Source organism: Acomys minous, assembly GCF_964271855.1.
Source record: "Acomys minous genome assembly, chromosome: 17".
In the NCBI taxonomy this organism is placed as follows: domain Eukaryota; kingdom Metazoa; phylum Chordata; class Mammalia; order Rodentia; family Muridae; genus Acomys; species Acomys minous.
Window position 1 is genome coordinate 28,674,777 of NC_140500.1, and position 464,812 is coordinate 29,139,588.

The following is a 464,812-nucleotide window of genomic DNA, read 5'->3' on the forward strand; positions in this document are numbered from 1 at the left end:
TGCAGCAGATGGGAGCAGATACAGAGAGAACCCCAGCCAGACATTATGCAGAAAATGAGGAACCTTGGAGCACACAGCTCTAAACAGGACACCTGCATCCAATTCCTCCCCTCACAGCTCAGGGAACCCTAGAGAAGAGGAGGCAGAAAGAGTGTAAGAGCCAGAGAGGATGGAGAGCAGCAGGGGACAAAGGGCCTCTAAATCAACATGATCGAAGTTCATATGAACTCACAGAAGCTGAGGACGCATGCAGAGAGCCTGCACAGATCTGCACCAGGATCCCTGCATATACATTATGGCTTCCAGTTACTGTTTTTTACTGTTTTTATGGGATTCCTCAGTATGCAAATGAATGGGTCTTGTGACTTCTCTTGGTCCTCTTTTCTTTTGTTTGTTTGTTTTATGTAATTCCAGTGTGATAGTTTTGTTTTATCAAATTATTACATACCATATAATATTTCCATAGACGTCTATTTGTTCTTAATGAAAGACAGAGAAGGAGTGGTTCCGCATGGGATGGGAGGTGGAAGAGGGTCTATGAGAAGCAGGAGGAGGGGAAAACATAATGATCCTGTGTGAAGAAAAAAAATCTATTTTTAATAAAATTTAAAAAGATATATATGGGAAAGCCATTTGGAAACCTAGTATCAAAGCTTCCTAAAACATATACATATATAGAAACTAAGTTTAATAAAACTACCCTAAAATGAACTCACAGGTCCTAAGCATTACAGGCTATTGCTAATACACTTGGTTGGCCTCCTGATCTTGTCAGTAAGATCGCATTGCCAAAGACACCCCACTCTAGACTCCGAGGACGTAGAGAAACCAAGCTGGTGTGCATTTGGAAGCTTTATCTCTGCTTCCATAGTGCTAGAAGAGGATATTCATGCTACCAAGTATCAAAAGTAAACATCAGCCTCACCCAGCTGCGCATCATGTAAGCTACAGTAATGCCTGGCCTAGTATGATAGGCCTACCAGTGCAATAACGGCATGGATGGTATGGGAGTAAGGCCTGTGTCATGAGATGGGACACATTTCTGTCACTGTCATTAGGGCCAAAAACATGTGACTAAATAAGTTAAGTGGTCCTATGGATGAACCTACCACTAATAGTCTGCAAAGTGGTCATTGTGTTAAAATGACTCCAAATGACTTATTGCTATTTCCCCATAGAGGGATGCACCCCTAAATCGTCATCCAAGAAACTTCTTGCAGTAGATGGCCGTCAACACAGACACTTTGAACAGGAAACCATTCAGAGAACTGTGGAGTGAAAGAACTAGCATCTGCACAAGAGACCCCACGACCAAGTTCTCAGCACAAAGGAGATTTGTTTGTTTGCCCAGAGAGACAAAGGGAAAGCAAGAAGAAACCAAAAGAGGAGATCGAGGATGAGGGAGAGTGGGGAGGAAACAAGGAGGAGAGATATCTGTCCCTGGGGGACAAGGGACTGCCTACAGATAGAGAGAAGACAGATGTGGCCCATAGGCAAGTAGCAATTTATAAAGGTAAAAGGGGAAACCCCGTGTTAGGATGAGGTGTCTAATCTTGATTGGGTAGGTTCATTAGGGCAGCCATAAGGAGCTTTTTGACTGCTGCACTCAAATTCTTTGATACCCGGACCTTGGTGGGCAGGAGGAGGAAGTGGCCAAACAATGAACTAGACCTTGGGAGGCTAGCTTTAGGAATGTAATCTAGTGATTTTTGCCAAGACAGAAGGAATGAGGGAGAAAGGCAAAGCTTGCCAGAGCCATGTTTGCCATGCTCGGGCTGTCTAGAGTCCCTTTATAGACTACTCAGGCCTAATTAGGGCAAGTACACCAAAATGCTCCCCAAAAGCTCATGGAATGCCACAGAAGAGGAGGTATAAAGATGGTAAGAGCTGCACGTGGAGGGCTACCTCAAGAAATCAGTATTTTCCAGACACAATAGGGCAGTCTGCATATATGAACACACCCACACCAATTGTGACAGCATTCACATGAATTGTACACGCTGTAGCCAGGCCCTCCAAGCACGGAGTGATGGAGGTGGGCTGGAAACCTCACCAGTCGCTGAGGAGCTGTTATTTGGGTGCATGTGAGAGAAGGAGTCAGCTTTCTATAATAATGTGACTCTCTGTAGGTCGATCACACACCAGGTAGGTCTGGCTCCCAAGAGTAGTTGGGCTATACAGCTAGACTCAATAGAAGAAAAGAAAAATGAAAGAAAACTCAAAGTTGTGTGGGTGGGGAGGTAAATTCAGAGTCGGTAGACATGGGAGGAGTTTGGTGATGAACATGATTAAGATACATCATATGAAATTTTCAAAGAATTAATAAAGCATTGTTTTTAAAAAAAAGATTAAATGAATAAATAAATAAATAAATAGAGATAAATGTACTTGTTTAAAAGTAGAATATAAATTTGATAAGGTATCATTTCCACCCACCCCCAGACCCCATTTCTACCAGAGACAGCTCAAGACCCAGTCAACAGACAGAAACAACAGAATCCATGCAGTGAATACATCTAAAAGCTGTCTTCGACGGCTGTTCACCTCGGACGCATTGGCCTTCCCCTTGTTCACCATCCTGGCTCAAATGCCTCTTTTTTATCCTCCCACTCCTCTTGTTAAGATGTTGTGTGAAGACTTGGCCCAAAGTCCAAGCCCTTCTCCGTGTGCCTTCAGTAGCTTATGGCTGTGGCCATTCATCTACCCACTGACAGAAATGAGTGGGAAACACCTCCCCAGGCATCAGGGGACTAACGAATGTGACAGCATAGATTAATAACACCCGAAGGGCAGGCAGGTCATATGGGTCAGTGTGTAGATCATTGTTGGATATTCAGGAGTGAGCAGGAGAAGCTGAGGTCCTGATGATTATTAATCATCTTATATAAAAAAGATTAACATAAAAGAGAGATGCCAATGATTTGAAACATCAGAGTTGGAAAAGATCTAAACTAGGTCACTGCAACACTAACAATAAGGCCAATTACCGCATTCAAAGTAGGGCAGCACATACTGCACAGACTATAATACCACAGGCACGCCCTCCCCAGCCTCTCACCACTTGACCTTGGCCAGAGAGCACTGAACGCAGGCTTGTTTCCTCCTATTCCAGGGTCTCTTTCTCTTCACAAGGAATCCCAGCTTTCCTTTCTTTGCAGAGGTGATTTTCACTCTACAATTTTCATCCCAGACGGCAGCAAATACCCAAGGAGATATGGTTCTCACACTCCAAGTGGAGATCAGCTTGATTTATGCAAGCTCAGAGCTCAGAGCTCAGCTTCTCTGTCTGCCAACAAGGGGTGACACAGAGAGTGTGGAGAGATATTTCTTACAACGTCTCCAGAATTGGATGCCCAACCTCCAACAATTCCTGGCAGATGCTGTGCTTCTGAGTGGGTTCAGCACCCCAGAGTCCTCACTACATCTTTCCAGGACAAAACAGAGGAAGGAGTGCAGTGTCCCTGATGAAGCCTGCTGGATGTCATGCCATTCACAGACATCAGGCCCAGCAATTTTGCATGATAGAGGGGAAGCTGACATGTCTCTAGAAAACACAGGCCAAACTTCCACATGGCCGCAGTGGGTATGTTTATTCCTCCTACATAATGAGACCAAAATAGAGACCCTGTGCTTATCTGTCATGTTTCAGAATGCACAAACAAAGCTCATTAAAAGTCTCCAATCATCTCTCCAGGAACATTTAGTCTCGCTCATTTCTGGTATTTACATATTTGTTAGTCTTTGTTCAGGACTTCCCCCATGTCGTATCTTTCTGCTAACAGCTGGCAACATACATCTTCTGTTTCTGCCTTGTTGGCTCTGCTGACGCATCTTGGGATTTAGACTTTGTGTGTGTCCTCAGACAATTTATAGAAGGTTTTGGCAAGCCCAGAGACTCCCAGCTCATCTCCCAAAGCTGTTACATTCCCACAAGCACGGCTCTCATAGTCTCTGAAGCCCTCCTGCTGGCTGGTCTGCCTGTGTAAGACAACGAGGTTATGGTCCCACAGGAGCGGAATCGATGGCGGACCCTATAGCTCAGAGTCAGTTCATGTCGTTTTCCCTGACACAAACACCAGCTCTCTGACACCAAATGAGTATCTTTAGTTGCATGCTGACACTAATGTCCCCAAGACCAAACAGAGCCCATGAGATAAAAGTTCAATCACAAGACTGCTCCCACTTCAGACACAAATGCTATCCCCAGGCACGTACACACTTCTGCTCAGTTGACTACAGATTTAGGTGTTTCCACTGCTCTCAAGCTTGACGATTTGCTAGAATTGACTGACAAAATTAGTCAACACAGTAACTACAATCAATTATAATAGTTTTACTTTTGAGGCTGCAAATGATCAAGCAATTGGGAGAGGTGCACATTGCCAGGACCACTGGAAGCTCCAATAGGCAGTCCAGATATCCAGAAAGGAGCTCAACCTGGATTACACGAGGACTTCTGGTGGTTAGATAAAGGTCACATTCTTGGAGAACTTGTAAAACTCGCTCCCCTTTCCTGAAAGGAGTTATTTCCATTGCCTAGGCGGAAGGAGCGCCTGTAGCGCCTATTGGCATATCAAAGCCAGTGCTGGCCTCCAGTCTTCCTGGAACCACAGTACCTGCTGCACAATCAGAGCCCAGCCTAACATCCTAGCCCTTCTTCCCCACCCCCCATCCCCTCCCCCTCCCCTTCCCCCGCCTCCAGTTCTTGGACTCATTCTTTTTATAACTCTGCTATTTTTGCTCTCTCTCTCTTTCTACTCTGATCTGCTCTTGCTTCTCTCTCTCTCTCTCTCTCTCTCTCTCTCTCTCTCAGTTTTCTATTTCTCTATTCCCCCCCATCTCCCACCCCCTGCTACTCTCCACTCTCTCACCGATAAGATAGCCCTGGCCATGTCCAGTCTGCTGGCCCTGTTTACTCTGCTTCTTTCTTTCCCTACTCTGGAGTCTTCCAGATGTCTCTGGCTGTTCTATCTCTCTCGTGTATGCAGTAAAGACCTTCCCCTCAACCAGATCGCGGAACATTCCTGTCATCAGTTCATATGTGCGTGCGTAGTGAGTTATGAGAGGGAGGTGTTTTCACAGAGATTTGACGCCCTCCCCAGGCACCACAGCCTCTCCAGGAAGGTCCTTCTTCTGTACGTGGGTGTGTTCCCCAACCCAGACAAGCTTCATAGCATAGGCACAGTTGATGAGCCCACTGTGATTGGCGCAATCACTATGATTGATTAAATCACTAGGAATGGAGGTGCTTTTGCTAAAATGCGTTGACTCCTCGCTTGGCCCCGAGGCAATTGCCTTCGTTTTGTTTCTTTCTGCCTCCTTTATTTCAGCTAAAGTCACGGGTATAAGTTGTTGGCCTTCACCTTCCCTCTTGAGTCACCTGGGATTCCTAGAACAGTCAAACTTCAAGGGATATAGCCTATCTCCCAGATAAAGACAATTACCCACAAGGCTGAGGCTGTACCCTAGAAGAGCAACAAGAGATCCCACATCTCTTAAAGTGACATGAGCTTTCTCAGGCCACCTTCAAGACCTTGCGAGACCCAGATGTGGTCCAGTGATCAACAGACAGCGAGTAGGTCAAGACTGCAAGCATGGATACATCTTGCCTAAGCTCATGTTAGTAACACAGTGATGGACCTGGGGCACCAGACTTCTTTATTTGTTCCTCTTTCCAAACTGGCCACATTAAATAAATCTCTCTGCTTCTCACCATGATTTGTTCTTGTAACTAGTGTACTAGGACGTGTGGCTGAGCCTAACTTTTGGGAGCCTGTGGAGACCAGGCTATTGTCTTAATAAATCTAATTAGAGGGAGGCCTGGGGGGGGGGGGGTTGGTTCCCATATGCAGGGTATCACCATGACTATTGACTGCCCACTAGAACGCGATGGTAAAATGCTACTGTCTAAGACACCACATCCTTCTCTTACAGAACACAAAGAAAGGAAGCTGTAACTGAGCTGAAGGCTGTTTCCTCTTGGCTAATGTTCTCAGTGCCTGAAGGTGCTGTGTAAGCTGTTGGAAGAGAAAGTTCCATCAGTAGTTCTCCCCGGCTATGAACCCTGCCTGCAACAACCTGGAACTGCCAGGCAGGATGTGCTTACTGGTGCAAACACGGCATGACCATTGGGAGATAACCACCCAGTTTCTGATTGGATTTGTGGCCCGCTTCATAAGAAGATTCCTGGATATATTATAAATCTGATCAAAAGCCTACATCTAGAGAGGTCCAAACAACCATGGAAGGAATTTGCTACTGACGCTTTGCTAAATGGACATGTAGTCAGCCTGCCTTCTAAATACTTATGTTTATATGCATGGACTCGTGTTACACTCAGCCTTGATCAGATAAGCTTCTTTTTAGAGTGGGCATTAGTTAATGCAAAGGCCCATAACTAGTCAAAGTACTAAAAAAAAAAAAACTAGTGACTATTGGATGTTCAATCCTGAATAGGACAGATATAGCATTCCTTCTAAGGCCCAGGGGATATAGGGCAGGAAGAATTCAGAAAAAAAAATATATACTAAGAGCCTGAGGAAGGGAGGGATGCTGTAAAATAATGACATGGCTGTTGTACTCATAACATGTACCAGCTATGGATACCTTCACAAGACGGGACCCTTCACCATTCCCTCCTGCATGGGAAAAGGGACTGTGAGACGCCGCCAGACTTTTTGGCAGTTAACCATTGCCTGCAAAGAGCAGTCATTTTGTGACCACTGGTAAGTTTCCCATGCTGCATTAAATAACCCTTCAGCCATGCTCATACAAGTGATCCTAATGAAGCTCACTGGGACATAGAAACACAGACAGACACACACACGCATGCATACACACACACACACACACACACACACACACACACACACACACACGCACGGCATAAAAGTAGAAGGGAGAGAATTTGGGAAGAAGTAGGGGATCAGCAGGAATGAGGAGACAATAAGAGATAATGGGGGACAAATATGCTCAAATACATGTGTGCACATACGAAATTGTACAATTTTCACTTTTTTTATTCAATTGTTTTTGTTAATCTCTTTGAGCAGATGCCACCTGAAAGGTCTGTGGGTAGGACTAACTCTGGCCAGCTCCCAACCTGATGGTCTCAGGGCCCACTAAGACTCCGCTCATTAGCATAACCTGGGAATACCCACAGGAGTTCGTGGTGAATGGTAAGGACAGCCCAGCACCTCGGGAAACTCCACAGGTGTTAACACAAAGACAAAGACCAAGTGCGCTCTTTCTTTATACCACAAGCCTGAGCTGGGTGCACACTGGGTGCCGGTGCTGAACACCTGACCGTGAACCACAGCTCCCCATCTGTAAAATAAAACCCTAAGACATCAGCAAGTCCTAGACTATGTGAAAGGCACTCTGCGAGGTACTAAACAAGTCTGCGTTTAAACTGGTGGTTGAGCAAACTGCTCTCAGAACCCATTCACACTCGAGTTAGAACTCAGCTCCCAGCTATGCAATGGTCTTCCCACTTCAGAGCATCGTGGTCTAAGTTCTGTGAAGTTAAGCATGCAATTGCCCCATGACCCAGCAATTCCACTTGTAGGTTGTTAGTGCTGTGGTAAGTGTGATATTCCAGAAACACACATACTCCCACACACACTCACATACACACACATGTATGTATATATGAATGTGTTTGTAAGTATGTACATACATGAGGGCTACACAAAAGTTAAAGACAGGGCTCCCCACCGGAGTTCAAGGACTACAAGAGGCCTGACTGGAGACACAGACTGATGCTGAGGCAGATCTGAGGAGAGGGTAGGTAAGATATTAAAGAACGACTTCGAGAGCTTTGGGGAGACTTGGAGGAGCTGCAGGGCCATAGGGCTGGGTCCTGGACTACAGGACTAATTCAAAGCCATGACACAAGAACAGGACCATGAGGGTAATACACAAGATGGGCCAGATGAACCAACAGGTAAGTAGCCTATGCCAGCAGTACAGTCCAAGCTGAGCTGAAAGCCTGGAAGTCAGAAATCCTAAGCGGCCTTCTCTTGATGTATAACAAGGTAGTCAAATGGCAGGTCACTGGGCCTTTGCCACCACAGTTGAATCAGTTGCCTGTGACTTGTTCAGGGAGCTCAAATGCCTGTGTGAGCACAGCTGTAACTCAGACTGTGAAGTCTGCCAAAGACCATCTATGGACTGCCCCTCTACCCTTCCCTGCCTCTCCTTAGCTCAGACTCAGAAATGAAAACGTCCCAGACACAGTGAATCCCACACCTGGAAGGGCAGGCACACCACACGGTAAACACTCTACAAAGAAGGCACTCTACTGAGTACTTAGCACCAAGGCCAGCTGAAAACGACCCAGGAAGTCCAGCACACAGCTGGTTAGTCAGCGTGACTTGACAGTGTGAGCCACATTATTATGCAATGGTGGTAGGAGAGACCAAAAGGAAGACATTCAAAGCCTTCTCAGGGGGTATGGAAAGTATAGAAATGAGGAAGACGACAGAATAAGCACTCTCTCTCTCTCTCTCTCTCTCTCTCTCTCTCTCTCTCTCTCTCTCTCTGTTTCTCTCTCTCTCTCTCTCTCTGTCTCTTTGTCTCTGTCTCTCTCTCTCTCTGTCTCTCTCTCTCTCTCTGTTTCTCTCTCTCTCTCTCTCTCTCTCTCTCTCTCTCTCGTCTCTCTTTCTCTCCCTCCTTCCTTCCCTCCCTCTCTGGCTCTCTCTCTTTGTGTGTCCAATATCTCTCTACCTACCCCTCTGTCTCATGTTTGGCTCACGTGCTCCAGTCAGTTGGTTATTGAAGGAAATCAGGGAAGCAGCTCAAGCAGGAGCTAGGGCAGGAGCCGTGGGGAACACGGCTTACTGGCTTGCTCCATGGTTTCTGTTGATATCTTTCTTATATCCAGCAATGGATGGCACCAGGCACAGTGAGTGGGCTGGGAATGCTTCTCCAGTCAACATTGGAGAAAACGCCACACAAACTTGCCTAACAGGCTGAAGCTGATAAATATTTCCTCCATTAAGGTTGCCTCCTCCCGGGTAACTCTAGTTTGTGACAAAGTGACAAAAAAAACACAAACAAAAACTAACCAGTACCATGAGATAAGGTAACCACAGGGCTATGGACAAGGTCCTCTGGCAACATAGAAGATGCACAACCCGGTCTCTGGAGTAGCTTGAGAAGGGCTCAGAGGTGTGGGCATGTCCAAGCTATGGGCAAAGATAACAAGAGGGAAAGGAAATGTCTCCTAAGAGTCAGAACCCTTCTGGAGCACTGAGGGTATGTGCCAAGGACTCAATCCTGGCCCCAAAGTCAAACCAAATCACTGTCTTACACTGCCATCCTCACTCTAAAAAACAAAAACATCCAAAACAAAAACCTACATTGTTTTTTCCCCTCTAGCAAGAAGACACTCTGCTCCCACTTCAGCTCTATGTCTTTGGAATGAATGGCAGAGACGCTCAATTGATTACAAAGAAAAAATTCTTTGGCAATGATCTTCATATTGTCTGCCATAAATCTTAGCAATTCCTTGGATTTCTCATAATGGAATAACCAAAGAACGATCGGGATCATCGAGTGACATTTTATGGGTCTCCAGGAGCTCTCCAAAGCCATCTGCTCTCTGCTTTCCATAAATGAAAAAAGACGCCTGCAGTCAAGCCTGGCCCCTGAGCTCGAGGTGCTCTGAATCTCAGCTCCATGCATAGCCACAGTCACTCTGATGTTGGGAGACGATCTCTTGTGGAATCCTGGACTCCGCATGTCCCCCTGGCACTCTCTGTGTCCTGAATCCAAATCAGAGAGTGGCTTTTCCACGTGTGGGCAAGCATAAGATAGAACAAGGAGCCAGGATGTTTAGAGGATTTAATGCACTTGAACTTAAATGTGTAGAAGTCACTGGGACCCATCTATCCTGACTCCACTTTCTTCCAAGAAGAGCTGACATCTCTCTCTCTCTCTCTCTCTCTCTCTCTCTCTCTCTCTCTCTCTCTCTCTCTCTCTCTGCCTTTTCCAACTTCCTGCCTTCCTGAAGGACAGCCTGTCTTGATGTGCAGATTCAGTGCTTCTTTCATCTGAGTGAGTTTAGCTATGGTCTTTTTCCTGTTTCTTCTTGAGAGATCAGTTAAGCGAGGTCAGACATCATGCATGCCACGCTGCAAGTTGCCATGAGACATTGAGCTCAGGCCTTAGCTTTCCTGATCAGTCAGTCCACACTGCCGGAGGCCAGAGAGAGCTCCTGTCTTGCAGCTCTGCAGGAGCAGGGAGCAGGAGAGATGCCAGGTCAGGCAGCACAGAGCTCTGCTGGGTGCACATACATTGAGCTCCTTGCAGAAGCTTACTCAGGGCAGCACCTGTGCTGAAGACGTGAGCAAGGAAAGAAGGTAAAATAAGTCAGGGCACAACATCTTTTGAAGAAATCATACCTGCCCAGGTTCACCTGCTGTCTCTGGGGCAAGGCTTAATACAGGGTAAGTTGCAAGTAAGATGCTGGGAGGCGTTCCATCCAAGAACACAGTGTGATCTCAAGAGGGGGGACCCACTGTTCCAACCGTAGCTGTGCAGGGGCCATTGGCCCTGGGTTGGAGCAGGAAGGGCCCTCACGTTTGTGGGATTCCCCACTCACCCTGAGGCACTGATGAAGACAAGGAATAGGAGAAAGATGCAGGGCCATGTCTGCGCCTTGCCAGCTCAAAGGCTACTTGGGCGAGGAAAGGCATTCGTTCTTACTCAGTGCAAATATTTTTGTGTCCCATGCCTTGGGAATACTGATGTGACTGGCCCCATAAGTCTTTGCCTGGAGAACACTGCATATGCCAGTGGAAGACAAATGATAGCAGACGAATAAAGGAGAATAGTCATGTAAATGTCACAAAGAAATTAAACAGGGAATGATAGATCAAAAGGCAGAGTCCCTATGCCTTTGCTTTCTCAGCTCTAAAATTTAGCTAAGGATATCACCAAGTATTATCTACCCAAAGGTGTCGTGAGGAGGCACAGATGGAACATGCTAGAAATCTCTGCAAGGCCTGGTGAATGATCCCATGTTCTTTGACTTCTCTTGTAAACGCTATGACAAAATAGCATAAGGTATGTCATCTCCACTGCACAGTCAAGTCAGCATCTTAGCGTGCCCACTGCCACGGCACTGCATCTGTTCACACTGTGCACAGCCATCATGCCACCCGCCTCCAGAACCCTTCTCACAAGGATCTCTGTGCCCGCTCAAGACAAACTCACCTTACAAATTTCCAACATAGCTGGTTTGCCTTCCTGTCTCGGCGGGTGTGCCTGTTTTAAGTCCCTAAGTGAGTGGGATCACTGCCCCTTTGTGTCTACAGCATTTCTCCTTTAGCTTCTCCTGAGTGTGGAGTTGCTGGGGGACATGGTAACTCTATAGATAGATTTTTGGGGAACCACCATGCTCCCCTAGTGACTGAGCTATGTTTCATTCCTACCGACAATGTACAAGAACCCTGATTTCTCCACATTCTCACCCACACTTGTTATTTTCTATTTTTCTGATAATAACTATACAATGAGTATAAAGTTGCCTTTTATTATTTTGAATGCAATTTAAAACAGTGTGGGGTTGCATCTTACATATGTTTCTATTTAATACCAACATCACTGTGCTGGTTAGTTTTTTGTTAACTTGACACAAGCTAGAGTCCTCTAGAAGAGGGGATCTCAATTGAAAAAAACAAACAAACAAAAACCATGCCTCTACCAGACTGACCTCTAGGCAATTTTGTGAGTCATTTTCTTAAATATTGATTGACATGAGAAGGCCCAGATCACTATGGGTGATGGCACCACTGGGAAAGTGTGTGTGTGTGTGTGTGTGTGTGTGTGTGTGTGTGTGTGTGTGTGTGTGTGTGTGTGTGTCTGTGTCTGTGTGTTTGTATGTGTGTGTGTGTCTGTGTGTATGAGTGTGTCTGTGTGTGTGTGTGTGTGTCTGTGTCTGTGTGTGTCTGTGTCTGTGTGTTTGTATGTGTGTGTAAATGTGTCTGTGTGTATGAGTGTGTCTGTGTGTGTGTGTGTGTGAGTGTGTGTGTGTGTGTGTGTGTGTGTGTGTGTGTGTGTGTGTGTGTTCCTCTAAATCTCTGCTTTAGTTCCTACCCTGACTTCCTCTGGCGATTGACTGTGACATAGAAGTACAAGCCAAACAAACCCCCTCCCACCAAGTCACTCTCGGTCACAGTGTTTTATCACAGCAACAGAAAACAACTAGGACAGCTGTTCTGAGTCTTTGTCATACCTGAGACTTGCCATGAAGTATAAAGGGCTTTTTGTCTCAAGATTCAGTTGGCTAAAAGGTCCAACAAGACAATACTGTCATATTGTTGCTGGTCGCTGCCTGTATCAGAGAAGCTCCAATGGAAATAGCCACATGCGGCAGAGACAAGGCCTTGAATTCCTATAAGTAACTGTCATGAGGCCACATCAATCTCTTTAAGGTGCAGAGCCCCCATGAGCTAGTTGCTTCCCACTATTCCTCATATCCTAAGCTCCCCACCACCTCCATACCACACTGGAGACGAAGCTTCTAGCACATGAAGCTCCAGGGGCAAATCATATCCAAACCATAGCACGCTCTTCACTGCCCATGTATAATACACATCTGTGTGCTGTGAACATTTTTGTATCGTGCACCAGACTATGTCCTCTATACTTTATGGAAAATTGTAGTCATTGCCAAATATAGTCTCAACAACTCTGCAGCTGTCTATGTCTCCTTCTATAGAAACAGAGGGCATAGGAGGCTGCCAGCCTATCTACAAACCTAGCTCATTCATTGCTGTACAAGCCCAATGGTGAATCCCGGAACTACGGCACCAGTAGCCCGCCTATCCCAGCCTGCTACACCCCAAGAACCCCAGACCCGAACAGAGCCAAGGAGGTAGAATATCAAGGATAAGAATACAGGGCTCTGTAAAATGTTCCCGGCCAGGATCATATAATCCTCCACATCTCATCTTCCTCATAGCATAACCTCAAACAATAAATTCCCTGACTCCTGAAGCAAGACACACTCAAAAGTATAATTTATAATGTGAAATCGAAGCAAGGGCCAAACAGCGGTCAACACCGTGGCCATAAATCCCAGCTTGTTCTAATGCTGACATATTCTACCATCTGAGAAGAATAAGCAAGAAGGTGTTTTCCACGACTAATGAGTTACACACCCACAGACCGCAAAATATCACGAAAGACGAGGGGCCATGGGGACTTCAGAAAGGACTCAGGGGAGGTTTCTCCAGCCTCACTAATGGATTATTTGTCCTACCCAGTAAGTGTTCACCTTAATTTTATAATTGAAAGGGGTCGGGGCTCGAGGACACTTGTAAGCTTCCCTGCACAGTGAGCCAAGGTCCGTGGGTTTCATCTTTCCACGCTAAGGTCTGCACCTGCCCTTCCTCAAATGTGGGACTTTGAGATTTCAATTGACAACAAGTCTGTTCACAGCCTAGTATCGGAATCCCAGCTTACGTACTTGGCAGAAACAAAATGTAAGTCTGCCAATGCAGGGGGCTCGTATGTGATGCCTTGCAGCAGAAATATGAAATGCACCTTTGTGTTCCAGTGGACTTAAAGAGAGCAAATACAATGATCCCAATGGAAAGTCAGGCAGGATTAGCAAGGCGTGAGAAACTTTCCCCGAAGAAGTCCTCACAGCCAGAGCACACATCCCCTGCTCAGCCATGCATATGCACACATGCACGCACACATGCACACACACATACACATATACACACATATTCACACGTGTACACACACACACATCAAGCTCGTTGCACATGGACATGCAATAGCCACTGAGTAAGGGTCACAGCAGCATCTCAGCTGCACGAGTCCACCCTGTCCCACTCAGGAAAGTCCTAGGAAGGCTGATGCTGAGCTCCACAGCCTTGGGGGACCATGCCTGTCACTCTATGAAGCTGTGTCTCATAAGAGGAAGCTCGTGGGTAAACTCACCCATCGCCCACGACAAGCCCACTGAGACCCCATGTTCTCCCTTTGCCAAGCTGCGGGCTCCCAGAAGCTGTTCTACTTTCCATGGCTTCAGTTACCCATAGTCAAGCACAGGCCGAAATAGTAAATGGAAAGTTCTAGAAACAGGCAGTAAATCGTCTGCCATTCTAAGTAACATCCTGAAGTCTTAGCCATCCTTCTCAACCCAGACAGGCACTCTGCCCTGCTTCCTCTGCAGCAGTTGCATTTTATTTTCACACAGTAGGGACTGCAGGAAGTAAGCAGTATAATGTCCCTTACCCTGAGAGGGTAGCCACTCTTTGTACTCTGACCAGGGAACAGCAAAGAAGGCCCATAAAATCCCGAAGAAAGACAGCACCTCTTGGCGCTAGTTTGCTAACAGCAGCCTAGGCTGAGAATAAACAGGGGCCCTGTGAAGACTTAGGGGGTACGCCAGTTTCTACTACGGGTAGACGGGATTTCTCTCTACAAGAATTAGCAGTTACAGAATCACTCCACGCAGAGTTTAGAGCCCCTATGTCTGCCTGGCCCAAATAACAAACACTTTAAATCTGTATGACCCAAAACACAGCTGTAACTAGTGCTCTGTGCCCTCGGCTTCCACGCTCGTATATTACACAGAAGTGTGCATGCCTTCAAAAGGCTGGAGTCTATACTGAAGACACAGACTTTCTCGCTGTCACTCTCTAAATGATACAATATATTAATTTATATCATTTGGGTATGGCAAATAGCCTACAAATGATGTAAAGTCACAAGAGGCTGTGGGGAGGTCAGAGGCAAGCGCAGCAGCACCCTGCTGTATAGCTGCTTTAGCCTCCAGAGACTTGGTGATCGCCAGGCGGTCTGTGTTTAGAGCCAGTCACCCCCCTCCACCCTCCGGATGCCAAGGGACAGTTTCTTTCTTTATTCTGCGGTTGATGATCTCAGCTAGCCTCAGCTCTGCTGTGGTCCCTGTGATATCTGCTGCTGAGTCAGCCTCAGCGCAGGCCTGGAGATGATGTCAGAGATGGGACAGCTCATTGCTTCCTCTTATGCTTCCATTTGTATATTAAATAATGCACCCCAACCCCTCAGGTTTGAAGGCTTGGCCCGGTGCTCTATAACTATTGGTAAGTGGTGACATGCTTCAGAGGCAGGGCGGGACTGCTGGGAGACAGTTAGACCATTTGGGCTGCATCTTTAACAGGGATCTTGAAACCATAGCCTCCTCCACTCTCATTTTGTTTCCTGGATGCTGTGAAGTAAAGCGACCTCCTCAACCATGCATCCCCAGCTTGATGGTCCCAGGGCAATGGGGCCAAGTGGTCATGGACTGAAAGGTCTACAATTGGGAGCCAAAATAAACCCTTCCTCTTTTTAAGTTGGTTGTCTCGGGTAATTTGTTACAGTGATAGAAAGGTGTTTCCTCAAGCAGCCTAGCCTGGATTTACTGCGGCAGCTGCTGGGTGAGGTCTGAGAGGAAGAAAGCCCCACAGATCTTCTTCCATCGGCTGACAAGAGAACAAGGGGTCCCCTCTGCTAGGCCAGCCTCATCCCTTACTACAGTCTATGCTTCATCCTCCTGCCCACAGATAAATGCAGCTCTCGCCCCTCATCAAAGACGCCTCTCTACGGGAAATAGAGGCCATCACAGAAAAACCACAAGGCCGAGATCAACAGATCGTGAGGACCCAAGCCCCAGTGGACACATCTACGTCCTGTATCTAAGGCTCAGAGAGCATGACGGAAGAAGGAGCAAGAAGATTCTTGGAGCCAGTGGACCAGGATGTCTGCTGCATAATAGCTACGTAACCAAGATGGAAACCTGAACAATGGCACTTTAAATAGATAAGCGAAGGCAGGCGGGTCTCCTCCCTAAACAGAGAACTGTAGGCAGCTAATGACTTCAGAGAGCGGAGAACTAGCCTCTCCCAGGACTGAATGCCTAATCGGATGTCCGTGGTGTGCTTGTCACAGACACCAAAGCAATGATTCCAGCCACAGAATAAAGCCTCCAGAACTGTGAGCCAAGAATCAAGGCTTTGTGGGTTAATGACATCAACTTCTTATCATTACAGTGATAGAAGGCTAACAAGCCTAGTCAGTATGAAAGCCGTCTTTGAGACCAGCCACAGCCGATCTGTAAAGACACTCTACTAGTTAAGGGTAACTAATCAGAAGCCTGGAAATGGGGACTTGATGCTTGCATCTTCTAAATGGAATGACTACTTCGCTTCAAACAATCATGTCATTTCTTCACCTCCTTTCCAGGTCCAGTAATGGACGCCTTCTCTTGCTGCTGCTCCCTTATCAGGTCCCTGGCCACTTTCAGCTTGGTGCTTACACAATTCCTAAGTCACTGTTTACTCAGACCCTTTAACAGGTCAAACAATGTGCCTCAGCCGCTCTTTAAGCACCTGAGCTGCATTTCCTCTGTGTGGGGCATACAGAGTCACCTTACTGGAAGGAGAAAAGGGTGCTTGGACACTCACTTTGCAATCTATTAAAATACAGCTGTTGACTTTCGTCTTCAGACGCTCTCCCGGAAGGCAGAGCAAACACAAGAGCTCAGTGGTAGAGCAGAATGCTCGCCTAGAATACACCAGGCCCTGGGGCTTGGTCTCCAGCACCGTAATAAAAAACAAAATAGAAAAACAAAACCGCCATGTGGAATGCAGTGGCACAGATCTGTAACGCCCGCACGTGGGATTCTGACACGGGGAAACCTCAAGTGTGATACCAGCCTAGACAGTGCGGTAAGTTCCTGATGAGTCTGAGCTATATGGTGAGGTCCTGTCTGAAATTAAATTAAATATCCAGGGGGAAGCACAGCTACCCAGGCCACCTACGGAGTGACTCTTGGCGCTTATACACGGAACCATTCCTTCTTTCTGCTTTTAATTGTTGGACACAATTGAGATCCCCTTTGTAGAGGACAAGGCAAGTATTGCCGGGCACTGGGATTTAAAGCTGAATGCCCGTCTATGGTCATACCACCATGAGCACGCCTGATCTTGTCTGAGTGCCCTCACCTGCATAGTGGGAGAGTTACCTGGGGGACAGCTTCTATCTGATTTAGCCTGGAGGGTTTCAAGACTGGCCTGGCCTCCATAGAATTACCTGGGGGCAGAATTGTAAGCTGCAAGCCTGCCACCTCCCAACTCAGGGAAGACCTTCATTTTACTTTCTTTTTTAAAGTTTCCCAGTTGATTTTGTTTGTTTGTTTGTTTGTTTGTTTGAGACAAGGTTTCTCTGTGTAACCCTGGCTGTCCTGGACTCACTTTGTAGATCAGGCTGACCTCAAACGCACAGAGATCCGCCTGTCTCTGCCTCCAGCATGCTGGGATTGCAGGTGTGAGCCCCCATGACTGGCTTCCCAGTTGATTTTAACATGCAGTCAGGATTAGGGGCCATTGTTAGACAGTGTTGACTTGGCATTATATGTGGAAAAACAGGCCTGAGTCTGAGCTCCCATCCTGACACTGGTTGAATTAGATGCTGGTGGAGTGATTCCTAGGTGTAGGCAGGAATAAGATCCAATGTGACATTTCAGGAAAGAGTGAGTCTCTGGAAGGTCAGAGGTCCTCAGTGTCTGCTGGGCCTGCTTAGTTCCTTGTACACTGTTCCCCAGAGTCCAGCCCTGTGGGATGGATCCCGTGAAGAGAGGTCCTGTATCCTGCCCTGAAGACATCTACTACTTAATGTCCACTGCAACTGCCTTTGGTGTCTCCCCTTCTTCCATGCCTTACAGGGGGGTGTGAGGCTAGTCACTAGAAGCTTCTCAGATCCTCCTGCTTGACTTGGGTCCTGTTACCTTTACAAGCATTAGCAGCCTGCTTTCTGAGGGGATGGAGTAGCTGGTTTTTATCTCCAGGGATAATCGTAAACCAGGTAGGCCTAGGAGCAAAGTCAAAATTCAGAGTCACTTATGCCACACGCATCTGACTTTCACACCACTGCAAATATGGAAAACCATAAAGTCAGCATCTTAAGTAAGAGCCATTGCCCAGACTCTCTGCTGTCTCCCAGGACCTCTGCTCCTGGTTTCTTGTGGTCCCTGGTGATGAGCCCCCTTGGGCAGCATGCAGAGTACAGTCATCGCAGCTCACGGCTGTGGGAAGAACCCTCCTGGGTTTGGCCCAGTCTGGCGTCATTCTTCCATCCTCATTGTACATGCCACGGTTACCCCAGCATCTTTTGCGTGCCTGGAATGCACCTTCCTTCAACTCTTCACACCTTTCTTCTGGGAGGAGCCAACCTACTGACCACCAACCAGCCACATTTATCAAGAAGCCCTTCTGGAGGCGCATGCCTTTAATCCCAGCACGCGGGAGGCAGAGGCAGGCGGATCGCTGTGAGTTCAAGGCCAGCCTGGTCTACAAAAGAGAGTCCAGGACAGGCAAGGCTAACATAGAGAGACCCTGTCTCAAAAAAAAATTTTTTTAATTTAAAAAAAAGAAGCCCTTGTGATTTCAAACTAAGCCTGATTTTGACTTTTTAATTATGCGGGGAAGTATATTTTTATATGTGGATTATCAGTGGACAGTGGAGGCTGAATGAACTTAAAGAAACATGATGTTAGCCCTTAAGCTGGCTTTTTTCCAGAATTTACTAATGGAATTCTCATTTTTTTGTAAATAAAGACTTAGGATTGTTTTTAGGTTAATTTAAACCAAAACCTGAGAGTAATTAGAAACACAAAGGAAATGCTGGCATAGAGTGTCTGCTGCACATCCTAGCTTTACTCCAGTCCTGGATTCCAGAGCCATGCGCCTTCCCAGAGAGCCCATCTGGGACCTGCACGCAGCCCCTGGGTTCTCTCCTGAGTCAGACTTCTGAGCCTCTCAAGGCTCTGGTTAGTGAAGAGGTCTCTTCCTCAGAGCAACGGCAGAGGACGGCCTGTCCACAATGACTTGCCATCTTTCGCTGAAGTTTTGCCTCCTCCTCATCTTGGAATCCACTCCTGAGCACTGGGGATTTAACACCCCATGTGCTACAGCCCCCTGTAGTGATCTAGTCTCACTGTGTCCTCCTGAAGGCCTAGGTTCAGACAGTAATAGTCAAACGCCTATCTTCATCCAGAGGCTCAGGCCTAGAGAATGTTGAACATCTCCCATGAACACCCAGTGCAAATCCGTGCCTTAATGTGCCTTGCTGGAGACTAAGCCCCAGGGCAGGGATGTCTGGTGAGCCTTTCTCAGCGAAGAGGTGGTCTCCTGCTGACCCCTGCCTTGCCTGGCAATCTCTCACTCTCTGACAGTCTTCTCCGTCAAGGTCATTTCATTGGAATATAGTATGTGGTGATAGAGACCTCGGTTTCTGTGATTCACATGGATCTGGAGGGTCCAACTGTCCCCTGCAAGCTCAGAAAACTGGTACCCAAACGACTTTGCAGCCCATTCTTACACTATCAACTAGCACCAACTAGAACCTGGCTAGATGACCGTACCATTGGTCTGTTGGGACCAGGGTGGCAAATGACTGCTCCATGACTCCCCCGGCCCCATTGAAAAACAGTATTTCATCACACCCCACTCCACACAGACCAGCACCAGGAGACATGTGGAAATCCCAAAGGCCTGAGAGGCAAAGGAAACTAGTGCTACATCTCTTGAGATAATCACGTACAGCAACACAGCCGTTTTCTTTTGGGGAGGAACACAAGTCTTTGGAGAAATGTGAATTGCATCTCCCTGAAGCAAGGAGGAAAAGATGAGGGACAAAGGTGGCAGCCCGGAAGGTGCCGTTTCTACCTGTCCCGGCACCGAACATGTCTACTGTCTGTGTAAATCAACTGATTTCACCCTAGAGATCTAGAGTACACAGGTCCCCAAGTTTCCTTCATTTATTCCAGCATCCACCATCCCCGAGCCTAGGAATCCTGGCAGCCGAGGAGATGCCAACACCAATGTAGGGAATTCAGACACCATGAGATGAGTGCACACACAGAGGACGCACAGACGTAAACACGCGACCAGAGAGAAGAGCCTGCGCTGGGTCGTGAATTATGAGTGTAACAGGAATGAGAGGAGAATACTGAAAGAGAAAAAGTGCAACCAAGAGAACGTGAACACAAGCAGTGGCCATGTCTAAGGCTGAGAGCTCTGATGGTCACGGTCGGAGAGGGCAGAGGAGGAAGAGGCGAGCTGGCCAGCTACAAAGGCCTAGGATTCTAGACTAAGACGTTCGGGCTTTCTTCTGCAGGAGATGGAGAGCCTGAAAGAGTTCAGTCAGGAGGTAACTTATGAAGATCTGCCACTCCCCAGCATAACTTGAGGCACCTGTGATGAAAGAAGAGCATCATCAGAAGCTTAAGACCACTTAGGATATGGGAGCAGCCAACTGTGCAAGAGACAGGATGATGAGCGCTGCAGACGAGAGAAGGTGGCCAAGAAGAAATTGATATGGAATTGCCAGAACCGGGAAAGGCAAGAAGCTGTGACCCTGATTCTAGTGTCTCCAGTTTTCTGACTAGAGGAGTAATGAGGCTGGGATGTAAGACATAACAAAGAAAATAGGAAGTAACTGAGAGGGACAGCTGAGCTTGTTTGGGACACACTTGGCTTTGACATAGAAGTGATCAAAAGACAGACGAAAATTTTGTACCATACCATAGTTTGAAAAAAATGGAGCTGAAGCCTGAGGCTTTGGCTGGGAATTAAAATGTTCAAGCTGTGGAGAAGGAAAACCACCAGAGCAGGGAGCCAAAGTGAAGGAAGATTGTCCGTGGTGTATTAGTCAGCGGTTGCTGTGTAACAAACCACCACAAAACCTAGAAATTGGAACAATAGGCGTTTCCTATTCACAGTTTCTGGGGATGATGTGTCTGAGAGTCACCTGCCTGGCTGACTCATGCCCAGAGTCTGCAGAAAGGCAGATGTTGGCAGGGCTTGGAGTCATCTGAAGCTTGACACAGCCACTTGAAGTCATTCAGCAGACTGCTGTGGACAGGAGGCTTCGGATTTTCACTCTGGTACACTGCATCTGAGGCTACTGGGTACTGGCAGGCTACTGGTACACTTCCTTCTGAGAGGCTAGCTCCACCTCTGCCTCTAGGGCCATGGTTCTCAACCTGTGGCTTGTGACTCCTTTTCAGAGGGGGTCATATGTCAGATATTTACATTGCAATTCATAACAGCAGCAAAACTACAGTTATGAAGTAGCAGTGAAAATAATCTTATGGTTGGAGGTCAACCACAACATGAGGAACTACATTAAAGGGTCACAGCCTTAGGAAGGTTGAGAACCACTGCTCTAGGGCTCATGAAAACAGCAGGGATGCTCAACATGCCTATATTCCAGGGAGTCAGTGCACTCATATGCAACCCTATCTTTACTCTCAGAGACGGGGGAGAGGGGCGTAGGGAAGGAGAGAAAGAGAGCATTTCTAACCTATCACAAACTGTAGGCTCAATTTCTTAACCAATATATTTTTATTACAACTTATTAACCGAGCGTACGTCACTTATAACCTGACTAACCAAACCAATAGGAAAAGAGAATTAAAGAACACAATAGCAAAACCATAAGGATATCAGTTCCGATGAGCAATTCTCCTGGTGTAATCAGCAGGATTTCTTCTGCTGGAACCCAGAGTAACCAGAACTCAGAACCTCAGCAGGAGCTGGAGCCCCAAAGCCTTCCCTCGAGCAGTTCTCTCTAGGAGCGTCTCAAAGTGCAGCAATGAACAGCCAAAACTAGCCCAAGTCTCCAAAGAACCCCGCCTTCAGTTCTGGGCTCTTTTATATATCTCCTCCCAGAGTCTGTTCACGGGATCTTTTCAGCTGGCAACAATCAAGCTCCCGCAGGAGGTGGTTGGTCTTCTAGTGGATTAACCTCACCTGCTCTCTCACAAGACCGTTCTGATCCCTCACTTGGGATCCTAAAATACAGGTTTATTTCTCCTTCCTCTCCCCTTTTTTAATTAATAAAATAAGCTATATACAAACAAAATAAGAATTATCCATTAAGTCAACATTTGCAAGAATCAGTCCATTTGCAGTTAACTATTTTTAAGAAATTATTCCACCATCCTATGCTACAGATTCTTTTAACTAAACTTATTTTAATACTGTGGCTATCCAGTCTTCAACCTCATCAGAGACTCCAGAAGGAAAAACTGTCTAATATGAAGAAAGTGCAGGCAAGCAACTTCCAAAAGTATTGACAGGACAGAGAGCTGACTGTCTGGACAGTCACAAGTTCCTCTCCATTGTCGGGGCATCCAGTCTCAGGCAGCCAGCCCAAGGCATCTGACAGACTGTTTCTGCATTGTCACAAGTTTTTCTCCATTGCAGGTGCGTCCCACCTTCAGCCAGCCAGCTCAAAGCATCTCACAGACTGCTCTGAAGCATGAATCCTGAAGGACTAGCCCACCTGGTCTCTGCAACAAACAATCTTCCTTCTGTCGTATGTGTCACACAGCACAACCTTGGCACAGTATAAAGGATGGGACCACAGAAGGAAGTTTCCAGATAGCCAACCACAGAGCAGGGGACAGGGACACAACAGACAAAGAGGACTCCGCCACAATGAGCGCCAGATGTTCAGGTAAGACCCAATGCAAATACAAAAGGACACTGTGGAGGGGTCTACTTCATATACTAGTTAAGTCTAAAAGGAGGAGCCAAACAAACACAGAGTTAGGCTACTGGACTTGTAACACACCGCTGTGCTCTTCCACTGACACCCAGCCCAAGGGTCGCAGAAATAAAACCCAAGGAAAGACATGAATTATCAAGGGGTCGTCTGAATCGGCCCAGACAACCACCCCAGGGACAGCCCTGGATTTGAGTTACACTGGTGATCTTCCTCCTGCTTCCTACCCTTCCTCCTTCCTCAAGCCCAGTGGCTAGCGATGAGTGCACACATTCCACCTCCCCTTCAACTCCTCACGATCCCCAGAGCCACTCGTAGCATCTGGAAACTCTGTGCCCCTGTCAGTGATGTGCAATTTATGTCCATCCCACGTGGCTGGGTTTGTCTGAAAAAACAGCCCTGAATAGTAACAAACAGAAGGCCCGAAACAAAGCCCAGGGGGAGCCCCAGCCAGCAGGAGCCGCTGGACCACCTCCACAGAAGGTGAGAGCCTTCACTGAATCAATCTCCAGCTCCTCAGACGGAGGAGTAGAGAGGCTCCTGCTGCTGACTTCAGACAAAATCTTTTCCTGGAAGAGCCCCCTCTCACAGGGCAGCTCCATCCATGATGACACATCCATAAATCAAGCAGCAGAGGGTCTGAGCCAGAGGCCGGGCCAGACTCAGTGTCCCCCTGTGTCTCTCCTTTGTGATGCTGTGTAAGTTCACCTAGTTGGACATAGATATGAGAGTAAGGATGATGTTACACATGCACACAGCACTGACTCTCTGAAATGCAGGCACGCCGAACAAGCATCAGCTGTCATGATGAAAACCAACATCATTGCCACTTTCTCCAGCCCTGGAGGAAGGGTGGCCTTTTGCCAAGTGCTTGGATTACAACGAGGGTGATTTTTAAAATCTATGACCACCACGGCTCAACCTCACTGCTCTACTTTTCTTCCTGGCCTGGCATCCAGGGACCATTGAGAGATGAGGAAAAAAGTTAGATATAAGACAGAGAGCCTTAGATCTCTTCCTTGGAATATTCCAAGAGCCCTGGGGTGGGAGGGGGTGGGGGGGGAATGGTTCCTGGAAGTCCTCCTCACAGCAATCACCTGGGTCCAGGAAATGATCATTTAGAATCACAGATTTCTCACTCTGAGTGATCCATTGACTGTGAACCGTGCACATGTCTCTACTCTAGCACGCAGTGGGCCTCAGGCCACTTGTCATCTCCCCAGTGCCTATCTGTCCTCCTCCCGAGTGATCAGTTGCTAGAACACATTTCTCTGCTTGGAGCTTGGAGCTCTCTGTTTCAACTTCCACCCACTGTACTCCACAGGACAAAATCAAAAGTGACATTGTTTGTTTGTTTTAATCCATATGCTACTACTGTCCTGAGCAACGGGGTCCCTGCCTGGCACACTCTACAGGGCTCCCTGCTGCAATAAAGACTTTCTGTCACCTGGAGGAATTTTCCAGGCTCCCCATGGGTTCCTAAATCCCTCTCCACTTGAGGCGCTCTGCCTTCCTCCTGGCCTTCCCTCCTCTGCCTCTCACTAGCCGATTGAAAGCACAAACCCCTGGGCCTTGCGCTAAAAGCCGGGGAAGGAACTCTGCTCTGCTTTCCACTGGGCGCAGGAGTGATGCCGGGTCAGAGTTGCATGTCTAGGGCCTCACTTCCTTCTCATCCAAGTTCTATTTTCGGGTCTAGCCACCACTTCCCAGCAGTCTTTTCTCTAAACTGCAAGAGATCTGGGGAGCTTGCCAACACAGACTTCTCTCTGCCCCATGGGGCTCTACAAATGGGATTAATGGTCCTATACCCTCTTTGTGGTTTCTTCTAAAGGGGCTCACGCTGGGATTCCTCGTCCATTTTGCTTCTGAAATGGACTCTGCTTTCCTCACACCATGAGCTCAGTGCCATTTTCCAGATCACTGAGAAGGGCAGCTCGGTAAAACAGGGCACCTCTGGGTTTTGAGGAATGCCCTGACTTTATAATTTTTAGTTCCTTACCTGTCCCACTGTGAGCTTAGAGCACAGAGAAAATCCTGATTAGGAAAAATGCTGTGAGTTGAGCCCATTCAGACACAAGCCATTCTGTGTCTGGAGACACGGTGGCCAGAGTCCTGCTGTGACTCCCGGAAGCAGATCTTGAAAGCTTAGCAGCTCCCAAAGCCATCCCACTGCTGTTTGTCATCTGGTGGGACAGACCCCACCCTTCCAGCCCTTATCCAGAGAGGCACAGCTCAGCCTGCCCTTGAGCTCCTTGTTAGAGGTAAGGAGGACTTCCCCCAAATCCCAGGAGCATCTGTTGGTCCTTCTGGGGTGTTGGTCCAAAATGGGGTTACCTGCTCATTCCGAAAGCATTGACTGGGAAGGGGGAGCCGTGGCCATATCCAGTGGATTAAACTGTCCTCACAACCCTTGGCTGGGAATGAGGCCATGTCTTCTGAACACAGAGCCACTATGGCTCAGGGAAGGCAGGGGACAGGTGTGGTGTGATGAGGGCTTCCCAGTGTCCTCAGAGGAAGCTCCCGAGGGAGGATGTAAGCCACAGAGCTACTGTGGCCCAAGCCCAGCTCCTTCCTCAGATCAACCCAGTGTATGTCACAGAGATGCCCGAACCTGCACTTAGGATAGAGGATGCTGGCTGCCCAGACAGGTCACTTTTCATACTCTGTGAGTGCCCCCACCCTGCACTCTCTCTCTCTGTCTCTGTGTGTGTGTGTGTGTGTGTGTGTGTGTGTGTGTGTGTGCAGGTGCATGCACGTGTGTGTGCATGTATTACTAAAGATGGCACCCCAGGTGTCACACACGATAAGCACTGTATGATACAATTCCTATACCTCATCCTAAGCATCAAATGAGCACAGAGGTTCTTACAAGAGAGGGTAGGATATGGAATACAAGTTAATGATCAAACTATAATAACCTTAGCAGTAAAATGTTTCCATTCATTAAACAGCAAAGAAAGATGCAGGGTTGCACAGAGGTTTCTGCCACTCTTAGGGTTCATGAGCTTGCCCGTTTGTTTGATTTTTGTCTTTCATCCCTCATGAGCAGACAAGGAATAGATTTCAGAAAAGAGCTGACAGGAAGACTGAGACACAGTACTGTTCAGTCCACGGGATCAAGACTCAGTACTGTTCAGTCCACAGGATCAAGACACAGTACTGTTCAGTCCACGGGATCAAGACTCAGTACTGTTCAATCCACGGGATCAGTTGTGAAACGAGAGGCAGCGAAATCCTCAAGGGCCAGTCTTCGCGGCTGAGCAGGTCAGGGGGGCTCTCGGGTCCCTTCTGTTATGAGAACCGCAGTACAGGGAGATTTTTTTTTTCTTTACTCTGTGCCATAGTTGCTGAGGCTCACAGACAGCTTTGGGTTTCCCCAAGGTCACCCAGTTAATCATTCATAGAGCACGCTCCACGATTTCCCACAGCTCATATCCCGGATGCCTGTGAGGAACAGAAGAGGGTCTCTGCGTGCTGTGGTCTGAGCTAAAGAAGGTCAGAGTTCAAATCATTTCAGGCCACCTCTACACAGAAGGAAAAAGCGTGGAACTTGTTTAAAAAGTCGTTCCCACTGGTGATTTTTAAATCATATTAATTCTATCTCTATCGCTACTATTTTGGCCCAGATCTGCATGTGCCCAGTCTCCTCTAGGACCCCAGCAGGTGTGAGATGTGGGTGTGGCTTCTTGGCACAGCCTGCTAAGGGTTTAGACTCTAAGCTCTCCTGTTCCCTCCTCCCAGACAGAAGCAGTTAATTGCCAGCTCTAGGCTGTCTCCTGCCCAACCCTAATCGGCATGATCTCAGGCGGCTGCACCAAGGCTGAAGCAGCTCCAGGCTAGGCCAGGGCTGTGTGGAGCAAGGAGAGCATTCTTCCAAGATAATGATTAAGCTGAGCAGCACTTGGCAAAGGCACAGGCTGCTAAGCTAGAGAGGTGAGCCCTGTTCACACCTCAGCCAGGCTGTGGAGGCCAGCACCAGATCGGGAAGGCAGAGCCCAGAAGCTCAGGGCCCCCCCCCCCCCCCAGCCAGCCCCTACAGCCTCCTGCTTATGAAAGGCATCCAGAGCATCTCAGATCCAGGGGAATCTTTGCAGCCTGCTCTTCTGGGACTCTGCTCACCCCTCTGGCACCATGAAGCTCCAGATGTTCTGGACTGGCCTGGAATATACCTGCCGGCTCTTGGGCATCACCACGGCTGCAGGTAAGATCCCACCTCTTTTTATCTACCACCTTCTTGCTCAGAGACACAACAGGGAAGGCTACTAGAGAAATGGTTCCTAGCCAGGAGATGGTGGGCACATCTGGCTGCATCTGCCCTTCAGTTTCTCCTTTGAGACGTGCGTGGGACCCTGGACCTCGGGAAAGCGGCAGGTGCAGAGTGAGCCGTGGGCAGGTGGAGAATAGTGAACCTTGGCATCTGGTGCTGAGACTCAGTGGCAGCCCACTCTCATGAGACCGTGGGAGCCTTCAGCATCCCCATCAGTGAGCTAACGGGTCTGGCCCTGCCCTCAGAGGGCTGTGAGGATAGCAAGTTGAAGTAGAGACTGGAGGTGAAAGGTATAAAAGGCCGGGGAAAATGTGAAAATCGTACTGTTGCGTAGTTATAAAACTGGTCAGGTAAGGTTACCATGCTTTGTTCAGCAGTAGTCCTGTTTCATGCAGAGAGAATCTCACTGACAGAGCAACTCTGTCCTCAGGAGATTCTTGAGGTATAAAGATGGCAAACTTCCACAGGCTATCCCTACACCATGCTGATAAAATGCACTCTTGAAACCCAGTCCCTTTGCTACAGGCCATCTAGAGAAGCACAGTGTGGGGCTTAGAGGGACAGAAATCACCTGAGCTGCTCAGCTGACTGGGCTTTCAGATGGTTAGCAAAGAAATGACTTCTGGTCCTAACCTTGACCTTAGCCACTCCAATCCAGAGAGGCAGAACCTATGCCGAGGAACTGAAAAGCAACGCTCTGAGCCATTAGCTCCGGCCACCAAGTCCCTGGGAGAAAAAAGAAAATACACACGTTAAATCTTTTTTCCTGCATCCACACAAAAGCTTTCTCAACAGTCTCACCCCCATTGAAAGGCTCCTCCAGTTCAAACCAGAGCAATGTGAGCCAAGCCTCGGGCCTCTCACGCACACACAACCTTAGTTCGTCCTGTGGCACCTTGAAGGCGTGCTTCCTGACCTCTGTGATGGGTGGCTGTGCAGGAACAGCTCTTAGCAAACAACATGTGGACAGTGGCTCTTGGGAGATGCCCTTATGATTTACTCCAGTGTTAGTGGGGATCCACATCATTCCTGGGGTACTAGGTTGGGTTCATGGCCAACCAGCTGTTGGGCTCTTCTGGCACCAGGGGCTATGAGTCAGAGCAGCCAAGGTCAAATTCCATCCCTCCCGCTTATGAGATGGAGCAAAGGAATTCAGATTGGAGCTATGACCTTGGCAAGGTCACACAAGAGGTCGGAGGAGCAATACCCTGAAACCTTGGTTCCTAGAGTTTTTTCCCCCCAACAATGCTAGACAACACCTCCCTGCATCCCTAGGCAAAAAGAACTGGGCTGCTCAGACCTGTGCAGATAGGCTGGCAGAAGAGCCAGTTCTAGCTTCCTTCAGAACCACGATGCTTCCTACACATAGGCAATGCTCACAAAGGCCCCCCAGGTACCCCTAAAATATCTCCAGGATGACAGTGTGAGCTAGCTACCCTCTGCCACTGCTGCTCCAAGTCTCCTGTGTCCCCGCTACAGCGTGAGTTTTAAATGCATCCATTGTACCCTTCAGGCGGCCAGAATCTCACAGCTAGAAGGCAGCCATACTCCACACAGTTACTACCTCCCTCCACACGACAAGCTGCTTAAGGCTCACATATCCATCCTCCTAATGGATTAGTGAGTCTCCTTTATCTCAACCTAGAGACGGCCTTTCACTCCACACACCCCCAGCACATGTGCACACCAAGGCATATTGCACATCTTAACCACAACCCTCATCTCCGTTAATGCTAAAGACGGTCCTCCTGCTTGCCTTTGATTCAAGATCCAGGCTAAAAATAGCCATGGTTGCCTTCTAAAAGGCCGAGCTTTCAATGACTATCCCTTGGGCTCTCCAGAGTGCTGGGCAAGTGGGAAGCTAAAGAGGGGCTCTGGTGTTCTCTGGCAGGTCTGGGGTTTCTCTTGACATCATTGGCCTTCAGGGCCTCTGCCCAGTGCATGAGATTTGCAAATTCTTTATTCCCTTAAGCCTCTTTTGTTGAAATCCTCTGTTGTTGAAAAGTCCAGGCAACATTATAGGAATGTTGTTGCTAAAGGGGAAATGAGGCTTGAAACAGAGCCTGCAGAGACCCAGGCGGGTGGGGGGCATGTATGAGGTGCCCTTGTATATAAGCAGCATAGATCGTCCAGATGCTAGGCAGGGACTTCCAGAGTGTCACCTCCAGGGAGTGCACGGCTCCTGGGAAGTGTCCTCTGTGGACCCTGAAGACAGGCTCAGGGATGTCAGCCGTGCTATGGCTGTTGCAAGCCCCGAAGAGAGGGCTACTCGCTGCCACACTGCTTCCTCTCGCCTGACTCTCCATTCATGAAGCATTATGGACTTTACTGCCCCACACAGAGCTCAAGCCCTAGATGCTAAGTCAATGGTTCTCAACCTGGGGGACGCGACCCCTCTGAGGGTCAACTGACCCTTTCATGGAAGTCACATGAGAATATCAGAAATGGTTACGTTACGATTCATAGCAGTAACAAATTTTACAGTTATGAAGTTAACAACAAAAATAATTTTATGGTTGGGGGTTACCACAACATGAGGGTCGCATCGTTAAGTAGTTTTCGGGACAGATGCTATGGCCAACCCAGAATAAACAAGCCACAGAGGACAGACAGCACCTAGCCAGAGTATTTTCAAAATGAGAAAATCCTGCCCCTTGGAACAGTCATGTGGTTCCTTGGACATTACACACACGGCCTACTCTAATTTGGTCTTACAAAGTATTTCCGTGGTGTTTGAGGTCTTGAGGCCATGAGGGCTGTGTGTGCAGTGCGTGAGTGTGTGAGTGTGACCTCTAAATGGTTCTGTTGCCAAAACGTAGTGTAAGGGCCCTGACCACAAAGCAGACACACTGTGCACAGACCGTGAGGCCCTGCCCTCCCTGTGCAAGTGTGAGAACATCTGCGTATCCATTGCTGAAAACAGACTCTCGCTGCATTCACCGAGACACAGCAAACACATCCTGTGTGAGAACTTATGGCTCAGTGGAGGTGACTGACACCTTGTATGCGGTTCTGTTTTGTTTGGCTAGGTTTTGTTTGGCAGGCTCTATATATTTAGCCCAAGCTAGCCTCAAAGTTGCCATCTTCCTGTCTTAGTTTCGGGGATTATAGAGATGTGGGCCACAACCACCCAGCTTGTGGTTGTTTTTAATATAGACTGGACATCAGAAAGAACCTGGTAAGTGAATGCTAATGGGGCAGGATTCCGCAGCACAGGGCACTCTGCTGCCTCGTGAGACATGGCCTGTCTGATAAGGTTAGTTCCCAGCACTTGGACGAAAAGGCAGACTTATTCTCCTTTGAACTTCGCAGCACTTCTCTCAGGGAACTCTCTAGTAACCCCTTACCCTGCCACAGGCCAGAAAAGGAGTGAGAAGAGCTCCCAAGTCAGTGCACAGATGCCCTGTCCAGTCCCCAAGGCCCAGAATTCAGGAAAAGGAGAAGGATCCGGTCTTTGGGCCTCTATCTGGAAAGGAAGTCTTCCTCTTGCTGTCCCTACACACAAATGGGCATAGGCTTTCCCAAGAGTGATCTGTCTCCCAGGGAAAAAATTAGTATTGCTTAGGGCCTCCCAACCTACCTCAGAACAAAAGGATTTTTATGCTTGAAGTGTCTTGTGCAATCCTAGCCCCCACACCCTATTCAACCTCCTCACTCCCCACCCCTGCATACACACACACACACACACACACACACACACACACACACACACCCCTGTGTGCACTTGCTCTTATCTCTATTTGATTCCTCCAGCCTCTGTTTAATAGTAGCTGGCAATTCCGTCATTGTTGGCGTCTTCACCAGGGGCCAAGCCCTGTGCTACTCGCCTTCAATGCAGAACCTTATTCCATCCTTTGTGTTGCCCACTAAGGCCTCACTGTGCCCATCACTGAATCCACTGCCCTGCAAAGGACACTAAGGTGAAAGACGACCACGCGGTGAACTGAAGTACTGGGCTCAAGGCTGCCTGCCAAGGCTGCAGGGAGGCAGAGTCCAGCTGATGGGCAGCTGTTCTTGAGACCCCGCTCTTAATCATGTCCTCCGCCTGAATCAGGGTTAAAGTGTTATGAGGGAAACAGAATGGTAAAAGCCAGGTGCTGCCACTCAGAACAGGCACCAGAGCCTGCGTGGAGAGCCAGAGAACTTATTCATACTTGCACACTCAGGGGAGTAACCTCCCGAGGCCCAGGGGGTGCCTGCAGTTACCTGAGATAAAGCTAATCAGTGTAACATCAGCCTTGACTTTTCTCTTCCTCGGTAGATTTAAGTTCCACACGTAGCTGCAATTCAAAGGAAAGTGCAGTGGTTTTATTTCCCAACCAGCTTTATCTTCTATCTCGTAAGGGCATGCTTCTCTGTACTTTAAGGACTCTAAGATGTTGGATTTAAGAAGAAACAGAAAGAATAGTAGAGAGACCCAGTCAGAGCCACTCCACGGTCCACTCCTATGACTCTACCCTGGGTCAGTCCTGACTGTACACAGGCCCAGTCAGGGCGTAGGGCTGTGTTGAGCGTAGGCATGACAGCCTCGCAGCAAACACTGCAGTTAAGTACACCAAGTGCTTCCCGAAGCTGAAGAAGACACTGCTTTTTAAGCTGTCTGTTGGTTCCCTACTCTCAATAGTCTGTATGGATATGCATGATACATCTGATCACCCCCAAGATCTCCAGCTGAGTCCGTTCTTGGACCCTGTCTGCATATATATCCAGAAAGAAGGATGGCAGTAGAACCTCCCACTTGTGTGTCCTGAGGTCCAGAGCTAATGCATACTTCAGTGTTACTATTGTTCCTACACCCCCATTAAGGTCTGAAGACTGTAGAGCTGAGTTTAATGGGGAAACTGAGGCTTCCTGTCCAGGTGGCTTGTCTGCCTAGGCACACGGTAGCAATCCAGGCCATCCTAAGGGCTGGGCGTAGGCAGAAGAGAGCCAAAGGAATGCAGTGATGCCCAAGCAAAGCTGGTGTGGCGACTTGCTTGTCAAACTAATGTCCTGTTTCTCCCAAAGCAAGTGCTCGGAGTCAATCTGCCATCACTTGAGGCTGGTTTTGTTTGTTTGTTTGTCTTGTTATGACCCATTAACCTGAATCTCTATTTAATAGACACAGCCACCTGCTAAATAGCAGCATTCCTTACCACACCCTTCAAATATACAAATGACTTACGAATATATAGATCAGAACAAAAGCAGCATTTAAGATCCAAGTGGTCTCATCTCTTAACGAGTACTGCAAATGCGTGGTTTCACCTAAGTCTTGGTCAAAGCCTTCAAAACAAAGGCTTTCTAAGTAACCATCTAGGGCCCTGCCTGCTAATTTCTTCATCCCCGCCGCCCCCCCCCAATTTTTTGTATTTATTTAGTTTTACTGTATGAACGTGCTGCCTCACATGTGTGTCTGTTCACAATGTGTGTACCTGGTCCCCGTGGAGTTCAGGAAAGGGTATCAGATCCCTGGCACAGGAATCACAGGAGGCTGTGAGCCACTGTGTGGATACTGGGAATCCAATGTCAGGTCCTCTGCAAGAGCCGCCAGTGCTCTTAACCACTGGGCCACCTTTCCAACCTCCGGTCTCCACTGCATGCTAATTTCAACCATTCTTAAATGCAGATCTGCACGACTACCTCCTGCCATTGAAGAGATCGTGTACTCCAACATGTCTGCAGGGGATTTTTGTCCCAGTGAGGTTACAAAGTGTTTCCAGTTTTCCCAAATGAACCTTTTTTTTTTTTTCTGGTCTGATTGTCTTGAAGAGTATTCTTCCTGCCTACCTCCTGCCTCGCAGCAACAGGATTGGGGTCAAACGTTTCTTCCTTTATTCTTTATATCTCTGTCTTCCTTTTTAGATTTAGAGTTGGGATGTGAAAAGTTACAATTCGTTTCCTCTGCAAAAGTTTGGTGTTTCCATCTTACGCAATATGTACGCATATATTTAGGAGCCAAGACCACCACCCCAGAGCACTGCATGTGATCTGACCAGGGAGGCAAACTGGTAAACACATTCCACCACCTCGTGCCTCTGTGACCTGCACCACCCCTGTACTACACTTTCCCACATAAACTCTTTAAGCCTCGGTTTCCCATCTACAGAACAGGGACAACAGCCGGCTCTACCCCGGGGCTTTAGAGAAGCAATGACTCAAAATGAAAACTGCTGGCCGTCGATTCCAGCTCAGAGCAGGCATATTCCAGAAGCCTGTTCAGGAAACAAAGTCTGTAGGTCATGAGCAACTCGCCCCTCTTGGAGGACGAAGAGGACACAGAGGAAAGGAACAAGGCAACAAGTGACCCGGGAAACTAGAACAGGCTTAGGGGGTGAGCTTATAAGGCCTCATCCAGCTGCACACTTGCATCACATCTTGAGCTGGGGTGACGGTGATGGCAGCAGAGGTGGGCAGTAGTGGCTTTGAGACAGGATCTCACTCTGTAGTTCAGGCTGTTCTGGAACTCACTGTGACGTTTGAGCTGGACTTGAACTTCTGGCAATAACCTCACTCAGCCCCTTGTGTGCTGGGATCACACGTGTGACCTCCACGGAGCATAGCTATTTCTATATCATGTACAGTGTGCACACTAGAAAGAAGGGGCAGCTCTGTTCTTATTTTCATGGGCTTACAGTTCTTTTTCATCCCCTTTGCATATATTTACTGAAAAAAATAATGGCTTCATCATAACATTTTATACATTTAATTTCTATGCTTTGTCCATATCCATCTGTCTATTAATCTTTCTTGTCTTTCCATGGTTCTGTCCCCCGGACACCTACCTTTCCCTGTAGAGTCCTTCTCTTCTATTTTCTCTCTCTCTTTCTCTCTCTCTCTGTGTGTGTGTGTGTGTGTGTGTGTGTGTGTGTGTGTTATTTCACATATGAATAAATAAGCCTTACATTGTAATCTCTAATTCTATTTCTTGTTCAACAAATGGCACAATTAATTCTTCTTTCAGGCTGAACAAAAGCCCACTGTGTACATGTACCAACCATCCAAGTGAAACATTTTTTTCTTTTCTGGTCTGATTGTATGGAAGGATACCTAGGCTGGTTTCATATCTTGGCTTCTGTGAGTAGGTCAGTAACAGGCATGCATGGACAGGTACCTCTGTGATATGGCAACTTAGAGGGTAGACCCAGAGTGTATCTGAATGGATCTCATGGTGCTCTATTTGAGATTTCTGGAGGAACCACCACACTAGTCTCCATAGTGGACCTGCTAGTGTACAGCTCCACTGGCAGTATGTAAGCATGTCTCTTCCTTTCATAGCATCCTCATCAGCATTTCTTTGTTTCCTTGATGATGGTCATTCTCTCTGGGCTGAGATAGGATCTCTATGAGGTTTGGATTTGCATTTCCTGAGCTGGCAGTTCTCTCCACTGTCCGAACAAAACAGGTACGCAGCTGCACCCCAGCACCCTAGTGCCCAAGGTTAAGGAGAGAGCAGGAAGCCTTGTGGTAGTCCAGGTGAAGACCTATGGTCTCTGCCGTGGAATCAACCTCCTTATTTTCTAGCACCAAGAAAACTCATTCGGAAGAGCAAAGAAACACATTGATTTTGAACACTGAGAATGAATAAGAAGCATATATTCTTGGGTATTCCTAGCCAAGACCAAGAAGAAACTGTTTTCTGAGTCCTCACGAGGAAGATGCTGTTCCAATGGGAGACAATCTCCTCAGTAGTACTAAGTAGTGCAGGATCCAGCAGCTTCATCTATAAAAACTGATATATTGGCTCAGATTGCTTCCCGGGAGAACTCTACCCTCTACTGGTATTTGATGAAGACATGATATAATTCTATGTATACTCCTACAGAAATGTGAAAGCAGGGAATGATCTCCAACTTATGTTATAGACTCTTGGCCTTCACACAGGCAACTAGTGTATAAAAGGTGCATCTTTAATGTGTGGTATATAAACAATTAAATATTCATTTCTACAAAATTACCCATCTATATTTATATCTTAATTTTTAAAGGCTCAAAATGAATCATAGACCTAAAACGTACATCTTAAAGCAATAAAACTCCTAGACAATACGATGAGAGCTCTGTGTTGATGTAGGCTGAGATTTCTAAGTTCGGTACCAAAGATTCAGTCTGTAGTAAAAAGAATTAAAACAATTCTTCTGATTGGATCCCACCGAGATTTTAAGACATTTTCCCTTTAAAGTATAGTATCGGAAGCCAATACGAAATGCAACTGATGGCAAATGTGACAAGGCATTCCACACCATTAGTCCTTGGAGAAATGCAAATGAGGAGCACAGTGAGAAACCATGCATGTGTCTTAGGATGACTAGACTTAAAAAGACCAAATCGTTGGCAGGACTGCGGAATTCCCCTCGTGCACTCCTAGTAGGAATGCAAACAGCGCACTCACTTTGAAGCAGTTTGACAGTTTCCTCAAAAGTTACACACGCTGTTTCCACGGTTATCCCACTGACAAGCATCTTCCCAAGAGATAATAAAGCACTTAGCAGTGCAAAGGCCACATATAAACACCCACAGCAGCTCAATTCATAATATCCAAAACCTGAAGCAACCTAGTTGTCCATCAGTGTGTGAGTTACAAACAAAGTGAGGTGCATGCATCCTCATTAGTCAGCAATACCAGTCGGCCATAGATTTGCATGAACTACTGATGTACGTACTACAGCTAAAATAAATCTGGAAATATCTGTGTGAATGTAGCAAATAGCTACAAGTACCCATTATTCAGTACTATTTGTCTTAACTCACAGGAAGCATAAACTAGTCCCTAGTGATCACCAGCTGTTAAGATAGACCACAGATAGAGAAGGCAAGATTTCACTGATGGGGACTTCCAGAGAGATAACGATGCCCATTCTCTTCAGAAGTGATGCTTTCAGGGGTCAAGACGTATGCCAGTGCTTATCACACTGCACCTGAATGAAACATGTGCAATTCATCACACACAGGTCAGGTAGGCTTCACTAAAGCTGTCACTGAAGGTGCGTGTTATCTTGCTAAAGTGATGTCCTCAAGCAGCTGAAAACTTCAGTGGCATACAACCATAAACGTTAGGTCATCTCCCATCCGGGTGAGTAGGCTAGGCAGCTCTGTTAATGTCGGCTGTCTGCCTTTCTCTACCTGGAGGCCAGAGAGCTGATGGCTTCTCTAGACTGGCCTCGGCTGTGATGATAAGGCAGTTCTGTCCCCTGTGTCTCTCAGAGTCCAATGGGAAGACAGGTGGTGGCAGAGACACAAGAGAGTCAGTTCTCAAGCCCCCACTTTATGTCTCTACTTGCATTTTGTCTGCAAAAACGCCATTGCTCAAGAAAGTCACAGTGTGACCGGGCAAAGCTAAGGAATGGCTAAGTCACATGATGAGAGGTGTGGCTACCAAGTGTAAGACCAGGGGCATAACTGCCCCTGTCACAGGAACTGCTACTGAGCTAAAGCCAAACCGGACACCTCAAACGGTGGCTTTCACCTGTGGGTCATCCTTAAAGACTCTACTAGGGGGGTCTGGTGATGTAGGTAGGTGGCCAAGAGTTTTGCCTAAAGTATACAAGGCCCCAGATTTTCCCACCCCCAAGCCCAGAAAGGGCAGGAGATGCAGAGAAGGGAAAGAAAAAAGAATCTAGAACAAAATGGGTGAATTCAACCTCCTTGAGGAAAGTCTCCCCAAACAGACTGATTAGAAGAACTAAACGATAAATGCCAAAGATTCCTTGAAAACTCTACTGACCGCGTGTCTAGAAGTTTCTACCATAAATGCAGACCTTTCGCCATGCTGCTTTTCCACCCTTGCTCACCTGTGTCCGCTGCCTGAACCTCAGTACACAGGGAGCCTCCAGGCCATGCTCGGAATCTTCTGCGGCTTCCTCTGTGTTAACAAACCTTTTTGTCTCACTGAACGCATACCAACCGGCTCAGCAGCTCTGCCCCTGCCCTTGAGAAAGCACCAGCATGTGTCAAGGTGGCAACAGGACTTCTGCCTTAGCACCCGTTGGAGTGTTGTGAGGTCAGAGACAATGGCTAAGGGGGCTATGGTAAGAGCTAGCCTGTTCTTACCTGCCCTCTCACGAGGAACTAATGTGCCTTCATATTTTTGCTTCATTAACAAATGTACTCGCTGCAGACAAAGGGCCCTTCCCCACTCATTGACGTTGCTCATCGACTTTCTATCTCGGATCCTTCTTGAAGCCTCATCAAGACACAAAGAGCCCACAAGCCCGATCTTTCTCTTGTGTACCATGCTCTGTCACTCTGAGTGGAGGTCAGAGGGGGCTTAGGCCAACATGGTAGTCAGTATCTCCTTAAATTTACAGTGGGCAACCTTTTAAATTCTGAGTGAGTACTTTCTTGATTATGAGAATGAACATCTCCTTAACTCTAGACTTGAGCCCCTTCTGAATTTTTAGGTTGACTGTCATATGTATGTGGATACCACATGCCAGCTACACACTCGGTGATCCAGGCAAGAGAGTGCAATTCCAGTAACTTTCACCCATGCTAAGGCACAAAACACATACACTGGCCTGGTCCAGGAATGGCAAGAGACTTGGAAGCCATCACAGAGACTAGACGCTGGCCTTCGTTGGGGGCAATCTCTAGGGCATGTGGACTGAGGTTGGCTTCTGTGCTCTGGGGTTGGGGGGTTCTCCAGGCTCTTCTTGGGGTTTTCAGGGACCGCCTGGAAGTCTTCCTATTCCAACCACAGTTGTCAGTACTCATGGAAGGGGACCACCCTGGCTCTCAGGATGAAAACTAATACCTCAGCCAACAGCCCTCACAGAACAGGGCTATGGAGTCTTGTACCCAGACCCACTATCGCATCTCCTCTTCCCCTGCAGTGCTGATTGGAGTGGGCACCGAGACCTTCCTCCGGGGGCAGTTCAAAAGCCTGGCCTTCTATCTGCTGTGAGTATGTATACCCACACTCTCCCTGCCTGCACACTCTGTCCCAGCTCCCCCTGTGTCTGCCTACACAGAGTAGCACATACACTCACTCCTGCATCTGCCTACTCTCCCACACGTCCACTGGTCCATTACCCGCCCATGAATCCACCTCATTCATACTTCCTGCATACTAATGCACCTACTCATGACATCACTCATCCATCCACCCACACACCAACCAGCCTTTCGACCTACTCATTCAACCATCTACAGACTTGCCTACTCACCTACTTACCTAGCCACTTATTCCCCCATCCACCCACCCATCCATCCATCCATCCATCCATCCATCCATCCACCCATCCACCCATCCATCCACCCATCCATCCATCCATCCATCCATCCATCCATCCATCCATCCCATCTACAGACTTACCTACTCACCCACTCACCTACTTATTCCCTTATCCATCCATCCATCCATCCATCCATCCATCCATCCATCCATCCACCCATCCACCCATCCATCCACCCATCCATCCATCCATCCATCCATCCATCCATCCATCCATCCCATCTACAGACTTACCTACTCACCCACTCACCTACTTATTCCCTTATCCATCCATCCCACCCACCTACCCATCCATTCACACATCCACGCATCTCTATAATCACTTCCTTATTGAGAGTGTATGGAAGGATACTGGCTGCTTCATAGGATCTTCCTAAACTAGAACTTACCTTAGAAGCTTCTGTGGCTACACCTCTGGGATGGGGTGGAGTTAGCCTGGGAAGTGGGTTACTCTGTGTTACTCTGTGTAGACAGACAGAGGGGGAGCTGGAACAGAGTGTGCAGAAGGAGACCTTTGCCCTGGGCATCATTTTACCCCCTACCTCAATGTAGGTTCTCTGCTGCTCCTAGAACCTCATATCTGCCACCTCCCAGATGCAATCCACTTTCAGAGCTCTATACCTCCCTGTCTATACATGTCTATACTGACAACTTACCTCTTGACACTTGGTTGCTCCTGGGAAATTCTGGACCTCTCTACTACCTGGCCCCTCCTGCCATGTGAACCCATAGAGCACCCAAGTGCACACACTACATCTCATTGCGCTTGAGGCATTGTCTTCCCGGGTCCCTGCAGTAAGGTTGAGCCTGCCTTCTCTATAAACGCTGATAACTCACCAGCGTGCTTCAAGCCAGGTAATGTGAATACCTTCTGCTGTCAATGCCACTTTTTCCTTGGAGCTCTTCCCTATCTTGAGGGCACACAATGCTCAGGTTGTCATTCTTGGGTCCGTTCCAGCCTCAGGTCTTCCTGCCCCCCACACTCACTCAGTTTCTCCTCTGCTCATGCCTTGTTCTCTGACACCCATAGATCAGCACCAGTGTCTTGTGTCTACACACACACACACACACACACACACACACACACACACACACACACACTAACACCTTAGAGAAACTCTGAGTAAGTCACTTACCCATCAAGTCTTAAATTCCCTCTGCTCCAGGCTGTAGGAAATGCCTCTACTGAGAGTTTCAGCAAAGTGCATACTTTTGGGTACATCTTAGTCACAGGATCTCCAGAGTTTGGAGGTGGCTCCCATCTTGTACCTGACACTGATGAGCTGTGTATCCCTGGCCAAGGGTTTTACCCTCAGCTTCCTCATCCATAACTGACATTAGTATAACTGCTGGTCATAAAAGTGTTGCAATGGCCAAGGTAGTTGGCTTCTCTAAGGCTTCTAGAATTGTCATTGGCATATTTTAATCATTATGTTCCTATCATTTTAAAACTAAGAAGTAAGAATTGAACAAATGCTGAGAGCATAGGAGAGCAGGCCAAAGTAGAGATTAAATCCTATAACCACAGAGAGAGGAAAAATAGCATCTATGTAAGGGCAGTTGTATGCTCAGCACAGCTCTGAGGGACTTGTAGACATCTACTATCTAATTTGTAATAATTTCATTGGTGAAGCCTTAATAGTTAACCCTGGTTTACAGATGAGAAACTGAGTCACAAGAAAGCCAAATTTCTACCTACACTCACATAGCTGATCAGTAATAGAAGCAGAGCCAGTGACCCTAAGGAGACTGTGGTCCTGAATTCCTGTCCCCTCTGTCTGTTCTCACTAGCTTTTACTCTGACAGGTATTCACAGGGTGTTCTCCCATAAGTCCTGCCCAAGGTGGGCCCAGGTCTCACATGGTAATTATACAAGAAATCCTTTTGAATCTTGTAGATTAGTGACTCTACCACTGTGAGAAGACTTCATCAAACAGATGACAGAGGGAAAAGAGGTCTTTCAAGAAGGTCTAGCTTGTGCAAAGGTCCTGTGGTACCTGCCAACTCCATGTACACTCAGGACAATGTGGGTATTTCATAAAGGAATTTACATGGCATGCCATTTCAATTATGTGGGCCAGAAATGTTCTTCAAACAGAAACTGAAATTCTATTGATGAGAATAGAATATATAAATATTTATATAGTCTGCTATATAAAAATGAGAGAAGTTAGACTGAAACCCATGATTTCACATCTGCCCCAGGAGATCCTGGTTTTAGAATGCTTGGAGCACGAACGTTCTGAATCGGGACAAGCATTTTCACATGATGTGCCATAGAATCTTTGGCAGCCTGGTGGTGATAAGGGAGGCACAGGAGAGGCAAGCCAGTGAGTCAAAAAGGCCAAAGGGCCGAGCCTGAAGCCGTGTGAAGCCAGAGAATGGAAGTGAATCTGAAGGCATTTTTGGCAAGCACTTAGCAGCTCTTGGTGGGTGGACTATTGGAATAAAGATAGAAGAGAGGAGTCATCAGGACAGCCCTACTTTACTTTCTACTGCTGTGATAAAGACCGAAAACAATTTGTCTGGGAAAGGATCTATTTAGCTTATACGTCCACACCACAGTCCATCGTGAATGGACGTCACAGCAGGAACTCAAGGCAGGAACCTGGATGCAGGAACTGAAACAGGCACTATGGGGGAGAGCTGTTTGCTGGCTTGCCCTCCATGGCTTGCTCAGATTGCTTTTTTTTTTTCACACAATGCAGGACCACCTGCCCAGGGGTGGCACCCACCCACAAGGGCCTGGGCTCTCCCATATCAATCACTGGTCTAGGAAAAGTCCCACAGACTTGCCTACAGGCCAGTCTGATGGAGGCATCCTCTCAATTGAGGTTCCCTCTTCCCAGAAAACTGTAGCTTGTGTCAAGATGACATAAACCTAACCACATGGCAGCCCACTTTAAGACTAGGCCAGCAGGCAGAGAACACACCTTTCGGTGACTTCTTGACATTCGCCTGCTGGCCTTTGCTTCTTCCTCACCTCCGCTCCTAGCACCAGCCACTCCAGTACAGACCTGTACGCCACCCAGGCAGCACTAGAGGGATGTTTGAGGGAGACACAAAAGATGGGGGCAGGGAGCCTGGCCAGTGTGTCAGCGGAGATGTCTGAGAACCAAAGGAGCTGCAAGCAGACAACTGTGATAAATCCGTGAGGTGGGGGTGGACCAACAGGGCTAGCCTCCCAGCCTTTTTATTCATCCACAGGTTTACAGGAGTCACCATCTCCATGTGTGAAGGGACCTACTTTGTGGCCCAGCTGTTGGCCATCTGCTTCAAGTGAGTAGCCCCGGGAGTGAACTTTATAACCTTTCCCATCCCAGCCCCAACCTGTGGGGCGGTGGCTGAGGTTGTCCTGTTTCTGAGGCCACTGAGGACTGGTTTTTCCTTCCAGAAGCAGCAAGCCCCAGCATGGAGACAGTATAGGTCAATACGGCTCAGCCACCTGCTTTCTGTGTTCTTGGCTAGACAGTCAGGGCCTGCCTCTACCCAGACTCCATTCCAAAGTCAGCTTTCCCTACCAGAGGACATTCAGTCTCTGGGCCTGCGTCCAGACTGTCCACTACAGGTGGAGGACCCTGCAGGAGGCTCAGCTTGCAAGGAACTGAGCTGTGCATAGATACTGGTTCTGCCTCTTCCAGCATTCAGACCACAAAGGCCCTGCACTGTCCAGCCAATGTTCAATGTATAAAAATGCTCATGAGTGTTGTAAGGCTCAGACCCTGGACTGTGGCTAACAGAGCCCAGATAGGTTCCCAAATAGTCAGTGGGGGGAGGGGGGGTCGCCGCTAATACTTGCTTCTGTGGCTCAGCCTCTGGGTGGCTGGATTCTACCTCAAAGGATCCTTGACATTGCAGAAATGTGAAGGAATGTTTTAGTGTCAGAATCCTCTCCTACCTCACCAGGACACATCTGCTTAATGTGCGTGTTCATGTGCACACATACCCCAGACTGACACCAGAGGGCACCAGTGAGCTGTACCTAGTACCAGCGAACATGCTGCTCAGAGCTTGAAGAGTCCAAGGACAGGCGTTGTCTTACTTTGAAACCTGGAGGCTGTGTCCCTGAAGAAATCTGTTCAGTACCATGGGGACACATGGTGGTCCTCATGTGTCAGTAAAAAGGAAAAGAAAGAAAGAAAAAGTGAAGCTTTTCCAGGCCATTTCTGTCCTGTGCCTGGCAAGGTACAGCAAGCATGGTACCATTGAACCCCAGCCTGCTTGTTCCTTGTGCAGTGTTCAGTCCCACAGCGGTCCCAGGAGGGAATGCAGTCCTCTGTACTGCACACCATCATTGGTCCATTGAAGACTCCCCCCGCCCCACAAAGCCCCGAGACTTCCATCAACTCTATTTTCCTGTTTGCCAAAATCAAGACAAGACCAAAATTAATTAATAATTAATTAATTTAATTAAAAGTCAGGGAAGCCTTTTGTAAAAACCTGTGGGCCCTCCTGAGTGGCTCAAGCAAGCCTCCTGACCATAGATGTCACAGTGAGGACCCTGGGCTTCTGTGACTCCAACCCCTGCAGATACTCAGCCAGGGGCCATTGAAGAGATCACAGATACTGCAGGACTCCTGCCCCCAGGCTCCCACAGCCTTCTAAGGAGCTGGGACTTCCTTGGAATGGTTTCCACTAATCTGCTAACCCTGAACCTCCCCTCCCCCAGGTGTCAGCCGGGATCTCTGGTACACAGAGCAAGGGAGAAGGCTCGCTGGCTGGGCTGCTTCCAGAAGTTCCTCGCCTACATGCTGCTGTCAGTGGCCTGTTTCCTCCACCCTGTCCTGGTCTGGCATGTAACCATCCCAGGTAGGAGCACCAGGGGTAACGGAAGCATGTGGGCCCTGCATAGATGTGATCTGAGTAGGAGGACCAGGTCCTGTCTCCCAGAGCCCCCACCAGCCTGAATGCCCTCTCTGACCCCGCGTGTGAGCATGGCTGTCAGATGTCCACTGTGCTGACCAAGCAGCAGGAACATACTGAGGTGAAGCCCTCCCCTCCACCCCCTCCACTTCCACCCCCCACACAGCCATCCAGAGGTCCCTTGGTGGGACCCTGGGTTGTCTTCTCGCTGACCAATTTCAAGCAATGAGATGGCTAATCCTCAACCCTTCTGCATCTCCCCAGTACCTACCCGTTCAGCTCTAACTTGCAGGCTTGGGTTAGGAGGATACTTTTATGGGACCCCAGAACTGAGCTCTTCACCTCCACACATCCATCTCTCCCCTTCTTTTCCACTGTCCCCCTGTTCATTCCTCCTTACTTAGATATACATTGTGTCTCTCCAAGAGCCCGTTTGAAATACCAAAAGACTCCCCAGCCTAAACCAAAGGAGACTAAGCTGTCTTCTTTAACCACACATATGTGGTGAAAGTCATAGGATTCACCCTGACATCGAGTAAGCCACAAGCCCTGTGCCATGCAGAGGCAGACTGAAGAAATCCCGGAACCAGTGGGCATTGGCAGTCAGGTACCTGGCCCCCAATATTTGGGCTATGCTCTTTGCAGGAGATCATAGCAGAGAGTCCACAGGCTAGCCCAGATGCAGTCAGGTACCTGGCTCCCAATAGATGGGCTATGCTCTTTGCAGGAGAGATCATAGCAGAGAGTCCACAGGCTAGCCCAGATGCAGTCAGGTACCTGGCTCCCAATAGATGGGCTATGCTCTTTGCAGGAGATCATAGCAGAGAGTCCACAGGCTAGCCCAGATGCAGTCAGGTACCTGGCCCCCAATAGATGGGCTATGCTCTTTGCAGGAGATCATAGCAGAGAGTCCACAGGCTAGCCCAGATGCAGTCAGGTACCTGGCCCCCAATAGATGGGCTATGCTCTTTGCAAGAGACCATAGCAGAGACCCCAGAGCCATGGACAGTGTTCGTCCCCAAGTTTACTTGATTGGGACTGGAGGAATTTCCACATTTCTAGGAGTAAGAAGACATCCAAAAAATTCAATATCCACAACAGAATCCATATCATCCAAGCCATGCCTGGCCCAGATAATCTACCCTGAGAGGGAAGCTGAGAGTGGTGATACAAGTCAGGTAGTCAGTACCAAGACCAACTCTGTATATGAAGGAGAATTGGTGCATAGAAATCAGAAGGGTCCCCCAACAGGCAGACAGAGCCTTCTTTGCTACCCTGGCCCCATCACGGAGCACCGGACCTATTTTAACCTTTTTAGCCTTGTCATGTCATCAAGTCAGCCTCTGAGTCTGATGTGGACGTGTGAAGGCTGGACCTATCGGGGATGCTGATCACGGCTGTGCAGCCTGGTACAGCAGTGGTACTGTGGAGAGAAAGGCGTGGGCAACCTCGGGTTTCCCCGTTGCATGCGGGTACAATATCTTGACCTCCCAGATCTCTTCCAGGCTCCATGCTGATCATCACTGGCCTAGCCTACTTCCTGCTGAGCAAGCGGAAGAAAACAAAGGCTGTTCCAGAGGTGCTGGCCCCCACGGAGCAGTACACAGACCCTTCCAGCAGCGTTGTGAGCACCACAGGCTCTGGGGACACTGAGCAAACCTACACTTTCCACGAAGCCCTCAAAGAGGGGCCTGGCTCCTTCTTCATCCACATGAAGAGCGTTCTGAAGGGGACCAAGAAGCCACGTGTCCTGCAGACCCAAGATACCCCAATGGAACTAGCTCTGGAGCCAGCTGACTCCTTGGCCAAGAAGAAGCAGGTACACTTTGAAGACAACATAGTCAGGATCATCCCAGCCCTCACTGAAGGTCAGGGTGACAGTGACAGTGGACCAGAGGAAACCAGCTCTGACACGACCCCCATCATCCCTCCCTCCCGGACCCCAGTCTTCCTCCCTTCTCTCATGGCCACTGACCTGTTCTGAGCTTCTCAGCTAGAGCGCTACAGATGGATGGGCCTGCCAGAAGACTCCTAATAGCCATGACTCCTGCAGGAAACTCGGGATCTCCACTGGTCAGCTACTCATTTCCTAGTGGTACCTGAGGTAGTATACCAGGCCAGGTCTGTGGAGACCGCCAGGAAGGCACAAATGATCCTTGCCCTATGGGATCAACAAAGGCTCCTCCTTCTTGGCCAGGGTTGGGGAAAGAGACCAACGGCTCCATTCTCCACAAGGCTGCTAACTCAACTTGCTAAGCCCTAAAGGAACAGAAGACAACAAAGCAAGGACCCTGTGGTGCATTTTGTCTGTGTTGCAGCCTACCAATGCTGAAGGCCCAGGGGTGCATCGGTAGCATAAGCAAGATTGTTCAGGGTAGATATGGGCAAGAAAGCTTTAGAGCTCCAGTGAGAAGCGCCTGGCTGCGAGTTGCATTCTCAGCATACTCTGGGACCAGGCTGGGCAGCAGACATTTCAGAATCACCCAGGGAAACAATGCCACTCTGTGCTCACTGCCGGGAAAGCTGACCAGAAGAGCATCTCTCTTTCCAGAAGGATCGCTAAGGACTCCCTGCTCTCCTGCCCCACCCCCACCCCCACCCCCAGTGTATGGGCAGTGTTCAGAGTCCATGTAGATGGTGCTAGCTAAAAGAGTCTGAGAGCCCATGACCATCTGTGGCAGGGATGGCCAGGGAGTAGCCTGGGGTAGTCACTGTAGGCGCAGACCTAGGCAGGAAGGGGCTGGCCCCTCAGGGAGCCACACAGCACAGGGAAGAAGCTTGGCCATGCTTAGGTTCCTGGAAGTAGGATGGGTGATAAATGAATGTTTGCTCAAAATAGGGAGGAAGGAAGAAAGGGGAGGAAAGGGCCCAAGGGAGAGGAGAGCAAGCAGGCAGGCATGGGTTCCATCCTGCCGCTGCAGAGGGGACAGTGATTTGGAGTTGTGTGTTTGGTCCACAGGAGTATTGCCAGGAAGAACAGGCTTATAGCTGACCCCAGTGTGTGAGCAACAGGAAGGAAGAGTCCTGTAGTTTGTGTCTGGGGGAGTTGGGAATCACTTCAGGGTTCTCTAATGGGTGAAAGCACACACTCCATAGTCTAGATAAAGAGCATGTTCATTGAACAATTTTCAGCACCTATGAGGGGTGTGTGTGTGTGTGTGTGTGTGTGTGTAAATGGGGAAGCCTAGATGTTGCCATCAGCCTGGTGCTTAGCACAGCCCACGTCTCAGATGGGCAGGAGAACACTTCTTGCAATAGAGGATGTGTTTGCTAAGACTGTGAGGAGCGAAGGCAGAAAGCAAGGCAGGAGGGCTGCAGTAGGCAGGCAAGATCTATTCAACTCATCTCTCAAGCCAAAAGACAGACGCCTAACAGAAGACTGTAAGCCACTGACCACAGGGGCATTAAACCAGTGAAGGATGTTAGATAGTGCTGTCAGGGGAAAATAAAATATATATGGAATAAAATATGTGGAATGAGGGTGAGTGTGTACCTCTTACCAAAAGCAACTTAAGGAAGAAACGGAAACAGGTCATTTACAGTTGCACAGGCCTACAGTCCACCATAAAAGAAGGCCTGGCACAAGTAGTCAACATCAAACCCCTACTCTGATCTACCCAATGAACAGGACATTCTCCACAGTTACGTGGAGAGCAGGGGTTGACTCTGACATGAACTCTGATGCCCCATATTTGACCACCTCCTGTTGGTGGGGAGGCCTGACAGCACTCAAAGAAAAAAATAAGCAGGCTACCAAGATGAGACTTGATAGTCTATGACCATATAGTGAGGGAGGAGGTCCTCATTGGTCTTAGGCCTAGCGGAGGGAAATAAGGTGAAAGTGGGAGGGAGGGAAGAATGGGAGGATACAAGTGATGGGATAACAATTGAGTTGTAATCTGAATAAATTAATTAAAGGAAAAAAAAGAGAGAGAGAGAGAAGGCCTGGCAAGCAGCAGGAACTGCACAAAGGAAACAGCAGGGGGCAGGGTCACAAGGAGTAAAATGAGGTCATGAAGCCTCAAAGGCCACTCCCAGTGATGTCCTTCCTCCACAAGGCCACATCTCCTAAAGGTTCCATAACCTCCCCCAAAGAGCGCCATCAACTGGAGACCAAGTGTTCAAACACACAAGCCTATGGGTGGTATCACTCAAATCACTGCAGTCTCTCATCGGTCATATATTTTTAGAAATCCTTGGTTCTTGGCTGGTTGGTTAGTTTGATTTACTTTTCTTAAACATCTCTATTTAGATGTAATTCATTGTCAAAAAAAAATGACCAATTTAAAGCCTACAGTTAAATGGGTTTTAGTGTATTATAATCTGAGTTCATTATACTTACCTCTATCTTAAGTTCATAATTACACTCATCACCCTCCCCCACACCAAAAGAAATCTATCCCTGGAATCATTAAGACTCATGCCTCAGCCAGGCATGGTGGCGCACGCCTTTAATCCCAGCACTTGGGAGGCAGAGGCAGGTGGATCTCTGTAAGTTCGAGCCTAGCCTGGTCTACAAAGTGAGTCCAGGACAGCAAAGGCTACACAGAGAAACTCTGTCTGGAAAAACAAAACAAAACAAAACGAAAAAATGACTCATGCCTCACCTCCACGTTTGTCCTATTAAACTACTAATCTGCCTCTATCTTTGTAACTTCTACTGTTCCGAGTACTTTTTAAAGTGAATCACAGAATGTTCTAGAGCACCATCCTTTTCTCTCACAACTTCTTCACCGACTTTATCTCTCTGCATCATACTTTTTTTTTTTTTTTAGTTTTTAAATATGGTTTATTTAGTTTCTTGGACGAATTCATAATGGAAGGTTTGGAGTCTTGGTTAGCTACAGTCAACATCTAGGGCTTCTTGCCCTCCTCTTCTGATCACGTATCACAGTCTCTTGTTTCCTTGTGTATCTATAAATTCTTTTTTAGCACCTGGATGTCCTGGAGGCTGCATGTTGCAACTCTGAGTGCTGGTTCCGCCTTCCTCCCCCCACCTAATACCTGGCTTCTTTATTCATTGTTTACTGACATGGCTGGACTAGCTCTGTGAATTCAATCTATTTTTTTCCCACAGTGCTCAGCCTTTGATGTCCCTATTTGGATTTTTTTTCCTTTGATCTCTTAGCATGGTTACCCACACTTTCTTCTGGGTCTGCAAAAGCCATTTATTGGTCAATAGTACAGTTACTCCCTTGGAGTAACCAATTAGATACCATTTGCCACTGAAATGGAAAGGGAAGGGAGGCTTGGAGTCATCTGTTATAAATCAAGTTTACAGGCCGGGCGTGGTGGCGCACGCCTTTAATCCCAGCACTCGGGAGGCAGAGGCAGGCGGATCGCTGTGAGTTCGAGGCCAGCCTGGTCTACAAAAGTGAGTCCAGGACAGCCTAGGATACATAGAGAAACCCTGTCTCGAAAAACCAAAAAAAAAAAAAAAAAAAAAAAAAAAAAAAAATCAAGTTTACGTTTGCCCCCGACTTCAGTTACAAATAGCTCCATAGCCTCTCTCCGGCCCCTAAGAGACATGACCTTGTGTTCTGAATCGTCAGGAAGTGCTTGCTCAGGTTTAAGTTGTGTATTTTTAGGAGTTGTTCCTAAACTGTATTTGTCCAGAGTCTATGCTTAGCTGTTCTCAAGCCCATGGGCTGTGGACCCTCTGTTATTCCATCTATACGCAGATGGAATAATTTTGAGCCTACATGCACCCCACCCCTGACTGCTCAGGAATGGGTACAGACAACATTCGGCAGCCCTTTCCCCAACTCCCAAGACACGCTGATCCCAAGAGGACTCTCCCTGCCTCTCTGTGTCTTCAGTTCTCTATTAACTAAGGGTTCAGTGTTTTTATGTATTGCTGCCAACACTGTGGCCTTCTGAACACCCCCTTATTTATTTTCCCCCAAGATGTGTTTACAATGTTTCTCAGAACTCAGTGTGAATGAAATTCTCTACATCCTGTTCTGAATGAGGTCATTCCCCCAAGGCAGACCTCTGAGCTTTTCATTCTTCCTTCCTGGGCAACCCCGCAGCAGCAACGCATCATAGGAGCGATGCGTAGTTGCCTGTTTCCCTGGGAGATACCGTTCCTGGGTGGGTAAGCACAGGAGGCAGCAGGCCCCATGGCCTCCTTGGTTTGTTCTCCCCAGTGCGGGGCCTCTAGGTAGGAGTCACATGAGGCGGAGCAATCAAGGCTATCCTAAGTCAGCTGAGCTTGCAATAGAATTTCCTGGCTATGACTGGGGGATCGGGAGGTGTGAGACTAAGCAGCATTAGAGGCAGATTCCTATAGTAAAACATGTTCTGTATCAAAAGCACCTTTTTTTCTTATTGTCAACTTATGTCAACTTTATGATACAAGTTGAATGTGCGCAGATGTCTTTCTGTCCCTATCATTTAAACAGGTGCTACCCTGAGGGTGGCGAAGCTGCAGCTGGGTGCCTTAGCTCCCTCCCTCAATGGCTTCCATTCAGGTAAAGCCAGAGCCTTGACCCCACGTTATACAATTTCAAGACAAATTAGAGGGAAAGACAGATATCGAGTTCATTAAATAAAGACAAGAATAGTACAGAGAGAGGGGGTGGGGAGAGAGAGGAAAAGGACATTACTTAAAGGATACCTGATGGTTGTGGGCTTTACTCCCACCTGAGTGTCTTCACAACGGCTGTGTGGAGGACTCTGTGCGCTCTAAGACACATTATTCAAAGGGTGTCATTTATATCAACTTTTAATGATTAAGCAAAGTTTAAAAACTAAGCAGTTCAGGGATGGAGAGATGGCTCAGCGGTTAAGAGCACTAAGAGCGCTCTTCCAGAGGACTCGGGTTCAATTCCCAGCACCCACATGACAGCTCACAACCGTCTGTAGCTCCGATACCTGACACCCTCACACAGACATGCATACAGGCAAAACAGCAATGCACATAAGATAAAATTTTAAAAATCGAGCAGTTCAGAATTTAAGCGAAAGTATATGAACTAATTTACTTATTTATCTTAGGTTAAATTTTTTTTCCTTTGTAGATAAAATTACAAAGTGAACATATGGGTTGTATCATTTGGGTTTAGGGATGAGAAAGGTGTGCTGATAAGGCTTACCTCAAGGTTACAAATGACCTGGCCCTCGGTAAGCATATTTTATTTTTTCCTTTATAACATTCTCGCCTGAGGTAGCTTCAAGAAAACTAGCATTTCTGTAAGCTATTTCAGTTTTATCAGTTATATTGGGGTTTCTTTGGACACCAACCAAGCCTCTAGGTAAGGGCCACTTTTCCATTTATGACCTTAAAATGAGCATGCTCAGGAATGACTCCACCACTGTGCAAAGGAATACAGGCTTCCTGGATGAGGCCCTGCGCTCTTTATTTGAGAAGAGCATTGATTTTGAATGACTTGGATGCTCTCCTTGCCTGCTGCAGGTAGTAAATCTTTCCCCGCTCCTTGTGACTTGGCTGTGTTTGTTCTGGCTTTGTACTCACCAAGATGTGAACTCTTTGCATCATGTTGGAGTGGGGTGAGGGTTTCCATCATCCTGTTGAGCCTCCTGGCATGGAACTTCAGGAGCACAGAGACAAGAGACATGGTGACACAGCATCTTGTTCCTCTCGGAGTGAGATCACAGCTGAGAGGGGGAACTGGGGAACTGAGGGTGTAAGTCAGTTGACAGACACTTGCCTAGCAGGCGTGAAGCCCTGGGTTCAATCCCGGGCCTCATAAAATCAGGACCATTGCTTCATGCGTAAAATACAGCATCGGGAGGTAGGAGCGGGAGACGAGGAGTTCAAAGTCATTCTGGTCTTCCTATTTCCAGTCTAGCTTGAAATGGGGAAAAGAAGATGAGGAGGGGGCAATAGAAGCCACTCAGGTCGCCAGCAAGTCAGGGTTCAAGGGTCAGGCATTGACCTTTGGTGACTATTTCTCCATTGGCTGTGCACGCTTGCCTTTTCCCAGAGATTTAAGTGAGCTGGTGTTTCAGGTTTTCTCCAAGGTAGAAGCACATTGTACGAAACAGTTACTCCTTTTTTCAGGTGAGAGGGTACTCTGAGGCACTCAGAGCCCAATAGAGCTGCGTTATTCCTTCACTCGTCCACTCATTCACTCCTTTCTATGACTGTGAGAACGTGGAGTGTAGACGAGGATTTCCCCACCATACGCACAAGCCCCGCGCTTGAGCTCTGTGTCTGTTCTGTACCAGCGATGTAGCTGGCTAAACCCTCACTTCCCTGTTTGTAAACAGGGGTTGACTGTAGCCTCAGTCCATCTCAGGGAGAGGCTTAGACACAAGGACACGTGGGACATGGGATGTCGTCACAGGATCTCTCTGCCCTCAATTGTCCTGTTCCTGGGATGTGGGTGCCCGAGGCTACTCTGAGACACCACGCCCCCTTCTGCATCAGTTCCCAGGCTCACAGCTGTCTCTCTAGGCTGTAAGATGTTTCTATCAAGTTCCACTGATGGCTTTAATCCTAGCCAAGGGCATGTTTGTCTGAGAGGGTAACCATGCCTCTTTTCCTGGGGTCTATCCCCACTCTATTCACTGCTGGATTCTCAAAGGAAGAGAACTTTTCATCCCATACCCTGCGTGCATTTGAATCGCAAGCTGCCTGTGTAGACAGATTCAGCTATCACGTGACCCTCAAAGCTCCAGAGGCAGCTGCTGGCCTGCTGTTGGACAAGTGAGGTACTTTGCAGGTTAGAGATGGAGGAAAAGATGACATCTCATGAGTAAAGGCCATGGCCATGACAGCTGGACTGAGGATTCTCTTGGGACTTACCTAACTGGCCAAATATCCTTTCATTGTAGGAAAAGAGGGGGGAACTAAGCCATGACGTTTGTCCAGGGAACCAAAAAGTGGAGTTTCGGTTAGATGAATTTCAGTTAAGTGGATGTTGTAGTCTGGAACTCTGGGTTCCAGAATTTGACAGGAGAGAAACAGCTGCAGAAAGATTGGATGGTTTGTTTGGTTGGTTGGTTTTGATTTTTCGAGACAAGGTTTCTCTGTGAAGCCTTGGCTCTCCTGGACTTGCTCTGTAGACCAGGCTGGCCTCGAACTCACAGTGATCCACCTGCCTCTGCCTGGGATTAAAGGCGTGAGCCACCATCCCCTGGCTGTTTGTTTCTTTTAATAGCAAGAGCTTCTGGGGCTTTGTGTAATCTCTTAAAATAATCCAAGCAAGTGGATACTATCCCAGGGTAGATTCGGGAGTCTTTTAAAAAGAATGTTTACCAGCTCACAGATAGGGAAGGTCACTGGGGAGTCTCAAATCAAAATGCCCTTTAAGTAGCAGATAAGTGAAAGATGACTCACTTGTCCCTACACAGCTGCTCTGTTTGAGGCTTCAGAGCACTATCGCTCACGTGTCCAGCTTCCAGGAAACTGAGCGAGATATTTTCAGGCTCCAACTGCTGGTTCCTCTTCAGAGTAGAGCAATCATTTCCTTTCTTTTAGACCATCAGTGCCAGGGTAAGGCCCAAGAACAGTGTTAAGAAGAGAGGAGTCAGTTTTGCTCAGCAAGTGTTTATGAAGTACTTACTTTGTGGACTGGGTAACCCATGAGGTACTGGGGCTAAAGAGCTGAGTCTCACTTTGCCAGATCCCATAGCTGTATGCCAAGTGCGGCTAACAGAAGGCAGGCAGGGCCCCACAATGAATCACAAATGCTAGGCCGTGTGATGAGCCTGGGCAGTTTGGAAATGGATGAAGGAGAGTTGGGTTGTATCTACTGTGTGCCTTTTCCTGGGAAAATGTGAGCAGATGTCTCTCCACTCCACTTGGGTGGGGCACCAACAACAAACACACATAAGGATCCCATGCAGGTCTAGCCTCGTGAGTTGGTGACTTTATTGGGTTTACTTACAGGTAGGGAGTTGGTTGCAGCAGCATAGATGACTCAGAAGTGGGCTGTGTCACTGCAAAGCCACCCCAGTGTGGGTGAGGACTCTCAGGAGCTGGGGTCCCAGGTGCCTTAGCTGATCAGTGTGTCTTCACTATCTGTCCATCATTTATCCGTCCTCATCTGTGTACACACACACACACACACACACACACACACACACACACACACCACCACCACCACACCTACCCACCCCACCCCACCCTGAAGAGCCTGCAAGCAGTTTGGCTTTTCAGGGCTGATTTCTCCCCAGCGGTTGTTTACTGCTTCTATAACCTTGTAGTGGAACCCTGGGAATCTCCTAAGCTCCTGCTTCGTCGGATATGGTTTCCTTGGTGCATTTCCTGGGCCTCCCTCCAGAATCAGAGTGAGATGCTGATCAGATACCATCATCTTGGGACACGAGGAGCGTGGCCCAAGGCAACAGTCTGAAACAGTCAGATTAGTCTTCCGCTGAGATCAAAGCCAGTCTCCCCTTCAGTGGAGCCAACAGAAGGCAAATCACAAGCAGTGTGAAGCAGCCCCAGGCATGTGCCCTGCTGTGGACATTTCATCTCCTCCCAACCTTGTGCCCTAGGAGTCCTGGTCTGTTTCAGTCCCACCTTGTGGATGGGGAAACCAGAGCATGAAGAATTTAGTCATGCGCTCATTAGCCCGCACATGAAAATAGTGCAGTGTCTTCCTCCGCTGGGCTCCAAAGGCTGGGGCTGGCAATGGGTTTCACCTGCTGGTGCCTTTCACCTGCTTTTGCCTCCAGAGCCCACTCAGAAAGCCCTGCTTCTGTGAAGGTGTCTCTTGAGAGTTAGAACACTCCCTTGCGGCCAGAGGCTGGAGGCAATTAAGGCCCAGAGGCTAAGAAAACTTAGAGGATCCAGAAAGCAGGAGTTAGAGGACCCAAGCTCCCTCCCCAGCGCTGTGAAAGCAGTGGTGCTCAAAGCAGACACTGCCTGAAAGTTGTGCGGGGACCCCAGGGATGCAGCTTCTGTGATGTAGCTGCCTTGGAGCCCACACGCCAGTTAAGTAGCCCTGTTAACACGCTGGTTCACTGGGCCAGACTTGGCGGGATCGCTTCTGTGGTCTGCCATTGGTGTCCGATGTCGGGTGGACAGACATTTACTCTCATCTCCCTGCATCCCTGGGTGAGGAGAGTTTTGGCCTAGTGTCCTGTCTTGGCTTGGGCAGAAGAAACAAACAGTGTAAGGCAGGCTTAAACAACACACACTGACGTCTCCTTATTCTGGCAGCTCAAGATGAGCATGGTAAGGGGCTGGAGAGGGCCCCACTTCCTGGTTCATGCAGCTTCCATGGCAGAAGCCATCTCTCTGTGTCTCTTCTTACTGTGACACTGCTCTCACACTTGCAGGTTCCGTGCAAATAACCCAGTCACTTTCCACTAGCCCCAATGCCCAACGCCATCACGTTGAGGACCAAGACTTGGGTAGATGAATTTGGGGGAGTGGGCACAAAAACACTCAGTCCTGAATAGACACTTTGCCTTCCTTCTACTTAAGTCAGCTGAGACCCAATTTATCAAGGATGGAGAAGAGGACAGGAAATGGTTAATAGGGAAGATGGGGGAAGTGGGGGGTTGGGATAGCCAGCTTGGGTAGAACTAGGCATGCCAAAAGCTTTCAGTGCAGGTCTTGACAGATTTACTTTATTTCCACCTTTATGAGTGACAGACACAAACAGCAACAAGTGATGGTAAGCCAGATAAAGAGGTGGGAAGTGAATTGGGAACAAGCAGCCCTCAGACAGCCCAAGGTGACGTTGGCTCTGGTTCTGCAACATCCAACCTCTAAAATCATGGCATTCTATTTAGTCCGTCTGTAGAATCTTCAACATGGGTGTGGCGTTTTAGAGAACTTAGTTCACAGAATTCTGTGTTTATGCCACACTGAGCACCTGCTAGCCCACACCCTAACAAGCAGAGGCAGACCTCTGCCTGCTGCCATTTGAGCCTCCTTGTGATCACGTGCTTAGAGTGCCCCTCCCCCATGTGTGATGGGCAGAAAGTGTTGTAACAACTACCCCAGGCCTGTCCCCTGATGTCTCCAAGCCTGGTATAAGAATCCTAGCCTCAGCAAGGCTTCCCTGGCCCCATGCCCTTAAGAAGCAACCTCCAATCCCTTGGGATCTCTAGCAAAATTGACAGAGACACCAGCTCAAACAGCATCTCCAAGACACCACTCCCCTGCCCCAGAGCTGGCAGCCCCCTCCCCAACACTCTCCCCTTAACTGCAGCAGCTGTTCCTCATTCCTCCATAGGCATTTTCAGTTCCTGATGCTGTGGTTGTGGGTGGCTCACTGTGCCCCCTGGTCAGACTGCCTTCCTCTAGCAGGGAGTCTCTCAGTTCCCTAGAGCTGTGGTTCTTGGGCATGGTGATCCGCAAAGGGAGCAGACTTCTGCCTGTCCAGCCAGTTCCCTTCTCTCCTCACCTGCTTGCTCAGCACCACATGGCTCCCAGCCACTGTCTCCAGCTGGGCTTCTTCCCATGAACAGCCTTTGCTATCCGTAGAGTGGGAAGTTTCACCTCACACCTACCCTCCCCTTGGACAGCCTAGCCTCAGAGAGGCCCCATCTCTAGCTTTGGCCAGTGGAAGTGAGAGAAAGCCTCTGGAAGGATTCCTCCGCACTAACAGGAACATTACTGTAGCATCCCCTCCTTTTTCTCCCTTGAAATGTGAATGTGCCTTCTTCTGGAAGTTCAGAAGCCTTTGGCAAGCAACAGAAGCCGCGGAACCAAAATGCTGAAGATGACAGACGACAGACTGTGGTCCCTAAAGACAACTTTCAGATGCTGAATAAACCAGGCTCAAGACTATCCATATTTGGGCTTTTCATTATGTGAAATGATGAAGTCATCTTTGTTTTCTTTGTTTCCTTATACCTAAAAGAACCTTAAGGCACAGTGCAGCTTATGTGTCCTTCCGCAGGTTTGGCAGAGAGAAAAATTAATGAAGTCAGGCTTTCTGCTTGCTTTATAAATAAAGTTTTATTGTCAAACAGTGACATCTATTCATTTCCTTATGGTCTATGGTCACTTTTGCTTGAGTAATTGCAAGAGAGTTGCAGGGCCCTGAAAATATGAAAGCAGCTTCCATTGCCCCTTCACAAAAAAAGGTTGGGCGATTTATAATATAGACTCACAAGGCCAAGGAAAAACAAAAGTCCCCCAAATTGCCACAGACAGCATTAAAGCATGAAATCCCAGGTGCGTGTCATTAACCAGTTGTGTGTTCAAGGCCAGCCTGAGCTACATAGTGAGACTAAGTGACATACAAGGAGAAGAGGATGGCTTGACCCTGAGGAATCCTCGAAGGTCTCTATGGACTCACACTTTGTATGGCATCTGTGCTCATGGGGACGAGGCAATGTAGACTACTCGCCAGAATAGGCCGCCACTACCTACGATGACTAATTTCATGTAGCAGCTTAGCTGGCTTCTAGGCTGGCCCAGACACCTTGCTGTTGGATCAAATGTCAGGCTGGTTGCTATAGTGCAAATATTTTAAGTGAGATTAACATATAACTCAATAAGTCCTTAAATAAGGAGAATAATGGCTTCTGTGGTGTGGATGGGGCCTCACTTGACCAGTTTGTGGCCTTCAGAGGAAAGACTGAGGTTTTTATGATGAAAGCACATCCCTGCCAGCCATTTTGCTCAGCGGTGTGCTGAGTTCCCAGCTCGCTGGCATGCAGACTTCAGATTGCAACATCAACTCTTGTCTTAAGAGCCTGTGGGTCCCGCCTAACAGACTTTCCATTCACCAACCGGTAACCTCCTGAGTCACTTCCTTGGGCAACTGGTTCCAGTACACTATGGATACCCAATTAGGCAGATACTCAAGACCCTTAATGAAATGGCACAGTGTTTTGCTTCTATATACTCTGATCTCATTCCATAAAGCAATGTGAACATAACATAAGTGATTCTCACCCTGTAACATGTAGGGACCAACAACAGGGAAAGTGCTATAGTGTTAGTACAGTTGCAATGCTTTTTCTGTTTATGTTTGAACTCCAGTTGGTCAGATGCGGAAGACACAGACACCGATTGCCGGCTGCATACATGCCTTATCTGTGCTGTTCCTCTGGTGAATCCTAATGAACACACTGGTCATTCTGCTCTCCAGCTATGATGACAGGGTTTATCCTTTTCATCAAGAGAGAGCTTCTCGGATAAAAAGCCAGGGCCCGTTGCAAAATGGAGACAAAGCGTTAGAAGTCTAGCAAGTCTATGGCTCTCGCCTGCCCCCAGCATACAAGTCTTGGGACCCAGTCACAAAGACTAAAAGCAACCTGGGGTGGGGTGGGGGTGGGGCTTTAGCTCCAGAGAGGGGAGGTCAACCCAACTGAAGCATCTTTTATTTCTTCCTGTCAACGCCACAAGCTGGAGGCCAGCCTGCCCCTGGCCCCAGGGATGTTTTGCATTCCTCAGAAGCCTCTTAAATTTCGGTGAATTCCCTGGGATGCTTTGTGTTAAGAGACACCCAGAGCTGGACAGATGGCCCTTGTGTGTGAGAGTGCTCTGTGCTCCCCGAGGCTCCTTGTCTCTTCTTCTGGGAGGTCTCTGTTTCCTTTGGCGGCTTCACATCCTGGCTTGAGGGAAGACCCTGGTTCCTGTGTCTCCCTATTCTCAGGAACTAGGGTTCCTAGGCAATGCCCCGGTTTTTTGTGGGGGTCTGAAGGAATAACAACATAGAGCCACTTTCTCCCATTGGAAAGCAGCCGGCTGGGGAGCAATCCACCATGCACCATTTGTATCTTCTTTTAATGACGCAACAGTTCAGAGCAATGACACCGTTGGTATAATTCTGCTCAACAGTTTTCCTTTTCCTCAGCTCTTTGGAGCCCAAGCCCTAGCGGGGTGGAAGGAGACAGCAGTGTGGATGCCTGGTGAAGAACCCCAAGTGTTTGGAGGTGGCTTGGGGGGTGGGGATGGGAGGGGTCTCAGATAGTATTGAACAAGAGCCCTGAAGGCAGGGGAAGCCTAAGGAAGCTTGAGCAAGCCCTTCCTCAGACTTCTCATTTGTACTCTTGGATGGAGGAGCCACCTTCTCCCTCCATGAGCTTTATTTCCTCAATCAGGAAGATAAAGTGAGAAGAAAAAATGGCTAGTCAAGGTGCTCTCTGATGATGATTCCAGACCAGCCTGTCCTCCCACGTGCTTTGGGAACAACTATTGGTTCCACATCTGGCCCCATTACCCCCGGACTAAATGGAGAAAGGGATTGAGCCAAGAGTTCTCTCAGCTCTTAGCAGCACTTCCGGTCACGTGACCGGTAAAGACTCCTGGGAAACTAGCTAGCACTTAGGATTTAGCAGCTTGGAGTACAAAGGCATTTCTAAAGCATTGCCATAAGGGGGAGAGGGGATGCTAGTCAAGTCCGCAAGCATGTGCACTTTTAATGAGAAAGCAGTTGTGCTTGTGCCATTGAAATTTATGTCTATTTGAGGAATAAATGATCATTTCCAGGCTGGGTCTGATATAGGTTGAGGAGTCCAGAGTTGTTATTTGCCCTTTAACAAGTGGAATCGGTGAAAACCATTTGACACAGAAAAGGTGCATAGGCTCTGGAAATCCCAAGGCAAGCCTTCACAAAGCCTTCTGCATTTTCAGCGCTCTCTGCCCTCACCCAGGGGCCACGCCCAAGCAAACAGCACAGGCAGCGATGTGTGCTGGGCTCTGCAGCAGATCAGGTGCAGTCGCCAGCCACAGAAGCCCCTTTGGGACCACACTAAGTCATGGGACAATTGCTTACAAAAGACATTTGTTCTGAGCCTCATGTTGGAGATGGTGAGGAGAGGAGATCACACAAAGCCATCTGCCAGAGGCCTTAGGAAACCAATCGCTAATTTTAATTCAAAATTCTAACTTACTCTTTTTTGTTGTGGTTATTTATTTGTTTGTTTGTTTTAATTTTTCTTTTCTGTTTTTTGAGGGGGTTTCTAGACAGGGTTTCTCTATGTAGCCTTGGCTGTCCTAGAACTCCATCTATAGACTTAAGGGTCTGTGCCACCACCAACGCCCAACTTACTCTTTAAGGGAATGGCCTTGAAAGAGGTTCTCAGAGCCAAGCACAGTGATGCACACCCATCGTCCCAGCGCTTGGAAGGTGGAGGCAAGATGACCAGCCTCAGCTACATAGCCATGGTGAGTTCTGGACCAGTCTGAGCTGTCTCAAAAAAGGAGGGTGGGTGGGGGTGGCTCAGCAGGGAAAATGCCTGCCCCTCAGCCTAATCACCTAAATTCTGGGACCCACATGATGGAGAAAACCAGCTCTCATTCATTGTCCTCTACCCTCCATGAGTGTGTGGTAGAAATACACACACACACACACACACACACACACACACACACACACACACGATAGATAGATAGATAGATAGATAGATAGATAGATAGATAGATAGATGTAAAATAAGGTCCTTAAAAGAAAAGAAAACAGCTTAAGGGGTGGCGCACACCTTTGATCCCAGCACTCAGGAGGCAGAGGCAGGTGGATCTTTGTGAGTTCAAGGCCAGCCTGGTCTACAAAGTGAGTCCAGGACAGCCAGGGCTGCCACACAGAGAAACCTTGTCTCAAAACAAACAAACGAAAACAAGAAAGAAGAAAGCAAAGTGATTTTCATCTTATGAAAATCTATTAGCCTGGGTTTCAGAATTCATGTGTCTGTCTAAATTATAATCTCAGCCCGTGAGCCCCTGAACAGAGGGACAAAGATGACTTCTCAGTTGCCTTAGAATAAAATCTTATGCCAAGATGTCTCAAGCCAACCTAGAGCAGAGCAGACCCTGAGGGGCAGCCTCATCCAGGACTGTTCTATGGGCTTTAACAGCACCCAGGGCACCTTAAACTCCCCACTGGCAAATGAAGCTGAAGTTTTTTCTTCCTGGCTCGTGAGTGAAAGAGTGGGCCAGGAAGTTAGGTTTCCATTCGACCTCCAGAGGAAAGGAGGGTTCGGGACATCTCAAGCATAGGTCCCCATCCAGGCCAGGCCACAGCGTGACCTGGAGCAGAGGGCATGATTCATGCTAGAGAGCCCAAGGGAGACTGGCCCTCATTTGGGCAAGGATGGATTGGAGAACTTGGGTGTTATGGTGGAATTTTGTGCACTTGGTTTGTAAAAGCTTTTAGAAGCATCTCAGTTCTGACGATGCCAGCCTTGGGCTGTGGAAAGAGACATGTACTCACTCCTATGGACCTCCAACCACAGGACCCCGAGTTGGCAGAAAATGGCTGAGTTGGAGAGGGACCCTAGACTGGTCACCTTTAGCCCCCTGCAGGTCGGGGGAAACAGACACAGACGCAGAGCCTGCAACACAGGAAGAAAAGATCAGGGCACAATCTCTTTGCTCCCAATTTCACCAGCTATAATAACTACCATAATCTGCAGAATTGGAGTCGGGGATTTAAACGCCGCATTGCTTTTCAAACACGCGAATGTTTACATCTTTAGAAGCCCCACGGCATACTCTAAAATGGCCACGTGACCCTAAAAGGATTACAACAAGCCAGGGGCTGAGCTGGGCTGAGCTGATTTACATGGCAGGGGCCACCAAGAGGTCCTGAGGTCAGGATTGGGAATGGTGAAATACAACAGAGCCCACAAAGCTCTCCTGCCCCCACAGCTCCCCACTCAGCTCCCCCTATGCTCCCACGGTGGCCTATGGTTTGGGGCTCTGCCTCAGCGCTGATAAACCTGTGCTCAGAAGTAAGGTACTGAGAGAAGAAGCTACCTATTTAAAGTCACCAGCTCCGACTTCCTTTTTCTTTCTTTCTTCCCTTTTTTCTTCCTTTCTTTCTTCACCCCCCCACCCCCCACCCCCGCCCCACTCCCCCGAGATAAGGTTTCTCTGTGTAGCAGCTCTGGCTGTCCTAGAACTAGCTCTGTAGACTAGGCTGGCCTCAAACTCAGAGATTCACTTGCCTCTGCCTCCCGAGTGCTGGAATTAAAGGCGTGCGCCACCACTGCCTAGCAGCTCCGAATTCATAACGGAGTTTTTTGAGAGGCCATGCCTTTGCTTGCAGGTGCCACCTGGACAATAAATAAATAAATAAATAAATAAATAAATAAATAAATAAATAAATGCCCCAGGCGGATGCGCACAGTGGTAGCTGTAGCGCCTACGCAGAGGTCTTTGTTGAAACCCAAGGGTCTGCGTTACCCAGGCTCCCTGGCCCCTGCCTGTAAATGAGCCAGCCCCTAGGGGCCAGTCTGGCTGCTTTCTCTGTGCGTCTTGGGGTGCCCCCCAGGAGTGGGGACTTAAGTGGCACGCGGAGCGCTTAGTGGTGTTCATAGAGATCAAGCAAGAGGGCAGATGTCCGGGGTCTTCTTGGAGGGTATCGGTAGCGACCGCCCTGGAGGGAGGAGATCAGCTGATAGGCAATGTTGTTGACTAGAGAGAAGGGGCGTGCCTAGCACGCGGAGGGCGTGTCCAGGGGCGGGAAGGGGTGTGTCTTGGGCGGGCTTGGGCGGACCTGACCCCCTGCAGCAGAGGCCGGGCTCTGAGCCCGGTGCCGGCACAATTCTGGTGCAGACGGAGGGACTGCCTTGCTGGTGGCCTCTGGACCGCGCGATGACTGGACGGTGAGTGATGCTCAGGCTGAAAAGGTGATGGGCGTCTTTGGAGCACCCCACCCTCAAACCTGGGGCGGGACGCGATCAGGCGGGGCGCTGGAGCCCGAGCACTTGTGCCCCTGTGCACGAGTCTCCTCCCCCTGCCAGCCTGGCGCACTGCGGGCCTCCAGCCAGGGCTGAGAGTGGCCCTGCGCCTAACAACTCCACTCCTAGGATAAGGCACTTTAGGGGCTAAATCTTAGCAGGACACATGAATGCAACTGCCGGCTACAGCTGTGCTCGCCTCATACTCCTCTCAACCAGTCTCCTAGAGGTAGAAATGCGCTCTTAGAGGCAAGTCGAGGGCTTTCAGCACAACTGTCTGATTTCACAGGTGCACAGCTGTTAGGATGTAACAACGCTGGGATGCAGGCTCATCTAGGCTCTCGTTTCTCAGTCGCTATTTGTGACGGTGGATCAAGAGCAAAGGGCTTTAACGCAGTATGCCATTCACTCCTCACTGTAGGGCCACCGTAGTGCTTTCTTTATCACATTTTCAAATATGAAACCGAGGCTGGAGGGGTTAGAGAAAGCCGGGGCTGTAGCTCAGTTCGTAGAGTGCTTATGTAGCACGCATGAGTCTGGATTCCATCCCAAGCGTTGCATAAATCAAGCGAGGGAGCAGGAGCTGGGGGGGGGGGGCGTGGAGCTATGGGGGCCGGGGGGCGGGGAGGGCTGCGTGTTTAAGTCTTCTTAACATTACCGTCCCCCCCCCCCACCCCCCTGCCTGTGGTTTGCCTGTGTTCCCAACTCTTAGACTGCAGGAGATCGTAGACTGCAGGAGATCGCCTCCTCTCATGTCAGGCCAGCGCCAAGATAGCCAGAGGCATTTTGGAGGACGTTAGAAATGTCACCTCCTACGGGAATTAAAGGGAGCCACATGGGCAGGTAAGGGCTGGGGTCCAGGAATTGAACCCAGGCAGGTTATTCACCTAAGCGACGGTGCTGCTGCCAGGGGACATGGGAAACAAACAAGACTGCAAGGCACGTAGTAGACTGCTGCTTCCCGGTCCCCAGGAGGCTGGAGGTGGGGAGAGGGAATAGAAAGGAAAGGAAGGGACAGCCACAGAGAGGAAGGTAGGAAAGAGAGAAAAGAAATTCATCTTAGGTCACGGTGTTGCTTGCTGGAAGTTGCGCTGGGGTGTGTTTCAGCGCTCTGTTCCGTCTTCGTCTTTCATCAGCCCGTCCTTGGTAATGTTCACACCTGCAGACTTGGCTCTGAAATTAAGGCTGCTGAGCAGATTGAAGTGTCCCTCTGGACCCGGGAGAGCCTGGTGGGTGACATGAGATTGAGAACAGGATTCTAGTCCACGGTTCCCTGAGTCAGAGCCAACGGGGCTATGAGCCATAGAGAAGGAGATCTGAATGTGGAAGTTCAGCCCTGAAGCATGCCAAGTCTCAGCAGAGACACCCTGACTCTGGGGTCTACCAGGAAGCCCTCTGCACTATGCCCCTGTGGACCCGAGTGCTGCTTTCAGGCCTACACTCCACTGTCTCCAGAGTCAGAGGAGCCCTTTGTCCTCTGTGAGTCCTTGGTCCCTTCTCAGCATCTCGCTGTCTCTCTGGAGCCTGAAGGCCAATGTCAAATGTTTGTTGTGGATGAACCCCTGGGATCATAATTGTTTAACTGGTGAGAGATTCCAGGTTGAAAGTAGAAGGGATTTGACAGGGTCACACAGCCAGGCCAGGGTAAGCTTTGAGCCCAGACTCTCAGAAAAGGTGGAATTATTTGACCTCTTAAAAGTACTTTGAGGAAAACATTTTGAAATTGTCTGTGTATGTGTGTGTGTGTAAGTGTGAATTACATGTGCATGCCATGGGTCACACGCGTGCCACTGTGCATGTGTGGAGGTCAGAGAACAACTTTGTGGAGTCATTTTTTTCTCCATCCACTTTTCAATGAGTTCTAAAGATTGAACAACGTAGGCCTTGTCTCGAAAAACCAAAAAAAAAAAAAAAAAAAAAAAAAAGAACGCAGGTACATAGGTCCTCAGGCTTGGGTGGCAAGTGCCTTTACACAGTGTGCCACCGCCACCTTGCTGGCCCTTGAAACTGGTTAAAAGTAAGCTATTAACGACCAGCTGCTCACCCAAAGCTTTTGCAGTTTCTCCAAACTTGTAATTCCCCGAATCTCCTTCCTGCCTCAGGGACTTCCCCTGGGACATACCCTGAGATAGAATTGGTGCTCGCCCGTCCCCTTGCCTGACCTTCAGTAGCAGAGATGGGCTGTGATCTAGTCCTGTAGCTACAGCCCCGAGAGGAACTCCAGGGACACTCTAGACCAGCTGCCCACTATAACTGGCTCAAGAGTTGGCCGAGCAGTTGGGGTCACAGCCCGAGTCAGAATCCAAGAGAGGCTCAACCAGAGTGTTGTCTCGGAGATGCAGAGGACATTCTCAGCCAGGGGATTCATGGTTGTGTGACCTTCAAGTGTGTACTTCCATGCACATGTGAGCACAATCACACTCACACATTTTTCTTGGTCAGGGATAAAGGTGTTATGTTTTCAGAGGAATCCATGTCCCTAGGGATTCCAAGACCTAGCATCTTGTCTCCAGAGAAACCTCGCCTAGCAGCTGCACATGACTCCCAGGCTAGGACAGAGGTAGCCTGGGTATAGCAGATATTAGCGTGCCGAGGAGACCTGGCAGCAGCTAGCACCAAGTAGCCAGGGGGCCTGCTCGGTTGTGGCGCACTTCTGGACCCAGCCAATCTGAGGACGCGTTTCCACAGATCTTCTCTTCCATGAGGCAGGGAGTGAGCCTGGATTGGAGTGGTGGGGACACAAGGCCAGGAAATGTGAGAATGTTGTAAGGGGGCGGGGTGTGGTGATGGGAGGATTGGAAATGACTTTATTGCCTCAGTTTACAGGAAAGAATGCTGGAGACCCAGGGCAGAAACCAGCAATCTATCCTGGAGAAGTGTGGGTGGGGCACTGCCTCTGGGCTGCAATTTACACCAGGAAGTCACAAGGGAGGGGGATGGCTGGCTTGCCGCCTACAAAGGGGCCCCAGAGGACAAGGACCTGTGTCTTCAGAGGAAGGGCAACATTGCCAAGGAGGCCTACAGGGCAGAACAGGTTCAGAGCCAGTCACCAGGACCATAGGGGACATAGAGCAGAAGGGGCCTGGCTAGGCTAGTCAACATGGTCAGGCCAGGAATAGACATGGTGATGTCTCTGTCTTTGTTCGCTCTCCATCACCTCCAGCTGGCAGTGTACACATCCTGCAAGCTGGCTTTCCCAGATGCTGGGACTGGGCAGCTTCCCCCTGGAGCAGGAGGGGTGTGGCTGAGCTAGAAGTCAGTAATGGCAGGGGAGGGGAGAAGAGGGGACATTGGGACTGAATGACTGAGAAGGTAGCAGCTGCCAAGTGGCTGCCCGCTGGCTGTTCTTGCCTCAAGTAGCTGGCTACCTAGGTGGCTGTACTGCTGAGGCCCGACAGACAGCCTGTGTCCAGACAGATCCCCTCAGCAGACAGCTGGCTCCTCTCTCTGGGGAGGCTCCCGCCCTGGGAGAGAGCTGACAGGTGCTGGGATGGCCTTTTAGAGGGTCCTTGTTTTCAGCGCAGGCTTCCCAGTTGTGCAGGGCGGTGTAGCCTGCACCTGCCTCCCTTCTGGCCTGGCAGCCCTCCCCGCTGGAGGCTCGTGGCTGTGCCTGCCTCTGTCTTCCGTGGTCTTGCAGGCCAGGCCACTTTATTTCTTCTTTGGGCTGAATCATACCTAATTACAACTGATACCAGGGAAGGTTAGAATGCAGACAATCAAGTTCTTTGGTTTCACTGACCAACTTACGTTTAACTTGAGAGGTTGACGATACTGCCTACATCCACCATAGTTTGGGAAGGGCCCCATAAAACGGAAAAGCAGGCCACCCGTAGGCTCACAGTAAAAGGCTGTTAGGTGCACTCAGGTCAATTTCCTGAATATTCCACTCCAGGGATATCCCCTTGCTCCTTCTGCAAGCGATCCAGAGCGGCTAGATCCCACGGCGATGTAAAGAGTCAGAATTGGCCTTCTTGCATGAAAAGAGAAAGAAAAGGGCCTAGACCTAGTGCCCGTAAGAGCTCCTGTGGCCTTCGTCCCTCCACGGCAGGCCGAGTGCCAGCTGTCGCTGCCTCCCCGTGCTGGCAGCACAGAGCAGTCGCTGAAGCGGAAAGTGGGGACAACTCACTTATTGTCTGTCCATTGAGGGAAGGTAGCCAGGTATGTCTACTGCCTGAGGCTCCTGTGCGGGCCAGAGAGCACGTCCATCAGCCAGTGAGGCTAGCTGTGCATGGCAGGATGGGGGGGGGGGGAAGGGGAGGTTGGGGAGCAGGATCAGGACAAAGGCTGCTGGGGGAGGGGAGCAGCCCTGCTGAATCCGTCTGTCCAGTTACATCTGCTGTGGCTTTTCAGACTAGGCCGAGTGGCAGGCCAGGCCAGCTGCATCCTCCCCAACTAACTTCTACCAAAAAACATCTATCTGCTTGCTCTATCTGCGCATTGAGTTCCATATAAGGTTATGACTATGTTTTTTTTTTCTTTTTAATTGCAAATGATTGAAAGTAAGCCCTGCCCAAGGCATAGGGAGGTTCAGCACTAAAGAAGCCACCGGTCCAAGAAAATGACCCAAATAGAGAGACACTCCACTCTGCTGCCTGGCAAGAGTAGGTGTGTTCTGTCTTCCAGCTCTCCCTGGCAGCAGTAGTGTCTAACTCACCGCTTAGGTCACGGTGTAACTCACTAAGACACGGGGCATGAGTGAAAGCAGGCTCGCATCAACCCAGTGAAGGGTCTGAAAGGCAAAACCGTGTTCATCTGTTGTCAAATGTGTAGTCACAACCTGCGCCCCGACTCAGGTCTGGCCGCCCATCTTCAGTACGAGAATTCAAAGGGACAAGCTGCAAGTGGAAAAGAGAAGTCAGGTGTGGGTGGCGCACGCCTTTAATCTCAGCACTCCGAAGGCACAGGCAGGTGGATCTCTGTGAGTTCGAGGCCATCCTGATCTACATAGTGAAACCTTGCCTCAAAGAAAGAAAGAAAGTGGGGGGAGGGGAAGGGAGGGGGAGATTTATTCAATGTGGCTACATTGGGAAGAGGGACAAGGAAAGCCAGTGAACCCCACAAGTCCATTTCACCTCCAGGGCCCTGAAGTGCCGTGGGAGTTTGAACAGAGTCGGGATTCATTCATTAACCAGGCCTGGTTAAGGTGTGGCCCTGCCCACCTTTGATCCAACGTTATCTGGGCTTCAGTATGGTCCTGTATGGTTGTGTAACAGGTTGTTAGGACTCTGTGAAATCTCTTTCCAAGAGAAAAATTTCCCCTCTGGCTGGAGCGGTTTCCTTCTCCCAGCATGAGACTTCTGGGGGGAAATCCCCATTTATTTGAGGTTCATTGTTTCCATAGTCCTATAGCCAAATTGAAAGACGCAAAGTATCTCTAGAATATCTTCATTTCTGCCAGGCTGGTTAAACAAATAAGGAGGTGGGAGGGGCCTGTGAGACAGGCCAAGGCTCAGACTCTGGAGCTCTGTGGAGATGGAGTGAGCCTCTGCTCAGGGAGCTAGGACTCGGACAACCAGGGAAACCAAGTGGCTCACTGAAAGCCACAGAGCTGATGAGGACAACAAAGTCAAGCACTGTTCTAGAGCCAAAGCTGTCTCTCTAAGGACCTGAGGCTCCTCCTCCGTGAGACCTACAACCTGCCTGTTTTGCTGAAATGGCCCCTCCTCACTTCCCCCACACCCCCACCCTCACTGCATAAAGACTAGCGCCCCCTCGGCCTCTTATGGACGGCACGCCACACACCTTCCCTGTCAAGTTTCTCTTTTTACCCTGTGCGAAACCGGGTCCTCCCCTGCTTCCATCCTAATCTCCTCAGAGCACCTGATGCTGCCTCAATATAAGAGATGCTCCCACAGCATACGGGGACCTGCTGAGGGAAAACAAGGGAAGGCAGCGTTTCACCAAACCACCACTTGGCGCTCTAGAGGGCAGGCTCTCTCTGCCAATGCCCTACTGTCTACCAAAGCAGTGCCTTTAAATTTTTACCTGTATACATTTCCCATTTTGAATAAAGAGTTCTGCAGCTGAGGAAATGTCCCAGCCATTGGAGGGCAATATTTTTATTGCACGGATGGAAAAAAAAAAAAAATCAAGGCTCAAAAGACAAGGCATGCATCTGTAGCGGCCCAGATCTTAGCAGCTCCCTGCTGGGAGCCTCTTAGGAAGGAAGGCCTTTCAGTTAATAAGCAACCATTGCTTTACTTAAAGGAAATTCTACTTGTAGGTGTTCCTGCTGGGTAGTAAAAGAAAGGGAGTGTTCTTATTCTGCGGGAGACTAAGGATGCTGTAAGCTAAGCCAGGCCATGAGTCTGAAGCCACAGACTAGTCCCATGCCTAACTGCGTGTATGTATGCACTTTGTTTCTCTCTCCTCCCCTCTTCTCTCTTCTCCCCTCCCCTCCCCTCCTCTTATTTCCTCTCATTCCCCCTCCTCCTCTTCCCCCTCCTCCTCTTCCTCCTCCTCCTCCTCCCCAACCCGCTTCTCTCCTATTCACTAAGTAGCCTTCACTGCCTGGACTTCAGTGTGACCAGGCTGGCGTTCAAATTAATAGCGATCCATCGACCTCTGCCTCCTGAGTGCTGGGAGCTATTTTCTAATTTGAATATATTTAAATGTCTGCTATTTTAATGGGATGCTTTGTGATGTTAGTCAGACTGGAATAGGTTATGCTATACTAAGAAATGCCTGGAACACCAGTGTCTGAGCCCAGCAGAGACTGCGTCTCTTTTCAAATGCAAATCCATTGTGGATGGGCCAAGGATTCTGATCCACAGAACGCCTCAGGGACCCAGGCTGACCACAGAGTGGCTGCATCATTAGAACATGTGGCTTTCCAGCTAACTATGGCAATAAGACAGCCACTGGTTCCTTCTCTTTAAAAAGGGTTTTTATGGGGCCTGGAAAGATGGCTCGGTGGTTAAGAGTGTGTATTGCTCTTCCAGAGCGCTGGAGTTCACAATTTTAAATCTAGGTTCCATGTGTGAGGGGATCTGAGAAAACTGTCTTCCTGAGGCTGGCTTGGCTTGCTTTACATCATGATCTCCAGCTCCGTCCATTTCCTTGCACATATCCTCATCTATCTTTTTTCTACAGCTGAATAGAATTCCATTGCATGTGCCACTGTGTCCCTGGCATTAGACAGGACTGGGCTCTTTTTCTTAAAAAAACATTGATGGGTTTGTTGACTTAGAACCCTTTGGACATATACACAGGCAATGGCATGGCTGGGTCATATGCCAGTTCTTTTGTAATTTAATTTTTTTTTTTTGAATCTCCAAATTGATTTTCATTGTGAATGCACAAATGTACATTCCCACCAGCGGGGAATAAGAGGCCCCTTACCCGCCACATTCTTGCCAGTATTTATTTTCTTGATGACAGACAGTCTAAGTGGGATGAGATGGACTCTAAAAGCAGCCTTCATTTGCATCTTTCCAGTGGCCAAGGATGTTGACTGTCTTTTCAAGAAATATTTATTGGCTATTTGTATTTCTTATTTTAAGTGTCTGTCTGGTTCAGTTAGCCTGTTTGTTGATCAAATGGTTCAGATTTTGGTGTTTTTGTGTTTGTTTGGTTGGTTTTTTGTTTTGTTTTGGTTGGTTGGTTTTTTTTTGTTTTTTTGTTTTTTTTTGGCTCTTTATGTATTCTAGATATCAGTCTGTTGTGTAGTTGGCAAAGATTTTCCCACAACTTCTAGGTTCCTTCACTCTGTTTGTTTGTGTGTGTGTGTGTTTGTTTCCCAGGTAACATTATCTGTCAGTTCTTGCAATCATTTCGTGTGCTGTGGGAATCCTTCTCAGGGAGTCCTTGCTCATGTCTGGGGCTTGAGGTGTTTTACCTGTTCTCAAAATTTCGAGCTCGTGTTTAGTTTCATTCTTCTGCACATGAGAGTTTAGCTTTCCAGGCGCATCTGTTAGGTAGGCTGTCTTTCTGCAATGTGTGGTTTGGATAGACACCTTCGTCAAAATTTTGGTGACTACAGCTGTGTGTTTTATTTCTGGGTCACTTTTTCCCCCACACTGATCTAACATCTGCTCTGCTGCTCTTGTTCAGATGCCGTGTGATGTAATGAGGTTGGGTGTGGTTATACCTCCAGCATTGCTTACTCTCCTAAGGATTGCTTTGACTGCTTGGGTCTATATCGATGTTAGAATTGTTTTTCCTAGTTATGTGAAGAATGTCACTGAGATTTGAGTGAGGGCTGTGCTGAGTGTATGTGTTGTTTTTGGTAATATAGCCATTCTCATAACATGAACTTTTGTGAAATAATGGTGAATAATTCTAAATAATATGTTGGGTAATTTTTGATGGCCAACCTATAACCAACTTTGTACTAAATGTGTGTGTGTGGGGGGGGGAGTTGAATTGAGAGCATTTCCAGTAAAATCTGCAACAAGAAAAGGCCGCCAGTTTTCTCCTCTCTTACTCAAAATATAGTGCTTGAAGTCTTAGTGGGAACAACAAAGCAAGAGAAAGAAAGAAAAGGGATGCGAATTGGAAAGGAAGAAGTCAATTCATTCCCATTTGTACGTGACATGGACACGATCCTGTCCTTAAAAAAACCCTAAATACCTTTCAGAAAACTCTCAGGCCCTATAAACACTCTCAGCAAAGTAATGGGATAGAAAGTTGGCATGAAAAGCCAATGGTTTTCTATCTAACCATAGCAGACTTGCCAAGGAAGAAATCAGAGAGGAAGATGCCACTCATGACAGCCTCTGAAAACCAAAACACATGGGCATTCGCTAGAGAATGAGTAGACCCTGGAAATACTGCGTTAAGTGAGCTAATCCAGGTGTGGCGAGACAAATACTGCACATGTGCTCTCAAATGCAGAGCCTCACTTCTGATTTTACATGTGTGTACTTATGTTGGAGTGACTGTGGGTAGGCATCGGGAAATTAACTGTAAATGTGCCATCAGGAAGGTAATCCACACTTGCCCTTTGTAGCAGAAAGGTCAGAACTGGTAACATGGCCCCAAGTTCAGGGAGCTGGGAAAGACTGATGATAGTTTTACATAATCTGGGGCAGCAGTGTTTCTGCCCAAAGCACCCAACTTCAAGTGCTGGCACACAAACTCAGGAAAACTCAGATGTCTGGTTTCCTATAAGTAAGCCAGAAGATCTACCCTTTGGAGTGAGGAATGTGTCCCTGTTCCCTGTGGGTTCTGTAACAGCTGTCCTCTAATTAAACCATCCCTTTAATCACTAGACATGGTTACATTTTTGTTTTTCTTTCTGAGACATAATCTCACTCTGGAGCCCACACTGAATTTGCAGTGATCCTCCTGTCTCAGCTTGGGATTACAGGAATAAGGCTGACTTACATTTTGTATTACTGCTGTGTGTGTGTGTGTGTGTGTGTGTGTGTGTGACAGAACTGACTTGTGGGGGACTTTATAAATCTTGTACTCACGTCAGCATCCCACAACGGGCTGAGCTGTCCTTGGTACCAGAGACAAGTGGTGAGACAGAAAGGCATCTGTGACCACCCCACTGTACACCGGTGCCCCTGGGAGCACCTCTTAAGCAAGCAGGATCATAAATATTGAAGCGGCCCCAGGTCAAAAGCTCTGCCCATCCCTGGCCAGGGTTTGCTTTGCTCCTGTGTGCTGGGGGAGCAGCTACGGATAGGCGGAGAAGAAGATGGTACTGCCAGCACCACAAAAGCCAGGAGAGGGAAGAGCTTCAAGAGCTCCGGGTTGTGTGCAGCAGGCAAAGCTGGGGCTTCATGCAGGACCTGGGCAGACACTGGATAAAGATGCAGAGGGAATCAAGGGAAAGCGCTACTTCACATCCTTTCAAGTACACTGTTCTTCCTGTAATGAGCTTTCTGAAAACTTGACAGTGTTGCACCATGTGTCCGAGGAATCAGTGTTGACCCAGAAACCCCAACACAGGGCATTCCCCAGGCTGAACACTGCTGCCCGGCATCAGTATTTGAGGAACTACCCAGGCAAAGAGTTACATCCACACTTTCCACAAGCCAAGCAGGGGGAACTTAGCCCTATTGTGAAACCCCTGTTGCTGGGCCAACGAGAACATGCGGGGAGTCCCCAGCTCTGATCCCAGTTGGGGCAGTGCTGTGTCACTATGTAGGTCAGAACACACCCTACACGGTCAAAGCCTGGCTTCTCCACAGGCCATGGCTGGTCTCACCGAAGAGTGGGCAGAGCTCTGTTGATTGGATAGTTCTAAGATGCCGTTAAGCCCACCTGCCCCACATCCTTCCATTCTCCTGGCACACAGTAATCCTCCTGCCTCTGTCATCAAATGTCTGTTCAGGGATAGAGTCCATCTTGTGGGTATCAGTCAAGGAGAGAGGAGGGAACACACCCCTGGTCAGGGGGATGAAGGAACAGAGCTCACATCAGTACTGAGGCTGTGTTGGCCTTCATCTTACAGCCCAGCAAATAGAAAGGACCTCAGGGAGGGTCCTCAGCCAGGAAGCCAGAACTCTGACCCATCTCTACTTTCTATAACTAGGGCAACCTTGGTCTCAAAGTATTAAGTGGAAAATTCTAGAAATAACTAGCTGGTAAGTTTTAAACTGGATGCCATTCTGAGGGGCATGAAGAAATATCACCACCCAACTTCTCTCTGCCTAGGCAGGAAGCATCCTTGTGCCCCTTAGATGCACACTCTGTGCATTACGTGCCTGCCAGAGTCACTTAGTAGCCACCTCTGTCACCAGACTGACTACGGCAGTATCAGTGCTTGAGTTTAAGGAGCCCTAGTTTTACTTGTTTAACTTGGTCTGTCTAGTCAGGAGTGAAAGCAGCAAATTCTTCACCCACTAAGAAATAGAGATGTAGGGGCTGGGCCTGGTGGCACACACCTTTAATCACAGCACTTGGCAGAGGCAGGCAGCTCTCTGGGAGCTTGAGGCCAGCCTGGTCTACAGATGGAGTGCAGGACAGCAAGGGCCACACAGAGAAATTCAGTCTCAAAAAAAAAAAAAAAAGAAAAGAAAAGAAAAAAGAAAGAAAGAAAGAAAGAAAAGAAAAAGGAAGGAAGGAAGGAAAGGAAAAGGAAAAAAAGAAAGGAAAAGAGTGTGATGTGTAGTACGGCTAGGATTTAGGAAAAATGAGCCAGTCTTCTGTCCATGAATATTCTGACAGAAAAACAATCCATGTGAGGTTGTTTGTTTGTTACCTAAAACTCTACAGGTTGCGAGCACAAGCCAGTCAGGCTCCTAACTAAGCTGAGAAGGCATTCAATCACAGGGTTTGGGGCCTTTCACAGTCTCAGGAGTTCAAAGCATACCCACATGTGATAGGGGACAGCTCTAATTCAAACACGCCAGGAAGATAGAGAAAATCCTTGTGCTTTATCTTCTGTGAGAGCGTATGGGCAGGCCCGGAGGTCCTCGTGCTTCCGAGGTTGCAAATGGAGAAGAGACAGCGAGAGCTCCACCTGTGAGTCAGCCACAGAATCTGGAGGCTGGACACGGCTCCAGGTGGCCTTTACGGTTCAGAACTTGCTGAGAGTGGAAACATTACGAGACCAGAATTAGGCGCCCACACTGACTCTTGCGCCTGCAGAGTCCCCTATACCGGTGTTCGTTGGTGGATTTTTTTGGCTTCACTTCTGTCCTGTTTTCTCACCCATTACTTGGGAACATTGATCAGTGCTTCTTGGTGCTATCTATTGTAAGGACCGGATGATTCACAGGACTGTCCTGCAGTCCAGAAGGAATGAGAGCGGACCAGATGAACCCCCACTGGGAGAGCCGGCCCATGGGAGGAACCTCCAGAGTAGTGATCGGATCACTGTGAAAGGGAGGAAGGAAAGGAAGGTGAGGAAGAAGCTTAGGAAGAATCTAGAAAAGCTGAGAAGAAGCCATCGTCTAGAATGTTCATTGGAGAGGAAAGAGTACATGGCTTAAAATGTTTAGAAACTGATCCAGAGTCTTGGAGCTCCCGTAGAACTTTCTGGTGGGACAGGTGGGGTAGCTCCTCAGCCTGATGCTCCCAACTTAACAACCCTGCACTTGGACAAGGATGACTAGGTTGAATGAATGTTCTCATACCAGGGCTATGGGCGCTGGACAACACTGGATGCGACTTCTCCTGACTCCCCAAGCAGCACACCTGTCCTGGCGAGTTTTGTGTCAGTGGGACACAAGTGAGAGTTGTCTAAAAGGAGGGAAACTTAATTGAGAAAAATGCCTCCATAAAATCTAGTTGTAAGCCATTTTCTTAATTAGTAACCCGTGGGGGAGGGCCCAGCCCATTATGGGAGGGGCTGTCCCTGGGCTGGTGGCCCTAGGGATGCTATAAGGAAAAAACAAAACAGAACAAAAAAAGCTGAGCAAGCCATGACGGATGAACAAGCCAGTAAACAGCATCCCTCTATGGCCTCGGCATCAGCTCCTGCCTCCAGGCTCCTGGCCTGCTTGAGTTCCTGTCCTGACTTCCTTTGATGAGGAACAGTGATATGGAAATGTAAGCCGAATAAACCCTTTCCTCCCCAAGTTGCTTTGGTTATTGTGTTTTTTCAAAGCTATAAGCCAACATCCTTTGTCATCTTTCTGACAGGTGACTTCTGGGTCTGAAGACAAGCACTGAAGATGAAGGAAGATTGCCCACCTAGTTCTCACGTGCCTATCAGTGACAGCAAGTCCATTCTGAAGTAAGTTTGAGTGTGCAATGTTGGGGTGAGGGGTGCTCGGCAGTCACCTGTGGCTTCTTCAGACATGGTACTGTGCCCTGGGGACAGTGCTGAGTGCTTTTGTTGGGGGGCTGCCCCTCTTTGAAGATCAAAGTTTCTTTAGGATTTGGGTTTGAGCATGGAGTGGGGTGCCCATGGGGCTCTGCAGTGACAATATTTAATTTGTTTAAAGACTAGAATTCTATAAGCACTCTTGCTGCCTAAAACAGCCTAAAAATCTGATTGTCGGTTTTAATGGAAAAAAAAAGTGTACCTTATTGATATATTTTAACTTCGCTTATTTTTATTTACTCTATCTCATAAAACTACTTGGAATATTTTCTCTGAACTGAAGAACAGCATCTATTTATTACACTCATTTAGTGTGTGTGTGTGTGTATGTGTGTGTCTGGGGTGGGAGGTGCCTGCCACAGCAACTATGTGGAGGTCAAAAGACAACTTTTGGGACCCACCATGTGGGTCTCAGGCATCAAACTCAGGGCACCAAGTTTGGCAGTAAGAACCTTTGCCCAATGAGCCATCTTGCCAGCCTAAGAAGCATGTTTCCCTGACTTTATCTTGCCTTTTGAGTCCTGAGTGTGATAACTTTCTAAAAGTGGGCGTGGTTAGCTTCACATGCCTGTGTATTTTCCAATACATGTGAGTCCAGCCTTTACCTATTAATGGACACGGGACAAATGCAACATGGACTCCTTGCTTGCCGCTGTCACTAAGTTGCTCACTGTTGTTCCCGTTAGCGCCCCACATTTCCACATCATACACAGAACACACACCTGCCTGAGCCTCAGGATGTCCCTGTCCTTTTTTGTGCTGTGTGCAGTGGTGGTGGTGGTGGGGCTGCTTAGGAAGGTGATAGAACACTGAGGTCCAGCGGGTGCCTGTGGCCAGGAAGGCAGAGCACACTGTAATTAACAAACATGTCACACACGGCCATGTACCAGCCCTCTGTGGCTCCGTGTTGATTGGCAAACATTCTGGATGCAGCTCAGTTCAGTAAGTATGCCTTGCTAGTTCTACCTGCCTGCCGCCCCCCCCCCCCCATTTCAACCTGCTGGGAGGTTGAAAACTCACCAGCGTGTTTCACACTGCATAACCCCTGGCCTGGACCCATGCTGTGCGGATTTTCCTTGTTCTGACCACCCATGCCGGGGGGGGGCCCCCCCCCAGCACTGTGGTTTCCCAATGTGCTGGGAGAAAGTGAGCGGAGTGGCCTGCTTGGGCCCTGTCACCCTCATCCCTGGATTTTATCTCTGGACAGTCAAGACAGGAAAGAAGCGGCTCCCACCTCCCTTGTGGCCCCACAGCAGCTGGTAATCCAAGCCACTTAGGTCTTCAGAGGCCATGGGTCAGAGGCGAGCACAGGAAGGGTGTTAGGACCTGTTCCTGTGCAGTAGCGAACATGCACACATAGCCCAAGTTGCTGCCTGTGGGGTGGGAACCTGCCTAGGAATTTGCTTACTTCTCAGCACCTTCATCTTGACTGCCTTCCTCCTCCAATGCATCCAAGGGCACAGATGCAGAAGCCACAGGAAGGGCAAGTGCCATGATCAGACAAGCAGGTCTCTTGGCTTATTGGATGTGGTTGGCAAAAATGTAAGCCACTATATTTATCTGATGGATGAAAGTGATGTCAGTGGTACCAATGTCTTGGTCTAGGCCCCTCCACTCCCCAAGTGGACATGCGTGTCTGTGTCTTTTTAGGTCAGAACTCTTAAGCCTGCTCAAAACCTACAACTGCTACCATGAGGGCCGGAGCTTCCAGCTAAGACACCATGAGGTGAGGCCTGTCACCCTCTTTGCTTGCAGGGTCATCAGTTGGCTTAGCTCCTGTGGACTGTGGAGTTCTGCATCCGTTGTCCCCAGGTAGTTAACGCATCCTAACCCCTACACTCTCCACGTGTGCCAGTTTTGGCTCTTGTCAACTTTCCTGGCCAGGAACCAGGGTACCAGTAGACAGGGTTGGGCTGAGGTGTCCCTGTGAGGTTCTCCTAGCAAGGACATTACCTGTACTTACATGTAGTGCTGCATTTGTGGGCGGGAAGTCCCAGAGCCTGGCCAGCCCCTGCTTCCCTCTGCCCATCCTGGTACTCGGTGGGAGGGTGAAGGGTAATTTGGTCCCTCTGTGCTCTTCTGACACTTCACACACAACAGGGTACCAGCTCCCACAGAATCCATGCTGAGAAGGAAGCACTCTTGACCCTCAGTTCAGTGAGTGTGCCACACCAGTTTTACCTGTGTGTCTTCACCTCACCAGCTCAGCCGCATGTCCTGGACCTTCTCTCACCGGGGCCCTTTCACTGTGGTACCCTCACCTGAGAAGTGGTGTCTTGACTGCCTTAGGGTATGAGCTCATATGACAAGGGGCGTATGGGGAATTGGGTCCTAATTGTAAGTGACAGCCACCCATCAGAAGCAACCCAAGGCTACAGTGTGGAAATGTGGTCCTCATACAGACTGATTTTTTTTTTTCTGAAAGAGGCTACATATCTGGAAACTCCTGAGGGATTTCTTAAACCTTGAAGCACTCTGTGGGGTGTCTAGCAGGGTCCTGGCTGAGATGCACTTGAGGGCACATCAAGCCAGCCCTGGGCTTGCACCATCCATAGCCTCACATGGGTGTTTTAGTTGTGACCTTGCACTCCCAGTTGTGTCTAATCCTGTACCCTTTACTGTCTGATGAGAAGGCTCCTAGTGTAAGAGTTTTGGGGGGACTATTTCCACGGTTGGGATCTGGTTAGCTGATGGGTATGCTCTGCCTCTCGGTGTCTGAAGAGGGCCAGTAGAAACTCAGTGAAGCCTCTGCTGTTTCGTAGCCACTGGGTCCCCAAACCTCCCTCGTGTTGCTTGGTCATCATCCCAGTTCCATGGTATTAGACTAGAGCCAGCCAAACAACGTCATGCAGGCACCATGGCAGCCCATGGGTCAGGACACTGGTGTTTGGTAAGTCCATTCACACAGAGTGGGGGGGGGGGGGCAGCTGCAGGTTCCTGGTCCAGGCAGGGCTGGGCTGCCTGGACCATCCCTAACAAAAGCCCTGTGCATCGCCTTTTCTTGCTGTGCCCTCAGTGTTGGGCTCTGGCACCGGTGCCCATCGATCCCTTGTTCTCCTCCCTGTCTCCTCCTTTTGATATCTTGAGGTTATTTCTTATGTTCTTCTCCTTGAGCAGCTACGTCTTCAGTTCTGCCTCAGCCCTCCCAGCTCCGCACAGCCTCTCAGGGCTCCGGCCCGGCTCTGGTCCTTTTTAGCCCTGCCGTCTTAGGTTCCACGGGCTCTTTTCTCCCCTGAGTGAGAACTTCCGGGTGCTAGGACTGCGCCCCACTTGGTTCTGTCTATGCCAGGCCGGCAGGTGTAGAACAAGGCCATTCAGGTTGTGAAAAGAACCCTGAGTTATGAGCTCCAGTGTGGTGGGCAGCAAGGGAGGGAGGCAGGTAAATGCGCTTGGAGGGGTTTTGCTCTTTGGCCCATGCTACTAAGTGAGGGATTTGTGCCCACCTCAGGTTCCGGGCACAGACACAGGGAGTGACAGGAGGGCCTTAGCTGCGGTTCCCTTCCTCAGCTTTGGGTGTTTCCGGGACTGATGTTTCTAAGGCTGGGCGGTTGTCTGCTATGGCTCTGTGTCAACATCTTTAGTGTCACTAGGGAACTGACTGGAAATGGAAACTTTTTATGTGTGCATGCTCCCTCTTACACACACACACACACACACACACACACACACACACACACTACATGAACATACGAAACAAAAACTTTCCTTTCTCTCATCAGTGTTTTACCAAACTTTTCAGGACATTATTATACAAGGTCAAGTTTGAGAAAAATTAACCCCCTCCTCTGATCCTGGCACTCAGGAGCTGAGTTCAAAGCCAGCCTGTGTTCACTTAGTAAGTTTCAAGTCAGCCAGAGCCACATAGCAAGACCATGATCTTGGCTCTTGGGATCCCTGAGGTAATTTTTTCTGTGGGAGTAGCTAGATAGCCTGAGTGTGCCATGAAGTGGTTTTGTTGTTGTTGTTGTTTTGTTTTCTGTTTTTGTTTTGAGGGACATGGGAAATCAGTGAAGTGCAGCTGCCAAAACTCACTCCTGACTCTGGCCTCTCCTGGCTGAGAGTTTACCTCAGCAGGAGTCTTGTGTTTCTAACTCTAAACGCATGGGGCAAAATGACCTGATGTCTGTGAAACCAGAAAATGCCTTTCAGGAACCTTCTGCAGTATTAACCGTCTCAGAGAGCAGGCAGTCTGAGGAAGTGTGTGCCTTTTTCAAGGTAACAGCCACCACAGAGGCAAGCCTGTATGGAGGTCCAGGATCTCGGCGTTCCGGCACACAGGCATGGGGCCCTGGGATTCGCCTACTGACCAGTACAAGTCTCAGACCTGCTGTTGGTCTGATCCCATGTCCCAGGCACTTACTATGGGACAATCCCGGAATGACCTGTCCTTGGGCGTCACAAGGACAGGCAGATGGAGGAAGTTAAAACTCCCGGGAGGGAAATCTGGTCCACCAACCAACTTTGCCTCTCTAGTTATCACCATGGGCTTTTCCTGCTAAGAAACCAAGGCTCTCTGAAGTTAAATCTCTAGCTGTATTGCCTGAACAGCTGACTTTTCCTGGGGAGATAGAGCACGCACACGCACCTACTCATACTGGAAGAGGAACCCATTACAGCCCAAAGTAATGGCACCAAAGTCCAGCAGAGTGAGCCTGGGAGATTTTAACAGGAGTCTGAGTGACGGGTGACTTATGGGAGCAGAAATGACTCAAAGGCAGCCACATCGTCACAAAGCCTACCCCAGCTGCACTCTTAGAAACCCTCTATACAATGTATAGGTAGGAATGCTCACCTCGCTGCCACCCCAGCTGGCTCATCAGCAGCTGTTCTCCACACCTATAACCCTGGGGAGGGGAGGGCCCTAGGGGAATCTTGAGCTTCAGTGAATCTTGAGTTTCCGAGACGTGCACAGTTTGTTTACTTCCGGAATCACTTGAGCCTCCCCCTTCCCCTTCCTGGAGGGGACAGTTCAATTTGCAGGACTTTGGAGTAAAGGAAGCAGCCTGGCTTAGCTCCAAAGGCAGAGTGTTTAGGAGAGCAAAGCCCTTTCCGGCATTAAGGTTTAGAATTCTTTAGAGGCTTGAATTGGGCATCGCTGAATAGGTCTCACACGTGGGGCAGTTTGTTATTCTTGAGCCTCAGGCTAGCAGGTATCTTCAAGTTTCTGAAGCATCACCACTTGGGTGTGTCCTTGGAAGAGGCCCTCCTGGTTGTCATAAGCCTTGCTGGTAGCAACTACAATCTGGGGGTACATTTCGGGGGGGGGGCAAACCTCCCTCACTGTCACATGGGATACCTGTAGAGAGATGAGGTACATCTGTGGGTGGGGCCACCCTGTGGGACAACTGTTTCTCAATGATCTTTCTCCCAATTACTAAGAGCAAGGGGGACTAAGAGCTAGGGGGAACAATTTCACTCTCTGGGGGATGGTGCGCCAGCCCCCTTTACTGTAAAGCTTGCCTTTGGGATAATTTTGCTTCAGTCACAATGAGAATTGTAGAACAATCTCTATGTACATTCCAACGTTGGCAGTTTTCTAGAAATGCTGATATATAAACTTATCAGTGCAGGGACTCACTAATCCCACCCAGGCTGTGTGATCAGGTTTTCCCAGCCAGCCTTGATACTAAACTTTTAGTGGTTCACAGTCTCCCCCTGGTGGCCATGTGCCACACTGCACCTACTTCTATTCTGTTCTACATCTAGTGTGTGAGTATCCTTCCCTGGAAGGGTTGGGACCACCCTCTCTTGGGCCTGAAAGATCACTGAACCCTGGAGTGAATAGTTGCGCCTCGACACATCTGTTCCCTGGGAGCTTCAACGTCTATACTAGGCTGTCCTGTCTTCAGCAGCTTAGGAGCACTGCTCTCCCCAGCTCCTTAGTGGACTCAACTTGTGTGGGGTGAAGTAAAGTGGGGTGGGGCGGGGTGGAGGCAGAGCACTTTTTCAAGTTGCCAATCAGCATCTTTCATAGCAGGGATGTCTGAGCAAGTTGAACTTGTGAGCACATGGGACACCCACTAATGCCGTGCCAATTGCCAGGCATCTCCCTCTGGCCCAGTTTTCCTATTGCTTCGCAGAAGGGGACATAAGGAGGATGTGTGATGCAGGCCTTGCCCACCTAGTCTCCTTCCAGGTATCCAGTCTCCCTATCACACATGGGGACATTCTACATAAAGTCTGCCTGCTGCTGAGGAGGCACAGCAAGCTGGGGAAGATGCAAACTGCATCTCTACCCATGTCCATTTATCTGGCTTTCCCAAGCCTGTGAAAGGTGCAGGATTATGCTGTGTCCTGCATTTTACAGAGAAAAAAAAAACTGAACAAATGGCTTGTCTGAAACGTTTTCTTTGGGTATGTGGTTTACATTCCGCTTTGGAGAAAAATATGTGCCAAAGAGGATAGCGAAGTGATTAAAGTCACACACCGACACATACGCACACACATGCACAGACACACAAACCCACAGAAGAGAGAGACAGAGAGAGAAAGACAGAGAGAGAGAGAACATGAGAGCGTAACCAAACAGTTTGGCAGTGCACAGAGCCACCCAGATGCCGCTGCTGCTGCTCCGCCCTTTTCTCCTTTCTCCCGGCCGCTTCCATCCTGAGCATGCTCAGCTGGCTGCAGCCCACACAAGGGAGCAGGTGCTGGACCTTATCCCTAATTCTTTTCTGCTCTCTGAGACCACACCTGCCCCTCTGAGAAAGGAAACCCTCCCATCACCGACTCCCGGTCTTCACCCTGTTGCTTGGTAGGTGCCTCTGGACGGTGGGGACACAGTGGTGACCTGGACTTCCAAAGCCTTAGGACATACAGCCTTAGCTAGGACAAGGTGGCTGGACAGCGTCCTGCTGCAGCCCCTCCCCATAACAAGGGCCCAGGTGAAGATGGTGGCTACGCACAAAGACAAGTAGAGGCCGGGCCAGACGCAGGTGTGTGGCAGCCTGCAGGCTGTGTGCCGCATTCTGTTTGGGCCCTGACCGTAAGAACTTTCGGGTACCACAATGAGATTTGGGCACTGGAGCCAAGACAGTAGATTCCCCGGGTGCCTAGGTAACAGTCCCTATGAAACACCGTGGTGCATCTGCTGAGACCTCGTTTTTTTTCTGTTAGGAGTCAGGAAATATGTGTCTCAAGGTGGAGGATAAAGGGCAGGCCCTTACTTGGAAGGCTTTAGGACAGTGGTTCTCAATTTGTGGATGACAACGCCTTTTGGGGGTTAAATGACCTTTTCGCCGGGGTTGCCTAAGACCATTGGAAAACACAGATATTTACATTATCATTTATAATGGTAGCAAAACTACAGTTATGAGGTACAATGCAAAAATTATGGTTGGGGATCACACAACGCAAAGAACTGTATTAAATAGTCGCAGCCTTAGGAAGGTTGAGAACCACTGCTTTAGGGAACTGAGCGTTTCCCGCTCTTCCCCTCCCCCCCCCCTTGGCCCTTTGTCCTTGGTTTCACGTGAGACTGTGGCAGCCACCCAGAGTACAGCCCACATCTCCTCATTAGAGCAATCTGGGAGGTGGTCACTCTGTTTACACTCATTTTACCCATGATTAAAAAAAAAAAAAAGCAACAACAACAAAAAAAAACAACCAAGGAATAGAGACACTAAGTCACTCCTTCAAAGCCACCAGCCAGCCAGCCAGTCAGGGTGCATTGTGGGAGCTAGGTTGTGTCGATGGGTTGCATGAGGAATTGCCTGGTCCCTGAAGACCTGCCAGGAAGTGTCTGCCACAGGAGAGAAGCTGTGGAGGCCACGGGGTCCCACCGTATTCTTTATGAGCTTTTTTTTTTTTTTCCTGGGGACGGGTTAGAGTTCATGGATGACCGGGAGGTGCAAACAGAGAGTGCTGAGGACGCTGCTGGAGCGGGAGCTGGAGACAGAGACTGCGGCTAAGGCCTGGCAGGGCTTTCTACGAGTCCAGCTTTTCAGGTTGGAGGTCTGGTGCCTGTGTCCTGATTTTCTTCCCAGAGAGCAGTGAGGTACCCTGGCCTCACAGAGCCTCCCCATGTCCTTACACTTGTCCATCTGTCTGTGCGCACCCCTGGGATCAGAAGGGCGCGTCCCATTGGGTAGGTCTTTTCTATCTGCCTGCTGTTCCTGGGACTTCCCGAAGAGCCAGTCTAGAGGGTTGTCAGTACCAGGAGAGGGCAGTGTGGGCTGCGGGCTGCCAAAGCAAGCAGAGCTGTCTTCTAGAGACTCGGCCTGCGGTCTCTTCTCTCTAGTCCAGGCTGGCCGGGAGGGTCTGTTGGGTCGACTCCAGACTGTGACTTTGTCCAGCACTGAGGTGGGCTGTGCCAGCTGACAAATCGACCTAACATAGTCATCCAGGCCGGGAGAGGTTGGGGGGTCCTGCCCAGGGGCCCCGTGAGATAACTCTTCTGTAGTTTCCCGGATCGTGGGCAAGTGGGGCACAGGCAGCAGAAGCCGGGACCTCATTGCCTGCTAATAAAGCAAAAATAACCTGTTGGCCAAGAGAGAGTAAGTGGTGAGGGCCTGCCATGCTATCCTGACACCCTTCCTCCGTCCTCCGACTCATTGTAGAAGCTATGGGGGACTCAGGTACCCAGAAAGCAAGAAGAAACCTGCAAAGCTGGGACCAGGGCTCATCCCTCGGCTCTTACTTCCTACCAACATCAAAACCCACATCTAAGACTTCAACGTTAGAGTAGTTTAAGATGCCCTAGCTCCCTGGGGCTGGAGAGATGGCTCAGCAGTTAAGATGACTTATTCTTGCAGAGAACCTGAGTTCAATTCTTTTTTTTTTTTTCTTTCCTGAAACAAGGTTTCTCTGTGTAGCCTTGACTGTCCTGGACTCGCTTTGTAGACCAGGCTGGCCTCGAACTCACAGCGATCCACCTGCCTCTGCCTCCCTGAGTGCTGGGATTAAAGGCGTGCGCCACCACACCTGGCCTGAGTTCAGTTCTTGGTACACACATGGTGGCTTAAGCCATTTTTGTAAATCCAGTTCCAGGGGGATCTGACTAGCACAGATGTAGTACACATACATTCGTGTAGGCAAAATATCCGTACATATAAAGTAAAATAGTAAATTAATTAAAAAATTTTAAAACAAAGAATGAACATATAAAAGAACAGCGGATGCTAATGCGAGGTCAAAGGACACCCAGGTTTTAAACCAATCTCTGCTACTTAATGACCTGGGGACCCTTCACTATGTCACCTCTCCAAACCTCTAACGCATCTGAATAACCAGAGTTATAAGCAGCCCACTGCCTGGGGCATTATGGGAAATGCCTGGAGTTACAGCTTATAGCTGTAAACACAAAAGCCTTGAATAAAACACCTTATTATCCGAGTCACCAGTGGCCCCCACCACCCTGGGCTTTTATCCAGTAGCCAGGCTGTAAAAACTCGGAGAGAAACTAGCCCCTGTGTTTTAGACCTCCCTGTGTGTTCAAACTGGGAGGACATTTGCTCCTCTTACCTGTAGGTCAGCAGCCGGCGTGGCTGGGAGTCTAGGTCAGTAAAGATGGTCTAATTCTAAAGAAACGCCAGAGGCAGGCAGCCACGGCTGGGTCTCTAGCTCTCGGTCGGTCGCTGTGAAGAGGACAACTCCTCTGCGCTGTCTGACCAACCCAACACCGGCTGCTGCTTTTAAAAGGTTCCTCCCGTCACCTATCAGTGACAGGAAAGCTCAAAATAGCAGCACTTAGGAAGGTTCTCAGTGGGTAAACAGCACGGAGGGCGGAGGGCGGAGGGCGGGGCTTGGCCCAGCTGCCAGCCAGGGCTTTGTGGCTGTGCCTGTAGTGGGTTGGGAAATGTTTACACTGCAGGGTGAGGTGTGGGGCAGCCACTGTGCCTTGACAGTCATGACAGGTAGAGACCAAAATCAGGTTAGGGGGTGCTGGGAGAACCTGGGAGCACCACGGGACTCTCACAGGCAGCCCAAAGGTCTGCCACCCTTGTCTGGTGTAGCACAGTATTTTCTACTATGTATTAGACCAGCTCTTGTGATCCTGTGACACGCTGGCCTTGCACTAATTTTTGCTGAGTCCCAGGCCTGCCCTTGTGACCCTAATAACACATGAGCCTTGCTAGGGCTCTCTGGCCTGGAGTCTCCCCGGGCCTGCTGCAAAGTGAGGGACAATACCCCCTTTCACAAGCACCAGGGCAGGCTGGGGGGTGGGGGTCTGGCCTCCTCTCTCATGTCATCTCAAATGGGATTCTTTCACCAAGAATTTCGCTTACTCATTGTTTGCCAGATGTGTGCCAGTGACTGCTCATGGCATAGCCAGTCGTGTGGAGAAATCGCCACCCCTGGAGCTTGTTTCCCAGTGAGGATGAGGATCAAGTCCGTGGTGGGCAGGTGCAGTGACTCAGCACTCCAGATGGCTGCAAGGAAAAGTGTAGAAGGGCAATGGAGCGGAGTCACAGGCTGCCGCCATGGAGGGGGGGCTGTCAGACAGGTCTTCTCTAAGGGTGACATTGACAAAGGCAGTCCCACGCAAAGACTCTGTGACAACACTGTGCTGGACACACTCAGGGACCAGCGGGTGCCTGTGTATGTGGCCCAGGTGAAGTGGGCCAGGAGAAACCAAAGCAATGGCAGGACACTGCAGGCTCGAGTTAGGCGCTGCAGTGTGGCTTCTGCCAGCTGCCATCCTCAGGCTAATGGCAATGGCTGTGAGGAACCAGGGGACTCCAAGGGTGATACCAACACAGCGGCAGTTGAAGGCAAGGTGGGCCACCCTGGCAAGGAACCAACAGTGCATTTCTCAGGCCTCAGAGCCTCTGCTCACCTGCCCTCAGGAACAGAAAGGACGGGGTTACATACAGAAGGCACAGTAGTGCTCAGGTCTGATATGTGAGGGCTGAAGAGGCCCTAGGGTCCTGCTCAAGGAGGTGAGCTGCTGCTGGTGTCATGCCCATGCATTCAGAGTGTAGCATTAATGCCATGGGTCAAGGCATGGGGCACCGGAGATCCTGAATGATGCTAAAGTCGGATGGGAATATCCCAACTTTCCACCTGAATGACTCCATAGCACCCACGTCTGTTTCTCTCGGTCTTAGGACTTATTTGCAATTGGCTGATTAGTTGAGAGGCTCAAACTAAAGAGGAAAGAGTTAACTGCCTAGACCGCCTGCCTGATGTGTGAGTTCAGGCCTCTTTTGGTTGGTTGTACCACAGGGTGAACAAACCCAGGTCTCCACTTGTGTGCTATATCCTGGCAACTCTGCCATGGCTCCAGCTTTCTTTTGATTTGGCCAAAGACCACTGCAGGCTGACAAGGCTCCACTTCTTGTGAAACGCATACATGCACACACACCAGCACACGGGCACACACACCAGCACACGGGCACACATTTGGATGAGACTATGCCAAACAGAATTACGGAACCACAGTGACTAATGAGTGTGTTGGGGCACAGGACGCCCATGTATAAGGCCACGCGGCCTGAGACCTATTGGGCTCGCCTGTCCCAACACAGCTAGCCCTTTAGTCCAGAGGTGACAGCTCTGCTCAGTCTCTGCCCCACCCACGGCACCGCCACTCTCCTAGCGCCACTGGATTTTCTTGCCTCTCTCTCTATTGCCCAGGATCTCTTTAGGCCAAGCCTTGCCCTGTCCCTCTCGCTGTCCTGTCCCAACCCTGACCGCCTCACCCTGGGGCCACTCCTCACATAGGTCCTGGATAACTTCAGTCTCCCATCTGGAGTCCCCAGGGTGTCTTCTTGTCTTGGACAGCACCTAGTTTTTGCTGCACTCGTGAGCAGTCCTCAGGCTGCCATCCTGTTGCTTCCCTGCCTCTTCCTTTGCCTAGGCTAGACAAGCTGGTAGGGACAGCTCATCCCCGCTAACCACCATCCAGGGCACAATGCATTTTCCCGTGACCCTCCCGCCTCAAACCCCTGACTGTTCCTTCTGCATTCATTGTGAGCCTCTCTTTGAAGCCCTGGCTTCTTCATCTCCCCCCTGCTGTTACCCTCTGGTAAGTGGAGGAGGCTATGCATGAGGGTGGCGGGTCTCTATGCATGAGCAGTGTGCTGAGATTTTCACTGCTAAGGGCTTCTCTTACTCTTCCCAGAGACATTTTAAACTGTAGGTCGATGCCAGCCTTCTCTTCATGGGAGTTGGCTTTCACATCTGACCCTGGTTTGTTTGTTTGTTTGTTTGTTTGTTTGTTTAGATTTTATTTATTATGTATACAGTATGATCAGATCACATTATAGATGGTTGTGAGCCACCATGTGGTTGCTGGGAATTGAACTCAGGTCCTCTGGAAGAACAGTCAGTGCTCTTAACCACTGAGCCATCTCTCCAGCCCCCTGAACCTGGTTTTGATCTTTGCTTTCTTCTTTGCCTGACTTTAAAGCATTTTTATAATCATTCATTTTCTTCTGTGTATGAGTGTCTCCCAAGCATGTGTACCACACTCACCCAGTGCCTACAGAGGCAAACCCGGGTTCTCTGCAGGCGTAGCAAGCCTTCCTGACTGCTGAGCCATCCCTCCAGCCCTTTGCCTGACTGTTAAGGCAAACATTACAAGGCCCTATCAGAAAGGCGCGTGTGGTTTTGGTAGCCTGCGATTGTTCTCTCTGTGGGCAGTGGGGTGTTTGGAACCAGAGATGACTGTCAGCCAACCCTGAGAGCCGCACCGTACATATGGCTGAAGCATGAAGAAGTTGTCATGGCATTGCCGCTCTCATGGGGACCTTCCATGACAGCGAAGACGGAAGTAGACTTTGTGTGTGCATGATTTCATTAAGTGTGGCGTGGAATCCAGAATAAATCAAACTCACAGGAGCAGAAAGAAGAAAGATGGCTATGGAGAATGGTAGGGAAGAAAGAGAAGTGAGGAATGTGGCCAAATGGGTGGAAGCTCACAGTTCCTCGGGCTGAACAAGTCTTAGTGATCCGCCGCGCTGCACCGCGCCCGTCTCCATCCACTGCACTGTTCAGTTAAGCATTAAGGATCTGAGTCTTCAGACCTTGTTTAGTGGGCCAGTCATGCCCTTCACCGCCGCACCTTAGAATGACTCTCTGATTAACTAATTTATTTATTTATTCGTTTTACATCCCAGTTGTAGTCCCCTCCTTCCTCTTCTCTCGGTCCCACCCTCCCTCCCTCTTCCCCCTCCCCCTCCCCTATTCCTGGGAAAAAGGGAGCCCCCCCTTACCCACCCCAGCTCATCAAGTCGCAACAGGGCTCTTGCTCTGTGTCCTGACAAGGCGGTCCTGCCAGGGGTAAGTGATCATACCATGCCTGACTGAACTCTTAATCGGGACCCACATCATCGCCCTCATCCTTGGTGTTGACGAGCATCTTCAGAGCGCATGTTTGTCATCACGAATCGTAGTTACCAGGCCCATCTATGTTGGTTAGTTATGGCTTAAGTGGTAACTAGGTACCGGAACATCACTGAATAAGTACCCCAAGGGAAGAGAGAATAAGAGAAAAGAGGTAGGGGAGAATATGGGGCGGGCGTGTCACGGTGGGGAGGGCGTGTCACGGTGGGGAGGGCGTGTCACGGTGGGGAGGGCGTGACTCATAGTAAATGTTCTTAGCCTAGTATGTATTAGTAAATTTTAAAAAAGATACTGGGTGAGATACCCGTGAGGTAAAAGTCTCTGCGTGGGTGTCAGGGATTTCGGGTGGGTGTCTGGCGGTAGTTTCTCATGAAGTGGTCATAAAGGTACAGAGAGCCTGGAAAGGGCCCATGGAGACAGGCTGAAGATATGTCAGAGACAAAGGACCAAGGCCATAAGGGGCTTGAGGCAGAGTCAGATGGGGCGCCTGTGGGGTGGACGGCCATGGATCGGGGTTGGGTCGCAGTGGTTTTGTTTGCAGACCTAAGGAAGTCAAAGCAGGTTGTGGGGTTCAGCATGAAAACTGTTGCACAAATACTGGTGGGGTGCCTGGAGATGTTCCGGAGGCGTTAAGCAAACCAGCCCCCACCATCAGAAGGGAAAAAAAAAAAGAAAAGAAAAGGCAGTGTAATGGGGGTGGAGGAGTGGGGGGATACAGGGGGAAAGGGGGGAGGGGGGCAGAGGTGAACTAACCTGTTGACGCTGCCACTACCTGGCTATGTGGAGGGAAGGACAAAGCAGAGCACACAGAGGACACGGTGTCCAGTAAAGCCTGGTGACTGGGATTCTCTGTCCCAGTACAGTTTGAGCCAAGGAGCCCAGCCCAGCACAAGAGGCCAGAACGTGCTTCCCCAGGCCACGTGCTTCCTCCGGCAGTGTGGACGTGCCCGCCAGACACATGCAGTGTCCTGGGGGACAGCTGACTCGGCAGCTCCGTGCTGGCCTGGCTTAGCAGTGAAAAGAACACCTCCTCCTTCCTCCTGCAGGTCCCCGCCGTGACGCTCTGAAGCATGTACATGCTGCTTGCTCTTCCCTGGGAGGATGGGTGTGTTGAGGGGGCTGAGCATCCTGTTTCTGAGGGGTCACGGGGAGGAAGGACAGCAACCGTTAGGACAGATGCTGCCTTTGAAGAAGCTGACCTGTGTTGGTCCCACAGGAAGAAGGGGCTCTGATCATCGAAGGACTCCTCAACATTGCCTGGGGACTCAGACGACCCATCCGGCTCCAGATGCAGGATGATCGGGAGCGAGTGCACCTGTCATCTGCCTCGTGGATGCCTGAGCGGCCTGGCTACCTTCAGTGAGTGCCTGGCAGGTGGGGCAGCGCCAGGGCCTCCATGACATTTATTATCCTGAGCATCATAGGATATACCACTTTATACGCTGGGTAGCCTCATCTTGGGGTAGATGTCCCACTGCTGTGTGGGGCTTAGGCATGAGAGGACACATCAATCTTCTCTCATGTTTAGTGGTTACCTCAGTCCTTTCTAACCTTGTCCACCCTAATATGCAGTCTTACTTAGGGTACCCTCCTTGGTGAATACTCATGCTCCCAACATGTGTTTTATGGTGTTGGGGACTGAACCCAGAGCTATGTGATATATGTATGTGTGTATACATATGTGTATACATACATATGTATATATACATATGTACATATATACATATACATGCATATATGTGTGTATATATAAATGAGCTATGTCCTCAGACCTCTGGGAAGTCCTTGGACGGGAATGTTAGGGATTCACACAGGTTTATCTTTCTGCTACTACTGTTTTACGTAAGTAACAAATTCTGTTTGTATAATCTTACCAGAATTTAATATCAGAATTATTTTACCATCAGGAGAAAAGCAGTTAGTCTGAGTTTTGCTACTTCCTGTAATGACTTTCAGAGGCAAACATTCATAGCTTTGTCCCTGTCAAATATGCAGGCAAGATGGGCGCTGTGATGCAGGTGTCCCTGAGATCACAGCACTCAGTAAACTGAGGCAGGAGGATTGTGAGTTTGAGCCCAGGCTAGGCTACATACTGAGACACTATTTTAAAAGATGCTGTATGAAGGAGCTGGAGAGTGGATCAGTAGTTATGAGCACTTACTGCTTTTGCAGAGAACCTGGGTTCAGCATTGCATATGGTGGTTCAGAGCAGCCTATAACACCACTTCCAGGGGCTCCAGTGCCCTCCCTCCTCTGGCCTCTGTGGGTTCCTGCCACATATGGTGCACATAAACTCACATACTAAATATATATTAGATATATGAAAGATAATAGATAGATAGATAGATAGGTAGAGAGATAGATAGATAGATAGATAGATAGATAGATAGATAGATAGCTGTTAAGAGATAATACATGAGATGAAATAGGTACTTGGGCAATCTGGGAAGACGCAGCTTGTTGACACACTAGCTCCTATCCCCAGGTGTCCATGGTCACCAGTACAAAATTTTGAGCCACATAGGCTTAGACCATAAAGACCCCTCCGATAGGCTACAAGTGTGACTCATGCCCTGACCCCAACCCCTGTCAAGGTAAAGCAGCCCCGTCAGCCATTCCGCCCATCGCCGTGTTCTCCAGGGTATCCAGGGTACTCCTTTTTCATCCTTTCTGCTTTCTCTGTACTGAACGCTACCTACCTCTCATTATGCACGCATCTCTATCCTGATTCTGTCTTATCTGGCTTGGGGTGAGGATCAGTCCTGCGGAGAAGCCTTGGAGATTTGATCCCCAAGCTGAATCTTGCCTGATTCCTTAGACCCTGCAACACTCTCAGCAAACTCTTTCGGCACACAGCTGTGCAGGCACTAACCTGGTTGAGCCTGCGTCCCAGGAAGGCATCCCAGAATAGTTACTCATTCTGAGGGACAGACTCCCACCCCTTTCAAGAGATGCTGTGGGGAGCCTTCTATTGATCAGATTCACCACACTTGGCCTCTGGGCTCCTTACTTGTGTACTGCCTGTGATGTGAAAGCAGTGGGGCTTTTCTCTCTCACAGCAGCTTGAGTGTTGTGCTTTTCTGTTTTCAGAAAGGAAGCTTTACCCCAGGACAACAAGGCCCCTACAGAGGAGAAGCCCCATGCTCAGCTTGCAAACAAGGCCGAGGTTTCCAGAGATAGCTCAGGTAAAGGAAGCCCAGAAGACCGCCGCCTGTCTTGGGTGATGTGCACAGACCATGTAGAATCGCCACGGCAGCTGCATCTGTCTCACGAGAGAAGGGTCGCTAAGCAGCTGTACAGCAGGAGATAGGTTCCACACACTCTTCTTCTTTCCTCTTATGGAGAAGGAAGTCGAGGCTTGTAGAGCCATCGGCTTGGGCTCTTGGCCTGAGTCGCCCCCCCAAAGAGCTGTGATATAAAAAGGAAGGGACTCAGTGGAGGCCACTGTTCCTTCTTGTCCCAAACCGCTAGGACCTCATCCTCACAGCCTACTCTACCTATACACTTTCTACCCTTTCCTTAGCACCTAGTGACGGACTTGTCCCTGAGTGAGTGCTCAGATGACAGGGCTAGATTGACCTCATCCTCCAGGGGGTACCGTGGGTACCGTGAGATGCACTGTAGCACTGGCACTGGCACAACCCCTGCCCCCGCATCCGAGCCAGGGTCAGCATTCCCAGAAACATTCATTACAGTGCGCTGTGACTACAGGGCTCCAGGGAGCCACAAAATCCAACAGACTGTGCCACTGCTGGAGCCATGCCACTTGCTGTCCCCACCCACCCTCCCTCCTCCACCTGTTCCTTTCTGCAGGACCCCTGGAGGAGGAGGTTCCCCAGCTTATGCGGACCAAGAGTGATGCCAGCTGTACAATCCAGAGGAGACCCAAGTCCCGGGCACCCGGTGAAGCCCAGAAGATTCGACGGCACCGCTTCTCCATCAATGGGCACTTTTATAACCACAAGGTGATGTCCTCACCCACCCTTTCCCAGACCCTGAAGCTGAGAGGACAGGAATTGTTGCCCAGCACAAAAGCATGTTGCACTCTGTAACATCCAGCATTAGTCCTGGTCCTCCGTTAGCCTTCTAGATAACTGCTCTGGCCCCGTCCTGAAAGCTCAGAAGAGCAACTGGTTTTCCCACATAGCCATAGCAACATAGCATCTCCATCCACAGCCAGGGCTTCCCACGCGCGACCACTACCCATCCGTTCTCTAAGTTACATGGATTCGGGGCAAGAAAGCCGTAAGCAGACAGTAATGCTAGGTTTATCTTTAATTAGCCCGTTCTTGTGCGGCTCCCGCTCAGAGTCACTTCACCCGTCCACGGGAATGTCACGTACCCAGATGCCCCTCTCACCGGGTAATTAAGCTGGCTTGCTGAGGTGTGCCCAGAGGCGTGAATATATTTTCCCAGAGAACCCGGGGATCTCAAAGTTCCCAGTACTTCTTTTGTGCAAGCATGCATTGTATTGAGCTTAGGGAAAGATCACCTTCCCCTAATTACATCATTCCATTAACAAATGAACTATAAAAGGAGAAGTTGATTGTTGCTATAATTGGAACGAGTGGCAGTCTGGGTGAGGCCCCGCCTGGAGTGGGCTGTGAGAGGCCATATCCTGCCCTGCTGGGAACGGGATGAAGAGGGAAACTTCCAGGTGGAGCACTTACTTGTACTTCTTAGAGGATGACTCATGGGAAGGAGGCATGGGCCGCAGAGAGAGTCTTTAACCAAAACAAAAAGCCAGGGTTTTTTTTTCACCTCGTTTTACCTCAACACACAATGTTCTTAGAAATTGGGGTACAGATTTCTTAAGCCACAAGCAACTATGAAAAATACTAATTCCCAGCATTGGTTTTTCTGGAGTACTTGTTCTAGGTTTTATTTCTGAGGATTGTGCACTACTACTTTGCACTATCGTTTCCCCAGACTGTTTTGACTAACAGTATGGATTTTATTCCCAGACCCATCAAATCGTAGGTATTCCCACTGCTGGGAATCCTGGATCCAGATGTGACTGTTTAATAGAGGGTCACCTAAGACCATCAGAAACAACAGATATTTACATTATGGTTCATAAAAGTATCAAAATTACCTAATGAAGTAGCAACAAAAATAATTTTATGGTTCTGGGTCACAGCAACATGAGGGTGTTAAGGGATTGCAGCATTAGGAAGGGGCAGAACACTGTTGCTGCCCAGCATTGAGAGTAACGTTGTTTTCATGTTTTCATGATACTCCTAGATATGGGCAGGAAGATCCAAACTTAAAGTTTAAGATACAGTTTTATGAACCTGTGTATTTTTTGCACTGTCTAAAAAATCAAACTTTATGAGTTGTACCATCATAAACTAGAGGCTATCTGTATAGTGTGTTATAAGAGAAGGCAAGATACTTGCAAAAACTTAACTTGCTTTCCATGACAGAGAGAGAGAGAGAGAGAGAGACAGACAGACAGACAGACAGACAGAGACAGACAAACCAGGCATGGTGACAAAGTACTGTAATCCTGTTTTGAGGTCTTATCTAAGAAGCAATTAAAAAATAAAGAAGAGCGCTGGGCGCGTGCTTCAGGGGATGGGGCACTTGTAAGTGCACAGCATGGACAAAGCCCTGGGTTCAATTTCCAGGACCACGAAAGAGTAAAACTTATCTTCTTAGCATGGTGGTACTCACCTGTAATCTTGGCCCTCAGGAGGCTAAGGCAAGAAGGTCCTGAGTTCCAAAGCAGTCTGGCCCTTATGCTTGGAACTTGTCTCAAAAAATATGCATGGATGCTTAAATAAGTAATGGTAAAGAGACCCATGTGGCTGTAGCACAGGATGCTTGTGGGGGGCTCTTGGCATCATGTGCGCCTAAGAGCGACAGGAGGTGCCTGAGGCGTACAGGCCATGGGAAGCCTTCACGAATTTTATTAAAGAGGATTCTGACATTGTCCCAGCACAGGTTATAGGCCTGGCTTTCTTCTCCAAGGCTTGTTTCTGAACCACCAGGTCTGTTTAGGAGTAAGATGTAGAAAGACCAAAGTGGGACTGTATGAAGCTGGACCAGACCATACTTTGTCATCCAGGGTATTTAAGAAGGTGGTACCATGGGCAGCAGTGTGGACAAAGTGCCAGAAGGTGAGAAGGAGGGGCCTGTTGGCAAACGCCGCAGTGTGACTGGAGGCCTCTGCTTTGATAGCACTTGAGGAGGCTGAGTAGATTCAGAAGCTTTCAGCCTAAGTTTGCAGATGCTGATGCTGTTGATGCTGATGCTGTTGATGCTGATGCTATTGATGCTGATGCAGTCAGTAGAAGAGTGAAGGAAAGCCCCATGTCCTGGCCCCAGTGAATTACTGCCAGGGTCCTGAATTCCAAGACCCAGAGAACTGCCACTGATGGGCCTGTGCAGTGTTAAGCATCTTCTTCAGAGTGCTCTGATGACACATACTGTAATTGCTCCCTGAGTGCTCCGAGGTCTAGAACAAACCTCACAGTCAGGGGTTTTCACAAATGGGCAGGGACGGGTGTTCTAAGAAGTAGTCCCCTGCTGTTTGGGTCTGCTTAGAATTTGAACATTAGTCCTCTGGGCCCATGCTAAGCTCTCTGTGTGCTCCACACAGACCTCCGTGTTCACTCCTGCCTATGGGTCTGTGACCAACGTCCGGGTTAACAGCACCATGACCACCCAACAGGTGCTTACCCTGCTGCTGAACAAGTTCCGGGTATGTGTGACCGACCACAAAGGAGTAGCCTTGCCAAGGTGCTGGTGCTAAGACTGGAGGTTGCTGGGATTGGCTGACTTGGTTCGGGGATGAGGGGCTTGCGGGGGGGGGGGGGTGTGGAGTCAATGAGCAGGTGTCCCCGGGATTCTAGGCAAGGAATGGTGTGGGGTTGCTCTGCTCCCTTTCGTTAAAAATGCTGTGGTCTGATTTCTTGTGCCTGCCCGTGCAGGTAGAAGATGGCCCCAGTGAGTTCGCACTCTACGTTGTTCATGAGTCTGGGGGTAAGTGCTAGCCCTGGTGTTCACTTGACAAGCTCGCCACTTGTTCTTCTTCTTCCCCACACCTTCCTCTCCACCTTCAAACTTGGTTCCATTCTGAGAGTCCCCCTAAAACAGTGTAGGAAGAACCCTCACTAGGCTCTTCCCATTGGGGAACCATTATGTGGCTCAGTTAGGAAGCTAGGGCTTGTGTGCCAGGGGTTACAACCTGGACCTGCCCTTGTCAAACCTCTGGGTCCCTCTGTAGCCCATGGGCAGTTTCTTGTCACTGAGCAGCTCCCGTGTCCCCAAGTCTGTAGTCCACTCTGTCTATTCTGCTCCTATCTTCTCCAAGCCAAGCCTTTATTAAGTGATTCTATAGGACAGGGCAATTATTTTCCTTCTGCTTACATTCATTGGATGGGCCTGTGAGGTACATGAACCAAATACTGGTTTACAAGAGGAAAACAAACTGGTTCATTCATGGGTCATCCCCCATAACCATGGAAGTCTCCGGAGATGAATCGCTCAGAGGAGTGCCCAGAACTCTTTTGCCATAGCAAGGAAATCAGCTTTTGGAGGAGTGAGGCAGGATAGTGAAGAAAGCTCCAAGTGTGTGGAGCCAGTGGGAGATGAAGGCAGGGTTTAGCCGCATTCACTTGGTGGATTCCTCTTTTGCCGCCTCCAGGCTAGAGGAGCCTAGAGCTGTGTCTGAGCTAACTTCTGTCCATGGTAGAAAGCAGATGAGAGGCCTCAGCAGATTTATGTCTTGCCGCAGGCAAGCGAAGAGGGGCATGTGCTTCTTCTTCTTGCTAGCCTCAGCCTGACAGAATCCCGAGTCCAGCTAGGGCGGCCAGTTCTGCTGCCCTTCCATGGAATCATGCCTCTCCAGAGGTCTGAGAAAGACTCCCCGAACACCTGCTTTTTACCATGCCCCTGTCCTGGTGACATAAAGAAATAAAACAAGGAGGGTGGGTGATCCTAACATCCCATGAATTTTGCAAAATTCCCTCTATTTCAGAGCAGACAAAATTAAAAGATTGTGAGTACCCTCTGATATCCAGAATCCTGCACGGGCCTTGTGAGAAAATTGTCAAGATCTTCTTGATGGAAGCGGACTTGAGCGAGGAAGTGCCCCATGATGTGAGTGGGGGCGGAAGCTGAAAGGCTGCTCCACAGGGAGGAGCTGGGAGGCAAGGAGGGAGCTCCTCAAGATGCTGAAGGGGACCTTGGTCGTGGGTGTCCTCCCAGGCAGCATGTCCTAGATCCCCTCTGTCAGCTTAGAGGACAGAAGAACCTGACCCTAGGAGAGCCCAGCACTGCCCTTTTCCTCCTAAGTAAAACCTTTTCCCTCACTGGACCATGGTTTTGCTGTTATCATGTTAAAGACCCACAGAAGGCTTCTTATCCAGGGGTCAGCACAAGGCTGGGGGGTGTTAAGTCTCAAGGTCAAACTGTAAGCATGCAGTGAAAAGGACCTGTAGAGTTATGGGCCCAGGAAGGCCATGAGAGGCTGTCTCCCTCAGCTTCCCAGGGCTGGTACGGGTTATCCCATTGTTAAGCAGGATGGTATTCCCACTCCCCACCCACGGTGACAATGACAAAGACCTGAATGCTTTTCCTAACATTCAGCTCAGCCAGCTGAATTTCCTCTAGTGGCTAACCATGGCCTTTGAGATAGGAACAGTCCCCACTCTCCCACCACACAGAGCGGAGCAGTGTCGGCTCAGCACAGGGAAGACAAGTCCTGTGGATGCTGTGGAGAACACCGGGACCAGAGGGCACATCTCAGGCTTCTCCTCTAAAGCGCCTGTTAACGCTCTTGCTTCTTCTAGGTCGCCCAGTACATTAAGTTTGAAATGCCCGTGCTGGACAGCTTTGTTGAAAAATTAAAAGAAGAGGAGGAAAGAGAAATAGTCAAACTGACTACGAAGTAAGCAACATGTCATCAGCCAGACACGATCCTGGCCATTAGCGGACGTGTGCAGGGCAGACCTCTGTCTAAGCAAGCAGGTCTCTCCCTTCCGTGGACACCAAGTGCTGACTACGGTAGCCCAGGAGTGCCCTCCTACCCCACTGCTCAGTTCTGATGAGCAAGTGGAGGTGATAACAAAGGGCACACCCATTCAGCCTGGCCTCTTCTCCAGCAAGGGACTTGGGGTATAAGAAACTGGCCCAGGAAGGCAGAGGGAGGAGTGTGGTGGGCCCTGGCTTGGCTTTCCAGTTCTGCCAATGACCAGTTCTGTAAAAGCAACCACAGAGTCTGCCGGGTAGAGCCTTAGCCTAGCCCAAGGCTTTTGCCCTGAAAGGGAGTCTAAGCCCAGTGGGATGCCGTCATTATTGACATCCAAGCTCTGGCCGCTGTTTGTGGGGGAGCAAGGGTCACCAGCAAAGCTTGCATCAGGACAGGTCATGTGACATTAATGATGGTTTTTTGGTCCCAATAATCCTGCTTGTGTTTCAGAGATGTGTGATGTGGGGCGGGACGTGTGAAGAGCATTCATTCACAAGGGCGGGGCTGGGCGGGGCAAGAGAAGCTCTTCTACTCAGAGAGCCTGGGAGTAGGGCCCGGCTTGACGTCTGGTTTCACACCAATGATCCCTGGAAGCCATATCCACCCACTGGCTTCCTTCTGTGCAGAAGGGCCTCACTCGGATTCAGCAGAGACTCTAGAGGGAGCTGCCAGCTGGTGACATCACTACAGGGTTTTTAAGACAGGACTTAGGAATCTCCAGGTTGTCAGGAGGGCAATGGGGGTAGAGGTCAGATCCCAGGCCAAGGATGTAGCTCAGGTTATTTGCATGGCCTTGGCTGGAACATTGTCTTCTTGAAACCTGGCCTATAGCCCTGATCTGCATCCTAGCACATCCTTGTCCCTACTAGAGAGTCTGGAATACAATTGCCTGCGTTTTCTTTGAAGCTCTGCACATTCCACTGCCCTGTTGAGCCTCCTTGGTGAAGGACAGAGGTAGTAACTGCTGATCAGCCAGCTAGAAGCAGTTCCCTCTCCCCCCCCCCCACCCCTCTCTCTCTCCTCCCTGGCCCTCCAGCCTTAGTGAGACTCCCTCCCCCCCCCCCCCCCCCCCCCCCCCCCCGGCTTTGTCTCTCTCCAGGTTCCAAGCCTTGCGCCTGACAATGCTACAGCGTCTGGAACAGCTGGTGGAGGCCAAGTGACTAGCTAGCGCTTGCCTTTTGTGAGACCTGTAATAGCAAGTGTGCATGGCGCCCCAGGGACCCAGACCTAACTGATCACTGACCGATGGCTGCTGCCCCAGGAGTCCACAGCCTGTGCTTCTTCTAACCTGTCCACAGATTAAGTAGCATCCTGCATCTCTAGTGTGGGCATCATGGTGAGCATGCTCAGGCACACCAAGGAACTTGCTGGCCAGGGTCTGTGTGCAAAGCTGGTCCAACATGCTAACGCAGAGCCTTGGGATTGTGGTACCAGCCTTGTTCGTGCATACTTCCAGCTTGAAAGGGCAGTACTGCACCCAGCCCTGGAGAATGGTCTTCATGAGTTTGCCCAGTGCCTGGTCCAGAGCCTCTGCATGGCCACAAGCCCTTGAGAACCATGGACTCCCTGTCTTTCCGTGCTTCTTATTTGTCCCTCAGGAACTCCGCTGGAGCGGGAGCCGGAGCGCCAACAGCTGTGAGACCCGCTCTACTTCTAACCGCCACTCCACCATGGTGTCCTGACCTCCAAGCCTCCTTTCCTAGCTACCATTCCTGGCCCAGAGGTTAGATCAGGATTGGGACTACCAAGATCCTGTCAGCTCTTGGCACAAATCAGCCTTAACTTCTGAGTGAGGTCCAAAGAAATCCTTGCAAGGAGCTGTCTTCAAGAAAACCAACCATCGCATTATGGTGGGGGAGTTGGCACCGTAGCATTGAAACAGTCCTGACTAGCAGTGGCTCCAGAAGGCAGTGCTCACTCCCCTACACTGCCATCTTGTGGGTGGGTGCCCTTGTGCCTTCTTTGGGACCCGGCTTCTCTCTAGCGGGTAGGGGCAGCTCCTAATACTTCCTACCAAAGCCTGACAATAAGGGGAAATGTCTGTTTGGGAACCAAAGGCTTCTAATCCCTCAAAGCCAGATATAGAACAATTTGTTTGCTAACTGATGGAAATTTCTAGAAGGAATGAGAAAACTTCATTTGTAAAACTATGCAACAGTTTAACAGCATCAGTCCTGGGAGTGTTTGTCTGAGAGCTGAGATCTGCAGACAGTGGGTTTAAAGAAAAGTATGATGGAGGCCTCTCAAAGATACAGTTGCATCTTCAATGCTGTGCGAGTGGAAGCTGCTTGTGGAATCCTGATGAGCTGAGCTTGAGAACAGCAGTGCGGTGTGGAGCCCCTAGGCAGGGTAGTGTCGCACCTGGGATTCTGCAGACCCAGCTCTGTCTTCACGGAGACACTTAGCTGCCAAGGGAGTTCCTCTTGCCTCCTCGCCCCTGTGGCACTGTGCTTTCCTAGATGCTTAATAAAGGTCTGTTCTGCTGAGCAGAAGCAGCGAGGGTCAAGCTTCCATGGCTGTTTCCTCTTGTGTTTATTGCCTTTACCCACCCTTCTAACCTCCAAAGCTCTTAGACTACGAAGAGCAGAGGAACCTGTTGCTGTAATTTAATAAATATTTACTATTAAGCTATAGTTATTACAGCGGTGCTACCCCACTATTAATCAATAAGGACACAGACACCTGTTGTATTTTTTAGGATAGCCTGTACGTGGGGAGGGCAGATATTAAGCCTCTAAACTCCCTTCCATGCCTGCCTGTCCCCATCCCTTGCCATTGCTCTCTAATGATCTCTCCTGAGCTACTTCCCATCCATAATCCTCAAATACTCGCTAATGCTGTCCATCTCCCCCATCCATGCTGACTGGGCCACGTGCTCTCTCTACCTAACCCATCGCAGTGGTCCTCTTCCTTCTCGTCCTCCTGTGCTTGTCAGCTTCCCCCTTCAAGACAGATCCTCTTTGTCCTCCAAGCCCTGTAACCTTCACTCAGCCCTTCCTTCTGCCTTGCCCAGGTGTAGGCCTTTTATTCAGCCAATCAAGGAGGCAAGGTTCAGGGCAGCAACTAGATCTTGGGAGACAGTAATTAGCATCAAAATACGTAGCGCTAGACCAGCCTCCAACAATTTCCCTTTTATGTCTAAATAAAAAAGACCATATTTTTTTTACAATAAAATACAGTAAGAACAACTATGAAACAATTATAAAAAAAAAACCAATAGCTAAGAATTATATAAAATGTCTAGTCTAAAATGCATTTGGCAATCTTGAGGAAAATATTATCTGTCCTATCTTGGTGAGTCTAAAGTTTTGTACCTAAATTAATTTCTATCATGTCTTGTACCTAACAGCCTAAAAGCATCTATCTAGACCTTAAAACACCTTCTTAATTCCCGAGCAACTAAAGTTAATTGTAAAACCATAACTATCTGGTCCGGTATCTAAATGTTGAGGAATTTTACTCATCCTTGACAATGACATCACTTCATACATGGGTTGAGAATTGGTGTGAGGCCTGAGGCAAGGTTTCCCTACCTTAGGACACAGGAAAGGACTTGCTGGTGGTGGTCTGTGGGTCACCCTGAATTGCAGAACTGTGGCATCAGAAGTGCTTAGAATCTTCCAGCCAAGGACTCGGGAGTTGAGAACAATGCAGCAATTGCTCCGAGGCGATCTTGCTGCCTGCATTTGTAGCCTCAGGTCTAGGACACCTGCCTGTCCTTTATTCAAAAGTAATTAATTGACTTGATTGGTTTATGCCAGGCCTGTACTGGATCCTGAAGGAACAAAGATAGAGCCCTGGTAATTCTTCGGGACACAGTTGAGTACCTCAGAAGGAGGCGAGATACTGAGCAGATAGCTAAGACCAGGTATGGCTGTAGGCCAAGAGACACCTTCCAATCCTGAGGCGGGGACTCAGTGCTGGGGAAACCACTGAAATAGAAAACCCTGGAAGCCACAGCCAGCTTGGTGGCGGTTCACAGCTGTCAAAATATTATTTAAGGCTTTTAAAATATGTGTATCTCTTGAGATAGCAAAACTAATTTCTGAATAGCATAGGGAAACTCTAGCGACTTGCCCAGAAAAGGAGCAGTGTCTTCTTCTGCCTGCACCCCTGTGAAGGATTTACAAATGTTAGACCGAAGGTACCACACTTGCTCTTCAGAAGCAACTGGAAACCCAGCCTTTGCAGGGCATGGCAACAGCAGATCTCAAAACGGAGAAGGCTGTTGTTTGACCCAGGATATCAGCTGCTATGGGGTTCAAAGCCTTTCTGGTGTATTCCTCTGCATCTCAGACAATAAAGGTATCTACAGATAAAGTGAAGATTCTAGTCAGAAAGTACTGTCTTCCAAAAATAGGTCTCTCCTCAGAGCTTAGGATAATAAACAGCACAGGATGAAATCAGCACTATTGCATGATTGCAAAAGTCCCGAGCTCGGGATAAACAGGATTGTTTGTCCAGAACAAATGACCAGAACAGATTAAAAACAAGTGGTGGTGGTGGTGATGGGGGGGGGGGACTGACTTGTTTTTCTAAAGTGACAACCTTTAGACTTTCTCAGTGAAAAAACAAAGCCTCTCTCCCAGGATACATCTGGCTCCTTGCTCCCAGGGAGAGGAGAAAGGGCTTGTGTAGCCTACCCAGGTGACAGGTGCCCGGGTAGGAATAGGTATTATGCCAACTGTGCTGTGTGGGCACAGCTGCAGATAGACAGGCCATGGGCTTCTCTTATCTGGGTAGTCTGACTATCAGGTGCTCACCAGTGGCAAGCAGGAAGCCTGGTAGGTCACAGCCAAGCAGTAGCAAGTGTAAAAACAGCAGCGACATGCACTATATTTAGGCCCCAAGAACTGAGCTTGCTTGGTTCTTAGCCAGCTGTTGACTTGCTGGGAGCCTCACAGAGCCTGGAGGCGGGGTGCTCAGTGCCCTCCAGCAGGTCTGTAACAAAGGGTTTCTGCTGGCCCAGGAGTGGGAATTCCCAGGGTTTCCTTTTTCCATCCAGCCCAAAGGAAACAAAACAACACCTGATCTGACGACTGATTGTCCTGGGTCTGGGTCTGAAAGACCCACTTCGGGAGAAAGAGACGACTTTTATTCCTATACTCAGGCCATTCCAGTGACCTGCCCTGCTGCACCTGGACTGTGGGTCCATGTTACCAATGACAATAGCTCTCCTCAATGATATAGTGTTTGTTTGTATGAACGTGCGCATGCGCATTACCACATACGTGAAGAAACAGGGTCTAAGGAACAAAACCATAGGAAAGGGAAGTTGCCTTGCTAGGCTGTTTCTTGGCTTGTATTGCTGTTATCCTAGATGTTTTGTTCTAGAATGAACTCTTCAAGTATCCAGCTCACTCTGGATACGAGGCACCTGTGGTACAATTCTCCAGAGAAGCTATAGCCCCTGAGCAAGTGCAGCTACTCTTGTCCAAGGCTCCTCAGAAAGAAGATCTGCCAGGTGCTCAGGCCGTGGCCTCTCATTTTACCCCTGCCTCCTCCCCTTTCTCTAATGACTGCATGTGACTGTTCTTCATGATTTAATTTACTTAAAAATGACATGGCTCCGAAGCTTGACTGTGTAGGTGTTTCATAACATCTGCTCCGCTTGTAGGAAAACCAGCTGCCAAAGGCAGAGGGTGCCATGGAACTAAAAAACGGCACAGGTAAGCCTAGGAGTTCAGAGTACAACTTACTGTGGACTCACAGGTGGAAGGATCCTCACATCCCAAGTAGGAGTAAGAAGCTTATACACTACTCCAGACAAGCATGGGGCTGCAGCCAGTCAGTATGTACTAGGTGTTTCCCCAAAGCTGTTGACATGCCCAGTGTCTCTTAAGAAAAATATTGTGCTTCGATCCCCTGATGGGTGGAGTCTTTCAGAGGACCTCTATGGTAGACTCACATCCTGTTCCATCTCTTCAACGGCTTCCGGTGGTGGGTGTCTATTCTATCTGCCCTTCTGAAGGAGAATTAAGCGCAGGGAATCTTATGGGAGAGTTAGGGGACAAAAGGACCCAGAGGGGACAGGAGCTCCACAAGGAGACTAACAGTCAACAAATCTGGGAGAAAGAGAGAGATCTGCAGAGACTGATGCACCAACCAAGGACCATGCATGGAGAGGCACTAGACCCCCTGCTCAGATGGAGTCAATAGACAGCACAGTCTCCATGTAGAGCCCATAGTATGCGGGGCAGGGCTGCCTCTGAAATGGACTCTCGCCCACTCACTGATCACTTCCCGCTGACAGGGGCAGCCTTGCCAGGCCACAGAAGAAGAGGATGCAGGCAGTCCAGATGAGGCGTGATAGGCTGGGGTCAGAGGGTAGGGGAGGAGGGGGAAGGGGGAAGAGGGAGGGAGGGGAGGACCAGTAGAAGATGAGGGAGGGGGCTACAATTGGGATGCAAGGTGAATAAATTAAAAATAAAATTAAAAAAAAAAGGTGGAAACTACTGTGTGTCAGTGAACAGCACAGAATGCTTGGGTATCTTAACAGTTTTGCCTTACAGGACTGGTGATGTGTGCCAAGGTCAGCTGGTAGGCAGCATGGTGGTTATGGTGGACATGCCTATGGTCATGTCAGACTGAAGCCTGTACTGGGAAAGTGACTTTCCTCCCTTTCCTCATCAGTATAATAGAGGCGATAATGGTTCCTACCTCTCAAGGTTGATGAGGGTCACAGCTTTACTACAGTGACAGACCATGCCAGAAATCTCAGCATCTTAAGAGACTTTCTGTCTCTCAAAAGTTGTGGAGCTCTATAGTGGCCTTGGGGTGTCCATTCCACATGTATTCTCATCCTGAATCCCAAGCTCCTTGGGGACATGTTATTATTGAAGCAGAGGGAACGAGCAGAGTGACTGAGGAAGCATGTGTCCCAAGGCTGCTTCTGGGCCACAGTGTACCTGGTATTCACTCTTGTTCCTTCCCAGTGTAAGTCCCCGAGGAAAGTCCTTATCTGTCAATGCACACATCACTCACCAGGGCAGTGGTGCTCAACCTTCCTAACGCTGTGACCCTTTAATACAGCTCCTCATGTTGTGGTGACTCCCACCCACAAAATTACTTTCATTGCTACATTATAACTGTAATTTTGCTACTGTTGTGAATCATAATATAAATGTCTGATATTTCTAATGGTCTTAGGTGACCCTGTGAATGAGTCACTTGACCACAAAGGGGGTTATGACTCAGAGGTTGAGAACCACTGCATTAGGGGCTCTCAGATTCACCCCCCCAAAATAGGCAGAAGTATTAAAATCAGAGAAGGTGTTCTATGAAGGCATTATAGTCATATTATGAAAGCAGCGAAGACCTTAAATTTTTTTCAAACAGTGCCTGGCACACAATAAAATATTGTAATACTCACCAGGCTTATACTAATCAAGGGTATGGAGCCTTGATTGCCCATGCCTTCTTTTTCTTTTCTATTTAGTGCCCATGTCTCCCTCTGGCCGAGGCCTCTGCACATGCTTTCCGCCCATTCTTTCCACTCATGTTGACTTTGTTCATTTCTTTCCTGACATTTGTCTCCTTCCAAAAAATCCATCTTTTTTTTTTTTTTTTTTTTTTGGCTGATTCTCCAAGCTGAACACCTTTTGGCTTTCTGTAGTTGGTGCAGTTGTTTTCCTATTCAGGAAAAAGGGATGATCTACCTTTAAGTGAGGCATCAAAAGACTTGTAATTCATGACTGGTTAGTCCCAGGGTATTTTTGCTCTTGAAATTTTTGCTATTCCACCAGCACAGGTTGCCCCTTTTACCACCAGCACCAACAACATGTATCAACAATTTGGTAATAAAATTAACAACAAAACATGTTTCTCACGTGTTTTGTAAAGTTTCATCTCTATTGCTGTGATAAAACACTAACCCCAAGCAACGAAGGGGAGGAAGGGATTTATTTCAGCCAGCAGGCCGTCCTTGAGGGAAGTCAGGGTAGGGGCGTGAAGCAGAGCGCCTGGAGGAATGCTGTTTGCTGGCTTCTCACAGACCATTCTTAGCTAGCTCTCTCACATCGTTCGAGACCATTGCTCACGGAGTGGCGCTCCTCACGGTAGGCTGGGTTCTTGCACATCAACTAATAATCAAGACAATTCGCACACAGACAGGCTCACCGGCCAATTTGATGTGGTAAATTCCTCGGTCGGATCTTCCCTCCCACATGAGTCCAAGCGGTGTCAACTTGACAATTAAAGCTAACGAGAACAAAACCTCACGTTATTTCATTCCGTCTTTAAGAAAGTTCAGATAGTGTCTGACTTACTGAGTTGACATCCATGATGCAGACTTAAAGCTCCTTGCTCCACATCTGCAGAAGTAGCTCCCCCTGCTGGCCAGACTCTTTTTTAAAATGTATTTATTTATTCACTTGACATCCCAATTACAGCCCCCTCCCTCCTCTCCTTCGGTCCCACCTTCCCTCCTTCTTCTCCCCTTCCCCTCCCCTCCCCTATTCCTCAGAAGAGGGGAGTCGTCATCCATCCACCCATCCCAGCTCATCAAGTCACTTCAGGACTGAGCACGTCCTCTTCCCCTGTGGCCTGCCAAGGCAGTCCCACCAGGAAAAAAGTGATCAAAAAGCAGGCCATGTTAGAGACAGCCCTTGCTCCCCTTTCTAGAGGACCCACGTGAAATCTGAGCTGCCCATTGGCTACATCTGTGTAGGGGGCCTAGGTCCATGCCTGGTTCTTGCTTGGTGTTTCAGTCTCCTCAGGCCCCTCTGGGCCTTTGCTAGTTGGCTCTGTGGGTCTTCCTGTGGAGCTCCTGTCACCTCCAGGGCCTTCTATCCATCTCTGCACTTTTCCACAAGACTCCCTACACTTTGCCCAGTGTTTGGTATGAGTCTGCACATCTGTTTGGATCTGCTGGTGGGTGAGGTCTCACAGAGGACAACTAGGCTGGGCTCCTGTCTGAAAGTATCATAAATAGTGTCAGGTGTCCTCGGTCTTAGACCTAGGGGAGGGGAATAGGGTGAAAGCAGGAGGGAGGGAGGAACGGGAGGATACAAGTGATAGGATAATAATTGAGTTGTAATCTGAATAAATTAATTAAACAGTAAAAAAAAAAAATACTGTCAGGTGTTGGCTCTCTTCCATGGGGGTGGGTCTTGGGTTTGGCCAGGCATTGGTTGGACATCTCCTCAATCCCAGCTCTATCTTTATCCCTGCACATCTTGTAGGCAGGGTAAATTTGGGGTTGAAGTTTTTGTGGGTGGGTTGGTATTTTGTGGGTGGGTTGTCTAGTTAGGGAGTGCACTATTTATAAAGTAGAGCTATTCCCAATTCATAAAGCTATATCACTCCTGGCATATACCCAACAGATGATTCACCAAACAACAAGGACTTTTGCTTCAGTATGTTCATAGCAGCCTTATTCATAATCGCCAGGATCTGGAAACAACCTAGATGTCCCTCAGGCAAAGAATGGATAAAGAAACTGTGGTATACTGCTCAGCTATTAAAAATAAGGAAATAATGAAATTTGCAAGCAAATAGATGGAACTATAAAAGATCATCCTGAGTGAGGTAACTCACACCCAGAAGGACACACATGGTATACACTCACTTACAAGCAGATTTCAGCCATATAGTACAGGATAAACATACTACAATGCATAGACCCAAAGAAGATAAGTAACAAAGAGGACTCAAGGAATCAAGATGCTTGAATCCCACTCAGAAGGGGAAATAGACTAGACAAGAGATAGTGGTTGAAGAGAAGGAACAAGGTAGGAGAGGGTGTGGAGAGAGAAATAAGGATGGAGATCAGATCTGGGGAGGGGGGAGTGGAGGAGGGGCACGGGAGGACAAAAGGCCTGCAGAGAAAAAGAGAAACTGTGGTGGGGGGGGGGGAGGGGCATCTCAGTGACAAGCTGGAGACCTAAGCCAGGATAGGCTTCTGGGAGGATATGGGGGGACCCTGAGCAGAGAGTCCTAGTAGCAGGGGCTGTGGAGACCGAAGTGGCCAGATCTCTTTAGCCAGAGAGATGAACTCCTGAAACAACTGTCTGGCCTCCATTTACATATCCGTCTGACAGATACGGTGAGCCCTGCTTTGTGGGAGTGTAGACGGAACACGGATGACAAAACCATTAAAGTGAAAGCATTCTGCAAGTGAAGAAGCATCTTACCAGTTCGTTCACGCAACGAATGTGCGCTAAGGACCTGCTGCCTGCTTAAGCACGGTTCAAGAACACCGAACACCAGGTCAGACTTTGTGTGCCACAAGCAGGTCATCGGCTTTTGTTTTGGAGTGGGAAGACTTTAGGAGTGTTTGCACACACGACTGGCACGAGCTAACTTAGTCTTTAGAGGGTCACCCTGAGCTGTGAAAGAACACTTGTCAGGAAGCAACGCTGTCATCCAGATAGAGGCAGAAGGGGGCACCTAAGAGGCTCGTGGAGGTTGTGGGAGTAGAGGCACAGGAAGGGGCTTCGGTCTGAACACACTGTAAAGATAGGCTCAGCAGAATTTGTTTGTGAAACTGAGGGCTGGGGAGCTAAAGAGCTCCCTGCCAGGCAGGTAGATAGGGAAAGGGGGTCACAGATAAATAATAAAGTTGACAACCTCTTTCTTATTACCTAAAGCTGTGGGTCAATCAGCTCCTCTTTCTCTGTCTAAACTGACTATTTTAGTTTGTTTCTATAGCTGTGATAAAGACCATGACCAAAAGCAACTTGGGGAGGGAAGGGCTTATTTCAATGTACACTTCCAGGTAACAGTTCATCACGGAGGAAAGTCATAGTAGGAACTCAGGCAGGGCAGGAACCTAGAGGCAGGAACTGATGAAGAAACCATGGAGAGATGCTGCCTGCTCACTTCCTCCTTAGGCTCTTTCAGTCTGAGCTCTTATATACCCCAGGACCACCTGCCCAGGGCAGCACTAAATACAGTGAGCTGGGCCCACTCATGTCAAGCATTAATTAGGAAAGTGCCCTACAGACCAGTCTGCAGATGGGATGTTTCTTAATTGAGAATCCCTCTTCCCAAATAACTCTTGCTTGTGTCAAGTTAGTATAACACTAAACAGGCGGGGTGGGGAGGGTCCAACCTAGGCAACGAAAAACACTTAAAAATAAAGATCTCTCTAGAGGTCTCAGTCTTCCAAGACCCCCAGCCCTCCATGGGGAAAATGGATTTTCATTTCTGAATTCCATTTTCACCTTGTGGAGAGTCTTTTTCTCTGTACACTTTAACACACACACACACACACACACACACATACTCCTGTGTGTATGCTTTTTCACTTACAATAAAGGTTTGTTTTGTTGTTGTTGTTGTTTTGTTTTACCTTCTTTGTTCCTTCCTGTTGTGTTTTTCTCTTTTAATTCTTTAGTTGGTGAGAAAATAAAATTCAACCAAGACCCCCTGGATGGTAACAGTAGGGTTGTTTGTAAGTTTAGGGTGGGAAAAAAAAGAGACAAGAAAGGCAGTGAGGGTTTTGGCTTGGGTGGCTGAAGTCACAGCACGGCTGTTGATTGCTGGGTGAAGACTGTGAGGATGGTACGTTAGATCTCATACACCCACTGAACACTCAAGTGGGGCACCCGAGCAGTTAGAGGTATGAGCCCGGGGTTCTAGAATGTTGCATCTGTCCATGCGAAAACGCATCTCTCACTTCAAAGGGGACAAGAGAGTTTATTCTGGAGCTAAATATAAATGACCATGGCCTGAAAACACAGATGTAGGTTACCGCAAATCCCAGGTTCCAACACAGAAGCGGTGTCACGAAGTTTTTGTAGTAACGGAACAAAGTCATAAATCAAGACACTTTGAAACACACTGGTGGAAACATGGAATGGCAGTTACCTCAGCTACGGGTCAGTCTGATGACTCTTGGACTTTCAGATGTAGAAAGTACGGTTTTGCTAAATCAACACATCCCCAAACATTTTTATCCATTAGTCACAGGATGTCAGGTCTGATGGAGGGTGGGCAAAAGGAGTGGTTATCTGTAGGGCCAAAGATACCCCAAAATATATTATAGCTGGGCTCTGTACCTGCAGCATTCCAAGCTCTGCACAACTGTAAAAGTTTACTTATTTGACCAGCCTTGCAGAAGGCGCATTGGAAGGTGCAGCTTCTTTGTGGGAAACTGGATTTACAGACGCCAGGATCAGTGTGAGGTCGCCAGTGAGGGGAGTCTGCAGCATAGGCGACGAGTCAGTAGACTGGAAGTACTTCCCAGGAGTCTTCTCCAAGCTGAGGCTCCTGCCCAGTAAACTGAGTGTATTCCTTTCCCACTGGTTGGAGTGGCTGGGGCAACGCCACAGCTCTCACCTCAAAGGCGTAACAGTTTATTCTGGAGGCAAACACGAGGGACCGTGGCCCAAGGAACACAGATTTAGATTACCCAAATTCCACGGTCCAACCTCCAAGTAGTTTCACGGAGGTTTTACAATAACAAAACAAAGTCATGAATCAAGATACTTTTAAATACATTTGTGGAAACATCAGAAAGACCCGTAGGAGCCCTGTGGAGAAATCCCGCCCGCAGATGTTATCTCATACAGCGTTCTTAGCCTTCTGATTGGAGAATGGGATTTTGTGTAACACATTCCAAAGGTGTTGTACCTGGCAGGATGGTACATGGCCTTGCACAGGGGTGGGTAAGGGATACATCCAGCCCGATATAAATAGTGACGATGCTCTGGACCTGCAACATCCCAACCTCTGCTCATCACTGCAGTCTTAGTTAGCCTCTGCAGACAGTGACTTCCAGAAATTCTCATTCACAGGGCCTTTTGGTGATATATGGCGACCCGTGAAAAATACCTTAGGCAGATGTTACTTCTCTATACTAAATACTCACTCAGTACTAAGACTGTAATTTACAAGTTGGACAGGATGGTTTGGGGTGGGGGGGAATTTAACAAAAGCCAGTTTCTGTGTAGGTTCACCGGATTACAAAAAGAGGAGGTAACAGCTCTTTCTGTCTTGGGGTCGTTCTTCCGAGTGGGGAGAGAGGAACACAAAAGGACCACCGGAAGAACCCACACAACTCCGTGGTGTGAGCCGGGGACCATAGAGGGTCTCTCCGCCTCTTCCTAGAGCGGCCCTCAGCTCCGCTAGCTGCCCTCACTTCCGGCGGGCGAGGCGCGAGGCGAGCACCGTGGCGGGCTGTGCGGTGAGCGCGTCCGGCCTGCGGGTCGGCCTGAGCGGGTGTCTGGTGGGGCTGCGGCGGGGCCGGGAGCCGGGAGGATTGGATGGGCGGCCAGGGCGAGGGGGCCTTGGTCTGGGGTCGGCCTCTGCCTGGGCGCCTGCGCTCGCGGCGGAGAAAGACTCCATTGTAGCAGTGCTTAGGCTGCACCGGGCTATTGTGAGCGACGTACAGGGAGCCAGTGGACGCTTTGTTGCTCTCGTAAATGGGTGAGGAAGCAGGTGCAGGCCGGTTAGACGGGTTCCCGGTACCGGAGCTCTATCAGCCAGCTTTACTGAGCCTCTCCCCTACTGGGGAAACTCAGAACACCGGTACTTGGTGTTGGAGGAGGGGGCGATGGACCCCTAGTTCGTCCAGTGAGAAATCAGGCCTAGGAGATGGTTCCTGGGCTGGGCTGGGTGTGCTAAGGAGCTTTGTGCCTGTGTTTACAAACCCGCACATGAGGATGACAGCATAAAGCTGTTTAAAATCCTTAAAAATAAGATAGCGCACGTAGGCTTAACCTGTAAGCATGACTGCACTTTATCCATGGGTAGATTTCTTAATCTATCAGTTTGAAATCAGTTGGGACTTCTCGGTATTTAAAAAGATGTGCTTAAAAGTGTATGGCTGCCATTATAGCTGTTTACCGAGTGCCGTGGCTCTGACCTGAGACAGTTAATGGCCGGTGACTGCACTTGCTTTGTGTTATATGCACTTTGCTCTTTCCTGTCGCTGCAGTCACAGCAGAAGTAGTCCTGGATACGCTTACTCTGGTAAAGTTATTATACAACAAAATGAAGGGGGAAATAGATAGGGGGAAAATGTCGTTTGTGTTTTTATTTACTTATTTGAAATGCTTTTAGGCTAGGAAACTCAGGACAATGACTGCCTTGCAAGCAGGCTTTCTAACCCAAGACACTGTACATCCGGTAACTGTTTTGCTTTGCAACCGGGAACACCTCCCACATTGCCACCTATGTGGAATTTGTATGGGGGGGGGAGTTGTTTTGACATTTTAAACAATCTCCTGACAAACCTTAAATGTAAACAAATAAAATTAATTTAAAACTTTGAGTTGTGCTTTTCTTGGCTCAGTGGGGTCTCGGACAGGAAGAGTAAAGCGTTTCTTCAGATTCTTTTCACTTAGTATTTACTGAATAAGACTCACAGGAAAATTTTAATTCCTTCTACAGATTAGCTTCCATCTTCAACACAGTTTGCGAGGTTATCATTTACAGAAATAGCCAAACAATTAAGAATAAATTTACCAGGAATCTTCGATAAAGTAGTATAATCTCTCATTTCTTTTGAGTTTGAACATCTTAGATAGCAACTAAGGGAGGAATTTTCAGTCAGCATTGAAATAAGACAGGTGTAGCAGAGAAGTCTGGTTGTTTTCTGCCGCTTTATCTTGCTTTTACTTCTCAGTCCCCCAAAATACTCTCTGCCCCTGCTCCTTAACACGTGTTTTTCTTTCTTTTTTTTTATATTTTATTAATTCATGTTACATCTGAATTGTTATTCCATTCCTCGTATCCTCCCATTCCTCCCTCCCTCCCGCTTTCCCCCTACCAAGTTTTTCTTCTTCTTCTTTTTTTTTTTTTTTTTTTTTTTGGCTGTCCAAACACAGTAACATCTAAACATTGACGGTGGTATTTATTACATTTAACTTCTGGAGTTAGAATTACCTAACAAACATTTGTCTCTTAAAGTTGCATTTGTTTTATTTGTCTTAGGTGCACTTTGATTTAAACATGGATGCGGTTTTGATTGAAGAGGTATTAATGTCGGATGACCGCTGACCTGTATTTTTCTTTTTCCCCTCCCCGCAGGAAATTCTGAGTTGCGTTACTGTGGGATGTGAGACGTTGGCCCGGAAGACAGTAGAATCTCTTGACAGTACACCTGGCTAGTCACCATGAGGTTAGGAAAGCCTAAAGGGGGTATTTCTCGAGCCTCAAACCAAGGAAAGGCCTATGAGAACAAGCGAAAGACAGCTCGCCAGCGGCAGAAATGGGGGATGGCCATTCGCTTCGACTCAGGCCTCGGTAGACGGAGAAGAAACGTGGATGAGAAGCCCTACAAGTGCAGCCGCTGTTCCAAGAGTTTCAGTCAGAGCTCCACCCTTTTTCAGCACCAGAAGATCCACACTGGGAAGAAATCCCACAAGTGTGCCGACTGTGGGAAAAGCTTCTTCCAGAGTTCGAACCTCATCCAGCACCGGCGCATCCACACCGGGGAGAAGCCCTACAAGTGTGACGAGTGTGGAGAGAGGTTCAAGCAGAGCTCGAACCTCATCCAGCACCAGAGGATCCACACCGGGGAAAAGCCCTATTGCTGCGACGAGTGCGGCCGCTGCTTCAGCCAGAGCTCCCACCTCATCCAGCACCAGAGAACCCACACCGGGGAGAAGCCCTACCAGTGTGAGGAGTGCGCCAAGTGCTTCAGCCAGAGCTCTCACCTCAGGCAGCACATGAAGGTGCACAAAGAAAAGAAGCCACACAAGAGGGGTAAAAATGCCAGGGCGAAAACTCACCCAGTGTCCTGGAAAACTGGTAAAGGAAGGAAGGCGGTGGCCGGGCTCCGCCAGGTAAAGGGTGCCGCCTCAGGCCTTTTTAAAAAGAAAAAGTAGATAGAGGCAAAAAACAAAACAAAACAAGACAAACAAACAAACAAACAAACAAAAAACCGCTCTCGTAAGAATAAGGACGCTTTATAGCAGAGCACTTAGAACCGGGTCCTCCCCTAGCATGGAGGCTTCAGGGGTTTCGTGACATTGTGCCGAAACTCTGAGCCTAGCTGCCCTCATTTCCTTAGAAATAAATGAATGAATGAATGAATGAAAATACACTTCTGTGTCAGGGAGCACAAAGAGCTGAAAAATACTTTGGTGAGAATTTAGTATCCCCGGCCTCAGCTGAGATTTCCTCCCTATGTGTTGATAAAGAGCATCATGCCTCTGAGATTCACAGGTGTGCCAATGATTACTCTGGTCTTAGGAATTTTCTCTAGGCAGAATCATTAAAGAAGGAAGGAATGAGTCGTCAAGCGCTATATTTTGTTTTTAATGTCTTATAGTTGATTAACTGTTAGTAGTAAGTGTTGACTCTGTATTTGACATAATAAATTGCGTTCAGGTTCGTAGATTTTTCTTCTTTATTAGTGTATACTGTATGAAGTGAGGCGTTTCGTTCTCTTCAGTGTGTATGATGTATCTGTTGAGGGGCTTTGGCAGTGTCTTCCCTCGTGACCCTGCCCTCCACCTCCTCCGGGTTGTCCTCTCCAAGACAGTTCCCGTTCCACTCAAAATGGTTACCCTACGTTCTGTGAATGACAGAAAATGTAGTCGGTTATTTTCCTGAGTCTGTTTTACTGTAATGATCTCCAGTTGTATCCATTTTTCTCCAAATGACATGATTTTGTTCTTTTTGGACAAATAATAGTTTATTGTAGCTTTGAAGGTTTTAATAATAACTCATTTTTGTTTATTTGTTTCTTCCCTTCTACTGTGTAAGTAAAGGGGTAAAAAGGTCCCCATATTGCTTTGCTTTTGTTTTGTGCTTTATTTTGTTTACCGTAGTCTAAGAGAGACTAAAGAATCCAAAACGAGAGACCACAGACCTCCTCGTCGTGACACCAGTCCTGTGGTAGTGGTGGTGCTGTGTCACTTGCTTTCTTGAAGTTGGAATGGGGTTATGTTGAACCAAGCCTAGCATCCCTTTCTTCTCTTAAAAGCAGCACCTGCATGAATAAACTGTATTTTACTAAGAAAGCCTCAGCTTGCTTCTCGCTGAAGATCTACAGTGTGATAGACTGCACTTCGAATACCACTGACTGTCTGAAACAGATGTTGGTCTACACATTACTGTCCAGCGTGCTGTAGTGTTGTTAGAACTTTCCTTTTTAATTTTATAGCACTTGTTTAAGAAGACTAGCGTATATCCTTCTTCCAATGCCAAGCATACATTCCTGATCAGCCTTCAGCTCGACTTACTGTTTATTGAATGCTAATGTTTTCTGATTTTTATAATATCAGTTCTTCCTGTATTGATGACAATTATCCTTAAAAATAAAGAATGAGATATTTTCACATACTACTGTCTATTTTTCTTTTGAGAAACCGTTTTCAGTCCATTAGAAAACAAATCACAGCTTTTAGAAGACTCTCGCTCTGCTCTTTGGTTTCCTCAGATCTGAACCCTACCTCCTTCCTGCCCACTGCGTTTGAATGGAGAGCCATAGCATATGGCCTGTTGACAATGGTTACATCAACAGGGTAGCCAAAATGTCTTGTAAGTATAAGGCTAATGCCGTCATCCGTTATGAAAGAATTGATCCTTGACATCTTCTTGTAGCCAGATCTCTGTAGCAGGGGCATGCGGCCCTGTTGAGCATCAGTCAGAGTTAGGTTTGTGTGTGAGATGGTTTCTGCAGGAAGGGAGGGTGTCTCATGTTCTGTGACAACCACAATAAGGCCTTTCTCCAGTAGCTTCGTTAGCGTGCACTCTCAAAGATCTGATCTACCTATCTTTCAAATTAAAATAAAACAAACTCTTAAGAGTTTAACGTAGTTTGTTTTGTATGTACTTTGAAAACGCTGAAGCTGGTGGGCATCGAAAGACTCATGGGAGTCTATGGTGACCAGTGTTCTTTGTGTTTCTTTTTAGAAACTTTAATAAAATTGAAGGCTCACAAGTGTGTAATATATATATGTACTAATAGAAATTGAATACCAGTGTGAGTCTAGTATGTATCACCTCTGAGAAAACAGATTCATTGTGTGAGAAACCTGGGCCCCTCAGTCCCTGTATTCTGCTGTGTTTCCGGTCTCCGGTTTTACCAACACAACTCTTGTTATATTGCAGACATCTTTCTCCCGCTTGAATTCACTGCAGCCTATTAGGGAAGTGCTTTATCACTGAACCACATCCCAACCCCACCAGACTCCTAAGTTCATGTCTCATTGGGAAAAGAAGAAAAGCTCCACAGGTTTTTGTTTCTGTTTCCTGTGTTACTTACGTATGCCCAAAAATGTTTTCTGCCCAGTGTAGAGTTCTGAGTGACTTGGCCTGAGACAAATGGCAGAAGCAGAATAGAAATTGGTATGAAGTTTTGAAGCCTGAGGTAACCATGCATCAGGACTGTCTCCATGACAACGGAAAAGACTGCCACCACTGACTCCATTTCTCTTGGCACTCTGATAGGGTCTTGGTGTGAAACCCAGGCTGGCCTTAAATTCATTCCCTTGATTGAGCTCTGCAATAGCCAGACTCACACATAACTGCTCTCAGCCCCAGCGTGACCCCCATTTTGGTTTTAAGACCACCCCCCCCCCAAACACTTCACTCTGAAGACGGAAGACACCAGTGATAATCATAACGTAGTATGAGCTTGGTTTTCCCGCGTCACAGGGATGAGATCTGCCTTGGTTAGTCTGTCTGCTGGCAGGCAGGAGGGTGGCATGATACGGCACTGACGCCAAGTTCAAGCAGGTAGAGGCTTGCAAACGTTAGAGATGTGCAGATACAACTGCTAGGCCAAGTCGACCTGGAGCTCTCGGTCCTGTTTGTGATATCCACAAAGATATGTATGTGTGTGCACACTTGAGTTCTTTTTGCTAGAAGTTGTACTTCTACAGGATATTAGCAAGAAACACTTAAGAAATTAAAAAAAAAAACTAGTTTGAAAAATTAATGCATGGACCTGGGTAATGTTACCACTCACAGCTCAGTTCAGAGGACACCAGCTTGGTAAAGAGTCCTAGGCTGTGTATCACAGAAGCCTTACAGAGTCCAAGAGGAGCATATAAAGAAGCCAGCACTGGTCAGCGTCATTGCACAGAACCACACGGGGGTCCTTTATATAGTTACTGTTACTTTTGAATCAAAACACACGTCTTTGCCTTAGTAGGATAACAAATCTATAGCGCTGATGAAAATCAAAACCTTAGGACTCTTACATGTTAGGGAACCTGCTAAAGTGCTGCTGACCACAAACATCCGTTTCTTCTGTGGCCTCATGTACAAAAACAAGATAATTAAGGCAAATAGCTGTGGACCAGGTTTTCAAATAGCAGGACTGTCCAAATAGCAGGCTCTTATTTGTTTGTTTGTCTATCCAAATGATACTAATTAAAAAGAGAAGTATCTTAAACAAGTACTGGGTTGTATATCTGTAATGTCAAAGAAGCTAGGGAACAGAAGTTCAAGGTCACCCTTAGTTACATGACAAATTTGAGGCCAGCTTAATATATGTGAGATTCTATTTTAAAAAATCATTGTCTACTTTCTATGTTATTGAAAGTCCAGATAGACCTGATGAAAAAACTGTAGTATTTAATGGGGGTCACTTTGCATTTACTACATGTTTTTAGCTCTGCAAACTCCCACATAAAATCAAGCTCAGATACACATCTCTACACATTTCCAGTCACAGCTTTATACAGTTATCAACAGTGTTGCGTGTACTAAAATCACCTAAAATGGTTGTTTGTAATGTGGCCATCTAGAAGACTTTAGTGCATAACTTAGGTCAACTTAGGCTTTTAAGATAAGTAGGCAAAGCCTAGCAAAATCAACAATTACTTTAATAAATAAAACCTTTTCTAAAATAATTCATTTCTATAACTTTCTAAGAGCAGAATAATATTTTAAAGGCTGGTTGCTTTAGACACAGGAAATTAGTAGCTACTTACACTGTGCATTAAATTTTGACCTTAGGAACTCCTTAGAGAGCTGAGATGGAGACCGATTGGTGCAGTGGCCATTCCTCGACACCACTAAAATGGTAAAAAAAAAAAAGGGCTCAAAGTCAGTTTTGGCTACATAGGCAGTTTGAGAGCAGCCTGGGCTTCACAGAACTGTGTAGTGTGATTTATCTTGTGCACCTGGCCCTTTAAAGGATCCCCAGCTGCTAGTCAACTGGCCCTTTAAGAACTCTTTAAGTGCTTCTCTTCTATTTGAGACTCTGTAGAGAATTCTCTGTTTAGCTCTGTGCCCCATTTTTAAATTGGATTATTTGGTTTGTTGGTGTTTAATCTTTTTAGATCTTTATATATTTTTTATATTAGCCCTTTATCAGATGTAGGATTGGTGATCTTTTCCAGTTCTTCTCTTCATTGTCTTCTTTTTCTCTTTTTCTTCTTTGCTTCTTTCATGCTAAGGCAGTAAATCTCTTTAAAGAGATTCATTAGAGGGACAAATCCAGGAGAGAAGGGACGAATCTAGCCTCTGGTCCCAGGAGAAGCACTTAAATGCTCAATGTCCATAGTAATCAGGGAAATGCAAATCAAATGACTGAGATTCCATCTCACACTCATCAGAATGGCTAAGATCAAAAACTCAAGTGATACCACGTGCTGGCGAGAATAGGGAGCAAAGGAAACACTCCTTCATTGCTGGTGCGAGTGCAAACTTTGGAAGTCAATTTGGTGCTTTCTTAGAACATTGGGAATAGCTCTACCTCAAGACCCAGCTATACAATTCCAGCATACATACCCAAAAAATGCTCCACCGTACAACAAGGACACTTGCACAGCTATGTTCATAGCAGCTTTATTCATAATAGCCAGAATCTGGAAACAACCTAGATGTCTCTCAACCTGAAAAATATATAAAAGAAACTGTGGTACATTTACACAATGGAATACTAATCAGCTATTAAAAACAGGGGAGTCATGAAATTTGCAGGCAAATTGATAGAACTAGAAAAGTGACTCAGAAAGACACATATGGTATGTACTCACTTATAAGCAGGTTTTAGCTATATAGTACAGGATAAACATACTACAATGTGCAAAGAAGGTGAGTAACAAGGAGGACCCAGAGGAGGATGCTTGAATCTCCCTCAGAAGGGGAAATAGAATACACAGCTGAAGTGGTTGGAGAGAGGGAACGAGGTAGGAGAGGGAGCGCAGAGAGAAATAAGGATGGAGAGCAGACTAGGGAGAGTGGAGGCTGGAGGAGCCTGCAGAGGAGAGGAGAGGAGAGGAGAGGAGAGGAGGGGAGAGAAGAGGAGAAGAGGAGAAGAGGAGAGGAGGAGAGGAGAGGAGGGGAGGGGAGGGGAGGGGAGGGGAGGAGAGGAGAGGAGAGGGGAGGGTAGGGAAGGGAAAAGGGGAGGGGAGGGGAGAGGGGAGGGGAAGGGAGAAGAGAAGAGGGGAAGGGAGGAGAGGGGAGGGAAGGGGAGGGGAGGGGAGAGGAAAGGAGAGGAGAAGAGAAGAGAAACCATGGGAGGAGGCATCTCTGTGACAAACTGGAGACATAGGACAGGGTAGACTTCTGGGAGGGTATGAAGGTGACTTGATCTGAGATTCCTAGTAGTAAGGGTCATGGAGACTGAAGAGGACACCTTCTTCACTAGAGCAGACCCCTAGTGGAGGGAGGGGAACACTAACCCACCCACAAAACGTCGACACCAAATTTACCGTGCCTACAAGGTATGCAGGGATAAAGATAGGCCAGAGATTGAGGGAATGTCCAACCACTGCCTGGCCCAACCTGATACCCATCCCATGGGAGAGAGCCAACCACTGACACTATCAATGATACTCTGCTATGCTCAAAAAAAGGGAGCCTACCTTAGCTGTCGTCTGAGAGGCTACACCCACCAGCCGATCCAGGCAGATTCGGAGACTCATAGGCAACACTGGGCAGAGTGTAGGGAGTCTTCTGGAAAAGTCGGGGGATGGATAGAAGGGCCTGCAGGTGACCGGAGCTTCAAAAGAAGACCAATAGAGCCAGTTAACCAGGCCCAGAGAGGCTTGCGGAGACTGAAGCACCAACTAAGGACCATGCATAGGCTGGTCCTAGGCCCCCTACACAGATGTAGCTGATGGGCAACTCAGGCTTCATGTGGTTCCCCTAGTAAGGGGAGCAGGGGTCGTCTCTGACATGGACAGGGGAAGAGGATGTGCTCAGTCCTGAAGATACCTGATGAGCTGGAGGGGGACAAGGCTCCCTTTTTCTGAGAAACAGGTGGGACCAAGAGGAGAGGAGGAAAGGGGCTAGGATCAGAATGTAAAGTTAATTAATTAAAATACCTGGAGTGGGGCTGCAGCTCCTGAGCTCCTCAGCTCAGCTGGGGATAGCCTCCCCTGGGAACTGCAATGTCCCTCCTGAGATGGCTTCTTCTTAGAGCTGTGTGGGGCCCTGGGATTCTGAATCTCAGGATACCCTTCCATCTGAGTAGCAGGAAGCCCTATAAGAACAGTGTGACTTCTGTTTTTAATTTGTTTTAAACAGTTGAGGGACTGGCAAGATGTCTCGGTAAGTAAATTTGCTGTCCGCCACACCTGAGCACCTCAGGTTTTGTCTTTAGAAACTTCGTAACAGAAGGAGAGACCTGCCTCCCACAAATTGTCTTCTTCACACATGTCCTCCATAGACAAATAAGTGTAAGACATTTTTTTAAAGTAACATCATTATGTCCCTCAGTCGAAGAGTGGATAATGAAAATGTGGTACATTTACACAGTGGAGCACTGCTCAGCAGTCAAAAATAACGACATCATGAAATTTACAGGCAAAATGATGGAACTAGAAAACATCATCCCGAGTGAGGTAACCCAGACCCAGAAAGATAAACATGGTATGTACTCAGTGATAAGTGGATATTTACTGTTAAGTAAATGGTAATTTTCAGACCCAGAGAGCCTAAGGTAACAATGAGGGCTCTAGGGGGATCAATGGCTCTCCCTGGGAGGGGAAATAGAATACATTTTGCAAGTTGACTGGGAGAGGGTTGCATGGGAACGGGAGAGATTAAGCTGGGGGAAGGGAGGGAGCCAGAGTATAGGGACAGACGACTGGAACTGGAGGGCATTTATGGGGTGGGGGAGATGTGGGAACCTAGTGCAGTGGAATCTAAGGGTGACCCTAGTAAGGACTCCTAGTAATGGAGAAGATGAGCCTGAACTGCTCATCTTCTGTAACCGCACAAGGCTTCCAGTTATGGGACTGGGACACCAACCCAGTCACAAAATCTTCGACCTACAATCTGTACAGCATGCAAGATGTGCTGGGGCAATGGTGTCGCAGAACTTGTGGGAATGATCATCCAACGATTGGTCTAATTTAAGGTCCACGCCATGATCAACATTGCAGGGATGACCGGGAACAAGAGACTGGATAGCCCAGAGACCTAGGATAGAACCAATGAAGACTGGATAAATAAATAAATAAATGATTCCTAATGATGTTCTGCTGTACTCATAGAAAGGTGTCTAATTCAGTCATCATTATAGCCAAACATTTGACAGAGTGAGAGCCCAGGTTGGAGTTCTCCATTGAGTCCCTCCCCTTGAAGCTCTAGGAAGCTCACTGAAGATGGAGAGGAGAAATTGTGGGAGCCAGAGAGATTGGGTACCCAGGGAAACAAGGCTTGTGGAGTCAACTAAGCAGGTCTCATAAGGGTTCAGAGTCTGGAGCCTTGTGTGGGTCTGCACTGGGCCTCTGCATATATGTTCTGCTTGCTGGCTAGGTGTTTGGGAGGGGAGCTCCTGACAATGGAGCAGGGGCACCTCTGATTCTTTGCCTATTTTGGGGGGCCTTTTCCTCCTACTGGGGTGCCCTGTCCAGCCTTGATGTGAGGGTACGTGCTTGGTCTTATTGTATCTTGCTGTCCTGTGTTTGGTTGATGTCTCTGGGAGGGGCTGCTCTTTTCTGGAGGGAGACATGGAGGGGGAATCTGGAAGGAGTGGATCTAGGGAGAGAGGAGGTAAGGCGAAACTGAGAGGAGGGGAGGGAGAAGCCTGGGTCAGGATGTGTTGTATGAGAGAAGAATAATTTGTTTTTAAATGTAAAGTAACACCAGTTACTGTAAATAGACACCAGTAGAACATAAGTTCCTGTGACATATGTAATACAGCAGTGTAGAGAAAAGATAGAAATTGTATCGACACAGGAGTTCAAGACAAAGTCACAGAGACAGGCATGTTGGCTCAGTGAGCTGCCTGCCCTTTTGAATAAACTCGACAGGCCAGGACTTTTCTGATGTTATGGAAAGACAAAAGGACAAGCCGCCCCCAAGTAAAAGGGCTACATGATATTTTTAAATGATAGTTTTATTTTAAATATAAAAAAGGAAAAGAAAGGATCAACTAAGGGTCAGGAAGACAAGTATAGGGTATCAGGTGAAGGGACTGATCTTTGAACTATTAACTACATGCCAACTTAACACAAACTCAAATAGAGTTATTTTGTTTAATATTTTTTGTTACTGTAAAGCTTTATGATATCAATCATAAGGAAAAAAGTTTTAAGTTAAAAAAAACTGATTTTATTCTAAAGTTAATTTTTAGTTCTCAGGAAATTTGCTGTTTTCTTACTTTGTTCCCCTTGTTCCTATACAGTTATGTAACAAAAAAAGATTTCAAGCTGTGTAACCAATGATTAAAGTCTTTAAGGAAATGATTTTGTGTATAAATAAAGTTTACAAGAGACACAAGTTGTCAGAGGAGGTAAAGCCAGTAGGACTTCCTCTCTGTCCCATCTCTCATGAAAACAAAACAAAACAAAACAAAACACAGCAGTGTAGAAGTCTTGGAGAGACCCAACAGAACTAAAGTCTTCTTCTTGTTCTTCTTGTTCTTGTTTTGTTCTTGTTTTGTTCTTGTTCTTGTTCTTGTTCTTCTTGTTCTTCTTGTTCTTCTTCTTCTTCCTCTTCTTCTTCTTCTTCCTCCTCTCCTCCTCCTCCTTCTTTTTCTTCTAACTGCTTTCTGGTACTTTAAAATATTTACTTACTTGTTTATTTATCTATTTGTTTATGTGTGTGTGTGCATGTGTCCAAGTGCCCAGAGGCCAAAAGACATTAGTAGTGAAATTATTATTCCACTAATATTAGTGGAAAGTTATGGACCAGTTATATATATTAGATATGTTAAAATGCCATATATCTTGTGATACTAAAATATCACACTTTCTATTAAACAATAGAATATTATTTTCATGTGTTCTGGAGGAGAGAAGCTCAAGTCCAAAGTTCCAGTTAGGAGTGTCTTCTGGTGAATCCTGTCTTCTTGCTTTGCACAAGGACCCTCTCACTGCTTCCTTACATGGCTTAACATTGCACGTGCACGCACACACACACCAGTATTCAACATTCGCAGTAGTGTTCTTGCACATAAACACTCACAGTGGTTGTGAAAGCATGCACAAGACCCGAGCAAGAACAAGTCAGATAATAATCCCAGTGTGGAGGAGGGAGGGGTCACGAATTCCGACACTTAGCTGAGGGGCTTTGCCAGTCGATGCTTGCTGAGAGACCCAGCCAGCTTTCTTAAAGGATTTGGCCCCTGCAAGGATACCCACGCTGCAGTAGATGATCCTGCACCTATCCACGCACTGGCAGATCTAAGTGGACTGTGTTTAAAAACAAAGACAAGAACACATGAAATTAGGAGGGATCAGTGGTGGAGGTATAGAGAGAAACTGGAGGGGAGAGATGAGCTGTGAGGTGTGCATTTGGTCCAAGCACATTGTATGCACATAAGAAGTTCTGATGCACTAACTAAAACAGTGTATTAAATAGAGGGCAGGGATACTTGCATCTAAAGTCCTGGTCAAAGTGTGGTCCTGCCTTCCACTGACCCATCATCTTCTAGGCTTCTGTCACACCCTGCTACATGGTCTGAAAAGTTACCAGAACTATGTGAGATCTTTTTTTCTGAGGGTCATATTCTAATGGGTACCTTTCCCTTCCCCCAGTACAAGAGTCCTTGAACAAGTCCTCTTTCTTGGGCTCCACAACAGTCAGGCTGGGGACACATGTGCCTTTTCAGAGTATCTTCATTTCTTCCAGGCCAGTCCCAAGTCTTTTCTATGTCTTAACACCTTATTCTTGAGAAGAAACATGTCTGTCTGAACTATATATAACAGGATGCATGGAGGGACCAAGGTTTGGATATTTAGTTGGTGTCAGGTAGCCATGTATAAGAGCAGTTTTCCATAACTTCTTGTGTTTTTGCTTGCTTTTGAGAGAGCTAGAACAAGCAACCCCGTTTTTCTGGTTTGAGACAGGGTCTCATCATGAAGCCTTGTCCCCTCCCCAATCCTTAAACTTCTAACCTTTAACCTCTAACCTCTAACCTCTAACCTCTAACCTCTAACCTCATGCTTCAGCTTCCCAAGTACAGGAGAGATCTCTCATGCCCAGACTGACCTCATTTCAATTCTGATGACTTCTCCCCTTGTCTCTGGAAAATATTCTTTGAAGACACTGACATGGTTTGTTGTTCATTGTCCCACAGGGCCAGGATAGGATCCATCCTAATTGGTCTAATTTGATCCTATGTTCAAGGAAGGGTAGGGAGGAATAAATGACAAATCTCTAGAAATCAGTCCCAATAAACTCTTTAGGCCCCACTTTAAACAACAGAGATGCGGAAGTGGCTCTGAAGTTAGGCAACCTGGAAGTACGCTCGTGGGACCCTGAGACCCAGCTGACCTAGAAGAGAGCGCACATTGCTGCTTGTGTCTCAGTCGCGTTCCCATTGGCCTTGGCCTCTATGGTCAACCATGTGTGGTTGTGCCAGTTACAGTTTTTAATGGGGACTCTTGTCTGAGGCTTTGCCTCAGCACACGGACTTCTGGGTGTCCCCCTTTCCTGTCCTGTAGCGGCAGAAGTGGGTCTCCGTTCCTCTTCCTTCCTGCTCCTGCTTGTGCCCGCCTCTAGTGCTTGGGCGGGATGTAGCTGGAGTCAACTTACCACTGAGTTGTCAGAGTTTCGCATTCTGGTGTTCTCTCCAGACCCCGGCATCTCACTACTACTGTTGGTGTTCAAAAGCATTTGTAGCCACTCCGTATATTCCATTTCATAGCTGTATCCAGAAGTAGGGTTGAATGAGCGTTTAACATGTTTCCTGATGCTAAATCCTGCAATTACTCATTTATTCTTTATTTACACCCTTTTCCAGTACCCAGTATTGTTACTTACTTTTTTTTTTTTTTACACTTCCTGGAGTTCCTGTTCTCTTCTTCCTCAGTGGAGGCCCGACACTCAATGGACATCATATCATGCAGTGTTCGTCACAGAACTACAATAGCACGTGTGTATTATACTACGTGTTCCTAACAGTGCGCTGTCAAACTTAAATGTTATGCTTGTCTTAGACAGCCCTCCCTGAGGCCAAAGGGCAGAACACTAAGAACGTTTAGGGAATATCTAATAACTACCAGTCCGCTCTAATTACTTAGGGTATAGGAAGATGATGAAAGCATAATTTACAGTTTCCCAAAGGTGTGGGAGCTTCACAGAAAACATTTTCAAGTCAAACTGAGTAATAGAAAATTTGCTCCCATCAGATTAATTATCTCATGAGTTAACACACTGCAGTGACTAGGAGGCGAAACATCATGAGTGGGATTTGGGGAAGCCCCAGAGAAGGATGTTGTCTCCCTAAAATGTTCTATCTTAATTACTGCTAACCATTCATGCTTTTCAGAAACAGTTGGCATGAAACAGACAAAAAATAAATTGGCTCCTTCCTCCACTCTGTTTCCATTCTTTCAAACCCACACTTCCTTAAGCACCCCAACCTGAATAAGTACCCGTTTACGTGTCTTACATGTGCTGTTGATTTGTTTATGCCCAACCTTGTCCCCCAATGTAAGACTTTTATTAATTCTTTAGCCTCCTTTCCCTCATGGTTAATTTTCTTGAAAGGCTGACTTATACTTAAGAGGATTGAAATGAGTGCCAATGGAATACAAAATTGGGCGCTCGATGGCCGGTAGCTACTCCTCACTTAGGAAATGGGTTTAAATGGGCCTTCTTGGGGCCCATGTATAGACAAATAAACTTTTGGGTTTTAGCCAAGAATTCCATGATTTCACAAAACCTCTAGGTAATATTGATGCCCCAAATTTAGGAGTAGGAAGTTAGTAATTGGCTGGGAGTGGTATAATGAGCCAAGCAAGAAGTATATGTTCTCACTTAGGACAATCATTTCTAGTTCCATCCATTTGCCTGCAAATTCCAGGATTTTCTTGTTTTAAATAGATGAGTAGCATTCCATTGTGTGGATATACCACAGTTTCTTTATCAATGCTTCATCTGAGGGGCATCTAGGTTGTTTCCAGGTTCTGGATATTATGAATAAAGCTGCTGTGAACACAGTTCAGCAAATGTCCTTCTTGTATGGTGGAGCATCTTTCAGATATATGACCAAGAATGCTACAGCTTGATCTCGGGGTAGAAAGCGCCATATTGATTTCCAGAGGCAAACAAGCCACTGGGAAAAATGTCCTCATTTCTGCTACAGACAGAATGCTGCCTAAAAATGGGCAAGCTTAGATGCAGGCAGAGTCGACAGCCGAACTCTGCCAAGACAGGGTAAGCAAGTCCTCAATAGTTCCTGCCTCGCAAATATGTCTAGCAGAGATATTGGGCTAGAAGGCCAAAGGTGATGCTCCAACGTTATAGAGAGTGTTGGGGGACTGTTCAGACAGTAAACTGTCTCAGTCACTTTTTTTCATTTTGGAAGCTGATGACCTGTACTACCGGTTCAGTCAGGCATTTACATTTTATTCCTTCTCAAGTCTCTGATGGGGCTAAAGACCAGATAGTTTCATCTTACAATCAAGTTTAGTTGGTTAGGGGATAAGATCTTTTTAGATCAAAATAGATGATTTAAGTTAATAGAGATGAGCTATGATAGATACTGATTTTCATTCAGAAATTTAGACCCAACAAGATAGGAAAGATGTTTACTTCAAGTTTGACAAGTACAAATAACCAAGGGGTCAGTATGAATTAACATTTATATAACGCATGATTGTCTCATGGTTCTTTCTGCTGTATGTAGTTTATTTTATTCATGTGTAATAATATAAATGTATATGTTAAAAAAGAAACAATTAAAAAAAGAAGTATGTGTTGTTAGTACCTAGTAATTGTTTTCCTTTCAGTTTGGAAAACAACTTATCACTACACCAAGTTACAGAGTAGATAAGCTAAGCAAAGCGTGCATGCTGGGTATGATAGACAGACAGTGATAAAAGCCTACTGGTTCCAGCAGCGTGAATGCATGATCTGATGACGGCCTTTCGACTGTTACCCAAATAACATCTTCCTAGTAAAATTCCACTTTTCTTTTTAAGCAGTGCTAAAAGCACTTCACAAATGCATCATTTTGCAAAAACATGTATTATTTGATCCTGGTGTATAAGGCTCCTTTCTCATTAGTCCTTAGAGAATTTTGTATAATTTTTTTTTTATCATTTTCCTCTCTGATCCTTCTCCCTTCCCTATTCTCTAATTTTGTCTTTTAAAAAAATCAAGTACAATCTGTGCTATCCACATACCATGGATCTGCGGCAACCCACTGGAGCTGGGTGAATATGCCACTTATTAACTGTAGGTTTTAATGCTTATACTGCCCAAGTGTGGTGATTTAAAGGTGAGGGCCCCCATAGACTCATATATTTTAGCACTTGGTCCCCGGTTGGTGTAACCCTTTGGGAAGGATTTGGAGGTGTGGCCTTGTTTGGAAGAGATGTGTCACTGGGAACTAGCTTGAGATTTCAGCCGACTCCTGCCACTCCCAGTATGCTCTCTGCTTCCTGTTTGTGGTCCTGGATACGAGCTCTCAGCTGCCAGTCTAGTACCACGCCGGCCTGTCGCCATGCTGCCTGCCCTGGTGGTAATGGGCTCCTATTCCTATGCAACTATAAGCCCCAAATAAACCTTCCTTTTGTAAGTTGCCTTGATCGGGGTGCTTTCTCACAGCAATAGAAGAGTAACTAACGTAGCAGGTCTTGTTCAGAAAGTTCTTTCCTGTGCCAATGAGTTCAAGCATATTTCCTGCTTTCTCTACTATCAGATTCAAGGTTTCATGCCTCAACCCATTTGGAATTGACTTTTGTAAAGGGTGTTAGATATGGGTCTGTTTTCATTCAGCTACATACGGCTACCTGATTTAGCCAGTACCATTTCTTAAGGATGCTGTCTTTTCTCCAGGGTGTGTTTGTATCTTTGTTGGTCAAGAATCAGGTTTCCACATATGTGTAGTTACATACCAGTCTTCCACTCTTTCCATTGATCAATACGGTTTCATTCCAGTACCATGCTGTTTTTATTGCTACATCTCTGTAGTGTTGGACCCTTGAGTCCACTCGGGTGGGGGGGTCGTCGCGAGAGACCACTCGAGTACCACAGCGTTGATGCAAAAGCACAAGGTTTATTGCTGACCCGTCAGGGAACCTCAGCACTTGAGAGTCGGAGGAACCCCGAGTTACTGTCACAGGCTATTTTTAAAGGCTAAAACCGCACAAGGTTAGGAGGGGCTTAGTGCCCCGTGTGAAGATTGGCTCTTAGCAGTTGCTAGGGGTACTTGTTTAAATGTGCAGGGGTTATAGGTCTGGGCTGGCTATTCTTGGCAAGGAAGGGTGTTGGGGAATTTAAGGAATTTCCAGATGGATTTTTCTGAGAATTGTTTACCAAAGTTGGTTGATCTGACTCTGGAACAGATTCTTTTCTGGGTCACGTTCCCAGGCTTGTCTGGGTCGCGTTCCCAGCCTTAGGCCAAGAAAGCCTTTCAGTAGCACATCTTGGCATGTCAGATGGTGATTTCTCCCGTAGTTTTACTACGCAGGGTTGTTTAAGTTAACCTGGGTTTTTGTGGTTCCATATGAAGTTTAAACTTTTGTTCTGTCATGTGTGTGAGCTGTGCTGGAATTTTCATGGTGATTGCACTGAATCTGTGGACAATGTATAGTGAGACAGCCATGTTCACAATAGTAATCTTACTGATTCATGAGCGTGGGAGGTCTTTCCATCTTTTGATGTCCTCTTTAATTTCTCTCTTTGATGACTTGAAGCTTTGAGTGTATAAGTTTTTCATTACACAAATCTTTCACTTGCTTGGTTAGAGTTATTGAAACATAATTTTAAGGGTGTTTGGAAAAGTATTGTTTCCCTTCTTTATTTATCATTATGTTTGCATTTGCATGTAGGAAGACTACTGATTTTTGTGTGTTGATTTTTGTATCCATTGTAGGCATTTCCTGGTGGAGTCTTCAGGGTCTCCTATGTGTAAAACCACCATTTCTTTAATAAGGCTTCTTCCTTTCCTACCTGTCCTTCATTTTCTTAGTTGTTTATTCTCTAGCCAAGATTTAAATGACTAGACAGGACAGGTATCAAGAGAGTAGACATCCTTGTTTTGTTCTTGATTTTAGTGGAAGTGCTTTGAGTTTCTCTACACTTTGAATAATGTTGGCTATAAGCTTATTGTAAGTTTTTTTTTTATCATATTGAGATGTGTTTATCACATCTATAGTATCTCTAGGACTTTTATCATGAAGGGATGTTGGATTTTATCCTTTTCTGCATCTAATGCAATAATTATATGACCTTGTTTTTTCAGTCTGTTTATGCTGTATATTATGTTTATTAATTTGCCTATGTTGAGCCGCCCATGTATCTCTAGGGTGAGGCTTATTTGATGATAGTGGATAATATTATGATGTGTTTGGCTAAAATTTTGCAAATTTTATTGATTTAAAAAACCAACTATTTCAGTGATTCTTTGTATTGTTTTTGTTTATGTTTTTTCTAGTTTATTAATTACAGCCTGAGTTTGATTATTCCTTTTCACTGAATTTTTGGGTGTTTTTTCTTTTGCTTCTTGTTTCTCTAAAGCCTTCGGGTGTGTCATTAAGCTATTAATATGAGATCTCTCGAGGTTTTTAACGTAGACACATAGTGCTATGAACTTTCTCCTCGAACTGCTTTCATTGTGTCCATTTGAGTCCACTGGAAACATCTCACATTACAGTTGCAATAGATGGTATTAATTTGTAGATCAGTATGGAGGAACATTGCTAAACCAATAATGTCATTCCATAAATATGAAATACTTTTCATTTATTTGGGCCTTACATTCAAGTTTTTGCTTCAGGTTCTGTTTTTCAAATTATGATAATCAGTTCCCTTCTTCTTAATTTTTATTCCCTTTACTTATCCTTTCAGAAATACATGTGTGTGTGTGTGTGTGTGTTCTGTTTACTTTATCACTTATGTCGATGCCGCTCCAGTCCAGCAGGAAAGACACCAACACCGGGAACTCTTCTTGCAGCAGTTTTTATTCAGGATCCTGGAGTGACCCCGGGAAAAGCTCCCACAGAACCTTTATAGTGTGCCTGTCCTATCAGAAACTGCCACATTGTCACTCCTGGTTGGTGCATTTGGATCACGCCACCTCATGCTATGTCTTGTTCGAATCACGACACCTTACGTCATGCCTTCAGGCATGCACATAAGGGGTTTGCTCACTGCGCATGTGCAAAGGTTTACTCACTGCGCATGTGCAAAGGTTTACTCACTGCGCATGCGCAAAAGGGGGCGCATTGCGCCAGGGAAGCAGCAGGGGCGCTGCTATCTGTGGCTCTCCACAACTTACACTGCAATTTATCAAAAGTAAATTAAACATTCAAGTGTAAATTTAACTTCATAATCACTATGATATATGTGGTTATATAATGAAGGTTATTTTGTGACTCATTCATTATTTCAACTAAAAGTAGATTTCACTGGAGAAATGCCTTTATCAAAACAAACAAACAAAAAACCTTTCACTTAAAAATGATTTTAGGTGGCTAGAGATCATTGAAACCATTCCTCATGGAGTCTAAGTGGAGAGCTGAGCTAAGCTCCGTTTTCTTTCTTATTTGTTGGCATTACTTAGGCTATTTCATGAACCATGTTGACAATCGCTGTCTTGTCTTTTCTGAATCATGTGTTGTGTGAATAATTGATTATTTAACTGGGACTTTTGAGAGAAGGAAGATGCCAACTAACTATGCCAGCTAACAGCCACAAAGCAGACAGAACCTTGTAGTCTTCCTCTTTTCCGTATTTCATTCCCAGTGGTGTGTAATAGTGTGCCCTGACCGTGCACATCTGTGTCGGTGTGTAGGGTCCCTGTTTTGTAGGGCTTGCACCCACATTCTACTTTCTATCAACAGTAGCTCTACATGCTCGAAGCTGAACACTATCCCAATTTTTAGCTATAGAATGCTTTTGGCAGTTGTGAAATGCGTATAGTTTCTAAGATATGGATGGTTTTATATGTGTGACTTATTTCACTCAACTTTATTTCTGGGATTTTTTGTTTGTTTGTTTGAGACTTTCTTATATGCATGTAATGTGTCTTAATCAAATCTGCATTCCCAACCCATCACCTCCAATTGATCCCCTGTTCCTCCACCACTTTGCCCTCTCACCTTGTTTTAAACCCACTGAGTCCACTGATTTCTGCCAATATGTGGGTTGAGATATGAACCATTTACTGGAACACAGGTAGCTTCTCTCAGTCCACATCACTGAAGAAAGCAGACACCCTCCCCTCCCCCAGAAGCCACCAACTGCCAACACTTTCTCAGATTTGGGCAGAACTTGATGAGCCCCTCCACATCCACACTGAGAGTCTGCCTAGCTTGACCTTTTATAAGCCTTGAGCATGAAGGCACGTCTGCTGTTTGTTTATGTGTGTGTGACAACTTGGTTTCATCCAGCAAATATTGTTTCACTGCAGACGTCCACTGTGTCCGGGTCTTAGAATATTTCTTCCCCCTTTTCTGGATCACCCTTGAGACTAGAGGTAATGAGTATCTCACTCCACACTGCCTTATTCTCTGTATGTTGACCAACGGAGATCACCATCTACTCCTAAAAGATTTTCCCAATAAGGGTTGAGAGATGCAGTAATATATAGCTACACTGGTAAGAATTCAGGGGCCATTTATTGCTAACTCCATTTGGCAGAAAGCTAATGCTAAGTTCTCTCCTAGGGCCTATGACCTGGTCAACCATGAGTCTTTAGCCAGGTTGCTGGTCTTTTGGAATGGGCTTTACAGCCAGTCAGAAAGAGGTTGGTTACTCCCATAGCATTTGTGTCTCATGTACCCCACTGTGCATATGTCATCCGGGAGGTTGTTACTGTAGCTCACAGGATTCATAATTGGGTAACACCACCAGTGACTTTTCTCTGACAGTGGCGTGCATAAAACCTTCTGGCAGTATGAAAGCTATCCAGGAGGAATGAAGTTTCCAAATAGTTACCAGCTTAATTTTTCCATGACCTATACGTCTGTGGTGATTTGAATAACAATGTCCCCCATAGGCTAACATATTAGAACGTTTAGTCCCCAGGGAGCAGAACTGTTTGAAAGGATTACAAGGATTACGAGATGTTGCCTTGTTGGATAGATGTGGACATGGTGGAGGAAGTGGGTCACTGGGAGTGGGCTTTGAGGTTTTCAAAACCCCACGCCAGACTCGGGGTGATAGTACAACAGATCCAAGGACATCTCCCCATAAGTTCTGCAAATAACTTCAATTTCCTTGGAGCCTCCAGAGTCCTATGTTGAAATACATCAATGTGAGAAGCTAGGGTATCAATGTATATTCCAAGAGCTGTATGGAGCCAACCTGGATGTCCATCAATACAGGAATGGATAAGTAAAATGAGGTACATACACAATAGATGTTGATTTGTTTTGTTCTGCTTTTGTTTTGTTTGAGACAGGGTTTCTCTGTATAACAGCCCTGGATATCCTGGAACTCTCTTTGTAAACCAGGCTGGCCTCAAACTCATAGAGACCTGCCTCTGCAGCCTGAGCGCTGGAATTAAAGGCCTGTGCCATCCCACCCAGCCATAGTGGAATTTCATATATCCTTCACACAGAAGAATAAATTGTGTTATTTACAGGAAAATGGCTACAACTGAAAATCTTGGTGTGAAATGAATAAAGCCATACTCAGAAAGGCAAAATATTGCTTTCTCATTTTCAGATTCTAGATCTTGTAGATAAAATTTTATGTATTTAAAATTTAGATTTTATGCATGAAAACATGTGTATGTATGACATGAAAGTAGAAGGGAAACTAACATAGGGAAAGGAGGATACGAATGAGGGGTAAAGGAGGAATACGGCCAAGCATATTAGATACGTACCCTCATGAAACCTATACCAACTATATCAACCAATGTTTTAAAGAAGAAACCACTTAGTTAGCTAGCTCACAGCAAAAGGAAGTTCCTCCTTGGTCATAAGGCCCCCTAAGTCAAGGGTTTTTTTTCAGGCTGTGTTTCCTGGCAAAAATTTCCTCCTGTACAGTTGGACTTTAATCCAATCAGTAGCTGTTGGCTATCCAAAAACAGTCATGGCAGCAGTGGGCACCTGCCGCATGTCGGGGGACCCTATAGCTCACTGGGTTCACAGTGCAGTAAGACTGCCAATGCCTTTTCCTCCCAAGCACAGGTATAGCATCTTCTGGAACTACAGAAGCTAGCTAGCAGGAAGGTTGCTTCCAGCTCAGTTTCCCCTTAAATTCTCTCCATCTTGTAGTGAAAACGTGCAGTCCCTGGTATTTACCTAAAGCCACAAGCTGCAGGAGTAGAGACCAGTTTCCAGCAGCCATTCTGAGGTAGCCAAGAGAAGCAGCCCCAAGATCAAATGTTGCCAAGCAACAGCTTCTCCCTTCTCTGGCTCACGTGTCTTCTAGCAATGTCTGCCTACAGCTATGAGTTATAAGGGATTCACTTATTACAAACGCATTCAGTGATCAGCCACTTAGATGAAATGATGACACGTTCAGTGGCCTTAATGAACCTAGGAATCACGTTATGTGAAATAAGACAGGCACGGAGAGATGAGAAACCACATTTCTCTAGTTATGTGGATGTACTTTGTTACATCGCTTTCATAGAGTTAAGCAACCCAGTAACAGACAACAGCACTTGGAAGACTGAAGCAGGTCAAAGGTCATTAATGAATACAGAAGAGCAGCTGGACAGAAGGAATCATTTCTCATGTTTGATTAGACATTAGGGTAACTATAGTTGAGAACAATTCACCGAGGAGTACAAAAAAGCCAACAAGACTTAGAGTGTTCTGGGCACAAGAAAACAGGGTAAGGCATGTGCCAGTTACTCTGACTTCACCATTGCAATGCTATGTGGATGTCCTAAAATATCGCATTGTACTCTGTAAGTACATATAATTATTATGTCAAATCAATATATATTAAATATAGCATATGCATATGTGTGTGCATACACACACACACACACACACACACACACACACATACACACACACACACACACAACTGTGGTGGTTTGAACAGGAATAGCTCCCATAGCCAGGTGCTTGAATGCTTGGACACAGGGAATGGCAGTGTTAGGAGGTGTGGCCTTGTTGGAAGAACTGTGTCACTGGGGAGGTGGGCTTTAAGGTCAACATGCTCAAGCCACAACCATTTTGGCACATAGTCTCCTTCTGCTGCCTACCTATCAAGATGTAAAATTCTCAGCTCCAGCGCCATGTCTGCCTGCACTGCCATGTTTCCTGCCAGAGAGATAATGGACTAAATCTCTGAAACTGTAAGGCAGCCCCAATTAAATGCTTTCCTTTATAAGAGTTGTCCTAACAACAACAACACAAAAACAAACAAACAAACAAAAAGAAAAACAAAACAGCAAAAAAGAGTTGTCCTGATCCTGGTGTCTCTTCACAGCAATAAAACTCTAACAAAGACAATAATATATACCAAATTGTATCTACATATATATTGAAACATAATATATTGTAAATATATGTTGATTTGACAAATAATAATTATATGCATCTACAGAGTACAATGTGATATTTTAATATATATATGATATATACATATAAACAACAAAGAATCAGTAGGTTTGAGATGCCAGGAGAACCCTGGCATTCCCTTTATCTCTAAGGATAAGTAGGAATTGCATTTCCCTCATTAGGGAAGCTAAGGCAGAAAAGAAAATACTCCATTGATAAAAACACCAGCGGCTGGTGCACATATATGCATGTGTTGAAATAGTAACCTTAAATTTGTTAATTTCCACTATAATTGTTTGCTGATCAGGATAAAATATAATGAAAATAATTATCACATGCATAGGTGGACAGACAGAGGTGAACTACACTCTCCTCTTCTGCACCTCTCTCTTCTGTACCTCCTCCATAGGTCTGACAAAAATAAGAGGCCAGGGCCAATTCTTCATGATCACGTGTTTGCCTTTGGCTACCTTGCTTTGGTCTCAGTATACAAACCATGTTTAGAAAAATCTGACCTCAAGTAAATAGGAACTTTCCTAGTTGAGATCTGAGAAAATCTTAGGGAATTACAGTAAAAATCCCCAGCAGAAGGTAGTTCACACTCCCTGTCACCCCAGACAGGAAACACGCTGCTCTCCCAGTAATTCTTGAGTCAAAAGTGACCAATTAGATGTCTCTAGGGAGCCCAGCTGTGCATAACATTTCTTTTTCTATTCCTTCACCTCATAACAAGCTCTGAGAGTACCCTGTTCCCTGCCTGGGGACATCATGCTAGTGACCAAATTCTTGTGGGGAAATCATCAAAGACATATTAGACCTGTGTTGGGTTTTTCTTTTTCGGAGATTTTCGTTCTTGCCGTCACCCAACACAAACGATTTTGCACTAAGTCAAGTGGGATTACAAAAGACAAAGCTAGGGAGAAGAAAGGTTAGATGCACCCAGAGAGGTGAGCAGCGTGCCAGAATATTCCTTCGGCCACTCTGCAGGTCCTGAAGCGTGAAGGAGAGTGAGGTACGCAGTGCTCTCAGATCTTGGCCGTGAGAGTGTGTGACCGACACGTATTACACCCTGCCGCCAGCAACTTGGCACTCGCATGAGATGGAAGAAGAGTGAGAAAGTTGGGGACCACTGCTACACGTGAAGGGGATAGTGCCGTGTGTCTGGAATATTCCTCCTAGTTGGCTTATGCTTTTGAAGGCGGTCACCAGCATCTTCTTATGTGCCAGGGTGGAGCCAAGAAGAGCAGCACACTTACGTCTTTGATTTACCCTGCAACAGTGAGCTAGCTCCCTAGAGCACGGTCATCTCAGTGTCCTGTTAGGTGCTCGTGCCGTGACAGAGATAATCTAAGGGCCATAGCATCCTTGGGTCCACCTATGTCATCACCATCACCTGAAGAATGAGACAGCAGGGTCACCAGAGGGTTGAGAGACCGTGAGTTGGACATTTTCTCCTAGAAAGAGTACCGCCTCGGTGAATTCAGGGCTTTGCATGACGTGAACTTGTTCTCCGGGACACACACAGTACAGGGGAAACTGAGTCCTGTAAATTCTTCCCTTACCACCACCTAACTTGCCCCCAGTGCAGCTACACTAACAATAAATAAATACAAACACGTAATACACTAAAAATGCACTGTCATAATATCGAGAAACAGCAGGAAGTTTGGGTTCCCGTAAGGCCTGCTTGGAATCCAAGCTTCATTGTCTCTGTTGTGTCATTCAACCTCTGAGACTGAAAGGTGTAATCTCTCCTCTTGGTGAAACAAGGGGTGGCAAAAGCCTAACACCCGTGACGTCATGAAGACAGAGAGGAATCCTGACTTCAGGAGGCCAGGGTAGCAGTGTGCGTGGTGACGGTGAGAGCAATGACGGCTGGACCAAAGAGCAATAGGCCAGCAATTACGATGCCATAGTTAAACTTGGGAGCACGCAGATTATGTCAAAAGTAGGGAGAGTTACATGTTTTGTCACATTTTATCTTCGCCACACCTGGGACAGGCTGCTGAATGACCTGGCTGTGTGCGCCGTGAGAACATCTCCGCTCTCGGTGACCTCTTTACCATAAGTGAAGCCAGTGGGCATGGGGAATGGGACAGCTGTGCGGGAATTTACCCTGGAGGGATTTCCTGCTGCCCAGCACCTGGGGAAGCTGCTCTTCTCTGTGCACCTGCTGGCGTACCTGGCCTCCATGTCCGGCAATGTGCTCATCATCTGCACTGTTTGTATCAGCGCCCGCCTGAAAACCCCCATGTACTTTTTCCTCAGTATCTTCTCCGTCTTCGAGTGTTGTTTCACCACTACGGTTATTCCGAAGTTGTTGGCTATATTTCTTTTAGGGAAGCAGACGATTTCTTTTGTTGCCTGCTTCGTACAAGCCTTCGTCTTTGTATTTATCGGGGCCTTTGGCTTTCTTCTCATCGCTGTGATGTCAGTGGACAGGTGTGTGGCCATTTGCAAGCCTCTGCATTACCCCACCATCATGAACCTGAGGACCTGCATCCTCCTCATCTTGGCCTGCCTTGCTGTGACCTTCACCCTTATCACTTGGGTAGTAGTAACGGTGTCGCGGTTATCCTTCTGTGGTCCCCATGTCATTCCACACTTCTTCTGTGACCTCGGCCCTCTGATCCACCTCTCCTGTTCTGACACCAGATCTACTGAAGCTCTGACCTTTAGCCTTGCTTTGATCATCCTTCTCTCTTCCCTCGTCATAACCATCACTGCATACAGCAACATAGTAGTCACAATTGTGCGCCTCCCGTCGGCCAAGGAGAGACAGAAAGCCTTCTCCACCTGCTCATCCCACCTCATCGTCCTCTCCCTGATATACAGCAGCTGCGTGTTTATATATGTGAAACCGAAGCAAACGAGCAGGCTTGAATCCAACAGAGAGGCTGCTCTCGTGAACACAGTGGTGACGCCTCTGCTGAACCCCATCATCTACACCCTGCGCAACAAGCAGGTCCATCAGGCTCTGAGGGAGAATCTGTGCAGGATGAAAATATCCAGGTAGGAAAGCACCACACGTTCTTGTTTTCTTCATGTTAATCAGTGCATGAGCCTCAGCATTTCAGAATCGCAGAATTCACCAGCCTTCCATGTAAATATCTCCACTCCACAAAATAAATTCTTTTTAATGTGGTGTGTGTCCCTGTCCCATGCTCTCTATTCCACGTAATTCTGGTAATAGATCTTATTTTTATTTGTTTATTTGTTTTGGCTTTTTGAGACAGGATTTCTCCGTGTAGCCCTTGGTGTTCTGGGACTCACTCTGTAGAGCAGGCTGGCTTTTTCATTCAAATGATAAGAACTGTGTGCTTGAAATTTCTGAAATATATTGAACTATACTAATTTAATTGTGCTGTCTTCCATGCATAAATAAGCTTAGCGGAAATAATAATTATTTATCAATGGCGGGAAAGTAAATAAAACAGTTAATGATTTTATTTGAATTGAAGCTTTGAAAATTTTAGTGGCAACCACCAATGCTTAACCCATATTCCCTCTATGAGGAGTTTTTTTCTGGGGGGGGGGCAAATCATGTCTTTTTATTTTTTAATTTTATTGATTTATTCATATTACATCTCAATGGTTATCCCATCGCTTGTATCCTCCCATTCCTCCTCCCTCCCGTTTTCCCCTTACTCCCCTCCCCTATGACTGTGACTGAGGGGAACTTCCTCCCCCTGTTTTTGCTCATAGGGTTTCAAGTCTCTTCTTGGTAACCTGCTGTCCTTCCTCTGAGTGCCACCAGGTCTCCCCATCCAGGGGACATGGTCAAATATGAGGCACCAGAGTACGTGTGAAAGTCATATCCCACTCTCCACTCAACTGTGGAGAATGTCCTGTCCATTGGCTAGATCTGGGTAGGGGTTTGAAGTTTACTGCATGTTTTGCCCTTGGCTGCTGCCATAGTTTGAGCAGGATCCCTGGGCCCAAATCTGCCTGTCATAATGTTCTTCTTGTAAGTTTCTAGGACACTTTGGATCCTTCTACTTTGCCATTCTCCCATGCTTCTCTCATCTAGATTCACAATAGGATGTCCTCCCCTCTGTCCCAGTTTCCTGGTAAGTGAAGGCTTTCGTGTGACATGCCCCTTGGGCTAGTGTCCAGATATAAGTGAGTATATACCATTTGAGTCTTTCTGCTTCTGGGTTAACTCACTCATTATGATCATTCCTAGCTCAATCCATTTATCCACAAATTTCGGGAATTCCTTGTTTTTAATAGCTGAGTAGTATTCCATAGTGTAAATGTACCACAGTTTCTTTATCCATTCCTCTACTGAGGGACACTTAGGCTATTTCCATGTTCTGGCTATTATGAATAACGCTGCTATGAACATGGTTGAGCAAATGTTCTTGTTGTGTCCTGGAGCATCTTCTGGGTATATTCCAAGGAGTGGAATAGCTGGGTCTTGAGGAAGCCCTATTTCCAGTTTTCTGAGATAGCACCAGATAGATTTCCAAAGTGGCTGTATTAGTTTGCATTCCCACCAGCAATGAAGGAGTGTTCCTCTCTCTCCACATCCTCACCAGCATGTGGTCTCACTTGAGTTTTTGATCTTAGCCATTCTGATGGGTGTAAGATGGAATCTCAGAGTTGTTTTGATTTGCATTTCCCTGATGACTAAGGAGGTTGAGCATTTCTTTAAGTGTTTCTCAGGCATTTGATATTCCTCTGTTGAGAATTCTCTGTTTAGTTCAAGCCCCATTTCTCAATTGGGTTATTTAGTTTGGTGGTGTTTAATTTCATGATTTCTTTGTATATTTTGGATATTAGACCTTTGCCAGATGTAGGGTTGGTGAAGATCTTTTCCCAGTCCGTAAACTGTCGCTTTGTTCTGTTGACAGTGTCTCCTGCCTTACAGAAGCTTCTCAGCTTCATGAGGTCCCATTTATTAGTTGTTGGCATTGAGGCCTGGGCTGTTGGTGTTCTGTCCAAGAAGTTGTCTCCTGTGCCAACGTGTTCCAGGCGCAATTAATGATTTTATTTGAATTGGAGCTTTGAAAATTTTAGCGGCAATCATCAATGCTTAGCCCGTATTCCCTCCGTGACTAGTTGAAGGAAACATGATCCCAGAACCCGTTACTCTCCATTGCTCTTCCTGTAACTCGGCTCAGCTGTACACCAATGCCTACTTCAACGCTAAGTTGAAATTTACTACTTGGGGTCTCAACTCATTCTCTAAAACACCAAAATGGCTACTGTCCTAAAGATGAGCAAAGCCTTGCTGTTCTAAATTACGTAATTGCATGCCAGTTTCTCCAAGCAAAGCTTATATATGACAGATTTCTATTCTGAGCCTGTTACTGAGAAAGATGTACATAAGTAGGCTGAGAGGGTTCATGCTTAATATTCATTCGTAGGAGTTCCCTCAGATTCAAGGGTATGGAATATAAGTCGTTCATCTGCTTTGAATTATTAATGAAAATAATTTAAGCAAGTGAGAGGTTTTTTCCTGGTAGAATATTGTTTTCCGTTACAGAACTATCTCCCAGTTAATGGCTTACTTTAAGGGCAGTGCTTCTGTTGATCCTGTTTCTTGCATGCTTTCAGTCCCAGTTTCTAGGATATGCCAGGCCTGTCTTATCTTCAGAAGAAATGCCTCCGGAAAGTGTGTGATTTATTACTGAGTGTTTGTTTTGAACTAAGATCTCACCAGGTGGTAAATTTGGACTTCCTTTACTCTTTCACTTTAGACAGCTGAGTTCAGTGACAACAGAAATGGGGCACCCCTGCCCAGTTCTTTCCTTTTAGCTAAACTAAATCACTGCACAGCCAAAAATAAACTTCTATGAAATTCCCTTAGGCTCATGAGTGGCCCTGAGCGTCACAATTCTAAGCTCATCTTTCACTCCAAACTCACAAACTCCAGATGCACAGCTCCTGCATTGGCTTAGCCTTGTGGGTCCCTTCAAAATGAAGCCCGCCCACACTGTGTTCACACTCCCAGACCCAGCTCTGAGCACACAAGCTCTGTACTGCTTTGTCTGGTGAGCCGGCTCAGAACCAAGCCTGCCCCTGCCACCTGCACAATCTCAGGCCTGCATCAGTTCACACAGCAGTACTACCAGATGCCCTCCCCTGGTTCTAGACCACCATAGCCTGTATCCACGCTGGCAGCCCTAGGCCCAATCTAGCAGCTCCTACAGTAGTTGTGCATTGCCTAACTCCAGTCATGTGGCTCCTGCCCAACCTGAAGCAGGATAGATCCTCACCTCACACACATGTCTAATGAAAGAAGTTCACATCGCAAACACACACACACACACACACACACACACACACACGCATACACACACACATACACAAAAGAAAAAAGAAAAAGAAAGGAAAGGACAGGACCACATGTCCCACCTCAAACCCACTAGCTCTCCAAGAGTGTTCTCCAGTGAGAATTATTGAGATGAACCCCAGGAAACAGAACAATCATAAACTCCAAAGAACAACCCAAGAACTTTAAAGAGGCACACACACACACACACACACACACACACACACACACATCTGAATGAGATGATGAAGACAGTGCAGGGCTTGAAAGTTGAACTCAATAAAGAGATAGAAATAGTGAAGGGGATTCAAACTGAAATTAAGATTGAATTGAAAGATTCAACAACCCAATTTTTAAAAAAACCCTGAGGAAAGCCTTAGAGGTAGAATGGCTAAGTAGATGACAGGTTATTATGACTGAGAAATAAAAGGGAGGATTTGGACTACTCAAGCAAAGAATATGACATTAAAAAACCACATAACAGGAACACACAAGAACCATGGGACACCACAAAAAGATCGAATCTTTGAATTATGGGCATCGATGAGAAAGAGTCCCAGGTCAATGACACAGACCAGACAGTCAACAAGATCATAGAGTATAACTTTCCCAAATGAAGAGAAGACACACCCATACAAATACAAGAAGAGCACATAGACACAGCTGAAAAGAAAAGCCACATTGTATATTATAATTAAAACACTAACTATACAAAACCAAGAGAAGATATTGAAAGATGCTAGAGAAAAACCCCACGCCAATAAAGAGGAACCCATGAGAATAACAGCTGATTCTCGGTGCACATGCTGAAAGCTAGAGAGCCTGGAGCAATGCACTCCAAGTTTTAAAAGGCTACAGGCTGCCAACCTTTTCCATAATACAAACAGGCCAAAAGAAGGCATGCCCATTGCTGGGCGTGGTGGCACACGCCTTTAATCCCAGCACTCGGGAGGCAGGGGCCGGCAGATCACTGTGAGTTCAAGGCCAGCCTGGTCTACAAAGCGAGTCTAGGACAGCCAAGGCTACACAGAGAAACCCTGTCTTGAAAAACTAAACAAAAAAGCAAAAACAAAAAAGAAGAAGGCATGCCTGTCAAACCAGCCCTGCAGAGAGTATTGGAAGCGATGCTTCAGACTGAAGAGAGGGATGAGCATAGCCAAAACATACACAGTGCAAAGACATGCAGCCGTAATTCCTAAGAGCATGAACAAGAATCAAATAATGGTGCAATCATCACACACACTTCAATAACTTTAAATATTAATAGCTTGAACTCACCCATTAAAAACACAGGTTAACCCAAAAGACAGAAACAAAATCCAACTTTCTGTTTGTCTACAAGAAAATGGTCTTAACTTTAATTATAGGCTCCACCTGAAACTGATGGCAAGAAAATGGGACCTGGGGGCAAGTTTTGTTGATATCCTAATAGCTGATAAAAATAGACTATAAACTTTTCAGAAGAGATAAAAAGGCACTTACTTTATTCTAACCAAAGAAACAATTAACCAAACGGCATTGCAATTCTAAATACATATGCACCAGATTCTGATATATGCAATGTCACAAAAAGCATACTGTGAGACTTAAAGATACAGATAGAATCCAATCGGTTACAGGAGGGGATTTCTTCAATAGATAGATAGGTTATATGGGGGGGGGGACATCAGAAATAAATGATATCATGCATCAAGTAGAGTTACAGATTACGCTATTCAAAAACCAAAGAAAATATAGTCTACTCAGCCGACCATGGGAGAATCTCTAAAGCAGATCATATCCTGGGAAACAACAAAAACTTAACAAATTCAGAAAAATCAAATTAATTCCATATATCCTTTCTCTGGCCATCATGCAATACAACAAATGAAACTCTAAAAACTACACAAACTCATTGAGATTAAATAACACATTTCTGAATAAGGACTGGATCAAATAAGAAATCAACAAAGAAGTATAAAATTTCTTGGAATTAAATAAAAAAGAAAACAAAGCATGCGGGGCACATTGAAAGTAGCCTACCCAGGCATTGATATCCCTAAGAGCCTATACTTAAATATCAGGAACAGCACAAATAAATGACTTAATGATGCAACTCAAGAATCTGGAAAAATAAGAACAAAGCAAACCCTAACCCAGCAGACAGGAAGAAATAGCCAAAAATCAGAACAGAAACAAATGAAACAGGATGAAAGAAAACAATGCTAAGAATGAACCTAGGAGCTGGCTCTTTGAAAGGATGAACAAGGGACCGGAGAGCTGACTCAGCACTTAAGAGCATGCGTGGTTCCTGTAGAAGACCCAGGTTTTATTACCCACATAGTGGCTCATAACCATCCAAAACTCCAGTCCAGGAGATCCAATGCCCTCTTCTGATCTCTGCATGCACCAGCCACACACATGGTGCATATACATACATGTGAGCAAAAACACTTATACACATAAAATAAATATTTTTAAAAGATAAGCAAGACTGGCACATTTATGGCCCAATTACCCAAAAGAAAGAAAGATGACCCAAATCAACAGAATCAGGTACGAACAAGGAAGCATTACAACAGAAACCAAAGAAATCTTTAAAGGAATACTTTAAAAACCTATATCCCCAGCTTGGCATGGTAGTGCACGTCTGTAATCCCAGTACTCTGGGAAGCAGAGGCAGGCAGATCTCTTTGAGTCTGAGGCCAGCTGGGTCTACAAAGCCAGCCCAGGACAGGCAAGGCTACAAAGAGAAATACTGTCTCAAAACAAAATAAAACAAAACCTATATTCCCCCAAATCTGAAAGCCTAAAAGAAACAAGTATGTTTTTAAAGTCATCCAAATCACTAAAGTAAAACCATAAAGAGATCATACAGGCCATTAAAAATAGCAATGTCAAAACAATATTTTAAAAAACTGTCTAAAAGAAAACATGTCCAGGTCCCAATGGAGTCACATCAGAGTTTTACCAGACCATTGGAGAAGGTCTACAAGCAATATATCATAAACTATTCAAAGAAAAAGAAGAAGAAGAAGAAGAAGAAGAAGAAGAAGAAGAACAACAACAACAACAACAACAACAACAACAACAACAACAACAAGGAGAAGAAGAAGAACAAGAACAAGAACAAGAACAAGAACAAGAAGAACAAGAAGAACAAGAACAAGAACAAGAAGAAGAACAAGAAGAACAAGAACAAGAACAAGAAGAAGAAGAAGGAGGAGGAGGAGGAGGAGGAGAAGGAGAAGAAGATACAGAAGGCACACTCCCAAACCTCTTCTAGGAGATTAATATTACTCTAATACCAGATAGAGACACAACAAAGAAAGGAAACTACACGCCAATATTTCCAGTGGGCATACATTAAAAAATACTCAATACAATACTTTCAAACTAAATATAGACATCTATTCACTACAATCGAGTTGGTTTTATACTGGAAATATAGGGTTGGTTCAATGTAAATAAGTGAATAAATATAATACACCATAGAAATGCACTTGAAGACAAAGGGCACACGATTATCTCCATGGATGTAGAAAAGCCTTGTCTGTATCTATCACTTTGCACAGAAAATCAATTCCAAATGGATCAAAGATCTCAATGTAAACACTGAAACTGCTGGAAGAAAACCTAGGAAGCACCCTACATTATACAGATGGAGAAAAGGACTTTCTGCTTAAGACTCCATTTACCCAGGAATTAAGGTCAACAACTGACAAATGGGGCCTCATAAAACTAAAAATCTTCTGCACATGTAAAGAAACAACAATTGAATGCAGAGGGAGCCCTCAGAGAGCAAGGGAATCTTGCCAGATATACCTGTGGCAGAGGATTACTATCCAGAGTACATAAAGAACTCAGAAAACAAAGATCCAAGGAAACAAATGCCCCAATTAAAAATTGAGCTATGGATCTGAACAGAGAATTATAAAAGTTAAAAATAAAAATGGTCAAGAAATATCCCAAAAGGTGGTCAGCATCCTTAGCAACTAGAGAAATGCAAACCAAGCAATGTTGAGATTGTATCTAACTGTGATCAGGGATGCTAAGAGCAAGAGAAAACCTGACAACAAGTGCAGATATGTAGAAATTAGCACACTAAAATCCAGTGCTGAAAATACCCTGTTGAGTCAAGTACCCACTGCTAACCCAGTGTCAGTGACACAACTATGCATAATTTGATGATCATCTCACAAAGGAGAAAACATGTGTTATCATCTGCAAATCCCTTTCTTGACTCGGTTGCAAAAGTAGTAAGCAAATATTTATGAATAAAAACAACGGAGTTGCTGAAAGACCACTAAAGTAGAAAACTGAAGCAATGATGATGAAGAGCTTGAAGAGAGCTGAGGACGCCACTCAGTGGGGAAGCACAGATTCCCCAAGCATGAGGACCTGAGGTGAATCCCCAGCACTCAGGTGAGAAGCTAGGTGTGGCTGTGAGGGCCTGTAATCTCTGCGCAGTGCAGGGATGAGGATGGGGGAGTTGGAGGTACCAGATCCTGCAGGTTGACTGGCCAGCCAGCCTAACTGAAACTGTAGGCTTGTAGGGATGTAGCAGAGCACATCCCAAAGCAGTAGCACAGAAGACAACAGCATAAGGACAACGGATGTCTTTCTCAAGCTCTGCATGTGTGCGAATGTGTACAAGCACCACACACACATGCATGCACCCAGGCATACAGTGCATACGCTATACAATCCATGGAGAGAAAAAGGAAAGGAAAAGAAATCCAAGAGGATACAAATAAATAAAAATATATCAGATATTTATGGATTAAAAGAATTGATGTGGCTGAGTGGCTGAGATAGTTACATCACCCAAATCAGTTTACAGATTTAATGTGATCCTTATATATATATTTAAAAAATGGCACTGGCATTGTCTATAGAAATAAATAAATCCTAGAATTCTGGGTAGCCAAAGCAATTCTAAACAATTCTTAGTAAGAAAAATGATGAAGATACCATATTACCTGATTTCAAATACGGTACAAAGCGTGGTGGTGGCACAGGAGCCTACCTATAGATATGTGGAATAGGACAGAGAGCCTAGCAATAAAACTAACCCAGTAGCAGACAATTCTTTTTTTTCTTTTACAAAGTTAAAAAAATACACACCAGAGAAACAATGGTCTGTTTAATAAATAATGACTAGACAAACAGTGTCTAATGCAAAAAAACGAAGCCGCACCCCTATTTCTTACCACACACCAATACCCACTCTAGTGGACTTTAATACAAGACCAAAGACACTTCAATATAATCCAATTTAAAAGCGGCCCTAAAAAAATGTATCCAGAGAAGACATGGCCAACAAACAGATAAAAAAAAAACTGCTCACCATTACCAATTAATTATCAAAGAAATGTCGATAAAAACCACAGTGTGTTATTTTCTTAGTATAGTTAGAATGGCTGTGATCAAAAACAACTGCCAGCAAGGATGTGGAGAAAAGGGCGCTCCAAGCCAGCGAGGGTGGGCATAGGGACTTTTGTAAACATTCTGGAAAGCAGCCTGGGCTTGTTCCCCACAAACTCAAAACTACCAAGTGGCCAGGAATTACATCGTCTGGTCTATTTCTAAAGAAAATGAAGTCGGTGTGCTGAGATACCTGCATGCTCATGTTTCATCCATCACTGTGAACAATCACCAAAATAAATCCACAACCGACATAGCTCCACCAGAAAAATGGACAAAGAAAATGTGCTATGTGCACATGGCAGGATTATATTCAGACGTTTAAAATGCAGTGTGACCACCTGGATATGTTTGAACCCGGGGAACACATTAAGTGAAACAGTTCAGAATTACAGAGATAAATGTCACGCAATCTAACTCATAATATGGACTAGAAGGTACCATGGCATAATTTGCAGGGAGGCTGTATCTGACCCAAGGCTCAGGGAACACTGTAAGAGGAGGCTGGAAGAATGTAAGGGCAGCGTGGGGGAAGGGATGCTGTGAGATGCTATTTTCTAGACATGACATGGATATTGCAAACATGAACTCGCAGTAGCTGCGGCTATCTGCACACGCCAGCCACAATTCTGGCAAAAATGGGAGGGGTACTCTCCAGGCCCCACCCATTCCAGGGATCTATAGTGTTCCCAGTGGCGGGTTTCCCATGATCCAGTAGATGGCCCAACACTCATGTGCATGTAGACAACACTAATTGGACTCAGTAGATTAGGAGAAAGAGGAGGAGGAGGAGGAAGAGGAGGAGGAGGAAGGTGAGGAGGAAGAAGAGGAGGAGGAGGAAGGTGAGGAGGAGGAGGACATAAAGCCAAAGGGGACATGTAGGGAGTGTGGGAAAGTTGGAGTAATGGGTATGATAATATTTCATTGCACACATGTATGAAATTCTAACAAGTGAAGGAATAATATAACAGGAAAAAAACCGATAATTTGCAGAAGCTGGAAGTAAGAGGTGAAGAGGTTGATCAACAGGTGCAGTGCACCCAGAGTTCAAGGCTATACCAGCACATCTTTACTCCGTAAAAATATATTGCTTTTTTAAAAATTAAATACCTGAAAGTACTTTGTATCAAGCTATGGCAGTAGGTCCCAATGTTACATCTTCTTTAAAGAACACGGGGAAGAATATGTCTGAATCCAGGGCGACTAGACCAAACCACAACTTTGAACCTCATGGGATGGCAGTGCGCTTGAAGACGCTGGGTTCTGGCCAGCAATCGTTCACAAAGGGGAGGGAAGAACCTCTGTGTGTGAGCTGTGGAACCTGCCCTACGCTTCAAAGCTGTGTCCCTGTGCCATTACACAGCCTTTTTTTTCTTATATTGTATTATCAATTTACATCTAAATATAGATAAAAATATAGATAAAATTGTGAATTTTAACTATTTTACCAGAAAGAAATAAGAAATACCCGAAGAGACAGATATGATAATTACCCTCAATTGGTCAACACAATATATATATTGTGGTCAGATACAGCCTCCCTGCAAATATATATATATATATATATATATATATATATATATATATATATATATATGCATCAAAGCGTGATATTATGCTTATACAAATACATGACTACATTTTAAAAAGCAAAGGACCTCTGGGTAAGATACTTAACGCTGTCACTGTATGAGCCAGTGAGGCAGAAGTTGGAATAAGAAAAAAACAAATGAGAGAAATAGAGGAAGAGGACTGGCAACACAGAAGGAAGTGAAAGGGCACCAGGATGTGGTGGAAAGCAGATGGCAGAGCAGATAAATAGCGGAGGTGACCTCAGCGGAGCATCCTGACGTGGGGAGAAGAAAACATAAAGTCCCCCCAAATGTAAGCTCACACAGCCCAAGCCTGGAAGAGCCGGACGCGCTTGTGGGTTTTGGTAAGACAGGATTCCTCTGACAGGCAGGCTAGTGGTAGAGGAAAAGCCCATTTTATTTTACTCTATGATTCAGGGAGCAGTGGCCAGGGGCCATCTTGAGAGACAATCAAGTTAAAGAGGAGGTACCCCAGGGCCTGAGATCAGGGAACTGTCAGAGGTCATGCAGCCACTGCCTCTGGGTGAGGAAAAAGGTTCATAGATCAAGTCTTGAGCGCCGGAGAGTCAGATGTTGAGACAAAGGGGTGCACCCGCAGGCTGGGAAGTCCATAAGGTGAGATAGCCCCAGCCTCAGTGACCCTGAACAGATGTCATCAACAGATCCAAAGCCTGGAGTTTGAGAGCTCTGAGCTGAGGCCCGGGGATCAAACTGTGGAACCCAAGAACTCTGACGTTACACGCACGTGCTTGATAGTTAGAGCTCTGCCCCTCCAGCACCGTGACCGCCCTGCAAGTACAAAGACAAGACAACCACCTCAGGGCTTCGTTTGATTCGCGCACTTCCCCAGACGCCTCCAGTTAAACACTAATCCCTCCAGATCTAAGAGAAAACTCGCTCCAGACCTCAGGCTGCAAAACTAAATGTGGCCAGTAGAGGTCTCTGGTACACAAAAAAGTAAATCCGCCAGCTTGGACTCGCTTCTGGTGCATGCCACAGGCGCAAGTGCACACACAAGCAAACCTCGAACGCGCTCTCTCCTCACACCTGTCTTCAAGCTTTGAGGTCACAACAATTCTCCAACATCCCATCTTTTCATTTTTCTTTTTCTCCTCATCTAATTTTTTAATGGATTATTTCTATTATTGCGCAATATTTCCTTCTTTTCACACATTTCCCTTTCTTTTTTGCTTCCCGAGTTTCTTCGCCCGCCCCCGCCCCATATTTACTAATGTTTTTATTTTTGCTTTATTTTAACACTGTTTTTACATTTTATCCCTCCTCCCTGCTTTTTCACCTTTTCAGTATTGGGATTATTTTTTTCTAATCTCTTGCTATGTTCTCTTTCCTCTCGTAGTATTGTCCAGGCCACTTCTTTTAACTGGACTATAAACCTGCTCCCCTCTTATTTTCTCCTTTCTTTAGTTCACTCACTCACTGTTTCCACACTTAACCAAAGTAATGTTTAACTTTGTTGTATAGTAGCATTTGTAGTCCTGTTTTATTGTCACTGATAACATATTAGTGGGTTGTAATAGTTTTGTGTGTATTTCCGTATCATGTATGGATTGGTGCTGTTGACAATACAACCACTTGTTATCTCCTGCTGAGGGGTCCTGGGGATGGAGACTCCCAGGGCAGGCTGATCAGCCAGAAGAGTGGCCCCTAAAGAGCCAGATGAGACATCTAAAACAAAAGATGTACATGTCACAGTGAAGATATTTGCATAACGTGAGGGAGCAGGCAGCATGTCTCATCCTTGAGCTCCACACCTGCTGAGCTCAAGGGTGCTAAGACGGGCAAGGCGCCCCACAGTGGCTTCACGGCTTCCTGCTAAGAATGACCGAGGGCCTGAAAGCAGATACAAATTCCCAGAAGACTCCATCTTAGGGAGGAAAGGCAGGAAAATACATACAGGAACATCTGGATAAACAGCAATGTGGAGTAAAAATTCATCATGAGTATTGAGATGCTAGGGGTGGGGAGCCAAACTGATGTGTTGAAAGTAAAATCTTGGCAAAACAAATAAACACACTGGAAAGCATCACTGATAAGCAAGGAAAAGAAAGGTTCATGAAAATTTACACTCATGAGTCTAAGGATAAAAAAAATAAGAGCATGGCCAGAACATCCAAGAACACTGGTGCATGGTAAAGATCCTAAACATGAGAGTCCACAGAGAGGAGAAGGCGCTGATATGAACACTGAAAGTGTGGGGCACATAGCCTCTACATATGGCCAAGAATACAGACTTACCTAGAATTGTGTGATTTTTTTTTAACTCAACCGTGTGGCTCTTCAGTATGAACTTGCATATGTCAATGTGGTGTCATAACACGGAAAGGCTGGGCATGCCTGGTATCTGCTGACTGAAAGGATATCAGAACATCTCAAACTTAGAGAAAGAAATGGACATTCAAGCTTAAGATGCACATAGAGCTCTAAATAGACATAACCAGAGAAGAAACATACTGTGCCATTTTGTCAAGATGCCAAAAATACAAGGCAAAAGAAACAATATTCACAGCTGTGAGGGCAAAATGCCAGCTTCCTTATGAAGGCAAAGCATCAGATCTTCCTTCAGAAATGCAAAAATAAAATTACAAGAACAAAAATAGAATGTGTATCTCCAACCTGAAAGTAAATGTCTACCGACAACCATTGCTATAGTGAAGAAAATGATATTTAAATTTGGAGAGATAGGATAACTCATGTCAAGCCCAAACTCAAAGCAAAGCAGTTTGTGACCTCAAAGCCACACTACAAAGGATATTTAAAGTAATACTGCACAGAAAAGAGGAAGAAAGCTCTCAGGCACAAAACACAGGAAAGGGTATTTCATGAGAGAAAAGATGAACAAAGGAAGTCTAGAAATGAAGCCATTTGGTCAAATGCTGTCAAATTTCTATTGCTAACAGGAGAAAGTACATTAACCAAGCCAATCAACCAGCAAAATGACCTGTAAAACTATCGAAAGCAGTGAGTCCATCAGAATTAACAGCCCTTAATGCAAAGTGCCTCAACTCGCCAACAAAGAAAGGCCAGTCAAAGCAGATTAAAAACCAGCTCCAACTATTATTCGTCTCCCAAAAGCATAACTCTTGGTAAAGACAGACACACAGACCAAGAGTGGAGGGATGGAAAACAGCCCTTCTGTCAATGGCAATGGAGAAGAAGCTGTCATGGGTATCTGGTATCTGATAAAGTCAACTTCAAGCCAGAGCCAAAAAGATAAAGAAGAGTGTTACATAACTGAGAAACAATTCATCAAAATAATACACATACACGAGATGTTAGAGATCGCTATAAAAATAAGACATGCTAATGGGTATAGAGCGAAGATAAGCCCTGAGGTAATAATAGTGCACAACATCAGTGCTCTCAAGTCATCCCATCTCTGTGGATCATCCAATGTAAAAAACAGACAAGAAACACGAGTGTTAAACTACACCATACTCCAACTAGACTTAACAGACTAGTAAGATAAGGCCATGAAAAATGCAAGACGCAACCGAGCATACCGCAATAAAACAAATAGGTAGTAAATATTGTATATAACAAAAACCTTGATTCTCCTGGAGATGTTCTCTGTGCTTGCTGTATGGTATGTATTCTCCTTCTTCTGTCCCCATTATGTGGATAGTGGGTCTTTATGGTGTCCCATTTTTTTTTTCTTAATCCTCAACTTTTACTGTGTCATCCAATTTCTCTATCTTGTCTTTAATCTTTGACTCTGTTTTTGGCATGATTTATTCGGTGGGTGAGGTCTTCTACTAAGATTTCAACCTCATCCCAGCCCTGTCTCTCTTGCTCTCACACTCACCACACCCCATCCCTTCCCCTCCAGAGACCTCCTGACCCACCAGCATGGTGTGGAGACACGGGTAAGCTACTTTTATTCTCCTGTACAGTTCTTTTCAATTCTGGGTCACCCTGTGGCTGGTTGCCAAGGACAGTGAACTCTCCCTAGACTCTTTTCTTCCCTTTGGGACTTGTTAAATTCCAGACTTCTCCCCAGTGGAGACCCTGAAGCAAGCCCATGTGACACAAACACAAGAAGGTCATCTGTACCACAAAGTCCTCATCCATCCCAGAAGCCCTGTGGCTGTTTGTTAGGGACTGTGACCTCCTCTCCAGCCTTATGAGACTCAACAGTTCTCAGCCTATACCTCACAAAGGACTCTCCATCCAACACACAAGGCTGAAAGATTCAAACCACCCTTCCCCTTAAGAATTGTCAAAGGCCCACTAGCTCCCTGGCTGGGACTCTCCTGTAGCCATATCTTAGATTGAAACCTGGTGCCAGTCCACACTGTAAGGGAAAATGTGTTCTAATCTGCTTGGCCAAGCTGCTGAACGCACCTGATTGTAGCTGACAAGAAGAAGACATGAGAAAAGTGTTGTACCTCCTCCCAGCCTACCTCCATCCACTAATGGTGGCCTCTTGGTGTGGACCCAGGAATACTCCAGTTCTTCAGCATGGCCATTTCAGCCTTTCCTTATAACCCATCTCCGTTCCTAGGGACTTCCAGCCAATGCACAGAACAGCTTTCTACCAGGGACCCCACAGCCAGCAAAACTGGCTGAATCCAGATAAGCAGCTACCTTGTAACTTCCTTCCTCTCCCCAACTATACTCTTTCTAGGCAATTCTTTTTTTTTTTTTTTTCAAGACAGAGTTTCTCTGTGTAACAGTCCTGGCTGTTCTGGACTCACTTTTGTAAACCAGGCTGGCCTCAGACTCACAGCAATCCGTCTGTCTCTGCCTTCCAAGTACTGGGATTAAAGGTGTGTGCCACCACGCTCTGCTGTCTAGGCAACTCTTAAACATGCAGTCTCTCAGTCTCATGTGTCCCTCCTCAGAACCCACCCCCATCTCTAGGACTTGGCCTCTTGGCACAGACCCAGGGTTCACAGTCCTTTTTCACCACCATCCCTTTCAGCCTTCTCTTTCTCCGTCTCCTTGTGTCTCTTCACCACCCACAGAACTGTTCTCTACTAGGGACCTGACAGCCACCACACTTGGTGAGAATCCAGAGTAGGCAACAGCAACCGAAGAATGAAATCCTGTCCAACAGAGCCGAGACCAGACATCTGCACCAAGAAATGCTTGAAGCATCAGAACTCCAGATGCCCAGATCTCAGCACAAGACCACAAACAGCCAACGCATATGCTTCCTCTAGAACAGGGCAAGCCCGTTTTAATAGGGCCACGAGAAAAAGCAGTTTAGCTGAAACAGAGACAACGACTTCAACATAGCAACCACAAGTAAGCTCAAGGCCTTTAGAAAGAATCAAATGCCATGATGAGGACCATGAAAACACAAGTTGTTGAGTGACACAACAAAAGCATCTGAAGGCATCAAAGTATAATTTAACAAAGGCATAGAGTCACTAAAGCAATTCCAGACTAAAAGAAACCTAAAAATGGAAAACTCAGGAAGGTAATACAAATGTTAGAGATAAGCATTACCAACAGTTTTCAAGACAGAAGAGAGACTTCTCAGGTCTTGAAGACAATGTAGAGAAAATGGACAACTCAGTCAACTAGATCAGAAAAATTAAATCTAAAAAAATTCAGACACAAAACTTCTAGGAAAGCTGAGATACTATAAAAAAGACCAAATTTATGAATACTAGGCACAGAAAAAGGAGAAGAATCTCATAGCAAAGGCACAGAAATTTTTTTAGCAAAATCATAAAAGAAAAATTTCTAAATCTAAACAAAGAGATGCCTGTCAAGGTACATAATGCATACGGAACATCAAATAGACAGGACCGGGACCAGAAAATAACTTCTATGAGTTAAGAGCATATTCTGGCCCACAACTCTAGTGGATGCCTCCTGCTCCACCAAAGGCCACCCTATCTGGAAGACCAGAGAGGAAACAGAAACCGAGGGATAAAAGGTCATCCAACAACAGCAGAATGCCTAAGATCAATAAAACAAGTGATGGCTCATGGTGGTGAGGATGTCGAGTAAGGGGAATGCTCATCCATAGCTGGTGGAACTGTTAATTTGTACAGCCACCATAAAAATTAGTGTGGCAGTTCCTCAGGAAGATGAGAATTGATCTTCCTCAAGACCCAGCTAAGCTGGGTGTGATGGCTCACACCTTTAATCCCAGCACTCGGGAAGCAGAAGTAGGTGGATCTCTGTGAGTTCGAGGCCAGCCTGGTCCACAAAACAAGTCCAGGACAGCCAAGGCTACACAGAAAGACCTTGTCTCAAAAAACAAAAACAAAAACAAAAACAATAATCCAGCTAAACCACCCTTGGGCATATACCCAAAGGATGCCTCATCCTACCACAGAGACACTTGCTCAACCATGTTCATTGTTGCCTTATTCATAACTGCCAGAAATTGGAAAGAATCTCAGTGACCCACAGCAGAAGAATAGATTTTTAAAATGTGGTATATTTACACAATGAAATATTTACTCAGCCATTTAAAAAATTAAATCATGAAAATTTCAGGTAAATGGGTGGAACTAGAAAAAAATCATCCTGATGTGGTAACCCAGACCCAGAAAGAGAAATATGGTATGTATTCATTTATATATGGATATTAGCTGTTAAGTCAATAATAACCAAGCTATAATACACAGAGCCACAGAGCTTAGGTATGGAGTAAGGCTGGGGGGCAGACAGATCTCCTTAAGGAAGGGAAATAGAATAGATAGTTATGGATTGATTTGGGAGTGGGGACCAGAACAAAAGGATCAAGTGAGGGAGGGGAGAAAAGAGGATGATGGGTAGAATACAGGGAAAGACAGCTAAGATTAAAGGCCTCTTTCGGGGTAGTATAAAAACCTAACAGAGTAGAGGCTTCATATATATATATAGATTCATGTCTGGCACAGCCGTATCCACTGGAAATGGCAAGAGTCATGAAGCCAGCACAGCTGCTTGACACAGTCCCAGAGAAGCTGAACAGACTGCTACAACCACTGTCCTTCTATCTGAAATTTTTGGGTTTTGGCTCTGCATGGTGCATTCTCAGGGACTTTCTGCATTATGATTCATTTTATGTCTTTTCCTGAGAAAATTATGCCTGTGTCTTTTTAGGACAATCCTAAAGCTAGCTTTACCTGGCCACTATTTGGAAATCTTCCTTACGGCCTGGAGATCATTAAGCACAGATAAGCACATAGCTGGATGAGGCCATTACTCCAGGAATCTTCCTGGGGTTTCCGGCCCTGAGCTAACTCACACAGCATAAATAGTGCAGGGTGAACAGAGACAACTGACAAATTCTGACTGGGCCAAAAGAATAGGTCACAGATTCAAGGTCTCTTTTTATTATAGACTTAGAGCTCTCTGAAATTGCAATTTAAACATAGGGGGGCTGGACAGGGCACACTCCTGAAAGAATAAAACCAAGTAAATAAAGCAGCTTGACTAAACAAACTTTTCATACTTGATAGTGTAGATGATGAAACACATAGTAAAAGAAGTTAGGTATTAGCATTTGCTACTCATAAAAAGACAGGTTTAGGTATTTTGTTCGTTTGAAATGCTCTCAAGCTACAAACACTGCCAGCCTAATAGCAGGCTGTCATATAATAAATGTGTTTTCTTTGGAGGAGACATTTTTTAGATTCTTTAAATTGGAGCTACAGGGATAATAATAATAATAATAATAATAATAATAATAATAATAATAATAATAATATCTGATCTGTTTATATTTCTAATTGTAACTGAACTTGTAATCCTGGACATATAATGAAAAATAAACACATAATCCGTAGCTTTTGGGTAATCATTAGTCTGTCTTTTTTCCATGAAAACTGTATAAAGAAGCACCTGTTTGCTTCTCAGTCAGAACTGTGAGATCCCCCTGGCCGTCATGCCTGGCTCCCTCCCTCCTCTCCTTGACAGAGGAGACAAGGAGACAGCAAGGACCTGACCTCTGCCAGGGAGGGTTCCCAAGGAAGGGCCCCTTGACACGTATCTATATCTACACCTATATAATTACTTATATACTTATTTTCTTATGTATTTACTTATATAGGGATGTAGCTATAGAATAGATGGTGCCCTAAATTAAATTACCAATAATGTGGGTGATAAATAGATATTTACATAGATAGATAGATAGATCTGTATGGATATCTATATATCTATATCAAATGTATATCTATATCTAAAAGGAGAAATATAGTTATAGGTATAGGTGACACAAATGAAATCGCCAATAATGGGGGAGACAGAGCCCCAACTGGATATCTCTTATCATGAAACTAAGTTTCCAGTACTGGGAAACTTTTGGCCAAAGGGGTCCCATGGAAACCCCCAAACAATCTAAGCTTTTCCAAGGATATGTATAGGTCACTTTCCACAAGCTGACAGCAGAGCCCTGTTGCTAAGGCAACATCTATACAACTCAGTGGACACAGAGAAGTGGAGCTGGTGCCTAGAGCCTTCACCACTACTGTCTAGTGTTCCTGGCACTGGGAGGTACTCGAATGCTACCAAAGAAGAAACGTAAACAGCAACCCAGCTACAAACCCTTCCATCTACAGTGGTGTCCTGCCTGCAAGACACGCTAGTGCAATGGTGGCACAAAGCTGTGGGAGAAACCAACCAATATCTGATTTGACTCCACAAGATAGAACCCATACCCAACACTGCTTGGGTGACCAAGAACCTGAGACTAGATGGTCTAGGGACCCAGGGCAAAACCAAACACTACTGGCCTTTTTCTTCTCTTTTTTAAAATTTTTATCTTGTAAATTTTAATTTTGTTTTACTCTCTTCTCTTTTCTTACTGTATATGTCTTTTGCATATATATATATATATATATATATATATATATATATATTATGTCTTTGAGTTTTGTGTTTTTATGGAATTCCTGAGTGTTGGAAAGAGTGGGTCTCTGTGTCTATATCTGTTTTTTGTGCCTTTTCTTGGGCTCTTTTTCATTTGTTTGTTTTTTTCCTATTTTATTGTGTTTGTTTTTGTTTTGAATTATTTTATTCTGTTATTATCCTTTAGAAGACTTTGTTTTCTTTTTGGTTTTATTTTTCTTTTCTTTCTTTCTTTCTTTTTTTGTTTTATTTTATTTTTTTATTTTTCCAAGACAGGGTTTCTCTGTGTAACAGTTCTGGTCCTAGAGTTCATTTTGTAGACTAAACTAGCCTCAAACTCATAGATATCTGTCTTGTGCCTCCCAAGTATTTGGATTAAAGGTGTGTGCCACCATAGTCTGGCACCTGTTTGTTTTCTAGTGAGAGACAGAAAGGGAGTGAGTGGATCCAGATGGAAGGAGAGGGAGGGAGAAACTAAGAGGTGTAGAGAGAGGGGAAATCATGTTTAGGATATATTATATGGGTAAAAAGATCTATTTTTAACAAAAGAAAAAAGACTACTGTGTATGAGGTTAAAAAGGAAACTCCCATTTAAACAAAAAGGGGGGAAAGAAGAAGAAGAAGAAGAAGAAGAAGAAGAAGAAGAAGAAGAAGAAGAAGAAGAAGAAGAAGAAGAAGAAGAAAAGAAGAAGAAGAAGAAGAAGAAGAAGAAGAAGAAGAAGAAGAAGAAGAAGAAGAAGAAGAAGAAGAAGAAGAAGGAATCTTCCCTGCTTCCAGTCAGGGTCATAGGGTTTTATCACAACAATAGAAAACCTAAGACACCAGGTGAATGTGGCTGGTGAACATACTTTGGTCTTGGGCTGCAGATATGGGGCTAAGCCTGTGGCTGTGAAGATTGAGGGTGTGGAGGAAGGGAAAAAAACACCCTGTCTTGCCCAGACATGGGAGGGAGGCATCAGTGTGCGCTGTAGTCAGAGGGTCCAGGGATCTCTCACCATGAGTCCTGGGAGCTAGGGATGATGGCAGAGATGAATGCAGGCAGCGGAAAGCTCAGGGACCCTTTCAGCTAGGAGGGCAGCAAACCCTTATTACAATTCTCAATAGAAATAGAATCTTAACATCTGGTAGCAGTGTAAGAAAATTAGTAATGCCAAAAGGTAGCAAGCACACAGAAGAAGAAACAGTTACTCATTCATTGCTGTTGAGAATGCAAACCAGCGTGCCACTTTCTTGTCAGTTTGTCATAAATATTCAATATACATATAAAACACAACTAACAATTCCACATTTAGGCATTTATTGCAGAGAAATAAAAGCTAATATTGTACATAAACATGTGCTCAAATCTTCAGAGAACTTTAATTTGTGAAAGTTGAAAACTGAAGACAGGGAATATGTTCTTCAACAGGTAGACTGTTATATAAATTGTGATATATGTGTGTAATATATATCTCACATACATATACATATATCATGGAACAATACTAACAATTTAAAAAAATGAATCATTAATACACATAATATCTTAAATGAAGTTCCAGGTAATTATGGAAAATTTAAAAAGCCAATTCCAAAGGCTGCATCCTATATAATTGCATACATAAATATGTACTTTTTATTATACACATAAACATATACACACATATACAGTTATTAAAATGGAAAGCTACCAAAATGGAGACCTGAATATTAATTATGGAAGAAGTGAGCATTGCTCCTGTGAGACCAAAGGAGGCATCTTAGTGATGATAGAAGTGGCCTTAATTTGACCTCTTCAGTGTCAGTGTCCTGACCTCAATATGCAATATACATCTATGTACACGTACACACACACACACACACACACACACACATACACACATATATATATATTATCTGATTTATATTAAATATGACTTTTGGAAAAAATTAAGCAAAGAGAGCATGAATCCACTTTATATTAGCTCTTAAAACCTCACATAAACCTATAATTATCCTAAAACTAAAAGTTTATTTATTCATTTAGTGTGTGTCTCTGTGGGAGGGGAGAGGGAGAGGCAAGGGGGTGCACATGCACACATTCCACACGGAGTGTTGCCAAGGCCGAAGGACAGTCTGCAGGAATCGCTTCTTTCCTTTGACCATGTGGGCTCCAGGGAACAAACTGACGTCATAGTCTTCATAACAAGTGCTGTTACCCATTGAGCCATCTCACGAGCTCTCAAAAGTTTTGCGCACTGAAATAATAGCCAGAATTCTATTAAGCATTTCCCAACACACCACAAAGAAGTGTGTGACTCATTATGAGTCCCATGTTCCAGAGAGATTCCAGGTGAGGCGGCTGGTAGCCTGTGAAGACAGAGTCCTTTAAATGTCAGGTACACACAGGAAGCTAACGGGGCTGCCTGAATGGCGGACTCGTCTGTAGTGACGATGCTCACTACTTGGGCTGGATGTAAGACTGTTGGAAAGGACCTCAGACACCTTACACTCACAGATGGCACTGCACACTGTCAGCACCGCGAGAGGTCCTTGCTGTTACTTTTTATTCAGAAATTCCTAATTTTTTTTTTTTTTGGAGAAAGAAAAGACACAGATGAATTTGTCCCTTTGCAGCCACAATCCTCAGGATATTTTATAATCAAGTCTTTTCCATACATAAAAAGGTTTTGTAACTCAACAGTCAACTCAAAAGTGTAACGCACTTTATTGTTAACTCGTGTGTGTGTGTGTGTGTGTGTGTGTGTGTGTGTGTGTTACATATATACACACATATGTCTACTAAAATTTTATGATTGTGAGTTCTATTAATTTGTGGCATAAAATGGAAGCCAGAATTCTGCTTAACCTAAAATATCACTGTCAGACACTTAAAATTACATTAACAGAAAACATATAACATGAGAAGATTGAAACTGGTATGGGATCATCCCTTAGCAACATACTTGTACAGGGCTTTGCGATCTAAATTCTAAGAAAAAGGATTTATATACTAGGAGGTTTTGTATTTTTGTTTCAAGAACCTACTGAAGCAAACTATTAATAATATGTAATACATCAAGATGGTGATAAATTTAAAGTGTGCATATCAATCACCCAGAGTTACACTAAACCATGTTTCTAAAACAAATGGATCCACAGAGAGAAATAAATATGGTTATTATTGATTTATCTCAAATCCAATTTGTTCCTGAGATTTTAAATGTTGACTTCAGTAAATAAAGTGGTAAAGAAAAAATTTTACCTATTTTTCATTATCAAAAAATTCAAACAAAGGAATGTATCATACACATCAAATATTGAATCTGACTGACAACTTATTTTTAGCTTAATGGTTTTGTACGACTGTTATCTGTCAACATCCTTTCAGGACCATTTCCAGAACCCTATGAATAACAAAACCCATGGATGCTCAAGACCCATATGTTAAGTGACACAAAATTTGCATAAAATCTTTACAACATTACTAAACCCTTAAATCATATACAAATTACTTATACTCCCTAAATGATATAAATGCCATGTAAGCATATGTGTTTCATACAAACATCCAAATAATTTTTATCCCTGTTGGCTGAACCTGCAGACATATGATTCACAGAAACAATGGGGGTGGGGCAAATGTTGTATTACTATTTGTTATATTAATCCATTATGGAATCTCCATAAATGCTGTCTGGGTTGACATAATATAAGGCCAATGAATAGAAATGAAGGAAACCATTTGTGAGCCCAAGGTGCTGAGCAGTTTTTTTGTTTTTGTTTTTGTTTTCAATTTGTAAATGGCATTGCAAGTCAGGGAGCATGGGTTTGGTGTAAATGGTGTAACCGAGGTCACCACACCGATATTGTAGAGAGGGTTTCCACTGTTGGGGCATTTCAGTTACAGGACCAAGAAGACTCACCTCCCCAAGCAGCTGATACTACTTCTGTAAGTTCCCCCTGAACAGTGCACCCCTCAGAGCCTGGTGGACCTGCTTGTTGCATAGGGTGTAGATGACAGGATTGAGAAGAGGCGTCACTACCGTGTTTACAAGAGCAGCCTCTCTGTTGGATTCAAGTCCTTTCGCTTGCTTTGGTCTCAGATATATAAACACGCAGCTGCTGTACATCAGAGAGAGGACGATGAGGTGGGATGAGCAGGTGGAGAAGGCTTTCTGCCGATCCTTGGCAGATGGAAGCCGCATGATTGAGTTTAGTATGTTGCTATACGAAAATACAGCTGTAAGGACTGACGTGAAAAGGATAAGCGAAGCGACACCAAACGCCATTTTTTCAAGAGATTTGGTGTCTGAGCAGGAGAGATGAATTAAGGAGCCAAGGTCACAGAAGAAATGGGGGATGAGATTAGAGCCACAGAAAGACAGCCAGGAAAGTTCCAGAACCACACCAGTTACTAGGATGAAGGAAAGCACGTAGCTGAAGAAGACCAGAAGGAAACAGATCCTGGGGTTCATGATGGCAGGGTAGTGCAGAGGCTTGCAAATGGCCAGGTAGCGATCCAAGGACATCGCAGCCATGTGGAAGAAAATTGTGGACCCGAGAAACAGAAAAGAAAAGGCTTGTACGATGCAAGGAGTGAAATGGATTGTCCTGTCCCCAAAAAGAAAGATTGCCAGGAGCTTCGGGATCACGGTGGAGATGAAACAGCACTCACAGAAGGAGAAACTCCTGAGGAAGAAGTACATAGGGGTCTGCAGGCGAGGGTCGGTCCAGGTGATGGCGATTATCAGCGTGTTTCCTGTGACCGAGGCCAGATACACCAGCAGGTGCACCAGGAAGAGGACCTTGCCCAGGTGCTGAGCCACGAGGAACCCCTCCAGCACAAACTCCAGGACTGTTGTCTCATTCCTCTTCATCTCCATCTTTACCTCTGCTTATTTCTCCATCAACCCTCCTTGATCTGATAGGCAAATCTGCTAGCACCAAACAAGGAAATAAGTTAATTGGTGCTCACTTCTTTTAAAGGTTGCTTATCCCAAGCAAGGGGCCTGCACGGTCTGGACCAAGTCCTCAGTATGTATGGTATGGCCCTTAGCTTGATGGTTTTGTGTGACTCCTAACTAGGGGATCAAGTGTGTCCCTCTTTTACGTGCTCTTGGGATTCTTTTCCTCCTCTTGGGTTGCCTTGTCCGGCCTCGATATGAGGGCTTTCGCCTTGTCTCATTGTACCTTGTTTTGTTGTCTTTGGTTGTTGTGTCTTGGAGGCCTGCTCTTTTGTGAAGGGAAACGAAAAAGGAGAGGGTCTAGGAGAGAGAGGGGATGCGGGGAGCTGGGAGGCATTGAGGGTGTGGAAACTGTGGTTGGGGTGTATTGTATGAGAAAAGAACCTATTTTCTTTCTTTTTTTTTTTTTCCATTTGTCATTTATAAAATACAAGTGTGAAATATGTAGTTTGGTTTTGTGTTGATTTTCAGAATTATATATTCTTAAAAATATTACCTCTGGAAAATATCATATAAGATAAAGAATAAAAACCAAGAATCCTGCTTTTGACCGCGAAACATCTAAGCATCACACATCGCAAGTGTCGCCCTACAGAATGCTAGTCTCTAGATGGTAGGCTTGCACAATACAGACTTGCACAATATGGAGCCCTCCTGTGTGCTGATTGTAGCCTCTGAAAATAGTATTAAAAGGCTACGTTCTTACTATTACATTCCATCACATGTGTCACATATGTTATATCATGAATAAACAGAGGCTGAGTGGGTTATTTCCCACTTCCCAGAACAAGCTCAAATTCTTGCTCCCATAAGATGCTCATAGCTACCCAGTGACTAAAGGAACTAGGTGTGAAGATGGCAGAATAGTTCAATGATTTTGTTCAGGCACAAAGAAGAAAAATATAATGTGTACCTCAGTGTCCTGTGCCTTCTACCCGCCTTGCAGAACAGTGGTGCCTGCTGCAGCTGTCCTTAACAAATTGCCCATGATCCTTCCCTCCCCGGAAACATTATTAATAAAATACTCTGCTGTGGTTGAATTAGATCACTGAATGTAGATTAATTTTTTAAGAGCCGTTGCCCAACTACCTGCTCAATAGGCAAGAGTCGGCATTTGAGGGGATTGGTGCTCTGGTGAAAAACTCGTCACAAGTCAGTTTGTTTTAAAGTCTTGCTTGCCCAGATATATGGCTTTAATTGTGCAGGACCACAGTGCTAGCTTGAACAGGATTAATTTCTGTTTCAAATTGTACATCCTCCCTATGGCCACACACTTGCCAGAAAGTGAGTGGCTCCCAGCAAAGAGATGCTTTAGGTAGACTTTCCCTCTTGCAACAAAGTGAAATCTTTCTCCTAGGCAAAAGAAATAATAATAATAAAATAAGTCTTATCAAGAGCTGTATGTCTTTAACCTACAAAACAAATAATGCTTGCTTTATATTTCAAGTCACAGAAAATTATTATGTCTATTTATTTTTAAGAAATAAGAAGAGTTCTAAATCTGAGCAAAGTAACAGCTGTTCTTCCTCCTTGCATAAATCTGACTGGTAAATTCTAGACCCTTTGAGGCAATGCATAGAACCCAGCCCACACTACCATTTGAGGGGCTAATCATTTAGAAATCCAGGACATATTCATATCGGCCCTATGGAATAGTTACCCACTCCACAGGCTGTGATAGCACACTCTTTTCATAAGGTGTATTAACTTTATATTGGTCCAGAAGACACAGATTAACAATAATGACATACCTGCCTGGCTGTACATCCACTCAAAGAAACATAAGGAAAGAGGACAATAAAAGGTAAATCTTGTTGATCTTGGAGGCCAGTATAACTAATTTCTTGTCAACTACTTATGGTAGACCACTCTAGTTAGGTGAAAATAATTGCAGTTGTAAATGAGAATACATTGATAGATCTTGTTTTTATTATATACTATTATATACTACAGCAGAATTGTTTACTCCCATGGGTGAAGCCACGCAGGGTCCAAAAGGGCAAACCTCCAGGACATTCATTAGAGGAATATGAGAAAAGGATTCAAAATAAAATGACAACATAATCCCAGGAGACATTTCATTGCTTAGTGTTAGAAGTGGAAAGTTTCAGGAGACTATTATAATTAACATTCTGGTGCACATGGCAACCTTGTGACCTCATTCTCAGAAATCTGTATGGCTCTCTGTGAAAAATTTTAGAGGTATATTTGGCAAGTCCCCCAAATTCACACGTGTGGGGAAACATCGAATTACAATGTACTTGTTTCACCCCATTTGTTTTTATTTTACGTGTAGTGTTTGCCGACACGTGTGTATCGGTACCATGTGCAAGCCTGGTGCCTGTGGATGTCAGAGGAGAGCCTCCTGGAACTGTAGCTACAGACAGCTGTGATCTGCCACGTGGATCCTGGGACCTGAACCAGGGTTGTCTGGAAGAGGACAAGTACTCTTAAAGGCTAAGCCATCTCTCCAGCCCCACCGTTCACCTACTTTAAAATGCCGACATGTAAGTGTCCAGGTAGATTGCCACACAAAGGACAGTTATGTAACCACCTGTCAAACCCTAACATTTCCCACTTTGCTAGACATTTCTTTGTCCTCTTACAGTAAAGAGCTCTCACCAGAAGAGAACAACTGCTACAATTTCTGCCATCAAAATCACTTTTGAGGGCCTGGAAAGGTGGCTCAGAGGTTAAGGGCACTGGGTGCTCCTCCAGAGGTCCTGAGTTCAATTCCCAGCAACCACATGGTGGCTCACAACCATCTATAATGGGATCTGGTGCCCTCTTCTGGTGTGCAGGCAAACATGTAGGCAGGACACTGTATACACAGTAAATAAATAAATCTTTTTTTTTTAAATCACTTTTGCCTGTTCATGACCACGGCACAGTGGGTGTCCTTATTTAGCCTCTGTTGCTCCTCAGTGGGTGTCTGAGGTCCATTTATGCTATGCCAGTGTCTGAGGTTTATACTCTTACATTCACCACAATTTTCTATTCTCCTGTGAAGGACATTCCTGTCCAGTCCAGCTCCAGGCTGCAGTGAGTCAAGATGCTCTGATTGTTCTTCTCCCATATGATACATCCCTACAGCACTTCCCCTCCCTTTACTCCTTCTAGTCCTCACCCCTCTTCTCCTCTCCCCCAGATTCACCCCTCCCCCATTACCCGCAGAAAAGAGCAGGCCTCTCAGGGACATCAACCAAACACAACACAGAAAGATACAATAAGACCAGGCACAAAACCCTCACATCAAGGCTGGGTGAGGCAATTCAGGAGGAGGAAAAGGCTCCCAAAAGCAGACAAAAGAGTCATAGACACCCCCATTGCCTCTGTTAGAAGTCCCCCAAAACACCAAGCCGACAGCCACAATGTATACGCAGACCTGTGAAGCCCCCATAAGGCCTGCGTAGCTGATTCTGAAAGCAGTGTTCCCTACTGTCCTGACCCCTTGGCTCCCATAATTCCTCTTCCTCCTCCTCCTCCTCCTCTTCCTCCTCCTCCTCTTCATCCTCATCCTTCTCTTTCTTCTGCAGGGTTCCCTGATGGGGAAGGACCTGATGGAGACCTCCAACCAGGGCTCTCTCTCTCTCTCTGCCTGTGTTTGGCTACAGTTCTCTGCATCTGCTCCCATCAGCTGCCAGAGGCAGCCTCTCTGGTGACCACTGAGTTAGGTAACGACCTATGAGTATAGCAGAATATCATTAGGAATCAATTCCCTGGGTCTTGGTTTTGTTGCTGCTGTTTGCTTTGTTTTATGTTTCTTTTGTTTTTATTTTTTAGCCAGCTGTGCTTGGCTCTGCCCAAGCCCTCTGAGCTATCCAGCCTCTGGTTTTTCATCATCCCCAGGTAGCGTCAGGCATGGGCTCCCCCTCTGTGACATGGACCTCAAATTAGACTAGTCTTTGGTGGACCACGCTCATAACTTCTGTGCCTCCAGCTATGACTATTCTTATACAACTTTTTTGATAACAGAAGGATGTGATGCTCTTGAGTAATTAACATTCACTTAACATGTACAAGTTCTACATAACGGGCTGGAGTACAGGGCTCATAACAGCACTTTTGAATATCATGTACTTTACCCATCATGACAGTCCACAGCGCTCACTTACACACCCACTGGCCATCTTCCTTTTATGTGTCACTTTCTTACACGTGCAACTTTGTTTTCAAATCTAGATTCTGAATATGTGCGAACACGTGTAATGGTTGCGTTGCCGAATATGGTGATCTCCAGTTCCACTCCTGAAAATGGCATGCATATCTTGCTTTCTGTTGGTGAATAAAGCACGGTTGTATCTACATGGTACACTTTGTCTTAGCCACACATCTTCTGATGGACAGCTGGGATGATTCCATCCCCTTTTTATTGCTGATAGTGCTACGGCAATCATGCATGTGCAGACATCTTTGTAGTATGCTAATCTAGATCTCTTTAGGATTGTAGCTCAGGGTGGTATAGCTGGATCATCTGGTCGTCCTGTTTTTGTGGAGGTTTGTTTTGGTTTGGTTTGTTTGTTTTGTTTTGTTTTTAGGAGAAGGGCTCTGACTCTATAGCCCGGGGTGGCCTTGAATACACAGCAATCCCCCCTTCTTCATTCAGCTGAGTGCTGGAAGGGCAGGTGTGAGCCACCACACCCTGCTTGCTTCTAGATCTTTCTCAGGAACACTCAGACTTATTTATTGAGTAAATGCAATACTTAAGTTCCTACCAAGTGTTACAAAAGTGCCATTCTCCCTGCATCCTCACCAGAATTGGTTGTTTATCTGGTCACTGCCAATATAATGTGAATGACATAGGATCTCCATGTGGTTTTGGTTAATGATTTCCTGATGCTGAGGGTAGGATATTGGAAGTTGTTTTCATATATTTATTGGCCATTTGGGTTTCTTCTTTTTGAGAAGTACTTGCTCAATTCATTCATCATCTGTTCACTTAGAGTCTCTGTGACAGTGACTTTTTCCCCTCTTCTGTTGGGAGGAGAATTTAAGCTCTGGAATCAGACCCAGACATATTTGAATCCTTAGACCCAGTAGCAGTCAGTGTGTTAGAATTTTCTGGCAAAACAGAAACTGTGGGCAATATAGTGTGGAGGAATGCCTTGAGTGGGTGTAGTAGTTGTCAAAAAAGTGCTGTTCAGCCAATCAGCTGAGCAGAAGGACAGGCTGTGGAAGGCGGAGCTTTGAAGGGAGGTTGGAAGGGCCTGTTGCTGGACAGTTGACAGCTGGAGAGAGAAGCTGCACTGAGGAGGTTCAGATTGGCCAGTGATTGGGGTATATGTAGGCTTTGAGGCCATAGAATTAGAGTAGTTTAGTTTAGTTTACTAGTAGAATAGTAGTAGTTTAGATTCTGCCCAGCATAGTGCTTGCAGCTTTAAAATACACCACAGTCTCATTGTATCCTAGACCATACAGTTAACTGCAACCGTATAGCACAAACATAAACAGAACATACAGAGAACATCTATCACCTGTCTGTGTCTATTATCTCAGTCTGTTATCTCTAGCATCTGTTTCCCATCTGTCAGCAGTTTGACTTTCTGAGCCCTTTATACTCATCCCCCATAAGATATACAGATGACAATTACTCCTATTCTGCGGGCTGTCTTTTCACTCCATTAATTCATTCCTTCATCATATAGAAGCTTATAAATTTGATGAGATCTCACTTGCCAATGCTTGCTAGTATCTCCAGGACTATGGGAGTGCTTCTCAGGAGTTTTTGCCTCTCCCTATATGTCGGTGTTTTCTCCTAGCAGTTTCAAAGTTTCAGGACGTCTATTGGAGGTCTTGGGAGAGACACAGATGTACCTTCATTCTTCCACATGTGGAAATGCAGAGACTGTTTTCTCCAGTGTATGTTTTTGCCACCTTTGTCAGAGTTGGGTTGTGGTCATATGAGTCATCTATTTCATTGGACTATGTGTATATTGTATGCTCATGCCCTGCTGTCTTATTGTGGTTGTTCTGAAGTCTAATTTAAAATTCACTACTCTGAGCTCTTTTGGCTCAGACTGCTTCTGCCACTCCAGGGAATTGGTCCTCAGTATTAATTTGAGGGTAGTCTTTAACTTTCTGCAAGGATGTCAGTGAAAATTTCAAAAGGATTGCATCAGGTTTGTATATTTTTTTTGTAATGCAGAAAAATGTCACAATGTTGGTTTGACTGGCTCAGGAGCATGAGTAGTCTTTCTATTCTTTAGGTTCTTCATTTTGTTTCTTTTGACATTTTGATGTTTTTGCTGTAGATGCTTTCATTCCCTTAGATTTATTTGTAGGTAGCTGCAAAGCTATTGTGACGACACTATTTTCATGCTTGCTGTCTCAGTGCGCTTATTACTGAGGTATAGAAAAGCTACTGGTTCTGTATGCTTATTTTTGTGTCTGGATTCTTTGCTAAAAGGGTTTATCTATTCTAAAAGTTTCGTTGTTTAGTCTAAGGATCCGTTACATACAAGACCTTGTCATCTGTGACTAAAGATCTTTATTTAATAGCAATACTTTTACTTCTATCTTTCCACTTGTTCCAATTTTATTTATTTTTCCATTTAAATAATATTTTAAGGCCAGGTGTGGTGGTGCATGCCTTTAATCCCAGCACTCGGGAGGCCAAAAGTAGACAGATGACTGTGAGTTCGAGGCCAGCCTGGTCTACAAAAAAAAAAAGCCCAGGAGAGTCAAGACAACCCTGTCTTGAAAAACAAAACAAAACATTAATATTTTTCTTGAAAAACAAAAGAAAACATTAATATTTTTCTTGAAAAACAAAGCATTAGTATTTAACTATTATACTAAACAAAAACCCAAAGAATATGTTGTCTCCTTTCTGACTTTAAGCAACATGTTTTAAGCTGTAAGACGGCTCAGCAGATGGGGTCCCTGCCTCTATGCTTGACAACCTAAGTTCAATCCCCAGGACTCACATGATAGGAGCAACCTGATGCCACAAGTTATCCTCTGACCTACATGAATGTTTGTGTCATGTGCCTACACACACACAAACATACACACATATAAATAAACATAATAAAATGTTACTCCCCCCACAGTGAGTGTACTGCTGACTGTACATTCGCCATAGATGCTGTCTACATGTTTAGGCATGGCTCTTCTCTTCCTAGTTTCTACAGAGCTTTTATCATACAGGCTAATGAGCTGTTATTCAAAGGCTTTTTCTGTGTCCTGCAGAGACTGCGTAGCTTCTGTCACTCTACCAGTTTCTATATTGCACTGACTACTGTGCATAAACATCCAGGCTATGTCCAAGAAAATACAAATGTAAAGTTGAACAAAATGACTAGGATAATTTAGTATTTGAAAACTAAATTAAGTAAAGAGATGGAAACACTGAGTATTACTCAAGCTGAAACTACGGTGGAACTGAAAATTTCAGTAACCAAATTAGAAAACTCTAAGGAATGCCTTATAAGTTGAATGGATCAAGTAGAAGATACAATCTCAGTACCCAAGTAGAGTAGGAGAAAGAGATCATATATGCAAAAATATGAAAAAAATAAATCCTGGGAAAGGAGCATGTAGGAACTGTGTGGCACCATGGAAAATCCAAATCTTTGAAATGTATGGATGGTTGAGAGAGAAGAATCCCAAGTCGTTGCCATACACTACATTTTCAATAAGAAATAGAAGAAAGTGTCCCTAACCTAAGGACAGACACACCCGTGCAGATACACCTATGGGCATCTAATAGATAGGACCAGAAAATAAAATCCCCACAACATGCTACAGGAAAACACTAAATATATATAACAAAGAAAGAGTTTAAGAGAAAAAAAACACACATCACATATAAAGGAAAACCAATAAGAATGACAGCTGATTATCACAGAAACTTAAAAAGACAGGAGAGCCTGGATCCATGCACTCTAAGTTTTAAAAGACTGCAACTGCCAACATAGACTATCAGCCATAGTTGGTGGGAAAAAAATCCTTTTCTATGACACAAACAACTTTTAAAATTTCATGCTCAACAAACCAACCTTAAAGACAATACTGGAAGCAATATTTTGGCCTGAAGAGAGGAGTAAATAAAGCCAAGAGAATTCAGAAAGAACAATGAAGTTATAATTAATAAACCAGAAAGTATGACTCAGAACAAAATGAAAGAAAGAAAAATAGATGCCATAACACACACATTTCAACATGAATCTTAAATATTAGAAGCTCCAATACTCCAATCAAAAGACACAGACTGGCTGATGGATTAAACAAAATCCATCTTTCTGCTGTCTACAAAAATGTCATCTTAGCTTTAAGATGCCTTAAGATGAAAGGGAAGGACAAAAGTGTTCCAATCAAATTGTACAACAAGGCAGCCACTGCTAGCATAACATCTGACAAAATTGACTTGAAACTAAAACTAATCAAAAGAGAGAAAGGGCGACACTTCATTCTACCTAAAGGAACAGTTAACCAAGAAGACATGACTATTCTAAGGATAGATAAGCCAAAATCTGGTGCACTTGATCTACTGATGGAAATAAAGACACAGAAAATCAGTTAAACTCAACTATCACATCATCCACAATACAAAAACCAATAAAAAAACAATATAAAATAAACCATAAATTTAAAAATTAAAATGATGGTAAGTTAATGAAATAAAAGAAAGTGTCAGAGAATGAAAAAGATAAGAAAAAATTACTTAAAATGAAAAAGGATCCCACACAGCACTTAGAACATGCAGCTTCTGACATGAAGAGCTTGTAAGTATCTGGACCCACGCCCCCTTCCACCTGCCTGCCAGTCACCCCACTACAAGCCAGCCAGGCACACCCATTGCAGCTTCCCCCAGAAGCCAAAAAGGATAGTCCCAAGATTGAATACCAAGCCCCATTCAGCTGGCCCACAGTCTGACAGCTGGGGAGAGGGGCGATGCCAAACACATATACAAACAACTATTCGGCAAAAAAGATGGAGGCCTGACCTTGTCCATAGAGTCATCCTAAGAAGCATTACCACTGTAGTTAGACTTCTTTCCCATCCGAGGTAATTTGTCCTGAATTATTTGCTTTTCCCCCAGCATGGTAACCAACACAACAACTCAGTCTGCTTTACACTTCACAATTCCTCTGGCCTTTTCTTGGCCCTTCAGTTTTAGGGGTTCAGACTAAATGCAGCCTAGAGAATGAATAAAAGCAATGGGGACTTTTCAATTCGATGCTTTTTCATCTTAGTGAAAACTAGAGGTGTACTGGTGTGTGCTTACATGCAAATAGTCTTTGTGAGAAACAACTGTAGTGAGTGGTGTTAAGTAATATATTAATATCATGACAGCTATTGTTTAAGAATCACTCAAATCCCGATATGATGTTCACATAAATCTGTCGAATAAATTTTAGGTTCTTGGTACTCATTGATTTAATTCTCCATTCCCAACTCCATCCTCACAGCCTCTCTTTGTTTCTCCATCATTTCAAGAGGACATGTGAAACCATGGCTTCCCAGACCCAACCCAACCCATCAAATAAAATGCATGGATGATTTGAGACACTTTGTTGAAAAGTGTAACACATAGGTAATATGTATGAGGCTTTGGTTTCAACTGCCACCAAAGCAAATATAAAACGATTTTTCATCACAAGGTAATTAATGCCTTCAGATGGAATTGCTGTACGCGTCAGCCATCGCTCTAATAACAAACAGGCAGGATTTGATGAGACAGCACACCTGATGGTTTACAAAGAATATTTAAATGAAAATGGAGTTAGACTAACTCAAAGGGGAGGTGCACTCCTCCTCTGATATCTGTGTAATTTAACCCTGGACAGCACATCCCTCAGAGCCTGGTGGACCTGCTTGTTGCGCAGGGTGTAGATGATGGGGTTCAGCAGAGGCGTCACCACTGTGTTCACAAGAGCAGCCTCTCTGTTGGTGTCCAGCCTGCTTGTCTGCTTCGGCTTCATATATATAAACACACAGCTGCCATACATTAGAGAGAGGACAATGAGATGAGAGGAACAGGTAGAAAACGCTCTCTGTCGCTCCCTGGCTGAGGGGAGACGCACTACTGTGGCTACTATATTGCTGTATGCAAAGATGGCTATGGAAAGGGATGTAAAAAGCACAATTAAAGCAAGATGAAAAAACAGCATTTCAATAGACCTGGTGTCTGAACAGGAGAGACTTGCCAGCGGTCCAAAATCACAGAAAAAGTGAGGAATAACGTTGGGGCCACAGTAAAACGACTGGGAAAGCATCACCACAGGAACAACCATGAAGAGGAATCCCAAAACCAAACAGACAGCAACGAGGAAGAAGCACGTCCTTGGGCTCATGATGGCGAGATAACGCAGAGGTTTGCAGATGGCTAGATACCGGTCCAGGGACAACACAGCCATAAGGAAAAAAACAGTGGCCCCCAGGAAAAGAAAGACAAAGGCTTGTGTGAAGCAAGCCACAAAGGAAATCCTTTGCCTCCCTGACAGAAAGATGGCAAGCAGCCTGGGAATAACGGTAGTTATAAAACAACACTCCACAAAGGAGAAACTGCTCAGGAAGATGTACATGGGCGTCTGTAAGCGGCGGTCCTCACAGGTGATAGCAATAATTAGCATGTTGCCTGTGAGGGAAGCCAAGTAGGCCAGCAAGTGCACGAGGAAGAAGAGGCTCCCCAAGTGCTCAGCCACAGGGAAGCCCTCAAGGATAAACTCCTGAACAGCTGTCTGGTTCCTTGTTTCCTCTTTCATCAGGATCTCCATTTTTCAGTCTGTCACTGAGAGGCTTTGCAGAACCATGGCTGAAGGTGGAGAACTGTATGCTCCTTAAACTGTAAACGACATGGGAAGGCAATCGGACTTTTAACACAGTGCACTCAATATGTTGCTTTGAGCATTGTTAAGGGAAAACAACCGACTATTACTTTGACTGCCTTCATATTAGACGCACCCTAAAATACTAGCGGTAGAAGAACTGCATGTGCTGCACACCTTCATTGGGGATAAAGTCATTCAACAGTGTTGGTCACTTTCTCGTGTGGTTCACAGCCTACTCAGAACAAGTTATACCCTTTGATCTATTTGGTCATGGTACATATGTCTGGTAAAAGTACATTCATGTCATACAGGCACAGATAAATATGCCAAACACAAAAAAATTACAATGTAAAAATCAACCTGAGTCTGGGGCATAGCTCAGAGGCCGTGCTCCTACCTAACACGTGTGTGAAGTTGTGGTTCTAATTCCCACCAGTGCAAAATGAAAGAAAATGAAGCAAGCCAGAGAAACCGAAGCAAGAGGCGGCCTGGCAGTGAAGGGCGTTTGTTGTTCATGCGATATAATCGTCTGTAACTCCAGGTCCAGGCCATCCAGCTCTCTCTTCTGACCTCTGAGGGCACCCGGCATGCACGTTGTATGCATAGACACACGCAAGCAAAATACTCAATACACATAAAATAAAAACAAGTCTTTAAAAGATTTTAAGTCATAGAAGCCATTCATCCCACAAAATATATTCATCATACTTTAGCATTTGTTTCCATGTTTGGTCATATTATTATTATTATTATTATTATTATTATTATTATTATTATTATTATTATTATTATTAGCAAAAAATCCCATCATCTTGTAGTACCATCTCTGGTCCTAGGAAGGGAATTAGATTAGAAGGGCCTCACAACAAACTGTAATTGTATTGTTAAAGGCTCATGTCAGGCAGACAGACAGTGGAAGAGATTTCCCCCTCCATCCTGTGCGTGATGGTCTGTCCAGGGAGAAGACCTGCCATCTCATCTTCTTAGTCCAGACATTTCTAAATGTCCAGGCGGCTGGAGAGATGGGTCAGCAGATAAAGTGCTTGCTGTCCACGTATGAGTTCAGACTCCAGCACATGTGTAAAAAGCCAGGGGTGGTGAAGATAGTTACAGATGGCAAAGTGCATCTGTAACTCCAGCGCTGGGAAGGGGCAAAGACAAGCAAAGCCCAGGAGGAGGCGATGAGTGAGGGTATCCAAGATCAACCTGTGGCTGCTACATGCATATACGTAGTAAAGTGCAAGTGTCTTACATGCACATACAACACACATGCATGTACCACATGTATATACCCTAAACACACACATGAGCGTACCCCCCACATGCACATACCACACACATACACAAATATAACATACACACACCTGCATACACAGAAGCAAAGAAAAGAAATAAAACAAAAAAAGAATTAAAAACAAAAGAATACCCAAATTTGAAAGAAAGCTCAGTATACAATGTGAGTTCGATTCCCCATAATCCAAATTGAAGAAGGAGAAATAAGAAGGGGGGAGGGGCAGGAAGTGGAGAACATGCTGGCATGCTCTTGTAATTGCTGAGCAGATGAGGACGAGCAGATTCCTGGGGTTTGCTTACCAGCCAGCCTGGCCCATTTGGCAAGTTCTCGACCAGTGAAAGACTTGCTTTTAAAAATAAAAATGAATTGCGCCTGAGAAATGACACCTGTGGCTGGACTCTGGACACCATATACATGCATACACACACATATGCACACACACATATGCACACAATGCACACACACAATGCACACACACACACATGCATAGACTCATACACTCAGGAGGAAAAGGAATGTTTAACCTAGTAGAGAAAGATTTCATGACTTAATTCAAGTGATGGTTCTGATTTATCCTTTCTCCTAATTCCTGTTAGTGAATAAATATTATTTCCCCCTAAGTTGATAAAGTCCTCGTATATGAGCTTTCTTCATTCAGGTCAACTAGAATCCACCTCAGGTCTCAGGCCTAGCTGTCTGACTTAGAACAACCAAATACTCACTCTTTTGTTATCATAGCTTTAGTGAGAACAGATTGAAGAAAAACACTGCTGTGGTTCACAGCAAACAAATGGCAAGATGCCCCATTCACCCTGAGGCCACATCCTCGTCACAAGCAGCTCACAGCAACCATAACTCTGCCCTCTACTATTTTATCTTTTTTCTTTTTTAAATGTATACATTTATTTATATCATTACACATGAATGAAATAAACTACATATAGCTGGAAGAACCATGAGACAATCAGGAATTATATAAATGTTACTTTCATAGTGATTTGGCTATTTGTATTTGGCAAACTTGAAGTAAACATCTTTCCTATCTTGTTGGGTCTAAATTTCTGAATGAAGATCAATATCTATCACATCTCATCTCTATATTAACTTAAAACATCTATCTTGATCTAAAAATATCTTAACCCTAACCTACTAAGCTTAATTGAAAGACTAAACTATTTGGTCTTCAACCCCATCAGAGACTTGAGAAGGAATAAAACTTAAATATCCAAAAGAACCAAATGTGTAAGTTAGCTGCTTCCAAAATGAAAAAAAAATGATTGATACAGTTTACTTCCTGAATAATCGCTCAACATTCTATAACGTTGGAGCATCATCTTCTGTCTTCTGGCCCAATATTTCAGACAGACATATTTGCAATGCAGTAGCTATTGAGGACTTGCTTACCCTGTCTTGGCAGAGTTCAGCTGTTGACTCTGCCTGAATCTAAGCTTCCCTATTTTTAGGCAGAATTCTGTCTGTGGCAGAAACAAGGACGTTTTGCCCAGTGGCTGGTTTGCCACATTTGAAGCCAACTCCATAAAGAGGTTCTTTGATCTCATTATCTTCTTTGAGACAGGGTAAGTGTTGCTAGGAGTTAACTTGTCTTGTTGTCCAAGAATCGAGAATAATAAAAAAACATCTTTAAATGCCATATTTTGTAGGTCTCTGAGGTTTTTGAAGACCTTATTTAACTATTTTACCTTATATATCTATAGAATCATATCTATCTATTAGACCTAGAATATATATTTTTGTGTTAGAGTAGATTTTGACATGACCATGATTTGCATCAAGATACAAAATTTAATATCACTGAATTAAAAATAACCTTTTGTGAATAACAATTAAGGCCTTGAGTTGAGGAGTAGATTCAATAATCTACCTTTTGTTCTATCCTCCCTCTATATTTCTATATCCCACTTTCTTTCTTTTTAGCTCCTATCTCCTTACCTACAAAAGAAAGATAAAGGTAAAGAGAGATGTCCCTGAGTCAAACCTAGTTTCCTCTCTATAAAAGACCAATAATACTTATAACCAACTCCCAATGAAAATAAGTATCTGTAGACCAAGAGAGTAAACAGAAGCCCATCCCTTCTATTTTCACTCTCAGAAATAAATCAACACATTGGTCTGGGCAGCTAAAAATTTAGGCACATAGACACCTCCATTCTAAAAGTTCATAAATCTTCCAAAGAGAAATCCAACATGTGTAGTACATCTGCTAGTTATTCTTCTCCAATCAATTAGCAGCCCAAGAACTGCACTAAACCAAACTTATATCTCAGCGGAAATCTTGCATGGTGACACCATGGGCAAATAAGAACACACGTTTCCTCATTGTTCTCTGAGAATTGGCAAGTGAATGGATCTGGAATTCCAAAAAGAAAGCTTTTGAGAGTCTCCAGGTCCCCACGCCCTACCCTGCTACCTTGCATGTGCCAGCTTCAGCAAGCATCCCTGCTGTTAGGAGCATGCAGCAGTCAGGGTAGAAAGCAGGAGAGTCTCCACTCAATACAGCATACATAGATATTTTCTTCATAGATAGTATTTCTCTGAAAAAAAATTTCCAAGGCACTGAACTGCTACTCCCACCACTGTCACCTACCACTTTCATGTTCCCAGACTGTGAAGGACACTTACACCACCAGGAGCAGAAATGAAAAGGACGGGAATTTGTCCCAACATATGTTTAGTTTCGGACTGTCTCTCGACACCAATCAGGGTCTACGAGATCCAGGGAGCAGCACCAAGAGACACTAAGTATCATTAGTAGATGGAATGAAGCCATCCACAGACCTGTGCCACACTAGGATCCCTCGTGATTGGTAATTTAACATGGTTGTAAGTGGACTATCACTTGATTAATAATAATAATAGTAAGTCTGTATAAAACATTATTATATCTTATATAAGAACAGTAAGTATAATGGTTGCCTTTTCATTGTCTACAAAAGATATAATAATAATAATAATAATAATAATAATAATAATAATAATAATAATAATAATAAATTTGTATAAAGTATTATTATATCTTATAATATATATAATGATTATTAAGTACAATGGTTGCCCTTTCATTGTCTACAAAAAATATAATATGAGCTCTCAAATGTCTTCATGAAAATATTTAAAAGTGAAGTACATATAATCCCCCAAAGTTCATAAACTTTCAAATTATATATTACTGTTAATGCAGGATTGAAAGGTCAAATGGAGCTAGCCAACACGGCCCACACCTATAATCCGTTCATTCGTATGACTGAAGCAGGAATATTAGTGAGCCTGCGGCCAGCCTGGGATTCACAATAAATACCGAGGCACATGTTGATGTGACTGAGCCTTGGCTCCTCCCTCTTAGAATAATATAACTTACATTTTATTTTACAGGTAGGAGATCTGAGTTAAGAGACTTTGACATTTTAGTGACACTTCGGATATTTTAAAGAAACTTTCAACTTTGAGAGCAACTTTGGGTGTCTTAACGTTGAACTTTTAAAGTGTTTGAATTTTAATGATTGTGGGACTTTTAAAAATAGGAATTCTTTATATTGTGATTTTTTATCTTAATATTTTTTGCCATTTTATTGAGAATAGATTCTTTCATATAGTAGATCCTGATTACAGTTCCCCTCCTTCTGCTCATCTGTCTCTCCTCACCTCTCCTTCCATCTGGATCCACTCACTTTTTGTCTCTGATTAGGAAAAAAAAAAAAGCTGCTTCTAAAAGATAATAATAAAACACAATAAAATAAGATAAAAAAAACATCATATCAAAGTTAGACAAGGAGATAAACTGTGACACTAATATTAACGTGTCATATTGGGGACAAATGAGAAAGAAAAGGTTCTAGCAGCATAGTGATGGCCCAAGTGTCAGGATGACAAGGGGTCAATTATGCTGGCTCAGTTATGTCAAGTCGACACAAGCTTAAGTTATCTCAGAAGAGGGAACCACAACTGAGAAAATGCTTCCAAAAAGATTGGCCTGGAGGCAAGCTGTGGGGGCATTTCCTTAGTCAGTGACGATGTGGGCAGAGCCATTCCTTGGCAGCTGCTCCTGGGCTGTGTGAGAAGGGAGGCTAAGTGAGGCATGAAAAGAGTGACCTTGGGCAGCGTCCCTCCCTGCCCTCTGCTTCAGTTCCTGCCTCCAGATTCCTGTCTTGGTTCCTCCCCTGGTGTCCCTCAGTTATGAAGTATAACCTGAGAGCTGTGAGCTGAAACAAACCCTTTCCTCTTCATGTTGCTTTTGATCACGGTCATGATATTTCATCACAGCAATAGAAACATACCTAATACATTAATCTGGGCATATACGGGACTCTGTCCCCTACTACAAAAGTACTTTCTCATCAGTGTTCATTGCGGCTCTTTCACAATAGCCAGTAGAAATCAAGATAGGTGCCCATTGACTGATGAATGGATAATGAAAATGGGGTACATTTACACAATGAGATACTATTCTGCTGATAAAAATAAAGTTGTGAAACTCACAGGAAAAATGGATGGAGCCTGAAGCAACCATCCTGAGTGAGGTAACCCAAGACCTAGAAAGACAAACATTGCATGTTTCCTCTCTTCGTGTGTGTTGGCTTTGAAAGACACAAGGACAGAAGATAGAGCATCCCACTAGACAGCAATAGAAAAAGGCTTAAGCAGCAAGATAAAGCAGAGGACAACGTTGGGTTCAGCCGGACGAGGAGGACAAAGCAACTTGAACACAAATGGACCTATTTGAGTTTGCAGAACAGAAAACAACAACAACAACAACCATATCCAGACTAAAGGAAGCTAATAGTGGGGTCTGTGAAGGACTCAGACCAAGAGAAGACTGATAATCTGTCTCTCCAGGGAGCTCTCCCCTTTGGCCTCTTGAAAAGAGATGGTGGCATCCAGCACCCTGCACATTACTGATGTGCCTGGGGCTTCAGTAACCACTGGGATAAGGTTTATCACCTACTCAACCCAGTTGCCCCCTCTACACTGGGTCATTTCAGAGAGTTAACTCCACCAGCCCAGCAGGCCATCGGTAGTCAAGTTGAACCAGGGAGTGTGGTATGCAGTTTTCCACGAGTACACTCACCCTCAGTGGACACTCACTAAAACGCTGCTTTATTACACAAAACACTTGATTTTTTTTTGTCATTTGTTTCACTCAGCCCCTATGTGGGCCTTTGTCTTTATTACACATAGAAGGAAACTAGAGTTGAAGTCGATTTCAGCTTCTTCCAAGCTAGATCAAGGCTCTTGCCACATTCTTACTTCCTCCTGACCTTGAATGACAACATTGCTTGGCTCTTGAGAAGCAGCACTTCCTTTATGCCTGCATTTGTCATGTTAATTGGGGTACTTGCTTCCTGTGTGTGTGTGTGTGTGTGTGTGTGTGTGTGTGTGTGTGTGTTTCTGTGTCTGTGTCTCTCTGTGTGTGTTTGTGTGTACATAGATATAGTCTCAAATTTCTGCTTTGTCAAATTTCTATTTGTTAATGCTCATTTAAGCTTTCAATATTTGTCTAAACATTCTTTAGAATCCACTGTAAAATATAGAGATTAGAAAAATGATTAGAAACTAAGGTGGAAAAATAACAAATACTCTTCGTGGCATGCTGAAACTCTACTAGTGTCATATTGAGTAATCAGTGATTGTTGACAAAGTCAAGTTTATTGAAAAGTATTGGAGATCATGAAAAGCATCAAACTATTATTAGGGGTTATAATTCTGTCATGGAGAGTAGATCTAATCCATAAGAATCTACATATAAAGGCCGTGGTTGTCTACAAGTCATCTAATTCTCAAATTTCAGGTCCAAAATCAATTTACTTCAGATGAAGGATAATAAGAATATGGGAAGACCGGAAGTCAGCTCAGCCTCCTAAACCAAACATCAGCTTCTATTCTTAGCTTCCACCTAATCTGACAAAGAATATGTTTTTATTTATTCCCCAAAATATAGCTAAATATTCACATTGTTCCTGTCACCATGACCAAAGAAATGGACTTTGCTACAAGAGCTTTTAACATAAGGGACCGACTCATGATCTCTCTACAATAGATACAGATTGTACCCCTAGCTTTATTCAGAAACAACAGAAGGATAATATTGTGTTTTTACAGTGATTTTATCACAGCTGACTCATGTCACTTGTCCCCACTCCAGGGCAATGAAGTGACAGATCCTCAGAATTCTAAGACCAACTCAAGAGGTGAAAAACCTTGGGTGTTTTTCTAGGTATACAGGCCGCATATCATGTGATAAAGATGGAGCTTTTACAAGTAAGACCAAGAGGTGAACCTACAAATTTGTTTCCCCTTGAGGCAAATATCAGTGAGAGGGAAAGGAAAAAGCAGAAACAATAGCTCGTATTAGCATCCAAAATTGCCTTTGATGCTTAAAGGACTCCAAAGGGAAGAGTTGAAGGAAAATAGAAGAAGTGGGTTTCTTGGAGATCAGAGGCTGCATGAATCAGTTCTCCAGTCAAGAAATCCTCCAAATGCAATGGGTCCACACATACTACTCAAGTCTTTCAATGTCCACACACTCAAATTCAAAGTGTGGTTTCCACATGAATGCTGTACACGCAAAGAAAAGAAAGATATTTCCACACATCCATAAGGCGTATGGGCACTCAGTCCTCTTAGGGAGTTTTTGTTTCTTTGACTGTATCCCCCTGGGATTGGTCCCGAGACTCTATTTCTTATGCTCAGTATTGTGTGAGCTCACAGCCAACCACACTCTTCCATTAGTCGGTGTCAGGTCATCAGAACTCTGAGGTCATCTACAAAGACAGTGTGTGGGAAAAGGCTAGCCTTTCACGCACCCCTGGGATAGCCAATCCACAAGGAAACTACAAGCCCAAGAGAAGAGCTCTGGGAGTCACATTTTAATTTTGGAGGAAAGGAAAAAGTTTCCTAAGAGCTGCTTTGACCTCTTTGTTTCTCAAAGTATAGATCAGAGGGTTGAGTGTAGGGCTCAGCATGGTGTAGAGCACACCAGCCAGTTTGCTCTTCTCTGCATTGTAGCTGGAGACGGGGCTGATGTAGGCGTAGAAGACAGCAGTGTAGTACATGCACACCACAATGAGGTGGGACGAGCAGGTAGAGAAGGCTTTTCGCTTCCCTTCTGACGTCCGCATCTTTAGGATGCTGGAGATGATAAAGCCGTACGACACGATGGTCATCAGAAAGTTCAATATGCCGTAAAAAGCATCAGCCAAGACGATCATGACACTGTTCACATAGGTTGAGCTACAGGAGAGAAGCAGCAGTGGGGGTACCTCACAGAAGAAATGTGTGATGACGTTGGGGCCACAGAAATTCAAGCGCGTCATCAGTCCTGTGTGAATGGCTGTGTTGAAAGCACAGAGTGCCCACACTCCAGCAGCCAAGACGCTGCAAAACGCTTTGCTCATCATGGTGCCGTAATGCAGAGGGTGGCAGATGGCTGCGTAACGGTCGTAGGCCATGACAGTTAGGAGGAGCAACTCTGAGGATGCGGCCCATGTAAGGAAATAGAGCTGGGCCATGCAGCCGCCGTAGGAGATGGAGTTCCTCTCCGACACCAGACCTTTCAGGGCCTTGGGCATAATGGAGGAGGTACAGATGATGTCCATAGTAGCCAAATTGAATAAGAAAAAGTACATGGGGGTGTGGAGCCCAGGGTTGCAGGTGATGGCCAAGATGATAAGGACATTACCTACGAGGGCCACAGAGTAGAGAGAGAGGAAACAGATAAATAAGAGCAGCTGGTACTGCGGGTGCTCAGAGAAGCCCTGAAGGATGAACTCTGTCACCAGTGTCTGGTTTCTCATTATCAAGGATGTCAGAGACCATTAGATGATTATGGCCCCACACGTTTGCATAAGATTTCAGGGCTAAAAAAAAAAAAAAAGAGGTGAAAGGTTTCTTAAGAAAGGTCATCGCCATGTTTCCTGTATCCCTGACAACACGGCATGGATGAATGCTGAGATACAGCTTTATTGGGTTATACTAAGAGGAACACTCCACTGCTACATTAACAAAGGACATACCTAAACATACGCTACATACACAGAAACCTGAGCATCCAGTTCATAAAAACAAGTGCAAGCCACCAGTTAAGCTCATTAATTCTCAGTTAAAGAAATGCAAATTAAATCAAAGATCCACTCTGTCATTCACGACTGAATCAACTTAGGAAGTTGATTGACTTAGTATTCACAGCAAACAAGGATCCTTCAAAAGGACACCACAAAAAAACTTAGCATATCTCAAACAACAAGGAGGGTGGGACTTGAGGAAAAATATCCAAAGTTGTCCTCTGGCCTGCACATGCATTGGAAACAGGCACATGGGTATTTGCATATACAAGTACACCAGAACACATGAACACACACATGCAACACACACACTCACACACACACACATTCATAAGTTCTCCATTTGAACTTTCAAAAATTTGGAATTTTTCTATTTGAAAATTTCCTTTCTGGAAACTTTTCTTAGGTAATTAATATTTTTAAAAATCTGAGCAAAATAATTTAGGACTGGAAATTACAAAGCTCCCTACACTCTTTAAGTTGGGTGCATCATTATAGGTCAGTGTGGTAGTGGATACTTTGAAACTGGTGCACTCACAGTCTCTTATTGATACTTTTTAAATACAATGGAAATTGTAAAAAGAATTTGCACAGTCATTAGGAGTTAAAGCACAAAAATTAATAAAGAGGCATTGGTGTATGGACATGGAGGCAAAGCAACTTATGCATGATAGACCATGATTGGTTTTCGTGTCATTGCTTTTGCTAATGTGTTTTCTGAATTTTCTCTAGTGTAGCTTTCCTGAAAGGCAGGTGGATTGCATAAGCACATTTTAATAACTCAGGGTCCCCTACTGCTGACAGAGCGAATATTCCACACAGCACTTCTGGAAACTTCCTCCTCTATAGACTCTTCTTACCCGTCTTAACTCTCAAAACCAAGGCCACAGCCAAGGCCAAAGCCACAGCCACAGCCACAGCCACAGCCACAGTCATAGCCAGTTGCCTGTAAATGCGCTGGGTCATATCAGGCTTTTTGGGACAGTCTCTCCGACCTCCTCAGCCAGGACGTCATCCTTCTCAAAAGTCAAATGTGTTTGCTACTCTCTCCAAACATCTCCTCCTCAGGGAGAAAGGGGCATTTCTCTCTTTGATGACCCCTCAGGACTCTATATTCACCTGTCCTAAGGCCCAATGCAGGTGCTGTAGGCCTGGTTACAAAGCTGGTTCTCTAACACTGGTCCAAGTCCCCATGTGCAATTTTGGCCCAAGTGCTATGCCTGAGACCCAACCGTGTTTGTTATTTCAATGCTAAAGATCATCTAGCAAAAATAACAGTGACAGCAACCACAGTGCACACTATGGCTGGCTGGAGGGAAAAACCAGCACGTGTGACACCACATTGGCTCTCTCCTGCTTTTCAATTCCTTCGCCACTAAAAGGTTAGGAGTACGTTCATTTTTTAACTAAGAATTCCATTTTTTTTTTTTTGGCCAAACTTCCAGAATGCATTTGCCACTAAAATATTAAAGGCTTACACAAAATGTCTAAGTGTCAGCTACAGTTTAGGTCATGTCGCTCTCCTGTAAGATGACAAGTGTCCTTTGAGCAGAGGGGTGTGGCACTGCAATGACGTACAGCAACAAACTGACCTAGGACGAAGCCTGTGCTGGGGGACCCGCTGGGCCTTCACCTCAGTGTCTTCCTGGGGCTGAGGCTCAAGGAACTTCAATAATGTGGGTGAATGGAACAAGCACAATATGTTCGTTTCACTGATTTCATTTTTGTTTGAGAGCAAAAGAATGAATAGTATTTTTCCCCTTAATTTATGATTTGTATCAAGAGAAATAAACATGACATTCTGTGTTCCTTACCGTGGCCCAGAGGGCGAGCTGTTCATCAGCATGGGAGACAGAAAAGCTGAGGCTAAGGAGCTGAGTCAGGATGAAAAAGGAGCGAATTTTTATTTTAGCTCCAGTCCATGGTTCAAATATTGCTGTCTTACGGCAATTAAGGATGGAGAATTTACCAGTGCTCATTTTTAAATCTCTAGGGGCTCCGGGTTTTCAGAGACACTATGTAGCATTTCCAATGTATTTATATATGAAGATGCATCATCTACTCTAAACGTATTTCAAGAACAGAAAACTGAAAATCAGAACATGCACCAGGTATTCAGCTTTAAATCAAAATGGCTTTGTCCAGTCTGTCTCCTAAAGTCTCTCTGTATGACCTGCCCTAATCACCACTGACCTTCAGTACTCAGTCCCAGGCTTCGGGACTCCAGTCCAGAATTCTTTGTTGTGGGACACCAACCTACATGGAGCCCAGCAAATGTTAAAGCAGGGCCAAGAAAAGGAATCCCCCCCCCCCATCAACAACTGGAGCGGGTCTTTTCGTGGCTGTGACATAGCATACAAACCTAAAACTCTTAGCCACATCTAGGATCTTATTGGCATCACTGTCACATTCATGGATCAAACTGTAATAATACCTAGGGAGAAATATTTCTATGTTACTGGTTTTGTGTAACTAAACATGTCTAGATAAGTAAACAAAGGCTGTTTTATGCCATTTGTTAATATTAAACAGGCAGGGTTACAAGTCAAACTTTCCCCCACTGTTTCATGTCACCCCCCATGGGACAAATGTTCCTTGAAATACTCATAATTACCTTTATAACTCCACTCTTGTGTGCCCAGTGCAGTGCATGTACGGCCTCTCTGTCAGCCACAAATGAAGGAGGGACCATGGTGAGAACGAGCCTGTACAGACAGGTGAGGCTCTTTGTCGCTCTATTTAAGTTCATGATGCAAGAAACTTAGGCTCAGCTTTAGGAGAATTTGTCCCTGTCCATGGCAAACACCTGGGAGGGATGTTCACCACCTTTCCTTTAAATGGACCCAGAAGGAGCAATTAAATTAAATCCCTCTTTGCTGGGGATTTGGCTGTCGTTGGTGGACACAGACATGTCGTTCTGGGCTTCGAGCCAAATGTGTGAAAGAGAGTGTAAGGCCCAGTGGGAGACGGCCAGACATCGCCACTGTCCCTGTTCAGAGGACTGGGATCAGGGAGGACCCAAGCTCAGTTACTCAAAGTAACACATTCACACCTGGAGATGTGATGTTTTGTTTTCTCAACCTGAACATACTTGCTCAGTATAATGATGGGCAGTTGTATCCATTTTCCTGAAAAGTGAATAATTTCATTCTTATCACTGAAAAAACATTCATTATCTATGTATGTCACATTTTTTATCCATTTATCTGTTGATAGAAACCTAGACTTACTCAATAACTTAGGTATTGTGATTGTGTAAATATTTGTGTGGCACACTGACTTATAGTCCTTCAACAATATACACAGACACGTTATGAATGGTTCACATGATAGAGTTTTTAAGGAATTTCCACACTAATTTTTATAGTCTTTGAACCAATATGTATTCCCACCAACAATGCATGAGGGGGGTCTCCTTTCCCTGGGTCTTCTCCTGCACTTGTTGCTATTGATGCTCTTAGTGGTGGCCATTCTGACAATGAGACTGAAGATCAATGTAGTTTTAATTTGCATTTCTATCATGGCTAAGAAAATCTAGTAGTTTTCATGTTTATTGGTCTCTTGTATGTATGTATGTATGTATGTATGTATCTTTTTAGAACTTATTGTTCATCAGACCTATTTATTTACTGAGTTGTTTGGTTTAGTAGTATTTAGTATTTTGAGTCTTCTATATTTCCTAGATACTACTTTTCTGTCCAAGATACAGTTAAGAAAATATTTTCCTTTATTGCATAGGCCATCTCTTCTTCTTGTTTCCTTTGCCATGTAGTTGCTGTTGTTTGTTTGTTTCTAATTTCATGGAAGCCCTATTTGTCAATTCTTGGCTGTATTTCCTGAGCTATATTGGTGTCCTTTTCCAAAATTCCTTGCCTATGCCTGTGTATTCAATTCCACTAATAGCTTCAGAACTTCAGGTGCATCAAGGTGTTTTCCTGACATATGCAAATCTTATCGCCTCACAAAATACGCAGTTGTTTATACCGAGAGCTTTGATAAAGGGATGGAGGAAAGTGTGTATGAAAGAAAACCGCAAAGGCAGTGGTCACAGTCACCAAGCAGGAGCAAAGCTGGGGGAATGTGGCACACATAGGTCACGTGGGTTCTACTGCACAGAGGTATGCCCTCCTCCTACCCCACCCCCTTTTCTAGCTTTCTCACCTCTATAAGCATTCCAGATTAAATACACAGACACAAAAATCCAAGGCATTAAGATAACTGATACATCTTCAACTATTTTTGACCAGGGTGAGAGATAAGGATCTAGTTTCATAATTCTACATGTAGATATCCAGTTTCCCAAGCATCATTTATTGAAAAGTCTTGATACCTTAGTCAAGACTCTGTTGCTTTCCTAGGCAAGGTGCTATGTACCTGTAATCAAGGCACTTAGGAGTTGGAGACGGGAGGGTGAGGTGTTCAAGGTCATCCCCAGCTACATTGTGAACCCTGTGCTACATGAAACCCTGTGTCAATAAACAAAATACATCAGATGGGTGTAGCTGTGTGGTTTCATTTCTTGTTCGTCTCAAGTATTCCATTGGTGTATATTTTTGGTTTTGTTTAAGCATTGTGTTGTGTTGCCACGGCTGTGTAACGTAACTTGAGGTCAATGTGGTTCTTTTTTTTTTTTTTCAGCATTATTTTGGCTATTCAGGCTTTCATGCTTCCATATGAACTATAGGTTTATTTTCTCCATTCCTCTGAACAATGACATTGGGATTTTGATGGGGATTTCACTGGATATATTTATCACTAGTGGTAATTCAACCATTCCATGGTATTAATTTATAGATGCATGCCATGAAAGGGCTTCTGGTGTCTTCTTTTTTTCCCCTTCAGTTTTTTAAACTTTCATTGAAGAAGCTATTCTTGATAAATAACTAACACTAATTAAAAAAGAAAATGTGATACATACATAGTTATGAAATTTGTAAGAAATGGATGGAGCTGGAAAAATATATTTAGTGAGACAGCAAAGATAGAGAAAGCAAAATCCACATGTTCTATCTCGCATGTAGATCATAGTTTCATATTTTTAGACCTATTTGTTGAAAGTGAATGTCTGAAGAGACATTGAAGTATCAGAGAGGCCACAGCTTTAGGTGGGGATGGTGTAACATGTGTGCTCTGAAAGCAAATGCAGCAAACGATAGCAGTTTAAACAGGAAACCGAGTAAGGGATGAAGAGACGATGGGGTGCAGAAAGGTTAACTAAAATTAAGGATGCTTGAATAAGTCACATGGAACTCCATTACATTATAAGCTAATTAAAAAAACATAATTTAAAGCATACATTGAATATAGGTACCATGCATTGTGGATAGCGCCAACCCCACAAGCCATGGAATATCAGACAAAATCCCAGGGCCAGGTATGGAACATCTCTCCAGGAGTTGTTGGCCAGGAAAGACCCAAAAGTCCTAAAGCCTATACAAATTATGGCCTTGGCCATTTTTTGACCACTAATTTTGTAGTGGCCCTATTGCTGAAGACAGCACATACCGTGGTTGACAAATAAGGTGAAACTGCAGTAAGTGAGTGGAAAATGAATAATCTTTGATGTACACTTGTTCAGTTTGGAAGCACTTCATTGATGATTTTTGCATCTGTGTTTATCAGACATAGTAGCCTATAGTTTTCTTTTTTGTTCTATATTTACCCAGTTTGGTTATTGAAGTTATATTGGTTTTGTAGGAGTTTGGGGGTGCTCCTTCTATGTCTGAATAATTTAGGAAGATCAGCTATAGGTCTTTGAAAGTCTAGTAAAATTCTTCTCTGGATCAATCTGGGCCCAGCTGCTCCTAGTCAACTTTTCATTACTGTTTCAATATCTTCATTTGTTGTGGGTCTTTTTAGTTTTTTTTTCTCTCTTCTTAGTTTGTTTTTCGTGGTCTGGTTGAATACAAAAAGTCACTCATTTTTAAAAAAAACAATTTCTAACTTAATAGAGTACTGATATTAAAAGCTTCCCTTCCACATTCTTGGTTTCTTTGGTGTCTGTTTGTCATGTGTATGTAGGAAGATCACTGATGCTTTTGTGAGTTAATTTTCTTCTGGCTACTTTGCTGACAGTGTTTATCTGCTCTTGGAGTGTTTCCTGGTGGGATTTTTAGGGTCACTTATGTATACTATCACATCATCTGCAAATAAAGATACCTTGACTTCTTCATTTCCAATTTGCATCTCTTTCATCTCCTTCAGGTGTCTTAAGACTCTAAAACTTCACATATTATATTGACTAGATATGGAGAGGATAGAAACTTTTCTTCTTCTGAGTTTAGTGGAATTCCTTTGAGCTTCTCTCCATTTAAGTTAATTATGGCTACGGGCTTGCTGTAAACTGTCTTTGTTATGTTGAGATATGTCTCCCTTGTGTCCCTAATCTCTGCAGGTCTTTTACCGTGAAAGGCAGTTGGGTTTTGTAAAAAGACCTTTCTGTATCTAATGAGATGATCATGTGGTTTTTGTCTTTCTGTTTGTTTACATGGTATATTACATTTATTAATTTTCATATATCGAGCTATCCCTGCATCTCTGGAATGAAGCATACTTGATCATGGTGGTTGATATTTTTTATGTATTCTTGGGTTTGCTAGTAGTATTTTGCTGAATATTTTTGCACCTATGTTCGTTGGGGGAACTGCCTGTAGTTCTCTTTCTTTGTTGGGTTTTTATATGGTTTGGTGCCAGAGTATTCATTATCCATTCATTTGTAGTAGTCATCTAAGTTGATTTCACTTCTCAGATATTGTTAAAAAAAAAAAAGCAACAATGAACTTTTCTTTGTTGTTTGTTTGTTTGTCTGATTGATTGATTGTTTCATTCTCTTGGTCCAAAGTTTAGCACACTGTGCAGCCACCTCCTCCTTTTTCTTAGTGTGTTCCTTCAGTGCAATAACATCAGCATTTGTGTTTCAGGACACATGGATTAACAAGGCAATGAATCTTAGGTGCTTTGGTCCTGGGTTTCTTATCTCCTTTTTTTACAACCTTCTGATGACATATTAGCAGACATCGTCTTATTTAGAGAATTAAAAAGCCTTCTGAGTCTGTTAACTCTTTGGGGCCCTGAACACTGAGGCACATCAGTATCTGCCAGCCCTGAAATATACTTCTTTTTTAAAAAAATTACAACCAAGTTGAGAACAGAGTGCCATCCACAGTGCCTCTGCAATCTAACTTGTGGTTCCTCCCTCCAGTCCTCTTTCATGTATAACAAGCATTCCTCTTACTCAACAGCAAGCACACTCTGCCAAGAGACTTTTTTCTCCAATATATATATATATGTATCATCCTTGAAAAAAAAAAAAACAAGTAACTGTAATTGTGCTGTGAGAAGTGCTAATAGTGCAATAGTGACATAACTGTTATAGGGGCAACCAATTGCTTCCTCATAGGACCTGATGTTTGATCTGTCAAAGCGAGTTCATACCTGGTACTGTGAACCTGGTCATAGGACCATGACTGGGTGTCACAAGTTATTTTTATAAAACCTGTGTTTGTTTCTCTTAGTTTATTCTCTTAACCCAGCTATCACACAAATAATTGAGACTCCTTTATATTTGTTTATAAGGCTTTCCAACCCAATCTTGAGCAGTTTAAATCTGTTCTTAATCCTCTATGTTATCCTAACTCCATCTACTTGCCTTTTGGTTCTTTCTTTGCTTCAGATGAATCTTCATCTCTCCTGCACCTCTGCTTGTGGCTGAATCCACTCACTGAATCCCCCTACTTCTTCCTCTAACTCCTCCGCCTCTACCTGGCAGGAAGTCCAGCCCTATTCTCTCCCCTGACCAGTGATTGGCTGGAAGCTGCTTTATTGGTATACAAAGGGACAATTGAGGAACAGAGTTTATACAACATTGAGACAGGAGATTCTCAGAATAAGGCTTGCAACCAGGTATAGGAGAATATAAAAATCAGCATTTGAAATACACAATAGCCTTATGCCTATATCTCCCCTTTTTAGTCTAATAAAAAGACTCTCTTACAATTTATCATAACTGTGAGACTACAGCCATCTAGTCTTCAACCTCATCAGAGACTTAAGAAGGAATAAACATTACCTAAACATGTAGGAAGGGCAGGCAAGTAGCTTTCAAAAGTATAGAAATGACAGAGATATTTGGCTGCCTGGACAGTTACCCATCTTCAGCTTTCTGGCTCAGAATAGTTGAAAGATTTTTCTGTGAAGCAGGAATTATAAACACTTGTCTACCTAGTCTTTGCAAGACTTAGCAGTCAACTCTCCTGCAGCCAGTTTGTCCTCTTTTAGACAATTTTCTGTCTGTAATTGATGCAAGAGCATTTTTCACCCAGTGGCTCGCCTGCCACATAGGAAGTCTTTGATGCTCTTTGAAATAGAACAGGGGTGCTGCCAGGAACAAACCTGTCTTGTTAAAAAAAAAAGCCTTAAGTTATTAGAATCCTTAAATGCTGTATTCTGTAGAAATCTGAGGTTTTTGAGAACCATCTATCTATTTTGTCTGAATTATTTTGAGCTGTCTTTTGTCCATCAATCTAGAAAACATATCTTTGTAATTAGCTAAACTAGTATCTTGACCATGAGTTTGATTGTCTGATTGCTAATATGCATTTCTTAATAATCTTTTTTAAAATATTTACTTATTACATATACAGTCTTCTTGCCTGCATGTACTACTGCACCCTTGGAGGCCAGGAAACAATAAAGGGCCACAGGAGATGGAGAAACACTTCTTAGGAGAGAGAGGATAGTAGAACACAAATAAAAGAAGAAAGTAGTGGGTAAGTTTAAGGAAATTGAGCTTAACTAGGGAGGAGGGGGAGAGAGGAGAAGAGGCCACAGGACAGGTTGAGGATAGATAATTAACACTAAGGATTATTGAAAAAGCCATACAGAACTTAATATTTTGTAAGCTCTCTAAGTAAATATACTTTACAGAAGAGCTAATACTCTTCCCAAAAGCCACAGGTTACCAAACAAAAAGCATAGTGTGTGGTATAGCCTGCCTTCCCTCAAGTTGTTGGCTAGGGGAGTCCCAGAGACACCTCACTTGTTGCTTGATTGCCCACCAGACTTATGGAAAGACCTTACTATGGAAGACACCACACACTTAGGTCACAGAAAATGGAGAAACCAAGCCGGTGGTGACAGGGAAATGTTCTCCCTGCTGGTTAGCCTTACTAGTACCAGAAGCTACTGTGTAGGTTGCTGGAGAGAGAAAAGTCATCAGTAGTCTCCCCTAGCTGTGAACCCTGAGACTTGTCTGACAGTATATTCCCACAGATGAAGTATTGTCACAAATGTTAGGGGTGTAACCAATAACTTTCTGATCAGATCAGAAGACCCACATTCATTGGAGGAAACACATACCTAGAACTGCAAATCTGACCAAGAACCGGTGGCTGGGAGCATAGACCCCCAGGAATAAAAACAATACTACTATTTTGTTCACTGGAAATAGTATCAAACTGTCATATACTTAGATAGGTAGGTAGGTAGAAAGACAGACGGACAGATGGATGGACGGACAGATGGATGGATAAGCAGACAGACTAGTGGAGCTTTTAGTCTTTACTAGAGAAACTTCCTTAAACAGTAGACATCAGTTTACTTAGAAACTCACAACCAATCAAAGTTCAGAGAGTAAGTGTCTATGGAATGCTCAGCCATATATAGGACAACTATATCATGACCCCTTTGCCCCAAGTCTCAGGAAATGTCATGAAGTAGAATGCAGGAAGGCTGTGACAACCAAAGGTCACTGAAGAGACCAGGAGAAAACAGTGTCTTTTGGACACAACAGGACCAATGCACAAGACCCACACAAGATCAGGCCAGTCAGCATTCCAGCATGGAGCGGGCAGCCCAAGGAGCTATTGTCAGTTTGGGGCAGGTAAGGGAGGCTAGAGTTAGTTTTCCTTAGGGATGTGGTCACTGGTGGGTCAACCATACTCCAGTGGGATGACTTCACACCCATGTGTATGTACGCAGCACCAATTTGGGCTCAGTAAGTTAAAAGATAAATGAAATAAAGAACACATGAAGTTGCAAGGGAGAGGAGGTAGGGGTATATACGGAAGGACTTGAAGGGAGGAATGAAGGGTGTGTGTAGGAACCAGGCCCGACTGGGCTGCCTGCCTGTCTTGCTATTTCATGTCCTGTTTCTAGCAGCTTCCATGTCTGTGTTCATGTCAGTTAGCTAGTCATGTTTACTGCTCTGAGAACTCACCCTTCCCCTCCTTGAGACTTTCCCTCTCATGTGCAATCACCTCTTGAGGGATTTCACCTGCGAGTGGCATTCCTGTTTTGCTGCCTATAAGAAGGCTCTTTGAACACTGAATAAAAGCTGCTGCCGCCGCTGCTGCTGCTGCTGCTGCTCTCTTAGCATGAAGGACCCACTGTGTTATTGTGTGTGTATGTGTGTGTGAGTCAAATCTGCACTCCCTCGCCCTTGACTCAGTACCACGGTGGCGCAGGTGCCACAGGTGTGTGTGATCAAAAACACTCTATGGTTGTATGGAATAATTTAAAACTATTTTTAAAGGTCAATCCCATAGATAACACTAAGCTCCTATGAGCTAAGGTACAAGGTTGATAGAGTAACATGATATTTACTTCTTGTGGGGGTTTGAAGAGGTATATGATTCCCCATAGACCCGTGTGTGTGACTACTTGGCCCATAGGGGGTGGCACTATTAGGAGGTGCAGCCTTGTTGGAGTAGGTGTGGCCTTGCTGGAGGAAGTGTGGCACTGGAAGTGGGTTTTGAGGTTTCATATTTGCTCAAGATAATGCCCAGCGTTTTCCTGGAAGACTATTTCTCATGTTCTCAGCCTTCCTTCGTTGCCTGGGGCTCTTTGTCTAAGGTTGAAGTCTTCTGAGATCCTCCAGCCCACACCTCCCCCTCCCATGTTAGCACGGCTGTTGCTGCCATCCTTGGTCAGCTTGAGTTTTGGGAGCTATGTCGGTGAGATTCTTCGGGTGTAGAGTCTGACATTCCTGGAAGACATGATCTCACAGCAACCTCCCTGTTCCTCCGGTTCTTACAATGCTTTTTGCCCCCTCTTCTGCAATGGTCCCTGAGCCTTGGCTACAGGAGTGGTGCTGTAGATGACTCGGTTGGGTCTGACCTCTACAGCTCTGCATTTTGATTGGTTGTGGCCTTCTGTCTATTGTCTCTGCCTATGGCAGAGAGAAGGTCCCTTGGCGAGGAGTGAGGACTACACTTTCCTGGGGGGGGCGGTGTATGTTTAGAATGTGGTTAAGAATTAAGCTGACTTAGCAAAGTGACAGTTGTAGGTTCTTCTGCAAGAGCCGTGACTTCATTGGTATCAGGTTAACTGGCTAGGTTTCCAGGTGTTGAGTGGGTCTTATACAGAAGAGTGAAGGTAGATGGGGGAAGAAGGTAAAATAACCGTGAAGCTGTCTTAAGAAGTCACAAGGAACCATACTATTAACTATCTACCTAAAACTGCCTATCATCCCTAGCATCCATGGAAATCAGACTTCCTAATAGAACCCATTCAGGTCACGGTGTGCCAATGCCTTTGAAGGGGGCTGTGAGACCCCAGGTCCTGCTATTCACTTTTTCTTCCTATGCATGAGGTTTTTGCTCTGCCACACACTAACTATGATGCACAGCTCACCACAGGCTGAAGCAGTGGAGTGAAATGATGATGGGCTGGGACTTTATCAAACCTTCCCTCTTTGGGACCTGATTAACTCTTGCATTTCGTTACAGTAACTGGAAATCTAACACACCTGTTTCCCCATTGCATTTGCATTTGCATTTGAAAAGGACCTAACTGAATCTGGTGCACAGTGCTCAGCAGTGGGAAGACCACGAGAGCTCAGATAGCATCACATCCATCTGCAGGTACTCGGTTGTCTCATATGGGTGTATTTTCTTTTCAGTTTAAGTAACAGTTCATAGGAAGTCAAGAGCAATTGCCATGAGCTTGTAACCACACGTATGGCGCCACCTCGGAGACATCTGAACTTTATTTTCCTTCTCTGTCATTTGAGATTTATTTCCTGGGTTTTTGCTGTGAACAAATAGAGAGAGATGCAACTAAAATTTCTTGTCACAGACTTCTTTTTATTTTTAATTGTGATTTTCTTTTCTTCTTATCCATGTCCTACCACAAGAATTTGGATAAAGCAGCATTCTGCCTGAATCACAAACACAAAACAAAACAACAACAACAAAACAAAAAACACAAATGCACCATGAAGAGAAAGCCCAGTGCTTTTCCGATGAGAGGGCAGGTCTTAGAGGAAGGACCACTCTCAGCCTTGGACTGAGTGACACCTCTTGTCTTTGCTCATCCAGGCTCCCTAGAGACACCCTATGGACATAATCTAACCTCAGGGCAGACATCACCAGGGGAATCCAGCGTGAGGATGAGACCTGTGGCTCCCTTCTGAAAGAGAGGAGCCAAGAGCAGCTCACACACACACAAGTACAGTTGAGTGTGTGCTTTAACGTCTTTGTGTTTGGTCTATAAGTTCCAAAAGGAAGAAAGTTCATTAAGTTTGTATTCCTAAATAAGACCAAATGATTGGACTCAGCCATCATGTCAACCTACCTGGGTCTTTGGAGACTGGAGGCCGAGGTACAGTGGTGTGGGGTGCCCCACACATCTCTCACAGCACAGACTTGAAGGAGGAAGCAGTCTGCAAAAGGCTGGTACAATTTTGATAGGCAGGAGGCAGAGGGAGAATGGAGAATGCTAGTCCATAAGATGACTGTGCTCTGACCTCAGGCAGAAGGAACCATGATAGCCATTTCCACATTATCCATTTCCTAGGATGCTAACAGATTCACAGGGACATTTACATCCTTTGGATTTACCTGGTTTGGCAAAACTGGTGACTAAACAAGCAAGGAACTAGGATGAGCTGATCACATCCTTCTTCAGGGATGTCTGCTGAGACGGTGAGTCTCCTCTGTCTAGGGCAGGGGGCGGGAAGAGCTGGTCTGGAAAAATGAAATGCAGTACACATGCCTGCGTTCTAGTGCTCTAATGGAATCCTAAGTGGTACTGTTGGAAGGGAGCGAAGTGGGTGCACATGTTTCCTCTAAAGTCTCAATACGAAAGAGAGATTGTATTTACTTTGCTTTTTTGTCTACTGTTTAGAATTTTGTTCCCCGTGGTTCCCGGATGTTAGCAGGCCAAAAGAAACTGAGGCTGTAACTTTTATTTTAAATTTTCGTACAATATACTTTGCTCGTATGTACCCTCACCCAACTCTCTCTAGATCCTTCCCACCCCCCCATCCATGCAGCATCATACCCCCCCTCAAAACCCAGAAAATAACAAAAATGCCCACAAAAACGAAACAAAACCAAACTACATGGAGTTTGTCTTGTATTGGCCAACTACTCCTGGTGCGTGAGGCCTACCTCAGTGTGTGGGTGATACTCCATTGGAGAAAACTGGTTTCCCTTTTGGTCAGGTGCCATTTGCAAATACCTCCTTGTTTAGAGGTGGGACCCCCATGTCCACTCCCCATTTCAGAGCCAGAATCCTTGTCTGTCTTGAACATATGAAGGTCTTGTGTGTGCTGTCGCACTCTTTGTGGGCTCCTATGTGTATCAGCCCTGCTGTGTCTAGAAGATACTGTTTTCTTGTAGTTATCTCTCCACATCCTATTCCATTAGATCACTGAGTCTTGAGGGGAGGGGGTGATAAAGTGTTACAGTATTTTGTATCTGTTTGGCCTACAAAGCAAATAACTGACACAGAGAGACTAAAACATAATTTAAAGCTGCCAGCACTTCGCCAGGCAGAGTCTGAACTGACTCTAATCTACTTGTAAACTAAACAAACTGTTCTAAACCTTATAAAATACATATATTCCAAACACTTGCCACTATGACTCCTGGGTCGGTCTGAGTCCAGTTCCCACCGTCCTCCTCCACCCATAAAAATAAAAAAAATAAAAAAATAAAAAAATAAAAACTCTTTCTCCCCAACCGTCAAACTTTTCTCCTCCTTTCCAGGAAGTCCCGCCTTCCACTTCCTGTCCTTCTGCCCAGCTGATTGGCTAAACAGCACTTTATTGATGGTTGATATATCCACTTAGCATTCCTCCACAATAAAGACATCCCATTTAGGACTGAGGTCTCCAAAGTCTCTCACTCTTGGGACATTGTGCAGTTATGAGTCTCTATGCTAATTCCCATCTACTGCAAGAAGAAACTTCTTTTATGAGGATTGAAAGATGCACTGATCTTTGGGTATAGTAATATGTTATTAGGAGTCATTTTATTACTATGTTCCATTAGCAGAATAGTAGTAATAGGTTTTATCCTAGGCCTATGGCCTCTCTGGCCTTAGGTTTTGGCCACTTTAGTGTCAGGTATGGTTCCATCTCACTGAGTGGGGCTTAAATCCAATTTTAAAAATCGGTTGGCTATTCCCATTAACACTTACACCACTATCGCACCAGTATGTCTCACAATCAGGTCATTGTTGTAGGTTGCAGGGCTTGTAGCTGGGTGATATCCATGACTACCTTTCTCCTCCAGAGGTGGGCAAAGTGCCTTCCAGCGTCATGGATGCTCTCAAGAGTGGTGAAGTCTCTAGCTGGGTACCAGCTTGACTTCTCCATGTTTAATGACACAAGTGTTATCTTCAGCAAACGGTTTGTCATAGGCTGTGGGGAGTAACCAATAGCCTTGGCAATAATAGCCTGTAATGTTTTGGGGGTCCATGGACCCCTTTGGCCAATAATTCAGCAAGATGTAACACATGCTTGGTACTATTCCTTTCAATATAGATATAGTTTAGGAATTTTCTACAGTAGTAGGCTTCCATATAGTTTCTCAAGGGCCTTTAGTGTTAATTGACCCCCCCCATAGTACCTACTTTCCTTTTTCTCCTCCCCTCATTTAATTCTCCTATCTTAGTTTCCCCTGAAGGAGGCTATACATTTTCCCTTTTACTGAAAACAGATTCTTTTCTCACATAGTACACCCCAATCACAGTCTTCTCTGGCTGTACCCCTCCCAGCTCATCCACACCTCGTCTCCCATCCAGATCGATTACCCTTCTGACTCTCATTAGAAAAGAGCAGGCTTCTAGGAGATATTTAAATACCTCAAAATAAAATATAAGAGAAAACAAAAATGATCACATTGAAGTTGGACAGGACAAACCAACTGAAGGAAAATAGCCCAGGAGAAGGCCAAAGAATCAGAAACCCACTTGTCCTCACACTCGGGAATCCCATAAAAGCTCTGAACCGGAAGCCATAATACATGCAGGCTTCCGTCTCTGTGACTTCATATGAGCTTTGCACATGCTGATTTTAGAGGGCCTTGTTTTCTTGGTGTTCTCCATCCCTTCTGGTTCTTTTTTTTTTTTTTCTGCCTCCTCTTATGTGGGGGTTCTCTGAGCTTGGGGTGGGGGATTGATGGAGACATTCCATTTAGGGGTGAATGTGCCAAGGTCTCTCACTCTCTGCATAATGTCTGGCTGTGGGTCTGATTTTTTTGTTTGTTTGGTTTGGTTTGGGTTTTGTTTGTTTGTTTGTTTGTTTTGGTGGGGTTTGGTTTGGTTTGTTTGTTTGTTGGTTGGTTTTTTAAAGCTGGCTAAAATAAGGTGTGGTCCACATCTCGAAAGGAAAGTGGCTGCGTAGGCAGGATGGCTTCTAGTCACTTCGCTGACCAGCGGAGGCCGGGTCTGCTCAGCCTGGCTGAAGGGGCAGATCCACCCAGTTGCAGTTATGAACGCAATGGCTCCAGAGCGACTGACGGACACGCCACTGCGTGTGTCAGGTGATCATGCCAGCAGTGAGGGGAAGTACAGGCTGGTCTTCTTTCTTTTGCCTTACCTTCTGCTTTTCCAACCACAAAAACCTGCTTTCTTTGCAAGTGGCCGGTTCCCCAATAACAAGGGAATCACAACAACCAGGATCCGTGTAGAGCTTCTTCGTACCTCACATCGTGCTAAACTAGGCTATCAGCGGAGGACAGCCCCCAAGTTCTTCATAAGGCAAAGGGAGAAGTGAAGACAAGGCAGATCCTGGGGGCACAGATAGATGGCAGTGTGCCAACAAGTGAGTGGGGTCTCAGTCGAAGACAGTGTCGTGGAAGAAGCAACATCTAGGAAGGATTTTGCTTAGAAAAATCTAGAGGTACAGAAGGAAGACAGGAGAAATCCAGAAGGGAAGGAAATATGCCAATGGTGTGTGTGTGTGTGTGGGTGTGTGTGTGTGTGTGTGTGTGTGTGTGTGTGTGTGTGTGAAGCTGGGAAGGCATAAGCTTTCAGAAAACAGCTCATTTAGGCTGTGGTATGACAATGCCTTGGCTCCTAGGATTCCATCAAACGCTGATTAGGGTATCATCGTTGAAGGGTGTTTGCGGATGTGGTTAATTATGCACTGTCTCATTATCTGGGCAGGACCTTATCCAATCAGTTGGAAGGGAGGAAGAGCAGAACTGAAAGAAATAGCCAAGAAGTAGTAATGCAATTTATTAAAACCAAACTAATACTGCCCATTATTCCAGTGTAAATTCCGGAGGGCGTGTTGACCACCCACCTTCCAGGAGTGACCATCTGGCCTCTATGGTAACGGTTGCCCTGTTCTTCATGGTAACGCTGTTCCTCTTTTCTAAATACAGTAGGATAACCTTCCTTGCCTTTCCAGCAATTACTTTCCTGAATGTTTCTTGTCTACCTTTACCCAAAAAGGACAGTTTGGCCATCGCTAAAGAGGCATCCTCTTTTCCTAAGACTCCCAGCCTTGACCAGCTCCTTAATTCCTTTCCCACTGCAAGCCCAACCCTTTTGAAGCTCCCCATCCGAGAGCTCCAGCTGGGCCACCGGTGCAGATTAGCAGTCTCCTACTCTGACTGCTACTTTCTAGGGCTGTTACCCAGTCTCCCAACCATTTCCCCCAGTTTGGCCCCCAGCAGTACAAAGAGAAGATCTGCTCCTCGTGTGAAGAAACCAACAATCAAGTTTCTCTGGTCCAGATCCACCGCGGGCATCAGCTACAGGTGGTCTCTCCTCATGGGCTTCTGATCTTCTGCTATAAGTTAACCATTGCATGGGATATGTGCAGCCCTGGTAGGCTGTAGGTAGCGCTAGGACTCCGCCTCAGCCCTTGAGCTGACAATGAGGGACACTGAGGCAGACAGGAAGCCATAAAGACGAAAGTAGCAAAGGATCGACTGAATACTGAATACATAAATGAGTGAGGCATAAACGCTAAGTGGAGATGAGACACAGGAATACCGCCCCACCAGCGCCACAAGGGAGAAGGTGAGGCGTCAGGGACTGGCCAGGGCCGGGGGCGGAGCCTGAGCTAGAAGGCAGGGCCGGGTCCTGGGCGGGGCTGGACCCAGATGCTAGACTAGGCGGCTGCTGGCTACAGTAGCAGAGCTGCCGCGGGTGAAAGGGTCAGGGTTGCCACGCGGAACTTCGCGGGCCCCTGCACCAGCTCCAGCAACACTCACCGCCCGGCGCCATGCCCTCCTACACAGTCACCGTGGCCACCGGCAGCCAGTGGTTCGCGGGCACCGACGACTACATCTACCTCAGCCTTGTTGGCTCTGCCGGCTGCAGCGAGAAGCACTTGCTAGACAAGGCTTTCTATAACGACTTCGAGCGTGGCGCGGTGAGGATGCGCGCTTGGGACTGGAGGGCTGGCGGCAAAGAGCGGGCGGCGGGGCAGGGTATACAGGCGCCTGAGGACCGTCTGTCCCAGCGCCTGAGACCCAACTGTGAGAGTATCTGGGATCCTGACGCAGCAGCGCCAAAGTTGGTGCCTGTCAGGGCAAGTAGGATTCGGGTAGTGGAACACCCTGGGCTTCCTGGTGGTCAGGACCTCTTAAGGGACAAATGACTGCCAGTGCGGGGTCTGCATAGGACTGGCTTCTTCATTGGGGGAAGGCACAAAGTTTCACAAATAAGACCCTGAATTTGTGAGAGCACTCTTTGCTCGGGAGTTGCAAGGACCCAGGACCCCTGTTTTACTGCAAAGTACAGGAAGCCCTGTTAGACAGGTATCCCTTGTAAGTTGACGGGAGGGCCAAGGTAAGTCTGGCTTCCAGAGCCCTGAGTTCCCCTTGGGCATGATCACTTTTCTATCCCTACTGGTGCCTCTCAGTTTACCAAGCTGAACACAGGTTAGGTCCAACCTTATCCATGAGTCATTGGTGAGTCCCATTTGGTGTCCCCACACTTAGGCACCTAGGCACCTGTAGGTGTGTAGTTCCCTGCAGCTAGCCCCCGTGTCATTTCAAGGAAGCTTTGGCAGAGCAACCTTTGGGAAGCCTGTCAGTCGGGTGTTAACCTCTGGAGGAAAAAAAGGAAGAAATTTTTCCTTTCTTTCCTCCTAATACAGACACTGGAATCTGGTAGCTGCCGAGGCAAGACAGCCAGAGTTTATCGCATCTGCAGCCCTGCCCAGGCACTGTGGGAGGCCATTCAGCTTGGATGTTACTGATGTGCCAATTCTAGCCCCATGGCTTTCTCTGAATTCACACAGGCCATGGTTTTCAGCACCCCACTAGGTGCCAAGTACATAAAACTTGATCAGTACGTGACTCTGCCATAGACAGACACATGTGAGGGACTAGGATGTGTCTTCTTCCTTCTACCACCTCCAGATTATAAAATGGACCCCAAAAGTTCAGATTTTACCAGACTGCCTTATCATGTGTTTTACTGTTGAGTCGTCCACATGAAGTTGCTTAGAATTAACTATCTGTGAGAAACACAATTGACAGCTTCATATGCCTCCACTGAATACTTCCTGGATGAAAGTTCACTTCACATCTGTTCAGGCTAAACTAAGGAAATAATAGTTAATCCCTTTTCTGGATTCCAAACTCTAAGTAGACTTGATTCCTATCCTGGGACCTGGTACTTAGCCACATTTAACAAGCTGCTAACCGGGTTTGAACTCTCTTCAAGTGAAGGTGGATGCTGAGCCTCAGAATGGCATCTCCTGCTTGGTTTCTCCAGTCTGGGAGCTGGCCCCGAGAACTGCACCGCAGAGGGCTAAGTGTGGCATTGATTGGGGTGCTGACACCCTATGCAACCTCCAAAGCACTTTTGTTTATTTTCACTGTTTAGGGGTTCTCCCAGGATCTAGGGGGAAAGAGAGGGGACAGACTGCTTCATCTTTATACATGGACTCAGGGTGAGTGGCTCCTTCTCCCAAAACCTAGAGACACACAGGCTATATCAGTGTGCTCAGGCCATGTAGCAAAAGGCACCTCATGTGTCATTACCCTGAAGAGGAGAATGGCAGTGTGGCCATCACAGATGACTGGATAGGAAGTGAGGGACCTATTCTGTCCATCATTTACCTCTTTCTGTTCTGTCTTCCAACCTGAAAAGTCATTCAAGTGGCCTTGAAATTAAGCACCTCGGCAAGAACCCCAGAGGCAAATTTCAAGAGAGATTTGCAAGAGTATTTCCATTTGGTAGGAGGGAACCACAGGTCTAGTGAAATTGCTGTCCTATAGCTGAATGCAAAAAGAGCCTTAAAAAAAAAACAAAGAAAGAAAAGAAAACAGCTTTTGAGAAAGTTCCTGTTGATGCAAAGTTACTACATACTTTGTCTTGCACAGCCCAGAGCGACTTCCTCATTCTGCGGCCAGTATATCTATAAAGTCCAGATGTCCCTTTTGGGTAAAGGTAGAAAAGAAACCTTGAGGGAAAGGTTTGCTGAGAAGATAAGGCTATCCCACTGTGCTTAGGAAAATGCCACCGTGTTACGTACCGTGAATAGCAGGGAACACAGCCAGCAAGAAGGCCAACTGGTCACTCCCAGCACCCCTTCCTAACTACAACTGAATAGTGGACAGTACTAATTTGTTTTAGTAAATTACACTGTCGCCCATCCCCCGACTAGTGCCATAAGAGTTCTGCGAGGAACTCAGGTCAGGAGCCCTTCGCATGAGGGATTCTCCTGGGTGTCAGGCACCTGGTTCCCTGAAGTCGGCTGAGGAGGGTCCAGATGGGCCGTGGAGTGACCTTGCTCCATAAGCTAGTCCTGCGTGGGACAGCTTTCCTTGCTCCGTAAACTAGTCCTGCATGTGACAGCCCTAACAAATCTTGCAATTTTGAGGACGCCTTAGTTGGCTACTTTGCCTGATCAACAGTACTCTGGAAAAGCTAAGGGTATTGCACTGTTGACTATACGGCTCTTGAATATATTCACTGCACATAAACTCATCTTATAGACAATATGCTTCTAAATATACCTAATACAACAAATATTCTTATATTTATGGAGAGTAAGTTCTACAGCACCTCTTTATGAGGAAGGACATAGTAGAGGGGAACAAATATTTCCTTCTTTATTAACCTTCGTGTACCGCTCCTCCTCCCTGTCCATCTCCCTTACTTCCCGCCCTTCACCCCCTCTTCTTCCTCCCTTTACTCCCCCAATGGCCACATTTTGACCTCCTACTTGCCCTCCAACTCTCCTTCCTTTTCTACTCTAATGTGTTTTCCCCTCTCTATCTTTTGGCCTCCACTACCTGCCCACTTCTGTCCCCTCTCAGTCCCCACAGTTCAGCTCTATTCCCCCCACGTCTGCCATCACATCCTCTTTACCTGAACTCTCTCATTCTCTGCAGCTTTTGGTCTTCTCATCTCTTCCCTTCCGGCTCTAGTTCCCTCTACCCTAGTCTCTCTTTTCTCCCCCAGCTCCCCTGCCCAGCCCCCAGCCCCCCGCCCCGCCCCCCAGCCCCCCACCCTGCCCCCAGCCCCCCACCCCGCCCCCCAGCCCCCCCGCCCCGCCCCCCAGCCCCCCACCCTGCCCCCAGCCCCCCACCCCGCCCCCCAGCCCCCCCGCCCCGCCCCCCAGCCCCCCACCCCGCCCCCCAGCCCCCCCGCCCCGCCCCCCAGCTCCCCCGCCCCGCCCCCCAGCTCCCCCGCCCCGCCCCCAGCCCCCCGCCCCGCCCCCCCAGCTCCCCCGCCCCTCAGCCCCTCCCACCCCTTTCTCTGCCCCTCCTCTCACCAGTTCCACATTAGACTCCATCCAAGATGGACAGCCCAGTTGGTCATGCCCTTGCTGCAGGAGAGACCCATCTTCTCTCCCACCCATCCACGGAACAGTTACACATAAAGGGAGGTGAACAGTCCCAGGGAATAACATGCAAAGCTGTCCTCTGGCAGAGATGGAAGAATGAACGAAAGAGCAACTGTTTGCAAATGCTTGTAGAAAGCTCAAACAGAGGCTGACCAACGAACGCTTTGCTGGGATGTTCATGTACCACATAATAATGTTTATATGAACAACAGGCCACATATATGATGGTGTCATTATAAGATTATAATGGAGCTGAAGTATCCTGTTGCCTGGTACATGCACTATGTTTAAACACAGAAATACTTATAATTATATTATAATTGCTTATGTATTCAGTACGGTAATGTTTTATACATACACACACACACACACACACACACACACACACACACACATATATATATATATTTAAGGGAATTGGCTTAGCATGTAGCCTGGGCTTATAGCATGATATATAGGTACGTTCATGTAAATATATACTATGACAAAATTGCCTCACAGCGCATTTACCAGAACATATCCATGTCGCTGATGTATGACTGCGTTTGGAAACTTTAAAAGCAAATATACAACAGAATTTAAAAACAGCGAGTGAACGCGGGCTTCTGGCCCCTCCAGGCTTGGGCTAGCGAAGCGCGGGCAGCTCTGTCTGCAGCTGGGCTCTAGCCTTTCTCCTTGTGTGAATTGCCTAGATTGAGACCATTGTCCTCCCAGCTCCCCATGTCTGCAACCTCCTGCCCACTCCTCCCCACTCTCTGCGCATCACTGCTTGCCGTCTCTGAGCCTCGGATACAGCTGTAAAATGGAGTGACTGTACACACACACACACACACACACACACACACACACACATACACACACACACACACACACACACATACACACACACATACACACACACACATACACACACACATACACACACACACACATACACACACACATACACACATACACACACACATACACACATATACACACACACATACACACACATACACACACAAATACACACACACATACACACACATACACACACACATACACACACACATACACACACACACATACACACACACAAATACACACACACACATACACACACACACACACACACACACACACACACACACACACACTCACCTGCACAGCACTCACTGAGCCCCCAGGCCAAGCACTCTTGTTCTGGCTACACTCTACAATTCTAGACCTGCAAAGAGCATATTTCTCTCTTAAGAGTTTCTGGGTTCCAACTGAACCACGTACAGCTCTTGTTTATCTCCTGTCACATCTAGGCCTGAAGCCAAGTCAGTGAAGTCACTAGGCTGAGCAGAGATAAACAGGACAACAGGGCTGACCACCATCTCCTATGGGAGATCCTGCTGGAAAGCAGATTAAGTCCCTATAAGACTGCCCAGTGCCGTCATCCCAGTGCATCCCTGAGGTCCTTAGTCAGGCGGAGTTGAGGGCCTGTAAGGTCCTATTTCCTGTGACTGTACTATAGGTATGCTGAAGGGTCGGCCTCTCTTCCCTCAGGAATGTTACTCAATATCTTATTGTTGTTGATGTTTTTCTTTTTTTATGAATTTGTTTTTATTTTAATTTATTCACTTTACATCCCAACTGTAGCTCCCTCCCTGATCTCCTTCCAGTCCCATCCTCCTTCCCTTTCCCCCTCCCTCCACCCTCCCCTAGTTCTCAGAAAGGGGGGGAGCCCTCCTTCCTTACCATCTGACCCCAGCCTATCAAGTCTCATCTGGACTGCCTGCATCCTCTTCCTCTGTGGCCTGACAAGGCCACCACACAAGGGGGAAGTCAACAAGTGGGCAAGAGAGTCCAAGTCAGAGGCAGCCCTCGCTCCCCATCTTATGGGACCCACATGGAGACTGTGCTGCCTACTGACAACACCTGAGCAGGGGGTCTAGGTCCTCTCCGTGCATGGTCCTTGGTTGGTGCATCAGTCTCTGGAGGCCCCCGTGGGCCCAGATTTGTTGACTCTGTTGGTCTCCTTGTGGAGCTCCTGCCCCTCCCGGGTCTTTCTAGCCTCAAACTCTTCCATAAGACTCCCTGCCCTCTACCCTAGAGTCTGGCTGTGAGTCTCAGCATCTGCTTTGATCCCCTGCTGGGTGGAGTCTTTCAGAGGACCTCTGTGGTAGGCTCCCGTCCTGTTCCTTCTCCTCTACTGCTTCCGCTGTCTGTTCTAGTTGCCCTTCTGAATGAGAATTAAGCATCCTCCCTAGGGTCCTCCTTGTTACTTAGCTCTTCCTCCTCCTCCTCCTCCTTCTTTGTTTTTGTTGTTTTGTTTTGTTTTTGTTTTTTGAGACAGGGTCTCTCTGTGTAGACTTGGCTGTCCCGGACTCGATTTGTAGACCAGGCTTGGCCTTGAACTCACAGCGATCCACCTGCCTCTGCCTCCTGAGTGCTGGGATTAAAGGCGTGCGCCACCACGCCTGGCTGTTATTTAGCTTCTTTAGGTCTGTGGAATGTAGTATGGTTTTCCTGAGTTATATGGCTAATATCTGCTTATAAGTGAGCATGTACCTTATGTGTCGGTCTGGGTCTGGGTTACCTCACTCAGGATGATCTTTTCTAGTTCCATCCATTTACACGCAAATTTCATGATTTCTTGTGTCGTGGCTGTCCTAGAACTCGCTCTGTACACCAGGCTGGCCTCCAACTCATAGAGCCTTGCCTGCCTCTGCCTCCCAAATGCTGGGATTGTAGGCGTGTGCCATCACCGCTTAGTATCTTCTTTTGGGTCACCACTTACTTGTAGCTGCTTAGATGGTCTCAAAACGCATAGCTTTCTCCTCAGTTCTTTCTTATTACTTTAGAATGGACGCCCTCTCTTCATTCACCCCAATCTTCCTGACATCATCCCTTCCCACCCTCAAGAACATCCTCTCCAGCCTCTCAATGCCACAGGAAAGCCACTTCCTCAAGAGCAGCTGGCCTGGGGCTGGGTCCAGGCGTTCTTGGTGGCTGCCCTTTAGTCCTGACCACAGGCCGACTTCCCTCTCCTCTGCATGCACTGCCAGCCCCTCCCTCTGCCCCTCATCCTTACAAGAGTTCCCCATGCCCTCCAGTTTGGAGCCCAGGTCTTGAGCATATAGGTTCGGCTTCTTCTTCCTCTCACTCCACAGGCACCGGAGCTATGAATGCACTGCAGCGTTCATACTGGTTTGGCTCAGGCTGCTCATTGAGGCTGCAGGGTTCTTTGCCCTGTGAGCTCTTCGGGAGCCTGAGAGTGTAGACCGGGTAGTTCTGGCATACACAGCTGTGCCTTTGGAGAAAGCAGGGCTACTCAGGTATTCTGCCATTCTGATTTCTCAACAATCCTGCAAGCTAGTTGCTTTCTCTGCTGGAAAGATGGAGAAACACGCGCTGGCGAGATACTCGGGTACTCAAGAGCTCACCTGGCAAGCACAAGGACTTGAGTTAGATCCTTGGGCTCCATATTTTTAAAAATCCAGTCCTGGGGTCACACTGTAATCCTAGCTCTAAGGAAAGAGGGACAAAGGGATCTCTGAGGGTTTTTGGCCAAGCCTGCTTAGTCAGCTCTAGGCCAGTAAGAGACACTGATTTGGGGTCAGCGTGGCAGTGCCTCAGGAATGACATCCAAGGTTGTCCACTGTCCTATGCAAAAAAAATAAAATAAAATAAAAAAATTTAAAAAAAGGAGGAGGTATAAGAGGAGGGAGAGAACAGGGAGGAGGGGAAGAGGAAGAGGAGGATGAGCAGGAGGAGGAAGAGAAGAGGGGGAAAGGAGGAAAAGAATGAGTAGGAAGAGGAGAAGGAGGAAAAGGGGGAAGACATGGAGGAAGAAGAAAGGAGGGCAGAAGATGAAGACAAGGAGGGTAGAAAAGAAAAAAAATAGGAAGAAGAGGAATATGATGAGGAAGAAAAAGGAAAGATGATTAAGGAGGGGAGAGAGAGGAGAAGAACATGAACAAGGAGGAGGAGGAAAAAGAAGAAGAAGAAGAAGAAGAAGAAGAAGAAGAAGAAGAAGAAGAAGAAGAAGAAGAAGAAGGAAATAAAGCAATCTGATGAGGCCATATGTCCAGCACGTTTGCACCTACAGTGTGAACTCCTCAGTTAGACTTGGAGTCTCCATCTTGGTCCACAGGAGTGCCGTGGCCTCGGCACATACATACAAGTTAGGAATTAGCAGGAGAGTGCCCTTTGCCGGTGCCCAGTCCCAAACCATCCTATCCCCATTATGTTCCTCTACCCCAGGACACTTGAGTCAACCCCATCAGAACTTCTTCTGACCCACTGAAGGTCTCAGTGTAGAGACTTCCTTTCTTCCCCCATCTCTGTAAGTCATGTGTCTTCCCTAGTTTCTTAGATGCATCATGAGGAGGCTTGCCGGCTTCATCCCACCTTTTGTGTAGATAGTGTCCCCTCCTGAGGTTCTTCAGGCCCTGAGGTCATTATTCTCTGTGTGAGCATGATAGGTGACATAGGATGTGACCCTGCTCTCCTGCCAAACAAGCTTTAGAGCATCTTGGGGTTATCCCAACAGGATTTGCCTCTGTCCCACGGGAAAGACACTCTGGTGCTTGCCAGGCTCTTCTGAAAGGACCTGAGGTGTGTCAGGCCAGCATAGGAGCCTGATTCTTCCATCCTCACAAACTGTTCCTGGGGGACCAGCGCCTCTGGTCTTGACCAAGGCTACCGCATAAAAACTTCCCAGTTTATTCAGAGCTAAGAGGTTTGTGAAACCATCCAACTTCTCACTCCTTGCAGGCAGTATTCCAGTAGTCCTAGCAGCGGAGAGAACAAGGGGACAGAAATAGGGATCAATGGGATCTCATTATTGTAGGCTTAATTTTCTTAGCCAATATATTTTATTAACAACCTAGTAACCGAGCATACGTTACTTATAACCCGAATAACTAAAACAATAGGAAAAGAGGATTAAGGAACACAGTAACAAAACCGTAAGGATATCAGTTCCGAGGAACGATTCTCCTGGCACAATCAGCAGGATTTCTTTTGTTGGAACCTAGAGTAACCAGAACCCGGAACCTCAGTAGGAGCCGGAGTCCCGAAGCCTTTTCTCAAGCAGTTCTCTCTCGGAGCATCTCGAAGTGGAGCGATGAACAGCCAAAACTATCTGAACTCTGCAAAAATCCCTGCCTCCAGTTCTGGGCTCATTTATATATCTCCTCCCAGAGTCTGTTCACTCGATCTTTTCAGCTGGCAACAATCAAGCTCACACACGAGGTGGTTGGTCTTCTAGTGGATTAACCTCACCTGTTCTCTCACAAGACCATTCCGATCCCACCCTTGGGATCCTAAAAAACAGATTTATCTTTCCTTCACATTATCACTTGTAGGACTCTGGGGTCCTCTGTCAATGGAAAATCAGGAATTTTGCCTCGAAGGTGTCTTGCAAGGCATGAAGTCCAGGCTCCCAAACCTGGTAGCCACTAAAGCATTTCCTCTTGCCTGCTGTTAATCTATAAAGATACCAGCTACCCAGAGGCCATGGATATGGCAGGCACATCCATCTACAGGCTGGAGGCAGGAGCCAGGCAAGCCCTGGGCATCCAAGAGCACAGTCTCTAGGGCCAGGTGGAAGCACTGTCCACTCTCCTGGTGGCACCTTCTAGCAGCAGGGTGGCCTCAGCTTACAAGTGTCACAGATGCATGGAGATGCTAATTGTTCTCAGCACTGGAGGCTGTGAGCTACATCTGTCCCGAGAGGACTTGAATCCATGAGACCTACTTTACTTACTTTTTTGGCGCCCTGAGACCTAGAGAGAGATGAGGTGGCTGTACCTAGGAGGCACTGTACGAGATTCCAGATCTGTGAATTAACGTCTGAAGTGGGACCTACTGAGCCTCAGAGTCTTCTCTGTGAAGTATGTCACAGCTCCCCTACCTCTCAAGACTGCATAGGAGGCAAAATTGTTGTCTGCAGGCCCTTGGTACATTATAAAGGATTGTTCCATGGAAGGGCCAGCCTACACCCTCCAGAACAGGGCCAAGTAAAGAGGACCCTCACCAAGTCTGGCTTTGCAGGCATTTGCAGGAGCCTGGGTACCTTTTTCTCCTACAGCCTGCATCACATATAGGCTGAAGACATTCCCTGGGTCACTAGAGCCCATCTATATAGAGTCAGGGTCCAGGTTCCTCCAGGGGCGAGGCTACTTAAATTAACTAAGAGATTCCTTAAGAATCTTGGCTAAAGATGTATTAATTGACACTTCATATGAATAAGTGGTGTATGTGAAGGTAATGGAACATTGTTCAGTCTCACACACGTATATATAAGCACGTGCGTGTGCACACATACACACAGCCCCACCCCCACCCCAATTTGGTCATTTTTGGCAACATAAGTGAGCCATCCCGTTAACTGGGATAGGTCAGACACGGAAAGTCAAACACTTTATTTCTATGTGGGAACTGAAACGCTGATCACATAGAAGTAGAGGCAAGAACGGCATCAGTAATGTCCAGGAAGGAGTTGAGGAGGCTGGGGGACAGGCACCAAAATGAAGTCAGGTAGGAGACATGTGTTCTAGCTTTTCACAGCCCAGGAAAGTGATGATAGCTCATAATAATTTATTGTATATTTCAAAATAGTCCAAAGGAAAAAAATGTAATGTTTCTAGGATGAGCGAGTGTTTGAGGTGTCAGAAATGTTAATTACTCTGGTTTGCCGATGCTTCTATTCGTGTACTGAGATGTCGTACTGAACTCCATAAACTTACAGTTATTGTCAGCTCAAAAGATTAACTACATAAAAAACAAAAACAAAACTACCTCATCCCATTTCAGGTAAGGCAAACCTAGAGTTAAATTGGCATAAGCCAAAAATAATAGGAGAAAAGAATACAAATCTGCCTAGCCCATCAACGCACGTTACTCAAGATGAAATGAAGACCCACAAGGGCAGTGAGAGCCCAGGGTTTATACACTGAATTGTATGGAAAAACGTGACAAAAAAGGAGTGGGGTTAGGGCAGTCAGGTGGAGCGACCATGGACATTGGAGATGGCTAAGCATGCACATTTCCGCTTTCCTTCCAAGGAAGGCCTTTCTTCGTGAGAAGGCAATGGGTAGAATGATCTTGAACTGCCATTGTTATCTCACCCAACTCAAATATTTCCGACGCTAGAGCAGCACATTTAGGGAGGAATGTTCTCAGCGGCTTCAGAACCCAGGCCCGGGAGGCAGCTGTTGACTCTTTTCCCCCGCCCAGGTGGACTCGTACGATGTGACCGTGGATGAAGAACTGGGCGAGATCCAGCTAGTCAAAATCGAGAAGCGCAAATACTGGCTCCACGATGACTGGTACCTGAAGTACATCACCCTAAAGACACCCCACGGGGACTACATCGAGTTCCCATGCTACCGCTGGATCACAGGCGAGGGCGAGATTGTCCTGAGGGACGGATGCGGTAAGCTGCCACTCCTAGGCTTCCGGGGAACCAGAAAGTTTCTCCTCGGATAGCCACATTTCTGGGTTGCCGTCTTGGGTGGAGCACACCTCTTTATCCTGTGCCCTAATGGGAGATGTGATCTTCCTGGGTAGTAACAAGCTCAAGAGCGGAGCTAATGGCCCAAGGACTCCCACCAACCAGGGCTCTCCCTCTGCACACTGTCCTGAACTGGTCAGGAGATGATGTAATCTCCTCTTAACGAAAGAGTCCTGCAAATGGGGAACTCCACAGATTAGCACAGGGCCCAGTAATCCAAATTCTCTGGCTGTCCTTAGTAAGATGGGGGGGGCGGGGGAGGCAGGAGTTCAGGGCCACAGGGCACTTCCCGAAGGCCTGGAGACTAGAAGGTTAGACTGAGCCTGCCACTGGAATGCCAGATATAAGGGCCAGAGGCAAGCTGGAGTTCACACGTCACTTGTTTTATTGCTTTGCTGTGAAACAAAGACTCGGGTTCACTACACAGCTAGGCCTGGTCTTGAACTTACAATTCTGCTGTTTTAGCCTCCAAAGCCCCTGGATATGCAGGGCCCACTTTGGTACTTCTGTAAGAAACCATTCTTTTCCAGGGCCCCTCCAGCTGGCCAATGACAAAGAACCAGAGAAGGAAGCAGATATCAAAGGTCAGCTAAGGCTGCCTGTGCTCTCCCCCATTGAATGATTATTAATAATTAATATTAATTCTTAGAATTGGTAAGGCAGCAGTTATTTCTTAGTCTGCTATCATATAAATAAGAGACACGGAAACCTGTTAGATTTTTAATAAGCCTTAATGCATTCGGGCTGGAACGATATTAACCCTTTATGCTATCTTCTCTGCTTTCCAGCCAAAATCCCCCATCCCCACCCCATAAATTCTTGCTCATGTTTTCCACTGAAGCTGCTTCTGCTTCCTCAGGCCAGTGCTCAGAGCAAGCTGCTCTCTGCCAAGTGCTTCTAGCTCATGCTACTCCGTGGTGACCTGCTGTCCCTTCTCCCCCCTCACCCCCCTCCTCTCTCCTCATGGTCCTTCTGCCCAACCAGGCTGTCAGCAACTTTGTTGGTGTACTTTTAAAATGTATTTTTATTTGAGGTTCCTTAAATCTCTTTCTCCCTACCCCACCCCAATCCCTTCCATCGTCACAACACCAGGCAGGGGAGAGAGGTGGTTAGTGGGGAGAGGGGGCATACTTTTCCTTAGCTGCTTCCTGTTGTTTAGGGTCATTGAGTTCCTTGGGGCGAGTCCAACCTTCATTTCAGGATATCCTTCCTCCTTGTTGTCACACTGCAGCAACAGCAACCAAGAGCAGCAGAGGGGACGCACCAGGAGCCTCCTTCCTTCTCCAAGCCCCACAGACAAAAGACCATGGCCCAGGACAAGGTAGTTCACAGCTGACAAAGATCATGTACCTTTTCAGAAGGCCGTTATCAGCTGTGGACAAACCGGAGCAGCCCCCATTACCCACACCTGGGATTAAAACGAAAACATGCTTACATACAACCCAAAGCTTCCACAACACAACTTTATTAGCCAATCAAGAATAACTGGGGGTGAAGTTACATAGCATCCCTTGGTGTAGTAAAAACAAGCAAAAGCTCCTCTGATGTGTCACCAGATCTTAGCAGCCAGCAATTAGCATTAGAATACATAGCACCAGACCAACCCCCAACACCCCTCTCTGAGCGACACCTCTTGCATACCAGCTGCTCCTATGCATGGGTCAAGCCTTGGCAAGCTTCTCTCTTCTACTCATGGCCCTTGAGTTTGCTTTCTGTCTCAATCTGGAATCATAAGTCTATACATGCGGACAGCCTTGAGGATGGCTGCAGCTACTCAAGGCAGCAATGAGCGCGGCCCAGACACAGATCCCCTGCTGTGCCTAGGGCTTCACAGTTGGGAGATGCAGACAAGATGAGGCTGATCATTAAACTGCCTCCCTTTCTGGTAGAAAACTGAGACCAAAAAAAAAGAAGTTCTTCGACCATCAGATCACATCCCACTGTCCTTGATGTGGAACTTGACTTAAGCCAAATTCTGAGGATATTTCTGAATTAGGTACTTGGGTTTAGAAGGGTTTTTACTTTAATCACTGCTCCCCCAAACTCAGCAGGAAAGACACAAGTGCATACACACACACACACACACACACACACACACGCACACCATTCAAGTCATCTTGTGGCTCGAACCAAAAAAGCTGCTTTTCTTAATCTAGCGTTTGGAAGGCGTTAGACTCTTCTATCTGTCTCACCCAAGCTCTCAGTGGTGAAGCCTTTCTGCCTACAGATTCTATAGCTTGACGTAGCAGCAGTCAAGATGGCGCAGGCAGATTGAGATGATTTAAGGAGGCGTTGGGAGAGGGGCTTTAGGAAGGTTTGGAAGTACGCAGCAGAGGAGCAGGCACAGCAGCATGGGCAATGAGCTGGGAGAGGAGAAGAGGTCAAAAATAACACAGAAGGGAAGTGCTCTAACGATAGCCTCTATCTTATGAGTCTGTGAGGAGCTGTGACCTCAGCAGAGAAGTGGACATCCTGGGAGTCAAGGAAGAGCAGAGTGGACAGGGACTAGCCACCCCACCCTCAACATACATGCACTCTCCCAGGACCTCCACTCTGGTCCGTCCCCAGAGCTAAGTCTAATGGGAAACCCACAGATGCAACCCATTCTTATCACCTTTAGTGACAAGATAAATGGTGGGGGTAGGGGTGTCTTCAGGGACACTAATAATCTGGCTGGCATGTTCCACTAACCCTTGCTGGTAAACAAACATCTTAGCTTTAAACGGTCTTTGATTTGGCTAGTGATCGTGTAGGTCTGCGATCTTGGAAAGGCTCTTCCAAGCGTTCTTCTGGGTCGTCTGTCATTAGCTCATAGGATGGAGGCTTCACCCCGAAGATGGCTCTTCTCCCACATGACTTGGGGCTCCACAGCCTCTATCTCTACGTAACACCCCGTTCTTTAGGGAGTCTCACCACATGGTGGTCTCTGGGTGCCTCTGTTTCTTACATGGTAGCTCACTTCTGAGCAAGTATTCCAAGAGATGGAGAATGGAAGCTGCCAGACATCAGGCCTTGAGGGGGGAGGGACACCAAAACCTCTCAATTAAAAAAAAAATGCCAAGGAGTTTGTGACCATGACTAAGCCACGTGGCACAGCAACCAGTGCTTTGAACAATGTGGCAAGAGGAGGGCACAGCCCACGAGTGACCCCATTTTCGACTACATGATGGCCTATTATTTTACCCCTTCACTTTGGTAGTCATAAAAGTGATAGAAAGGCCACTATATAGCATCCATGTGTGAAAATGGTCGTTCCAGGCTTCGTGCCAGCCCCTGAGAGCTGCCCATGGGCTCTGCCATATTCAGTTCGGAAGCATGTGAATTTGTCATCCCACAGACTGGGATGTCCCTTCAGTTGTCAGCTGGATTCTCATAGCTGGGGAGATAGACCCAGTCTCTTGGGTCACCTTGATGTGTTGAGTTCCATGGAAATCTATTCATACCAGGTAAAGAAATGAAGCTTCTTCCAGTCAAGGTGCCTAAGGAATATTCTGGGCATCTAAGGCATTTAGCAAAGAGTGCCAAATGTTCACAGCAGTGCCTAGCACAGCTGGTGACGATAGGCATTGTCACCTCAAGCTCAGACCCACTATAGGGGTAACCCATAATAACCATGATTCTCGTTGCTTGGACACATAAGGGGGACCAACACTGTAGAATGCTTTGGGGTGCTGCCATACTAACATCCCCCTAAGATCCTGAGAAATGGGCGTTACAATCTACATTTTATTACTCTGAGTCACATGACTTTAAATCACAGAGCCCAAATCCAGGCCTGCTTGTATACCTTCTGCACCCACAGCCTAGGTGCCCACATTTGTCTTCTGTGTAGACAGCACAAGGGACTAGACAGTGTCCTGAGTGTTGGGACTTAAGTTTTGCACCTCTCTGCTAAGCATCCAAATGGATTTAGATGCATAAGAGCCATGAGTCCTGCTGTTTACTCTGGCAGCATCAAAGTCAGCTACTATGTCATCTCAGTATAATGGCTAAAGGACCACTCTGAAGTCATTTAAAAATATCTACCAAAGCCTGGCGTGAGGTACATGCCTATAACCCCAGCACTTGGGTGTCAGAAGTTAGAAGATGAGGAGTTTAAGGCCAGCTCTGTATAAATAGAAAGTTCTAGGCCACCCTGAGTTACATGAGACCTTGTCTCAAAAATAAATAAAACAAACAAACACATGTAGCAAACACAACAAAATACCTACCAGCCTGTATAGGTAGACATGTCTGTTCTAGGGACCCAAGGCTCCTGCCTAAGCAGCATGCTGAGGACTTAGTGAAGATGTCTGGGGAAAGCCTGACCACTGGACATTGTTTGGACATTACTGTTCTTCCTCAGGCTACTCTCATACTTGTCCTTCCTTTACAGCAAAACTGGCCCGAGATGACCAAATTCACATTCTTAAGCAGCACCGGCGGAAAGAACTGGAAACAAGGCAGAAGCAGTATCGGTGAGTTGTGGCCTGTACCACATGGTCATGCACAGTACCTCCTGTATCACATGGCCATGCACAGTACCTCCTGTATCACATGGCCATGCACAGTACCTCCTGTATCACATGGCCATGCACAGTACCTCCTGTACCACATGGCCGTGCACAGTACCTCCTGTACCACATGGTCGTGCACAGTACCTCCTGTACCACATGGCCATGCACAGTACCTCCTGTACCACATGGCCATGCACAGTACCTCCTGTACCACATGGCCATGCACAGTACGTCCTGTATCACATGGCCATGCACAGTACCTCCTGTACCACATGGCCATGCACAGTACCTCCTGTACCACATGGTTGTGCACAGTACCTCCTGTACCACATGGCCATGCACAGTACCTCCTGTACCACATGGCTATGCACAGTACCTCCTGTACCACATGGCCATGCACAGTACCCCCTGTACCACATGGCCATGCACAGTACCTCCTGTGTCACATGCCATGCACAGTACCTCCTGTACCACATGGCCATGCACAGTACCTCCTGTGTCACATGCCATGCACAGTACCTCCTGTACCACATGGCCATGCACAGAGCTTCCTGTACCACATGGCCATGCACAGTACCTCCTGTATCACATGGCCATGCACAGTACCTCCTGTACCACATGGCCATCCATGCACAGTACCCCCTGTACCACATGGCCATGCACAGTACCCCCTGTACCACATGGCCATGCACAGTACCTCCCGTATCACATGGCCATGCACAGTACCTCCTGTATCACATGGCCATGCACAGTACCTCCCATACCACATGGTCATGCACAGTACCTCCTATACCACATGGCCATGCACAGTACCTCCTGTATCACATGGCCATGCACAGTACCTCCTGTACCACATGGCCATGCACAGTACCTCCTGTACCACATGGTCATGCACAGTACCTCCTGTGTCACATGCCATGCACAGTACCTCCTGTACCACATGGCCATGCACAGTACCTCCTGTACCACATGGCTATGCACAGTACCTCCTGTACCACATGGCCATGCACAGTACCTCCCGTACCACATGGCCATGCACAGTACCTCCTGTACCACATGGCCATGCACAGTACCTCCTGTATCACATGGCCATGCACAGTACCTCCTGTATCATGTCCATGGTACGAGATTATCATGACAATCATCTCACATCCATCTTCAGGCAGCAAAAGTAAAGGGGGTCAGGAGAAAGCTTGAAAACAGCTGTATCGCACTTGGGGAAAATGGGTCCACAAGAGTGTGAGTCACTGGGACACTTTCCCATTATTGCATGGACTGCCTTAACTATTAATGTTTTCATATGATATTATAGTTATAAAAGTGATACATAAATTCCTGATTGTGTCACGGTTCTTCTTGCCATAGGTAATCTATTGTATATATGTGTAATAATATAAATGTATATGTACAAAAATAAAATAAATTCTTAAAAAGTGATACATAATCTACAACAGCATTGAAAAGTCACTACATAAGTGATCAAGAAAAAAGGTCCAATTTATTCAAATTAAACATGAGGGGGGGAAAACCACTACTTCCTTAAATTTAAAAGAGTCCTACACACAGCTGTATAAGATCAAGCAGACAAATCCTAGAAAGACACAACCTATCACCGCATTAAAAATTAGATGATCCAGGGCCAGGGAGGTGAAGGCAAAAGCCATGCAAGCCTGGCCACCCAAGTATGACCCATGGAACACACATAAAATCAGGACGTAGTGGTGTCATCTGTAATCCAAGCACTACGACAGCAAGTGGGCACAGAGGCAAGAGAATCAACCAGGTCTCAGACCAGCCAGCCTGCGATACATAGCACAGCAGTAGAAACAACTTCAAGAGGTTGCAAGGTGAGACCCAACTCCCAAAAGTTGACCTCTGACCTCCACATTCACAGTATTGCAATTGTTGCATGTGCATGCCTACATACAGATACACACACTTACAAACACACACACACACACACACACACGCTAATTTTTAGGAAATAGAGGATTTGAATACACCAATCCCATGTAATATAATTGAATTAACAATTTTCAGATTTCCTATAAAAGAAGCTCAGGCCCAGGTAGCTTCTAGAGTAAGTTCTAGCAAACATGAAGAAATTCATATCAATTCCAAATAGACTTTCCCATAAATAGATGAGTAGGCAATATTTCACAACACATTGTATGACACCGATATTATGCAAAAACTAGGCAACAACATCATTAAAAAAAAAGCCATATAGCTGTCGGGGGGGAGGGGCGCGTGCCTTTAATCCCAGCACTCAGGAGGCAGAGGTGGGAGGATCTCTGAGTTCGAGGCCAGCATGGTCTACAGAGTGAGTTCTAGAGCAACAAGGACCACACAGAGAAATGCTGTGTGGAAAATTAAATAAGTGAATAGAGAGAGAAGGAAAGAAAGAAAGAAAGGAAAAAAAGAAAGAGAAGTACACAAATCTCTTGAGAATATAACTGCAGAGATTTTCAATAAAATATTAGCAAGCCAAGTTCATATGATATTAACACATGAGGTTTTCCCTAGGAATACAGTGTTTTTGAATATTCAGAAACTGTGTTAAGGGACTGGAGAGACGGCTCAGAGGTTAAGAGCACCATCTGCTCTTCCAAAAGTCTCAAGTTCAATTCCCAGCAACCACAGGGCAGCTCACAGCCGTCCGTAATGAAATCTGGTTCCTTCTTGTGCAGACAGGCACACATCCGGGCAGAATATTATATAAACAATAAATAAATCTTTTTAAAACTGTGTTAATCTAATATATGGCAATAAACAGAAAAGGCTCCTGCAATCATTTTGATACACACACACACACACACACACACACAGAGAGAGAGAGAGAGAGAGAGAGAGAGAGAGAGAGAGAGAGAGAGAGAAGAATTTGAGAAAAGTCAGCATCCTTTCACAATGAAACATACAAAATATTGGAATTGAAGAGAACTTCTTCAACTCAATAAAGAGCATCTATAGAAAACTCCCAGGACAAACTGTTTTCCCCTAACACCTAGGAACATGATAGGATGTCCACTTTTGCTACTTCTATTCAGTATTTCAGTGAAAGGTTTATTTGGTCAGTTAGGGGAAAAAAGGTTTGCACAATCACCAAAATGTGATTATTTTATGAAAGAATTAATAAGCTGGCAAGATTATAATTACAGACTAAATTAAAAATTCTAGCCAGGCATTGTGGTGCACGCCTTTAATCTCAGTACTCAGGAGGCAGAGGCAGGTGGATCACTGTGAGTTTGAGGCCAGCCTGGTCTACAAAGTGAGTCCAGGATAGCCAAGGCTACACAGAAAAACCCTGTCTCAAAAAAAAATTATATACATTATAACAAAGAAGTAAAAAATCTTACAATAACTTCAAAATCAATGCAATATTGATTAAGAAATTTAACAAAAATAGTCTAAGACTAACAAAACAAAACTCTAAAACATTGTTGAAAATAATTAAAGAAAACCTAAGTAAGTCAAGTGGCAATCTCCCCAAAATGATGTAGATATTCAATGTGTCACTGTTAAAATCCCAGCTAGTATTTTTTAAAACAAAATTAACAACATGTTTCTAAAATCCATATGAAAATACAAGGTATCCAAAATTACCAGATCAATCACGAGAAAAAGAAAACTAAGTTAGAGAATCTACATTTTCCAACATCCAGATTTCTTCACAATCGTAATATTCAGGGAATACAGATGTGTCATGAGGACAGGTGTACACAGCAATGAAATTGAATTTCAAGAACAGAAACAATCCCTTATACTATGATCAATTAATTTTTGTAGAGTCAGCAAGACAAATTTGTGGGTAAAGAATAGCCTTTTAAAAAAAGATTTATTATGTATGTAGTGCTCTGTGTGCATGTACACCAGCACGTCAGAAAAGGGCATTAGGTCACGTTATAGATGGCTATGAGCCACCATGTGGTTGCTGGGAATTAAACTCAGGACCTCCAAGCCCTTTCTCCAGCCCCAAGAATAGCTTTTTAAATAAATGCTGCTAAGAAAACCAGATTGCCAAAGTGCAAATAAAGGATGGTTGATCCATCCCTACCTAACAACAAATTGATGACCTACATGGTGGCATTAAAACCATACAATCCTATGAAAGCATGGGAGTAAACGTAGGCAAAGGGTTCTTAAACAGGACACCACATGTGTACATAGCTAGAGAAAATTAGATGATTTGGCTCCGCCAAAGTTTAAAGCTTTTATGTTTCGAAGGACATCTTGAAGAAGATGAAATGCAAGACTGTTGACAAAGTATTTGCCTTATGAACATGGGGAACTGACTCCAACCCTCAGAATCCACACTTTTTAAAAACTGTAGGAACTAGAGAGACCATTCAGTGATGCTTGCCACACAAGGATGCCACACAAGCATCCCACACAAACATGCCACACAAACATGCCACACAAGCATCCTATACAAGCATCTCACACACAATAAGCATCCCACACAAGCATCTCACACAAGCATCTCACACAAGTATGCCACACAAGCATCTCTCACACACAAGCATCCCACACAAGCATCTCATACAAACATCCTACACAAGCATCTCAAACACACAAGCATCCCACATAAGCATCTCACACACACACACACACACACACACACACACACACACACACACAAGCATCTCACACACATAAGCATCCCACACAAACATGCCATACAAGCATCCTACACAAGCATCTCACACACACAATCATCCCACACAAGCATGCCACACAAGCATGAAGACTTCAGTTTGGATCTTTAGTATCCATGTAAAAGCCCAGAGCTGCAATGCGTGTCTATAACCCCAGCACTGTTGGGGCAGAGACAAGTGGAACACTAGAGGCAGTCTAGATAAATCAGTGAGGCCAAGTTCAGTGAAGAGAGCCAGTCTCAAGAAAAAAAGATGAAGAGTGACCCAAGACACCCAACATCAACCTTGTCTTCTACATTCACACAGAAATGCACACACACAAGCGTGCACACACACAATGCATGCACTCACTCACACACACCACCATACATATGCACCCACCACCTACCCGCGCCCCTCCCCCCCCCCCCCCACCACACAAGCACATCCACACATGTGGACACATATGCACAGGTCAGGCATAGTAACATATGTGTAATCCTAGTGCTGGGGATGAAGAGACAAGTAGACCCCTGGGGCTCCCTAGCCAGCCAGCCTAGCCTACTTAGTTAGCTCGTACCTACTGAAAGACCATATCTGAAAAACAAGGTGGATGGCTGCTGAAGAGTGACAGCTGATCTGTCCTCTGGCCTCCATGTGAATGGGCACACATGTACACATGCACACAAACATATCTACACACAAAGAACCCACAGAATGAGAAAGAATATTTGCAAATCATTTATTTGACTATTTATTTGACTGTTACTAAAGTCGGAAGTACAGGCAAGCAGCTTCCAAAACTAAGGGATGACAGAGACAGTTGCTGCCTGGTCAGTCACCCGTTCTCTCTCTGTAGCGTTGGAGCATCATACCTTCTGGCCCGGTATATCTGGCAGACATAATTGTGAAGCAGGAAGTATGAAGGACTTGTTTTCCTATCGAGGCAGAGCTTGGCAGTCAACTCAGCCTGCATCCAAGTCTTGTCCATTTTGGACAGCATATTGTCTTGCTCGTAGAGAGAGCTGGGGCATTTTTGCCCCATGGCTAACTTACCATTAATAAAGCTATCCCCAAAAGGAGGTTTTATGATGTTCATCTCTAATGGGGTTGAAGACTAGATAGTTATAGTTTCAGTTAGGCTTAAGTTGTTCAGGATTTGAGAAAAATATATAGATGGGTAAACATAGGACAGGTGCCATACTAGCTGTCTGGGAAACACACAGTGAGATGCTAAGTCACACCCACTAGAGAGGCAGCAATCAAAAAGCCAGATTATTACAAATTATGGAGAAACTGCAACCCTCACATGCTGCTGTTGAGAATGTTAAATGGTGCAACTGCTTTGGAAAATGGCTTTGTAATTCCCCAAACTAACAAACAGAGTAATTGCGTCATCCAGCAACCCCACTCCTGGTTATGCGCCTACTCAAAAGGAAGACGTATGTTTGGATGGCCAATGTTCACTGCCAACTTGACTAGATGTGGAATTACACAAGAGGATGAGGCACACATGTAGGTCAGTGTACAGGAGAGCTCCAGACAGAGCCAGCTAAGTGGGGAAACCTAACTTGAACATGAGCAACCCCATCCTACAGCCATAGGTTCCTAGACAGAATAAAGAGAGAACTGGGAAAAAGCAAGGAGAGCCCTGGCATGGCCCTTTCTCCATTTCATAGCCCACCATGATGTGGACAGCCCTAGTACACCTCACCCTCCCCACCATGATGGACAAGATCTCCTGAACTAAACAAAACACAGCTTTCCTCCCTGAAGTTGTGTTGAAGTCACAGAGATGAGAAAGACACCACATATGTCCACACTAAAGACCCTATACATATGTCCACACTAAAGACCCTATACATTATTGTACTAATAACCCCAATAGTGCAAAGATGTGTACAACTTAAATGTCTATTAATGGGTGGATGGATGGATAATGTTATGTACCTGTGTAGTGTGAGGTGGGTTTCAGGGATCAGACTCAGGTCATCAGGCTTGGTGATATGCACCTTTACCCACTGAGCCATGTTGTCTGTCCCACTATGTAGTTATTTTAAAGCCTTTGAAGTTGGTTAGTGTGGGGGGGGGATTGTGTAAGAGTTTGAACCTTTGGGCTAGAGAAGCCCTATAGTGCTTCAAGCAGAGCTCGCTGGACCACAGTGGTAGAACTTCAGAAGGCTGAAATGCCAAGAGAAGTAGAGTGTAGACCTGCTTCATGAGGCTTTGATGACGAACAAGGGCTCTACTAGTGACTGGGCTGGAGGCCATTTGTGTGATATTCTGGCATAGGCTCTGGCTTATTCTGCCCATGGCCTAAGAGCTTGCATGAGGCTTAACTAACAAATAATGGACTAATATGTTTGGCAGAAGAAGGTTTAAGACAGGACAGCATCTAGCCTGTGCTACAGGACAGCATCTAGCCTGTGCTACAGGACAGCATCTAGCCTGTGCTACAGGACAGCATCGGCTATCGTGATGGTTGCCCATATCTGTGAATATGGTTTTTAAAAAGACTTAAATTATTGACTTTCATTGGGTAAATTTTGTATCTATAAATTATATCCCTATAAATCTATAAAAAAATTAATTAAGCATAAGACGTCAATGTTAGAACAGAATGTTTACATCATGTAAATGTTGACGAGCAAGTCTTCATAATCATGCTCAGCAAAGCCTCTTAGATATGACACCAAGGGAGCACACAGCACAGGGACAACTGCCAGGCTGGATTTTGTCAAAAATGTAAATTTTCTATACTACATATAACTCCATCAAAACAAGAAAAAGATAGAGCGGACCAATGTCTGAAAACTGCATCAAGTATATATATATTGAATCAGGAATATATATATATATATAAAGAACTCTAACAGACATAAAAAGTAAAGCCCCACAGATTATACCTAGTGCTGCCAAGGAGGGAAGGCTCCAACCCCAGCACACTAGTAGGGTCAAGCAGCTGTAGGCATTCTCGGAGACATGTCGGTTCTTCCTCAGAATTGTAGATAGAATCACCTTGTGACCTAGCAACACTTCTTATCATAGCTGTCTCCAGGAACGATACAACCAGAATTAGGGGTGGGGCTAATGGTAGAGCAGTTACCTAGGATATACAGAGCTGTGGGTTCAGTCCCCAGCACTGCAATGATATTAACAATACTAAGTTTTATATCTACACCAAATACTTGTCTGCAAGTATCCATGGCAACTGTCTCAGTTGGGGTTTCTAATGGTGTAATAAAACATCATGACCAAAAGCAACTTGGGAAGGAAAGGGTTTCTTTCACCTCACACTACCAGATAATTAATTATCCATCAGTGAACTGCTAAGAGGCCAACATGGATGACCACATGATGAAAGCAAGATGCCAGAGACACATCTAGCTGGCCCCGAGGTCTAGACTGTGTTGCTTAAGGAAGCACATGGCAGAGGAACTAGGACCAGTTACAAAGAAGTGACATTACATTGGCAAGAGTGACTGGGCATGTGCTGTGCCTATTGTCCTAGATTGCTTGGGAGACTAAACAGGAGGATCATTGGGTCCCAGATGTTCAAGGCCAGCCTGTTTCTAAAAGAAGAGAAAAATTAAGGATTAAGGATACTGTTGCCAAGAGTAGGGTTGGAGGTACTCTCACTGAACTGGGAGGTGGCTAGAGAGATGTTTAGGGTCTGGGAGAGAGAAAGGGGGAGCAGACAGATACATTAAGAGAGACAGAGACAGAGATGCATATGTTTATACACCCTGTTTCACAATTTAAAAGTTAAAAACTCTTGTACCTTTACTGCCTGGTATAAGAAAGTAACCTGATTACACGGTAGTCATGCTAAAAATTCAATGTGTGTGTAAACCTTTCCACGCAGCTCTGGATGATGCCTTTTGGAGCTTCTGTACTTGATACAGGACACAGAACCTTGTCTGAGAGTCGGCCTTCCCTCCCCTGGGGTTGTTGTTTCAGTGCTTTTTCTGCTTGCTTCTCTACTTCAATCTCCTGTGACAAAGCCCTTTTTAGAAGTTCTACAAGACTCTAGTCTGTGGGATAGGTTAAGACAGAGCACAAGCCAGGCAGGTGATGTAGCACACGCCTTTAATCCTAGCACTTGGGAGACAGAGGCAGGCAGATTGCTGTGAGTTCGAGGCCAACCTGGTCTGCAGAGCAAGTCCGGGACAGCCAAGGCTAACACAGAGAGACTCTGCCTCAAAAAAAAAAAAAAAAAAAAAAAAAAAAAAAAAAAAAAAGACTAAACAAGACAGAGCATGAGATTACCTTGATTTGTTGTCAGTCATTACCGTCTTAGTATGGTTAAGGGCACTCTAGCCGGCCTTCTGGAAGCCAGTTTGTGTCATCCCAGCTGGATCTTGTGAAGATCAGAAGGCGGGCTATGAGATATTTTGTCCTTTTCTTAGATCTCATTTATGTTTTATTCCTCCTTCCACTCAACTGCTCTTTTCAGCACCCTCCCCACCCCTGCCCATGCCCCCGTTTCCGGCCAGGAAATGCTGAACTTCGTACTGTCTGCACAATCCTGAACTTCCCCTTTCGAGTGGATTTTCGGGCTTCCTGATTGTGGAAGCTGAGCAAGAGCAGAAAACAGTTCCAGGGAAGCTTCTGGTATTCCTCAGAAGCCCATCTGGGAACGGGCACAGAAAGGTCAGAGCTCTGTGGCTCCTGGCTCTCACGGACTGCACTGTGAGAGTGAGACAGTGTCCCATGGTCTGACAGCTCTCACAGTCCTGGTCTAACACTTCCATGCCTTGCAGTTTTCACTCATCCTGCTCTGAAGAGCAGCCATTGACACACATTGATATCCTTTCATTTTAACTTCTGGGTAGATAAGTTTATCACAGTTTTTGTGGTTCTAAAAACTGAACCCAGGACCTCCTAAACGGTAAGGGAGCGGACACTCCACCACCAGCCCTGGCCGCGTCATTCGTGGAAACCGCTCTACCATGTTCACTCGGCTACCTGTTGGTGGACATGTGGGCACCTGCTAGTGCTTTCAGACTGAGCCACGGTGAGCTTCGGACACCTGTCGACGCTCTCGTGGGAGAATGACTCTGGGGAATACGTCTAGAAGCAGATGTGCAGGATTGCCAAGTGGGTGCATCATTTGTGTTCTCCCGAGCTTGGTGATTGTTTGCCCAGGTGCTCTGTCACTTCCCGCCCTTAGCTGCTGTTGCTGTAAGATGCCATCCCCCTGCATCATCATCACATTCCACAGGAGACATTTTCATCCATGTCTGTCCAATGGGGTGGGACTGTATCTCACTGTTTCCTCCATCAACCACTACATGGGATTGTGGGTTATACATGCACCCTGCAGACTTAGCCAATAGCTCCCCTGTTGGTGAACACTCAGCTCGTCTTCACTTGGTTTGTTTTAGATATTACAAACAGCACTGCAGGGAAGCAATCTGTATACGATTGCTTTAATCACTGGAAGATCCTTGTCCAAAATATTAATCCGTTGTCTCAAAACAGCTCTCGCCCCCCACATAAATGAGATTGTGAACTGTGAGGCAAATATGAACGGCCCTGACCTGGGAGATTGGCTTGGGTGCTCTGAATGCCAAGGTCCCACCCAGATGCGATTACACAAGCATCCATATCCACAGAGCAAAAGAGAGCCCTAAACCAAAGCATTCGCCAAGTCCATCTTGGGGGCATCGGTTGTGTGACCCACATGAAGTTGCTCCTTCTTCTGTGGTGCTTCCTGAGCCTTCAGTGCTTAGGAGCTGTGTGGTAGACATAGCCACTGGGGCTGGACACCACACACTCATTGGTTCTCCTCATTTTGGCCAGGTGTGACTTCCTGTGGTGCTCTCCTTCCACGGCAAAAAGAAGTTTCTTTGATGAGGGTTGAAAGCTACACTTGTGTGTGGGTGTCAGGATGAATTTTCAGAATTCCATTAAGAATTACGCTGGTTTGGAAAAATTGGCAGTAGTAACCTATGACCTCCCTAGCCACGTGCAGCTGGCTAGGTTTCCAGTGCCACGAATGCTTTCATTCCTGTTAAGAAGGCTTTGAGTCCAAGGAGACAGCTGTAGGTCACTGCCAAGGCTTAAGCACCATCACTGCCCCTCTAGTAATGTCTGGCCGGGATGGAGATTGTGGCTTATAGGCAGCCACATTTGGTTACGACTTGACACTTTCTTTCCCTAACATCGCTTATCACCTTGTGGTACTACGAAAGCTACTCCTCGGGGGGAGAAGGGGGAGAAGGGGGCACGCGTTTGGGTCCTTTCCAGCTCAAATCCTCTGAGTCCTGTGTGTAAAGTGCACGGTGTCCTCAGCCATATGGACTTACTTTTAACTTATGGGAGGAAATTAAGAACAATACCAATAGGCTATGTTGGTTTAGGACATCTGTTGGGTTTCCCTGATCAACAATTCAAAGGGAGGTTTTTAGGACCACTACTGGGCTTTTTGTTAGATACTCTGTGGCTCTTGGGGAGAGAATCATCACTCCATATGCTGTGTTTTCATACAGTGCATGTTTTCTCTTATCTGTGGATATTAGATTGTAAGCTTTCTATATGTGCTTCATCTAAAACAGCCACAGAAGTTAGATAGCTCGTATGAGACCAGGAGAGGAAGGGGTCTCCCAAGGAAAGGGAAATAGGATATAGTGCTATGGGTAAATTAAATAGGCTTAAATGGGGAAGAGGATGGGAATGCATGGGAAAGGAGGAAATATGGAGGAGGACCACTAATACGATGGGGCCTTTTGAAGCTTCCTCAAATGTATAAAAGAGACTTAAATGGAGTTACCATATAATGGAGGAGACAGTGCCCCCAACTGGACACCACATGGTAGCAAGCAAAACCCTCAGTATCAGGAATTGGTTACATCTTGTTTAGTCATTGGTCAAAGGGGCCCCACAGACAGCCCCCATAAACACTATAGACTATTGACAATGCTGTTAGTTACTGTCCACAACCTGATAGCAAGTCCCTATTACTGAAGGCACCACTTACTTCTGTCATCAAACATGGAGAATTTGAGCTGGTGCCCACTTAGAAGCCTTAGCCATACTGACCAGCGATCACAGTGATGAAATGTACTACACAAGCTACCAGAGGAGAAAAGTAGTCATCAGTCCTGCCCAGGTACAAACCCAACCCTGAGACCCGTAACTGCGCCCTGCCTTGCAAGATATACAGATACAATAATGGCACAAATGTCATGGAGTAACCAACCACTTTAAAAAAAATCGCCTTTAAGGCCTACTCCATGAGATGATACCTACGTGTGTACACTTTTTTTTTCTGAGACAGGGTCTCTCTGTATTAGCTTTGGCTGTCCTGGACTCACTTTGTAGACCAGGCTGGCCTTGAACTCACAGTGATCCACCTGCCTCTGCCTCCCGAGTGCTGAGATTAAAGGCGTGCGCCACCACACCCAGTCATTTGTACACTTTTAATGAGGTCACAAACTTGAAACTAGATAAGTCATGGGCCCTAGGAGAAAACCTACTACTGTTATTCTGTTAAAAGAGCATGCCACTCATGAAGACATATTGCTGTGCCCATAGGTTAATGTATAGGACTCAAACCCCATCAGAGAAGTTTCTTCTTGGAGTAAATTGAGAATTAACAAAGAAACACACATATTCCCAACTGGAGAATGTACAGACAATGTGAGACCTTGTAGTACCCGATGCTAAATGGGATGTCTTTACCAAATCCTTTCTCTCAAACCTCGGGGATCCATGCAGAAGAGGCAGAAAGAGCCAATGGTGGTTGATGATCCAAAGAAACAGTGTCTTTCAGACACAAAAGGGCTGATGCACACTTGAACACACAGAAACTGTAACAAAATCAAGCTAGGTAAATCTCAGTACAGAGAAGGGGAAGTGGGCACAAAGTCCCACCCCCTAACCAGGGTGCCATTTGAAACTGATGCCTGCTCAGAGAGGGACAATCTGTTTCTCCAATGAAGTGACCCTGAGTCATCAGCTGCCCTACAGGACAGGCGTCATGCTCAGGAGTAGTCTGCTACTCAACACAAAATGGGCTCCATGCTTCCTTTGTTTTCCGTGTGTGTGTGTGTGTGTGTGTGTGTGTGTGTGTGTGTGGTGTGGTCCCTTTTTGGTTTTTGTCTTATTGTTTATACATATATTTTCTGAGCGAGAGAAAGAATAAAAACATGAATTTTGGAGGGAGGTAGGGAAATTTTAGGAGGAGTTGAGGAAGGGCAAAGATATGATGGAAATATGTTGTACAAAAAAAAGTAAATAACTCTTAAAATGTAATAAAATCAAATGGCCTAATTCCAAAACAAATCCATAAACACCATACAATATCCACCACTTTAAGTGTGAGAAATGAAAAGTTTGTTACGCTTTCTGTATTTGGCTTTCAAGTCTCTGGTGATTTTGTCCACGGCTCTTTGCATTCCTTTGGAGTTCTGTTCTCCATTTGTGTTATGTTGCCTCCTGGTTGGCAGAAAGTAAAGAGCAACTCGTGGCACAAAGATGGGGCTCAAATTATTTATTATAGGATGAATGAACTTTGTCCTGTAAGAGACTGGTCGGATTTCACACTGACTATAATCTTCTCCTGGTTCCTTGTGGAATTCTTACTTTATTGATCATGTTTTATAATAGCAGATGTCTCTTTACATTGAATTAATTGTACCATTTCCATCTCTTTAAGCACCCTCCCTCCAAATCACATGTCTTTTCTGCCTCTTCCTTATTTCTGCCTAGTTGTTCCTTGTGGTCTTTGCCCATGGAGTGTGGGGATTTTGTTTCCTGCTAGCCTGTTTATGTCTGTGGTGTGAAGGCCTTTGGCTCCTGTGGGTTGCTTTGTCTGCACATCTCATTCAGTAGAAAGGACATGGGTGTCTGGCTTCAGAGACCAGTAGCAAGCTATGTGGCTTTTGTGCAAAGTGGGTAAGTGTTTGCCCCCTGGTGTCGTATCCTGAGAAAGTTCTTTCTGAGCTGGCCAAACAATGTCCAAACTCTGAAGAAGAAACCTCAGGGCATGCAAAATGGCTTAGCCAGTGGAAGCACTCGCTATGCAAGCCTTGTAGTCTGTGTCTAGCCTGAGCTCACTCCTCATTGCAGCAGAAAGAGCTGGCCCCCAAAAGCAGTCCCTGGAGGTCCTGTTTGATCAAGAAGCTACTGTTTTAAGAGCCTGGGTTTATAAATGAGTACTTACCACGAGGGTCTTTCTGGGTCTGGGTTACCTCACTCAGAATGATCATTTCTAGTTTCATCCATCTGCCTGAAATTTTCATGATGTCCTTGTTTTTAGTGGCTGTGTAGTATTCCACCGTGTAGATGCACCACAGTTTCTTTTATCCATTCTTCGGTTAAGGGACATCTAAGTTGTTTCCAGATTTTGGCTATTACAAATAAAGCTCATATGAACATAGTTGAACAAATATCCTTGTTGTATGGTGGAGCATCTTTTGGGTGTATGCCCAGGAGTGGTATAGCTGGGTCTTGAGGACTATTCCAAATTTTCTGAGAAAGTGCCAGATTGACTTCCAAAGTAGTTGTACAAGTTTGCACTCCCACCAGCAATGAAGGAGTTCTGTCACTTGAGCTTTTGACATTGAGCCATTCTGACATGTATAAGATGGAATCTCAGAGTTGTTTTGATTTGCATTTCCCTGATGACTAAGGACACTGAGCATTTCTTTAAATGCTTCTTGGCCATTCGAGATTCCTCTGTTGAGAATTCCCTGTTTAGCTCTGTGGCCCATTTTTAATTGGGTTATTTTGTTTGTTGATATTTAATTTTTTTAGTTTCTTATATATTTTGGATATTAGCCCTTTATCAGATTAGGATTGGTGAAAATCTTTTCCCAATCTGTAGTACAAGATAAGCATACTACAGTGCAGACCCGAAAAAGGTAAGTAACAAGGAGGACCCAAGGGAGGATGCTCAAACCTCCCTCAGAAGGGGAAATAGAATAGACAGAGGTTGTGGTTGAAGAGAGGGAGCAAAGAGAGAAATAAGGGTGGAGATCAGACCTGGGGAGAGCAGGGGGACAAGAGAAAAAAAGAAACTGTGGGTGGAGGCATCACCGTGACAAGCTCGAGACCTAAGTCAGAATAGGCGTCTGGGAAAGGGAACTGTAGCTGAGACTCCACGTAGCAGGGGCCATGGAGGGCATCCTCTAACTGGGCAAGACTCCTAGTGGAGAAAGGACCACACCAACCCACCCATAAAATCTTTGATCCCAAACTTACTCTGCCTACAAGATGTGCAGGGATAAAGATAGAGCAGAGATTGAGGCAATGTCCAACCAATGCCTGGTCCAAATCAAGACCCACGCCGTGGAAGACAGCCAACTCCTGACACTATTAAACACACTCTGCTGAGCTTGCAGGCAGGAGCTGAGTCTCACAGCCAAACATTAGGCTAAGCAGAGGGAGTCTAGTGGTTAAGTGCGTGGAGGGGGGAGGGGTATAAAAGGACCTAGAGGCAACAGGAGCTCCACAAGAAGAGCAACAAAGCCTACTAACCAGGGCCCAGAGGAGCCAGTGGAGTCTGAAGCACCAACCAACGGCCATGCATTGACTGGGCCTAGATCCTCTATATAGGTGTAGCTGATGGGCAGCTCAGGATTCACGTGGGTCCACTAGTAAGGATACCAAGGGCTGTCTCCAGCATGGACTCTATTGCCTGCTTTTCAATAACTTCCCCCAAATGGGACTGCCAGGCCAGGCCACAGGGAAAGAGAACGATGAATCCTGATGTGACTTGATGAGCTGGGGTGGGTAGGTAGGGGAGCTCCCCTTTTCTGAGGAATAGGGGAGGGGTGAGGAAAGGGAGGGTGGGACTGCGAGGATGAGGAGGGGACTATTACCAGGATGTAAAGTGAATTAATTAATTAATTAATAATAGTTTTTAATAAAAGAACCTGGGGCTTTAAGAGACAGAGAACCCTCACCCTACTCCTTTTTGCTGGGTTCACTGACTCTAAGGGGGTTGGGTAGGACTCTGGTTGTTCTGTTGGGATAGGGCTGTTTATTTCCATTAGGAGTTGGCTATAAGATATTATTGGTCTTATTCAGAAAGAAAACGAGATTGGACTTAGGGATGTCTCTCTTTTCCTTTATCTTTCTTTCTTAGGTATGGAGGTAGGCTGAAAAGAAAGAAGGGGGAATATAGGAATATATAGGGATGGCAGGACAAAAAGTAGATTATTGAATCTACTCCTCAACTTATGGCCTTAACTGTTACTCACAAACAAGGTTATTTTTAATTCATTTGTATAGAATTTTGTATATTAATGCAAAATAAGTTCAATTTTGATACATTGGTATAGAATTCAAATTCAAGATTATTCTTCACACACATTAAATATGTTTCTACTTTAATATAAGGTAGTGTATCCATACAATTCAATTATAACACAAGGTTTACTTCCAATACTTTGAAGGTGCTACTGTATGCTGCTTAGGATAATTAAGTAACACAAGTTAATTGTTAGCTGATCAACTCATGGTCATGTCAACTACTAGTCTATTTTCATCACAAGAATATACGCCCTAGGTTCAACAGATAGATATGATTCTACAGATAGATAGGGTTAAATCATTAGATAAGGTCTTCAAAAGCCTCAGAGATCTACAGAATATGGCATGTAAAGATGTTTTTAGATCTTAAGGATCTTTTGACAGTAAGACACGTTAAGTCCTGGCAACACCCAGCCTACCTCAAGGAAGATGATGAGCATCAAAGAACCTCCTTATGGAGACATATTCAAATATGGCAAACCAGCCACTGGGAAAAAGGCCCTTGTTTTTGCCACAGACAGAATTCTGCCTAAAAGTGGGCAAGGTTGGAAGCAGGTAGAGTCAACAGCCAAACTCTGCCAAGACAAGGCAAGCAAGTCCTCAATAGTTCCTGCCTCACAAATATGTCTGTCAGATATAATGGGCCAGAAGGCTGAAGATGATGCTCCAACATTATAGAGCGTTTTGGGTGACTGTCTAGACAGCTAATTGTCTGTCGTGTTCTCATTTGGGAACCTGCTATCTTGTACTTCCTGTTTACTCAGGAATTTAACTTTATTCCTTCTCAAGTCTCTGATGGAGTTTAAGACCAAATAGTTTAGTTTTACCATTAAGCTTAGTTGTTTAGGGGTTAAATTGTTTTTAGATCTGGATAGAGGTTTTTAGGTTGATAGAGATGAGATGTGATAGGTGTTGATTTACCTTCAGAATTGTAAACTCACCAAGATAGGAAGGATATTTTCTTCAAGGTCACCAAATAGAAATAGGCAAAACATTATGAGTATTGCATTTATATAATCCCTAATTGTTTCGTGGTCCTTCTTGCGATTTGCAGTTTATTGTATATGTGTGATAATATAAATGTATATGTAAAGATGTCCTGTTGTTATTTTTGTTTGTTTGTTTTTGTTTTTGAGACAGAGTCTCACTGTATAGCCCTAGCTGGTCTGGAACTAGCTATGTAGAGCAGGCTGGCCTCGAACTCACAGAGATCCACCTGCCTCTGCCTCCCAAGTGCTGGGATTGGCACGAATGGCTCTGCTCACCTATTTTTGAACCAGCACTCAATGGTATGCACACACCTACACTCGCATGCACTCACACACATCATCTACAAGTTAATAATAAACATAAGTTTAAAAATAAAGTAAGATGGTACACACGTCTTCACTGCATCACTGCAAAATTCATCTCCACTCAACCCTTTGAAGTCACTGTATCCCCTGAACTGCCAAGCATGAAGAACAAAGCGTTCTTGTGACTAATGGTGGTTTATTGGTGGGTGATCATACCTCGGGGTCCCCCAGTGACTGGCTGCCCCTCTAAGGGAGCCTTAAAGGCGGGGACACATGAGAATGCACACAAAAACTCTGAGTCGGAAGAAGTAGTTCAGCCTTCAAGCAAAAACAATTCATTTTCTCATTCCCAAGTGAATGAACTGGGATTTCGTTCTCTCTAGGTTTTTTTTTTTTTTTTTTTTTTTTGGTGTGTGTGTGTGTGTGTGTGTGTGTGTGTGTGTGTGTGTGTGTGTGTTTTCCAGAGATGGTTTCTTGAGCTGTCCCATGAATGATGACAGGCTGTAAGACTTAAAGACGTTCCCTGGGGTGGTGTCTGCTTTCTCTTTAGAGGGCGCTACTTTGACTGTGACCACGTCTAACCCTGCTGCAGGCCAGATGTTATGGGGGACACATTCCCTCCTGCTCTGGACCTCCTGTTCTTTCTCACTTCCTCTAATGCCCTATGAGTCTCCCACAAGGGCCTGAAAACCATCCCCTTCCCTCGCCGTCACACATAGAGTAAGTGTGTGCACTGAGCAAGGAGCAGGACGTTTGACACTCTGGTTGAGTGTGACATGGGGACCTTCCACCTGTGGCTGTCTAGACAGACCCCTCCTCAGGGCTGTGGCTATTCAAAGTTGTTTGTGTTAAGTGAGGTTTGTGGCATCTCCTACCTCACCACTTCCTGTGCACTAGTGCGTAGCTGTTACGCTTGCACTAATCCTTTGGTATAAGCCGTCCTCAGTTCTCTACTGTAATGATCATATCCCAGCATATACATGGTTGCCACACAACCTCTGAAGGGTTCCTAGTACCTCAGCTTCTATAGTGTGTTGAGCTTATAGTGAGGAAAATCAACCCCCCACCGTACATAACCTGGTCTGACAACATGGCCACCTTCAGTTCAGGGGACCACCCAAAGGGGCCACCATTAACATAGTGACTTTTCTCTGTGCCAGCTGGATGGAGTGGAACCCTGGCTTCCCTCTGAGCATCGATGCCAAATGCCACAAGGATTTACCCCGAGACATCCAGTTCGACAGTGAAAAAGGAGTGGACTTTGTTCTGAACTACTCAAAAGCGTAAGTTTGAGGAACTTCCGGGGTGTGGGTGGCCCATCCAGTAGCGGGGAGTGAGATGGTGTTAGAAATGAGTTCAGGATGGTAAAAAAAAGAACTCCATTCCACCTAAAGTGTCTGGACAAGGCAAACTGCACTCTCAGTCGAGAAGGTGTGCTCGGAGGGGCAAACGCACAACAAGGCACGAGTTACACTTGGTTTTTAATTCTGACTCAAGTGGTAAGTGTGTTTCCCCCATTGACCGGGATCCAACTCATAGTTTTTGGTTTTGTTTTTAATTTTAGACCTCTCTAGACTTTGTTTTTTTTAAATATTTTTTATTTATTAAATTTTTAATTTATGTGTGTTGGTGTGAGGAGATGGGCTTTTAAAGCTTCCTCTTCCAGGTCACTCTCTTGCCTTGTGTTTGCATTTGAAGATGTGAGCTTCCTGCTCCTGCGGCCTGCTGCTTGCTGACATGTTCTTACCACCATTATGGACTCTAACCCTATGGAACAAGAGCCAGAATAAACTCTCCCTCTGTAACTTGCCTTAGTTATGATGCTTTATCACACAGCAGGACCTTAACTTAGACAGAAGATGGTAGCAGAGAGCAGGCTGCTGTGAAGAACCTGCCTGTGTTTCTTCTTCTTCTTTTTCTTCTTCTTCTTCTTCTTCTTCTTTCTTTCTTCTTCTTCTTCTTCTTCTTCTTCTTCTTTTTTTCTTCTTCTTCTTCTTCTTCTTCTTCTTCTTCTTCTTCTTCTTTTTCTTCTTCTTCTTCTTCTTCTTTTTCTTCTTCTTCTTCTTCTTTTTCTTCTTCTTCTTCTTCTTCTTCTTCTTCTTCTTCTTCTTCTTTTTTTCTTCTTCTTCTTCTTCTTCTTCTTCTTCTTCTTCTTTTTCTTCTTCTTCTTCTTCTTCTTCTTCTTCTTCTTCTTCTTCTTCTTCTTCTTCTTCTTCTTCTTCGGTTCTTTGGTTTGGTTCAGTTTTGGAATGTGGAAGCCCTCTGAACTGGGGACTAAAAAAATCAGTTAAACGCTGTAAACAGAGCTCAGCAAGCAGTCTTCACAGGAGCGTGAAAGACAGCAGTGGGAGAGCACTGGCTCAAAAGGCTTCAGAGGGAAGCATGTACTTTAATAGCAGCTGGGCTAGAGGCCATTCCTGGGATAGTTTTTGCAAAGAGTCTGGCTGTTTTCTTCCCACATCCTGAGAGTTTACCTCAGGCTAAGTTAAAAAGAAATGGAATAATTTCTTTGGAAATTTCAAGACTGCATAATGTCAAGGTTGGGGTCTGTTTGTTATTAATGATGCTTATGTTGGTCTACAAAGAAAAAAGAGAAAGTGAGGCAGTTAGAAATGCAAATGTAGCCAGGCGTGGTGGCGCATGCCTTTAATCCCAGCACTTGGGTGGCAGAGGCAAGTGGATCACTGTGAATTTGAGGCCAGCCTGGCCAACAAAGTGAATTCAGGACAGCCAAGGCTACACAGAGAAACTCTGTCTCGGGGGAAAAAGAAAGAAAGAAAGAAAGAAAGAAAGAAAGAAAGAAAGAAAATGCAAATGTACAATTCAGGGAGAGGAGAGCCATAGGAGGTTTAACAGCCACGCATGAGTTAGAGGAGGCCTGCTGGGTATGCACTGGAACACAGGAAGGGTGTCTACAGGGAAAGACCCCACCCAGGTAAGTCTCCAACTTGTGAAGGGAGCCTATGGAGATTTCCGCTCCTAGAAAGCAACTGAACGAAAGTGCCGCTGTGATCCAAGAGGGCCAGGGCCTGTCCCAAGCTAGCAGCTGAACTTAGCTGTGCCATGCATGTGGTGCTGGTTTTAGAGGCATGAAGGATGCAAGAAGGAAGGGGCTGTGGAGTCTGCCTCCATGGTTTTACAAAGCCACTAAGGCAAGGCACCGCATCGCAGGAGTGTCCCTGTGTGAAGACCAAGAGGCTCTGAGAGGCTATTGCATCACATCGAGCTGTAGATGTGCGGCTTGGGTTGCCATGGGAAGCCCAAGATGTCGGCAACGTCATAGAGTCATCCTCTGAAAAGAGCTGCATACATAGGTTGGAACCAGCCTAAGAGGGAGATGTATGTTGTAGTCAGAAAAGCTGGAAGGGCAAGAGCCTTTGACAATAGGCACAGAGCTACAGGATTTGGCGTGTGCTCTGCTGGTTTTGGTTTTGCTTTGATCCAGTATTTCCTCACTGTGCCCACCTTGCTCCCTTATGGAGTGGTAATGGGTGTTCTGTGCCACTGTGTGTTGGTAGTAGATAGATTTCTTTTGTCTTTCACATGGGGTTACAATTAAGAGACTGCCTTGAGTCTCAGAAGAGACTTGGGGTTTTGAAGTGTTGAAGTTGCAAGACTTTGGGGACTTTTGGAGTTGAACTAAATGCATTTTGCATCATAACATGGCAGCAAGCCTATGGGGGCCAGGGAGTTGAGTGTGGTTTGAGTGAGAAATGACCTCGAAAGGTGTGGGGGAGGGAAATACTTGGTGGCACTATTTGGGGAGATGTGGGAGGTACAGCCTTACTGTGGTTTTGAGAGTTGAAAGTCTTACTCCCTTTCTGGTTTGTGATCTGCAAAGGAATGAATGGACACAGAGGGCACCGGCCTGGCCTCTGACACAGCTGAGCATCAGGCACAGGCTAATCTCTGTCCTGGTCCCACAAGGGCAGCGCCTGTCCCTGGGAACTGCCTGGGACATCAGGAGGCTCCTGAGTGCGGAGTGAGGACACTCTGCAGAGACACAGTGGGCAGGGCAGGCGAGGTGACCTGTCTGTCCCTTGGTTTGCAGTGGGCAGGCAGGCGAGGTGACCTGTCTGTCCCTTGGTTTGCGGTGGGCGGGGCAGGCGAGGTGACCTGTCTGTCCCTTGGTTTGCGGTGGGCGGGGCAGGCGAGGTGACCTGTCTGTCCCTTGGCTTGCGGTGGGCGGGGCAGGCAAGGTGACCTGTCTGTCCCTTGGTTTGCGGCGGGCAGGGCAGGCAAGGTGACCTGTCTGTCCCTTGGTTTGCGGCGGGCGGGGCAGGCAAGGTGACCTGTCTGTCCCTTGGTTTGCGGCGGGCAGGGCACGTGAGGTGACCTGTCTGTCCCTTGGTTTGCGGCAGGCAGGGCAGGCGAGGTGGCCTGTCTGTCCCTTGGTTTGCGGCGGGCAGGGCAGGCGAGGTGACCTGTCTGTCCCTTGGTTTGCGGTGGGCAGGCAGGCGAGGTGACATGTCTGTCACTTGGTTTGCAGTGGGCAGGCAGGCGAGGTGACCTGTCTGTCCCTTGGTTTGCAGGATGGAGAACCTCTTCATCAATCGCTTCATGCACATGTTCCAGTCTTCCTGGAACGACTTTGCTGACTTCGAGAAAATCTTCGTCAAGATCAGCAACACCATTTCTGGTGAGAGGAACCTTGGGGTTGTGGGGAAAGGGGACTTCATTTTCCTGTCTGGGACTTGCAGGCATCCGACCCAAGCTCCCACGACATTATCTCCCCAAAAGTCACAAGGCTCTCCAGACTTCTTCTTTATGTAACTAAGTCATCAGTGGCTCTTCTACACAGAGCCACGCCAGGATCGGGCTATTTCTTTTTAAGCATTTACATCAAAATAGCATTGGAGGCTGAAGCCTTGGCAGTGACAGCTAATTCTGCTCTTGCAAATGCCTCAAGTGCAGTTCCCAGCATCAACACCAGGTGGCTCACAACCACCAATAACTGCAGCTACAGGGGACTCCAAAGTCTCTGGTCTCTGGGGACACCTGCACTGAACTGTTCACACACACACACACACACACACACACACACACACACACACACACACACACACACACACACACACACACGTGCGCGCTAATAGTAAAAATAAAATGTAAAGCAAATAGGTCGTTTGGACCAGAGCCCCTGACACTGTCCTGGACAGTAATGGATGGAGAGTCAGGAGAGCCACTGCTTTGTAAGGAGGCAGGAATGGCTGGATAAAGATGCTGACTTCAGCACAGGGGACCAGGACTCTCCCTTCTCTTTCCATGCTGGGATGAAGGACCAGGGATCTTGAGAAGAGTGGGTGCCTGAGAGTCTTGCTGGTCAGTGAGGCACAGTACAAGGAAGACTGTGCAAAGTCTGACCCAGCAATGAGGACCAGGGACCATAGCAAGTGGGAATGGCTGGATGCCTCTAAAAGGGCTCCCTACAAAGACTTGTCCTCACGCAGGGCCATGGGGGCCTGCCCAGCCGTCCTATCTAGGGGTGTGCCCTCCTGTTCTCCCCACAGAGCGAGTCAAGAACCACTGGCAAGAGGACCTCATGTTTGGTTACCAGTTCCTGAATGGCTGCAACCCAGTACTCATCAAGCGCTGCACCAAGTTGCCAGAGAAGCTCCCAGTGACCACAGAGATGGTGGAGTGCAGCCTAGAGCGGCAGCTCAGTTTAGAACAGGAAGTACAGGTAGGCCGGCTGGTTGGAGATGTAGTCTTTCCACAGAAGCTGCTGCCTGCTGACTGGTGTTTGCTGATCCCCGAGATGGCTGGCTTGTCTGTTTTGATTGACAGTGTGCGATCAGCAGTTTCCTCCTTTTGCTGGCAGCATCACCCACGAGAGCCTTGGGCACTGTGCGAGCCCCTTGCAGTCCCAGGAAGGGCCTTATCTATACAACCCTCACATCTGCAAACACAGTGTCAGTATTTTCACCATCCATCCCAATAATTACAAGAGGGCCTGTGACGCGTCAGGGGCTGTGACAGGTGTGTTCTACACTTGCCCGTGCAACCGTCACCCACTTTGCAAAGGTGACGAAACCGGAGAAAGAAGTAAGGTCTTCGAGAAGGTAGAATGTGTTGCTTTCTAATTAAAAATATTAGCACCACCTGTGCCTCCCTCCCCTCCCCCAAGCCAGCCTCCTGGCTCTCACTTGCAGGCTCAACCCCTTGCCTGCAGTTGTCTTAAAACAGAAAGAATTCAAACTAAATGAGGTCGTATCTGATGGGATCTGTTAGGCGTTCCCATGCTAGGTTTTTATTTTGTTTGCTGGCAGTCCCAATCAACACCTCCTCCCCCAAGCATCTTGTCCTCTCCCTCTCCCCACTGCAGCCAGCACCACTGGGCCCCCCATCTCCAGATGTCCGTATAACCTCTGGTCACTCTGTCTAGGCACCCAGCCCACACCAAGACTCCAAACACATAGCGTTCAGCCCTAATCTCCTGCCCACTTGTCTTTCTTTGGGAGGTTACTTACCCAGTTGAAGTTGGGGTCCTGATCCACACAGGCAGGCAGTCCTTCAGCGTTCTTCTGAGCCTGCGTGGGTCCCAGGACACTCACTGCCAGCCCCGCAGACAGACAGACAGCAGTAGCTATAACAACTCCTTGAACCCACCCCCATGCACAGAAACCAGCACATCATAAGACTGATAGGACCTGAAGAGTCACCCTTGTCCTCAGCCACCCAAAAGTAGGCCCCTGCACTTCTCCAAGACAAGGCAACGTCCCCTTGCTGGAGAGCCCCTACCACCTCCAAGGAAGATGGCTTACGGGTTATCTTCACTTTGATATTCTGCTGTGGTTTAGATCATGAGACAATGATTCAATGCTCTAACAGGCGCCACCGACTAGACTTTTGCACACATGCTACCTTGTCTCTTACACAGACCCCAACTAGTACCCCAGCACGATTCTTGGGGCCCTGACACACTTTTCTTTGGCAGCCTCAGGGACATGTCATAGCTCCTAAGTTGTTTTGTTTTCAGTATTGGGAATTGGACACACACTTCCCATGGGTTAGCAAGCTGTCTACCACTGAGCCACATTACCAACCTCTGATTATTTTATATTCTTTTCCAATGAAATTTGTTTTTTGAAACATGACTAGAAAGAGCCTGTTTCCTCTTCCTCCATCTGTGGAGAGGAGCCCCGCCCCTTCCCATCTCCTCCTCTCTGGAAGGGCCTTGTCCTGGATGACAATGACTCGTTTGCCCAGCAATGAGCTTGATCTGGAGGAAGCCCGGCAGCTGCATCTGGGGGTCCGGCTTCTCCCGTGTACCCGCTCCAACCTCATGAAGCGCCTCTCGGAGCTCTCCTTTGACTTCTTTCATGAGCATCAAGTGGGTTTCAGTTACAGTGACCCTGAGTTAGCCGTGGCCAGCCTTTCATCTTAGCTTTAAAAAGAAATGATTAGAAAGTAGTAAATAAAGATGTGAACCAGCTTTGGAGCTAGAGAGCCAACCCCGTAAATTCTGAATTCTGCTTATACACAGAGTTTTAGGGTAAAATGCTGGACAGGTCAACACACCTACATAAGAAGGAAGCACCTGGGGGGGGGGGGGGAGGAAGCAGAGAGAGATTTAATCAGTATGGGCATGGGAGGGAAAAGACAATGGGGTCCAGTGACCCCCAAATCCATCTTGAGGCACTGATGTGAGCTTTAGGTTTAAATATAGGAAATCCTGGGTCAGGAGATAAGACATGGCTTAGTAAGAAGTCCCAGCCTTTTTTATCTTTTTTTTTTTTTCCTGCAACTAGTCCAATGACGTTTTCATTGCTGGTTAAAGGGACGGATCTGGTTTCTACAAGATAATTACTCCTGCTTCAGGCTGTAGTATTGCTATCTTGGTGCAAGTGTGTGTGGGCATACATGACCTGGTAAGTGTTAGCTGTGTCTAGGGCCCAAGACTGTGACATATTTTAAATTTCTGAAGCAAATATTTTGGTTCAAATAAACCGCTGAAGCATGAAGAAGGCAGCTTCAAGCTTTTGTTCTGTTCGATATGATACACGAGTGAGTGGGTGGCTGCAGAGACGTCACTGGGCTGAACATGAGTGTAAAATGCACAGTCGTAATAAACAGATGCTGCAGGAGAAGATGGACTTATCTCTGTGCCCTTGGCCTGGAAGACAGGTTAGACAGACTCCTCCAGCCATTACCATGCTGACTTGCAGAGTCCGCAGGAGTTTGGCCCAAAGTGAAAAATACAAACACAAAACAAATGCAGAGGTTGCAGGATTATCATCCTGCATTTAGTTACTGTGCCCACTCAAGGGAGGAATAAATGATTCTTGGTAAGACAGTTTCCAGGTGTTTATTGTACACCAAGTTACAATAGGGAAGGTGTGTGTGTATGTGAGCGCATGCGCGTGTGCATGTCTTCAAGGCCATCACTTACACCCCGCCCTTGCCTGACTTCCAGGTCCATTTCTGTTTTTTAGGAGATTTTTTGTTTTTTGTTTTTTGTTTGTTTGTTTGAGACAGGGTTTCTCTGTGTAGCCTTGGCTGTCCTGGACTCGCTTTGTAGACCAGGCTGGCCTTGAACTCACAGCGATCTGCCTGCTCTGCCTCCCAAGTGCTGGGATTAAAGGCATGTACCACCATTCCCGGCCCAGGGCCATTTCTGCAGCTTGAATATATGTGTCTGCCACCTGCAGGAAGGGAACATTTTCATCGTTGATTATGAGCTACTGGATGGCATCGATGCCAACAAAACTGACCCCTGCACACACCAGTTCCTGGCCGCACCCATCTGCCTGCTATATAAGAACGTAGCCAACAAGATGGTTCCCATTGCTATCCAGGTAGGTGCACTGCTCAGGTCAGCCCTTCTGTACGACTCAGACCTCTGGGATGCAGATGAGGGGAGGAGCTTTCTGGACCAGTCCCATCCACTTGGCTGAGGGGCCCTGGCAGCTCTCGCTCCAGCTTTCACTGGGGCAGGAGAGAGAAATGAGCTATTGGAACTCACTGCTGCTGTGGAGCAGCTGTTTATATCACAAGAGGCAGACGGTGGCTTCCCTAAGGTACCTTTGAGAAAGTCCCTTCTGGGGCTAAGCACCCCCGGGGGAAGGCTTGTCCTGCAACACCGTGGGCTAAGCACCCCGGGGGAAGGCTTGTCCTGCAACACCGTGTGCTCCTCCCACCCACCTCCTGAGCAGTGTTTCCAGATCGACATGCCCACACAAGCCAGACAGGTGAAGCTGGGAGTTAAGTGGCAAACGGAAGCCACTGAGCTATGTCAGAGTCCTCACAGTCCTGGGACATTGTCTTCCAGGCAAGCAGATTCTTGCGGCTTCAGACAGTGGAAGGGACCTGGGGGTGGGGCGGGGGGGGGTCCCAGCACGTCTCATGGGGAGGCAGGTGAGCACGGGGTTTCATCTGCCTGCAGTGTGAGAGCTGATGTGCAGACAGCAATGGTGAGTCTAGGAAAGGCACAGCAGGTCTAAGGGAAGGCCTTGGGGGATCCGGCTGTACAGAGACCCCATGGCGGGGTGGAAAGACGAGCATCCAGCACACAGTGCCCGTGACCTGGACACTGGGTGCAATGGGAGTAATGTCAGCTAATGTGCAGGTCCCTGCACAGTCCAAAAGCCCTTGCCTGGGCAAGCTAAGAAATCCTGAAAACTGCCGCATGGTGAAGCCTAAGTAAGCACAGACACTATGCTTGATCTTAGGCAAAAGGCCAAGAAGCGGTAAAACTGTGACACAATTTTTAAATTTCCAGTAAATTTGTTAGTTGCAAATAAACCTCTGAGCCACGAGGGAAGCAGCCTAGAACTTTTGTTCTGTCCAGTATGGTACATGAGCGGAAACATCACTGTGTTGAATGTAACTATAAAGTACATTCTGTTGCCCGGCCCCGCAAGAGGGACTTACCACCTAATGAAGCCTATGCATCGCTGACATCCTAAGTATTCTGGGTCCTAACGCATAGGATCATTGGGGTCATACACCATACCTGTCTCCATCTGTGTAACTTCCGCCTTACTGCTGTCAATCATCTCACCCGGGCAAGGAGGCTAAGGTGCAGGTGCCCCCAGTGGGCCACAGAGCTGGAATTCATGCCCATGGTCTCAAGCCTACAGTGTAGCTCAGGTTTAGAATCCCAGGCTGTGAGTTCACAGCCAACCTGGGCTACAGAGTTGATACCGAGTGTCAATTTTTAAATTAATTGATTAATCAAAGCAGTGGGCAATGGATCTGTACCCCCAGTTTCCCAGGCCCCCACCCTTCCGCAGTATAGGAACTCCTAGCCTCTTATCAGATAGAGCTGTGTGAGAGAGCTCAAGCATTAGATGAAGGCGTGGGGGCCATGGGAAACCACCACTGGAAGGTTCCAGAAGAGGGATGGATTATCACTGACAGGTGTTCTGAACTAGCTTGTCCCAGACTCATGTTTACTAGAGCCAGGGGCCTGGCTTAAATCTCAGCGCTTTCTACTGTTCGCAGGAAGTAGGGCACTGGGCAAGCCACAGGAGCTGGTTAGCCCTTTCTCTATGCCTGCCCAGGAGAACTGATGCAGCCCTGGGCAGTGGTAGCAGCACAGTCCCTGGGCCTACCCTTGAGCAGGGCCTACAGTGCTGCAACAGTCTGGATTTCCGGCTGGGCTGTAAGAGGACCATGGGTCTCAGTGCTGAGGCTGGCAGGACGAGGACAACTGAAGCTGTGCAGAGGTTCCCTGCCGAGGCTGCACTAGCTGAATTAGCCCTCCCCATGGAGGACGGAGATCATGGCTGCGGGTTTGGTGTGAGGCTGCAAACAGGCTGAACATGGGAGAGGTGGGAGGGGAGGAAACCATGTCCAGGCCGAAGCGCTGCAGCACTGCGCACCTTCGGAGAGGACGGCATCCGCTCTCAGCCGACTTGGATCTCCGCAGGGCCATTGCCAAAGCGGAAAAGCCAGACAGGGATGAGACGATATCATCTCATTTATGCAAAATGAATGCAGGAACGCAGCACACCGCAAACCATGTGCTTTACATGGGTAGACACTGGTGTGGGCTGGGTGAAAGACAGGGTCACTCGGCTGCGTACAGGACAGGCGGGGAACAAATGAACAAGGTAAGAAGAGGCTAAGTTCCTCATAAGGTTCGGTTTATGAAAATGATATGCAAAGACCTACAGAAGCAGTGAGACTTGGTGGCTGGGCATAAAGTGACATTACCACTGTTTCTTGTCCTCCTCTGTAGAGGCTGGGCTAGCGTAAAATAATAAGCGTATATTACCTTCTAGTCAGAGACCAAAGATGACCTCCTTGCTTCAGAGGCATTTAAAATAATGCAAACATGTTGTCCTGGGCATATTCTAGAAGACCTGGGACAAGGACAAGACTGGAGAGGTGGAGGAGGATGTGGCAGGCCGTGTATAAAAGCCCACCAAGGAAGCGCTTGTGTGGTATGGTCAGAGAGGAGACTGACGACAGTGTGGTGGGGCTACAGCAGGCAGAGCAACGGGCATCCCTGGTCAGCTCGGGACCTCTGTGTAACCTGGAGAGAGGCTTGGTCACTCGGAGCCTCACTCCCTCCCTTTGCCAATAGGAAGAATGAGGAACAACTGTCCCCATGTCCTGTTGAGGATTAAGTGATAACATATAAGTAAGACCCCAAGACGCAGCAGAAGGGCTCCGGAGTCAGTGTCAGGATGTCTGAGTAGGACAGGTGTCCGTCTGTGTGCTCTAGGAAGCAGGCTACGGCAGCAGCTAAGGAAACGGAGTGAGCACTGGGAGGGGCAGGGCTCCCAGGACCCAGCTCACGAGGACTGTCTGGAAGTAGTACGCATGCTGTGCCGTAAGGGCGCATGTGCAGGGCTCTCTGCCTTACGCCTCATCACTTAAGTAATCTGAAATGATCTCCCAGAGGTAGACGACAACTCCATTAAGGAACAAGTAACAAGAATACTGTGACGCTCGACAGTGTCTCCCTGCTCTCTCCTTGTACATCCCGAGCAGTAGGAGCCTCTGGCTGCCCTGCCTGCTCCCCTAGGCATAGTGGCTTAGGGCCCAGCACTGCCCCCAGCTCTGGTGATCTTGAGATAAAGCTAAGACCAAGACCCAGCGTAAATTCCTAGTGTCCAGACTCCAAAGACTTAGAAGGGTCAAAGAATTCAATCTGTCAGGTGCTAGATTCAGAATGGTTTCATGTTGAAGTCATAAATCGGGTGAAGTAAATATTTACCTGTAGAATCTAGTCTCGGAGTTTTCTCCAGGCTTCCGCGCTCCTTCAAGCTCCAGGGAGGCTGGCTGGGCAAAGGCTTCTTCGGAGATGGGAGATCCGGTCCTGTAGAGGGCTGAGGATTGATGGGGGGTCGGGGTGGGGGGTGAGTGTGTGTTCTTAGCTGGAAGGAGCCCAGAGTCCCATCCTCTTCTACAGGGAGAGAGCTCTAAGCTTCTGCGTCTCTCCGTGGGGTTCTGCGTCTCTGAGGGGTGGGAGCCCCACACTTAAAAGAGGGCCAGATGACAGCATGCTTGGTCAAAAATAAGATAACAGAGAGACAAAATTAGGTTTTAATTCACACACAGAGTCCTGCACATTTAGTCTAGAGATGAGCGTCCAACCTAAGCTGACAAAAGGAAAAATAAAAAGCGTATGAAAACAGAGGAAAGATTCAGGAAGACAGAGAAAGGGGATGAGAGAGTGAGGTCTCATTTGGGACCCTGGGCTTGTAAAGCCCCTAGGTTGTAAAACTGACAGACCTAGGAGATCTCTCTGGCGCCTGTCTCCAGGGCCCCTTGTTAATTCGGGGCTGCTTTGAAATGTCCGAGTGGTGCTTTGAAGTGTCTGGATGGAGCCAGAATAATTACATCTTTCGACAAATGGAATTTTATGGTTTCCTTCCGGAAACAGGAGGGAGTCGCTTTCCCTTATCTGCGGGGAGATGAGCTGACTCAGACCTCTGCCCAAAAAAAAAATCCCACATTTACCCAGGTGTTACATGTTTCTTTTTCTTTAAAAAAAAAAAATGGCTGATGAAAAAATATAATTTAAAAATATGTGGCTTCCTGGAAATATGAATTTGTGTTGCTTGAATTGTATTTCTATTGGTCAGGGCTACTTTGGATGGAAAGACCAATCAGGAAGCCACTTGTAACCTCTCTTGTGAGGTGCCTAGTGAAAACACTTTAAGGAAGGGAGAGTTACTTTGGTGCTCAGTTTAAAGCGCGGGGTCCACCACGGAGGGCAAGGCACGGCAGCAGAAATAGCAGGCGGCTGGTGCCATCCATAGTCAGGAAGCAACTAGACACGGAGAGGGGCCAGGCTGTAGAAGCTCAAAGCCTAGGGCTCCAGATCCTAAAGCTTCCAAACCTTCCAGAACAGCACTGCCAGCTACCCAAGTGTTCAAACACACAGGCCTGTGAGGACGTGACATCTAAGCCACAGACCCACCTTCCATAGTAGCTAGGGGGACGCAGCTGAGTTTGCTCCAGGGCTCTGCAGGAAGCCTCTACAAGCTCTGGAAGTCTCCCGTACCCCTCCCTGGCTACTCTCGATTAAAGAGCCCGCTTCTAGCACGTGGCTCTCCTGGGTCGTCAAGAATGCAAGGTCTTCAAACGTTTCTGTGTCTGAGAAGATGGGGGTAGCCTAGTCGCCACCTTCCAGACTTGCCGGGGATCTCCCCTCCAGGGTCTGAAGAGAGGCTTGTTAGGAACAGTAAGGGGGCGCTGAGAACTGGCTAAGCAGCAAGGTGCTTGCCTTTCATGGGTAAGTTCCTAGGTCTGACCACTATTGCATGCACGTGTGAGTATGTGTACATACACACACACACATACACCCCACCAATGATGTGACCGCTATCACAAACACTAGGGACCACAGTCTGGCCTAGCTATGCTATACAGTGGTGTCACTAGCTAAATCACCAAGACTTCCAGGGGCCTTATTTTTCTGGGTTTAAAGAAGTGATTTTTTTTTTTTTTTAAAGAACAGATAACAAACTCTTAACATTTTAGAGGGGGGAAAAAAAATCACTCGGCCCAAGCATGGAGTGCAACTGGAAGGGCAAAGGCAAACTAGGCCCTTGTGTGCATGGCTTCAGGGCTGGGGGTGGGGGTGGGGCGAGGTGGGGTGGCTCCAGCTGTAGATCCTGAGGTGGGGGGTTGCTCCAGCTGCAGATCCTGTTCTTGGTATAGGGACTCAGCAGTGTGAGGTCCCAGCCCTGGCCCAGGAGGAGCTGAGTCTGGGAACACCTGCATGGGGGTGGGGCGGGTGGGGGTGTGTGGAGTGGGCTGCTGAGCAGCAGTGGGTGAGGTGGGAAGAAGCCAGGCAGTGGGGAGGGCCAAGGAGGAAAGCTTGGGTCATGGCCCCTTGCAGCTGCTGGTTCCTTTCCTGGGTCTACAGACAAGGAACCTACAGGCTGTAAGATGCATCACTAGGGCCGGGCACCACTTCCCACACACTCATTATTTGAAAGTCACTGTTGATGTTTGGATTCTTCTGGAAATTCCCTCCACAGTCCAGGCTCTCCCCAGCTCTATAGGAGAAATAAAGTGACACAGTCTCTTTCTTCAACACACCAGCTCAATCAAGTCCCCGGAGAGAAGAACCCAATTTTCCTCCCTTCTGATGCAAAATACGACTGGCTTTTGGCCAAAATCTGGGTGCGCTCCAGCGACTTCCACGTCCATCAGACCATCACCCACCTTCTGCGCACGCATCTGGTGTCTGAGGTGTTCGGCATTGCCATGTACCGCCAGCTGCCTGCTGTGCATCCCCTTTTCAAGGTACACACAGCCATGGCGCCAACCTACCAGGAAAGATCATCTTGGGGAGTGGCTGGCATCCCAGGGCGTGTGAGGGTGGGGCAGTGGTGGCTAGGAGTAAGCTGCAAAAAAGGGGACCGGGAAAGACACTCAGGGACCAGGGCCAGAGCCTGTCATAGCCCACGCCTTTAATCCCAGCATCCGGGAATCAGAGGCAGGCAGGTCTCAGAGTTTGAGGCCAGCATGGTCTACAGAGCGAATTCCAGGACAGCTAGGGTGACACAGAGAAAACCTGTGAAAAACAAAAAACAAAAAAGGCCAAACCCCCAAACCAACCAAACTGGTGCTTAAGTCTCTTCTTCGTAAAATAGGTCAAAGCATCATAGGGCTCCGGCCTCAGAGGACGATGGTCAGGATTAGCTCACAGTGAAGCCTGGGCAAGCACAAGACCCATTACCAATGAGCATCACAATGGTGTCCACAGGCCTCCTATAGCTCCTGGGCAGGAAGATCTATACACAGACCTTCACTGCCTCTCCGGGCCCAGAGCGATGCTGCTCTGGGCTGGCCTAGGCTGGGCTGGGAGTGCTGAGTGAAGATTTAGACCTTCAGTGAGGTTTCCCCTCCCCCACCCAGCTGCTGGTAGCCCACGTGAGGTTCACCATCGCCATCAACACTAAGGCCCGGGAACAGCTTATCTGCGAGTACGGCCTGTTTGACAAGGTGAGTCCCCTCTCCTCATGTGGGGCCTGGAGGAGCTCTGCCTTGTGGCTCCATCCCTGAGGGCTGACATGTGTGAGAGACTCTGGCCCTTCTACCACCTGCAGCCAGCTCTCCTCTTCCCTGTGCGGCACCAGGGCCGCTACCCTGGCTTGTCTCTCTGTCACCTTTTTATGTACCTATCCTGTCCCATTCCAGTCTGAGCTTCCTCCATACTGTGACTTCTCCCACACACTACCATACCCCTGGCCATCGTGCCTGTGACCTTTGGGGCATTTGAACAGAGGTGTCCAATCACCATCCACCCGGCTCCATGATGTTCCCAGTTCTTTGAAGCTGATTGGCTGCCCCAGAGCTCTGCTCTGCACAAAAGCCTGCTCTCTGCCTCAGCAGCAATACAGTGCCCAGTGTGTGTCACCCTCTCATGGAAGTGGGAGCTTGGCCTGCTTAAAGCTAAACAGCTCTCCTGTTGCACCTCACAGGAGCAGGGAGTAGTTGTCTGAGTACCTGAGGCCCGGCCACCCCTACGGCCTTTTTAAGTCTCTTGTAGATGAATCTGGAGGTCTAGGTATGGACCGCTGAGGAGAAAAGCATCCAAGCTCTCTGAGAGGGCTCTCTCTGCTCTCTTACCAGGCCAATGCCACTGGGGGCGGTGGGCACGTGCAGATGGTGCAGAGAGCTATCCAGGACCTGACCTACCCCTCTCTGTGCTTCCCGGAGGCCATCAAGGCCCGGGGCATGGACAACACTGAGGACATCCCCTACTACTTCTATCGCGATGATGGACTGCTAGTGTGGGAGGCTATCCAGTCGTGAGTGCGACCAGGTTCCGTGGGAAAGGGAAATCCTGGGGAAGAGTAGTGGTGAGGCAGACCTACTCCTGTTGGGTGTCGATGGGGGGAAGCGGGGGAGGGCAGCCGAAGTCAGACATTAAGGAAAGACATGAGTGCACGAGGGACCTGGGGGACACCGACTCCTGCCTGCCCTCCTGAGCCAGGTTCACAACTGAGGTGGTGAACATCTATTATGAGGATGACCAGGTGGTGGTGGAGGACCAGGAACTGCAGGACTTCGTGAAGGATGTTTACGTGTACGGCATGCGGGGCAGAAAGGCCTCAGGTAAGCTGCCAAGAGTCTCTGCTTCTGTTGCGGGGCCATGCCTCTTGAGGAACAGGAGGCAGGAGACTGCCTCCAAGGGCACCCACCCACCTGAGTGGTCCCTCCCATCTCACCTCTGAGTGTCTTGTCTGGGCAGCTCTTTGAAAGTGTGGGTCGTGGGAGGGTGGGGAGCCAGGTATCGCTCACAGGGATGAACTCATGGTGTATGGCTTCATCTTAGGCTTCCCCAAGTCCATCAAGAGCAGGGAGAAGTTGTCCGAGTACCTGACGGTAGTGATCTTCACGGCCTCAGCCCAGCATGCAGCGGTAAACTTCGGCCAGGTAAGCCTAGCTAGCCCTCTCTAGGGGAGAACTGTCTCAGGTATCCCACAGTGGAAGCCACCACCAACCTCCCACCTCATTCCTCCCCCACGTCCACCCCCAACACCCGGCCCAAGGGCCTGCCCTTTTGACCCTTGCACCCCCATGCAGCCTGGAGCCAGCAGCAGCAGGCATGGATTCTGCATGTATACCTGAAGGCACCCACCTGGCTGGGAACAGTTGCAGGGAGGAAAAGGGTCTGAGGAGGGAGAGGCAAGGACATCACTAAGGGGAGGCCTGGGACCCCTGGCAGAAAAGCAAGGAGGATGGCAAAGGAGGGGGACAGGTCAAAGGTATGGCTTGGGAAACTAGGAGTGGGCCAAGAAAGGTAAGGTGGGGACATCAGAGAGTTGGGTGGTGCCCAAAGGGAGAGATGGAGCCTGCTAAGCTGGTTCCCCATGAACCAAGGAAATGTAGGCATGTGGGTCAGAGGTGGGCAGGCACTGGGCTTCTGGGGCACCCACGCTGTTGGTGCTGTTTCCACAGTATGACTGGTGCTCCTGGATCCCCAATGCTCCTCCTACTATGCGGGCCCCACCGCCCACAGCGAAGGGCGTGGTCACCATCGAGCAGATTGTCCAAACTCTACCAGACCGCGGCCGCTCATGTTGGCATCTAGGCGCAGTGTGGGCATTGAGCCAGTTTCAAGAGAACGAGGTGAGACCAGGCACTGCTGGGAGGCAGTGTGGGTCACTTGAGTTTCAACCCCATTCTCCAGCCCAGGGCTTCGGGGCTCTGGCTCAAGCTAGACACCTGCAGCCAAGAATCCTGACTCTAAGGTGGAACTGCTAAAAGGGGTTGGGAGCGGGTGGTACTCCACCCCAGGTCCTCAGCCTGGACCTGAGCCCAGGGCACGCTGGCAGCGGAGGGCATAGGCTCTGCTCCAAGTCACGAGAGAGAGAGAGAGAGAGAGAGAGAGAGAGAGAGAGAGAGAAAGAGAGAGAGAATCATCCCCTACCTCATGCCCAGTTCTTGATGTCTTTTCCATGTGGCTTCCTAGCTCCCCATAAGGAAAGTTAGAGCTTTCTGGTTCTTTCTAGGCACTCACAGCCATGCTAAGTGAAGGTCTTGGTGGACACAACCCTTTGCAGTGTTTCAGTGCTGTTCGTCCCCATTGGCAGTACCCTTCAGCCCGTCCCAGGCCTGCTAATGTGCTGGTTCCACGCTCAGTCTGAGCAGAGCAGCTGTCCCTAGGAGACTGACTAGGATGTCGAGTCTGACTTACCTTTTGCAAACTAAGCCTCACATCGCCCCACCTCTTTTCCAGCCGCCAACGCTGCAGATGTTGGTGTAAGCACACTACCTGCAGGGTGCTTACCTGCACCTCCAACCCCACTTTCCCTCCCTGGCACCCAGGGCCTTTGCCTGTCTCAAGCCTTAAAAGGAAGATGGAAAAGACAAAAGACAACAGGATTTTGTAGCCACAGAACCTCCAAGTTCCTCTGCACCTTTCTCTGTCTTAAAAACCACTTGGCAACCAGGAAGTAACTTCATTTTATAGCTCCAACCCTGAGCCTTTTGTAGGGAAAAGAAGGTAGCAGTTGTATGATCTGCTTTTTAAAAAATTGACATAGTTGCCCAGTGGTGGCGGCACATGCCTTTAATCCCAGCACTTGGGAGGCAGTGGCAGGTGGGTCTCTGATTTCGAGGCCAGCCTGGACTACAGAGCGAGTTCCAGGACAGCCAGAGCTCAGAGAAACCCTGTCTCCAAAAAAAAAAAAAAAAAAAAATTGACATAGTCATTTGTATATTTATGAGATAAAGTGGGGTGTGTCTATATATTGTAACTGTTCAGTTATGGCATCTGACCTATCACCCTGAACAAATCACTTCCTTGACAACGTTCAGATTCTTCAGGTTTATACAGATAGACTCTATCATTAACTATTTACCCTACCCTGCTATAGAACATTACTCACACCTCCTTTGAACTCAGCAATCTGCCGTTTCTCCTCTTCTCTGGTAGCTCCTTTGAGACGATCAGCTAGGACTTTCTTTTTTAGGCAGGGTCTTACTATATAGCCCTCGCTGGTCTGGAACTCTCAAAAGATCTGCCAGCCATTGCCTCCCAAATGCTGAGATTTTTAAAAGGGTGTGCGCCAGTGCACCTGGTGAGATAGCAGTTTTTAATATCCCATATATGGTAGCTCCATCTGCTTCTTTCTCGTAACAGTTTGGCCCCCAGGTTCATCTGTGTTCCAAAGACAGGATTTCATTGTGCATGGCCAAGTAGTGTTTTGTCATGTATCACTCTCAGCAGGTGGCAAAGGTCAAAGGTCAAAGGTGGTAAAGGTTGAGTGGATAAGCCTCTTCCTCCCCCCAAAGGACGAGGCCTACCAATCTATATGGCACTATCTTAAACTATCTTTCATTGTCTGATCCCCAGCTGTTTCTGGGCATGTACCCAGAGGAACATTTCATTGAGAAACCAGTGAAGGAAGCCATGCTTCGATTCCGCAAGAACCTGGAGGCCATTGTCAGTGTGATCGCTGAGCGCAATAAGAACAAAAAGCTCCCCTACTATTACCTGTCACCAGACAGGATTCCCAACAGTGTAGCCATCTAAGGCTGGCCGTCCCTGCCTCAGCATCTCTCTGGGACGGCCAGGGGCTTTGCCGGCCAGACCCCAGCTTGCCTGGGAGGCTCCGTGTGGACCTTCTGGCAGCTGGTGCCTCGTCCGAGCTAGCAGTGCTGCTCCTGGGCGGTCTGCTTGTAAACCAAAGGTCACTCTAGGATGGGCAGGGGCAGCACAAAGCTTTCGCACATGCCACTTCTTCCTGACTTCGGTGGGTGTACGGACACAGTTCAGGACCTCCCACTCAGAGCAGGGCTGTACAGCTGTGTTCGCCAGCCTACCTCAGTGCTTCATCACTCAGTAGCAACAATGCATCAGAGTAAGTGACAACTGTTCTGCGTGGGCCAGGGTACCTCTCCATTTATGCTTTGCCCAACTGCTTGCATGTAGCAAGTGCTTTAAAAGACTTCTTGAATTAAGAGTTTGTTAGGGGAGGGGAATAGGGTGAAAGTGGGAGGGAGGAACGGGAGGATACAAGCGATGGGATAACAATTGAGCTGTAATCTGAATAAGTTAATTGAATAAAAATATAAAATAAAATTGAAAAAGAGGTTGTTATAAAGTTCATTCAAAACAGGTGTCATTCTACATGCCATGTTCCTGTCAAGCCCGGCCCCACTGCCGCCAAACCCACTGTTTTCCTTTGATCACCAATTAAAAAGCTGAAGCCTACTACCTTCCCAAGTCACAGCATCCTCCCCGCTCCACACCAATGACCCTTTCTAGTTTTGTGAACTCTATTGGTATTCCAAATCAAACATACAAATCTAAAGGTTTGAATTTATGCTAGGATCCATATGTGAGCGAGCACATGTAACATTTGTCTTTCTGTGTCTGGGCCCTGTGTCTATCACTTTATCCATTTACCTGCTAATTTTGTTTCTGTGCAGCTGAACAAAATTCCATCATATACAGGTGCCATACTTTCACTACCCATTCAGCAGCCAAAGGAAGTGCAGGTTGCTTCCTAGTCTCTGCTGTTGCCTTCATGAATGGAGAGACCTGGAAGGACAGGGCCCCACCACGTCTGCTCCTGTGCCGCAGGCCAGCACGGGCATCACGGTCTGCATCCCTTCCTTTTCCTGCCAGCAGGGCATCTGTGATGACTAAGTGACATAACCCAGACACTACAGACGACGTCACAGGGATCTTAGCATCAGCGCGAACCCGCTCCCCGCCGTCTTACCTCTGGACCCTCTCTCCCCATGGCCTCACCGTTCTTCACTCGTGTGTGGGCTGGATGTGGTGCCCGAGCTTCCTCACTGGAAAACACTCATCACAAAATTCCTTTGTAAGAAAGGCTTTATTGCTACCTTTAGACACCCCGTGTATAGCACAAACAAATCCCTTGTACAGAGAATTATTCAAGCGGTAATACTGAGAAACAGTGAACATACACAAAGGATTTAAAAAATTAGAGATTTAGATTACTAGAAAGTTTCTAAGAAAAATTTAAAATGTGAAGTGCTTTTCAGAAACTACACTACACACACCAGTGTAAATTTGGTTTTTATTGACAATCAACTTTAAACATTGCATCTAAATGTGCACCAGTTACACACCTTCATCAATCACTTCCAACACAAAGACATGCCTTTGTCTCCCTCTGTTTTGGGCTTTCCCTGGGCTACAGCCATAAGCTCCATTATATTTCAAATACGCATTTGAGTGTGTCTAACCATACCCACAGGGCTACAGCTTTTCACCCTGCCCGTACAGCCTCTGGCCTCCTGTCATTCAGACACTACCCAAGGCCTTGAACTGCCCTGTCCCTCACTGCCCAAGGCCTTCACATCTGTGTCCAGGTGGAGATAACCACGGGTTTGGAAACTAGGCCTACAGGACTGAAGAACGTACTGAAGCCAGAAAAGAGAGACACAGAGCCCTGGAGTAAGAAGAGAACTTCTACAATACTTCCAGGAAATTCTTTCAATAAATTCGAGCACAACCACCAATGACTTACAGCTAAAGCCAAAGGTGTGCCAATGGGTCTGTGACACAGGGGAGTGAAGGCCCAGGTAGAGAGAAGGGCTGGCAGTGGCACCCTGAGACTACCTCCTTCTTCATGACCCACAGGCACAAGCCCTCCTGGCCCCAAGGCCTCCTCCTAGATGTCCTTGGCTGCTTGGTTCAGCCATATGCCATTTCCCCACTACATCCAGGCTCAAAGTAAGGAGCAATGGGATAAATAGACAACCCTGCGAAATTACTCAGAGGACAACAAGGACGGGAGGACCTGGGCAGACCCAGAGCTCTGCCAGCATGCTTCACAGCACATGCCTTGCAAGTCTCCTGCAGTCAGTCACCAGTGGATACAGCTGTTTGCTAGATCAGACAAGCTGCAGGAAAAACAAGCAAGGGGGAACTGGGAGGGGAAGAGGGATGAATGACAGATTTCATCAGAGAAGCCAGAGAAGAGATGGCCTTAAGCCATGGTTTTAAAGTCACCTTATCCATGTGGTGGTACAAGCCACCTGGACAGCTGGCTGTGCCCTCTCCTCTCTGCAGAAGCCTCAGTGCCTGGTTGGGACTTTATACTTAAACCCACCTCCATCTTCATGTGACTGCCCACCCACTGTTGGAGCATCATGTCAAGGACAGATGAACAGGACCAGGGGCTCAGCCGCAGCAGCTGCTAAAGAATGCAGTCAGGGCTCCCTAGTGGGCAGTCTGTAGCTGCCTGGTGTCCTCAGACTGAGAAGGTGTGTGAGTAATTGCACTTTGGGGCATAGTGAACACAGGGGGACTTCAGTGGTCTGGAAGAGAGAGGGCAGGCTGACCTAAGGGGTGGGCTGATTGGATAATGGCTGAAAGCCCTGGCAGAACAGCTCCACGACTGAACCTCGTGTCCCCAAAGAGTAGACAAGGGGTAACAGGACGAAACCTACTCCCACAAGCCTTCCAGCCTCCGCCTGTCCCTGCAAACTAAACACAGGGCTTCCTATAGGAACCACAAGAGATTCATCTTGGGTTTGCCTCAGTCTGTGAAGGTAAGTGGAGCAGCCAAAGTTGAGGGAGATGGACAGGACCCTAGGCACTGCCCCACCCACCTCAGGAGGCTCTGAAGACCCTGTAGTACGCTTCTGGGGTCCCTCTTGTCACATTGTGAGTTGAGTTGACTAATGCCAGGCACTTCTGACAATGGCCTTCAAGAAAAAAAATGTTTAGCAGACTTCTTAATGGGACAAAGGCCATTTAAAGATGGTGATTTGGCTTTGTCTGTCCTGTGAAAAATAGTGTAGGTGGTAATCCCAATGACAGAATAGCTCAAGCATGGAGGTAAAGACCCTAAATGATCCTGTCAAGTCTGGTTAAGGCGATGAGTGGGTGTGGACCAGGTCAGGACACAGTGGTCCATGCAGCTGGCTGCTCATGCCAAGGCCTCATCCCAAAGCTGACCTGTTCAGCTCATAGCCCTCAGCAGTAACACCACAGCACGTTGGCAGCATAGGCAAATGAATGTGTACAGCAGAGGTGCATCACAGGGTGCCCACAATGCGTGCCCACTCCATCTGGAGACATGCGTTGGTCAAAGGAGCATTTTTTAAACACTCAGTTTGATTCAGATCCATCTCAAAACCCTTCCATTTCAATGCTGACAAAAGAGAAACGTATGGGTGGGCTCATGAGATAGGACTTGTCAGGAAACAGGCTGAAACCAGAGGAACTACACCCTTAGCATCCATTAAATCCCATGGAGTCTCAGACCTGTCTGTCTTGCTTTAAGCCAAGTCCTTTCTGGACATGGAAGGGCATCTACTACTCAGAATATATAAGGCAGAAATGGTTTCAGTTTGATTTTGATGCAAAGAGAGAACAGGGGCGATAAAGAGAACATTTCTAAAGGTGACACTCCAAAGTGTCACTCCCACTAGACACAGAAATTCCAAAATAAAAACTTTGATAAAGTGCTGTTAGCTCACTGAATCACATGCCAGCAGACACAGAGCCCCAAGGCCTCATCTGCCCCAGAGCAACGTGGCAGCATCAGCCGAGGGAGGCAGGGGTCTGTGTCTGCAGGCACTGCTCCCCTCAGACTCCTAGCTCCCAGCAGCAGCAGCAGCAGCAGCCCTCCAGGGCCGCGCTGCTTTGCTCTCCACCAGCCTCCTCCACGCTGCTCTGTCTTCTGGCTTAACTCTGTACTTCCTTAGTCTTCTCAAGACCAGAGGCTGGAACTCAGCCAGCTCCGCACAGATACACGGGCTCTCCCACCTTCCCAGCTCATAGAGAGCCCTGGCAGAACGGGCCCCAGTGGCACCTGCCCCACAGGAATTCTAGGATATCCACACCAAGGAAGGTTGAGAAAAAGAGAGGCCACTATAAATAGTCACCTGCCCAGTCTATGCTATTAAATGACAGAAGGAAGGAACACAATTGGCAGTAAACAAATTCCTTCAGCTCGTAGTGGACATCAAGGAAATGGCACCCTGCACAGCGTCAGACGTTAATAATTCCTGCTCCCGTGTCCTCAGGCTCTGTGCAAGAAGAGTTTGTGGTGGAACGACACACCCCATGTCCTTCTTTATTTTCAAGGGCGGGCTCTGTTAGTGCAGACTTTTCAAAAATATTCTTTTTACTTGTTTCTGGACAGTTTTGAACATAGATCACTCTATTGTAAGCCTTGAGTCTTTTCCATAATTGTAGGTACACCTTGCACTGAACGTACATAAAGAGAAGTCCTCCGGTGAAGCCGATGGCCACAACTACCAGCTTAGTCCAGAAAGGCCACTCCAGGATTCCTGCAAGGGGGAGACTCAGTCAGCCTATCAGAGGCCTCGTGTCACAGGTAAGCAGGGCTGCTCAACTCCCACAGCCAGTCAGCACACTCCTTACTCATCAAACCCTCCACTCCCCCAAAGCAGCATGAAGGGTTCTTTCTCACTGTAGTTTACGCTACTCCAATTCCACCTCTTGTCATTGGCTTTGAAGACAGAGAACTAGCCAAAGGGATGTTTGGTGTCTCCTCCTCCTCAGTATTCACCCTTTGTAACCCCAGCTGTTCAAGCCCCAGGACCTGTATACAGCACTCACCTGTCACCTGACCCTGCTTGATCTCCTCTGCTGTGCGGTCAATGAGCACATACAAGGACCACACCACACAGGTGATAGCAATGACATGGAACGTCACTGAACACATGATCTTCCTGCGCTCACTGGCAGTCATTTGCAACTTCTCCCACTGGAAAGGACAACACAGACAGCATAAGGCACAGACTCAGAACAAAGGACCACAATGGCAGTGAGTGTTGCTCATGGCTATGATCGGCTTTCCTCCCTCCCTCTCCCAGGACAGATCAATATCCCCAAACACCCCAAACTACTTTAAGCCACTTGGCTTCAACGAAGTAGCAGACACAGGCAGCTTCCTATGCAATGAAGAGAAGCTCGGACTGCGCTGGGCAGTGATCCCCCGTCAGCTAGTCGCTTACTGCTGTAAGCAGACAGTGAAGGAGCATGTCAGTTGAGGCCAGCTGCTCTGTGTCAGGTCTGCGCTAACTGACATGGATGAGTGGAGGAGCGATGATGCCACAACACACTAGGGATGGGTCACATCTATGTTGTAAAGGTGAACGGCCGAAGGCTCTCACTCTTTGCTCCTTTGCTACTTTGACAGCAACAGCTTGAAATCGATGCTTAAGAGATCCTGGTACAAGCAGCCTCTGCCAGGGCCGTCCCTCTAGGAGCTCATTAACTTACTCCAAACAGACTGGCCTTGTCATTTACAGGTTCCCAAATCAGAAGAAAAGACATAAAAGCAGAGAGAAAGAACAGAGTGTAAACATTTTGCATACCTTCTGCTAACGATGGCCACAGACTATCAGGCTAAGCTGAAGACGGAGCTTCACTGATGATCTGTACAAGCCATGTTACAGAGTCATGTGACAGATTGGTACAGAGCAGGTGCCAGGAGACTGTGACCAGGCAAAACATGTTCTTGAGCAGCTTGTACCTGCCTGCTCTAACACCCAACTGCTTTGTGTTGGGGTGTTAGAAGCAGTAAGATCCTGGGTTTTCCCACCTGAAGCAGAGCCAGCATGTTGGTGTCTTCTGTGCCTGGATTCCCACAGCTCAACCCTTTACACTCAGGAAGTACTCACACGCACCACCTCAGTGGATACTTTCCTGCACAGGCCATCCTTTAAAGCCCTTTCACTTCACCTGCAAATCTTACACACCTAGAACTACTCCCAAAGCCAAACTATCTACAGTGCTCCTCCTCCCATGAGATTGGCCTATGAGATCACTTCTTTCTCTGTGCGGTCCACTGCCAGCAAACTTTGCATTGAACCGGCCCCATAATGTGTAAGTCCCCTAGCACCTTATATATTAATGCTGTTGGCAAAGTAAGAGCCTTTTTTTCTCCTTCCAAATATGACCTTTTGTGCTGGGCAAAGCGAGAGAAGTATGAAACTGACAGGACAAATGGGAGGCTAGTGCCAGGAAGGCAGCAGAGACTTGGGCAACTCCTCATCTAGCAAATACTTAGCATAGACAAACTGTGCTGAACTAGGCTGTGTGCTGGGAAGAGACACTCGTCACTGAGGGTCCAAACAAGAGGCACATAAGAAGTTAAATGCTGAGCTCGCTGTCGCAGGGTAGTTGGTGGTCAAAGGAGAACAGGGAGAGCAAATCAGTCTTCGTGTGAAGGAGAGAGACACACTCTGAATAAAGGTCAGACCTGATCTACAACATCAACTCCAGCCCCTGATTTTTAGAGCAGTGAACACAGTGGTCAGAGTATAGTCTGAAAGGGTGACTCTACCAGAGCGCCCCTTTTTACGTACTTTCCTCAAAGGTTTCAGCTTGGTCTCCATGATGAACTCGTACTTGCAGAGCTCACAGCAGCGCGTGTCAGAACTCTTGATCCACTGCTGCAGGCAAGCCTGATGCACAAAATGGAGGCTTCCTGTGCAGTGACAGGGGGTGATCAGAGGGCTCTCGTCATCTCCTTCACAGTGGCAGATCCTATGGTGGAAGGAAACTAGTCAGTGAAAGTACAGCCGCTAGCAGGGAAGAGGACGCTAAAGCAGAAGGCCAACTCCTCTGCCAACAACAGCTCAGAAATGAACACCATAACAGTGACTGTCAGCACAGAGACACACACGCGGAAATGAGAACAATCACGATTACTGGACATCAGCTTACCACATCAGCAACATCAGGATGGCATTGGCAACAGAAAGGGAAGAATGATACAAGAAGTGACAAAATCGGCATTTTTAGAGCAGACTTCAAACTTTGAAAAGATAAAATTTAGACAATAAAGACACCTTCCAGATATAAGGCATTAGAGGAAAAACATTTCTGTAAACCAAAACGAGTGCTCTTACCTCCAAACACCAGTGGATTAACAGGCTTCCTCTCTAGCGAAATCACACCCTCATCATCACAGGCACCAGAGCCACACCCTTCCACCCTCTCTTGGAGACTGAGCAGAGACCAAGTACTTTGTTTCCAGTTAAAACTCCCCATGGCTCTGCAACTCCCTCTCTTTTGGGGACTAGCACAGCACCGAGTGAGAATTATTAAAGCAGCCAGTACTCCCAAGGGATCATCAGGATTCAAGCACTAACCTCCACAGAACAAAGATGCTTCCCAACAGCTGAGCAACAGGTAGGAAAAGCTGTTCTGAAGACAGCCTGGCCCAGGCTGGCTAGAGTGCTGGGTTACTTGAATCAGGAACAAGTTTTCTGACCCAACCAAACGAAATCTAACAGCTGACACTGAGAAGGGAGACTAGTGGAGGCACAAGAGTAGGGACAGAGGAGCTCAAAGAATTTTTGGTAGAGTCTTGACCTTGGCAAGGGTAGCACACACCTGAAGTCAGAGGGAGCAAAGGAGGGATGAAGGGATGTGGGCAGGCTACTGGAGACCAGTCACTCCTACCACACTCACAGGGGCAAGCTAGAAAGCTGGTGCTTTCTTCCCCCATATTTAGGCAAAGCCTGTTTATTTTGCTCAGAGGGGTCGACATGGCCTTTAATATGTGTAGTTTCTGGTTCTCATGATGTTAGCTTCCAAGTGTTATCACTGTTTGGAGGACACAAATGCTTTACAGCTGGCAATTGATGTCTTACTACTTCACTTTCCAGAAACTTCACATATTAAATCAAGGTAAGGTTATGAAGATGTTACCAGAAACAGCCAGATAGTGGTTCCTGGCAAACCAACCTGCAGGCATCCCCTGAGGTGGACACAGGAGAGATAGGGGTGCATTTTTCAGAGAGCGGAGAAGGACAATCCAGGTCACTGTCCTTCTCTACTGAGCAGAGGGGTGCACGCAGGACCCTGCTCTTCAGTTTGACAGACGTTGTGTCCTCAAAGACGTCATCATCTCCCATTTCATCAGAACAGAAGTCCGTGCTCCCTGCCAGCCAGCTGGAGGACTTGGCGGCATACAGATGGCTGGCATGGCTCTCCAGCTCATGGAACCTATGCAGGCTGCTGGCACTTGAGCCACGGGAGAGTGAGAACAGGTACCGGAGCAGTCGCTGGCTTCTCAACCTAGTCTCGCCATCAGCTTTCTCCTCCAAAAGTGGGATGCGCACACTCCCCTTGCCAGCTTCCCTCTTTGAGGCAGCTGAATGGTTGGTGGGAAGGGCTAAGACTCGAGAGTGTTTGGAATGACCGAAGGGTGGGCAGTGCTCTGCTCTTTTTTCATGATGGAGCCTGTTCTTTTTGAGAGATGGGCCTTGAGGGAGCACCAATTTCCCTTCAGAACATGTTCTTTCCATATAGTCAAAGCTCTCCAAAGCATCCTGGGTCTTCTCACCCACATCACTTAGTGACTTTGAGAATCTGAGTGCTCTTCTGGCCTTGGTATTCTTAGCAGGCCTCAAGGCTTGGTCCCAGTCTGAACCAAAGGGATTTCTCTTTGTTGCCTGCAATGTGTCTTTACAGATAACTGTCACAGTGAGCCCTTGTGTCAGAGAACTCTGGTATGGAGAAGCTTTCAAGACAACAGCAGACTGCACGGGACTGTAGTGACAACACTCAGAAAACACTGCACTGGAACTGCATGCAGAACAGTGGAATAAAGCACAGAAAGGAAAAACAAGTTTAAAGAGAGCAGACATCAAAGTGGAGAAATGAGACTGTCTTATAACTTGGCAAGCAAACAGCACACAAAACCGGGCTGTTTAGACCTAAGGTGGAATGATCAAGTAAACGGAACACTGAGGATTCTGGGCCGACACAAGCCACGGGAACATGTGAAGCCGAGTGTTACCTGCAGATGTCCTGGTTGGATGGTGTGACAGAAGTACGAGAGAAGGAAGACACTGGCGCCGTCGTGGATGGAGGACTACTCCCAGCCTGCAACGACACACCTTCAGTCAGTGTTTATTAAGAGACCAAGAGACCCAGACACACTGTCTCCTTGTGGATGTCTGCTAGTTCCCACTGCTTTGAGAGGAATGTTATGTTTTGTTGAGACAGGGTCTCATTTTGTAACTTTGGCTGGCCTGGAACTCACTGTGTAGACCAGGCTGCCCTGAACTCACAGAGATCAGCCTGTCTTTGCCTCTGAGGGCTGGGATTAAATGTGCGCACCACTATGCCTGGCTGGAAAAATCATTAGATTCCTACAAGTCCAGGCAAGGCAACTATGACCCCATTTTTTCTCACTGTGGAGAAAAATATAGCTAAGAGATACTTCGTCACCACAGACTATCACTTCCAAGCACTAAGTATGTAATTTAATTATGTCATGTACCTCACACACAGAAGCCAAGTGCTGGGCCTCAAAATCGTACCACCTTGTCACAACTCTGGGCCAAAGATCCTAGGGCTAAAAAGGAGATAGGAGCATATGATGGTTCCCAAGAAGTCTGCTCCTTGAATTCTGAATTATTAAGGAACATACTCAAGAAATTTAAACCTGAAAGAATATGTAACAAGAGCTCACAGGACACCGTAAGGCCTGTGAGCAGTGGTAAACAAACCAGAAGAAGGGAAAGGATCTAAACAGGGTTTATCTCAGTAAGAAATGGATGAAGATAAACAGGAACCAGAAGAAGAACTGAGCCAAGGATGTAAAACCACTGCAACTCCCGAGGCTTTAACAAGACTCATTCTCTAGCCTTCAGGGCCCTGGTACCTTTCACACACCTTTATTTTACTGACAGTGACAGCACATGCTAGGTATGAAATCTGTGAGATTTTACTGTTGTACAAATCCCAGAGTAGACTTCTAGAGACCTACATGGCACAGTCCAGTCACTCCACGTGGCCTCCTGAGCTGATCCTGAGCTGGAGTTAATAGGAGATGGGTGAGGCTGCTGGTGCTATGATGCACTGTGTTACAGGGCTCCTTTTATTTACAGCATTTCTTTTATTCTCTTCCTATGCAGCTTAGCCTGCAAGCTCATGGTCCTCTTGCTTCAAGCCCCCCAATGCCAGGATTACAGTGTGTGCCAGCACGCCTGACTCACAGTAAGAGAATGTACTCTAAACTAACGATAACTATAGTACGCAGAGCAGTGACACCACTGGTTATTGTTGTACCCCGTTTATTAACTGTGTGGATACAGCAGCACTGCACCAGCATCCACACACACACATGAGTAATGTGCTGCACAAGGCATTCAGAAGCTACAGCATTCCTGGAGGAATTTTCCACCTGCATCACGATCTTATGGGACCACTGCTATTCAGTCCATTGCAGGCCAAAATATCACTGTGTGGCACATGCCTATGAGCACATCCATGTCTCCTTACAACAGGGAGCCTAAGTGACAATCTGCTCTGTGAAACCCAAATCGCTGCAGGAAACAGCATCATTCATTGAGTAAGTTCCATCTGACCTAAAGCCTGCCCCATGATTCCAGAGAGCTCTACTCTGGCCACAATTCTCAGACTAAGAACTAGCCTCGCATTCTAAGTGCACCCTAGGAAGATACTCTCATCTTGGCACTCTACCAATGGAACATCAGCCATATAAACAGTACTGCTACCTCCCAGAAGCTGCCCTCTGTCCCCTACTGCCAGTGTCCAAGCATACTACTAGCCTAGGAAAAGACAAAACAAAAACCAACTTTGCAGCACAAAATTAAACATACTCTATCCAACTCAATCTCAAGAAATTTGATTCTGAAGATAGATGTTACCACAAGGTAGGTACACACTGAAGTCACCAGGATTATGCAGGTAGCACACCTGAGTCATCAAGGAAGGTGCACTGTCTAACGGAATGTGCATATGGACACTGGGCAGCATTCTAGTTAGCTGGTCAGTTTGACCCAATCTAGAGTCATCTGGGAGGAGGGAACCTCAGCTGGGGAAATGCTTTTATCAGCTTAACCTGTAGGCCAGTCTGTGGATGAATTTTCTTGCCTGATGAATGATATATAAGGGTCCAGACCACTGTGGGCAGTGCCACTCCTGGGCAAGGGAGCCCTGGGCTGTATAAGAAAGCAGGCTCAGCAAGCCAGTAGGCAGTGTTCCTCCATAGGTCTGCTTGAGCTCCTACCTCCAGGTTCCTGCCCTGCTTAAGTTCTTGCCATGATTTCCCTTTGTGAAACTATGTAAACCGTAAGATAAGGTAAACCCTTTCCTTTCCAAGTTGCATGGTTCTGGTCTTTTCAGAGAAAAAGGAAGCAAACTAATACAGGAATTGGTACCAGAATCACAAGGTACTGCTGTGACAGATCTGATCAATGTTGTTTGGGGAGGATTATGAAAATGTTTGGAATTTTGGGATAGAAAAGACATTAAGTACCCATAAATTAATGAGCTGTTATAATAACTTAGAAGATAAGAATGCTGAGACCAGTTCAGAAGATGGATGCCTGATTTATGTATTTTATAGGGGAGGGCTACTTATGGGTTACTTAGAGTTGAAAATCTGTGTTTTCTAGTCAGCCGTGACTAAATAATTAGCTATGGTCTACAAGAGACCAGAACTAATGAAATCAAATATTTGCTTTACTGGGACAATTAATGCTGGAGCTGAAAAATCAGGATTACAAGAAAGCAGCATCACTAGGTGAAAGCTGTTGGGAAGCATTCTCTCATGACGAGCACATCGAGTTGTGGTTCAGAGATGGCCAAGGCTGCATCTCAAACTAGTACCTGATCTTAATAACGTACAAGCTTCCAGATGGTACAGGTTTTGATGGCATGAAAGCTACAAGGTTAAAGGGGTCAAACTTGTACAGCAGCTGAGGCTTGGCATTGTAAATCCAGGAGAAACCACAGATGAAAGTACAGCCTCAATTGAAGTGTACATGCCAAGATTGAGGGGTCATGGAGAAAATCTAGTTTGGCACCCTGTGACATGGTCAAGTCCCAAAGAGAGGCCATGAGACCTTTCGTGAAGATGCAGTCAGTGGAAACAATAGCATATGGAGTTGCCAGGGCCGTGGGATGACGCACAAGGATAGTTGCAGGGGAGGAATAAAGGCAGCATGAGCCTCTGAGACAAGTGGCATGTGTTGATGATGGGAGAGCCAGAGAAGAGGAGCAGCACAAAGCCCTTTGAAGCCCCAAAGACTGTGAATTCCAGATGTCAGACACTGGGCTACTTAAACATCTGCACTTGGGTTTTGTTTCAATGGGTACTTTAGATAGACTTTGGATATTTTAAAGAGACTGGATTTCTAATGTGTTTGAAAATGTAAAGACCAGGGGACTTTTAAAAAGTATACGCTATACTTTATGTTGTGAAAGTAACATGGAATTTTGGGGTTAAAAAAAGAAATGTTATGGTTTAATAGTGATGTGTTTGTATATCAAGTTAACAAGGGATCAACTGTGCTGGTTAGTTTTTTGTCATTTTGACACAAGCTGAGAAAGAACGACAAATGAGAAAATACCTTCATCAAACTGGCCTGTAAGCAAGTCTGTGAGGGCATTTTCTGGATTAATAATTGACACAGGAGGGTCTAGACCACTGTGGGAAGAGCCATCCCTGCACAGGTAGTCCTAGCCTGTATAAAAAGGTGGGCTAAGCAATCCTTGAGAGAGCAAGCCAGTGAGAATGTTCCTCCATGACTCTGCCTGAGCTCCTCCTCCAGGTTTCTGCCCTGCTTAAGGTGTCCAGACTTCCCTTCACAAGGAGCAGTAAGTTGTAAGATGAAGTAAACCCTTTTCTCCCCCAGGCTGCTTTTGGTCATGGTCTTTTTCACAGCAACATGAAACAAACTGAGAAAGGCACATTCTTGAACACATCAATAGAGCTCTTAGGAATGGAAAGTTTGGTTGACTTGGAGGCACAACAATCACAAGCCCATGGTAAGTTCTATCACTTCTCAGGGTTCTTCCTTACATAAAGTGAGAGGGTCTCAGGACATGTGGCTAATACCTCATCACTCTCCACCTCATGTCGCATAGGCCTAGCTACATGCATCACCCTTCTCCTTTCCCAGCATCTTCAATAGGCAGCAGCCACATAGGCCCCGCCCCACCCACGCCTTTGGAGCTCCTCCTGTCCTGTGTTAAGCGCACAAGGTCTTTACTGTCAACCACACAGGGAGGAAGCCTGAGACCTACGTTAAAATGTCCCAATTCCTGCCATCTCTGGTATTCTCTGTTCTCTAGTCCCCAAACCATTTTGAGACTGAAAACCTTCAGAAGCCGGCTCTGACTACCTGCCACAGGAAAAGCCAAACATATATCATGAGGGCACAGTACCTAAGAAAGGCAAAAGTATATGCTCTTGTTAGATCACAAAGTTTTAAGAAAAAATTAAAATCTACTTAAGCTATTATACATAAATAACTTCAATAAATGCTTATTCCTTGAATAAAAACAAAAAAGCCAGCAAGCTATGGGTATGCATTTAGAAACCGAAGACCAATCTACATACACATAAATCACCAACATGTTTTTATGTTTTTTTATTTGAGGGGGGTCCAAGACAGGGTTTCTCTGTATATCCTTGGTTGTTCTGAACTCACTTTGTAGACTAGAATGGCCCCTAACTCACAGAGATCCTCCTGCCTCAGCCTCCCCAAGTGCTGGCATTACAGGTGTGCGCCACTGCACCTGGCTACCAAAATGCTTTTTAAAGAGACTGATTTGTTGTTGGCATCAAGCACAGGGATGTCCATCATTCTCCTAACATGGACCCAGAGGACTGCCCTGACCACAACAAAAAGAAGCCTCTAGCTCCTAACAGATTCCCAGTAGGTTCTGTTTTGGTGGTTTGAATGAGGCGTCCTCCACAGCCCTGGACATTTGATTACCTGGTTCCCAGCTGGTGGAGTTATTTGGGGAAGCTCAGGAGGTGTGGTTTTGTTGGAGGAAGTGTGTCACTGGAAGTGGGCTTTGTGAGCTAAACAACTTGCTACATTTTTCGTTTTCTCTCTCTTCCTGCCTGTAGTTAAAATATGAGCTCTCAGCTTCCTACTCCAGTGGCCACGCCTATGCTTTGCCACCATGGACCCTTGACTCTCTGGAAGCATAAACCCAGACAAATTCTTTCTTCAGTAAACTTCCTTGGTCATAATATTTTATTACAGCAACAGAAAAGAAACTAGTACAGAAGCTGGTACTGGAGAGTTGGGCTGTTGCTGCAAGAGGCCAGACCTTATGCTTGGTCCCCAGTTGATGGACTGACTGGGAAGGATTAGGAGTTGACGTGTTGTTGAGGGAGGTGTGTCACTAGGGGGTATGCTTTGAGGTTTCAAAAGCCCATGACATTGCTAGTTAACCCTCTCTGCCTCATACTTGTGGATCAAGATTTAAGTTCTCAGCTACTGCTCCTGCCATGCCTTCCTGCCTGCCCCCATACGCCCCACCATAACGGCATGGACTCACCCTTTGGAACATGAGTGCCAATAACCTCTTTCACAACTTGCCTCTATCATGGTGTCTCTTCACAGAAGTTGGAAAGTAACTAACACACTACTTTTTAAATACATGAACAGTTAGTACAATGGAAGGCAAACTAGGCCTTTGGAAACAACACTTTTCATTTTTGTCTGTGTATGAACTAAGCTTTAATGTAAAACATATGCCTCACTACAGATCAAAGGAAACTGAAAGTAACTATAGGAATGTTATTTCTACAAGGAAAACAACAAAATCAAAATGAATAAAAGAAATCATGCTATGGTGTCAGGACAGAGACCTCAGAAGTGAATGTTGACAGCTCCCAGGGAGGAAAGTCTTCCCTCCACACAGGCACTTACCACGTACGTGAGATTCATCTGGCTGGGCAGCCAATCAGTACAACTTAGTGACTTAAAACTACACAAATGAGCTGGGCCTGATAGTGCAAGCCTATAATCCTAGCACTCAGAGGTAGAGGCAAGAGATGAGTTTCAGGCCAACCAGAGCTTTATAGCAAGACCTGTGTGAAGAAAACAAAACCAAAGGAAACCAAAACCAACCAAGCAAACTCCCAAACAATGACAACAAACTCCCACAGAAACTTATTGTCACTGTTCAGCGGAGCCCTAGGTGTAGCATGGTAAGAATCTCTGCTCAGGAGCCCCAGGAGCAGCATAGATCTTTATTCATTATAGTCACTTGTAGAATGTAGTTCCTGGCAGCATTTAAACACAGAACCCAATCTGTTTGCTGGCTACCATTCAAGGCTACATTCAAGGCCCATCTCATGACCCCTCTCTATCCTTAGACCCACTTGTGCTGTCAATCTCCCTAAATTCCCTTTCTGCCACCAGCTATAGAAAATGCTCTCCTTTTATTCATAGCATTTCAGTAAGGCCATGTGTTCAGTCTAGGACAGTCTCTGTACTCAAGGGCAGGTGTGCTATATGAAAATGGGAGTACAACTCAGGCCTTCCCCAGGCCACAGGGTGGAACACACTGGGCATGGTATTTTAGAAACCCTGTTTATCGGAGTACCTTTTAATTTGTGTCTCCTTCCCAGGAAGCTATAAAGGTTACTGCCCTCCTACTTCAAACTAAAGGGTAGTGATTTGCTGTTCACCACCCGCTCAGCAGACCTGACTTCATAAAGTAGACTCGGCGGCCTCGCTTGGTGTTTCAGGCACTGAGATATGCAGATGGAGATTGTGTCTCAGTGAAATTACTCTGTGGAAGCCCATGCTTCACAGTAAGAGGCTCTCTTCTATAAATAAATAGCCAGTTGTGTCCAACCTAAACAGTGGCTACAATTAGAGAAGAGGCCACTCTGTGGCTGCTCTGATACGTACATCATGGCTCTTGCTGGAAGGCTGTGCCAAGAACCAGTCTTCATAAGAGCAATTAACTAGTCTGGCCACTAAAAAGTGAATAGACAGTATAGAATTCATGGAGGAGAATGCATAATAAAGAATTACTGAATACAATTAGTATCTGCATTGCAAATGACTCAATGCTGCCTAGCAGGTCGCACTAACACTGAATTCTCTTCTTAGCCTGATGGCACAGTCATGTGGGCAGCAGTATGTCTCCAGTACAATGAGAGGCACAGGGCGGAGCAGGGAGAGGAAAGCAGCCACAGAAATGCTTTCTTAAGACTTGCCTTCCTAAAGTCTCCACAGCTGGAATAACAACAAAGTAGCTCATGTTTATAATAAAGAACAGCAAAGGCAACAAATTCTAAGCAAAGATGTCTCCATAGATCCAGACACTAAAGTTGTGACCATATAAAGGGTCAAAATCACCAGTGATGGGTTTGGTCCAAGGGCTGTGTCTGTGTCTGTGCCTATGTATATTACTCAAAAGGTCCTTTCACTACTGTAACTTCCTTTAAACAGTGAGTTTTAGGGTGGTAGCAAAAGAGGTTTGACTCCAGAGTCCTCACTGTGCTCTCTGGACACTCCATTGAGTGTACTGCCAAGCAGAGTTTAATCATTTAAGTATCAGGTCAAGGTCCTGAGGAGTCAGTAACCAAGTTCAAGGACAGAGTTCCATTCCTAGAATCAACAGGGCTTGTGGGAAGAAGCTTGGCACTATGGTGCCCACTTGTAATCCCACCACTGGAGAGGTAGAGACTGGTGGATCCTGAGGTTTGCTGGTGAGCCAGTCTAGCCTACTTGGCAAGTTCCAGGGTACTGAGAGACCCTATCTCAAAAAACAGGGGATGTAACAGCCAAGGTTGTCCTCTGGCCTCCACATGTACATGCACTCACTTGTGCACTTGAACACACGTAAGTGTATACACATTTGCACACAAACTAATTATTATCAAGCCAAGCCACAAGCCTGCTGCAATGATCAAATAAAACCCGAGGGAAGGCAGGAAGGCCACACAGAACATCAGTGTTTGCTCGAAAGCTTCTGTGCAGACCTGTGCAGACGACACAGTGAGTTCACAGGTTCCACCTCTGCTAGGACTAACCCCTTCCTAGTGTACAGCCCACGTCCCCTCCTCAGGTGGACAGAGCTTCTGTTTAGGCCTCCTGTCTTGCCAGCCTTAGTTCACGAGGCACACAGCTAGAGAACGCTACTGTTGAGAACACAGTACACCACACTAGACCTGCTGAGTTTCAAGTAGGAAAATGAAACCAGCCATTTTAAAAGTCCATGGTGCACGCCTTTAATCCCAGCACTCGGGAGGCAGAGGCTGGTGTATCTCTGTGAGTTCAAGGTCAACCTGGTCTCCAAAGGGATTGCAGGAAAGCCAGGACTGCACAGAGAAACCCTATCTCAAAAAACAAAACAAAAACAAAGAGAAGTCCATATCTCCTTCTCCTTAAAACACACACGCGCGTGCGCGCGCGCGCGCGCGCGCGCACACACACACACACACACACACACACACACACACACACATTTTTCTAGGTAAACAAAGTATATCAGCCTTGGCTTCATGCATATAGGGCAAGTAGTCTACCAGTGAGAAACTACCAACCCATGTCTTAACAAAAAGAAGTTTCTGAAGCTGTCTTAAAACGTCAGCAGCCCAGAAGGCTAGGGTGCTCCCAGCAGCCTCAGAAGGCTAGGGTGCTCCCAGCAGCCCAGAAGGCTAGGATGCTCCCAGCAGCCCAGAAGGCTAGGGTGCTCCCAGCAGCCTCAGAAGGCTAGGGTGCTCCCAGCAGCCCAGAAGGCTAGGGTGCTCCCAGCAGCCTCAGTCTTACTCAGTCCTAGGCCCCACAGCTTCTGTCTCTGGGGATGCGCCTATAACCACCTGCAGGGCTGGCTCTGCCTTGGGTTTTTCCTCAAAAGAAGCTTTTTACCCTTTTATCCCATGTCTTGCTTCCTTCCTTCCATTACACCAAGGTTTATGAGGATGGAGAGATTACTCAGTGGTAAGTCTGAATCCCCAGCATCCATGTAAAAAGCTAAGTGTGGTGGTATTCACCTGTAAGCCCAGTGCTTCGGGTGAGGGTGGAGACAGGCAGAGCCTAGAAGCTCACTGTGAGCACTGGGAATAGAACTCCAGCCCACAGGAAGAGCAGTGGGTCTCTATTGCCTCTTGTATTCCACTCCACTTATCTGCATGCTTTATGTGACGTCATCCTGCTTGTTGCTATGTATAGTCTAACTTGAAATCAAGAACAGCAGCACCTTCCTCCAACACTGCTTTTTTTTTTTTTTTTTTTTTTTTTTTTTTGCTCAGTATTACTTTAGCTAGCTAGGTTCTTTTGTGCTTCCATAAGCATTTTAGGATTTTGTTTCTATTCCACGAAAAAAATTCTACTGCCATTTTCAAAGAAATTGCACTGAGTGTATAAATTACTCATAGACTATATGTGTTTTCAAAATATTAAGCAAGTTATTTCTTGTTATCAAAAAACAATGCGTTGACATCAATCTTCCTGTTTTGATTACTAAAGATGGTTTGAGCCTAGTTAGGATTTAAAAATATGGTCTGAAACCACAATTCCTTTTGCATCTAAGAATTCTGATAGGCTTACCTTTATCTATGACCTAGAACCTGTCTTTCATGGCTCAGTGTTTTGGTCTGTGGGCTCAGTGTTCTAACTACACCATGGAGTGAGGGGTTCCTTCTGTCTGTCTGGAGCTCTAAATGCCCCGAATCATCCAAATCTTTTCTCCTAGACTTGGGAGATTTTTTTCTGAATACGTTATTTATACTGTTAGTCTGAAGATCTCGCCTTCTATGCCCTTGACTCACAATTCAGGCTTCTGATGGTATTCAATATACATGGTGTACTTTATGTTTTATTACTTTATTTTACTGTTGTCAATGTATGAATGTTCTAACTCATCTACCTTAACATACATTCCTGATATTCCAATTTCCACTCAACCCATTCCAGTTTGGTGAGCTTTTCTACAAGTGTTTCACTCTAAACTTTTCTAAAATTTCAATTTGACTTTTTAGTATTTCTGTATTTTTGTTCAATTCTTCTTTCATGTTCCATACTGATCTTATTTCATTCAGTTCTTTGTATTCTCTCAGTTGATTTAGGAGTTTGTATCCTCCTTGATTTTATTACACATTTTTTTTTCTTTTTTGCCCCTGAGACAGGGTTTCTTTGTGTAGCCTTGGCTGTCCTGCACTTGCTTTGGAGACCAGGCTGGCCTCGAACTCAGATAGAGTGATGATGGGCTGAGAATACCACCCAAAGAAAGATCACTGTGAGGGAAGCTGGTGTCTCCTGGGCCACATCCTAGCAGGCAATGTGCTACTAGATATCTATCTATGGTAACACACTGCAGAAGGGACAGATGCATTGTGGGTCCACATGCTAAGCAAGATGACAACACATAGTAAGAAAGATGGAACAGAAAGGAAGAGTGAGCCTGGCACCATGTCTGAAGAACCTGTCTCTAGACTATTTACTTCTGGACATCTAGTCACCTGAGTCATATAAATTCATCTCCAGCTTCTACACTCCTAATCGGAGAAACAGACTCTGGTACCTGAGATTTCTCTGCCTCAAAAGTATGATTCGAGAGAGTGGGGATGGAGTTTCTCCTATAAGTCCCCTCCCCTAGAACATACTCCAAGTTGCCTCACTGGAAAAACATAACTGCAAAAAGCTTTATATGGTCCCAGAGTGGACTATAGGAATGCATCAAAGAAAGAGGGATGTGTAGGGGCTCGGGCAGTAAAGGGCATGCCTCTAAGCATGAGGAAATGAGCTTGGATTCTAGGTCGCCTTGCTGATTTAATGAGCATCACGCTCAGTGACAGATCTGGTGTTAAAAAAAAAAAGGCAGAGAGCAACAGAAGAAGACACCTGAGACTGACCTCTGGCTTCCAGGTTACACATGCACTAACATGCACACAAGTACATGTACATATATACAATACACACACACACACACACACACACACACACACACACACACACTCCCTCTCTCCTCTCTCTCAAAAATTATAAAAAATGGCAGTATTAATACATGCAAAGTCTTAAGAATACAAAATCCCCAGGGTACAAAATAATGTATTTTGGAGGCACTTCACCTTAGAAATGTTGCTTGGATGACTCATGGAATGTCCCAAAGTCTTCTCATTCTGCAAGAAAGCCAAACAGGTAGTAATTATTAAGCTCTGACTTAAAACATGCAAAGAACAAGTACTCAATTATACCACTTCTAGTAACAAGCTATTCCTGTAAGTAAACAAACCACTGTACTAGATATATGGTTCTAGGTATTAGACATTGGAAATTTGGGCAAAAGCAAATAAAACAATGGTCCCTGACCTAAAGGAACTTATCAGGGAATGAGCAGGATTTTGGAATAATAAAATAAAGCCATAACAATTGTCTTAAGACACTTTGAAATTCAGTCAGGGATGAGAAATCCTATGCTCTCTTATACCTGAAGAGGACCATGTTATGAAAAACCACTAAAAGATGACTAAGAGGGTTGGATGGGTGACCCCACCTCTAACTGTCAAAGTTTTGGCAACGCCCAATTGCCATCCTCTCCATCGAGTAGTCCTGGAGCACAGAATTCTGGGATTACATTGGCCTCCTCCCTCTCATATCGTTAACAACCCACCACAAACTAATTTATCAAGTTCTCCTCTCTTGGCCTCTCAACTTTGTATCTCATGTCCTCTTTTACTGTTAATGCTTTAAGATCTTTTTGTTTGTTTGTTTTTGTTTTTTGAGACAGGGTTTCTCTGTGTAGGCTTGGCTGTCCTGGACTCGCTGTGTAGACCAGGCTGGCGTCGAACTCTCAGCGATCCACCTGTCTCTGCCTCCCGAGTGCTGGGATTAAAGGTGTGCACCACCACGCCTGGCCACGATCTTTAAAAACTAACTTTTCTATACTGTTCCTCTGCTCCTAAGCTGACCTTCTCGATACGTAACAAACTGCTTCCCCTTCACCAACTTTATATAATGAAGTCCAAATCCTTATATCCTGAAATGGGACTATAACTATTTTTAGAGACAGGGGCCTCTAATGTGGTGATTAATTTGTAAAGAGGTCACTAACAAGGACCACAGCCCAATACTGGAAGCATGCTGGCTGCACTGAAGATACTCTAAAGAGACACTTGTGCCTCTCCCTTAGGCTGTCAGTACTGAAACAATAGATTCCAAGACACTGAAACTTCCCCAGGAAATGTCATGCAGAGAAAGAAAAGGCTGGGAACATGGTGTCAGCAAAATGGAAAGCTTGTCTCCCAGACAGAAATTTCACATAGTCCTGACCACTTGTCATACATACACAGTGGGAAAAGGCTGGACCACATCTTGACTAGGACTACTTAATCAAGTGTTGGGGGGTTATTTGAGAATGGCCTCCACAAGCTCTTCTGTTGAATACTTGGTCCCCAGTTGGTGGAACTATTTGTGAAGGATTAGGGGGTGTGGCCTTGTTGGAGCACTGTGTCAATGGGGGTGGGCTTTAGAGTTTCAAAAGCGTCTCTGTGTGTCTGTGCCTCTTATTTGTAGATCAAGATGTAAACTTTCAGGTGTTCCTGCTGTCATGCTCTGCCATCATGGATTCTAACACTCTGAAACTGTAAGCCCCAAATTAAGTGCTTTCTTTACATGTCAGCTTGGTCACAGTGTTGTAGCGCTGCAACAGAGAAGTAAGACACTATGCGTGCCTCTTGCTCTCTATTCAAATCTACCCTACTAGGACCCCAGAGGGGGACTTAGGGGATCACTGGACTGCTATGTGCTTCCAGCGTAGCCACACTGAATAGTCTCTTTCTGCTTTTCCCTATTGTGTCTTTGGTTGGCTTACTGAGGATGGGAGGCCAAGCCTGGCTTGTTAGGGTTGCTAGGACAGAGACTCACAGTAACAATATCACTGATAGTCTAAGAAGAGACAGAGACGGGACAGGCAGAAGGTAATATGAAGACACAGAAGCCAAAGAGGGATCAAAAGAAGCCAATCTTGCTGGTACTTCAAGCTGAGACACCCAGTCACCAATCACAAATCTTCTGCTACTTAAGCCAAAGTAGCCTAAAGCAGAGGTTCTCAATGTTCCTAACACTGTGACCCTTTAATATAGGTTCCTCATGCTGCAGTGACTCTAATCATAAAATTATTCTCATTGCTACTTCCTAATCATAATTTTCTACTGTTATGAATCATAATGTAAATATGTGTTCTCTGATAGTCTTAGACAACCCCTGGGAAAGGGTTGTTCACCTCCAAAGTGGTCACAACCCACAGGTTGAGAACTGCTGCCTTAGCAAACAAATAGTCTTCCTACTATGCATGCTTGTCTTACTTAGGGCCCATGTAAATACAAACAAAATTAATTACAAAAAAGATATTTTCACTTCTACTCTTATGATCCATTTTCTTTTATGTTTACACAAACTATGCCTAGGGGAAAGGATATGTAAATGTACTGAGGTAAAAACACTACAATTGTCAGAAGTAAAAAAGATCATTCAAAATCTTTTAGAAAGGCTTTCCACTCCATTAATCCTTGCTTGAAGATAACTAGGCATGCAGCTTGTCTGACACTCTCATGCACAAGAACATAGCTCTTATGGAAAGGATTGAGGAAGCCAGCAAGAAAGACTAAAATTTTCCCTTCTCTCAACACACCAAATTCCACACTGCCTTCTTTCTCATTCTTGCCTTGAATTTATATATATATTTCTCTTATGGAATAATCAATATTTTAGTGAAAGTTTTCAGATCAATTAGCACTTATATTTTGGTAATATTCTTTTTTGGTGTTATAAAAATGTGTGCAAATTTTAAATATTTTTATCATGTTCTTTTTTAAAGCTGAACATAAACAAAAATACAGTTCTCTTTAAGTGTACGATATAGACACTATTGTTGTTAAATGTTTAGCCTTAATGAAAGACTTCTTGGTCTTAGGTCAAACTGTTAAAAAGGAAAAGGATAAAATTATAAAGTATGCTCAAAGAATTGAGAGTATGACATTAACGACAGCTTTAAGAGTTTAGGCTTTTGAACCCTCAGGGTCCTTCCATTCCACCATTCTTCCACACCACTCTCAGTGCTCCACCCAAAGTCCAGCAGTGCATCCTAGCCTCTGTTCTGATCTAAGTGGAGTCTCTCAGAGGCCATCTATGTTGGGCTAATATCCACCTATAAGTGACTATATAACATGCATGTCTTTCTGTGTCTGGGTCAATTCATTCGGGATGATCATTTCTAGTTCCATCCATTTGCCTGTAAATTTCAAGATTTCCTTGTTTTTAATAGCTGAGTAGTATTCAGGGGGCCTGCACAAACTGTTGCACCAACCAAGGACAATGCATGTAGTAATCCTAGACCCCTGTTCAGATAGAGCCAATGGAGAGCTAATTCTCCAAGGCTGTCGGGAGAGCGGGGACTGCCTCTGACATGAACTGTCCTGCCCCCATTTGATTATATTGCCTTGGTGGGGAGACCCAGCAGCACACAGAGGAAGAGGAAGCAGGCTATCTGGATGAGACCTGATATGCTGTGGCCATATGGTGGGGGAGGAGGTCCTCTTTTGTCAGAGGCCTAGGGGAGGGGAATAGGGCAGAAGAGGGAGGGAGGGCGGGAAAAGGAAGAAATAAGCAGGGGATAGCATTCAGGATATAATCTAAATAAATTATAATAAATTAAAATTTTCAAAAGAACTTAAGTTTTCATTCCGTCATGTTATTTATACACTCACCTACTAGAAATATGACTATCCAAAAATTCTGTATCTATTCAAGCCTCGTTTATGAATGAAAATGTACTACAGATAAACAAAGAGCACAGTTATGAATTCTGGCTTTAAGATGAATGTACTGGTGATTTGCCACCAGATTTTAATTAACTCATTAAGTTAAAATACCATGCTTTGGATTATCTGTACAGAAAATCAGTTATATTCAGCATCACATCACCTACTGTGGTGGTTTGGCTGAGATGCCTGCCTCACCCCCACGACTCCCCATCCCCATGCAGGCTCATATATTTGAATGTTTGGTCCCCAGTTAGTGGAAGCAACTGGATGGAGGAGGTGTGCTACTTGGGGTGAAGCTTTGAGGTTTCAGGAATACCCACGCCATTCCCAGTTAGCTTTTTCCTCAAGCCTGTGGATCAAGATGTAAGTTCTCCACTACTGCTCCAAACACCATGTTTTTCTACCTGCCTGCCTACCTGCAGCCATACACACAATGTGGTATAATCAGGATAACAACAACCATGGTGGCAGTGCACTGAAGAACACAATTGTTTCCACTGCATTTTCCACTAAGGATCCTTGAATTCACAATAGGTTTTTATTGTTAATTATGTAAACAACTAAATGAACAGACATTTCTGGTTTTTAAAAATTATGTATGGGGGCTGGAGAGATGGCACAGCAGTTAAAAGTACTGGCTTCTCTTCCAGAGAACCAGAGTTTGATTTCTAGTACCCGTGTAACAGCTTATAATTATCTGGAGCTACAGTTTCAGTTTATCTGATGCCCTCTTCTGACCTCTGTGGTCATCAGGCTCACACATGGTGCATATACATATATACAGGCAAAGGCTCACACATACAAGATAAAACCAAATCTTAAACATCTTAGTGTTTTTTAAAGTATGAAATAAATATATAGAACCTTAAAGCTAATCTACCTCAGTGCAAGTTAGGATTCACTGATACCGCTTCCTGCAGTTCTATATGAGCCACAACAGCTGCTGGAAGTCACAGTTAAGAATGCACTAACTTAGAAACACCCTCACTGACTAGGCCCTTAAGACCGGGGCAGCAAATAAAACAAAGACCCTCATACACTTATAGAGCTGAATAAGATGGAGAGGGAAAGTGGAGCATGATGGCCCATGCCTATAGTCAGGGTATTTGGGAAGCTGAGTCAGAGGGACTGTACAGTAAGACCCTGTCTCAAAAGAAAAGAAAAGTGTTACCTGATTTGGTTCCAATTACTTTTGTGTAATTCTGTGTCCAGTAGCTCTGGAGCATCCCACAGTCTCAACAAACAAAAGCATCATCCGTACAAAATCCAACAGACAAAGCAAAGGGTAGCATTAGAACAGCCCTAACAGATGAAATTGCATGCCTACTTTGCAAGTGTATGTGCTCAAACATGCTCACATATACGCGTGTGCGCAAACACACACACACACACACAGACATTCACATTGATACATGGTAAATAACATCGACATACAGAACAAAGGCCCTTTGTTCCATCTTCTGTCTGTTTTTCCAAATGCTCCCAAAGAAAGGACAGAGGTGGTGTCTGCAGACAGTACCTTCTCTAGAAAAGGGTCTGTAGCTTCATTCATTCAAAAACTACATCATTCTTCTCAGGATTTTTCAAAGCCAAAATCCATGACTCAAAATTAAATGGCCAACATGAATTAATAAAAAGACATTTTACATCAAAGGATGGTATTTAAAAATCGAAGCATGACATTTAAGTGTATATTGTCTTAAGAATATGCTTGGCAACTGCAAGGAATATATTCTATTAGAACAAATTCTGTGACAAACAATGCACATCCCTGGCATGTAAACTGCAAGGTTAATGTTTGGTGGCCCCGGGGAAAGATTTCTGAGCACCTCTGCGGTTCCAGAGCTTGCCATGGCATCCCTAAAGTCAGTGAGAAATCTGGGCAGTGCTGACAGGGAACTTCTCTTACCTGAAGCTTCATCTTCCAACAGGAATGCATGGGCGTGTCCTCAGTACAGATCTTTCCAGCAGCATGGTGCCCTGCACAGAGGTGGGCTACGCCTGAACTGCAGCTTTGCAGCATCCAGCAGAGCCTCACCGCTCTGTTGCTGGACGTCAGTGCAACATTCCTGTGATCAAACTGGACTAACTACCTACTTCCTCCAGCTGATTTTCAAGGAATGAGGTGGTTAATGAATAATTCATAACAAGTCCATTCCCGAAACCCATTTCACTTCTACCCTATGGTCCTCCTGCAGCAACATGCAATGTAAAGATTCTAAGCTATACTTGCTCATTTGCAAATAATTGAAGTTCAATTCCAGTCGATGGCAGTAAATGGCACTGGATCTATTTATTCTTGTTCGTTAACCTATCACCCAGACTTACTTGAGAGACTTCAATTTTAAAAAAAAGGAAAAAAGGTAGAAAGGGTAAATAATTAACCACAGATATCTGAAAGAACAAGAACATTTTTCCATCTTGTCCTACTGGGGCTGAGCTGTAGGAGAAGCAGCAGAATACATGTAAATCCACACCAGCTGGGGGGTGGGACTGCTGAGCAGTGATGCTAGGAAATAAACTGCTTGGGGGGCGGGGGCAGGATTTCCCTGCTCTCGGGCTATAAATAAACCTTTTATCTCCCTGTTATTCTTCAAGTAAGCAGATGAACATTTGTTTCCCCCAACCTGTTAATGCTTGAATATTTACAAATGAGTGATGCCTAAAGCAGTCATTTTTTTGCTACTCAAAACACAATTCCAAGAGAAACTTGAACTGAAGACTGACGACCACCTCCCTGCTCTGGCCACTGCCTTAGGAAGTCCAGTAGCCTGACTTGCTCTCCTCCTGTTTCCTTCAGCCTACGCTGGTGCCTGGATGTACTCCCTACTAATGTCATGTTTAAGCTCTCTGTCAGTGATCGGGGAAGGGAGTAAGTATTCTGTTCCTAGCTCCTTTTGGCTTATTTGTTGGTTTTGCAAAATGGTCTTCCATGACCTCCTTGGCCCTGCATTTCTCCTTTCATCTTATTTTGTTACTTTATAATATCACTTCTGAGTTTATGCTTTCTAAAATTTAAGTGGTTTTGTTATTGCTGTTTTTAAGATTTTATTTTTAGGATCCAGAGAGGGTGGTCCCCTTGGGTGGTTCACTCTTTAATCCCAGGACCTGGGAGGCATAAGGCAGGCGGATCTCTGTGAGTTAGAGGACAGCTTGGTCTATGTAGTGACCTTGTCTTTAAAAAAAAATAATAATTTTAGAGGTTAAAGTGATGGCTCAGCAGCTAGGAGCACTGGCTGCTCTTCAAGAGGACCCAATCAGCTTCCCTTTCTTTGTCTAGATTATCCAATTCCCATACAGTAGCACAAACCACCCATTTCTGAAAGAGAAGAGGAATCCATTCTATCCCTAAACACACAAGTTTTTCGCTCTGCTGGACAAACTTGGATCCCAGGCCTGGATCCCTCACCATCAACTTGAGGTAGTCTGTCTCTGGATTTCCTGAAACCTGCTGCTTTCAATAAAATTTGGTTGAGTGCTGAGACTTTACTATACCTGTCCTTTTATTCTTTAAATTACCAGAGAAAAAGACTCATTTCCTGCAACTCTAGTGACCCCCATCATAGTGGTATCAGCACCATTCCCTAGGCAGGTGGTCCCAGGCTGCAAAAGAAAGCCAGCTAGAAGCGAGCCAGAGAGCAGCATTGCTCCATGATTTCTGCCTCCAGGTCCTGCTTGAGCCCCTGGCCAGAACTCTCAATGACAGAGTGTGACCTACAGCCTAAAGTAAACCCTTTCCTCTGCAAGGCTGCTTTTGATCACAGTGTCCATCACAGAAACAGAATGAAATTAACACATGGTGGCACATACTATGTCTCTCATTTCAGAAGGGTCCCGCCACACTTTGGGAAAGGACTGCTACATAGCCCAGCCTTGCTGAGTTCCCCACTTTAGCCCATTACACTGAGCCTGCAAACTAGACTTCCTGTCTGAAAAGGCTGACTGACTGATCAGAATTTCAGTGATGTGGAGAGGTGTGGATTTTGTAGGCCCAGGGGCTAATTACTACTTATCTTGGGCTAACTTTAGCCCACTAAATAGCCATTCCTTTCTCCTCACTCTGTGTTGGACCTAATATTCTATGACTAACAGATAAAACCTTACCTTATAACCTAATAGAGAAAAATCTTTAAGCATATACTGCTTTAACAGAACTCTAGTTTTACAGTAGCTAAGGGCTGAGCACTGTCAGGCAGCTGGTGCTCCTATTCTGCTGCCACCTGTTCACCTGATGTACCCACCAACACATTTAAAAAGTTACTTATTTATGGATTTCTTTCTTCTGTTTCTAGAAAGAGTTCATGAAAACGACACCTTATTGGAATACAGTATTAGGGGTTCCTGGGCCCTGGTCACTAACATTTAGTTCCAGAATAAAGCACATCTTTCACTCCCTTTCCACTTCCTTCCTAGCTGACACAAACTGTACTCTTCTCCAGTGTATTTCCCTGCCCCAGGAGGGAAGCACTTAACAAAGACTTCTAGTCTCTTAGAATTTCCACCATTCTAGCTAGGACGGCTGAGACCTACCCACTCACTCCTGCCACCATCATCAAGAATTTTTCGGTATTTTGTCCATTCTCTTTATCTGTGAGACAGTGTAGAGAACAAAACAGCATCTGGCTCTATTTAGAATGCAAATGTGGAGGTAAGACTGAATAACTTAATTCTTAAAAGTAAAAAGATGCCTCCTATAAAAGTATCAAGAGTATATTAGGAATATATGGACACATGGGCATGTTACAAACGTATTAGGAGCTAGTGAACTGGTTTAATAGGTAATGGCTACCCAGCTTGGATACAGAGAGAGACGGGGTAGGCAGGGGAAGAAGGAGAAGGAGGAGAGGAGGGAGGGGAGAGGAGAGGAGAGGTGAGGAGGGAGAAAGAGATTGAGAGATTAAATGATTAAGTAAATAAATATTTTTCTAAGAAACTAAAACAAGTCATGGGTACACAGAAGTGGGTTTTGTTTTGGTTTTTAATTTACATCATGCACCATAGTTCAACTCATCTCCCCATCTCCATTCCCACCCTTCACCTTTGCAACCCCCAAATTAACACACACACACACACACACACACACACACACCATAGAAAAACATCTTTTCATAGAAGCTGTGTGTCCCACAGTATATCCCTCTGTCCACACATCTTCACTTGCAAATGATCATTGCAATGAATCATTGGTCTGGTCGGAGGTCTCTGGCTTCTGTGACACCATCAATACTGGGTCCACACTGAGATTCCTACTGGTTATCCTGTTGTTGCTCTATGCAGCTTTAGATCAGCAAGACTGGCCCTCCATGCATCCCAACTGTTCGCAGATGATAAAGATTTTGAGAGCAGGCCAACTCAGGGCACTGGATGGTGACTGAGCTAGTCAGCACACTAGCTCTGCCTTATCCATACCACTAGGTGTCGAGAGCTGCGATGCTGCCACGCCTAAAGATGGCGCTGGCTTCCACCTCCCAACGGTGAGTGCTCTCCCTGGTAAACAAGTCCTTATACGGCTATCAGCACAGGCATCAAGCCTTACGGTCTCCGTGACTCATTTCGGACCTATGGAGAGGCTACACGTGGCTCTCCCTGTGCTGTAACTTCATTCCTGAGTAAACCGCCTTGAGAAGGAAGCTGGCTGTCTTGAGTCTTATTCCTGCTGGTCAGGAAGGGCACGGACAACTAGGGTGAATGCTCCAGCTAGGCCACCCAACAGTCCCTACCATCAGCAAGAGGCAGGGTCAGCTCTCCTGCTCTCTTGCCCTAAGGGCTGGTTCGCCTGCACCCCAGACTCCAGAGCCAGCTCCACTGGCTCTGCCCAGTCAAAGCACAGAGACCACTATCCCAAGTGCTGCAGCCAGTGAAGGGGCAGGGATAGCTCTTCTGCTCTCACATCCTCAGGCCAGCTTAACCCTGCCTTCCCCATCAGGGCCAGCTCCACCGTGTTGCCCATGTGAGGTGTAGGGCCCACTCTATAGCCAGTGAAGAGGCAGGGCTAGATCTCCCAATCTCATGTCCTTGGGACCAACTCTCTCCATGGTAATGAGTGGGAAGGAAGGGAGGGCATCACCACCAAACCTATGCCACTTGTGGCAGAGGAGTGGTGGGGTAAATATTCTAAAAGTCTGCAAAAAACAGGCCTGAGGATTGAACACACCAGAGCCATGAGGAATGCAATACTCTCACATGGACTCTCCCATAAACAAAAGACACCTGAAGCTAGGTATGGTGGCATACAACTAAAAAAATTACATCTAACATTGATGGTGATGGTCCCACTAACCTGTCACCCAACTACTTGTTTTGTTTTTCAAAGAATAGAAAGGTCAAGAACTCTCACCTGTCCTGGAGTTTCATCTCAGTTAGGTACCCATGGCAGATGTAGCCTACTCAGACTGTGGTGTCAGTGCCCATCTGTCCATCAAGACCCACTCCTATGCCTCACACCTCTACACCCTCCACCGTCCTGTATCTGGTCTCTGCAGCTCAACTTTGGAGACTAAACACTGAAATCTCTAGAAGCTCTCCAACTTATTGGGTGATGGTCTTGTGCACTGTGTATTCAGATGCTGATTTCTGTGCCCCAATATCAGTTTGCAGTTCGGACATGGGCACTGTCACAATCATTGAAGAATCTCCCATATCAATGTTGTGTATAGAATGCTTCTCAATTATCTCTGATTGGTTAACAAACAAGCTGACTGGGTAGAGGACAAAGGAGGCAGGACTTCTGTGCCCAGTAGAGACCAGAGGAAGAGGTTCAGGAAGGAGGGAAAAAAGGGGGGAGTGGAAGAAGGAGAAGGAGAGGGAAGCAAAGGGTGATGGGGCGGTGAACGCATCATGACAAGGCCATGAGGAGTTCGCCATAAGGATAGAGAGACACTGCAGAAGGCCAAGGGGAGACTGAGATGGCAAGTAACAAAGGGCACACAGCTAGGAGGTAGCCTGACTAGCATGAGTGAGTTAGAACAGATGAATATCTGCCCAGTTATAGTGCTTAAAGCTTGTTGAATAAATCTATAGGTCTCTGTGTCAATTACTTAGGAGCTACATTGGGTATTAGAAAAAAAATCCTTATATTATTTTTACAACAATAGAGTTCTTTAAAACCATATTTACCCCATTGTACTTGCATTAGCTCTCTGCCTATGCCTCTTTGAACTCCAACTCTGCTGTGGTCTAACACTTCTGTAGTGATTCTGCAACACACACACACACACACACACACACACACCTGTGCAATGTGATCTGACAGTTAATATTCATGACTAAGACAGAAACTAACGGAGTTGTAGCTAACAGCCAGCTACCAAAGAAAACAGAGACTATATAAACTGTAGTCAAGAAGGCTTAAGTTGCATATGAATTTGTTAATTCAATAAATTTTGACACCAAGGAAAGACACAAATATGCCCACTTGTTCCTGATGTTGTACACATGGCACACAGCCTCTGCACAATATGGGTCTATGATTTTCTCTAAGCAAGCCTTCTAAATTCTTGAAGGCTTATTTTTTCCCACTGATCCTTAGCTGACTTCTTTGCTGAATCTGCAGTTGGTATGTTTCTTCCAGTTTTTACTTACTCTTTATACTACTGAGTCTAAGAATTTGACTTTACTCAATTATTTTTAAATTGAGATTTATTACTTAAAGAAATTTAAACACAGCCAATAAACATTCATTCATTTATTTATCAAAACACAGTCTTATTCTGTCACCATGGAACTTGCTGTATGGACCAGGTTGGCCTTGAACTCACAGAGATCCTCCTGCTGCTGTCTCCCAAGTATTGGGATAAACCCACTGATCCACAAGGGCTGACTACATCTTTCAGTGGTAAAGGCCAGAGCTCAATCACTAGAGCTCACATAAAAGATGAGGTATTGAACCAATGCTACAGAGTCTTTTTTTTATTGAACTCTGTATGTATGCTGTGAAAAGTGTGCCACACAGGCACATACATAAGTGTGTGTGTGTGTGTGTGTGTGTGTGTGTGTGTGTGTGTGTAGAATATTTTTTAAAGTGTCAAAGTGTTAAAGTGTCAAAATGTAGTACTGGGACATAATAAAGTTAGATGCTAACATGCTGACCCTTCCCTCTTTAACTCAACTTTTATTTTACTCCATATTCTGTTTGCCACGTGTCTCGGGGATGCCAACACCTCTTCTCCCTAAGTATGTCAGGCTAGCAAGTACTTCACAAGGCTGCTAAGGTGAGAGCTGCTAAGAACCCTGGAAAATACCCTCCTCGTCCTTAGAGAAAAAATGTGAATCTTCTTCTCTTCTTGACACAAGGCCGAGAGCCATGCTGACTGCTGCTGACAGCCATCTGCTACTGTAAGGGAGGTTTCCCCTGAGGTGGAGACGGGTGACTGTGAATGGCAGAGCAGAGAGAGCCTGGGCCTTGAGTATGGGCCTGAAACGCTAAGTCAGCACACCTGAAGCCCACCTTTCTTATATGAGTACTTGTACACACGAGCTAGAAACGTTTTTCAGGTTGGGCTGCTCAGTCTGTGCCTGCAGCTGAAAGCACCCTAAAAACATCTGGCCTATTTATTTGTAATATTAAACCCTCTTATGAGCATTTTAAATTAGCATAAAATTTCAAACCCATTATAAAGGAATCTAATGTGACTTTGAGAATCCTTAAGAAAAAAATCAATGAGCCTCAGAATTAACAGAGACCTAGCATGGGGCACGGTAATGCATGCATTCCAGCTCCCTGGAAACAGGAAGCTCATGAGTTCAAAGCCATCTCAGGCTACATATCACTAAACCTTGTTCTCGAAGGAAAAACAACAAAAATACAAATATTATCTAGTCCAACAAGTAAGGAACATAAGCCACTTTATCCTCTAATGTCATAAGCATACTTGTTTCCCCTCAATAGTCTCCCAGAAGCAGCTCTCCAGGCAGCTTCCCACAGAGCCAGTTCTATCCACTTTGCTTTATATGAAAATAAAAGTAAACCTACCTGCCAACGATCTCATACTTTGCCTTAAAATACCAGTGGGCACACTGAGTTGTAAAAGTGGAATAGAAGGGTGTCACAGTCGAGCTCAATGATGGACGCAATAGTAAATACAGCATGCACATGCCATGCTTTGGACACCAGTTTCACTAGATTGTCAGTTAACAGTTGATAGCAGAACCACTAATCAGCATATAAATAGGCTATTAACACTTTTCCTCACAGTTTACACACACACACACATACACACACACAACTCTTTCATGCTTCAAGGTGTCCTCTCACTCCTGATAATGATGACATGAATATAAAAGGAGAATTTCTTCACTTAAGTTGGGGCAAAAATAATTGCAATTTTTCACAACTGAAATTTGCTGTTTGCTATCAGAACACACTGCTCATTTGGTTACACTGCTCATTTCTTCACTCTTTTTTCTTTCCTACTGACTTTGCTTTATAATTCATATTTACTTCATCTGTGATGATAATGTTAGACAAAAAATAAAATCAAACAATTTTTTATTCAAGTTGCAAAGAGCCATAAAGCAGTGGAGAGTGCTCTCAGCCATCATCAGTGATTTGTTAGGAACTCCTCTTGAATGTGCAATGATGCGGTGGCTGGGGAGGTTTTGCAAAGGAGAAGGGTAGTGGCTGCCATCAGAAGTTGACAGTGACCAACTGAGAGCAGCCATCAAAGCTGATTCTCTTACAATAAAAGGAGAAGTTGCCATGCAGACCAGCAGCAGAAGCAAACTGGAATAGTGACAAGGCTTGGTGCGTGCCTCATGACCTGACAAAACAGTCATACTGTTGAGCTGTCATCTTCTTTTTTTCAGCATAGTAACAATAAACCATTTCTTGATCAGACAGCGACACAAGGTAGATTATATTCAGCACCTGGTGATAGTCATTCAACTCAGTGACTGGACCCACAGCTGCAAAGCCTTCCTAGGCAGACCTGCAGCAAATGGTCTGGTCCACCACGACTTTCTGAATCTGAGAAGTTGGCTCAGCAGGGCAACAGGATACACCAAAACCCCAAAACCTCGTCCAGGACTAGTCAGTGGAAAGGGTCCAAATCTTTCCTCTACAGCACCTGAACACACACTGCAAATCAACACTTCAGGATTTGAACAAACCGGGTCACAGAGTTTTGGGTCATTCACCATGTTCACCTATCCTCTGCCAAGCAACTACTTTAAGCATCTTTAAGCATCTTAACAACTTTCTCTGAGGAAAACATTTCTACAGACACTAGGAACAGAAGATGCTTTCCAAGAACGCCTCAAATCCTGAAGCATGGATTTTTATGTTGTAGGAATATACAAACTTAGTTCTCATTGGCAGAAATGTGTTGACTGGAATGGTTCCTGATTTAAATTCAGGATCTGAGCTGGGCACTGGCGCACGCCTTTAATCCTAGCACTCAGGAGGCAGAGACAGATGGTTATCTGTGAGTTTGAGGCCAGCCTGGTCTACAAAGCAGGATAGCCAGGGTTATTACACAGATAAACCCTGTCTCAAAATAAATAAATACATAAATTCATTCATTCCAGGGTCTGAAACCAAAATTCCTTTTGCACAAAACTGACAAAAGAAATTCTTATAACTATTAGAAGAAACAAAAACTTGATACATTGATATTCCAGGTTTTGCCTTTCAAATTTCTCTGTGCTTTCGTGAAATTTTTCTGTATCTTCATGTCCTTAGTAGAATGACATTGAGGTAAACAAACTTTAAACATAAAGGACTGAGGAGAATATTATGCGTAAGAGATAAGATGATAATGACAGTCTCTCATCCATCTTCATGAAATCAACTAGCTTCTCTTGACGCCAGCAACACTTCCTCCTCATCACCCAGATTGGTACAACTGCCTTTCATGTGGCCATGAACCAGGGAACTAAGTTGTGTGTCTCTCTGACCTCAGTATTGGCCTCTTAGTGCTCGCAGCCTCCATGTGGCCACTCCAGCAGTGTCTATTTCCCACCTCCACCCCTTGAATTCTAGTGAAAGTTTTACTCATTATAGCAAAGTGTTCCATATAATCTGGGAAATGATCTATGACAGCAGTACTTGTGCTTTTGAACATGTGAATTTATTAAGTTCCAGTAACCAAAAATAAAAGAAATAGCAAGCAGGACACAGCAGCATAGAGGAAAACATCAAATCAGGAGTCTGCAGCATCCAGCACAGACACCTGGAGAAGCTGGGCTACCGAGAGAGCAAACAAAAGTAACATTTTCAGGTGGGGCTTGGAAATATGCAGACAACAGCTGGAGAAGTCAGGGCGCTGAGCAGCAATCCTGCCTGAGTTTCCTATGGTGAGCTTTGGGTCTCCCCAATGCTGGCGATTTTATATCATGGGACGAACAACAGCACATCGGTCAGAAATGGCTTCCATTTTAGCTGTAGAGTTGGAGAAGGGGAGTAGCCTCTCTATTGACAGAGAATCTTGCCACTTTTGGGACAAACACACTTCAGTTTGAACCCATGGGATAGGCATACCATTTCCAGAGCCAACTTGTTAGTGAGGTTAAAGAGCATGTCGTACATATCACTATCATACCGCACGGTGTGCTCCTCTTCCCTTGGGATTTCTGCAGTGCACTATTTTCCTGGCACTTTTCTCTGTCTTCATTTAACTCTTACTTGTAAAATAGGGTCTCATGTAGCCCATGCTTCCGCAGAACTCACCAATGATGACTTTGAACTTCTGATCCTCTTACTTCCATCTCTCTCCTGAGTACTAGGATTATAGGTCTGTGCCAACCATGACCAGGCTTTGCTGTTCTGGGTGTCAAACCCAGAGCTTTGGAAAAATTAGCAAGCACTCTAACCAACTGAGTGTGGTATCTCCTCCAGCCCAGTTCCTAAAACTTCTGAAAGATTCAACTTTGATTTATCTTACTCTAGAAAATCTCCTTGGATCAGAGGCTCTTACAACAACACTTATCACATTAGAATGTTTATCTACTTTTGCTTCCTGCTACAGAACAAAGCAGGAAGAGAGGGGCTGAGGCAAGGAAACCAGCTGGAAAGCTTTGGTAGTAGAGGTAGAGAGGGTCTGTGCTGCACATCGCCTGGAGACTGACAGAACACAAGAACTAGACAACATGTGTACCATGCCATGTGTACACTTGATGTCTGACTAGCACCTGCTATGTAATACATGCTCAGTAAATATTTGTGCAAAGAATTAATAAATTAATTAGGGCTTAAGTTAAAAACATTCAAAAACAAAGAGAATGGAGGTGGGCAAGGTCTTCCCAGAGGGACAGACGCTGACCTTAAGTAGCCAACAAAGAAAATGGTTGTAAGAATCGCGGTGTGAAGAGTGTATGTGAATATTATCTACACCATCTACTCTAGAGAACATACCAGCTACTTTCTAAGGCTCATCTCTAAAAATGAGTTTGTTGTTTTTAGTGCTCACATAGAGGTTATGTTGTTTAGATGGCCCAATCCTAAGGCCTTACAGCAACAAGCCATGCAGAGTGAGCATGAAGCCAGCATCTGATACAGCAACTCAACCCTCAGCAGCAGTGTTCCCCATGCTCAAAATAAGCAAGACAATTCTCAGAGGCAAAAAAAAAAAGGGGGGGGGGAACAAAAACAAAAACAAAATAAAATAAAAAACCCTAAAACAACAACAACAGGTAAAAATTAATAGTTAAACAAGAAGCTAGAGCTAATTAGGTTGTAATTACATATTCACAAAGAGAAAATATATTGTAAGGACATAAAATGATTAAAATTTTTTCTAATGTCACCGGGCGGTGGTGGCGCACACCTTAAATCTCAGCACTTGGGAGGCAGGCGAGTGGATCTCTGTGAGTTCGAGGCAAGCCTGGTCTACAAAGTGAGTCTAGGACAATCAAAGCTACATAGAGAAACCCTGTCTCAAAAAACAAAACAAAACAAAAGTTTCTAATGTCAAATGCAGTACTGAGAAGAAAACCATGGCAACAGTGTGAGCATAGTGCACAGGGAGAGGGTAGAGGCACTTCAAGAGGCAGGGTCAGGAAACAATAGCTGAGAGCATTCCGGAACCCAAGATAAATGACTGGGGCCGTGATGCACTCTGAGACAACTATCACAAGGTACCCTGCACTGTCACTGCTTTTCTGAGGAAAGGGTTCCTTCAAAGACAAGTTATACAAATGAACAAACAAATGTGTGTAGTCTATTTATATTCATCTGCAAGAAATTATATTTAGAAGAAACATGGGACAATATTCAAACTCAGGTGACTACAACATTTCTCTTTGGGTCTGTTTATTCTTGAATGACATAAAAAAAAAGTCACCTTGCTGAAGCCAGGCATTCGTAGGCATTAATAATTATTTAGAATACTGTAATAGTATCCTACAGTGTTATTTAGAGAAATCTCTGCATTAAAAACCAAATCTGGATGGTTTTAATATTTTTAATAGTTACTGAAAGAATATCTGAAAAGTTATCTGCTACCTGGTTCATTAACATTACAAGCAAGGAGTGACAACCAACAAATCATATTCATCAGTGACACATGACTAATGAACTTTATAAGCTTCACTCAACTTTTCTTTAACACAAAAGGCCATCAGGAAATGACTCTCTTACCACATATTCTTACTGTTTTATCACATGAGCTCTAGCAAAATCTCCTCCCCAGACCAATGCCAGCCAGGCATTCAGCTACATATTCTAAGCAAATGAACAAGCCATTATTTTAAGATCCAAGAACGTAAGAAAAGCAAAGCAGCTCAAACTTGGCAAAGCTGAATTTAATGTTTGGTAACAGCACCTTCCCCCACCTCCCCTTAACTCCAAGGAAACCATCAGAACTCACTCATCTCCACACTCTCAACAAGAAGGCTGAAAGTGGTATTCAGTGAAGACGGACTCAGCTTCAGTTCATGAACAAGTGTGCTACAAATGCCACTAGGCTGGTCCCCACGGCAGTACTATGCTAGCTGTGATTACCAAACACGATAAGAATCCGGGAGGCAAATTTTAAAAGATGCTAGACAGACGCCCCCACAAACAAAAGAAGAAAATATATCCCAGCTGGGCGCAGTGGTACATACCTGTAATCCCAGCAGAGGCAGAGGCAGAGGCAGAGGCAGGCGATCACTGAAAGTTTGAAGGCAACCTGGTCGACAAAGTGAATCTTAGACAGCCAAGGATATACAGAGAAATCCTGACTTGAAAAACCAAACCAAACAAACAAACAAAAAGAAAAAGAAAGAAAGAGAAGAAAAGAAGGAAGAAAGAGAAAAGATATCCCTATTTCCAGGCATGAGAATGTTATTATGGTGTGAACATGGTTAGTGCTCACGTCCTCCCTTTATTAAAAGAGGAGGCAGATGGATCCATTATATATGGGTGAGTGTTGGTCCCCAGAGGGAGTGGGCATTAACCAGAGGGGGGAAGCATTGACCTGATCCTCCTAGGGCCAGATTGCCTTGTCAAGATGTCTTTTTGAGGAGAGAGAGGTCCTGATCTACTGTCTGTGGGCGTCCCCAACATACAGTGAATAAGACAGTTTTTGACATCAACCTCTATGTAATTAGGCTTACTTCTCAGGGGACTCAGAATGGACAATCGGGTCCTCCCCCTGTGGTATTTTGTCCTACACCCCTTGTAGGTGCCCATGCCTTATGGCAGGCAATATCTGAGTATATGCCATTCTCACCATGCCAAGGAAGGGGGAACGGAGGCACATTAGTGTTCAAGCTCCTCATGGCCTTGGTCTGCCAAGTCAAGTCTATGATAATGCACTTGTATTGCTTGAGCATCTTGAGCATCTACCTGTTGTTTTATAAAGGTAGTAAGGCGTCTAAAAGCCCAGGGGCCAAAAGAGATAAGGAGGAGAAATCCTATCAGGGGGCCCAGAATGGAGGGCAACAACGTAGTAAGCCAAGGGGAGGTGGAGAACCAGTTATGGAACCAACTCTGTTCCTGTTCTTCTTGTTGTTGTTGTTGTTTTTCCTCTTTTTTAAGCCTTCTCTAACCTTGGCCATGCTATCTTTGACCATCCCAGAGTGGTCCATATAAAGGCAACATTCTTCTTTGAGGGCAGCATAGAGTCTGCCTTGTTGGAGGAATAGCAAGTTTAGATCTTAGCAGCTTGTAATTTACAGGTGATCTCTGGATGGAGTCTGTTAGTCAGGTAAAAATCTGTTGAGATAAATACAGACTGGGGACAGAAGTTAAAAATTGTGTCCATAAGGCAGCTAGGGTAGGCTTATGTCTTTGAAACCCAGTAAAAGCATAAACATTTTTTTTGTCCAGAAGGCTTGATATACAGATTTGACAGACTCGTTTTTAATTAGCAGCCAGTATTTTACCAGTTTATTATAACCACTGCTCTTATTTTAAATCTGTAACTTGCACTTACCAACATTTAAACATTTTTTTTAGACCCTCAAATCTTAAACATTTTTTCAGACCTTTAAACACAGGAAGCCACTGCTAGGATGTGGGAGTCTCTGTCTTAATTAGTTTAAATATAATTAATGTCATATTTAGTAATCTCTGATAAGCTTGAGGACTATCTGTGCTCAATCCTCGTCTGGGTTTAGTTGTCTGCTCTAACCTATATTTTATAAACATAAAACAGAACGTTATAATCTGTAGTCTGTAGATAAGTGCTAGAGGACCACATATGTTTAATTTTAGTAGATCTGAATTGTTTGTTTCTAGCTATATATTGGCTGATTGTTTTTAGAAAACACCTGTGATTAACTGAGCTAATACCTAACAAAACCATAGGCTTTAATTATTTTAAACAGCTTGTGATAGTAGTTCTTAACTATACATACTAGTTGTGGTTAAAGTACCAATATGGCTTAAGAATGTTTATTATTATGTCTATAATTATTATTACTGTTGTATTTTTAACCCACTAGCAATCAATGAAGACATAGACAATACTGATTAATTAAACTATTTTTTTATATATATATAGTGGGGCAGGTATGGGAGTGGCTGTTGAGACTCTGTGCCCTCTGTACTCTCCTCTCTTTGTTCATCCCCATGCTCTGTCATGTGTGGGACATGAAAAGGTCCTTACCAGAAGCTGTTCAGCCTCCAGAACTATAAGCTTCTTTCTAACTTAGCCAGTCTTGGGTACTCTGTTACAGCAATAGAAACTGTGCTGAGGCAAGCATTAATGTCCTCGACTCTTACAGGACAGGTAAGGAATAACTCACAGAGCCACAGGAATGATGCCAGAGGCAGGGACATGCTAACTGACAGGGATTTAGCTTAGTATTTAAACAACGCATACTGGTCTCTTCGTTTAGTTATGTCTCTAGAAAGAAGCCAAGAACTAGTAAAAGAGTAGGCTGAATACCGACATGCAAAGTTGAGTGTGTAGAAGTAATTTTTATCCTGCAAAATAAAACTACAGTTCATGGGAGTAAACAGTGGGGCTGCTAAGAAGAGAAAGCTAGAGACTGTTGGTGAGAGACCTTGCATCCTTTATAGTTAAAAAACAAAGAAAAACCGAAAAAATGTCTGAAAATAGCAGGTTGGCCAGCTGTGGTATCTAGTGCATGTCTGCTATCCTGAACTTTGGAGACTGAAATGGGAGGAATATGAGGAAGAGGGCAAACACAGAAGTGGGAAAAGGAAGGAAGGAAAAATAGGAAAGTAGGGGAAGTGGGTGAGAGGGAGGGAGAAGGAGGCTGAAGGAAGGAGTGGCCCAGCATCCTGAGGAGGCCCTGAAAACAGGCTGCCCAGAAGACACAAAGCAGATCAGATAACTATCAATTTGATGGTTCATGATAAAATCCCCCTGCTGACCTCAAAAGGATCAATGGTGCCAGAAATAGAATTCCCTTAAAATATGAGAACTATCTTTTGTTTTCTATGTGTAGTCTAAATACAAGCCGGCCATGGACCACCTTTCTTATTATGCTTTCAGGAATACAATGATGTGGACCAGTTTTTTCAGGGTAGGAAATGAAAATGTATTTTCTGGATAATCGTACAAATTGAGTCCCAGGTGATTCGGTCCTCTCCTGAAATGCACCCATTCATACTCACAGCTTTGATCACACATGAGGCAAGGGGACAGAGGAGCAGAGCATGCAGCATCCACTGAGCTTGTCCAATCTTGGCAAAAGTAAAGTGCATGCCAGGACCAGCAGCACACACCTGGAATCCTCACACTCAGGTGGCCAAGAGAAGAGGATAAAGTTTGAGACTAGCCTGGGCTACAGAGAGTGCATATTGAAACCTGCCGTACAAGAAGGTGGTGGTTTTTTCCCAGATTTTAAGTGGCAGTGTTAGCAGAGGCATAATAAAGCCAGCGGCAGTGTTTGACACTAGATGCAGCAGTTGAACCTTAATGATTCACTGCCTCCTGATCATTCCTGATCACTCCTGATCATTCCTGATCAGGGCAGTCATCCCGCAGCACTGGGAACCAGCTCTTTCTGGGAAGCTAGAGAAGCATCTCCTTCCCTGTAGTAAAAATCTCTCCTTAATTTGGAAAAGATGCTGTTGTTTATAGTGGGCCCTAGAATCCTGACCTTAAGACAGGAAGATGGACATTGTCCTAAAATGGAAAGTAACTTACGATGACTGTCAAACAAATGTGAATTTCTAAACACTCACTTGGAAACCAATTATAAAACTGTCTTTTAGAATTTTAACTTACATACACATTAGTAATCACATACTTAAGGGTACACAACGTTGCTTTATGATAGGCCTAAAAGCAAGATATTACTAACTTCAAGATGTAAAGAAAAGAATGTATTCTCTAAAACAGTTAAGATTAAACCATAATTTCCTTTGAAATGAAGATTTCCAAAAAGAGCCTAAAGGCTGAAAAGTAATGGCTTAGTGTCTATAAAAAACTAAAAAGCCACATAGCAGCTCATGTCCTTAATCCCAACATGCAGGAAGCAGAGGCAAGTGGATCTCTTTGAGCTCAAGGCCAGTTTGTTCTTCACAATGAGTGCAGAGATAGCCAGAACTACACGATGAGACCCTGTCTCAAAAAAGAAAACAAACAAACAAACAAAACAAACCTACAAAGCAGCAGTCCTCTCAAAGAATCGTTTATCCACTGTAAGTGAGAGCCAAAAAACTCTTTATGGATTACCAAATATTCAAGCAGTCCTCATGTCACTGCAAGTGACTCCACCTTCATCTACAGGTTCCATAACTATGTACTACCTGCTGAGTCATTAGCAATCCACAAAGTAGCAGACAGAGGCTCACGCGGTGCGTGCTATAGAGAGAATTGTGCATAAAGTCCCCTTGGGTACAACCTGAGCTAAAGATTTTGTCTTTGCAGTCCCTGAACCTCAGGAGGAGAAGGAGAAGGAGGAGGAGGAGGAGGAGGAGGAGGAGGAGGAGGAGGAGGAGGAGGAGGAGGAAGAGTCACTGCAGGGCTTCTCTTTCTCTCACTTGTCAAGAGGCAGGCTACAAACTCAACCCGAGTCACTGTGCCTTCTCCTTTCCCCTTCAGCGCAGAATCGCAGTGTCCTACAGGAAGCCTTCCCTGACCCTTTGGGCTTAGGTTAGTCCTGAACTCCTCCATCACTGACCTTATCCAACCAGTGTCTCTATGTGCCAAGCCAGGTCGCCAGCAGCATGAAAACAGAGACGGGCTGATCAAACTGACGTCCTGAACGCAGAAACAAGCCCCTGAATCTTTGCTCAATCACATTTAGACACTGCATCTTGTTTTGAGAATCTAAAGAGTTTCCTTTTAGGAATGCAGACTTAGCCAACTGAGATGAGTGTGCTACTTACCACTAAGAAGCTGGTAAGCCTATGCCAAACCCTCAGAACCCACAAACCTGCAGAAGACCGCCTCTGAACACAGCCAGCCTTGGTGTGCCGCTGTCACCATGCCCTCCTCACTGTCATACATTTTCCCTCAAACAGAAATAAAACAGCCCTTTCTTTCTCCGGTGGCTGCTCAGCCAGTGCCTGGCCACAGCTACCAGAAAAGAGCCCCCAAGGGAGGTACTGAAATAAGTTCTCACATTACCTGCTCCTGCTCCTTATCTTTGGTCTTGCTCCTGTAGACTCTAGCGGAAGTGGCGTCCTGAGAAGGGATGGCAGAGATCTGGTGCAGTGGCATGCTCATCCCAGCCTCTGACCTGGTCTTTCTCCTTACGGAACTGAGTCTCCACCAGCAGAGTCATTTTGGGCCATTGACTTCAAGCTGAGAGAAACATAAAGAAACAGAGCTGAGCTAACTTCCAGTAAGACTAGCATTTTGCAAATTTGAGTAAGTTATGCTGACAAATAGCTGGTCATCAAAAAGGATAGAAAATGACTAGGGAAAAATATAAGATGTTTCTTGTAATAAAATAATAATATCTGAAGGAAGCTAGGTGCCACAGACTAGTCCTTTGTTTTCTATTTAACTTTACAAAACAATGTATCATATTATTTTTAAATTTAAATTTTTGCTCATGAGCAAGTATTCCTGTGTATGTATGTGTTTCTCTGAACATCAAATCTCATCTCATGTATCTTGATATACTAACCTTTCCTTAAAACTATTGCCCTTGGCAGGAGGATTACAAATCTGAAACTTGCCTGAGCTACATAGTAAGATCCTATATAAACAAAACAAAATTTAAAACACACACACACACACACACACACACACACATACACACACACACACACATACACACACACACATACACCCCACAAAGCAAAATCATCACTGCTGTTCTTGGAATTGGGTTACAGTTCTATGTAGAGCTTGCCTATATACCCAAGTCCCCCAGTATGACACTCTAAAAAGAAAAGGGGGGAGGGAAGTTGGGTGGATGGGAGGAAAAGAGTGGGAAAGGGAAAAGGGTGGAAGGAAGGAAAGGAGGGGAGGAAGAAAGGAAGGAAGGGAGGGAAGGAAGGAAGGAAGAAAGGAAGCCAGTCCATCCCACTAGCCTCAAATTCATATAATGGCAAGACTGGGGGTTAAGATGTCTGAAATTTAAAATCTCTATGGTTCATGCATAAACCCACTGTTGGCCAACTTTCCTTATTAAAGGCAAGATAAATATTTCAGGTATTATAGGCCGAATCTGTTCTACTTACTTCACTGTGCAGTATGAAAGCAGCCACTGGCAGTGGGTAATGAATGGGAATGACTTGGTGTTCTAGCTTAGACACAGCTTGTCCACTAAGGGCTTACCTGCTGCAAGTTTGAAACCCTGTAACATGGATTAGGTCCCGAACTTTAAAAAGATACCAAATGAGTCTTGAGAAATGCTAAGTGTTTTTCTTGAAGGAGTGAGCTCATCTTACTAGTGAGCTCGAGAACAGCTGTTAAAAAGCTTCCAGGCACCTGCTTCCTCTCCCCTCCATGTGTTTTCTTCCCTTCTTTCCCAGTATTTCCCTTTCCAACCCTGTGATGCCATCTAGCCTGTTACAACACAGCCAGAGGCTTCATCAGAGCCAGTGCCAACGTCCTACCCATGGGTCCCCGAATTATAACCTCATTAGAACATTTTTAAAAAGTAAAATACGCGCCAGGTGGTGGTGGCAGCAGCATCGGCGCACGCCTTTAATCCCTGCACTCGGGAGGCAGAGGCAGGCGGATCATTGTGAGTTCGAGGCCAGCCTGGTCCACAAAGTGAGCCCAGGACAGCCAAGTCTACACAGAGAAACCCTGTCTCGAAAAAAAAAGTAAAATACCCAATCTTGGGTATATATTAAGTAAAACAAAATAATTAAGACATTATATATCAATAAAAATATATTTTCAAAAACAGGTGGCAGGATAGATTTTGTTCATTAGTTACAGGGTTTCTCAGGGAAGATGTAGGTCATCATGGACATTCCTGAGACCCCTGAGAAAGAAGCTGTCTTTATGTAAAGTAACACTGTCTGTATCAGCTGCCTTGCATGACCAGGCACACTTGCTTTTTTCTATGCTCTCTCGTTGTTAGTAATCAAGGCATGTGTTCTCTCCTCTCCATCCTCTTTTCTTACTGCTCTATAGAATCAGCTCTACACAAACTATCCCTGTTTATGGTTGTTGCAGGATATTTGATCATATTGTGAACCCCAAGACTGTGAACTGGGGAAAAATGTTTCTTGTGGTGTGGCACATCCCTAGCACACACCTTTAACCCAAGAGCTTTTTGTTTACTGTAAACAGGTGGCTGTGCTGTGGCTCAGCCCTAGCACACATCTTTAATACAAGAGCTTTCTGTAAACAGGATTAAATAAAGTTAATACAAAGTTAAATAAAGTTAACCTTAGGTCAAGAGGTGGAACAAGCAACCAGTTGACAGGAAGTGAACATGGGGGGGGGGGGTAACCCATAGAGTGAGAATAAGTCCACAGGACTGATAGAGAGCCACACACAGGAAACAGTAAGGAGGGATAGTGAGTTGATGGGTATTTAAGTGTGGAGAAGGAGAAATGGTATTTTTTCTTCTGGGACATTAGCTGAGTAGGAAGGTCAGCTAGGTAATTTCTCTGCCTCTCTGAGCTAGTAGGCTTTCACCCCAATATCTGGCTCCTGAGTCTTTACTAGTTAAATTGGATGACTGGATATTTGTATTTTAAAACTATATATGATAGTTGATACCCCATGATGCAGTTTCAGTGTTAGCAGGACAGGGCTTTAAATCAAAAGAATATATTTCTACTTTCTTTCATTTGCTCGTCATGTGTTGGGCATGTGGTGGTGAGCAGGGATGGTAGACAACAGGGCCAGAGCACCCTAAGACCACATTTGACTAATCTTTGTTCCACCTCTCTCAAAACTCTGTTCTAGAACAGCAGAGTTTGTGGGGATGCTCTCAACTCTGACAGCCTTACTAGCCAGGCAGAAGATGTCTGAGACTCATGCATGGATGAGTCGTCCCTGAACACAGATCAAATCATAAAGCAACAGGAAGGAGGAAGGAATGGCCTCTGACCAACACTCACAGGAACATGAGCTACAGAATGAGCTTATTTTGTAATAGACAAATTCTCGCTGAAAATAAAAAATAAAAAAAATAGAGTAGGTTAACAGTATTTATGGATTACACTTCCTGTCTTCATCTTCAGGTCCTGATGAAGCTGGTAGAGAGGGAACACTGTGCCCTACAACTGTCCTGCATGTTTCCATCCAAACACTATCCCACACAAGAGAGTCGCACTTACTGCTGAGTTGCTTAAGCTCTGGAATATCACTACAGTGGTGAGCAGTGTTTTCATCACTAGTGCTTTAAAGTCTTCGGTCACAGATGACGAATACCATGTGGCCTCTTGGAATAAGTACTCAAACTGGCCGTGTCCAGAGCCCCACTACCTGTCATGCCAATAGCTACCTGTGGTGCTTCTGATATAATCACCATTATTGCATCACTGGAACATGCCCATGACAAGCCTGGGAAAGACTATTTACACCAAAGATAAACAAGAGAGTCAGATGTTTGCAGCCTTGAAAGGCCCCCTTCCTTACAGTCACTCCAGCTTTCTGATGTGTATCACCACCTCCCAGTAATGGACCTGAAAGCTTGCCAGAAGCAATACTATTTAAAGTATGCACTCGTTTACAAACAAACAAGTAAGCAGACAATGATGCTATCTATGTACATGAAGAATCATATGATATAAAGCATAAGACAAGTATGTTATATAAATTCAATTCATCTTTAATGAAGGACAGTTAGACTTGGCACTGTGCCTGGCCATCCAGATGAGGACTTCAATTTCACTGACATAAATCAAAGCCACCTGAAATGAACATATCTAGAGGAGTTAGACTCCTAAAATTTGAGTCATGAAGAAACACCAAGTTCCTGATCAGGAGAGTTCACATTGTTAAGATTACTACTCTCACAGGCTGGGGTTGTAGCTCCATGGCAGAATGCTTGTGAAGCACTAGTAAGGTCATGGGTTTTGTCCCCACCTCCTCAATGGCGTGTGTGTCAGAGGGAGACGCTCTTCAAACTGATCTTAAAGAATCAAAGTAATCTCTATTAAAATCTGAGCTGCTGTTCAGCATAGATTTGACAAGCTGATCCTAAAATGAAAGTGAGAATTCAAGAAACTTACAATGCAGTAACAAAAAGACAAGCACCCAATGAAAAAGGATTACAAGAAATCATCAGCTGTCAGGAAGTACAAATTAAAGACATGAGGCACCATTTTAACTATGGTCCTAACTGAAGCTATATGAACAAGTGTTGGTAAGGATATGGCGAGACTGACCCTTTCACACACTGGAGGTGGGAATGTATGTGGCCTCCAATCTTCATGACCTCTAGCTATGACATCTAGACAGAAAAGCAACAGTGATAATACCCGGCCTACAGTACCAGTAAGAAGGCCTGATCATGAAAACACCAACTGTTCTCTGTACTTCCCAGAGAGTTCAGATAAATCCAAGATTCTGTTCATTCAAACCATGCCATGTACAAATAAAAATAACAACATGGAAGTCAGAAGACAACAATGCTAGTTCTAGCCCTGACCCTCACCCCGAGAAGGATCCCCCTGACTCTGTTCACCCTTCTTTCAAGGCTCCAGGTTCCAGTAGCACCATACTCCATTCCCTCAATTCTAATAGTGAAGAAAGAGAAAGAGATGTGCAAAAGAGCAGAGAGCACACATGCAGAAACACTACACTTTACATGCCTACGAAGAAACCAAGATTGTTCACATGCAGACTGAGAATCAGTAGGTTTGTGATTATGAACACACGGATGTAACAATGAATAAATGGGACCTGATGAGGCTAAGAAACTTCTGTAAGGCAGAAGACACTGTCAACAGAACAAAGCAACAGCCTACAGACTGGGAAAAGATCTTCACCAATCCTACATTTAACAATGGGCTAATATCCAAAATATATAAAGAGCTCAAGAAAGTAAACACCACCAAACCAAATAACCCAATTAAGAAATGGGGTACAGAACTAAACAGAGAATTCTCAACAGAGGAATATTAAATGGCTGAGAAACACTTGAAATGCTCAACATCCTTAGTCATCAGAGAAATGAAAATGAAAACCACTCTGAGATTCCATCTTATACCCATCAGAACGGCTAAGATCAAAAACTCAAGTGACACCACATGCTGCCAAGGAGAAAGAGGAACACTCCTTCACTGCTAGTGGGAGTGCAAACTTGTACAACCACTTTGAAAATCAATCTGGTGCTTTCTCAGAAAACTAGGAATAGGGCTACCTCAAGACCCAGCTATTCCACTCCTGGGCGTACACCCAAAAGGTGCTCCACCACACAAGGACATATGCTCAACTATGTTCATAGCAGCCTTATTCATAATCGCCAGAACCTGGAAACAACCTACATGTCCTTCAGTTGAAGAATGGATAAGAAACTGTGGTACATTTACACTATGGAATACAACTTGGCTATTAAAAACAAGGAAATCCTGAAGTTTGCAGGTAAATGGATGGAACTAGAAATGTATCCCAAGTGAGCTACCCCAGACCCAGAAAGATATACATGGCATATACTCACTTATAATTGGACACTAGCCTAACAGAGATGGCCCCTGAAAGTCTTCACTTAGCTGGAGATTGGGATAGATACTAGAACTTTCTATTGGGACTCTAGGTGAGAGAGGTAAGGAAGAATGGGGAAATAGAAGGATCCAGAGGGTCCTAGAAACCTACAAGACCATTAAAAGGCTGACAGATCTGGACCCAGGAGGGTCAGCTCAAACTACTGTACCAACCAAGGAAAACGCATACAGTAAACCTAGAACCCCTATCCAGATCTAGCCAATGGACACCACATTCTCCACAATTGTGTGGAGAGCAGGGACTGACTAGGACTTGGACTCTGGTGCCCCCTATTTGACCACTTTCCCTTGGTGGGGAGACCTGGTGACACTCAGAGAAAGAGTAAGCAGGCTACCAGGAAGAGACCTGATGGGCTGTGATCTTATAGTGGGGGACAGGGTCCCCTGCTGTCACAGACCTAGGGGAGGGGAGTGGATGAAAGAGGGAGGGAAGGGGAATGGGCAGATACAAGTGAGGGGATAACAAATGAGATGCAATCTGAATAAATTACTTAAATAAAAATTAAAAAACAAACAAAAAAGAAACATGCAGGATCAGTCATTTGTATTATCAAGCACTACACACAAATGATAAAATTCACCACCAATACAAAATCTTAAAGACTTTTAAAAAGCATCAATGGAAAATCATAAAAAGCAAACAACAACCCTATCTCAACCCAAAACTTACTACTCACAGCAAAGCCTGAATTCTGACTACTAAAAAGAGCGTTGTCTAAGAACTACTGGGCCAATCTAGAGACAAAAACACTCATACAAACTCAATATGACTCTGTTGATAGAATGCTTGCATAGCACGCACAAACCCACGGTTCCTTCCCACTAGCACATGAACCACGCAAAGCGGTGTATACCTATAATCCCAGTAATCCGAAGGTAGAGATGGGAGAATTAGAAACTCAAGGTCATCCTTGGCTACGCAGTTAAGTCAGCCAGAGGTACATGTAAAAATAAAAACCAGTAACATATTCCTCTGTAAAATACATATGCATGAATATTACTGACAAAATAACAGGTGAACAATGTCAAAATGAATTAAGAGTTCTCAATGAAAAACAGTGACTTTGGAGTATATTTGATTATGGAAATATAATAAAATATGCTCTCAAGTTAAAACACATATTTAATGTAACTCAATCAAAGTTAAGGACAGACTTCACATGGAAAAATGAGCATAAAATCATATATTAAAAAGGCAATTAAATAAAAATGTTGGGAAAGAAACACTAAGAAGATGGATTCTATTAAATATTTAAATATTATAATTATTAGGAAACAGCAAGGAATAGGAACAAGATTTTAAAAGTTAGAGACTGAAGCATCCCAAAGAGCACCAAAACATAAGCAGTAGTCTACATTACAGCAAGGGCCACGCTAGTCAAGTGCTGCACCTGGGGTAACTTGATAAAATAAATACGCTCACACTTTATTCATCAAAATGAATTCTGGTATGGAGCAGTGAGATAATTCTGTGGGTTCAGCACTGCTGCCAAGCTGAACAGCCTGAATTCAATCCCAGAACTTAGGTGATAGAAGAGAATCTACTACAGCACACTGTCCTGCACTCCCCCCCCCCAAACTGAGCAAATTATGATGGATATAAAAATTAAATATAAACAAAAAGAATGAAATCCAACTACAAATAAATTAATTAAGGAATTCAACTAAAGAGAGAATGTCTTTCTAAAACTAGAATTAACGTATTTCTTTAAAGTTATAAGGTACAGATTTTTGATTTGGCTCTATACTCAAATACACAAATGAAGGGGGGGAAGGGTGGAAATTTTGTGTTACATGGGGCACAAATATTTCACATGAGTTTATCTTTTCCCCCGTCTTTTGAGACAAGGTTTTGTTACCCTGACTGGCCTGAAATTCACTATGCAAAACAGGTAGGCTTCAAACTTTCAGCAATTCTGCGTCTGTTTCAGGAGGGCTTCTAATTGTGAGATTGTGCTACAATATCCAGTCAAGTAAATTTTTGAAAAAAAAAACAAAAACAAATCCAAAACCCTCATAGCTAGATGGCCATGTTTCAGAGGAGCTGCTTTATGTAGGAGGACACAGCTGGTGAACCAGAGCATAGGCTGTCACATCAGAAGAACAAGAGAAAGCAAGAGCTCATGCAACTATATTTTTCTTTAATAACATTCTACAAAAATATAACAAAACTTAGGCCAGGAAGATGGCTCAGCATTTGCAGCAGTGCAAACCCAAATGGCCTGAGTTCAATGCTTTGAAGTCACATGAAAAGCCAGATGCAGCAGTGAACACCTGTAATCCCAACCCTCCTACAGTGAGACTGGAGGTACAGACAGGAATGAGCCAGAAGCTCACAGGCCAGCCAGCTGGAATATACAGTACAGCAGCAGCAACAATTGAGACCCTGCCTTAGCAAGCCAGAGGGAACCAACTCCCAGGTCCTCTGGCCTCCTCCACACATGCCATGAGATATGCACACACTACATACATACAATTTAAAAATAAATGTTTTTAGCAAAACCTGTCAATGACCAATGTGTTGGGCATGTATTCTCATACGCTCTGATAGTAACACAAACTCAAAATGTCTACCACAGAAAAGCAAGCAACACAGCAAACAAATGAACAACCGTAGGAAAACATTTGCTAAGCACAGACTATGAAAACATGCAAAAGTTTACAGTCTCAAAGACTTTTCAAGGCAAAATTATTTATAACAAAGAAAAGTACCACTATTTCCCCCAAATTAAGTCAATTTGTTAAGTAAACTGTGATGGTATTATAGCCAATAGAGTACTATGTCGTCATTATATGAAACACAGAAACACAGATATATTAAACACAAATAGTAAAAATTACAAATTACAGTAACAGCCATGTAAATATACACACAGGGGGAAAAAAATCCCCAAATGCAAATAGTTAAATGATGCAACAATATACATGATTTTCCTTTGTCTTCCACATGTTTTCGTAATAAATTAATAAATATTTTTGTAGACAGGCTGGCAACAGAAAATAATCAGTGAGAAAAAGCAACCACAAGAAGGCTCATATTTTGTTAGAAATGCTTGTGGCAGCCTCTCAGAACTCCAAACACTTCTACAGAAATAAAAGCTACCGTCTCATGACTCATGACTGTTCACAAACAGTGCAGGATTTGCTTTCTATTCTAATTTTTTAGCCTTCCTTTTACTATTTTCCAAAAGGTTTTCCTTTAAAAACAGCAGTGTACATCAAAGAAACAGTTTGCCTTTCTGCATAAGGCTATTACAACATGACTTTTATTCTCGAGGCCAATGATTATAAAGTCTGTGTTTGTTTTGTATTTTACACATAGTTAGACTAGTTTTGCCATTATTTTCATGCCATATTGTTTCCAAAAGAAGTCAGTGTACATACTTCTTACAAAATGCAACTGCAACGATGGCCATCATATGCCAGCAAGGAAAGCGGGGGATCGTAACAAGGCAGACAAGGAAGGCTGGCACTTAATTGCCCAGCACTTATAAGCCCGAGCATCTGACCAGTGCTTACAGAGCTATCTATTATTCACATGGCTTTTTTCCACCAATATGTGTGTCCCTGGGCTATGCTCGAAATATGTCTGTGGCAGGAACCATAATCTTTTACAACACAGAAAATAATAAACAAGGGCTATTTTCCTTTTAGTCATAGTCATAGAAGAAATGTTCCAATATAGTACGCAAGTCTGCTTTTCACCAGAAGAAAGTAAATCATTCTCTCAAAAGAGAGAGAACCCTAGAGATGCCCAGATGCCTTGTGAACTGGCTGGTTTTGTGTCAACTTGACAAAAGCTAGAGTCATTAGAGAGGAAGGAGCCTCGGTTGAGGAAATGCCTCCATAAGATCTGGCTGTAAGGCATTTTGTCAATTAGTGATCAATGGGGGAGGGTCCAGCCCATGGTGGGTGGGGCCATCCCTGGGCTGGTGGTCCTGAGTTCTATAAGACAGCAGGCCGAACAATTGTGGGGAGCAAGCCAAATGAGCAGCACCCCTCCATAGCCTCTGCATCAGCTCCTGCCTCCAGGTCCCAGCCCTGTTTGTTTAGTTCCTGTACAGACTTCCTCCAATGATGGGCTATGATCTGGAAATGTAAGCCGAATAAAGAATAGACCCTTTCCTCACCAAACTGCTTTTTCATCATGGTGTTTTGTTACAGCAATAGAAACCCTGACTAAGACACCTTGGATCTGACCATAGGATCAGGCACTTTTGGTGTGTCGACATATGTACAGTCAAGTTCCTCAATTTCCTGCTACCAGGCCTATAAACTTACCCACAGGCGCCAATCCTTTTATGACATTACCATGTGTGGTGCAAAGAACTGGGCTCCCTGAACGCTGGGAACACAGCTGGGGCTCTCTGGCCCTCTCTTCACTTGGCTACTAAAGAGCTTCGTCAGCCAGTCCTCTCCCTGCAGAGTCTTAACACCTCCTTCCAAATAAACAGTTCTATATCAATTCCCCAAGGAAAATACATAGGATGAGTGGTTGATATATATGGTTAGATGATGTATGCACAAACAAAACTAGGTAATGCCAGTAGAAAATTTTAAGTACTTTTTTTCTTCAGTCATCTTTTCAGTTGTAGAAAAAAAAATAAGCCAAAAATGAGGGCAGATTTGTGAGTATGAGAGTACTCGCAGTTCCACCTAGAAAGAAGGGGCCACAAACCTACATAGGAGTTACACAACCAGGAACAATTCAAGAAACCTGAAAACAGAGACAAGTTCCAGACTGCAAGGCCACTAAGTACCCAGTGCAATGAATTTAAAAGCAAGAGTTTTTATCCAAGGTATTATAAAGTTCAAAGAGTCAAGACGAAGAGCAATCTTCCTGTAGGAGACCGACATCACTTGCAAAGAACTCTAACGCAAAATGAAATCAGATCTCTTCACATCAAAATACAAACATCTTCAAATTTCTAAAAGGCTATTTCAGCATGGAACCCTATATCCAGTTGTGCTATCAAATAATGCAAGAGACACAGTGGAGCACGATTTCCCCATGCATTCTTTATTATCTCCAGGGAGATAAACTCTAGGTAAAATAAGAAAGCAAATCGAGGAAGAAAAGAAGGGATGGGGATATAGCCTAGTGAGTAAAGTGCTTACTGAGCATCCACTTCTGCTGTGTATCCTATTTCCCCTTCTGAGGGAGATTCAAGCGTCCTCCCTTGGGACCTCCTTGCTGCTTGGCTTCTTTGGGTTTGTGAACTGTAGTATGTTTATCCTATGGCTAAAATCTGCTTAGAAGTGAGTACATATCATATGTATCTTTCTGAATCTGGGTTACCTCAATCAGGTTAATATTTTCTAGTTCCATCCACTTGCCTGCAAATTTCATGATTTCCTTGTTTTTAATGGCTGAGTAGTATTCCATTGTATAAATGCACCACAGTTTCTTTATCCATTCTTTGGTTGAGGGACATCTAGGTTGTTTCCAGTGTCTGGCTACTATGAATAAAGCTGCTATGAACGTAGTTAAGCAAATGTCCTTGTAGTAATGTAGAGAGTAATTTGGATATATGCCCAGGAGTGATAAAGCTGGATCTTGAGATAGAACCATTCCCAGTTTTCTGAGAAAGTGCCAGACTGATTTCCAAACTGGTTATACAAGTTTGCACTCCCACCAGCAATGGAGGAGTGTTCCCCTTGTCCACATCCTGGCCATCACGTGCTGTCACTTGAGTTTTTGATCTTAGCCATTCTGACCCATGTAGGATAGAATCTCAGAGTGGTTTTGAATAGTATTTTCCTGATTGCTAAGGAGCTGATCAAGTGTCTCGTCTATTTGAGATTCCTCTGTTAAGAATTCTCTGGATTAGTTCTGTACATCAGAAGTGGATGAAGAGAGAGAAGTGGGTGGGAGAGGGGGTGGAAAGGAGAATGAGGCTGGGGATCAGGGGGGGTGAGAACACGGTGGGAGGAAGATGAAGGGCTGGGAGAGAGGCCCATGTTGGGGGGCATCTCTGGGACAAGTTGGAGACCCAAGAAGGGGCAGGCTTCTGGGAGAATATGGAGGTAATTCTAGCTGAGACTCTTAGCAGCAGGGAATATAGAGACTGAAGTGGCCAGTCAGAGATCAAAACAGATGCAGAGACCCACAGCTGAACATTAGGAGGCATTTGGGGAATCTAGTGGAAGAGTTGGGGAAGGTTAGAACCCAGAGGGGACAGGAACTCCATAAGAAGACCAACAGAGTCAACTAACCAAGCACCATGGGAGCTCACAGAACCCCACCAATCAAAGAGCATGCGCAGACTGGACCTACACTACCAACCAAAGAGCATGCAAAGACTGGACCTAGGTCCCCTACACATATGTAACTGATGGGCAGCTTGGTCTTCATGTGGGTCCCCTAGCAAGTGGAGTGGGGGTTGTCCTCTGACATGGACTCTGTTGCCTGTTTTTGGATCACTGTTCCCTAACTGGGCTGCCTTGTCTGCCCTCAGTGGAAGAGGATGAGCTTAGTTCTGATGCAACTTGATGTCCTAGGGCGGGTGGGTGTATGGGTGTGGGTGCTCCGTTTTCCTGAAGAGGGTGAGGGGGTGGAATGGGGAGGAGACGGGGAAGGGGGCTGTGATAAGGAAGTAGAGCAAATAAATAAATTAATTAATTTTTTAAAAATTTAATTTAAAAAGTGCTTACTGAGCACATATGAAGGAAGCCCAGAGTTTGATCCCCAAGACTGCATAAAAACCAAGCACAGGAGGAGCACATGCCTATGAATCTCAGCATTTGTGTCCCTTGGATGCAAACTAATGGACCAAATGCTTGACCATTCTTCTTTCACATACTTCAGGTAAACATACTTACTCACTTTCAATAATTGTAATAATAATAATGGGACAGACTTAGCCATGAGTCTAGTAACGGGCTGAGGAGGCAGCTCAACAGAACTCAAGAGAACAACAGAACAAAAAACTTTCCCTACCAGAGTGAGGAGTAGAGTTTGATCCCATTTGATCCATGTAGCTATGGAGTGAGTGGGCAGACTGCCTATAAGGCCAGAGTCTGGAAAAGGACAGGAGATCCCTGGATCAAGCCTGCTAGCTAGATTAGCCAGCTGTGGGTTTAGCAAAAAGACACTGCATCAGTGAAAAGGTAGAGAGCAATAAAGGAAAATTTCCTAACTATAAACATATATATTCTCTCTCTCTCCTACTCCCTCCCCCCTCATACACAGACAAGATCTCATATGCACATACATACATACACATATACTTTCAAATTTTAAAAACAATTTCTGATAACAATTTAGCATAATGTATAAAAAATTATCAATAGTACTTTTCTGCCTGTTACTGTAGTTTTAATTAGCTTTGATATCAGCTAAACCCGTAATCAATTTGAACTTTTAATGAGACCACTCTTAAAGAGATACTGAAGTTCTGCACATGACTGAGAACCTGCTTACAAAAATGACCTCAACATCTCTGTAAGTGGGAAGAGACAGGGGAGCACTCCACGCTAAAGCAGGAGCCAACTCTGATGCAGAGAACATGAGAACACAGTAGCTTGGAAGACAAATGGTCTCCATGACTCATTACCTGACAAAAAGCAAGGGTACTGTGAGTCTTGTTCAAGAAACTCCTCCAAAAGGCAGCCAGCAGAACAGGAAGCAGCAGCTGTTGGCCAGGCCTACCAGCAGCAGGGGTGATAATTACCTCCCTGGTTGCTGTAGTCATGATAGTAGCCCTGTCAACACAGGATGTTTGTACTGACAATAGAGGCCGCATTCTGGCAGCACACAGGGTAAGGCTCTCAGCTGCCTAAGAGAGCACTCACTCTCAAGCATATGTGCTCAGGGTCCCAGCTAACCATAGCAGGAGCACACTCAGGAGTGGACCTAAGCCACCAAAGACCTCTGAGCTTTCTGTCGAAACTGTGCTTCTTCACTTAAAACAATGTTATAATAAAATAAAATTTCCATTTTGAAAAAAATAAAGCGTATGCAAAGTAGAATATATGAGATCCAAAGGGAAGAAATATATGATAAAACCAGTAAAATTTAATACAGAATTTATCACAGAACCCCACTTGTGTTTGAACAATTCTCACCTTGTTCTAATAAAATAAATATTCCAACTCAATGTATCTCTAAAAAGTAAAGCTGTGACCTCTCAAAAAAGTGTTTTCAATTGAGGAAGCTATGGACTCAGCACAGGAAATGTCACTCTGGAACTGGGCTCACCCTGCAGAACCTGCTGTCATCACTGGCGCGCACTGTTGATAAGCACCAAGATACGCCACATGATCTAGGCAGAGTCTCCAAACTTGTTCTGCTCCGGGCTATGCCCACGCCTAAGCTACAAAGACACCTCATCATACCTGGCATCATCAACTGTTCTGAAACACAACTCTTGTTGGCATAGTGGGATTAAGTCTATAAGCTCCAGAATTTGGGAAGCTGAGGCCAGAAGATCACAAGTTCCTGGTCAGCCTGTACCATACAGGAAAACCTATTTCAAACAAAAATACTTTCATCCTAAAGAATGTCCTTCCCATCAACAGTGAATTTGAATCTGCCTGACACAATAACAGCCTGTCTCAATTGTATGCAAATCCAAATAATCAGCAACCTCCTAAACGCCTCCCACCACAGGACTGCAACCCTTCATGAAGTATCTCATGCTGTAATAGGTGAAAGAAAAGATCCGGACTAGAAGAGAATTCATTTCATTCTTCTGTAAACAACAAATGAGAACCTGTAAAACCCTCAACATGTAGCCAAACTCACAGCTGCTGGTAAAGCGAAAGCTCCATTGCCCTAGGAAAGCACTAGTATCCTAGGCAGTTCTACAGCAGGGCAACCCTCTTCTCTTAACGCTTCTGACTCCGCAGTCCTGAGCTAGCAGGGAAGTCATGCATTCGGGAGCCGCCTGTCCTCCTCTAAGGCTGAATTTCAAGGTGAAATGTCCAGTGTGGGTCCCAAAAGCATTTTCTTTCTTCTGATTTAAAACAAAAGGTCCAGCTGGATAAAAATTAAAAATTACTCCACATCCTACTGTCTTATCTCCCCATCTTCTACTGAAACCCTTCTCCTACTTTCACCTTTGTGTGTGTGTGTGTCCCACTGAGTATTTCTTGCTCCAGCATGAGTGGGTGGCTACTGACTGGAGCATGGGCAGCTTAATAGCGGCTATACCACTGAAGGAGACGACTCTTCCTCCTCTGACAACTTACTGCCAACAGCCTCTCATCACCTTCGTGATGAAGGTCAGTCTTGCGCTGGTCTTGTACAGATGACCACAGCTGCAGCAAGTGCATCAGTGCAGTGCCTGTCATGTCCAAAAGACATCTTTTGCCTGCACCTCTCTCCACCCTCTGCTCTCCTCATCGCCCTCTCCTGTGATGCTCACTGACCTCTGGAGGGAGGAGCACTGGATAATTTGTTAAGGTCAACATTGCAGCACAGAAGCTGATCCAGGTCACCCACAGAATTATGAAACTCACACATGGTTTCACCACAACACCTAGCCATTCTGTGTCCATGCCAACATACCCACAATGGGCAAGGTTTCTTGGGTATTCCTCATCCTTTCTAGACTGTGACAGAATTCACAGCTAGCCTGGCTAGTCTCACAGACCTCCTGAAGAAACTGTGTAAATGGTAAGGCAAGGACAGCCCTGAAACCTCCGACTGGAGACTGTCACAGCAGCTCTGACTTATCCTTGTCCTTACTACAGATCAGGTAAACGTCAGCCTCCACTGCCCATCACTCCTAATTTTTATAGTATATTGTATTTTGAATGCTTTGCCAGGGGCTGTTAAGGCACAGTCTGCTTTAATTAATCTGAATTTCAATTCTAAACTAACGAGTTTTATTATCAGTCACAATGTCATTCTCATCTGGAGAACTGAAATAACATTAATGAACCATTTACTTAATACAAACTGATTGCACAGGCATGACACCTAGTTCAGAAAATAGGGCACCCCTCATCTCTGATATCACTAGCAGTTAATTCAGAACTTTTAAAAATATAAAACGTCTGAGTGAAATGGTAAATTAAAGATGCATTTACCCCTATTCCTCCCCCTAATACCAGAAGTGTGGTTACATAAAAGTACATAAAACCACATGGGGGAAAGTTTAAAAGGAACACTCAGAGCAAATGGAATTTAAAGCTGAAAAGTCATGCAGGCAAGTAACTGACTCAAAATCAGCAGAGTACTGAGTCCCAAGTGGGTAGGGAAGCCAGGGGTTCAGCCAGTTTATGTCACAGAACTCTAGCAAAGCCAGGAGGAGCTGACAGGAGGAGCAGCTTGGAAGAGTTAGGAGTTAAGATGAAGTTAAAATTAAAAAGATAACTGGTAAATCCAACAATAAGTACTTAAGGGTTATAGTGGAAGTTTTGGTTATGTTAAGTAAATATGTTTTTGTTTTGATCCCAAGCGTAGGATGTGAAACTACCTTTAGCTTATCCACAGCTGCTAGCAGCCTCCTGCAGGGGGCATGGTCTCTGCCAGCTGGAAAACACCCTAGTGTGGCACCAACTGCGAGAGGGTATAACTAGGAGTGGGGTGGTGATGGGGGTGGGAAGGGTGGGGGGAGGGGTGGGAGAGGCTGGGAGGATGGGTGGGAGGGGATGGGGGGATGGGGGAGGGGTGGGAGGGGAGGGCTGGGGGTCACTTCTAGAGACCCTTCTAGAGAGAAACACTCTGGAGAGTGTTTTGAGGGGGCTGCTGTTGATGGTTTCCACTGCTGCTATTTGCTGCTCGGCTGGACTGCTGGAACCTCGATGGTGAAGAATGCGATCACCCCAGGGAACTGAGTCTAAAACGCCTACATGCCCCGGCCCTATGACCTTCTTCCTCTCCTACCGAGGGTCAGTGGGTTGGAAGGGAAGTAGAGGCATTAAAGAATCCCAAATAAAGTAGGTTTTAAAAAAATATAAGACTACCAAGGTGACCTTACTCAGGAGGTCATGGAAGAGACCATACATGAGCTAAGAACTGGAACTCTGCCATGTTGTTAATTTTACCCAGAACAAAAGTGTGCTTGACTTCCCAGCAGAATTCAAATAGTCTGTACTTGAGGTCATTTAGATCATTGTAGATTAACTCTGGGGAAAAACATAAAAGTTACTATTTTCCCAGAGACATCTCCATGAGGATGAGTCATTAGGAAACACAAACTACATACACCATTCTTGCCCGTTTCTCAGGAAATACTAAATATTTAAATAAAAGAACTATCAAATGAGGAAACAACAAAAAATACAAAAAATGGACAACTTGAAAAAGAATAAAGGCCAGTAAGATGGCTCCATGGATTAAGGTTTCCAGTCCCCACACCCACATGGATGGAAAGAGAGGACCGACTCCCACAAACTCACCTCTGAGTCCACACATGGAATGTGGCACACACACACACACAATAAACAAATATATGTAATTTTAAAAAAAAAACACTAGCTGAGCACACGCCTTTAATCCCAGCACGCAGGAGGCAGAGGCACGTGGATTGTTGTGAGTTCAAGGCCAGCCTGGTCTACAAAGTGAGTCCAGGACAGCCAAGGCTACACAGAGAAACCCTGTCTCGAAATCCCCAAAAAACAAACAAACAAACAAACAAAAAACCCCACTATTTTCTAGACGTTAATAAGAATGATTTTTTAAAAAGCCAAATGAATGAAACAACAGATTAAATATAGCTAAAAGACCACTAAACTATATGACACACTTAAAGGATTTTTTCATCATTAAGAAATGAAAGTATTAAGCAGAAACAAGCAGACAAGCATAACATGGCACAGTCTCCGTGAATGCTATTTGAGTCCCAGAGGAACATGTTACATGTAAGGAGATTAAAGTTGAGCATTTTCAAAAATAGATAAGGGGCTAGAAAGATGGCTCAGCAGTAAAGAACACTGGTTGCTTTTCCAGAAATTGGGTTCAATTCCCAGCACCCGTAAGGCAGCTCACGGACATCTGTAACTCCAGCTCCAGGTGATCCAACACCTTCTTCTGGCCTCCCTGGGCACAAAGAATGCAAGTGGTACACAAACATTCAGGCTGGCAAAACACCCATATACATACAATAAAATAAGATTTTATAAAAAAAAAAGATGAAAGATTTCAATCTAGCTTAAAGAATCACAATAACACCAAAGCAGTACTAATACAAGAAACTTTACACAGGGATATGCTATAATAAAATATCAAAATAAGCACAAATAATTTTAAAAATAGCCAGAAAGACAAGTGATCTCTACAATTGGATCTCAATAGCAACAAGAAAAGCCAGGTGAGAGCATGCTGCTGTTATCGGCATACTGACAAAATGAGTTGTTGACCAGCATTGTATACGCAGAAAAATTACTATTCAAGAATGAACATGAAATAAAGATATTACCGCCCCAGCAAAACACACACACACACACACACACACACACACACACACACACACACACACACAACTACAACAACAACAATGACACTGAGGAGAGAGGAAGACCAAAATGAAGACAGTGAGAATATTGAAAATAGCAGTATTTGGAAATCAATATGGCAGTTTCTCAGAAAAGTGGGAATCGATCCACCTCAAAACCCAGCTTTACCACTCCTGAGCATATACCCAATAGATGTTTCATCATATCACAAAGACACTTGCTCAACTATGTTCAAAGCACCTTTATTTGTGATGTCCAGAAACTGGAGACAACCCAGACATCCCTCAACTGAAGAATGGATAAAGAAAATGTGGTACATTTTTACATGGAATATTACTCAGCTGTTAAAAAAAACAATGGCATAATGAAGTTTGCAGGCAAATGGATGTAACTAGAAAAGATCATCCTGAGTGAGGTAACCCAGACCCAAAGACAAAGACGGCATGTACTCTCTTATAAGTGGGTATTAGCCATAAAGTGAAGGATAACCATGCTACAGTCCACAGACCCAGAGAAGCTAAGTAACAAGGACAGCTCAGGGGGCTATGCATGCATCTCGCTGTGGAGGGGAAATAGAATAGACATTGTGGATAGATTGGGGAGGGGTCGGGGTGGGGTGGGAACAGGAGGTATCAGGTGGAGGAGGACAGAGGGGGAGAGTACTGGGAGAGCCCAGCAGAATGGGGGTGGGCATCCCTGGGACGAGCTAAAAGCCTAAGACAATGAAAACTCCCAGGAATCGATGAGGGTGACCCTAGCTGAACCTCCTATGGAGCCATCTCCTGTAACCAGACAAGGCTTCCAGTGGCGGGTTTGGGACACCAACTCAGCCACAAAACCTTCTACCTACAATTTGTTCTGCCTATAAGATGTGCTAGGGTAAAGGTAACACAAGTTGTGGAACCACCAACAGGTCCAGCTTGAGATCCACACCATGAGAGGGAGCCCACCCCTGACATTCTCTCGAGGGTGAGGAACCAGAGGCTGGATAGCCCAAAGACCTAGCATAGACCCAAACATTAATTTTTTTTTTAATCATTGAAATGATTCCTTACAATAGTCTGTTCTACTCATAGATTCGTGCCTAGCCCGACTGTCATCAGAGAGGCTTCACCCAGCAACTGATGGGAGACGATGCAGAGATCCACAGCCAAACATTAGGCAGAACCTGGAGAATCCTGCTGAAGAGGGAGAGGAAGGATTGTAGGAGCCAAACGGCTCAAGGACACCACAAGAAAACCTAGAGAATCAACTAACTTGGGCTCATAGGGGCTCACAGAGACTGAACCGCCAACCAGGGAGCCTGCATGGGACTGACCTGGGCCCTCTGCACATGTGTAATAATAGTGAGTGTAGGGGCTATCTCTGACTCTGCTGCCTGCTTTTGGGGCCCTTTCCCCCTACTAGGTTGCATTAATAGGAGAGGAGGTGCTTAGTCTTTCTGCAACTTGATATACCACAGCTGGTTGAAGAAACCAGAGGAGGAATGGATAGGGAGTAGGAGTGGAAGGGGGGGGGGGGGAGATAGGGGATACTGCTGTCGGGATGTAAAATAAATAAATGAATAAAAAAAATACAGAGAAATGCTATAATATTTAATTATATAAAGAGAAATTATAATAAGCAGAAATATAAAGTATAATAAAACGAAAAACAGGCACATAAGGTGTAAATAGAAGCATGACTTCTGTGAATAAAGGGATCTAATTCACTTCTTTCTGTTTGTCTCCTAGTTTCTTTCCCCATTTATACAAATATTTTTTCCACAAGGCACATCCCATTTTCTTGCATTCAGGAACACTATAACAAATCCCTACACTAAAGGTGGGAGTCATTTTGAGCAAGTCGCCACCCAAAGGGTGCACACCAGGACATGTGTGGCGGCACGTGCCTGCTATCCGCAGACTCGGGAAGCTGAGGTAGGACAATCACAAGGCCACATAGGCTGTACTGTGACACACTGACTCAAGGAAGGGGCCAGGGACACGAACTGTGAACAATTCGGAGCAGAGCAGGGAGGCCTGCTGTTTGCAGGGTAAGAACTGAGGTGGCAGTGGCTTTATCCAACTTCATCTAGGAATGCAAATATCAAAAACACTTCAAAGTACTGATTGCAGGTTACAGACCAATCTTGCATTTTTTTTTCTTTTTAAGATGCTAAGCCACCAAAATTTTGAATCAGCTGTATAATCATTAAGTACATTAAATAAAAACAGACTACATAAATGTTCCAATTATTTTCTAATGAGTTGTGTTAATGAGTATCAAAGTGGCGCTGAGTGACTCCGCATCCTCCTGTTTGTTATAGTCTCAAAATTACAGAAATTATCAGTCACTCCTTTTATATGTTCAGTCTACTAAACCATCTGCCTGACCTCATCACATGGGCCAGGTACATACTTGTCATGGTGTTGTATGTGATGAGTGTCAGAGAACTGCTTACAGCACATGTAGCTCTGCCTTTTGTCACACAGGTCAGCCTGTACTCCATCAGTTTATGTAACAAAGTCAGTTTCTTCTTTACACAAAGAATTCTTCATTCTGATAATGATCTCCTACACTCCCGTATTTCCCCAGTTTTACCTCCGCATGGTACACCAGCGAAGAGTCCTTTTCACACTTAGGAACACAAAGTTTGAATAGTCCTTGCTTTCTTCACCATTGCCTCCAACCAGACTTTGCAGTGATCAAAAATGTTGCAGATTATTGAGTTCTCAATACAATTCATAGACAATAGGCAAAAACTACTTTTAAAATATTAGCAAGACAGTAGAAAAATCAAAATTGGAAGAGATGGCTCCGGGCATATGACAACTTGAGTCTCATCTCTGGAAGCCATAAGGTAGAGAGAGAACTGACTCCTGTAAGCTCTCCTCTTTCCACATGCGTACCGGGCACATATGTGCCTATACCCACCCCTACCACACACACAAGCAAATAATCAAAAATTTAAAAATCAAAATCAGGAACTTTTTTACAAATATTGAAAGGCAACAAACAAAACATATTAGGGATAAGGAAATACACAGAGCACGGCACACAAAAGAAAGGCCCTCTGGCCAGGCGTGGTGGCACACCCCTTTAATCCCTGCACTCAGGAGGCAGAGGCAGAGGCAGGCGGATCGCTGTGAGTTCAAGGCCAGCCTGGTCTACAAAGTGAGTCCAGGACAGCCAAGGTTACACAGAAAAACCCTGTCTTGAAAAACTAAGAAAAAAGAAAGAAAGGCCCTCTGCAAAGCACATGACTCATTGAGGGCTAGGGATTTTCATAAGATAGTAATATATGATGTTCATACAGGGTTTACTTCAAGAATATACAGTTTAGATTAACATCTCGAAGTCAGTATCATTAGCACAAATAATATACCATACCCAATAAGCTTTTGACAAAGTTCAATGTTCATTCTTGTGAAGCAAACAAACTTCATTATACTGTAGAAATGTCCTTAATTATATAAACTTCACTAACCTACAGCAGGAGTAGAAATATAATTTGGTGGTAACATGCCTACAGAGCATGCACAAACCCCAACAAAGGAAGAAGAGGAGGCAGAGGAAGAAAGAAAGAAGGGAAAGGGAAGAAGCAAAGAAAAAGCAAGGAAGCCACCATAAAATCCTGAGAACTCTGCCCAAAAGACTGGCAACAGATAAAGATGCCCACTTTTACCAATTGTACTTAAGATTATACCAAAGGTCTCACAAATGTTGTTCATGGAGAAAAAGAAATACAAGTGCATAAAGAAAGGAAGGGCTGGGGGTACAGCTCAATGACAGACTGTTTGACAAACAAGCATGAGACCCTCAGTTCCACAGCCATCTCCACCTCAATCTCCTGAAGCAGAAAGGTTATTAACAAGAGAAATCTAGAGTTAAGTGAAGGAGTAAAAAGGGAATATGGCCAATATATGCTGCATGAAATTCTCAACCTAAAAAAAAAAAAATGTTTCTAATAAAAGAAATCTAAGTCAGTCTAGGAAGATGCATTTAAGTCAAGTTAACAAGCTCATAGGATGGGTATGCAATGTAAAAAAAAAAAAAAAGCAATTTCATTTTTATTTACTAGCAATGAAACAAATTACAACCCTTTTCAGATTTAGTGGTGGTAGTAGTGGTGGTAGTTATGTGTTGGGGGTTGGGGAGGGGATGGGGGGGGGGAGCGGGGGGGAGGGGGGGAGGGGGGGAGGTGCCTTTTGAGACCAGAAGAAGAAATCAAATGCCTTAGAGCTAGAGTTATAGGTAAGTTGCCCAGTGTGGGTGCTGGGAACTCAACTCAGGTCCTCCACGAGTCCTTTTAACCTCTTAGCCCTCTCCCTAGCTCCTAAATTTTTTTTCTTTAAAATAAAAAAGAAAAGAAAAAGAAAGAAAGAAGGCCCCAAGTAGAATACTTGGGAATAAACTTAATAAAACATATGCATATTCCATATAATGGAAATATAAAACACTGCTAAGAGAAATTAAACACTTAAATCAATTTGGAGGCAGATACCATGCTAATGTTGATTCTGCCCAAAGCATAATTTCAGCCATACACCATCAGGTGCTTTATAGATATTGGCTACTGATTCTAAAATTTATATGAAAATACAAAGGACTTAGAACAGATAAAACAGTACCGAGAAAGTCCAAGTTGAAGAACACATCATATGACCTGGAGTAACAAAACTATAGTAGTCAAGCCAGGCACAGTGAGGTGGTTTGTGCCTCTGTCTCAGCTCAAGAGCCTGAGAGGAAGAAACACTTGAGCCGAGGATTGGCAGATAGCTGAGACAACATGGCACAACTACAGCTCAAATTAATCATGATGATGGGGTAGGGGAGAGAAGGCATGGGCATGGGGAGGGAGAAGGGGGAGAGGAGAGAGACATCTAAGGGTAAGCAAATTGACCATGGGGACAGGACCAAGAGTGTAGAAAGCAAACTAATATACAGTCCATTGATGTAGCCTATGTAGCCTTAGCTGGTCAGGAAATTGTTCTGTACATCAGGCTGGTCTCAAATCATAGAGCTCCACCTGCCTTAACTGCTGGGATTAAAGGTATGCAGCATCTCCCAGCACTCTGGAGCCAGAGGCAAGCAGATCTTCATGAGTTCGAGAACAGCCTGATCTACAGAGTGATCCAGGCAGCCAGGACTATTACATAGAGAAACCCTGTCATGAAAAAACAAAACAAGAAAGGTATCCAGTACCACATCCACCTGAAATATTTAATATTCCTGAATACTTGTATTATTTATAAACTACCTAATCTTATATTTTATTATAGAAATATAAATGAATATTCATAAGACAAAAATATACATGTGTGCAAAAAATGTACACAACAAACACATAAACTATAGTAATTATTTATTACTATAAGAATATACACATATATCATTCAAATAATTGAATGAATGAAGAAGCAAGAATTGGCAGAAGTGAAAGTTCTTCCTCACAATAGAAGACAATTAGTACAGAAAGAAGTCTGCACTTGAAAAACCACAATTCAAATCTGAAACTAATGAGCAAAAGTCTGAAGAGGAACAGAAGAGTTTAACTGACTTCAAAGAGAAAAGCAGTGTCTGGTTGTATCAAAACCTGGCAGGCACCAACTACACCCCCAAGTTCCCCAACTGACATTATATGGTTCCTATTATGTTATTCTATGAAGAGCAGAAATATTTTTTGGTTATTATTGTTCTCTAACATGTAAAAATGAATATAACCATGAGGCAACTACCAGAAATTACGAATTAGGAATATTCTAGGAAATAACTGGCCAGTACCCTTCAAAGACACTGATGCCAAGAACAGAGAGATTAAGGAACTATATTCCATGTCAAGGCTGACTAACAGGTCAGCTAAACCCAGATGATTCTGGATTGGACACTGGACAGAGAACACAACAGCAGTAGAGCTGGAGAGCTCGGGTGAAATACAGCAAGTGAACGCCAGGAAAAGGCAGCCGGCAGATCCTTGAACACGTCTTACACTTTTCTGTAAAGCCTGAAATCATATAGCAATGAGCAGAACTAAAAAGGTAGAAAAAAATGTTTCAAACAAATAACGTAGGAAACAGGCCACTAACCTTTAATATGTGACGCTTTTGAAACTGGGAGCATGCCAGAAAGCCCTTGGTTTGATGCTCAGCATGACAAAAGGAAGAGGCAGGCTGAAGTCTATAGAGAAGAAAGGAAGGCCCATCTGCTTAAATAAAAGTTTAAAAATCCTAATACCCAACAAATTAATGGGAAACAGACAACTTATAGCCAATCCAGAAATCAAACTAATGAACTTTAAAAAGAAAAAAAAAAAAAAAACAAGTCAGCTTCACTAGTAAGTACACGACAGATGATGAGACCCTTTTCCATTAAGTGAGTAATTCTATTTTTAAAAATATCATCATTGACAAAGACTTTCTAAAATGATCATTCAACAGGAATCAGAAGTAAGAATAACTAATTAGCAGTTTCAGAAAGGTGGTTCAGCAATATGAATCAAGCGCCTTAAAAATACCTTCATTATTTAAGTTTGTGCTCTCATAAAGGAATAATCTCTACTGTGGATTGAAACTCATGCTCAAGTGTATTCACTAGGAGCTGAGGAGATGCCTCCAAGAGTGACAACACAAGCTGTACAAGCATGGGGCCATGAGTCTGGACCCCAGCACTCACATAAAAAGCTGTTTGTGGCTATGTGTGCCTCTGACTGCAGAGCTGTCAGGGCTGTAGACAGGAGGCTTGCTGACAGATCCTGTCCAGGTACAGTAAGAGACCCCATCTCAATGAGCTTGATAAGAAAGAAGAATGCTGGAGCAGGACCCTGGACATCCTCCTCTGGCCTTCCAGAGTGCAATACCTGCTACACACACACACACACACACACACACACACACACACACACACACACACACACACCACACCGCACCTACATATACACACACTTCAAAATAAATAAAAGACATTCTCCAAAGGGTATTTATAGTAGTAAAATTCCTTAGAATGATTCACATGTTCAGCAATATGAAAATTAGAGTACAGCCACAACATACAACATCCTGTTACTAAAAAATATTAAAACGGGGAAAAAAGATACAAAAAAATGTCAAGAGATTAAAGTTTACAAAATTGGTATTTTAGATTATTTTAAGTAAAAAGAAACTCATTAAAGCCTAGTTTTCAAGTACTAAAAGTGAACAATCAATGAAAACACAAGTTGGGGGGTCGAAAACTCTGGTCTAGTCTCCCACTAGGCTATGAGGTCTAATTTGTCCACCCCCTTCTGCCCACCTGAGCCAGAGCTGACATCTTTACCTGGGGGTGTCCTTCCCCCCTTCTTTTGCTCCCTCAGTACCTGAAGGTGTACACTTTCTCCAGTGTACGCAGTAAACTCTGGCTGCTTCATATTTATAATGCATCCCCCGCTTCTTACATGCAGAAGGAATGGACTCCAGCTACTATGCTAAAGATACCTTAAATATAGTAGTTAATGACGTACAAGTTTCATTTTTTTTCCCCTTGCTTCTTTCAAATATAGCCATTAAGAAAAACAATCCCAAATCCCCAAGGCAGGCTCTGAACAGTACAGACAGCACCTACCTGATTATGTTCTGTGCAGCAAGTGTCATCTGCTTACTTTCATATCAAGAGACATTTTACCATCTAATCACCAGCCACCACCCCAAACACACCCATCTGTGTGCTGCAGTGTCAGCTCTGCCCTACTCTGCTGAGTCTGACTTCCACTTATATGCTCCCCACCTCATTAGCAGAGCACAGTGGTCAGGAGAGAGGAGGATGTGGTCAGGGAAGAGAAGGATGTGAGAAGGCTGGCAACACCACAACCAGACAAGGAATAGAATTATCTTAATGTAGCAGAGGGCCAGGTGGGAGGCATCAGTACATCAGTGGTCTCCAACAGAGGTAATGTTTTAGGAGGCATCTTTGCTTGCCACTGCTTTATAAGTGCTACTGGAAGTTAATAAGGGGGCACAGATGCTATTGGCACCCTACAATGCACAAGGAAGCTCCCCATACAAAGAAAAGTTAGTATCATGGCAGAATCCAATTCCAATTCAGCAGGAAGGAGATGGTGCAGGGTTATGACAGCTGTGTAGTTTAGGACTTGTGTGTGACACGCGCTCACACACACATACACACCTTAACCGGATGCTACAAGAGGGTGGGAGAATTGTTCCTTTGGCTACCAAAATTCTACCTCAAGCATGGGGAGCAAGAAGTTATAGCTGAGGAAGGATGGTACGTATGCCTCCTCCTGGCATACCTTGTGTTTCTTCAAATGCTGCTTCTGAGCAGCAACAGTGAGAAGATAACAACTATCAAAACTGCCCAGGCTGGCAACCACCTCCTGCAGAGCTGGCAAAGACTCACAGAAGGATAACAAGTTGACGTGAGTATCTCGTCAAGTCAGAAGGAGTCCTATGCACAGGCCCAGCTTTGGTCAGGCAGGAGAGAGGTGGCAAGTACAGAAGGCCAGTCAAGAAGAAAATAACAGTGCTACTCCCAGGAGAACAATCAAAAAGCACAGAAGACTCACAGGAGTGGCACTGTAAAAACTGGGAACAAACAATACTCAGCCTCAACTTCCACCCAGAGCAGATGCAAGCAAGAAAGCACTCAGAACACAGCTACCCTGTTACACTTAGTCACCTCATGACTACTGAATCACACAACAGGCCCTCCTTGTTTTAACTCCTTATTTATTTTTGTTGAGCCATGATTTCCTCTGATGAAGGCCAGATAGCTGGGGAAGTCCTTTAGTTCCCAGTCTGGCTGAGACTTAACTCAGACCTACCTCCCAAATGTCATTTGATTGTCTAAGGTAACTTTTGTTCCCAGTGTTAGGGAGTACCTGCCACTTAAGGCCACTCATTTCAACACTAAACGGGAAGAACTATTAGAAATTTGTCTGTTAGAAAGTCGTAAGGTCTGTAAGAAAGTAATTAAGTCATAAATTAGCCCTGGCAGTGGGAGATGGAGGCAGGAGTTCAAGGCCAGAATAAGCTACAGAATTACAATCTGCCTTTTAAAAAGGAGGAGGAGGAGGATAAGGAAAGAAGAGGAGGAAGAGGAGGGGGAGAAAGAGGAGGAGGAAGAGGAGAAACATGGAGCTGGGGGATACAGAACAGTCAGTAGAGTGAACACTTGCTTCACAAGCTTGGCCTCAGGGTCCAATCTCAGCACAGTCAAGAAAGAAAACCACAGAACTGTGTCTACCGTGCTGAATCAACAGAGCCTCCCTCTGAGCCACAGGTGGTGATCTGAGGTTTCTTTCACATCAGTTAGTCTTCCAACTCCAAGCCCTTTTCTCTTCTCTAGGCTGGGGAGGTTCTTCTGTCCCAAGTAGCCTTATACCTACCTACCTCTTTATGTCATACAATTATGAACGGATGTTAAGACCAGTAAGATGCCTCAGCAGGTAAAAGGTGCTTGCCACCAGGCCTGCACCTGAGTCTGATCCTCAGGACTCACATGGTATGAGAACTATCCTCGGACCTCCACAAGAGTACCCTGGTACACACACACACACACACACACACACACACACACACACACACACACAACACACACACAGATATACATGGGTAAACGTTTAAAAATGAGAGGAGAAGGATGGAAAGAAAGAAACAGAATATATCAATGATAGACAATTACAGAATGGCAGAACTAGAAGGAAGCTGGAGCGCATTGTATTGACAGCTAATCTCACCTTGATAAATGCGCAGACAAGGCAGACAGAAAAGCAGCCACTCGGGAAAGGCACAAGGGGACTGAAGATTCTCTGGGCACTGCCCTCAGAGTTGTACCAAACAGCAAAATGTTATGTAACACGACAGCAGTTTTTTAATGTTTTGTGATGAATTTTTAAAAAGTTTTTCTAAGGTCTCATTTTGTGATAAACTGCATTTTTATAATTACTTTTCTTTACATCTGACCTAAATGTCAACAGCAGGTGTGTGCTGTACATGTAGATTTCTGGCCTACAGTACCACAGCCGATTTTCACAAGGACCTCTATGGGAGGAGTGGTTACCATCCCACATGACACTGACAAACCTGGGTCAGAGGTGAGATGGCCAAATCAGTCACCGGTGACCCCAGGCATCCTGCCAAGCTGCTATTCCATCTGGAGAAGTCCTGGAACACCCTAGAACTGTCCCAACAGCATTACACTCAAGGCTTCTAGTGGTTCTTTAAAGCACTTGTACTTAAATAAAATCTTAAGTAAAAGATACCCACCCTGGGAATATACTTAAGTTACGTGTGTGTGTGTGTGTGTGTGTGTGTGTGTGTGTGTGTGTGATTTATTATAATTTATTTACACATTACATCCTGACTGTTAACTCCTTGCTACTTTAGCAACTCCCAATAAGGTACACACGTTATAGTAAGCCTCTTGGCAGAAAATGGAAGATTACTTCAACTTGAAAATCAAGTTAAGTTTTTTGGTTTTGGAGTTTTGTTTTGTTTTGTTTTGTTTGTGTCCCCCCACCACACACACAGGGTTTCTCTGTGTAGCCCTGGCTGTCCTAGATTTGCTTTGTAGACCAAGCTGCCCTCGAACTTACCGAGACCCACTTCCCTCTGCCTCCCTGAATGCTGGGATTTCCAGTGTGCGCCACCACACCCAGTAAGTTAAGTGATTAAACATCAACTTTTGCACTGACTACCATGAAGACACATAAAAGCAAGCTAGCCTCTAGTGAGCGTCACAGTGCTCATCTATGGCATGAAACAGAGAAAAGCCTGGCTAAAGAGAGCTTTATATTCTCAGGCATTCCCCAGAGGCTCCTCCAAGACAGAGATCCTGCACTTTGAACTGACAGCCATGACTGCAAGGGACTCTGGGCAGCCTTCTTCACAGAGAGTATTGTGTGCTGTGTCCCAGGAACAATGAAGCCATCTGAAGAGTGGAACAGCCAGCACCAACAGTTCTCACTCACTACAGTTCACCACTGCTGAGCAATCAATAAGACTATCTTCCAGTCTTCTTCCAATTACGTTATGTGTCATGTGACTGAATCCTGGTCACTAGATTGTAGGAGGAGTTATGTTAGCCACTGTCAGGTCTGGCTTGGAATGCCTCTCAGCATTCACTTAAGATCCTCCAGCTAGCCACGTGGTGGCACACGTCTTTAATCCCAGCACTCTGGAGCAGAGGCAGTCGGATCAACGTGAGTTCAAGGCCAGCCTAGTCTATGAGGCAAGTCCAGGTCCGCCAAGGCTATATAGAGAGACCCTGTGCCAAAAAAACAACAACAACAAAAAATCCTCCAGCTAACTCTCCCTCTGTCATCTTAGCATAGCTACAAATGAAGGCGATAATACCAACTTCTGTGGATTTTTGCATTACAGAAATATGTAGTTGTTACTATTGTTATTACAACACAGTATAGCTTAAATATTTTTCAAAATTTAGGGTGTAAGCATATAATTGTGTTCTGATTTCATTGGTCTGGGATGAGGAAAGGCTTCCCCAAAAAACACAGAGATGAAACAATGACAGATTGATGAACATCAGGAAAAAATTAAAATTTGCATTTGAAAAATTAGAGAGGAAATTAGATAACTCAAGTTTTTTTTTAAAGAAATGGGATATAGTAACAGACCCCTAGATATGTGATTCAACAATGGGTTTCTGATTAATTACTGATTTCACTAAAAATAGGACTATAACCAAGCTCAAGAGTAGGGTAAAGGTAACTGCAGAATTTAAGATGGCCAAGTCATGCAGTATCAAAATAAAAAGGTGATGCACACTTCATTAATGGAAGTACAGCTTCACTAAACATAAGATAAATAAATGCTGCTACCCAGTACAAATCCTCCACAGTCCTATTTTCAGGACTCTCTAATATAATAATCACCCCACAAATGTTTAAAACTATACACAAGAATGGTTGGTGCAACACCATTATACAAGGGAAAAACTGGAGCATACTAAATGCCTATCAATAGAGGAAGACATGAGCCAAGTTATGTATTTAAGCATCCTCCCCATCAATTCCCCACAATTTTCCTTCCTCTTTGAGATGAGGTTCCACTATGCAGCCAGGCTGAGTTTCCAATCCTCCCTCCGTCAGCTGGTGAATTCATGTTTCTCCTTTTGAGCTATTCTCAATCCACGGATTTGTGTGTTGGGTTTGGCATGGTTATGCGTACATTCTTCATGGGTATGTTACTTGGGAATGTAACCTCAAGGTCATGGTGTATCACTGTATATAAGCAACGGAGAAACTGCTGGACTGTTTCACATTGTCCCCTGATTGGCCACACTAACATTTTTTACATCTGTCTTTTTAGTCATGCTAGGAGGTGTGATATGGTATTCCACTGTAAAATGGGATGGGGACTAAACTCTTAGCCTTGTGATTCCTGGCCAAGTTAGACTTCTGATTCCATGGGAGATCGTCTTTGTGATCTTTATTTGCATTTGCCTTCAGCATTTTTTCTGTGTTTACTGGTCAATTGCTTGTCTTATCTGAAGAAATACCCAATCAAATTCTTTGCTTTTGTTGTTGTTGTTGTTGTTGTTGTTAAGCTCTTTTGTTACATTGGTAGGTTGACATTCCAATGGTTTAATCAGATAATATAAGGTACTCACTACTGTTTTGTTGCTGTGTAAGAATTCTCAGACACACTGCTACTGGACCTTCATTAGATAACTGATTTTCTTATACTAAACACTGAGCACACAGGCAGGATAGCAGGAACTCTCTAACACTGCTAACAGGAAAGTGAAGCAGTCCAACTACATGAAAACACAAGTTGGCAATAAGAAAGTTAACCAATGAGCACCAGGCCTGGTTACTCATGCTGGTCCTGATGCTCTCGCCAGCCCCTGACCCCATCCATACCAGCAGGCCCACACACAGACACAGAGACCATGCACCACCTCCTCCTGGGCTATCCTCAATCAGGAAGCTTATGCACTGGCTGTCCCTGGTATAGCTCCAGTCAGACAGCTTTTGCATCAGGCTACAATCTCATATCAGACATACAACCAAAGGGAAAAAGTCATTAACACAAAAGCACAAACAATATGAAATACCAAGACATTATGTCCCCTCATAGCCCACATACGTGGGGGGGGGGCGGTGTGCACAAGCGCACGTGTGTGTGTGTGTGTGTGTGTGTGTGTGTGTGTGTGTGTGTGTGTAATTTCTCCAGTGAGAATTACCTAGATGGACTCCAGGACAGAATTTAAAAGAACAATCACAAACTTGATCAATGTCTTCAAAGGAATTATAAAATGATGGGGGTGGGGAGGGTTGGGAGAAGCTCCACAAACTTAAAGAGGACCCTACTATATGCCTGAGTGATGGCCAGGAAGACACAAATACATGACTGAATGAAATAACAAAGACAATTCAGGATTTGAAAACTGGATTCAGTAAGGAAGATAGAGAACACAAACAGAAATGAAACTCAGTAACAAACTAGAAAACTCAGGGTTAGCTGTGGAAGTAGAAGGTACCAAGGAGAAGGTAGACTGCGGGACTCGAAGACGTAGAGGAATCAAACTACTCAAGCAAAGGCTATGCAAAGTTTTTCAAAAAGCACATAAAAAGGACACATAAAACTGTTGGACACCTTGAAAAGACCAGATCTTCTAATTGTAGACACAGCCAAAGACAAAAATTCCAGATCAACTGAACAGACCAGATCTTCAACAAGACCACAAAAACATCCCCAAATTAATGAAAGACACACTCAAATAAACCGAGAACACATGACCAGAAAATAAGCTCCCCAGCAGATTATAGTGAAATACTTAATAGACAGAATAAGAAGAGAATACTGGAAAGAGAGAGACAGAGACAGACAGACAGACAGACATAGAGAGAGACCACAAGTCACATCTAAAGAAAACCCATCAGAGAAACAGCTGATGCCTCTATAGAAAATGTCAAAAAATCGTCAGAGCCTAGAGCCATGCACGTCAAGGTCTAAAAGACCATGGGTGCCAACCTAAACTACTGTATCCAGGAAAACTATCTGTGAGGATTGAAGGAGAAAGAAAGACTTTTCATTATACAAATAGAAATCATTTCCAAGATGGGAGAGGCGGCTCACAGTTAAGAGCACTGGATGCTCTTCCAGAAGAGTATCGGTTCAATTTTCAGCACTCACATCATGGCTATCTCTCTGTAACTCTATCGTAAGAGATCTGATGCACTCCTCTGGCCTCTGAAGGCACCAGGCATATACATGGTACACAGACATATATGCAGGCAACCATCATACACATAAAAGAATTTTTAAAAATCATTTCCAACAAGCCAGCCCTAAAGGATATACTAGAAGCAAAACTTAGGACTGAAGAGATGAATAAGCATAGCCAAGAGAATATAGGAAGAAAACAAATAAAGCTATAATAACTAAAACACAAAACAGGAATAAGAACATAAATAGCAAAACAAATGAACAACCCTCCCCTGAAATGACAGTCATCAACAAACACCTTTAAATGGAATTAGTAACCCTAGTTCCCAATTAAACGACACAGGTTTGTTTCGTGGATTAAGAAACAAAATCCGAGCATGCCTGTAATCCCAGAACTTTGGAAGGCAGAGGCAGGTGGGTCTCTGTGAGTTGGAGGCCACTCTGGTCTACAACGCGAGTTCACGACAGCCAAGGCTACACAGAGAAACCCTGTCTGGAAAAGACAAAGCAAACAAACAAAACGTTTTCATCAGACTGGCCTATAGGTAAGTCTGTGGAACATAACTAATGATGGATGTGGGAGGGCCTAGCCCACTGTGAGCAGCACCACCCCTGGGCGGATTGCCCTGGATGCTCCAATAAAGCAGGCTGTGCAAGCCACAGGCAGCAAGCCACAGGAAGCAAGCCACAGGCAGCAAGCCACAGGAAGCAAACCAGTAATCAGCTTTGCTCTATGGCTTTGCTTCAGTTCCTGCCTCCAGATACCTGCCTTGAACTCCTGCCCTGAGTTCTTTTCATAATGGACTTTAAGTTATAAATTGAATAAAAATCCTTTTTTCCTCAAGTTGTTTTTGGTCATGGTCTTTTTCACAGCAATAGAAAGCAAACAAACAGGACCAGGAAGCAAGCAAGTGTCCCTATCCTGATAAGAAAAGAACAGGTTTCAAATGAAAACTAATCAGAAACCAGTATCATCCTAAGTGGAGAAAAACTAGAAGTAGTACATTAAAATCAGACTAAGATAGCACTGTCCCTATTCCTTTTCAACATAGTGCTCAGAGCAATAGCTAGAGTGATAAAGCAAGAGGAGGAAATTAAATGGATACTAAGAGGAAAAGATGTCAAATTACCCATTTGCAGATGATGCGTTATACATAAGAGATCCCAAAAGTTTCATCAGAAAAATTCTAGAAATAATCAACACTTTGAACAAAAGGGCTGGATACAAAATCAACTTCAGTAGCTTTTCTTACACCAATAACAAATACTTAGAAAGGAGATGATGGACACAATCCCACTATGCTCAAGGAAAATAAAGTGTCTAGGAGTAAACCTAATGGAGGTGAAAGACCTCTACAATAATAACTTCAAATCTCTGAATAAAAAGAATGAGAAATACACTAAAAAATGGAAAGACTTCTCATTTTTATGTATTGGTACAATATTGTGAAAATGAACATCCTACCAAAAGCAATTTACAGATTCAGTGTAAATTCAATAGAGAGACTCTATGACATTCTTCATAGAAATAGAGGGGGAATCCTGAAATTCATATTGAACCACAATAGGAACTGGCACTTAGATGCTGAGAGTAGCAAACAGCCATTTAATTGGACTTAAGGCCATCTTAACAGGAGGGGGAAAGTCTCCTGTTATAAATCTGGACAACTACCCCTGACTGGTGAGGTCCTCTAGGACTTTAGTAAATCAGCATTTTCTAACTGTATTGTAAAGACTTATCCTCCTACCCACCAAATAAGTGGGTCTCAACCCTCATCAAAGAAGCTTCTCTCTGTAACAGGCAGAAACCATCACAGGAAGTCACAAGTGAGCAGAAAGCAGAGCACTGTGGGGTGAGCAGCCCTGAGTGATGTACCTACAATGCAACCGCTATGACTAAGGATCAGGGAACGTATCAGCAGACAGGGCGGCAAGAGGGAGGAGCCGGACGCCCAGGATGTCTGCTGCAAGACAGTGTCTTCTGTGTGCCACAGGGAAGCTGCAGCCAGAATCTCAACAGTATGGTTTCTTAAGCAAGACCTGAACAATGGCTACACCTTTTGACGTGCCAGTGTGGATGAGGAAAAGCCCACAAGGCTCCGCCCAAGGAAGAAGAGCTACAGGTAACTAATGGCTGCTAAGAGAGGGCAAATCAGTCTTCTCCAGGGACAAGCTCCCTGATAGGTTACCCAATCTTCCAATCTCAAGCGGTCAGCCTTAAACACATATACACACAAGCAACGCTAAAGGGACTCACTGAGGGGGGGAGGGGAGAGATTATTAAAGAATAAGAGGTTATGAATTTCCGAGGAAGTTTAGGGGCACAAGGGAGGAATGGACAGATGGATAGAGGGGGTAGAAAATATAAATGTAAGTACTCATATATGAAATTTAAAAACAAAAAACAACTGGCTCTAGGCTGTGGATCAGTGGTAGAGCAGTGGCCTGGTATGTGTGAGATCCTACATTCAATTCCCAGAAAGAAAGAACACTTGGTAGAGGAAAAAAGGAACATAACACATGTGACAGAGTGCTGGCCTTCAAGTGGATGGTTCAACTGATAGTAAAGAGGGTTTTTTCGTGGGTTTTTTTTTTTGTTGTTGTTGTTGTTTTCTCTGTTTTGTTTGTTTGCGGTTGAAGACTGGACAGAGCCCTGTGCGTGCTAAGCACGCCCCTGCTACAGAGCCACATTGGCATCCCCCAACAGGGCAGCTTAACAAGAGAATCAGTGCCATCCTATGGAGTCTTGGGCTAATTTTTTCCTAGTGCTAATTTAAATGAGACAAGTATATTGGAACTGAAGCAGACGTATTTAGCAACAACTAAAATCAAGTAAACAGTTAAAAAAAAAACCTGTTTTCAAATAAATGATGAACTAGTTTAGGTATGTCCCACATATTTTATATTTACCTGAAATTCATATTTGGTTGTGAATCCTGTAGTTTATCTGACAGTCCTAATTGTAGTCCTGCCGTGAAACACAACTTCCACACTCAAGAGCAGAAGCTAAAAACAAGCCAAAATAACAACGAACAAAAACCCAGTCTGCCTAACTTAACTTGAAGATAAAGGAAGTAAAGTGTCTTGGAAATGAGGAGGACTTGCTACGCCTGGGTGACGCGGACGCCAGACCTCCAGCATCCATTCCCCACACAGCGGGCAACCTTTCTAAAAACGTCTTCTGCCTCCATCTTCTCAGTGCCAAGATTGTAGGCATGCGCCATCATGCCCACAAGTTTTCCCTTCTTACATCGAAGTTCAGTGCGTCTCTTATCGACAAAATCTCCAGAAAAGAAGTTACGAAAGCACACATTGCTCTTTATTTTAACTTTCCAGGTAACGGCCTCTGCCCGTACCCCATTCCTTCACACGCTGCGTGTATTCACTCACTGAACAAACAGGGGATTTTCCCTCCCAAACGGAACCGCTCGAAATTCAAAGTTCCCTTGCTTCAGATTTTTAACATTTAGTTTAAATAATAATAATAATAATTGTGTCCACGCTATTCCATAAGTCTAACAAGTGTAGTTCATGCATTCTTTTTCACGGGTGATTTGAGTATTCTAAATGAAGCATTCCACTCCCGTTTTGAGTGGAACTGGGTGTGAAGTTTACCATATAAACACACGCTAGCTTCACTTGGGACTAATCAGCAATATTGGTGCTTTTTCCAGGAGATAAGTTATATACTAATTATTTCTCTAATTGCACAAAATAAGGAGAAAAATAATGGAAAGTGCCATACATCGCATGTATTTTCAGACACCATCAAATTAATAACAAGAGAACCAGCAGCACTCTGTAATAAATCTTGACAGCTGTGTGACCATGACCACTCTGTCTTACAGTTGTGTAGACAAAGAGGCAGAAAAATGAGTCCGTCCCCGCCTCCCCCCCCCCCCCCCCCGCCTGGGCTTACAGAAGGTTTATTTTTCCTCTCCCCCTTTGAGGTCTCACCGCATTAAAGAAACGTGAGAACAAGAACATGAGCCATGACGATTCTCCCTAACAAGTTCCCTATTAAAAACTTGACTCAGATGAAGGAGAGTCCAAGTCAGTTCCAAGAAAAACATTTTTAAAGACTTGCAAAAGGACGGCGATTAAAATGCAAAGCAGCCTACCTACGCTTTCCCGCGGGCGCTTCTACTTGAGCAGGACTCTCCAGACGCCACGTCAGGCACTCAGAGAGCAGGAGTGCACCCCTTCCATCGCGCAAGTGGAAACTGAGGCTGAGGCAAAGGCAGGAAGGGCTGCGTGGTGGTGCACGGCCTCCCAGCCCAGCCGCAGGACTCCACCTGAGGCAGCCCGGAGCCTGGGGCCGCCCCGGGGGATCCGGTGACCCGGCCCCGCCCCGCGGCACGCGGCCTCTCCCCGGCCGAGACCACGGCGCACCCACCTGTCGCGGCCTCCCGAGCGGCCACACCCCTGGCGGCGGCCGGGCGCGCGCGGCTCCCCTCCCGCCACGCCACGCCGCTCTTCGGCGCAAGCAGCTCAGGTGGGCGCCGAGCTCCACGCGCCGCCCGCTTCCTGCATGACACAGGCCGGACGCCGCAGGGCCGCCGGGTCAGCGCACAGTCTACACCACCCAGCGAGGAGGACGCCGACTGACCGGTCACGTGACGCGCTGGTCACGTGCCCGTCGCGCCTCTGGCAAAGCGTTGCTCGGACGACCTGGGGCGCTGGGAAGGCGGGGCGGCCGGGGGCCTCTGGGCGACAGGGCGCCGGCGGTGAGGGCGCCAATGGCGCTAGAGACTCCGCCTGGCTTCACCTTTTAAAGGAAGGGAAACCTTCCGGTGCGTGAAGCTAGCAAGTGGAAGTGGGAGTGGCGGGAACTAAGAGATGGAAGGTTTGTTGTGTGAACTAACCCTGGTGTTGGTGGTGGTTGTTTTTTTTTCTTTTTACTCTCACTCCCTAACCTAGAGAGATACTAGTTTTATTTATATATATATATATATATATATATATATATATATATATATATATATATATATATATATACACATACATACATACATACATACATATATATATATATATATATATATATATATATATATATATAGTGTGTGTGTGTGTTATTTGATTCTACTCTGTTCACATTAAACTCTAACCTGATTACGCCTCTAGGTCGGTATTCTTTGTGACTTCTCCTGGCCCCAGTCCTGTTGGTTGGACCCAGGGATTCTCACAGAAGAGAATCTCTGAGTTTCATCCCCAGCTCTTACTATTTCTTACAATTCTGACTTTCCCAAGTCACGCCTTACAGAAGCAGAGGTTTCAGTCCCTGGCAATTTTGCTTATCCAAACCCTTTATTACATGGTACATTAAAAAGTATTTTTTTAATTTGTGAGAGATATGTAGGCAAATCCCTGCAGTACTCTACAATTTTCTGATGCCTAGAAATAAGGCTGTTAGCTTAGCTAATCCCATTATTCCCTACAGTGCTGATCATTGTGCATACTTGGCTGGTTAGACAGCAAATTGCTAAGAAACAAAACATCTGGATCCATGCAGCAAAGCAAAATGGCTTCATTTCTGTAAATCACTGTGATTTACAGATTGTAGATTATGAGATAGTGAGTGAGGCCAGGTGTTGCCCTAGAAAGAGTCACATCCAACTCCCCAAATGGTTAAGCATATAAGATATGTTCTGGTTTATTAGTTAAAGGTCCATTGCAAACAAAAAATGCTGTTACAGTCGACGCGGTAGTGTGCACCTTTAATTTCTTCCCTTGGGAGGCTTTCAAGACAAGACATCATGAGTTCTTCAAGCCTATCAAGCCAGACCTACATAGTTAACTTTTTTAAAGTGTCTGACAGAATATACTGCAATTGCAGGGCATGTTGGCACATCCCTTTAATGCCAGCAGAGGCAGGCCAATCGCTGTGAGTTTGAGGTCAACCTGGTCTACAAAGCGAGTCCAGGACAGCCATGGCTGTTTTAAAAAACAAAACGAAAAACAAAACTGCAGTTATCTATGACCATAATGACATTTAACTCAGTGGATCTGAAGTGTGAGAAATGACTAGCTAAGCCTTAACTATGCTGTGGAAGAGCCACCCTTGACTCCACACTTCCTGGTCTTAAGTTTCAGCTTCCCACCTGGGATAACTTATTGAAATGGTTTATTTTGGCTCATGGCTCTGGAGGGTCCAATCCTAGATGACAGCAGTTTCCTTTTTTGTTTCTTATTGCTTATGAAGCCAGCTTCTTCAGTTGAGCCCATCAGAAAGCTCATTCTTCTAGAATGCTTTTGGACAATTCAAAAATTGAAAAAAAATACAAAACTGGGTATAGAGGTACATGCCTGTGACCCCAGCTATGCCAAAGACTAAGGCTGGAGACCACGCAGTCAAGCCTTGAAGCAAGCCTGAGCGACAGAGCAAGACTATGTATCAAATTACATATATTGCCAAGATCTTAAAACTAATTTTGGGGTAACTGTTGACAGTGAGCTAGGTCACAGCTTGGAAGGCTTGTTGTTGAGGTGCGCGAGAATTTTTGAGTTTCTCTTTTCATTGTTTAATAAAGCAACAGAGAGTTGGTGCTGGGTATTTGAAAAGATGGTGCCTGATTGACCCTTTGGATTTCTTCTTTGGATGCAATTAATCCAGGGTAGGGCTGTATTCCAGCCACTGCTGAGCAACAAGGCCCTGAGGACTTACACATCCACATAAGGACATTGAAGAGCCACACACAACTCTGCAGCTTTCTCTTCTGCTACCACAATTCAGGAACATTGTGAAACTACCTGGGGTAAACAGCCAGAGTCCAAATTACTTTATTGGGCAGCTGCCCTAGGGCATTGCTCAAAACACTGGGCTTTATATGAGTAAGAAATAAATTGTTGCATCAAACCACTGACCTTTGAGAGATTAATTTGAAACCGTAGCATAGTATGTTATGTTATAATCTGAATTCTATCTTCCAAAGTCATGATGTTGAACTTCTAACCCTTAATACTTTTTAATAAGACTTTCAGTCTTTGGGTTTTAACTCAATGATGTTATTTTGTTGTACAGATTATTCAAGGTTTGGCCACTTAGAGCACATCTGTGTGAGTCTTGTACCCTGGCACAGCATCATTATTGTGGACTCAAGGTGTTTTTTTAATTTTTAATTTTTATTTATTTTTGGTTTTTCAAGACAGGATTCCTCTGTGTAGCCTTGTCTGTCCTGGAGATTGCTCTATAGACCAGGCTTGTCTTGAACTCACAGGGATTGTCAACTCACAGGGATCCACCTGCCTCCTCAGTGCTGGGATTAAAGGTGTGCGCCATCACTACCCAGCTATAGTGGGTTTTCTTTTTAATCGTGGCCTTACTCTCTGGGATTGTAGTTTGTTTATATATTTCCTGTCCCCACACTATGACTCCTCTCCAAGGCGATATCCTAGGGAAATTGTACTAGAAACCAAAATCTGGGCATGGGGTATACTAGGGCACTGTGTCTTCTAGGCCTTCTCAGAGAGACTGCAACAAGGCACAGCCCCACAATGAGATGTTATTAGCAATCAGAAGAAGTAGGCTAAAAGTAAAAGACACATTTCTCTCAGTATCTTAAGTGATGTTTTTTAAGTTAGGCTCTCATTCAAAACTTAAGATGGCTGTCTCACAAGGCCTGGTCACACTGGACACTTGGGCAACAGCATAAGAACGTGTCACTCAGTCTACTGCACAGACCCGCAATCAATCTGTCCGATTCTGCATTGTTTAATCATTCACCACCATCATGGTTAGCACACACTCATGACAAAGAGGCCTTGCGATTTGGAGTGATAATAATCACTCTCTGTGTTGTTGTTTATGCAATTTTATGTCTTGAGTATGGACATGTCTTCTAGATTTCTGCCAAATGACAGTCTCCAAGCAGAATGGCCCTTCATCCAGACATGCTGAGACTCTTGATACTTGGGTAGGTAGGCTCGACATCCCAAGTAAGTGTGAAGGAGCTATAGAAAAGTGGAGCTCTACCTTCTGGATCAGGAAGGCCAGAAAGACAGGGAGGTATCTAGACAGCAGACAGGGTCTCCTCTCATCAGTGACATGGGTGTAGCTTCTTGCCTGAAATTTTCACCTCCTTTTACATTTTCTAGGACTCCCACCCAAGACTCCATTTATAGGAGGAAGACATGCACTAAAGCCTGTGCAACCCCAGCCTTTCCTGGTTTACCCTAATTTATCAAATCTCATCCAGGGCATCCCCGAGCCACTTCACCTCTGTTAGAGAGGTTTCCTAGCAACATTTTGAGAAGTAACTTGAGAGATACCAAAATAGTATATATGATTAATGCAAATACAGTTGTCACTGCCCCTTGAGGAATCCCTTCAAAACTTTGCTGTCTTAATTTCTGCAAATACAGGTAAGTCAATATCAATGTCCTTGTATGTGCCCTACTTGGGTCTTTTCCCTAAACCTCATGAAATAAGCCTACTAAAATAGCTTTACTTCCTGACTCTGCTTCAGATTGGCCATGACTAAAATTCTTTTCTGCATCAAACCCTGGGTTGGCCTTGTTGGGGTCCCCAAGAGATAATGGTTGAGGGGGGCAGCACAGAGCTGTGTATCTGTCCCCTAATTCTGACAAGACGATCCTCTCGCCGCAGCCTCCTGAGTAGCTGAGAGTACAGGTTTGCATCAGCACACCCAGCCTTCATTTTCTTCTTAGAAGACCGGATATGTACTGTGTGGATAATCTATTCTGCTGTGCTCTCTTCATTAGTTTCTTCATGTAAAGTTTGTACTTTACATTCTTCCCTCTTGAAATCTAGTCCACTATTGTAAAGACTGTGGCCATATAACACTGTATCTGTTTCTAAACTCTTGTTTGAAGCTACTCAAACAGAAAAGCAAAAGGGGCAGGCAGCGGCGGTGGTGGTGGTGGTGGTGGTGGTGCACACCTTTAATCCCAGGATTTGTGAGGCAGAGGAAGAGGGATTCAAGGCCAGCCTGGTCTACAGAGTAAGTTCCAGGGCAGTCAAGGCTACACAGAGAAACCTTGTCTCAACATCCCCACCCCCAAAAAAGAAAAGAAAAGAAAAGGGAGAAACCCCTTAACTTCCATATTTTCTTGTAATAGAGTTCTGATCAGTGAAATGTCACTCAGCAAGACATCTGTACCTAGAGAGGTAAAGTCAAACTCAGAAAAAAACGAACACACACTTTTTTTTTTTTTGAGCCACGGTTTCTCTACCCATCTCTCCTTTATATTATTTCTCTTTTACCAGATGAAAATTACAATCATGTAGTGGCCTGGTTAGCTAGTCAAAACATGTGTTCTGCAACAAACTCTACTGGTCTATTTCACCCAATGCCTAATTACAGTGCCTGTATGTGAGCCACACTGCCTAAGCATTGAATGAGTATGATAAAGCACTGCTATCAGGTACTTAAAATTAGAGAATAGCTCCCTTCATAAATGCTGGTTACACTCTTACATCCTAGCTCTCCAGAAAATCTCTGGATATTTGAAGACTCCTAATACCTTAAGATATTAAGATTGACCAAAAAAAAATCCAAAACAATATATGAAAATGTCTTCAATTAAAACTGGCTTTGTTTTGTTTTTTTAAAGAGGGGCAGGGAACATAATAAGTTATTTGAGCAGGAGAGACAGAATAAGTTATTTGAGCCAGGCCTCAAACTGAAAACACTGAGTTAAAAACTGGAGAAATGGCTCAGAAGTTAAGAGCACTGACTATTCTTCCAGAGGACCCAGGTTCAATCCCCAGCACCCACATGGCAACTCACAACTGTCTGTAACTCCAAGATCTGACACCTTCACACAGACATACATGCAGGAAAAACACCAATGTAACATAAAAATTTTTTAAAAATCAAAAGTGTTTGTGCTGAGTGAGCTACGCTTGTGTCTTTCTATAATGTCAGAATTACTAAGTGGCAGCATAGGCACCCACTATGTCAGTTTCCTGACCTTGACCTTGCCTAGCCTGATAAGCATGGCCATGTCCAGCCCAAGTTCTACACTACAAGTCACAAAGTGGTTTTACACTTCAGAGGCCGAAAGGGGTTAAGGGTGCCACAGGAATGTACAAGTCTGTACAGAAAGCCCACACATGCATACTGTAGGTGGTCAAATAAGGAACTAGCAACCATTCAGGATGCTTCAGGGTGTAAGGTAAAGATGAGTCCAGTGGTCTGAAATTAGAAGAGTAAAATTTATACAGTAGGACGTGGTGAAGATCTGGGCAGAGGCCATGCCACTCCTAGATGCCTTTCCCTTTGGTGTGCTTCAGAAGAGGAAGACCACATCAAATGCTGATCTGGTGTTTGATAAACTCACATACCTAGCTGTTGCTGTTTGTTTTGTAGACAATGTCTCCCAGCATAACCCATGCTGACCTTGAACTCAAAATCCTTCTGAGTCATTCTCAAAGTTGCTGGCATAACAGGTGTGTGGCAGCACACCTACCCATGACTAGTGTTCCTAAGGCATTTTGATGTGTGTCCATGTGCATGATGTGCTGGGTTAATAAATCAGCATTAACAACTTAGCAAGCTATGCCTCACCACTGTGCTATGAAGCTGTTAGTTTCTCTCAATGAATCCTGTATGTACAATCCCTGGTCACTACTCACTTGTCCAGAAAAGATGTCACATCATTCTGCCCTACCTTTTTTCAATCAAAATGAAATAACTCTGACAAACTGGTGCTCAAGAACAGCCTTGTTTCTATACTTTTTTAAAACAAGAATTATAAAAATGGCTATCAATATTTTCTAGAATAACTGTTCTAGAATCTGAAAACACGCATCCAACATTGTACACACAGTACAGAAATCCTTTCAATATTACTTGTATATACCTGAAGAGGCACATATAGACTCAGTATCATCCAAAGGGTAGGATGAGAAAGACTAAAAGACCACAGGATTTCTGGGATTTCACAATGTGTGGCCCCTTGACTATGAATGCATATTTTTTAAAGGGAAGAACACTCATTTCCATCTCCCACAAGGCAGTGCATGCTCATGATCCTAGTGTTTGGTACGTTGAAGCAGGATTAAGGATTCCAGGTCTGGGGTCCATAGTGAAACTCTCCAAAAAGAGAAGAGCTGTGGTGTAGCTAGCTGAGTGGTACTATCATGTTCAAGGCCCTGGGTTCCACCCCAGCACTGTACAAATCTATTTTAATCATGATTCTGTCCACAAGGAAGCTAATTTCACCATGAGCTCAGGGCTCAAGGCTTATTAGTCTTCCATTTGCAAGGTTGGATATTTTCCTGCCAGAGGGGCCATCATACCACTGTCCAGTGCCTTCCAGGACAAGACCAGGATATATTGCAACAAAGGTGACAATGCCATCTTAATGGGCCTGGAGAAGGCAGCTGATCAAAGAGGGTATTTCTTGAACATTAAAATCTAACGTGATCTGCCTTGCTAGGTTCGGGCCTTGCTTTAGGAGCTGTCGTCCCTTGCTGGCTTTCCCTTTTGCAGTAGTAATGTCAGTCCTATGACTGACCGTTGTTGGGTTTTGAGCATGTAGCATTTTCTGATTTCACAGGTTTACAGCTGGAGAAGGAATTTTGCTTCAAGATGAATCAGACTGAGTCTTACCTATACCTGATTTAGATGGTATTTAAAGTAGGACTATCAAGTCTTATGGAATGAATTGAGCATGTGGCACCCTGGGGGAAGGAAAGAAGTTTCCATTTCCATTTTCACATAAGAACATGAATTTTATGGGGCCAATAGTGGAATATTGTGGAATTCATTTCTCTTGTCAAAACTCACATTGATACTTTAAGCCCCAGCATGGTTTAACTAGGAGTAAGAAGGTAATTATGATTAAGTTAGGTCATATTAAGTGCCTAAATTTTGCTTGGATTAGTCTCCATGTTAAGAAAGACACTGCAGTTTTCTCTTTTGGTTCTTCCCTATGTGTCCTCACTCTCACCTCTGTTATGTACATACCAATGAAAAGCATGCAAGGGTATTACAAGAAGGCAGTGCAAACCTCCACAAATGGACAGTTAGACCTATACATGGCACTTCTAGGCACCAGAACTCTGCTGACACAACTGCCACTCAAAATGCCTAGTCTATGCTATTTTGTTATGAAAACCTGAGTGAAAATTATGCTGACAAAAAGTGAGAGCACTAAGTTATCATCTCACACTCCTTACCTGACAGTGCACAGCATGACAGAGCATCACAATACGTGACTACTGTATATATGTGTGTGTATGTGTGTGTATATATACACACATATATATATACACACACATACACACACACTGATGGTAACTTCCAGAAAAATGACGGTTACCAGAAAAAAAAATCAGGTCTTTGATGTAATTTTGACTTTCTTAATTTTTTTTCTAAAAATATATAGTTTTAAATATATATACTTATATAAATATATATTAAATATATTACTTTCATTAGAAATTTTTTAAATTGTAGGGCATGGTGGCACATGCCTGTAATCCCAGCACTAGTGAGGCAGAGTCAGACAAATCTCTGTGAGTTTGAGGCCAGCTGTTCTACAAAGAGAGTCCAGGACAGCCAAGACTACACAGAAACCTTGCCTCAAAAAACCAATAATTATGATGATGATGATGATGACGATGTGATGATAACAAAAACAACAACAATAATAATAATAATTTAAATTTTACATTTTCAAGAGAAAGTTAAAATACCATACCTTCATTTCCTAAATCTTAGTCATCGAGGTCATTTGTGACTTTGGTTATTTGTATCCTAGTAACTTGTAAGTTTTTACTCTTTAAAATCCTAAATCAGGGCTGGAGAGTTATCTCAGAGGTTAAGAGCACTGGCAGCTCTTCCAAAGGTCCTGAGGTCAATTCCCAGCAACCATATGGTGGCTCACAACCATCTATAATGAGACCTAGTGCCCTCTTCTGGCCTGCAAGCATTACATGCAGCCAGAACACTGTATACATAATAAACAAATCGGTCTTTTAAAAAAATTAAAATCCTAAATCAACCTATTTCACTTTTTCAGTTTTGAACAGTTTGTATTTTTTCTGACAAACATTGAAACTAGTTAGTTAAACATGTCTATCCACTCATAAACATTATCCTAAAGCATGTCGTGTTCAGGAGTGGTACAGATGGCACGCTGTCTGGATAAGAACCCTGACTGTCATGATGGTTTAAAGCCATATTATTCCTCAGAGAAAACTCCTGTCCCTATTTTACAGTTAAATCACTTCAGAGAGTAATTCTTTCAAGTAATAAATATGGTTTAGAAATATAAAAATTAGCTAGGCCTTTATTTATTCCTCTGAAAAAGCATGCCTTTCAGGGCCTAGGGAGATGGTACAGTGATTAAGAGTATTTGTATTGCAAGCAAGCGTGAAGAACTGAGTTCAAATGCCCCGTACTCACATAAAAAGTTGGGCATGGCTACAAGTACCTGTAACAGCAACACTGAGAGGGGTACTGGGAGGAGAGACAGGCAGATCCCGAGAGCTGGTTAGCCAGCCAGCCAAAATGGCAAAACCTGTGTAAAGCAGTAAGGTGGAGACTGGTCAGAGATGGACGAGCCCAGGCTTTCTCAGAGGCCTCGGTGAAAGGGCAAAGGAACCCAGCTCTGTGTCTTTGCCTAGGAGTATGCTTGGGACGGCCCAATCTGCGCTGGTGGCCAGGGCCTCAAAGGACTTAAGGTTTTGTTTCCTGGGAACTTGGCTTTTCCCCATAGAGAGACTGGAGTAATGAGTCCCAAAGCCACTAGGTGCTCAGTCTGTGGTGTGCTTGTGTCCCCTTCTGTCCAACATTGCTTGACTGGCTTCCTGCTAACTTCACCCCATTATTGGTATTTCTGCTGACTCTGTCCCATTTCTCTCCCCCTGGAAATAGTACGTAAGATGCAGTACTTTTTAATAATAAGCTTGCTTGGTGTAAGATCTCCAAACCCAGCTTTCCTATCTTCTCATATCTGACACATCTCACTTAGGACCCTGTCACTGAAGAGTGACCTACTGATCCAGGTCACTTGATGTCCTGCTCTGGCCTTATGTGTCCTTTGAGTGCACTCACACACTCACATATATGAGTGCACTCACACACTTACACACATGCACCACACATACAAAGCACGCCTTCAGCAGGGTGTGGTAACTCAAACCTATAATCCTAGCACAAGAGAGGCTGAGGCTTAAATGCTGCTGCAAATCAAAGGCTTCCCTATCTCAAAAACCAAAACAAACAAAAAAGCATGCCCTCTATCTTTAATTACAAGACTCCTCTATTACTTTTTTTTGAAATTCAACATTCTTTGTTACAAATATACTTTCCTATAGGTCTGGTGGCATCTGTCCATCAATATTCAGCCTCTTACAAGAAATGAGGGAAGAGTATCAGAAGTTCTCCAGGCAACCTCAGTGGAGTAAGTGGTCTATGGAGCACCAAAAAGGCCTTCCGGAGCCCTGGAGACCAGGATGCAGCCTCTAGTTAGGTCGCCTAACAGCTGTTGCCTGGCATTCAACATCAGCTTCAGCTGGGCGCAGTGGTGCACGCCTTTACTCCCAGAACTCTGGAGGCAGAAGCAGGAGGATTCTTGTGAGTTCGAGGCCAACCTGGTCTACAAAGCGAGTCCAGGACAGCCAAGGATACACAGAGACATCTTTAAAAAATTTAAAAAAAAATACAACAACAACAATGGCCCTTCAAAGTCCTGAATGGTAAACTGATTACACCTAAGAACACAGCCCTTAGACATTAAAATAATACTTTAATACTGCCAGTCATTTTCCCCAAGTAAAATAAATCACTGACTTATCAAAGTACTTTATAAAAGAAAATGTACTGTAAATAATCAAATAAAGTCATAGTAAAGTTGAATATTTATTTGAATTTTCCCTGTAAAAGCACTCAATATGTAGGAAAAATAAACCAAGTTTGTGAGACTTTTAAAAATATATATAGCCATTTTTGAAAAGTGGAAAGTTGGATTCTGTTTTCAATGGCAACAAGTAAGACACTGTTATTTTAAAACTACCATTTAAAAAGTAGTATTTTAAGAAATGTATACTATATTAACATGATGTGTTCTACAGAATGGACACACATATGCCAGTCTGAATATGGAAGACATATATGTGTTAAAAATCACACCGGAAAAACAAATGTTCTCTTCAAAAAGAACTTGCTAGTAAACCTCATAAACTTTCACACATGGGATTTATATATATATATATTTTTTTTTTTTTTTTAAATCCCATCTACCCTATCTCCACAAGAAATGAAAGAAAAAAGGGCAAAATGTGGTCAGTTTGAATCAAGCCATTGCAGAACCACTCACTTCTACACAACATAGAAGCCATGGAGGCCTGGCTACACGGCCAGAAGTAGCTTCCTAAAGTGCATCTTTTGAAGATTTGTCTAATAAATAATTCCAATCTCAAATATAAAACACTTAACACAGACATGCAATAACAAACTAAATCATTATAGTGCAATGTTTTAAAAACTACTTTTAAAACTTTTGATTCACCAAAGAATAAAGACATCAATACAACAGGCATTTTCATTCTCCAACAGTAGGCACTGTGTGCTCTTGTTATTTGGCAAATCTTTTGGAGTCGAACAAAAATAATGCAGTCTAAACAATATTTCTTCTGTCAGTATAATAGGGTTCCTCAGGCAGAGCAGTAAAGCGCAGAGAAGAGTTAGATTTTGGGAAGTTTTGGTGCGTTAACCACAGGGTTTGCCTCCTGCAAGTATCTCCTCCCTGCGCTCTTGTAGTCGTAGGTGCAGCCATGAGTTTCTGCATAGCGATGAGATGCACAGAAGTTGTTCCCACATCTGAAGCACACAAGAAAGGTTATGTGAATAGTCACACTGCCGGGGAGGCTCGTCTGTTCAGCAGGTAGTGCAACAAAAGCCTCGGGATCTCCTAGCAAGTCCAGCACCAATAGTTCCCCCCCTCGTCAGTATGAAGAATAAGGTAATTGCTCATGAAGGGCAGCTATATATATATCTTTTTGAAGGGAAAAACGGAGAAGCTGGTAAACATGTCCCCATAGCCGTACATTAGTAAACTTGAATTCTAGGAAATGAAGTCTCATGAGAAAATTAGGTTATATAAAAATCAGCTAGTAAGGCTGGACATGGTGGTTTATGCTTTTAATCTCAGCAGGAGGCAGAGACAGGTAGATAGATGTCTCTGAGCTCAAGGCCAGCCTGGTGTACACAGCAAGAACCAGGCCAGCCAGGGCAAATCATGAGACTCTGTCTCAAAAACAAACAAAATCTGCAAACCGACAAAAAGCTATGCCATGAGAGACCTTACACACATGTCCAGGCAACAAAATAAGCTATTTTATGTGGACAGAATAAAGGCCACAAATCTTTTTTATGTTTGTCCTGACAGTAAGTGCAGATACCACCAGTCAATGCTAATGAAAGACATACCTACAAAAAGAAAAATATTTAAAAATATACATACATATGTTTTGAAATAACTGTACCAAATATTAAAATGCACAGTAAGTTAGTTGTCAAGTCTGGTTCACTTTTGTTCAGTTTAAAATAGACTCTAGAAAGAAAGGCTCTTTCAAGCAACATTCAAAAACTTAATTGGCTTCAATGTCCTAGTTGATGACTGGAAACTGTTGAGTTACCACCTCTCTCTAGCCAGCTAGGAATTCATCTGAGGGATGCTATTAGAATCCCTGGCGGTTATAGAATCTGACTGTTATAAATGACCATTTAAATGTGGTCTACCCTGCATAACCTCAGCCTGGGTCCCTACAGAGAACTCCTCAGCTGCTCCAGCCGGCCACCTGCCTGCATTCGAAGCTAGTGGCCAGTCCTGTTTTCTTTCCACAAAGAAAACAATGTTTCATTATTTTCTTCTTTGTTTGAAGAGGGGCTTTCACAGGTGGAAGGTGATGGGTGCTTTCTCCTGTTTAGAGAAAGAACACCTTATTAATACAAACAAAATTCTAAATTTGAAAAGCTACTAAGATAACATCCCATAGTATTAATCTATACAAATTTAATGTGTACTATTTTGTCTAAGATAAATTATGAAATCTACAAGTAAAATGGCAGTAAAATTTTGTGTGTGTCATGTTTCTACTAACTAGAACTTGGATTTTTTATACAGAGGTGTACACTTCTTGTACACACTAGTACTGTTCTGATTATACCTAGGGTAATCAACCTAATACAGTATGCCAAACATTAAAAAGAATTAAGAAGGATCCTACCTGATACACCCTCTTGAAAGAGTGTAGTCATTGTAAGTGTCAAAAAGCACCAGAGTGTCATGAAACTGATGTTTTACCCATAGAAAGTAAATTATCAACAAGTAAACAAGCCATTTATTTTGTCAAAACTTTGATTACTGTTAAGATAACAGAACAAAGGGCCTAGCAGATAAAGGCAACCTGAATCAATAACCAGGACCCACAGGGTAGAAAGAAAAAGCTAGCACCCCAAGTCTCTGACTTCTGCCATGGCATGCACCTGCCCCTATTCCTCAAACACAAAAAATAACAAAGTTGGCCTCCCATTCTTCATGGGTGAGGTCCATGTAGGGAGGAAACTTGGAGGTAAGAAGGGATAGATATGATTGTATTTCATTGTATCCATGCATGGAAATATCAGAATTAAATAAAAATTCTTTAATTTAAGTTCTTTAAAAGAAGTAACAAAACAACACTTTTAAGTGCTTTTAATGCCATCTCAGTCCACAAGTGTAAAAAGCTTCTGGACAATTTATTTATTTTATTTTACTTTTGTTACTGTGTTTTGGTTTTTTGAGACAGGGTTTCTCTACATAGCCTTAGGTGTCTTGGAACTCACTATGTACACCAGGCTGGCCTCAAACTTAAGAGATTTGCCTACCTTTGCCTCTCAAGTGCTAGGATTAAAGGTATGTGCCACCATTCTTGGCTGTCTCTGAACATTTTAAATGTGTTATATAAAATATATTATCAATAGTGACTGAATATATTTAGCTTAAGTCCACAGTAATAGTTTTCCAAGGGTATTTACTAATTCTATACCATTGTAACGATTTGATGTTTTGGCTTTAAAATAGGAGCATACCTGTTATAATAAAATCAATCAATCAATCATTAATTGCCAAATTACATAGCTTTAAAATGGACTAAATTGTTAATAAATGTTAAGTCTTAGCAGAGAGGCTCAAAACTGCAGTACACAGTTGTTAAGCAGGCAAGTGTGCAGAGGTGGAGTACCGAAGGCCAAGGGCGACAGCAAGTCACAGGAATGAGACAGAGCACGGGTCATGGTATGCAGCCTTTCCACATCACGGAGAAAGGTGTGGGAGACCTGAGATTAATATTTATCTGGCAATTAAAGTTTTGTGAGATCATTCATGGGCTCATATTCTGGGCTTTGAATTAGTAAATGTTATGCCTTTCCTTTGTTAAAAACACAGACTGGGTGACTATAAGCCTAGCAAAATAAACCTCCTACCTGTCCTATCTAAAAGGAACTCCTAATTCGTACACAAAGCTAGAGACACAGTATTGAAACAGCCAACTGAATGACCCTAGTGGTGTCTGAACACCAACCTAGTTAATGAAAGCTTGTTTCCTCAAATGCCATTGGAAATACCAAAAACATTTCACTAAGCTGATGAAATAACTTTTACTTCTTAAAAAAATAATAGAATACTGAGGGAATTACTTAATGGTAGAGCACATGCTAAGCCTTCATTTGGCCCCATGTTCAATCTCGGCTCTCAAAGAAGTAAATGGCGAGGCCCCTACAGAGCATGAGGGTCTGTTTCGGAATGGCCACCGGGAGCTTAGCTACTGAAACTCAGGCAATATATTCTTTCTTAATTGAAGGTGGGAAATCTGTAGATATAAACTTAGTTCAGTACAGTCAGTCACATTTTCATCATTTTCTTTCATTTGAAATGCTTAACTCAGGATTTTTCCAACTATTTTTATTCAAGTGCTTCTGTAAATGTTCACAGACAGTTCTGACAAATAAGAGGTGGTGCAATCCCCTTCTCTGAAAAGAAGGGAGGGGGCAGTGGGGGAGGGGAGTGGGAAGGTGGGACTGGGAGTTGAGGAGGGAGGGTCTGTGATCAGGCTATAACGTGATTAAATAAATAAAAACGAGGTGGCACAAAACCAGAATGGTAGTTATCTCCTGGGAGAAGTTTCTGTGGATGCTGCAACCCATTCAGAGATCACTATGGGTTAGTCACCTACTCTGTGAGAGGAGCCATTACTAATATGTGCCAGTCTAAGATTCTTTAAATTAGTATTGAAAGCTAAGTTTACAGAGTCATTTCCTGGGCATTTACCACTTTAAGCATTCCCTGAATACAGCAGGGGCCATAATTTCCCCTCTAGTGAGAAGCTGCTTGTGCTCTAAGACATTACCCACTATCTACTCTGTTCCCTAGAGTTCTCTCATATGTGTGTCAAACACGAACATAGTGAGGTAACACTCAAGTGATGAGTTATTTTTCAAAACAGGATGAAGGATATTTGGGATAACTAACTCCCTTCATGTTTACTAGCTAAAAATTTTACTTCATGCAATAACCACTCACCCAAAAGAAACCAATGGGCAATAAATTAATGTTCCAACTACAGGCTTGAAAGTCAGCTGTCTGACGCTGATGGCTACAACTACAACAATGGGTGGAATCTCTGACGGATCCCTGACAGTGAAGAGAGTCAGCGAGAGAACTTATAATTTAAAGACATATAGATCCTTCTAGGTACCCAGGGTGACAGTGTTGTTATTCTGAGAAGAAACAGCAGCAAGTGTCATAGGCTCTAGTTTGAGGAATCATGAGCTGTTAATAGCTCTTAATGTCTTGAACACAAATTAGATCAAACAGCAAAAATATTATATAGGGACAGATATTATTTTTTAAAACAGTACAAAAGAAACATTTTTAATAAGGGAGTTGGGATACAGCTTGCTGGTAAAGTATTTGCCTGGAATGCTCAAGGCCTTGAATTTGATCCTAATCCCCATAAAATAAAATCCTAAACAAGAACAACAGAAAAAAACCCCAAAAAACAAAAGACTACAGTAACCTAATGTTTCATAATTTAAGAGAAGGAGAAAGAACTAGGATATCACCTTGATGCTAAACCATATGTTTAGCAAAAACAAGGCCCTGAGTTTTGTCTCAGTATCATGTAAAGAGGAAAAGGGGGGAAATACAGAAAGAAAAGAACAAATCATAAGAGTGTGCAGCACCTGCTGCAGTGTCAGAGCAGCAGTGAGTGGATGAAAGGAAGCGAGGGTGTTACAGCATAGGTCAGCAGGCACAGATGACAACCGTACAAACTCCCCAAAGACTAATTAATCATGAAGGCAGGACAGATCTGAGTGTATGTCAAGGGGAAATAGCATTTCTAACATTAAAGAGGATACACAACAGTAACCACAACAGAGTCATAGAGACATAAACATGAACATGTAGACCAATGGACTAGAATAGTGTTATCTCAGAAATACAGCTGTGCATCATATATGGTCAAACAATTTTCAGCAGGCTTGCCAAGATCATTCAATGAGGAACAATAGTCTTTTCAACAAATGGAGGTTAGAACAACTGCAAAAGAATGAAACTGACCCTCTATGAGGGAGTCTATCCACATGCCAGCCACCCAGCGTGGTGGCCCAAAGCCCCAAGTATTATCCCCACAGAGGAAACCCTCCTGCCAGCCATGCCACCCTCTAGGCCACTGTGGGTCATCATGGCACCCTGGGAATATAAATAAATGCTGACTGAGGTGATAAAAATAATTCAAGACATGAAAAGACAATTTAACAAAAAGGATATCTCCGAAGAAAAGCCAATCTGAAATAAAAATCCCCCCCCCCAAAAAACTTGGAAAATAGGGCCAGAGAGATGGCTCAGAGGTTAAGAGCACTAGCTGTACTTACAAAGATCCTGAGTTTAATTCCCAGCAACCACACAGTGGCTTACAACAGTCTGTAACGAGATATGATGCCCTCTTCTGTCCTGTTGGCTCACATGCAGGCCAAATATTGTATAAGTAATAAATAAATACATCTTTTTTTTAAAAACTTACAAAATAAAACAAAATGATCACAGGAAAGTCTTACTAATAAAGTGAAATATTGGATATCAGATGTTGAAGACATGATACAGGAGATGGATTATTCACTCAAAGAAAGTGTTAAATCTTTAAAAAACAACAACAAAAACAAAAGGTGGCATAGGTAAGGGAGAGATGTTTTCCTGGCCCTTACTGCCTGTGGCAGGCAGGAAAGCTGGCCCTAAGGTCATAAGAGAGGGAGAGATGGGAGAACTGTCCCTGCCCTTCACTAGCTGCAGGAGAGCTGGCCCCGCCCTTTACCGGCTGTGACATTTAGTAAACTAGCCGGGGTGGGGTGGGGGGAGGTGGGGCAGTGCTGGAGAGCTTGCCCTCGTGGTGCAAGCACTAGTGAGCCAGTGAGCTAATCACTCAGCTACTTCCCAGGCCCAGATCCAGGGTTTGAGTTGGCACACTCCAACATATACCCCATCTATGATCTGCTGGAGCATGTGAAAGGGCTGCTCCTATATATCCAAAGCTGCAGGATCTCCATGACACAGGACAATAGGATATCTGAGAGAAGTCTCTGCGAGGATCCAGTATGCATACTGTAGCAGAGTCCTTGTAACAGACCAATGACTCATTGCAATGAACATTTGCAAGTAAAATGTGTGGACAAAGGGTGTGCTGTGTGATATACTGTGACACACTACAGCTTTCCAGGACAAGAGTCTTGGGGCTTAAAAAAATCTGTATTCCAGCAACTAAAAAGCTTTAAAAATGGATGACTTTCTCAACATATATAACCTACTAAAGTTAAATAAAGATCAAGTAAGCAATTTAAATAGACCTATAACCCCAAGTGAAAGAGAATCAGTAATTAAAGGTCTTCTCAAAAAAACTTAGGGCCAGATGGAGTCCATACAGAATTCTACCAGACCTTCTAAGGAGAATTAATACCAAAACTCTTTAAATAATTCCGTAAAACAGAAACTGAAGGAACATGTTACAATTATTTTTTATGAAGCCACTATTACTCTGATAGTAAAACTACACAGACTTATGAAAAATAGAAAAAGTATAGACCATTATCTCTTATAAACATAAAAGCAAATTTTTTCAATAAAATCTAGCAAACCATATTCAAGAACACATAAAGATTAAACAATAGAAATTGACTTCAGCTTAGAGATGCAATGATAGTTCAATATACATATATCAATAAACATAATCTACCACATAAAGAGACTAAAAGACAAAATTCACATGATCATCTAATTAGATGCAAAAATGGCCTTTAAAAGTCCTGGAGACACTAGGGCTACAGGAACTCACCTCAATATAATAAAGGCAGTTTACAAAAAGTCCACAGCCAACATTAATCACAAGGAAAGAAACAAAACATTTCCACTAAAACTAGAAAATAAGATAGCTGACGTGTCTTTATTTACAGATGATATCATTTTACACATAGAAGACCTTGAAGCCAGGCATGGTGGCTCAGGCCTTTAATCCCAGCACTTTGAAGGCAGAGGCAGGTGGATTACTGTGATTTGAGGCCAGGACAGCCAAGGCTACACAGAGAAACCCTGTCTTGAAAACCGAACAACGACAACAACAACAACAACAACAACAAAACACCCAGAAACAAACAAACAAACAAAACCAAAGGCCAGGCGTAGTGACACATGCCTTTAATCCCAGCACTCAGGAAGCAGAGGCAGGTGGATTGCTGTAAGTTTGAGGCCAGCCTGGTCTACAGAGTGAGTCCAGGACAGCTAAGGCTACACAGAGAAACCTTGTCTGGAAAAGCCAAAAAACCAAAAAACAAAAACAAAAACAAACCTTGAAAACTCTATCAGGAAACTTGTACAGCTGATAAACACTCTTAGCAAAGTAGCAGGGTATCCAACTAGCACTGGATTTGGCAGTCGTTTCTTGGAAATGACATCAAAGGCTGGGTACTGATAAAAATAGACAAACTAGACATGATTAAAATTAAACTAAAAATTTGTACATCAAAAGAGGTTTTCTTTTGTAAAAAGAAAGTTTTCTTACATCTATTAATTTTATTTGGCGCACACGTGTGTGACCACACATGTAGAGATCAGAGGACACTTGCGGGAGTTGATTCTCTCCTAGGCACTGACCTGCTGAACCATCTGGCTGACCCTCAAAAGATGTTTTCAAGAGAATAAAAAAGCTATTTATAGGCTGGGCCTGTAATCCCAGCACTCAGGGAGGCAGAGGTAGCTAGATCTCTGTGAATCTGAGGCCAGCCTGGGCGCCAAGTAAGTCAGTCTAGAACAGCCAAAGCTATACAGAGAAACCCTACATGGGGGGTGGGGAGAAGCCATTCATAGAATAAGGAAGTCAATGAAAACCAAACTGAATACATATAAAAATGTGTATTTCTCCAAAGAAGATAGACAAATATCCAATAAGCACAATGTGCAAATGGTATCACTAGTTAGAGAATAAATATCACTGATCTTAGAGAAAAGCAAATACAGGACACAGTAACATATCCTCTCAAATTCATCCCAATAGAAAGTACAAAAGCAAAGCAGTAAGAGCCTAAACGAGGAATGTGGAGAGCTGTGAGGTGTTGCACCTTAACAAGGCGCAGGTTTCCGCCATCCCGACGGCAAAGGCTCTCTAAGATAAACAAGTCCTTACATGGCAAAAGGCTGTGCAAGGGTAACTGGTGATCTGATGATGAGCAGTCCTGCTCTGACGCGGACCTATGAGGAGGTGGCACCTGGCATGAGCTGATTGGCCCTTGAGTTGTACTTAAGCTTGGCCCTTCTCTTCCTCAGGGCCATTCCCACTGAGCTTAATCCTGAGTAAAGATCTCGAGAAGAAGTCTGGTTGTTGGTGTCTTATTTCCGCTGGACGGTGCGGCGCCAACAGAGGAAGCCAAGCACTGACAATGTGGAGAAACTATAGGCACTATACACGGTTAGTAGAATGGTGACAGGATACAGAAAAGCAATATAGTGATTCTTTAAAATAGTAAAAACCAAAAAATAGATGATCCAACAATTATACTTTTGCCACATATACCCACAAAAATTGAAGGCATATTTGCTACATACAGAGCCACAGCAGTATTACAGTAGCTAAAATGTAGAAGCAACCCATGTGTGTATTGACTGATAATAGAAAAGCAAAATTTGGTCTATGTGAACAGCCGATGTTATGAGCTTTATAAAGGAATTCTGACACATGTGATAACATAAATAAACCCTGAAGATATTATCAGTAAAATATCCCATCCCAAATATTACAAATACCTATGAAGTACTTAAGTCATAAACCATGGAGATAAAAAATAAAATAACAATAGCCAGAAACTGTAGTGGCTACAAAAAAAGGAGATGAATTTTTGTGGCATTGTGATTTTTTGTTTCGACACCTTTTAGACAAGATCTCACTGTAATGCCCAAACTATTCTTTCAAGTCCTACATTCATGTAATCCTCCTGCTTCAGTCTCTCAGCATCAGCCTTCCTGTGAGTTACAACGTTAGCTACATGCCACCCAGCTTTCCCACCCAGAAGTTAAATATCCAATGAATGAAAATATTGATCTGGCATAAAATGAAGAGTTGCAGAGAACTACTAATTGATGTGATCATGACTGCTAAAAATGTGAATGTACTTAATGCTATGGAACTATTCATTTTAAAATGATTAAAAACCAGGATTGGTGGTACATGCATGGAATCCAGTATCTGACAGGTTGAGGCAGGATGGTCTTGGGTTTCAGGCCAGCCCAAGATACACAGTAGGACCCTGTCTAGAATAAAAGAAAGAAAGAAAGAAAGAAAGAAAGAAAGAAAGAAGAAAAAAGAATAGATTGTTGTTGAGCAGGGCACAGTGGAACATGGAGGTAGAAACAGTGAATGTTCAAGGGCCCCCTCAGCTATGTAATGACTTAGAAACCAGCCCAGGCTGAACAAGACCCTGTCTCAAACAACAACAAAAATATATAGTTAGGAAGAATTTTTGTGTGCACTTTACCACAACAAAAACCCCTTTAAAATGTAAATGAATGTATCAGAACTTTATACTCTTAGGCCTCACAAAGAAAAGGGAAGCAAATCCTATATGTCCCTTTAAAAATTAAAAACATAAAAATCCATAGCATCATAGCAAACTATTTTTAGATCTCCAGAGCTACAGAGAGCACACCTTGGGTGAGTTTACTGCCATAGGTCTGGTCATTAGAACATAAAAGGAGGACATATAAAGGGTCCCTTGCTCCTGGACCACAATGAGCATCTAAGACATCGTCCGTCAGCTACCACTGGAAGAAGAACATGCTAGTTAAAGCCACTTCTGCTACTGTATATAGAAAAGGCTGGCTACAGAGATTACTCTTTTCTGTGTTCAGAAATAGTCAGGTTATCAAAAAGAAATTCTTACCACTCCCTTAACATCATACCAAAATATTAAGCACACCCCAGGGCCCACCCAGCAGCCCACCACAGCTTTAACAATCGTCAGCCTCTGGTGAAGGGAAAATTTGTCTATAATCTTGTCTTTTCACAGAGGCCACAGCTCTCCCAAACATGAAATACCAACTTGAGATAGTTTTATTTCCACATGTGCTACTCTTGTAATCAGATCACAAATTATTTTCTGGAATGAAACATTTCGGAGAGTTTACCCTGTACATACCACAGAGAGCGCTCCTGCCGTCTGTCTTGAAAATTCAAATGTGTTAATGCTGTGATTCTTATGTTGTTTTCAAAATTAGCTGTAGCTTACCTACTCTTTTCCCTGCAGCTGCATTATTTCCACTCATTCCAATACCACGAGCAGACTACAATTAAAGCACAAAACACCTACACAGGTGAGTCAATGCAGAACAGTCTCTAAACATCAAATACTTGCATTCTATTACTAAAATGTTAATGGGCATCCATTGTTAAATTATCTATTTCACTTTTTATTAAATTAACTTGGCATCTAATCTTGTTTCTTGTGCTTATTATTTATCCTTAAAAGAGTAAAATTTGATGGTTTAGAAAAGAGACTTGAAACTATGTGTCACTGAAAACTATGGACTGACAATAAACACGATGGCAGTGATGCCTGTGATTTCCAGCGCTTAGGGCTGGAAGCAGATCAGAATTCAAGGTCATCCTCAAAGTCCCAGGCCAGCCCGAGGTACTTGAGAAACCTGTCTCAAAATATCAAACAATCATCAAATAGATTTCTTACAGATTAGACAAGTATTTTAGTGAAATTTATGGAAAAACAATTCAATTGTAGGCATCTTTACTTTTTTAAATAAAACCCTAAATTTGAATAGTCATTCACTATAAGACTAACTAGAAGAACAAACTGAAAAGAAAATACTTACTAGAAAAAATTCTGTAGGTTCTGACTGGGGAGAACTTTTCCTAAGGTTTTCATCCTGAAAATGCTGGAAGTTTGTAGACAACCCAATTCCAGAGGGCCGAAGCCTGCCAGGCCCACGTGTGCTCTGCAAACTGTCTCTGCTTGCGCTCTGTGCCAGTGAAGCCAAAAAGCCATTATTATTTACACAACCAACAGGCTCTTTGGAAGCTTTGTTAGCCATCTCTGTGATATCTCGGGCTTCCACTTTGGAAATAACATCAGATCTTTTCCCGGGCGAATCGACTTTAACACCGCGGAAGCGAGCAGTCCTAGAGAAAGAAGAATCTGCTATGGTTCGAATGTCCAGTTCCCGCAGGGTGTTTTGTGAAGCAGACGCTGAGGGGCTGCCAGACTCAAAACATTTAGACTGTCTCTGCGGCTTCACCAGAGAATTATGTAGAGACGCTGGGGCAGCACAGAGAAGCGGCGACAGGAGCCTGTTCTTGTGAGAGCTTGCCTCTCTGTGATTAAGAACTGCACTGTCTATGCGGTCACTGCTCAACACTCTCGCCACGTGGTTCAGAGGCTGTTCTGGTGCTCTCAGCACTCTATCGCCTTTAGTGAGTGGGAACTCTGGTGTTACTTTCCCTATGCCTTCCACACCACTGTTCTGCTTGTCACCATTTCCTTCCGCAAATGGAGTAAAAGGACCTACTTCCGGCAGGAGCAGCTCCTCAGTGACACATTCTTCTGATCGTGAAAATAAGACTGCATCATCCTCATTACTAGTTGGCAAGTTTCCTGAAAGGTGCTTTGTCCGCCTAGGCAGGGATGATCCAAGACGAGGAACAGAGTCTGCAAGGTCTTTGTCATTTTCCAATTCTATATGGGTCAACTGAGGAAGCAGTCTGATGCTGCTCGTGGCGTGAGAGCGCGTGCTAATCTCCCAGGTATCGTCCTCCTTCAGCAGCTCGCTCCTGAGCGATGACAGCGGTCTAACAGCAGCAGCCTGAGCGGCGGGACCTGTGCTTGCATTCCTGGATGTTTCAGGGAGATTCGCATTCCTAGGAGAAGGCAAATCAGACTGCCCGATGTGAGGGAGGACTCTTAACAGTCTGTGCCGGGCTGCTGCTGCTGTGGAACTGCTGGAAGGTCGAGGAGCTAGAGGTGGGCGAGGTTTTACCTTGACAACTTTCTTAGGCTACAAGAAAAGAGTGCACATGTAATTCCTCAACATAGCTATTTCTGTCCATCAGCAAGAATCAGTGGAGAAAATGTTACTTACCATATTGGCATTTAGTTACCTCAATTTACAGTGCTCAAAAAAGCAGGGCAGGGCGTGGTGTCCCACACCTGTAACGCTAGCCCTTGGGAGGCTGTAGCAAGATGGCTGTCATGAGTTTGAGGCCTGCCTGCCTGCTTTACAGAATCCACTCCACTCCAGCCTAAGCCACAAGATGAGTCGTCTTCTCAATACAAAACAACAACAATGAAATGCTTTACAATATTACGGTATCTTAATGTCTAATCTAGCCACCATTGTAGGGAGAGTGGGCGTTGCCTCTGACATGAACCCTGATGTCCCCAATGTGATCACTTCCCACAGAGCCAGGGGATGCAGGCTATCCAGATGAGACCTGATAGGCTGTGATCACATGGTGGCGGAGAAGGTCTCCTTCTGTCAGAGGTCTAGGGGAGGGGTATAGGACAGAAGAGTGAGGGAGGGTGGGAATGGGAAAATACAAGCAAGGGTATAATATTTGGGATATAATCTGAGTAAATTATAATAAATCAAAATTTAAAAAATCTTAAGATTATGATTGAGAAAAATTTGTCATATTACTTTACTGAGCATAATTTTCTGAAGATGCTAAAGAAAAATAATTTTGTTTCATTTTCCTCACAATTCTTTCTCAGGATGTTGAGTATGGCATTTCTCCCAGGAAGCTGTGTGCATAGATGAGTACTCAGAAAAAAAGCTAGCAGGACCAAACTGCTGACCCTGGTTTGTTTTGTTTTTTAATTTTGAGACAGGGTTTCTCTGTGTAGCCTTGGTGGTCCTGGACTCACTTTGTAGACCAGGCTGGCTTCAAACTCACAGTGATCCACCTGCCTCTGCCTCCTGAGTGCTGGGATTAAAGGTGTGCGCCACCACACCCGGCTTCCAAACTGCTGACCTTGAAAAGGCTGTCTCTCGTTGGTTTTTGTGGACTTACATTTCAGGAAGCGTTCTTACCCAAACCTATCACTTGTGCAACCAAAATGGTTTATAATGAACATTTGCTTTTCTGCTGAGTCTAGAGCATACAGATACATACCAGGCAGACAGTACATATAGGAAGAAGAAAAGATTTTTTTCTAAAGGAGAAAAGAGCCCTCTGTGGGAGCTGCTAATGGAGTCTTGTGAGATGAGACTGCACATGTGTTGTCACAACTCACTAACAGAAATCAAGCCTGCCTTGAGTTTACATAGAGGCAGAGGCCTCCAAGATGCCCAGACTTAGATCCATATGCTTTTCCCTCTGTTAATTTTGCTGTTGTTTCCTTTTGTTGTACTAAGTGCCTCAGTATACATACATACAACTGCATACTGTATACATAAGCCTAGAGTGTCAGTAAACAAAGGATTGGACCTACCCTCCCCTAACACAAAGTTTACAAATAAGTTATCAGAAAGGGTGAAGTTGAGAGCTCAAGAAAGGAGCCTTTCTTGGGCTGGAGAGATAGCTCCGAGGTTAAGAACACTATCTATTCTAATGAAAATCCTGAGTTCAATTTCCAGCAACCACACAGTGGCTCACAACCATTTATAATGTGATCTGCTGCCCTTTTCTGGCGTGTAGGCACACATGTGGGCAGAATACTGTATAGATAATTAATAAATCTTTAAAAAAAGAAAGGCCGTCTAATGGCACTCCAACAGCCTGGCCTATAAGAAATACATACTGAAAAGAAAAAAAAAAAAAAAGAAATACATACTGAGCTACTGAGGGGTGGTGCACACCTGTAATCCCAGCACCAGGAAGACAGAGCTAGGTGGATCTCTGTGAATTTGAGCCTGGTCTGAGTTCCAGGCAGCCAAAGCTACACAGAGGAGCAAACAAAAATACTGAAAATTCAGTTAAGTACCAGTTGAGAAAAGGGGAACTAGAATGGCTGGATAAGAGGAAAGTTCCTTGTAAAAGTAAACTGGCTTTTTTGTTTGGTTGGTTTTTGTTTTTCTAGACAGGGTTTTTCTGTGTACCCTTGGTTGTCCTGGAATTTGTAAACCAGGCTGGCCTTGAACTCAAGAGATCCGCCTGCCTCTGCCTCTGCCTCTGAGTGCTACAATTAAAGGTGTGCACCACTATACCCTGGCTGGTGAGCTAGCTCTTGCTGCCACTTTTACCCTGAAATCATTATCTTGCCAGCCTACAGCTATATACTTTCAAAAATGAAATTGTTTTCTAGGCCTTAGAAATAAACAATAGTTACCAAAATTGCAACTAAATAGCAACACATACCCTCCCAAATAAAGACACAGACATTCAAAGAGATCAACAATACAAACAATTAAAATTACCCAAATGGAGATAAAGAACACAAACTACAGATTAGCATAAGACTGAAAAAAACCTCAAGTGCAGGAGGCTCATAAGCAAAGTTTGTGCCTGTGGTGACAAGCAAGGATGTAGAACTTTCAAAAAGAAGAAAGTAGAGCAGGCAAGGGCTAACAGAATAGAAATAAAATATACTCATAAAAGAAAATCCCACTTGTGTAAATACTAAAAAGAGTTTAATATCTGGCTAGTTGAAGCCTGAAGCTGTTTGGGATCTATGCTAACAGTTAAATTTTAAGAAGGCTCTACTGTACAAGGGGGTATATTGGAAGGAAAAGGATCCATTTAAGAATTTTTTACTTAAGGTATATAAATTAACAAGAAAAAGAAAGGTAGACCCCTAAAGAAAAAAATAAATAAAGCACATAATCAGAAAATATACCTATGCTTCTCTGCAATGGTAGTGCCAAGGATTAAAAACACACAAAAAGAGCACTCTTGAAACAAATCACCCTGGTTTACTGAAGAAAAAGAAAAAAAGAAAAGAAATAAATCACCTTCCTATATAATAATTCAGAATTCTTAATACTTATCCAATAATGTTATAAGAAAAAGAACAGAAAAGGGGCAACATATCCACATTAGAGGTAAATAGCAGGTGAGAACCAGAGCATTTTGGCTGATATACATTCTTCCCTAACACAATGAGGTAAAAGAAAACTTTACAACAGTACCCAGTCTAAATCAAATACCCTTAAATTAGTATTTGTATATTTTATTTATTAATGTGGTGTGTGTGCATATAGGTATGTCTGCAGGTACAGGTGTGTGCATGCATGTAGAGGTCAGAGGTTGATATAGGTGTCTTCCTCAGTTGCTCTTTTCCTTACTTTTGGGGACAGCATCTCTTTCTAAACTTGGAGCTTACTAATTAGATTGCACTGACTGTCCAGAGAGCTCCAGGGAGCTCCAGAGCCTGTCTCGCTCTGCTTGTCTTACAGATGTAGGCCCTGGTGTCTAGCTATTTATGTGGGTTCTGGAGATCTGAATCGAGGTCCTCACACTTGCATGGTGGGCACTTTAGCCAATGAGCACTCTTCCCAGCCTGTTTGATTTTGGAGAGGGTGAATCAAGCCTGGCCTAGGCCTCCTCCTGATCTTCCTGTTTCAGCCTCTGCAAGGTGAGGGTTACAGGAATGTGACATCACTTTCAGCTTTTGCAGATTATATTCCATGAGTACATCAAGTCATAACCCCAACCAAGACACAATGAATAAAAACATTAGAAAACACTAAAAGGTGGCCAAGCTTAGAGATAATCAGAAAAAAAAAAAGAGTTTGAAAATGAAAACCCAAAGAAACTCAGATTCAAGGAGTGATTTAATCAAGAGTACTAATGTATAAAAATATCCAAAAGAATAAAAATAAAACAAAGAATTTTAAAAGATAACAGAAAATAATTACTATAAAATGAAGTTCCAACATATGTATAAAGGAAGTTCCCTACAAACAAAATGAAATAAAAATCAAACACTATAAAATTAACAAGTTATAAAAAACACTGGTGAAATATTTTATGTTTTAAAAAAGCATAAGCATACAGTGAAGCTGACCCAGAACAGTTCATTTCCAAGTCATATCATTTTAAACAAAAGCCAGGGCTGGAGGTATAGCTCAGTGTCACAGTGCTTGCCTGGCCTGTTTTAGGCGCTGGGTTTGAGACCCCAGACCAGGGGAATGAGAGAGAAGTGGGATAAGAGGCCAGCAAAGGCCAGCACAACCTGGTGACATCCATGCATAGTCCCAGCACTCACCAGGGTAAGGCCCAAAGATCAAGTTTAAAGCCAGCCAGGTAAGTCTGAGTGTGGTGGTTCGCATGAGAAGGCCCCATAGGCTCGTGGATTTGGATGCTATGGAGTGGCACTACTGGAAGATGGGGGCACTGTTACAGTAGGAATGGCCTTGTTGGAGGAGGTGTCAAAAACCCGCCAGAGCCAGTCCCTCTCTTCCTGCCGCCTGCAGATCCAGATACACAAGTCTCAACTTATCCAGCACGTGTCCTCCTGCACGCTGCCATGCTTCCCTCCATGATGATAATGAACCAAACCTCTGAAACTGTAAGCCCCAGTGAAATGCCATCACGGTGTCCTCACAGAGATAGAACACTGACTAAGACAGGGGGAGACATAAAATTTTAAAAATGGAGTCATTTACAAAAAAAACTGGGGTGCTTTGGTGAGACTCCTTTTCAGCTGCAATATAGAAAGCAAGACAGTTGCAGAACATTGTTAAAAGCCCTGACATTCCTTATTTGAATAAATCATCACTTGACAAGCTATAGAAATGATCTCTGAGAGCTGGAGAGATGGCTCAGCAGTTAAGAGCACTGTCTGCTCTTTCAGAGGTCCTGAGTTCAATTCCCAGCAACCACATGGTGGCTCACAGCCATCTATAATGTGATCTGATGCCCTCTTCTGGTGTGCAGGCATACATGCAGGCAGAACACTGCATATATAATAATGAATAAATCTTAAAAAAAAAAAAAGAAATGATCTCTGAAAGCAGCCTTTAAATTATCACTTTATTTTTTCTTAGGTTTTAGACTTCTGAAAGTTCAGTACTTACAAGTCTTTGCCTTCATACGGAATTTATATGCAGCTAATGAAAGTATGGGAAAAGCTAACAACCATGGCATTAGCAGCAAAACATCAGTAGGGATTAGGATAGAAAACATGATCTACCACGTTCTCTTTAAAAGTAGAAATGCTGCTTGTTCATATTTTTAAAAATGGAAACAGAATGGAGAAAAGAGAAAGCAAAGTAAGTTTTCTGACTGTCACCTAGTTAACATGCAAGAGGCAAAGGTGTCAGGTCTGGCGATGACAGTAGGAAAGCGAATGTTAAAGATACAGTCCGGAAGTCCGGTGGCGGTGGTGCTGCATGCCTTTAAGGAGGGTCTCGTAAGTTCGATGCCAGCCCGGTCTACAGAGTAGACAGCCAGGGCTTCACAGAGAAATTCTGTCTCAAAACAAAACAAAACAAAACCCAAAGCCCAAAAAACAAACAAAACCAGTCCGGGACAGCAAGTATTTTCTGACCTTTAGAATTACCAGAATGAAATGGACAAGTCCAAACGCACGGGCACACTGACAACCCTGATTAATCTCAGGTTAGAGAACAAAACAGACGTAAGAGAGATGTGGGGAGCAGGAGGATTGGACAGGGATGCAGGGAGAGGGGGGAGGGTCACCATGCATTATGTACACGTGCCAAATTATTTAAGAATACGTGTGAGTGGATGTGTGAAGCCGAAGTCCCAAAGAGACATTTGTACCCATTATATATTCACAGTCCCAACGTGACAGCAACCTAAATGTCTACTGATAGGTCAACGGATGAAGGCAATGTGGTACATACATGCAATGGGATATTCTTCAGTCGGAAAAAGAAAGAAGTTCTGACATGTGCTACACCATGGATGAACCTCAGAGATGTCACACTAATTAAATAATCTAGCCACAAAAACTCTGATATTTCACTTATGTATGGTATCTATCATAGGCAGATCCACATAAATGGGAAGCAGAATGGTACTTGCCAGAAGTTAAAGGGAGGGGTAGTAGGAAATTGGTTTTAAGGAATATGGAAACTCTGTTTTATAAGACTAAGTTCTAAAGATGTAAGCATATATAACACCATGAACAGGATTACATTTGAAGACAATTAAAGCTCATGTGGTTGCACATTCCTGTAGTTCCAGCATGTGGGAAGTAGAACCAAGAGAATTAGGAGTTCAAGACCAGGCTGGGCATGGTGGCGCACGCCTGTACTCCCAGCACTCAGGCTGGGCACAGTGGCACACGCCTGTACTCCCAGCACTCAGGCTGGGCACGGTGGCGCACGCCTGTACTCCCAGCACTCAGGCTGGGCACGGTGGCGCACGCCTGTACTCCCAGCACTCAGGCTGGGCACGGTGGCACACACCTGTAATCCCAGCACCCAGGAAGGCAGAGGCAGGCGATCTCTATTGCTTCAAGGCCAGCCTGGTTTACAATGTACAGGACAGCCAAGCTACAGAGAAAAACCCCATTCAAGATCAGCCTTAACTACATAGTGGGTCTGAGGCTAGCCTAGGCTATGTGAGACTCTGTCAACTAAATAAATAATAAGATGGGATAGTAAAATTTACCATTATTTAAAGTTAAATAGTAAGTAGGTGAGACAGTGTCCTCTTGGTGAAATTTTTTCAGTTTTGCTGTATGATAGAAAACTGAAAACCACTTGCCCTCGATAATTAAAAATCCTAAGAGAAATATTTAGAAACATAAAAAAACACATCACAATGAACACTCATGCCAGCAATGCAAATGTACTTCATATTCTTTTTGTTTGTTTGTTTGCTTGCTTGCTTGCTCGCTTGCTTGTTTGTTAAGACAGGGTTTCACTTGTAGTCCTGGCTACCCTGGACTTAAGCTTTGTAGACCAGGCTGGCCTCAAACTCACAGAGATCCGCCTGCCTCTGCCTCCTGAGTGTGCTAGGATTAAAGGTATATGGCACCACACCCGACTAGTTCCTATTCTTAAAAAGTAAATTACTTTGCATTATCAGGACTATTTTATCCCATGTGTAACCTGTTTCAACTTTTCTATTTCTTCTTTGACCTATGAGTTAGTCTGAAGTATTTTATTTTGAAACACTTTTCCAGATATCTATTATTGATTTCCAGTTTTATTCTTTTGTAAGTCAGAGCATTTTAATGATTTTAATATTTCTGAATTTTATTAGAAATTATTTTATGTACAAAATATTGTTCTTTATTTTAGGGACTTTTTTGTTTCATTCTTGTTTTTGTAAATGTTCTAATGTATTCCCTTAAAAAGTAGTGTATATTCTGTCCTTGGGTGAAGCATTCTGCCAAGTGGGTCAAGTGAATTGATATAGGTCCTCAGGTCTTCTCAGCCACCTTTCCAATTCGCTGTTCTACCAGTTATGCTAAGAGTGGAAATCTTTTAGATAAATATGCATCTATTTCTTGTGGGTTTTGCTTCATATATTTCAAAGTTCTATTACTATATAAATAAAATTATAACATAGTTTTTCTTGGTCAGTTGTTCATCAGCTGAGTTAAAAAAATTTTTTTACCCAAGCTTATATCCAAAAGAAAAGAAAAAAAATCAGATGAATTGTAGATCTAAAAAAGAAACAACCATCTAAAATTTTGGAGAAAACTACAGAAGCATACCTTCAAGACCTGTGATAGGAAAGTATTTCATTAAAAATTATTAAATATTAATCAAAAAAGCAAAACCAGTAAATTGTAATACATTAAAACCAACAATATTCATCAGAAATAGGAGAAAGAGCAAGCCACGAAGTATTAGAAATTGCCAACCACACATGAGACAAAGACTTTGTATTATACATACGAATACATGTGTATTGGTGGCTTTGAGACAGGTCCCATGCAGCCAGGCTAGATTCAAGCATGCTACATAGCAGAGGCTGGCTTTGACGTCTGATGCTCCTGCCTCTACCTCCCTAGGCCTACGCTATTACATGAATGAGTGCACCATCCCACTCAGCTGAAAAATACATTTTTAAAAGTCCACAAACCAGTAAACAAAAGGAAGATAACCTAATTTTAAAATGAACAAAATATTTGGCAATGCACAAAAAAACCAGAATTTTTGTATTGTTTTCTTTGAGGCAGGGTTTCTCTGTTTAACTGCCCTGCTGTCTTAGAACTCTCTTTGTAGACCAGGCTGGCCTTGAACTCACAGAGATCTGCCTGCCTGGCTCAAAACACAGAATTTTAACCAAATGAAGAGTCAACATTTTTAAAAAGCAAAAATTATTCATTATAAGAAAAAAATTAAATAAAAACTAGTGCACAATCCTAAGAATGGTTAAGATGAAGACATTTGATGAATATTAAGTGTTAGCAAGGATGTGGCACAAACCAGAACTCTTGTTTTGTTAATGGAAGTCTGAACTGGCTGTAAACCTATGCAAAACAGTCACTGTAATTTCTTTTTGTCTGTTTTGAGATAGGGTCTTATTATGAAGCCTAAACTGGCACAGAGTATATTTAGGCAGACCTAAAACCCATCATCTCCTCCCAAACCTCACAAGTTTAAGCTGTCATGGCACTTATCGACCACCTGGCTATTTGGCATAAAACATGTTCCAATCCAAGAACAATGTGTGCGTGTCCATCGTAAGTATGCTCCAAGTGGCTCTCTTAATAAAAGCCAAGACTCAGACACCTGAATGCTTATCATAGAAAAGAGAGAAACAAAAAGGAGAATCACTGAGTACTTTAATAATATTTAAAATAAACATAAAAGAATTTTTAAATTTTATGTTGAAGAAAATAAGCCATAATTTTATAAAAGACTGTATTGTCTGTGTTCTTATTTATATAAAGTTGCACAGCAGGCAAAACCTATTTGTGGAAATATATGTAAAAATAGCGATTTATTTTAGGAAAGATTATGAAGGAATCTTTTATGGAAAGAGGCAGGGAACTAGGCGTGCTGGTGGCACACCTTTAATGCCAGCGCTCAAGAGGCAGAGGCAGAAGGAGCTCTGTGAGTTCGAGGCCAGCCTGGTCTACATAGTGAGTTCCAGGTCAACCAGGCAAACAAAGTGAGAGCCTACCTCAAACAAAGAAACAAACGAAAACAAAAAAGGAAAAAAGGGCAGAAACTACTTTGAGTTATGTCTAAATAAGTTCATTTAAATGTAAAAATCCTTCAAGTTGAGCCTAAATTTTACTACTACTGCTGTTAGGGGTGACTGCCATGGCATGCATGAAGCCAGAAGACAACTTTGAGAAGACAGTTCTCTCCTCCACTTTAACAGGAGTTGAACCTAAGGCTCGGGCTATGAGGCATGTGCTCTGCCCTTGCTGATCCAGCTGGCCAGACTCCAAGCAGCACTTTAAAGGTATGTGTATTTTATATGGGGAGACAGTAACAGAGTGGAAAAAAGGCAAAGAATAGTGCAGCTGTGTGGGTGGGGGGAGAGGAGAGGAGCGGGAATAAGAAAAGATGGGGGAGGGGAAGAGAATGACCCCAGCTCACCCGATGCTGGGATGTAACTGGTTCTCCACTTTGAGATTACTTTAGAAACCTGGCAGCATCTACTAAAGCTAAAGCAGTACATGTCTTCCCGGCATGTCGGCACACACCTACAACCCAGACATTCAGGACACTAACGCAGGAGGATGGCTGAGAGTTCACGGCAGGTCTGGCCTGCATCCTAGTTCTAGGCCAACCTGGGCTACAGTGTGCCTATCTCAGTGTCTGTAATGACCTTGATCTCTTAAAAGTCACTGTTAAAAGATTAAGCTATCTTTTATTACCCTTTTCATGCTACAGCTATGGCATTTTAAAGATTAGTTATGCTAAGTGTGCATAACTCTTTCCGTTGTGTTGTAAGAATGAAGATCTCAATGTTCATTTGTCACATCTTAATAAATAAGTTGAGGCCAGAAACGTGAAGTGAGTAATATTTTATGTTTTCCAGGCACCAGCGCTGTGAGCCCTGCCAGTGTATGCTAGAGAAAAGCTTGGCCAAGAGCCAACAGCTTCACCTTTTTGCTGAGATTCATGTTCTCCATCTTAGCCTTCAGCAGCTTCATCTTATTCATAGTTATTGAATTTTCAATGATCTGTTGCCCAGAAGGAGAAGGCTCAGCTTCTTCATCCTCATCTGTATACAAATTATACACAGAACCACCACTGCAAGGGAAACGATAAGTGCTTAAAACATGCTTGGCACCTGCTGAGGACTAAAAGTGCTACGTACAATCGCAACTATAGGTCCTACCAAGTGTGAAACACTCACTACAGCTTGTCATTGTAAATGAAGGAAAATAAATTTCAAAATGTTTCTTTTGCCCAAACTGGCTTCAGACTTGCTATGTAGCTGAAGATGACCTTGCTCTTCTGATCCTCCTGCCTCCACTTTCTGAATGCTGGGATTCCGGTGCATGCCACCCACACCCAGTTTTACATAGTTCAAGGGGCTGAATTAAGGGTTTTGTGTGTGCTAGGCAAGCATGCTACATATTGAGCTACATATCCAGTGCACTGGAAACATATTTTGGGGCAGGGACACAGTTCAGTGGGTAAACTGCTTGCCTTGCAAACACAAGTACTCAAGTTCAGTTTCCAAAACCTAAGTTAAAAAGTTGGGATGGAGCCAGGCACACAAGCCTGTAATCTCAGGATTCAGGGAGGCAGAGGCAGGCAGATCACTGTTAGTTCCAGGCCAGCCAGATCTACAAAGTGAGTCCAGGACAGCCAGGGATACACAGAGAAACCTTGTCTCAAAATACCAAAAGCAAAAACAAAAAAACCAACCAAACAAAAAGGCTGGATTGGAGGCACTTGTAATCCTAGCAGGGGAGAGTGGAGAGAGGCTCACTGCTCAGCCAATTCTATCCTGCCTGTAGAGCTTTAAGCCAATGAAAGACCCTATCTCAAATACAAACAAACAAACAAACAAACAAACAAAACAAGGTGGACATCTCCTGAAGACCAAACCTGAGGTCTACTTGTGGTCTCTGCATGTAAAGGCACACCTGAACATACAATAACATACACACATACATACATACATACACAGAAACTGTTTTGGTTTTGAGATTTTTTTCCCCCGAGACATGGTTTCTTTGTGTAGCCTTCACTGTCCTGGACTCCCTTAGTAGACTTGGCTGGCCTTGAACTCAGAGATCCAGCTCTCTGAGTGCTGGGTGTACGGGCATGAGCCACCTCACCTGGCTACTGAAACATTTCTTAGGAGAAAACAATTGAGCAAATGCTGCTTTGCTACTTAACACTGCTGAAAAACAAGTCCAGGTGAGCTGCTCTGAACTCACCGCAGCACTGGCAGCACAGCCTGCTGGGCACTGGATGCCTGCTCTACCAGGCACTCGTCGCCAACGGTTTCTTTACCATATGCAAGGTAGGTATTATAAGTTTTAAAAAACCTGCAATTAAGAGGTTAGGAGATGGGACAGCATCACGGTTCAGTGGGGAAAGATGCTTGCCACTGATCCTGACCACCTGACTTCAATCCCAAGCACTCAAGAGGTGGAAAGAGGAAGCAAATTCCTGAAAGTTATCTTCTGATCTCCACATGTAAACAGTGACACGCACATCCTCACCCCCAGCACTACATAAATGAAAGAAATGCAAACAGTTAAAGCCTGTGTGGTGATGCAACCCTTAATCCCAACACTCAGGAGGCGGAAGTGGGTGGATCTCTGAGTTTGTGTCCAAACTAGTCTTTATAGTGAGCTCCAAGCCAACCAGGGTTGCATAGGAAGACCCTGTCTAAACACAGAAATGAATGTTTTAAAATGTTTTTATTTATTCTATTGAGAATGTCACTATATTTTGATTCCCCAACTCCTCCAGATTATCACTCACCTCCTATATATCCAACTTCATGCTCCCCCTCTCTTAAAAACCATGTGAAAGCCATGGGGTCCAGTTTGTGTTAGCCTGCCCTGGGGCCTTTTTTTTTTTTAAACCAATGTGTATTTTTGGCTTCTTTGTAAAATATTAAGTGTTCTTGGATGTGTGGAGAAGGTCTTAAATTCTATTCTATTGATCAATGCCTATTTAATTAAAAAGTAGTTTTTATGAATATGGATGTCTAGGTGAATACAGTATGTCTATGCTGTACCCTTGGAGGCCTAACAGAAAGTGATCAGTCATCACCTGGAAAGAGATGGTTGTAAGCTACCACGTGGGTGCTGGGAATCAAAGCCAGATCCCCTGGAAGAGCAGGCAGTCCTCTTAACCACCGAACCATCTCTGCAGCCCCAACTTGTCTGCTTCATTTTGTTGTTTTTCAATACCATTCTGGTTTTATTACTGTAGTTCTATAGTACAACTTAAAAGCAAGGGCGTGATACTTCCTTCAGTTCTCTTATTGTTAAGGACTGTTTTGGCTATCCTGGGGCTTTTGTTTGTTTCTATATAAAGTTTATTTTTTTTCAATTTCAGTGAAGAGCAGTGTTAGAATTTTGATGAGGATTGCAGTGACTCTGTAGGTTGCTTTTGTAGGATGGCCATTTTCACATTGTTAATACTACCAACCCGTGAGCATGTGAGGTCTTCCTGATGTTTTCAATTTTTCTTCTATGTCTTAAAGTTTTTATTAAACAAGTCTTTCATGTCTTTAGTTATTACATGATGTGTGTGTGTGTGTGTGCTATTGTGAAAGATGTTGTTTCCCTGATTTCATTCTAAGTATCCTTGGCACTTGTATATAAAAAAGCTGACATTTGCATATTAATTTTGTATCCTGTTACATTGCTGAAAGTATTATCTGTAGACATTTTCTGGTTGGAGTCGGTGGGGCCTTTTACTTAGGAAATCATATCTTCTGTGAACAAGGATACTCTGCCTTCTTCCTTTCCTATCTGTATATCCTCCTTCAGTTGTCTTATTCTAGCTAAGACTTCAAACAATACGGTCAATAGTGACCGTAGTGGAAATGCTCTGTGTTGCCGTTCAGAATGTTGGCTGTGGGACTACCGTAAACTGTTTATTGAACCAACTCTGCATATCTGGGATGAAGCCAACTTGATCATGGTGGATAATCTTTTTTGATGTGTTCTTGAATTTGGCTTGTAAGTATTTTATTGAGAATTATTGTACCTATGTTTATAAAAATATATTGGTCTGTTAAGTCTTTGGCCTTTGTATCACAGTACTAGTGATTTCCTAAAAAGAACCTGGAAGTGTTTGTTCAGTTTCTATTTTGCAGAATAACTTGAGAAGTATTGGTGTTAATTCTTTTTTGAAAAGGTCTTGTAGAAAACTGGTGAATCTGCCTGTCACTGAGTAGTTTTTGTTGGGAGATTTTAAATTAAAATTCTATCCCGTACTATGGTTGTTTAAATCATTTACTTCATCTTGACTTAATATTGGTAGGGTGTGTAGATCTAGAAATCCATCCATTTCTTTTAGCTTATCAAGTTTGGTGGAATAAAGACTTTTAAACTAGGGCTGGAGGGATGGCTCAGAGGTTAAGATCACCAGCTTTTCTTCCAGAGGTCCCCAGTTCAATTCCCAGCAACCACATGGTAGCTCACAACCATCTAGAATGAGATCTGGTGCCTTCTTCTGGCCTGCAGGGAAATACTGTATACATAATAAATATTTTTTTAAAGACTTTTAAACTATAGGTTTATGGTTCTCCAAATTTCCTCACTGAATGTTGTAGCATCTCCCTTTTCATCTATAATTTTATGAACTTAGATATTCTCTTCTTAATTTGGCTAAAGAAGTGTCAGTATTCTTTATTTTTGTTTGGTTGTTTCAAGACAGGCTTTCTCTGTATAACAGCCCTGGCTGTCTGCCTGCCTGTCTCCCAAGTACTTGGATTAAAGGTGTGTACTATCACACCCAGCCCTCTATTTTCTTTTCAAAGAACCAACTCTTTGCTTTTTAATTTTAATTTTTAGTCTTTTGAATATCTATATAAGCCAAGCATGGTAGTGCATGCCTGTAATCCCAGCAGGCATGCGGAAGGAAGGAAGAGGCAGGTGGATCTCTGCAAGTTGAAGGCTAGCCTGGTATACAATGGGAGACCAGGTCAGCCAAGTCTACACAGAAAACCCTATCTTGAAAAAGGCGGGCAGTGGTGGCTACACCTTTAATCCCAGCAATTGGGAGGCAGAGGCAGGCAGATCGCTGTGAGTTTGAGGCCAGCCTGGTCTAAAAAGCGAGTCCAGGACAGTCAAGGATACATAGAGAAACCCTGTCCCAAAAATCCAAAAGAAAAAAGAAAAACAAAAAACCAACAACAACAAAACTATTAATTTCAGCACAAGTTTGATTATTTCTTTTTCTTCTCATCTAATTTTTTTTGGGGGGGGGTGTTGTTTCTTATTGTTTTCTAAAGCTTTCAAGTATATGACGTTGTTAATGAAGTCATTACAATTTTTTAAGGATTTTTTAAGATTTAAGGTTTATGAGTGTCTTTTCTGCATATGCACCACACACATGCCTGCTGCTGGGTGTTGGAACCCCTGAAAATGGAGTTGTTAGGGCACTGAACCTGGGTCCTCTGCAAGAGCAGTAAGCGCTCTTATCCTCTGAGCTAGCTCTCCAGCTCCTTCTCTCTACAACAAAAACAGGCGCTTGGTACTACGAACTTTCCTATTAGGGCTGCCTTCACTGTGTCCCACAAATTTTATATGCTGTATTTTCATTTTCATTCAGTTCTAGAAAGTTTTCTATTTCCTTGATTTCTCCTTTAACGCCGCTTTTATGCAGTATGTTGATAACTTCTGTGAGTTTGTGTACATCCTCCTGCTTATATCCATAGTGGTCCAATAGATGCAAGATGTTATTTCAGTTTTCCTGATTTTGTTGAAAGGAGCTTTGTGTCCCAATATGTAGTCAGTTTTGGAGACTGTTTCATGTACTGCTAAGTAGAAAGTGCATCCGTTAGTGTTTTGGAGTAATGATGTGCAGACTCACCTGCTTCATATTTAACTGGTTTATCTGGTTTTGTCTGGATGATGTGTCTACTGCTGACAGTGGGATATTGTCACCCACTATCACTGTCAATCTGTGGTTTATATGTAAGTGCTTCTTTTGTTAAATTAGATGCTCCTGTGTTTGGTATATAAATGTTTGTAAAATTAGTATCCTCTTGGTGGATTTTTCCACCAAAGACTGTGTAGCACTCTTCTCCCTCTTCTGACTAGCTTGGTCTCTAGTCTCCTTTGTCAAGATAGTAAAATAGCTGCTGCCTTTGCTTAGGATACCGTTTTCTATCCTTCCACCCTAAGATGGTGTCTATCTTTAATGTGAGGTGGTGTTCTTGGAAGAAGCAGAAAGGCAGATCCTGATTTATAACTCAATCGGTTACGTGTGGTATTTGGGTTTTGTTTTGTGTTTGCGGGGGCAGGACGGGTGGGGGGAGGGGCTTGAGCCCATTACTATCTGGAGTTCTTATCGGGCTGTGCTTGCTGTGCTGACTGCTGTGGGTATGTCTCACCTTTGTTTGCTATTACCCCAACTGCTCAGGCTGTGGACCAGCTGAATGACGGTTGGTGTCCTGTTTAGTGTTTCTGTCAACTTGAGGCAGGCTAGAGTTACCTGTAAAGAGGGAACCTCAACTAAGAAAATGCTCCCACCAGGTTGGCCTGTAGGCAAGCCGCGTGGGGCATTTTCTTCATTACCGATTTACGTGGGAGGGCCCAGCTCACTGTGAGCAGTGGCTTTGGGTGCTGTAAGAAAGCACACTGAAACAGCCACGAGGAAAAAGGCAGTCAGCAGTGTTCCTCCACAGCTTCTGCTTCAGTTCTGGTCTCACTTGTGCCTTGAGTCCCTGCCCTGTCTCCCCGCAGTGGGGTGTGACCTGAGAGTTGTGAGCTAAAATAGCCCCTTCCCTCCCCGGGCTGCTTTTGGCCATGGTGTTTGATCACCGCAAGAGAAACCCGAACTAAGACCGTGTGTATTCAGTCTTGGGGCCCTCAGGGGCTCCAGATAAGACTGCACAGGATCCAGTAGGGGTGGCGGGTAGGGAGAGGGCTGGGTTGGATTGTCTCTAACTGTGCTTCTGGGTTGGGATCCAGGAGGTCTCAGGGACCAACAGTACTGGGAGGCTGGGAGTTGAGGCTCTAGGAGTTCCCTTCTTGAATTTCCAGTTCAGAGTCCAGGTTTGGGCGTCACACTGTCTCAGATCTGTGCAGTGGGTAAGGTGGCTGACAGTGTGGGGTTGGGGACAGGTGAACTGGTTCTGAGAGTCCCTATTTGAAATGAAGATTTGATTCAAACTCTAGCTCGGCCTCCAGTCTCATATATGCAGGGTGTATTATTAGGGTGGCTGATAGGTGAAGGGGCGAAAAGCAGATATGGGAGGATGACACATGCAGACACAGACACTGACTCCGAGTGTGTTTGAGTAGGATCTGGGTCTGGCTCACCGGGGCCCAGGGGTGGGTGGACTGGCTCACAGAAGGGGCAGGTGAGCTGGTAATGGGAGTACCTACCTAAAGTTCTGGTTTCCTACCAGGGTTCAGACCCCAGGGAGCTGCAGCCCCGGCAGCAGCAGATAAGAAGAAACTGAGGCAGGAGGATCTCTAAGTTCAAGGCCAGCCTGGTCTACAAAAGAGATGGCTCAGAGGTTAAGAGCACTGTCTGCTCTTCCAAAGGTCCTGAGTTCAATTCCCAGCAACCACATGGTGGCTCACAACCATCTATAATGAGATCTGATATGCTCTTCTGGCGTGCAGGTGTACATGAAGTCAGAGAACTGTATACATAATAAATAAATAAATTAATTAATTTTTAAAAAAGAATTCCAAAACATCCAGGGCTACAGAGTAACCCCCCTCTCTAATTAAAAAAAAAAATTTAACTAGTTTTTGGGTTTCTTTTTTGTTTGTTTGCTTTGTTTGTTTATTTTATTTTCGAGACAGAGTTTCTTTACATGACCCTGGCTGTCCTGGAATTCACAAAGAGATCCACCTACCTCTGCGTCCCTGAGTGCTGGGATCACAAGTATGTGCCACGGTGCCCGGTAGTTTAAAAAAATAAGAGGTTAAGTGATTTGGCTCAAGAACAGAAAGATAGTAGATATTGGGCCTAAGATCCAAAAAGCCAATTTGCCTATTTCCAAAGATAAACTTTTCTATTATTTTGTATAGCTTCACCACAGGTACCAAATAACAAATGTTTCTGCACCATCCTTGACAATGACAAAATTAATAGTATGTAATAATGTAATAGCTTCTGTCTCTATGTCAACATACCTGAAAATGAAGGTATATGAAAATTACTGTCAATTTACACTGTGCAGTGATCCACCTGCCTCTGCCTCCCTGAGTACTGAGATTACAGGCACCACCTTGCCTGGCTGCACTATGATTTTTTAACTTCTCTAAGATGTTTCTATTACAGTGTGTGTGTGTGTGTGTGTGTGTGTGTGTGTGTGTGTGTGTTTTCTTTTTTGAGTAAGGGTTTCTCTGTAACAGAGCCATGGCTGTCCTGGACTCCCTTTGTAGACCAGGCTGGCCTCAAAACTCACAGAAATCCACTTGCCTCTGCCTTCCTAAGTGCTGGATAGTATGGGCCACCACACTAACCCCAACACAATTTTATGGCATCGAAAAACACACTCTCCCATGAAATGTATGTATTAAGAGAAATATTTTATTGGCTACATTTTAGATCATAAAACTATTTTTAAAATTCATCTCATCTTTCAAATTATCTTTTTGGAGGGAAAAGGACTGAGACAGAGTCTTCCTCCTTGTGCTGTCTTCACTGGTCTGAAACTCATATGTAGACCATTTGGGCCTTGAGCCTTCAGCAATCCTTTTGCTTCTTCCCAATGCTGGGATCACAGATGTGTACCACCATGTCTATTAAAGAATCTTATTATATTTTCTCTCAACAGTCATAAATTCATGTGATCAGCTAGAAGCCAATCATTTATACTCAATGGAAAAAATAAAACTAGACTAAAATAACATAATTTATAATATTTATGAGTCTCTAAAAATCTACACATTAATACTCATTTTTAAAATATTTAGTTTTTATTTTTATTCATGTATTATGTACGTTTGGGAGAGGGTATATAACATGTTGGAGGGTGTATGTGGAGGCCAGAGGAAGTCACTGGATCTCCTAGATCTAGAGTTGCAGGTGGCTGGGAGCCACATGGCATGAGGGCTAGGAGCCAAACTGGGGTCTTCCAGAAGAGTAGCAAGTACTCCTAACCATGGCTCTATCCCCCAGTCCCTATGTTAAATACTCTAATAGTCTCTTAAATGTAAAAATATATAAACATTCTATATATCCTTAATAATATGATTAAAAAATAACAGATGAGCAAATGTGACATTCATTTCAATATGAATATTGTTCATACCAAAGCAAAGTTCTCATTTAACTTTTGCTTTTTAAAGACAAGATCTGACCCTGTACCTCAGGCTGACCTGGAACTCACTTTGTAGGCTGTTCTCAGCCTCTCAGTGCTGGGATCGCAGGCCTGAGCCACTAAACTTAACTTCCTTGTTGGGTTCTTTAAAGGCAACTTATCATTTAACCCTTACAGAGTCTGCTTACATTTCTCTCTTTAAAAACAAGGAACCATGATTCACTAAAATGATTTGGAAAAAAATTGTATGGAAATGAATCCAATAATTCAGCAAAATATGGCTATCGGTCAATGTTGATCTGTAACCTATTGTGTGGCCTATGAACTAAGAGTATGTAAAAGTATAGCCAGAGAGAAAGACTGGCTACTTTGTGCATTACACATCACTCTTCTGTACAATGGTGGAACTGACAGTGCTGTTAGGCAACACTTAGCAGTGCACCTTTAACCTAGCAATTCCAACTACAGTGACGCAATCACAACTATCACACAGTGGCATTGTTATTTGGTACCATTTCTTTTTTCTTTTTCTTTTTTTGCAACAAAGTCTCATCATGTAGCCCCTAGAACTCCCTATTTAGACCAGAGTGACACTGAACTTGGAGAAATCCCCCCTTCTGCTTCATCACCATGTCTACTGTTATACCAATCAGTGTATACCAAACATGTCAAAATATGAAAACAGACTTAGAAGCATTCACACATTACATCAGATGGAACGGAAATCATCAGAGAATAGTTTGAAAACTGGGTCTTTATTTTCTTTTTAGGTCTTATAACAAGAGGCATCGCTCTGGCACCTCAGGCTGTTGTTTGGGAGGCTATAGACTATGCCCTAACTCTTCTCAGTAATGTGCAGTCTGAAGATATATGGGAGTGATGTGTACTGAGGTCCCTTGGACAGATGAGGCCCATGGGTCTTTGCTTCTGTCTTCTGGTGCTATGGGAGTGAATACCCAGGGACAGATCCTTGGGCACCCTTAACTGTACCTACTTAAGGTCCAGGTCTTAGCTATGGCCTTTTATGACCTCTGTTTTCTAGTTACCAATATGATTATTAGTGTGTGTGGTGTGGAGGGAATGCCATGTACACATGTTGGTGTGAGTGGACAACTCTGTAAAGCCTGCTCTAGTCTCCCCCTGTATGTGGCTTCCAGGGAGCCAGCTCAAGTTGTCAGGCTTGCATCATCAGGGGGCAAATACCTTTACCTGCGAAGCCAGCTTGCTGGCTTGAATGACCTCAGCAGAGATGAAGCACAGTAACTGGGATATAATTCCTCTTAATTAAGATGGAGAATGGACCAGTAGTAGATCATCTACACAAACTGCTCCAAGTGTTAGGCTCAGTCCCTAGCACTATCTGAAAAGATGAGCATGCTAATGCAAGCAAAAAGACACAGAAATAAGGTGAAAAGCAAAGGAAAACTACAATATATAAGATGTCACCACCAACTGGAATGGCAGGCCAAATAATACGAAGTAAAGACAAGACTGTAGAGATGGCCTCGTATGTAATGGCACTTGCTGTTGAGCCTGAAAACTTGAGTTCAATCCCCAAAACCCACATGACAGAATTTCCTCAAGTTGTCCTCTGCCCACCATGTATGCACATATATACACACATTAAAATGAGAAAACTGTTTAAATTTTTAAAATGGTAAAATTACCTAAGAGTGAAAGGAAGAGAAAAGGTCTCAAAGTCAGAAATTTTAAAAAGAGAGCTGGGGACATTATGAGCTCATTGTTAGAGCAGCTGCCTACATGTACAAAGCCTCGGATTCAAACCTAGACAGGAGAAAAGGAGTGAAAAGGAAACAAGAAAAACATAGAAAACGTCAATAATGTAAATAAAGTATTAAAAGACAAAGAGAAAAATGTGAGGCAAAACACCCGCACCAAACAATTAGCAAAATAGTCTTAAGAAAAATGGATTCCTCCTTCCTACTATTCCTCACAACAGAACTGTCAATGTATGTTGGGAAATGCAGAAACATTCTCCACCAGGAACCCGTTTTGCAGATTTCCCAACAGTGGTGTTGAGACTGCCCTTCTGCAGCCCGCTGCCTCCTGCTGGCTGTACTTCCTAGTCTCTGCCTAGGTGCCATCTGGGGCCTCTTCCTTCGGCTGTGCGGCTGCAGCTGCACTGCATGGAGGCTCTCCCCTCATTCCGCTCCCATCTTCAGAGTCAGGGTTCCTGCACGTCTGTCTCTGTCCACTCAAACCTCTCATGCTATACCTTCTCGAGAAGCTACTCCCTACTTGTTATAATTCCAACTTATAAACAATCACGTGCCTCTAACTGTTATTTTGACCCTAACCATAGTATATATCTGATAAATACGTGACTCCACCAAGTCCTAACACAGCAGTAGGATCAGCAATAAGCTTGCTTCACTTATCTGTGGGCTTATTGGTCATCGCTTGGATGCCTTAGTTGCAGTAAAATTTTATCTCTATGTTAATCAGCTTTTCCACTTAGTGACAAACAACTGGGGTGATTTAAGAGAAGGGAAGATTTATTTGGGCTCTTGGTTTTAGAGGTTTCAATCCACGGCCACTTGGCTCTGTTGTTCTGGACTATTGTAAGACAAAACATGATGGTGGGAAGCACATGGTGGGGCAGAGCTACTCACCTCGTGGCAGCCAGGAAGCAGAGAGAGAAGAAAGCTTTCAGAGGGAAAGGCTCTTTCCACCAAGCCTGATATGATAACGTGAGTTCATTCACTCCCTAGAGCCCACAAGGAGACAGACCGACTCCTGCAAGTTGTCGTCTGACCTCCATATTGCATACACATATTCACACACACAAATAAATAATAAATATTTTTAAGAGAAAGAATTACTGCCAGTATTATGGTGTATCTTTCCAGGGCACGACCCTCGTACCCCATTCCTCCCAATATGCTAGTATATAATAAATCCGTCAAGGGACAAAGCTATTAATTATGTCTGAGTGCTTAGAGTCAATCACTTCCCCAAACAGGAGGCTTTGGAGATGCCACACATTCACACAGTAACACTCAACCATGTTTTTTTCTCATTATTTCTAGCCACCTGTACAGAAAGTATACCATTAACTTCATGACAACATTTGGGTTAAATGGTAAACACAAACTGAAATTTCAGACCTGCAAAATGACTCAGTGGATAAAGGTCCTTTCTGTGTAGGACTCACAAGCTGAGTTCCCTCTCTGTGACCTATATAACAGAAAGACAGAACTAGCTCCTGCAAGATTCTCTCTGACTTCCAAATATATATTCAAGTGCATGTGTGTGTAGCACAAGTGCACACACACAAACACATACACACACTGGAAATAACAAAAACAGAAATTAGTTAGGCAGAGGAGCCAGGCACAGTGGCTCAACTCCTGTAATCTGAGTACTTGGAAAGTAAAGGAGGAGGATCAGGAATGTAGGGCCAGACTCTGCTCCATAATGAGGTCAAAGCCAGCCATGCCTTCAAAGAAGACAAAAAATTAGCTGGAGGAAAATTAAAGTGAGATGTGGAAATGGCATTACAGGAAAATGGTAAAAGATACATGAAAAGGCCTGGGAATTTGAGAGGATGATACACTGTCAAGGGCCTCCAGGTGGGGGAACTGTATAAAGGCACGCTGCTGATGATCCAGGGCAGTAAGTAGTCTTCATTAATCTCCATGCTAGCCCTCTCCTCTAGTCTAAGGCAGATTACACACTAATCAGTACTAATCAGACCCGTTATGAAAACAGCCTGAAGTTAGCTGGCTCCAAAGGATCCCACTTCTCTGCCCAACACGGCCTGAGCAGAGCCTTAGGGACACTGCACCATGTCCTAGAATGAGGGTCAGTATAACCTGGTCTGACTGGACTAGCTAACTGAATATGGGGAAAGCAAAGGGATCCTGAAGATATAATTTAGGCCCCAAATCAGTTTGTTCTGAGTTAATCAAAAAGGAGCTGAGAGAAGCCTCTAGTCAGCTGGCAGACAGAAAAGCCCAGGGCCCCATCACCTAGGTGAAAGGAGAGGAGTGACATCACGTGTGAACGTGAACGTGAAAGCAGGTAAGTCCCATCACAAGACTGCAGACGCACACTGCCATCACCTTTAGCATCAGGTGTGGGGCCACGAACAAAGCACTAGCTACACTGTACTCAGACATCTGACCCCAGGACACTACTGCTCTCCAAACCACAAGCTGGGTTTTCTTCTGAGTAATTTCAGCAATGCATTTTTATCTTTTTGTGAGCCTCACTTTAGTTGCCTGTAGTATCTTTCCTTCCTTGTCTGCTTGGCAAAACCTTCCTCTTTATTTACACTCACTTTTCAAGCTGGCAGTGGTGGCACACACCTTCAATCTCAGCACTCGGGAGGCAGAGGCAGCCTGGTCTACAAAGCGAGCGCAGGACAGAGAGAGAGAGAGAGACAGAGACAGGGAGAGAGAGAGAGAGAGAGAGAGAGAGAGAGAGAGAGAGAGAGAGAGAGAGACAGAGAGAGAGACAGACACAGAGACACAGAGACACAGAGAGCGACAGAGACAGAGAGACAGAGAGACAGAGAGACAGAGAGAGAAGCAAACGGCAGGCACTTCTCACAGGCCATCCCTAATTCTATGTTTCAGGTGCAAGTGAAAGCCAGCTCATCTGACCCCAGAGACTGTAAGCAACAATCACCAGCATTACAACAGCAGGACCACAGCTAGTACACGGATGCTCAGTGAAGTGGGGATACTCTTTGAAGCACCAGTGCCTCCATCCTAGCCAGTCACTGGCTGTAACTGCTCAGTATGTTTAATGAGTTAAAAGTGAAGCAAGCTGGACAGATGGCTTGACAGCTTATTACATGAGTTCAGTCCTGAGCACCCACAAGGTGGAAAGAGAACTGACTCTCCCAAGATGTCCTCTGACTTCCACATGCATCATAGTACAATCATGCATGCGCACACACACACACACACACACACACACACACACACACACACAATGTAATTAAAAATAAAAATCAAAGTGAAAGGGGCGACTCATAGAACTGAAATGCACCAAAGCTTGAGAGCTTATCTTGTCCCAACTCCTTCATTCTCCTCTGTTTACCTGGTTTTAGAAATTATGTGCCATCTATTTCCTCTTACACAGTAACAAAATAAAAAAGGAAGTAAAGACATTAACTCATTAAGTCATTTAATTAGTAGAGTTAAAAATGACTTTCTATTAAACCTTTCTGCTATCGCATGGTTATAAATAATATACTATTATCACAAGACTATAATCAAACATCTTAGCGTTCCATAAATAAATAGAAACAAAGTATTTTTATTAAAAAAAGCCTACTGTGTAAAGAAAATTCATATTTAGGAATTATTTTTTAAGTGTCAATCACATGAAAGATGAACTGAGAATTACTTATCAGGGAAAGGGGTCGGGGTTCATGAAACTTAGCCTTGTCATTAGACTCCGGCTACTTCATACCCAAGGAGCACACAAGGGCTTCTAAGTGAGACATGCAAGTGAAACCCATTTACCTTAGAGATTCAGATAATGGTGTTAAAGTGCCATCTCCCCTATCTACTACACGAAAGAAATTCAACTGATCTCCTTCCCGGTATACCAAAAATGTCACTTGTTTGTTCCAAGAGGTCTTTTCCCAGACCTCATCTCGACTGGACTCCATGTATTCAGCCAGCTCCCTAAGTGGGTCCTCCACAGGAACTATAAATGGAAAGATTGATAAACAGGCTTTCAGTTCACATCATAGTCACAGGATATATGCAACCACACTGTACACACAATAAATGCATGATACTTTCCAAATAGGCTTCTGATAGTTTTATATTTTATACAGCATTCCTTATTAACGTTTTAAGATTTAATGAGTACTGTATTTTCATCATTTTCCCCTCTTTCCCCTTTCTCCAATTCTTACTATGTCTCTTCCATATCTTCTCAAATTCATGGCTTGTTTTATATTAATATAAGAAAAATGCATCACTATATTGCATGCCCAAAGACAGGGCTTAACTGAAAACATGAGGTAATTTGTATTCATGTACCAGTACAGTTGATAGATTTGTTAAGTCTATGCCATTATCTGTCATTATACAACTAGACCCTTTCAGACTCCTGTGCTTTTAAATACTGGTTCCAACAATCAATCACTTAAATGTATCAAAAATCCCACTTACTTTAGATTATAGAATAATTATATTTACCCTTGTACATGTCAGCATGTGTGTGAGCTCACACACAAATTGGGAGACACATTCAAGAAATTAGAGGTGGCTCAGAGGTTAAGAGCACTGACTGCTCTTCTAAACATCCTGAGTTCAATTCCCAGCAACCACATGGTGGCTCACAACCATCTATAATGTGATCTGGTGCCCCCTTCTGGCATACAGGCAGAATACTGTATACATAGTAAATTTTTAAAAATCTTTAAAAAGGAGAAAAAAAGAAAAGAATTTAGAGGTAAGAGAGCTAGAGACAGAATTCAGTGGGAGAGTGAATATGTAGCGTGCCCAAGGCCCTGCATTCGATCTGCATCGGCAAAAGAAAACAACAAAATAAACCAACAAAGAAAGAAAAAACAAATAAATCTTTTTCATTTTCTTTTAGCTGCTTCTGGAAGTAGTTAAAGAAGAGCACAAGCAAAGCACAGCGACAGCCATTTAGTGTGCTAAAACTGCACTGTGCGGAAGGATCCGTATGAGCTTCCTGAAAGCTCCTCTCATGACCCAGTGTCCTGGTCAGGGTGTGTGTGTCCAACCAGAGAACAGGAGACTCCCAGGGCTGCTGGAGCCACTGACACGCCTCACACTGGAAGCCCAGTGATACCCAGCTGCCTAGCCCGCGTTTACTCATCAGCAACACTGCAGTGCTTCAATACTCTTATGATCTGGGAATGCAACTGAATAGTAGAGCACTTGCCTGGTATACACAAGGCTCAAGGTTTAACTGCCAGACCAGAAAGGAAAACAAAATAAAAAGAAATACTAACAGAAAAATATTAAACTCTGAAAAACAAGATAAAAGTATCAAAGATGCCCCATATCTAAATTTAATACCATTACTTTTGAAACATAACATTTTGATTTGTTCTTTCACAGTCATAAAATGTGTAAACACTAAAATGATATTATTCATATAGCTTCTTACCTTATTTAAGATACCTATGTTGTCAGAGCTTACTTTTAACTTTCTTTTTTTTGGGGGGGGGAGTGTTGTTTTTTGAGACAGGGTTTCTCTCCTGGACTTACTTCGTAAACTAGGCTGGCCTCGAACTCACAGAGATCCACCTGCCTCTGCCTTCCCAAGTGCTAGAATTACAGGTGTGCACCACCATGCCCAGCTACTTTTAACTTTCAGTCCTCCTGCCTCAGGCTCCTACACGGCTGGATGATGAGCAATCAAAACTTAAGTCCCACTTTCCATATTACATCACTAAGAAGCAGTTATTATTACCACAGCCACTAGAAGCCTTTCCTAAACCAACGCAGGGTGCCTTAGGTGGGTGCTAAGGTTGTCTTCATAACTGAAACTCATTGAGAGTTGGCCACCTAAAAGCAATACAGTTTAGAATATAATTTTAGGAAGGGAAGTTTTTTTTCTTGTGCGGTTTTAGTTATTATTTTGAGGCAAAGCCTTAACACTTTAATAATCCAATTTTAACCAAAATTATAAAGCATGAAGATATAATTTGACATGCGGGAATAAGCCAGCAATGGAACCTATAGTCAACTTAAAGATTTTTTTTGTGGAGGACCAAAGAAGTCTGAAGACTTTCTTAAAATGAGGGTCACAAAGCAGGACTGCTCTGAGCACGGCTCTATGTGGTGGGGATGCATATGACACACTGGGGCCAGTGAGCATACTCCCAGATCTCCCTGGATTACAATCTTGTGGTAGCTTCAATAGGAATGAATGGCCCCCATAAGCGCACATGTTTAAATGCTTGGTCATTAACACCTGGAAGAACAATATTACTAAATCACTTCAGAATTATTTTAGATTGCGTTAATGTATGCATACCTTTTCTAGTACTTATTGGTCCACCACGCATAGCCAATACCAGCTTCAAGGTACAACCTTCTGAAATGCTGTGAATAGTTAGCAAAAAATAAACTATGATCATCAATTAACATTCAGTGTCAAATGAACCACTAATTATGTGCTGGTTTATTTGTCCTACTATATATTCCTTAAAATATGAAAGAAGAAGATACAGCAATATGAATAAATATAAGGTATTAATATATTATTAATGTTTACCTGCATAAATACAAAAAGTTTACAAATTCTCATAAGTTTATTAAAAAGAAAGGGCCCAGACAAGAGGTGGTGACATATGCCTTTGATCCTAGACTCTGGAGGCAGAGGCAGGCAGATCTCCGGGCTCCAGGCTAGCCTGGTCTACAGAGCAAGTTCCAGGGCAGCCACAGCTACACAGAGAAACCCTGTCTCAAAAATACAAAAAGGAGCTGGGTACAGTGGTGCACACTCAGCACTCGGAAAGGCAGAGGCAGGCAGATCTCTGTGAGTTCAAGGTCAGCCTGGTCTACAGAGCAAGTTCCAGGACAGCCAAGGCTACACAGAGAAACGCTGTCTCAAAAGACCAAAAACCAAAACCCAAAAAACAAACAAAAAAAACCCTCCATGCCCAAAACTTGTGAAAAATCAAAAGAAAAGTAAGAGTGGGTCAATATTGAAAAAAAAAAAGGCAAAGACAAGAAGTTACTACAACCATGCAAGAAGGCAGGGACAAATGGTTTGGCATGAAACACTAAAAGGTGAACTACAAATATCAGAGAACAAACAACAAGAAAAAGACGGTACTGAGCTAATCCATCGAGAGGTCAGAATTCAGACACCGGGGATCGGAGCTGCTCTGCAGAGGCATGACACAGACACTGGCGTGTGGCGTGGTGACACAGACACTGGCCTGTGGCGTGGCGACACAGACACTGGCGTGTGGCGTGGCGACACAGACACTGGCGTGTGGCGTGGCGACACAGACACTGGCGTGTGGCGTGGCGACACAGACACTGGCGTGTGGCGTGGTGACACAGACACTGGCCTGTGGCGTGGTGACACAGACACTGGTGTGTGGCGTGGTGACACAGACACTGGTGTGTGGCGTGGTGACACAGACCCTGGCGTGTGGCGTGGCGACACAGACACTGGCGTGTGGCGTGGCGACACAGACAATGGTGTGTGGCGTGGCGACACAGACACTGGTGTGTGGCGTGGCGACACAGACACTGGTGTGTGGCGTGGTGACACAGCACCCGGACAACTCACTTGTAGTCGTTCAGGCAGTAGTCATCCTCAAGCTCCATGTTATTCCAAATTAAGTGCTGCTGACAGATGGGGATACCTGCAGGAAGGGATAAGGAAAGTGCTTACAACTTCAGCACCATCTCTAAAGAGCACGACACAACACTGTTTCATTAAAGAACTAAATATTTAGGACTTAAACACACTTCTGGGTTCAAGAGCTCTGGCCCAACAGCTGTCCTCTTCAATATATGACTGGCACCACTATTATTTATCCTGTGGCCAAGAAAACAATTTCAAAGTGTCTTTTGTAATCGCCATCACTTTTAGCTTTAAAACCTTTCCTTTGCCCAAATGTCGTTAAATACTCACGGTTTACCATGACATATACACTTCCATTGCAGTGCCAGTCCACTCCCCAAGAACCTTGGGAGAGTCTCTGATTACTGTTTAGATTGCGCTGATGGAGTGTGTCTGATTATTCACGTATATGATGTATGAGACAGAAACGGAAAGAAGTCTGTTCAGGATGCTGTTTAAAAAAAAAACAAAAACAAAAACAAAAAAAGCACCATAGACCGGGTGGTTTCAGTAACAGAAATGTGTATCTTGTGGTTCTTGAGACTGGGAGCCCATGGATTCAAGGTTCCACACAGGCTTGTTCTAGGGCCACTTTTCTTGGTACGTAAACAGTTCCTAGTCGGCTGTCCACTCACATGGCCTTTCCTTTCTATGAGAATACTGAGAAAGAACTCACATGTCTCTTCTTACAAAGACACAATTATGAGAAATGCATTTATGACCTCAGACCCTAACTTATCTACTAAAGGGCCCAATCTATAAATGCCATCTCATTATGGATTAAGCCCTCAACCAAAGAATTATGGGAGAAGCTGGTCATGGGAACACACATAACCACAGTAATCAGATGACTAAGGCAGCAAGAGAGTGACTTTGAGGCCACCCTGGGCTATCTAAGATGTCCCAGGCCACCTCAGGCTGACTATACAATGAACCATTATCCAAAAAAGATAAGTTGTAGACTCATGAACGCTTGGTCATGATGGTATGCATTTACATATTACAGCTGAAGTATGACTCTTATGGGGTTTTCATAAATATTTTCAGGCAGGCATAAACATGTTAAAACACATTTACATTTGCATTGAGAATCATCTAGGTAAAATCAAGCTCTTGCTAGTGAGAACAGGAATCACAGGACCATCTCGATGGTCACAGAGGTCACAACTCTTCCTAATACAAGCCCTGAGGAAACTAGGAGCAGAAGTAACATGCTTCAACATAATAAATGCTACATACAACATTCAGCAGACATTATGTTAAATGGGGGAAAACTCAGAAGCATCACTTCTAAAATCAGGAACAAGACAGGGTGCCCAATTTTGCTATTCCTATTCAATATATTGCTCAAACTCTTAGTTACAGTAATAAGACAAGAAAGAAATAAAAGAGATACAAATAAAAGAGAAGCCAAAGTATCTATCCCTTGTACACGATCCTGTACATAAAAATTCATATCCAGTAGTCTTAGCAAAATAGCAGGATACAGAAATTAGCAATTTTCCTATATATTAATAACTAAATGCTAAGAAAGAAATCAGGGAGAAAACCCCTATTAAAAATAGAGATGGTTCAAAGGTTAAGAGTTCTGGCTATTCTTCCAAAGGTTCTGAGTTCAATTCCAAGCAACCACCTTGTTGCTTACAGCCATCTATAATGAGATCGGGTACCCTATTCTGGTGTGTAGGTGTACATGCAGGCAGAACATTGTATACATAATAAATAAATCTTTAAAGAAAAAAAAACAAAAAACAAGATGCCTGAAAATATATCTAACCAGGGAAGTTAAAGATCTCTGCAATGAAAAACCTAAGGCAATGAAGAGAACTGAAGAAAGTCCAGAAGACAGGAAGACCGCACCCTATGCTCATGGCTGGCAGAATCAAGCAAAAGCAACTTACAGATTCAACACAATCCCCACAAAACTTCTGACATTCTTCACAGAAATAGAAAAAAATCCTAAAATTCATATGGAATCATAAAAGACCCCAAAAGCCAAAGGAATCTTGAGCAAATCCTGAGGTATAAAAATACCTGATTTCAAATTCCAGTACAAAGCTGTAATGATACTATTATTTTTTTAAAAAAAACTTTTAAAAGGATGGTCCTGACATAAAAACCAGATATTTAGGAACCAGCAAGATGGCTCATCAAGTAAAGGTGAGTCAAGAGGAGAGTCAAGAGTTAAAGATTCATCTGAGATAAAATATAGCATACTACATGCATGCATGGACTGCCAGAATCTGTGGGGAATAAAAGGGAGACATTTGGAGGGAGGTAGTTGGAGAGCAGCCTTCCTGACTACAGAAATACACTAGCTTTAGTAGGAAAGAAAGGACTAGGAGGAATTCTGGGAAACCTAACAGCCCCCCTGCATGACTGGTTCTCAGGACAAGCCTTCCTGAGCTGGCTCCCATGAAGGGGAAGAGATTCTACACTTTTGGGGGCCCAAATCCGCCCCAAGAGGAACTACATGGAGATGGATCAGCAACACTGGCCCCATTCCTAGACCTCCCCTAGACATCAGAGGGCCAGGACCAACATCCATGCCACAGCCCCACAAAGGCAGGAACTATATACACACTGCACTCCAGCAAGAGACGGCACAGAGATGAGCCTTCCTCAGGCCTTCATTCTGTCAATGAAAGGAAAATCATACAGACCTGCACTAGTCCCAAAATTCTCTCCTTCACTTCAAAAAAAAGTAATTATTTAATGAGTTTCGTATACATACATAATATATTTTGATCATTAACTCTCCTATCCTCTTTCAATCTCCCAACTACTCATTCTTCCCAACAGATCCCCCTCCTACTTTATGATTTTTTAAACAACCCGCTGAGTTTAATTAGGGGTGTATATGTGAGCATGGATGTGGTGTTATTTACTGGTGCATGAAAAACTTAGCAATGGCGGCAGCATTGGAAAAAAAAAATCACTCACTTAGCCCAACAGTCATTCATTGCCAACAGCTTCTAGGAGTGACGTCTCATAACCGCCCTCCTCCAGTCCGTTCTGGATGCTGTCTGCTCCACAGGTGACCTCAGCCTTGAGCTCATGAGAATAATAGCCATGTGTTCAGAAGACAGCATTTCAGGACGTTCCTCTCCATCTCTTGACCCTTAATTCTTTCTGTCATTCCTTCAGTATTCCTGAGCCATGAGAAAAGTATGATGTAGAAGTCTCATTTGGGGTTGAGTGTTCAGCAGCTATGTACTCTGAGCACTCTGACCAGTTACAAGTCTCTGCATTACCTACTGCACTCTGCACAAAGCAGCAGCTCTAACTACAGGTGACAGCAGCATAAATCTATAATTATAAACATAATATTTCTAAGACATTTAACATACATCCATTTAGCACAATAGTAATAATAATTTCAAACTCCAAGACCTACAATCTCCATAGCCAAAGGCTTTTAATAAGGTTTACCGTATCAGGCATGAATTTCCTCCAGTGGCATGAGCCTCAAATCCAGAAAGTGATTACACCATTAACAACAGCTATGCCACTATTGCACCACTAAGCCCATTTTACTTTACAGTTCAGTATTTTAATATAAAGGGCCCACATCTGGGCAAGACCATTGATGAATTTTCTCCCCCCAGTGGCTTGCATAGCAATTTCTAGCACAATGCAGACATTTCTAGCTTATTTCCAGCTTGATTTCTCTATGTCCCGCTAACAAACTATGTTGTGTTCTCAGCAGTAGAGTATTGTCATCTAGTTCTGGTGGGCAACCAAGATTAGCAGCAACAGTCTACTGTTTTGGGTACCTCTGGGAACTTCCTGACCAATAACTTGTAAGGAAGAGTACTGCATCTGGAACTGGCATTTTTGTTTGATAACCCTTGGCTTCTGGGAGTAGCACTAACCATCTATGCAGGATTCCTCTAGGTTCAAACTCCTTTGAAAAATTGTATTTATGATCACATTTTTTAATACTTTCTAATATGTTTGCTTTAAGCCATCTGCCTCTTTTACTACTAATGTAGATAAATGGAAAGATGAACTATTTGCATAATTTCCATTACTGTGTGAAAGATGCATAACTATATAATTATTCCAAAATTGTAAATGGCCATAGCCAACAACAACATACCTATAGATAATCATAGTTGTGCATTTCTTGGAAGCAGTATTAAATCCCAAGCTCTCTTCATTTCAAGAAACTTCATCTTGATTTAAAGGCTACTGTTAACAAGATTTTGTTTCTTTTGATTTTCTTAAACCGTCACATATGTTTTATTAAGCAACATTTATTTATTTTCCAACAAGTGTTCCATTATTTTGCCCCAGCTATTCTGAGAAACACTTGACAAAGGCAACCTCACCAACCTGCAGGGTCTCCTATGTTAATCACTTGCCTTATTCTTCAAGGTCCCCAAAATAACACGAACAGTTGCCACCGCAGAATTATTGCTGCCAGGCATGGTGATACATGTCTTTAATCTTAGCACTTGGAGACAGAGGTAAGTTGGTCTCTGAGTTAAAACCAGCCATCCCTACACAGCAAGTCCAAGGACAGGCAGAACTACATAGAAAAACCCTGTTTCAAAAACAGACAAACAACAACAAAATAACTGCCAAAAAATACCACATTTTCTGGTCACCGAACACAAAGAAATGAAGCTGAAACTGAGCAAGAAGCTTCTTCCTGCTGCTTAGCCCTCATTATGCGGGAAGAGATTGTGCCAGCTCCTAGAGGACTAGTGCCCTCTCATTCAGCTGGGTCACTGTGCATTCTAGCCAGGAATGGTGTCCCACTGGTGCAAAGGCACAACTATTGTTGATCTGCTCAGATCAGATTTGAAGCCTGCTTCACAGGACAGACCTGATTAAAGCTAGTGGCTGGGGAGTTCATAGGCCCTAGTGGGAAACTATTGCTTTTGTTTTGCTAAATAGACATAATGTGCCTGTCAAATTTGTCTAAATCATTTGTACCCATAGATTGGTGCTGCTTTCAAGACTTTTGAAGTGGGCAGTTGTTAAGGCAGACTGCTAACTAGACAGGGTGATGAAATAGCCAACCTTTGGGTGTGGAGCTACAAATGAGACATCTATATCACTCTCTAAGGCTCATGGACCTCACGCAAGACCTGGAGGAAGGGCTGAAGTACGTGGAAAGCTGTGCTTTGGGCATGGCATGGCTGTTCTACTCAGGAACCCACAGCAGCTAATTACCTCTACATAACCTGTATTCTACTAGGCCCATTAACGTCCTGTAGCAAAGGGGGAGGGGTTCACAAGACCCCCAACCTCTCCCTGAGTATCTACAGGCAATTAGTGGTACCTGGGGAAATGGCATTTTCTGTAGTAGAGTAGCCACCAACATGATACCAAACTCTTGCAGATAACCCCTCACCCATGCCCCTATATGAATCAATAATGAAATACATAGGGTCACACTCCCATCCCCCATAAAAAGACAAGAAAGCAGAAAGAGAATTTAGACAAAGTATATCAGTAACTGAGGGGAACAAGGGTAAAAGGGGGGAGATAGTGAAAAAGCATTTACATACATTGATGAAAGTGCCACCAGGTGTGTTGGCTCATGGCTATGATCCCAGCACTTCGGAAGCAGAGGCAGGTGGATTGATGTGAGTTCAAGGCCAGTCTGGTCTACAAAGCAAGTACAGGATAGCCAAAAGCTACACAGAAAAAAAAACTCTGTCTCAAAAAAAAGAAAAGAAAGAAAGAAAATGCCAGTAGAGATAATTTGAAAATTTTTTTTCTTAGAAAAAAGAAATAATATAGCTGAGACTTGGATCTGAATAAACAAACTACAAAAAATAATAAAGGCAAAATATAAACTTTGCTTTAACAAAGAAATAAGTTGGTTCAAAACAATATTACTAAAACTATACATGATGATCATACTTTATATGTCATGTGTAGGTGAAATCAATGACATCAATGACACAGGAATGTAAGAAGTAGAACCATTCACGACTGTAAGATACATGTATATGCCGTGAAGCAGTTTGATATTAGTTGAGGTAAACTTGAATTTGATATGAATATACTATAAACTCTAGGATGGCTAATTTAAAAATATATGAAATATTCTAAGATAGATAAGAAAACAGTCATATAGAAAAATCAAATTACAATAGCCAAATTGAGGAAGAAAATTAGCAACCAAGAACAAGAGCAACTGACAGAAAATAACAAATATGGTAGATGCCCATCTATATTTGAATCCCCATCATTTTAAATTCAAAAACTGTTAGGAAAAAACCCAAGTTCATTTGGGAGATTAATTGTCAACCATGCATGAAACTAAAAAATATCATCCTGAGTGAGGTAGCCCAGACCCAGGAAGAGAAACATGGTATGTACTCAAAGGGGATACTAGTCATAAAGTAAAGGATAATAATGCTACAAATTACAGACCCAGAGAGACTAAGTAACAAGAAAGCTATCTGGTGCTTTCTCAGAAAAATGGGAATAGGGCTTCCTCAAGACCCAGCTATTCCACTCCTTGGAATATACCCAGAGGATGCACTACCACACAACAGGGACATATGCTCAACCATGTTCATAGCTGCCTTATTCATAATAGCCAGAACTTGGAAACAACCTACGTGTCCCTCAATAGAAGAATGGATAAAGAAACTGTGGTACATTTACACTATGGAATACTACTCAGCTATTAAAAACAAGGAATTTCCAAAATTTGTGGACAAATGGATTGACCTAGAAATTGTCATAATGAGTGAGTTCACACAGAAGCAAAAAGAGCTAAATGGTATATACTCACTTATATCGAGACACTAGTCCAAGGGGTACGTCCCCATGAAAAACTGTACCTACCAGGATAGTGGGTAAGAGGGGAGGACATCCTATTGAGACTTTAGGTGTGAGAAGCCTGGGAGAAAGAGGAAATAGAAGGATCCAGCGGGTCCTGGAAAACTACAGGCGAGTCTGGGCCCTGGGGTCCTCCGCAAACTATGGCAACAGCCAAGGAAAAAATAGGCAGTAGACCTCGAACACCTACCCAGACTGGCCAATGGACAGGACATTCTCCACTGTTGAGTGGAGAAGGAGATCTAACTTTCACACAAACTCTGGTGCCCCATATTTGAACATGTCCCTTGGATGGAGATGCCTGGTGGCACTCAGAGGAAAGATAATAGGTCACCAAGGAGAGACTTGATACCGTATGAGCATATACAGGGGGAGGAGGTCCCCCTCAGACACAGACATAGGGGAGGGGAGGGGAGTAGGGGGGAAGTGGGAGGAAGGGAGGAATGGGAGGATACATGGGATGGGCTAACAACTGAGATGTAATATGAATAAATTAATTTAAAAAAAAACAAGGCTTAAGCGGGGAGACACAAGGATCTCCCTGGGAAGGGAAATGGAATAGATTTCATAGGTAAACTAGGGACAAGTGAGGTTGGGAACAGGAGGGGCCAGGTAAGGGGAGGGAAGGAAAAAATACTGGGAGAACTGACTGGATTTGGGAGGCATTTCAGGGTGATGTGGAAACCTAGTGCAATGGAAACCATGGAATCTATGAGAGTAACCCTAGCAAAGTCTAGCAATGGGGACAGGGAGCCTGAAGCAGCCATCTTCCATAACCAGGCAAAACCTCAAGTGGACAAACCGAGAAGGCAACCCAGACAGAAAACTTTTCACCTACAGTTTGTCCTGCCTGCAGTGTGCTCTGACTGGAGGCTAGCAGAACTGTCATCAAAGAAGATGCTGAGTACCACAGCCAAAGGCTAGGCAGATGCTGAGTACCACAGCCAAACACTAGGCAGAGCATCCTGAAAAGGATGGGGAGGAAGGACTGGAGGAAGCAGAGGGGTCAGGAATCAACTGATTGGGACTCATGGGAACTTGCAGAGATCAGGGAACCTGTAGGGGTCTGACCTAGGTCTCCTGCATATAGGTTATGGCTGAGTAGCTTGGTGCTCTTAGGGAAATCCTAACAGTGGGAACAGAGGTGTATCCCTGGCTCTTACCTACTTGTGAGACCATTTACTCCCTACTGGGTTGCCTTTTTCAGCCTTGATGTGATATGTGCTTGTTATACCAAGTTTAGTTGATGTCCCTAGGAGGACTGCTCTTTTCTGGAAGGAGGGGTAGATTTGAGGGAAAGGAAGGGGCAAAAAGAGGCTAGGGGTAGGGGAGTGAGGGGAAACTGCACTTAGGATGTAATATGTGAGATAAGAATTTTAAAAATGAAAAAACCAACAACAACAAAACAAAACCAAAAAATGTCAATAAACTACAAAAAAATTACAGGAAAATGGATGGAACTCACTGAGTGGAGTACCCAGACCCAGAGAGACAAACATTGTGTATTCTCTCTTACACGTGGATGCTACTTTTGAATTTTTAGATTTGTATATTTAATTTAGAATATCTTGTAGAGCTCAGCACGCTAGAAAGGACACGTGGGGCATGGAGGGGAGAGGTCTTGAGGGTAAGGAGGCAGTACAACACATACGCTATGGAAGCAGAGGAGGAACACTCAAGATTAGAAGGCTAAGAATTGATGCAGGTGAGGAGAAAGGGGAGAGGAGTGGGAGGTGTGCTTGAGCCAAAACAAGGATGGATGAAAAATCCTTATGGACACCCACTACTTTGTTAACTAATTTAAATTTTTCAAAAGAAGTTTGAAGAGAAGTACTCTGCATGGGTGGACGGTGCTGCCCCTAGAACCGAGTTATTAAGCAAAATCCCACTGCAAGGCATGGGATAGCTTCCTACAAGTATTAGTCAGGGGCCCACAAACAGCACAAATTACATCCATTGCTCTTGGCCCAGCAGAACTGGACGGTGAGACCCTATTGCTGAGAGCACAACACACTTTGCTTTCAGGACAAAGACATCAAGCTGGACCTGACCTAAAAACTCTCTTCTGCTGACTAGCTTTCATGAGGCCAAAAAGTGCTAGCAGGCTGCTGAGGGGAAAAAGCCATCCAGTTGTATCACTCAGCAGCAAAGCCTGCCAGCTACAACCCTAACCTGTTAGGCAAGATGTGCCACTGGTGGAACAGTAGCACAAAGGTTATGGGGTTAAACACTACTTTTTTATTGGATTGGAAGCACGCTCTACAGTAGAGAACTCATGCCTGAGACAGTTAACTTGGTCAAAAGCCTAGTTAGGAAGGTCATGGACCCTATAGGGGAGCTTACCACTATTGTGAAGGCACGCGTTGTCAAACTGCCTTCTAAATATTTATGTTTATATACACCAATTAGTGATGCCCATATATTTGGCAGAAAAGTTTCTCTCGACAGTGGTCAGCAGTTAATGCAGAGATTCATAACTGGTCAAAATGCTGAGAATAAGTGATTATTGAGTGCTCAGCCATTATATGGCATCTTTATCAACACATTCTTCGTTTCCCTGTGCCACCAAGCCCTAGGGAACACTGTGGAAAGGGGGCAGACAAATGTTAAGAGCTGGAGGACGGGAAGGACTACTGTGAACTGCTGTCTTCTGGACATGGCATGGCCACTCAACTAGAGAACTCATTGCAGCTGTGGTGACCGGCACACGACCAAGCCAACAAGATCAGTCAACATCCCAGGGGCAGCACTAATGAAATCAGTGGGCAAGGACATGGAGGGTGGAGTGGGGCTTAATGAGGGGGCCTGGGAGGATGGAAAGAGGCACTTTGGGGTACACATGATAAGATGCACTTTTAACATATATAAAGCTGCCAAAGAATAAAAAAAACAGTCTATAAATATATATGAAATACTTTTTAAAAACAAAAATAAGATGCTTTTCATTTTCCCATATACCCCAAACCTGTCACTCTTGGATAATTTTACAGGCAAAGTTCTACAGAGTGTTCTAGAAGCAGCAACACAAGACTGTTGTTCTGAGCAGCACATTAAAGAGACACAACAAAAATTACCAAGACTTCTGGTAGTATGACAAATTGGTCGGGGGAATATGAAGCCACAGTGAATATGAGTCGCTTCAGTGAAAACAACAACATGGTAAGTGCTATTCTGACGACCACTTATCTACACGGGAAAGACATCCAGTCCTTATTTAACATCCGGTCTCAGAATAAAGCAGGTTACCAGAAATGGCAACTTACTCTAAACAAAAGGAAAGGGTTTAAAATAAAGGATGCTTTCCTTGCCCGTGTTACTCTCCACGGTGTCAGCACATGGAGTCTGTTCACTCTAGTCCTTCAGGAACCCATGTTGATAGAGCAGTAGTTGTCATGTGTAAAAAATGATTGTCCATTTGTAGCTCATTGTCCATAATTAATAATATGGCTCCCTTTACTCGTAAGGAACCAAGATCTTCCATGTACAGGGGAGAAACGTTTATTTAGGGAGCAGCAATGCCAACACTTAAGGCATGTAGGGACTCCCGTGCTCCAGATGAGCCCTCACTTCCTGGCGCATGCTTCTTTCACGCCTTCGGGAAGTGATGCCCACACTTTTGTAAACCACTGCTCTGGTTAGTAAGCTCCAGAAAGTGAGTTTGAGAGCCAAGGTACATCCTTCCCGAGTGTACAACAGGCACAACATTAGCTTCTCAGAAAGCCATGACACCAGCTGCAGACTAAGCGTTTCCCTTGGTAAGGAAAGTGGGCATTTACACTTGGTAACTTGTGTTATCTGAGAAGATCATTTGCAACACTTGTTACTATCATTATTCCTACTTTTAAGACAAAGAAATATTAATCTGAGAGCCAGCAAGATGTAGTTAGTGTACAGCAATGGATAAGTGGGTAAAAGTGCTTGCAGCTTGCTGCAAAACCTCATGAACAGAGTTTGAACCCCAAGACCTACATAGTAGAAAGAATCAACTCCCACAAATTGTTCTCTGACCTCCAAGGTGTGCTGTTGCAAGCACACATGTATGTGCATGTATACACACAAAATAAGTAAAAATGTGATTTTTAAAATGTTAGATTCAACAAAGAGAGGGGTCCAGGAAACATCAGGAGAGAGGAGCTGGATCAGGAAAGCTACAAAGTGTTTGGTTCATGTTTGGAACCTTTACTGCCCTCCATGACATTGCCTGGAACAGGCGCACTGGTGGCTTCCCTTGTCTCCAAGGTCTTCAGCAGCCATGGTCAAGGCTGGAGAGGGGGGCAGTCTCTGTGCTTGGAACACTGAAAACGGCACCTTTTTATTGGGGTGCCCTGCCTCTGTTTGAGCTCTTTGTCACACTGGAGCCAAGGCTGCTGTTGCTGTGCTTAAAGGAGCCATGACAGTAGCTGCCATGCCCCCCTTCTCCCACCCCACCCCACCCCTGTGCTGAGTGCTGTGACAGGAATTACAGCCTGCTCTCTGCCAGCTAAGATGATGTCCTTGTCAGCTATTGCTAATGGGGACAGAGTACTGGCTGGCGGCCTGGTGGCCATTCCTCAGTCAGCGGGAGCTGCTGGACTCCCCCTGTCATCTCAAGTCCTCGTGGGTTCTACAGGGTCTGTCTGTGTGGCCAGTATGACAGGCATCTGAGAGTTCCTGCTCTTCTTTTCTCACAGAAGCAGACATGGAAACAGGTGCCACCGCCCAACTTGTCCAAACCCTAGAGGGATCAGTTAGCCCCAGGGGACAACCCGCCAACACTGAATGCCTAAATGGAAGTAAGAAATAAAAGTAAGCCGGGAGTGGTGGCACATGCCTTTAATCCCAGCACCCGAGAGGCAGAGGCAGGAGGATCACTGTGAGTCCAAGGCCAGCCTGGTCTACAAAGCGAGTCCAGGACAGGCAAGGCCACACAGAGAAACCCTGTCTCAAAAAAAAAAAGAAAAAGAAAAAGAAAAAAGAAAAGAAAAGAAAAGAATAAAAAAAGAGAGAAATAAAACCAAGTTGTTGCTCACACACACACAATCAATGTTAATTTACTTAGTGGATTCTGTGCTTCCGTCCCTTACAAACCCATTTACAATTTCCTGTCAGCTACCTCTTTCCTCTCCACTTCGGCACTCACTCCCAGGTCACCAGAGTCTCCTCAGCCTGTCCTCCACAAATCCCTTTTACTCCCCTTCCACCAGGCACTAGTTCTGAACTCATTGAAAGTTACCCAAAGGAAAAGCCTTCTGGAGAAACACCCACTTCCTCTGCAGGACTAACTCAAGCACTGTCCCCTCTGTCCTCTCCAGCCAAATCTTGCTAACTGGAGTCTTGAGGGCCTTCTCATGTTAGCTCCAGCTGACATCCAGTGAGGAAGAACAGAGGCCATCCAGAAAAGGAATAAAGCTGATTTTTCGTGAAGGCTGTTCTTTTGAAGTCTCCTGCAGAACACAATGACTGTCACGCCTTTGTCGCTTCAAACACAGTGTACCTGTGCCATTGTTTGACGTGGTTTAGACTCAGCTACCCTAAAACTACCTTAAGGGGAAGGACAAAGGAAAAGCAAACACTCAAAAACTCAACCACCCAGCCAGGTAGTGGCAGCTGCTCCCAGTACTGGGGAGGCAAAGGCAGGCGAAACTCTGGGTTCAAGGCCAGCCTGGTCTACAGAGTGAGCTAGAGCTGCACAGAGAAACTCTGGAACAACAAAGCAAAATGAACAGTAACAACAACAACAAAATGCAAACAGCCAGAATGTGCGATCTCACAGCCCCGCCCACTCTCGTCCCTCTGTAAACGCTGCTGCATTTAAGTTGGCCGCTGCATTTAAGTTGGCCGCTGCATTTAAGTTGGCTGCTGCATTTAAGTTGGCCGCTGCATTTAAGTTGGCCGCTGCATTTAAGTTGGCCGCTGCATTTAAGTTGGCCGCTGCATTTAAGTTGGCCGCTGCATTTAAGTTGGCCGCTGCATTTAAGTTGGCCGCGGGAGAACAGACCTAGTTGGTTCCTTCATATTGCAAACAGCTCCAGCGGACTCCAGCAGCCATGCACTAGGTGATGATGGTATATGGAGTAATTTAATTCTCTATCCCAAAATGGACAACTATAATGGTAATCTGAAATCTGGAAGACTAATTTTAACATAAGGAGACCTGACACCACAAATATATATGCCTATATATGCCAGAAAAAGATGTTCCATGTCATTCAAAACCCTTGATATGTTAGAAGAACTTTAAACATATGTAAATGTAACCCAAAACTTTCATAAAATCTCCACATTGTACGAAAAAAAAAGGGATGACCTCCATTAAGAGCAACTGCAGAATATTACAGTACAGTTTGTGTGTCATCCTACCCTGCTAAGAACTATTTTTCTTTTCTTTTCTTTTTTTCCGAGACAGGGTTTCTCTGTGTAGCCTTGGCTGTCCTGGATTCACTTTGTAGACCATTCTGGCCTGGAACTCACAGTGATCCACCTGCCTCTGCCTCCTGAGTGCTGGGATTAAAGGCGTGCGTCAACACGCCGGCCCCAGAACTATTTTTCAATCACTAACATGATGCCAGAGATCTGAACCAAGACGACCCTGTGGCGAAGGGGCACGTGGGGACACAAAGGGACACAAAGGGACACAAAGGAGGCAGTTTCTAAGCTCCTAACTGTTGAAGACATGATCGTGATTTTATTATTCTATTCATTCTAATGTCCTATGTTTAAAATTTTTGTCCATTAAAAAATTTTAAGATGTTTAATTCTCATATTGTAGAAACAAAGACTAGTACCTTCCAATCTTTGAATTTTTCCTTTCACAGAGATAACAGCTTCAAAGGGTGAAACTCTTAATTCAAAACATGTTCCAGTCAGTGTTTCGATGAAGAGTTCCATGGTGTCATAGAAAGGAAGTTTGAAGTAAAATGGTCCCACGTTATCTTCATTGAAGAATGGAGGCTCTTTCCTGTTATCCATTACTTTGACTTCTCTAATTCCTCTGGAATATGTTGTATGCAACTGTATTCCAATTCTACCCAAATCAGCTTTGAACATTGGTAATATGTATCGTTGTTCATGTTTGAGTTTTTACCTGAAAAACAAAACTTGTTTTAAAACAAATCTGTCTGGAAGTCCCTCCTTCATTAAGATTTCCTGAATAACTGGCTCATGCTCATCTTCCAGTCTAAAAACTTACTTTACCAACTGTGTCTAGTAGTAGACTTTCCGCGCCTGCCTCTGCAGTCACTCCTGAAGTAGATATGCTTTTGGTTCTTTACACTACCTCATTACAGCTTCACATTGTCCCTAATTTAGAGCACATGGTCAACAAACATTTTCCTAGTATTCAAATTCTACATGTCAGTATAGTTCCGTCTCTGTCTGTTCCCTGTCTCTGTCTCTGTCTCCTTTCTCTTTCTCTCTCTCTCTCTCTCTCTCTCTCTCTCTCTCTCTCTCTCTCTCTCTCTCTCTCTCTCTCTGTCTGTCCCAGGTTTCTCTGTATAGCCTTGCCTGTCCTGGACTGGCTTTGTAGACCAGGCTAGCCTCAAACTCACAGAGATCCACCTGCCTCCTCTGTGTCCCCAAGTGCTGGGATTACAGGTGTGTGTCACCATGCCTGGCCACATGTTTCTCTTTTAAGCTATATAAAACTTCAGTGCCTTGGCTCAGCAGTTACAAGTACTGGCTGCTCTCCCAGAGGTCTCAGGTTCAATTCCCAGCAACCATATAGTGGCTCACAATCATCTATACTGGAATTGTTTACCCTCTTCTCCACGCAGGCACATATGCAGATAGAGCACTCACACATAAAAATAAATAATAAATAAAACCATTTTTAAAATCTTTAATGTCTTTGTACCTAATTAACTGGATAAGAAAAATGGCAAATATATGAATAGCTTCCTTTAAAATTTGATCCACTAAATAAAAAACCTACAAGTATTTCGGTTTCCAAATATTATCAACTATTCTATCATTAAAAGGAAGTAATGATATAGATCCTAGATGATCTCTACTCACAAGCATACAATGGCTAATGAATATAAGAAACAAACACAACAGATAAGGTAAAATAACAGTATAGAACTAACAGCAGGGTAACCACATTGGAAACTGCTGTTATTTGGTGAAAACTTTGTATCAGGGAATCCTAAGCTTAAACTACACAAATACGTATCTTTGTGAAGAGATGAGGGAAATTTTTTCAAAGTAGTTTTGTTCAGATATAATTTATATACCATAAATTGACTCACTTAACATATAAAATTCACTTATTTTCAATACTAAAAATGTCCAGCCACCACAACCACTATTTCTCCCAGTGATGGGGACTGGGCAAGGGCTTTGGGTAGCCAAACAAGTGCTCTAGCAGCGGGTGACAACAACAACAACTTCTTGCAATCACCATTTCAACATGTTCACCACCCCAAAAACCTTACACCCAATGGCCTCACTCTCAATTTCCCCTTTCTGCTCTCAGTCCAAGGCAATAATTATTCTGCTTTCTCTATCACTGCTTACTCCAGACACTTACATAAATAAAAGGATTTATTTGGTATTTTACAACTCACTTCTATGGCACTGCAAACATTTTTCAGAGTTCATCCATGCATCAGTACTTCATCCATCTGGTGGATGACTGACAGCCCCTGTGTGGACCTGGTGCATGTTATCGCCTAGTCACTGCTTTATGACGTTTGGGTGGGCTCCAATTTGAAGCGAATGCAAATACTGCACTAATGAACAGTCAGCTATGGTGTGGACAAGTGCTCTTTTTTTTGGTGAGACATATCTAGAAAGAAACAGATGTTCTGTCTCACATGGCAACTATATTAAGGACTTTGTGGAATTATTAAACTGTTTTCCAAGTATTTTGAACAATTTTATAATAAACTAACAACAAATGATGGTACAGATTTCTTCACATCTTTGTCAATACTTATTGTCTTTTATTAAAGCTAGCCTAGTGAGTACAGGGTGGTGCATCATGGTTGTGATTTGCACTCTCAAAAGATTCTGAGCATCTTTTATGGGATTATAGGCTCTCTGTATTTCTCCCTTGGAGAATATCTATTCAAAGTCTATCACTGGATTGAAAATGTTTTGGGCTTGGTTGGTTGCTTGGTTGGTTTTTAATACCCTAAAGGAGATGGGAGAAGGGGTTGTGGGAGAGAGAATGAGGCCGTTTGAGAGGTAATACGGAAACCTAATAAGTAAGAACTACCTAAAGTATATATAAACATGAAGGTGATCTCAAGGAAATTGCCAAATAACAGAAGACAGCATCCCAGCTGCCCGACTCTTGTCACCAAATGAAGCTTCCAGTACCAGAATTGAGCTACATCTAATTGAGTTGTTGGCCAAAAGGGTCCCACAGGAACCCCCAAACAACTCAGGCTGTTTCCAAAACTATAGGTTTCTCTCCACAGACTGACAGCAAGGCCCCATTGCTGAAAACACCACCTACACAGGTCAATGAACATGACGATAGCAAGCTGGTGCCTACAGAGAGCCTTCAAGCCCATGTTCTAGTGTTTCTGGTACAGGAAGGTACTCTTAATACGATCAAGAGAAATGTAAACACCAAATTAACCATAAGCCTTTTATCCACAATGGTGTGCATCTGCCATATAGTCTAGGGCAATAGTGGCACAAAACTTGTGGAAATAACCAACCAGCAACGGAATTGACTTAAGGGCCACTCCACAGAATGGAGTCCATTCCTGACACTGCTTAGGTAACCAAAAACCTGAGACTAGGTAGCTCAAGGACCTACCGCCAAGTCTTTAAAAAAGAAAAAGAAAAAAGCAGTGATAAAATAATTGCTAGTGGCATTCTGCTATCCTCATATAGATTAGTACCTTGCTCATCCATCACCAGAGAAACTTCTCTCTGCAGCAGACAGAACAAATACAGACCCACTGCCAGGCACTAGGTAGAGTGAGAGACCTTAGAACACTCAGCACTAACTGGGATGCCTCCATTAAATCCCTCCCTCAGACCTCAGAGAACCCCATGGAAGAGGAGGGGGAAGAGTGTAAGAGCCAGGGGGCGAGTGGAGGACACCAAGAAAATAAGGCCATCTAATTCAACAGGAGCAAAGTTCGTCATATGAACCCACAGAGTCTGAAGCAGCGTGCACGGGGCCTGCACCAGGTCCTCTCTGTTTATATTATGACTGCCTGTTTAGCGTTTCTGTGGGGTTGCTGAGTGTGCAAGTCCATTCTCTAATTCTTGTGCCTTCTCTTGGGCTGTTTTCCTTCTGTTGGTTTGCCTTGTCCAACTTCAATGTGATAGTTTTTGTTTTATATTTTATTTTGTTACATTTGTTATGTAACATTATTTTGTTACAAAAAACTGAATCAATGAAAATCTAGCCACTAGGGTAAAGGTTAAGCACTGAACTGTTAATGGAGTGATATTGGGGGTTATCAAGTGCTCCAGGGCAGGCCTCATGTTCAGTAGCTGACCAGACATATAATGTACTCCACAAGTTGTGTGTGTGTGTGTGTGTGTGTGTGTGTGTGTGTGTGTGTGTGTGCGCACACGCGCGCGCATGTGCTTTTGTTTGGTTACCGTTTGATGTGTCTTTTTTTGGGTGGTAATTTGTTTTGTTTTCTTGTTGTATTAGGTTTTTTGGGTTTTTTTGTTTTTTGTTTTTTGGGTTTTTTTGTTTTGTTTGTTTGTTTGTTTGTTTTTTGAGAAAGAACTTAAAAGTGGGTGGCGGGGGAAGGACCTGGAAGGACTTGGGGGAGGGGAAGAATATGATTAAATTATATAAATTGAAGTTCTGTTTAAATATTAAATAATATTCTAGACACAAGCCACATGTAGGATATAGGGTTAGCAAATATTTTCTCCCACTCTGTAAACTGGCCTTTGACTTCTTGATAATAGCTTTTCAAGTTGAATTCTCAACTACATAAAGCTCAATTTGGCTATTTGTTGTTGTCAGAGTTAGAAACCTTGACCTAACCAAAAGCATTAAATGTACACACATTTCCCAGTTTTAAGTTATTTTTAGGGTTAGTGATCATTCTGAATAGGGACCCAACTTTATTCTTTAACATAGAGATAATCATTTCCAGTATCGTTTGTGGGAAAGACTACATTAATCCCACTGAACTGTCATAGACTTCTTTGTTTGTTTGTTTTTGTTTTTTGGATTTTTTGAGACAGGGTCTTTCTGTGTTAGCCTTGTCTGTCCTGGACTCTCTTTGTAGACCAGGCTGGCCTTGAATTCACAGCGATCCACCTGCGTCTGCCTCCCAAGTGCTGGGATTAAAGGCGTGCACCACCACCGCCTGGCTCTTATTTATTTTTGAGGCAGAGTCTCATTATATATCCAAACTAACCTCATACTTATGATCCTCCTGCCTCAAGTCTCCCCAGTGCTGGGATAAGTGTGTGCTAAGATGACGGCCTAGAAATATATTTAAAGGTGCACTTGTTTTAAAGACTGTGTTTGGCTAATAAATATCACTGGAAAGCATGGCCTAGGCAGCTGTACTCCTGACACTCCAAACACACGTGCATTAACATATACACCAATAGCTGCTCTTTCGAGCCTTTCAGTACTCATAAAGCATACCATGATGCATCCATTCATTCAAGCCAGAAATTTAGGAGCTCTCACAAACACCATGACAGCTTCAAGTGACCAGTCCTGACAATGTACCTTACATCTTTCTGTCCACCAACCTCTCGCTTCACTGACTAGGACTTAACTCAGGGTTCCACTGGCTTTCACAGAGCACTCTCGCGGGCTGGCTAACTTTAACAGAGCACTCTCGTGGGCTGGCTGGCTATAATCCTATGCTTCACCACACTAGCCAGCTACTGGGCTTGATATTAATTTTTGGGAAAATTTTTCTAAAAACTGCTTAAGGGTATTATTTATCACATTATTTAGCAGTTACTTCCTACTGACTATGTTTAAGAATGGATACTATAAATCACTATAGTGAGACCTCAGTAGCAAGGGAAATGAACCTATACTAAAGACATGAATTTTCCCCTGTATAAATAAGGAGACTTTTTTTAAAGGGCAATTTTAAATCTACAACAAAACCAAGCAGAGATGATGAGTCTCCACATCCATTTGCCTTTCCCTGCCATGTTGGCATAATGCTCTTCTGGACTGTGCAGTTTACCCTTGTGCATTCAAATGCTGATTTCTTTACCCCACTATCTGGATCAATCCCAACACTGCACTGTGATGTTTATTCTAAGTATCTCCTGTCTCAACTTTGTGTAAACATGTCACCATTCGATCTCTGTGTTGCCAATAAAAACCAACTAGCTAATGCTAAGCAATAACAGAGAAATAAGGTGGGACACCCTGGTCCAGTGAGAGGAGGAGAAAGAGGAAGAAGAGGACGGATGCATGTGCAGAGGACCAGGAAACGCCAGGAGAAATGAGCTGGACCTAGGATGTGGGTAAAAATCAAGTATAAAGTGGGAAATCTGAATGGGAGGAAACTACACTAGCTTGAAGGGTTAGGATGGAGGAATTATTACTCAGCATTGTGCTCTAGGCTAATAAAGTAGATCCTAGTCTCTCTGTGTGGTTACTTGGGTATAAAGCTGGTCATAGATTTATTAAAATTATGAATCAACATTAAATATCAATAATCTTTCAACACTGCCTCCAGCTACCCTACATTCTGCACATATACTATTAACACATGAGGAACAGACACCTCACTGTTACCCAAGCCCAAAGTTTACATTAGGGTTCATACATCTTACAGGTGTGAGAAGATAAATAAAAACATGTATTTATCACTTCAGTATCAAAGGAGTTTAGTATTCTAAAAATTCTGTGTTGAGACTATTGATCCCACCCACGCCTCAAACTCTTGGCAACTTTTCACCTTTTCAGTGTTTCCATAGCTTTGCCCTTCCCAGAATGTCATGCAATTGGAATCACAAAATAAGCAGCCTTTACAGAGTGGTCTCTCTAAGGAACACACATTTAAGGCTCTTTTGTGCCATTTCATGGATTGATGGCTTAGTTCCTTTAAGTGCTAAATTATATTCCATTGTATTATGCTTTAGTTTCATTTATCCATTCTTCTACTAAGAAATATCTCACATGCTCCAGTTTTTGGCAATTATGAAACAAAACTTATATAGGTCATGTTGATATATTTTAACATTTATGCTAGGTTTTATTATAAGAGTATTTTTAGGCTGGAGAGATGGCTCAGAGGTTAAGAGCACTGACTGCTCTTCTAGCGGTCCTGAGTTCAATTCCCAGCAACCACATTGTAGAGTACTTTACTAGCAATATTAGGTCCTGGGTTCAATCAGCAGTGTTACAAAAACAAACAAACAAAAACAGTATTATGGGCAGCATGCAGTCTTTTAAAACGCATTTGTCATGTTATACTGAAGAGTGTAATACAGACACACAGTGTCTGCTTCTTCAAGGCAAACAGCAACCCTACAAAAAAAACAAAAATCAGTGTGGAGATAGAAGTCACATGTTAGGAATGTCGAGATGAACATCGCAGAAGGCACAGGTGACCAGTGCCTAGGAGAAGAATTTAGAGGCAGAGGATATAAGGAGCATCTCCTTCACAATGCTTTTTATACCTGGTCCCTGAAATAATAAACAATCTGGGGAAAAGTAGAGAATCACAGATCTGTAGGTCTTAAATCTGAAATGAGACTAGATGATGTGACTATGAGAAGAAGAAAACGAACATTGCACTGAGTACATCATCAGTGGTTTTGGAACTTCCAAAATAAGTTTGGACCCAGTCAGTGGGATAAATTTCAATATACAAGACGGGACCAAGGGTGGTAACCATAACCAAAAAGTGTTGTGTATATCAAAACTACACTACTAAGCAAACAACGTCCATGCTAAACCAGAGTAGAATACTACAGCGGCGAGTGGAAGCTCAAGTGGGCAAAAGCCCTAGCCGGTACTAGAACTAAGTCCACTGAGAAGGGCTCAAACTTCTTCAGACTGGCGCGTGACCTGCATGAATGAGCAGTGGAAAACTGATGGATAATGAAAACTCATACTGATGCTAAATGATACAAGTACATAAAACGATGCTAAAATTGATAAATTATCTTAAAAACTGGGAGGGAAAAAAAACCTTCAATATTTCTTTCATCTTTTGAAAACTTCTAAAACCGCCACCACAAAAGCGGCAATTAAGTGCACTCAGTAATTTCAGTACCTTGGACTTTTCTTCTCGACCACAGAAACTTAGCCACACGTTGAGTTAGCTTTTACATTTTTCGCCCAACACAAATATTCCCACAATAAGATGCAGCCTTTTAAAATGCTTGTACATTCACAGAGGTGTGAAAATCGAGCTACAGAATGGAGTCACACTCTAGCCTGCGACTAATGCACAAGTGCGGACGCGCTACCCTGGGGCCAGGGACCACGCCCCGCAGGAACCACACTCAGACCCAAAGTAGGGTCCGCAGCACCCGGAACCACAGGTGCGACCAGTCTGCGCCCAGGGCGACGGCGGTCCGGGTCCCGTGAGTCCCTAGGCAGAGAGGGTGTGACTAGGCTGCAGCCCAGGCGGACGCACCTCTTCCGCCTGGCCGGCCGCGAAGGTGCAGCGGACCCCTCAGCCGCCCGCCCGCCCGCGCCCCGCCCCGCCGCACCCTTCACCAGCTCGCCCTCCGGTGGTCGCGTCCGCCCGCTCGCTCGCTCGCTCGCCTGCCCTCAGGCCTATAGGGGTGCGCGCGCCCGCGACGACAGCCGACGCTGCCGCGAAGCTCCGGCCCCGCCCTTTGTGACACCGCTCACCAATCGGCGGTCAGCACTGCCGGAGCCCTCCAATCAGCCGGCGAGGGGCGGGGCCTAGCCTTCCGAGGCTGGCGGTTGCTCGGATGCCGGGGTCGCTCGAGCGTTCAGGAAGGGTTGTCGGTTATAAGAAGCCCGGATGTTGACCCTTTATTACTGCCGCCGGAGCCTTCTAGGGCACGGCAGGAGGTCGAGACAGGTCACAGTTTCCGGGAAGAGCCGGCGCCAGGCTGGAGCGCCTTGGCTGGGACAATTTTAAGGTTCTCTGGGGGTGGGAGGGTCCCTAGTATTTGCTGTCCACTGGTGGCCTTTCCAGAGCCTGAGACACTTAAAGGGCATCCAGGCTAACCTGACCTGGATTTTTAATTTTAATACACCACCCTTTTTGTGCTCCCCTCTCCCCTAATATTGCTGACTCAATTGTATCACGTGTAAAATGGGGACATTCTTATGCCTTGCTTATAAGGGCTTGTGACTTTGGGTATGCCTCTTGCATTGAGTAACTAATGAAGACTATATGTCAAACAGGTGGCACTCTGGGCCCGAAATCCCAGCATCTTTTTGCTATACACCAAGCTGGTAAACTGGGATACAAACTAATTGGCTTTAAGACAACACAGGCCTTGCACCTAGCCTGGGTCCCTACTGCTTCATTCCCTTCTCAGGGGGTTCAACTAAGTGTTTTCCTAGGTGGATTGCAAAAGAGGACAATAGTCAACTTGTGAAAGAACTCTGGCCCTCATCAGTCTTCTCCTACCCTCGCAATAGCCTCTGAGACTTGACCCACTCATCTCCACAACCTGGCACTGAGGTGGAAGGTACCGTGAGGCCCTGGGCTTTTGTCAGCCTCTTGCGCTTAAACTCAGCCCATGATTAGGGCTTATAATTTCAAACTCCTTTGAGGACAGAGTCATGATGGGAAATTAGTATAGTGCCTGTGCTGTATCATCAACTGTCATCACCCACCCACTTTAAGGGGCAGACAGGCAAAAGTTTGAGTATAACTAAACCATCGCATTTCTTTCAACTACTCAACTCTGGCATCGTATACCCTGAATCCAGCCAAAGATAATGTGACAATGGATGGATGGCTGTGCATCACGACAGCAGAGGACCACAGTTCTCTTTAGAAAACTGGAGAGGGAGCTGGGCGTGGTAGCACATGCTTTTAATCCTAGCACTCGGGAGACAGAGGCAGGCGGATCGCTGTGAGTTCGAGGCCAGCCTGGTCTACAAAGTGAGTCCAGGACAAGCAAGGCTACACAGAGAAGCCCTGTCTCGAAAAAGAAAGAAAGAGAGAGAGAAAACTAGAGAGGAACTGTTGGAATTCAGTGGAACCCTCATGAGTTTAGAACCATAAATGTATAGTCTTTTACCTCCGTTTTCACCTGCCTAGACCAGCACTGCACTCAGAGCCCCACACAGAACAAGGACTCAGGTCTTCTGACAGGTGCTGTCTCTGCATTCCCTGCCCACACATGAAAGCCACAAAGAGATTTCTTCCATTAGTATGCCCTTCTACACAGTCTAAGTAAAAACAAACCACTGTGAGGCATTTTTTTTTATTTGCAATTTTAAGCATAATTGAAATCAGTGCAGAAAAATATTAGCTACACTGGGTATAAGTTGAACTAGTTTGAGTATTTACTTCTGTAATCCAGTGAAGACAGTATGTGAAGGAGACAGCATCAATAACTGAAGACAGGATGGGCGGTGAACTGTGAAGACCCAGCATGCTCTATTGGCTTCCAAACGCATTCAGGGGGTCATCAAAAATGTTGGACACTTTGTGCTCAGATCTTAGTTCAGATGCCGCCTCTGCAGATTGGCTTTTGGGTTTAGATGGTTTAGCTTGGAGGCCAGAGGAGAAAATATCATCTTTAAAAAGAAAAAGAAAGGAAGTTGTTAAGGACAGGGAAGAAAATGGGAATTTGAGACACACTCACACAAACTGCCAAAGGCCCAATTTGGTAACACACTAGAGTCCCAATATGGAAGGCAAACCGCTTAGATTCTGATCCTGGCTCAGCTGGTGGCCCCAAGTTTTATAATGATACATGAACATCAGGTTCTTGCTAAGTGTAAGTTCCTCAGCTACAAAAGTGTATGTGCTTGTGAAGTCAGAAACGGGAGGGCAGGCTGGCTCTAATTCAGCTTAGGGCCTCACTACCTAAAAGCCACACTGACTTCTATTCTCTCTTCACTCTGGACTTTAAGGACAGTGAAAATATGCAAAGAGAAATCCACTACAGAAGAACTTAGCCTCGTGGCACACCTCAGGGGTAAGAAGTCTGACTGCACTCATGTCAGCGCTTCAGACTCAACTTTATCTTGACTATGCTGACCCAGCAATGTTATGGCTAGGATTCTACCACACGTGTACTAAAGACAGGTGTAATAAATGGTAAGGACTAGGGAGTTATCTACAACAGAAACTTGAAACAATCTAGACTGTCATAAGCAAACAGCTACGACAAAGCAGTATTACAAAAACACTGAAATCAAAGGAGATGTCCATGTACACACATGAAAAAATATTTAAAATATAACTGTAAGCCAGGCGTGGTAGCACACATCTTTAATCCCAGCACTCGGGAGGCAGAGGCAGGCTGATTGCTGTGAGTTTCGAGGCTAGCCTGGTCTACAAAGCAAGTCTAGGACAGTCAAGGCTACACAAAAAAACCTTGTCTCAAAAAGCCAAAAAAAAAAAAAAAACAAAACAGGTAAATCTGTTCTTGTTTCCTATTATTACTATGTAAATTCACAGCAATGTCTTAAAGGATGTATAACAAACTAGTAATATTGGTTAGCTTTAAAGCTTTTGTTCCTCCACTTACAAAACATCCTAAGTTGAATGACTGCTGCCATAAGCATGGATTATAATTTAGTAATGAAAGACTGTCATATACGCCTGCAACCCCAGCACCAGCAGGACCAAGATCAGGAGAGTTCACAGTTAGCCAGGGCTACAGCAAGATCATGTGTAAGAAACTGAAAAAACAAAACAAAGCGAACCCCAAGCAACCCACATTTTTTCTACACTGTATGCAGTAAGACACAGGAGAACAGAGCACAAGGCCTGCCAGCGAGACCAACTCAGTATGGCTGGCAACACAAGGTTTCCCAGTTAGTCTCAAGGCGCAGGCCTGGAGGGACAGAGAAGATGTGGGTGGTTTTGGCTTCAGTCTGGTCTGGTGCACAGGCTCTATCAGAAGCCCAGCATTTCCAGCAATCTACATTTGCCTTGCTTGTTAGCCGAGGAGTGTTCACAAATATAAAGGAGTCCAGAGTCTCACTTGTGTGACTCCACTGCCCAGTTCAGTCTCTCCACCAGCTTCATGGCCTGCTGACAGCATGTGGAAGAAGTTTCCAGTGGACTCTCCTTTCAAAAATATCAGTGTTGTCAGATGATGGCAGGTGAGCACTGAGATTAAAGTTAAGCTCTACTTTCAGGTCAAATGCTGGGCACCTTCTTAAACCTTGATACTCAGCGTAATGACTAGTCCATCTACTCACTACATCTCAGGACTAACCAGGACTCCACCGCAAAGCAAAGCAAACCGCTAGGGGACAAAGTCCAGGAAAGGGCCCGCGTGAACAGCTCAGCCAGAGAACAGGGCCACTCTCTAGGGGCTCTGTAGACAGCCACACTCTCAAAAGGGACCAGAAACCAGGACTCACCTGTGTCATCATCAAACATAGACTTGGCTTCCACTTTCTTCTTGGGCTTTTCTTTGGGTTTTACAGTTAAGTCAGCAAAGATATCAATATTATCATCAAATAAGTTGGGTTCCAACGTTCTTTCCTTCTCTCTTTTTTTTGGAAAAGGTTTAATTGCTTCTGTAGCAAATATATCATCCTGGTCAAGGCCAAAAACAATTTTTTTTGTAAATACAAGCATTTTGAAAACAAAAAATAGTTGAATAATTTCTAGAAGTGCAGCGTCAAGCCCAGACCTCGCAAGGGCTGGAAGACACGATCCCAGTCTCTGCATCACTGTCTTCATCGTCCTTCCAGTCACAGCTCAAGTGGCAGTGCTGCAGTGAGGCCTCTGAGGGTGGACTGGAGACCAGCGTCCCACTGCCACTGGCCACTCTCCCAAGAGTGCCATCTAAGAGCGCTTTAACTGCCTGCTGCTTTGTTTGGCTCTCACTCCCCTCCTTGCAATCTCAGGGAACAGAACATGTCCTAGATCTCTTGCTAGCCCTGGGGCTACTAGGCTCACTAAACATTTGAACAGCTGCCACGAAAGCCTTAGTGTCAGAACTCTGCTAAAAAAGAGTCCCAACCAGAACCAGGGCTTAAACACACAAGCTGCACTGATAGAGTTCATGCACGTCACAGAATGACATGCCAAGCAAAGCTGGCAGCAGAATCATCCTAAAAATATTTTCAAATAGCAAATGAAAATAATACACACACACACACACACACACACACACACACACACACACAATATTGCACTATACAATACTATACTATAAAAGTCAAGACCCAGAATTTATGCTGTGGCTCAGTATTTGCCTAACATGTACAGGGTTTTAGGCTTTATCCCCAGGGCTACGCTAGCATTTTTTAGATAATTCAAGGCTTATAACAAAGATTAAAGGCAACAAGAACCACCCCTGGGTGAAACAAACCACTTCAAGTAATTTCAGGGTTATTAAGAGATCTAATTATGGTAAATAAGCAAGTAGATGGCAGACCTGCACAAAACACACAGCATAATCTATAGTTCAAGAAAATGGCAAATCAGCCATTTTCCTTAAAGGCTCTAACATGAAATATTTTTGTTACCTCAAAAATGTCTTGCGTTTTTGACATGATGTCCTGATGGCTGTCAGATTTCAACTCACTCTTTTTGCCTTTCTGATCTGCAAACAGATCATCCTCGTCTTCAAGGAGGGGGAAAGGGTTTCTTTTCTTTGTTGGTCTTGGCCTGACAGACTGGAAGAGATCATCGGCACTGCTGGCCTCACTGAGGTCAGGAAACACAAGGCTCTGCTCCGTGCGCCCTCCTGACGGGTGGGCTGCGGTCTCTACTGCCGGGACTGTGGTGCCCTCCCTGGACTGTGGTCCTACACTCTTGGAAAGAATGTCCCCAGAATCAAACAGGTCTGGCTGGATTCCAGTCTGCGGTGGAGACTTCACAAAGAAGCTGCTGCCCACCGCGGACAACACAGGACCGCGTTCCCATGGCGGGGCAGCTGGAGCCATGGCTTCCTCAGAGCTGATCTCTCCACTGGCCATCGCGGGCTGCAGAGGAGGCTGATGGCCATTTGGTAAGATGGACCTACTGGCCAACTGTGCGGCACTCAGGTCCTCACCCTCACTGGACTCCTGGGCAGCCAGCCGCCTGGCAGCACGAGTCTGTGGTCTACGCTTTCCTCTCACTTTAACACGGCTCTGCGATGGCAAACAGACATACACACCATGATCAGATGGGAAAATAGTTGAGGCGAACATAGCAAAGACTCAGTACTTCAAAATACTGTAAAGCTTTTGGCTTACTTCAATTAGGATATCACCCAAGGCAGTGGCTCTCAACCTTCCTAATGCTGTGACCCTTTAATACAGTTCCTCATGTTTGGTGACCCCCAGCCATAATTATTTCATTGTTATTGTTATGAATCATAATGTAAATATCTAATATGCAGGGTATCTGATATGTAACCCTGAAGCGGCTCACAAAGCACAGGTTGAGAAACACTGACTTAAGGGAAAGAAAAGGTTGTTTTGTGGTTTCTAGAACGGAGTTAGCCAGTTCTTACTACTCCAGGACTTACTCATTCTTACCCATTCAGTATTCTCTTTTCTAAGGTGTTTTTTTTTTTCAAAATACATTTTAGTTTAGTCATGTGTATTGGTGTTCTGCCTGTATATATGCCTGCATGCCATGTGTGTACCATGCCTGAGGAGGCATCAGATCTCCTGGCACTGACAACTGTGAGCAGCCTGTGGGTGGTGGAAATTGAACCCAGGTCCTCTGAAATAGCAGACAGTGCTCTTAACCACTTGAGCCACCACCTACTCCTGTTTTTTAATCTTTTGAGGACAGTTGCCTATAAAAAGCTTCAATGTTGCTCTAACCCCAAAAAGTGGGTATGCTGGTATTCTGTGACTCAAAATATATGCCATAACCCCAGCACCTCCTCAGCCTTAATTCAAAGTCAGCCATCTTAACAACAAAAACAAAAACTCAGAGGATTTCTGACACCAGCTTTAGCAGTATCTGGAGCAAGGAAATATGAAACAACAAAGAGAAGAGCTGGGCAGTGGTGGCGCACGCCTTTAATCCCAGCACTCGGGAGGCGGAGGCAGGTGGATCTCTGAGTTCAAGGTCAGCCTGGTCTATGGAGTGAGTTCTAGGACAGCCAAGGCTACACAGACAAACCGTCTTGAAAAACAAAAAAACAAAACAAAACAAAAAAAGAGGCAACTGATGGTGTTCAACAAATACCAATTCAAGAATTAGACATTGTATGTAAACTGTAGGTAGAATATGAAAACCTTTGATATAGCCTCAGAATAGGAATCTCTTAATAACTAGAATTTAATATTTCTGATATTTTCTAAAATATAAAAGCATGTTTTTTGGACTAAATACTTAACTATGTCTGCTTGCTTCAGAGAAATGTGATTTTAGGAGGCTTTTGAGTGCCAAGGATGGGAACCTGAGCTGAGGGCAGGCATAACCCAGACACATTACTTGTAATACATGAACTTGCCAGAGAATAAATTAAAGATATTCTTTTTTAAAAAGCCCACAAATTTAAGAAGTGGCTAATTTAAGCTTGAAAACTAACAAAAATAAGAGTAGTTTTTCTTTTTATAGTACAGAAAACACTAAAAGTTAATTATCATTCAGGGACATGCATCACTCTGGGTCCTGTGGCCTACTTGGATACCTGTTAAAACTTCAGAGAGAAGGAGACTAGATAGAAAAAACTTCCAAGAGTTCATTCACAGTCCATAGGACACTCTTTGCAACAGCGGGAACTGCTTAGGATCCCAGAGAAGGGGGCCCAAGTCACAGGAAGCAGGGAAAACCAAAGAAGTGAGGTTTGCATGGTGCTCTAGAGCATTCTGGGAGAAGCACCAGGGCCAGTGGGCAGCAACAGTACATAGCACGTGGTTAGGGATGGAGGGCCTAGTGGGGCTGCAGTTCAGCCTGCGAGTATTTAATGATGAGTGGGAACACCAGAAGTGGGAAGGAAAAACAGAAGCACAAATAAGAAATGTGAGCGAGGTCAAAGGGAGGAAGGCTAAGCAAAGGATGAGATGTGTCCTTCGGGGAGTAAAGCTGGGCTGCACCAACTGTGCTGACTGGCCTAGAAAGAAGCAGCTGGTTGGTCTGGTTAAAAGAAAAACAAGAGACAATTGGATCACCTTGTTTGCACTGTGTAAGGTGTCTGCCTGCGCTGGAAGATCGAAACTCACACCAGCCTCCTCACTCCCGGGCAGAGTGGGCACACTTTCCTGAATGTGGCTCCTTCCCGGTTCAGATGAAGGAAAAGCTAATTCACAAGAAACAGGCTTTATTCCTGGCGTCTGCAGAGCCACTGTAGGCAGCAAGGCTGCTGGGTTAATTGCTAAATTTGCCTAAAAAAGAAAAATGGAACTCAGTATCTGTTCTTAAACACAGCAGCAGATTACCATTTCTGTGACACACGACATCTGTGTTGCACACAGTGCAGAGTACAAGAGAATAGAAACGTAGGAAAATCACCTGATCCAGGCTCAGTGGGGCACACAGTCGTGCCCATCACTGGGATCAAAAGACATTAAAGAGCAGCGCATAAGAAGCAACAACTAGGCAAGGATGGAGGGTAGGATGTTGGCAGGGGAAGAGGTGAGAGAATGCTTGGTAGCAGCTGAAAAAACTGAAAATCCACAATTTTATAGGTGCCTCAGGCAGGCAATGAAGACTCCAGATCCAATATAATTACTTGTATTTTCCCGATCCGACTGGATGGCTCTCTGCTTTTAAATGGAGGGAGAGCTGAAGAATCCTGTGTGAAATTAAATTCAGTTAAAAATTCATTGAGGAAACAAGAAACAAACTGTAAGTAAATCTGTGATGGAGCAAAGCTGTCCCTGCCCCAGAGCCTCACAGCATTTCGCTTGCTAGCACTGCTTCCTGCTGCCTCCCCGCATGAGGAGGGAAGGCTGCCGTAAGTCAGAAGCATGGAGGAAAGGGGGACCCTGATGATGAGTAAGATCAGAGCTGCAGTTTTGTCAGAACACGTCATGATGAGTTACCCAACATGACAAATACCAGAAAGCACTTGTGCTCTCCCATGACCTGACGCATGAGTTCTAAACACACAAACATCTGGATTCCGGACAGTTAGGAGCTATGCTAACAAAGTGCCTCATTTTCCAAGCACAGGCATGGGAGCCTCAGTAGGATCCCCAGAGACAACCCGCATTGGTCTGGCTTCCTCTGTGGAGAAGCTCTCAGTCTTAGTGACAGGACTCCTAGAAGGAAGGTCACATACAACCATCTTGCAGCAGTGACACTGAGGAGGAACCAAGAAATCAGATGCCATTTGTATTAGAACTCTACTCCAAGGAAGCCCAGAGGGAGGAATGGCCACACTAGTGAGAACAACGCTTTATCCCATCTTAACATCAAATTGGAAACAGAATTTGGAATTTGGTCTAAACAGTAGCAATTAAATACAGAATCCTAGGTTTCTTGTGGAGAAAAGTGGGACTAAAGAGCACAGTGAAAGGGAAGGCACTGGCTGTCATTCCCTCCTTAGCTAAGAGTTCTGAGTAACCCCAAATCTGTGCACTGGGACCACCTGTCTGGGGACGCAGATAAGCGCTGGAACCTCAAGGCCGTCAGTTCTAACCTGTGCTGCCTCTGCTTTCCTTATGCTTTTTTCTTTGCTACCTTGAGTAGATTCAGGAGGTTTCTGATTCTTTAAAGAAACAGAGTGGTCTTTTTTCAGTGCTCCCTTTTTTTCTGGTACCTTCAAAAGAAAACAAAAAGTTTATCATGCATCTTTAAAGTTTTAAATAATAATGAAAAAAGGAACTCGGCCTCTGGGTCCAAAATTCCATCGTAAATGAGGGTTAACCAACTCATAGGTAGCATTTCCGAAATAGCATCCTGAACATTGTGCTTTCTCTATGGCGGGGATACAGCTCAGTGACAGAGGATGCCCTGGCAAGTACAAGATCTTGAGGAGAAAAAGAATGTGACTTACATAGGAGTCCTTTCTGCAATAAAAAGGAAAAAAGTATACAAAACCTAGTATAGCAGGGGAAAAACACACACAGGCTACAAGTCAATGCTTAAAGATCTGCGTCTGAAAGGCACAAAAAATGTAGTCCACATTAATTGCAAGGATAACCTCTTTAAACTCTTTAAAATAAACTCCTTAAAAATCAACATGTTTGTACGACAATCAGAGCATCTGGATCCGTCGGTGTTAGGAACTGAGAGGAGCCGATCCTAGACATACTGCTCCATGCATCATCTGTTAATTCATTTACTACTAAGCCTTACAATTCTCCAGCAGTGTTCTCTCATCTATAACTGCACATTAGTTTCCTTTATTCCCCAAGCCTGAGAATAAAGAGCTGGTACCACAGGCTTAGTCTTGGCCGAGCTGAAAAGATCATCATCTTCATCATCACCGAAGAGGCTCCCACCACTTGGCACTGACAGCTGCAAGAGATTACACTCAGATTACAAATCCAAAAGTAAAGCAACACACAGCTAGGTGACCCACACAATCTCTAACACGGTGGGGATAGGTGGGAACTAACCCGGGTCTTTTTGGTGCCAGCAAAAAGGTCGACATCTGGGTCATTGTCCTTCTGCAGCTTGTGGCTGAAAAGCAGCTCCTCATCCTGGAAGACTCCCGTGCTCTTAGGGCGGCCATCGGTTTTGAGACCCTGGGCAAAAGATAAGATCAAAACGGACACAACAAAGACGCCCCTGGTGAAAGTCTGGCCACAGCCTACGAGCCGATCAGCAAGAGATGGGCATAAGAGGATAATACACAGCTACCAAAACAGTGGGTGTAAACAAATTGAAAATAGTGGTGAATAAATCTGTAAATACAACATTTATAATCTTTCAGCCTTCATGCAGTACCTGAACTTTTCATTATCTCCACCCCACCCCCTCCACCAAAAAAGAACTCAGTCTGCATGCATTGGCTCCGTAAGGACTGAAGGAGAAGCCAAACCATACTGAGTCTCTATTTGATTTAGGAAGAACATGTAGAAATCACTATCAACAATTTCAGTGGCTTGGTATAAAGAGGAGGACAGGAGAGACGGCTCAGTGGGTAAAGTGTCTGCTACACAAACATGACCCCAGTCCTGCTGCCACATACCACACCTGGGCATGGCAGCACACACCGACAGCCCCAGCACTACAGGTGGGACCCGAGTCCTGCTGTCTACATACCACACCTGGGCATGGCAGCACACACCGACAGCCCCAGCACTAGAGGTAGGGCCTGAGTCCTGCCATCCACGTAACACACCTGGGCATGGATGGCAGCACACACCGATAGCCCCAGCACTACAGGTGGGACCTACAACAGTCAGTGAGCTCCAGGTTTAGTGAGACACTGACTCAAAAAATAGTGTAGAAAGCAATAGTGACAGCTGAAAATCCCAGCCTCCACACACACCCACAGAAGCATGGATTTCTACTTGCGCACACACAACCATATACAAAAAAGAGCACTGCAATCAACAGGCTTACAACCTATGTTGTTTTTTTTAAATTTGTTAAGATAAGTCATTGATTTCTTTCGGCATATTCAGTTGTGAAACCATCACAATCTAAAGATCTTACTTGTATCTCACTCACCCCTCAAAGAAAGCCAATCAATCAAGGGTCATGTACTTTACTGCCCACCCTCTCTGCTCAGCCCCAGGCTGGCCTCAAGCTCACAGTGATCCACCCAGCCTCTGCCTCCCAAGTGCTGGGATTAAAGGTGTGCGCCATCTTGCCTGGCTACTAATGAGCTTTCTCTCCGCACTTGAATAGTGTACACACAGGCACACGTGTGGGAAGAAGCCAAGGCTAGGATCAGGTGTCCTCAGTCATGCTACCTTCTTCAAGACAGGTCTCTCACTGAAGCCGGAGCCACAGTTGGCAGGACCGACGGGCCAGCATGTGAAGGGGACAGTCGGCTCTCTCCTCCCACTTCCCCAGAACAAGGCTACTATTGTCATCAGTGAAATACATAGGAATGTTTGTCTTTCTAGTCTGGGTGAGTTCACTCAGTATGCTACTGTCCAGTTCCATCCATTTTATTTAAACTTTATTTAAGCATTTTATTTATGCTTTTATTTTTGTTCCAACCAAATGACATTCCATTGTATATATGTATATTTTCATTATTCAGTCATGAGTTAAAAGACATTTAGGTTGTTTCCATTTTTTTTTAAGCTATTGTGAATAGAGCAGCAATGATCATGGCTAAGCAAGTGTCTGTGGAACAGGAAGTCGAGTCATTGGACATATTCCAAGGATCTGTGTAACTGAATCATATGATAGATCTAAGTTTTGTTGTTGTTGTTGTTGTTGTTGTTTTTATTGTTGTTTTGTGTTTGTTTTGAGACAGGGTTTCTCTGTGTAGCCTTGGTGGGCCTGGACTCACATTGTAGACCAGACTGATCCATCTGCCTCTGCCTCCCCAAATGCTGAGATTACAGGCGTGCACCACCATACCCGACTCTACTTTTAATGTTGTGAAAAGTCTCCACACTCATTTCCAGAGTATCTGTACCAATCTGCAGTCCCACCAGCAGAAGGACTAAAGATGTTTGGAAAAGCCATAGGGAAATTTTGTAAGGTTATTAAAATCACCTATTTGTGTGTGTGTATACATGTATATATGTATATATAATTTAAATGGAGTGATACACATGGGGTGAAAAATGTTTCCTACAAGAGCCATAAACTATTTAACAAAAACCCCAGTTCCAAATGTTGCAGGGTATTTGATCCCATTGTGAACCCTAAGATTGTGGACTGGAAAAACCTGTTTCTTGTGGTGTGGTCAGCCCTACCACACACCTTTAACCCAAGAGCTGAATAACATTAACTATCCATCAAGAGGTGGAGCAAGCAACTTGTTGAACGAGAGTGAACACAAGTAAACAGAGAGGAGGGACACTGAGTTAGAGGGTTTTCGAGACAACATGGGAGAGAAAGGTCGTTTTCTTTCCGGGACATCAGTTGAAGGTCAGCTGGGTGCTTTCTCTGCCTCTCTGAACTAACAGGTTTCTACCCCAGCATCTGGCTCCTGAATCTTTACTGGTAAAATAGAATGTTGGGGATTTTGTTTTAAAAATGGCATCCAAATATAAGAAACTTCCCTTCCAATTGTTGGTTGGGGGTGGAGTCCAAGAGACACCCCCAAACAACATAGGTTGTTGCCACTGTCCTTGATTGCCTCCAAGAACTTGAAAGTTAGAAAGACCCTGCTGCAGAGACATCACATACTATAGACACGGGCTTGGAAGAATTTAGCTAGAACTGGCCCAGAAGCCTCCTTCCCTCATGACTGCCTCTCATACTACTGCAAGGGGCTATGCAAGCTGCCGAGGGAGAGAGTAAATCAGTAGTCCTAACTAGCTGTAAAGCCTACAAACCATAACAATGATAGCCCAGCAAGACCTCCCTAATGATGTAACAGTAGCAATTTTATTCTGGCTGTAAGCAACAGCTATCTAACTGGACTGAAGGCCCACTCAATATGAGGAAATATGTGTCTGGTACTGTACCCCTAGCCCGATACCTATGGCTAGAGAGATCACAGACCCTAGAGGAGAACCTACTACTGACATTTACTCTAAAACAATTTTAAACTATATTCTCAATATTTACCCTTACACCCACAGATGAGTGTAGCTCTCACTTCTAATCAAAGAAGCATCTTCGTGCAGCGAGACCATCACAGAGATCCAAGACCAATGGCAGATGATCAAGTACAAGAAAACCCATATGGCCTTCAAAACTAACACAGTCTTTCATACAGACTTTAGAGAAAAGGCTTGCTGATAGCTGATAAATACGAAAGACCCTCCTACCACTAGTAATTCTAAAACTGAAAGCTACCATAACTGAAATACACACATCTGCCGTAACTCTGCTTTCCTACTGCTTACTCTTATAAATAGACAAGTTTCTCGAGCAACAAGGTCTGCACATCTCAGAAGAAGCAAGATTCTAATTCCCTATCTAACCTTGAGAGACTTCCGGGACAAGCCGCTGATTTATTCTCAAACATCTGACTGGAGAATCATTTACACTTAAACTGAAAGCCAAGATTTCCTCAGCACCTCAGGCCAGCAGCAGCGCCCATGTATGAAAGGGCATCCCTCTATCTCTTGTAGGCACTTGAACACTTACTGCTCTGTGCTCACCTTCTCCAGTCCATCCTGTGGCGCAGACGTGTTGCTCTGATCTTCCACTTTATCCTCGTCCTCATCAAACAAACTAAGGACGGTTTTGGTTCTGCCCTTGGTTCCTTTGTCCAATGGAGATGAAAAAGAAAATAAATCAGAAGGCCCAACTTCTTCCTGACCAGAAGCAGTCGAAAGTCCTTCCTACAAACAGAAATAAAAAAATAACTAGAAATTAAAATCCTACCGTGGGCCATCACAAGTTCATCATTAATTCAGTAACTGCCACATTAACATGACTCAATGCAACACAGCTTATCACATAGACCACCGTGTGACAAAATATTACAGTCATCAAGAGGCTTGTACAGGCAATCGCAGTTAAAGATAATTTTTCCAATCCTGTTAAGTCAGAGGCCCCTCTTCCTCCTACAAAATGATAGGGTAGTTATAACCCTGATGCACATAGGTTGCTTATTTACTAGAAAGGATTTCTAAATTACAATGTATTTTTAATACATAAGACCCAGAGGGATTTTGTTTGTTTGTTTGTTTTTTGTTTTTGTTTTTGTTTTTGAGACAGTGTTTCTCTATGAACCCTTGGCTGTTCCGGATTCACTTTGTAGACCAAGCTGGCCTTGACCTCACAGAGATCCTCCTGCCTCTGCCTCCATGAATGCTGGGATTAAAGGCGTGCGCCACCACACCTGGCTTCCCAGAGGGAAATTTAACCACCAAAACTTGCATAGTTAAAACTTTATATATTTTTCATGCACACACAATTTCTAACATAACACTAAAAATGCAACATTAATCTATTCAATAGTATCAGATACTACTAGTCAAAACAATTGCTATTATTATAGGTATCTCTAAGAAAGAAAAATGGTTTTCAGTTAAACACACCATTAACTGTAGAGTGCATCCCAACCTTCAGAGTGGAAAAGCATGTTTCATTAGAGAACTGATAATACAGGAAGCAGCACCTACTATGTGAAAGACAATATGCCAAGTGCTTATGGGTAAAAAAGGAAGCAAATACCCCTAATCCTCAAGGAGTGTACAGCTGACTGAGGGGCAGGGCAGTTTGAGTCAAGGGTAGAAAGAGCTGTGACAAAGCAATTCAGGTCCCCATGCAGCCAATGGGAGAAGATCGGGGGACTCAGGTACACGTGAGTCTCGCTGTAGCTGTAAGGACCCTACGTGGAAAAAGTAAATGAAATGTTCTTCACACAGGCCCTGGCAAAACTAAGCCTGAGCAGCTGTATCTACAGAGTACAAAGAGCTAGGAGACAAGTTACGCTGCATAGAGAGCAACTGCTGACGGGAACCCTGTCACAGGCAGCAGCACAGCTGAAGGCTCCCAAAAAGACAGAAACACCCAGCAGAACAGGAAGTTAATGTTTACAGGGAAACCAGTTCACTTTGCTCTGATTTAGTCGACATCAACAGAAGTAAAAGAATGGCAACCTAACCTCATGACAGTGACTCTGAGCTCAGAGGTGAGGACGACAGAACCAAAGCAGGAACTTCTGTGAGAAGCAAATAAAGAAACTGTACAGAGCAAGTCAACATGAAAAGTGATACGAGGAAGAGTACTCTGCAGAAGACCAAGTGCTCTGTGGTCCCACCTGACACTCAGGTAAACAGGAGATTTTCATTTCACTGTGTACAGGAATTCAGCTATAAAATGAATCTGGACGAGGATTCCCCGGACAGCAGGTGCACAGGCTATTTTCTTACCATACTCAGTGTTTCCCAGCCTTTCTACAAAAACATTTATTTATACAAAAAAAACCTCTAGGTGTTGGAAAATGTAGAAAAGTATATATATTACAAATGGATCAGAAAACCAAAGATGCAGCTTACCGTCTCGGCCACTTTGGCCACGTCAGCAGTCCCCACTTCTCGGGACACTTTGGCATTATCAACCTTCCCATCCACAGGTTTCACAGCCGATGGAACCTCATTTTCCTCCTCATCACTAAACAATGATGGCACTTTGGGGATGCTCTCCTTTGTCTACCAAGAGAAGAAAAGATGGCACTCACAATGACTCAAAACATACCTGAACAGCATGGCAATGTGTAAAGCCAGCCAAAACCAGTCCTTTCAGGAATGAGCAAAGTAGAGTGAAGGAAGGGCAGATGGGATGGTAACAGTGGCCTCATGATAGACATAACAGACAGGATTCCCTCCGACTTGTGAGCACAGCACTTGACACCTTGTTGGATCCTGCCACCAGGACACTAACGAGTCTCCTCCCTCACCTATAAGGCAACACTCAGTGGCTGCTACTCCAAAGCTGTGCTCTTCGCTAAGCCACAGCAGTGAGCCAGCCCTCTGTGCCCTTCTCCTTGTCTGCAGCTCCTCTTGGCTTGCCACTCCTTAACATAATTCCCGCTCTCACAGGCGCACACCCTGGGTTCCTCTGACTACCTCCATGCTTACAGAAAGTCCCAGATGCAAATGTCACCAAGGTTCTTCTGCTCTCTTCAGGTGCTTCTTTGAATAAGCATAGTATTTCTCCCTTCACCTGGTCCTTTCTTTACCTCACTCCTCATCTACTTGTTCATTTACCTAAAAAGCATCACACGTGTTTCTTCACACAGGGTGATCGCTGCAGTTTGCAAGAGCTTCAGCTCAGCTCATCAATCCCTACTTTGGAAGGCAGGGGGGTTAGAGTAGGAAAGGGAGGTTATATGACCAAACTGGAACTGCCCACAGCCTACAGGCTATGAGAAAGCAATGCCTAACCACGGTAGAAAGGCTGATGTGGGAAACTAGGAAAGCACAACACTATAACTGAAAACATACAAAAGAAAATTAGGGTAAGAGAATTTATAGTTACCACCAGGAAGAAATCCTTAGAGTGCAAAACTGATTCAACTTGAAATCAAAGAAGATGGAAGTTCACAAGGATGCAGAAGACAACAGGCAATACATGATTAAAGAAAACAAAGCAAACACATTGACTCTGAGGATGTAGAGATGAAACATCCCCAAGGCTCTGGTGTGGAGGGCTTGCACCTGCTAGCAGTGCTGTTTGGGGAGGTTCTGGCAACTTTAGGACATAGGGCATTAGTTTAGGACATAAGACATCACTGGGAAACGTCCTTGAGAGCTATATCTTGCCTTCCTATGTACCTTGTCCCTCTAGCAGCCTCCTGTCCACCATGAACTGAGTTGCCTCTATTTACCTGATGTTCTGCCTTGGCACAGGTCCAGAACCACCAGAACCAAGGACTAAGGACTGACCCTGAAAGCACGAGCCAAATGAGGTTTTCCTCCTTTATGCTAAATGTGTTGTCACAGCAATGCCAAGGATGGGTTTTCAGATCTGACGAGATAACAGCATCTCTACTCATTAGCACAGTCTTACAGGCATTTTCTGGGTCTAAGAAAATGAATACCATTGCTGCAGGAGGAGCAGACTCAGGAGGAAGGCCAAGCAGAGAGCTTCCACTGTCAGCATCCTCTTCAAAGAGAAGTGAGGTTCTCTGTGTCTTCTTTTGGCTAAATAAACAAACAGAAGATCAACTTCAGGAAAAATACAATTTAAAAACAAAAGCACTGGGGGCTGGAGATATGGCTCAGTGGTTAAGAGCACTGTCTACCCTTCCAAAGGACCCGGGTTCAATTCCCAGCACCCAAATGGCAGCTTACAAGTATCTGTGATTCCAGTTCCAAGGGATCTGACACCCTTATATCAATGCACATAAAATAAAATAAAAAACAAAACAAAAAATCAAAAGCACTGCTCTTTTTTCGCTACATCCACAGTAACTACTCCCACCATTTTTTGATTTTGTACAGCTTGAAGTGGGTGATTTGAAAAGCCTTTGGATAGAGACAATCTGATCTTACAGGCAGCAGCCTCTGCCTATCACTCTAACGTAGAAGAGCCCAGACCTGCTCATGAAGCCTTGTCAGTCACTTTCCACATGAAGAGGCTTACATCTGAAAGGCACACTGCACTCCTGGCTGTCACAATTGCCACCTCCTCTAGCAGAGAATGAACGAAGAGTACCTATGGCTACGCTCAGCATGGCCAGGAAGGCAGCTGAGAGACCACAGAGCCAGAGTCAGCTTTTGTGATGTAACCACCTTTTCCACTTTCTACTTCTTCAATTCAGAGAAGCTTTAATGGGATATAATTTACACAATTAAATCATCCCCTTTAAAATACACATCTCAAGAATCTTTAGCATTTGAGATCTGAACTCTATCACCACAGTCTAACATTTTTATTACCTCAAGAAGAAACTCATGCCCACTAGCAGTTAACTCCCCATTCCCTTTTCCCCTTAACCCCTGGCAACCACCAACCTCCTCCCTCTCTCTGGATTGACAGGCTCTGGACATAAATAGAATCATTCATTCTGTGATCATATGTGACTGACTCCTTCACTTAATATATTTTCTAGGCTAATTCATACCTTATCATATATCAGCATTTTATCCCTATTTATTCAGCAATATTTGTGAATATCCACAATATTTTGTTTATCTACTCATCATCTGATAGACACTTAGGTCGTTTCTGGGTATTTATGGATTAATACTACAATGGACATTTTTGCATAAGTTTTATCTGAGCATGGTTCCATCTGTCTTAGTTTTATACCAAAGAGTTAAATTACTGCATCACATGGTAACTCAGGCTTAACATTCTGAAGGAACACCAAAACCATTTTCCAGTGTGACTACACCATTTTATATTGATCCACATCTTTACTTATACTCATCTGTACGAGAGCTTTTTGAGATCTGATCATATCTATGAATTACTTTCTACACACAACATTTTATAGACATCTTCAAGAGCAATGGAAGGTATAAAGAATCTAAGACAGCAAGCATTACTGGAAGCCAAGAATGGTGTGGCTGGCACCAAGACCTACAGATGAGACATGTCTCAGGTCATCAGGCTCATGGCAGTGTGTGTGGTAGGGCACGCGTGTACTGAGAATGCTCAACCACAGCAGAGCTACAGAGGGGCGGGGAAGGCAAAGCCACACCCAGGCTCCAGTTCCTCTCTTATGTCTGGATTACAGGAGGCTCTTAACACAGAGAACTCACAGGACTCCTGATAGCAGCTGTCAGAAAAGAAAGAAGAGCATCCCAGGAAAAAAATAATAAAAATGGGAGACGGAAGATGGATGTGGTAGCACACACTTGTGAGCCCAGCACTCGGGGAGGCAGGGGCGGCAAATCTCTGAATTCCAGGCCAGCCTGGTCTACACAAAGCAAGTCCAGGACAGCCAAGGCTACACAGAGAAACCCTATCTGAAAAAACCCAAAGAGAGAGGCAGAGGGATAGAGGGAGGGAGAGGGTGAAGAGGTAGAGGGAGGATAGGGAGAGAGGGAAGAGAAGGAGGAGAGGGAGAGAAGGGGGAAGGAGGGAGGGAGGGAGGGAGGGAGGGAGAGAAAATGCATGTGAAGTATTCCCTTGCACTGTGATGAATGCTGCCCAGGTACCAGCTACAGCATGAGGCACTTCAATTATGAGTGCATGATTATCTCAATAGACCAATAAGAGATGATAAATCTGAGGCCTAGAGAAATTAGGAAACTTGACCAAAGTTATTCCTATAGGAACTGTAGAGCCAGAATTTAAAACCATATTAGGATTTCAGACATTCTAATCCATTTATGAAAGCCACCACCAAATTCACATTATTTCCACATTCAATGGACTACTGCCTTTCTGCCACCGTTCAGCTGAGCTGTGAAGTAATCATTTACAGCTTGCCAGAAGAAAAAGGTTGAATAAGGGAGTTACTCAGAATACACAGCCATCCAGGCAGCGCACAGAGCATGGCCCATGTCACTCTCCATAAGCCACCAGCTTCAGCTCAGACAATCACCTGGACCAGAAGGCAGGTCAGTAAGTGCTGGCAATCTACCCCTAATATTATGGTATGTTTTCAACTTTCAGGATTTCTATTAAAATAACAGAGTTTTAAGTAACCTTCTGTAGGGTATCGCTAAGGGATCAGGGAGACATAAAAGATAATGCCTAAGAGAAAAAAACTGTTTCAAAATTAATAAAATGTCAGAGTGAAAAATTCAAGGCAAACTTCCCCATGGCCCCGTCTGTGTGTGTGACAATGAGGCACCAACCACCAGCCGCAGAAACACGTCTCACACAAAACCTTTCCCTCTACTTGTCAAGATCTCACCTGTCCTTGGCAATAGCAAACAGATCAGCTTCATCATCGTCCTCTTCAAACAGGTTGGTCTTCTTCACAGCTTTCGCGTCTTGGCCTTGGGTGGTCCCTGAGTCCCACAGTTCTCCTTTGGACTTACTGTCAGGTGCTAACTTGGTACGTGAATCAGCAATATTCCACTGGTCCTTAAAACACAAACCACGCATTAAAAATCCACAGAGCAGTGCTGACAAAATGGCTAGGTGGGAAAAAGCATTCACTACGTAAGCATGAGGACCTGAGTTCCAATCTCCAGATCCCATATTTAAAGGACTGAGATATGGCCACAAATGCCAGTGTCCTCAGCATTGGGGTCAGAGATAGGTGGATCCCAGCAGCACCCTCAGCCTAGCCAAACCTCATACAGACATGAGCAAGCCCCACCCCTCCACTTACCACACATGCTCATATGTGCGTGTGCACTAGAGCTCTCTCTCCCTCCCCCCCCCACCACACACACGGAGCTGGAGCATAGCTTAGTGGTAGAGACATATATTATCTAGTGGCTAACTGGGATATGGAACATAACTAAATAAGTTTATTCTCTGTTAAGTTACAATCTAAGAATCAAACATACTCAAAGAAAAGTCACATGTTTGAACAGCTGGGTTCTGGACTACACACACTTTCTCTCTAATGCTTCCTCCAAGTGTGTTCATATTTCTCTCTGCTATGACACTGTCTCATGTAAGGACAAAAGAATCTGTCTATTTTTAAAAATCAAAATTAATTATACCAGGGATAAACAAAGAAATGTAATAAGTAAAATTTACTTTTTAAAGTAAAATCCTAAAGCAAAGGAAGAGGGTCAACAGGACAGAGAAGGGGACAAGACAAAGTCACGGGGAATGACGTTCAAATATATTATGTGTATGTATGAAACTGTAATTAATAAAGGCTTGTGGTTGAGAACTGATCCTCTAAGCAGCCATGTTTAGCAATGGTTACAGAGCTTTAAAAAATATTCCAGTAAGAAGGCCACACCTACAACTAATATTCTTAAAGTCCCCCAAGTGTTCCCAGAGGGAGCCAAGCAGCGAATACTAGAACCCTGGTCACCTTTATTCTTTTCTTTTTGCTGACCAGCTCTGGCTAGGTTTGTTTTTTTCCTGACGCCACTATGATGGGAAGAATTCCACAAAGAAATGATAACAAATGATGCTTTAAAAAAAAAAAATGAGGGCTGGGTAGGTGGTACAAGAGGATAAGAGCAGCTAAACAAATACGAGGACCTGAGTTCAAATCCCTACACCCACATTAGAAACGCTGGACACTGCCATGCATGGGCTGGGCTGGAGGGGATGGAGACTTGAGATTACCAGGGTCTGCTGGCCACCAGCCCAGCTCTGGTTCAGTGAAAGACTGTCTCAAAGAACAAGGAAAAGAGTGGGACATCAGGCATCCTCCCCTGGCTGCTGGGAAGGCTCATCTGTATACATGTGCTCAGAAACTGCAAATATATAATACACACACACACACACACACAACACTCACATACACATACAACACACACAACACATACAACACAACACACACACACACACACACAAAGTACAGAATAGAAAGTCCATAATAAATTTATACATTTAAGCTGAAAACATAAATTAAGTCTTTTTAAGTTGCTTTCTTTTTTTATATTTCCTTTTTAATTTTTTAAATTTTTCTTTTAAATATATATTTATATTATTACACATATATACAGTAAACTGCCTATGCCAAGAACAACCATGAAACAATCAGGAACTATGTTACATTCATAGTGTTTTGGCTATTTGTATTTGGCAACCTTGAAGAAAACATCTTTCCTATCTTGATGCATCTAAAATTCTGATTAAGCTGCTTTCTATAAAAACTATTTAATTACAATTTGTCTATAACCCAGTGCCCTCCTAATATCCCTATGATAAAACAGCAAACATTACACAGGAAAATGTTTTTGTTGTTTGTTTTTTTGTTTTTGGTTTTTTGGTTTTTCGGGACAGGGTCTCTCTGTTAGCCTTGGCTGTCCTAGACTCGCTTTGTAGACCAGGCTGGCCTCAAACTCACAGAGATCAGCCTGCCTCTGCCTCCCAAGTGCTAGAATTAAAGGTGTGTGCCACCACATGCAGCTAGGAAAACTATTTTTAACAGCTTAAATTTCTTTCTTTCCTTTGAGAAGGGGTTCCAAGTAACCCAGGCTGGCTTAGGTCACTAGGTAGCTCGGGATAACTTTGAACTTCCGGTCCTCCTGTCTGCTCCTCTCAAGTACCAGGAATACAGACAGAGCTTGGGACTGAGCACACTAGGTGTGCTGGCTTGTTTCATGACAACTTGACACATGCTAGAGTCCTTTTCAAAAAAGGAACATCAATTGAGAAAATACCCCTAGCAGGTCAGCCGGTGGGGCATTTTCTTGATTAATAACTGGCACAGGAGGCCACAGCTCACTGTAGGCAGTGCCATCCCTCGGCTGGGGGTCCTGGGTTCTATAAGAAAGCAGGCTGAGCGAACCATGAGGAACAAGCTAGTCCAATGCCCTCCTCCATGGCCTCTGCCTCAGCTCTTACCTCCAGGTTCCTACTTTGAATCCCTGCCCTGTCTTCCCACAGTGATGGACTACTACATGAAATGGTGAGCTAAAATGAATCCTTTCCTTTCCAGGCTGCTTTTGGTCACAGCAATAGAAACCCTATGTGAAGACACTAGGCAAGTACTTTACCAACTGGCACTGGGCTACAACCCCAGCTCCTGTAACAGCTTTTGATTTTTTTAATTATTATTTTCCTGTGATGGGCATAGACTCGGGGCCTTGCTCATGAATGTGTGCACCGCTAAGCTGCACCCCCTGTGCCAGGAGACCTTTAATACTCAGGGCACTACGTTTTATTATGTTGATCGCTTCTCAGCCTTTAAGATAAGCTGTAAATCTAAGTCTCGTTTACACTTACACTTATGGTCTTCTGCTCAGCTAAGCCTGAATAATGATTAAGATACTATTCACTTTGCTTTGTATCCCAATTATATATTCACCACCTTATAGAAAAGGAGTTGAATTTACACAGGCCACTCCTATCAAGTCTACTGTAATTCGAGCTTAACCAAGCAGGCCTTAAGAAGGCAATACACAGGTGGATGGGCCCTGAACACGTTACCCTCTAAGTATGGCACCTCAGCAATGAAGAAAACAGAGGCGTCAAGTCCTCTCTCACCTTCTTGCCCTTTCTCCTAACAGTAGAACAACACAGACCTCTGCTGTGAAGCAGACCAATGCTATCCTCCTGGTTCCTGAAGCAAAGGTGGCCCCATTGCTGAAGACACAGAGCAAAAAAGCAGATCTTGCTAAACCCTTTCAGCTTACCACTGCAGACTAGATTCAATCCCATCATGCTTCTCCCCAACTCTTTGATCTTTGTCATACTTAGCAAAACATACCCACAGGTCCCTTATCACCTAAAATGTACATTAAATGTGAAGCTTTTCCTTGATATTTTTTACTACAGAGCTTCAGCCATGAACCTTGTGGTGGAAGGCCATATTGACTCCATTTTGAAAGTATTAATGTTTAACACATTACATTAACCATCTTTTCTTTAAAAGATACAATCTTGAGCTGGTCACGGTGGCACACACCTGTAATCCTAGTACTCGGGGAGGCAAAGGCAGAGGCAGGCAGATCTCCGTGAGTCTGAGGCCAGCCTGGTCTACAGAGTGAGTCCAAGACAGCAAGGGCTACACAGACAAACAAATCTTGTCTTGAGAAACAAAAACAAAAACAAAAAACCAGATGCAATCTTATAAAGACCATCATCTTTCAGTGACTAAGCTGCAGTGGGGACACAACAGTGAGCACAGGCTCAGGATGGCGCTCATTCTTCCTCATCCCCTCCACACCTCACATGTGGCAAACCTTAACCTACCTCCTCATCACTGCTGAACAACAAGGCAGACGCTTTCTTTTGGGGCTGCTCTGAGGGTTTTGGTTTCTCTTGACTCTGAGGCTGTAGAGATGAAGTCTGCTTCTTAGCTGCTGTAATCCCAAAAAGACTGTCCTAAAAGGATAAATGGTAGCAAAGTATAAAGAGGTATCACAACTCATCCAAGTAAGACATGTCAAGCGAGCCATTCTCCGACAAGGTGCAGAGTATAACATGTGCGGGGGAAACAATCACAAAATACCTGCACACCTCCGTCTACAACCTCTCTGAATTACAAACCCTATCTATCATCCACAAAAGGAAACAAGATGACCATGGAATTCTTTTAATTAAGAAAATGTTTACAGCACTCAGGAAGCAGAGGCAGGTGGATTGCTACGAGTTTGAGGCCAGCCTGGTTTACAAATCAAGTCACAGAGAGACCCTATCTCAAAAAAAAAAAAAAGAAAGAAAGACAGAAAAGGTTTAATTATTATTGTGTATGCATGTGTAATGTGTACACAGGGGTATGTGAATGCATGTATAATGTGTACACAGGGTATGTGAATGCATGTGTAATGTGTACACAGGGGTATGTGAATGGGGTACAGTGTACGTGTATAGGTCAGGGGACGACTTCCAGGAGTTACAATAGAGCCTGAGCCAGAGCTTGAAAAAACAAAAGCAACAAAAGAAGGTCAAGATTACAGAAACACCCGGAAGTCCCCCTTCCCAGGCAACCTGTGGGCATGAGAGCCTTGGCAGCAGCCAAAAATCATACATCTCTTTCTAAGAATTAGACACTGGATTAATGACTAAACAGAGTTTTCACAGATAAGAACGTTTATTTACAGTTAATTTATAATAACAAATACAAAGGTATGGAACGCTAAGGAAATTCAATGACATTTATAAATTCTCATACATTCAAGTACTCTGAAAGTATTTACTATGTAGCAAATATGGTGGTGTATGCCTATGATCATAGGATCCATGAAGCCAAGGGAGCAAGAATGTAACTTTGAAGCCAGCCTAGGCTACACGGTGAGTCACAGAGCAGACTGGACCACCCATGAGATCCGGCTACCACTCCCAATGCCACTAGAAATTCTACCATATAGCCACTTTCAATAAGGTAATTGAACAAAACCATTAGAAGTGCCAAGTTTGGTTTATGATGCAAATGGTTTATATACTATAGCAGCGGACAGTCCTGAGCCAAAAACCAATGGAGGTCTTTAAGTCAAGCCTAGTAAGGTAGAAAAAGACTACAAGAATAACATGCTAGAGTCCAGTGAGATGCTACTGACAACATCATTTACCATGCCCTTAAACCCCGTACCAACCACTGTGCAAAGATGTGGCATTTGTTTTGGTGGCTACAATCAACCTAGTGACCTTTAACCCATAGAAGATGGAGAGGTGCTAAGGTATCCGCAGTAATGGAGCTGAGTATAGAACCACAGCTACACGGACCAACCACTGCACAATACTACATAAAAGTTCGAATTTGGGTCCTTTTTCCTCTTACTTTTCTTTGCCACCCCACTCTCTATAACCAGAGTGAGAAAGAAATGTAAGCCAAACATGGCTGCTTCCTCTCCAACTGCCACTTTAGCAAAGATATTCTTATAGATCATAGGTATAAGAGCTCCACCCTCTCCAAAGAGTATTAAAAAACGAAACCTATTTGGCTTTCCCCAATAATTGAGTCAAGATTTTAATGTCCCAATTGTATTACTGGGAAAACTTGGGGTCACCAAGTGACAAGACACAAGTAACCAGAAGCTTCTCTACCCATCACTCTTTTCTACTGTATGCCACTCTGCTATAAACCCATCAAAAAACAAAACAAAACAAAACAAAAAAAACCCAAACCACTTCTACTGGTCTAGGTGAATTATTATCTGGTGCTGCAATAACAATTCGTACCTCTTCATCTTCATCACCAAAAAGAGAGACTGATGTGGGGGGATGGCTGGACAGAAGTGATGCACTTTTTGGCTTACTTGAATTTTGAGAAGAAAACAAATCCTGTTGAATCAAAATCAAAGCTGCTGGTTAGCCACATCTATCAGCTTTAATATCTGGTCAGCACAAAACACTAGACTAGACTATAACAGCTTTGTGTGACTAGATTTGGGGCCACACCATCTGCCCTTGGTGTGTGTGGTACAAAGAGAAAAGGAAAGATATTTCAGGTAGTCTCTTTGTAGCCTGAGGGCAACCATATTCCCATCTGAAGGATGGAAGGCAGGATGACATTTCCCAGTCAGCCCTGCCATGCAAACAAAAGGCCTTCTTTGTCCGAAGTAGTAACAAGAATACAAATTCTACCATAAAATAAGCTGGATTTGCAAAATGCTAGGCCTATGGGTAACTCTGTTGTTAAGATCTTTCTCCCCACAGAGTATTTTACATCTTTTAAATAAATACAAATTAAATTCCCATCTTAAAAGGCTGTGCTTAGCAGTTAACGAAGTACTAGGGTATGTGCCTGAAAGCGGCTACTTTTCTACCTGAACTGTAACTATGAAATGTTGCAAAGGATCTGGGGAGCTCTGAAGGGGTCCTCAGATTCTGATGGACGTCAGCTCAGGCCACGAGAGCACTCTGCAACCTGAGCATCCTGAACTAGAAACCTCAACCAGGACAGCCTGTCCCCTGCGCAGAGCAAATTAGTATAAGAGCCAGATAATTAAATAGGACAAGAACAGCTTCCAGGACCTCTTTGGACACTACCTTTTATTATATAATCAGCATCTACCACTCATCAGATACAAAGCTAATGAGTTCACTGACCTAAAGAGAATTCTTAGCACACTGGTTTACACCTGGGTCCATAAGTCCCAGTGGTTTGTTTACAAAGAGGCTCCAGTGTCCCACGTCCCTCCTGAATTTTACACCCTGACAAATGGGCTCGCTGTCTTAAGAATATCAATGCAATTCAACCAAAGAACAAAAAACACTTTCAACATTGCAATTTCAGACCTTGGTGGCAACAGGGAGGAAACACACACACACACACACACACACACACACACACACACACACACACACACACACTTCTATTACCTCAAAGATGCCCCCAAATTTTTTTTGTAAAACAAGTTTCCTGCCCACATTTGAGACAGAATAGCACAAAGGATCATTCCTTCCAGTTCAATATTTATGCCCTGGGTTGCCTTACGTCACCTCTCTTTGCCTAACAATTCTAACTGTTCACTAAAAACCATTTACTCTATGATGGTATCCATGAGGCAAAGTCTTGGGTAGTGGCTTTAAAACAAGCCTCCAGTTTAGTAAACCCTATCATCAAGAACTAAAGTTGGGGAACTGACCTGACAGTTCCCCATGACAAAGTGCTGGCCTAGCATACATGGTCAATCCCCACTCAGTCTCTGCCCCCCTGCCCCCACATTCAATGAAATCTGTGTCCTATCCCTAGCCCATCAACACATGCAGAAGGAACAGCATTGATTTGTGCAATGGCTAATCTTGGTCCTCATTTGACACACCAAGGAAGACAGGCCCTCAATTGAGTACCTGCCTTCATCAGACTAGACTGTGGGGTATTTTCTTGATGCTAATTCATGTAGGATGACCCTGTCCACTGTGGGCAGGGCCCTCTCTGGGCAGGTGGGCCTGGGTTGGGTAGAAAGCTGGCTGAGCACAAGCAGGCGAGTCAGCCAGTGAAGAACATTTCTCCTTGATCTCTGCTCCAGTTTCCTACTCAAGTCCCTGCCTTGGCTTCCCTCAGTGACGGATAGCCTGTAACATGAAATGCGCCCTCTCCTCCCCAAGTTTTCATCAGTGTTTTGTCACAGCCACAGAAAAACTACCTAGGAAAACTCCCATGACTAGGATAAAAAAGGCATCATAGTCTGTGCCTGACCCTCTCAGGAGCAGACATAGGCCCCACTTCCTCCAGCGACCATGCTTACAGGCCCAGAACACAGGGACAGGGCCCAAGCTGCCTGAGGCTTTCCACCCACAGCCTGTCATCTGGCACTAGAAACAAAAGGGGAAAGCTGTGCTGAATATGTATCACAATGGGAACAAAGTCACTAAAAAGTCACATTGCCACTAAGGGAAGCAGCAGGCTGATTTTTTCCCCCTCAGATATGTAGCTCATCACAATTGTGAGCCAACAATCTTAAATGTAAGCCTGTTGAAGGAAATGCAAGGGATTCAAACCCAGAAGTCTAAGGTACTGTGTATCTATTGTTTTCTGAAGATCACAGACTTTCAAGAAAATGCAGGGAGGGCCTTGTATATGCTAGCCAGGCATTTTATACCACTGAATTATATATATCCTCAGCCCAAGATATCATTTTCAAAATAAGAACTGAACTATTTAATAAAGTCTTAAATCTCTGCAGACAGACTAATCAGAAAGTTACTGGTGTGCATCTACAGATGAACATCCAGCACTAAGGAAAGAATTCCATACCTCAGAGTCTTCTTCATCTGAAAACAAACCTTTCTGAGTCTTTGTTTCTGACACAAGCTTCAGACTTTTGCTGGAAGGTAAGGTGATCTAATTGGATCCCCACCATAAAAGAAGGAAAAAGAAAATATACAATTAGCAAGTAAGAGACATGGAAAGAAGTTCACTCACTTGTTCAGAAAATGTGCCCAGCCTCCACTATGAGAAGGCACCAAGCCAAGTACCAAGGGACTAAATATGCCTGGGATGTTCCTTTATATAAAGTTTATTCGAAGGTTTTATACAGAAGGACCATGGCAAAGAATTTAACTGGTATAAATTAGGCAACAGAGAAGAAACAGTATCACTAGAAAAAAAGTTTCTCAGATTTGATGAGGTCCCAGAACAGTGGGATGATGCAAACAAGAAAAAGCACAGGGCACATCTCGTATACACAGGAACATGTACTGTCACACAGGGCACATCTCATGTACACAGGAGCACATACTGTCACACAGGGCACATCTCATGTGCAGAGGAACATGTTCTGTCACACAGGGCACATCTTATTTACAGAGGAACATGTACTGTCACACAGGGCACATCCCGTGTACATAGGAACATGTATTGTCACACAGAGCACATCTCGTGTACAGAGAAGCATGTACAGTCACACAGGGCACAAAAGTGACAGACAGCAGGGCAAGCTGGTCAAGGGACCAAGACGGTCTAGAATGCTGACATTTTGGTAATTGTGGGGGCAAAACAAGAATGTGACGCAATGAGGCATGTGTGATGGCTCCCTTCATTGTCATCTTGATTACATCTTGAATTAACTAGAACTCAAGTGGCAGGGCACACCTGTGAGGAACATTTTTCCTAATTACATCATTTGAAATGGAAAACCTACTTTTAATCAGGATCTTCTGAAGTGGAAAGATACAACTTTAATTCAGACCTTTTGATGTGATAAGACCCATCTTTGATCTGGGCCTCACCTTCTGCTGGCAGCCTTTATAAAGGACAAGAAAAAATCTTGCGCTCTCTCTGCTTGCTTGCTCCCGCTCTCACTAGCAACTCCATTCCTTCACTGGTAATAGAGCTTATTTCTTCAGGATTCTAGTATATGTTGAAGACAGGCTGAAACATCCAGCCTGGCAGACTGAATCACTACTGTATTCTTGGACCTTCCGTTGATAAACATCCATTGTTGGACTAGCTGAACCACAGCCTATAAGCTAGTCTCATAAGTCCCCATTATAAATAAATAAATATGTATATATATATATATATACATATATACAAGAGCACACACACACAGTAAAGAAAGAAAAAACCTATATAGGACATCTGTGGGACATGATGTCTCACAGAAAAAAGCAGAATACATGTTAGACTATGTATGAAATTATTTTAAATTAGTATTATGTTGGATATGGTTTTATAAAAGAAATATTAGGACAAACTAGAGACTTGTGAATGCAGACTATCATTAAATTCTTCTATAGAGTTACTGCCAACCCCTGGCCAGTGACAACAGCATTTGGTCGTAACAGTTTTCCAAGCACTGCCCAATAAAACATGTAGGGTGGTAAAACATCATAATGACTACAAATTACTTGCAAATAGTTCTGAAAACAGAGCTTCAGACACATATTTGGAAAATCCTCACTAATCTCACAAATCCTCAAAAAATCTGATTGGCAGTTATTTGGAGTTTCATGTTTTCTTTCAGGTTTTTAAATATAAACATGGTGGCTATTCTTGACACCAACTTGGCACATCTGGGAAGCAGGAAACTCAACTGAAGTACTGCTTCCATCAGAATGACCTGTGGGCCTGTCTGTCAGGCGTTTGCTTGGTTGCTAACTGATGTAAGAAGGCCTGGCCTACTGAGGGTAGTGCCATCTCTGGGCAGGTAGGCCTGGGCTATATGAGAAAGGGAGTTGAGCAAGCCAGCAAATGCAAGTCAGTAAGCACCATTCTTCCACAGTCTCCCCTTGAGTTCTTTCCTTGGCGTCCCTCAGGGATGTTCTACAATTTGTAAAATTAAACCTTTTCCTCCCCTAAGTTGCTTTGGTCAGTGTTTATTACAGCAACAAAAAGCAAACTGGGACAATAAACATGAAAGAGAAATAACTCTCCATTCCTCTCAGATCCAGATAAATTGCTTCTGTAAGTTGCAGGCCAATATCCCACAATCCACTTCTACTCACCGTTTTATCTGCCCTTGTTTTGTTTTGATCGGTCTGACTCATGGAAGATTCTGGCAAAGCTGCTGCTTTTTCATTGAACAGATCTCCTTCCTCATCATCAAAGATAATGGCAGTGGACTTGATTTTGTCTTTAAAAAAGAAAACCATAGCATAAAATTACACCAAGGTCAAAATCCTACTGAAAAATTCACACACACACACACACACACACACACAATCCTGCTGAAAAATTCACACACACACACACACACAAAATCCTACTGAAAAATTCACACACATACACACATACACACACAAAGGCATGGGCACAATTATTCTCTCCCTAAAATACAAAGCAAATGGAACGTACTCTTCCTTTAATATTGCTCCTTTTCATTTTCCCTGCAGTTCTGAGGACTGACTAAGGAGGGCTGCGTGTCAGTGCAATCTCTGCCACTGACCCACTCCCTAGTTCTACTGCCTTGGTATTCAGAGAGCAACGGGAGTTCAAATAAAGCAAGACAGACACTAACCATCTGAAAGAACCCATCTCCAAACAGAAGCAGCCTATGCTAAATGCATCCAAGACACGATTAAAAATAAAGATCACTTTAAAGGGCCAAAAGGTCATTACTTCTAGGAATGAGATGTGAAGGTTGACTTGTGTTTTCATTAAAAACCAACTGTACAGAAACAGATGAATGCAAATGCTAGAATGCCTTATCTTCACCTGCCCACCCAGACACGACAGACAGAGGAGCTTGGTATACACACTTCTAAATCTCCCAGTACTTCACGAATTAGTGTCAGTTATTGATAAGACTATAAATTTTAAATAATCTGGGAGACATCTGTATTTTCCATTTAATGTAGAGAAAATATTCCCAAGCAAAAAAGTAAATGCCTCCTTCTTTTTACAAGATTTATTGTTTATGTGGTTACATGTGTGCACGCTCACGTATGGGGGGTGTGTGCACCTGTGCATGTACACAGAAGTCAGAAAGTGCCTGGTGTCCTATCACTGTCCACCTACTCCCTTGAGGTGAAGTCTCTCCCTGAACTTGGCTGGGCTTATGCTTTCTCTCCTGGGCTGGAAGGCAGCAAACCCTAGTGATGCTATCTCTGCCCCTTCCCTGCTGCAGGTCCAGGCTTGTGACATGGGTGCTGGGATCAGAACTCTGCTCCCAGAATGTCCCTCCAGCTGCTCAGTCTTTTCAACAGTTTTACAAAGATACACTAAATAGAAAGAACACAGCTCCCATGACTCAGGAAAACCAGAGTGGTCCCCTACTTTTTGTTCCCCAAGCCTAGCCACGTGTCAGTGAATAAGACGTAAGAAGGACTTCAATGCAGACTTCAGAGGGAGGGGAGCAGCAGCAGGCCAAGGATAATCTGCGCGCTCTGGCAGAGAGGAGGAGCTGGGAACGAGGCAGCCAGCATGCGCTGCTCTGTTCATGTGGCTACCGAGAGCTGCTAGAAGTAGGACTGAATTTCTGTCTGTAATTCGAAAGGCAGAGGCAGAAACTTTGAGAAAAGAACATAGAAGAAATTCAGCTCTCTATAAAGAAGACAACCCTAGGAATTAATTTCCAAAGAAGGAAAGATTGGACCATTAGGGGCCCCCAAGGTTGTGGCATGATCTAAGTGAAGACAAGACAATGACAGCAATGCTCCGGCAGGCATTCTGGAACCACAAGAGACACTGAATGTGAAGAACTGTGTCCCCTGAAGTTCAATGTTGTTCTCTAAGTTCCAAGAATTAGGCTGAAAGTGGTACCAGTCTTGGAAGGCTTGCTACAAGATGGCACAAACAGGTCGTTATCATCATCATCAAAGAGGCTGGCAGGAGTTGGCAGATGTGGGCTTTTCCCTGGAGTGGGCTGCTCATGTTTCTGGAACTCCTTCAGTGCTGGGGCAGAGGCCGACCCAGACACATCAGCATACCCTGTGGATGGAAAGACAGTCAGAGCTGGGAGCCGAGTGAGCCTCCTGACCCAGCACCACTCATGAGTTAGGTTCATCCACAACACACCGAGAAAATGAACCCACCCTTGTGTTAGTGCTGCCTGGCCACTCAAGCCACTGCCCTGATCCTCTCCCTCCTTCCCCACTTCCTCTAGCTGTTAGTCATATCTGTTCCTCCCCTTCTTCCCTCTCCTTCTTTTCCTCTCCCCTTTCCCCCACACCTGCAGTCTTCTGCAGTGCTGGAGAGGAAACCATGGCTGTGCACATACTACACAAGTGCTCCACCACTGTGACATCCAGAGCCCCAAAGCCTCTGAACTCAAACAGAGTGTGAGGTCAGATCATCAGTGAGCAAGCTCTAGTTATAAACACCCAAGTGCCCTCTCAGCTCCCTAGCCAGTCCTTATAAAAAGATGACAAGATGAAATTTGTACAGTTCTTAAGAAAGAGCACTGGGGTGATTGCTCAGCAGGTAAGTGCTTGTTCTGGAAACATGGGGACCTCAGTTCAAATGCTCAGAACTCACAAAAAAACAGGGTATGGCTGGTCCATGTGCCAGGAACCTCAACGCTGGCACAGGGGTTAGGAGGCTCTCTGGGGCTTACTGGCCACCAGCCTAGTTCCAGGCTCAGCATGAGACCCAGTCTCAAGGGAATATGGATGGGAGTGCTAGAGCAAGACATTTGCCATCTTCCCTCTGGACACACAGGCACACATGCATACAATATATACACACAAAAAATAAACCTTGTTACCTAAAAGTACAGAAACAGCCCCTGCTGGGATCTTCTTTCCAGGCTTGGGGGAAGGAAACTCTAGAATAAGAAAAAAGGTCAATCATTTCACCAGATTTGCTGAGCATAGTAGGACATACCTGCAATCACAAGACTTGAGAAGTTGAGGCAGGAGAATGGTTGTGTATCAAGAACAGCTCAGGGCTACATGGTAAGCACCAGACCAACCAGGACCTCACAGCAAAACTGCCTCAAAAATAACAAGAGCCGCCCCTACTCTGGATCCATGAACTGTGGCACAGGCTCAAATAGGTTTTGTTTGTTTCTTTCTTTGTTTTAAGGACAATTTTTTCTAAATAACCCATTTAAAAATGATTGAGTTCTTTTTAACTTTTACTGATAACAAAAGCCTTTCTCTTAGAATTAACACAGTCTAGATTATTACTCCCATGCAAGATGCACTGAGCTTAAGCAGCAGCAAGGAGGATACCTGGGGGAGCCAGCAACAGAGCAAGCAAGGGCTTTTAAGTTAGGTTGAAAGCTATCCTTTCCAGCTCACTGAGATGAACTAGTGAAAGGGAACAGCAAAAACCTGACAAATAGTTGTGAAGAAAATAAACCAAAAGCAGCGAGGAAAACAAGACAAGTGAGCTGACACGAAACAAGACAAGGACAGCCTCAATGCATCACGCAGGATGCTGTCATTTAGAACAATTTACTCCCAGTGTCTAAAAGAACTCCTTTAAATCTAATGGAATAAAAATTATAGCCTTTTTTAGAAGTTCTTATAAAAAAATTCTGATGAATGCCACCTTGAGGAATAATTGATGACCAATGGCTATACTCAACACAATGTTCCCTTGAATTAAATGTCACTATAGTAAAGCTAGCCTCAACAGAGCTAACAAATACTTTCCCTTTTTTACTTTTTTTTAAAATCATCTCTAAAAGGCAAATGCATGATACGGATCTGAAGATGGTATGCTGTCTGTTTCTAAGACAGAAATTGGCAAAGACAAACTCTCTTCAACCATTTCAAGGCAAAAACAGCTTTGGCTTAACAGAAATAAAGCTTTGGCTGTTCTTCTCTTTAGAACACATTTGCTAGGGAGGTTTTTGTCAACCTGATATAAGCATGATTGGTCTAGAGAGAGCAACTCTCAGTTGAGAAACTTCTCCACAGACTGGCCTGTAGTAAGTCTGTGCAGCCCACTGAATACAGTGCCAACCCTTGGTTAGATGGCCCTGGGAGAGAGAAAACACCTATGAGCCTGGAAAACAAGCCAGGATGACAGACTATATGCTGCAAAGATGTCGTGAACCCTGTCCTCCCCAAACTGCTTTTGGCCATGGTGTTTACCACAGGAACAGAAAGCAAACTAGGACACCATGCAAGGCAAAGCATTCGTTCCAAGCCTACCTTCACTAACAGGAGCATGTGCTCGCCGATCCTGGGAGGGCTCCCTGAAGAGGTCACTCTGGTTGTGATAAAGCATGGGGAAAATTTTAAAATGCAGAGGTAAACAAGATGCACTGAAAGATTTCTGAAAAGCCTTCTATACTTTGAAGCTACATGTTTACCGTCCTGCCAAAGAATTAGTCGCAAAGGGCAGACTAGAACAAATGAACTTAATTTGGGCCTGTCAGGAATTAAATAAAAAGATGGAGGAGAACAACATATCACTAACTCAGGTAAATTATCCACTATTGATACCCTCGACACCAGGGACAATAGGACACCACGATATAGAGCGTTTCTCACTCTACAGCCCTGACTTCAACATGTCCCCATATATAAACAGAGGAACTAACAGGAAGCTACTGTTCTCAAACAAAAGCATGGACTCCTTCCTTGCACACTCGGTAACACAAATACAAAGAGCTTTGTTTGTTCATTTTCTCACTCACCTCATCTTCATCATCAAAAAGTCCCTGCCCTTCACTGAACAGACCACCTCGCGAGCCAAATGGCGAGAAGTCCTCATCGGTCAACTTGGGGGGTGGGAACAAGACGTCTTCTTCATCTGTCAGAAAGTAATGTACAGGAGTGTTAGAAGGGTGCAGCCTGCAGTGGTCACACACTGCCTGTGATTCCAGCATTTGGGAGGTTAAGATAAAGGAATCAAGCTCAAGGACAGGACTGAGGCTAGTTTGGGCTATATACAAATTCCAAACTAGTTTGAACTATGTAGCAGGATTTTGCCTCAAAAACACAAGAATTGGGGGTTGGAGGAAGTCCAAAATCCTGGGGTTGCCTCTATACCATGTACAATGTTGACATGCACTTTAATGAAGCTATACTTCACAATAAACATTCGAGAGCAGAATGGTGAATTCCTTTTTTTCAAGACAGAGTTTCTCTGTGTAGCCTTGGCTATCCTGGACTCACTCTGTAGACCAGGCTGGCCTCGAACTCACAGAGATTCACCAGCTTCAGCCTCCCGAGAGCTGGGACTGAAAGCGTGTGCACCACCACCTGGCAGTAGAGTGATGAATGTCAAACAATCCAGGAAGTCCCTCAAAGGACCCTCATCCTCAACTGAGCAATGGCTAGAGACAAAAGTAAGTGTTCAGGCCAATCTCTTACTTGACTTACTTTGAAGCAAAGATATAGGTAAATTGCCACACACAAAACTTTAGACAAAGGAAAAGCAAACTAAGCAACAGTCCTAGAGATGGGGACGATGGCACGGGACAGCTGCTGTCACTACTATATCGAAGAGTCATATACAATCTTCACTGAAAGCGTTAGCAATCGGTAGTTCCTCCACATCTGAGAAACTCTAGAAAGACAGGCAACGTACTTTAGACCAGCAATTTAAATATTCACAAGCCTACTACACACTAGCCTTTCTTCCACGCTAGCACCCTAGAACATGTTTTCAGATGCTTTAGAAAACGTGAGTGGAGACAGGGCGGTGGTGGCGCACGCCTTTAATCCCAGCACTTGGGAGGCAGAGGCAGGCGGATCTCTGAGTTCAAGGCCAGCCTGGTCTACAAAGTGAGTTCAGAACAGCCCGGGCTTGTTACACAGAGAAACCATATCTTGGGAAAAAACAAAAAAGCGAATGGAGATACAACCTACTTGTCAGCACTTGACACCTTTGTGTTACATGAAGGTTCCTGAGGAGTGATGGCGGGCTTACCATCTGCAGGCGTTCTCCTTTCCTTCTTCTCCTTCATCGTCCTCTGAGGTTTTCCATCTGCTGAAGACGGCTTGTGAGAGTCTCACAGTTTTAACATTCTTGTTATACAGATACTGATTCGCTTCCTCATGACACAGGCGAAGAACAGGAGACTCAAGATCATGCCTCAGCTCCATTAGAGCACTTACTCTGAGCATGTCCCTCTAAGACAGAAGGCTGCCAGGCCACATGCTTACCAGGATAGTGCACTTTTATTAATCAAAATTTAAGAGTAAATGTTAAACCATGGTATCACATGATCTCTGAGGTTCCCATACTCCACGCATATAAGATGTTACACATGTACTAGGGGAGGGAAGGAATCATAGTATCTAAATATCAAACAGAATCTAAGCGCCACTGACATGGCTTACAGCGGCAGTTCTCAACCTGTGGGTCTCATGCCCTTGGGAGGGGTCAAATGACTCTTTCACAGGAGTCACCTAAGACCACTAAAAACACAGATATTTAAATTACAATTCATAAAAATAACAAAATTACAGTTATGAAGTACCAACAAAAATAATTTTATGGTTAGGGTCTCCACACCATGAGGAACCGAATACAGGGCAGCAGCACTGGCTTAAAGGGTCAAAGTGCTTAGCTCCAAGCCTGACAACCAGACCCACATGGCGGAAGGAGGGAGGAGAAAACTAACTCTGCACCCACATCACGGCATCCACGGGCCTCCACCCCAACTAAATGAACAGAACGTAAAACAACAATAAAAGGAGTCTATGAAAATACAACAAAAGATCAAGAACTAAAATTTAAGCCTATCATGCCTTACTGATTAGTAAACGCCATGTTTGGGTAGAGTGGCTGTTCCTGATCCCCAGCACTCAAAGGAGAAGGCAAGAAGACCAGAAATTCAAGACCACTCTTGTCTACATCGCATACTTGAAGCTAGCATGGAATATATGAGACCGTGTCTCAAAAAAAAAAACAAAAGAAAATGATAAAAAGACACATACACAGAGAGAGAGAGAACACGTGTGGAGTAGCATGCTCCCACCACCCCACTAACCTGCCTTCAAACTCACCCGTCTGTTCCTCCTTCCGCTGGCTTGAGATATCTCCTTTGATCCGAGCTGCCAGTTCATCAGCAAAAGATGTAGGCCTTTTCTATGGGCAAGAAAAAAAAAAAAGACAACGAAAAAGAATCACTATACTCTAACAAATTAGTACAGTTTACTTCTGGACCTAACAAAATTAAATCAACAGTCACAAAGAAATCAAACTACAAATAAAACAGAGCTTTTTAAAAAAAGATTTATTTTACTTTCATGTATGTGTATGTTTGAATACACATGCAAAAACAGGACTTTATTAATATATTTAAAGACACTGAGCCATCAGGAAGCAGTGGCGCACGCCTTTAATCCCAGCATTCAGGGAGGCAGAGGCAGGTGGATCTCTGTGAGTTCAAGGACAGCCTGGTCTACAAAAAGAGTCCAGGACAGCCAGGGCTACACAGAGAAACCCAAGTTAAACACATGGAGCCTATAGAGGTCAGGTTAAGTAAAAAAATTCACAAAATATCCCCTTAAAAGAAGATACTTACTTCTCTGTTGTTTTTTTGGGGGTTGTTTTGTTTTTGTTTTTTTAATACTTGAAAAATCTCAATAAGAGAACTAACATGAATGTATAGAGGGAGACAGGAGAGTATTTGATTTCAAAATTCTGGAGCAGAATATATTCCCAATGAGCTCACGTACAAAATCCTTAGCATTAGAGGAAAGTGATGACACAGGGACATTTGCTGCTATTTATATACCAATCAGGCGGCAAGAGAAACGGAGTTTATTGCCCCTGCAGAGGACCTGAAGGTAGTTCCCAAAATCCATGTCAGATGGCTTGCAGCATCCTGTAACTCCAGTTCCAAGAAATTAGACACACTCTTCTGATCTCCCCAGGAACCCACATTCATGTGTACAAATATAGGCACACAGATACACCAAACACATTTACAAAATAAGAGAAACCTTTAAAAGGGAAAAAAAATCAAATTACAAATATAGAGGCTACAGAGATGGCTGACTCAATACAATGCTTGCTACGTAAGTGTCAGACCCAGAGTCCAGACCCCTAGCACTTGTATAAGAAGCTGGAAGGGGCTGTGTGCATCTGTAATCTCAGCACTGTGGGACAAAGACAGGAGGATCCGAACTGGGAAGCCCTAGGTTCAGTGAGAGACCCTGACTCAAAAATCAAGGGGAAGAGTGATTGAGGAAGTCATCTACTGTCTACTGCAGCTACACACACAACTACAAATACGATGTAAGGTGAGTCAATTATATATATATATATAACAGCGATATTGAGGAGCAGTGTGAAACACTACTTAACCCCCCCTTTCCGTTTTTCAAGACAGGGTTTCTCTGTGTAACACCTTGGCTGTCCTGGACCCCCTTTGTAAACCAGACTGGCCTTGAAACTACAGCAATCCACCTGCCTCTGCCTCCCGAGTGCTGGGATTAAAGGCGTGTGCCACCACGCCCAGCGAAACACCTCTTCTAAGAGTGATAACTATACTTACAGACTTAGCATTCTCCTCCATGTCCTCAATATCATCCCCCTCCTTTTCAGAGTCAGCAAATAGGTCACCATCATCATCCTCATCTTCATCACTCATCTGTGTGGGATGCTGAGAATGCAATACCAAATTATGAGATGCCAAGTCACCAAACTGAAAAGGATCTCTCCCTTTCAAATATATTCACTGGAAATACATACATATTCCACATGATTTATTTAATAAAGAAAGGATTTACTTTTTAGTAAGAATATGTGCAAAAGTATCAAAACAAGATATTAGAATATCCAAACTATACAGGAATGTAAATTAGTTTTTACAAAAATAGGAAGTGATGGTTAAAAAGAGTTATTAAAAAGGAGCAAAATTTGGAAAAAGTAATATCCAAAGGAGGTGGCTAACCTAAATACATGACATACTTAGAAGAAAACGAGCTGTGAGCATGAAAATCTCAAGACAGCATTTGAAAGTCATTTTAGGAGACGTGGGGTACAAATATAGTATAGCGTTTGCCATGCAAGCCTTAAGACCCTAGGTTTAAGCCCTAGTACCAGCTAGGTACAGTGCCTCCCAGCAGAGAGGCAGAGGCAGGCGGATCTCTGTGAGTTCGAGGCCAGCCTGGTCTACAAAACGAAACCAGGACAGCCAAGGCTACACAGAGAAACCCTGTCTGAAAAACCAAAAGCCAAAAAGCTAAAAGAAAAGTATTTGTTGGTTTTGTTTTGTTTTGTTTTGTTTTGTTTTGTTTTTTCGAGACAGGGTTTCTCTGTGTTAGCCTTGGCCGTCCTGGACTCACTTTGTAGACCAGGCTGGCCTCGAACTCACAGTGATCCGCCCGCCTCTGCCTCCCGAGTGCTGGGATTAAAGGCGTGTGCCACCACGCCCGGCTTAGAAAAGTAATTTTGCTATATATATTATATTTTAAAATAAATTCAATTCAATACACGAGCTTTACCTGGTTTTGGTCATTGTCACTTCGACTGGCAAAATCTTCATCTGATTCCTGAGGGTGAAAAAGTTTTGCTGTTACCACAGAAAGATCTCACTGGTCTCTGAGGTAAGTGACTATGTCAGGCAGAGGAAATGCTTACACACTCAGTCACCTTAAGCAGGAGACAGAAAGAATATGTTTCATTTAAATAGCTCTAATGATTCACTCATATCATTTGTATTTTCCAATTCTAATCTTCAGATTTAAAGAACCAATATCATTTAATTAAATGACAGAAGGTTGGTCTGTGTTCTTTTACAGCATGGACTACAATCTCTGTGCTCTCTCTAATAGGATAACTACTTCATCAAGCTCAAGATCTGAGCATCACTTTTGCTACCAACAGTTTGGTAAAGAGCTACACTGAAGGCTGAAAACAAAGGACTCAGCAGACAATTATGTGTAGGAGGTAAGAAGCAAGCTATCTCTGCTACTAGGACTTCTGTTTGCAAGGCTGGAGGGAGGAAAGGAAAAGAGGGGGTGGAGGGGAGAACAACTAAGAAATGAAAACCAGGCACACAAAATGGTCTCCTTTTAGAATCTCATCCTTATTGTCTGAAGGAAGAACTCAGGCTCCAGACTCTGGACCAAGGTTGTACTCTGGACTTTCAGATACTGGCAAGAGAACATGATGTAGATGCTTTGATTAGAAGGCTTTAAGAATGTATTCAGGGGGGCTGGAGAGTTGGCTCAGTGGTTAAGAGCACTGTCTGCTCTTCCAAAGGTCCCGGGTTCAATTCCCAGCACCCACATGGCAACTCACAACTGTCTGTAACTCCAAGATCTGACACCCTCACCCCAATGCACATAAAATTAAAAATTAAATAAAAATATTTAAAAAAAAAAAAAAAGAATGTATTCAGGAGCTGAAGAAGTGGCTCAGTGGTTAAGAGAGCACGCTGCTCTTGCTGGGGACCAGAGTTTGGTTACCAGACATGAGGAAGCGAACAACTGCCTGTAGCTCCAGTTCCAGGAGATCTGATGGCCTCTTCTGGCCTCCACAGGCATCCACACATACATGTACACACACACACACACACACGCACACGCACACGCACACACAGATACTAGTAATAATAATAATAATCCAGTCACAGTGGTGCTCGCCTGTAATCCCAGCACTCAGGGAAGCAGAGGCAGGCAAATCTCTCTGAGTTCAAGGCCATCCTAGTGTACAAAGCAAGTTCAGGACAGCCAAGGCTACACAGAGAAACCCTGTCTTGAAAAACAAAACAAAACAACAACAATAACAACAACAACAATAATAATATCTTTTTTAAAAGTTGCTCATTGTAACTATTTGTTTCTCCTAGGATTATTTAAGACAGACACATTCCAAGACTGAGTCTCAGGTGGAGGCTATACCACAGTGCCTCTCCTCAAAATAGAATGGTAAGTGAAGGGGCCTGGCAGACAGGAAGGCAGGTAGGTAAGGGTAAAAGGGGTCAAAGAAGTCTCTCCCTTACTTTTCTCTGCACAAATTACAAAAAAGAATTTCAACCCTAAGAAAAAAACTTCAGATTCTATGCCTTAAGTTTTATGAAATCAGTTCACTAATTCTAAAACATGCTACACGCCTCACCTGCTACATACATCCTAACCTTCCTGCTCACCATGGCCTGGCCACCCCGTGTTCTTACCTCCTCTTCTTTCTCTTCTTCACTGTCCACGATGCTCCCACGGTCACTGCCTACAGAGCCTTCTGTCAGGAAGAAGTGTAAAAGTCAGCACCAATTTCACCAATAAAAATGTCTGGCGCTCCTTCTCCAAGTAGCCAACCACCACAGCATTCAAAGGGACTTTAGTGAAACTATTGCCATGTAGAAGAATGAAAGCATCTTTGTTATTAATACAATCTCAAATTACCCCCCATGAACTAAAATTCATAAATTGGCCTTACTTTATAAGGATGTCAAGGTTACAAAAGAATGAAGAAACTGCATCAGACTAAAAGTTGGCTAGTGATGACAGGTAAAGGCTACTGCCACCAGTCCTGATGCTCCAAGTTTAGTCTCTGGAATTCACATGGTGGAAGAGAGAACTGACTCCCATGGGCTGTCATCTCATCTCCCCGTGCCCATGCACATAAACATACAATAAATTAGCGAATGTAAAATAATTTAAATGAAATTAAAATAAGAGTTGACTAGAGCAATTTAACAACTAAATGCTTTAAGTCTTAGACCAGAGAAGGCAACAGAGGTCATAAAGGACATTAATGGGCCAACAGACAAAATCTGAAAATCCAAAGATTAGGAAACAGTGACATTTTTTTTGAAATTGACCATTTTACAGTGTGGTTATATAAGAGAATGTCCTTGTTCTTAAACAGTGAATATTAGGGTTATGGAGGTTCAGAAAAATTATGATATATAAACAAAGAATAAAAGTGTGAGGTAAAAAGGAAGCATGGTGGTGCATGCCTAAAATCCCAGCACTCTGGGAGGCTGAGGCAAGCAGCTGCTGTGAGTTCGAGGCCAGCCTGGTCTACAAAGCATGTCTAGGACAGCCAAGGTTACAAAGAGAAAATCTGTCTCAGGGGAAAAAAAAAAAGTACAAGGTAAAGTATTAACTGGAAAACCTGAATGAGGGTCTATGGGCACTCTCCACTGCTCTTGCAATATTATTAGAAAGTTTTAATTATTTTAGCACAGAAAGTTAAAATCTGCTAAACATGACAAAAAACAATGATGAGAAATAATACCTTCACTGGACAGCTCTCCAAGCCCTACGTCTTCCTGCTCCATGAAGAGCTTTGACCCAATGAGGTAGGGTAGAGGACGGTCAACGTAGAGATCCTTCGAGGAGGGAAAGGGCACAGCCATTAAACACACGGTTGAAAATGAAGCCAAGTGGCACACTAGACCCCGGCTGCATATTACCACTCAAACAAGCTAAAGTGATAAATAAAAGTAGAAAACAAGAAAACATGGCAAGAGTTAAAGTAAACATCGCTGATTTTTAAAACATCAAATACAAGCGAGCCCGCAGTGGTAAGGCACACCTTTAACCCCAGTACGTGGGAGGCAGAGGTAGGTGGAGCTCTGCGAGTTTAAGGCCAACCTGGTCTGCAGAGTGAGTTCCAGCAAGTCTTCCTTAGCAAAAGCCACAGAATGCCTTCCCCTGGGGAGCTTCCCTACTCATCTAACCCTAACCCAAGTCTCCTTTTTGCCCTAAAGACTAGGAACAAGAGGGAGAGAGGCTGGAAGGGCACAAAAGTTCAGGTAGGCCAAGCATGCGCTGAACAAGGATAACACCAACATCAACCAACATGCCAAATCGCATGAGAAAAAGCCTAAACCCTACACGAAGTTAACTACAGGCAACTGAGGAAGTGGGAACAGAACGGGGGCTCTCCCCAGGGAAGAACACACCTACTGGGTGTCCAGTGCCAAGTGGCCAGCACTAAAAACATATATAAACAACATTGTATGGACTCAACAAGTTGTATTTAGGAGTATGTATGTATATAAAAATACACATATGAATGCAATAACAATCAGTGAAAAAAGAGGTCATGAATTTGAAGGAGAGTGGAAAGAGGTATACGGAAGGTTTAAGGAGGAGGAAAAGGAGGGAAGAAAGATTGTGATTAAATTACAATCTCAAAAAAGAAAAGAAAACCAAACTTCAGTTAGAGGAAATAAGATCAAGAGATACAATACAATATGACTAGTTAATAAAATTAATTGTATTTTTTCGTCATTGAGAGATTTTAAGTGTTCTCACCATGAATTAAGTATATCACATACACACAAGTAGAATAAGTCATTCTACAATTAATGGGCATTTCAAAACATGTACAAGATATGTCATATATATGCATACACACACATACGCGTGCATGTGTGTGAATGTTTCTATTAAAAATTAAAAACAAATAAAACTTCAGTCTTAGGGTAAAAACGAGCTGTAGGACAGTTGGGTGGGTAAAGGCCTGCAGACTGGAACTCCATCCCCAGAGCCTGTGAGGTGAAAGGAGAGAACCACAGCTACCATCTCTCAGCCATGCGCCCCGGGACACACACGCACCATACAAACACATCAATGATAAAGTGTTTAAGTATTCAAAAAATCAAATTTAAAAAACAAAGCAAATCCAGTTAAAAGTCTCACCCTTCCCTTTAACTTCTCTGAGTGCTGGGGTGGCTGCTCATGTAAATGCCTCCTTGCCCACAGACTATAGTGAAAACCTCAGAGGAGAAGGAGCTATGCCCTGAAACTCTTACCTACCTTGTCCACTGAAATGCTCAGTATGTCAGGTAAGGCTCTCTGAAGGGGTCAATCTGGGAGTGCTAACAACACACTCATGACCTAAAGATCAGGCCCATGGCCTTACACAGCCTGTGCCCAGCAAAGCAGTCAGGACCGTGCCACTGTAACTGCATGCCTTTACCTTTGGTTCCAGGATCAGTTCCACCCGCTCGTTGGCATCATCTTCTTCAGAGTCCGAGTTCCCTGCTTTTATGTCAAGCTGCTCAAAGGCACTGTCCAGGACCTGCAGCCCATAGCTCACAGCCTCCTGGACTTTAGGAATCAGATCTGTTTCTTTCTGTTCCCGAGTCTTCTCCTGTAAACAAAATGCCCCGCAGTGTGCATCTCCAATGGCCAACTCTAAAGTCATGCCCTCCCCAAAAGACTTGAACACACTTTGGAGGAAATGTACATGCTTTCATCTCAGTCTTGTCACTTTCTGGGCATACATCAAACTGCCTAAACAGAATTTCAATTCTCTCATCTAGAAAATCAGATGAATATTCAAATTAGAAACCAAAGCTGAGTTGGTGAAAACATATTTGTTAATGAATGTGTTCAATGACTCTTACCTATCTTTACCTTTAAAGGATGGGACCGGGTCTGACATCTAATCCTGTCATTCAGAAAACATCTCACCAGACACTAACCACGTCTAAAGGTAAGGCTCGCTTATACAAACACACCAGTGCACTTGGCGAGTAGCAAATGCATGAGTATTATTAGTAAAATTCACTTTCTTAAAAATGCCGGACCAGGGAGAGCCGTGGCTGGTTTTTAATATCCTAATCAACAGCTTTGCTTGTTACAGATAATATCCCCTGGGGGAATATCAACCTTTTCAATTCCACAATAAACACACTCACATCTGCTGTGCTCTCCTGCATGTGTGGAGCCGGGAGTGCTCATCAGAGCACACAGAAGTGAGTAAGGCCCAGGATCTCTTTCTTAGGTGTGGCCTCCAATGGGAAACAAGCAAGGGCGTGTACACAGAGGGTACATGGCAAGCCACAGAAAGATAGAACTGCTGCTCCCTGATCCCTTGGCCTACTTCATATCAACTTTCTTCCTTTCTTTCTCTTTTCTGGCCTCGACTAGCCTCCATAAACTCAGTCCACAGGAATGGAGATGAAGCTCAGTTATAGCAAGCTTGCCCAGCGTGCATGAGGCCCGCGTACAATACCTACAACTAAACAAAGCAACCTTAGCGCACGGCTTTCTCTTGTTGGCATGGCCCACCCACTGCCTTTTACTCCGTCCTTCTTTCTTCATCTGGGTAAAATCTCATCCTTGAAGATTTTCCCAACTTGTTTAACAGCAAGTGTCTCCTTGTATGAACTTCCAAAGCACTCACCAACCATGTAACGCAGTTCAGATCAACAACCAACAGCCTCAACAGACAATGTGAGTGTCCCGATCATCAGTCCCCTGCAGTCCTGTGACAGCCAGCAGCTGCTCGCTGTGTGGTCCACTCCGTCCTAACACTTCCTGTAGTACCCATGGGGTCCTCAAATGTGCACGCACTACACCTATAGTCGCCTTACTATCTAGTTTTGATCTGACAGAACCAAGAGGAGTAACAGTGACAAGAAGCCGGGGAAGCTGGGCCTCCAGTGACCTCTCCTCTGTGGCGCTCATGTCCCAAGCTCTAGCCGTGGCCCATTTCTGTATGAACGCTGAGGAAGAGTGGCTTCTACGTCTTTAAAGGGGAGAAAGGTAAAGGAGGAAGGCAAGGAAGAAAGGGAGAGAAAGAGGAGGAAGTAGGAAGAGGAAGACAAGATGAAGCTTCCTCTGTGGCCTGCACCCTTCTATAACTTACTACTCTATGCTTACACCACAACTCAGCAATCCCATCTACAAGTTAAAAAGCTAAATTTTTTGGGGGGAAGGGGGATGAAAGAGTTCTCTTGGCCCATTGCCGAGGGCCGTATCTCCCGTGTGCCCAGTCTTCATCACGCTCTTTATCACTTCTCCAAGCTAGAAATTCAAAGAAAGAAAGATTGAACACAAGTACCTGTTCCGCCTTCTCTGCCTCGGCCTTGAGTCCGCGCTCCTCCACTTCTTCATCGTACACACGCTAAGTATGGAAGCAACATCATGTTAAGGAACCGCCGGAGTGGAATCACACATAAAAGGTCAATACAAAACAGAATTTTAAAAGATGGAAATGGCTTTTCAGGAAACAACTGGGACCACAACCAACAAATACAGAACCGTAGTTAATTTACCTAAAGTTTTAAATTGTAGAAAGAGACATGAAGGACTAAAACACACAAGGAACTATTTGGTTGATCAAAGTGTTCTGAAAACACTACAATCCCAGTTGGTAGATATTCTCACTTAACCTAAAACACGAGTTTAACAGGGCTAACAACACAGGCCTTCAACCAAGGCCATGGCCAATATCAACTGGTGGAACTTACCAAAACTGACAAATACCAAGTGGAGCAAGAGAAACGATAAAGGTAAATTTTACTTTATATTGTTGCTTAAAACGGCTGAAATTTTCTTATACTTATCTCAAAGGAATCAAAGAAAAGAGGGGAAAATCCACCAACAACTTGCCAGAAGATGGGGCCAAGGAAAAACCTCTTTTACAAGATATATCTGTCATTCTTGAAACTCGCTGTAATTTTTAAAAAATAACTAGAGTACATGTTTGTTATTAAAAGGCAATATAAGTAGGTATGGTGGCTAATCTTAGTTGTCAACTTGACTACATCAGACATCAAAAAAAACCCAAGCTGCTGGGCACTCTTGTGAGGAAGCAGGAAGACCCACCCAGAATCTGGACCACACTTCCTGGGGGCAGCCCTGATGAAAGGGCATGCAAGAGGAAACTCTGCTTATTGCCCACCTGTCCTCACTATTGCTGGCAGGTTTGCTGATATTAGAGGCAACTTCTTCAGTGTTCCAGTGGAGACCAAAGACCACAGCTCCCCAGCAACCCTCCAGGCCTCCAGCACCAGTGGGGACTTCTGGGACGTCCAAGATCCTGGACTAACAACTACTCACTCTCAAGCCTTTCAAGCCTGGCAACCATTGTTAGACCATCTGGACCACATCCTGTAAGCCAATCTAATAAACCCTCTTTTAATATATATGTTCACCCGTTCAGTTCTGTTCCTTTCTTGAGTCCTGACTTATGTAGGACAATGAAAATATTCTGTATGAGACAATAGGGTTATAAAAGTTTAGGAGTACATTAAAACACACTGAGCCATACTTTTAATAAGAAAGTACCTAAATCGTTTTTAAAATGATTAGTCAGTACAGGCTCAACACTCCTTATCTGTTTTGATGTTTGAGATGTTTAGCTTACAAGAGACTTTATGAGCATCCCTAATTAAAAATCCAAAAGCTGAAGCTGAGGCACATGAAGTTCTAGATTTTATTTCTTTGCATTTCATTTGATTTCATTTTGATTCAAGAATAACCAATCCGTGCCCATGAGCACTAGATGAGAAGACCCTGGTGCCGAGGACAGTCCCCATGTTGGTTGTGAAGAGACAGAGCAATCTGGCTGGCACCGCCTCTCTGCTGGGTAATTCCATAGACAACCACTTACAAGTAACCACTCACAAAGCCAGTGAGCAATGTCTTCCCCAGAGGCAGACGTGGTGTAAAACAGTACCAACCTGAGTGGCATGCTGAGCTGGCGACAGCCAGCTGCTTTCTAATGGGATCCCTGCTCCATGGGAGGGAATTCATGGCATGTTCTGTAAACCAAATCAAGAGCCAACGCTTGGGAGGTCAGAGGCCACTAAGTTTGGACCTACTACACCACTACTACGTTTTTTTCTAAAATGACACATTGCCAAAATATCTTCTGAATGTTTATACCCACAGGTTAGGGCTATTCTCAATCTTCATCAGAACTGTCAAATTCATAGAGGAAGGAAAAAGAAAACAAAGGATAAAATAATGATCATAATTTCTGTATAAAAGAAAGTTATGAAGCTGGGCATGGTGGCGCACATCTGTAATCCCAGCACTCGGGGAGGCAGAGGCAGGTGGACCTCTGTAAGTTCGAGGCCAGCCTGGTCTACAAAGCAAGCCCAGGATGGCTAAGGCTACACAGAGAAACCTTGTCTAAGAAAGAAAGAAAGAAAGAAAGAAAGAAAGAAAGAAAGAAAGAAAGAAAGAAAGAAAAAGTTCTGAGTAGTTGGTGGGGATTTTAAGAAAAGACAACTACTGTAGTTATTTTAAGTCTATGGCAAAGCAAGACCTGCAACCCAAAAAAACTGATTTTCTGGCTAATGCCTAAAACTGTCAATGCCCAGCATCCCCCATCACTATGATCAACCCCTCAGTGTCAGCATCATGACTGTAAGTCCAATGTGACATCAAAAACTCCAACCAGTTTAGGAAAACCTAAGGCCCAGGAGATCTTTGAGTGACAGCAGATAAGCAGTGAAGCGTCCCTCGCCCTTCCTCAGCTAACCTCACAGCCTTGTTTCATGACCGCTCAGATAGGTATTTAATAGGACTGTTTACTGTCTCTGGTATTTGCCCTCATAGAAACTTTTCCTCATTTGGAGAAGTGGGGTACATGTCATGGGGGAACAAGTGAAAAGGACATTTGTTTGTTTTTTTAAAGATCACACACAGCTGTTCTGTTTTGTTTTGCTTTTCATTTATATGTTTTCTCATTCAATTATTTAAATATCCAGGGTCCTTGTGTATCCAGATTGTGCTAAGACCTGTGGATAGGTTTAGCGAGATCCTAAAGCTTATTCAGTAACTTTAAAATTAGGATTGCTAACATGTAATGTGGACTTATACAAAAATGTCATATAACACAGTACCACATACGATGAAAGCTTTTTTTTTTTAAATGAAGACTGCTGGGACTGGAGAGATGGCTCATGGTTAAGAGAACTGGCTGCTCCTCTCAAGGACCAATGTTCAATTCCTAGCACCCACATGGCAGCTCACAACTGTCTGTAACTCCAGTTCCAGGAGATCCACCCAACCAGGCATGCATGTAGTACACAGATCTGTGTATGCAGGCAAAACACCCATACACATAAAATAAAATTAACAAATCTTTTTAAAAATTAAGACTGCTAACAAATGACATGGGGACTGAGTAAGGAAGCCTATGCCTTTAATCCCTGCACTCAGGGATTGCACAAAGGCAAGGAGATCTCCATGTGTTCAAGACCAGTCAGGTCTATATATCAAATTCTAGACCAACTAGGCTAAATGGTGAGACCCTCTCTCAAAAAAGTGAACAAAAGGTCACGGAATGCTTCATGAATTCTAACAAGGGGTACTGTAGCACAGAGTATCTGTGTGAACCTAGCAGACACACAGATATAATTCAAAGGGGATACAGAGAAGCTAAACAAAAGCTTGGTAGCAAAAGACACCCAAGAGCTAGGAGACAACTTTATCAAAGCAAAGGACAACAGCTTTAAACAACCAGCAGGCTAGAGGAGGGGGCTATGATTCACAAGGTGTTATAGGCGGATAAGGTTCTCAGCTTTAGCCCCAAATTGTTGATTCTCTGACAATTTAGTAATGGCATCTATTTGTTTTTTAAAGGGGGGGGGGGGTTAGAGGGGGAATAAAAATGAAAAAATGATTAAAACGAAGTTTTATTTTTACATTTTTGTTTGTTTTTCAAGACAGAGTTTTCCTGTATAATAGCTCTGGCTGTCCTGGACTCACTTTGTTGACTAGACTAGCCTTAAGTCACAGAGATCCATCTGCCTCTGCCTCCTGAGTACTGGGATTAAAGGGGTGTGTCACCACACCTGGCTTTTAAAACAAAGGTTTTATAATTAACAGAGTGATCCTGAGAAATCAACTTGTTTCTTTTTAAATTTTCTTTCCACAAAGCCAAACATTCTATAACAATTGGCTTTTAAAAAAACATTCCTTATGATCTTTTATTTTATGTATACTGGTAGGTGTTTTGCCTATGTATGTATCAGTGCATCGTGTGCCAGAAGAAGACATTGGATTCCCTAGATGTGGGGATGGTTGTGAGCCACCATGTGGGTGCTGGGAAGAGCAGGTCCTCTGGAAGAGCAGCCAGCGCTATTTTAACATCTGAGCCATCTCTTCAGCCCCTTCCTTATGATCTTTTAACAAGCTAAAGTCACTAATTAAGACTGCTGATTAAACTGTCTCCAAAATAACGGCAAGGAGCGGCACCTTAAGAACACTAAAGCACAGGCCAATACTAATCAGCTGTTCTCCCAGGACTCCCTGGAGCCCTCACTAATATTTCTATAGAACTTCTATTTCCCTCAAAGCCCTGACTGTTCTACTGCCCTAGAAAGTCCAGTTTGCTTCATTAATCCTAAAGCATGGTGTGCAATTATGGAGCTGCCTCTGGGACTAACAAAACCCAAATGACCTTAAATAACCTCTCAGATGACTTTCCGCAAACCTACATAGCAGCAGCAGCATCTCAGCCTGAACTACACTTCGTGAGAGCCAATGTCAGAGTCTAAAGAGAATACATAGGAGAACAGACAAATCCATCAGGCATTTTTGTGGCATTGATTTTTTTTCCCCAGTTTTCTTAAGCACTAGCTACTCTATCAATGTCATCCGCTGACTCTCCACAATTGGGAAGAAGCTGTACCATGTGGCATTATAGACGCCCTTGGAAGCAGTTACATCTGGCACGGCACCAACGCACTCAGGAAGATTCCTGATGGCAGGCTGCCAGGGGAGAGGAGTAAGGACTTACCACTAATGGGACAGAGAAATGGATGGAAACACGGAATCCACAGAGGGAGACATAACAACACTTAACAAAAGTTAAGTTAAGCTATGGAAAAGTCAAAGGAGACTTTATCAGAGAAAGACAGAAGAGGAGAGATCAACTAATTAAAATCTGTGACCCAAAAAAATGAAGTTTCAGGTGCCTCCTCCTCCTGAAAAACAGTGTAATCCGATACCAATCTGGTCCAGGCACGTGAAGTACAAAAGAAAACCTCCCAGATTTGCTCCTTGCCTGATACGGAACTGCAACATTAACGGCAAGAAGAGCCGAGCATCTGCCGTAGCAAGGAAGGTGCCCAACGAGAACACCCAATGCGACGCGACGGCCGCAGTCGTCACCCACGGCCAGTACAGTCACCTAACCGACCCTTCCACCAAGGAGATAAGCGCGCACTCAGGTCGACCAGGCAGGTTCTGTGCACACAGGAGAATGTCTTCAGGGTGAGCATGCCAATCCAAAACTCTGAAATGCGAAACTTTCTGAGCACTGAAATGAAGCTCAAAAAAGTTTTGGACATGGGGTTGTTTTAAGTTAAGGGAGGCTGAACCTGTAAAGTCTGTGTAGGTTCTACATCTTAAAAATCTGAAATCTGAACAACTTCTAGTCCCAAGTATCCAAGACAGAGATACATTTATCTGTACTGGGTTAACTTGGTTACATGTTAGGTTTCAAACTCAACACTTTCCCTTCGCTATTAAAGAAAATAACTAGTGGGGTAGTTGGCGCAATCAGCAGGCTAGTCTGGCACATGCAGGGGTGAAAAAGGTGCCCTCGCCAAACCCCATGTCTCAAACAAGATGGATGTGAGGTGCATCACTGCAGTTAGAGCTACTAAATTATGCAAATGTGCTGCAGCACCAGCCCACGTGGCACTCTGTGGCACATGGGCCTTACGATCTTAACCATTTTTTAAAAGTATATTTAGTACTTTTCATCTAACAGCTTCAGGATACTGCTTACTTTAGCAATTTAGAAAAGAATTCTCTTCCGGCTGCTGGGTGTAGGACTGTAAGTACTTGGGAAGCAGAGGCGAGAATTTCTCCCCAAATTTAAGGGCAGCTTGGTCTACTTAGCAAGTTCTAGGCCAGTCAGAACTAATGACGAGCTGAACAAACGAAGAGACAATCTCCCCTCCCCCCTGCACAAAAACTGCCTTACAAACTAATTCAGAAAGACAGTCTTCGATCAGATGAACTGAGCTTCCCCCCTCTTCTGCTTCCCTCTGCTCAACTGGCTCCAGACACACTTGCTTCTTTTCCATCGCAGCTTCACTAGGATAACCTACCTACGTGTTCCTAGCAGCTCGAAAAAACCCTCCATGAAAACAAAATTCACATACACTTTAGTTAAAGCTCAGCAGTATTTTTACTGCTGATTCTGTGTCATAGATACATCCATACAGTTAAGGAAACTGTAGTTGCCCAGGCAGTGGTGGAGCACGCCTTTAATCCCTGCTCTTGAAAGGCAGAGGAAGGCAGATATCTGTGGGTGTGAGGCCAGCTTGGTCTACAGATGGAGTTCCAGGACAGCCAGGGATACAGAGGAAAAACCCTCTCTTGAAAAACGGGGATGTGAGGGGTGAACTATAGTTGACAAAATGCAAAGTAGACATTTGAATCCACCCACATAACTGATCAAAACATAATGGACCCTATGTAAAGTCTGCAGTAACTGAAGGCAAAAGTGGTGCTTGGAGGGACCAGGCCAAGCAGAGGGTCTTATCGAATGGGCACAGTGGCCTTTTGAGAGGCACACAATTCAGCTCAAGTGTACATTGCCATCAAAACTAAAAACATTAAAACTGGAACGAAGCAAACCTTACTGTTAAGATTTTTCTTTTAAAGGCCTTTAAAATCCACAGACTTTACTAGTACAAAACATTGATTCTAGAGAAAGGAGCTTCAGTTACCAAGAACCAGTCTATCTACCAAAACTTAGACGGGAACCTAATTATCTTTTCAAACTACAATAGCTCTTACACCCCAAAAGGGATGATTTACAAGTCAGATGTCAGAAAACTCACATTTTCAATGAACTGGGTATTGGACAGCATAAGGAAGTCGTTGAAGACATTATGCAGGCGACAGTGTGTGGCTTTGGTCTCCTGAATTAATCCATCCACCTGTTTCTTGATTTCATGGGTCCTGGAGATAGTCTGCTGTGAGAATTCCTGGAGAAATTGTAGTAGCTGTTGTGCAAAGAAACAAACATACTTATCAACACTACATGTGGATCAAACCAAACAAAGGAAAAAGAACCCCTGCCCTCTCGCCCAGGTGTTATGTAAACGGGGTGATACTTTTGATCTGGGGTCAAGTAACACTGAAAAGCATTAAGAAAGTTCATCAGATAAGGGCATCCAACCCACAAAGTCGTTATCACATTTCTAGAGGGATTTAAAGACCTGCTCAGTTGTCACTCTCCAGAGCCCACACAGTGTAACCTAACACCCCAAATCCTACTTATATGGAACTGTGAAACTAAAAGTTCTGAGCTCTCAGTTTCCCGAAATGTGTCCTACTCAAAAATAGGTGCTGCACCATTTGGCCCAAGCTCCAATGTTAAAACACGGCAGAAACGGTTCTGCACAGCAGGATGGCGAGGAGGGCAAGGGTGGAAAGCCGCGTCTGCGCGGCAGAGTGCTGGGCAGAAGCCCACAGGGCCGCCCCTCCCGGGTGTCTGGGATGGCGCCTTTGAATACTGGAGGATGCCCATCCCCGAGAAGGGGCAACCGCAGCTCGCTCTCTCCCTGGGTCCCCCGCCCGCTGCTCACGCCGGCGTCGGCCGCCAGCGACCAATTCTGGCTGCTGCGGCGGATCTCCTCCACCGACCAGGGCCGCTCCCACACCGGCTCGGACGCCGGAGGCCGCTCCGAGTCGGGGCTCGTCCGATTCATCTGCAGGGAAGAAGAGAAGAAGCGCTGAGTCTTGGGCAGAAGCTCCAGATCTGCCCTCCCCGACCGCCGTCCTCACCACGAATGGACGGCCAGCCAGCAAGCTCCAAAGTCACTACCGTAGCCCCAACTACACCGCCCACTCAGTGCTGTGGGGTCACATGGTCCGCGTCACGTGATGACGTCCTCACGTGACCTGACGCACTATCTGACAGGGAGCTGTGGATTTACAGCTCTCGGGTAGTTGGGCTGTATGTTTGGCAAGAGAGAAGATGCTTAAGCAGCCAACTGCAGGGGTACAAAAGAGATGAGTGGCACCAGAGGACCCACACTGGGGAATCCTGTGGCCTACCAGTTGGCAGGCAGACGAGGAAGAAGGCGAGCAGAGGACGACATCTCTGCTGCGCAACGGCTTTGTTGAAAATGCATATGATGTGTGACTGGCTCAGATCATCAGTGTCCCTCAGACGTCATACACCTGCTAACCTGCTTGGTTTCAATTCACAGTGTGGATCCGCTTGAAATTCTCAGATTCAAGGACATTTTCCACACTGCTGCAGGAAGAAACAAAAGGGGGCGGGGTAGAAATCGGAAACTCTTCTGGCTACCCACTAGTACTTCCTAGTGCATGCAGAACCTTTCCTGAGTTGTCTTGCCCAAACCGACCTTTAGAAATAACCCTATGTCTTTCCTTTTTGTAAGCCCGTGGACAAGTTAGTTACTTAGATTCTATGAGCGTTCTCCTGCATATAAAAGAAGATACATATCTTGTCAGAAGTGATAACATGTGTAAAAACAGTACCTGGCATATGGTAAGTGGTCCTTTTAGATACTATCATTTTGGGCTAGAGAGATGGCTCAGGCCTGCCTGCTCTTCCAGAGGTACTAAGTTTAATTCCCAGCAACCACACGGTGTCTCACAGCCATCTTCACTGGAATTTGATGCCCTCTTCTGGCATGGGGGGGGTTGTACATGCAGATAGAACACTCATACATTTAAAAAACAAACAAAGCATCATTTCCCTGTGCCTCTTGTTTTTCCAACTTTTAGATCTTGCTTTTATGGTCACCTCATTAAAGATTTATCTTTGGTATACAACTAAAACAAATGAAAACGGTGCTCAGATAAAAAAAAAAAAAAAACCTTTGCAGGAATGTCTCCTGTAGTGTTAATCCATGCCCAGAAAGCAAAAGCAACCACAATGTAAAGCAAAAGCAATCACAATGTCCACCAGGTGATAGATTAAACAAAACGCTGTGAAGCCACACAATGAACTGTTATTCACCAAAAAGGAATAAAGGGCTGACATATGACAGGACATAAATTAACCTAGAAAATACATTAATTGAAAGAAACCACTCATATATGAGCAGAGATTATATGATTTGGTTCTATTTGTATGAAATATCCAAAATGGATCAATGCAGAGAGAGATAGGAGGCCGGTGGTTGCTATGAGGGAAGAAGGGGACTGGGGAGTCAGCTGCGGGGGGCATCATTCCTTTTTGAGATGATGAAAATGTTAGAATGTGATAATAGTGTTCAGCTCTCAATATGTTAAAAAAAAATATTGAAATGAATCCAGGCATGGTGGCGCACGCCTGTAATCCCAGCACTCAGGCAGGCAGAGGCAGGCAGAGCTATGTGAGTTGGAGGCCAGCCTGGTCTACAAAGCGAGTCTAGGACAGCCAAGGCTCCTGCCTCCAGGTCCATCCCTGTTTTTTGAAATGTTATGTTTTAAATGGGGCGGTTTTGTTATGTAAATTATATCCCAGTAAAGCTACTCTGAATCAGAGAAGTAAGAAGTGAAAAGAGGATTAGGCTTAAGGTTACCATGAAAGTTAGGGCTAAGGTAGACGCTTGGCGTCGTCAGTAGTGAGCTACTAAAGCTAAGGTAAAGGCTAGCGTCGCTTTAGCGTCATTGTGATGACTACAGTCTTAGTGTTAGCAATAAGATAGGCTTAAGGGTGGAGCTAGTGTGAGAGTGCTGCTTGGGTTAGGGCTGGGCTACAGCAGTACTCTTCACACTAGTTTTAGGGTTAGGGATTAAGCAAGCGTTATAGATAGGCATTAGAATTTAGGGTTACAATTAGGACTGTGGTTAGGCTTGGAGCTATTGTTAAGTTTCCACTTAGGGTTAGGTTTGGTGTTAGGATTAAGACTAGCACTGATGTTACCATTGGTCATATTTTGGGCATTACGGTTAAGGTGTTTTAGTTACCTTTCTGTTGTCATAAAATTTATTTCAAAGGCAACTCATAAAAGGAAGGGTATGGTCAGGACTTAGGGTTGTGGTTAATGCTAAGACAGATGTGAACTGGGGTTAGGGTATGGTAAATTTTAGGATGAGTGTTACAGATGTTAATTGGGCTTAGGGTAAACTTAAGATTCATTATACCGCTGGGTGTGGTGTCACACATATGTTTTTCCAACTCTGGAAAGGAATATCTAAGCAGATGTTTGTTTGAAGCCAGCCTGGTCTTAGGGTAGGGTCAGGGTGAGGGAAGGGTGTTTGATTAAGATCTGGTTAAGAGCAGTTTTAAAGTTTAGGATACAGTTGGGTGTGGTCAAACCCCTTCAGTTCTAATACTTGAGAAGCAGAGGTAGATGGATTATCTGTGAGTTTGTGGTCCAGCTTCTCTGCATAGAGAGTTCCAGTCCAGTCAGAGCTGCATAGTGATATGGCGTCTCAAAAAAAGTTAGGGTTAGAGCTAGAATGATAGTTACACTTAGGCTTAAAAGTCCAGATTAGGTTAAGAGTTAGGGATTAGGTTAGAGTTTAGGGTTAGTTATGGCTATGTGTAGTGGTAACCTTTAAACATAATCCTAACCACTAAACAATGCTAAGCCTAACCATCAGTCCTAACCAGAACCCTACTACTAACTCTAACCCCATCCCTAATTCTTTTTTTTTTTTCTTTTATGGTTTTCCAAGACAGGGTTTCTCTGTGTAGCCTTGGCTGTCCTGGACTCACTTTGTAGACCAGGCTGGCCTCGAACTCACAGCGATCTGCCTGCCTCTGCCTCCCCAGTGCTGGGATTAAAGGCGTGAGCCACCATGCCTGGCCTCCATCCCTATTCTAACCCTACCCCAATCCTAACTCTATTTCTAAATCTAATCTTAACCCTAACCATATGCCAAGCCATCATAAATGTAACCTTAACCAAAACACTGTACATAAAATTAACCACAATCTTATTGGGGTTTTTTTTTTGGGTTTTTTAAATTTATTTATTTATTTTCCTTTTTTTATTAGTTTATTCTTGTTACATCTCAATGGTTATCCCACCCCTTGTATCCTCCGATTCTTCCCTCCCTCCCATTTCCCCCTTATTCCCCTCCCCTATGACTGTTCCTGAGGGGGATTACCTCCCCCTGTATATGCTCATAGGGTATCAAGTCTCTTCTTGGTAACCTGCTGTCCTTCCTCTGAGTGCCACCAGGTCTCCCCCTCCAGGGGACATAGTCAAAGGTGAGGCACCAGAGTATGTGAGAAAGTCTTATCCCACTCGCCACTCTACTGTGGAGAATGTTCTGACCATTGGCTAGATCTGGGTAGGGGCACAATCTTATTGTTAATCTGAACCCTAACCCTGAACCTGAGAATATACCAAATGGAAACATTACACCTAAACCAAATGGTAACCCTAATCATAACCTTAAGCCTAATTTGCTGTCTTAGAGTTACTATTGCTGTGATGAAAGACCATAGCCAAAAGCAACTTAGGGAGGAAGGAGGTTATTTCACTCACAGTTCCATGTAACCGTCCATCACAAGCAGTGAGGGCAGGAACTCAAGCAGGGGAGGGACCTGGAGGCAGGAGCTGATCAGAGGCCATGGAGGGGAGCTGCTTACTGGCTTGCTCCTCATGGCTTGCTCAGCTTGCTTTCTAATAAAATCCAGAACCACCAGCCCAGGAGTTGCATCATTCACAATGGGCTGAGTCCTGCCCATTGGATCACTAATGAAGAAAATGCCCTACTGGCTGGCCTACAGCCCAACCTTACGGAGTTATTTTCTACAGTGAAGCTTCCTCCTCTCTGAAGACTGTAGTTTGTGTCGAGTTGACATAAAACTAGCCAGCACACTTACCCTAATAATGATTACTACACTACACTTACTGGCTTGCTTCCCGTGGCTTGCGCAGATTGCTATCTTATACAAGCCAGGATCACATATTCAGGAGTGACACTGCACACAGGGGTGGCTGTTGTAACCTGCTTAAACTCTCTAGCCCCTCTGCTGAGATCTACGTTAGTGCCTAGCATGACTGTGGCTCCTCTGTTAACAAAAGCTCTTAGCATATCAGAAACTATTTTTGACTCCAAGTCTCCATTTTGATTATAAGGTGAAATTAAGTTCAAGTTCTATGACTCCAAGTCTCCATTTTGATTTGTAAGGTGAAATTAAGTTCAAGTTCTCAGGCTCTATGTACCTGAAACCACGAAGGTTCAATGCTTGCTACTTAAAATAAATGCATGTTTTGCTTGGGTTAAAGATAAATGTATGTTCTATTAGAGTTAAGACCAAAACATCCTGCTGTGTCCCTTACTCCCAGAGAGCTGGAAAACCTCCAGAACTCTCCTACCCTAGATCCTAGCCAATCAGCTTAAAATGCTGTCTAGCTACCTAGACAGAGTGCTCAGAACAAAATAGATTGTTCTTACGTTTAACTGGTCAAAATAACGTAATGCTGTCCTCCCCTTGCTTCCCACCTGGTTACCTGGTCGTTACCTGGTTATGGTTTTTCTTCTAAGCCTTAGAAGCCTGATTCCCGAGTTCTAACCATGGCCCTGCCTGGTCGGTATTTGTTACCAATGTCACAGTCTGAATTTACAGGCTGTGGCCCTGACCAGTCAATTCCTGTGTAAAAATAAACTTCCATGCATCTGTGTCTGGTGTGCGAGTGGTCAGTATGTGGCTATTCCTGAGCTCTAACAGTGGCACTCCCACACCAATCAGGAAAAAGCCTACCATCCAATCTGATGGGGGTGTTCTCTCAATTAAGGTTCCCTCTTCACGGGTGACTCTAGTCTTGTATCAAGTTGACAAAACTAACCAGAACAGTAGCTGTGATGTTCATGGGAGACAAGACTCCTGATCTCAGGAGACAAAACTGGGAAGAAAATGCATACACTATGACACATGCATGCACTCTACTAGGATGTTTGAAGAGAAGTGAGGGAAAGAATGACCCGGCAGACATGGTAGCCTGCTGGAAACTGCTAAATAAAGTCTCTACCAGAGTTCTCTGCCTTGTTCTTTTAAATAAACTGTGAACATGCAATTATTTTCAAAATAAGACAATAGTTCTCACGAGCAGGCAGTTTCTGTGGATATAACTGAAATTTAATTCAAGATTCTATTGCCTAACTAGGTATCCTGATTGCTTCCTTTTTACAGAGGGGGGGGGGGGTACAGAGGGCCAGAAGGAAAGGGGGTTTGCAGGGGACCCCAGGCTCTGTTGCCTGTGGCATGGGTCTGATTTCAGGGATCCCAGTTTCTAAGCTCCCACTGTGGCACAAGCTGGGTGTACGGTCAAAAACAGTAGCCAAGGTTTCTGTGATGTCTCCTCCAACCCGTAGCTAAACCGGCTGGACCTCCATTCTAGGCCAACCTCTTCTGTGACACTAACCAGACAATCAAAGCTGAGAGGTTACGTTTCATCAAAGGGCCAGAGGGCTGGACGGCATGGATTTAGTTCATCTCTCCTCTATTTCATTATCGCGGAATCTGTTAAAAAATTTGTCCTACTTAACGCCTATTCTTCCTTTGGGAATCTGCTCCTGGGTGGGGAGAAGCCACTATGTGGTTCTGGGAGGTCACAAAGACCCGCTTTCATGGCCACAGGAACTTGATCTAAGGATAGACATGGACTATAAGGAGACTATATGAGATTTCTTTGGGTGGATTTAAAGGAAGGCGGGACACAGGCCATGCTGTGACAAGCTCTGATGTGAGGCTCAGGAACCAGACAGCCACTTTTCCAGTCAGGAGGAGGAAGATAGTTGGATAGAAAAGCAGAGATGAGACAAATTGTCCTCGGGTCCAGGTGTTTCAGACACCCCCGTTATGTCCTATAAATATGTCAGTCTTATTCCAGGAACTGCTCTTATTTTGTGTCAGTTTGTCTGCTGTGCACTTGTCACTTGAGAACAAAATTGACACACCTGGACGCCCAATCACTTGCTGTGCCACCAGCGGGGCCCACCAGACTCGCTCTGCTAGAGTAGGGACAAAGGTGGTACAGAGGCTTTGTCCTCCTGTCCCCAGATCTCATGGACAGCAGTGGCCTTACTAACTGTAGACAAGGCCATTCGTATTCTCACCTCCACTGTACCTGCTAAGCCTTCTGGAACATGGTCATGCCCTCCTCCTTTCATGTAAGATCAGGTCATCAGACAGAATCTGCGATTTGTTAAGCATCATTAGAAAGAAACAAGGTGACGAAGCCTCGTCCCACCTCTCCTCAGAGGTCCTCAGTGGCAGTCACAGAAGCTGGGGGAAGGTTTGTACCAACATTAAAAAAAAAAAGTGGTTACCACCCTTTTCACCTTGTCATCTAGCCCAACCCACTTTTCTTTTCGGTGGTGAGGATGAGACATGGGGCTTTTATTAAGTATGCTAAGCAAACACCCGGCCACAGAGCTATACTCCTAGCTGGAACATCTCCAGCTCCAACACCTAAGATACCTGCACACTGGCTCCTAGTCACCTTAGCTTTTGCTGTCCTGACCTTCCTCTGTCGTCAGTGGTTAGTCCTGCCATCCTTGAACTTCAGGTCGTAGGACCACACAACAAATGATTTTTTTCTATCTGGTCCCTTTCACTTCAAAACAAAACAAAACAAAAAACCTGGGAATGTTGACTTTTTAAAAAAGATTTTATTTTTAAAATTCCATGTGTATGAGTGGTTTTTATCATTGCTGTTGTTGTTGTTGTTGAAGACAGGGTTTCTCTTTGTAGCCTTGACTGTCCTGACTTACTTTGTAGACCAGGCTGGCCTCGAACTCGCAGCGATCCACCTGCCTCTGCCTGCTAGGATTAAAGGCATGCGCCACCACCACCTGGCTTGTTGTGGTTTTGCTTTCTGAATGTCTGTCTGTGCACAGGCCAGAAGAGGGAGTAAGATCCTCTGGAACTGGAGTTACAAATGGTTGGTTAGCTATGATGTGAATTCTTGGAACCAAACCAGTAAGCCCTGCAAAAGCAGTCAGTGCCTTCAACCAGTGCGCTGTCTCTCCAGGCCTGAATGTGACTCTTCACTGCTGGCCTTGACCCTCATGGTCCTTTTTTCTTACCATGTACATGCAATGCCCACAGATGCCAGAAGTGGACTTCAGATCCCTTGGAACTGGAGTTACAAATGATTGTATGTGCTGGGAATTGAACCCGGTTAAAAGAAGGAGGAGCTCCAAATATCTGAGCCATCTCTCCAGCCCCAGATACACATGCTTTTCACGTCCCGCCGTGACAATAGTCCCTATTGCTTCAATTCCCTTTTCCCCTCAGGTACTCTGCCCACCCTGCTGCATTACAAGAGCAACATAGTTTATAAAAACAGGGACCACTCCTTTGAGTTTTGCATATATTGCTTTTGTGTTGTCACTGCAGGTAGAGTGAACAAGTTTTGGTTTTGTGTTTGATTGGTTGTTTGGTTTTTCAAGACAGGGTTTCTCTGTGTAGTCCTGACTATCTTGGAATTCGCTTTGTAGATCAGGATAGTCTCAGACTCAAAGATCCACCTGCCTCTGTCTCCTGAGTGTTGGGATTAAAAGTGTGCACCACCAGCATCTGGCTTTGTGCTTGTTTCTTTTAAATAAGCATTCCAATCCAACAGATACAGTCAAGGATAAACTAATAGTTCCTTTTCATCATTAGACTAAGCTTAAAAAAAAAATCCAGGCAACCATAGAACAGGATTTGCTTTAAGAGAAATCCACAGAGTTATTTGGAAAATAGCAATGTGCTGAAACCTGCTGGGCCAGCATGTGTTCTCACGTTGTCCCGGAATCCATGCCTGTGGAGACCTCTTAGCCTCTAAGAGAAAGGATGAAATCAAGGTATACCATTTTTGGCCTTCTGGGGGCTGGGTCACTGTGGTGCAGTGGATGACATGAAGCAATGGGGACTGTATTCAGAGGCTATATTACAGGTGCCTTGCTGGGCATACCAAGCAGACAGCACCGGGGCGACTTGTCCAAGACACCGGGCAGAATGGTAATATTTGTAAAGGAAGTTAGGTCATCCATCGCTAGTCCATGCTAGCACCTAAGGGACGAGAGGACCCCATGTGCATTTTCAGGACTGAAAAAAGCTAAGTAGGTAGATTTAAGCCTCTGGAGGTAGAAATAAGACAACAGAAGAATGTGATAAAAATAGAAGAAGGAGGAGCTGGAGAAATGGCTTAGTGGTTTGACTTTAACTCCAGTTCTGGGGGATTTGCTGCCCTCTTCTGGCCCCTAGAGGCATTAGCACACAATTTTTTTTCCTTCTTTTTTTTTCCCCCCCACAGCCAAACATAAGGAAGGGTTATTTATTTTTTACAAATGCTTTTTAATTTTTAAAAAAATAAATTTTGATTTATTATGGATACAGTATTCTGCCTGAATATATGCCTGCATGCCAGAAGAGGGCACCAGATCTCACCATAGATGGTTGTGAGCCATCTCGTGGGAATTGAACTTAGGACCTCTGGAAGAGCAACCAATGCTCTCAACCTCTGAGCCAACTCTGCATCCCCAAGAAAGGACCACTTAAAGTGAACAGGATCAGCATTCACTCATTTGATAATTCCCTGAAGATCTGCAGAGGGCCAGAAGTTTCAGAGCAGCTGAAAGATCCCCAGGTTTCTAGAGTTCATCATCCAGAGATATTTAAGGGGGAAGTTACATGTGCTGGGCCTCGAAAGAGGAAGTTCAGGATGTTCTGAAAGTACTTCTTGGAAGAAGCTGACCTGTTCCGTGGGGTCAGCAAAAACTTCCCCGAGGAAATGACATTTCAGCTGAGGCTTCAGGTCATCTGTGAAGAAAGCAAGCTGCACTAGGCACACACAGTATGCGTATGTAGGCCTGGAGGTGATAAAGAAAAACTTGCACAACAGTTAGAAATTCAAAGTTATTAGCATATGTTAATTTGCCTGGCTCCATGGAAATTACATTTCTTCCAGGTTTCTTTTTGTGTGTAACTTTCTTTTAGATTTGAGTGTTTTTGCCTCCATATATGGAAAAAGAACTTTTACTCTCCTGAGAAAATTGTTATCTTGGAGGCTTATAGCATCTGTCTGCTAACCTAGGCCTAGTCCTGGAAGCTTCTAGCCTCCATACAATCTAACCTAGGCTAGAATGTTTTCAGCCTCTGAGACTTACTGCTTAATAAACCCACCCTTTCTTGATCTTTCTGAGCTCTGGGCTGGATGGCTCAACTCAGCTGTTGAGGCTGAAACTCCTCTCTCAGCTAACTTAGTCAATCTGCCTTCTCTCTCGGCCTCTGAATTGCTCTGCTTGGCCTCAAACTAACTCCAGCATCTGCTCTAATCTTCTGGCTCCTTCTCATTCTCTGGCTCAGTCTGTCTTCTCCTGGGTCTAGCTTGTTC

The 464,812-nt window shown here is 44.6% G+C and overlaps 12 protein-coding genes and 1 long non-coding RNA gene across 41 annotated transcripts; 5 read left to right on the plus strand and 8 right to left on the minus strand.

The window, feature by feature from the left end:
* Positions 1 to 26,189: 26,189 nt before the first annotated feature.
* TMEM72 (transmembrane protein 72) lies at positions 26,190 to 46,379 on the plus strand. Of its 4 annotated transcripts, none has more exons than XM_084766433.1 (5): positions 26,190 to 26,758; positions 37,636 to 37,702; positions 41,244 to 41,315; positions 42,706 to 42,845; positions 44,405 to 46,379. In XM_084766433.1, exons 1-5 carry the CDS (start codon positions 26,689 to 26,691, stop codon positions 44,881 to 44,883), a joined length of 828 nt encoding a protein of 275 aa, XP_084622559.1. In that variant the 5' UTR covers positions 26,190 to 26,688; the 3' UTR covers positions 44,884 to 46,379. The 4 variants fall into 4 exon arrangements, with proteins under 4 accessions (XP_084622559.1, XP_084622561.1, XP_084622560.1 ...); XM_084766434.1 differs by lacking the exon at positions 26,190 to 26,758 and adding an exon at positions 39,934 to 40,062 and having other exon boundaries at positions 37,640 to 37,702; XM_084766435.1 differs by lacking the exon at positions 26,190 to 26,758 and having other exon boundaries at positions 37,630 to 37,706.
* Positions 46,380 to 61,251: 14,872 nt separating this feature from the next.
* RASSF4 (Ras association domain family member 4) lies at positions 61,252 to 98,964 on the plus strand. 3 transcript variants are annotated; one of them, XM_084765934.1, is made up of 12 exons: positions 61,280 to 61,388; positions 73,121 to 73,261; positions 74,004 to 74,097; positions 75,838 to 75,913; positions 88,691 to 88,833; positions 90,565 to 90,659; positions 91,288 to 91,439; positions 94,079 to 94,180; positions 94,410 to 94,461; positions 95,459 to 95,580; positions 96,273 to 96,370; positions 97,551 to 98,964. In XM_084765934.1, exons 3-12 carry the CDS (start codon positions 74,036 to 74,038, stop codon positions 97,609 to 97,611), a joined length of 963 nt encoding a protein of 320 aa, XP_084622060.1. In that variant the 5' UTR covers positions 61,280 to 61,388; positions 73,121 to 73,261; positions 74,004 to 74,035; the 3' UTR covers positions 97,612 to 98,964. The 3 variants fall into 3 exon arrangements, with proteins under 3 accessions (XP_084622059.1, XP_084622060.1, XP_084622061.1); XM_084765933.1 differs by lacking the exon at positions 73,121 to 73,261 and having other exon boundaries at positions 61,252 to 61,388; XM_084765935.1 differs by lacking the exons at positions 61,280 to 61,388; positions 73,121 to 73,261 and adding an exon at positions 62,194 to 62,306.
* On the minus strand, positions 81,459 to 84,066 carry DEPP1 (DEPP autophagy regulator 1). 3 transcript variants are annotated; one of them, XM_084765453.1, is made up of 2 exons: positions 83,650 to 84,066; positions 81,459 to 82,643 (listed from the first exon to the last, which is right to left on the minus strand). In XM_084765453.1, exon 2 carries the CDS (start codon positions 82,638 to 82,640, stop codon positions 82,011 to 82,013), a length of 630 nt encoding a protein of 209 aa, XP_084621579.1. In that variant the 5' UTR covers positions 82,641 to 82,643; positions 83,650 to 84,066; the 3' UTR covers positions 81,459 to 82,010. The 3 variants fall into 3 exon arrangements, with proteins under 3 accessions (XP_084621579.1, XP_084621578.1, XP_084621577.1); XM_084765452.1 differs by having other exon boundaries at positions 81,459 to 82,665; XM_084765451.1 differs by having other exon boundaries at positions 81,459 to 82,646; positions 83,650 to 83,895.
* Positions 98,965 to 109,430: 10,466 nt separating the features above from the next.
* On the plus strand, positions 109,431 to 113,689 carry ZNF22 (zinc finger protein 22). Of its 6 annotated transcripts, XM_084766439.1 has the most exons (3): positions 109,624 to 109,822; positions 110,235 to 110,368; positions 111,428 to 113,689. In XM_084766439.1, the coding sequence occupies exon 3, from the start codon at positions 111,514 to 111,516 to the stop codon at positions 112,225 to 112,227; it is 714 nt and encodes a 237-aa protein (XP_084622565.1). In that variant the 5' UTR covers positions 109,624 to 109,822; positions 110,235 to 110,368; positions 111,428 to 111,513; the 3' UTR covers positions 112,228 to 113,689. The 6 variants fall into 6 exon arrangements, with proteins under 6 accessions (XP_084622563.1, XP_084622567.1, XP_084622565.1 ...); XM_084766437.1 differs by lacking the exons at positions 109,624 to 109,822; positions 110,235 to 110,368 and adding an exon at positions 109,431 to 109,580; XM_084766441.1 differs by lacking the exons at positions 109,624 to 109,822; positions 110,235 to 110,368 and adding an exon at positions 109,535 to 109,615.
* Positions 113,690 to 135,265: 21,576 nt separating this feature from the next.
* LOC311588432 (olfactory receptor 6M1-like) lies at positions 135,266 to 136,198 on the plus strand (the record flags this gene model as incomplete). Its single annotated transcript, XM_084766052.1, has 1 exon — positions 135,266 to 136,198. The coding sequence occupies one exon, from the start codon at positions 135,266 to 135,268 to the stop codon at positions 136,196 to 136,198; it is 933 nt and encodes a 310-aa protein (XP_084622178.1).
* A 22,981-nt stretch (positions 136,199 to 159,179) lies between these two features.
* LOC311588375 (olfactory receptor 6C75-like) lies at positions 159,180 to 160,121 on the minus strand (the record flags this gene model as incomplete). Its single annotated transcript, XM_084765953.1, has 1 exon — positions 159,180 to 160,121. One exon carries the CDS (start codon positions 160,119 to 160,121, stop codon positions 159,180 to 159,182), a length of 942 nt encoding a protein of 313 aa, XP_084622079.1.
* Positions 160,122 to 169,939: 9,818 nt separating this feature from the next.
* On the minus strand, positions 169,940 to 170,923 carry LOC311588181 (olfactory receptor 6C75-like; the record flags this gene model as incomplete). Its single annotated transcript, XM_084765652.1, has 1 exon — positions 169,940 to 170,923. One exon carries the CDS (start codon positions 170,921 to 170,923, stop codon positions 169,940 to 169,942), a length of 984 nt encoding a protein of 327 aa, XP_084621778.1.
* An 8,229-nt stretch (positions 170,924 to 179,152) lies between these two features.
* On the minus strand, positions 179,153 to 180,079 carry OR13A1 (olfactory receptor family 13 subfamily A member 1; the record flags this gene model as incomplete). Its single annotated transcript, XM_084765653.1, has 1 exon — positions 179,153 to 180,079. One exon carries the CDS (start codon positions 180,077 to 180,079, stop codon positions 179,153 to 179,155), a length of 927 nt encoding a protein of 308 aa, XP_084621779.1.
* A 17,626-nt stretch (positions 180,080 to 197,705) lies between these two features.
* On the plus strand, positions 197,706 to 250,550 carry ALOX5 (arachidonate 5-lipoxygenase). Its single transcript, XM_084765723.1, has 14 exons — positions 197,706 to 197,960; positions 208,608 to 208,806; positions 213,260 to 213,341; positions 231,732 to 231,854; positions 235,104 to 235,210; positions 236,082 to 236,254; positions 239,223 to 239,369; positions 245,080 to 245,283; positions 245,899 to 245,985; positions 246,616 to 246,794; positions 246,980 to 247,101; positions 247,322 to 247,422; positions 247,948 to 248,118; positions 249,848 to 250,550. Exons 1-14 carry the CDS (start codon positions 197,811 to 197,813, stop codon positions 250,025 to 250,027), a joined length of 2,025 nt encoding a protein of 674 aa, XP_084621849.1. The 5' UTR covers positions 197,706 to 197,810; the 3' UTR covers positions 250,028 to 250,550.
* On the minus strand, positions 236,262 to 249,841 carry LOC311588240. 4 transcript variants are annotated; one of them, XR_014776115.1, is made up of 4 exons: positions 248,420 to 249,841; positions 242,741 to 242,852; positions 237,042 to 237,101; positions 236,262 to 236,470 (listed from the first exon to the last, which is right to left on the minus strand). It is a non-coding gene; the product is annotated as an uncharacterized lncRNA (long non-coding RNA). The 4 variants fall into 4 exon arrangements; XR_014776117.1 differs by having other exon boundaries at positions 237,042 to 237,124; XR_014776116.1 differs by having other exon boundaries at positions 236,262 to 237,101.
* Positions 250,551 to 251,320: 770 nt separating the features above from the next.
* On the minus strand, positions 251,321 to 329,847 carry MARCHF8 (membrane associated ring-CH-type finger 8). Of its 3 annotated transcripts, none has more exons than XM_084766805.1 (8): positions 329,476 to 329,847; positions 292,991 to 293,167; positions 270,330 to 270,380; positions 259,266 to 259,351; positions 258,209 to 259,051; positions 256,822 to 257,002; positions 255,068 to 255,215; positions 251,321 to 254,775 (listed from the first exon to the last, which is right to left on the minus strand). In XM_084766805.1, exons 2-8 carry the CDS (start codon positions 293,087 to 293,089, stop codon positions 254,474 to 254,476), a joined length of 1,710 nt encoding a protein of 569 aa, XP_084622931.1. In that variant the 5' UTR covers positions 293,090 to 293,167; positions 329,476 to 329,847; the 3' UTR covers positions 251,321 to 254,473. The 3 variants fall into 3 exon arrangements, with proteins under 3 accessions (XP_084622931.1, XP_084622932.1, XP_084622933.1); XM_084766806.1 differs by lacking the exon at positions 329,476 to 329,847 and adding an exon at positions 329,201 to 329,469; XM_084766807.1 differs by lacking the exon at positions 258,209 to 259,051 and having other exon boundaries at positions 329,476 to 329,827.
* Positions 329,848 to 339,783: 9,936 nt separating this feature from the next.
* Positions 339,784 to 401,807, minus strand: ZFAND4 (zinc finger AN1-type containing 4). 7 transcript variants are annotated; one of them, XM_084765872.1, is made up of 11 exons: positions 384,597 to 384,826; positions 383,173 to 383,381; positions 380,521 to 380,680; positions 380,173 to 380,248; positions 378,904 to 378,971; positions 376,401 to 376,587; positions 362,576 to 362,723; positions 351,462 to 352,640; positions 350,864 to 350,918; positions 341,861 to 341,978; positions 339,784 to 340,876 (listed from the first exon to the last, which is right to left on the minus strand). In XM_084765872.1, exons 3-11 carry the CDS (start codon positions 380,528 to 380,530, stop codon positions 340,741 to 340,743), a joined length of 1,977 nt encoding a protein of 658 aa, XP_084621998.1. In that variant the 5' UTR covers positions 380,531 to 380,680; positions 383,173 to 383,381; positions 384,597 to 384,826; the 3' UTR covers positions 339,784 to 340,740. The 7 variants fall into 7 exon arrangements, 6 of the variants coding, with proteins under 6 accessions (XP_084621998.1, XP_084621995.1, XP_084621997.1 ...); XM_084765869.1 differs by lacking the exons at positions 380,521 to 380,680; positions 383,173 to 383,381; positions 384,597 to 384,826 and adding exons at positions 393,804 to 394,102; positions 401,653 to 401,807; XM_084765871.1 differs by lacking the exons at positions 380,521 to 380,680; positions 383,173 to 383,381; positions 384,597 to 384,826 and adding exons at positions 393,804 to 394,102; positions 401,660 to 401,792.
* A 1,597-nt stretch (positions 401,808 to 403,404) lies between these two features.
* WASHC2C (WASH complex subunit 2C) lies at positions 403,405 to 455,396 on the minus strand. Of its 6 annotated transcripts, none has more exons than XM_084765865.1 (31): positions 455,295 to 455,396; positions 455,096 to 455,218; positions 454,346 to 454,510; positions 447,592 to 447,654; positions 445,720 to 445,893; positions 444,028 to 444,121; positions 442,964 to 443,025; positions 441,288 to 441,335; positions 440,336 to 440,443; positions 438,840 to 438,921; positions 437,758 to 437,814; positions 436,520 to 436,635; positions 436,032 to 436,089; positions 434,633 to 434,692; positions 433,690 to 433,857; positions 431,934 to 432,061; positions 429,742 to 429,828; positions 427,221 to 427,322; positions 425,292 to 425,423; positions 421,369 to 421,541; positions 418,597 to 418,699; positions 417,053 to 417,205; positions 415,205 to 415,387; positions 411,578 to 411,706; positions 411,396 to 411,476; positions 410,656 to 410,775; positions 409,744 to 409,806; positions 409,184 to 409,396; positions 406,592 to 407,200; positions 405,476 to 405,653; positions 403,405 to 403,672 (listed from the first exon to the last, which is right to left on the minus strand). In XM_084765865.1, the coding sequence occupies exons 2-31, from the start codon at positions 455,216 to 455,218 to the stop codon at positions 403,533 to 403,535; spliced, it is 3,972 nt and encodes a 1,323-aa protein (XP_084621991.1). In that variant the 5' UTR covers positions 455,295 to 455,396; the 3' UTR covers positions 403,405 to 403,532. The 6 variants fall into 6 exon arrangements, with proteins under 6 accessions (XP_084621991.1, XP_084621989.1, XP_084621990.1 ...); XM_084765863.1 differs by having other exon boundaries at positions 437,758 to 437,817; XM_084765864.1 differs by having other exon boundaries at positions 437,758 to 437,817; positions 455,096 to 455,248; positions 455,295 to 455,349.
* Between the last annotated feature and the right edge of the window lie 9,416 nt (positions 455,397 to 464,812).

Coding starts and splice junctions, on each gene's coding strand:
- TMEM72 (XM_084766433.1), top strand. CDS start 26,689: ATGAAGCTCCAGATGTTCTGGACTGGCCTGGAATATACCTGCCGGCTC. Junction 26,759..37,635: donor GGGCATCACCACGGCTGCAG/GTAAGATCCCAC, acceptor CTTCCCCTGCAG/TGCTGATTGGAGTGGGCACC. Junction 37,703..41,243: donor AGCCTGGCCTTCTATCTGCT/GTGAGTATGTAT, acceptor ATTCATCCACAG/GTTTACAGGAGTCACCATCT.
- RASSF4 (XM_084765933.1), top strand. CDS start 74,036: ATGAAGGAAGATTGCCCACCTAGTTCTCACGTGCCTATCAGTGACAGC. Junction 74,098..75,837: donor GACAGCAAGTCCATTCTGAA/GTAAGTTTGAGT, acceptor GTGTCTTTTTAG/GTCAGAACTCTTAAGCCTGC. Junction 94,462..95,458: donor CGTTGTTCATGAGTCTGGGG/GTAAGTGCTAGC, acceptor CCTCTATTTCAG/AGCAGACAAAATTAAAAGAT.
- DEPP1 (XM_084765453.1), bottom strand. CDS start 82,640: ATGAGGTCCCGGCTTCTGCTGCCTGTGCCCCACTTGCCCACGATCCGG.
- ZNF22 (XM_084766437.1), top strand. CDS start 111,514: ATGAGGTTAGGAAAGCCTAAAGGGGGTATTTCTCGAGCCTCAAACCAA.
- ALOX5 (XM_084765723.1), top strand. CDS start 197,811: ATGCCCTCCTACACAGTCACCGTGGCCACCGGCAGCCAGTGGTTCGCG. Junction 208,807..213,259: donor TGTCCTGAGGGACGGATGCG/GTAAGCTGCCAC, acceptor CTTCCTTTACAG/CAAAACTGGCCCGAGATGAC. Junction 246,795..246,979: donor GTGTGGGAGGCTATCCAGTC/GTGAGTGCGACC, acceptor CTCCTGAGCCAG/GTTCACAACTGAGGTGGTGA.
- MARCHF8 (XM_084766805.1), bottom strand. CDS start 293,089: ATGAGCATGCCACTGCACCAGATCTCTGCCATCCCTTCTCAGGACGCC. Junction 259,352..270,329: donor ATCCAAGCAACATTTCTAAG/GTGAAGTGCCTC, acceptor GTGTCGTTGCAG/GCTGGGAGTAGTCCTCCATC. Junction 254,776..255,067: donor CAAGCAGGGTCAGGTGACAG/GTGAGTGCTGTA, acceptor TCCCCCTTGCAG/GAATCCTGGAGTGGCCTTTC.
- ZFAND4 (XM_084765869.1), bottom strand. CDS start 394,065: ATGTTCAAAGCTGATTTGGGTAGAATTGGAATACAGTTGCATACAACA. Junction 362,724..376,400: donor CCATTATCTGAATCTCTAAG/GTAAATGGGTTT, acceptor TTTCCCTTGCAG/TGGTGGTTCTGTGTATAATT. Junction 340,877..341,860: donor GCCACTAGCTTCGAATGCAG/GCAGGTGGCCGG, acceptor TGTGTGCTTCAG/ATGTGGGAACAACTTCTGTG.
- WASHC2C (XM_084765863.1), bottom strand. CDS start 455,218: ATGAATCGGACGAGCCCCGACTCGGAGCGGCCTCCGGCGTCCGAGCCG. Junction 437,818..438,839: donor GCGGAAGGAGGAACAGACGG/GTGAGTTTGAAG, acceptor AGCCGTCTTCAG/CAGATGGAAAACCTCAGAGG. Junction 409,397..409,743: donor GTCGGATCGGGAAAATACAA/GTAATTATATTG, acceptor TTTCTTTTTTAG/GCAAATTTAGCAATTAACCC.